The following is a 484085-nucleotide window of genomic DNA, read 5'->3' as shown; positions in this document are numbered from 1 at the left end:
TTGGTTCTGGGGAGCTTGAAGGGAGGGGGACTGCTGGCTTTTAGACTTTTCTTCTTTGGTGTTTTCGGTTTTCCTGTATTGAGTATATATTAAAGAAAAATACAAAAGTTTGCAGCCACATTAAAAAATATACAGCAGGTGGTCGCTCTCCTTTAAAACAATTTGACCGTCAAGTGGAAGGCAGTTTAAATACTTTATGCTAACTAGATGAAAATTACCACCATGAGTTATCTTGAGTACAGTCAGTATTTACAGGGTGCTTTCTGTATACCAGGCACTTTATCTCTATTGAATCTTCACAACAACAGGTATCAAGAACACACTATTTTACACAATTTAAAAAGCGTTGCAAGACATTGAGCAATTTAAGTTAATAAAATCAGAATTTGAAGGCAGGTCTATTTAACTCCGACATAGAGTGCTTGCACTTCACTGCTTCTGTAAGACTTAATCTTCACAGCAATCCCGCACCTTTATGAATTTTATGGATGAAGAAATGAGGATACTTTGCTCAGAGTCTCCAAGCAGCAGGGTCAGAATTGGGACCATATCTCCATTTTCAAACTCCAACCGTCTCCCAAGCAGTTGGCTGACCAAACCTATAATTATAATAAAACCCTAGGCCTTGCCACATGGCTAGTACTTAAAGAACATTCCCAAGGGCAACAGGAAAGTTGGATTCCTGTGTCCAGTTAAATACCATCCCAGCCGATATTGAAAAGTTAATCATGCTTGCCCAATATATTTGCATCAGCTCAGTAAACCATAGGAAAGTGAGTTTAAAACAGTCACTCCTTTTAGTAAATAGTTAATGTAAAAACATTTTTAAATACTGATGAAAACATGTGGGGCTATGTTGAGACAAAACGCTACATTATTTTAAGTTAAAAGTAACCTTTAAACTTAGGGAAAGAGGCTTCACTTGATATAAATGAGGTTACAGAAGATCAGACTCAGATGTTGAGGTCTCCAGATGCCAACTGTCTTTTTTGTTGGTTCATTAAAGGCATCCCTGCAAGCTCATTTTTATCAGATCAAAAGATAAGTAGGAGCTAACTGCACACTGGTGCCATTACTCAACTAAGGCTTTCGGCATTTGCTCAGCAAAAGCCATTCTATTTGGAAAGTAGAAACCCTTAGGCTATATATAAGGCAAACGTGCTGGTGCTGGTTGTTGGTAATGAGTTACCTAAAACTAAGGCCAGAGAAACCATTAGTCTTCCACAGAGATTGAATCTTAAATTTTGTGAGATCAAAATTTTTTCCATTCCAAATTATTTAATTTTTTTTTTTTTTTTTTTAGAGAGTGCAAGCTGGGGAGGACGGGGCGGGGGGGGGGTGGAGAGAGAGAGAGAGAGAGAGAGAGAGAGAATCTTGAGCAGGTTCCATGCTCAGCATGGAATCTGACATGGGGCTTGATTCCACGACCCTGAGACCACAACCTGAGCCGAAATTAAGAGTTGGACACTCAACCTATTGAGCCACCTAGGTGCCCCTACATTTTTTTTAATGAATTTACTATTATATCTCATAAGGTAAAAAAAAAAAAAAAAGGAAGCTCTAACATAATCTTAACTATATATTCAGTTATTGTACATAGCAAAAATATTTAGGTTTAGCTGGGTCACATTACTAATATTCAATATTAAAAATACTTTTTAATTGCTTATTGGGAGCTAAGCACTGCTATGTGATGAGGCTATAACTCTGAAGCAAATGGACGTGGTTACCTCCTTCAAGTTTACAAATCAGTGGGAATATATGTAAAATTAGGATCTATGGTGGTGACTAAGCAGAGACCTAAAGATGAAGTAAAGTTTCAGCTACAAGAAAGGGATAGAGGGGGCATAAATTGGCTAAATCCTACCTATCTCAGGAAAACTAACACAGTAAGATAGAGAGGCTATCCATATGTATATTTATGCATATAGATACCCAGTATATATATGTATATATATATATATTTGGTAAGGCAAGGCAGGGGAGGGAGAGAGGAAATGCAAGGGGATGAGCTACTACAGATGCACATGGTTCTAGAGTAAAGACTACCAAAGGTTAAAAGTATAAAACCTATGTTGCCCCCTATCCACAGTAATGAACAAAACAATAACACAAGGAACATTAGAGAACAATAGGAGACAGTATATAATTAAATATCCAGGGTGATAAAGGGCAAACAGACCTAGCCTTCCGTAGGCCGAGAATAAGCTATGACCCATATAAACTTAAAGGGACTTCAGAACATGAGATGGTGAGGTGAACCTGTGTTTGCTTCGGGCTTTCATAGAAATACTGTTGCTGTTCCCTACATTAGTTCTGCCTAAAACCACATTTGCTGAGTTACTGGAAAACAAACCTTCCCTTTTAATTGCTTGTTTGAGCTTCTGTAAACCTGCTTGGCATAATCGCGCTTCCCCATTTTCGGTCATCACATCCTGTTTGAACTAGATAGAAGGCTAATATTATAAACAACATGATTCATCATTCAACTACCTAGAGTCAGGCGCCATATTTCAAAAGCCTTTAGGACTGTTTGATTGGAGCCCGCCTTCTCCAACTGCCACCCTTTGCAATTCGATTGGTCGATGTAGCCTTTATAAGAAATTTCCTAAGCTTGTTCGGGGCCAGACTTTCTGGACCTGTTGTATTTCCCTGTCTGGCCTGGCCATAATAAACTTGTTTTGATCCTGTTTTTGCTGTCTGGAGTTCATAAGCGATCACGACCTACAACACAGGGGTGCTAGGTGGCCCAGTAGGGTGAACTCCTACCTGACTCTTGATTTTGGCTCAGGGCATGATTTCAGGATTGGTGGGATGGAGCCTGGTGTCAGGCTCTGCACTGACAACTCAGAGCCTGGAGCCTGCTTCGGATTCTGTGTCTCCCTCTCTCTCTCTCACTGTCCCTCCCTTGTTTGTGCTCTCTCTCTTAAAAATAAATAAATAAATAAATAAATAACCACATTCACATTTTAAAACTTGGAAACATAATAACCTACTTCAACTTCTCATTTTAAAAATAAAGAAAGACAGTGGCCCAAGATCACATTGCCAGCTAATAAGACTTAACATTTACTGTGCACTTTCTATGCATCAGGCACTGATATAAAAGTTTTACATGTATTGTTTCATTAATCCCCATGAAAAGCATTAATGTTATCCCTATTTTGCAGATAAAGTGAGGCAGAGTTGTTAATAACCAGTATATGCTAACTTCTTTTATCAGTGGTAAAATAAAGTCCAGATACAATTTCATCTTCCTTCCTCAAACAGTACTTTAGTTTTTAAAAATGTTTATTTATTTTTGAGAGACAGAGAGAGTGAACAGGGAAGGGGCAGAGAGAGAGAGAGAGAGACAGAGAATCCTAAGCAGGTTCCATGCTGTCAGCTCAGAGCCTGACAGATGCATAAACCTTTGTTCTAGCAATTTTACTTCTAGAAATTTATAGTACAGCTATACACATTCTCATTCAAAATGTTTATTTGGGCATATCTGTTGTTGTTTATAATGGGATATCAAGTGTTTGTAGTAGGAAAGGATTGGACACAACCTAAATATCTACCAATAGGATATATCCACACAATGGAATACTATGCAGCCACAACAAGGAATGAAGCACTGGCACATGTTACAACATGGATGCAACTTGAAGAAAACATTATGCTAAGTGAAAGAAGCCAGCGATGAAAGGCCACATATTGTATTGCATATCCATTCATGTGAATGTTCAGAATAGGCAAATCCATAGTAACAGAAAGCAGATTGGTGGTTACCAGAGGCTTGAAGGCGGGGGCGGGGGGGGGGGGGCAGGGTGGGTGCTGGGGAATGAAGACAAACTGCTAATGAGTATGGGATTTCTTTTGGGGGTAATGAAAATATTCTGAAATTAGATATGATGATAGTTGCACAACTCTGTGAATATACTAACAACCACTGAATTATACACTTTCTAAATTTTTATTTTTATTTTATTTAAAAAATTTTAAATGTTTATTTTTGAGAGAGTGAAGGGGGGGTGGGGCAGAGAAGAGGGAGAGGATGGAAAGCGGACTCTGTGTTGACAGCAGACAGCAGGATGTAGGGCTCTGACTCACAAACTGTGAAATCGTGACTTAGCCGACTGAGTTACCCAGGTGCCCCACTTTTTTAAAGTTTTCATTTATTTAAGTAATCTCTATACCCAACATGGGGCTCTAACTCATGACCCTGAGATCAAGAGTTACACACTCTTCTGACTGAGCCAGTCAGTTGCCTTGAAGTATACACTTTATTATTTTTTCGAATTATACACTTTACAAGGATGGATTTTGGGGTGCCTGGCTGGCTCAGTCCATGGAACATGCAACTCTTGATCCAGGGTCATGGGTTCAAGCCCCATGTTGGGCATAGAGCATACTTAAAAAATTGTTTTTTAAAAAGGATGGATTTTGTGACTTACGAATTATATTTCAATGGAAAAAAAAAAAATAGAGGACGTACTTATTCCCTGAGGACAGAGACTCCAAGCAGTGGAGACTTTCCTGTGCTGCTGGCTCTGATAAAGCAAACTGCCACGGGTTCTCCAGCTGCCAACACTTGAGAGCACTTAGAAGCAAATTCTTTCCTAGTGAGTCTCCAGGTGAGAATGAAGCCCAGCTGACATCATGATTTCAGCCTTGTGAGACCCAGGCACAGAAACCGGCTAAGCCATGCCCAGACTCTGTCTTACAGAAACTGTGAGATTAATACATGGGTATTGTTTTATGCCACTAAGTTTGTGGTAATTTTGTTATGCAGAAATGGAAAACTAACATAGAGGCTACAATATACTTGGTGTTTTCTAAGTGCTTTGCATATGTTAAGCTTATTCAATTTTCTCAACTTTATGAGGTAGGTACTTAAAACAATTCCCTTTTTGGAACGAAGTAGCTCATTAAGTGCTTAAAAAAAGCAAGGTACAGAACAGGATGGATAGAATGGTAGTAGCATTTGCACCAAAAAGGGGGAAATACAGTTAAGTATATGCACCTATTTGCGTAAAACTTTTGTGGAAAGCTACATGAGTAATTAGCAACATTGGTTTTCTATGGAAAGGGACTAGGTTCTGAAAGAAGTAGGAGACACTTCACACCCTCTCATACTTTAAAGCATATGAATGCATCCCTTACCCAAAAAATTATTTTTTCAAAAAGAAAGGGAAAGAAGGTATAGAAAAGCATGCTCAGAAGCTGTCATTGTCATTAGCAAGAGTAAAACTAGTATCTCAGTAATCATCCAGAAAGCCAATACAGAGATTTTAGAAGGGTCCCTATGTTTCAATCTAGAGGAATTATAGACTTCCACATGCTGATCAAAGAAAGCTATTAGGTAAGTAAATAGTTACAAGATTCACACATACATAGTCAAACAGAAGCACCACTAATAGTATTTCTGAAGTAAACAAAATCACTAATAAGATGGATAGTAACAACATTCCCCTAACATTTGCAAGGCAATTTTCATGTGTCTTTTTCAGGTAATAGATGCTACTTATGATCACACATACCTTGAAACTTCAAGGTCACACAGCTAAGGTTTTGTTTTTTGTTTTTTTTTTTTTTTTGACATGCCCATTGAAAAGCAGCAGTATGGAAAGATAATGAACACCAACCAACAAAACCACCACTACCAGACTCAATTCATAGAACTCCAAGGATCTTAAGAGATTAATTAGTCCAACCCATGTCTTTATGAATAAAGACAGTATTACAAGGCAACTCCATTGCCTATTCAGATGCATCAAAAAATATGAAAGTGTCATTCCTTCCATTACACTTCAGATAAAACAACAATTCTTCCATGGAATCTTCTTTTTCCAAAGTGCTTATGCTGTTACGCACTGACGAGATATTTCTTGAGTGTATCCCAAGTAGGTATAAGAAAGACCCTGTTTAACACACACACACACACACACACAACACAAAACAAACAACAACAACAAAACAAGGGAGGCTCGGGTGGGGGGGGGAGCTCAACTGGTTAAGCATCCAACTCCTGATTGTGGCTCAGGTCACCATCTAACAGTTGTGAGATGGAGCCCCACATCCGGCTCTGTGCTGGGCGTGGAGGCTGCTTAAGATTTTCTCTCTCCCTCTGCTCCCCCGCCCCCGTATCTCTCTCAAGAAAAAAAAAAAAAAGACCCTGTAGTTTGACAACAAATTTGTTTGAAATTCATTCATGGTTGATGTCTGGAAGGAAAAAACGTCCATGCAATGAAGAGAAGTCTCAGTTGAAGATAAGAATATAATTAGGGATGAGCAAGTATGCAAGTATCTCTTCAACTACACAGCTGACTCTGGTAACCACAAGTATCGGCTAAACCCAGGAATCAAGAGCTGTTACTAAGTTACTGTTAAGTTTTTGTTTCATTTGAGTCGAACCCTTCTAAGGCTTCTGTTAAATTTAATACTATGGATGAATCTCACAGGCACAATGTTAAATGAAATAAGTCAGATACAAAAAGAGTGTGTATAGTATGATTCCACTTATATGAAGTTCAAGAACAGGCAAGAATAATCTATGATGATAAAAGAATAGTGGTTTCCTTGTGTATGGTGGGGAGAGGGTGTTGATTCAAAGGAGACATGAGGAACTTTCTGGAATGATGGAGATGTTCTGTATCTTGATTTGGGTGATTGTTACACAGGGTATACGTATATAAATATTTATTGGACTGTACACTTTACCGTTGTGCCTTTTACCCTATGATGTTATTCTTCAAACAAAAAAACAAAAATGAGGGTTCTCGTTATTCAAGGGATAAAGAATTCTTCACGTGGCCCATATTGCCTTGCTGATTCTTCTTCTTTTTTTTTTCAATGTTTTGCTTATTTTTGAGAGAGAGAGAGCATGAGCATGGAAGGGGCAGAGAGTGGGGGGGATAGAGGATCTGAACCGGGCTCTGCGTTTACAGTAGTGAGCCTGATGTGGGGCTCGAACTCACAAACCATGAAATCGTGACCTTAGCCGAAGTCTGACGTTCAACCTACTGAGCCACTCAGGCACCCCGAACCTTGATGATTCTAACCCTTATCTACCATTCCATCTGCACTCCTCTTCCCTAAGCAGTCTGGCACACTTGCCAAGCTTTCCTTGCCACATGATCAACCTTAATGTGCTATTTCCTCAGTGTGGTGTGCCCTTCTTTCTCGTGCCTCCCTCTTCCCAATTAGCCCCTGCACTTTCTTTGGCTCAAGCTTCACTTCCTCGTGTAAGCTTCCTCGATCGTCTAGATTGGGTTCCCTGTTTGGTGCTCTCATAGAATCTTGTTTCTTGCACTCAAACTATTTACTTACCACTTCCCTCAATCTGCAATTACTCCTTCATTTGTGGGATAATTTAATTCAATCTGTCTCTCCCATTAGATCCTATGGTCTGCTCCATGGGCTGAGGGCAATATCTGGGTTTGCTTACCATGGTAAGCACAGTGCTTGGTACAGAGTAGGTGTTTAAGAAGTATGTTTTGGGGCGCCTGGGTGGCGCAGTCGGTTAAGCCTCCGACTTCAGCCAGGTCACGATCTCGCGGTCCGTGAGTTCGAGCCCCGCGTCAGGCTCTGGGCTGATGGCTCAGAGCCTGGAGCCTGTTTCCGATTCTGTGTCTCCCTCTCTCTGCCCCTCCCCCGTTCATGCTCTGTCTCTCTCTGTCCCAAAAATAAACGTTGAAAAAAAAATTTTTTTTAAAAAGAAGTATGTTTTGATTGCTGAGGACAAAGAGTTGCATCTGGTATTTTCTTGCTAGAAAATTGCTAATATCTTACACAACATGATTTGGGTTTACCCCATTGTTTACTGATATATCTGGCTTTATGCAAACTGGATCCATTACGTAAGAATCTAAATTTACCCAAAATAGGGGCACCTGGGTGGCTCAGTTGGTTAAGCATCTAGCTTTGGCTCAAGTCACGATCTCACGGTTTGTGAGTTTGAGCCCTGCAACAGGCTCTGTGCTGACAGCACTGAGCCTGCTTTGAATTCTGTCTCCCTTTCTCTGCTTCTTCCCTGCTCTGTCTCTCTCAAAAATAAATAAGTAAACATAAACAAAATAAATTTACCCAAAGTATAAATTGAGGTGTGTCTAGTCAATGCCCTTTGAACATTGTATACAAATTCAAAGTGCCTTGTAGTGCATTTGAGAAGACAGGTGAACTTCATCTGCCAAATCCAAGATTTGTTTAAATCCAAAGGATTTGACAGTTGGAAGTGATGGTCATGTCCTATCTGCTGGCTGACCAGTACAGACCTAGTCATGAGATCATTTATACCACTGCAATTTCCACCTGAAGAAAGACTCAGATTTATACTAAATTTACATTGTAGAGTCTCTAAGATGGAGGATGGTACCAAGGAAACAAGTCACACAAAGAGGAAAAAAATGTTCCAGAGGAAGTGGTACATTGCAAGAGTGCAAGCAGTGGTGAAATGTGTGAAAAAAAATTTAAGTTAAAAGTGTCTTTGCTTTTATGTTTCTTATAATACAGGAGGGCAAAAGAACGTCGTGTAGGAATTGATGTTTTCAGAATAAAATGCATCACACCGCTTAGTTTGGAAGAGTGAATAAATTAGAAGAAAAGGAGTAGTAAGACAGAAAGAACATTTGAATAACTCCTTACGGTTTACCACAGGCTTCATTCTCTCAACAAATACTTCTTGGAATCCTCTCTGCTACCAGGCCCCAGGCTGGGCTCCTGGGCGTACAGCTGAAAACATCCATCCTAACCATAGGCTCACAATCTGGGGCTTCCCCTTGCCATATTGAATCTTCACAGAAGTTGCCAGAGAAACATTTCCACTTTGGGCAGAGGGGGAAACAATGGCTTAGTTGTCTTGCTGAAAGAAACACCACTGAGAAGTGATGGAGCAGCATCACCTAACTCAGATTTGCATCTCCTAACTCAGATTTCAGGCTTTTGGAACCTCACAAAAAATTCCACTTGCTTTACGCCTCTAGTTTGCTGATCAAGGCTCTCAAGAGATAAGAAACAGGATGAAGTACAGCCCCATTTTACTTCGGTCACTCTCCAATGTGTCAGTTCTCTCCCCTTTTTTGTCTGTCTATTCTTCCAATAGGAAACGTTCCACCAAATCCCTTACAAACACAAGCTTCTTTCATTTTTACTTGTTTCTAATGGCACTTACGGATTTGTAGATGGTTTTTAGACAGACAGAGGCAAATTACTCATCCAGTTTCCTCAACTGACCAAAAACTGAACCAAGAATTTTCCCTTTTACATCACATGATTCAGATTATTCCTTTATTATTTGGAACTTCACAGTACCAGCAGGGGATTCAGACTGACTTTAACTTTGGACACTTTCTCCCAATTCATAAAAGCCTAGTAACAAAAGATGCTTTTGACATGACCTTTTGCTACACAGTAAATACTGATTTTAAAAGAATATTAGCAAATGCCTATCAACTGATAAACAGGTGAACAAAATGTTGTATACTCCATGCAATGGAATGAATACTAAAGGATGAAGAATTGGTATGTGCAACATAGATGAACCTTAAAACCCATGCTAAGTGAAAGAAGCTGGTCACAAAAGGCCGTGTATGGAATGATTCCATTTACACGAAATGGCTGGAATATAGGGAAGCCTATAGAGACAGAGGTACATTTGTGGTTGCCTAGAGCTGGAGGAATGGGTGAATTTAGGGGTGAAAGCTAAAGGGTATGGTTTCTTTTTAGGATGATGAAAATGTTCTTAAATTAAATGTGGTGATTATGCTAAAGACCACTAATTGCATGCTTTAATTATTTGTTGGTATGTGAATTATATCAATAAAGCTTTTTTGAAAAGGGAATTGACAAAGTGGTCCAGTAATAACTTGGGAGAAACACTTTTTCAGGCACATGATGTAGGAAGTTATTGTGACCTCCAAGCAGTGCTTACTGGTTGACTTACTTGCTTACTGGTTACTTACTTCTGTGTTGACTATGTAGAGATAGCTGAGTAAGCAATTTTCTATGTTTTCTCTTCAAAGAAAAAGGAAAAACACCAGATTCTACCCATACAGCAGTGGCATAATGCAGATATTACCTCTGAAACATAGTCTGGGTCAATTAAGGCAGCAACAATTGACATCTATACATGTCTATATCCACCCATTATAATATGTGCATATATAAGTAGAAAAGTGCTAGCTGTGTCTTTTTTGATTTTTATATTTTAAATTTTCATTAAAGTTAATTAATATTAACTCCTATAAAAATAACATTGAACAGAAGTCCTCATGAATTATCAATATAAAATATTCCAGATTATTTTCCCAAAAAATCCATTTCAGCTATTTAAAATAAAAGTTAGATTATTGTTTGGCTTTAAATATTTTATTTCAAATGTCTTTTCTCATTATATTCCCAAACATACAAAAAAACCATGTTTTTCCCAATTATTTTTCCATTTAATGTAAAAAAAAAAATCCTGACTAGCTAGAAGAGATTTGTAAAAATAAAGCTTTACAAAAAATATGTCCTAGAGTTTTGGTACCCCCCGGTGGCTCTATATAGATAGGCAACTAGTTATTATAAGTTTTCTTCTAAGAAGTCTTTGGGGAACCAGCCAAGTTTAAATAGGATAATTGGTAGGTCTATAGTTGCAATTTACATAAATTATAGAAACATAACACCAGACATTTATCTAATTGAAGAAAATGTGGTGTTTAGTTACTTGTCTAGAGGAATCCTGCTTGTGGTTTGTGCCATTTGGTGATCAGTCCATTCTCTTGAGAATCTAAATGTGTTTCTCTGGGGACAGCATATGGTAATAATGTTTCAAATTCATTTTGCTTTACTTTGCAAAGGCTCAAAATATATATTAAATATAAAATACTATTTATATACATTTCTTTAATAAAAATTGCATTAAAACAATATAACCCTATAAGTCCTTTCAAGATGTTTATCCACATTCCTACTAGAGATGTTAGTTACACTCACCATTATGTGTTGCTTTTTCTTTAAATGCTAACAAATTCATCACTCTCCTAATCAATTTGCTATCATAGGTCCTATGTCCTTTAGTTGAATTTCTGTTTCCTATTAATATAATAAGCCGTGTAAGACATTTAATACTGTCAAATTTTTCCAAGTATTTCTTGTGCTCTGTAAAGAGCATTTCTACAAAAAGCATATTCGACAGATCTTACATTTTTGCAGAATTGCACACAAGACAATGTATCCCAGATATTTAAGCTTCATAAATTATGCAAGCAAAGTCCTAAGTCCCTATTTCCTACCTAAGATGTCTGAAGTGGAGTCAAATTGCAAGTTTTTTGTTTGTTTTTAAATTTTTTTTTAAAGTGTATTTATTCTCAGAGAGAGCATGTGTGGAGGAGGGGCAGAGAGAGAATCCCAAGCAGACTCTGTGCTATCAGGGCAGATTCCTGATGTGGGCTCCATCTCACAAACTGTGAGATCATGACCTGAGATGAAATCAAGAGTTGGATGCTTAACCCACCAAGTCACCCAGGCATACCATACTGCAAGTTTTAACATACAAGCATATCTCAATGTCTCAAGCAACCTTCAATCACAGCCTGTGTACAATAACCCAGGAAATTTGTAAGGTAGGACAATGCCTCATACCCTCACACTGGGACACTGATAATTTGGAGCTTACCACTCTCATGTCACTGGTACTTATTTGCTAAACCCATTTAATTATTTAGCGATTCTTTATTGAACAGTTTGTGTTTGCCAGGAACTGTATCTGATGCAGAAGATTAAACATAAGATGTAGTTCCTGCTCGTAAAGACAATAAAGCAATCAAGCAAAGGAGACAATCTAGTCGAGACTCACTCTAGCAAAGGCCAGAGATGAAGAGGAAGTGAAGTGACAGGGAATTCAGGGAATCCAGGTAGAGAGGACAGTGAGAAAAAGGGACAAAGATACTAATGTGAGAAGCAAAAAGGTTTATGCAGCAGGGAAGCACAGGCGGCTCTTTTTTGGAATACAGGGTGAGGCGGGAATGCAAGAGGCAGGCTGAGCTGAATCACAGAAAAAGCTCATGTGCTATGTTAAGGAACTTGGACCTAATCCTGATGGCAAGAGATAAGAACCTAGTGACTTTAGGTAGAGGCTGACCGAATCAGATGTGTATTTGAGGCAGATCATTCTGGTTCTTGTTATAGAAGGTGGATTTTAGGGATATAACATAAAGGCAGAAGACCAGTTAGGACACTTTGCTAAAATCTAGGTAAGAGATGGCTTAGGACCTCCCAGCCTTGGTAGTTGTCGGCCTAGATACAAACCAAGGCTGTGTTACAGCGTGAGAGAATTTCAGAGGGAAGAAGTAAAGAGATGGAGGAAGAAATCAATAATAGTTACTAAGGAAGCTGTTGCTGTTCTCCCTGCCACCATATTCCTTTTTTAAAAATATGGAATCTAGAATTCCCTGAAAGGACCAAGTAGTAAACCACGAAGTGATATTGCCAGGTGTTTTTAAGTAAGCTGTATAAAGGGTGAGAACACTTCCAATTCATTATTCAGATGCAGAAGACCCTACAATACTTCACAAATTTCAAGCAAAAAACATCCCCTATGAAATAGTATAAGGTATTTTCCCTATTGGAATTGCATAGCAGAGGACCATAGGGTTTGAAATGGAGTGATAGAGCACAAAAGTTTAAGAAGAGCAGATAGTAAGAAGACTGAATGGGTTAAGATTTTCTCGTTTCATTCTAAGGCTAGATTCAGGTGGTGTCTGGTGTGTCAAAATTAGATTATGTAACATTTAAAGACACCCTATTGTTTTTATTTATTTATTTATTTATTTATTTATTTTTGAGAGAGAGAATCAGAACGCAAGCAGGGGAGGGGCAGAGAGAGAGAGGAAGACACAGAATCTGAAGCAGGCTCCAGGCTCCAAGCTGTCAGCACAGAGCCCAACGCGGGGCTTGAACTCACCAGCTGTGACATCATGACCTGAGCCAAAGTCAAATGCTCAACTGACTGAACCACCGAAGCGCCCCTAAATACACCGTATTGTTTTATTGTAAAAATAATTTCAGTGTTTAGAAAATAAAATTTGAAGCAGACACTTGCAGAATGTCTAAGGCTCTTTTTTTTTTCAGACACTTTTGTTTTTGTTTTTGTTTTTTGGGGTTTTTTTGAGTCTGGAGCTCGCTTCGGATTCTGTTGCGTCTCCTGCTTTCTGAGAGAGAGCGTGAGCAGGGGAGGGTCAGAGACAGCTGGAGACAACAGAATCCATAGCCAGCTCCAGGTTCCTCGGAGCTGTCAGCACAGAGCCCAGCTCCAGCCACGGTGCTCGAACTCACCAAACGTGAGATCATGACCCCAGCGGAAGTCAGACGCTTAACCGTGGGAGCCACCCAGGTGCCCCAAGACACTTTCTTGAAGATCCAGGCTCTGAGAACAGAATCTATCATTGGGCTAGTAAATAACAACACTTGATGCTTTTTAACCAATCCTTTTGTTGCCCCGAACCAGACCTTTGGGAGCATATACATAAACCTTCCAGCAGAGGGCAGCAAAACTTCACTAAGCTGTTTTTAAAAACCCTAGCCACTTTTTTATGTTGCTTAACAATATTTTTTAAATATTCAGCAGAAGAGTATATGAATATATATATGTTTATATATGTTCATATATATGTTAGTTTGTCTTATATCTAAACTTATATCTTACCTGATATACAATATATATATTAGTTTCTCTCATAGTAATCATGGAATTACAGTTAGGCAGAATGGAATTCTTTCCAGAGTTCTGAGACTGCTGAAGGCTCTTGGATGGATAGGACCTAAGGCAGTAGAAGGAGGGAACCAATATGAGCCACAATATCTTGATGGGATCATTTGCTGGTGGTTTGCCAACTCTTTTACGAAGGTCATGGTTTAAGGTACAGTGGAATTCTTATGTAGGTATGTATGTATATGAATATAAGTATTCATTTCCCCCCTCCTTGCCTCAGTGGAATTCTTTTAAAAAATATATTCTAACTATGTGTCTGAATTTCCTTATTGTTAAAAGGTAGATAATAATAGTAGCTGTACTTCAAGGGGCTCAAGATTAAATGTTAGTGACAGGAACAGTGTTCATTGTTTTTTCAAAAGTTTTTAAATTTATTTAATTATTAATATTATTGCTAAATTATTACTTAACAATATTATTTATTCATGTATTTGCTTTTATATTGCATATAATTACACATTAAAATATATTAATAACATAACAATAGTATAATATAACATATAAAGATCATAAATACTTAATATTTTAATATAACATTGTAAATATATAAATATATTAAAATATTTGTTACCATATGTAATAATTAATTTTTTTCTTTAAATGATTAAACCTAACAAAAAATTTACCATCTTAACTATTTTTAAGAATATAGATCAGTAAATCCACATTATGTGCAACTACTCTTCAGAACTATATTATCTTGCAAAACTGAAACTCTGTACCCATTAAAGAACAATTTCCCTTTCTCCCTCTCCTAGCTGATAGGAACCACCATTCTACTTTTTGTCGCTATGATTTCAACTATTTTGGTTACCTCGTATAAGTGAAATCATACAGTATTTGTTTTCTCATGATTGGCTTGCTCACTTAGTATAATGTCCTCAAGGTTCATCCATGGTGCTGCATGTGTGAGAATTTCCTTCCTTTTAAAGGCTGAATAATATTCCATTGTATATGTACCTGGTATATTTTAAAACAAAAATGTTTTAAATGATTTTAGGACTCCTGATTCTAGTCATACTGGAACAACTAAGATCAGACTTGTCCTCCTCGTATAAACAACTAGGAAATTGGACAAAATATGTAAAACAATGGTATTAAGACATTACACAATAGGTAGTATGGATTGTGATCTCTAAAAGAAGGGAAACAGAAAGGTAAGCCCTACAGCCACCTCAGACTTTTGTCTAGAGGCAATTCCCCGGCATGTATGTGGGGAGGGAAATGCAATCAGAGCCCAGCAGTCTTCTCTGAGTTGAAAATTTGAGGAGGCCAAGCTGACTGAAATTTGCAAGGCAGAATTCTAGAGAATAGGGAGCTGTGCAGAAAGAGACCCAGAATTCTTACTCAGATGTCCCCTGACCATGCACGTGTAGGTGAAACTTCATAAGGCTGAGCGAGTTGTAGTTGTAAATTGAGTAATACCCAGAGCTGAGTGGAGAGATGTGGGAAAGTCAATTAACCCAAATCCTCAATTCAGTAGTAAGACTGAACAATTCCCAGAGTAAAGGCCAATTTACACCTCCTGTAGCAAAAATTAAAATAAGCCTTAAAAGGATCAGATTGTTCTATAATTAACTTACTTGCCAGCCGGAACAGAGCCTAACATTCTATAAAGGAAAACAATAAAATTCAGACACTCGTAATGTTCACTATTTGATAAAATATTACTAGACATGCCAAGAATTAGGAAAATGTTGATTCATAACTGAGAGAAAAAAAGCAATAAAAACAGACATAGAAATTATACAGTTGGTGGGACTAACAGATAATATTAAGGTATCTATTATAACAATGTAAGCATATTTAAATAAAAATATGAACACAATGAGGAAAGAAATGGAAGATACATAAAAGGACCAAATGGAACATCCTGAGATGAAAAATATAGTATCAGAAATTAAAATTTCTCTAAATGGCACTAATAAGATTAGACATTGCTAAACCCCAAAATAAACTAGTGAACTTGATTACCTAGCAATAGAATCTACATGAAAGAAAGCCCAAATTTTTAAAAGACTAGAAAATAAAATGAATAGAGCCTCAGTAACCCGTGGGAATACATGGAGTGATCTAATATGTGTGTAATTGGGGGAATCCCTAAAGGAGGGGAGTACAAAAAACTATTTGAAGAAATAGTGGACTATAGTTTTCCAAATTTTGTGAAAATTATACACTCAGAAATTCAAGAAACTTAGTCAACCCCAAGAAAGTTAAACACATTCACAGATACAAACCATAACAAGTCATGTCATAATCAAGTTGTCAAACACCAATAATTAAGAAACAATCCTAAACGCAACAACAACAACAACAACAACAAAACAAAGAAACACCCCTGACCCTCACCACCACATTCTACATAAAAGAATAAGATAAGAATTACCACAGGTTTCTTGTCAGAAACTATGCAAACCAGAAAATAATGCAATTTCATCTTTAAAGTGCTGAAAGAAAAAAAAATATCAGACTAGAATTCTATGTCCAATGAAAATATCCTTTAAAAACTAAGGCAAAATTAGGGGCCCCTGGGTGGCTCAGTCGGTTGAGCGTCTGACTGGCTCAGGTCATGATCTTGTGGTTTGTGAGTTCGAGCCCCACATCGGGCTCTGTGCTGACAGCTTGGAGTCTGGAGCCTGCTTCGGATTCTGTGTCTCCCTCTCTCTCTGCCCCTCCCCAACTCGAGCTCTGCCTCTCTGTTTCTCAAAATAAATAAAGATTAAAGAAAAAAAAACTAAAGCAAAATTAAAGACATTTTCCAACAAAAACTGAAAGAATTTGTTACTAGTAGACTTCCAATAAAAGAAGTTCTTCAGATTGAAATAAGATGATAACAAAGGAAATCTTGATATACACAAAGGAAGTAAAAGTACTACAAATAGTAAATAAGTGCATAAATGTAACATGATTTTATGTAATTTATTTCTTTAGAAGATAAATACCTTTATTAAGAAAAAATGACAACGCATTGTAGGGTTTTAACATAAGGAAACAAATGTATAACAACAGTAGCACAGAGAATGGAGAAGGGGAAACGGAAGTGTACTGGTAATAGTTTCCTAAATTATAAATGAAACAGTATAATATTATTTCATGGTAGACTATGATAAAACTTAGGATAAGGTTGTGATAATAATCACTACCAAAAGAGAGAGAGAGCGAGAGCGAAAGAGAGAGAGTGACAAAAAGAGAGAGAATAATTAATAAGCCAATAAGGGAGATAAAATGAAATATTAAAAAGTACTAAATCTAAAGGTAGAAAAAAGGAAAGAACAAATGCTATGTAAACAAAAAAAGTAACAAGATGGTAGACCTATAATGAAGTATATTGATAATTACATTAAGTATACAGGGTATAAAACCTCCAATTAAAAGACAGAGATTGTCAGGCTAGGTTAAAAAAAAAAGTGAGACCCATAATGCCTTTTGCAAGAAACCTATCTAAATAAAAAGACATATGGATTAAAAGATGTGATGACAAAAGGTATATATGCACTAATCAGAAGAAAGCTAGAGTCATTATATTAATATTAAAAAGAGACTTTAGAATGAGGAACATTACCAGAGATAATGAGGACATTTCATGATAAAAGGGTTAATTCATCCAGAAGATACAATAATCCTAAATGTGTTTGCACCCAATAACAAAGCTTCAAAATACATACACAAAAACTTATAGAACTAAAAGGAAAAACAGATAAATCCAAAATTGTACTTAGAAATTTGAATGCTTTTTGTGAAAGTTTATTTGTTCATTTATTTATTTATTTAAAGTGCAAGTCAGGGAAGGGTTGGGGGGGGGCGGTGCGGAGAATTCCAAGCAAGCTCTGCACTATCAGTGCAGAGTCCAATGTGGGGCTTGAACTCATGAAGTGAGAGGTCATGACCTGAGCCAAAGTTAGACGCTTAACCAACCAAGCACCCCAGGAGCCCCTGAATACTTTTTTTAAAAAATTAATTGAGGGGCGCCTGGGTGGCGCAGTCAGTTAAGCGTCCGACTTCAGCCAGGTCACGATCTCGCGGTCCGTGAGTTCGAGCCCCGCGTCAGGCTCTGGGCTGATGGCTCAGAGCCTGGAGCCTGTTTCCGATTCTGTGTCTCCCTCTCTCTCTGCCCCTCCCCCGTTCATGCTCTGTCTCTCTCTGTCCCAAAAATAAATAAACGTTGAAAAAAAAATAAAAAAAAATTAATTGATATAAAAGTTGGACAGGAAACCAACATTGATATAGAATACTTAAACAGCACTCTAAACCAACTTCAACTGATTGACATCCTACCCAATGCTATTCGAGTTCACATTCACTTCAAACACACATGAAACATTCACCAAGATAGACCATATGTTGGGATATAAAACAATTCTCAATAGATTTATAAGGATTAAAAATGATACTCTAAGGGGTGCCTGCCTGGCTCAGTTGGTACAACATGTGACTCTTGATCTTGGGGTTGAAGGTCAAGCCTCATGTTGGATGTGGAGATTACTTAAAAATAAAATCTTTAGTATATGTGCTGCTGAAGTGAGCACAAAAATAAAATCTTAAAAACAAAGAAACAAACAAACAAAACACATGGATTCCAGGAGAATTCTACCAGATATTTAAAGAAGTGTTAATACCTATTCTTTTGAAGCTGTTCCAAAAAATAGGAATGGAAGGAAAACTTCCAAACTCCTTTTATGAAGCCAGCATTACCTCGATTCTAAAACTAGACAAAGATGCCATTAAAAAGGAGAATTACAGGCCAATATCCCTGATGAACATGGATGCAAAAGTTCTCAACAAGATACTAGCTAACTGAATCCAATAGTATATTAAAAGAATTATTCACCACAATCGAGTAGAATTTTTTCCTGGGCTGCAGGTTTGGTTCAGTATTCACAAATCAATCAATGTGATACACCACGTTAATAAAAGAAAGGATAAGAACCATATGATCCTCTCAATAGATGCAGAAAAAGCCTTTGACCAAATACAGCATCCATTCTTGATAAAAAGCCTCAACAAAGGATAGATGAACATACCTCAACATCATAAAGGCCATATGCAAAAGACCCACAGCTAATAGCATCCTCAATGAGGAAAAACTGAGAGCTTTTCCTCTATGTTCAGGAATAAAACAGGCATGTCCACCTTCACCACTACTATTTAACATAGTATGGGAAGTCTTAGCCTCAGCAATCAGACAACAAAAAGAAATAAATGGCATCCGAATCAGCAAGAAAGAAGTCAAATTTTCACTATTTGCAGATGACATGATACTCTATGTAGAAAATCTGAAAGACTCCACCAAAAAAATTGCTGGAACTAATACATGAATTCAGCAAAGTTACAGGATATAAAGTCAACACACAGAAATCAGTTGCATTTCGGTACACTAATAATGAAGCAACAGAAAAAGAAATCAAGGAATCAATCCCATTTACAATTGCACCAAAAACCATAAGAAACCTAGGAATAAACGTAACCAAAGAGGTAAAAGACATGTACTCTGAAAACTGTAAAACACTTAAGAAGGAAATTGAAGAGTACACAAAGAAATGGAAAAGCATTCTATGTTCATGGATTAGAAGAACAAACATTGTTAAAATGTCATTACTACCCAAAGCAATCTATACATTTAGTGCAATCCCTATCAAAATACCACCAGCATTTTTCACAGAGCTAAAACAAACAATCCTTAAATTTGTACGAAACCAGGGGCGCCTGGGTGGCTCAGTCAGTTGGGTGTCCGACTTCAGCTCAGGTCATGATCTCGTGGTCCATGGGTTCGAGCCCCAAGTCGGGCTCTATGCTGACAGCTCAGAGCCTGGAACCTGCTTCCGATTCTGTGTCTCCCTCTCTCTGGCCCTCCCCCGCTCACACTCTATCTCACTCTCTCTCTCAAAAATAAATAAACATTAAAAAAAATTAAAAAAAAATTGTATGGAACCAAAAAAGATCCCAAATAGCCAAAGCAACCCTGAAAAAGCAAAGCACAGCTGAAGGCATCATGATTCTGGACTTCAAGCTATATTACAAAGCTGTAGTCATCAAGACAGTATCGTTCTGGCACAAAACAGACACACAGATCAATGAAACAGAAGAGAAAACCCAGAAATGGACCCACAGCTATATGGTCAATGAATCTTCGACAAAGCAGGAAAGAATATCCAATGGAAAAAAGACAGTCTCTTCAACAAATGGTGCTGGGAAAATTGGACAGCAACATGCAGAAGAGTGAAACTGGACCACTTTCTTATACCATACACAAATAAATTAAAAATGGATGAAAGACCTGAATGTGAGACAGGAAATGAGCAAAATCCTAGAGAACACAGGCAACTGCCTCTTGACCTTGGCCATCACAACTTCTTACAAGACACGTTGCTAGAGGCAAGAAAACAAAAGCAAACATGAACTATTGGGACTTCATCAAGATAAAAAGCTTCTGCATCACAAAGGAAATAACAAAATCAAAAGGAAGCCTATGGGATGGGAGAAGATATTTGCAAATGACATTTCTGATAAAGAGTTAGTATCCAAAATACATAAAGAACTTAGCAAACTCAACACCCCAAGAAACAGTTAAGGAATGGGCAGAACACATGAATAGAATAGACATTTTCAAAAGAAGACATCCAGATGGCTAACAGACACATGAAAAGATACTCAACAACACTTATCATCAGGGATATACAAATCAAAACTACAATGAGGGGTGCCTGGGTGGCTCAGTCAGTTGAGTGTCCAACTTGATTTCGGCTCAGGTCATGATCCCAGGATTGAGCCCTGTGTTGGGCTTCCTGATAAGCAATCTCTCTGCTTGAGACCTCTGCCCCTGTCCCCCTCTTGCTCTTTCTAAAATAAAATTAAAACCCCACAATGAGATATCACCTCACACCTGTCAGAATGGCTAAAATTAACAACACAAGAAACAACAGGTATTGACGAGGATGTGGACAGAGGGGAACCTTCCTGCACTGTTGGTGGGAATGCAAACTGGTACAGCCACTCTAAAAAACAGTGTGGAGGTTCCTCAAAAAGTTAGAAATAGAACTACCCTGTGATTCAGCAATTGCACTACTAGGTATTTACCCAAAAGATACAAAAATACATATTCAAAGGGGTACATGCACCCCAATGTTTATAGCACATTATCAACAATAGCCAAACTACAGAAAGAGCCCAAATGTCCATTGACTCATGAATGGATAAAGAAGATGTGGTTATTGGATAAAAGAAGATGTGGTGTGTGTGTGTGTATACACATATATATGTATATTTCATCATATTCCATATAACCATTCCATATAATGGAATATTACTCAGCCATCAAAAGAATGAAATCTTGCAATGATGTGGATGGAGCTACAGTGTACAGTATTTTGCTAAGCAAAATAAGTCAGGCAGAGAAACACAAAGACCATATGATTTCATTCATATGTGGAATGTAAGAAACAAAACATGAACATATGGGAGGGAAAGAAAGAGAAAGGGAAACAAACCATAAGAGACTCTAAAGATAGAGAACAAACTGAGGGTTGATGGAGGGAGATGGGTGGGGAAAGGGCTAGATGGGTGATGGGTATTAAGGAGGGCACTAGTTATGATGAACACTGGATGTTGTATGTAAGTGATGAATCACTTAATTCTACTCCTGAAACCAATGTTGCAATGTATTAACTAACTAATATGTTAACTAACTAGAATTTAAATTAAAAGTTGAAAAAATAAAACTAACCAATATGTTAAGTAACTACGATTGTAAATAAAAAATTGAAAAAATAAAATAAAATAGAAAAAAAAAAAGGATACTCTAAGACCAAGTAGTGTAGATCCTAGGAATGTGAAGCTGGTTTAATTTAATGTTAGAAAATTAATATAATTCATCACATTAAAATAAAAAGGGGGAACCTTATGATCACCTCAATAAATTAAATAACTTTTGATAAAATTCAACATGAGTCAAGATATAAAAACAAGCAAAATAATTTCTCAGCAAATTAGGAAAGAGAAAACTTAATCTGATACATTCAAAGGACCTATTCAAAGACAAAAATATATATAGACAAAAAGCATGTCCATTGATTGAAAGACAATATTATTGGGGCACCTGGATGGCTCAGTCGGTTAAGCATCTGACTCTTGACTTCGGCTCAGGTCATGATCTCATGGTTCGTGAGTCTGAGCCCTGCATCAGGCTCTGTGCTGACAGGTCAGAGCCTGGAGCCTGCTTTAGATTCTGTGTCTCCCTTTCTCTCTGCTCCTCCCCCACTCATGCTCTTTCTCTCTCTCAAAAATAAATAAACATTAAAAACTAAAAAAAAGAAAAACAATATTATTAAAATGTAATTCTCCTCGAATTGATCTTAATTAATACAATACCAGTCAAAATCTCAGCACGTTTTTTGTAAAAATTGATAAGCTTACTCTAAAATTTATTTGGAAAAAAACAGAGGATTTAAAATAGCCAAAGTAATCATGAAAAAAACAAGAAAAAAATGTTTAGACTATCCAATTTTAAGAAGTGCCATAAAGCTACAAAAATCAAGGCTATGTAATATCAATGGAAGGATAGTCATTTGCAAAGCAAAAACTCGATAAAGGACTTGCTTCTATAATATATAAAGAGCTCTCAGAACTCAATATTGAGAACACAAATAACCCTATGAAAATGGGCAAAATATTTGAACAAACACTTCACAAAAGTAGATATGAGGATGGCCGATAAAGAACATGAAAAGAATCTCAACATTATTAGTAATTAGGGAAATACAGTGAAAATCACTATCAGATATGGTGACAAGCCTACCAGTATCATGAGAGATGGAGAAACAGCTAAACAATACCATGTGTTTTTGAGGACACAGAGTAACTGAGATTTACTCCTGGGAATATAAAATGATACAATCATATGGAAAATAATTGAGAAGTTTTTTATAAAGCTAAATGTACCCCATCAATTGTACTAATTTACCCAAAAGAAATGAAAATACAGATCTATGCTAAGACTTGCATGTGAATGTTTACAGCAACTTCGGTTATAAGCCCATCAACATGTGAATGCATAAACAAATTTTGGTATATTCATATCATAGAATACTATTCATTAACAAAATGCTGATGGATATATACATTCATACATGTATCTACATCCATATACTCCAATAAGAATGTACAATTGGTATATATGACAACCTGAATATTAAAAATGTTGTGATGAGGGAAAGTAGCCAAACACAAAAGAATACATACTACTTTGTTCCAGCTATATGAAACTCTAGAAAAGTAAAACTTAAGCTATAGCAACAGAAAAAAGAATAAACTGGAGCCAATGGCAGGATTGGGAGTAGGTGAAGGTATTGACTGGGAAGGAGCACAAGGGAATCTTTTGGAATAATGGAAAAGTTTTACATCTTTACTGTGGTTGTGGTTACATGAGTGTAAATGTTTTTCCAAAGTCAGTGAGCAGTACACTTAAGATGGGTTCTTTTGCATGTATGTAAATTATACCTCATTAATATGATTCAAAGTGAAAAATAAATCTTTGCCTAGTCCGGTAGATTGTAAACCAAATGCTGACAGACTAGACATCCCTGACTCAGTCACTTGTACTGCCACTTGATATCTCATAGGAGACTCCAGTTTAACACGTGCAAACTGGAATTCCTGGTGTTCTCTCTCAGTCATGCTTCTCCTTCAGCACCGGCTATTCAAGCTCCACATTGCAGCTAGGCCATCTTGTAACTAAAGTTTTTACTGAGATAATTGTGAATTTACCTGCAGTTGTAACAAATAATACAAAGAGTTGGCCATTCACCTAGTTTACCCCAATGGTAACATTTTGTAAAACTATAGAATAGTACATAACCAGGATATTCACATTGATATCATATGCCAATCTTACTCAGATTTTCCCAGTTTAACTTACACTTAATTGGATGTGTGTGATGCCAATGTTTTTTTTGTTTTTGTTTTTGCTTTTGTTTTTAAGTCTTACAGGTTCCTGGAGCTCTGTTAACTTCTTTCTATTTTCTCTCTATGGTTCGGGTAAATTCTATTGATCTTCTGTAGAGTTTCTGATCCTATTGTCTATCATCTCCACTTTACTATCAAGCCAAAAGCATTTTTTTTTTGTTCAACTTCTTTGTATTTTCGCGTTCTATAATTTCTACTTGATAACTTTCCATGTTAAGTTCTATTTCTTTGCTGAGATTTTTCTGTTTTTAAAATTTGTTTCAAGAGAATTTGCAATAGATTTTTGAAGCATTTTTATGATGGCTGATTTAAAATCCTGGTCAGATGTTGCCAGTATTTGACATATTGATTGATGTTGGCATCAACTGATTGCTTTTCTTAAGTTGTAATTTTCCTGGCTTTTGGTATGATAGGTGATTGTTTTATTGCATCCTAAGCATTCTTTTTTTAAAATTATGTTGGGAGGATAGGTGCTATTTAAATATTTTATTTTAGCAGGCAATGACTCTAGGTTTAGCATGCAGGTCTTCACCCAATTTGGGGGGCTGTGGTTCCAAAGGCAGGTTAATTTTCTGAGTGATAAAATTTCTGGAGCTGATGGGGCTCCCACTGGTTCTTGCTGGTGCTGAAGAGGCGGAGGGTGTTTCCCAGGCTGGACCACCCGGTGTCTCTGAGTGGAGGAGGTGAGTCTAAGGCCCATGGGAACAAAGACGCTTCCTGGGCTGGCCACGTGTTGCAGCAGAGTCCCTCTTGCCAGTGCTACCTGGTTACTCTAGTATCTCTTGGTGGGAAAGGAATGCCTTCCTGGCACTTAGTGTTAGGGTTCCTGATTGGTCCCTATTGCAGGTAGTGCTGAGTTCACCCGGTGTTGACAGAGGGACTTCAACACCCTCTGTCTGTTTGATCTGGAGGTGGACTGAACCTACCTGGGCTGCTTCCCATTCCTGCGTCAGGAAATGCTGGCGTGGGTCACCTTCAGTTGAGTGGAAGACACCCTGTCACTGTGTTGTTCCTCCAGTTCTGAGGTCCAAAACCAGTTCACCTTTCTATTACTACCCTTCAGAGTTCTCCTGTGGTTGCCTCTTGTGTTATTTTCAGGGTTTATTGTTGTACTTAGTAGGGGATAACAGGGAGGAATGATTCTATATCATCTTATCTCAACAGAAATCTGGTTAATCTTTTATTTTGTTACTTTTAAAATGTTTATTAATTTATTTATTTTGGAGGGGGCAGAGAGAGGGAGAAAGAGAATCCCAATTAGGCTCAGCACTGTCAGCACAGAGCCCAATGCGGTGCTCGATCTCACAAATCATGAGATCATGACCTGAGCTGAAATCAAGAGTCAGACACTTAACGTACTGAACCACCCAGGTGCCTCTTATTATTTTTAATTGTGGTAAAAAACACAGAACATAAGTTTTACTGTCTTAACCATTTTCAAGTGTGCAGGTCAGTAGTGTTAAGTATATTTATGTTATTGTACAACAGAGCTCTAAAACTTTTTCATTTTGCAAAACTGAAACTCTATGCCCATTAAACAACAACTTCCACTCCCTCTCCCCCTAGCTCCTGGGTACCAACATTCTATTTTCTGTTTCTATGAATTTCTATGAATTTCTCAATACCTTGTATAAGTGGAATCATGTAGTATCTGTCTTTTTGTGGCTGGCATAGCTCATTTAGTATAATGTCCTCAAGTTTATCTATGTTGTAGCATGTGACAGGATTTCTTTCCTTTGTAAGGCTGAATAATATTCCATTGTGTATATATACCACATTTTGTTTATCCACTTGTCTATAGACTTGGGTTCCTTCCACTTCTTGGCTATTGTTAATAATGCTACAGTGAACGTGGTTGTGGTATCACTACCTCTTCAAGACTCTGCTTTCAATTCTTTTGTATATATACCCAAAGTGTGGGATTGCTGGAACATATGGAAATTCTATTTTAATTTTTTTGAGGAACCACCCTACTGTTTTCCATAGCAGCTGTACCATTTTACATCCCCACCAACAGTGCAGAAGTGTTTCAATTTCTCCACATCCTTACTAATATTTTTTGTTTTTTTTTTAAATAATAGACATCCTAATGTTATCATTGATGTTTTGAACTGCATTTCTCTACTAATTAGAGATACTGAGCATCTTTTTATATGCTGTTTGTTATAGTCTTTTTAATTCCAGATTTATAATAGGTGAATAGTGGCATCTCATTGTGGTACTAACTTTCATTCACCTCATGACTAGTGATGTTGAGTATTTTTAATGTGCTTATTTGCCATGTATGTATCTTTTTTGTCAAGTGTCTGTGAAAATCTTTGGTCCATTTTTATTTATTTTTTTTAGTCCATTTAAAAATTTTAATTCCAGTACAGCATTCAATGTTTCCGGTATAGAATACAGTGATTCAACAATTCTATATATTACTCGCGCTCATTGATAAGTATACTCTTAATCTCCTTCATTTATTTCACCCATCCCCTGCCAACCTCCTCTTTGGTAGTCATTTGTGTGTTCTCTATAGTTAAGAATCTATTTTTTGATTTGTCTCCTTTTTTCCACTTTGTTTGGTTTGTTTCTTAAATTCTACATATGAGTGAAATCATATGGTTTCTCTGATTGACTTATTTCAGTTAACATTATACTCTCTAGCTCTATCCATGTTTTTGAGACAGAGAGACAGACAGACAGGGTAGAGAGAGAGGGAGACACAGAATCTGAAGCAGGCTCCAGGCTCTGAGCTGTCAGCACAGAGCCTGATGTGGGGCTTGAACCCATGAACTGTGAGATCGCGACCTGAGCCAGAGTCAACGCTTAACTGACCGAGCTACCCAGGCACCCCCCAAATACTTCTTTTAATATTGGGATGATCATGTGTTCCCCACCTTTTTTCTTTTTTTAATGTGATGAATTATATTGACTAATTTTGGATGTGAAATTAACCATTAGTATCATTTTCCTTCTGCCTCAAGGACTTCTTTTAACATTTCTTGTAGATTTGGTCTCCTGGTAAGGTACTCTTACAGTTTTTTTATGTTAGAAAATAATTTTGCTTTTAAAAGATATATTCACTGGGTATGGAATTCCATGTTCAGTTATATTTCTTTCAGTAATTTAAAGATATCACTCAGTGTGTTCTTGCTTGCCTTGTTTCCAATAAGAAATCTTTTGTCATCCTTAGCTTTGCTCCTTTGTATGTACCATGTCTTTCTACTGGCTACTTTTTAACATTTTCTCTTTATCACTGTTTTTTTTTTTTTTTTAAGGTTTTATTTTTAAACCCAATGTGGGACTTGAACTTAAAACTCTGAGATCAAGAGTCACATGCTCTACCAACTGAGCCAGCTAGGCACCCTGTATCACTGGTTTTGAACAAGTTGATTATGTTATGCCTTGGGGTAGTTCTATTGTTTCTTATGTATGGGGTTTTGAGCTTCTTGGATCTGTAGGGTAATAGTTTTCATCAAGTTTAGAAAAGTGTTTACAATTATTTCTTCAAATATTTCTTCTGTCTCCTGTCTCCATTCCTTTAGAGACTCCAATTACATGCACATTGGGGTACTTAAAGTTGTCTTGTGACATACGGGTAGTATTTTTATTTAAAAAATTATCTTTTTTTTCCTGTAAGGCATGATCTGCTATTATTCCCATCCAGTGTATCTTTCATCTCATACATGTTAGTTTGCATCTCTAGAAGTTAGATTTGGGTCTTTCTTCATATTTTTCATTTCTCCACTTAACATTAAAAATATGGAACACAGCTATAACTTGTGATGCACCTACATCTATGTTAGTTCTGGGTTGGTTTTAATCTTTTTTTCCTCCCTCTTCACTATGGGTTGCCCTTTCCTACAGGGCTTGTAGCCCTTGATTAGACGTCAGACACTGTGAATTTTATCCTGTTAGATGCTGGATAATTTTGTATTCGTATAAACAATTGAGTTTTGTTCTGATATGCAGTTAAGTTACTTGGAAATGGTTTGATCCTTTTTAGCCTTTCTTTTAAGACTTGTTAGGTGCAAACCAGGCTAATGTTTAGTGTAGAGGTAATTATTCCCCACTACTGAAAGTAGGCCCTTCTGAGTACTTTACCCAATTATGATATTCTTCTGGTGTGGTTTGTGGGAATAGGCACTATTCCCAGCACTGTGTGAGTTCCCTCTAATCCTTTTGGATAGTATCTCCCACCCTTGGGTAGTTTCTTCACGTGTGTGCACTCATCAGTACTCAGCTGAGCACCTGAGTGTGTCCCTCTATAGACCACCATGGTTCTCTCTCCAGGCATTGCTCTCTTCTCTGTAGCTTAGCTGCTTTGGTCTCCCAGAATTCTTAGCTATATCTCTTCCACTCAGTGAGTTCACTGGACTCAGTCTGGGTTTCCACTCTCTGCACTGCTGCCTGAAAACCTTCTCAAGGCCATAGCTGGAGCAATCACAGGGCTCAGTCATTTGCTCTCCCTCTCTCAGGGCCATTGTTCTTCAATATCTGATGTTCAGCATCTTTAAAGCCACAGTTTCATATACGCTGCCTTTTTCTTGTTGTTTCAGGTGAAAAGGTAAAACTATCCTTATTAGTCCAGAATGGCTAGAACTCAATCCTTTAAGGAGATTTATACAATAAGAAGAGTATTTCCTATTTTCCCCACATAGTTGCTTTTTCAGGGCTTTTCTTTCTGTTGCATGGATCCATACTTCCATCCAGTATCATTTTTCTCTCTTGAAAGAAGGTTCTTTAACATTTCTTGTAGTATAGGTCTGTTGGTTATGAAGTCTTTTGGCTTTGGGATGTGGCATGCCTGAAAAAGTCCTTGTTTATTTTGTCTTTGTTTTTGAAAGATATTTTCCTGTTTCTTCTCATAAAACAATCCACTGAAATAATAAGAAACAGAAACACAAAATCCAACTTTGATGAGTCCACAAGATCTTTGTATCCTTGAACCACAACATATGAAAATACAATGCAGATGTGGAATAACAGTGACAACAGTGACGATAGCACATGTAGTATAATGTTTATTATGTCAGCCACCAGTATCCGTCAGGGGCTTAGCAGGCTCAGCAGCAGATTCAAATTAGGTTAATTCAAGAAGGACTTCATAAAGGGACTTTATGCAATTGTGAGCAGGGTATAAGAATAATGCAGTCTCCTAGGGCTAGTGACAGTAGGGTTGTTACCATCCTAGGCTGGCAGGCTTATGGGAACTCAGAGAGGACTCCTTGAGAGGAGCTGTGACTTCCTGTCAAGAGATGCAGTCAGGCCAAGTCAATTCTTTGAGAGACCTGAGGGCATAAATACTCCAACTTCACTTGCTTCCCTCCCTGATATCATGTGAGAACTCCCCTTTGGCCAGAAGCTACAAGGAAGAGAGCCCATTGATGAAGTACACATAGATTTCACAGGCACAGAAGGATCAGGGCAGAGAGTGGTTTTGGAGAGGTAAATGAAGATATCTGGCATTACCTTCTTGGACATTTAAGCTCCTTTTCTTCTCCCTCAAATCCCATATATTACTATTATTATTGCCAGATTAACAAACAATGCAAGAAGAAAAACTCAACAAAACTATGATGTCCTGAGTTTACAGTAGTTATTGCCTTCACTAAACAAGAACAAGATGGTCTAAGAATAGGAATGATGATGGAAAAAGGGGGGAAAATTAGCAATAAAAACTGTGATTGGAGCACCTGCTGGCTCAGTCAGTAGAGCATGTCACTTTGATCTTGGGGTTGTGAGTTCAAGCCCTACACTGGGTGTAGAGATTACTTAAAAATAAAATCTTAAAAAAAACAAAGCCTGTGATAGCTAACCATTTCCCCAAATTAATAGAAGGGTTAGAAGATAACAGTAAGTAAGTTTCCCTGAGACAGAACAAAATATAAGGAAATAAAAAGTAGGAACAAAGAGATAAGAACATTGAAAAACAATCAGGAGTAGAGACCAAATCCACAAGGTTCAACATCTCTCTTTCTGGAGTTCCTGAAAGAAAAAACAGATAATTGCGGGAAGGAAAATGCCAAAGGAAAAAAAATCTAAAAAAATACTCCTGATTTGCTGGATTAAGAAGACCACTCACCCCCCCTTTGAAGTGTGCAGTACAGTGAAAAAGGCCAACATCATATTTTTGAGAAATATCATAACACCAGGTGTAAATTTAAGAGTGAGTATTGCCATTTGCAACTATGTGGATGGAACTGGAGGGTATTATGCTAAGTGAAATTAGTCAGAGAAAGACAAAAATCATATGACTTCACTCATATGAGGACTTTAAGAGACAAAACAGATGAACATAAGGAAGGGAAACAAAAATAATATAAAAACAGGGAGGGGGACAAAACAGAAGAGACTCATAAATATGGAGAACAAACTGAGTGTTACTGGAGGGGCTGTGGGAGGGGGGATGGGCTAAATGGGTAAGGGGCACTAAGGAATCTACTCCTGAAATCATTGTTGCACTATATGCTAACTAATTTGGATGTAAATTTTAAAAAATAAAAAATAAAATTAAAAAAAGTGAGTATTAAATAACACTAATGAAAACTATTAGCTCTTACTAATTTCCAAAGTGATTTCACATTCACAGTCTCACTTTTTAAAGTGTTCACAGATATGAAAATAGATACACTGAATACAATACCTTCAGGGTGATATTCTTCAAACCATTCACAGATGAGTAGCACAGGTCATTAATATTTAGGTGTGTTTGTGTGTGAATACATATGTATAAATGGACAAGTTATTTAGAATGCATGTGCAGTTTCCTGAACTAGATGATCAGTTCTTAGATACAGAGCACGGTTTCTAATTCCTTGCTATGCGGACCAGGTCAGTTAAAGAAGTGCTTAGTCTGGGGCACCTGGGTGGCTCAATCGGTTGTGTCCAACTTCAGCTCAGGTCATGATCTCGCGGTTTGCGTGTGGGTTTGAGACCCACATTGGGCTCTGTGCTCACAGCTCGGAGCCTGGAGCCTGCTTCAGATTCTGTGTTTCCCTCTCTCTCTGCTCCTGCCTCGCTCACCCTCTGTCTCTGAAAAATAAATGCACATTAAAAAAAAAAAAGAAAGAAGTGCTTATCTGGGTGGATCTACATAGCTGACTGATGTGCCAACCAAGCCCGGAGAAAGGAGCTGGGATACAAGGAACAGTGATTGTTTTGCAGCTTGTTTGTGTAAAGACCCTGTAGGTGCCGTGAATATAGTCACCTTTTCTCATTATGTGTTCCTATGGGCAAGGTTTTAAATCTTCATGATCTTCACATTTCTTCCGGTGGGTTTGGGCTTGATTCACCTTCTTCAAATTCCCTTCTGATACCATAATTCTAGCATTCTGTCAACAAACAGAATAGTATGAGTTAAATGAATCAACTACATCAGTGAGAAGTTGGGGGGGGGGTTCAGTGGGGGGTTTTCCACAAGGCCAAGGGGAGCCGGGTAGGGGAAATGGCCCAAGTAGAATTGTGTAACCAAATCTCCTCAAAAGTCCTCAGGCTTTTGAAGAATTAGTTAAAGGTGGACATAGAATGTAAATGGAAAGTCGAACAGCTCGTCCACCAAGACAGTGGGCTGCAGTTTCCTGTACCCACTGAGACTTTGTGAAAACAACAGTGTTGTAATGACGAGTTTTGCATTCCCAGCTGCTAGAGACGGTGCCAGGAATGGAAATGAAAGCAGCCAGTGGTGGTGACCACAACCCAGAAGCTGAAACCACACTCTAATTTTGCACAAAATTGTTAGTTCTGACTCTTCTCTGCCTATGACTTTTCATTTCAACTGCAAGGATTACATTTAGTTATGTGTAAAATAACATCTTGAGAATAGACCGAAGAAAACCATTTAGCTCCCAGTCATTTGTACTAACCCACAGCATGTCAGTACATTTTCTAATACACTGCTAGGGACACACCCTCCAATATCAAAGTCAGTACAATCATGGGAATGAGAAGTGGAGGGAATACCCAAAGAGGCATAGAAGAAGGACAAGGAGGATGAAAAGGAAGGAGAAAGATGAAGAGAATGAGGAGGAATGAGTTTTTATTTGGGCAAAAAAATTGGACTTACATTCATGTGAATATCTTGAGTAATCTTGGAATTAACAATATGTCAAAGAAAATGGTGGGAGCTTGTTATAAAGGTGAGACTAAGCACCAGCTCTGTTGGGCCACCTTACTACTGAGAATGGATGACCCATAGCTTCAAATTGTTTAGCCCTTTCATCTAAAGACTACTTTTTGTAGGAATAAAACTAATCATTTTAATTAAAGGAAAAGTGGCTTGAATTTCCAGTAAGAATTTCAAAGTGGAATTTGCCTTCTACTATTTGGCCTCAAGTTTCTCAATGGTCACCTATCCTAGTAATGAGTTTCAACACTTTAAAAAAAATTTTTTTTAATCTTCATTTATTTTTGAGACAGAGAGAGACAGAGTATGAACGGGGCGGGGGGTGGGGTGTCAGAGAGAGGGAGACACAGAATCTGAAACAGGCTCCAGGCTCTGAGCTGTCAGCACACAGCCCGACGCGGGGCTCAAACTCGGACCGCGAGATCACAACCTGAGCTGAAGTCGGACGCTTAACCGACTGAGCCACCCAGGCGCCCCAACACTTTTTTTTTAAGTTTATTTATTTATTTTGGAGGTAGGGAGGGGCAGAGAGAGAAGGAGGGAGAGAATCCCAAGCAGGCTCTGAATGGTCAGTGCAGAGCCCAACGTGGGGCTCCATCCCATGAACCATGAAATCATGACCTGAGCTGAAATAAAGAGCTGATGCTTAACTGACTGAGCCACCCAGGTGCCCTCAACACTTTTTTTCTTGTAACAATTATGACTTATCCCTTGACTTTACATGCAGTACAGATTGAAGACACAGTTGTTAAACATGAATAAATGAATTAAGCGAATGAGTAGGGAATGCTTGAAAAAAACGGATCTTAGAAATAGGACTTCTACAAAAGTTTTGATAGATCAAATCAGAGCATTTATTTTATCCTGCACCCTATTTTAAAGTTAGTATTTGGGCAGAACAAGCACACATTTCAGAAAGAACCTCCCAGGAAGATAGCTGAAATTTGACATTTGTAGGACACACACTATACACAGAGAGAATGCCATTTTAATGTAATTTATTTGAAATGCTTCCAGAAAAGTTTAAGGCCTTTATACAAAAACATTCATTTCATCAAAACATTCACTTTCTTCCCATAGGCCAGCACTTGACAGACCTCTTGCCTCAACCCACTGGCCAAAGTGGCCGAGGGCTCCTGCAGAGAATGATTCACTCTTTCCCCCACCATCAAGCAACAGGTTCTCAGCTTCTGTCTGCTTCTATCTGCAGCAGTTCATTCACTTGCTAAATCAATAACAATTTGAGAACAAAAGCAATTTTAAATAAACTTGTAATAGAAAAAAAAATTCACCATGTTTAAAATCTATAAATACAGAAATCTGTTTTACAGGGTATAAGTGACCACAATATTTTTTTTCATTTTTGAAAAATAAGTAATATTACCTTGTTTTTATAATGATACATCTTGTCACACAGCTTCTTTGAATGCACATATTAGATGTACATCATAAAATGACAACACAGCGTTTACTGCTTTCTGTAAACTCGAAAGACACAGAAGATTAAAAAAAACTTTTTGGCAATAATTTAGAATCATTACTACTAGTGCTGGTGTGGGAATAATTTTGCACAGGTCATCCTTAATATTTACACTCACAGGGAGCTTTTCTGTGTATTCAGTTAGCTTTTTTTTAAGATCTGCAATCTACCCTGCACTGTCAGCCAAAGCTGGACAAAGAGGTTACTAATTTCGCTAATTGATTCTAATTAATCAGAGTTAATTAAAATTGGCCTTTGGAGAATGTAATGATGGCTCTGATCACAGCACAGGGCCAAGGTGGCAGAGTGATGACCCAAAAGCAGAACAGGAAAACCCAAGGCTCTGGCCTTTCTCAGAAGGGCACTAGACCTGGCTTTTCTCTTAATGTTTCCTGTAACAGGTCATGATGAAGCACTTCTTCCAAATTCTTCTTCTCATATGTTTCTGTGAACAGAGGCATGGACTCTCCTGCAGTCTCTTGCTCAATGCTCCAAAATATGAGTACGGCTTGGCAGATGAAACAAAACGAAGATGGGCCTTCTCATTATTCTGTCAGATATTCCCAAACCTTTCGAGTTCTATTCTGGTGTTTTAGGCTAGAAATGGCTCTCTACGGCAAGCCAACAACTTTGACAGAGACACACTCCCTCCTCCCGGTGCAACTGCATTTCAGTTCAAGATTCAGAGCTGACGGCTGCTTTTGTGCTGGTCCTTTTAAGGTCAGACACTATTCCACGTCCTAATAGATTATTGCATCAAATATGCACTGGATGACATTGCAAGGTCCACACAGTGCTTCTTGCTTTGCAAAATTAAGGATCCAGGATCCCCAGGGATGTTTTCATGCTTTCTGGTTGGATAACATTGAACCAAGTTCACTGCAAGGATTGATCTTTTCCCATTTTCCTTTGAATACCATCATGATACACAAGTGACTTCCTCATGCCCTTTTTGCAAGGCCCTGTATACTCCATGCCTTCAGCTACCATGTCAAAGGGCTAGAAAAGCACTATAGAAACATGGAAAGACTCTTAAGCAATCTACATGGAACAGTAGTTTAGAGATTCTTTTCTAGTTTTAAAATCCAGCAGGACAATTGAAAGTAACTTGTTCAAGTACCCCTCCATCTATCCAGACACTTGTGGAATACAATACAGGGTAACGGTTGCCACAGATCCCAGCTTACACAGACAGATTGGCAGTTACAGTACTAAGGACAAAGGTACAGATACAAGAAACTGGGTCAACACGGTCACAAAAATATTAAAAAGTGCTTCTCCAAACCGTTCCATGTGTGGAATGCAAATACTGTACAGGTAAGACAAAGGGCTACTTCCAGGAAGTACACACGCTTCTGTCAGACATTGCTTTCAATGTGCCTGCTGTTCCCACAGGAAGAGTCTGTCTGTTCCATGCGCTCACAGTCTAGGCTGACCTCACTCGTGTCCATACTACAGTCTGACTCACTGTCTGATTGGTCCATCTGCTCAAGTTTTGTTTCTCCCTGTGGCTCCCTGCTCCCAGTGGTGGGATTGAGGAACGGTCCCTCGGAGTCCAGCACCCCAGCCTGCCCGGCAGCACACAGCACTGTTTCTTTGGCTTGACGAATACAGTTGAGCCACTGCTGTTTGTTGAAGGTGTCGTTGGCTTGTAGCGAGTGGGTCTGACTTTGGGATCCGTTTTTGAAACTCACTCTGAAGAAGTTTTTAACTAGAAATGAAAAACATGCATAAGAAAGATCAATGGACAGGCAGCTCCCAGGGCAAAGATAACATATATGGTGACATTAACCCCCTGAACCAGAGCAGACATCATTAATTGATTACAAAATGTGTCCCACTGGTCCGTGACATGGCTCAGCAATACCCTGCAGCCACCATCAATCAACTGGAGTTGACCTGGAGTTGACACCAGTGTAGCTTTCAGTCACCCTTGAGGCTAGCAAACGGACATCAGCTTAAACCTGGATGTGTGTTAAAATCCCCTGTGAGCTTATTAAAAACATATATGCCGAGACCCTCCCCTTACAGGTTTGGATTCAGTAGGTGTAAGATGAGCCTGGTAATCTGGAATTTCTACAACTGCCCCAAGCTAGAGACTTTTCAAGTTGAAGAAGCTCTTTGCAATATCAAAACATGCCCCAAATCCTCCACATTATAGTACCTGTACATGGAGTACTCAAATGATTGAGGAGATATGTAAAGACTTATAAATTTCATTTCATTTTAAAATAAAATTACAACTACCTCCATAGGAGCTACGTGCATTTGAAAAATGGTAGTGCGCAACACGGAAGACATTTTATTTAGCTTAACTGGCACATAACGGGCCCCGCATGCCATGGGCAATGCTTGGTTCACAGAAGCGTGTGTGTTCAGTCCCCTTGCACTATCCCTGTAGCCAAAAGACTGGGAACCACCACTTTAGATAAATTCAGGCTCCACCCTTTGCTCTTGGGCAAGTGCCTTAAGTCCTCTGTGTCTCAGTGTCCTTATTTGTAAAATGGGAGAAACAAAGAGAACCTACCTTATAAGGTTATCATGAGGCCTAAATGTGATAATACATGTGAGTGCTCATACAACGCCTGGCACATAGTCAGTATTCAAGAAATAGAAGCTACTACTACATCACCACCATCACCACTACCACCAGGGTGGGTGGACTGATGAGTAGGTAAGAGGCAGTACAAATAATTATTTTGAAAATATGATGCCAATGTTAACCCAAAACACTCAAATGTCACTTTCTCAAGGAAGACTTCTCTGATCATTTCCTCTAAAGCAAACTGGCAACTGTTATCCCTATTTATCCCATGCTGGGGTTTAGTTCTCTGAACAGCACCTGAATATTTATTCATCATTTATCTCCTCTCTTACAATGTAGGCTCCACAGGGGCAAGGAATTTGACTGTTTAGTTGACCAGTGTGTACCAGTGCCTCGAACGACACATATAAGACACTCAGTAAACACTGCCATCTTAGCTTCTCTTGGTTAATTTCCTTGTTCATTAAGTCTCAAGTTAGAGAGGTCCATTTACATAATTACAGATGAATCCTCAACCAGGTGACCATCCTTAAGCCTCTTTAGGGATGAGTCTGCTGGCTCAACAAGAGCCAGCAGTAAGCAGCTGGTATCTACATAGGGGCTATCTGGTAGTAAGCATGCTTTCATCCAATGGAAGGAGACAGAGAAGGGGAATTTAAAGAGCCCCTGTTATGTGCAGACAGGTTCACTTGCAGTATCTTAATCCTTATAACAACCTGATAAAGTATGCATACATGCCCATTTTGCAGATGAGAAACTGAGGCTCACAGAGGTTGCACAAGGTTACACAGTCAGTGAGTGATGAGATAGCATTGGAATGTAGTTTGACTCCAAGGTGATGGCTCCTCTCTTTCCCCCAGCCATCCACTCCTTCTGAACCGCCACAACCAAACCCATTCAACAGATCAAAACCGACTGCCATCCGTACTTCTCTCATTGTTGCTAAATGCGCCACGCAGGGAGCCACCCAGCCTCACTTCTCCATCCTGCAGGTCTTCCAGTAGGAGGTCCTTTACAGGGATCGGCTGCCGGTACAACTGGTAGCAGAGCCGCTCATTGTGGGTGACGGCTCGAGTGATCACAAGCACTTCTTGGAACAGGAAAACATGAAGTTTCTAGGAGAAAAGAATCCACAGGATTTCTCTAAGCAACGGTCTAGAAATATTAGTGGGCTTCTGTGGAGAAGAGGTCCTCAGGTACCAGGTTCACATTGTATTATGAATTTCTAGGCTCAAATCTACCTCCAGAACAGAAGCTGGGCAACTTGGAGGTATTCCCAGATGCACCTAGTGTCTTTCACGGGGGAGTGACTCCCTAGGGCCTACAGACATCTGCAACCAGGAATGCGTGCTTCAGGGACAACATTCACATTGCAGTTCACAACCTGTGCAGACACACACAGCCTCTGGCTTCCATAAGAAAAAATAAGAAGGGGGAGTAGAATAAAGGGGGCAATGAAAGAAAAAGAAGTTAGTACCTCCACCCCAGCTTTGGTTTGTAGCACCTAATATAATTCTAAGAGATCATATTGAACAATAGTCTATAAAGGATGCGCCTGGCATATCAAAGCCTAATATTAATCTTTGCTTCCCAAACCCATAAAAACACTTGTTTCTTAAACCACAGAGCTGAGTATCAGCTCCATCCAGGCACTCCAACTCAGAACAATGCCCATCCCTGAGGGAACCAGAGCATGCCACCGTAGCCACAGAGAAAGATAATCAAAGCATTGGTCCTTCTCGGTTATGTTAATCTCGGTTATGTTAACCTCAGTTCTCTGAAGAGGTTGTACTTTAAAGGCTGATGACTGATGTGTGTGTTGTGGGCACAAAGAAAATCTCAAAAATAAAGGCTTGTCTCCAACCACATCATGAAAGCAGTTTTGCTGGGTGGAGCTGGGGTAAATTGGCTCTATTCCATTCCAAGTGCGAGGCTCATCTCACACTTTGGAAATGCTGATGAATTGAAGTGAAAAGATCTACAACTTCGGCAGCTGGGTTCTGGTTTTCCAGTGGAGATATTTGGGAGCACGAACCCAGGTGGAAACTCACATTAGAATCTTGATTTGGGGCAGGGGAAGCACATTCAGCATTATCAGACAATTTTATATTTGGGAGAAAAGATGCATCCCCCCATGCCTATGCTCACACACACACACACACACACACACACACACACACACACACATCTGCAGAAATTAAAGCTCAACCACATGTTGGCTGGTGGAAATACAAATGATAATTTTGTACTGGGTGGGAAGAGATTGAGGAGTGGGATTTTGTTTATCAAAAGGATCAAATGTTCATTTAGACAGAGTAAAACAAAAAATAACCAAGTTAAGGACTTATTTTTTTGGGGGGGGGAATGTAGAAAGAATGTTGAGACTTTTATTTTGGGGATGGGGAGAGAAGGGGTTGTCATTGTAAACATGATCAGAGATTTTTACAATGTTTCTACTTCAATCAATCCTTCAGCCAAGGTAGGCAATTTGAACGCAGATTGTCTGGAAAATCTTTGAAAAACATCCCTTATTTATGAGTGTTCACTGAAAATTCCCCTCCTTAGTCTCAGCTCTTTTTAGTTCTCAAACGATTGAGCTTTTCTCTTGATACAGGACTTAGTTCCTAATGACTTCCATAATTCTGTTGGGAAAAACAACTAAAACAAACCTCCCACCCCAACTACTATCTTTGTTTTAAAAAATCTATTGCTTGAAATATGAACTAGAGTTCATCTTTAATGCCCTAGGCACATCCAACCAGAGAGTCTCAGTCCTTGATTGATGGACAGAAAGAGAATACGCTCTCATCTCAGGAGTGATAAATCTTCCCAACTATTTCCCACAGGGCTTTTGACAAAGAATGTTCAAGAAGTCAGAGTATCAGACATTAGAAGTCCACTGGTGCTTTCTGAAAATCAGCAAGAAGCAGAATGTAGCTTTCTAGCAATCAGGAACTCTAGTCAAACAGAAACACTTCTTCAAGCAGTGGCCTGTGACCTGTCTTATTACCTCTGTTGCACCAGCAGTTGGATGGATCCCTACTAGCTCTGATAATGGGTGCTTATGACATACACTCAGTGATTTCAAATAACATTTCCAAGCCTGCTTACAAATGCTACTCCATACTCCAGGTCAAAGGTTGTCCTTTGAATCATCAAAGCTTTATTAAGAACTATTCAATCTAGTTTTGGCTTCCCTTCTAAGGGTTGACTAGATACTGAAGATGAAATACAATACAAGTGGAGATTCTCTTTCTCAATGGCTTTCTCAACATTGAATTTAAATATATATTATCTATAATAAAATCTACACATTATATATACATTTTTATGTATAATACATAAAAATTATATACATATCAGCATTAATTTCTATTGCTTATACGTAAAAGTAGCCTGATGAGTTAAATGAATTTCGAACTCCCATAAAATTCAAATCCATTCTTTTTTATACAAACATTCATTCATTCATTCACTCACTCATTCACCTAACATTGCTGAGTGCTTAGTACGTGTCAGGTCCCCATAATTGGTGCTGGGGATTAACAAGACAGTCTCCACCCTAAAAGATTATAGCATAATGGAAGAGAGTGACAGACAGATGGATAATTACAACCCATGGCAGTTAAGTGCTCCAGGGAGATCTGTCCAAGTTGCTATGTAGGAGAGGAGGAACAAATTCAATATCTACTCAGGAATAAAAGTCAGGAAATTGGGCAGAGTTAGATATGCAGCCAATAGAGGGTAGGCTATTGTTTTAAAAAAACAAAAACTGGTCTTAAAATAGCAGTCTGTGGATGGGTACCAATCCATAAAAACTCAAAGAATTTCTCATAAAGCTAAGAGTTTTAATTTAAGAGCTGTTTTTCTGTTTCCTGCTTTTAACAACCTGTTCAAATCACCCTGGTTTTCTGATATCAAAGTGGGAGGAGATGTTAACTGTTCTGTATTTGTTGTTGAAGGTCATGACCAAACAAAATACAAAGTTGGCAACCCTGTGTTGGTTTCCAAAATTCTTCCTGAAAATGTACTGGTTGTGAAATTTTAAAATATGTATATAATCTATACTTTGTGTAATATATATATAAATATAAGTTAGAAACACACAACCCATATTATTTATAAATTATATGTGTAATATAGAAATACATATATACAAGGTATGTAACTATATATATAACTATATATATAACTATATATATAACTATATATAACTATATATAACTATATATAACTATATATATATATATATATATATATATATATATATGGGATCCTGTGATATAAAAAACACTGGAAAGCAATTTTTGTCTGAAGATGCTTGATGGGGAAGGCACAGTAACAGGAGGCTTAGCATCAAATGGCTTAAGTGTTGGGGGAGGCCCAGGAGGAGACCACTGAAGAAGAGGAGCCACTCACCACGCCTCGGTTGTTCTTCAGTTCTCCATGACAACACAGCACTCTCGAGCTGTCGATTAGAGAGTCTTTCTGGCCTTCTTCCAAGTAAAGAAGCCGCTCTTTATAATAGCGGCACTCAGATTCCCCGGTCTTGGTGTTGATTTCTGCCACGATTCCCTGAATGATGTTTATCTGTGAAAACAAAGAAGACAGTAGGAGGAAAGTAAGCAAACCATCCACACCAAGAAGTACCAGGGGCTCAGCCTAGAAGGTCACCAAGATAGATTTGCATCTAATTCTGAGATTCTGTTATCTAACTTGCTGTTTTGGGAAACAGCAAAAATAAATAAATGCTTTTAATATATTGTGCTATCCATCTATACATGTACACACAGATACACATATTCACACATATATATTTATATACAGGTACAGATATTTGTTTATAAAACTGATGTTGATGCATACTTCTATTTGAGAGGAAGAGATATAAAGTACAGTTTTCAATGTGCAGGACTCATAACTACTGAGCTTTATGTTGCACATTTCCTAAAACATGCTTACAATGTTGAAAACATAGGCATATAAAAACTTCAGCCAAGGAGAAAAAACAAAGCAAATGTAGTAGCCCAAGAAGGGAACATCTTTGGGGATTTGAACTCAGTTTCAAGGTCTCTCTACAGGTACTCAATCTAACGTACAAACGGTATTTGCAAATTGGGTGTGAAGAAATGGTTTGGATATCTTTTTAGTGATAAACATAAATGATTTATAAAGGACAGAGAACTAGAAATAGAAAGAAAAGACACTAGGCATCACGATGGGAACCATTTGTCTATATACATACACTCATACCCATGCCCATAGCACATGTAAATAAATTAGGGGTAGAGATTTCAGAGCAATGGTGGATGTACTGTTGTTAATACAGAATGAAACAAAACAAAGCAACAAGAATACAGCACTCATACACAATCAGTGGGCATTTATTTTGATGTGTTGTTGTTCTATCACATGAATATGTCTAAAAGTTAGAAAATGCTAAAAACCAAAGGAACAAAAAATTAGTTGAGTAAAAACTCAGTGACACCAATCAAAGGCAAAATGATGACTTCCTCAGCAGGGTCCTCTGTCCTCTAATAGTGAAAAGACCAAACAGTCCCATATTTCTCATGGTAGTATTTTTAAAAAGTTTTTATTTAAATTCCAATGAGTTAAGATACTGTGTAATATTAGCTTCAAGTGTACAATGTAGTGTGATTCAACACTTACATACCACACTTGGTGCTCATCCCAAGTGCCCTCCTTAATCCCCATCACTATTCAACCTATCCCCCACTCACCTCTCCTGTTTGTTCTCTATAGTTAAGAGTCTGTTTCTTCATTTGCACCTTTCTCTCTCTTTCCCCTTGCTGGTTTGTTTGGTTTCTTAGATTCTACATATGAGAAAATCACATGATATTTGTCTTTCTCAGACTTATTTCCCTTAGCATTATATCCTCTAGCTCCATCCAGGTCATTGCAAATGGCAAGATTTCATTCTTTTTTTGTGGCTGAGTAATAATCTAGTGTGTGTGTGTGTGTGTGTGTGTGTACACACACACACACACACACACACACACACACACACACACACCCCCACATGTTCTTTATCCATTCATCAGTTGATGGATGCTTGCACTGTTTCCATATCTTATCTATTGTAGATAATGCTGCTGTAAACACTGGGGTATATGGGTTCCTTTGAATTTGCATTATTGCATTCTTTGGGTAAATACCTAGTAGTGCAATTGCTGGATTGTAGGGTAGTTCTGTTTTTAACTTTTTGAGGAGCTTCCACAACGTTTTCCAGAGTGGCTGCGGCAATTTGCACTTCCACCAACAGCGCAAGAGGGTTCCTCTTTCTCCACATCCTCACCAACACCTGTTGTTTCTTGTGTTGTTGATTTTAGCCATTCTGACAGGTGTGAGGTGATAACTCATTGTGGTTTTGATTTGTATTTCTCTGATGATCAGTGATGTTGAGCATCTTTTCTTATGTCTGTTGGCCATATGGAAAAATATCTATTCATATCTTCTGCCCATTTTTAACTGGATTATTCATCTTTTGGGTGTTGAGTTTTATAAGTTCTTTACATATTTTGGATACTAACCCTTTATCAGATATGTCATTTGTAAATATCTTCTCCCATTCTGTAGGTTGCCTTTTAGTTTTGTTGGTTATTTCCTTCACTGTACAGAAGCTTTTTATTTTGATTAAGTCCCAATACTTATTTTTGCTTTAGTTTCCCTTGCCTCAGGAGACATATATAGAAAGAAGTTGCTATAGCCTATATATATCAAAGAGGTTACTGCCTGTGTTCTCCTCTAGGATTTTCATGATTTCAAGTCTCACATATAGGTTCTTAATCCATATTGAGTTTTTTTGTGTGTGTATGGTGTAAGAAAGGGTCCAGTTTCATTCTTTTGCTGTCCAGTTTTCTGAATACCATGTGTTGAACAAACTGTCTTTTTCCCATTGGATATTCTTTCCTGTTTTGTCAAAGATTAGTTCACCATATAGTTGTGGGTTCATTTCTGGGTTTTCATTCTGTTCCATTGATCTATGTGTCTACTTTTGTGCCAGTCGACACTGTTTTGATCACTATAGCTTTGTAATATAAACTTGAAGTCTGGGATTCTGATGCCTCCAGCTTTACTTTTCTTCTTCAAGGTTGCTTTGGCCATGTGGGGTCTTTTGTGGTTCCAAACAAATTTTAGGATTTTGTTCTAGCTCTATGAAAAATGCTGGTGGTATTTTGATGAGGATTGCATTAAATGTACAGACTGTTTGGGGTAACATAGATATTTAAACAATATTTGTTCTTCCAATCCTTGAGCATGGAATGTCTTCCCATTTCTTGGTGTCATCTTTAATTTCTTTCATCAGTCAGTGTTTTACAGTTTTCAGAGAAGATGTCTTTCACCTCTTTAGTTAGGTTTATTCCAAGGTATCTTAATATTTTTGGTGCAATTATAAATGTGGCTGATTCCTTAATTTCTCTTTCTGCTGCTTCATTATTGGTGTATAGAAAATCAACTTCTGTATGTTGATTTTGTATCCTGAGACTTTACTGAATTTGTTTATCAGTTCTGGCAGTGTTTTGGTGGAGTTTTTTGAATTTTCTATATAGAGTCTCATGTCATCTGTAAATAGTGAAAGTTTTTCTTCTTCCTTGCAGACTTGGATGTCTTTTCTTTAAGAAATTTTTTTTTAACATTTATTTATTTTTGAGAGACAGAGCACGAGGCGGGAGGGACAGAGAGGGAGACACAGAATTGGAAGCAGGCTCCAGGCTCTGAGCTGTCAGCAGAGCCCAAAACAGGGCTTGAACTCACAAACTGCAAGATCATGACCTGAGCCAAAGTTGGAGGCTTAACCGACTGAGCCACCCAGGTGCCCAGATACCTTTTCTTTCTTTTTGTTGTCTGACTGCTGTGGCTAGGACTTCTAGGACTATATTAACTAACAATTGTGAGAGTGGACATTCCTGTCTTGATCCTGACCATTGAGGAAAAGCTCTCAGTTTTTCCTCATTGAGGATATTAGTTGCGGGTTTTTCATATATGGCCTTTATGATTTTAAGGTATGTTCCCTCTAAACCTACCTTGTTGAGGGTCTTTATCATGAATGGATGTTGTGCTTTGTCAAATGCTTTTTCTGCATCTGTTGAAATGATCCTATGGTTCTTATCCTTTTCTTTATTAGTATGGTGTATCACGCTGATTGATTTGTGAATATTTAGCCACCTTTGCAACCCAGGACTTGTGGTGGTATTAATAGGAAAGAGCTTAATAGATGAGAAACGTTAATAAGGACTCTCCTTGGTCACTTAATGGTTACTTAACGGAAAAACAAACCAATAGCTGAAAAGCAAGGTTTTAAAAGAGGCCTTTACTCCATGAGAACTTACCACATCTTATAATCTGTTAAATTGGCAGTAAAATCTAAGTGTTAAGTAATTATTTTTCACATGCTAATGAAATGATACCTTCTGCCCAAAGCCAATTGGATAGAAACTTCTACCCGGTTATAACTTTGGCACTTCTACGCAAGTCTGACATAAGATCTTACAGCTCTGCGCTGAAGTCTGGTGACTGTATCCTATGAACAGATGCATAATCTGTATACTTCTGTAGCTATTACAAGTTTCAAAGCTCATTATTCTTTCCTCTATTTCCCAACGTTTGGTGGTAGCACTACTTCGACAATAAAAAAAATAACGTATCATTTAAAAAAAAACCAGGGTTTTTGTATCATAAAACAATCCTTTTGGACTTTAATGTCAATCTGGCATTAAATATAAATCCTATGAAATTAATCCTAGTTTTATTAACATAAAATAATAAAAAGAACACTTTGGTCCATAAACTTTCTCTTTGTTTTTTTTTTTTCCCTCCCCTCTTGGTTTTGGTTTTCAAATATGACTGATTATTGTTACTTTCAAAAACAAACAAAAAAAAGAAATTTCAGGGGTGCCTGGCTCAGTTGGTTAAGAGTTCAACTCTTGATATCAGTTCAGGTCATGATCTCATGGTTCGTGAGTTCGAGCCCTGCGTTGGGCTCTTTGCTGACGGCATAGAACCTGCTTGGGATTTTCTCTCTGGCCCTCCCCTGCTTTCTCTCTTCCTCTCTCTCAAAATAAATAAATAAACTTAAAAAATTAAAAAAAAAAGAAATTTCACAACACATACTAAAGCAATGACTCATCCTTCAAATTAATTCAATTAATCCTTGTTGATCATGGGTTCAGTGTGGAACTAGATGGCAGCATTCAAAGAAGTGAGACAGGGTCCTTGCCCTCAAGAAGCTTAAGAATATATGGGAGGGGGGGCGCCTGGGTGGCGCAGTCGGTTAAGCGTCCGACTTCTCGCGGTCCGTGAGTTCGAGCCCCGCGTCAGGCTCTGGGCTGATGGCTCGGAGCCTGGAACCTGTTTCCGATTCTGTGTCTCCCTCTCTCTCTGCCCCTCTCCCGTTCATGCTCTGTCTCTCTCTGTCCCAAAAATAAATAAAAAACGTTGAAAAAAAATTTTTAAAAGAATATATGGGAGGTATCTGAAAAATCGTTTTATGCCTACCTTAATCTTTTTTTCTTCTTTAAGTAGGCTTCATGCCCAGCATGGAGCCCAATGTGGAGCCCAATGTGGGCCTGAACTCATGACCCCGAGATCAAGACCTGAGTTCAGACCGATGCTCAACCAACTGAGCCACCCAGGCACCCAGTCTACTTTGATCTTTTACCTTATTACATTTTTAATATGTAGTGGAATCCATACTTTTCCCTTATTTTTAAACCAGTAGCATTAATTGCTGTGGCTCTTCTTAGAGTTTACTATTACTAGGTATACCTGTAATTAACTGGGTCTTGAGTCAATTTTCTGAGTTTGGTATAAGTATCCAGGAAACCAGAAAGATGATGTACTATAGGCATAAATACATGTTCACTTCCTAATTTAACTCAGAAACTGAACAGCTGGCACATCACATGAAGATCAATAAGCTCAAACACTGCAGTGGTTCCTGGGGCAGCTATGACTACTGTCAAATGCTACGTCTTTCTTTGATGTTTGAAAAAATAGAGACAAAACAATAGAATATATCAGTGTAATTCCACATTCTTTGTGGACATTAAAATAGCACCTCCGGGTCTGCTTTCATTTATTAAAATATTGCCTTTTAGTTATATCCACCTGTACACCATAAGCATCTAATCTTTGCACTGGGTGTTGAGCGGAATTTATTTTGTAGAATTGCAGCAAGAAATACAGTTGAATATAGCAGACTGCATTGCAAATAGTCACAGTAGCTTTGCATTTAAGTTAAATTTATTGTTGCATCTCTCATCAGGGTTCAAACCAAAGGGACATGACTGGTAAAGCAAGATGATGATAGATATCTGGTAACAGAACAAGGGTTAAACCCACACAGGCTGTAATCGTCATCCTCAAAGTGAAATCTGAAAACCCTGTCTAGTTCCTTGAGTGGTAATATCATCTATTCGTAGGCTTGTGACATGAACCAGGAATAGCAGCCAGCACTGCAGGAACAGCAGGACCTGTTCTCATTGCTTCCAGTGATTTTTTTTTTTTTTTAAGGAGCTAGGGAACAGGGGTGGGCAGAGGGAAAGGACGGTCTGCCAGATCAGGTTTGGGCTGAAACGTTCCTTAGAATTTAAAATGTTAAACAACCAGACCTCTGGAATTTCTGAATATCCTAAGTTCTATTTAAAAATGTTCTCTTTTGGGGAAAATGTCTATCAACCCTCCAAAACACTATGAAGAAATTCTAATAAAAACGTGGTAGTTTATGCACTGCAGTAAAAGCAAGGCCTTTTTTTAGACCTAATCAGAGGACTGGACAATTGGATGTAGGAGCAATTTGTTAACAGTTCTCTGATCTTCCCCTTTTCAGAGGTGGAAAATTTATTCAGGGAATCTGTAATTCAAGCTACATTGGTGCTATGGATTTTATGTTTATCAAGCATTCACAATGTACCCAAGAGTACAGGGCTAAATATTTCTGCCCATCTGGGGTAATGCCCAGAGGAATTTGAAAAGACAAAAACATCATCAACAACAACAACGAAAACAGCCCACAAAAAACATTGCTGTGCTTCCATGTATAAATGGGCATCAGGAAGACTTGCTTTGCAGACATTTTGAAATACAGCTATTCCATGCTTCACACACAAATCTGCCTGAATAACTAGGTGCAGATTCAACTTGTAAAAATGACATCACATTTTTTGCACTAGGGAAACCGGTCCATCCTTTCATATTGCAAACAATTATATTCCTATCTGTTTTTAAACCCAAACTTTAGCTCACTGGGTGATCTTGGAAACAGCATTATTCTTTCATGCTGCATATTAAAAAGAAGAAATCTTAACAGTAAACTCAGAGCAAACTCACGTGCTTCAAAAAAGTAATTATTTAGACTAGCTCAAGCTCCCTGTTGTTTTCATTCCTGCAGACCACACACTTGCTGGGATGAAATATGGAGAGGAGGCAATGCTACTGTACTCGTCCTAGTAATAAGAACAGACATGATGAAGTGAGATGGGCCTCATACCCAGTGCCTGTGTCCCCCATCTATGCAGGACTGGGGACCTGGTCTGTGTGTGTCTGCCATTAGTCAAGAGAGTTTACACTCTTCACTATCCCTACAAGGAGGCACCTGGCCCAGCTCGGCACCAGTGAGGCCCTCTCCACAAAGCCTGGTGGCCCCAGATAGCTTTCTGCAATTCTCCAGGCAAGGGGGACTCAAAGAAGCATCTAGGCTTTCAGCTCCGTGGTGTAGGAGCATAAAGAAGTGGAAGAGGCACAGGATTTGCAGTCCACACCAGCAGAGTTCAGACACAAATCTCATCACTTGCTGGCTCTGGCTCTAGGCGAGTTATTTAAGCCCTGTGCTGATGGCTCAGAGCCTGGAGCCTGCTTTGGATTCTGTGTCCCCCACTCTCTCTGTCCCTCCCCCACTCAAGCTCTGTCTCTCTCTCTCTCTCTCTCTCTCTCTCTCTCAAAAATAAACATTAAAACAAATTAAAAAAAAAAGGAAAAAAGACAAACAAAACACAACAAAGGAAACATATCTCAAATTGATATTTAAAATCCTCATAACCAGATCTGAACTCCCATCCTCAGCCTTCTCTCCTGCTGCTTCCTCAGAGTATCCTCTTCTCTGGGCAGACTGATCCAGAGTATTCCCCAGACATTACCTGTCCTGTCATTTCTCCATACCTTTTCTCAGGCCACTGGCTCCTCCTGGCCTGCCACTGCCTCCCTGTCCCGCAGAGCACCCCAATCAGACCCAAGCTCTCTGGACAGAACACTCACCGTTTACAATATTCTCATGATATGGACCCATTTTTCCTGGTCTTCTCTTGCTACTAAGAATCTGTCTCTCCCCATATTTAATGAACATTTGCTGGTGAGCAGGACGTTTGATTAGGTCCCTCCCTGTAATCAGAGGCCAAAGAGAGCTGGATCTGAAATAGGTGTCAACTTCACAAATAGGTTCAGGGGCTAAGGGAAGAGGCAACTCCCATTTGCTAACTACACAAAGACATTCAATTTAAAATCTCCAGAGATCTTAATCCTCACAACCATTGTAATAAACATTACAGTTTATTATTAATCGTAATTACAGATCAGAGAGGCACCTGTACAGAAGCAAGAACTTTTAGAAATCAAAGGGACCTTAGAGTGTATTTCACGTAAACACTGCATTTTATAGGTTAGGAGAGTGAGGCAGAGAGAGAAGAAGTGACTTGCAAAATAAAAACATGACTTGGCAGCTTCCAAGCCTGGAAACCAAGACCCCTGGGTCCCATCCATGTCCCCAGAGACCCTTCACTCACGCAACCTCCTAGACATTATGGGAGAAAACAACAAGGGAAAGAGAGGAAGAAACAGATGAACTTACAGCCTCTTCCAGGTGCTGCTGATCTGGATTATCATTTGGTGTGTGTCTCAAGATTTCTCGAAGAAGCAGAGGGTATTTCACTAGACGGCTTCTTGGAATATCAAGAAAATTCCAGAGATCCAGTTTGCGGCTAAAGGGGGATTCTAAACATCGTTGCAGGAAATCCTGGACTCGGTGATCTTGTTTTTTGTGGTCCAGCAGAGCCTTGGCGGCTACTTGATTGCTGCAGTAACTGTCGTAGGAGCTGAGACAAGGCAGCTAAGAAAAAAACATCAACGGAGGCTTGGAGTGTGGAACCAATTGTGCTCTGAAGCTATGAGCTAGTATCACATGTGGGGACTGAACAAAACTGGTCTCCAGGCCCGGCCAACATTCCCTTATCTGCATGGCTGGAGGAGACAGACTAGTGGAATTTTCAACCAACAATTTTTTTTTTTTAAGTTTATTTATTTTGAGAGAGTGAGTACATGAGCTGGGGAGGGGCAGAGAGAGAGGGAGAGAAAGAATCCCAAGCAGGCTTCGCGCTGTCAGCACGGAGCTGACTTGGGGCTCGAACTCATGAATCATGAGATCATGACCTGAGCCAAAATCAAGAGTTACACCCTTAACCAACTGAGCCACCAGGCACCATTAATAGAACTTTTTAAATAGCAGGGAATGAACAGTTTTAGGCTTTAGCTTGCTTGAGGGACAGTTATTTTCTTAGTTGTGTATTTACTTTCTTGATTGTTAAGACCCCATCGTAATTTGTTTGCGTTTCTGCCAATCTAAGCTAGGAGCAAAAGAACCAGAATAACTGTATACGCATACAGCTCAAAATTTTCCTGAATTTCCAAAAGTATCTGGTGAGGGGAAAGCCTCCTATCTTTAAAAAACAAAACAAAACAGGATTTCTTTTAAAATTATTCATAAGAAACTCATCTAGAAGACCTAGTGGCATAAAAAGAAAGCAAAGTGTCAGACTCTAGAGCCCTTTGCATGGCTCCATGCAAGCATCTCTATATTAGTTTAAGGTTACCTGATTCCAAGGCGGACTAATTATGAAGAACTCCAGGAACTTAAAGCCAAAGTACAATTAGTAAAAGATTAGATGCGGGAAGCATTTAGAAACATCTTTTAAATTAGATTCTTGGCTGTACCTAATGGTTAACATCACAATACCATGCAAAGAACAATTTAAGCTTAAAGACTTCGGAACACTTCTACTCCTCTATCTTCCTTCCTTCCAGCAAAATACTAATTCCCCTGATATGTCCCATCAGTCACATTATGCAAACACAGAGTCAGAGACCCAGTGAAGGGGCTGTTCATCTCCCTTTTCCACTCCTCCCTATTAGTGGCACCCAAGACTCACCATCTTAATGTACAGGCTGTCAGCTCCCAGAAAGGTAGCAGAAACAATAAAATGCAGCCAATGGCCCCCACAGTGTTTGCTTCTCTCCCTTGGATTAAGAAGCCACATTTACCAGGATACCTGCCCTATGGAGGGATTCAGTGCAAGAGGGGCTTTAATTTCTGCATCCTCAACACTTTGCATTGGACCTATCATTCAGCAGACATTCAAACTTTATATTCCAAATGAACAAATAAATGAATGCTTAATAGTTACCAGATTAGGTAATATTTGATGGTCTGGGAACATGGCTTAAAAATAAATTGTGGCAACATCTGAACAATGGGTCAAAGTATAAATATTGTGGTGTTTTTTTGGTACCTCTTACTGAAATTATTTTCTCAGCAACTGAAACCAAACAAAGATACCAAGGAAGTACTGTTTAAGTCCACTGTTGAGTTTAACATTCTTTGGAAAGGTCTACCTTCCTTATGTGTCATAAACACAAAAAGCAAAAAACAAAAAAACACAAACCTTTGTGTTAAAAAAAGAGCTGCAGAAATTCTTTCCTCAACCTTATATCTGAAAGTAAATGATAATTGCTACTTACACACACACATACACACACACCCCAGATGTGGTATTGTGGCTTGTAATTTAGATTTTCAGAGTTAATTAAAAAGAGCTTCAGGCCCTCTTAATTTCATTTCCACTTCCTCGCCTTTTGAAAAGACCTGGAAATGCCGAATGTTTTCATTACAGAGAAACAAATCAGCAGTAACTGTCGGATGTATACTAGTGAGGAACTCCAACCACACTGCTGCTCACCGTCCAGTGGGCCATTCCTCTCTGATCCTGCTATTCCTGCTGCCATGGCAACCCAATCCAGCTCTGGTCCTGTGTTCACACCTGACAGGGTGCTCATTTCCTGGGCAAGACCTGAAAGGCTATCTGGTTCAACCCACTGGCTAGAAAAGGCCACAAGTGATCTGTAACTTGTTAGAGAATGAAGAATGTTCACATCTTGGTTCCCAAATACATGCACATTCACTTATATAAAACATGAGAGGTGATAACACAGTGGTTAAGAGGGCAGACTCTGGAACCAGGTATAATTATGTTTCAAAGCCTAACTTGGACAGTATCAGGTGACTCTTCTGAGCCTCAGTTGCCCCACTTACAAAAGGCATATACTATTTTTTAATGAGATGAGGCAGATAACAAGTATGTGAGCCTGGTTTCTGGTTAAGAATCAGTAAGTACTTGGGGCGCCTGGGTGGCTCAGTCGGTTAAGCATCCGACTTTGGCTCAGGTCATGATCTCGTGGTTCGTGGGTTTGAGCTCTGCCTTGGGCTCTGTGCTGACAGGTCAGAGCCTGGAGCCTGCTTCGGATTCTGTGTCTCCCTTTCTCTCTGCCCCTTCCCACCTCACACTCTGTCTCTCTCTCTCCCCCAAATGAGCCTGGAGACTGCTTCAGACTCTGTGTCTCCCTTCCTCTCTGCCCCTCCCCAGCTCACATTCTATCTCTCTCTCTCTCAAAAATAAATAAACATTAAAAAAAAAAAACAGAATCAATAAGTACTAGCTATTGTTATTATTTATCCCTGGGATATTTTTACTGCAGAAATTGTGGTTTAGAGAAACAAAACCACTTGCCCAGCTAGAGACAAAACCGGCCTGAAGCATGTTCTTCCCCCACCCTTCCCCCCAAAGCTCTGAACTACACAACATGTCTTTAAATAGACTATCAAGAACTTATAAGGGAAACTCTTTCACTTTTAGAAATTCTTTCTAACTCCCTAACATTGTGAAAAGCAATAGAACAAATCTGTTTTTTGCTTCCATGCACTCTGCCTCTCTCTATACAATTAAAATGGAATTAGAACCAAATTAACACAAGAACTTGCTGCTTGGAGAACTTATCAATTATTTTATTACTGAAAAAATGTTAGCATGAAGGTAAGTCACTTGGGAGGTTGTTTCTGTGCGATGGAGGGGTGAATGAAATCAGCCCTACCCGCCCAGGAGACAGATCCTCAGTGACCACAGTGGCTCCCTGAGAAAACCACCACTCTGTTTTAGGTCTTCAAAGTACAAGTAATTGATTCATCTAAGGTCAAAAGGACTGGTCAGGCCTGTCCCACTTGGGAGGCTCATTTGTTTAAAAGGGTTTCTTTTTTCACCTTTTTTTCCTTGAGGGAGTTGGAAGCTGGCGGGGGGGCGGCAAATAAATCAATTTTTCATGGGTCGAATGGGCTCTGACTTTTTCTCATTCAGGGTCGAATGGGCTCTGACTTTTTCTCATTCAGAGTCCACTCAGATGTTTATTTTGTTCTGTTAAAAAGACCAGAACTCAAACAGATGTACCACTTGGTTTACAGTTCCCACTCGCATGCACACATCTGCAGTTTAAAGAGGGAAAACATTTAACAGCTCGTGGGGCCTGATCAATAAGGGCCGTTCTCGTGAGGCCTGGTCACAATGGGCTGGTTGTTTAATCTTGGGCTGCTCTTCAAGCTGCAAGTCCTCATGTGATGTCTGAAGGGTTCAGATAGCAATGGGGGTAGTCACATTTCCTCTGAGTGTGTACAGAAAAGGGCTGCAAAAGCTGCCCCCAGATCAAACCAATTTCCTAATAAAAGTGGCAGACATTTATTTCAGAAAAAGTTAATTACGAGGCAAACACCAACACTTTTGCTTCTGGCATGAACTGACAATTTGTACATGATGCCTAAGGAAACCATGTCGTCCTATGTTGCCTTCTCATCAAACACAGAGCAGGCATCCTGCTAATTCTGGTGTGCAGCCTCATTGTCCCCCACCCCCCCTCCCTGGCCATCAAAGCAGCCCACAGACTCAGGAAGTTTAAGAAATATTGAGGCAGAATCTCTCTTCTCATGACACCTTCTCTGTCTCCAGCTGGCTGGCTTTCTTTAGAGAAATTTCTTTGAAGGCTAAAGAAGTTAAAACATCTACCACAGCTTATAATAAAATGAAAGTCAAAAATATAAGATGAATGCCTCTCCTGAAATATTAAGGCACATTTTCTAAATTATTCATCTCAGAACATTGCTTGTCTTTCAGGTGTCCTTGGGATATTTTGGCCTCAGTGCTAAAATTGACTTGTGAACTAAAGCTATCTCAGTCATGAAACCCTCAAAATTTCTTGATCAAGGAAGTAATTGAGAAGCAGAAGTTAAGGGCACCTGGGTGGCTCAGTAGGTTGAGCATCTGACTCTTGATTTCAGCTCAGATCATGATCTCACAGTTCGTGGATTCAAGCCGTGTCGGGCTCCTTGCTGACAGTGCAGAGCCTGCTTGGGATTCTCTCTCTCCCTCTCTGCCCCTCCCCTGACTCTCTCAAAATAAATTAAAAACTTAAAAAAAAAAAGCAGAAGTTAGGATAAGAGATCAACGTCAAAACGTAGGAACTCGAAGACACAGGAAGTTTAAAATATAAATACAAATGTAACTGGATAAAGAGAACTCACATGATAGTAGGATTTTTAACCTTCACAAAACATTCCCCAAACAGTGGAATGACTTTAAAGCTTGCTGCTGTGGCACTTCCTGCCTATTTTTCTGGAGCAATGTGTGGATCAGAGACATGAGAGATCTAATCCTGCCTGGAAGAAGTCATGAAAGTGATCTGCTTTTATTACCCACTTCATAACAACTGAAGACCACTTGCAGCTGGGGTGGTGCACACAAGACTCCAAGGAAACCAAAATCTAGTAACAGGGAATGGTGAGGACTGGGAAAATAGTGCATGCCTGGACAAATGAACAACCGCATTACGCACCCAACCAAACACAGATTCCACCCAAGACCATAATCTGTTGACCCATAAGCCCCTAATCTAAGGTCACAGTTGATTTCTTTGTTCAATTAGGAAAGAGAATGGGTTATTTGGGATGAAGGTCAGCATAATCCCAAGCCTTCCTATGAAGTTACTTATAATCAGATGTATGCTGAACATTAACAATGTTTAGTACTACTTGCTTATGAAATTACATTTTACCATGAGAGTTTTTTGGGGTTTTTTTTGTAGCCTAAATAAAGCACTTTTTTTTTTTTTTTTTGGTGGTGGTGGATAAGAATATGTCTCTGAATATTTACTGGAGTAGAAAGGGTAATAATTGTATTATTAGTAATTGGCCTAAATTGGATGTTAACTAGTTTTACTTTACTTGATATAAAACTAGTGCCTTTACTTACTGCCTTTACTTACTGCCTTTACTTATATGTGCCTTTACTTACTGCCAAAGGCCAAGTTATCTTTCAATGCTATGAATTCATAATCAGGAAAAAATTGTTTCCATACTTTAAAGAGATAAAGCCTAAACAGAATGATAAATTTGGCTAAGAATTTGCCATTTAAATTTCTTCTAAAGTAAAACCAACATTTGCCAACAAAGAAAAGTTTAGCTAAGGTGCGCCTGGGTGGCTCAGTTGGTTAAGCGTCTAAACTGTTGATTTCAGCTAAGGTCATGATCTAACGGTTCCTGAGACTGAGCCCTGTGTTGGGCTCTGTGCTGACAGCTCAGAGTCTGGAGTATGCTTGGGATCCTCTGTCTCTCTCTCTCTCCCTCTGCTCCTGCTCTGCTTGTCCTCTCTCTCTTTCAAAAATAAACTTAAAAACAAAAGAAGTCTAGTTAAATGAAACTCCCATCTACATTATTGAAATTTATTTTTAATCAAGACCAGAGAATTCTTCTTACCCAGCCCACGAGGATGGGACCAACATGTTCAGTGGAGCCATCAGGCTTCCGAGCGTCTCGAAGCTGACTAAGGAGCTCTGGTCAAGAAACAAAAAAACAAAAAACCAGCATGCTTATTTTATTAGGCATTCAAATATGAACAGGACTGGAAGTAGATTCTGGGTTAATCAAGTTATTACATAATCATGACTTGTAAGATGACTCAATTAAAGCCACAAGTCATGACTCATTGTGTGAACAAAATTATACCTTCATGTAGAGGAATGAGAGAGTCCAGTGTTCCGAAAATTTGATTCAACTCTTGCTCTGTCATTATGGAGAGTTTCAGCATGGGGTCGTGATAGGCCTGCATAAGAAAGGCAAGAGATGGAAGCAAACGTTTAAAATCAGAGGAAGTGGGGCGCCTGTGGCTCAGTTGATTAAGCATCCAACTCTTGATTTTGGCTCAAGTCATGTTCTCACGATTTGGGGGTTTGAGACCCACCTCAGGCTTTGTGCTGATGGTGCAGAGCCTGCTTGGGAATCTCTCTCCCTCTCTCTCTCTCTCTCTGCCCCTGCCCCACTTGTGTGCACGTGTGTGTGTGTGTGTGTGTGTATGTGTGTGTGCACGCGCGCGCACGCTCTCTCTCTCTCCCAAAAAAATAAACATTAAAAACATTTTTTTTTAATCAGAGGAAGCAAGTGGTTAATGTAAAATGGTGTCTGTGTCTGTGAGGCCCTACATAATAACAAAATACCTGGCTCTCCCCAAACAACATCTCCCATAATGCTATGGAAGCAGCAGATGGGTGTAGCTAGAACAGATAAGAATCTAGTATTGCCTTGAGCCTTTTGCGGTTGTTGATAAACCAAAGCAGATTTTTAAAAAGCTTTTTTATTCTAATATAGCCTACATTTAGGCAAGAGCACAAATCCTAAGTATAGAGAAGATTTGATTCATATGATGTTTTAAAAATTTACTTTATTGAAGATCCTGCAGCTTAAAAATATCTGTTTATACAAAATTAGTTACTAACAGGTTCTTTTTCAATTAGTCCATATCTAAACTAAGTAAAGGAAGAAAGAAAAAGTGGTGGCATCCTTTATGATTGCTTTGAAGCCAAGACAGCAAAATCTCTGTTAATCCTATCACCTCTTATTAATGATAATTAAACAAGAACACACAGTAATAGGCCACTGTAATAGAGCACAAAGACTCAGATGGCACCATCCCTGCCTCCAAGGATATTTATAAAGCTCATTGGGAGATAAGAAAAACACATGGATAATTAGATATATGTTTAAAAAATAGCTCAAGATTAAAAACAGAAGAGATATCACATAGTAGCAAAAATCAATCAAATCATAACTGCCTCGAGGGTGAGAGAATTAAAGCTGGAGTATTCAGAGCAGATTTAAGATGAGCTGTCTGAATGGAGAAGGAAGCAGTAAATACTGGTGAAGAATGAACTGAGATTTGAGCTAGTTCCCGGAGGACGGCTGGATGCGGATGGTTGAAAGGAGAGGAAGGCTCTCCAGGAAGGTAGAACCGCCACAAGCAAAAGGAAGGCAGTGAAACACCCATAAGGTGCTTAGCCTTGGTCTTGACACAGGAAGGGGGAGCAAGATGTCTCTCAGAGTTAAACGCCTTCTCTGTCATCTCTGTCTTCCTCCTCCTCCAGCCCCACCTAAAACTCAGTTTCTTGGCTGTGTCCAAGCAAAGCGTGGATGGCCATCTCCCAGGAATGCTACAGAGGACACTTTATATCAGCAGGAATCTGGACTAAGGACACGTAAGAGAAGGGAGGCATCTTTCCAACCCTTAATTCTTTAAAGAGGCTGGGAATATTAGATGAAGGAATCTGGATTTCAGCCTTCATGGGGGTCACTGAAATGGAAAGGTTTTGGGAAAGCTTTGTTGTCAAGACTATACAGGTTACAAGGCACAGGTTTCCTCTCCCCTCCGGCACACAATGTAATTAAAACACACGTTTCTATATAAAAGACCCTAGCTTATATGATAGCATGCAATTGTCTCACTTTACCACTCTCTCTACTTAAGAGATTCAAACGACCTTATTTCTAAGACACAGTTCCAGTTTCAGACATCCACACCCTCTCTTCCATGGGTAAGGAGGCCCCACGTGAGAGACAACGAAATATATGTAGAGCCAGGCCTCTGTGAACACTTTCTGATTAAACTCAAGTATTACTTGAGGTGCCTTAGAGACATGCACAGGAGAACCCTGACAGACACCAGGTCCAGAGAACCTTCTTGTTTTGAGCCATTTCCCCCCTACTTGGTTGGTGCAGTTTCTTCTCAATTGTTGATGGCCTGTCTTAGTCACAAAAAAGAGTTCTCATACGGCACAATCTTAGAAATGTGAAATTACCTAGAAGAAGAAAAAAAAGGAGGTGGCCCAAATGACCACTGGATTCATATTTACCTTTTTTGCCAATTTCAAGTCCTCTATCAAGTCTTCTTCTCCTTGGGAAAGCTCAAAGATTGCCTATAAGCAAAGAAAAAACACATCCACTGAACATTCCACTTATGAGAGCAAATTCAAACAGCACTGGTTCTGTTGCCCAAAGCCCCAAATCTACCAACTTCTTAAGTATTTTTAAAGGATTCTTTAAAAAGTTAAATTAACCTGTAGCAAATGCATCTAGTAGCTAAAACCTATAAAGGACAATTTTTGCAAAACTTCTGCATAATGTGCTTACCTGTTTGTGGGAGAAAGAGGTTTCACATATGTTTCTAACCCAGGAAGTCATCTTTCATGTTACAGAACTCGGGTGCCGCAGAGCAAGAGGGAATTATTTTAGGTAAAATAATGACAGTTGGATTCTGCATCTCTCGTGTGCGCAGCAGCCATCATAAATGATTTCGGGGTCTGTTCTCAGTGATGGACATGGAAGTATTATGAACTGGGCCATCACAATTTGTCTTTGCTCTACTCAACAGAAGGTGAATCTCAGGAGAAAGCTTTATTCTTATCAGCCACTTGTCTTGAGGCTGGAATTGTAGGAAGAATCCAATATTTTATCACTCTAAATGTCTGGTGGAGTTAATTCATTCTAAATTACTTCTCAGCCCTACACAGTACAATAAATAATATTCTAGGAGCCAGTTGTGTGTAAGAGTGTGTAAATGGACCGTTTCTAATTTGGCTCTGCTAAGCCATCATAATTGAAGAACTATAATGCGTAGGATACTCTTTCACTCATCTGGGAGTCTAAACTGTTGGCAAACATTACTTGTTGAAGGGTGATACGTTTAGTCCTTTAATAGGAGTGACGGTTTGGGGACTACTACATTTCTCTCAGACTAAAGGGAAGAAGTGAGCAGGCTTGGAGAGTGCCCTCCATCTCTAGGGCTGGTGGACTATAAGACAACGAGTTTGTTCTCAGGTAAAGCAGGTGGAGGCAGAATACTGTACTAGAGGCCAGTGCATGGTGGCCCCTCCTGAGGCCCAGTAAAGCCTCCATATCATGCCCTCCTGGCACTCTATCTTGTTAACCTTTTACTTTGAAATAATTATGGACTCACAGGAGAAATTGTAAAAATAGTGTAGAGAGGTCCTGTGCACGTATTACTCTGCTTCCCCCAGTGGTGGCATCTTCCATAATTACAGAGCATTACCAAGACCAGGAAATGGATTGGCACAATGCAGTTAACTAGACTTTATCTGGACCTTCCTCAGATTTCCTTATACATCTGTTTTACTAGAGCTCACTTCCACAGGCCTGACTGTCTGACTTCCAGATGTGGCCTCCAGGAGAGGAAAACCCCAGAACCCCATACTGAGAAACACCACATTCAGATGTTTGCTGTGGGGCAGCACACTGTCACCATGAAGACCATGGGCTTTGGAGTAGGACAGGACCTGGGTTCAAATCACAGCTCTGTAACGCTGTAGATGGGTGAATGTATATTCACTGTGCCTTAATAATCTGATCTGCAGAATCAGTCCCTCCTTCCTTCCTTCCCTCTATCAGATTGTACAAATTACATATTTATACTATTGACACTTGGGAAAACACAAAAAAGTTACGAAACTTTTGTGTTACAAAACACAGAAGCAGAAAATTTTAATGTACCCGTAATACCATCTTTAACCATCATTAAGATCTTGCCATGTTTCTTCACAGGTTTTTTTCAGTGCATGTATTATTTTTAAATGCCTTTTTTTAAGTGTGCTTTCACCTAGCATCTCACTTTATTTATTTTAATGTCTATTTGTTTTTTGAGAGAGAGACCAAGCGTGAGCAGGGGAAGGGCAGAGAGAGAGGGAGACACAGAATCCGAAGCAGGCTCCAGGCTCCGAGCTGTCTACACAGAGCCTGATGTGGGGCTCAAACCCACAAACCACGAGATCATGACCTGAGCTGAAGTCAGATGCTTAACTGACTGAGCCACCCAGGCACCCCTTAAATGCTTTACTATTTCTTTTGACTAGATAATACATTAACATAATTCAAATTTGGGGCGCCTGCGTGGCTCAGTCAGTTAAGTGTCCAACTTCGGCTCAGGTCATGATCTCAAGGTTGGTGAGTTCGAGCCCCGCGTTGGGCTCTGTGCTGACAGCTCGGAGCCTGGAACCTGCTTCGGATTCTGTCTCCCTCTCTCTTTGCCCCTCCCCTGCTTGTACTCTGTCTCTCTCAAAAGTAAATAAACATTAAAAAAAAAAACACAACATAGTTCAAATTTTATAGTGTACATATGGGTAGGTGGTGAAAACTTTCCTTCTAACCTCCTTCCAGCCACCCAGCTCCCTCCCAGGAAGCAACAATGTTATTAGTTCCTTGTGTGTCCTTCCAGAAATATTTTATGATTCTACAAGCAAATATATGCACGTACACACATACATTTGTTTTTCCTTTCTTTTACATAAATGGTAAAAGAACATAACACACCCTACTTTGTGCCTTGCTTTATCCACTTAGCCATCCGTACATGCGCATCAGCACTTCTTGTGTTTCTGCAGCTACGTAGTCTTCCATGTACAGAGACATATTATTTAGCCTGTCCCTGGCAATAGATGTTCAGGCTCCTTCTAGCACTATTATAAACATTACTGTGATGAATATGCTTACATATATATCTTTTCATCTGTGTTCAAGTGTGTCTGGCAGATAGATTCCTAGAAAAGAATGGCTGAGTCCAAAACCTAGAAAGTTTTCAAGTATTCCTTTTGTCAATGTCAGGTTTTCCACAGAAATAGATGTTCCAAGGGTTTCACTAGATGATGCACATTTAAAGTGTTTTGGCACAGTCTGGCACCTGACAAGCTTTCTATAAAGGGCAATATTACCACAGTCATTTAGGGCCATTGGTACCAAATATTCACAGGTAATGAAATTAACTGCCTTCCATAGAAAAGTTTTCCACAAAACAGAATCAAAGTTTTATCAATCAAATATCTTAAAATATTCTAGAAGTTGCTATCAAAATATACCTAAAGTGATTAACTTTGTGAGCTCCAGGATCCTAAATAGACACTTCCTAATTCATTTTCTTTGTAAATTCAGGTTTTCGCATCAGTTTCTTTTTAAAGCAGGAACCACCTACCCAGCTGGGTGCTGGTTTCTTAGTTCCTTACAAGGTTTGACACCCCCATTTGTCCTCCTACAAATGCAAGGAAGAATTGATTCGGAGCCTGTGGTGTAGATAGACCCAGTTTGGCTCCCGCCTATAGTGCATTTTGTTCCAGACACAGGGCCAGCTCCTGGGTCCCAAGCCTACCTCCTGACGTTTGATTTCCTTGGACGGAAGCATCTGATTGACGCACACATCGAAGGTCTCACTCCACAGCTTGCTATCTCTCCGCTTCGTGCTTGAGGGGGCGGCATTTCTGGACCAGGGTCGGGGGGTGAGGATGTCAGGACGGCTCTCACTGCGGAAGCTAATGGAACGCTAAACAATGAGAAAAACAAACTGTCATGGGGGCAGTGGCAGGACTAGGGTGGATCGTTTGAGCGGCTTCCTGTCACTGACAGAACATAAATCAGATGTTTGCAAGAAAGAAAGGACAATGCCACAAGGCCTTTTGGGAAGTGGGGCATTTTCTTGAGCCTACGTGCTAAGGGAAATTGGGCAAAGGGGCTGCCTTCACACATGTGCTGGGAGTATCCGTTCTGTGAGACCTGGACACAGCAAAGAGACATGCACGGAGGCAGCTCTCAGGGGAGCCACGGGCTCCTCTTTTTTTCCAGGAGACAGCCCCCTCTTCAGAAGAACAAGGGTTAACAGTAGTGGATGTCCTTTACATCTGGCCAGTATTCCTATTCTTCTCTTCCATCTAGGAACAGAAGCCTGCTATCCTTGGGTATTGGGTCTGGTGCGCAGTTAGGGTGGGATCCCTCAGACCTGACCAGTCAGAGTACTCCTCCACCCCGGTTCAGGGAGCAGCACCTGATTCCCTGAAATCTGCTAAGTGGTGCATGGGAGAAAGAGTGGAAGGGCCTTTATTCCTTTGGTATTGTGAACTTAAGAGATAACATAAGCAGGAATTTCCTGCCACAACTCTCTCTATTCACGTGGTTAAGTCTGTTTGCTGTTGTGGAGAATAAAGGGACACACAGAATGAAGGAGAGAGAGAGAGAGAGAGAGAGAGAGAGAGAGAGAGAGAGAGAGAGAGAGACTGATGGAGGGAGGGCACAAGCTTTACCCACACTGTTTAAACCTCTGGATCCCACTGTGCATGAAGCCATTAAGGGTCACTTTTATTTATGTATGTATTTATTTATTTATTTATTTTTTTAAGGGTCACTTTTAGATTAAGGGGCTAATACATTCCCCCTTCTGTTTACATTAATCTCAGTTGGGATTCTGTCAACTTGAAAAGTACCAACAAATATACATACTAAATACTATCTTGGCAGCAAATGATGCCTGCCCTGACATACTTTATTTTCCAAAGAGGTTCTAGTAGACTTCAGGGTGTTCTAACTACCCAAAGTTCACCCTTGTGGCTGAAACATGCTGTCAGAGTGCCTTCTCATGACAAATACAAATGATTAAGAAGAAAGCTAAGTGCACCATCTTTAGCCTTCATCCTAGAAGATTTCAACACACTTAAACTTTGCCAAAGCAATGAGGTGTTTCTGCACTCAAAACCACGTTCTCAATTAGCAAGGCAAGGCTGTGGCCACATGTCTATGGCCTTCAGTGAGAAGTTCCTCAGTTTGGCATAGAAAGCCTCTTGTAATCTAACCACATTCTATATATCTAGATTCACCTCCTGCCACTCACCCGTGAGTCCTCTATTCTCCAGCCCTACTGGGCAATCTGCCATTTCCTAGATGAATCATGTTCTGCCATCCCTCTGTGCATCCTTCAAACAGTCTTCTTTTCTGAGAATGTTTTTCTTCCATTTACTAGCTGGCTAACTCCTAAGTGTCCTCAGGATATAACTCAAACTCTTCCCTTAAGAAAGCCTTTACCAATGTTGTCCCACTCTGTCCCAGGGCAATCTGGGCATATCTCTGACACAGCAATGATCACATTTTGTTACACTTCCCGGTCACCTGCTCTGACCTAAAAACTTCCTGAGGGCAAGAACTGATTTTGATTGTGGCATATATGCTGTCATCACTAAGATATTCTAGCTTCCAAATATTTTGAGATTCAACAATAAAATTTAAGAAAGTAAATTTTATGAGAGCTATTCAACATAAGGGTATTGTTAAATAAGTTATAATTCATCTGCTTGACAGTATATTATCTAGCCAATTAGACAGTTCTGAGATAATTTTAACAGCTAAAAATCCCTTCTATGTAAGTTAAAATCAGAACTAAAACCTGTACATGAATACTGTTTGTAATTATGAAAAAAAGCACAAGAGCTAAGATATAAAAGGAACACCACAAAATTCTTTTTTTTTTTTTTTTTTTTGCCTGATGACATTATAGGTGATTTTTATTCTAGTTTATAAATTTTTTTTGTAATTCAAGAAAAAAATGAATAAATGAAAAATGTAAAAAGAAACTTCTAAGGGGCTTCAAGGTATTACCACAACCTTTTAGAAGCAGGAAGCTAGCTGTTTGCAAGCAGCAACATGAGTTCCTCAGGCTGGCACAGGCATCCATCAGCCCCTGGGCTCATTAGTGAGCTCATGATCACTGGACCAGCCCTATGCTGGTCAAGAAAGGACTTGCACCAAATACGCAGTTCACTAAAGGTATCTTGCAAATCCTTGTGATCTCTTGAAAACAGGCCCTTATAAACAGTGACCAGACTAATGCTTGCAGATCCTCACTACTCAGAATCAATTAGCCACAGGCAGGGAAAGGTCAAAACAAGCAAAGTGAGTCATCAGGTTACTCACTGATCTCAGTTTTCGCTTCTGATTAGAGCTGGGGTAGGAATTAAAGAGCAGAAAGAGAGGAAAACACAAAAATAAGATTCAAAATGAAAGACATTTTCCACTTTCACTTGAATCAACCGCCCACCTTGTAACAGTTTCAACCCCTGACCCAACTTCAAATTCCCCCTCCCCACTGCCAGTTTGCAAGGAACTTACACTAACTTTAAATTTTCATACATTACAGAAGTATATAAATTAAGTACAAATCCCCTCATTTTCCCAAGTCTACTTTCTGGAAGTAACTGCTACTAAGTTTGTTCTAGATCTTTCCAAACCTCTTAAATGTATTTGCCAACAATCACAAAAAACCAGAATGTTTTCTCTTTTTATTCAACAATATGTCTCTCCATGTTAGTATATAAGACTCATTATTCAAAAAAAAGTAATTTAGGGGGGTGAAAATCACATAAACACAAATTAGCCATTTTTGTGAACAATTCAGTGGTCTTTAGTACATTCACAATGCTGTACAAACACCACCTCCATGTAGTTCCAAACATTTCCATCATTCCAAAATCACTCTTTTTAATGGGTGCAGAGTTAGTATCCCATGGTCCAGACGGACCACATGGATTTAATCAACTGCCAACTGATGGACATTAAAATCGTTTCCAGTGTCTGGCTATTACAAAAAGTGCTTCAGTGAACATCAGTGCTGCTATTTTTGTAAAGCAAATTCCTGAAGTAGAATTCCTTGGTTTAAGAAATATCAACATTTTAACATTTGATATGCACTGTCAAATTGATCTCTAAACAGCCTGTTTCAATTTTATTGTCCTCAGAAAGGTATATGAATTACCTTTTTCCATACTCTTATCAACAGGATATTATTATCAATCTAATAGAGAAAACAACCACAGTTGATGCTTACACAACATGGGTTTGAACTTTGAGGGTCCACTTACACGATTTTTTTTGATAAATACAGTCCAGTACTGTAAATGTATTTTTTCTCTCTTATTATTTTAATAACATTTTCTTTCCTAGCTTACTTTATTGTAAGAATACAGTATAGAATACATATAACATACAAAATATGTGCTAATTGGCTTTTAGGTCATTGGTAAGGCTTCCAGTCAACAGCGGGCTATAAAGTAGTTAAGTTTTAGGGGATCAAAAATTATATATGGATTTTCAACTCTCTGTGGAATGTGGGAGATATTGGTGTCCCTAACCCCTGCATTGTTCAAGGGTCAACTGTATACCTTAACTTCAGTTTCATGTTTTGAATGTAAGACTGAGCACATTTTCACATATTTCTTGAAAAATTTCCCAGAGAGTTGGAGATTTTCTTCCTTTGCAGTTTGGGGGGAAAAGAGAGAGGTGAGCTGTATTACTTGAGCTCTATTGTTAAGAATTCTTTGTTTTGTGTTTTCTCAGTGATTGCTGGGCTTAGGAACAAAGGGGGAAGAGACTGGGCAAAATTCACATATATCACTCTTTCTGTGCCTGCCCATGTTTAACAATTCTGATGAATTCTCTCCCATCCTCACAACCACCCACAAGGTGGAGGTTTATTCCCGTTTTACTGATGAGGAAACTGAGGCTCAAAGGGGCTAAGGTACTTGTTCAGGCAGGATTCAAAACCAGATCTACCTCAGTCCACAACCTGAGCTCTTTCTACCTTGAGGGCTGTGTACCTGCTACTTACATGCAAATCATGCATTGTGGGGAGGTTTCAATGATATGGGCCCTGGCCTTCTAAGATTTTAAATCTAGTTAAGGAGAGGGAATGCATTTACTCACTTTTAGGAATAATTAATGAGTGACTCATTGACCAATCAAACTTCAGATACACACCTTTAGTCAGGCTGGATTAAAAGAAACATTTTGATATTTTTAACTCCATTTAGGGGGAGGATGTTGAAAAGAAGAATCCCAAAGAAGCAATAAAGAGTGCTGGTCAGGTGTGTGGTCAGTAGCTGGCCAGCCCACAGCCAACTAGGCCCAAGCCATGGGTGGGTGGTCAAGACCACGCACCATGACCTGCACCTCTATCAGTCCTCAGTACAGCTGGGCACAATTAGAGGAGAGGATTGGAGCTGGAGGAGGAACATGTGACTACACAGGAGAAAAGTCCCAAAGAAGGGGATGCCTCTTGAAAGAGGAAAACAGCCATGTCCCTTCCAATGCCTTTCCCCCTCCTCCTGCTTTACTTTTCTCTATTTTCACCATGTGCTGTGCCCTGGTTTGTTTCAGACATGTCTGTTTCCTCCCATTTTAGGTAATCTCCTTGAAGGCAAGGATATCTATCTATTCTGTTCATTGATGGACTTTTCAGCAACTGGCACGCACATGGTAGGATCTCAACAATTTTGCTTACTGAACAAATGGCATGTTTGTATGTGCTGGGCACAGTGAGGGCAGCTTTAGAGCCTTGTATAGCCAACAAGTAAGGATCGCCAACTCCTGTTTTACAGATGAAGAAACCAGAGGCTCAGAAAGGGTAACACTTCCCTGAAGGTCATACAGCTAATGAATGATGCTCTAGAATTTATACCCAGGTCAGTGGTGAACTCAGAATGACTATACAGGTCTGGTCTATTTGAGTCCCCTTGTCCCCGCCCATGCCCCTGCCACCAATTTTAACCAATATCCTATCCTCTTCCCCTAAGGTAAGTTTCAGAGTGTGGTGGGGTGCATGTGCCCAAATAAATGACTTTCAGGCTACTGACAGGGATTGTAAACCTCACCACCAGTTACATTTTGGACCAGAAAATTCTTTGTTGTGAGGGGTTGTCCTGTATCTTGCAGGATGTTTAGCAATATCCTATCTGTAACCCTTAGATGCCAGAAGTGCACTCACCCCAATTGTGACAATCAAAACACCTTCACTGCTGAATGTCCCTGGGAGTGAAAAACACCAGTCCATGGTGACTAGGAGACCCAGAATTGGGATGGATAGCATAAAAACAGAAACACATACATAGATTCCTCTGGGAGTGGGAAATGAAAAAAAATGTTCCAGGACAAGTAACAATTTCCACGAGGGAATCCAGCTTAGCAAACCAGTCAAAAACCTAAAGCTCATAATTACTGGCAGCTAAAATAACAATAGCCATTAGAAGCACAGATAATGCAGATTTAGGAAATGGGTGCTCATGTTTATGCCTGAGCTGGGTATGTGGAAAAGATGCTATGGGTGCAATGGGGACTGTCTGTCAGGTGGGAAAAGAGGGACCCTTTACATGTGTCAGAGGAAATGTTAACTCAGCAGGTGAGGCATGATGGAACAGATTTGATTTGTTACTGTCGCCTGTTCAGCAGGGTGCTCCCTCGCCCTTTTCCAAAAACAGAAGGTCTCTATAGCTAAAGATAACATGCTCCAATAAAGAGAGTTCAAGCTAGGGAAATTCTCTGTATTTAGCATTGATATTTTGTAGCAGATGGTTTTTATTACTAAACATTGGAGGTTAGGGTGGGACTGTCAGAGGAAAACAGGTTTGTATGTTGCTACTACAATGTACAGTAGTTATGGATGGGATCCGAAAATGTTCTTGAAGAGCATCCAGGAGGAGTCTCTCATTTAAGGCTTTATTAGAGAAATTAACTTAAATTGAGAAATAAAACTTCTCAGTTCTGGGCTTCCATTACTTTTGAGCCTCACGCTAGTCTTGGGAGAGGCAACTGGACAGATCCTTGCATTTTTGCCCTTTTTTTTTTTTAACGTTTATTTATTTTTGAGACAGAGAGAGACAGAGCATGAACAGGGGAGGGGCAGAGAGAGAGGGAGACACAGAATCTGAAACAGGCTCCAGGCTCTGAGCTGTCAGCACAGAGCCCGATGTGGGGCTTGAACTCACGGACCGTGAGATCATGACTTGAGCCGAAGTCCGACGCTTAACCGACCAAGCCACCCAGGCGCCCCTTGCCTTTTTTAATAGATGAGAAATCTGAGTACCAGGGAATTTAGTGACTGGGCCCAAGGTAAGTGTTGGAATGGGAACAGAGTCTAGTCTTTTGACTATAAAACATGGCTTTATGTTAAGAACACAGGCTTTGGAGTAAAATAGACATGGCTTCAAGTCAACTTAAGAGCTGAGGGACCTTGAGAAAGTTAATCTCTCTGGATCACAGTTTCCTTATCTGTAAAAGGGCATAGTAATGAGTACCTCACAAAGTTGCAGTGAGGATTAGGTAAGATGAAATACGTCAAGGGCTTAGCCAAGCACCTGGTAGGTGAGCAGTAGGCAATGGATGTTATCTATCACTGTTATTATACCATTGGCTGCACTGCCACCATTAGTACTGGTTTATGTGTTTTCACTCATTAGCAAACATCAGACACATCTTTGAATTACTTGGACCAAATGGCTCCTTGGGGGACCTCCATTAGGATGACTGATAGGAGGAGAAAAGCAGCACAGTGTTGCCTATAAAAGCAAAAGATATGGAATCAGCCTAAAGTGATCAATGGGGAATAATTAAATAAATTACAATGCAACCTTAAAATGGAATATTATATATTTGTTAAAAACATTCTTTTAAGAAAAGCTTAGTGATAATGGGAAAGTCTCACATGTAGAGTTAAGTAAGAAAAGGAAGATCTCTATTTAAAAAAACAACATGTTAATAGATGTTGCCCCTAAATGGTGGGCTATGGATTGTTTAAATTTTCATCTCCATACTTCTCTACATTTATTTTTGAGGTTTTCAATAAGAGATATGAACTAAGAAAAAACAAAATCAGTAAACAAATGTGCAAGACCATGAACACGGAGTTCGAAGTGATGCTATAAACATAAAATCATATTTGGATTTGGTTCAGATTAATGCACGTTGAAAACATGATAAGAAGGCACCCAATCAACTCACAATAAAAAAAATATATTGAACCCCATAGACTCAGTGCAAGAAGTCACTCTGTAGCTGAGAGAGATTCTAAGTAGAATTAATGAAAAGCTGGAGAAAATATTCGGTTCAGGTGTGGCGAAAATATTGTACAATTTTCACAGTGCAAACTAAAAATTACGAAGCCTTCCAGAGACTTGGGGCAGCAGCTCAACCTCTTCATTAGACACCATAAAACAGCTTTTGCACAATAATGTTAATGATACAATATTCCACAAGCTGAAATGGAAATGATGACTCTCCCTGCCACATAGACAAACAAACAGTAAGTAGCAACACTGAGGTGTGATGCCCCAGACCAAAAGTCTGGCCATTATTTTTAGATCCTGGCAAACTACAGGCTTTATTATGACCAAGCTGACTTTTTACCGAAGCTGACTACATGAGAGCCACTGGGAAAACCGTACAGGATCCCGGAGACAGCACTCACACGCCGTGTTACTAAGAACACATTTCTCAACCTTCAGGTTCCTCCCCTATGAGTGGTGGTAAATCCCACCTTGCACCATTATGGAAAAGGTGAAATGAAGCCACGAATGTAAAGTACTTTGCACAGAACCTGTCTCATTGTAAATACTCAACTACTGGAAGTTGTTATTGCTAAATAACAAATGACAAGCTTTAGATTACAATAGTCAACTAGGATAGTGGTCTAACTATCACTCCAGGAATAGTAAAGACCAACAGGAAGTAAGGAGCTCCTGTTGATGTGGAATACGGTCATTTCTTAGCATCCAGACTGCAAGGCAGTGTGATTTCTGGTTGCTTCCTCCCACACACACACACACACACACACCCCAAGCTTGTTTCCATATCTGCTAAATAACTTAGGACGAAAGACTTTTTGTCAATTAAAGAAAGTGTATGACCTTGGACCAAGAGACTAAGTTTGAGGTCTTTGGAGAGGAAAATCATGGTTTTGAATACATGGAATTAAGCACATGTATTGGGGTACTCTACTTCTTTCTCATAGTTAGATGGCACCACTCTTCTCCCACTCCTTCCTCAAACCTGAAATGCCCTCCTTCCTTTCTCCCTCTCAGCTCTGAGTCATTCCAGGCCCAACACAAATCCTTACACCCTTTCCAGGCAGACTTCCTTTACCTGCCCCCCTCTCTTCCCAAACTGTCCATTACTAGTTCTCTCTCTAGTATATTTTATCACACAAGGTTTTAAAATCTTACCCATTTTTATCTGGTTGCAAAGATAATATACAATTATTTAAAGAATTCATGCATGATAGAGATACATAACGTAACAAATAAAACTCAATAGACCCAGACTGCTTATTCATTCTCTACTGATTTCTAATTCTTATGTAATAGGAGAAAAAGGAGAACATAAGACAGAAAACAAAGGAAATGTCAACATCTCTTATACTTGCGTTCCCGAGAGATAACCACTATAAGAATTTGATGATGTTCCTAGCTTTTTTCTAACGATACATTATTGTGGGTGTGTGTTATTAGTTGGGATACAATGGTTTGGAATTTCCTTTTTTATAACTTGCTGATATATCTTAGGCAACTGTAACCAGTAGATTTTATCCTTCTCAAGAGCCCTGTCTCCTTTTGCATACTGATGACCTCCCCCAACAAGTCTAGAGCATAATAAACAACACAGTAGAGATAATGAATGATGGAGAACACTAATATATCCCATTTTCTGCTGCATCTGGGTGAAATAAAATACTTTTCAGATCTAAGGGCCGGGGAATGTGGTTACCAAAAACCCTTCCTAAGCCACAACAATCCTCCCTGAGGGGATAGAAGTGGGAGAGGGGCTGATATTCTATTGTGAAATAGCCCAGTTATTATATAACATTACTACATGAGCACCCACTGCCACCTCCTGGAGAGCCCCAAGGAAAAGCAATGGCCAACTATTCTAGTAATAAATGCAGTGATAATAGTAACTGCTAATTTCTGAGCACACCCTAAGTAATGTGTAGTGCTAGGCATACAAAGGAAAGTAAGAGACAAACTTGGTCTGCATGGAAAGCCATGGGACTCCTGGGAAGGGCCATCTTGTGAAGATGTCATAGAAAAATAGAAAAACTGACAAAAGAGAGGGACAAATGTGACTATGAGTCTAGAACCAGGATGCACAGAGGAGTAATTCCACCCAAGACAGGTATACATCAGGAAGAGAGGCCTGACTCCAGTGATATCAGATGCCCTGACTTCACATTTTTTTTTTTTTTTACCAGAATTCCACTTTGGGGAATATTATGTAAGGAAAGGAAGAAATAGAGACACATATAAGATTTGCGATCCGGATGTTTAAAGCAGTGCCATCTATGATGGTAGAAAAATGGAAACAACTTAAATGTTCAACAGAAGAGTGAATCAACACCTGGTATATCTTTTTGATGAAATACTGTATGAATTCATTAAGAATTGAGTCTGAAAAATATTTAATGACACGAAAGTGTATTTTCATACTGTAAGGTTATTTTATAGTGTTAAGACGAAAACATGTTAGAAAATAGTATATACAGTATGATTATTATTTTGTTTTTTAAAAAAAACACGTGCAGGTATATAGTAAAAGACTGTCTGAGTGTGTGCCAAAATGTTAATATAAGTTTTTTTTAGTGATGGGGAGATGGGATTATAAGTGAACTTTACTCCCTTTTCTGTGTTTCTCTGTATTTTTCAATTTAAAAAAGATGTTATATAATCAGAAAAGAAAGCACAATTAGAAGGTACTTTAAAAGAAATAGGACAAAAGCCCTCAAAAGACATTCATTACAGGTTATTTGATAATTTAAAAATATTCACAGCCTAAATATCCATTAATAGGAGAATGGCTATGTAAAACAAGACACATCAAGACACTGGAATAATATATACTTGGACCATTAAGATCACATTTTCCAAGCATAACTGTGATATATTACTTCCCTGAAGCCATAACAAAATTCTGATCCAGCTAAATGACAAAGAGGGGGATGCAAATAAAAGAGATGGAAGAAAGAGATTCTGCAGGCAAAATGCAAAAACAAAACAAAACAAAAAAAGAAAAAAAAAGACATAACTCAAGACCAGAAGTATTAGAAGAAATCAAGATAGTTATTGAACTTTAATGAAAGGTACAATTCCCCCAAGAGGCTGTAACAATGATGAAGAGGAAACCTTTCTACCCCTATCTGTATAGCTTGGAACTATGTTAGGCCAAGACCCATAGAAACCCTAGAGAAACCGACCATGCACAGTCCCCCACAGAAGAGTTCAATCCAAGAGTGAACAGATCACACAAAGATAATGCTGGGTACACTGTGACTAACACCAAATGAGGCTCAGGGTATGTAAGGTATGTGAATATACCTAGAATAACACTGGAAGGAAATTATTAAAATATTAACAGGGGCTGTTTGGAGTGGAATCTTTTCTCTTTCCCCTTTTTTGTATTTTTCCACAATGAGCATATACTCTTATAATGGAAAAGAAATGAAGCTCATGTTCAGAGAGAACGTAGGTCTCAACCACAGCGTTGTGAACACAGCATTCCACAACACGCACTGGACCCAGCTCAAATGCGTCTAGCAGCTGTGTGGAGCCGGGGGCAGGCACGGCTCAGCCACCCGCCCCCACCTGCCTGAGCAGCGCTCACTGTCCTCACTAAGCAGGAGGGGCGCATGCAGGCCCCTTTAGCGCTGGGCTGGCATGTTCTTCCCCAGCAGACCAGCAAGGAGATTTTTAGGCCAAGAGGGATGCAGACATCTGTGCTCTAGTCTATCAGCAGCAGTAACTTCCCAGTCAGACACAGACGGAAGGCCAGGCAGACGGCTGTCCCTCTTCAACCTCCACAAACGCTGTCTTTGTGTTGAGGCCCGAGCCCCCAGTCCATCTGGGGCACAGGGGAGGCAAGAGAGAACAAGTCCTGCAGTGTCTTGTCGAACTGTTGCTGCCAGAGCCACTCACATTTGTGGTCGGGGTTTTAACCTTTTTGGAAAAGGGTGCCAGCCCCGGGCTGTCCTGATATCCTTCTGGGCTAACCTGTGGTCTCCCGGGGAGCCAGAGGAAGGACTGCCAAGTGTTCCATTATTGATGAAAGGATTGTGTTTGGGTGTTCGGCCCTAAGTCATCTCTTCTCCTATAATAAAAGGAACCCAACCTCAGACATAACTGGACACTAAAAGGGATATATATGTCTCTATGAGGCCAGGTGCCACGGACAAGGGATACTGTGACAGAGAACCAAGCTGCTCAGTTACAGTCTCAAGTTGTTTCTGGAAGGAGAAGAGGAATACATTAATACATGCCTGTGAGTAAGGAATGAATGCTGAGAGGTTTGGGGCAGCCCCTATGCCACTCTCCTTGCTCTCTGTTCCTCCCCTTTTAGAATGTGCATCAAGACGCCTGCACACAAAATGGAAGAGGATGTGAAGTTGGCCTACTGAGTACTCCTTTGGGGCCTCCTCCCCCCCACCTCTTCCTCTTCAGGCCACATTAGCACCCTATCCCAGTTTAGCTGGAGAGGGAAGCAGTAAAGTCACGGAGCAATTACTGGGATGCAAGGACTGGAAATAATTCTGCAAAACACGTACTGTATGCACCAAGGTGACCAACAGGGAGATATGTGGGGGGCAAGACAGCATTCTCTATGCTTTGCAGATCGTCTTGTAAACATGGCTGTCTAACTCTGCTCACAGACTCAGGGGCATATTTCTATTCACTGACCCCTCCCCGCTCCAAGGACACACTCACAACAGAAGGACAATGCTCAAGTTCTCTCTGTGTCCATGTGCGTAATCACTGTGAATAACAGTTCTGCTTCTGCCAGGTTGTTTCTGTCCCATAAATGGAGCCTGGAGCTAGCTATTTATCATGATATTTGAAAAAAGTAAATTAAAAAATTATTTTGCCAAAAAAATTCTTTGAGGTTTTAGGAACCAATTTCCACATGTCAGATTCCTCCCTCAGGTCTGGCTTTCTCATCCTTGTTTGGCCTCAGTGTGTTGGATTTCAGACATGGCTTGATTTCTTTCTGTCCCAGTTCTCTAGGTCAATGCAAATTTTCAAGGTGATCAGATATTTCCTGAAGTGTTCCCTGTGTAGTATCCATGTAGGACAGAGGTGGGAGAAGAGGAATAAAGGTTGCCCAGGAAGCCAAAGGAAAGATTTTGAAGGTATGACAATAGAGGATCTTATAGCAACATGCAGTCAGGCCTGGGCTGTGGTGGGAGGCATAGACCAAACTATATTCTAGATAGGAGCACAAACATGGAGTCTATAGGCCAGGCAAAGTGATGCTAGTGAATCAAGGGGTTGGTGTTGGAAGGATAATTGGGAGATGTGGGGACATCTGTAGGTGACAGTTGGCTAGCTACCCAGGTCTAGCTCATTATTGCCACGTGGCAACACAGGACCAGCACTGCCAAGCCTTTCAATTCTTTAAAAGAAGCCAGAACTCCAAATTCTTATATGGATTGTTTGGATTCTTATAAGTTAGCTGTAAACACTACACAGCCAAACAAAACACAACTTGAGGGACAAATATGGCCATAAATCTACTAGAAGGAACTCTGTCCAGGATGTAAGCAACATGAGGGCAGGATGTAGAGCTTTGTGCTTGATGAGGGCCCACTCAATGCTTACAAAGTGAGTGAGGACCTTCCCAGGGAAGAGGTTTGACTGTCCAAGGGGGGCCAATGGGAAGAGATGGCTGGCAACATGGAGGTCTCGTAATCAAGGGAGGAAATAATTAGAGAGCGAACTTGAGCCCCAGCCACTTGGATGGAAAGGAAAGGGTGAAATGGCAGTAGACAGACTAAAGAATTTTCAAAAAGCAGAACTCAGCGAAAGACCAGATGTGCAGGACTAGGGCGGTGATGAATCTTCCAGGGGAAGCCTGTGATGAACTTGGCCAGAGGGCTCAGGGACTGGTCATGGGGGAGAGAAGGTAAACACATTTTTCTTCACTAGCTTCAAAGCCCTTCATCTGGCTCCCCTAGATGACCTTATTTTTTTTTTCTTCTCTATTCTCCCACAAAGGGGATCAGGGGATAACCAAGGGCCCAGAGGCCCAAGCACCGAGAGAAACAGAGACAAACCTATAGCTAATTAGGTGATAAGGCATTCATTCAGGAGAAACTGAGGAGAGCTAACAGGGGCATGGACAGGGCAGGAAATAAGCACTGAATAAGGACAGCATCCACAGGGAAATGGCAAGAACAGCTTGGGCTATGCAGAATCATGACATGTTGGCTGAACGGTGCAGAAGCAATGGCAGGAAGGGGTGAGGGAGACCTAAAACAGTTCTTGAATCGTAGATTTTCACAACATAGGATATGCCTTGGGTTCTGGTCCACAATTTTCTTAATAACTTGGAAAGCCAAGATAAAAATATGGCTAAGCAAAAGTATTCAGGACAAGTAAGAAATGGCAGACTCAAGACTACTCAGCTAAGCAAGGTAAGCCTTTTCATGGCATGACTTTTGTTGGTTTCAGTCTGTAAAAGGATTTTTATGATTATCAGATTTGGTCCCAGGCCTTAGAAAATCTCAGTTTTCACCTTAAAAGATAAACTTTATTGGGAGTTTAAGAACAACTATAGCCACTTGTTTACCAAAGAATCATTATAGTAGCTAATGTCTACTACTTAGCCAAGTAATTAGTAAATTAGTGATTGCTACCAAAGGGCTTAGTATAGTTTTGTTAGCAAAATAGCCCTTTAAATGCACTGTCTTATAAATACTAGGGGCTTTAATTTTTTTTAATGTTTATTTTTTATTTTACTTTTTGAGAGAGAGAGAGAGAGAGCAAGAGCGTGTGTGTGAGCAGGGGAGGGGCAGAGAGAGAGAGGGAAACAGAATTGGAAGCAGGCTCCAGGCTGTGAGCTGTCAGCACAGAACCCAACACAGGGCTTGAGCTCACAAACCGTGAGACCATGACCTGAGCCAAAGTTGTATGCTTAACCAACTGAGCCACCTAGGTGTCCCTAAATACCAAGGACTTTAAGTGTACTATCTTATAAATATTTACAATGATTCTATTCTAAAGAAGCTGGTGGCATCATCTCCAATTTACCCATTAGGAATAAAAGCAAGATCTAGAGATGTTACGTCACCTGCCCAAGGTAACAAAGTCTCTGAGTGACAGAGCCACGGTCAGAACTGAGGTACTGTGCTAAGCCTCCAGGGCCTTTGTGCTAAGCATGGAATCAGCAAACGTTTTCTGCACAGGGGCCAGATGGTAAATATTTTGGGCCTTGTGTGCAATATGGTCCCTGCCACAACTCCCCGACTGTGCCATTGCAATGCAAAAACAACTATAGACAATACATAAATATTTAGGCATGTCTGTTTTCCAATAAATCTACTTATGGACACTGAATTTGAATTTCATATGATTTTCTAGTGTCATGTAATATTATTCCTCTTTTGACTTTCGCTCCAGTCATTTTAAAAGGAAAAACTATTCTTGGCTTGTGCACCATAAGAAAACAGGGAGTGGGCTGAATTTTTCTCCCCAAGCTATAGTCTAAGCACTAGGCTCTCCTACCCTCCAGCTCCCGTCTAGTTTTCTTAGAGATTTTAGGACAAAACCTGTGAGTGTGCATATGGATGGGGTACAGGACTCGGGGGAAAGACCTGACTCCTCAAGTCAGCCCTCAAAGGACTCCATCTGACCCCAGTTTACAATTTGAAAACAAATCTTTCTTCCTTTTAAGTTCCCTTACTTGCTCCCTTCTGTTGAAATAAGCACTGATTCAGATCTAAGGGGAGGTTCTGGGTAGGACAGGAATGTCCCCTCCTGCACAAATGGTTTTCTGCAAACACAAGCCCACCATGTCCTTCTTACCTGTAGGGTTTGGCTGAAGCGTTTTAACGGTGTGGCCTTCACGGGTGGGATGAGGTTTGCTAGCGATGTGACTCTGGAAAGGGGTTTGACCCGTTTATTACTAGGCTCCTACAGGGTTAAAAAAAAAAAAAAAAAGAAAGGAAAATGTCAAGGTTAATTACAGACGACATAACTCCACCACACACTCCTGTCCCAATCCACTCTGGCTGCACACAGTCTGTGGAATGTAAACAGTGTCCCATCTCTCTCCAGCTGTGTGGAGGTGACCTGGCTCAGGAGCCAGGAAAGGGGAAATGGCAGGGGGACATCAACAAAAGCGGCCTCTGAGCAGACAGCAAATGGACAGGGTCTGCCCCTTACTCCTCACACCCAGTATCTGACAGCTTTTTAATTCAGAAGCTTCCACTCAGAATCATTTCCCCCAATGCTTCCTGTAGAGAAAAGCTGCCTCAAATTTCCCATCTAATGACCTTGTCAGGCAGTTGTATTTTGATGCTTCTGGTTTCATCTTTTTAAAAACGTTTTTCCTACCTTGCCTGAAGCCGCTCTCTAAATTTCTTTTATGCAGTGGCTTTTCTAAAGCGCAAGGAATGTTTGATTTTTTAGTTCACTAAATTAAAAAAAAATTTTTAAGGAATTTCTTCTATTACTAGGCCTTTTAAAAAGCATCTTTGTACCTACAGTATATTTGAAATGCACATATGAATACTTATAAAAACAACCAGCAAAAGAAAATGTACAGAGAGAAAACTGCACCATGGGCATCGGTTTTTATAATTCATATAGTCACAAGTTTTGAAAATCACCTCCACATAGAACATGCAAAATAAAACTTGCAAATCTGCAAAGTTACCCCAAACCAAGCAGATGGGTGAGAGGGAGCCTACCCATTTCAGTGACTTTGCAGATGAGAATTACATAAAAACGACAAGCTGTGAGAAAGAAGGACATGACAGACAAAACATTTTACAAAGACAAAGAGAACAGTTACCCTTGCCTTCCTAAGCTCCATCTGACCTGCAGTAGATGCCGGACAGCACATGAAGACACCAAATTTTGATGGAAAAAGCCAAACTTGCCAATTGTTGTAGCGAACCTCAACCATTTCCAGAGGGAGCCTCAAGATGCTCATCTTTCTTTTTCAGCCATTGCTTTCAAAGTTTCGAGGGTTAAACCAGAACTTCAGATTCTCCAGGGCATCCCTGCAGGGTGTTTTGAACATAGTAGGTGCTTGGAAAAATCTTGCCTGAATTTGGAATTTTGCCGAGAAACTCTCATGTCATTTTGTGCCTTTGCTGATCTCAGGTATCAGAAGCCCCCTTGGAAATAGACCCAACCTTTTCGGCATTTAAGTAGAAAAATAATTAAAAGACCAAAGAAAAAAAAAGTGCAAAATAATTCCACGATGCTGCCAGGATTCACTGCATTATTTCTCGAAGCAGTGAAATACTTTTCCAAGACAGAGAATGAATCAGGGCTGCCGGGGACCTCTCCAGCTTTCCGGCATGCTAAGCTGAACAGACAGTAGGAAACTCTCTGAACACTGGGAAGGCTCAGTTCCAAAATGCAAAGGATGAATCTCTCAATATGAGGGAATCACGTTTACTATTGTTTAAGGGCTGAAGAAAAAGATCCAATAGCCCTTCTGCTTCCAGGTGACAGTGTCCTTCAGGATGCTTCCTGTCCAGGGCCTGGCTTCTGAGCATCTGTGCCCAGAGAAGGATTTTTAAAATATTTTTTACGTCACAGCTGCATCATCAGCAAACTAAATCCACACACACACACACACACACACACACACACACACATACACACCCTCTTGAGCATCCCCTGAATTTCTCTATATAAACTCCTGCTTCGGGCTGGAAATGCCAGAGTTGTGGTATCACCACCTTTGGTGGCACAAACTGCATTGCAGCAAACGAGGAGGTGAGGGATTTCACAGGGCAGCAGGACTTGGTCTCAGATGATCCTGCAGGCACCTCTGAGCCTGGAGACTCATCGCCAGATTTTTAATGGCTAAAGGTGCTGGATCACAGATTCTGTATTAGAATGGGAAAGCTGAAGGGCAAACGCCAATTGGGTTCTCCCGCTTTAAAAAGGGGCAGGGAGCATTGCACGCTTGGTGGGATGGGGGAAGGTTCAGTTCTGTTCCCCTTGCTGTATCATCTTTTCTAAGGTTTTGCTGACTTTGCTGTCCATTTCATATGACCCAGTCGATGGGCGTTTCCTACGCAGTTAGGAGATACATGCACACTGCAAATGCCAGCCACTCTGCAGGCTGTATGCCGCGCTGCTACATGAGATTGTAATTAAAACTCCTTTCCTAAGGCATTAGCCATTTGGAAGTAAATATCAGGCTGCTCTCTGGCAATCTGACATTCCCGAGTAACGAACAATTGAACCAGAAACTGTTGCTGCCTGATTTAGAGCTCTGATGTAGCAAAGCAGGCAGGTACAATTTTAAAACCAGAACATTTGCAGGTTATTGGATCTATTGAGGAGGCTTTATGCCTGACCCACATGAGCAAAGTATGAATTATGATTTCTCCTTGAGGGCTTCAGTGAGAATAGGAGATTAAAAAAATTCTTGGCCTAATTTGATTTTTCTTTTCCATTTACTCAGTATGTCTCCAGCTGCATTTTACTGCTATCTAAAAAGAGCCCTCAGGGAAAATGTTTCCAGATTCTAGGTAAATAGCTCTACTGAAAACCAGCAAATGCAATTCCAAGGATGCTTTCGGGCTTTACAAAGAGATGACAGAATACAACCTGCAGAGACAACTCAGCTGCCAGACCAAGCTGGGCAAGGTCAGTGCTAAGCCCAGAAACAAGATATCTGTTTCAAGTGTGGACAGTACCCCCACCATGCAGTTTTAAGACAGAGAAGGAGGGCATCTCACTAAAAAGGTTGAAAAAAAAAAACAGAAAAAGGCATTGAGTATTGTGTGTTGGCAGTATTTTCTGAATAAAAAAGTTTGCTTCATTTTTTCTAGGTCTTACAGGGTTTTTTTGTTTGTTTGTTTTTCTTGTCTTATTGCACCAGCTAGGACCGCCTGTATATTATTGATTACAAGCTGAGACAGTGGGTACACTAGGGTAATTCTTGATTCTGATGTGGTTATTATGAAGATTTCATCATTATGAATTGTGTTTGCTGACAGCATGAGAGAGATACCCTTTATCAAGGAGAAAGAGTTCCATTCTATGCTAAGTTTGCTGTGAATTTTCATAATGAATGAATACTGACCTTTATCAAATGTTCTCTCTTTATCTTTCCAGAGGACAAGGAAAAGGAAAAAAAGAAGGGAGAGGTGGTGGGAAGGGAAGGAGACAATGAAGAAAGAAGCATGGAGATCACATATTTTCGTAAATGAATTAGCACAGCAATTTAAAACATCTCTTGTGGAGCCAAAGCATCAGAGACTCTTAAAAACTGAGAACAAACTGAGGGTTGATGGGGGGTGGGAGGGAGGGGGGGGTGGGTGATGGGTATTGAGGAGGGCACCTTTTGGGATGAGCACTGGGTGTTGTATGAAAACCAATTTGACAATAAACTTCATATATTGAAAAAAAAATAAAATAAAACATCTCTTGTGCTTGAAATACAAACAAAGGGAATAAAGCACCCAATGACATTTCATTTTTAATGTGAGATTTTATTAAATAGATTTTCATATTCCTTCCCTAGGGAAGACAGGGAAGTCTCCTCATTCTTATCTCCCAATAGGTAAAAACCAAAGCAGATTATATGCATGTAAGAAAGTGCCTATCATATCAATATGATCCAGCACAACTTTTTATTCCTTCAAAAATTATTCCATTCTAATAGACATGGCATATAGCAAACCATCACTCATTCTCCCTGTACTTCATTTTTGCAGCTAGGGTAGGGTTGGGGAGCAATAGAAGGGTCTTCCTTATCATGTTTGTAGCTGTCCTGAGACTACCTTCACTTAGCCACAAACTCAGCCCAAGAGGGTGAGAAAGGACTGACCACTCTACTGCAGGACAACACTGCTCTTGCTTGTTCTACACCTGATGAGAATCGACTGTGCTAGCAGATGCTTTCGCCCATAAGTTAATGGACTCAGAAAAGTCTTTCAAATGTTTGAAAATACCAGGGAAGCCTTAGGCAGGGCTCCATCTGTGTGACAGAAGGTGTGCTGGGAACTGCACACCCAAGGGTCATGTTTAATCCACCCAGTACCCCTCCAGGAGGCTTTCATCATCCTTACGTTAATCAGGAAGTTATAATTTCAGACTGATTGAGAAGTCCTAGCATTATGAAATAACAACAACAACAACAACAACAACAACAACAACAACAACAACAGTCTCATATTTATTGCAGGGACTCCCCTTAATGCTTTATAGATATCTACTAGTTTATTCCTCCTAATAGCCCTGAAAGGTAGCTACTATTATGAGGCAAAAGATGAGCAATGTGCTTAAAGTCACTGAAAAAAGGTGGCCAGGATTTAAACCTAGCAGGCTGGCTTCAGAGCCAATGCCTTACAGCTTGGTATAAGGGGCCAGATGGTAAATATTTTAGGCTTTGTGGGCATCTAGCCTCTGTCATGATTACTCATCTCTGCCATCAGTCTTAAACAGTATGTAAATAAATGAATGTGACTATGTTCCTTTAAACCTTTATTTAGAGATTAAAATTTGAATTCCATATAGTTTTTATATGTCACAAAATATTATTCTTTTGCTTTTTTCAACCATTAAAAATAGAAGTCATTCTTTTCTAAGGAAGACCAGAGGAAGTAGGCTATATTTGGCTTGTGGACCATAGTTTTCAGACCACTGCTCAACACAACTGCTGGCTCCTGGGTCAGTGGTCCTTAGCCTCAGCTTTTCTACTGTAACATGCCCAAGGACTCCCAGGTACAGCACCCTCCCAAGGCACACTTAGATAATCATCAAGCTCTGCAGAGGGCACAGGCTTGATTTGCTTATTCTTTCTGTAGCTAGCTAAGCAGGGTCCTCCCCTGGTAAGCACGAGATATATCTGACTTATCTTTTATGTGAGTAAACCCTATCCCACTACATTTTATTGTCTTAACTTTCCAAATAAATCAGCCCATACATGACACAAACTTTCCCTGACCATTGATGGTTACAAATAAGGGACAAATAAAATGATAGGATGCCTGGGATCTGCTTCACAGTAACACAGGGATAGAGAGTGGGGTTGTGTAGGAAACAAAGCTGATCACAGGTTGGTAATCGTCAAAGCTGGGGGCTGGGCACGGGGGATGCAGTATGCAGTCCTGCCTGTGGTACGCAGTAAAAATGCTAGATGATACAAAGGCTTATTTTAATGGACAGAGAACCATTTTGCAAATGTATCAGTGAGCAGACAGATGCCACCAAAGATCTGTACTTCAGACGTTAGTGAGGGCCTAGTGACAAAGGATACTGAAAGAGTCAGATGCTAAGACATTATCTAAAATTGAACATAATTAGAAGAAACTTGGTAAAATGAAAAAAAAAACCCACTACTGAATTTCAGTAATTTTCAACTAACATAGGCCATAATAGGGAAGGGTCCATGTAGCTGGGAAATCAAAGGCTGAAAGAGCTACCTTGAAACATTCGAACTTAAAGATGAGCAAACTGATGGAGAGGCACCGACCCAGCCACCAGACTCCCTGAAGTCTGCTTTATGCTACTGACTGGTGTTTTATTTGCTCTCATTAAGAAAGCTATCAACAGGCTGCCAATCGCCAGACTCCATGACATAAAACAGTCTGGTAGAGTTCAAATCAGATGTAGAAACATACAGAGAAAATAGGAGCCATTCAAGGTTGGACTGCCCAGGGAGAGGAGACCTCTGTTCTGTTGGATTTATTTTAATCTGTGAGTATGCTTTCCTTTTCCCAATTCTGCCTCCCAATGTATATTTTTCTCTCCATTTCTACAACAGCACCAACTTCTACTAAGAAGGCAAAGACCTCCCATCCTTCTTAGATCCTCCCTCCTACTCTGCCTCTCTCCAGCCAAATAAATGTAAACTCATGACTACCTGACTGCTTGACTTTACCACCCCCATCCTTAGGACCAAAGGCTGGCTCATGCTGTCTTATGGTTTATGCCCAAGATTCTCACCCTTCAAAACTTCTAAGCCACCACAAATATTATGGTGTTCTCACTTATTTTGACACCTCCTATTGCCAAGGCCTCCCCACCCTTTCAGGGTTTCTCACTGACTTGCTGGCCAATTCTTTTACTCTTGCCTGTGCCCCCTCCAAGTCCTAGCTTTCCTTCAGGTGGCTCCACTCCTCCCCTTTGGGGGACCAGACAGCCTGCGTTGTACCTTGTCCCTCAAAGACAAGATATTCCTGCAGGTTCTCCTCCTAGATAATGTTTTTCTAACTAAATGATTGAAAATGAACCACATTAAAAAAATCTATCTATCTATCTATCTATCTATCTATCTATCTATCCATCCATCCATCTATCTATCTATGTCTGGCTATCATACATTCTAGCTGCGTGACCTTGAGCAAGTTACCTACCCACAGTTTCTTCAACTGAAGAATAAGGAAAGAATTCTCCTATAATGCAGTAGTGAGAATTGTGGGTAAGAGCTATCATTTAATTCTGTAAGAGCTTATAATCTGTGTCAGGTTTACATGGATTTGCTCATGGCATCTTCAGAACATCCAGTGAGAGAACTAATATCATTATTCTCATTTTATAGATGAGTAAGCTGAGGTTCCATGAGCATAAGTACTTACACAAGTCACCTATCTCAGGTGGCAGAGGCAAGATGTGGATCCTATCTCAGACCACACACCTCAGCTACACTATTCCAAAAAGCTACAATATTCCAATAGCTACACTATTCCAAAAGACAATGATAATGAGTGCAAAGCACAGTGCCTTGTGAAAAGCAAGCTTTCCATGAACACAGCCTAAAATCGAACTCACAAATTGGTATGTTTTTACTAGATTATTTCTCCTCCCCTTCCCCCTTGCCACTAAGAACAGGTGAATTTATCTAATCACCCAGTGTATGTATTCTCTTTTTTAAAGAAACTGATCTTGAAATAATTTTAGATTTATAGAAGAGTTGCAAGAATAGTACAGAATGTTCCGTGTACTCTATACCCCCCTTACCTGAAGTTAACATCTTACATAACCATGGCACATATATCAAATCTAAGATGTTAACACTGTTACAATAATATTAACTAAACTATTAAAGGATTTACTAGAATTTCATCAGCCTTCCCACTAATGCCATTTTTCTGTTTCAGGATCCAGTCCAGAATCTCACATTTATACTTCACTGTCATATATCTACAGTTTCCTCTAATCTGTGACAGTTCCTTGGTCTGTCTTTCATGACATTGACACTTTTGAAGAGTACTGGTCGATTATTTTGCTAAGTATCTCTCAGTTTAGATCTGTCTGATGTTTTCTCACGATTAAATTAAGATTATGCATTTTTGGCAAGAACACATCAGAAGTGATGTGTCCTTTTTGGTACATTATATCAGGGTAACATTATCTTATTGCTGGTGATGGTAACCTTGACCATTTGGCTAAGGTGGTGTCATGGCTTGAACTGTATACCCCTAAAAAATATGTGGAGGTTCTACCCCCAAACCTGTGAAGGTGACCTTATTTGGAAATAGGAACTTTGCAGATATAATCAGTTAGGATGACTTCATACTAGATTAGAGTATGTCCTAAATCCAATCACTGGTGTCCTTCTAGAAGGGAAATTTAAAGACATAAAAGGAGAAGACAATGTAACGATGGAGGCGGCAACTAGAGTGATGTACCTATAAGCCAAAGCACACTAAGGACTGACAGCAAATACCAGAAGCTAGGAAGAGGCAAGAAAGGATTCCCCTGCAGGTTTCAGAGGGAGCATGGCCCTGCCAATACCTTGATTTCAGGCTTCTGGTCTCCAGAACAGTGAGAAATAATTTTGTTGTTCTAAGCCACCCAGCTAGTGGCACTTTGTTGCAGATGCCCTAGGAAACTAATACAGGTGTTGTCTGTGGGATTTCTCCCAGTAAAGTTACTATTCCCTTTGTAATTAATACGTAAGTTGGAAGAGATACATTGTGACTACACACATCCTTTTAAATCTAACTCTGTGATTGTTTACCCAGCATTTGCAAAATTGGCCTCACTGAAGTGTACATGTGTCACCCCTGGTGGGGTTGGTGGGGGGGGGGGGGGATGTTTCCTGGCTCAACAGGGAGAACCAGAAGGCTGATCCAGGCAAAGTACCCAAGAGAGTCAATGTTGGCTGGGGCGGGCAAAGAGAGGGGCAGGTGATCAGCAGGCAGGGCACAGTGGACCACAGGGCCATGCAGGGCGCGGAGGCAGCAACGAGGAGGCCTTCATAGAGCTGTTTGAGCAGGGCTATAGGAACATGAAAGGGAGCTTGTTTGGAGTCTGCAACTGACTCTTCATCTTTGTTTTTTTTTTGTTGTTTTTTTTTTTGAAATAGAAAAAGACAATAATGAAATAATGGTTTCAACTCCAAAATTTCCATTAATTTTTTTTTCTCTGCTCTTTTCCCTGGCACAGAGCTAATTGACCTGGTGTCATCTGTTACCAGAAGTTGAAAGGCAAATAATGAGGCCCAAATTCCAACGGAAACCTGGCTTCATTGATTAGGCCAAATGCATTTCAAAATTATTGGTTTTCTAACCCACAAGGTGAGCAAAAGGTCTTCACACTCAGAACTACAATTTTCCTTTAGAGATTTTTATCAGTGGTTTCAACAAAAGGGCTACAGACTTTGTGGACTTTGACAAACCACCAGGAACAGTGCCCTGAAGGGGTCCTTGGATACTTTGTCTCAGCTAATCTCAAAGATGGGGGCCACACCCTTGTGCTTATTCTCTCCTGCAGTCTTGTTGCCCTGCCCTGTGCATCCAAGGGAAATCTGATTTCCTCTTTGATGAAATGGCCCAACTTTCTCCATATCAGATGCTTTAAGAAAAACATCTCAATTTCTTTCAAAAAAAAAAAAAAAAAGTTGTGTGGGTTTTGTTCACTTACTTTTATTTCTGTTTTTGTATTTTTGCTTGCTAAGGAAGAGTCAGGAAAGTCTGGATAAATAAACCAGACCACTCTGAGTTAGTTGGGTCTCATGGCCAAGCTGCAGACAGGGTATTGGATTTGCTATGTTGTGATTCCAACGATTTCTCCAGCCTCCTCTCATGGAAACGCTAACCAGCAGATGACGGAGATGTCACAAGATGGTCTATGCAAATCCACAAATTAAACCGTCAGCTCTCGGGGCCATAAAACTGAACACACGAAGCTTGGAGAGATTCTATTTATTCTCTGAACATCAAGTCTTCTCTGCCCACGCCAGTTAGCACCTACGGCATGTGGCCAAAGTCTGCCTGTGAGGTGGTTGCTTTTGGGAAGCCTTGATGAAGGGGAGGCATCAGGAGGCCATGTGACTAAGCTGAAACAATGCTGGCATGAGCCTCTGAAAGCCTGCTCCATCCCTGCCCCAAACACAGTCTCCCATAAAAAGCAAATAAAAAGTGAGCATAGAAAGAAATTACACTTTATGATAACTTCTGTGGTCAGCCCGGCTTCGTTTCCTCCAGGCCTCCCTGCTTCCTTCAAGTCTACAACACATGCTGGCAAAATGCTGTAGTTCCCTAATGTGCGCATAAACTAAAATGACCAAGGGAAGGGGTGGTGTGGGGTGAGGGAGATGGATTTCAGCCAGCAGAAGCAATTAATTTTACTACAAACTCTGAGAGGGCTAATGTTCAGGGCAAACCATTTTGTTTCTGAGGGCAGACCTCAAGCAACTTATTATCTTTACTCTTCTGGTTACCATTGAATCTGTGCCCCTGCATTGGAGAATAACTGGCCCTGCTTGTCTGCCTCGGGGAAATTCATTTTTGCTGAATGACGGTGATGGGATGAAAAAAAGAAATGAACCTTGGGCAATAATTCAGTAAAATATGGGACTCTGAGAGCTGAAGCAGGCGGCAGCCTAGGTTACGAACGTAATCTCTTAGCAGTGCCAGTAAAATAAAACAGAACCACTGTTTCAGACACTGTATTTTTGGCAAACGTTTCACTCCTCAATTACTTTCAAAGATATTCGTTTCAGTCAACATTATAAGGGTAAGTCAACATTTGTCCTGGCAGCAAGCCCAAATTTGTTATTTTATTAGTCTGCTACTGGTTAAATTGGCCCAAGATTAAACACATCTAATAAATAGCCCTAAAATATTGGAGTTTAGTAGAAGACCACATTCAAATTCTCTTACACAGGATGTTACTATTAACCTTGGGCAGAGGAGAAATGCACACCCACACCCCAGTTAAGTTCCTTTTAGCAAACGCCAACCCATCGCCTGAAACTCATTTTGGTCATGCCCAGACACGGCACTATGGACCTTCAGAGAAAGAGGAAGCCAAATATTTAGCTCTCTCTGCGGTCCCTGATTCCACATCTGCCTTCCGAACGTCAAGCAAAACTTCTACTTTCTTGAGGCAGACCAGGCCAGATGCTCAAGGCTGAAGCACTTCAAGAGTTTGGCCTCCTGAAAAAGGATAAGGGCTGCCCACAGAGTCACGCCTCTGTGGCCCTTAAGGGAAGGCCAGCTTTGGGCCCAGAAGGTATTTTCTCATGGTTAGATTCAGGTTATGCATTTTTGGCAAGAATGCCACAGAAGTGATGTGCCCATCATGCCCGCCCATCCATAGGTCTAGAAAATGGGGTCAAAGCACACATCCCTGGTTGCAGAATGTCAACAAGGCACCTGGAAGTGGCAGTGGTGGCCTAATCACAGCCACAGGGCCCAGAGGAAGGCCTCTGTGATTCTGGGGTTTCACATTCAGTCATTTCCTACTGACTTCTTGGAAACCCTTGGGTGGGATACAAATTCTGCGTTTGTTGATCTCTATGAAAGGGATTCCCTGGCTTCCCCTTGGGCTGAGTTAGAGGGGAGGTGGAAAAGAATGCCACTGGGATTTCAACCCTGCTTCAGGGTTTGGGAGCTGCTGTGTACAGGCTTCAAGAATACTTTAAGGATATTTGCAGAGGCTTCCCCAGAGTTTAGGAATAAGCTGCAGACTCTGCAGCAAGTCACAAAGTTCTTATCACTCTGGCCCAAACAATGTGTTGATTCTTTGCAAAGGATCTAAGGATATAATATAAGCCAACCTTTCTGGCCAGAGCACAATGTCCTATTACCTCAGATCAACAATGTTACCTCCACGGGCTTAGTCTCCTTCTCTGTGTAGTTGGTGGGGGTGGGGGGGCGGTGATTCGGTGAGTCTCCTGCCCCCTCACAGGGTTTTTGGGAAGATGATATGAGATCATGTAGGTAATGTGCTTGGTACAAGCCTGCCCCATAAGTTGCTCCCTGTAAATATCAGATTATTATTGCCCTTACTTCTGATGCCCAAGGAGAGGTGTGGTCCCTTCCCCAGCCTGCTCTCCTGCCTTCATCCATCCCTGCAGCACTAGATTTTACCCTGGGCCTCCCAAGGATGAAGCTGGAGCTCCGTGTTACCTGCCACACCACAGTCTCACTAATGACATGTTCCTGCCACTACACCTCAGGCTGCTATGAGACCACATATTTTGATTCCACATTCCTGACCTCCCTTTCTTCCTGCAGCTTTATCATCTGTTTAGTCACGCTCTGGCTGGATAGAGCAAAACTGGGAGTGGTTTGGCAAGATCCAAGGCTATGTAGGATGAGAGGAAAATAGCCATGAAATCCCAAGATAAGAACCTGAGTGAGTTGGGGAAGGGAATCCAGGTGGGTCTTGAGGTCTACACCAAAACCCTCCTTCTTACCCAACATTGCTAAATTACGGGCTAGAAGAGCTGTGCTCCAATCTTGCCAGATCCCACTACTATGTGGGATTAGGCATTGATAGAAACTCTGAGCATTCAACCCATGTCAGGTGAGCAAGGTGGAATTTCTTCCCAAGATAACATGTTACCTTTGGCTTCCAGAAAGAACCATATAGACCCACTGGCACATCCTCCCATCCACCTCTTATCCTTTGAAGCTCAGAACTATCTTTACTTCCCAGAAATGGAAAAAGAAGTACAGAAATAAAAAAAAAAAGGATGCTCAGATCTTAATCTTGATGTCCCAAAGGAAGGATAGATTGTTCCAGCCAAATCTGGGATGATCAAGTACATCTCAGGCAAGCAAAGCTGACAACCAGGTCTGCCATCTGACTAAAGACTAGGCTGGGACCAGGGATATACCTGCTGGGTAAAACCTACAGGGACATCTGACCAAGGGCACGGGGTGTGCAGGATGAGAACACGGACCCCCTCTCTTGGGGCCCAGTCAGCTTCTGTTTTTGACAAGAACGTTATCTGAGCAGACGAGACTTGCAGAAATGTGGCCTCCAGAGAGAAACAGAGAATACATTTGCCACACTCCCTGGTAACCCCCAGCTGTCCCTTCTAGCACAATTTATCCCTTCAAATCACTGGGTTGACGTTCACCCTCAGCAGCACATGCCTCCTGTTAGAACCAGGGAAGGTTGCACTTGGGGGTTTTAGAACAGTCTACTCTCAACTGAGAACAGAATACACTGAAATCTGATTATTCAAAATGGAAAAAAACTACCAGTGGCACAGCCACAAGGGGCTGACTGAATTGGGAATAAAATAAAAAAATTTTAAGCTTTCCTGTTTTCAGCTTTCAGCGACATCTTACCACCCACTGAGCAACGGTATGTAGAAAAATGAGGTACAGAGCATGCTGTTCAGGAAGCTGTGAGGTAGGTGATCTATAATGGATTCATATGGCCTTTCTGTTGCCCCCACACACTCCAACTGGGCAGATGAATAGCTTCAAAATGTTATCCCTTGGGAGATGTGTGTTTGTGTGTCTGTGTGTGTGTGTGCATGCACACATGCACACGCATGCACACACATGCACATGTGAGCACACACAGAGAACACAAAATTAACTTTATTTGAGACAGTCTTCATTCTGTTGCACATTTTTAATGACAGGAATTTAAAAATGCCCACAAACAATGGATTTTCCCCAAAGCTCATAACAAACACTGGCTCTCAGTGCTGTTCATTTGCAGCCTTGAAACATAGTGATTACGTGTTATTTCTAAGTCTGAGCAATTAATATGCTACCAGATGTATCATTATCTACAGCCTATTAAAATTCAGAAGGCTGCAAATTTGAAAAAGAGTGTGTCACACACAGGACAGAGGAGGCAGAGGCTCGGAGACCCGCTCAGCTCCCCACCTCACTTGAAGCTCATTTCAATCACAAAGTCGCAAGAGAGAAAATGAATAGACAATGGCAGTCGACTTAAAAGAGAAGAAGTAGGTACAAACCTGTGATCTGTTTGGTTTTGTAAAAAAATGCTGGAGATTCAGTGGTAAGGGATGCAAATAAAAGTTTCCAGAGAAGACAAAGGCAGTTTTGTGGTAAAAGAAAAATGTTATTTATTGTGGTAGAAAGGGGCGAAGTTCCCATGAGTCTTTCAGCTCAAGCCATCTAGAGATGGGAGGGCTACTTTGGAAGGACCACATGGGGCCTAACCTGGCAAGAGTTCCCTGGAAAAGTTTCCCTAAGTATACCCTCAGGGATCGAGGGAAAGTCTCCTTCACTGGCCAGGCGCTCCTGCTCCTCCTGCCCCACCATTTGGGGTCAGGCTCTGGGGTTGCTCCTGAATTTACAAAGCAGGGCTGCACAGAATGATGTCAGGGGCAGCAAAGCCTCCAGAATTGTTAGGAAATTGCATCCTGCGAGGTTCCCTACCTACACAGATTCTAGCAATTTTCTAGAAACAGAGAAGTCGTCCCATACCTGACCCAGGTGTGACTCCTCTCTTCTGACTGTCAAATGGAGACAATGGGGAACCCCTAAGTGGGGAGGAGGAGACACCAAGAACCATGGAGTCCCTCTGTTCCAGGTGCCAGTACACACACACTCATCTGTATCAGACAACAACTCCATCACCTCATTTTTTTAGAAGAGGAAGCAGGTGTTCAGAGAAGTAAAGTGACTTGCCCTAAGTCATGCTCAGTAATTAATTGGCAGAGCTGAAATTCAAATTCAAATCTGACTTGAATGGCTTCCCTGCCACCCCCTACACTGGCTTCCCGGAAAACACAACTTCTTCTTATATCGTAACAGCAACAGTACTGATGGTGGCTTCATGCCAGGCTGTGACAAAGTGCTTTCTATGCATGGCTTCCTTGACTTCTCTTAAGTTAGGACTATTAGCAAACTCATTTTGTAAAGCAGGCAACTGAGGCTCAGAGGGGTTAAGAACCTTTCCTAAAGTCACACAGCCAGCGTACACAGTCAGTGGCAGAGCCAGGACTGAGCCCAAGGCTGCTCCTCAGTAAGATCTGCATTCTTAACCCCAGCACTGCTCACTCCCTAAGCCCTGGGGGAACCCTGACCAAAATAAACATGGTAGAGGCAGGACAATGGAGACTGAGGCAGGAAATGGAAAACTTGAAGCTGTTCATTAAACATCCGAGCCCTGTCCCTCTGGAATCAGGAGCCCCTCTTGGCTTCCCCCCAGCATCTTAGAGGCCCAGCCAGGTACACAGGTGCCCTGCTCATGTGCCCCTAGTGGGCACTGCCCTCTGTGAAGACCCACCTGGGGAATGGTGTTGTGAGCATCCAGCATCAGAGGGCTCACTGGAGGACCACCTCCTAGTACTGCCCCCCTCCCAGTCTGTGAGATTGCCTGCTTCTCCATCCCTCTTTCTGCCGATTGACAGTCACTTGTCTGTATGTCAGGGTTCGGAATGACTCGGTCAAACTCAAGTACACGTTCCTTGAGGACAGAAAGCATGCCTTTCTCTTTTACACTCAGGAGAAATTATTGAGTAGAGTCTGGTCTCAATAAATATTTACTGACAATCCAAGAGCAATAGGGGTCATTTTTAGTTGTTCGGCTCTTCACCAAGTTGTATCCATCATGCTATGGAATTTCCCCACGTTTATAACAAAGGATCTATTTATAATTAAAGTGCCTTGCTAATGAATAGGGCAGGAAGGACTCCCAAAGCAACCTAATCCTCCTCACCTGCCCCGGGTCTGTCTCTGTGGTTGGAGCTTGGTTAAGATTCCCAGATGATGCATGTCAGGTGGGAGCCAGCCTTTAGGAGGGATGACACATTCCTCATCTCCCATGACTGGGGCGCCTCTCTACCCTGAGCTCACACCCCACTCCCTGCTTGAAAGCCATTCTGGGAACATCAGTAAACCATACTAGATTTTTTTTTTCATCCTGCCTGGCAGGAATGAACGTGAATCTTGCCAGTGTGCTTGGAACATCTTTTGTTTTTTTAAAAAATAATGGCCAGTGCCAACTCGAATCCCTGGGAACTTGGGTGGGTATTTCCTACAAAGGAAAGAGTGACCTTCCAGCAGACCCCTTGATAGGGATGACCAGCCACAGCTTCCACTCAACTGATGCACACTGAAAATAGATGCTGCTGTTGTGGACCATTTGCTCTGTGGAAGCCCTCTGTGTGTTCATTTAATCTTCACAGTACCCTTGGAAATTCTCACTTACAGACGAGGAAACTGAGGCTCAGAGGATGAGTCACTGTCCAAGACCTCCTGGCTCATAAGTGGCCAACTTGAGATTCAAGCTTGGCTCAGTCCACCCCTCAAATCGAAGTTCCTAACCACTAGCCTCTATGGCTGCCCCAACATAAAATACAATCTTGCCCAATCCTTCCCTGAGGGTGAGGGGGAAAAGGAAGAACATGGGTTAAATGATTTCAGCTGGAACTTTGGGACTTTGAAGCTTTGAAAAGAAAAAAAAGATTTGTGTTCTTAGGATAGAAATCCAATTTTTGTTTTTAATTTGCTAACATCTAGTCCAGGATAATTTTCTATGACACATTAAAGCCCATCTTTATCTGTTTAAAAATCTTAATATCTGAAATCTGGGTCCTATGCTCAAAGGCCAAATTTAAGATTTAGTCTATAAGCAGCTATACTCAAGCTCAGGAACCTATTGCTGCAGAAGGGCTCTCAGAACACACTGAATGCACTATTTCCAAACTCTTGGTACCACTGTGACGATTTTTTAGCCAATGTATATACCGCGTGAACTACTACATATGTAATGTTTCCTTAAATTACTTATTTTTTACTTAAGTAAACATATTATAAAAATAAATGCTATCACTGCACCTGCCATAAATAGAAACTAACTTTAAAAAATGAACCCAATTGTTAAATTCTTGTTAGATACTGTTGCTTGCCTGAAGCTTCTAAGACTGAGGCTTGAGCTTTGTTAAAAGGAGGAATTAACAAGTGATAGAAAGGTGTTATAGACCCACTAACTCTAAACTAAGACTTTCTCTGCAGCATGATCAGAAGGATCAGAAGAATAAGAAGAGAACTGAAACAGAGAAAATGAGTCAAAATTATTATTTTGTGTCTCGTCTCTGTATCCCCTTGTTCCTGTATCATTTGGGCGACCACAAATGGTAGGAAACCCACCTTCTGGGAAAAAAATATCTAAGCCAGTCTTCTCATTCCAGAAACAAAGACTCTGAGGTCTTCTCTGAGCCTCTACTTGTGTCCTGTCTCCAGCTAGTAGGGAGGCTCTTGTAAGAACCAGCTTAGAAATAAATGCTGTGAAAGAAATTCAGATTTAAGCATTTAGGAGTCCTTCAAAGCAAGTCCCCATTCCTTGATGCTGAGCCAGAGCAAAGTTCACTCTCCTCAGTCCTTAGAGCCCGGGCACATAGCATTCAGAAACTGACAAGAGAAAACAAGTCCTCTTTTCGGATGTGCTGTCTTTCAAAACCGTCCAATTTAAGCCACTATCAAACAGCTGAGGCGGAAGGAGATGGCTTTGCACCATGCGCCTGTGGCCAACACTTAAGTTACCATCAACTTTTTTGCCTTTTGTAAATAGTCTGTTTCCTTCTTCACCATGGTTTCAGACCCCTTCTGCAAGACCACACCCAGAAGCACCCAAGGCAACCACCAACCAGCAAGGGGGATGGTTGAAGGTGTGTGAGAACGAACAAGACCAAAAACCTAACAGGATACTAACGAGCCACCGGCACCCCTCCCCACCCGTGCAAAGTCAAACACAAGAATAGTCTTCACCAGTGACCTTTAATTATCTTCTCTGTATTTGCCTGGGGTCGTTCTTGACATGCCTGCGTCACTTAGGGATTATGAAATGTTAGCATTTCAATGTAAGATAACACACTTGAGAGGGACTCTAGCACTGACCTTGTGTTGGAGCCAGAAAGCACACAGAGAGAAGGCTTCTATCACTTGTCCCCCTTTGGGGACAGCGTCAGGCCTGTAGATCTATCTCTTTCCACCCACTGGCTGCTTCCCTCTTCCCTTCTGTGGCTTCTTCCTCCAGGAAGACTCCAGACTTCCAAATCTGACAATGGTGGCACCTGCTAAACATTTTTTATATATTTTCCAAGGTCCTGACACAGGCTCTTAGTTTTATTTCATTCAGGTTGCCAACTTCTCTTGGTATCTACGGAAACCGTCCCCTCGGGGGAAGTGCTCTATTTCTCCTTACCATTTAATTAGCACCTCTGCTGCAAACATTAGATCTGCAGAGCTCAGGCAGACAACTTTTTAAGGGATGTCCTCTACACGTACAGAAGTTTCTGTTTAGCCATTTTTTGTGGGCTTCTTGTTTCACAGCAATCTCACATTAAATATAAAGTAAGCTTGGGGTGCCTGGGTGTCTCAGTAGGTTGAGCGTCTGACTTCGGCTCAGGTCATGATCTCACGGCTCGTGAGTTCGAGCCCTGCGTTGGGCTCTGTGCTGACAGCTCAGAACCTGGAGCCTGCTTCAGATTCTGTGTCTCCCTCTCTCTCTGCCCCTAACCCACTCGCATTCTGTCTCTGTCTCTCTCAAAAATAAATAAACATTTAAAAAAATTTTAAATATAAAGTAGGCTTTGCACTTGAATCTGGAGTGCAGGCCAAGGGATGGGTCCACCAGCCCACTGGCTCCCAGGTGAGGTCACCACATGCAGTGTTCTTTAATGGACTTCACTTTGAAAACCCCCAAATAGTGCTGCTTACCACCAACCTCATTCAGGAACATGACTGGGTTAAGCCAACACTGCAGTGTGCCAACAGGTCAAGGCTGGACAAGGAGGCGACAATATTTTGGACCTGCCTCCTCATCTCTCTGAATCTCTTGTTTCCTCAGTTGACAAACAAAAAGCACAGTCCTTGCCTTGCTCAGCTCCCTCAGCCAGTGCAAGGTTCAAAGGAGACAGTGCAAGTGAAAACCCCTGACTGCTATCTGAACACAGGGCAGCACTGCTGTGAATTTAGTAAGCGCAATGAGAGAGGGAGGGAGAGGGTGTGCTGACTGAACCTCCCTTCCCCGACTTCTCTACATCTCATGCACTTATGTACACATTTAAATTGGTTACATCATGTGTGTCATTATGCTCACGCTTTTTCCTTTTTATGTTTTACAAGAACATTAAGGTACTTCTGTTAGCTAGTGTGTAATGGCTCAAATGCCATCGATCCCTGTGCCAGAGGCCACGGTACATGGAGCCATTCTCTCAATAGGTCGGTTCGTTGGCTTTTCCGTTAGAAACAAGTAGGGAAGGATGCTAAACTGAAGTCAGACAGCCGACTTCTAGCTTCAGTTCTGCCATGACCAGCTGTGCGATCTTAGGAAAATTACTGAATCTCTCCGATTCTTGGGATCCTCATCTTTACAACGGGGATAATTATACTCCGGTGAGGAAAAGACTATAAAAATGCTTTGAAACCTATAAAATGCACAAGCATATAACATGACAATTATTGCAAATAATATCATTATGAACAGCTTTGAATAGTATTTTCCTCCCTAAGAGCTGGAATACTGGGTCCAGAGATTTAAACATTTTCTTTTCTTTTCTTTTCTTTTGTTGTTTTTTAAAGTTTATTTATTTTGAGAGAGAGAGACAAAGAGAGCATGCATGCTGGGGAGGGACAGAGAGGGAGATTGAGAGAGAATCTCAAGCGGTCTCCAATGTGGGGCTCAAACCCTAAGCTGAGATCATGACCTGAACTGAAAAAGTCAGACGCTTAGCCAACTGAGCCACCCAAGTACCTTTTTTTGTGTGTTAATATATACTGACAAGTCCCCTCATTACCCCAAAGAAGTGTGTTATTCCTTGCAACATCCCCAGGACTGGGTTCTATCATGTCTTTAAAATATTTGTGACATCAATTAGGTATGAAACAGCACCTTATTATTGTACTTGCCTTTTGCACTTCTATAATTTCTATTAGAGTGAACATTTTAAATAATGTTTACTTTCACAGTTCCTTGTGCATGAATTATTAGTGTCTTTTTGTTCATTTATCAAAGGACATCTTGGAGGGTTCTTTTACATTTGTATAAATTACTTATATGACAAAGACATTAATCTTCAGTCTGTCATCTCTATTTCAAAAGTCTTTTTCAATGTATTAGTCTACTTCTCTTGTCTAAGGAAGCACATTAAACATAACAGAAATCTTGTTTGTTGATATAGCACTATATAGTATGTCTCTGGGCTGATCAATACTCAAGATTTCCAGGCACCCTGAGGATGTCCGGTGGAAACAAGCAAGGAAGAGAAAGAGATTGGACAGTAAGTCCCATTTGGAGAAGTTACAGGAACCAGGATGTCTAGCCAAGAGAAACAAGCACCTGGGGGAAGAGTGTGTTTATGTGTGTGTGTGTGTGTGTGTGTGTGTGTGTGTGTGTGTGTGTATGTATACATGCATACATATGCATGTGTGTGCGCAGAGTGGGAGTAGATGGGGAGAGAGAACAAATATTTAAGGAGATAACACATGAGAAAATATTCCTGTATATTATTCAGTTGCAGAAAGCAATGTTATAATTAAGACGGGATTTTTTCATGATCCACACTGAACAAAGATGGAGTGTACAGGCTCAGAAGGTAATGAGCTCTCTGTCTCTGGAGATGTTTAAGCAGAGACTGAATGGCCCCAGCACTGGGCTCCATGTTCTCAACAGGCCTTTCCCACTCTAAGGTTCTCGAATGCAATGACCCTGGGTCATTTCCTGAAGGCTAGTTTTGTTTGTGTTTCATAAATCCCCGGAAAAAAAAGAGAGCCTGTTTTGCTACTCCTTACCTCTTCATCTTAAGAGCCAGAGGAGGAAAAAAAAAAGTCCAGTGACTTTACCGTTAAGGTTTCTGGTTCTGCTCCAATTAACTGAAGTTTAGTAATAATCGGGGCTGCCTTCTCACAAAAGAATACAATGGCTCAAACACAGAAGGTCTAGACACAAGTGTTTCTAGACTTAAAAAGAACCCTCCTTTCCCAGCCAGATGAAGGTTCAGACGCCTTTCTTGATTAACATGTGACATAGCCTCTTTTAAGCTAATAAACAGTGTCAATTCATTAAAAATGAAAGGCATTAGAAACTACTGGCCTTCATTCTTGACAGTCCATGAGCCAAGATGAAAATACATGGCAATGCAGTTACAGCAATTTCCTCATTTTGTGTGTGACCTGTACACATTACCAATGCTGACAAATTATGGAAGGCAATTGCATGCATACATCACAAATGAAGTAGCTCTTCTAGATATACGCATGCCATTAATAACAATTACATGTGCACCGGGCTCTGCAAAAATTAGGATATGGTCAGTAATTTATTTTCATTCAGTTGTTATGAAAACAGTGGCAACAGTCCAGGATTTTATAGGCAGTTTCAGAGTGTCTTGAGAAAATGACACAATTTGCAAGTATCCAGATGGCAGTCAGGGCCTTCCAGTTATTTGGTTTAGGTGGAAGGCTGGTGGTTAACGCAGATAAGCAAAATGACTAATTGCAGAACTAACAGTGTCACCTCCACAGAGCTGAGCATGCGGAATTCTGCCAAAGACCAGCTCCTTGGTGTTGAGAAACACAGAACGGAAGTTACCCAAACCCTCCCCAAATGGAGGCTTGCAAATTCCGGCTCCTTTGGGTTGTAGCCATTCTACGAAGTGAGCTGCCAGAAGCACTGAGTGATGGTGGGGTCTTCTATCCAGACACCCAGAAAAAGTAGGCTTTTGACTGTGAGGCTATTTGTTCCAGCACGCAGGTTCATCCTTCATGTGTTATGTGGTGAGGAGACCAGTGATTTAGTCATTTGGACGCATCGTGATGTGGTTGGGAAAGTACAGCTTCGGGGCCAGACTGGGGTGTGAATCTTGGCTCTTCCACTTAGTAGCTTAGCCATCCTGGAAAGGCTACTACCCAGCTCCGGGTCTCAATTTCTTCTCCCAAAAGGGAGCAGTATACCAACCTTATAGGAGTGTTGTGGGGATAAAGAGAAGACCTACAATGAGGCCCTGCTATCTGTAACACAACACTCAGAAAATTAGGATGGTGATCATTAATTAAAAATGTTTGAGGAATCTTTTCAAGGTGCAGAAGTCTCAATGATGATGATGCTATTTATTGGACATTTACTATACACGAAGCACTGGGCTAAGTGCTATACGTGAATCATCTCATTGACCCTCACTATGGTCCTAGAAGGTGGAATTATCATCAACCCCATTTTAACACTGAGGAAAACAGGGCTTAGGGAGGCAGAGTAGCTTGTCCACGGTGATACCACTAGCAGGTGATGGCATTAGGACTCAGTCTAGAGTTGATACCCTGAACATACTCAAATGTACATGTGTAAAGTGAATATGCTTTTCTCCAATATATCTATTCCTAGTTCATGTATATCCTATCCTGGAAGCCAAGACGCCATCTGAACAAGCCTCAGAATCATGGCTGGATGACCATAACCAGATGCTACCAGCAGGCAACGGCCTTTACCTCTGATAACTCCATGTTACTCCCCTCCCAGCAAGATCTGAAGTCACATGATTCATGGAGTCTACTTGTTTAGTCACTTGAAGAACTACCAGGATTCTAACTGCAATAACCCTCAGAACTATTTCCATGCAGTTGGTTATATATACTATCAGTTCAACACTACACGATACAGATTCCAAGAAATGTATACATTACTGGAAACCATTTGACTTCTTTAGCTCTCCAGCTGGCATGCAAGGAGTTGAGCCCCAGGTGCATACAATTTTCAAGTCCACATGTGGACTGACTGGGGCATAAATTATGGCAGGGGCATAGGGTTCACCTCAGTTCCATAAAGCACTCGTGATTATATACTTAAAAGAAAATATTTTAAAGCATTTTACATGTCTGTTAAGTATTCATTCCCCTCCCTCTTTCTTCACACAGGTAAACACCCTTAGATGCCACAAGGTACACTGTATGAAATGCTGGACTAAATCCATCAGGAAACCTGGCATTGGCTCTCAGTTTAGCTGCCGATTTTCTTCATGACTTTCTGTAAGTCACCTCCCCTCAGTGTCTTTATTCATAAAGTGAGGGAAAAAATATGTACTTTATGTTAACCCTACAACATGGCTTAGGTCTCAAGTGAGACACTAGATGTGGTACTTAGGAGAGGAATAGAGCTCCGTCATTTCTAGATACACGTCATTCCAAGAGTCACACAAATATACTGGCTGAATCAAAATCAGATCATATACTTTTGAGAGAAAGGCAATGATTGCAAATTCTGCTAACTAAATCTGGCCTAATCCTGACCAACATCTGAAATAGTGCATCTTAAAACTCAAAGTGAGCTGTCCATCAAATTTTCAGATATATTCTTAGAAAGAAAATAACAGAAACATCTCTTTGTATTATCATTAAAAATGAGATTGACCCCAAACTCTTAAAACCTTCTCACCAGGCTCCAGCATCCTTAGCCAACATATCCATTCATTTGAGCCACGTTTCTTTATATTTTTAATGTTTGTTTGTTTTTGAGAGAGAGAGAAAGAAACAGAGCACGAGCAGGGGAGGGGCAGAGAGAGGGAGACACAGAATTTGAAGCAGACTCCAGGCTCCAAGCTGTGTCAGCACAGAACCCGACGCGGGGCTTGAACTCACGAACAACAAGATCATGACCTGAGCTGAAGTTGGACACTTAACTGACTGAACCACCTAGGTGCCCCAGAGCCTTCTTTCTTTAAAAATTATTTTTTAACGTTTACTCATTTTTGAGAGACAGAGAGAGACAGAGTATGAGCGGGGAAGGGGCAGAGAGAGAGGCAGAATCTGAAGCAGGCTCCAGGCTCTGAGCTGTCAGCACAGAGCCCGATGAGGGGCTCAAACTCACGAACTGCGAGATCATGACCTGAGCCGAAGTCCGACGCTCAACCGACTGAGCCACCCAGGCGCCCCAGAGCCTTCTTTCTTTAAACGCAAACTTTACCATATGGAAATGGTGCCTTTAAACGTACAATCAGTGTAATCCATTAAGAGCTAACCGTTTTCCTTCTTGTGACTTGGTCAGGTGTTCAGAGGACCTAACATGCCTGGAAGGACCAGTCCCTCTTGGCATGGGAATAAGCGCCCAACAAATAAGAAAACAGATAAATTGAATGAAACTACATCAGTGATCAGAAGGAGCAAGCTTAACGATGTTTTCTGGGAAAGTCTAGAGCCATGGACTAAAATGGACTAAGGTCCTTGGATTTCACAGTTAACAATTAGAGCAGGAAGATCTAGCTGGTTATGGGTATTAAAATTAAACACTTGCAACCCAACTCACATATCCGTGCCATAAAGAAATACCAGATTAAGAAGCAGTATTGTATTAATATCATAATCCGTGCATAATACTCTTCATGTTTAAAATAAATATTTTTAAGAAAATATTTAAAGAAAATTAAATTTAAAAATACATCACCTTTTTCCTTTCACTGGAAACCATCGCCAAAATTTTAAAAATTACAAAGCATTTAAATCTCAAATAGAAATGTTGTTATGATTTGAATTTAAGAGAATGTTTATTGTTGCAGATTTTCAACTCAAGTGTATGGTATCAGATGCACACCACTGCACACCAGGCCCTTCCCCGCAAGGCTTTCCTTGAGTGGCTTTCCCCAGCACGCCTGCTGCAACCTCAGGAGCCATGATAGAAGGCACTTGCCCATGCAGTGCTCCTCCCCACAGCAAATTCCAAAGGAATGGCCATTATATGTCCAAAGGGCACAGGTGCTTTGCTTCCTTTGAAGGTCAAAAAGCACTTTGGATAAGTCAGTTTTTCTCTTTATAACCACCTTATCTTTGGAAAAAAATTATCAATCTTAAAAAAGTACTTTCATAGGAATTAACAGTCAATGCTTAGCTTATAAACATGTGTATAATCATGTTTTTCAACAGGCATACCAGGGTATGCTGTTCTTCAAACACTTACAAATACTGACGACACCTGCTGGCAGAAAATATATTTTAGTTAATTGCTTATGGAGAAGTAAGGCCTACAAGGGTTGACTTATCTTTTGCACGGATAATGAAACCAGAAAACTACCCCCTAAATTCACTTCGGTTTCTTTTTCCAACTTTGCCTATCACCATTATCAGGAAATGAAGCTAGGAGGTGCACGTCACTGGACCCTTCTGCTTCAGGATGTATAGAGCATACATGATATTTCTGATTTAAACTACACACACACACACACACACACACACACACACACACACACACTCAATGGTGATACCTGAAAAATATTTACCATTTTCAAAATTGTCCCTCTCCCATCCTTACTGCCATACCAGGATATCCCCCAAAAAGGAAAATAAGTCACATTTTAAAATCTGTATCTGGCTACCATGAAGAAAACTAATATTTGACATTTGGTGATACATGTCTTTCCTCACATTTGTGACATACAGATATATTTATATTCTAAGTATATGAAAAGGCCAAGCAGATGAGTTTTACCTAAGCTTTTTGCCAAACTGCTCAGAAAACATAGGACTAAGGGATGGCAAGAAGGGACTGGTTAGGGTCCAGAGCTATTCTCACTATTCTTTCCTTTGATCCATTTCAACTTATTAAACTTGGTTATGATTTGCGTCCTTGAAAAGGAGTTTGAGGGGGCACTAGCTTCACTGCTCTTATATTCATTAAATTATGAAGTTCCTATGGAAAAATCATTATATCTATTCCAAGCCTGAACAACCTGAACTGTATGCTGGTGCTATCTTGTCAAAACTTACATAAAAATTCAAACACCATTAAGGCCATCACACTTCCACAGCTACTAGGAACAAAAACTCTTTGTGAAAATATACAACTGAGCTGGAGTGTGGGGTGGGGGTGGGGGTGAGAAGTTAGTTGTGCTCAGCTTACAGAAAGCTGATTACAACTGAAGACTGTTTGGAGTCTTGTCAGCTTGGAGCAGCTCTTGTTAGAGGCAATGAATCTTTGATGCTGTCCTCCCAAACATACATAATTCAGTGAGCCAAGTGCACACAGCTAAGTAGACCCAAGGGTGGTGGGTAGGTAGAGAACCCTTAAGAATGCTGCGACAAGGTCGGATGCACATCTGTCTCCAGACTTTCCCCAGTCGTGGTTGGGCACAGTGATGATCTCTCAGATACACACATGAGCAGCAGTGATGAGCTGGGTCCCATGGGTTCCACTATAGCTCAGCCACAGCAAAGCTGTGGTCTAATGGAAGCAACTATATTCCCTAAGAACCTTAAAGACAAAGAAGGATGCTTTCTCTTCCAGTTGAACCCAGCCTTTTGAGCTCTTTGCCAGAGATATAACACACAGAAGTAAATGGCAAGACTAAATACAAGCCAGGAGGACTCCTTCACATCACCCTTAAGGCACTGGAAAGTTCCCTTTCAGAAAGATAATTGTTTCTAGTGTTCCAAGACAGCTTTCCACTGCCCTCAAGGAGTTTAATTCATTTTCGGGCTCCACGTACAAGACACTCAGACTACTCATTTAGCCCCCAGACTTCCAGCTGAATGACTCCAATGGCCACAGATGACAAGCAGAGGTGCCAGGTCCTGTCTTTGCTGCCAAACAACTGTGAGGTCAAGCCTGACAGGTGAGACGGCCCCCAAAGGCCTTCTCTTGCTTCCCAACCCAGGCAAGAGGAAGCCCAAGCTTGAAAGGTAGCTCTTGACTGACATCTGGACCTAAGGATACAGTAAGAGAAAGTCCCTCTGTTGGGTCTAGACAGAAGACTGACAGTCTGAGAGCCCTGCAGGATGCGAGAGGCAAGGGTGAGGAGGCAGCTAGCTGCTCCCTGGCCAAGAGGAAGGGGGACAGGGATAGGGGAGGAGGCTCATGATGATCCACAGAGAAGGGGCAAAAAGGAGGCAGAGACAGAGAGTGAGACATGGAGGGAGACAGTGAGTGTGAGAAATGGGGAGAGGGAGGAGGATTCGCAGAAGCAGAGGGAGAGAAAGAAAGAGGAACACACCGAATGAAAGATGCAGGCAGAGAGAGACTGATACAGAGAGGGAGCCGAGGGACTGAGAGATGGAGACAGACAGAGGGACTGACAGATGGACCCAGAGAGGTCCAGGTGGAGACCCTACCTCGGCGTCCTTGACCGGACTGCTGGCTGGGGGTACTTCCAGGCTGCAGTTCGCCCTCTTGACCGTGAGGTAGAAGGGGTAATCCTTGGCCACCATGGTGGCTGCCGGGCCTGCTCTTTGGGATGTCACCGCTGACCCGAGGCGACTACAAAACTCCCAGGCGAAAGGGGGCCCCAGCTCCACGGTGCCCGGCGGCAGTGGCGGCACGGAGACTGACAGCCGGCTTCTTGCCGGGTGGGACCGACTCGGCTCTCCGGCTGAAAGGGGGCGGAGCCTAGTGCGGGCCCACCCACCTGGGGCGGGGCGGGCACCGCCTCGGCCCCGCCCCCGCGCGTCCTTGGAACGCCCAGGTACCGCCCCGCGGAAACGCCCCAGCGAGGAGAGGGACGATTCTACCGAGGGTCTTTTCCTTCCGCCAGGCGGAGGCCCGAGGCCACCCGTGCAACGACTACCCCTCACTCCGGGAGTGGAAGAGGCGGCGAGTAGAGAGGAGACCCGGTGGAAGGAAAAGCCAGCATTTTAAAAGCCCATATTAAGAAGAGGTAGTATTCCGTCTTGCCTTATTCCCAGCCAGTCTCCACGCCCCCACAGTTGTGTGGTTTTTTTTTTTTTTTAATGAACATCTGAACGTCACTGGAGTGTATAGTCTATAAACAGTAATATGTGCCCACTTTAAGTTATATAGTTAGTTGAGTGTTGACAAATGTAAACACTCACGTAACCACTTCCACAATCAGGAAATGTATTTCCACCACTTCCAGAGACTTCCCTTGGGCGCCTTCCTCTGTACCCATTTTTAAATATGAAGAGGCTGATTAGTGGCTGTCAGCCACTCACAAGGGCAGTCTGACAGGGTCTGTTCAAGATGAAGCTCTGCAGCAGGACCTGGTTGGCTATACCATGCCTTACTGGAGAACTACATTGTAAATGTTCAATAGGCAATTCTAAGATCATTTGCTGCAGCCCAGTCTGGAACAGTAAAAAGCAAACAAGCAAAACCCCCAAACTGGAACCACTGTAATATCTATCAACAGGGAATGCTTGAATAAATTCTCCTCCCTATAAAACCCCACTCAGCAGCAGTCAAAAACAAGATGGGTCCAGGGTTGTGGCATGGAGAGATCTCCAGTGTATGTATCACATTCAGTTAAAGAACAATTGCAGAGTAAGCCCAATATTAATACCATTTGTGTTGAAAACACATCTACATAATATCATGTATTTTCTATAGCAAAATGTAGGTAAATACTATTGAAAACCATCCAGAAGGATGCACAGCAAACTTACAAGTCCCCTTGGGGCTAGGGGAGGCAATCCACGCCAGGTATACACCTGGAATTAAAGGCTGTAAAAGAGACTTTAAATTTATAGCTAATGTTCTTAAATTTTTTATAAGAAAAATATATTTGTGTGTTACTTGGGAAATTAATTTTTCAATATTAAAATGATCACTGTCTCAAAAGTTATTTTGTAGACTGCACTGTTGAAATCCCACCCCCTGGCCCCCATCAAAGTAATGACCACTGCAGGTGGTGGTCTAGGGAGCTGATGTCTTTTGTTTTGACTTCTTAGGTGTACAGGAGGTAATGGGAATGGAAATATCTAGACCTTGTTACAGTGTTCTCTGCTTCCAGCTAAGGCCAGAATCCCGTTTCTACTTTCCAGGCAGGAAACCTCATGATACATAGATCTTTCATCCCAGGTACCAAACCCACACACCCTGGCACTAAATTCACCTACTTTCCTGTCCAGCTAGTGTGGACAAACTGCCTTCAGAAAAGAGAGAGTCTGGCCAGTTTTGCTAGCCCCGTTGTTGCCACATGTGTAAAGGAGACTCCTGAATTAGTGGGTTCCGGCTGAGATTGGAGAAAACACCTGGATTTTTTTTTCCCCTCAAATATACATACTCAAGCAGTGGGAAGGAGGTGATCGAAGACGAGGTTTGCAGTGAGAAAGATGCCCATGGACCACTGAGTTTTTCTACCTGTATTCCCAAACACAACTTCATTTCTTAACCCGGGCTGTGCTGATTGGGGAGCTTATGTAAGTGCTCCCTGTGAGCCTGACCAAGCTTGGTGGGGGCGTGAAGGGAATGTCATCTCCAAAGGCACCCAACTAACACAGCCCCTGATTAATTCTGCAGCCAAAGGAGGGCCAGGAGAGGCAGTGACATGCCTCACTCAGGGCTACCCTGGCTGCTGAGGATATGAGCTGAAGCACATGCAGCTGCTCCTCATTCCCGTCTTCTTCCTGCTCCTCTGGCCCCTCAGGCCCACCATCTCAACAGGATGATCTGGCCAGCAACAGCCCCTTTGAGGACGAGCTTTGACAAGTTCGCTGGGCCTTATCCTCTAGTTGGGAAGTGCACCTCCAGCACTTGGTGAGAAAGAGTGACCTTAGCAAACTTCGACTGGTCCATTCACTGCGGGATCCTCAGGGCTGGACAGGGAGTCTGGCATACCCTAAGCCCAGTGTAGCAGTACATAAACCCCATGGAAAAGTGGGTACTTTAACCTCAAGTTTAAGTACAACTATCATAGAGCAAAGAATAGTCATACTGGTTGATAGGAAGGCTGCTATATCCACTCTCTCTCATGACATTTTTTTTGCCCCTCCTCAAAAGATTTGGAACAATAAAAATCAATTAATATACATGGCCACAGAACATATGTGTAGCAAACTTCTGTGTTTTCTGCCAGATATGTTAGGCAGAGAGAGAGAGATAGAGATAGAAAGAGATTGCTAATGGCCAGTAATCATTTACATAGTGCTGAAAAAAAAAAAAGCATAAGCCCCCAAATGAGAGTGAAAGGAAAGATGGGGACCTGGAGTTCCCTTGGCTTGTCAGATGCTTCTAAGCTTCTCAAAGCATGAATGTCTCACCACCATAAATAGGGCTCTGGTGTTTAAAGACATATATTTTTGGTACAATAAGGTCTGTAAACTGAAGCTGGCAATTTGGGGTATACACAAGCCATGTATGTATGTGGTCCTTGAGACATTTAAAATTTTTTCAAGGGTATTTTTGACTCCATGCAATGTCCACCTTGTGCCCTGACTTCAGAACCTCCCTCGTGTGTGGTGTACTGCTCCAACATTAGCAGCTTTGGGTTTGGTTATTCTGCCTAGGATTCCAAACAGAGGTGTCTGTGACCAAAGACTTTGTCAGAAAGCAGGCTGCTCTACAGGATGGTTCCTAAGCACACTCCTGAGGCTGGTGTCAGAACTGAGGGAAACCAGGCCAACTCTGCAGTGCTGCCCAGCTGAGTGGGCCGCAGGAGCCCGGCATTCCCTATCCTGCCTGCCTGTGTGTGTGTGTGTGTGTGTGTGTGTGTGTGTGTGTGTGTGTTTATGGGCTTAGGAACAACACTGCCCTAACAGTCAGCTTCACTCAAAGCAGTGGCACAAAGTGCTTTTCAGAACTCGCCTTTAGCACAACCCGTTATAATCCTATAAAACGCTTCACAGCCGGGCAGTGTTTCTTGCTAGCCAGAAGCCTGGAGACTGGAATAAAGAAGCCTGTTCTTCGTTTCCAGGAACAGTGCCAAGAGTGGGGCCTGCATTCTCGCCTGGGCCGAGTGGGGCTTGTTTGTGCTGCCGGTGGAGTGGTGGGCCTCCACACACAAGCCCACCACTGGTTATTAGCTCCTTTCAGAAGAGCAGACAGCCAGGCATGGCTGGGAGACCATCAATCAACTCCTCAAATCTCACTGCTGTGGCAGTGAGCACAACAGGCCAGCTTGAGGCTAAAACTTCAGAAGTTAGTGGTTGTGGAGACCTTCTCAGCCAATGGGACGATGCCTTGTCCTGTTACCATTACACTTAACATCAGAGTTAGTGGGTTCTTTTTCTCCTTAAAGTCTCATTCATTCATTCATTCATTCATTCATCAAATGTGAAAGAGTGTTCATTACAGAGCAGGTGCTCAATCAGCTACATTTCTCCCCTTTCTTCTCTTCCTATTCCTGAACCTCTGTGCCAGGGAGGTGTGTAATACACATCTGCTCAAGCAGTATGGTTCACTTTAAAACATGGCCTTTCAACTATAACCTCTGCAGCAAGGTGTGCATTTGCAGAAGGAGCTACAGCCCAGCCTTCGAACACACGCACCTCCATCTGCTCCTTGGCATCTGGAACTATCTCTCCCACCCCTGCTGATCTCACACAGTCGTGTAGGTACATGTTGGATACACATGTGTACCAACACCTCCCCCTTCCCCCTTCCATTTGGGCAACATTCCCAGCTAATGACTGAGCTCCCTCTCCTCTCTGCCGCTTCAGTCTTGATGAGAGAGGGGAGTCAAAAGCCTGAAAAAGTTCTGGCAGTGAATTCTGAGAGATCAGGACTGTGGTTTCCTGCCAGATGGGTAAAAATGGCACCAATAAAACACTGATAATATCCAAAATCATATCAGTATTATTACTCTCTGCCTGCCTGGGGTTGTGTCCACTGGCTCCAGGCTAGATTTATGAAAATATATCCCTGGATATTCTAAAGCTGGAAGACTTCATTCTTGCATTCACTTAAAGATCTCATTTTGTGAAACAAGTTTGAAAAACCGGTTAAGTGATACAATCTTTTTCTTTCTCCCAAGATAGAGCTAATCCTGTGGATTACCAGCTATAATGCAAAAATAATCAAGACTTTATGTTTTTTTAAAACATACCACAGACAGGTACATTTCTCACCTCTAGTTCATTACAGCGGTGATTCTCACCTGGGGGCAATTTTGTCTCCCCGGTGACATTTGGCAATGTCTGAATACATTTTTTATTGTCATTGGGGTGGGGGTGGGGTCCTAGTGGCATCTAGTGGATAGAGACTCAGGATGCTGGCAGACATCCTATAATGCACAGGACAGCCCCTACAACAAAGAATTTACAGGTTCAAAATGTCAATAATGCTGCTGTTGAGAAAACTTGCATTAAAGAGAGAGTGTAACTGAAATATAGCATCAGGATAATCTGTTGGTTTTGACCTTAAGGATATTCTTGCTTCAGACCTCGACCACAAATGTCAGTTTGGGCATGGTGGAGCAAAGAAAAAATGCTTCAGTGCCAAGTTGCCTCAGAATATTGACATGCCTAGAATCTTTCCCTATTGCCCAAACTTGACACTTAACAAAATCACGTATTTCATAAAACACAAAAGGACAAGAAAACAAAAGATAGGGGAATAAAGGGTGGGGGACAGAAAACTGTCTTAAACTGCTACTGATATGAAAATGCACTTCAAACAATAAGTGAAAATGAAAGTTTCAATGTATGATAATACTTGAAGAAGAAATCAGAGAGGAGGAAGAAATGTTTCAAAGTTTGGTCTTTCCCAGGAAAACCTTCACCACCATATTTAATTGTTTTTGGGGGCAGAAACTCAAACTCAGTGATGAAACAAAAATCCCAAGGGATTCAATTTACTGTCTTTTTGTTATATGGTATTTCTGACCACACAGCATGTACGATTGGAAACCTGTCTTCACTCATTTGTAGTAAGAATCCTGACTTTGTCCAATTTGAGCTGATTACTATCAGCAGGCTTGTTTTGCTTATAGAATTTAAGCCAGTCTTTAGAACACTTTCTGTATGCTACTATAGGGTCTTTGAACTTTATGGGTAGTCTGAATTTGTTTGAGAGTATTTCATATCTTTTGACGAAGAATTCAATAAATTTGTTACACTCCAAAAATATTTATTCCCCTCAGACTATAGCTAATGTTATGTGTTATACAGGTTTTCTACACTAACCACTGCATGGAGAAATTGTTGTCTAAAATATGTAAATTCTAGTTTTGGATAGTAGAACTGTTTTCCATCAACTACAAACTCAGAAATCAAAGTACCATATTTCACCAAACCTAAGATGCCAAAGACTGTAATATGTGCTATTATTTTATGTATTACCAAGAAAGAAAAATGTTGCCAATTAAATTATAACATGTGATCAATTATAAGATATATCCTAATTCTAAAAAAATTAAAATGTGGGAGAAATGTGTAAAATGTGTATATCAATGATAGCAGTATTCATATCATCTGGCCAGGATTTGAAAAATTATACATTTATGGAAATGTGACTTCGGGGAATTCAGGGACAGTAATGCACCACCTGTAGTGAAATAAAGTGAGAAGCTTATCAAATCCATACCTGGGCCCCACTTTGGGTCTACTGAATTGGAATCTTCATCAATGGACTCTAGAAATTTGAATTTTTGATAAACCCTCTCAAAGTGCATCGAATAGCACAGTGGTGTGAGTTAGAATTATCAGCCGGCTCCCAAATGAGCCTGCCCACCTCCCCCATTCCAGGAATATTCTGAACCACAGATTCTTAGGCCGGAGGTGCCCAAGGGTAGTTAGCCCAATGGTTATAGCATCAAAATCCTGAGTGGGCATGGAGAGCTGCTTATTTGCTCATCCAGCTATTCAACGTTGGATAGCCTGCATCCGTATGGGTGCATCAGGGATACAATGAAAAATAAACAAGTTCACACTCCGAGTAAACTACCAACTAAGCCACCCACCAGGAGACATGTTCTGGCTCTTAGAACTTGATTTACAATCTGGTATCCAGAGTTTCAATTAAAAACATGCTTATCTTCATGGCCAGGGGACATGACTGCATTTAAGCTTTTAAAAAATTAGCTGTAGCAGTAGAGAATGGGAGGAGGGCAGTTGGCTTGAGATGTTTACTTGAAAAAGACCTGGGGCAGGAGAGAGGGGGGTACAGGGAGGAGAGTAGTGTGTGTAGAAGACCTTAATTAGAGAATGAGTTCAATGAGCAGAAGCAGACCTGGGGACTCCTGGCAAGCTTGTTTGTGTCTCACTCATGTGGTACGAGCAGAAGTCGTCTGGTGCGTGTTAGAGAGCAGCCCATTAGCTAACATGTTCCTTATGCCGTGGGCGTCTGACAACACTATAGATGGGACAGAGGGTGCAGGTTCACTGGGTTCTTTGGTTAAGTGGGAGGTGAGTTCTGCTATGTTTGAATTTTTCCATATGACATTCAAAACCAAGTTCAGCAATTCAAGTCTCACATGCCTACTATTCTGACTGACTGACTTCTTGGCAACAGAAGGCTGAACAAAAGTACAGGCTTCTAGTTCACCAACTTTTACTGCTGCATGATCACTTAGTTCTTTGGCATCATAAGAACAACCACCAAATGGCTTCCTGGATAATTCCTCTCATCCAAGGCTATCCTAGATTCCTAGGTTGGGGAGCCCTTGTTCTGTGCTCCCCAGCACTGAAGACCTCTCTTTCCCCAACACTCACCCAGCTCCTAATGACTGATTCCTCCACCACCTGACAGTGAGCTACAGGGGCACAGGGACCGTTATCTATCTCTCTCACCGTGTCAGCATGATCCATATTTGTTAAAATGAAAACTAAATTGAAATAGGGCTAATCAAAGAAGCTGTCACGGAATAGGTGAATCCAGAGAAGAATTTTTGCAATAAGGAACATAGCATATATCAAGTTTCTGTGATGGGACCAAGAAATCATATGCAGAGTACCAAAATGGGCTGTTAAAAATTTTTTTGAGAAGTAGACATGGGTAGACATTTTTCTTGAGGAATCCAAAACTCACTGAGACCACTTTGAGAGATGGTTCCTGCAGTATAAGCTCTGAGGCTGTCCTGGATGTTACTGAGAGCTTTCAGTTCCCTCCGTTTTTTTACACATACCTGGCAATTTACACTAATTCCTGAACAAGGTAGACTTGCCAGGGGGACTGAAACTGGTGGCAAAGGATGTCAAATAGTCCATTTTCAGGGGTACCTTGTAACATGCTCATCTGTCCTTTTCTTGCCCCCCAGAGGCATTTTCTTCTTTTTCCTTCTGTACGTTTGTGATTCCAGGTTAAACTGTTATTTTTTCTATTCAACTTGCCATGCCCATATCTAGTGTTGTTTATATTGAGACTTTGTTCTCTTGAGTTGGGCCTTGAGGGGCTGACTTTGGAGGGGGAGGGGAGGTTTTTGCCTGGTGTTTCTGCAAGATTAACCATGGTGTTAAAGTTCCCAGGCTGATGTGAAATTATGGCTCAAGGACTTTTTTATCCAAAGATGCCAATGGGAGAAGAAGGAAATTTCTTCGCCAGTTGCTCTAACAAGGGAGGGTATTGCTCTTCCCCTCTGGGCGTCCTAACCTGGAGTCTTACAAGAGATGCCTTGAGAGCCCATTCTAGTTTTGACACGGTACATGGGAAACAAAATTCATCTGTTCAGGAGTGGGAGGAAGGGAGGGAGGAAGGTAAGAGAGAATTAAAATTGTAAAGCCAACATCACGTGGCTTCCTCCTTGAACTTTAATAACCCAGTGCTGTCTGCAGGCCCAGAAAAACCAAATGCAATGGGTAAATTCAAGGGTTGCTCTGGTGCCAGGAAAGTGCAATAAGACATAACTTTTACAAGGTAAGCAATGAATAAATGCCCTGCAGGAGCAAAACAGCTTTTAACATCTCTGAAGTTGGCAGCCAAGTGCTTGAAATATTGGTCCAGTGCATCCAAAATGCACAACAGATAGGACCACCTTATTTAAGATGAAGTCATACTCCAGGAGAAACACTAGCTGGATAGGCTGGGTTTTTATGATTGATGGTAGGATGGGAATTCGATCAGTATTTTCCTTGCCACAGCAAGACCCATTTTTGGGCACATTAGAGATATGCCACATTTTGGGCAAATTTTCTAGAATTTTGTAAAGGGAAACATTTCTGCAGACTACCTTGGTTTCTGAAAGAGCCATCTTTCTGTCTGGGTCAGGGAGGGATCTTATTCTGTCCCTTATGCTGTTATCGAGAAGATCTGAAACTCCAAGTCTTCATTTGGGTTCTGCTATCATAAAATGAGGTTCGGGGTGTCTCATTACGCTTTATCCCCAGAAGTGTTAAAGGAAGTGCCTGTCACCAACTCAAAAATAAAAATGAAAATGATGCTGGCAGGGCTCAAAAACCAAAGGGATCAGCATTTTGCTTCAGTTTCCTGTTCATAAAACTTTATAAAAACAACCCACCCATTAAAGAAAAAAAACCCCACAACAATAGCTCATTATTCTTAAACGCTTGCCTCATGCCACTCTGAAATTAGGTGCCATCACGTTTCCTGAGTTATGGGCTCCAAACACCACATCCCTTTCCTCCCTTCCTCGTCCCCACCCCACCTGGCATCACTCCTGAATTTAGACACTTCAGTTTACGAGCTCAGCAGAAAGAGGCCAGCACTCTCCCTCCTACCTGTCCAGAGGAGGCCAAGCATCTGTACCAGCTGGAAGCAGGAGTAATGGAGCCTTCCAAATTAATTTCCATTCCCTAAAGAAACTTTTAATATGGAAGGTGCAAAGTTACAAAGTGAGGGGAAAAAAATACGTACAGACTGCTCCAGTAAACTGAAAAATAATTACACATGCATTACCTTGTGACATTAATTTTTGAAGAATAAGAGATTCCCCTTCTACCCTGGCTCTACAATACAACTTTATGGAATTCTGAACACCCCATTCTTCAGTTCCTGGTAGAATAGGAAAATACAAGCTCTAGAATAAGAAGCCTAGAGGCAAGTACCAAGTTTTCCACTTGCTAACTCTATGACTTTGTACAACTTATTTGCCATGCCAAACCTCTGTGCCATCAACTGCAAAATGAGGCTATGAGACTTTCAAGGCTTTTATGAGATAAAATATATGAATAGTTTCATGAGATAATACATATGTCAGCATTCTAGGCACAAAATAAGCACATAATCCATATTGTTATTAACCTTCCTCCTCTCTTTTTTCTCAATGAATCAGAGAGGAAAAGATGGGATTTGGGGATATTTTCTACTTTTATTGCTTCCAAAGGGGTTAATGATTCTTTCCTCTAAATCCATGATTTCAAGTATTGATTTAACCATGGAGCATATATAAAAGCAGTGACACAGTGAAGAGCGAACTGACCTAAATTTGAAGATGTGGGATCCAATTCTGGTTCTACCTCTAAATTTGCTGTGTGACCTTGAATAAGTCAAGTAAACTCAGTGAGGCCCAGTTTCTTGAACTAAAAAATAAGGTGATTTAAACACAGATGCTTATCTTCTGTGGTTCTATAAAACAGCAAAGACCAAAGTGTCTATGAAATACTGCCTCAATTTTATGTTGTTTTATTTCAGGAAAGAAAATAAAACTGATATTATCTTGTACTGATGAAACCATCCTTATCTAAAATCAGCAGGCTTGCTGTAGTCAGCCCAGAATGGTAATATTTTATATGGGTTCATCAGAAAATTCAGCTTGGGGCGCCTGGGTGGCTCAGTCAGTTAAGTGTCTGACTTCGGCTCAGGTCGTGATCTCAGGGTTCATGGGTTTGAGCCCTACATCAGGCTCTGTACTGACAGCTTGGAGCCTGGAGCCTGCTTCAGATTCTGTGTCTCCCTCTCTCACTCTCTGCCCCTCCCCCACTCGCATCTCTCTCTCTCTCTCTCTCTCTCTCTCTCTCTCAAAGATAAACATTAAAGGAAAAAAGCTTTCTTGGGGCACCTGCGTGGCTCAGTCAGTTAAGCATCCGACTCTTGGTTTCAGCTCAGGTCATGATCTCATGGTTTCATGGGTTCGAGCCCTATATCAGGCTCTGTGCTGGCAGCATGGAGCCTGCTTGGGATTCTCTGTCTCCCTTTCTCTTTGCCCCTCCCCTGCTCATGCTCATGCTCTGTCTCTCAAAAATAGATTTAAAAAATAAAAAGAAAATTAAGCTTGGCATCCTCATTTGCCAGGAAATGCATTGAAGAATAAAGGTTCTTTCAATACCAAATGGTCAAGAAAGCAAAGTTTAAACCGAGGTAAGATCAACTATGAGCAAACAAAACAAAAGAAAAACCCTGAAAGGGAAATGGAGCTACCTTATAAATGGGATGGAACAGGCCTGAAATATACCACTGCTACTTAAAAATAGGTACTGGGCTGTATGGTGCCTGTGTTATCTGTACAGCAACATTTGGTTCCTACTGTGTCCTCTTCCTACACGCCTGTTATGACTAGGAGAGCTGTCTGTTCCTTCAGTGACCAAGTCTTGCTGCCTCGTGGATTTTCCCCAGTCATAACTTCCTTTCTGCTCCTCGGGTAGGCTGCTGACATCCAAGTGGAAGGACCACAGCCAGTTCTGTTCTGGATGCAACACACAGATGGCTGCTGGCATGTGGTGCGGAGTACCAGGAGCTTCAAGGCTGAGGGCTCTGTGTACCGCAGGCCAAGCTTCTGATGCAAAATATTGACATTGATGTCACCCATTTACAAAGATCAAAACCAAAGGGAAAGCTACATTGCAGCAACTTCTAAACAATGCCCTCTAAATAAATGGAACCAGATGTACTCAGTAAATCATAAGCTTCATTAGTCTTTAACATCAGTGTCTCCCACTTAACTGTAAGCTCCATAAGGTCAGAAATCATGACTCTTTTGTTCAGGGTTCTAGCCCCAGTGCTGAAAGATGCCTGGCAAGTGCCAGGAACCCAACAAATGATGACCTTAGCTAACGTGAGCTGAGAGTTTGCTCTCTGCCAGGCACTGTTTCTTGATGCTACATAACATATCTCAGGTGATCCTCACAAGAATCCAATGAGGTGGGTCCTTCTATGAAGGGAGTTCAACTTGCCCAAAGTCACAGAGCTGGTAAGTGGCAGAGCTGGGGTTCAAATGCAAGTACCTTGCTTCCAGAACCTTCAGTTCCAATCATGAAGTGGAACATTAATTATTTGCAGGTCATTTGCAACTTATTTGTCCTGGTACCAGAGACTATGATGATGAGGGTCAAGGATTCAAGTCTATATAATATGATTAAAAGAATATCAAACAAGAGTTAGGAAACCTAGGTTCAAATCTTAGCCCTGGACTCCTATACTGACTTTGGTCAAGTCCTATGACTTCTTGGCTCACTGGTTTCCCCTCCTGGTAAAAGAAAGAAAGAAAGTGGATGGCCACTCAGACCCTGACAATTGTAAATCCCAAGTGCTAAAGTCACCACAGACATAATCTCACAGCCAGACAACTGCAGGTCACACAAGTGTGCCTCTCCACCTTCCAGTCTTCAACATCTTCAACTGTTGGAACAATCAAACAAGTTACTCAATCTTTCAGAGCCTCAGAGCCTTCATCTGCAATTAGGACATAATAGCACCAACTTCAAAGGGTGGAGGTAAAGATTAGAGAGAATCCAGGTAAGAGGCTAACACATAGTAGTAATTTTATAAACAGTAGCTAGGTTTATTATGGTCCCAAAGAGAGCTGGGAGGCAAGTCTGGAAGAGGAAAGAATCTCCTTAAAGCCCGGGAACCAACCAACCAGCCAGTTGAAAACACATCATTGAAACAAAGCTGTTTAAATAATTTCTAAGAGGAGAGTACACGTTTGCCACATCCACAGCTCAAAATTTCCATATTGCATTCTCTTTCCAAAAAATGGAGTGACACAGACAGATGTCAGTTAACTTCCGACAGAACAAAAAGGAACCACTGTGATCTGGTGAGTTCACATGTGAGTGCTAAAATGCTAGAAAATAATTTGCTTTACACCAGACTGTGACAAGGATGTGACATGTATCATCTTACAGAGTCCTCACAACCTGCTGAAGAGGGTACTTTCTCTGTTTTATAGATGATGGTATAGAGGTTCAGAAAGGCTAAGTAACTTGCTCAAGGTCACACAGCTACTAAATATCCACACCAGAACTTAGTCTTCTCAGGACACTAGTGGTCTTAACCCCACAGCTGCATCCCCTCCCCAAGGATGGACTGTTGTTGGCTTCAGTGTGCCGTTAGGCCACAGAGCAGCAATCCTTGTGCCCAGCATGGACAGGTGGCTTTATAGGCAGCACACGTGTGCAGGCTCAAGAAACCTTTCAGTCCCTGTTTACCCACAGACTCACAGCAGCTGCGGACAAATTATTTGACTTTCCTGGGTCCCGTTTTGATCAAACCGAACGTAATGGATTAGAGTTTTTCAATCCAAGTCTCGTGGAACATTGACCGCTTACATTTTATACCTAGGGAGTTAGGGCAAAGGAGCCCAGACATGAGTGGTGCTCTGTCTGATTTCCTGGGTGGGGGAAGGAGTGGAATACATCTGTCAGCAAACCAGAACTGAGTGGCTCCACAGTTTCCTTTCATCGTGAAGATAATGAAATTCTACTGAATGTTACGTGATAGGGAAAGAGAAAGGGGAAGAGAGAGACTTTCAGGAATCAGAGGGGCTGGGGTGGCAGGAGGTTCATTTGAAACTGTTTACATAGTAACCACAATGAACATACTTAGGTCTTAAGCTTACTCAGGGCGCTTTGGAGGTGGGGAGCTAGTGGAGGTGATGGGAGGGAAGCTACATCCTTCCTCTTGAACCGACCACCACGGCACACAGCAGGCACTCAGTAGACGCTGGCAGAATTGAATTCAAATGAACACAGACTTGGATCAAACTGATAGAAGTTGAGCTGCTGCAGATGAAGGACTGTGTCAAAAAATGCTAACAATTTCTTTCCCTTGTTCCTAGCCACCCACTCCACCGTAAGCCATTTTCAATCTCAAGATCAGTTCTTGTCCGTGTGAATGAGCACACCTCTTCCCGCGGGATAACTGCAGGGGAGCCCTCCCTCTGCCTCTATCCCACGTTCTTGGAACCTGAACAAAGGTGAGCTGTCTGGGAGCGAAAAAATTCTTCTTGTTTTCATTTGTGTCCTTGCCCAGGGCAGTGACAAATACTGTTTCATAAGTTTCCAACTTACTTTAGAGCTCAAAGGATAAAGTGCTTTCACAAGAAAGACAAGAGAGGAAAGAAGGGAAGAGAATTTAAAATAATATATATATATATAATTATATATATATTTATATATAATTTATACATATTAAGATATTTATATATAATTATATATATTTATATATAATTTTTACATATAATATATATTTATATATATAACTTATATATTTATATATTTATATTTATATAATTTTATTCAAGTAGCAGAGTCTTTTCTTCCCAGGAAAGGTGACAGTGTGCTACGGTCAGACCTAGAGATACCTGGAGATACTCTGGAGATACCAGGAGTAGCTGGTAACTCAAGGAGTTCCTTTTGTACATTTATTCTAAAAACAAAATTTCAGAGTAAGCTCAGGTCTTCTGATTTCCAGCTAATGTTTCTCCCATGAAATCAAGTTGCCTCATGAGCCATGTTCCCATGCCACAAAAAAGGCCGGCACGTAATAGGTGCTCTGTTAATATTTGTTGAATAAATTAAAGAACAAAGGACAGAAAAAGTCTCAGAAGATAAGTACGGAAGGCCGTCAACATGAGTGGAGGGATTGGCTGACATTTAAAAAGTCTTGGGTACCTTTGAACTCAGGTCCGGAATAGCCCCTCCCTGTACTTCTCTGCCTTTCAGATGTCACCAGATATTCAAATCCTAGACCAAGGTTTTCTTCTCAGAAGCCCTCCCAGATCAACCCAGCCCACAGGGTTCCTTCTTTGGATTTCTTTCTTTCTTTCTTTTTTAAGTTTATTTATTTTGAGAGAGAGAGAGTGCATGCAAGTGGGTGGGGAAGGGGGTGGAGAAGGAGGAGAGAGAGAGAGAGAGAGAGAGAGAGAGAGAGAGAGAGAGAGACTCTAAGCAGGCTCCACACTGTCAGCAGTGTGGAGCCCAATATGGGTTTCAAACCCACAAACCACGAGTTCATGACCTGAGCCCAAATCAAGAGTCAGACATTTAACTGACTGAGCCACCCAGGTGCACCCCTTCTTTAGATTTCTAACAACCCTTATTACTACCACTTATTAACCATGTTCTGTCAGGTGGCAACTTCTGAAATTACTTAACCGTCTATAGCCTTACAGGTACCTTTTCTGATGATCTCTTCACCTAGAACTGGAGGGTAGGGCCTGGCCTGCCCACACCTACCTCTGGATCTGTTTTTAGGGCACTGGAACAATGAAAGAATGACTTCCAGAACAATGAGTTGCTACAACTTGAGTGTTTTTAAGCTAATATAATCACCGGTTCCTATATTAAACTTCTTCCAACTAGTTTAATGGTCAACAGAACCTTTGAGCTGTTCTTCTAGTGCCAGGGAGGCCAGTAAAAACTGCATAAGACTCTACTCAGGGAAAGACTGTAAGGGGGTACTGTCCCCTCAAAATACCCCATTAAAATTAAGGAAGGTATTTATCAAACCTCCAGATCCACCTACCTACCAGTTTACTGAAAATAGGAGGGAAAAAAAAGTTAAGCTGCACTATGAGAAAGCCATCACCAAAACCAGGACAAAAAACATTCCACAAGACAAATGATCTGATTTCTCCAACAAATCATGGCGGGAAAAGCTGGGAGGGGGAAGTTTTACAGAGTAACGATCATAAGAAACAGGTGAACCATGTTGGGATCCTGATTCAAACAGGCCCTCTTTGATTAAGGGTCACATACTCTATCTACTGAGCCAGCCAGACACCCCTCCCACCCCCCCCAACCCACCCCCCCCAAACGGATCTCTCTGAGACAAATTAACAAGAATTCCTTCATTATCACTGAAGAAGATGCAGTCCAAAGGCAAATTTGAATGTGGGGAAATCTGACTTTGGACCGAATATTAGATGATGTGAAGGAATTCTTGTTAGTCTTGTTAAGTGGGATGAGGCTTGGGGATTATGTTAAAAGAAAAAAAGTCCTTATCAGGTAGAGACATACACCAAAGTTCTGACAACTGAAATGACACGATGCTGAAAACGTGGTGCGGAGAGACTGGGAAGAGGTTAGCCATTGTTGATTCTGGACGCTGGGTGAGTAGAGGCGCTAATTATACCATTCTCTCTACTTTTCTAATGTGGGCAGATCACAAGGTGTTGTGTCTAACACACTAAATTGCCCAACTTAGCAAATGATAGTTTCCAGTGCTGATGAAGGTATAGTGAAATGGCATACTTGGAATTGTGGGTGACAGTGGAAATGACCATGATATCGAGAGGTATCAACATCCACCAAGAGCAGTATAAATATGCAGATGTCTCAGCCCAGTTTTCCTACATGTGTTAATTTACCAAATGAAAATAACGCAAAAGAATATCTTTTCAGTGCATTGTCATTTAATAGTGACTAAGGAGAGATAGTAAGACTAGCTATTGAATATGGAGAATGTACTATGTGCCAGGAACCATACTAAATGCTTTATATACATCGAAACAACCCTTTGAGGAAAGTATCATTATTCTCCTGGCTAGTCTCCAAGATGGCACAGCTAAGAAATGGCAGAACAGGAAATCGGGTCAGGTTGGCTCCAGGGCCCACATTTTCTAGTCCTGTGCTAAGTTGCCCTGAAATCCAAGTGTTGGACAACAGGGCATGTTTAATTAAATTACAGGACATACAGTGTAAGCAGTAGGAAGTTACTATTGAAGTCAAGCAACACAAAAAATGCTAAGCTAAAAAAAAGCAAGGGTGAAAGCCATTTATTAGAGCACCTACATAGTATGTATACATGTGGAAAGGCTGGCAGGGAAAACACACACAATAGAAATCATGGTTGTATCAATTATGCACCGTGTGGTGTGGTTATATTCTTTTATAATGAAAACATTGCAGGGGAGAACAGTGAACCTAGGTGGGTAATAACTACAGGTAGAACCAAGGCATTTGGTAAATGGTGTTGCCATAAATATTGTAAACCATCAGTTTCTTCAAATCAGTTTTTTTTTTTTTTGTTTCTTCTTTGGAAGCCTACCAAAAGTAAAGGAAGAAATATTTCTCTCCTCCCTCAAATATTTTTCCAATGACCTCTGCTAGGAATTCACCTACTTTGATCAGGAAGCAAGAATCATCCCATAGTTTCCCCTTGCAGCAGATGCTGAGTAAAATGTTACAGTATAAGACGGATGTCTTAAACATATCACAAGAGAAAAAAAGAAAAGACAGCTTAAATGAATTTATAAAGGATTGTTTTACGATCGAGGTTCCCTCTGAGTCTTGTGAAATCCTCTCACAGGTCATTTGTTATTAGCAAAGCACCAGAAGGCAGGAGATGCACTTCTTATCAGAGTCCAGTCCAGGCACATCCCAACTGCATCTAAGGGACTGCTAATCACCTCAGAATCCCATGCCACGGCTCAGCATCCTGGACTCATTCTCCTCCTCCCCCTCACCTTCCCTGGACAGACATATCCGACGAGCTCCCAGGGACAAGTTCACTGTGAGATTATGTATGTGGAAATGCTCCGAAATAGCTCTACAGATGGGAGGTTATTCTGATTAAAAACCTGATACGTGCCCTTGTGTGTTTCTTCTGCCATAAATGAATTCCAGATATGTCTCTTGGGGAGGAGAAAGAACAACTAACTAGTTCTCAGGTTATTTTAACGGCCAGAATCAGGGTTGCCATAAATAATCAACCTTTTATGATGAAGCTTCTGCAGCTGCCAGGGGGATCATTATCACCTGAAAAAGGCACTAATCTGTGAGCCAAGCCACGTGACTAGGTGTGATTCTATGTGGTATTCGTCAGTACCTGTCACCAAGATAACAGCTTAATCTTGAATGGAGGAGGCAAGCATATTTTAGAGAAAGGCCTGCAAGAGATTCCCCTTAAAAGAGCTAAACAAAGAGAAAAGATCTCGGGGAAAAGAATGAAAACAAAACGGGCCAGACAGCCAGCTGGAAGAGAAGACTGAGCTAAAGCCACCGACCCTTCAGGGAGTTAGCACAACTTTTGTGGGAGATTATGGAAAAGCTACTGTTTCAAAGCCTCTGGACATCAGAGGAAAAAACACAAAGGAGAGTTTGCCGAACAGAGAGCTTTAAACAATTCAAGTTCAAACAAACAGAATTCCAGGAATTAGGAACAGAGGAAATTGCAAGGTGCTTTGCAAACCATTGCAAAGAAAAGGATGTTTAACTATTGAATGTCAGTGATAAAAATAAAGATCTTGTGGTGGTGGCGGTTATTTTGGAGGGGGAGGGGTGAGGTCAAGAAATAATAATAGTAATTGTAATTGTGATAATCAATGATTATATGACTGGCAGCTGGACTTTTCTGAGCATTTCTTAGGGGCAACACTGTGCTGAGCACTTTGTAAACTTCATCTCTTTTAATCCCCACGACAGCCCTGTGAGCTCAGGCCTAACTCATGATCCCTTCGGAGATGAGGACTTGAGGCTCAGACAGGCTCCACAACGTCTTTGAGGTCACAGTGGCAGGACTGTGATTCAAATCCAGATTTGCTTAAAAACTCAGCCTTTGAACCATTTACACACAGGTATATAATTACCAGATCTCACACACCAGACTATTTTTAAAGATTATTGACAATTATAAAATTCAGAGCTGATGGCCAACTTGGTCAATGTCCTGGCTACTTGCCTTCCTTCTTAAAATGAAAAGAAAGAAATACTATTCAGTTCATTTTAGCAATTGCAAATGTTTTTTGGGAAATGTGGGAGGAAAGCAATTGGAGAAATCTGGGAAATTTTTCTTTATTTGCGGTCTATCATTATTAAGAGCTAATTATATACCAGGATTCTCAGAGTAGAACACATTAGCAGCATCACTGTTCAAAGATTCTTCTAACAACCCAGTGTTCACCTATAAAAAGGGAATGAAACCTCGTGAGGTTGACAAGGTCAGGGTTACACAGCTAGCTAATTGCTGAGCACTGTTAGGAACCCATATGCTAGAATCCAGCAGCCTGAGTCTGAATCCTGATTCTACTACTCATTGCTCTGGGATCCTGCGTGAGTAAATCTTTCTGAGCCTCAGTTTTCTTACCTATAAAATGGGGATGAAAACAGTTCATAGGGCTATTGTGAGGACTGAATGAGATAATGCATGGGAGGCCTAAGGGACAGCCAACAAAGTAGCCAGATGGCTTCATTTACAAAGACCCCTGCACTTCATGCCATGTTCTTCATAATGCGTACAAATTCAGGTGTGGAATGAGTAAATGTCATTTGCAAAAGCACCAAATTAAGAATCTTGCCCAATTCAAGACCTTGTTCTTCCCCCAAGCCATAGTCAGCGGTGGGGAAAGGGACACACTCTTTCTGTAGTTCTCTTCTGATGGGTTTTGGTATTTAGTAAACATTGATGACACAATGGTAGCTTTCCCAACAAATTTCATTAGAATCTCAGAAACCCATCATCAGTAATAGACAGGTGGCAATGTTTTTTGTTTGTTTAGTTTTATTTTGTCACGCTGGTGAGAAGTGGCAAAAGCTATTGCTCTCGATTATCACATGACAGCAACCCAGGAAGCCTTCATTTTTATGGGTTTAACCAGGTCCAACTGTTCCAGTCATGACTTTTCATTGTTTATGTTGTTGGCACCTGAAGTCAATTCTTCAAGGGCTCTGAGGACAGAAGGCTTATGCTGTGGGGCAATCTGGGGCTTTGACTCACTCAGCATCAGTTCCTCCCTTTTCTTTCATTTTCTCTGGGGAAATTGCCCCCCTCTCAGTGTTTGTGGTTTTAATGAGACTGAGCCCACTGTCAGTCCCCTCGGGAATATGTATGACCCAGGACAGGCCAATCAGCAGCCCCTTCTTTCTGATCACAGTGATTGGTCCAGGAAAGGCATGAGACCCAGTCCTGGGATTTTTGCAAGAAGAACTGGGCAAGAAAGTACCTGTAAATGAGAAGGGGGTAAGCTTAGAGATGTTGGTGGCTATATTTCCACCAGGAGAGAAGAACATAACTGAGAATGGAGGCAACACAGAGAAATATAAGCTGAGAGGTGGAGAGAGAAATTTCGGAGGAAAATTAGCACTTAGATCCAGCCATGCCTGCAGCCATGACTACTGGACTTTTCTGTTACATCAGCATAAATTCCTTTTCTACTTAAAGGAGTTTCAGTTGTGTTTCTGTCACTCGGAACTGGAAGAGTTTTTATTCAAATGCATACAAAAAGGTCTTTACCATATGAATGAGAATAGCACTTGCCTTCTTTCTCCCATGTATTGTTCAGGATTTATATTACATATCTAAGTCTTGCTTCCCTCAGTAAGATTCTAAGTTTCCTGAAGCCAGGAGACAAGTGTGACAACCCACTGATAAACTATCACATTTTGCCAAAACCTAGCCTAGGATGGCTGTGGAATCATTTTATAACAACATCAAAGATAAAAAAGCAGGAAAATGTTAAGGAGGTTTTTTACAGGTGAAGTTTTAGAAACTGATGGCATGAGGAGTCAGAGGTCTCATAAGTGTCCGAAGCTGCCTCCAGAAGTTTTATTTGTATGATTGTTATCTCCTGAGCCTCCCACTACCCTGCACTTGACCATCTCAGTGGACAGGAAAACCCTTACTTAAGCTTCAGGCTAGAGTCCTAATTAGAGCATAACAGTTTCCTACTTATCACTTGTAACATTAATAAACATTCATTCATTCATTCACTCACTCACTCACTCACTCACTCACTCACTCACTTATAGACAGAGTGTGTGAGTGGGGGCAGGGCAGAGAGAGAGAGAGAGAGAGAGAGAGAGAGAGAGAATCCCAAGCAGGCTCCACACCACCAGCACAGAGCCCAACATGGGGCTGAATCCATGAACTGTGAGATCATGAGCTGAAATCAAGAGTTGGACACTTAGGGGCACCTGGGTGGCTCAGTTGGTTAAGCCTCAGACTTAGGCTCAGGTCATAATCTCACAGTTCATGGGTTCAAGCCCCCCATCGTGCTCTGTGTTGTCAGCTGGGAGAGTGGAGCCTGCTTCGGATTCTGTGTCTCCCTCTCCCTGTGCCCCTACCTTGCTTGTGCTCTGTCTCTCTCTCTCTCTCAAAAATGAATAAACATTTGGGGCTATTGGGTGGCTCAGTTGGTTAAGTGTCCAACTTTGGCTCAGGTCATGTGTCTCAGTTCATGAGTTTGAGCCCCGTGTCGGGTTCTGTGCTGATAGCTTGGAGCCTGGAGCCTGTTTCAGATTCCGTGTCTCCCTCTCTCTTTGCCCCTCCTCAACTCGCACTCTCTGTCTCTCATAAATAAACAAACATTTAAAAAAATGAATAAACATTAAAAAATGTTTAAAAGAGTTGGATGCTTAACTGACTGAGCCACCCAGGTACCCCAAACCTACTTTTAGTCTTTTCTCTTTTTTAACATTTATTTATTTTTGAGAGAGACAGAGTGTGACCAGGGGAGGGACAGAAAGAGAGGAAGACACAGAATCTGAAGCAGGCCCCAGGCTGTCAGCACAGAGCCTGACACGGGGCTCGAACTCATAAACCACAAGATCATGACCTAGGCCGAAGTCGGATGCTTAACCAGCTGAGCCACCAGGTGCCCCAACCTACTTTTATTCTTAAAGAAAGATACACTACTCTAGATACTCTTCATGCACAAATGCTGACCACATTTGGGTAGGGTAATTTGTTTCAAAGGGTTTTTTAAAAAAAATTTAAACCTGTATTTCACATAGTACACCAGGATAAACTTCAAATGGATCAAAGATTTAAATGTAAATGTAAAAGCATTACAGTGTTAGAAGAAGTTGAGCAAATTCCTTGATGTAGGGAAGACTCTTGTATAACTCAACATCCAGAAGAAAAGAAAACACTAATAGATCTTTTTATCATTAAATATAATAAAAAACCCTTCTATGTGCAAACAAAATGACAAGAATATCATAAGCAAAGTCAAAAGGAAAACTGGGAAAGTATATTTGTAACTCATATCAGAAAGCTCTAATCTGCACAATATATAAGACCTCCTAGGAATCAAGAAGTGAAAGGACCAGGGCGCCAGCATGGCTCAGTTGGTTAAGCATCCAACTCTTGATCTTGGTTCAGGTCATGATCTCACAGTTTATGAATCGAGCCCCGTGTCAGGCTCTGCGCTGAGAGTGTGGACCCTGCTTGGGATTCTGTCTCTCCCTCTCTCCCTCTCTGTGCCCCTCTTTCTCTCTCTCTTTCTCAAAAAAAATAAATAAAAAGAAGTGAAGGACAACAACTGTTTCTGTATGACTGTGTGTCTGATTAGTGTGAAAACATTCATGAGGAGCACAGCCACTTATTATGCAAGAGTGTTTTAAGGGCTAGTAGAGTGAGTTAAGGACTTGGTAATTCAGGTTCAAATTTCAGTCCTGCCACTTTCTAGTCTGTGACTTGGGTGAGCTATTTCACCCTGTATGAGCCTCCTTTTTCTCATCTGTAATATGAGGATTATAACAGGATCCACTGTGCAGTGCCATTACAAGGACCAAACACATGTGAATGTACTGGGTGACCGTCACAGAATGAGTGCTCAATAAATGTGTGCTGTTAGTATTCCAGTAGAGATTTTAAAATTAAGAACATAGAAAAAACCATAACCTAACCTTGAGATCTTGCAGATATTCAGGAGTAAGGACCATGTAAAGTAATAAAACAAGCATCTACTCTGTCTAGAAATTAGTAAGATCCTATCTTACAAATATGGTTGTGTTTGCAACAGCCATCAATATACATATTACTATTCCCCTTTTACAGATGAGGAGACTGAGACTCAGAGGGGCTAAATGACTTGCTTCAGGTGGCAGCTACTAAGTGATAAAACTAAGATTTAACTCCAGTTATGACTGGCTTTGAAAGCTGGGTGGGGTTTTTTTTGTTTGTTTTGTTTTGTTTTGTTTTTTTGCTATGCCATTCTGTCTCTCTGTAATTTAAAGCTAAGAAATAAGTCGTCCAACTAAGCAGTTGCAGGAAAAGCTATCCAGAGTCACCAAAGTTCTAAAAATCCCAGCCCTCAGGTAGAGGGGCTCTGGGACTCTGGCCCAGAAGTAAAACTTGCTATCTATAGAGTCTTCTGAGTGGGAGGGAGAAGGATCTGGATTTTAGCAGATCTTACCACATATTACTACTTATCTTCCTTTGTATTGCTCCGAAGACAGAAACGTTAAAGAGATCCGTGGTTGTGGGTGGAGGGGAACACTTACCACTATCTCTTTGGGACAGACTTTCACATGGCACAATTTTTATATGGCACATTTTGTCTGGGCTCCAGGTGAGTATACAACTGGGGGCTTTTCTCCAGCAGCCTGCCTGTCTGATGCATGACTGGGACAATAATGCCCCATATTTGGCCCAGATTGTTCAAAATCCATAGCTGGAATAGTCATGAAGCTCTCGCTATCCCTGAGGGCCCTACAGCTGAAACGAGGGCCTGCCTAAGATGGAGAAAGGAGATCCCCTTACCCAGCCTCCCTTTAAGATGTAATGTCTTCTGAATGACAAGCCTGCCAACCCCACACCGACATGGTTTTTCAGAACAGGCACAGAACTCCAACACTCTCTTCTGTGGAAATCCCAGTACACATTCTTGTTGCCTTTACATCTTTGGAATGCTGATTTAAAAGCCTGCAGCTAAAATGTTCTAACAAACAGTGGGGCTGTCTTAGTTCTCTGAAACTGCAGTATTTCAGAGAAATGAGAGAGCATTTCAGAGAAAGGAGAGAGCCTTCCCGTCAGCCTTATCTATCAATGGGCTACATAAAGAAGGATTTGTTTTTGACCTCTAAGGATGATATCCACAGAATGTGAAGATTTTAGCAACATTCACCAAATCTACCAAATATAGGACCATCTACCAGCCCCCAAATAATAACAACAGGGTTTAGGGTTTACTATCTGCCAAGCACATTATGGTATTTTACAATGTCCCATAAAGAAAGGTGCTGTGATCCCCGCATTTTACAGAGAGGGTAACTGAGACGCAGAACGGATGTATAATTTGTTCATGGCACAGCTGGGGCTTGAACCCAAGTAGTGTGTCTTGAGTCTATACTCTTAACCATAATGCTACCCTATAGCTCAAGATGATAATGGTGGAGGAGGTGGTGGTTGGTAGGGATGGTGCCAGTGGTCCTGGTGGTGCTAATGATAGTGATGATGACAATCCTATGTCCTTGGCCCCATGCTAAACATTCCCCATACACTATCACATTAAGTCTGATCTTCCAGCAAGTTCCATTAGTTTCACTGCCTCCATCTATTACTTCCCACCTTGCCTGCCACGGTCCCAGCCCAAGCTGCCTTCATCTCTCACCTGGACTATGCAATAGTCTGCTAACTGTTCTCCCTGCTGCAAACCTTGTCTATACAATCTCACCACATTACAGCTGCCAGAAGGATCATTTGAATACTCATATCACAGTGCTAACCCTCCAGTGGTTTCCACTGCACTTAGACTGAGATCCCAATTCTTTGCCACAACTGATGAGGCCCCATGAGATCTGGCCCTGTTGACCTGTCAGACCTCATCCTCCTGCTTCTCTCCTCACCCACAAGGCTGTAGCACAGCCTCCTTTCCTTCCTGACCACAGCAGTCTCATTGCCAGGCCAGGATGTTTGAACCGGCTGTTTCCTCTGCCCCCAAATCTCTGTAGGATCGCCTCTTTTTTTTTTTGTCACTGAGGCATCAGCTCAAAAGACTCCTCCTTAGAGGGGACTTCTCTCAGCACTTAGCTGTAATAGATTCATAACCCCCATTTCTCTCCCTGTCCTCCTGCCCAGCCACCTCAAGCCCAGCTGTATCTTTGTTAGTTTACTGTTATATACCATCTAGGTTACCACTCTGTCCTTCACGTTTGCTGTTATATCACCCGCACCTCAAACAGTGCTTGGCACTGAATGGAGACCAATAAATATTTACTGATAAAATGACTGAGTTATCTCATTTATATACTCCTCTCAAGAACACTGCTTAAGAAATGAGGCTTTGTAACCTCCAATGACACACCCAAGGCTGTATGTCTAGTAAATGGCATCTAACTCCAGAGTCCATACTCTTAACCCCCAGGCAACAACTGGCTCTGTGACCCTGACTTTTCCTCCCATTTCTCTGCATTTCAGTGTCATCCTCACTTTGAGATAAGAAGATAGGAAGATCTTGTCTCTTAACTACCTTCTAAGGGTATTTGGAGTCAAGAACCCATGTGCCTAACCACTAGACCAGAAGTTGGCAAAGTTTCCTGTAAAGGGCAGATAATAATTCTTTTAGGCTTTGTGGGCCATGTGGTCTCTGTTGCAGCTACTCAATTCTGTTCATGCAATACAAAAACACAAACAATAAATAAAAGTGTGCTTGTGTTTCAATAAAACTTTATTTATAAAAAACGGACAGTAGGCCAGATTTGGCTGTAGTTTGATGATACCTGCACTAGGCGGCTGGGAAAGAAGCCTGCAGTTAGTTTTCATCCATCATTCAGTTATTGTGAGGACTGGTAAATACACATGAAGATCTCTTCCCCAGAACAGAGGTGAGTATGTTCAGAAGAAATAGTCAGTGTTTTAAGAAAGTTCAAGGTCTTCTCTGCAGTTCCATATTAACCAGTCACCATATTCCTAGGAACAGAAATGGATATTCTTCTGTTTTTTTTTTTTTTTCTGGACCCAACTTGAGCAATCTTTGGGTGAGCCTGGTGGCAGGGGATTCCCTAGTAGGAAAGAGGATTTGTGTCCAGGGTCAGAGAGGAGTCAGGAGGGCAAATATCTGCTGATGAGTCACTGGGGAATCAAGAACCCTGACACTCCTACTAAATCAGGAGGGTAATGATGGTTTTGGTCAAGTGGGGCCAGTGGAGGCTATATGGCAAGAGTGTACCAACTAGAGGGCTAGGATCCAATGGGAATTTAAGAGGTGGGAAGAGGTCTGAGATGGACAAGAAGGCAACTCTTTTCATGCTGAGCTTGCAACTCTGGGTATTTTGCATCTGGTATTAGAAATTTTAAAAATCATAGAAAATGCTATGGGCAATATATAATAAATGCTGACATTCCTCTCATCCAGAATTAAGAATTATATTTTGTTAAATTTGCTTCCAGTACTTTCTTTTTATATGCAAAAGAAATAAAACATTACTAGTATACCTAAATCTTCTTTCCTAACACCTCCAAACATAGAGCCACCATATCTTACCTAGAGCCACCCTAGTGGCAACTACTATTATGGGTTAGGTGTATATCTTACCAGTCCACTTACATGACAAAAAAATGTTTTATTGAGATAAAATTCATTATTTTTAACTGTTTTAAAACATACAACTCAGTGCTGATTAGTGTATTTATAATATTATGTAACCATCACCACTATCTAATTCCAGAACATTTCTATCACTCACCCCCCAAATCTCGTCTCCTCCCCATCCCTGGCAACCAGTAATCCTCTGTCTTTATGGCTTTGCCTGTGCCAGTTATTTCATAGAAATGAGATCGCAGTATGTGTGATCTTCCGTCTCTGGCTTTTTGGACTTAGCATACTATTTGTAAGGTTCATCCATGTTGGAGCATGCATCAATATTCCTTCCTTTTTTTCTGGCCAAATAATATTCCAATGTTTGGATACAATACATTTTGTTTATCTATTCATCAGTTGATGGAACTTTGAGTTGTTTACACTCTTTGGCTGTTATGAATAATGTTGCTATGAACATTTGTGTGCAAGTATTTGAGTCCATGGTTTCAATTCTTTTGGGTGTATACCTAAGAGTGAAATTACTGAGCCATATGGTAACTCCATATTTAACTTTGTTAGGAACCGTCAACTCCTTTCCACAGTGGCTATACCAATCCCTTTCAAATGTCCCTTCTCTGTAAAGACACCTTTCCTACTGTTCTTTCTAATCTTAACCTCTAATAAACTTGTGCCCGCTGCTCAAAACAAAAACAAAAACAAACAAAAACAAACAAACAAAAAAAACCTAGAAGCAGGCTATATGTCCAAGAATAGTGGATTAATTAAATAAAGGTAGGTCCCAGTTGAACAACTTGATATTATGTAGATATTAAAAGTAATAAGGTCCAGGTGTGTATGAACAAGAACAATGTTCACGTATAAGAACAAGCAAGCCACAAAACACTATCTGCACATCATGTCCCCATATTTGTGTGCACACATAATTATATGTTTGGGAGAGCTGTATGTATGCCAAAACATTAAGAGTCAAGTACAATCACGACAAAATAATCTTTTTTTAAATTTGTCTTTATTACCATAAAATACCTAGGAATAAACCTAACCAAAGGTGTAAAAGATCTGTATGCTGAAAACTATAGAATGCTTATGAAGGAAATTGAACAAGACACACACACAAAAATGGAAAAACATTCCATGCTCATGGATTGGAAGAATAAATATTGTTAAAATGTCAATATTACCCAAAGCAATCTACACATTCAATGCAATCCCAATCACAATTGCACCAGCATTCTTCTCAAAGCTAAAACAAACAATCCTAAAATTTATATGGAACCACAAAAAGACCCTGAATAGCCAAAATAATATTGAAGAAGAAAACCAAAGTGGGAGGCATCACAGTCCCAGACTTTAGCCTTTATTACAAAGCTGTAATTATCAAGATAGTATGGTATTGGCACAAAAACAGACATATAGACCAATGGAATAGAATAAAGAACGCAGAATTGGACCGACAAGTGTATGGCTAACTAATCTTTGACAAAGCAGGAAAGAATATCTAATGGAAAAAAGACAGTCTCTTTAGCAAATGGTGCTGGGAGAACTGTACAGCAACATACAGAAGAATGAAACTAGACCACTATCTTACACCATACACAAAAATAAACTCAAAATGGATGAAAGACCTAAATGTGAGACAGGAAACCATCAAAACCCTAGAGGAGAAAACAGGCAACCTCAGCCATAGTAATTTGAGTCTGTTACCTCAGCCACAGTAATTTCTTGCTCAACATCTCCAAAGGCAAGGGAATTAAAAGCAAAAATGAATTACTGGAACCTCATCAAGATAAAAAGCTTCTGCACTGCAAAGGAAGCAATCAACAAGACTAAAAGGCAACTGACAGAATGGGAAAAGATATTTGCAAATGATATATTGGATAGAGGGTTAGTATCCAAAATCTATAAAGAACTTACCAAACTCAACACTCGAAAAGCAAATAATCCAGTGAAGAAATGGGCAGAAGACATGAATAGACACTTTTTTTAAAATATGAAATTTATTGTCAAATTGGTTTCCATACAACACCCAGTGCTCATCCCAACAGGTGCCCTCCTCAATGCCCATCACCCACTTTCCCCTCCCTCCCACCCCCCATCAACCCTCAGTTTATTCTCAGTTTTTAAGAGTCTCTTATGGTTTGCCTCCTTCCCTCTCTGTAACTTTTTTTTCTCCTTCCCCTCCCCCATGGTCTTCTGTTAAGTTTCTCAAGATCCACATAAGAGTGAAAGCATATGGTATCTGTCTTTCTCTGTATGACTTATTTTACTTAGCATAACACTCTCCAGTTCCATCCATGTTGCTACAAAAGGCCATATTTCATTCTTTCTCATTGCCACGTAGTATTCCATTGTGTATATAAACCACAATTTCTTTATCTATTCATCAGTGGATGGACATTTAGGCTCTTTCCATAATTTGGCTATTGTTGAAAGTGCTGCTATAAACAATGGGGTCCAAGTGCCCCTACGCATCAGCACTCCTGTATCCCTTGGGTAAATTCTTAGCAGTGATATTTCTGGGTTGTAGGGAAGATCTATTTTTAATTTTTTGAGGAACCTCCACACTGTTTTCCAGAGCGGCTGCACCAGTTTGCATTCCCACCAACAGTGGAAGAGGGTTCCTGTTTCTCCACATCCTCTCCAGCATCTATAGTCTCCTGATTTGTTCATTTTAGCCGCTCTGACTGGCGTGAGGTGATATCAGTGTGGTTTTGATTTGTATTTCCCTGATGAGGAGTGACGTTGAGCATTTTTTCATGGAACACTTCTTTCAAAGAAGACATCCAGTTGGCCAACAGACACATGAAAAGATGCTTAACATCTCAACTCATCCTCAGGGAAATACAAATCAAAACCACACTGAGGTACCACCTCACACTGGTCAGAGTGGCTAAAATGAATAACTCAGGAAACTACAGATACTGGCGAGGATGTGGAGAAATGGAAACCCTCTGCACTGCTGGTGGGAATGCAAACTGGTGCAGCCACTCTGGAAAATAGTGTGGAGGTTTCTTAAAAAATTAAACATAGAACTATCTTATGACCCAGCAATAGCACTACTAGGAATTTATCCAAGGGATACAGGAGTGCTGATGCATAGGGGCACATGTACCCCAATGTTTATAGCAGCGCTATCAACAATAGCCAAATTATGGAAAGAGACTAAATGTCCATCCACTGATGAATGGATAAAGAAGATGTGGTTTATATATACAATGGAATACTATTTGGCAGTGAGAAAGAATGAAATCATGCCATTTGCAGCAACATGGATGGAACTGGAAGGTATTAGGCTGAGTGAAATAAGTCAGTCAGAGAAGGACAGATGTCATATGGTTTCACTCATATGTGGATCTTGAGAAGCTTAACAGAAGACCATGGGGGAACGGGGCGGGGGGGAGGCAAACCATAAGAGACTTAAATATAGAGAACAAACTGAGGGTGGATGGGGGGGATGGGGGAGAGGGGAAAATGGGTGATGGGCATTGAGGAGGGCACCTGTTGGGATGAGCACTGGGAGTTGTATGTAAGCGATGAACCACGGGAATCTACTCCAAAAACTAAGAGCACACTTTACACACTATGTTAGCCAATTTGACGACAAATTATATTAAAATAAATAAATAAATAAATAAATAAATAAAAATTTGTCTTTATTTTATAATTTTCTACAACATCCATGTAATGCGACTATAATAAATAAAAATTTAAAAAGTGCATTAGAGTGCTTTTTCCCTAAAGATTAACAGTAGTGAATCCTTAGCTAAAAGTATGTTGAATATAAATTCCCTAAGTTATCTATAGTTTTGTGTTTATGATCTTAACACCAGGCTTTCTCAAAACAGATGCATGCCCATATTTCATGCATTAAAACGAAACAATTATAAGACACACTACATATAAGACACACATACATATTCAGAGTAAAATGTAATTTGTTAATTGTTACTTCCACTTCCAAAGGTCTAAGCCACATGGAAAGACCATATTGCTCCCTTGAAAGAACTATTGAACTTTAGCAGAAAGGCTTAAACACAACCCCACTCCCCACTCTTTGCACAGACGGAAGGTGACCTATAAGGTCCAGCACACCCCAGGCCGGATGGCTAAAATGGGGCCCGATAAATTGCTCTGTGGCTGAGTCACCCTCAGTTTACTCTTGACCTCTGGGAAAAAGAGAATAAAGAAGCTGAGTCATGCATCTCTACAAGGACTTCCTGTGCTAGAAAGATTTCTCATACAGGGAAGAAACAACTTAACCCTTGGTTTCCTCAGTTTCCCCCAAAAGAGAAAAATCCCATCTCTTCAGAAAACTGCCGGTGTTTAGTGGGAGAGTTTCTGCAGCAACAATAACCTGTTGATACAGTTCAGCAGGCGAAGGTATCACGTTTACCTCTGATTCATGCAAGCCATTTTATCACTTTTCCTTGCCTCCATCCCTTATCTTGCAATCCCCCATTCCTGAAAGTCAACTCCTTATGACTGCATAAAGTTTGCAATTGTAGGAAGAAACTGGTTGAAAAACAGATGCTTGTTTTTGATCAGTAGTTGATAAAAAAAAAAACACCAAACAAAACAAAAAAACCAAAAAAAAAAAAAATCTAAAGGAATAAAAGCCATCTATTCCCTTTAGGGAAAGTAGTTTTCTTTAGAATGGGATTTTTTAGGATTCCTTCATATCTTCTTTGTGCACTGAAATGTTACACTAACTTCAGTCTATTACTATTTGGAGCGGGGAGGAGGAGATAGCTGACTTTTTTTTTTAAGTTTGTTTTGAGATTGAGAGAGAGAGTAAGCAGGGGAGGGGCAGAGGGAGAGAGAGAGAGAGAGAGAGAGAGAGAGAGAGAGAGAGAGAGAGAGAATCCCAAGCAGGCTCCACATTGTCAGCACAGAGCCTGATGTGGAGCTCAAACCCATGAACCGTGAGATCATGACCTGAGCCAAAATCAAGAGTTAGAGGCTTACCCGACTGAGCCACCGGGCACCCCCACATTTTTAATTAAAAGAGTTGTGAAACATTATAAATCTCACCATGGGATTGCTCTAATGAACTGTGTCATACGTTCATTTATTGATTCACTTCATTCAGTGACTCATGTATTCAATGATTCATTCACACACTCACCCAGAGTCCCTACATGGGCCTGACACAATCTTGTGCCTAGGGAGGCAGACAGGATTTCAACCCCATTCCCTGCTTGCTGCGATTTTTTTCTTCTTCTTGTTTTGTCCTATTCTGAATGATCCACACCAGTTCTGAAGATACTGATGAGACGACCAGATGAGACAAAGACATTATGTAAGGGCCAACAATTAGACTGTATTGCATGGTTTTTATTTCACTCTCTCCCCAATGGCCCATCTTCCGAATATTCGACATGAACTCATGCTTTCAGAGCTGCAGAGTCTGCAGAAAGTATGCTTTATTTGATAAACAAATGGTTTCCTAAAGAAAGTGAAGAGTCAGGGTCATAATCAAAAGGTTCAGAAAGTTTATTTTGAGCTTTTGAAAAGACTAGCACTAAATTATTGATTAAAAAGAACAGTGATGTGGGGCACCTGGGTGGCTCAGTCAGTTAAGCGTCCAACTTTGGCTCAGGTCATGATCTCACGGCTCGTGAGTTTGAGCCCGGTGTCGGGCTCTGTGCTGACAGCTCAGAGCCTGGAGCCTGTTTCAGATTCTGTGTCTCCCTCTCTCTCTCTGACCCTCCCCCGTTCATGCTCTGTCTCTCTCTGTCTCAAAAAGTAAATAAACATTAAAAAAAAAATTAAAAAAAAAAAGAACAGTGATGAAATGGGTGAAGGAGAGTGAGAGATGCAGGCTTGTAGTTACAGAATGAACAAGTCACAGGCATAAAAGGTACAGCATAGGGAATATAGTCAATGCTACTGTCATTGTGTTGTGAGGTGACAGGTGGTAGCTACACTGTGGTGAGCTCAGCAGACTTTACAGACTTGTTGAATCACAGTGTGGCACACTTGACTGATGTGTACACTTGATGTGACACAGTGGGCCAACTATATTTCAGAAAAATAAATAAATATTTAAAAATTAAAAATTAAATTTTGGAAAAAAAAAAAAAAACAATGGTGATGCCCAGAGCCAGAAAATGGTCTAATTAAGAGACTTTATTCAAAAGGAAGGGAAGGAAGCAAGCAAAGAATTCGTTTTCCTACTCTGCTACCATAGAAGAGCACAACCCACTGAATTCCTGGGGAATCAAACCCTTGCCTCCTGGTCCAGCATTAGTGCCACAATCCCGCCAGCTGAGCCAACTGGAATTGACCACTCAGTGGAATTAGTCTTCCACTTTTAGTTGGCTAGAAAAGTTGCCAAGAAGTTTTGCCTAACAGTCCACCAAGCAGGAAACATGAGGATGGTCCCACAATCACCAATGGGAATTGAAGAGGATGACTGTTCATTAAAGAGACTATGTCATGAAGTTATTTGAAGCTGCAGGGCAAGGAAATGCTGCGGGGGGAGTGGGGGCAGAGCCTGTGGGAGCCTGCCCCTCGTAAACCCTGAGTTCCAAGGCCATCACCCCCAGCAGATGAAGTCACAACGAATTGCAACAGGTCTTGGCAAACAGTTTCCTCCCAGGAGTCAGTAAGTCACCTGAAAAGGCTTAGTTCTATCTGTCTGAATTTACCTCAGTGTGAACACACTGCCAGAATGGTCCAGGTGGGGCTGTTTCCTTTGCTACTGTGCGAACAGTCACTCAAAAAACTTTACTCTAGAACCTCAGGCTGTAGCTTCCTTCAGCAGGTGGAAAAGCTCATATTTCTAATGATCTGCTAGATGTGGAAATGGCCATCAAGATGCATTAAAGTGTGTATTCTTGCTCAATAATTTCAATCCTGGGAAGCCAGCCTATCGAATGTGTGCAAAAGTATAGCTACAAGACCATTTATCACAGAACTATTTATATTTTTGAAAGCTGAAACAACTTAAATATCATTCTATATGTGCTAAATATGGCCATAAAATGCAATATTATGTAGCCTTTCAAAATAATGACATAGAAAATAAACTTATCTATATTTCCAATTTTTCTATAATAAATATTATTGTAAATCATGTAAAAAAACACCATGGGGAGAAATAATTTAAAATTTCACATAGGTTAATGTTTACAGAGTTAAAATGAAAATTTAAATACACTGGAAGAATATAATACTAGGGTGAGCTTTGTTTTGTTTTGGTTTTGTAAAAATCTCTATATAAGACAGATATTCATTCCCATATTATTAAAACCTGGATTCTATTAGTTAAATTATCATTAACCTTTGCATTGTTACTTATCAAAATCTGGTCAAAAACTGGAAAATAAGATAATAAAAAGGCTTTCTGAGAAAATGTCATAAAACCCACAGACTGATATAGCCCATGAACCTCATTTACAGTTAGTTTTCCTTTCGTAGTTCTAAGAAGCCCTATTACATGGTTGCCATATCTGAACAGGTTAGCAGCTGAGGTGTAGATGTGAGAAGGTCCGCCACAGACAAAAAACGCTGACGGCAGAGAAGAATTAACAGCTGGCAGCTTAGTAATGTGAGAAGATTAGAAAAACTGTGGCAAGCTGACCTGAGGACTTAAAAAGGCACAGATTCCTGGAGCCAAACCACCCTGAAACATCAAGAGGCCAATGCAGTATAGCAAAGCATAGTGACTAATGCTCATCCAAAAGTGGCAAATGATAATTTGTATAATCTGTCTCAAAGAGAACATAGTATCTATTATTATAATGAGATAAATGTGTGTAGCTGCATATATACAGTTTAAAAGCAGGATTTTATATATATCTATCTATTGGCGCATGTATAGGTGTTATGTACATAACTTAGTTGTTTTTGTTTTTAATTTTTTAAAGAAGAATGTGCAGTGAAATCCAAATAGACTATAGTTTCATTAGTAGTACTGTATCAATATGACTTTCTTGATTTTGACAAATGTGGTTATGTCAGATATTAACATTAAGGGAAACTTAGTGAAGGGTTTATAGGAACTCTATTAGATCTGCAAACTTTCTGTAAATCTAAAATTATTCCAAAATGAAATTTTACTTAATATATAGAAAAACAAGGGGCACCTGGGTGGCTTAGTCTGTTGTGTGCCCAGCTCTTGGCTTTGGCTCAGGTCATGATCTCATAGTGAGTTTGAGCCCCACATTGGGCTCTGCCCTGTCAGTGCAGAGTCTGCTTGGGATTCTCTCCCTCTCTGCCCCTTCCTCCCTCATGTGCTCTGTTTCTCCTTCTCTCAAAATAAATAAACTTAAAAAAATTAAAAAGTATATAGAACAAAACAAAGAATAAAAGCTTGGTTATTTAAACATATTTTCTACCCCATGCACCCTCTCCCAACATCTCAAGGGTCTTAGTAGCTAAGGTCTTACTGATTGCATCTGCTTGGATCAATGCACCATTGCAAGGACTCTTTGAGTCTAGAGCACTACCTTCCTTTAGAATGTGACAGCTCACAGCCCAATATCACGATTATCCCTTCACCACCCTGGGAAAAGGAGTGATCTCCTGTAACAGAGTAGTAAGAAAGTGGGACTGGTCTCCAGGTTTGCAAAATCTGGAAAGAAAGTGGTGCAGCCCCACAGGATCCCAGTATTCTCAGGACCGGAAGTGCTTCATCTGACAGGAAGCCCCATGAGGATGACCTCAACCACCAGATCCCAGGCATTATCTCATCTTGGCAGTGTGTCATCCACTGCATTTTGCCTCCAGTTGCTAAGAGGAAATGGGGAAATGAGATGTAGCTCCAGCAGCCCACCTTGTTGTTGGGTAAATATTTTTAGCACTTTGAGGCAACGAGGGTACTTTTTAAGACCATCCTAGACATTCTGCAAAGGAGAGATGGAGACTTTCTCTGCGACACTCTAATGAAAATCCCATGCTGTGCCTTGGAGGCAGCCAACAATGGTCAGCAACAGGAAAAAACACTCTACTTTAGGGGGCCGTAAATATTTACCATGTCTGACAGTGTATTTACTACTAACTCAGTGATGGCGGAAAACAAATGTTCTAGGACAAGACATGTTCTGTGTTCCTACAGGTTCATAGTTTCAAAGCTGGAAAGGAGCAGAGATGTCATCCAGTTCACACATTTTAGAGACTAGAAGGGTGAGGCTCCAAGTATGTTCCCATCAAACGTCTCCTTTTTAAAGTATCTCTATTACAGCACACATCCCCTGAAGCACAGTTCATTGTTTATTCACTTGTTTCTCTCATGAGATTAGAAGTGTGTGTTTGCCGAGGGACTTAGCACAGCAAGCATCATAAGCAGTCAATAAAAGTTTGAGACATCAGGCTGGAAACTCAGCTCTGCCCTGACTCATGTTCCCAGGAATCTTTTTACTGCACCTAATTTTAAAACTGAGAAGACAAATCTTACTCCTGAAAAGCTGAAACTGCAGCCAGGAGTATGTTGGAAATTCACTTGCAGATATATTATAAAATTAATACTATCTATTCAAAAATTTCAAAAATTATTCTTTCACTCATTTCATCAGATAAAGACTAAAATGCTTTCTTTCTTTAAGTTAAGAATCTAGGATATTGCTTAATTGAATTTCATGGGTTGGAAGATTTACTGAGATAGAAAAGGTGTTCAAAAACAGTAAGATGGAAACAGAAAGGTTCCTGTTATTAACATACACACAGCTACACAATGCCAAAGAAACCCTTTAGCCCCAGAATCTATCTACCTGACCTTAAGAATGCTTAAATCAGCACTGCAGGGTGCAAAATTGCTGAAAACCTTTCTCTTGGTCTCCAATACATGAGTACCTCCAGGTCCTCATCTGAACTAACCAAGTTCAGGGTAAAACAAAATGGCAAATTAAGATCCCTAGATACGTCCACTTGGCATCTTTATTGCAAGAGTGAGAAGGATGGACCTGGCTTGAATCTTTGCCTATGACAGCAACACCAGGGAAATCTCAGTCACCTCCACCAGCTAATCAGGCAGAAACTCTAAAGAATCGACAAAGAAAACTTGGGAGTGTCCTAATGGGTAGGCTTCCTGAACCAAATCACCTTTTAAGCAACAAAGCACTCCAGTTTGTTCTGTTATGTGAGATCTTTGAAGGCCTCCACTGAGGCACAACTTACCCAATTAGCTGCCATCATCTCTGCCTGGCTCCCACTCTCCCACTTTCTCCATCAAGGCAGTCACTTAAAAGCCAAGTAGCGGAGGAAACTTCACTCTTCTAAGTATAAAGTTAACTAGCAAGCACTAGAACCTGAGCAGATGTATTTGATACAAAATTTAAACATAAGCACCCACAATCTGATGAGATGTTGCTAAGGCTTTAGTTACATAGTTTCATACTAGAGACTTCACCCCCACAAAGACCATTTAATTAGAAAAATTCTTGGGTATGATTCTGTGCATTTCAGAATAGCTATGTAATCACTTTGATTCTGTGTTTTGCCTTTTTCAGCCATGAGATTGATTTGAAATAGGTAATTCCATGAATTATAGCCAAAATGTTAATTTTAAAAGGACTCAAAGGCAACAGATTAGTGGAACAGCCCCCCTCATACACACATGCAAATTTCTAAAACAAGAAATTGAGCACTGAACCATCACCAAAGAATGGCAGAATCTTTTACAGATGTTATATTTAATCAATATCTTGGCATTTGTTTATTACTTGCAAGGACTTTTTTTTTTTTTTTTTTGCTAATAATTTGTAAGCACTACATCTTATGTTTTATAGACATTAGTTTAGGTAATCCTTACAATTGCCCTACAAGGTAGGAACCACTAATAAGCCTTCTTGGAGGTGAGGAAGCTGAGGCTAAGAAGGTTAAGTCCCCAGGCTAATAAGTTAGTTGAGGAGGTAATATTTGAATCCAGGTCCTCACCAAAGCTCATCCCACTTCTGACAATGTTTCCCTACACATGGCCCATGTGTTTCACTCCAGAGATTTTTCAGTCAGCTGGGGCTTTGATATCTGGTGCTTGTCTGAACAGTGTGCTTGCTCAGGAGGCAATGATGGCCACCCTAGGGAGAGTTCTGTGATGAGCCATGTTTGGGTACCTAATAGTGGTACCTAAACACGGTACCACTATTACAACGTGAGATTTTAAGATGCACATGGTATATACATTTTTGCTTTAACAGTTATATATGTGTTTATTTTAATGCGGGTTAGGAAAAAAAAATGACTCAAGCAGCAGATAGAACTTGGATCTTATTGCTGAGGACCTGGCTAATTTAGCATCAGCTGCATACTTTGCAAGGGCTAGAAAAATAGTCAAGAATTTTCATGCTATTTCTTTTAAGGAATTAAGTGGCCTGGCCCACCAAGGGATGGAGTCTCATTAGATTGGCACCCAACTGACTTAATAAGCCTGGACATTAAGTGATTCCTAGCAGATACCTAGAGTTCAATGCTTTTACCTTTCAAAGAAGAGTTTCTATTTCTTGTCCCCTTTCTTGTCCATCAGCTAACCTCCTTACCTCTCCCTACCTCCAACACACATACTTATCTGGCCCTGGGAGATTGCCCAACATAAGGTGAAGTGATTGAGAGCAGAGATATCTAGAAGTAAACAGACCTGCTCAGTCATTCTTCTGTCCCAAACATGGCTCATCACAGAACTCTCACTAGGGTGGCCATCATTGCCTCCTGAGCAAGCACACTGTTCAGACAAGCACCAGATGTCAAAGCCCCAGCTGAGGGAAAAAACCTCTGGAGGGAAAAGTCTTCTTGGTTATGTAGTATCCTTAGTCTGACTCTGTGTTCTGTTTTTGTTTTGTTTATTTGTTTAGAGAGAGAGTGTGTGTGCGCCCTCATGCCTTGCACCGGGGTGGGGGAGGGGCAGAGAATCCCAAGCAGCCTCCATGCTTCGTGCTCAGTGCAGATCCTGACTTGGGGCTCGACTCTACGACCCTGGGATCATGACCTGAGCTGAAATCAAGAGACAAACGCTCAACAGACAGGGCTACCCAAGCGCCCCTGTTTTTTTTTTAAGTAACTTCTAATCGCACAAGAAACACATGAATACTTTCTCTTGTAAAAACCTAAAATATTAAAGATTAAACTAAAGCTGTCCCAATGGCCGATGGAGCCAATACCAAATCCCACCCTCAGAGGGAATCATTTTTTTTTTTCAATCTATGAAATTTATTGTCAAATTGGTTTCCATACAACACCCAGTGCTCATCCCAAAAGGTGCCCTCCTCAATACCCATCACCCACCCTCCCCTCCCTCCCACCCCCCATCAACCCTCAGTTTGTTCTCAGTTTTTAAGAGTCTCTTATGCTTTGGCTCACAGAGGGAATCATTTTAATGAACTTAGTGTATTACCCTTTCAGATTGCTTTCAATACATTTGTGTACCTTTGGAATAGCTGCTTTTTATTTGGTTTAGTGCACAAATGGCATCATATTCAAATTTCTGGAACTTGCTTTTAACAATCTAACACTGTATCTTAACAATCTTCCCATCTTAAGTTAACCTCACTTTTTCTTTTCTTTTCTTTTTTAAAAATGTTTTAATGTTTATTTATTTTTGAGAGACAGTGCGAGCCAGGGAGGGGCAGAGAGAAAGGGAGACACAGAATCTGAAACAGGCTCTAGGCTCTGAACTGTCAGCACAGAGCCCAACAACGGGGTTTGAACCCACAAACCATGAGATCATGACCTGATCCAAAGTTGGACGCTTAACCAACTGTGCCACCCAGGCGCCCCTCTTTTCTTTTCTTTTTTCTTTTCTTTTCTTTTTTCTTTTTCTTTTCTGTTTTTTTAATTGCTGTATTATATTCCATAGTGTGGATATATTTTATACTTAAAAAGGTGAAAATATCATGCAATTCAACCTTCAACTTTTCAATAGTACTGTCTCTTAGAGAAAAATGACACACAAGAAGAAACTCCCCCTGTAAGTTCTGTCCTTTCTGGCTTCTAGAAAACTGCCACTGATTTTAGTAAAAATAATACATGGGTCACAATCTGAGTGAGGAATCGACCTCAGTTTCATAAATCCTGGTGCAATAACATGTTAACAGGCTATGGAGTCAGGCAGAATCCCAATTCAGAGCTGTGTGGTCTTGGACTTACTAAACAATGTTTCTGAATCTCAGACTCAAAATGGAGACACTAATATTTACCTTTCAAGGTCACTGTCAAGACTATGTAAGAAAAGGAAATGAAGAGAGAGCAAGCAGAGAAATGGACGCATGGTAAACACTTAGCATATGACGATTATTTAAAGCTTCATGGCATAGCTCTGCTTAACAGTGCAGCATGCAAATCGATTTCTATTGCATCAGACTGCCAGTCTATGTTAAAAAAATTATTAGTTCCCTTTGGAACATCTTGTTAGTATGGATACTGCACCCTGTGGATTTATAGATAGGGAAATTGAGAGAGATACACTCAAGGTAGATCCATTGTGGTGCCATGATTTTCTAAGAGCTGTTGAGCTCCTTCTCTTATGATTTATCATTAAATTAATAAACAGAATGCTTGAAATTGCTACCTGAAACCTTCTAACAATATTGTCTGGAATCTTGTTTGCCCTTGTTAATTGCCTTCACATGACTATTATGCAAATTAATTGAGCTAAACAAATTAAAATTTAAAACAACTGAAAGAAGCAGTCTTTCAGGCAAAGAAGGTAATATTTAATGAAATAAACCAAAACAAAAAAGAAATAGGAAAATAAAACCAATACAAATGCATGATGCCACTAGGATTCCAGCCAACAGATTATGAAATAGGTTTTGCCTCAACTTTGCAGCAGGGCTAAAATAATCAGCCTGAAGAGATTTGGGACTCTGGATCAATCTTCCAATGTTACAAGAAGTAACAGAGTGTGGTTTTCTGGCAACAGCAACGTTTCCTGGGAGCTCTACAGGCTCTGGTCTCTTCACTCTCTTACCTGCTCCATCACCTCTCCCAAGTCACTGAATATCACAGATGGCAGACAGCCTCTTAGGGTGACCCCTGTGACTCCTGCCTTCTTGTGTTCATGCCCTTGTGTGATCCCCTAACTCTGAGTATAGGTTGGCCTCATAATATATGGCTTTTAGCCATATAAAATACGGCAAAATGAGAGGATACAAATGATTGTGTATATGTGATTGCAATGGATTGTAACACCTATATTTCAAGGCAACTCTCTGCCAGCATTGAAGAAGAGGTATGCTGGGAGGCCCATGTGGTAAGAGTTGAGGGCAGCCTTGGCCCAAGAGCCAACCCAAAGCCTTCAGTTCTGTAACCATGAGGAACTAAATGCTGCCAACAACGATTAAGTTTAAAGCCGATCTTCCCTAGTCAAACCTCGGATGAGACCACAGCCCTGGCCAACACATTCATTCCAGCCTTATGAGACGTGGAACTGGAGGACTCAGCTAAGCCATGCCGAATCCCTGACCCACAAATACCATGAGATAAATGTATGTTGTTTTAAGATGCTAAATTTTTGGTAATATTGTTATAGATAACTAATACATCACAATTGCTTTCATTTCTCCATCTGAACCAAGAGAAGAAATCATATAAAGCTTGGTCTCACCAGTAATGACAGAGAGTAAAAATCTACAGAAGTATTGGGTGACCAGGTCTATTTGATGATACTTGAATTAAAATGAGCCTCATTCCAAAAACTGGTGCTATATTTTATGGGGTTTTGGTTCATCAATTGTTCCTTTCTTGTTCACAGTGAAAGAAAACAACATAAATTTTAACATATAATAGAACGCCAGGATTTCCTAACTTTCTAATTGATTTACCAGCTAGCAGGCCCTGAACTTCATGGATCTACTCTGTTTTTGACCTTCTGAAAAGACCACTCCAATCAGATCATCATCTTCTTCCAAAACCATCCCTGCCTGGAGAGTCAAACCCAAATTCCTTGGCAAGGTGCCAAGGCCAGGTTTGTTGAGTGATAAAGAAATGAGCAAAGGCATGTAGTAGAACACTCCTCATACTGCACTTGATGTTGTGGTTGCTCAACAGCAAAGACTGTATGTAGCTCGCTCACTTTCATTTCCCCAGCGTCCGGTGCAATGCTTGCCACACAGCAGCTCCCCTAAGCTGCTACTGTGATGCCAAAATACAAATGCAGCATCATGGTCCACTGTTGTAAGGATCGCTGTGGTACCTTAGTGACCTTGGTTCTGGCAACTTGCACTAGTGACACGGAATCCAGGCCTTCCAAGGTTCATAATCTGTCCACTATATAATAACCTTTGGCAGCTAACAATATAACACGCAATCTGTTTAACAGTGTTAAAATTACCGCTTGGGTCCATAATTCCTTCTTCATTCCAATCCAAGGGACTTTTATTTATACCTTTCATTTGATACGTTTTATCCTACTTCGGACCTCGGAGGAGCATGAGGACACAATCACAACCGTACAGAAACAGAGAAATTAGAAAATGCAGCTGCAGGAAATAGGAACTGAATTAAAAGACTAGGTAATGGGCTTAGAGCTTGTGGGGATGTAGCAAGACTGAAAGTGGGTAGCCAGCTCAGCGATAGTTAACGCGAGTTAACAAGAGAGGGTAAACATGACTGGAGAACCTCCAGGCCTAGGTGTTGTTTATTCAAAAGGGACGCATGTGTAGAAATTGCTGTGAATGGGCTCAACGTCTGTGTATGCTGTTTGAATTGCTGTGTTTGCTGTGTTGAATGCTCGCCTGTATACCGGAAATTATATGGTGCTGTTTATAGCACGGCTGGCTTATGCACTAACTTCACAACCTTTTCCCCGTACAATCAACCTCCTCCAATGCACTCTTTGATCAAATGCATCTTTGGTGAGCCCAGGGCCTTGTATCCCATCAAAGCACTAAGAAACTAACAATCATTCATAAGGACAGGTTACTATTCAAAGCACTCCCTTTGAAAGGCACTTGCACTGGAACAAGGAAAACACTAATAATTATTATAGAATTTATTTGCAAATTATTTTCAAATACACCATCTTATTTGATGCCCAGTGCCTAGCCCATGGTAGGCGCTGAGTTGTATTTACTGAACAGGTAGGTTAAAAAACAGAGGCTCAGAGAGGTTAAGTGACTTGCCTAAGGTCACATAGTGAATTAAAGGCAGAATGGGGAGAAGAACACAGGTTTTCGGATTCCATATTGCAAGCTTTCTCTATTCCCATCAAGTCATAAACCAGAGACCAAAAGAATCACCAGAATTGCAATTTGGGGGAAAAGTGGTCTTCCCAACACCCCAGAATTTATTCCACAAAAGCAGTTTCTTCTGCTCTGGAGCCAATTCAGCCCTACTTAAATCAAAGCATATTCTAAGAATCAATCTTGCAAACTCAAACCAGAATTCAGCCTCCTTTTGTACCTTCAAGCAGTTATTGGCCAACTGTGCTTCCGTGTAAGCTAATTTCGAGGTAGAAACAGTGAGCTTGGGGTTCAGAAGGAGCCTTTTGTCACCTCTTCCTTCAAAGGTTCTCTGTTTCCCCAGAATTGCTTGGAAATCATGAACTTCCAATTGTTAAAAAGTGGTGAAGCCTTTGAGAGCGTTTACTTTTCATTTTATAAGCAGTAGTTAGCTCCACCGACTCCGTGCAGTGTGGGAGTGGGTGGGAAACGGGGAGAATGGCTCAGCCACTGCCCCCTGGAGTTTCTGAGGCACAGGAAATAATCACACAGAGACAGTGACATCACAACCACGATAAGTCCCATGAACTACAGAAAAGTTCTTTGTAGAGCAAAGCAAGCCTAAAGCGGAATAGGAAGTAGCTTTAAAGAGAAACTGCTAACATGACATTTATACTACTTTGGGGTTTTATTTATGGGTTAAATGATATGATGTCTGAGATTTGCCTTAAGATACCAAAGTAAAGGGGCGCCTGGGTGGCGCAGTCGGTTAAGCGTCCGACTTCAGCCAGGTCACGATCTCGCGGTCCGTGAGTTCGAGCCCCGCGTCGGGCTCTGGGCTGATGGCTCCGAGCCTGGAGCCTGTTTCCGATTCTGTGTCTCCCTCTCTTTCTGCCCCTCCCCCGTTCATGCTCTGTCTCTCTCTGTCCCAAAAATAAATAAAAAACGTTGAAAAAAAAATTAAAAAAAAAAAAAGATACCAAAGTAAATAAATCAAGTGTGTGTGGATAGGGGGATAGGTAAAAGAAAAGTGGTAAACTATAGATGACTGTTGGAGCTTGATAAACCAGGATCTGGGGGTTTCATTACATTTATCTCTCAAATTTTGTGTATGCTTGAGAATTTCTATAGTGAACAAAAATAAAATAGTTGGGGAGTTAGTTCTAAGTTGTGTTATTTGCTAGCTCTGTGACTTGGGGTAATTCATTTAACTCTTCAGAGCCTCAGTTTCTCCAAGTATACAATGGCTGTGATGCCCCTTCTCTTAGAGCGTTTTTGTGAGACTTAAGTGATGATAAAATGCATGTAAAGGACCTGGTAGTGTTTCTGAAAAAATGTAGGAGCTCAACAGAAGGTAGTGTATTATTGTTACGAAGTAATAAATGTTATTTGGGGAAGGGCAGCGAACACATCTGTACCTATACACAATCTCCATTTATCTCTCCCATTAGGACATCTTAATACACTCAATGTGTATGTGGCTCTACTAAAAGGCTGAATGGCATACTAATTACTATCAGCAGGTATCCAGTTCTTTATTTATCAAAACCAATAAAAGAGTCATATTTTTATCTTAATTGCAGTGAATCAAGCTTAATTCACCTCCTGCAGATGTGAGAGCCAGCCTTTTGTGACGCCATTTCATTCACGGGGTTTTACAAAATAGCACCTAAATATCCTGTGCCTACAGAGTCAGAAGGCTTTTTTTCTTTTTTTAACCAGGAACTTACATAATTCATCTTTGTAAGTCTGCATGAGAAGCTAGAACTCTGGTTTATTTAAAATAAAAATAGCACACACTCAAGGAGGTTTTTCCATACATACATACATACATACATACACGGTGGCTTCACGATAGGCTCTGGATTCATCCTAGCAAGTTATTCATCATATGCAGTTACAGCCTTGATCATGTTTCATCACCTCTTTTGGTCTGATTTTTTTTCATTCGTAAAATAGGAACAGTGATAGTAGCAACTTCCCAGGGTTGTTGAAAGGATTGAAGGAGAATATAATATACATGTGAAGTCACACTGTAAAAGCTCAATAAATGTTAGCTGCTTTTATTTTCTTTATTTTTATGTTTATATACTATTCTGAGAGAGAGAGAGAGAGAGAAAGAACGGGGGAGGAGCAGAGGGAGAGGGAGACACAGAATCCAAAGCAGGCTCCAGGCTCTGAGCTGTCAGCAAAGAGCCCGACACGGGGCTGGAATCCACAGACTGTGAGATCATGACCTGAGCCGAAGTCAGATACTCAACTGACTGAGCCACCTAGGCACCCCAAGCTTTTATTATTCATATACCGTGACCTCAACCAGAAAAGGCTCACATTGATATCACTTCCCTCCCATGATGCCCGTAGCCTGTTGCCTTAAAGATGATGTTTTACCAACTCTAGTAACCCAAAATAGATGGTCCCTTCCCACTTCTGGGTGAAACAACAAGAAACTTAATTACCAGACAAAGAAAACACACTTTGTTTTCTATTTCTAGACACCAATCTTAAAGTAGCACAAAGAGTGGAAGAGTGTGTCTGAAAACACATTTCATCCAGGTTGGCTGTTTCTAGAACTCAGAGAACAATGCGTTCTAAAAATACCTTGCCTGCGTCTTCCCCCGTTTCCCCCTCAGAAGACTGCCTTAACACTCCAGCCAGGACATGACAGCTGAAAGGGCCTTTTGGAAACCTGCCTTACAAAAGGTAGTCCCGTGCCTTAGATTTTACCCATTTTGGCTCAAGATCCAAAATAAAGTTGCTCTGTGCAATTTCCGAGTTTTAAGCAGTGCTTCCCATGCCACTCGCCACCACCACCCCCCCCCCCCCCCCCGATTAACAGCTGCCAGACACTTATCAACAATGTTTTTAAGCCCTATTTGTTTAATTGATGCTTTCCCACATCATCCATCATATGTAGGTACAAGGTACTGCAGTTCCTGGAATTTTTGAACATACAGGCATTCTGATGAAATATGGTGTACCAAAATTTCTTTGTAAACTTGGTTATTTGGAACTTGAAATGAGGTGTGGTTTCCCCCCACTCCCCAGGCATAGGAAACAAAGCCATCTGAGGTCTATTTAACTCATGGTATAGCCAAATAATTATTTAAAAACCTAATTGTCATATGTATATACTTGACAACTTATTTACTTGACAGCTATAGGCAGAATGCTTACAATATACCTGCCTACATGGTGCACTTGGGGAGAGGCCAATTAAACACACATTTTAGGCCCTCAGTGGCTCAAATTCTAGTTTCTGTTTATCAATCATTATATAATATACATAGAGAGAGAGCTTACAGATGACAGACACTGTGCTAACCGCCTTAGAAATATTAACTCAATCCTTATGAGGAACATACTATTACTAGCCCTATATACAAACGGGGAAGCTAAGGCACAAGAGAGGAAGTGTAACTTGTTTTAAGGTCACACGTTACTAAGTGGTGGAGTGAAGACCAAAATCCAGGTGGTCTGGCTCCCAGATTCACCTATTTGCTTCCTCACCACATTGCCTTTCAGTGGAGGAAATGCCCTCAGATTCCAAAGCCCCAGCTGTGTGCTGGAGTGGGTGTTGTGCCCCCATGTCCCCAGTTCCTTTGTGCCTGCCGAGCACCCCTCTCCCCTTCCCTCCTCCAGCCATCTCTGCTCCGGGTACTGACACAAGGCTACCAAGTCCTTACTATGGCCTTCCCTGCTGCCCCTCTGTCCTCTTGCCTGTCTCCAGGCATGGTAGATTCCACTGGAAAATCTCCTTCTCTTCTCTTCTCTTCTCCTCTCCTCTCCTCTCCTCTCCTCTCCTCTCCTCTCCTCTCCTCTCCTCTCCTCTCGTCTCCTCCCCTCCCCTCCCCTCCCCTCTCCTCTCCTCTCCTCTTTTCTTCTCTAAGCCTCTATCATTCCTCACTTGGACTATTTTGAGAATCTCCTATAGGGTTTCCCTCAGTCATCCTCCAATATTCTCTTTTCTTAAAAAAAACAAACAAACAGGGGTGCCTGGGTGGCTCAGTCGGTTAAGCATCCGACTTTGGCTCAGGTCATGATCTCACGGTTTGTGAGCTCGAGCCCCGCTTTGGGGTCTGCTCTCTCTCTCCTCTCTCTCTCTCTCTCTCTCTCTGCCCCTCATGGGATTCTCTCTCTCTCTCTCCCCGTCTCTGTCTGCCCCTCAGTCAGTTGCACTCTCTCTCTCTCTCTCTCAAAAATCAACAAGTAAACAAACCAACCAACCTGTGTTAAGTTTTTTTTTCTTTTAGTGTGTAAGTCACACATATTTCTGCAGAAAAGGTATAAGATACAGACAAGAAAAAAGAGGAAAATTAAAATGACCCAAAGCTTATCCCCAGAGATAAGCCTGTCATCAGATCATTTCAGATCTTATCTCTCTTTATATATTGTATAGATATCAACATAAGTCTGTCCATCATTTATCTGTGAAATCCATTTCTTAATAATGATTCATTACTGTTAGGCTAATCGGGTCACATGTGGGGGGCACACGTAGGGGGCACACTTGGGGGGCACAAATCTTCACAGTTTCCACGTGGAGTCCAGGCTTGTCAACTTGGTCCCTTGCTCACTGTCACCTACCTTCACCCTGGGAGCATGCAGTTAGCCCTGAGGTCCTGGGAGTCTCCCTACACCATCTGACTTATTCTGCTCCCACCTGACATTGCCCAACTCTGGACCTCCTCCTTGTGCAGGGAAAGCCCACACAAAGCAGAGGTGTGGGTCATTGCAACAAAAATGCCCTAGTGTAGAAGCCAGAAGCTTCCTCCTGAGCACCACCCAGATTGAGGGCCTCCAAGCACCCTATGGGCCCTGTGAGTTCTAATCCTGTTTCATTATTGATTGCTGTCTTCATATATGGAGTGCTGTGTCTCACAGGAGGGAGAGCCTGAATAAGTATTCTCCTGGTTCTTTGCCTTGTAGTTTCTTTGGCTGAATCAGAGCCCGGAGATACTGGAGACCTGAAAGAAAGGGATCTCTGGGCCCACCACACTGACCACCAGTGACCTGACCTCGGGAGGCACAGCCTGGCAAGTCACCTGACCTCCTGCATGCCAACATCACCTTTGGAGGTCACACAGACACACACACACACACACACACACACACACACACACGGCCTAAATTGCCATTTTCTCAAATGCAGCCCCAGAAAGCTACAGGACTGGGGCCCCCAGGTGACTCAGTCAGTTAAGCCTCCAACTCTTGATTTCAGCTCAGGTCATGATCTCTTAGTTTATGGGATCGAGCCCCGCATCAGGCTCTGCGCTCACAGTACCCAGCCTGCTTGGGATTCTCTCTGTCACTTTCTGTCCCTCCCCTGCACACTCTTTCTCTCTCTCTCTCTCTCAAAATAAATAAATAAACATTAAAAAGGAAAAAGAAAGCTACAGGGCTGGGCCCCGTTCTCCTTACTTCTGCAAATCAAAATCATGGCTAGTTCTCTTTTGTCTCGTGAGATTAACGGAAAAAACCCTACAGAATTGTCACAAGCTGATTCACATGTTGTAAAAAACCTGCTTGTATAATATGCCATTCTTAATGGTCAACTGGAAGAAGAAAATGTGAAGTATGCAGCTGGTAATCTTTCCAGCTTCAGGCTGGGCTGGCCCATTCATCAAATGCCGACCTGACATGTCTCCTTTATCCTCTCCACCATTCCCTTGGTTCACTGGAATTATTACTTCCCAGAGAGGAAGGCTGGCTGCTCACGGTTGTACAGATCATGCATCGACTTTAAAAAACAGTGAAATCCCAGGCTCAGAATAGCCAGAGTGCTCCAGCGGAGAGTCTCTATTTGAAGTTGAAGGGATTTTGTGTTTAAGAAAACAAGACGTCCCAGAAGTGGCAGATTTTTAAACACTGAATTTGATGCAAAGATGGAAATCTGTACACATGATGAGGCTTGTTTCTTAATTTTTTTTTTTCAGTGCTGCTCTTTTCTCTGGTAGCTGAGCACAGGTGCAGGGCAACAGAACAGACCACAGAGTACTATCAGAGGAAAATTCAGGGAAGCTGACAGGTCACATGTTTACCAACAAACAGGTCTGCTGATGGTGTGGAAAGAAGATCGTATCTTCCACCCTCAAAAATATAACCGAGTTACCTTGCGATTCAAGGTTTTTTTGCTACATTTTAATTTTAGACAGTTTTTTTAAGAACTGAAATTAATGAATGCTTTAAAATTACAGAGCCATGAGGTGCCTGGGTAGCTTAGTCAGTTGAGCATCTGACTCTTGATTTCAGCTCAGGTCATGATTCCAGGCTCATGAGATCAAGTCCCGTGTCAGGCTCTGCGCTAATGTGCAGCCCGCTTGGGATTCTTTCTCTTTCTCCCTCTGCCCCTCTCCCCTGCTCATGCATGCTCTCTCTCTCTCCAAAAATAAAATAAAATAAAATAAAATAAAATAAAATAAAATAAAATAAAATAAAATAAAATAATAGCATAACATAACATAACATAACATAACATAAAATAAAAATAATAAAATTACAGAGCCCCTTTCTTACACCACGGATCCTTATTTTTCCTTTCTTGGTTGAGTATTTGGGAAGCACATACTTTGTTCCAAGAGTTGTTCTAAGCCTTGCAGGCACTGACATAGCAAGTGAAAACACAGGCTCCTGTGGAAGACTCCAGAAGGGGCACCTGACTCTCTGGGTCAGGGAGGGCTTCTCAGTGGAAGTTACAAGAAAGCTGAGACCCAAAGTTCAATCAGGCAAGGGTGAGGATGAAGGAAAGAAGATTCTAGCAGAAGAACCAGCAGGTGGAAAGGACTATGGTCAGGGAAGTCCAGTTTATTTCTAGGGAGAAAAGAAATGGTAAAAGACACAGGGGGCAGGCAGGACGGGGACTTGAAAGCCACATTGAGAAATAGGCTTTCCTCTTGGGCTTTTTCTAGAGGGAACAGTAAAAGGTAGCAAAAAAGGTCAAGTAGCATAGCAATGGCCCAACTTGTGTTTTAGGAAGGTCCCTCTGGCTTTCTGTAGGGAATAAATGTGACAGGGAAGAAGGAGGCAGCTTGATCTGATTGGCAACAGGAGTGTAGGCCAAAGAGGAAATGCCCTCAGCAAAGGAAGAGGCATTGAGGCTGGAGAAAACCAGACAATTCCAGAGATGCTTAGAAGGCTGGCAATTTGAGACTCGGCGATAGATTCAGTGTGGGAAATGAGGGGAAGCAACAAGGCCATGATAACACCCAGGTTTCTGGCTTCGGCAACTGAGAGCTACTATTTGGGGGGACACAAATACCTTGAGGAGTAGTGGTTTGGTGGCGGAGGAAAGGCAGGGGCTGCACCTTAAACATGTTAAGGGTTAATTCTGGGAGAGACATTCAGATGCAGCTGACCAGGAGGCCTCACGCAGGACTCCTATGGAAATATCCTGTGAAAGAATGAGTCCAAGGTGGGGTGGCCAAAAAAGGTGAGGGTGAAACAGGAGAGTGTGGGTCACAGAGGCCATGCAGAAGGGAAAGCTGGATCAGGAATGGTCAGTCACACCACACGGCAGAGGTCAGGATGGAAAAAAAAGCCATTCGATGTGGCCATGGCAAGACTTGCTGGCCAAGGCAGTTGGGTCATTTATTCAACGCCAACATATGACGTCTGGCTGCCAGGTCAGATGAGGGCTAAGGGAAGAAGCAAGACTGGAGTGGATCTAGGGGCAAATGGTGCTGAGGAGAGTAGAGAGGAGAGAGATGGCTGTGAGGGGCAGGACGGAGGGGTCCTGCAATCACCAAAGGGGTTTCACTGCAGTGAGAAAGACTCGAGGTTGTCAAGCAATATTACTATCGTCATTTTTATGCAGAGGATAAAATGACTTTCCCAAGAAAGTGGAGGAACAGGAATCCAAACACATGTTTTCTGACTCTTTTCAGAACATTTAATCTTGGTAGCAATACAGGGAATTGATGGATACAAAAACAAGTACTCTGGGTTGCCTGTGCCCCAAATGACTGCAGCACAGAACTGGAGACTCTAAAGGGGGAAAGCTGTAACATTGAACTGCAGCTCTCCCAAATCTGTGACACAGGTGGCACAGATGATGGATGATAGTTGCCAACAGTAAAGGCATTCCAAATACTTACCCTTAACCCTAAAACACAAGGAAATTGAACTTCTAAAGCCACACCTCTAAAAAGACAAGTGTCATTTTTCAACTGCACTACTTGGCTTTCAAAGGGCTTCTTTTCTCGTTCTGGTTGGGTCATTTCACTCAGTTCAGAGTGAGGATTGAGGAGTCTGCAGACCAGTTGGGGCCAATGCTGAGGAGGGAGGTGTGGGGCTCGGGGGCTGAGCCAGAGTCCAGGAGATGTCTCCTGGGGGTGTGTGGGAGGTGGAGCTGGATGATCCGAATTGACAACCAGCCTGTCCCAGGAAGTGGTGCCATTGAAAGACACCAAGCCACACAAAATACATAGAATTCAGGAAGAAAAAAAAATAGAGATAATAAGCGAAAGAGGAAGAGAAAGAAAAAGAAAAAGAAAATGACCTATGCCTGATATCTGTCTGGAAGAACACCGACTCAACATTTTTAGAAATCTCAACCTCTTTCTTTAGCCCTTTCCCCTTCATATACCAACATGGGACTAAAGGATTCTTTTTTCCCCCCTTAGTTTATTTATTTATTTTTGAGAGAGAAAGAGACAGCACAAGCATGAGCGGGGAGGGGCAGAGATGGAGAGAGAGAATCCCAAGCAGGCTCCGCACTGTCAGTGCAGAGCCCAATGCAGAACTCGAACTCATGAACTGTGAGATCATGACCTACATGGAAATCAAGAGTCAGACACTTAACAGACTGAGCCACCCAGGCGCCCCCTAAAGGTTTCTTAAGTTGTTAAATCTAATACTACAATTTCACTTTATTTATTGCTGATCAACGAACTCTTTTTTATTAATGTTTTATTACACCAGCAATTCATAAATGCACATCCTCCTTTCAGATACAGCTTGAGCCCCTCAGGCCCCTTCCCCCTGCACCTCCACCTCTGAGGAGCCCCCTTCTCTGTGAAGTATAGGTGGCTCTTTTTCCAGACCTTTCTCTGTGCATTTACACACATATATTATATAAATATATGTTTCCTCATTTCCTTATATCTAGTGTTTTATAATTTTCCCAAAGTGAAGCAAATTCTGTTCTACCTTGAAAGGTTTTTTTTTTTTTAATTTCATAGGACCCATCACAATTGCAGCTGACACTTTTGCTGTAATAAAACTGGAATTAAAAAAAAAAAAAGAAAAAAGAGACAGAAAGAGGCTTTTGGGAGCTTGGTTAGAGGCTTTGCTCTGCCTTCCAAGATCAATTGACTTGCTTCTTCATAATCTAAATAAGGTCTAAGCAATGTCATTTATTTGAAAATTTATATTAGAGCTTTTCCAAATTCCTGGCACACACTCTCTTAAAACTAACTATGGAGACCAAAGCCTGTTACATAAGCATCCAAGTCTGCAGCCATGGGTCATATTTCTTCAGTTGTCAGATCACATGACTGATAACAAGGCCAAGATAAAGGCAATAATTTTAAAAGATTTTTTTTCTAGAAGAAAAATGACATATGTATTTGAAAAACAAACAAACAAACAAAAAACCCCAAAAAGATTCAACCTGTTCCCACTGGAACCCATTCTAAGTAGTTATTCCTCAACATTAAAACAAAAAGAAGTCTGATTTTTAAAAAAGCTACACCCAGAGTGGACACTGTGGGTTGCCCTTCTAATATCTCTCCTTCTTACGGAATCCCTGATTTCTGTGAATATTTACCGCATGCCCACTGCATAGTCTAGTCAAACTGCCCAGCATTCTTCTGGGAGCTGTTACCGAAACAGGAGGAGGGTATGTCTTCATGTGCCCATTACACTAAAAGGAAGGGCTTATTTTCTAGGAAAATGGAAGCACGTTGCTCCCGTAGCTACTGGCAGTCATCCTGCAACCATGAAAAGCATCAGCTTGAAGTGCACGGAGAATCAGGGGAGATGGTGTTTGCTTTGAGTTAAGTAAGTGAGTCGGTCAACAGGGGTCCAGCCTACCTCTGCACTTGTTCTGGGAGACGGAGCACCCTTATTGTCTAAGGTTCTGTGAGTCAGGATTTCTGCTGTTTTTTACAAACTGATATACCACCAAAGGCGGCGGGAGGGGAAATGTGGTGCCCTTTTCTGACCTATAAATTACATTTGACAGGTTTCTTCTTTCTTTCAGTGTCACTTATATAATCTGTTCACTATATCCACGTGCATTTTTATAGCTGAATACATTTCCCTAGGCTTTGAAGTGACACTTTTAATGGTTTTAAGCCTAGTGATTAAATAAATATGATTAACTGGCTGCTACCATGGAGAGTTCAAGAGAAGCAAACTCAGCTCTGAGGATATGGAGCCCCTTGCCAGCGTCTGCCAAGGTGCTAGGGGCTGGGGCGACAGTAGGGATTACAACAATTGACAGTCAGAGTCCCTGTATGTGCTTGTGGATTTACCTTCCGGTCACTGGTTATAATGGCCAAGAGGAAACAACGGGGGAGGGCAGGGCCTCCTCTGGATAGAATTAACAGGGATGTTATGAGGCATGGTCTCTACAAGGAATAGAAAGCTGAGATTGGAAGCTGAGATCAAGATGGGAACCAGATCTAGGGAAGAAGAAAGCAGGAATGAACCTGGCATATCTGAGGAGTACCAGGACATTCGGATTTACTACAAGGTGACAAGAGAGGGGGAGGTTGCAGGGAATGAGGTTGGCAGGTAGGCAGGAGCCAAGGCATATCAGGCCCAGCAGCCCAAGGAAAGTGGATCTGTATTTTATGCTAAGTCAGGAACTCTTCATTGTTTCTGTGCCGAGAACCTCATGGGCAGCACTGGGGCCTATGGACCACTCTTTACAAAATGTTTTTTAAATTACAATGAAACAAAACAGAAAAAAAAAAATCATTGGGACTATGAAAGATCATTGTTGGGGGTAAGGGGGGAGGGGGACAATGGAAGTGGTCTCTCTTGGCAGGGAGGAGTATTTTACCAATCGCATTATTTAGAGTTGACAGCATACAGTGATAATAAAAAGCAGATAGACTTGAAGTCAACTTCTTATCGCTTTTAACTTCTTTAGCCAATGCATCACCTTATGGACTGAAATAGGGCAACTGCCCCTGTCATTCTCCTAGATCCTGTCTTGGTACACTTCTGATGAAGGAAACGCATTACTTTAAAATAGTTATCAACATATTAGAAAATTAATTTATCATATGGTAACAAATGATTTCTTTGCTTACGCTTTAAATAACAAGATCTGGGGTGCCTGGGTGGCTCAGTCAGTTAAGCATTTGATTTCAGCTCAGGTCATGATCTCACAGTTTGTGAGTTTGAGCCCCGCATCAGGCTCTTGGGCTGACAGCTCAGAGCCTGGAGCCTCCTTCAGATTCTGTGTCTCCCTCTCTCTCTGCCCCTCCCCGACTCGTGCTGTCTCTCTCTCTCATAAATAAATAAACTTAAAAAAAATTTAAATAACAAGATCTGGTGGTGGGTCTAATAACTACTGCCATTTTCAGTAATCGTGGGCATACAAGATATTTAGAGATCTATGTAGCCAGTGTAAGGTAACAAGAAAATAGCAGGGCATTCTTTTGGTCGCAAAGTCACAGGTACTGCTGTGGTTTGTTGGCTTACATTTGTAACAAAAGGATATGCAGTTTTCGGTTGGAAGTTAGTGAAAATAAAGATGTAATTTTTTTCCCAACCCAAATTTATAGATCCCATGGCAATTACTTGGAAGATCTGACCAAGGGGTATAACATGATCTGATTTAGGTTGTTTAAAAATCAGACTAATAGACGGTGGTGGGTGAGTGGGTAAGGCAAAAGAAAAAATGCACAAAGGTCATTTCCTGTTGAGCTGGCAATGGCCATGTGTAAGGGAGGGCAACACCATGGTTTGTCTTGCTAAGAAGCTGCTAAAGAACAGATCCGTCTTTATGAGCACTCCCCGGGCTTGGGATGAGAAAGGTGACACAGCAGCAATAAAACCCTGTGGCCCTCTGCTGCAGGGAGGAGAGGAGGTCACAGCCAGGAAAGACCCCTGAGCAAGTCAGTGAAGCTCAGAGAAAAGAAACCACGTTTGCCTCTGTTTCCTGTAAGATGGGCCTGATGATAACTACTCAGCAGGCTGGTTCTGCAGGTGAAAGGAGCTGCTGTACACAGAATGATGCACCTCAGTAAGTGAGCCCTCGGTACTGGAGTAGGACCATCCCCTGCTGGTGCTTTCTGCCTGGAACCTTGATCATACACTCTGGAGGGAGTGTGGGCACAAGAGCCCATCTCACCTTGCAAAGGTCACGGGATGGCCCCACGTGATCTATAAAACCAGGGACTGGAAGGCACTGGGGCCCAATTCTGACATCTAGGGTTGGAACAACACCAGGGTGAACTCCTCAGATACTCAAGATTTAAAACTTAGATTGCCCACATGAAAACATGGCAAAGGAAATCCTCTCCCTAGCAGGAAAGCAAGGAACCTAAAACCAGGACAGGGTTAAGCAGGAGCTCCAGACCTGGGCTTTCGTTTCTTGATGCATTTGCAGAGGGGGCTATGGGTCACCCACTTCTTGAAGGGAGCATATGCTTGTAACACCAAGGGGCTGAAAGGTGTGGCTGGCGAGGCCTAGACTTTTTGGGCCCTCAGAAGAGCCCTGCAGGGAGCGAAGAACACAGTCCACCACCACCAAGTCCTGTGCTTGGCCCAGAAGCTCCGGCCAGGCAGTACCCCCTCTCTCCCCCAAACTGAAGAATGTGCCTCAGTCAGACTTTTCCTCCTCTTTCTCTTCGGAGGGTCTTCTAAAAACTTCTACACCAGCTTTTGCTCTTTTATTTTTTACTCTTTCTCTCCTGAATGTCTCCAATCTAAAAAGCTGCAGCTCACTTCCCTTGGCCTATGACAGTTCTCAAGGGCTCCCCCCCAAACCCACACACAGTGACAGAGTGTGCTAAAAAAAATGGCCTCTGGCCAATCTGATACAGAGTCAAAAACACAGATTCTTATCCACAGCTTGAAATGGGGGAGCAAAAGGAACTGTGACTCCCTGACCCTCCTTGCCCATCCACCTCTCGGGACTTTACAAGGAATTTACAGAGCATAGGAAGGGGGACTGGAATAGGGATTGGAGGCAGTCTGTCCTTCTCTAAGTGCGAGGGATACAACAGAAACCCCCAGAGTGACCGAAGCACCACCCAAGAAACCCCCTACTCCACAAATCCTCTGTGCCCACTTTGAACCCAGGTCCACGGAACAGCTATTGTCGAGCCAACATCAAACCACTTTTTCAGAGGTTGGGGAAATACCCCTTTCCAAATCCTGGCTCTTGTTCCAATGTCCAAACAAAAAGCGTTTATGAGGATTATTTCACTGGGCGACATGGCTTGAAGAAAGCAGTCCCCTTGCAGCCGGAAGGTCAACAGTGCTGCTTTGTTTGAATCAGCGTCCTCTGTGGGGCTGAGGTTAAGTTGTGCCGCCCTCCAGGGATCTCTGTGGCAATGGGCATTCATTTAAAGACACACAGGATGAGGTTGCTGAGGGCAGCTGACCACAGCTGAGCAGCAAATGACACCTCCTGTCTTTCCTTTGGCCCTCTCATTAGATTTGTCAATGAAAATGTGATCAACCTCCTCCATTGGAAAATGTTTGTGGTTGTAGCTGAGCACGTCTGTTACAACTGCTGACACAGGGTTCCAAAATCATAGGACCTAAGAGGCAAATGAACCCGCTCAGCAAAAACTCCTCTTGCTTTTTTCCACTCCATTTGGGCTGTGTTCATGGGCTGCTCCATTAGAATCTCTGCTTTCTCTCCTACTTATATGAAGGGTTTTGTTCTGTTCTTCTAATGAATCACATCTTGTGTGTTTCAAAAAGGCATCTGTTATGAACTGAATGTTTGTGTCGCCCTAAAATTCATATGTTGAAGCCTCAACCCTCATTGAAATGGTATTTGGAGGTGGGGCCTCTGGGAGGCAATTGGGTTTAGATGAGGTCATGAGGCTGGGGCCCCTACAATGGGATTAGTGTCCTTACAAGAAAGGGAAAGGAGACCGGAGCTCTCTCTTCTTGGCATCTGAGGACACAGACAGAAGGTGAGATGGTGGCCAGGAAGAGAACTCTCACCAGGAACCATATCTGCTGGCATTCTGATCCAGATTTCCCAGCCTCCAGGACTGTAAGAAATAAATTTCTGTTGTTTAAGTCACTCAGACTAAGGTATTTTGTTACAGCAGCCTGAGCTAAGACAGCATCCTAATTAAAGAATAGTCTTAAGTTTGCCATAATGAGAAATGGAAAAGTACGCATTAGTGTCCTTAGTACGCATGCTTGTGTCTTTTTCTTCCACCATCCAAGGGGTGGAGAGAAGGACTTGAAGCAAGGTGGTCACATGAGCAAACTTAAGATACTCGTCTCCCATTATTAACCAACATCTAATGTATTTACCTTCTAATCATCTACCTGAAGAACCCATGGTACTCCAAACGTCATGGATCTGGGGAATTTAGATCTAGGATCTAGGATTTAGGAACTGGATTTAGGAACGATTTAGGAAGTGGAAAGGATGTAATATGACTGCTTTACTTTATACATGTGGAAACTGAGGCCCAGAGAGGTGAGGCAACAGGTACAAGGTCAGATAGCTACACAATGACAGAAGTCAAAACAAAACCTGAGTCTTCTAATTTACGCTGAGAACTGCCTGTCCCAGATGAGGCAGGAAAGATACAAACTTCTGCACATGTTCCTCAAACTCACCTGCTCCGTAACCAGCTAAGTCTTACAATGAATCCTGGCTTCCTCTGAGGCATTCACCACTCAGCAACTGGAAGAATCTTCTCAAAACACACACCACCCCCTTGCTTAATCCTTCCCCTCTCTCCGCTAGTGACTCCCTACTGTTCTTAGGATAACAATCGAAATCTTGAACATGTTCTTTGGGGCTCTGCATGGTCTGGTTTCTGCCAATTGCTCTAATCTTACCATCTACCACCTATCAGATGTACTTGCCTTTAAAGCAGCATGCTCCATCCTACCACAGGACCCTTGCACAAGTTGTTCCCATGTTGCAACTCTTTCACTCTCCCCTTTAACCTAGTTAGCACTCTCCCTTCTTTCAGATCTCACTTCCTCAAAGAAACCTTCCTTGACCTTTCATGAATAGGTTAAGGTCCTTGATTAAATGCCCTCATAGCAACATACTACTCTTGCTTTCAAAGCTTTTATTTCCACTTGTTATTATAGTCTTGTTACTGTAATTATTAATTAATATCTTCTTCCTCCACTGGACTGTAAGCTACCAGAAACTTGCCCATCTTTGTTTACCATTTTATCCTCTTACTATCAGCACAGTGCAAACATAGAGATGCTCAATAAATATGAATATGAATAAAAGAATAAATAAGAAAAAGAACTAAAAAATACATGTAAGGTCTTCGAATACCTGAGAATCTAGAAATGTCTTCTGAGTCACTTGCATATTGGGAAACTATTTCAATGATCAATACTGCTTCACATAGACCTTTCTAGGAGAGAAGGAAATGACTTGATACCCTTCTCTCAGAAGCATGCTTTCTTCCTCAAGACCACATCACATAAAACATAGTAACATGTCAACATCTACTCAGGCAACATGAGATCTTCCATCAAATGTGAGTTCCCAAACTAAACAAAACCTCTGGGGTCCCAATGGCAATTTTGTCCCTTACTATGGTTTCTCCAGATCCCATCAATCAAGTCCTTCATTATATAACACACAGAGATAACCCTCCCTTCATACCGTCCCTGTTTTCAGACACATTCTTCATGACCGTCGTCAGCAGCCGGCTCATTTCTCATTTCAGACACTCCTCCACTTTCCCGCGGGGACAGCAAGCACATGGCAGGCCATTTTCCCGCAATCTGACAACAATTTAAATTAAATCTCAGCCTCAATTTCTGGTTGTACTGTGGAGGGAGACCGTCATCGAGGAACACAGCGAAACTTAAGACAGCCATGTGGCAGAGAACACAGTATGGCACTTCAGACACAAAAGCACAAGCAAACCCCCTTTTCTATGTGAAAGCAAATCAACATGAAGTATCGACTGAAAAGGGAGACAATTTACAATTTTTCAAAGCCGAATATTTTTCAGCTAAACATAATATTCAAGTTTGTGAAAACAAAACCATGTTAAGAAGGTGTTTTCTCTCTTCTCTATGGAATTTAGTCGGTTCCTGTGGCTTTCATGATATCTGGACAGGTGGCTGGTGAGGTATGATCTGTGAGTGTCGCCTCTGTCAGATGTGGGTGGGTCATCTGCCTTTTGAGTTATTTGCAAATAAAAACAACCCTACCTTTCTTTTAAATAGCTAGCATGATTAAACTGGGTACATCATCACGTCCATTTAGGGAGGGTCCATTCAGCACCTCTGATTTTGTCTTCCCACTGTCTTATAATCAATAAAGCCTTTTAATCAATAAAGCTTATAATCAATAAAAGCCATTTTTAAAGTTTTTTGTAATGTTTAATTTTGAGAGAGAGAGAGACAGAGAGAGAAAGTGGGGGAGGGGCTGAGAGAGAGGGAGACACAGAATCCAAAGCAGGCTCCAGCTCTGAACTGTCATCACAGAGGTCGATGTGGGGCATGAACTCACCAGCCGTGAGATCATGACCTGAGCTGAAGTCGGGATGCTCACCCAACTGAGCCACCCAGGTGCCCCAATAGAAGCCATTTTAAACCACAACCTTATTTACCTTCTCCAAGTAAAACAAGCCAGACACAGGGTACAGGGAAGCTAAAGGTGGTGACCAGCATGGCAGGTGCCTGGCACCACTTTCCCACTTGGGGTCTCTCCAAAGCAGCTCCCTTATTTTCTTCGCGGTACTGAGAATGCTCAAGAATGCAAGGCACGCTCACATTTCAATGCAATCTCCAGAACACATTCCAGGGTGAGATACAAATAATGTACTGGTTCTCCGTGGGTTTTACATGGCTTAGAATATACTCCTTTCCATTAACGCGGCCCAACCACAGATGAGTCCAGTGACAACTCCTCACAAACTTCTCTCCTCCTCTGACCACATGGTGGGCACGAGGAACAGCGCTCTGCACTCAATATTAATACCAGTCAAATGGAAAGAAATTGAGACTTCAAAAGGGGAATGTTTTTCATTTTAACAGAAAATTTCCGTTCTGACCATTATCCTGAGAGGTAGATGTGCAAGCACCAGCATTAACGATTCCACATCTGCACAAACCATGTGTACATTCCATATTGCTTATATCCTCTTATCTCCAGGCTCATTTATTTTATTAGCTCATAAAACCCTGGCGCTATGTTCACTTATCTTGCTTTGGATACCACGAGGCCTCTTCAGGTAGGTAGGTCTTGGTTTTTCCTTCTTGTCTTATCGCTTTTCTTCAAAATGAGAGAACGCAAAAATGTGCATACAGGAAGGCAGACATTCTCAAAAGGTTGCCAAGATAAATCCAAGTCATGTTTATAGGAACCGTCCAAAGGCAGCAAGAAACATGTACAATGAAGTGACTACTCATTCAGTTATCCAGCAAACGTTAATTGGATGCACTCTGTGCCAGACATGATCCCAGATGTTAGGAATAAGGCAGAAAATGAGATAAAAATTGTATTTTAGTGTGAAGAGTCGCATACTAATAAATAAAAAATACATAATGTGGCATGTAATGACACATATTATGAAGAAAAAAATAAAGTTAGGTAGGACGAGTAGGTAGTGATTGAGGGGGTGGTGGGGGGCATGGGGAACAGAAAAAGCCCATCCAAGGACATTTGGGCAGATACCTGAAGGCAGATGAGGAAGTATGCCACATAGGTATCAAAAAGAACTTTCCATAGAGAGAATCAGCTTTGCCAAGACCCCGGGGCGTGAGTGTAGAAGAAAAAGAGGGCCAGGGTGTGAGAGCATAGGAGAAGGGAGAGTGGTAGGTGATGGGGTCCAGAAGAAGCCTCATGAGCTGATACTGCTTGGCCTCTAGGGTCACTAGGAGGGTGTAGCGATGCCACTGAGTGAGGAGGGAGACAGTGTGTAACTTAGGCTTAAGAGAAACTCTCTGAGAGTAGACAACACAGGGTCAAGGGAAGAAGCAAGGAGACCCAGTGGGAGGCTTCTGCACCCATCCAGCCACTGTAGAGACTTGGAAGCCTAATGAAGGTGGTCCTGCTGGAGGTGATAATGGTCTGGTTCTGGCTCTATTGCAAAGCAGAGCTCAAAGAGGTGCTATCAGCCAGTTACCCCTCGTTGGTGATGCTTAGATCTGAGTCAAACTCTGCAGAATGAAATCAACAGCTGAGATATTTTGTTAAATACTTCTATTAATTATTATTTACAAATAATAACTCATTTAAAATCAAACTTGTTCCCCCTAAAAAGGCACAGAACTCCCTCTTGTTTTAAGCAACACATAAACATCATCTTTATTTCCACCTTCCTGGTATTACTTATCTTTTATGAGAGTTCCTAAATTTACATTTGAAAAAAATCCACTCAACAAATCTTTTTGAGGGCTGGATACATACCAGGCACTTTCTTGGGCACCAGGATGACAGTAGTGCCTCAAATAGACAATATTTATGTCTATGTCCCCTCCCATGCTCCTGGATTATTTTACATCAGCAGTAATGAAGTGCTTACTGTGCAAAAGCCCTACTACATTATCTTTCTGAATCCTTACACAACTCAATTATCATCTATAACACAGAGAGGTTGGATATGCTGCCCAAGGTCACACAGCTAGGAAATGATGAGGCCAGAATTCAAAACACCAGAACCAGAACTCCACTTCTGCATGCTCCTGGATTTAAGGTGCAATCCCGAATATGAGTCCCAAGAGACTTATACTCATTCTTCCTCGTCATTTTGGGCAAGACACTTGACTTGTCTCAACTTCAATTTTCATATCTACAAAATGAAATGTATTCAACTAAATAATCTCTAAGGTCACTGCCAGGTCTGAACTTCTAGAGATCTTGCTCCAACACCCAAGGCTCCCAGAGCCAAATACACCAACAGTGAGGACACAAAGCAAAGCCTACCCACCACACAGTATAATTTCTCAAGGTCAGCTTTTGCATAAAATAAAGTGAAGCACTTCCCCAGGTGAACCTTTGCATAGACCAGCTAAAAGAAAGTAAATCAATTTCAAGAATACTCTAAGGGGGGAAAATGTTAGTAGCAGTGGAATTCACAGCAAAATTCCTTTCTTTCAGGGGCGCCTGGGTGGCTCACTCAGTTAAGTGTGTGACTTTGGCTCAGGTCATGATCTCGTGGTTTGTGGGTTCAAGCCCCGCATCGGGCTCTGTACTGACAGCTCAGAGCCTGAAGCCTGCTTCTAATTCTGTGTCTCCCTCTCTCTCTGCCACTCCCCTGCCTGCACTCAGTCTCTCTCTCTCAAAAATAAACAAACAGTAAACAATTAAAAATTTTTTTTCTTTCAAAACCAACAGTCTGGAATTAGTCCCTTAAAAGAAGGAGAAAACTAATAGGTGTAGCTAAAATGTGTCTCCCCTGTGCTTGGTTAACTTGTAACAAAATCTAGAGCAACCCCACTTGTCTCTTGACAAAAAGTCTTAATAAGTCTTACTTCCTGCAGTGCCCTTGTGCCTGACACAGGGTAAAGTTCAAGAACTACCAGTTGATTGAATTAGTGCATGAATAACTCAATGAATGCACTAAAGAATGAACAAGTGAACTCATTAATTCCACAGTAATAAATATTTCCTTGATAGAATTTATACAGATCTGGCCAGCAAATGCTTCATTTTCCTCTGCTAAATAAAGACAAAGAAAATAGTTCAGATGTATTGATTTTAGGGTTGAGTAGAAGATTCCAATTTTGTAAATTGGTATTTTGAGGTGTATGGGGAGTAAAAGAAATCTCATTTATAGAACTATAAGAGGAAAAAGTCAGTCTGTTCAGTTAAGAACCACAAGAAACCCCTTCAGTTCCCCACAGGATTCCTAAGAAGTTAACCCCAAGCTGCACTGATGACTGAAGATAAGCCCATGGTTCAGTTGCAAATGCTTTACCATCAATACAAGCCATGAATGTCGTTTGCAGAGAAAGAACCTACTGATATGGGGTCAACTCTCTCCAAAAAATGATCAACACATAGCAGTGTTGAGTTAGACAGTAGGGTGGAGGAAGACACACAAACCACAAGGTTTCTTCTGGCCACTTCGTTCTTTTGGCATTTTTCAGAAGTTACACAAGAATGTAAGTATCAATCAGGTGATGTAAAAATTTTATGCACAGTAAATGTCAAGGGAAAAAGTCAATATATCACCTTTTCTTCACAGAGAAGGAACATCAGAAACAACTGAGAAAATAAGAAGAAAGAAAAACAGCTTCTGCTATTAAAACCTGGAATATATAACCAGATCAAAGAGGAAACTTGATGCAATTATGTAAGCCATTTGGGGAAAAACTCAATTAGCTGGGAACGGAAGCCTGGATGGAACTTCCTAACCAAGATTATTTACATAATTTTTAGGTGGACAGACCTCAGCTACATTTTAGGGAAAAAATCATACGCAAAAGTATTTATGAACAATTATTTTCTAGCGACTTCTTACCGCAAATAATCTCAGTCAAAATAGAGTTACTGATAAATTGCAAAAATTTAAAGGCAGTTGAGATGTAAACTTTGCCAATGTATCAAATTTACTCTTTGAATTCACAACTACAGTTTCTTCTTCTTTCCTTCCTTCCTTCCATCCTTCTTTCTTTCCTTCTTTCCTTCCTTCCTTCCTTCCTTTTAACCATGTATGATGCAAAAGGAATATGTTTCTGTATATGTAAGTTTAAAAGCTGGGGTGCCTGTGTGGCTCAGTCAGTTAAGCATCCGACTTTGGCTCAGGTCATGATCTCATGGTTCGTGAGTTTGAGCCCCACATGGGGTTCTGTGCTGACAGCTCAGAGCCTGGAGCCTGCTTCAGATTCTGTGTCTCCCTCTCTCTCTGCCCCTCCCCCGCTCATGCTCTATCTATCACTCTCTCTCTTTCAAAAATAAATAAACATTAAAAAAGATTTTTTTTAAGTTGCATATAGTTTTGCTTAAATGACACACACGATGGAGACAAAACAACTTTCCTCCACCATTTCTCATAGCCTATTCAAATCTGCATTTGGTGACAGTGTGGTTTTTATTTGTTTGCTTTTCTTTGGTGTCCATGAATGGAAGCAGAACAAAATAGCACAAGAATCCAAACCACAAAAGTAGTAATTTAATATTATTCATACTACCATTAAAATAGCAAGGATCCACAGGAACTTTTTTGCATTTACCTTACTGCTTGATCTGGAGTATGACATGGTCTTTGTAAGTGGAAAATATTGGACATCAAAAGTGCCCCTCAATGGAGAATCATATTAAAGTAAACTATGACCTATTTGTTTTATGCATTAACAAGCAGAAGTTAAAATAATAAGACATATCCTTCACTTGCTTAATGAATAAATAAACTGTGGTACATCCATACAATGAGATATAATTCCAGTGATAAAAAAGAAGTGAGTTCTCAAGCCACAAAAAAGACATGGAGGAAGCTTAAATTCATATTACTAAGTGAAAGAAGCCGGTCTAAAAAGGCTACATACTGTATGACATTCTGGAAAAGGCAAAACTGTGGAGACAGCAAAAAAGACCAGTGGTTGCTAGGGGTTGGGGGAGAGAGGGATGAATAGGCTGAGCACAGAGGATTTTCAGGGCAGTGAAACTATTTTTTTAATTTTAATTTTAATTTTTAAGTTTATCTGTTCTCAAGAAAGAGAGAGAGAGAGTGAGCGTGATCAGGGAGGGGCAGAGAGAGGGGGAGACACAGAATCCGAAGCAGGCTCCAGCTCTGAGCTGTCAGCACAGAGCCCAATGTGGGGCTTGAACTGATGAATGGTGAGATTATGACCTGAGTCGAAGTCGGATGCTCAACTGATGAGCCACCCAGGTGCCCCAGTGAAACTATTTTGTAAGGTACCAAAACGGTGGATATTTGTCATTATACATTTGTCAAAAGCTACAGAATATACAACATTGAGAGAAGTCTAATGTAAACTACGGACTTCAGGTAATAATTGTGTGTCAATGTAGGTTCATTGATTACAACAAAGGTACCACTCTGGTGGAAGATGTTGATGATAATGGAGGAGGGGGCTTTGCATGTGTAGGGTCACCGGGTATAGAGAAGCTCTCTGTACCCTCTCCTCAATTTTGCTGTGAATCTAAAACTGTTCTAAATAATAAAGACTATTTTTTTAAATGTTTATTTTATTTTTGACAGAGAGAGACAGAGCATGAGCAGGGGAGGGGCAGAGGGAGAGGGGGACACAGAATCTGAAGCAGGCTCCAGGCTCTGAGCTGTCAGCACAGAGCCTGACGCAGGGCTCGAACTCATGGACTGCAAGATCATGACCTAAGCCAAAGTCGGACGCTTAACCAACTGAGCCACCCAGGTGCCCCAATAAAGACTATTTAAAAGGGAAAAAAAAAGCAAGTTGCAAAGTAAAATAAAAAATGACAACACTTATATCTGCAAAAATCCACCACAAGCTAATTTTTATACCTATATGTCTAACTAGGTCTAAATACCTGGAAGGAGACTAAACTGATAGCCAGGATTATACCTGGGGAGATACGTGGACTCGGTGCATGGCCAAGGGGCTGTTAGCTCTATTGCTGTTGTTTGTGGGTTTTTTTTTTTGAGTTTATTTATGTATTTTGAGAAAGACAGCATGTGCATGTGTGAGCGGGGGAGGGGCAGAGAGAGAGGGAGAAAGAGAATCCCAAGCAGGCTCTGTGCTGTCAATGCAGAGCCTGACATGGAGCTTGATCGCACGAACCACGTGATCATGACCTGAGCCGAAACAAAGAGTCAGACGCTTAACCAACTGAGCCACCCAGGTGCCCCTGATTTTTTTTTTTTTTAATGATGAAAATGTGTGCAGTGTTACTTGCGTAATAAAAACAAAATTGTTTTTTTTTCTTTAAAATATTCACTTTATAGGGGTGCCTGGGTAGCTCAGTCGGTTAGGTGTCCGACTTTGGCTCAGGTCATGATCTCACAGTTCATGGGTTCGTGACCCACATCAGGCTTGGAGCCTGGAGCCAGCTTCTGATCCTATGACTCCCTCTCTCTCTGCCCCTCCCCTGCTCACGCTCTGTCTCTCTCTGTATCTCAAAAATAAATGTGAAAAAAATTTAAATATTCACTTTATATTTTATGCTAAAGAGGTCCAAAGTAAATTAGAGATATCATGACGTTCTATCCCTAAATACTTCAGAATTCATTTCTAACAAATAAAAACATTTTTTATACCCTAAAATTATTTTTTTCTAATAAAAGAAACAGCAAAGATGTACTAAAATATTAGGGTGACTCAATTAACCTATTTCAAAAAGCTAAGGTGATATCAGAGAAAAATCTAAATCCAAGTGTTGAAAATTGATTTAATGGTTATTGAAAGGTTTTCCTAAAAACATTACCATCATTATCCCAGCCCCTTATTTTTTTTTTAATTATTTTTTAAAAGTAGGCTCCATGCCCAGCACGGAGCCCAATATGGGGCTCAAACCTATGACCCTGAGATCAAGACCTGAGCTGAGATTGAGATGGACACTTAACTGACTGAGCCATCCAGGCAACCCCCAGCCCCTTACTTTTATACAACATTTTACACTCTCTTCTGTAAAACACTAATAATTTCACATACCGACATGTCAAAATTAGTTATATTTTTTATTTCAGTCATTTGAATTACAAAGGTAATAAAATGTAAAAGGCTATCATAACCGATGGAGCATCTTAACCAAGGACTCCTAATTTAGAATCCTCAGACCCCCAGGGAGTGCATGGATAAAAGTTAGGACATCTGTGAACTTGGATGGAAAAAAATACATCGTTAGTCTCATTAACAACTGGAATTTAACATTTTCTTCCAGTTTGAATGAAGACCGCAGATCACAGAAGCATTAGCAGACCTGTGACACTGTCATCATAGAAATCACTGTATTTTCAAACTACAAAGTGGTTGGTGTAGGTATTTCAAAATACCACTTACTCTTATCATCTCATAGAAGGTGTATTAGTTATTAGACTTGTCTGCCAGATCTTGTTCCTTAAAGCTTTAAGAAGCTTATGTGTAATTCTTACCACCAATTTATAATTTAAATATTTTGCTAACTGTATTTCAACATAACTGGATTTTGTTGTAATCTTACATATTTGATTTTAGGCCCACATCGATGGTCTTCTGTGGGGAAGGGGTATTCACAGGTTTCACAAGATGTCAAAGGTTAAGAACCCTAGAATTCAATCTCTTCTTCACATAATTCCAATCTCCCAAATAACCACTACCCACAACGCAGTGCATATTCTTCGATGTTTATTCCTCTACAGAGACAAATATACAAATTTACATTTTGTGTGCTCTGTCATTGTGTTTTACATTTATATTTTATAATATATGTACAAGTCTCTATAGAATTTGGGTATTCATGCTGTTTCCAGCTTTGGGCTATTATTTTTAAAATTCTGAAATAAAACTCCTTGTATATGACTCTTCATATACTGGTATTTAAAAAAAAATCATGATCAGTTTGGTTTATGGAATGCTTGTCCCAACAAAAAAAATAACCGTAATTTAACCTTAAATTTAACCATAAAGTCAGTTTTATATTATGAAATCAACAGAATAATAGCTAGTATTTTTGTACTTACTATGGGCTAGGTCTTAAGTGCTTTACACGAACTAACTCCTTTCAATCCTTACTACCCTAAGGGCACTGTTTTGATTTCAGTTTCCATGTGAGGAAACTGAAGTATAGAGCAGTGTTCAGTCTCTAAGCTCCCAAAGTGTGTGATTCTGATGACAAATTCAAACAAATAGGTATTCTCAGAGCATGAGAAGTCTCATCTAACACGGGCCCCATCAGTGTCACTTTGAAGGCAGTGGTAAATGATGACTGACACTTGGTTACATCATTACCTTCTGAAGGTGTCTCCTGAAGCTCCTTAGAATTTCATCATCACGGTGCGTTTCAAGAGGGAGGTCAAAGAGTAAAGATCACACTGATGATTACAACCCACCACCTAGTCAATTTGGCCAAAGGCTAGATGGAATGTGTCCAGTGTCAATAAGGAGCAAATTTGCCATTAGACATGGCAGCATCAGAACCACCTTGAACACAACATAGGATCTCCATTATGTTAGGCCCAAGAAATTTCACAGGCAGCAACAGCAGATCATAAATCCAAAACAGAAAAAATGCCAACAGGTTAAATATAAGCACGTGCCAGTGAAGACCAGGCTTGGTCTCCTGGGTGGTCAAAGCCTTATTACACGCTCCCATTATTCATCAAGGCCCCATGCTGGCCAGGGCAAGGCTAATCACTCTCCCCAGTTAGCAAGTTCCAGAACAGACCAAGAGAAACAAAACCACAGAAATGGTATCTTTTTAAATTATCTGGACTGTGCTGAGCAGAGATAAAGTAATCCCTGCTGCTATTCAACATTTGCTTTAACATATCCTAGCAATGAAACATCATTTAGGTTACTTGAGGCAGGAAAGTTCTTTCCCCCTTCTATATCCATATAACAGGGTAAATAATCAGAAAGCACAGGTAACAAAAATGTCATAAACCTCCAAGGTTTGCCAATAAGAGGAGCTGAATGTCCTGTACATCATCTACTACCAGAAGCCATGGAGCCTAATGATTTCACCTTCTTCCTGGCCTGGAGGCCTTGTGGGGAAGCTGTGGAATCCGGCCATCCTGGGCTTGAATCTACAATAAGCTAGGACTTTGAGCAAATTGTTTATCTCTCTGAGACTCAGTTTCCTCATCTTCAAAAGGGTATGATAACACCTATGGTGACAGGGTGGTTGTGTGGATTCAGTGGATCTTATCCCACCCCCACTCATGGTTCAGCCACCTGCTCCCATGGGGAAGCCCCTTCAGCAGGGAAAGGATGCCCCCCAATACTAGCTCTACCTGTACTGGTCCCATCCCTGCCAGTCACAAGAAGGGCCTGGGCCTTGCCAGGGGCAGCAGGAGGGACTCTTCCCAAAGACGAGGTATAAGCAAATGCCCCATATAAAGTCACATACTTAGCAAGAGACCAGCAATACAGTTGAAAGAAATGGGCCAGAGAAACATGAGAACAATCCCTGTTCTGAGTTTCTGAATGAGAGTCAACTGCCCTGAACTGCATTTCTACCTCTCAGTGCTAGAAGGGGTACAAACCTGCTCATGGGTTTAAAAATATTTATACTCTTTTAGCTAGGAATTTCGTATTTTATCCATTTTATCCTACTGATAAAAGATTACACAGATACTCTTAAATGCCTGTCAATGTTATTTATAATAGTAAAAAATTATAATTTACCTAAATATCCAATAAAGGATTGGTTAAAAACAACTGGTGCATTCATCTAACAAAGTACTATATAGTTATTAAAAATAATGTTCTTGGGGCGCCTGGGTGGCTTGGTCGGTTAAGCGTCCGACTTCGGCTCAGGTCATGATCTCACGGTCCGTGGGTTTGAGCCCCGCGTCGGGCTCTGTGCTGCCAGCTCAGAGCCTGGAGCCTGTTTCGGATTCTGTGTCTCCCTCTCTCTCTGGCCCTCCCCTGTTCATGCTCTCTCTCTGTCTCAAAAATAAACGTTAAAAAAACATTTTTTTTTTTTAAATAATGTTCTTAAGGAACATTATAGGATGTGGTGACATGATCTCAATGTAGTAAATGAAAACTTCAGGAATAAATTAATATGTGTTATGATCCCAATTTTTAAAATTTGTGCTTATATAAACTTAAATATATATGCTACTTAGGGATACACATATTGTAGCAAGTTTATAGACAGGCAAGGCAACAATAAACATTAAACATCAGCAGAGCAAGGGGTTTGCAAGGACCTTCCGCTTTTTTGTTAAGGGCCTATTTCCTCAGTTGCATTGGTGGTTACATTTTATATTATCTTTGATGCCATTTTGTATGTCTGCACTATTCATAATGAAACGTTTTAAAGTGTGTGCATAAAATGCCGAGAAGATAATGCATCAAAATGTAGCTATTGCCTTGAGGTGGGATTATTAATGACTTGTCTTATTCACATTGTCCAAATTTTCTACAAAGAACATGTATTCATTCCTTTTCATCTTTTACATTGTTTTTATCACTGGAAACTATTTTCATGCCTGCCCCAGAACTCATTTATTTTTTGAGAAAGGATGCTTGGTGCTAGGCGGTGCCCTCCATCAGGGGCTCACCTGGTTCTTCCACCAAGGGCCTCTCCTAGGGCATCATGAACACTGGCTCTTCACTCAGGCATCTCTCTCCCGTTAGAAGTTAAACCAGAAAAGTGCTGTGGGGGAAGCAATGTCCCTGAAACCATCCCACTCGTATCCTCTGACGTGAGAGGAGATTTGTAGGCGGCTGCTAGGAGCACTCTCCACTCTGCAGTTTGTTCTCAAAAGCATAGGTTGCCTTTTTTTTTTTTTTTCCTTTTTTTTCTGGAATAGTTTGTGTTCCATCCTGCCAGGAAGCTGGGGGCTCAGCCACTGGCTCGGATAAAGCGGTGGGAAAAATTAGAGAACAATTATAGCGTCAACTAGCATAGGCATTCCATCACAATTCATTTTCCACCAAGTGCTGGGGGTGGAGGGTGGGAGAATAATTCTTTGGAGATACATCACCATACCTTAAGACCCTTCCAATTCCCTTTTTAAGAGGAACTCTTAAATGGGGTCTTGGCTGAGCTCCACTGGGCCCATGAAATCACAGGTCAATCTTGTAAAATTTTCTTGAGTCCAGATTCCCAAAAGAGTCCATGATCCCCCAAATAATGGAAGATTCTTGTCTGAAAAAATAAGCTTTTTTCTTAGCTTATACACTCCTATTTGGTCTGTAAGCACAAGTTCAATAGGAGGTTAGGAGGAAAAACTCCTTTCCAGTCACCTATCAGAATTGCCATCTGAGGCTTTAAACTAAAGCAAGATGTCAGTGGGAATGTTTGGGGTTATCATTACTCAGACACCCTGAGGGGCCCTATACATACTTTTTAATCAAAGGGGGAAGGTTTCCTCTGTGTTAATATCTGCCTACTCTATGCCACAGATATAGTTCTTTAAAAGGGGTATGTAGGGGCGCCTGGTGGCTTGGTCTGTTGGGCGTCCGACTTTGGCTCAGGTCATGATCTCACGGTCCGTGAGTTCGAGCCCCACGTCAGGCTCTGTGCTGACAGCTCAGAGCCTGGAGCCTGTTTCAGATTCTGTGTCTCCCTCTCTCTCTGCTCCTCCCCTGTTCATGCTCTGTCTCTCTCTGTCTCAAAAATAAATAAACGTTTAAAAAATTTAAAATAAAATAAAATAAAATAAAAGGGGTATGTATGTTAAATTCTACACACACATTAGGGTTCACTGGTTTTTTTTTTTTTTTTTGCTTTTAAAAACCAATCAAACAATAAGTAAAAACCAAGAGCTCAATGTATATGCAGCATTGAGCTGCAACGCAATGGAAATTTGACCATGATCCCCAAAGGACCCCATCCCCTCATCTAGTAACTTCTTATTGAAACTACACATCTGATGACTATCTTTCCACTTATTAAATGGAATCAAAATTGAGAGTTACTAGTATTATTTTCCCAAACCCTCACATCCTCTCATATGAGTCATCCATCAGAACCCACCTTCTTTTTAGATACTTTCCACTACACATAGAAACAGTTTCAAGCCACTCTTCAGTAATGCTGCTGGTTAGTTAAGGGACTGCAGTTACTGAGCTATTGCCATTTTAAAGCCTCTTCGAGTGACCTGCAAAGGCCATTTATTTATTAGAACACTTAATTTATTGGACTCATCTATGTATTTAGACATTATTGCCTTTTATGGAAAATAATGTGAGTGACTGCACCTCCTACTTATTCAGTTCAAAATATGTCTGCTGAATGGCTATTAGGTAGAAGGCATGGAAAATCAGTACGACTTCTCCCAAGGCCTCATCTTGATCTGTCACACATCTTATCATTTCCATATGACTGGGATTGTCAGTAAACCTAGAACACACCAGTTTTCATGCCTTCTAACAGCTTCTAAGAGTCTAGGAGATTTGTAGGGTCTTTCTAACTTTTACATTTATTATAATACTATGTGATAATATCTGTAGGAAACTTGTCCCAGGTTCTAGAATCTGTCTGCCAAGATTCAGGAAAAAATGACGGCAAATTAGAAAGGAATTTGGCCATAGCATATCCCTAAGCATAAAGCTAGATTTCTATAAAAGTCTCTTTATTATAACAAAACATGTTATGAGATGATTAAAAGAGGGGGGGTGTGGAGAGAAATGTCTTTTGTAGCCGCACCAAGAGAAACGAGGTTGGATCATTCATTATATGAGACTTAAGTGACCTTCATGAGAAGACAAGGTCATTGATGCCAATCAAGACAAAAACCAAATCACAACTCATAAATAATCTTTTCATATAAGAGAGTTTAGTGGTTTTTTAATTTAAAAACTTCTAGAGACCTGTTTTCCTGAAAAAGAAATATAGTATAATGTAGTTGAAGAAATATGTATGATGAGGTATAATTGTAGAAACGACTAAAGTCTTACCTAAATCACTACATCTCCCTGGGCTTCTACTGTTCATTTTCAAAGTGAGAGGACAGAACTAGATGGTGGCTAAGGTTCTTTCAATTCTAAAAGTCAATGATTCTAATAATTCCCACAAAATTAAAAACATTCAAACAACAAAAACCTTACTGCTACTAAGAGTTTCATTGACTTCACCTGTCAATAATAAAACATTCAGTGAGTAAAGTAAAACCCAGAAGAACATCATCTTTTTGTCCTGTTACCATGGTATCCTAGTAAACTGGTCCAACTCCATTAATCTGATGGTCTAAAGACTGGAACAAACACCATATGGTGAAATAAAGATGTCCAAGTACATTAATTAGACACCAGCTCAGGATCATTCCATCATGGCTATTTGCATCACAGAAAACTCTGCAATAATTAGAGGTGACTGGATGGCTCAGTCAGTTAAGGACAGACTCTGGATTTCGGCTCAGGTCATGATCTCACGGTTCATGAGATCAAGCCCCAAGTCGGGCTCTGTGCTGTCAGTTCAGAGCTTGCTTGGGATTCTCTCTCTGCCCCTCCCCTGCTTGTGCCCTCTCTCTGTCTCTCTGAAAATAAATAAATAAAAACATTTAAAAATAACTGGAAGAGCATTGTTTATACTGGAAGAACATTTAACTAAATGCTGTCATACGAGAACCCAATAATCCATGTTCAACAAAGTTCCAAATATTCACAATGGTTTCAGAGGACTTGATCTCAAACTTTTTTTTAACAAATGGGGAAACTGAGGCCCAGAGAGGAGATTCAACTTGCCCAAGGTTGCACTGCTAGTTATAGGCAGAGCCAGGATCATGACCCAGTTCTTAATTATTAGCACAGAAGCCTTCTCATCTCATAACAATGGCTTCTGTGGTTTCCACAGAGGAGAAGACCAGGGCCCAAAGCTGGATGGATCCACCATGCACAATGACCAGACTCCAAGGAAGTACAGATGATGGATGGACACACGGATCCCAGGAGGGCCTGAATATCCACCCCCAGCCCTTTGATAATAAGTGCATTGGAGGCCCATGTTGGCTTCCCAGTTGTGTCACTGGGGAGACAAAGAAGCCATACAAAGAAAGCTGCTGAAATTAAGCACCGAGGACACAGCCTGAAAAATTCAAGAAAGTTCTTTGCCTCTCTCATCACCAGCACTTGACTAACATGTCATTAAATATCTTTTGCAAACTTCTGCTTTTAAAGAAAAACAGAAGGCTCACATTTGGTGGGTGCCTAGTATGTCCCAGGCAGTGTGCTTGGTAGTCTCACTTTTGTTGTTTTATTTGATCCTCACAACAATCCTGTTAGGTGACGTCTTTTCATCCCTATTTTCCAGATGAGAAAACAGAGGCAAGGAAAGGTGTCACATAAATGGTAAGTGTAGAATCTGGAGTCAAATGAAGATCTGTTAAATCCAAAGTCACTCACTCTGCCAGCTGCTGGAGACTTCTCCCAGCCTTTGGGCACCAGCTGCCTGACCAACTCACTAACTTCCCTGTAAGGGAGACAAACATCTGACCATCTTCTGGAACCAGCCTCTGAAACAGCACAGTGGCATTTATCTAGACTCTACTCAGATGCACTGATTTCATACTTCATTTCATGAGAAAAACAAAAACAAAAACAAAACATGAGCAATAAACAGCTTGGCTTGGGAGCTTAAGTCGGCCACGCAGCTTTCTCCAGTCAAGTGAAATGTCAAAAAGAGTTTTCCCCAGTTCACAACTTCCATTGTCGGATCCTGGAAGCCCACTTATGGCACACAGCATGTTGACAAACAGATTCAGAGCTGAGACGTGTTCTCACGGTAGAGGAAACAGGAAGTGCTGTACTTACGCTTATGTCGAGACTGCAAAGGCTAACGGCATCCTCATCTTGGGTGCTCTGCTTGCGTTTTCGCTGCAAAACAAACGATAGACAAGGTTCAAATGCAAACAGGGATTATGGCTTTGATTAAGGGAAGAAAAAAAGCAATCAATCGAATGGCATATGCAACCCTTGCCATTTCTACCGTGTTTCCCGAAAACCTTTAACCAACCTATGTAAATGAACAATTCTAAGAAAGCTTAAGAAATCATGGAGAAGCTTCAAACTCTAAGGTAATTGGTTTACATTATTCTGATTCCTGCTGCTACATTTTTTTTTTTGTATTTCCTTTTTTCCTAAATGTCTTTATATATTAAGGCTTAGATATTTAGATACAAAGTTCAGATTCTGACTAACTTGGAAGAAGACGCTAGACCGGAAAGGAAATCTAATTCACTTGAAGATATTTCAGTTCTAGAGGTGCTTTGTACTTGGGTAATTTAAATTTAAAGTTCCAAACTTCGTCCAGGATCCTGATATAATCACAGAACCAGAATGCTGGAACAAATCTTAGACATCATCTCCAATTTTCCTGTTTTATAGCCATCAACACCAAGAAAAATCATTACTGGAACTGAAGAAAACTGTATTTGAAATGAACTTATGACCATCTCCCAGGTTAGATGTAGAAAATATATTTTCTTCTTTATAAAAAGAAAAGAAACTCCATCTACAAACCATAATAGAGCTCATCAGGGATACATTCACCTCACTTCTGCATTCCAGCTCAACCAACCGGGCAAGTATCACTTGAGTCCCTATGGTGTGACTTTTTAAGTCTCCTGATCATAACTTGGCAGAAACTTACCAAAGGACCAGAATCACTGGCATGAAGTTCCCATGGAATCCAGAGACATGTTAGTCTTCAGTCCCTAAAGAAGCCCACCTCTTCCTCCTCCTCTATCATACCCTGAGCAGGAAAGACAGCAAGTGGAAAGCAACCAGAGCCGTCCTTGTCTGTCTTACTACAATTGTCCTAGTATTTCTTCAAATCAATTCAAGGAAGATGTGTTGAACATCTATCATGAGCCTGGCCCTGCTTTTGCTTCTGGGACTGCAAAGACCAGCAGCAGCAGAGAGTGAGTTCCTTAACTCACATTCTTTCAGGAGGGAGAGACCCTGAAGGAATTAACTAGAATGTAGAAAAATCCAAACATCCTAGGAAGGTCACTTCACTTTTCTGAGTTACCCCTTCTCAACTCTTAAGGTGGGAGTGATGATATTAGCTTCTACTCTCAAAGGGAGAGGAGTAAATATGGTAACGCATTTTAGAGCTTAGCAGAGTGCCTGGTACACAGTGGGTGCTCAAAACATGGCTTAGAAGACTCTGCAAGCACAGTGAGGAGTAATTAGTGTCGGTGGGGGTTGGAGAGATCTTCTCAGAGAAGAAGGTGTTTGCATAGGCCAAAGATATTGGGAGGGGACTAGGGCCTCTTGTTCCATAGCCAGCCGCCTAGATCTTTAGAACCCCACAGGTGCACATAGTTCTATCCAGAGAAATGGAGTTCTAGATCTTATATATTATTCCATCTGAGCAGTGGAATGATTTAGAGATGAATGCCAGGAACCAGGATACCAAATCAGCCATCTGGGATGGTGCTCAAGAATCTGCATTAACAAACTCACCAGGTGATTTTTAGGGGGTCAGATACTCTATTCAGGGGCTTTGAGGGGAGCCCTGAAAAAACGGGGAGAGCCACGTGCCATTTTGAGAATGCTTCATGTTGGTATAGGGACCTGACCCTTATGATTCATCATCTAGTTACAATTAAAAGCAGCACTGTGGTGTCAGTGAAGCCAATTCACTGCTTAATATTTACAAGGTGACTTTTTGAGGCAAGTACAGCAAAGGATAATTTCCATTCTAGGATAAGTAAACTGAAGTCAGGGGAGATTAACAATTTGTTCAAAGTAATGTGGCTAGGGTGTAACACTCTGAATCCAGGATTCTAATTTCTGGGGCAAAACCCTTCACACATATCACTGAAAGCATGCTTGGCAAATAGGTTACAACTCATTTGCTACCTGGAACGTCTGGTAGCCTCTGCCTGGAGCTGTATTGAGAAGCAGTACACAGCACAGCAAAATGGGACAATGCTGCAATCAATCAGTAACACGTGCTGGGGTGTAAGAGAGGGGACAGCTGCTACCCAGGATAGTCTGTGCCCTTCCTGAGTCTGGCTTCTCTTGTGTTGAGAGGCCACAGTGTTATACCTGGGCGCTTGGGAAATGCCATGAGGGGCAGAGGCTCTGGGATGTTGTCTATGAGGTGAATAATGCCTACCAGGTAGGGTTGTTGCTAGGATCATAGATGATATGCATATGGAGGCAGGAACGAGGCCTGACACACAGTAGGCACACAATAAATAGCAGTTCCTGTCACGTGTTACCCAAACTGCAAGCCACACAGACATCTGCTGCTACCCAATATTGTCAAGTTATAGAATTTCATGGTGCTACAATTCCAGTCCTAGAGCTCAACAATTTTGTCAATGCAACATGTTAATGGTAGCCTGTTATCTCAAGAAGCCCATCCTGGTGAAGGAGAGGGGATAATAAGATGGGTTTTTTTTTTTAATGTTTTTTTTTGAGAGAGAAATAGAGAGAGTGTGCATATGAGCCAGGGCTGGGGAGAGAGAAAGAGGGAAAGAGAGAATCCCAAGCAGGCTCTGTGCTATCAGTGCAGAGCCCAACTCAGGGATTGAACCCACAAACCGTGAGATCATGACCTGAGCCAAAATCAAGAGTCAGATGCTTACCCAACTGAGCCACCCAGGCACTCCAAGAGTTTTTTCCCTCAGAGGCATATAGCTCTCTCCAGACCAACTCAACAATTACCCAGGGCTGGAACTCAGTCTCCAGAGCACCCCTACCCTCCGACACTTCACGTGCTCCAAGTGTCAAGTCCAGAAGATAAACGTCCTCTAGTAGCCTTTTTAATTAAGCCATGGCCACTTAATCGGGGATAGACTGATCTCCTTGAGAAACCCACACGTTTATAAAATGAAAGCTAAAGGGTTATCAAAATGGATTTTCTTTTCAATTTCTATTACAGGGGGTGGTGACTGACCACTGCCAGCAACCAGGAAGGAGCCTGATGGTTAAGTTCTGGGCCTGAAGCAAAAACTTCACAAGTGTCGTTTAGCCATCTGTTCACTTGTTTTGTGTTTACTGAGCACTTCTGATGTGCAAAGCCCTGCGGCGGATCTGGGGATACAGCAGTGAATGAGCTAGGCAAGCTCCATGCTCACTAACTGGGAGTAAAAAGAAAACAAAATAATTACAGATTGTGATCTCCGTTGTGAATGAGTCAGATGAAGTGCTGACACAGACTAGAAAGGGAGACACAGTTTAGAATGATAATTTACTTTTTTAATTTTTTTATGAATACAATTTATTATCAAATTGGCTTCCATACAACACCCACTGCTCATTCCAACAAGTGCCCTCCTCAATGCCCATCACCCATTTTCCCTCTCCCCCACCTCCCCATCCACCATTAATTTGTTTTCTGTATTTAATAGTCTCTTGTGGTTTGCCTCCCTCCCTCCCTATTTGTATCTATTTTTTTTCCTCCTTCCCTTCCCCCATTTAATTTAATCTTTTGTTTTCTGGTTTTTGGCTGACCTTCTCATGAGCCATAAGCCCATGAAGGCAGGACTTGGTCTGTCAAGGTCACGTTCCAGAACCTGCTGCAGTACCTGATGCATGGCCCCCACACCCTACGATAGCACTTGATTGTTTTGCGGATGCCCTCAGTCCTGCACCCTTTGAGAAGCTTGTTATCTTCACCAATTACCCAACTCCAACGGGGGCACAGAGGGAGAGAGTGGAGGGAACCAAATGGGCACCCATTCCACCAGACCAGCCAGCCTGATTGGCCCACGCGATGAAAGGTGTGCAGGTGACACAGCCCCATGCATGGGTTGCATACCGCAACCTAGGAGCTTCTAAATTCCACCCAGGAATTTCTAAACTATTGGAGAGCTGAGCTCATGTCAACGATCTGAAGAACAGTTCATGGGAAATTTAAATCCTGGAGACACAGACAAATGTGTATCTCAGAAAGCAAAGGGTGTGACAGGACACTACACTCATTTTGAACTTCACCAGAATGATTGATAATGACAATAACTAGCTTTGGCCAATTTAATACTCACCACCTTCCCATCACAGAGCTAAATCTTCATATGCATGATCTGATTTGATTCTCACGACTATCCCAGGAGGTGCGCAGGAACAAGTGTTATCTCCATTTTACAGAGGAGGAGATGGAGGTTCAGAGAGGGGCAGGGATTTGCCCAAAGTTCTATAATTAGCAAGAGGCAGAGCCTGGATTCATCAGGCTCCAGGCTATGTGTTTCTCCACTACACTGTCCTGTCCCAGAGTCTGGAAGGGCACATCGTACAGAGATGGAGTAAGGAAGTGTTGCACATGAGGAGTTGGGGAGGAAACACCTTTATAACTTATTCTATTAAAGACCTGGCCTTGAAGATAGTACACCTAGATAACATTTTGTGGTCCTTTATAGCTTTAGAAGCTATCACTGCCTGCCACTAGGTAGGCTAGGGCTGAGTCAAGCCACCATTTTACTTTCCCTGTGCATCAGAAACAAAGGGCAGCTTACCTGTGGGGGAGGGGAGGTTCCTAGGCTGGAAGGACACTGAGCAAACTGTCTGCATTTACACACTTGGCCCTGCATGTTCTCATCAGCCAATTGGAGAAGCCATGGACCCACCCTGTTATTCTTGTTCAATTTACTGAAGCGAATGCAGAGTCTGCTTCCCTTTCAACCATGAAAACAGAGCGCCTTGGGTGCTATAGTTTGCGCTGATTTGCGTACATAACTTTAAACCCCAGTGCTCTGTGCAGTAGGTCAATGAATAATTTCTGAATGAGTGACTAAACGAAAGAATGAATAAAGGAGGCCAGTGTTTTTGAGGTGACGCCCTTCCCTTCCGCTAACCACCTGGCTGCCAAAATTAAATCAAAACCTCAAAAGCAAAGATCACTGAAAGCTGACATTCTTCAACCTCAGATTTCCTTGGAGACATAAAACCTGCAAGTTTAAGCTACAACTCTTGCTTTCCAAATAAGAAAGGTTTTTTTCCCTTACCAATGGAGGCATTTATTTTTCTTAAAATACATAGAGATGTTAAATCATGGCTGTTCAAACATTGGTCTAAGTGGGATATGGGTGACTTCCACTCCCCCTATGAGAAGGAATATCAGATCTGTTCAAGGGTGAGGGACTCCCATGACCAGGGCATCTATCCAGGCACTGCCCTCAGCAATGGCACAGGGATTCAATCTTTAGGAGCAAGGAATCAAAGTATAAGAATACCTCAACTGAAGGGGAACAGCCAGCTTGAACCAAATCATAAGTGAACTTAATGGGCACTTGAACCCTTTGAACACCTAGGCACCTATCTAGGGCAGGCAGGAAAGGCAATTACAGAGGGGAATTTATGAGAACAAAGGGGCTGAATATACTATCTTAGACCTGCAGTTTACATATTTGATGAGATACTTTCTAGAGGTGCTTGGGTGCTAGAAAAACTCATGTTTCTCGAATCAAAAGAAACAAACAAACACAAAGCCCCTTTGTTAATTTGCAACAGAGCAAAGCCCTTCATATATTCAGATATAAGGTCTGATGGAGATAGGGGTATGTTTGGATGGATCTGAGTGGACTCTGTTTGAGACTCACTACTGGTAACACCATCCTGCTATCTCAACCATAAGTGTTCACCTGTGCTCCTTCCAACCCACTTTCACGAAGCATCTTTGTTCTCCAGGCCACTCAATGGCTCTCTCCTTTAGGCGTGGCTACCTTCTAATAGAACAAGGTAGACCACTAAATCTCATGAGTAAATGGTCCATAAACAACTAGTTTTTCTCTGGTGTCCTGGGTAAGGCTCTCTATGGAGAGCACTGACCCTATCCCTGACTCATCAATGTTCAGAAGAACTGGGCCAAGCCTTAATGTCTTATCCTTATTGGGCTCAGCTCCCATTCTCTCTAGACTCAAATCTTGAGATCTTTGAGGTTTGGAATCTCAGAATCCAAGGAGAATCCAGGTGCTTTCTAATGTTTATTTATTTTTGAGACAGAGAGAGACAGAGCATGAACGGGGGAAGGTCAGAGAGAGGGAGACACAGAATCTGAAGCAGGCTCCAGGCTCTGAGCTTTCAGCACAGAGCCCGACGCGGGGCTCGAACTCACGGACAGTGAGATCATGACCTGAGCCGAAGTCGGACGCTTAACCGACTGAGCCACCCAGGCGCTCCTCCAGGTGCTTTCTAATACACAAGCGGAAGGAAGTGAAAGCTGAAAGTGGGAACCTGCTATGAGCCAAGCACTGTGCTCACAATTTAAAGGACTGTTCCATTTAAGCTACTCTTTAACCCAGTTTAAATAAGAATTGCTGTGTTCATTTTACAGTGAGGGACACTCATGCTCACTCAAGGTCACAAAATTAGTAAATACTAGAGAGGGATTTCTCTCTAGGCCAGCCTAATTCTGAAACCACTGATCTTTCTGCCTTACAATGCTATTTCTCTTTTTATATTGTTTAAAAACAATATGGGGTGCCTGGGTGGCTCAGTCAGTTAAGCATCCAACTCCTGCTCAGGTCATGATCTCATGGTTCATGAGTTTGAGCCCCACATCAGGCTCTGTGCTGACAGCTCAGAGCCTGGAGCCTGCTTCAGATTCTGTTACTCCCCCCCCCCCACCCTCTCTCTCTCTCTCTCTCTCTCTCTGCCCCCTCCCCCACTTGTACTCTGTCTCTCTCAAAAATAAACATTAAAAATTAAAAAAACCCAATATGTACCTTATTTGAATTAATATATTAAAAATATAAAATATATTTAAACACATTTAAAATAATGCCTTTTAAAAACAATATAAAAGGCTCACAAGGTATTTCCTTACATACCTGAAGGAAATTAAGAGCTTAAATGAGACAGACCTGAGTTCAAAATCCAGCTCCACTATTTGCTATTTGGTGTGATAAACTTACTTCTTTATCCCTTCATTCGCTCAACAATTATTCACTGAGGACCTACAATGGGCCGGGGGCAGTTTCTAGATGTGGGGATCTGTGTCTATAAAACACTTCCATAAGCTTTGATTTCTCCATCATGGGGTTATTTCGAAGATTAAAGTAAATAAAATATTTACAACAGGGCCCGGCAAATAGCGAAAGATTAAAAAATAGTCATTATTCTTGTTACTGTGGCACTTTCCATTACCACTGTTGTCGCCGCTGTTCTGTTGTTATTTGACATAGTGAGGTGGGCAGGGTGGGTACCAGAGATGGGGATCCTACAGGATGGGGGGAACCTGGCTAGGATGCAGCCTGACCATCCTGGAACTACCCACGGCACACAGGGGTCTAAGTGGACGCTCTCCAGATACCTTCAGTCACGTTTCCAGTGTGTTGTCCTTACTCCACTCACAGAGACAGGGCAAATGCAAGGCCTGACTTCATTTTAAATGGCTGAGATTGAATTGATTAGTGTCGGAACAGCCCTGTTATTTAATCACAGGGCTTTTCTATTTAATAACCAAGTGAGCAGAGCAGCAAAAACACACTGATGGAAGGAGTGCAGCTCCCAACCTGACAGCAAATGGCCCCCGATTAGTCGTTTGTAATTATTAAATTCAAACCAGATCTCAAACCTTTTTTGATTTATCTCTTTGCTGGCAAACAGCTTTGGTGGTTTCAGAGGCTTTAATGCCTCCCTTTCATCTGCGCCTTCTTTGGGAAGAGATTAGCAAAAGGATTTTGTGTTCTTGTCCTTGCCCTTAGCTGGAGCTTGACTTGCTAAACTCACGTTTGGGCAGGGAACGATCCACATTCTGTTTTGCTCCTGTCTGAAGCTGCAGGCGTGAGCGAGAGAGGGACCCCTCCTCCATTTTTAATACACTCCTGGGAGTTCCTCCTGTTTTTAAAACACCCTTCTCCAACATCCAGCAACCTGATCCTGTTTTCTAGACTCTTCAATGTGCTCATGGGGTAGCAAACCTGGAAATCCTGGTGTTCTCTGAGCTACTAGTGAAGAAACCATAACTAACATGAAATGTAATTTTATCTTCAGATGCCATTAACTATGGCCTGAAACAGATGCCATTAACTATGGCATTTGAAAATGCTAAGTTGGCACTGAAGTCAGACTTGGTGGCTTCACACCCAAGTTATGACTTGGATTTGTTGTAGAACCTTAAGCACATCATTTCACCTATTCAAACCTCAGTTTCCTCATCTATAAAATGGGAATACAAAAGTTATCGTGAGAGTTAACTAAATCAATGTGGGTAAAGGGCTTAGCACAATGCCTGGCACACAGTAGCTACTCAACTATCAGCGAAATAGTAGCAGAAGCAACTATAGCAGTAACAGCAAGTGAGAGCAGGTGCCAGAGGAAACAAACCATAGAGAAAATACTTAAAATGTATAAAAGTCTACCCACTAACCTGACTTTGGAAAACTAGGAAAAGCCCTGATTGTTGATTTTGGCCATGGAACACCTGGCCTTTAGGCTGTTTGGAAGCAGAGATGAAATCGTCCTGGCCAAGGAAAGGTCCTTCTCTCCCACGGGAAGGAAATCATGTCCAACCGGACAAACGGGAGGAGGGGAGAGCCAGCCAGCATGTCAGTGCCACCACCAGCCCTGCTAACCAACTGGCAGCCAGAGTCACTGTCATTCCTCAAGCATAGACCACTTTTCCCTCCAAAAACACTCAAGGCCAGAGGAACAGGAAAGAAGACAGGAAACGTGGTCTACTCAGGGTAGAGAGCTGGTGAGTATATTTTCCAGAGAGATTATCCTAGAAAAACTTCATTATGGGCATCAATTTAACTTGGGAGAAGGAGGTGTTATTCACAAAGATTTTCAACAATAGGATGTGAGAGGAAGCACAAAATTGAATTAACCAGAGTGCTTTTTCCTTGGCCTTCTAATAATTACTATAATTATTTTGTGTATATTTTTACTGGCTCTCAGGTGCACTGACTTGGACTAATCACAGTCCTTCGTTCATAACACATTACAATCGCTGATGCTTCCCTGGCCCTCTTTTATGTGTTCATTCATTTACTTTTAACAGCATAATGAACTCTCATTTATTAAAATTCTTTGCATATGCAATGGTTTGAAGCCCTTATCAACAAAAAAGTTATTTGTATGGTTTAGGGAATGTCTAAACAATTGCTTAATTTCTAGATAATTACTCTATGTAACCAATCAACTTAGATAATCCAACTGCACAATTCAGAGTCAAACGTGTTTGTGGTCCACAGTAATACTGGGAACCTGATTTTACAAGGAGAGTTCTCAGATCTTTACTCATTTTGTGTTCCTGCCTTTTCCTATCTAGAAAGACCCCGGTGCTGGTGATGCCTTATCAGCCACAGCACCCCATGCATTCCTAAGTAGGTCCCTAAATGCTAACAGGCAGGCATTTAACCATAGGGAGAGCAAGGCTTCCTTTGGTTCCCTGGTGTCTGGACCATCTACTCCTGGAGGCACCTTGCCACACAAAGCAGAGGTGAATACCGGCTGCACCTGCTGAGATGCATTGTAAATCCTGACAACTCATCAAGACAGTCCTTTAAATAGAGAAAAGGTTCCCTGGCAGAACCATTAGGTACTGGCTATCAGATTAGAACTCACAACTTGAGTTGCTAAAGTTTAGGGTTTTTTATGGCATATTCTGGCTGCTCTTCCTTTTCATTCCTCCTTCCCTTTGCTGGGTTTATAATGACAACCGTCTATTAAGAATCCACTGTAGGGGCGCCTGGGTGGCGCAGTCAGTTAAGCGTCCGACTTCAGCCAGGTCACGATCTCATGGTCCGTGAGTTCGAGCCCCGCGTCAGGCTCTGGGCTGATGGCTCGGAGCCTGGAGCCTGTTTCCGATTCTGTGTCTCCCTCTCTCTCTGCCCCTCCCCCGTTCATGCTCTGTCTCTCTCTGTCCCAAAAATAAAAAATAAACGTTGAAAAAAAAAAAAAAAAGAATCCACTGCAGGACACCAGGGTGGCTCAGTTGGTTAAGTGTCCGACTTCAGCTCAGGTCCTGATCTTGCGGTTTGTGAGTCTGGGTCCCGTGTTGGACTCTGTGCTGACAGCTCAGAGCCTGGAGCCTGCTTCAGATTCTGTGTCTCCCTCTCTCTCTGCTCTTCCCCCACTCATGGTCTGTCTCTGTGTCTCAAAAATAAATAAAAACATTAAAAAATTTTTTAAAAAGGATCCACTGCATGCTGGGTACTTTCCACATGTGACATCCAATCTTTACAGCTGTATACACACACAAAAATAATTACACCTGAGGAAACTGAGACTTAAAGAGTTTAAATGGCTCATTGAGGGTGCTCTGTAAGTGCACAAAACAAAAAAATTTTATGTCAGATCTGGCTGTGTAGCCAGTCCTTCTGGTCCACATCCCTAGGCAATCACTATTCCCTTACGTAACTGGCCTTTCTACTGGCCAGAAATGCTAGGGATTTAATGCCATCAGGAGCAGCCCTCAACCTGTGATGTACTGGAGTTAGTAGGCAAATAGCCCAGCTTCCTACAGTTTGTGGGGACAACTCTGAGATGTGGTCTCAATCTTGACCGTACACTGGAACCACCAAGGGAGTTTAAAAAACTCTCACGCCTGGCTCCCATTATCCAGGGATTCTGAACATCAGGAGTTTCAAAAGCTCCCCAGGTGATTCTAATGTGCAGCAAAGTTTGAGAACCACTGTCCTATGTAGTGTCCCAGCAGTCCCCAGCAGGATTGAAACCCAGCTGCCCACAGAGCTAACCTGTTCATGATTACATCCTGTATCAGCTTCCTTCCCTTCCCTGTCTCTTCCCTGTATCGTCAGCAGTGCTTCTGGGGATTATTTCCCAAATAAACCACTTGCACTTGTATTTGGGTCTGTTTCTGTGGGACTGAGCCAAAGATAAGCTGAATATAGCCCGGTGTCTCTAACACTGGAAGTGTACCAGGAGGCAGGTGAAGCCACAGAATAAACACAGTCCATCAACTTGACTTTGCAGGAAGCCATGCCAGCCATTATTTGTATGTTTCAACAAGAACGGAATGTCAATTTACATGAGATTTTAAAGATAAGTCTGGGAAGAAATTTAAAATCAAGTGACCTTCACGTTGATCTTCCCTTGTACAAGACACACAAAGGGCTGAGTCTGCTTCCTCTCTGATCAGAGGTTGGGAAGTGTCCAGAAGTCAGAGACAGTCACAGCTCCTCCTTCTCCTGACTTCGTGGTCCACCCACAGTTCTCCTCTGGCAAAAGGCCTGGTAAGACTCTATCAGGGACCTGCCTTCATTTGATTACAAATTAGAGATGAAACTGCTTTAAGTATAAGCCCTTACAGCTAACAAGGACAACCCCAATGTTACTTTTTTTTTTTTTTTTTTGTATCTCTATTCACCAGGTGAAGTTTGTTCTTGCATGGAGAGATTAGACCTGCAGATTTTAAATTAAGGTGAGAAACAACAACACAAATAGGCATTTAATTACAGTCTTAGAATGGAAGCCTGGTTTGATTCTTGGTCTCCATGATTGGTGGGAACACTGGAGACTTATAATCAGGAGCCTTAGAAGTGTGGAGGCAGGTGTCAAAATCATTTAACCTGTCCTTATATACTGCAGGCAAAAGTGTGAGCTTATATAAGTGAACTTTCTGGAAGATGCTCTGATAATACCAATAAAATGGCTAATAGGAACAACCGTGGGGAAACCATGGATATACTTTGACGAAGACCTATGCAGAAGGGTGTTTACTGTAGCACTGTTTATAAAAGCAAGACACTGGAAACAAAATGTCCACCAAAACAGACTGGCTAAGTAAAACTAGTCTATCCATATAATGAGACATACCATGCTATTAGAAAGAATAGTGTAGAGCCACCCAGTGTATGGAAAGACCTCCAGGATATATTGAGTTACCAAAATAATAATAATAGAATAATAATAATAAACAGTATGTGCAGCCTGTTTCCTGCTATGTCAAATTCTTAAAATTAAAGGAGAAAAAGTACAAAGGCGCCTGGGTGGCTCAGTCGGTTAAGCATCCAACTCTTGATTTCGGCTCAAGTCATGATCTCACAGTTCATGGGATAAAGCTGCACACCAGGCTCTGTGCTGACCGTGTGGGGCCTGCTTGGGATTCTCTCTCTCCCTCTCTCTCTGTCCTTCCCCCACTCATGCTCACTCACTCTCTCAAAATAAACATTAAAAAAAGAAAACAGAAAAAGTACATACTCTCATATACATACATACACCCTGATATATGTATTAAGTTTTTCCTGTAAGGAAGCACATGAAACTGGGGACAAGCCTAGGGTAGGAAGAAGATTATCGCTTTTTATTTGGTGCTTTCTTGTACTTATGTACCCTAAGCATGTATATATGTCATTTTATTAATGCCATTATAGATTATCTGGGTACTGGAACAACTGTCCTTCTGTTTGGTGGTGGCTATTTCCTTCATGTGTCTCGGTACTAAAAAGAAAGATGATACATCTAAAACCATTTTTTTAAAAACAGATACATGTAGGTAGGTTGGACTTGGAGGCATCAGAACAAATTCATGGTTATACACACACATTTGTGTTTTTCCCTACCTCTATCTACTGAGAGGTATAAAAGCAGTGGCACCCTAGGAGCTATAAACACACCCAGGGCCCAGATCTTATTTTTAAACCACCATTATCCACTAAAAGGACCCAGGGCTCCTTGGAGAAAAAGCTAATTCCAGGGCTAGGGCAGGGAAAATACAAGATGATCCTGGTAATCTTTTTGTATAAAGAAGTAATGAGGGGTGCCTGGGTGGCTCAGTCTAAGTGTCTGACTCTTGATTTCAGTTCAGGTCATGATCTCATGGTTCGTGGTTTCGAGCCCCACATCAGGCTCTGCACTGACTGTGTGGAGCCTGCTTGGGATTCTCTCTCTCCCTCTCTCTGTGCCCCTCTTCTGTTCACTCTCTCTCTGTGTCTCAAAATAAATGAACTTAAAAAAAAATAAAAGAAGAGGGGCACCTGGGTGGCTCAGTCTGTTAAGTGTCCAACTTCAGCTCAGGTCATGATCTTGTGGTCCATGGGTTCGAGCTCCACATTTGGCTCTGTGCTGACAGCTCAGAGCTTGAAGCCTGCTTCAGATTCTGTGTCTCCCTCTCTCTGCTCCTCCCCTGCTCGCACTCTGTCTCTCTTTCTCTCTCTCAAACGTAAAAATAAACATTAAGAAAATAAAAAAAGAAATAAAAGAAGAAGAAAATGTATAGTTTTTAAAAAATAATTAAAAAAAAAGAAGTAATGAAATGTTCTAAGAACAAGGGATAGAATCACCAGCTTATAGGGCTCTCCCCAGCCACATCTGAGACAATGAGTATCAAATGAATGATAGTTAGCAATGGACCAGAACTCACCAAAAAAACTAGGAATCCATGAACCCCTGCTGACATAAACAATTGAATGAATAAATTGCGGAGAAGGGAAATCTTTTCTGTTAGAACACTAACAAATAAACAGAGATGGGATGATGGAGTTTAGCATCAATAGATGCTAAAACTAAGTAGGTTAACATTTCATGACAAATAGGACTGCCATAGTTTTGATTTACTTGTTACTTAAAAAGGGAAAGACCATAACTTTACAATGGAGAAACTTACAAGATGCCACCTGAACTAAGTAATCAAAGCTAATGTCACCAATACTGATATAAAAACTGATATCCCGAATCCTCTGATATGACACACTGAGAAAAACACCATATCAGTCCTGTGAATATTCCTATGAAAAATGCGCAGCCTAAAAAAAGTATTCTCCCATCACTCTAGATATTTTTTAAATGTGTAATCTGAATCTAAACACATGAAGAAATATTTAATAAACCCACATTGAGGGAAACCATACAACATAAGTGGCCTCTACTCTTTAAAACTCTCAAAATCAAGAAATACCAAGAAATCCCGAGGAACTGTTCTAGATTAAAGGAGGCTAAAGAATACATGACAATAAATGCAATGCATGACCCTGAACTGGATTCCAGACCAGGAAAAAAATAGCTATAAAACACTGTAAGAGTTGGCAAATTTTAAAAATGAATAAATGATGGGAATGCAAGCTGGTGCAGCCACGCTGGAAAACAGCATGGAGGTTCTTCAAAAAACTAAAAATAGAACTACCCTATGACCCAGAATTGCACTACTAGGCGTTTATCCACAGGATACAGGTGTGCTGTTTCGAAGGAACACATGCACCCCCATGTTTATAGCAGCACTTTCAACAATAGCCAAAGTATGGAAGGAACCCAAATGTCCACCAAGGGATGAATGGATAAAGAAGATGTGGTATATATGTGTATACACACACACACACACACACACACACACACACACACACACACACAATGGAGTATTACTTGGCAATCAAAAAGAATGAAATCTTGCCATTTGCAACTATGTGGATGGAACTGGAGGGTATTATGCTGAGTGAAATTAGTCAGAAGAAAGACAAAAATCATATGACTTCACTCATCTGACGACTTTAAGAGACAAAACAGATGAACATAAGGGAAGGGAAACAAAAATAATATAAAAATGGAGGGGGACAAAACAGAAGAGACTCATAAATACAGAGAACAAACTGAGGGTTACGGGAGGGGTTGTGGGAGGGGGGGATGGGCTAAATGGGTAAGAAGCACTAAGGAATCTACTCCTGAAATCATTACTGCACTATATGCTAATTTGGATGTAAATTAAAAAAATAAAAATAAAAAGCATTTAAAAAAAATGAATGAATCAGTTAACATATTCTGTCAATATTAAATTTCCTGCTATTGATAATTATATGGTATGTGAGGATGCTCTTGTTCTTACACTGAAGTATTCAAGGCCCAAGGGACATAATATCTGTAACTCATTCTCAAATAGGAAGAGAAAAATAATTCATATTTATAGGTTATATAAATGTTTACTATGTGTGTGTGTGTGTGTGTGTGTGTGTGTGTATTCTCCACTATTTATATATGGTGTATACATATATATAGTATATACTACATATACATACATATATATATACACAGAGATACACAGAGACAGAGAGACAAAGAGAGACAGAGAAATAAAGCAAATGTAAATAACAATTGCAAATAAACAATGAATCTGGGTAAAGTATCTTACTCTAGACACCCAACTTTTCTCTAAGTTTGAAATTATATTACAGTTGCCAAAAACAAAACAAAATAAATTCACAAATAACGTACACACTCCTCCCCTCCCCAAGCAAAATACGTGCCATGTCCATTTGTTCCTCTTTGGGGCATCAGATATCCATGCACTGCCCAACGCCAGTGGGGATCAGGCCCTCTGGGCTCAGCTCTGCAGTATCTGTTAACCCTTGGTGTCCGAGGGCCTAGAGCTCCTGCAGGTGCAGAGTCCATCCAGGCACTCCAGCAGAACGTGCTTGGGTTTTAGCTGGGATATAATTTCTTAGGCCCGAGAAGAATATAATTTAAGAATTACTTAAGAGTAGCTCTCTTCCTTTTTTTTTTTAAATTTTTTTAACGTTTATTTATTTTTGAGACAGAGAGAGACAGAACATGAACAGGGGAGGGTCAGAGAGAGAGAGGGAGACACAGAATCCGGAACAGGCTCCAGGCTCTGAGCTGTCAACACAGAGCCCGACGTGGGGCTTGAACTCACGAACCGCGAGATCATGACCTGAGCCGAAGTCGGACGCTTACCCGACTGAGCCACCCAGGAACCCCAAGAGTAGCTCTCTTCCAAACAAACTGGAATCTTTCACAAGAAGACGTTTATCCTTAAATTTTTCAGTAGGAAAGAAACAACTGTGAGGAAAATAACTGTGTAATAGTTATTATCCTTTCCCTGCAAATAAGGTATTTGAATATGCTAACAACCTCTCTTAACATAGCTCCTCTGATTGGTGTCTCAGGAGGCGACTGGAGCCTCAGGAGAAGCCACAGACAGTCCATGTGGCAAAGACTTCTCATCCAGTCCACCTAGAGTTCATTAGCTCCAGTTTTCAGAGGAGTCTTGACCAACTTGAGAATAATGCTCTTGGCAAAAGCCTGCAGAAAAGCCATCAGGACAATAATGTGAAAGTGAGCCACCACTTCTGATGGGATATCTGGAAAGATGTCAACTGTGATTAGAAGGACATTTTCCTCCTGCAGCTGTCTCTGAAAGTGGAGGAGGACCTCATCACAATGCCAAATTACGTGAGGCGGGCAAACACCAGGGACACGTAGGTGTCTTCAGAGCACCCCTCCTTCATGGCACGATCATGTCCTGTCAAGTTTTGAGTAAAAAAGCAAAAGCTGTGGTGAGCCACAAATGGGCTGCAGGGAGGGGGGGAGGTACTCTGTGCTAAATTTTCTAATCCTGAATTTTTGCTTCAAAGCCTATCTCAATACTTTTATCCTGAAGTCTGAAACCAACGTCTGGATTTTGCAAAATCAAAGCATATTTATCCAGCATTTAATCTATTTCCCAGGAAATCGGTGTTTTACTAAGAACAGAATTCTCTCACGCCCAGAACTTCCCTGGACATTTCTAAGTCCTAACCCAGCACACAGAAAAGGCTCAACAAATGTTTGTGGACGGATACATGTGAACAAATGAACACACTTGCCCACAAAAAGGCAAATATAAAGCTGTAGAATTAAAAAATTTTTTTCTTTGTTTTCATTTTTTTGGAGGGGAGGAGGAAGGGCAGAAAGAGAGAGACAGAATCTTAAGCAGGCTCCACGCTCAGCGCAGAGCCTAACACAGGGCCTGAGCCGAAATCAAGAGTCAGACACGTAACCAACTGAACCACCCAGGTGCCCCCGAAGCTGTAGAATTTCTCTTCAGGAAAACTAAACACCAAGAAGTGCCATCCATAAAATTTCATTTTTGATCCTCGGGCCCACGGTATTCCTGAATTTTGACAATAGAAACCCAGGAACAACAAGAGACTCACATAAAAGAATTTCACCAAATAGGTTCATTCAGTCAACAAATATTTTGTTGAGCACATATTATGTGTGAGGCACTAAGCAAGCTAGATACATGCTTAACAAAAGAGATACAGGTCCCTGCCCTCAGAAACAATAGGTCTAACTGGGGACAGAGAGTCGAGTAGGGGACAGAGACAATAAACCAGTAAGCAAACAAACGGGCTAGTTTTAGTGTACTAAGAGTTATGAAGAAAGTAAACCAGGGTAATATGAAAATCTGTGAAAGGGGGTAGAGGCAGAGACTCTAGAAAGAGAAGTCAAGGAGGCTTCTTGGAGGACATCTGAGAAGAAACCTAAGCAGAATGTAGATGGGTGAGAAGGAAGAGTTTCTAAACGCCTCTCACCATTAAAGGTTCAAGTTCTTTCCTCTCACATATTCCCAACACAGTCCCTGATGCTTGTTCTAATTGGCCAGTGCCCATGCACATGTGATGCTCCCATACCTGATGCTCATTCTGATTGTCCAGAACCCATTCATGTGATTTTTTACATGGAAAATCATCATGTCTGATTAATAAGGATGATATCTCTGGGGTGCCTAGGTGGCTCAGTCGGTTAAGTGTCTGGCTCTTAATTTTGGCTCAGGTCATGATCTCACTGTTTATGAGTTCGAGCTCTGCATTGGGCTCTGTGCTATTAGCATAGAGACTACTTGGGATTCTGTCTCTCTCTCTCTCTTTGTCTCCCTCTCTCCCTCCCTCAAAATAGATAAATCAACTTTAAAAGAAAAATAAGGATGAGATCTGTATTAGGGTAATTTTCCTCAGTTTATTTGAAAAGAAAATGGGGGTGAAAAATTTTATTCTTCTTCGTGTTATTTTCAGCCATGAAAAATGTCCTGAATTTCTGCAGACTTGTTAATTCCTCTAAAACTCTGTGTAAAGTCAGGTCTTGGCCCACCTCCCACCTCCAACCCTCATTCTCTCTGCTCTGGGCTCCAGCCTCCTGTAATCTCAGTTCCTCTTCCTCCAAGCTCCCTCATGCCTGGAGTCCTCTCCCCTCCTCCCTTTCTTGCAGTGACCTGCTCATCTTTCAAATGCCAGCCCTGACAAGGGAAGTATTCCAAGATGGTTCTAAACCAGATCAAATCTCCCAGTTATATCCTCTCAGCATCATGTGTTTCTTCTTTGTTGTACTAACCCATCAAAATGTCGCCATTTACTTGTGTGATTCCTTGATTCATATCTGATTCCTCCCTCAGAGCTGAGGTCAATGAGTGCAGAAACCAGATCAAGTTTCACCCACTGCAGCACCTCTAGCACCTTCCACTATGAGGGTAGAGTTTAATGCTATGCTGTCACCATCTTGAAATTCTTAGAAACTTCTTAACAAGGGCCCTGCATTTTCATTCTTCTCTGGACCTCACAAATTACGTAGCCAGTCCTGAGAAAGAAAGAATTTATAGGGACTCTTCCGTGATTGGTACTCATTCTGAGGCCACCTTCTGGTTCTGAGGCCACCATCCCTAAAAATCCAAAGCAAGTTTGATGTCCAAGCATCTATTCATTCAAATATCACACAGATATTTATTAGGCAACTCTATTTGCCCACAGAGTGGAGCCCTTCTGAGCACAGAGCCCTGTCTATGAAGCTGGCCCTACTCCTGCCTTCCTCTTGGAGGTCCCGATCCCATGTTACTTACAGATGCTTCTGACTCTTCTGTTATATCCTGGGGTATATGCCACCCTGGACTTGACCACTGTCTGGAACAGTCTAGGTTTCATGGGACAGGACCTCCCTGGCATGGGCCCAACCCTGAGGACAAGAAATTCTGTCCCCATTAGAACTTCAGTTCTGCCTTCTTGGCCTGCCTTTTGGTTCAGGCCCACACAGAATCTCTATCATGCAGAAGCACCTTTTTAATCTCCCTAATTTTGAAATCCTGGTTCTCCTCAGGATGTTGTAAAAAGCCTTGCCAGAAAATGGCTCCCTGAGTTTGGCAACACTGCCTGCTGTGTTTCAGCAGGCTTATCTGTGATGTAGCTGTAAGTGTTTACTTGAGTGGCCACAGACCCACAGTGTTGTTCTACTCACTGGATGTCTCCCACTGAAAAACAACTGATAAATGCCACACAGTGAATTAAATTTACAGGCAAATTCAGGAGTGCCAAGTCTGTTAGAAAATTATAATACCATCTTGACAGAGGGATAGCAAAATTGGAGACCGATGTTATTCATCAGAACAGAGTGTCACCAATATGTTAAGGAGAATGCTAGAGAGAGTTGAACACTAAGCATTTCAATAGATTTTTGAATTCAAAGAAAGAAAAGTGATATGTTGACTTATACCATTTGGGTATCTACTGAGGCTAGTATTTCCCAAAGGATAGGTCTGGTGCAACAGTGGTTTGTAAGATCATGTTAGGCAGAATGTTTACCAGCTGTCTTAGTTTGTGTTGTACCCAAAGCAGATCCTGGGCTAAAGATTCAGGTATAAGCTTTTTACATGGGAGGCAATCCCCCAAGAACTGTAGGGAGTGGGGACGTGAGACAGGGAAAGGGGGAAGCCATTTAAAGGGTGTGGAGCCAGCAGGTTATGGTTCCAGCCATGGGCAGCCAGAGTTCAACCCACTGAGGACGGAAAGACCGTGGAGGACATACCTCATAATTTTCCACTGAGGGATGAGGTGGGGCAAGTATTCCATCCACTAACTCCTGCCTCTCTTTGACGGAGAAGGGATCCTCAGGATGTTAACTCCCCTGGCTGGAAATCCCCTCAAGTAGAAGGGCACAGGAAGTCACAGGTGGGTACAGGGGACTCTGCAGGTGATAAGAGCCGGGGCACTGGGAGAGTCTGCTTTACCCAGATCCAATCACATAATAAGAAAGTCATTATGTTTTCAGTTCACTGTCCAGTTTGAATCCATCAAAGAGAAAGGCTGAGCTTGGGTTACCTCACCTTAGATGCCCACCTAATCCTTACCAACCTCGGTCTTTCTCTTCTGGGTTCAGAGGCTCAGGTAACAGCACCTAGCTAGAATTTAGTTACATTGTTTTGTGCATATTTATTTGTCTTAATAGTTCCATTCTATTTAATGCAAGCATACTGGTTTTCACAATAATATAAACTTTTTTTTGAGGGGGGTAGGAAGCACACACATGCATGCATGAGCCAGGAAGGAGCAGAGAGAAAAGAGAGAGAGAACCCCAAGCAGGTTCCATGCCCAGCATGGAGCCTGAGGGACCCAGGGCTCAATCCCACAACCATGAGATCGTGACCTGAGCCGAAATCAAGAGTCAGACGCTTAACAAACTGAGCCACCCAGGTGCCTCTAAACTTTCCATCAAAAATAGAAGAGAAAAAAACTGTTGTTTTGTAGAAAATTACTAAGTATTTTTCAGTGTTAAGGGCTAAGGTAAAAGGTGATCCACAAAGGTTTAGCAAACACTTTCTTTGTGGAAAATCCCCCTTGTAATGGTCACACAAAGTAACCATCCCTTGTGTTTTGCTCATGACAAGTACAGAAGAGCAACACTGTGATGCCCTCTGCCTGGGATGACTGCAAGGGGACTCCTTTTTCCCTGTGACTTCTGGAGAGGATCTGTAGTCTTCTGTCTGCCCAGTCATGGATTAAAAATGAAATTCATATCTAATAGGTCTAACTTTAGCCACAGGAAATGGGAGTGCTTGGGACCCAAAGGGTTAGCCATACTTTGTTTGAGGATGGACACATTATCTTCACCGAGCCTTCTTCCTTCCCCTTTTTGGGAGGGGAGGGAGTGGAGGCTAAGGTTTGGGGAATAAGCAGGAAGGGAGGACTGTTGGATCTGTTTCCTGGTCTCCTCTGTGGGAGATTTCTCCCCTCTCGGTTGCCAGTCCTGGCACTCAAATTTATGCTACATTTATTAGGACCAAGCAGTGCCCACTTTTGGATGTATTATAAAAGATATTTTGCTAATGAAAACCACCCAAATGAGGAATTTAAAAACCCTCTATGTTGCAAACATCCAGACATCTTGACAGCAGATATGAAATGCTTCTATAAAAACAAACAAACAAAACAAAAACAAAAACAAAAAACAAAAAAAGTTAAAAGGAAAAGAAAGAAGGAAAGAAAATTTAAACCTAGTTTTTAAAAACTTGTATTTATCAATTTTCTCTGGCTTTATTACAATGTACACAATTTGCAGAAATCTATTTTATCAGAAGGTGCAGATCACAACTGATGTTATCTTTCTCTTAGGGGATGCATACGTAGTAAATAGAGCAAATGAGGAATAATTTTTACCTGGTTGTTTTCTTTTTTTTTTTTTTTATGTTTATTTATTTTGAGGGAGACAGACAGAGAGTGAGTGGGAAAGGGGAAGAGAGAGAGGGAGACACAGATTCTGAAGCAGGCTCCAGGCTCTGAGCTGTCAGCACAGAGCCCAACACAGGGCTCCAACTCATGAACCATGAGATCATGACCTGAGCTGAAGCCAGACACTTAACCGACTGAGCCACCCAGACACCCCTATCTGGTGGTTTTCCAGTTTTTTAGGTCATCAAACTAGCTATATGACCTCAGGCATTTCACTTTCCCTCTCTGGATATCAGTTTCATTATCTGTAAAATGAGGGAGTCAGACCAGGTGACCTCTGAAGTCTTCTAACATTGTTGGATCTGTGACAACATGTGGCCAAAGAAAATGCTGAGTGGGGAATATTTCTAAAAATAAATAGGAGATTCTCAATTTGCCTCAAAATCATGGATTACAATCCTATCTGTAAAGAATATTTTTGAAACATAAGACCCCAGCATAGCCTAGTGAACTGCACAAAGAAGGTGACCCACAAATGCGTACTGAATGAATGGACAAAGGCACCTTCCCTGAGCATCTTTTGAGGAAACAAGGCTAACGCCAGTATGACCAATGGTCAGTGAGAGAGAATAGAAAATCAAGAGTTAGGAGAAGAAAGAAAGGGCAAAAAGGAGAGTGAGCAAGGGAGAGGGGACAGGAGAGAAAAAATAAACACACATAAATAGTCAATGCTGGCTATTCGCAGAAGTTATGTTCTACAAAGTCTCCTTGAACAGGGAGTTAATGCAGGGCTAAGTTTCTGAGAGCCTCTGGTCACAATGTTTTCATCAACCAATCAAGACATAATCTTGTTTTGGGACACCTAGGTGGCTCAGCTGGTTGAGCGTCCGACTTCAGCTCAGGTCATGACCTCAAGGTTCATGAGTTCGAGACCCGCATCGGGCTCACTGCTGTCAATGTGGAGCCTGCTTCAGATCTTCTGTGCCCTCCTTTCTCTGCCTCTCCCCTGCTGATGCTCTCACCCTCAAAAATGAATAAACATTAAAAAAAAAGAAATGACTTAACAAAAAAGATATAATCTTGTTTTATGTGTGTTTATAATTAAAGACACCTTCTTTAATATATATTGTTGACTCACTAATATTGAACTCACAGCCAAGAGCACTATAACTTGTACCTGCAGGGAGCCTACTGAACACACGTATTTTCTCTATAAGGCGCACTGCAGCCATCCTGTGCTTAGACAACACAGCATTGCTACACTCAGGGGCCATGTTAAATAATGAAATGAACAAGTAGCACAAAAATGTGAAAAACACAGTACTAAATAGACCATGAAAAAGACCCTTGTTTACAGCATAAGAGCGAAACAATAAGGCAGGTGTTACCTTGATTGACCTCAGGTGAGAACAGGCGTGTACAGTCATTCAAATTTTTTGCTACTCTATTCACCTCCATGAATGACTGCAAACGTGCTCTGGGTATTGGTTTGGGGGTTACAAACACATTTTAGCAAGTGGGCACATAAAGAATTTCTAAAGGATGAAGACTGACAGTATGTGTGTGTGTGTGTGTGGAGAGAGAGAGAGAGAGAGAGAGAGAGAGAGAGAGAGAGAGAGAGAGAAGTAAAAAAAGAAATGCATGAAATGAGGAAATGAATGTTTCGCTCGAAAGAGCTTTGGAGTTCATGGTGGGGTCAGGCCCTGCACAGAGTGAGGAGAATAGTGTTACCATGTTGCTGTACCCCTCTCCCCACACCCTTTTTAATCCAAGAGACACAAAGATGCTTCAGGCAGGACTAGCTATATAACTTGCAGAACTCAGAGCAAAATGAAAATGTGGGGCCCCTTGTCCAAAAATAATTCTTTCAGATCAGCTACAGCAGAGTATTAAACTGCACATGTGGCCCTTCTGAATGGAGGAAGGACCCTAAGCACCCAAATAGGTACAGGCAGGAGAAGCAGGTCGTGGCTTCAGGCCCACAGGGAGGCCTGAGTCCAGTGAGGATATGTGGCTGGTTCAAAGAAGGCGCTTTAACCCACACTAAACTTCTTTGCCCAAAGCCTCAGATCTTGTCTTAATGTCTCAGGCTGGGCCTTACCCCACACACCAGCCCAGGTCAGGCAGAGCAGAAAAGCCCAATTTCTTTTCCTTCAGTGCAGATCCACCTGGCCCCAAGTTACAGCAAACACCATAAGAGCAAGAAGGGTTGACTGGGTGATTTCTATCTAAAATAAAGAGTAGAGGGGCACCTGGGTGGCTGAGTTGGTTAAGGGCCAACTTTGGCTCAGGTCACGATCTCATGGTCCGTGAGTTTGAGCCCAGCGTCAGGCTCTGTGCTGACAGCTCACAGCCTGGAGCCTAGTTCAGATTCTGTGTCTCCCTCGCTCATGCTCTGTCTCTCTCACTCTCAAAACTAAATAAACATAAATTTTTTTTTAATAAAGAGTGGAGGGTCCCCAATTTTTAGCTCCTTCCTTATCCAGAAAACCAGAATACAGAACTTGCCTCTGCATTCACACATCCACACACTGAAATGCGTGTGTTTCTTTGAGGCAAAGACTCTTTCTAAATTGTCTACAATTCAGACTTTAGTAACTTATGCTCCAAGGTGAGGAATGGGGGTAGGAATGACGGTGGGCTTGGGGTTAAAACAAGATGCCATTTCACACCCATCAGACCAGCAAAATTTAAAAATCTGACAACACTAAGGGTTGCAGAAATGGAGACTTACATAAGGTTGGAGGGAGGGTCACGGACTAGAGAATAGTTTGACCGCTTCCAGTCAAGCCAAAGATGTGCGTGTCTTACTGGCCAGCGTCCCTCTTTCAGGGAGATACTCCAGAGTAATTCTTGCATGTGCTGGGCACATGACATCCATGCGCATGGATGGTTAGGGTGTTTATAAAAGCAAAGGACTGGAAATAACAGGAATACCTATTAGTGCAGAAGCTGAGGAGAGGACCTGCACCAACATCCCTGTCAGTCAAAACCAATCCATCAAGCAAGCTTCCTCTTTCACACATACCTGCCCAGACCATTTCTTTGCTCTCAGATGTATATTGTGCACATCAGCTCCAGCACCATAAGCTCATGCCTCCTACCTGACTACATTTGTATTCCAGAATCACATGGGGCCTTCATGCTTGCAGACCAGTAATTCTCAGATTTTTTTGTTTCAGGACCCCTTTACTTTTAAAAACTATTGAGGGTCCTGAAGAACTTTTGTTTATGTGGGTTATGTCTGTCAATATTTACAGCATTAGAAAATAAAATTAACATATTTTAATGAAAATTAACTATATTTTCAATGTTTATTTATTTTTGAGAGACAGAGACAGAGCGTGAGTGGAGGAGGAGGAGAGAGAGAGAGACAGAGACAGAGAGAGACACACACACACAGAATCCAAAGCAGGCTCCAGGCTCTGAGCGGTCAGCACACGATGTGGGGCTTGAACTCATGAACTGTGAGATCATGACCTGAGCTGAAGTCGGATCTTAACCAACTGAGCCACCCAAGTGTCTCTAACTATATTTTCAAGAACAAAAACACGATGAGAAGAGCAGCATTGTTTTATACTTTTACAACTCTCTTTACTGTCTGGCTGCATAGGAGACAGCTGATTCACATACCTTCTTCTGCAATCAACCTGCTGTGATGGTTATTTTGGTAGATGCCTATGAAGAAAATCTGTTTTGTAGTGATAACAGTGAATTTCTAGGTCTTGGGGACTCCTAGGGTCCTTGGCTCACAATTTGTAAATCACTGTTTCAAGTCACTCTCCACTCTGCCAAAGTTGTCTTACACACAAACACCATCATGTCATTTCTTGCTTCCTTCAAACTGTCAATGGCTGTCTATGGTCCAAACTCTGCTCATAAACTCTTCCCATTTGGCCATTTCAGTGCCTACCCATACTCTATTACTGCTCTATCTTATATACTGAGAACTCTGCCCACCACTGGGTGCGCACCTGTCCTGCTTGTTCATGTCTCTGAGCCTCGGCCTTCCTCCTGCCATAAGGACTCCTATGCATCTTTTACAAGTCAATCCAAAGGCCACCACCTCCTCTAGGAAGACTTCTGTGATTTACCCTTCTCTTAGAGTTTCCTCTTTGTGTGCCTTATTATTTTTTTTTGAAGAGGTAATTAGAGGTAATTCAAGTGCATGAGATTAAATTCCAAAAAGATACACTTTACAGTGATAAGCAGACCTCTCTCCCACCCAGCTATACCTTTCTCTCCCAGGAGAAAACCACTTTGATAGGCTCCTTCTGCCTTCTTCCAGAGCTGCTCTAGACATAAGTAAGCAAATCATTTCTTTTACCCAAATGGTGACATACCATATATACTGCTATATAGTTGCTTCACACCATATTTTGCACAGCCTTCCATGCCATCAAATAAAAATTGGCCTTGTTTTTTCAATAGTTGCCAATTACATTTTTCCAATGTACCATAGCTTTTTTTTATCTAGTCCCCCGTTGACAGGGTATATGTGTGGTTTCTGATCTTTTGTTGCAGGAAATATCCTTCTACATAAACCAGTCAACACACACAAGAGACACTGTAGCATTAATATCTAGGAATGGAACTGCTGGGCCCAAGGGAATGTATATTTGAAATCTGATAAACATGGCCAAACTGTCCTCCAGAAAAACCATTCTAAGTTACCTTCCCACTGGCCACACATGAAAGGTCTTGTTAACCTCACCAAACAGTGTTGTCCAACTTTTTCATCTCTGTCAATGTGGCAGATGAAAAATGATATCATGTTCAACTTTAAGTTAATATTTCTCTAATAAGATCAAATGTCTAGAGTTGTACTGTCCATATATGATAGCCTCTAGGTATATGTGGCTGTTGAGCCTTAATTTTAATTTATTAAAATTGAATAAAATTTAAAACTCAGCTCCTCAGCTGAACTAGCTACATTTTGAGTGTTCCCTAGCCACTGGTGCCTAATGGCCTCTATAGGAGACAGTGAAGATACCATCACTGTAAAAAGCTCTTCTGGACAGTCTGCTCTAGACCTGTACTGTACTGTCTAATGACTACCATGAACCACGTGTGGGTACTGAGCACTTGAAATGTGGCTAGTCTGAACTGAGATATGTTCTAAGTAGATAATACACACTGAATTTCGAAGACTCCGTATGAAAAAGAGAATGTAAAATATCTTCTTAATTTTCATGTGGATAACATGTTGAAATGCTAATATTTGGATATACTGGGCTAAATAAATTGTTACAATGAATTCCACCTGTTTATTTTTCTCTCTTTCCATGTGACTACTAGGAAATTTTATATTATGCATGTGACTCAAATTCTATTTCCATGGGACAACAACGCTCCAGAGAGCACAGTGCTCTGTTGAGACTTGGATTTTAGCATTTTTCTTTGTAACACAGAAATAAGCGTGTCACTACCGCTATAAAAAGAAAAACAGCTCGGGGAGCCTGGGTGGCTCAGTTGGTTAAGCGTACAACTCTTGATTTCAGCTCAGCTCATGATTTTGTGTCAGGTCATGATCCTGCCATTGTGAGATCAAGCCCCACATTGGGCTCCACACTGGGTGTGCAGCCTGCTTAAGATTCTCTTTCTCCCTTGGTCCCTCACCCACTCATGCTGAAAGAAAGAAAGAAAGAAAGAAAGAAAGAAAGAAAGAAAGAAAGAAAGAAAGAAAGGAAGGAAGGAAGGAAGGAAGGAAGGAAGGAAGGAAGGAAGGAAGGAAGGAAGAAGGAAAGAAGGAAGGAAAGAAAGAAAAAAAAACCAAACTCATCAGAATCTCTTCTTCTTCCTCACCCTTCCCCACCCCATGCAGAAAGGGTGGGAACAAAAAAAGAAAGGGTGTGATGGTCCCGATGACGAACCATCAGCCCTGGAACAAACCAGTGCACTTCCCACCTGGGCGGCCACAGACAGGAACCAGTGGCATCGCTGACCCTGAGCAGGGACTGATTTCCTGGTGGCTGTTAAAACAATGCACCAGAGAACAAAGTGCCTTAGAGACTAAGAATAGAAGAATGGCTCCAAATAAGATTTGCAGGACTCTGCAGGAACAACCCTGTACCCACCCTAACCCGCCTTCCACCCTTGATTTGGCCTGGCCCCTTGGCTTGATGAATGTCCCTGTCTCAGCCCCAACCCTCCTGCATTCTCAGCAGTCTGTGCACATAGTTCTGGGTGATGACTGAGGGATGGAGTGGAAAGGGGAGCCCAGGGAAAGCAGGGACAAGGGCTCTGCCCTAAAGAGCTCACACCGTAATGGTTCTACAGTGGAGACATGGCATATGTATTTTTGTCATCCGTGTCTTTGACTTTGGATGTGAAAGTCAAGAAAACTCAAGTTTTGCAACATGATCCATAAATCTGATAGATCAGAATGACATTGTTTTCTGACCAGGTACTGAGGGAATAAGACTTAACTGTATCTGAGTATAAGTTACCTGCTTGGAAGAAAACATTAATTTATTATTACTATTATTATTATTATTATTATTATTATTATTAGCTATGTGCCTTTGAGCAAGTGAACTAAGCTTTCTGGGTCTCAGTATTATCTATAAAATAAAAGGGTTACCAAAGAAAATGAAAACACTAACTCAAAAAGATAGATGTTCATGTCTCTGAACATGTTTATAGCAGCATTACTTAGCCAAGATATGGGAGAAACCAAAGTGTCCATCAACAGATGAAGGGATAAAGAAGATGTAACACACACACACACACACACACACACACACACACACACACACAGAAGAATATTACTCAGTCATAAAAAAAGAATGAAATCTTGCCATTTGCAACAACATGGATGGAGCTAGAGAGTATAATGCTAAGTGAAACAAACCAGACAAAGAAAGACACATACCATATCGTTTCACTTACATGTGGAATCTGAAAAACAAAAACCAACAGACTCTTAAATAGAGAGAACCAACTGATGGTTGCCAGAGGGGAGGTCATTGGGGGTGATAAGCAAAAGAGGTGAAGGGGATTAAGAGGTACAAACTTCCAGCTATAAAATAAGTCACAGAGATGAAAAGCATAGCATAGGGAACATAGTTGATAATATTGTAACAATGTTGTATGGTGACAGATGGGAATGATGATTATCATGCTGAACACTGAGTAATATGTAGAATCGTCAAATCATTACCTTGCATGTCAACTATACTTCAGTGATAATTTTTTTAATAAAAATAAATAAATAAAATAAAAGGGCTGGATTATATGAGCTTTCCTATCTCATCCAGTCCAAAAGATTTGTGATCCTATGCATATGCAAACAAGATATCACAACACCTTCATTCTTACTGTCTCAGTCACTTCAAAAACACCTTTGTGGGGGTGCCTGGGTGGCTCAGTTAGTTGAGCGTCTGGCTTTTGATTTCAGCTCAGGTCATGATCTCACGGTTTGTATGATCGAACTCCATGTGGGCTCTATGCTGACAGCATGGAGCCTGCTTGGGATTCTCTCTCACCCTCTCTCTCTTTTTGCTCCTCCCCCCACTTCAAAATAAATAAATAAACTTAAAAAAAAAAACCCACTCATTGGGCCAGCCATTAAAATGAGCCAGACCCTATGCCTGACACTGGCATACAACTATGGAAAAACCTCTCTTCCAATAGATGAAGTTCTTAAGAAGGGAAGGAAAGAGGAGGGGAGGGAATAAGAATGAATACTCACAGCAGAGTTCTTTACTCAGGGCCACCTGCCTGCACAGAAATTTTCACATCTCTGTGCAATTTTCTGAAGAAAATATTAAAAAATGGATGTGACCTCCAAGAAGCAGAGGGCTAGTGATTGATAGAAACTATGATAAGCAGGTACCATGCTAAACTCTTAGTACATGATGGGTGATCGAAGCGTTAGCACCCAAGGCAGTGCACGAAGTGTATGGGAAGGAACACATGAGGGATGCAATCTGGACCTTCCTTGGTGCAAAGCCTACCTCTTTCTCCATATCAGAGATGATCTTTTTGTGCATAAATTCTCCCCACTACTGTGCCTTCACATCCCTCACATCAAAAGATGATAAGCATTTAACAGGCCAAAATAATAGTATCCCACTTGTTTGACCTGGGATGACTGTACTAGCCCAACCAGGAATTGGAGGATAGAAGGAGATAACCTTGTATGAAATATTCATCAGTAATCAGCACTCCAGAGGTACCAGCAGATACTCATTCATTAGGTATTTATTTAGGACCTACCCCATGCCAGGCCTTGGATTAGATGTCCTCATCACCTTTGTCATTTATCATGACTGTACTTATCTTCCCCCAACATGGCAGAATGCTCCACATAAATGCAGGTTGAATGACTAAATAATGACGATCCCTGTAGTGGATTAATTTATTCTTCAGCAAACTTTCATACTCTCTCCTGACCTCCATGGGTTGCTACTGTGACTTGTTCTGGCCAATGGAATAAGGGTGGAAGGGAAAGAGTACCAATTCTGAGCCTAGTTTTTCAGGGACATCAAATATTTCTGTTTGCTCCTCTGGGAGCTTCTGACTTCCACCAGGGAAGAATATATGTGTGGATACCTAATTGACCCGTGTGAGGCAGACCGCCCCCATCAACCTGCACGCCTATGAGCATAAGAGCGAATGCTTGCTATTGTTTGCCACTGAGTTGGAGGTAGTTGTTACTTAGCAAAAACTGACTGAGATGGTCTCCTTGACCCACATCCAGAGATTTCAGGCAGAGAGTGTTCTTGGCTTCTCTTCTCGTTAAGGAGGGATTTCAGCAATTGGATTATTTCATTGCTCTCTCTACCCCATTTTCTCTGGGCTGGTAGTGTCCCATTCAAAAAAAGACAGTAGGCACTACAAAGACCCATAGTGTGGGTATCTTGGCACCTGGCACAGAGACAGGCCCAAAGGTGGTTCAACCAACTGAGCCACCCAGGCTCCCCGAGCTGTTTTTCTTTTTATAGCGGTAGTGACACGCTTATTTCTGTGTTACAAAGAAAAATGCTAAAATCCAAGTCTCAACAGAGCACTGTGCTCTCTGGAGCGTTGTTGTCCCATGGAAATAGAATTTGAGTCACATGCATAATATAAAATTTCCTAGTAGTCACATGGAAAGAGAGAAAAATAAACAGGTGGAATTCATTGTAACAATTTATTTAGCCCAGTATATCCAAATATTAGCATTTCAACATGTTATCCACATGAAAATTAAGAAGATATTTTACATTCTCTTTTTCATACGGAGTCTTCGAAATTCAGTGTGTATTATCTACTTAGAACATATCTCAGTTCAGACTAGCCACATTTCAAGTGCTCAGTACCCACACGTGGTTCATGGTAGTCATTAGACAGTACAGTACAGGTCTAGAGCAGACTGTCCAGAAGAGCTTTTTACAGTGATGGTATCACTGCCTGCCTGGTGAATGAAAAGGTGGGCAGACTATTCATTCTGGTGGGATGAGCACTGTGAACACCAGTAGCAGGCAGCAACCTGGGCCTCGGATGCTCAGAGACACCAAAGTGCAGGAAGTGGACCTGGGGCAGACACCATATCACTTCAGACCACAGGCAGTAGACCTAGATGTATTTACTATCATGTGTTTTAAGAAACACATTAGAGCACTGAGTGACTGCAGGACTATTCCTCTTTAGAATGAGCCGAAGTTAAAAAATAACAAATAACAACTGGACAATTTAAAGAGAAACAGTAAGTGAAAAATAATAGTACAAGTAGAATATGGAAATGAGAAAAATTTGACTGAAGTCTAGGAAACACTGACCCAGCTCAAGTCTCATTTTTCTACAGATCACAACTACGATCATAGCTAGCATTTTTGAGCACTGACAAGATGTACTGTTTTAAGGGTTTCACAGGTATTATTTTATAAACTCCTCATATTAACTGAGGCAGATACTGCCATGTATCCATTTCGCAGGTGAGGTGACTGAGGCTCAGAGAGGTAAAGAACTTGCCCAAGGTCAAGCGGCAGTGAGGATTTGAACGCAGATGGTTAATCTCCAGGATCCAGGTTCTTAAAGGAGATGTCTCCATTGAAGAACTTGGTACCCAGTGAGGTTCCTCATTGCCCAAGGTTAACTGCAAAACCTAGACCTTGAACCCCAAACTCCTGACTCCCACCCAGCTCCTAATACTGCTCCATGAGAAGCAAGCACTAATGGCAAGAACACCTGGGGTTTCTGGCGAGGGCTGGGTGGGGTCTGCAAGAAACAAGGGAGAGAGGTGGTAAACACCACAAGGAAGACTTGGAAGGGAAGGGCTGAAGACATAAACAAGGTTGCCAAACAGAGGCAGATGCTCAACAGATACAGAGGAGCTAGAATATGGACAGAATTATTCAGAAAAAGAGGGCCGACAGAGCAAGGCTTGGCACACAGGGGCTGCTTCCAGAGCTCTTCCCAAGAGACCCACCCACCCTGGTCAGCATCGGGAACTGGTTTCCCTAAGTGACATCCACATAGTCTATATTTAGGTCCTAAAGTCACCCATTGTTTCTGTCTCGGTGGACACTCGGGGTCACCACCCTGACCTCGCCTCTCCGAGTCATACCTCTGAGTGTTCTATCAAGAGAGGCCTTTTTAGGATCTGGTTTGAATCAGCTTCCCCTTTCATGACTCCCCTTGGTGTTCTGCGCAAGCTGTAAAAACATGGCTGGAATCAGGGTTTTAAAATGAAGCACTGACTAGGGGTGCTTCGGTGGCTCAGTTGGTTAAACATCCGACTCTGGATTTCGGCTTAGGTCACGATCTCATGGTTTGTGAGTTCAAGCCCCGCATCAGGCTCTGCACTGACAGTGCAGAGCCTGCTTGGGATTCTCTGTCTCTCTTTCTCTCTCTGCCCATCCCCTGACTGTGCTCTCTCTCTCTCTGAATAAATAAACTTAAAAAACATGAAGTATTGACCTTCTGTGGAGTATGCTTCCTTTCCCCCACAAAATCAAACCAGGGTCATGTTCATCTCTGTAGGTAAGATGTTTCACAGCCCTGGTGTTGCTAAGCCTTTACACACTCAGGCTTCATGTCTCTAGTGGCCACCAACATTCTACGGTCAATAAGACCTGGGACATGGATCACATTTGCTGAGTGCTGGCTCTGTGCTAGGCACTGCCATGAGTCATTTCACTTATTCCTCATGACAATCCCATAAAGTAGGCACTATTTATTATCCCCATCTTACAGAACATAAAACAGATTCACATTTGGTAACATGCCTAGGATCACATGGCTAGTAAGAGGCAAAGTTGGGAGGCAAACCTACATCTGTGTGGTCCCAGAACCCATGTCCTTAATCATTACACTCTACCATTTCCCCTCCATTGCAGAACTACTTTGGCCAAATCTCAGAAGATGGATTTATGAGATTTCTCCTCCATAATCTCCGTAACTGGATTATGGATTACGAGGTTTCTCCCGTCCCTTTCTCTACACCACATCCGCTTACCAATTGACCCTCCCACACCCAGCCTCAATTCCTCCAGACTCTTTCTCTGGGGACTGTCAGAACCAAGAAATAAAAATTTATTCAGTAATAGTTTCAAGAGCAAAATAAAGGTCAACAGTTACCCAGCGAGTTACATTTTAAGTTCCTGTTGACGTCCTTGGGAAATGTATGTTCAAATGTACTCATTTAACTTCCAAATAGGAGGGATATGAGGATTCTTTTTTACTTTTTGTGGAAGATATTTGCATACCTTAGATTCATGTCAGAACTAAAATGAGTTTAGAGAAATTTCCATGTGACAGGTAGGGAAGCTGAGTCCAGATAAGGTAGTGATTTGCCTAGTTGTCTCTTAGGTAGCCGCTAATTGGATCGTAGCAAACATCCACTAAAAGGGGCTGATTTGCCAAAGGATAAGAAAGCAAAGTGTTACTGAGATGCTGCAGGTGGATGTGGAAAGGGCCCCATAATGGAAATCCTCATGTAGCACCTACTGGCTATGAATGTCATTTTTGGATCCATTCTGCCTAAGCTTGAAGCCTGACCCACTGCTCACCAGCTAGGTGACCTTGAGAAAATTATTTGTCCTCTCTATATATCAGTTTTACCATTCTGAAAATAATAACAGCCGACTGTATAGTGTTGTAGGAATTCTGTGAACTAACATGGGTAAGTGCTTACTAACGTGAAAAGTATCTAATAAATGCCAGATAATACTGTATTATTTTTATTTATGTTGCATTAACTATCACTAAACTGTCCTAAGTCATTTTAAATGCTCTCAATTTCTGTATCTCAAAGGCTCAAAAATGATTCTTTATCAGGTTAGCAAACAGCTGGATGAGTCAGATGGGAAAAGAGAAAAATGACAAAACCACCCAAATCACATGAAAAGATTAAAAATGTATGTCTAGAATAATCATATATGAAAGTTGGAATTGGCACCACAAAAATCAGTCTCAGGATTCCAGTGAGAGAAACAGAAAAAGCAACAGACATTTTCTTTGGAAAACAGGGGTAGCTTATCCAAAGCTAAACACCGACCCACAAACAAAGAACAGGGACAGAGGGAGTAACCCATCAGGCCTCCTAACCACTCTTTAGTCTATCAAAATGTAACATTTCCAGACGTTCCTTTAGATATAACCAAACCAGGCACCAACACTCTTTAATGAGAACGCCAGTGAGTCTGAATCTCCCCTGATAATATCTGACTTCATCTTCTCAATGATGAACACATTGAAAATACCGAGACTCACTTTAAGGAAACCTACAAAAAAGTTGTTCCAAACAGAATGAACTTCCAAAATTGACTTCAGCCATCTTTCAACCCAAAGGAGAAGAGAAGATCTTGGAAATACACTTTAAAAAACTCCCCAAACAAAAAACACCACAGGCCAAATGCATCCTTTTCCCCCTTTTCCCCTCTTAACTGAAAACACATCTCTTATAAAAATTAAAATACTAGCATCCTGGAACAAAGAGCGTAAGTCACCCCCCACCACACACACACTCTCCTCCAATCACAGATGCTAAAGGAAGCCCTAACAGCTAGGCACTCACTTAACTCACTATCTCCACCAAGCAACCATTTGTGGTCTTAAACACAACCACACAGCTCTTTCCTGATTCACACTAAAGTGACACAGAAGTCCCTCTCCATCATCCCAGGTGCTTTGAACAGCAGCTCCTTGCTCATTTTCTTGGGAGGTAAATGGCATTTTCGCCCTCCCACACCTCAGTTCCTGGCACCACCCAGCCAGGCACGGGTGGGAGTCGGGAGCTGGTCCACCCCTGGCTGGCTCTGCCGCAGGGAGCTTACCTGAGCCCGGACAAAGAAGCAGCACCACACCATGGGGCGCTCCGACCTCATCCACGCAGAGTCCCCCGCCCCTAACTGCAACGGAGCCCAGCAGACGGGATTCTCTGAGCTGAGCAGAGCATGGTTTCCCTGAAGGAACTCCTCCCCGCCACTTGGGCTGCATGACAGGAAGTGACAGGGGGCCATCAGTTAAAAGTGTCAGAAGCTGAGACCACATCAGCCAAAGCTCCCCACCTCCAGCGGTTTCCTCGCCTGCTGCTGCTTTTTCAGAGCACTCTGCCTTCAGGCATTCAGAGGCACACCAGAAATTCAGCGTCTGGCTGGCAATCCCCAGCCCGTAAGAAACAATGCTCACTGGACCCCCACCTAAAGCCATGCTGGGCACTCCCGGCAGCTCTAAAGAAAGAGTTCGCTGCTAGAATCTTGGGCCTTGAGTCTGGAGCTTTGCAGACCGAAACCCAAACATCAGTCTGAGACGGAGAGAGAAGGGACGCTGGGAGAACTCTGTCTTCAGAGCGGAATCAATAGTCCACTTGAACTTAACCCAAGAGGCAGCAGCCCTGCCCAGGACACAGAGCCCTCACTGAATCCCAATTTCATAGCAACTAATAAATGAGAGTGGTGATAAATACCACACCCATCCGTTTCTTTTTTCTTTCTTTCTTTTTTTTTTTTTTTTCCTGAGACAAATCTTCTCTTCAGAGTCCCCTTCAAAATAGCTGCCTCTGGAAACCTCCCTTTCTACTTCTGATGTGGATCACAAAAGGCCTTACTGCTTTTCTCAGAGTTATTATGGGAATAACTCATGGCTGAAAGTTCTCATTTTATGAAACGGGGTCTTTTCACAAGGATGAACACCTTGCCCGAGTCACCTGCCTTTTACAAAACCCAGACTCCTTGGGTGACACAGATTGTCTCACAGCGACCTGCAGTTTCAGGTGAAAACCCCTCTCCACAAACAATTCAACACCCTCACCCTCCTTACGTAGTACCAGTGGGTCTCAGATCCAAGGAGACATAATTCTGGTGCAGCTTTCCATGATTTGTTTTCAGTTTTCAGTTTGCTAGTGGAGTACTACTTGATCTGCAACTCTTAGCTGCAAAGATTCAGGCAAAGGTTTCCCCGAGGCTGTCTTACAAATGCACAGACTTTTAAGAGCCTGCACTTGTCTCAGCCCTGAGCAAAGTGGGGGACCCAGCAAAGAGAGAACGAGCTTCAATCCAAGACTCAACTCTAGAGCGGACAAGAAAGCAGGCTCTCTCCATCCTCACGCTGCAGTGACCTGGTGCCTCACAGAGGGCCTCTGAAGAGTGCATTTGGCCCTGCAGACGTTACAGAAGAAGGCACTGGGCTCTGGAAGCACAAAGATGAACCACTGATGATCAGAGAGCAAATTAAAGGCTGCCAGGGTTTGCAAGAAAAAATACTGAGGGAGCCAAGAAATAGCTGAGCTGAGCAAATGTATTTTTTATGGGGACAAAGTCTGGGAAGGTGTCTCAGAGCAGGAGACACATGGGCAGAAATCTGAGGGGCTTTCTAGGTAGAAGAACTGGCAAGGGCAACAGCAGGAAAGTGCAGATCCACGGGGTGCTTTGCAAGAAAAGCAAATGCTTTGAAAGCACTGCTCTGACAGGCTTGGGTCTTGCTTCAAGGAGCCTGAAGGTGTCCTATCTGTTTGGAGAAAGAAGGAAGTGAAATCACCATGAAAAAGCTCAGCCCTTTCAGGCAACCACCTGGGTCACCTCAAAGCCCACATGTGGTACCTACCAGGTCTGGCACTCAGGAAATACTTGGCGATGCATGTCAAAAAACCCCCCCAAAAACAGCAGTGCCCACAAAAGGTGGACTTCAGCTCAATCTTGGGATCCCCTATTTACAAAAGTCTGACTCCCCACAAAGCAAGCCTGGGGTAGGTGGTGGCTGGTCGGGGAGGGAGGGAAGGCGTTCCTAAAATGGCCTCTTACCCTAGCCTCCTGCATAGAAAGGGGTCTGAATTCTTACAGGCCTGAAAACAAGCTGAGATTAGCCAGCTCTGGAAACAGCTCAGCTAATGAAGAATGTCAATCTCCTGAGGACCCATGGAGGTTCCCAGAAGCCCAGCCACTACTCTGCTGGAGGATTTTCAAACAAGCCACTTAATTGAGCCCCAGAAACCAGGGCCAGGATCACCCCAATGAGGATCCAAAGGAAATGTGAAACGACCACGGCACACACTAGACTTTATTTCTTTTCTAGGGGAGGGAGGGCACATTCACATCAACGGATCTGAGAATGATGAAGCCTGACTTCTGGCTGCTGACTATGAATAAGAAAGAAGAACCGAAACCCGTGGGCTGCAGCACTTCGTGGAAGAGGTGGAACTTGAGTGGGTCCCAGGGCAGGTAGCAGTGAAGGAGGCAGGAAGGGCAGGAGAGCCAGCAGGTGCCCTGGCAGAGGAAAAGGAAGGAAAGAACAGGGCACGGCCATTTCCTCTCACAGCCCTGCTTTGACTAGAAGCAAGAAATTGGTCCACGCAGAGGGCATCTTGGAGGAAACTTTCAATAATAAGATGTTCCTGCTGTTCAGAGCTCAAGTTCATTTTTAGCTTTATAATGGCAGCTTATAAAGGAACAGTAAATTGGGTTTTCTCTCCATGGCACCTACGATGCTACCAAGCATTCAAATATGTTTTTCTACTAATTTTTAAATTTTAATTTTTTTAAAGTTTATCTATTTATTTTGAGAGAGAGAGCACAAGCAGGGGAGGGGCAGAGAGAGGGAGAGACAGAATCCCAAGCAGGCTCCACGCGCTGTCAGCACAGAGCCCGACACGGGATTCAATCCCATTAACCGTGAGATCATGACCTGAGCCAAATTCAGTAGTTGGACGCTCCATTGACTGAGCTACCCAGGCACCCCTAATTTTTAAATTTTAAAAGTAACATGGCATCATTATAATACATTCAAACCATACATAAATATATAGCGTAAAAAAGTGAGTCTTCCCAAAGGACCTGATTTTTTTTGTCCACCCCAATCCCACTTGCCAGAGGCAACCATGTCAAAGCCAGCTGTCAATAAAGGGGGATATAAACCCAAATGCCTTCAGGGCCAAGGGTCAGGTACCTGAAAGGAAAGCCGGGGTGGGCCCTAGGGCACCACTGAGTGTATTGGCCCTCAGTCAGCTCCAGCTTACTGGGGGCCAGACATTCCAACTTTTCAAGAGAAGCTGGAAACTCCAGGTTAATACAAAATCTCACAATTTTTAAAATGCTGGCAACAAATTCTTTATTTCAAAAAGTGACAGAAGACCATGGGGGAGGGGATGGAAAAAAAATGGTTAGAGAGGGAGGGAGCCAAAACATAAGAGACTTTTTAAAAGTGAGAACAAACTGAGGGTTTATGGGGGGTGGGAGGGAGGAGTGGGTAGGTGATGGGTATTGAGGAGGGCACCTGTTGGGATGAGCACTGGGTATTGTATAGAAAACAATTTGACAATAAATTTCATATAAATAAACAAACAAACAAACAAACAAACAAATAAAATAAAAAGTTCTATACAGACCACACAAAACACAGTTGCTGACTGGATTTGACCCAAGTGCCACCAATTTGGCAGTTCTTCCAGACACTTCCTTGTGTCTAAACACACACAAGTTGCTGTGTACACACTTTATTTTTTGTTTGTATTTTTCAAAAATGGAATGGTAACATTATCCTACCATTTGCTTTTTTCACTTAACATCCAGAGCATCCTTCCACCTCATACACATTTTAGACCCATACTGCAGAGCACGCTGTGGTATGGAAGTACCTGAATTCATTAGCCCCTGGCCTGTGAACATTCTGCAAACATGAAAGATGCACTTGAAATGTCGCCTCTCAGTTACTTAGTCTTAGCTCCATCAACACTGAGAACATAATTCATGATGAAAGTGCACCTGTGTGCAGATATTAAAACATCCTAAAGCCACAGTTACTAAAACTATAAACGGTGACTGCAGATTTTTTATGTTTTCACAGGGGAACTTGCTCTGCCGTTTTTCACTTGACCTTCACAAGTGTCCTGAGAGAGGACTCACTGTTATCTCTACTGTACAGATTTTTAAAAACTGAGACTCAAACAGGTGGCAGGAGCCTGCCCAAGAGAGCCTAGAGGTGGCAGGGTCGGGAGTGGAGCCTGGGTGGGCTGACTTCCAAGCTCCTGTTATATGCATACAGCCTCTGGAGCAGACAGCCAGAAACCTGCCCCAGGATATTCTGGAATTTGACATATAATAAATGTTGGACCGCAAACCACTGGAGGAGAAAAGGATCGCTAACAAATGGGATAATTCATTTCTTGGAAAGAAAAGCCTCCTTTTAAAGCTCTACTTCACACTATCCAAAATAAATTCTACATAGATCAGATCAGAGTGAAATGCTAAAAAGAAAAAAAAAACTATGAAATTCTGGGGGCGTAGGTTCTCAGGGTATAATGTTTTTCTTTAAGTGTGTGGAGCTGAATCATTATATATTTATAATGGGGAAATACCCATAAGGTACCTATAATGCAAAAACTGGCCCCTGTTCTCCAACATCTGGTTAAATAACCATACTGCTGGCACCTTCGTATTGGACGTTAAAGAAACCAGTGTCAGAATGCAGACCTACCTAAGACACTACCACATGCTTCTTCATGATGCTGGAATTCAAAGTGATATGTTTCCCTGGGCTGTCATTCTATATAGCTCACAGCATTTTCTGTTGAGAAGTTTCAAGCAGTTTTCTCACCAAAAATGTTACAAGAAACATATTCATCAGGGTTGTGATCAGTTCATTTACACAAAATAAAATGGTGAACTTTCAGTAGAACTGACTTCATTAAAAGCTGGTGACTAATGGGGGTTTTCTCCATTTGAATTTTACTCTGGTTCTTCAATCCCTTTCTTATTTGTACCCAAGAAGCCACAAGCTTGGTCTTGGCTGGGAATTTCAGGGTCTTTGACCATATTCCATTTGAAGCCTGACATTTTAAAATGATTCCACAAACTGAATGGAGAAATCGGTAGTGACCCAATCTCACGAAAATGGGATGGTAGCAGGGATCAGATTAAAATGGTGTATTGCACATTGATTTAACCAAGTCTCCAGTATCATAAAATCATTATTTCACAGATCTTAGGCTTTGGAAGCTGTTATCGAATTCAAGTAAGACTAAGAAAAAGCAAAAATTTGTGTCGTGATGGGCAGGGGAGGTAGGGTGATACTGGTTGGTGTTACTAGGTTGAGATGAAGGCAAAATGCATAGCAACTCAGTGAGAAATAAACAGAACTTTCAAGTATTTAGAGCCTGGAAGTTACTTGCAGTCATGCACTCTTACTGAATGTCTTCATATTTACTCCTCAGTGTTGGCAATGTGGTTAATCCAAGCAAAACTTGAACAACTACTCTGGCCTCTTCACCATGAATCACTGACAAATGGGGGGTCCAGACCCCATTCCAAGCCAAGGCTGGCTGGATGCAAGATGGTTTAACTCAAGAGACTTCTGACCATTTAAAAATGTTGATGCTGTTCTAGAGCCCTGCTTAATATCCCAGCTCAACAAGATTACAAAATGATGAGAAGAATGTGGGAGCAAACCTGGCTGCCCAAGGTCAAGAATGAATAAATAGAAAAGTCTTCATCTATGGTTTCAACACAAGCACTAAAAATAAATGAGGCTTGAACATGGAAGCCTCAACAGACTGCTAATCATGGCTAATCTTGGATGCTTATCTTGCTGGTTTGTTACGAGCAATAGCTGGAGCACTGTATTTTTTCTCTCAAAACAAATCTGAACTTTTATAATCAAATTCCTCACATTATTTTGGCAACCGGCACATCGACAGCTATTTTAAAAAAAGCAAATGAGAAATACAGAGAGCTGCCTTCTGATGTGTGCTGTGAAGCGGCCACAGGCCTGGTCTCTGGGGCCCCACCTCCTTTATGAACACAAGCAAGGATAGCCTGAAGAACTTGCACATGCCACAGATGAGGCACTAGCAAATAAGCCCATTCAATTCATTGCTCAGAAACACGAACACCCTGAGTACAGCTTTTTCAAAGGACTGTCAACACCTCTTTGTTATACTGTCAGTTAAAAGTGAAACTCCAGTGGGTTGCTGACCTCTGCCCGATCTTAGAAAAAAGAAAGGCTTAAAAACTGATTAGCTGATATCTATCAGCCAAAGAGCTTCCTTACTTGGAAATGAGAGTTACTATTTGGCGTTATACTGTCAAGATTGATTAGAAGTGGAAAATATGAATATGAGCAGTGGTATTCCTAACACCTGAATACTCAGGAGGATTTTAAAAAGGAATGTGCTCGTATCGAAAAACAAGTCTTGACAAACTTAATTTCTGAATTAAAAATATATAACAAAAGTAGAAATAACTTTTATAAAACAGTTTTTCATCATTATTTTGACTCCAGATTTCTCTGTAAGGATAATCTCTGGGAACAGCTTAGCTGGCTGCAACAATGAACAGCAAATTGGTGCAGAAGCTCTGTGATCTCTGGCTCTACCATTGACTAGCTGAATGACCCGGTAACTCCCTTCTTAGCTTCCTTGACCCTTAGTTTCCTCATCTGTGAAACAGGAATAATGATTCCATTATCCCTTGAGGGGTTGTAGAGAGGTCTGTAGGAATCTAACTGATACATGTGTTTAAAAGCAGAACAAAAGATGATGAGACCACTGGGGGTCATTATACTATTCTTTCCATTTCTTTGCATGAGTTTAAATTTTTCATAATAAAATATTTTTTCAAAGACCAAAAAAAAGGGGGGGGGGAGCGAGGGGCACCTGGGTCGCTCAGTCAGTTAAGCATCCTACTTCAGCTCATTTCCATTTCTTTGCATGAGTTTAAATTTTTCATAATAAAATATTTTTTCAAAGACCAAAAAAAAAGGGGGGGGAGCGAGGGGCACCTGGGTCGCTCAGTCAGTTAAGCATCCTACTTCAGCTCAGGTCATAATCTCGCAGTTTGTGGGTTCAAGCTCCACATTGGGCTCTGTGCTGACAGCTCAGAGCCTGGAGCCTGCTTCGGATTCTGTGTCTCCCTTTCTCAACTGGTCCCCTGCTCATACTCCGTCCCCCTCTCTTTCTCTCTCTCAAAAATAAATAGACTTAAAAAAAATTTTTTTAAAGGCCAAAAAGAGCACAGTCTTAATTTCTGTACTTATTTTTTTTCAAGCAGACAAGGAGGTTTTTTGGTGTAATTATGGACATTGGTTCAAATTTTCCTCCTAGCAAGTTGAAAAGTTGGTACCAAATCTGAAATAATTTTATTTTTATCCTGATTTGAATGACAGCTGTCACAACTGGACACCTAAGAAGAAAAAGGCAATGGAAGTTTGCAGTTTCCTGTTTCCCTTCTTCATTCCAATAGAAAAAAACAAAAATATGAAGGTGGTGAAAACTTAAGTCCTATTTACTTTTTCAATGTTATAATGCTGACTTCCTTGAAATCCCCGTGTCTCTCTCAAAACTTCAAGACTAATATAAAAACACCTCCCAAGAAAATATCAAGAGATTGAAAAAGTGTGTCTTCCCCTGTGATTCAGAGCATTCATTCTGCCTACACCACAGTGAAAGTGGTTTTTTGTTTTATTTTGGTTGGTGTGTATCCATGTGTGCTTGAAGAGTAAATACTGCCACTTTTTTCCTTAAATCAGAATCAGAAAGGCATCATCCAAACCAGCAAACCAAGAGGGGAGTACTCAGAAAAGGCTTCCAGCTGTCACCCACGGGAAGCTCAGTGCCTTCTCCCTGGTTAGTGCTCTGTCCTAGAAACTGTCCCTTTAAGTCAGACTTCCTGGTAAGGCTCAGAGATTTCCGCATGCAGCTTCCTGGAGACAGTGTAAGATAAACAATAAACTTTGCAGCAAAATCTTGGACAATAAGCCCCACGTGGCCATAACAAGAAGCAATTATAAGCTCTGACAATGGCTAGGACATTTCCAACAGGAATGCAAATCTGTGATAAACATGGGGGAAACATGTTACCCCACACACCTGCACAAATTAAACTAATTAAAAAAAATAGTTCCTAGCCTCTCAACGGATTGAGAAATAGTTGCTTCCAAATTTGGCACTATTTTTCTTAAATCATTGTCTAAGAGAAAGGCAGTCTGGACTTTCTTAAAGTGCTACCACCTATTGATGAAAGCTGCTGAGGCCAAGGGACTCTCCATGAGTCACTTATTCCACATGTCTCTGTGAGGGACATTTATCCCTCTGGACACTCTGCAGTTCAAAGGTCTTCCTAGGTTTGGGAAAGCCCCAACCCATGAACGAGAGCTCTTGTTCTACCAAAAGAGATAAGGGTGCCACACACTTTCTTTCCCAGCCTCCCTTGCAGCTAGGGAATGAGAGCATGAGCTAGGCTCAGCCAATCAGATACCCGGACCCCAGACTTGGCATCAAAAGCCAGTGTGCGAACAGCAGGGACACTGCAAATTCTATTCCTGTGGGGGTGGCAGCAGCTCACAGTGGCAGCAGTGAGTGCTGACTGCACAGCCACATTAGTTGGCACAACCCATGCTATCTACATCCACCCAGCAGTGGCAGCAATGGTGTGCTTGTAGGAAATGTTTGGTGGTGTAATTTGAGGTTGTTCCTGGTTTCCTAATACTTCCCCAATTTTCTGAGTGTCTTATATCCTGTAGTAAATAATAAATTCCTTTTCTGCTTAAATCAATCAGAACTGGGTTTGGGGGTACCTGGGTGGCTTGGTCAGTTGAGCATCCTACTTTAGCTTAGGTCATGATCTCATAGCTAGTGAGATCATAGCCCCACATTGGGCTCACTGCTGTCAGCACAGAGCCTGCTTTGGATCCTCTGTCCCTCTCTCCCTATGTCCCTCCCCTGCTGGTGCAATCTCTCAAAACAAAAACAAAAATAAACCTGGGTTTTATTGCTAGGGGTTAGTTCATACACACAGAAAACAAGATAGGTTAAAGCTGAAGTCATCCAAAATCTGATCCCACAGAATGATTCTGAGCATAAGCATTGAATCACTTCTTTCACATTTCAAATTCAATCCAAACACTGTCCCTTGGCCCCAAAGACCCTACATCAATTGGCCTCTGTCTCCTCCCTAGACCTTACCTCATTGTATTCTCCCTCCTTCTCCCAAGCTCTGGTCACACTTTCTGTTCCTCATCAAGGTATTTCCTGCCCCAGGGCCTTTGTACGTGTTCTCCAGAAAACTCTTTCCTCCAAATCTTCACAATGCAGCAGGATTCTTCTCATAGTTTGGTCCCAGCTTACAGGAAACCTTGCCTCCCAAGCTGCCTAATGGATCCCACTCCCCTGTCCCACCATCTTATCCTCTAAATGACACCCTGTTGATTCTCTTTCCAGCATATATCCTGTGATTGATTAATGTATTTAATTATTAATAACATTAACAACCACCACTGATTGGAAGCCTGCTATGCACCAGACATTAAACATTTCATTTTATGACCACTCTATGAGATAGGTACTTTTATTATCCTTAGCTTATATAGATGAGGAAGCAGGTTCAGAGGGGTTAAGGAAGTTGTCCAAGCTCAGCAGTGGTGGGATAGGGATTTGAATGTAGGTCTGTAACATGGCTCATTACCACAGCGTTCATTCAAGCAGTTGTCTGATAGCGACTAAACGAACATCAACCACAGTGTAGACTCTGCAGCAACAGGACAGACTCCGTTCTCATGGAGCCTACAGCCTGATGTTCCAGCTCTATCACCGGTTCTTCTATTATCCACAGACCCTGCTTAGGGAAGAAACGCAGCCAGGCATGTGTAAAGAGGGCACAGGGGTCCTTCGTTCAACAGAAAAGTGCCCAGCTCTGTACTCAAAGCGTTGGGCATACAAAAATATCACAGGAGAACTCACGGGCCAGAAGGAACGCAGAATTGCAAACAATGCTTGCTGCTCAATCTGTTGTGTTCCATGGCTTGGAATAGCAGGAACACTGAGGAAGCAGCCAGGGACAATTCTCAGGTTCCCCCCAGCAAAAGAGCTATTGGAGCAGTTCATTAGGGATGTGTAGGAGGTGCCAGGCTGAGGAGAGGGTAGCCAGAGCAAAGGAGAGAGGTGGGGAGATGTTTAAAGAGCTGTGGCAGGGATGGGGTATGAAGGCTGGGAGATGAGAAGGTTGGAGCCAAGGTAGAAATTCCAACCGTATCCTGTGGAAAATGGCGAATGAGAGCAAGATTTTCAGCAAGAACAGACACACGACCAGATATCAATTCTTTTTGTTAAGAACAGGGGCCATGACTATATAATACTGGTGATATGTCTTTGCCCCTTATTTCCTATTTTAAAGTACACATATATATCAGCTCAAAGCCAGGAATTTAACAACAACAACAAAATTCCATTTCTATGATTCCTAACTCCCTCTCCTTGCTGAATGAAAAGTGAGATAAATTTCCTCTCCCAACAGGAGTTAAGCACAGCCATTCTCTCCCAGAATGTGAAATTACACAGAGCTCTCACATCAGTAATTTATGGAGAAAAGAAGGAATTCCCCGCCACTTGACTCTACAACTCCAATCACCTTTGCCCAGATTCTCCCAGTGTGATAACAGGAACCTCACCTCTGGGTTGTGTCATTATTAAAATGAAAGGCTGATTTTTATTTTTTTTTAAATGTACAAGGTTGAGGCACATATGGCCTCCTGTGTTGAATGAGCACCTGGGGCTTGTGAGAAGGGTCCTCAGAACCACCCTCTGAGGCTAGGTAAGGCCAAGCACATAGTAACAGGCCCTCGTTTGCGGCTGAGGAGGTCTGGGAACCCCAAGGCCAGCCAAGGTGGCGGGGCATAGCATCTGGGAAGTAGACTGGAAATCAATGAAAGCAGCTTAGCACCGAGGTTAGGAATAGACATTCTGAGTCAAACAACCCAAATTCAAACCCCAGTGCTATGCTTACTCTGTAACTTCTGATGATTTACTTAACTTCTCTTTACCTCCATTTTATCATCTGTCAAATGGGGGTAATAAGAGAATCCACCACACAAGGCAATATAAATTTATACTTTAATATAAATGTAAATTTCCATTTAATTAAATGTTAAATTTATATTTAACATAGAAATATGTTACATTATACATAACATTATGTAATATAGTAAATAATAATGTTATTATCACCTACTCTAACCTAATTTGAGAAAGAATTTGTCGGGAGGCCTGGGTGGCTCAATTGGTTGAGCGTCTCACTCTTGATTTCGGCTCAGGTCCTGATTCTAGGGTTATGAGATTGAGCCCCACATCGGGCTCTATGCTCAGCATGGAGCCTGCTTAAGATTCTGTCTCTCTCTCCCTCTACCCCTCACCCCTCTCTCTCTCTGTCTCTCAAAAATTAAATAAATAAATAAATAAATAAATAAATAAATAAATAAATAAAAGAATTTGTCAACAAAAATGAGAGGTCTGAGGGGTAGAGCCCTGGGAGCAGATGCTGGCAATACTCATGCGGTGATTTCTGAACACCTTTAGGCCAGTGACACTGACACTAATGTGAAACTTATAAGCAGTTTGCTGAGCCAGAGTCTAGGCTCCACCACACATGAGCCACAGACTTGGGGGAGTCACTTAGTCCTTAAAACCTTGATTTCCTCATCTGTGCAAGGGGGACAGCAATAGTACCTCCATCACACATTAAGTCAAGTACTGGCATTCAACTTTACATGCATTTTTCACAGATAATCTTCCCCCACAACACAGTAAATCATACACAATTATGATGTCTATTTTACAAACAAGAAAATCCCATGGCTCAGAGATGTTAATCAAACTGCCAAAGGGTACACAGCTAGACTCACCTGCAGGAGGTCTGACCCAAAACCAGTACTCTAAGCCTCTGTCAATTCTGCACACCTGTGAAGCATGAGAAGGAGGCACCATAGTCCCTCTGCGGGATGAAGGGGTAACTGATGTGTGTGTGGGAATTGCCATTTAAGAAGGGTGTGACAGATCCCTGCCCTTATGGCACCTGCTAGGCCATGAAACTCCCACTCGTTCAGCACCTCCCAGGTGTCAGGCACCATGATGAATGTTTATCACATCATCACCATCTCATCACCATGGCAACCTTCCGAGGCAAAGACTGGAGGACCCTGAGGCTCAGAGAGGTTGAATTCCTGGTCCATGGGTCACAGAGTTTGTCAGCGGTTGGCATCCCAACACACATCTGGGTCTGTCCTACTCAGACTTGTGGATGGGCTCTGAAACACCCTTAATGTCTCTCAAGCGCCCCTCTCCCCCTCATTACCTCCCACTCTGAAAGCACGAAGCTGTTTATTCTGCACCAGGGTAATGACCATGGGGGCCGAGCAGGGCCATGGCACAAGCTATAATTACTGCAGACAACAATTTGCATTCCAAATCTGAAATGTGTTCAGGGCCTCACTTGAGCCCTGTAATCAGCTTAGCCTCTGCCCAAATCTCTCTCTATATGAAGACATACTTGACGACCTGAGCCACAGTGGAGTTTGGAAAATCTGCCTCTGCCCCCAGCGAACTGCCATCTGAGGAAAAACCATACTGAGAAATAGCAGGGTTGAGTGAGATTTAAACCCTGGAGAGGTCAAATTCCTCTGTTGCAGAACAAGGCAAATAGTAGCCAGGACAGGGGACAGGCAGGGCAAGACTGGTAAATAATTAAAGTCAGGAAATGCATTACATAACACACGGGCCTCAGTGCCCAGAGGTGGAATGGACCGCTCCCCCCGACCTCTTTTATCACATAGTGCTGTCTTGCCTATGAGTCACAGGTCAGGGCGTGGTGGTCCAGCTGCCCAGGACAACACAGGACACCTACTAGATCAGTGAAAGGCACATTATGAGAAAAAAAAAATACATCATCTGCATCAGAGGGAGAATTCCAGGAGGACCTTTCCATGGACAAAGAATGCTATGATTTGGGTACTCCCAGGGGTGGAAGGATGGTACAGTGAGGAGAGTGGGGTTACCAGAATTTTCAACCCTGCATCTGGCCACTTTTACTATATCCGAATCACAGAAGGATTTGTACTAAGTGGCTAGAGTCCTGAGTACTGGTTAACTGGAATTCACCAGGGCTCTACTTTCTTTTAGCAGAGGAAGAGGACAAACCACATGTCAATTTCCATAACCCCCAAATCCTGACCGAAGACTTTCACATGAAACCTCTATTGCGCTGACAGTATCTGCAAGCCAAATGTAGACTGCCCTAAGAATCAGTGTTTCTTGGGGTGCCTGGGTGGCTCAGTCAGTTGAGCGACTGACTTCAGCTGAGGTCATGATCTCGCAGTTCGTGAGTTCAAGCCCCACATCAGTTTCTGTGCTGATGGCTGAGAGCCTGGAGCCTGCTTTGGATTCCGTGTCTCCCTCTCTTTGCCCCTTCCTCACTCATGCTCTGTCTCTCAAAAATGAATAAACATTAAAAAAAATTAAAAAAAATAATCACAGTGTTTCTCAAACCTTCCTGTGCCACACATCAGCTGAGGAGCCTGTTAAAATGCTGATTCTGATTCAGGTCTGGGGTAGAGCCTGAGATTCTACTCCTTTTTTTTTTTTTTTTTTTTTTTAAAGTAGGCTTCATACTCAGCGCGGAACCAAATGTGCGGCTTGAACTCACGACCCTGAGAATATGACCTGAGCTGAGATCAAGAGTCAGATGCCTAACCAACTGAGCCACCCAGGTGCTCCAAGAGTCTGCATTTCTAATGAGCTCCCAGGTGCTATTTCTGCTACTGCCCCATGGGCCACACTTTGAGAATCTTTGCTGGGAGACATGCTAGTGGCTTAGGCTGAAAAAATTCGTATTTTCTATGCTTCTATGGTCATGGAGTCAAGCAGTGACTTCACTTTAAGAGCAAAGAAGTAAACTCAAGCACTAGGTATCTTTAAGGTTCCTGTTTCAAGTTATCTCATTGGTGGTTAACAGGATGACTGTTCCTCAAGGAAAACGTTGTTAAATGCTGTTAACTAAGGAAAACCCAGAAGATCTTCCATTGGCTGAAGTTTCTGGAATAGCCCTGGATCCTCTAAGGTTCAAAGGACCTTAGGCATCAAAGGACAACATAGCTGGGGATCTTGCCTTTGCCAATGTTCTCATTCACTGATGCTTGTCTCCCATTCAGCAGGGTGGCCAGCCCACTGCCGGTATGGTATGTTCTAGAAGCTGAGTAACCTGTTAACCCAGTCTATCAGTTGTGGCTGAGGGTCTCTTAGGGACTCGAGCACTTCGTCATCAGTTACAGATTGCAACTTCCTAACCAGACAGGCACCTTAATAAAATCATTCAACTAATCCGATGCATTTTTAAAAAAACTGGCTGAAGCAGGCTGTCCAGTCCCGTTACGCAAACAGTACACAATGAATTGCTGATAGCATCTCCTTACCATTGCCAACATAAACTCTGCCAGGCCAGCAGAAATAAGCCCAGTGACTGTAAGCAACAATAGTTGCATGAGTTTGTTTAAATAAACATAACTAACAGGTAAAAATGTTTTTATCTCCTCCCATTGCCAAGCCAGAGATTTTGAGACTGAATTCTTGTAGAAATAAAACCAGTGTTAAGTGTAAGAAACAGAAGGCAGCTAAGGAGAGAACACCCAGAAAGCCAACTTTGTGTTTCTTCCAGAAACACACATGGAGATACCAATTTTTGGAATAAGTAACTAGAACAAATAAAACCAAATTAATTCACTTACTTGCATTGTCTATTTACTATTTCACATTAAGGATTTTGTTTCTTTCCTGTTCTTGTCCACTTGTCCATTTTTATGCACTTTTTTGACATTTGCCCTTTGAGTTGGCTAGTGGAAATATTTCTTAATATATTAAAGAAGTTTGATACCACTAAATAACATAAAATAACACACAAGAGATGTAATAGGCAATATTAGTCTTTAAGCCAAAACTCTAAAATAGAAAAAAAAAAATGCAAGTGGACAAGGAAGGGAAATGAGCATTTATTAGAGGGATGATATTCAAGTAGGAGGCACGATCGATGAGGGAGTTGGGGGGGTACCACGTCAGAATGACTCATGAAGCAAGATGGAGAAGTCACTTCCTAAGCAATGGATATCAGAACAAAAGGAAAAGCGAATCAAGGACAAGTATTTTAGTGGCACATACGCAGAGCCTCTTAGTCACTCTGGATAATGAGATGGGTATATTTTAAAAAGAAGGAAAAAAGATATGACATCAAGACCGTAAGAATAGGCAGCAGGTTTTATTACATTTCAAGAACAGTCAATCTTGCCCATTTGTACCAATAATGCAGACTTGAAAGCGCTATTCTGGTCTAAAACTCAAGCTTTTTCTTTCCTTGAGAAGTTTTAGAATTTGGCGACAAACATACATGCCTGGCAAAGGTATGGCCCAAGAAAAACATGTTTGATTTTAATTACTCGTAAAACAAATAATTTAACTCTTGTAAGACAACAAAAATACTTTGCAGGGGGAAGGGTATTTTTAAAAAGCCAGTATCTTTTTGACCCCCAAATTACTAAGCCGACCTTGCAATCTGTAGTCCTCTGAGTTTCAATAATAAACTAAACCAAAGAGAAAGAATACACAGGTTGCCATATTAAACATTTTTCTCTAATTTTCCCAAAGTGATATTCCAAAGTAGTGTCCCAAGCTATCATCCAGAACCCATCAACATAATAGACCCCAACTTAGTAAGAAGCAATTGAGTTACCTATTAATTCTTTGGAATATTAACTCTTTGGGGGATGATTTCTTTCTTGGCTGAGTACATAGTATTCATTCTTATTAAGATGCTTTCCTCCCCTCTCAAACATCCAAGTAAGATTTATGGATTCGTTGTTATTAGAAAAGGAAGACAAAATTCCTCCAAGTTCACCTTCGCCCAGTTCTCACATTTGAAACTCCTCCATAAACAGATGCCTTATTTTAAAATTCCATCTTAAGTAACCACAGGATTTAGGCAAATTCATTGAATTTCTGACTTTGATTTATTCCTGTGGCCTACTGGGATGATTTTTCTTCTTAAACCTTTAAATCTAAAACTCCACTCCAAAATTACAGTTCACATATCTGTCTCCTCACCTCAATTTTTCTTCTTGATTATGAAAATTACATATGTACACACCCTGTAGAAACTTGGAAAAAACAAAACAAAGAAAAAAATGTCCCTTCAAACTCACTTACTGGGAGGAAATCATTATTAATATTTTGGCATGTTTAATTTTTTTATAGCAGAATCATTACTCTATATACAATTTTATTTCCTGCTTTTAAAAACATGCTAAACATTTTCATTGAATAACACTCTTCCTCAACACCCCCTTATGGCTGTATAATACATGCTCATAAGGATAAGACACAACTCACCAACTGCCCCACATTATCAGACATTTAGACTTTTCCCACTTCTTTCTATCATTATAATGATTGCTGCACTAAACACTTCTGTGCATAAATCTTAATCCACATGTCTGGTGACTTCTGCAGGATAGATTCCCAGGAGTGGAATTATTGGGGCCAATGGCCATAAATACGTTTATGGTTCTTGACACAAACAGCTTTCCAGAAAGATGATCAAATAATAATGCCGCTAAACACCTGCGAGAGAATCCATCCTGAAATACCCTCATTAGCATTTCAAATTGCCACTTGTTGAAAGGTGGGGGGGGTGGGGAGTGGATCTGAAGCAGGCTCCATGCCCAGCACAGAGCCTGATGCGGGGCTTGATCTCATGAAACCTGGGATCATGACCTGAGCCAAAATAAAGCATCCGATGCTCAACCGCTGAGCCACCCAGGCACTCCCCAAATTACCACTTTTTAAAAGGCTGATTAAATCCGTAGGTGAAAAACAACACCTTGAAAATTTCCAATCTTTAGACTGACCTGCTGAGGTCAATGATTTCAAATGTTTCCTCAATATCAAAATAATCTTTTATCCTTCAAAACATGATGATAATTTTTCCCAGTTATAAAAATGCAATCAAAACCACAAACATGAGAAGAATGTCAACATTTGTTAGATATTTTCATTGGGCAACTAAGGTGCCATGGTTAAGAAGCCAAGAACAGCCAGTTCGATGTACCAGCCTGTGACAATACAGAGAGACACCCCTCACAGAGAGATGCTAGCAAAATAAATTAAGAACTAAACCCACTGCCAAACTTCACAAGACACATAAGATCTGAATTACTGTAGAATAATTACTATAATTACTATGTATTCCTTCTCACAGGTATTGTATTGACTTTGTCAATACCTGTCAGAAGGAATACATTAGAATGTTCAAGAATATATGAAGACTACATTTGAAATTCATTCAATAGTTTTCTTATGTAAGAAATTTTCTTTCCTCCTCTAAATCAGTGCATATTCCCATATACATCAAGTATATTGGGGGTTTTTTGTTTGTTTGTTTAATGGCACATACATGCAAAAAACAAATGTTCCAGACTCTGTCTACCACAAGCCAGGGCCTGAAATGATCACTCTATAACATGGAAAAATCGTAGATGAATGGAAAGTTTTTCTACTATCCTGGAAATGTTTTGGTGTTATCTTCCTCACATGCTCTTTCCAGGGAATCTGCCCCACTGTCCCCAGCATTGCCCACAGTTCCTGCTCAGTGAACATAAAAGTCGTAGTAGCAGAGGAGAAAAAAGTGTTTATTGAGCACTTACTATCTCATAGACCCGGTGCTAAATGCTTGATATGAATTATTTCACTCAATCCTCATCAGAACCCAATGAGCTAGACACATTTTCAGGTGAGGACTCTGAATCTCAGTGAAGTTAGTCACTTACCCACACTGGTGAATGGCAGATCCATTTGATCCTGACCCCCTGGCCACACACGACTGGACCAAGGGAGAGGGAAGTCCTTCTAAGAGCTGGCCAGCAGCCTGCCCATCACCTGTGAGGTCCAGTCCAAGAAAGACAACCTGATGTGATCAGAATTTTCTTAGGAAGTTGGGGACGGGGCACCTGAGAGTCCCCAGTGAGTTGTAGGGGAGAGATCATGTCAGGTTTGGTCAGACCACCCCAAAGTGCCACATGCATGGAGAAGACACTGGGAGCAGGACCTACACATCAGAAGGGGAAGGCAGAGAAAGAAAAAAATGAAACCAACCACAGAGGTAAATCCTGGGTTCCTGCAACTGTATATTCTCTAATTAAACAGCACTTCTCTGGAGGTAGTAGAACAAGTGTCTGTTTTGTTTGTTTTTTGTTTTTTTTTTTTTTGTTTGTTTTTTTGCCAAAAGTTCTACCTAAAATATCCACCATGGACAAACTAATGCTTCTCAGAGGGCAGGTGGGAGGGGGGAGGGGTAGGTGCAGGGGATTAAGAGTACATTTATTGTGCTGAGCACTGAGTGATGTACAGAATGGTTGAATATTGTACACCTGAAACTAACATAACACTGGATGTTAACTATACTGGAATTAAAATTTTTTAAAAAATACAGAAAGGAGGATTGACATTAACTAATTAATTAATTAACAATATCCACCAAGGAATCTACAGTGGAATCACTCCCCAGAGACTAGGCCTCAGCATCTATCCTGTCTGGCAAGTTAGCACTGTTTATAACAAACATCCCATCGTTGTGTGCCTCTTAACGTGCCAAGTAGCTGGCAACCCTTAGTATGTTTTCCTGCCCAAAACCAGGTCTTTAGACTTATCACTTTATAAATATAAAGGACAGAGGAATAAGTTAAATGACATCATAAGGAAGCAACCAGATAAATTCAAATGTGAGACACATTCCATAAGCAACTGGACTGGTCTTTTCAAAAGGTCAACATCATTTTAAAGAGGGGGAAGGTGATGAGGGGAGTATTTAAGAATAAAAAAGACTAAAAAACATAGTAAGAAAATAAAATCGTAGTCCTCAATTAGGTTTAAAAAAAACCAACCAGATGCCATGCATGACTTTTGAATGGTTTTGGGGGGGGGGGGTACCAACTATATAAGACTATTGCAGAAATTTGAATGTGGAATGAATCTTAGGAAATGTTAAAGAATTATTAATAACTTTCTTAGGTGTGATATTGATGTTATAGTAATAAAACCTCCTTATTCTTAGGACATATATATTGAAGTATTTAGAGGTGAAGGGTAATGGAATCTGCAATTGAATGGCTTAGTAAAATAAATCCAAACTGTACAAACATCTATAGACAGCTAGATAGATAGAGCAAAAAGTTAGTGATTGTTGATTTCAGATGGTGGGCCTTCATTGCAGTTATATTTCAACTTCCCATATGTTTGAAATTTTTCATAACAAAAAGTTGAAAAAATAACACACGGAGGAAAAATAATAATCATGGAAACCCCTTAAAAAGGTACCAGGTAAAGCCTGACATCCCTTCTCTCAATAAACACACTCAATGGTTCCTACTCCACTGCTAGAACGAATGTTGTACATACATCTTCAGTTTAGCCCCTGGTAAGTGTTGCTTGTTTTCAGGGAGCATGCTACCCAAAAAGCCCACAACAAGGTCTGGAATCACCATCTCGTCACTGGGACTGACAAGGAGGACAGCAGGTTCACTATCCCATCTAATAATGAGCCATAAGTTCTCTCCCTAGCCCCTTTTCAATGAACAGGTTTAGTTGAACCGGTGTTAATGAAATGCATATCTGTAACCATGCCATCGCACCTTCCTCAAATCAGAGCTGTGATTTTAAATAAATCTTCATCTGTCCCTAAAAAAAAGTAATCAGCCACATTTCTCTTTTTTTTTTTTTTTTCTAAATGAGATGTTAGGTCAAATCAGCCCTAAGGATACAAAAACACATCATGTATTGGAAGCGTTCTGCACAGAACATTTCCTCCTTCCTGAATGTGCATTTAACCAGGTCAGGGCACTGGTGGTCCACGTTGCTACTGCAGCATCAAACCCAGCTGGTTTTACTGCCAGCACCTTGTGGAAGTCAGCAATAATAGTCATGCACAAAAAGGCAGGCCCGGGAGTTGTGTTCATTGAGATTTCCAGAGCTGAATGGCAGAAGAGAGCCTAAGTAGGGGAACAAATGTGGGAGGCCTGAAAACCAAGTAAGAGAAGAATTTTCATCATTAGGCTTATGTAGGGCAGCACATCTAAAAATGGGCCTTATGTAATCAAGTTGTAAGAAGCAATGCTTTTAGAAAATATTTATTTCAATTACTGAAGAGAAGTAAGTTTGTAAGACTTATCTTCAATAACAGAAATATTTCAGTTTGTTTTAAACACAAATAAGTGGTTAGTAGGTAGAACATGTGTATGGCAAACAGATAGGAAAGGGTGGAGGGAACAAAAGAACCTAACATTCATGAAGCACGTGGTTACTAAATGTTTGTTATGCGCTAAGTATGCATGAGACTGGTGAGGTACTAAATATACAGAGGCACTAAATACATATGAGCACTTAACATACATAATAAGACTTTAATTTGGCTACCCCATTAGAGATACTCATTCTGGCTCCATGTGTTCTCTTCCCCCCAAAACTGGTATCCTTGGCCAGGTATACTTGTCCCTTCTTTTGATAAAGAAGTCTGTCTCCTTGGCCCAGGGCACCTTCAGTCTGTGGGCCTCTTGCTTGAACTTCAACTCTGCATCATCATCATCAACCACATCATCAGTAGGGAAGGCCAATGCAGTAGAGAAAGAGAAAGGATATATTGGCATTGTGGACCCCTGGATTCAGGTGAGATCCTTCCATCCTGCCTACATCCTCTCTGCAGTGTGTTCATTTACTCCATCTTTTACCCTTTGCTTCTCATTGTGCGTTTCAATTGTTTTAATGGACAGTGTGATTTGAGCACTTGAAAGGCCGGGTGGGAGGGACATGTTGTTTAGGAGTCACAATGAACTAAACCAAGTTCAATCCATTAAACAGGCCATTGACTCTGAAGAGGAAGAAGTCAACAGGAGAGAAGAAAAGTCAGTGACCAGACCTTTACCAACACCCATGCAAAAGGTTTTAATTCCCATCCCCAGTTTCTCATGTGGGCAGGAAACATAAAATAAAATCTAACAGGGAGGGGGAAAGGAAAACTGAGTGGGAGGGTTCAGCTTCAGGAAAGGGATTTTCCAAATAGGTGTATCCCCTTGGCTCTCAACATTATCATCACCTCCCACATCTGCAAATAGCATCAGGACATTTTGAAGGTGACAAGATCACTGCCCTGATACTATTTGTGTAATAAAGGTTAAATTTGATTATAATGAAAGATAAAAAGCTCCATGAAAAGTCATAACTTTGACAAACTACAAAGAATATGGAGGCTGATATTTGGGCTATTTTCTATTTAAAGCCCAACACTAAGCTCCAACACTTTCCAGTATTATAGAAACAGCCATAAGACATTTCAGAACACAATTTTCCAGAATCTGCTATTATTTCAATGAATCCAGAAAACTTACATTTTATGTCTTATGAGTAGTCTATTCTTGCTCCCAGATCAGATTGTCATGGTTGAAACAAAACAAAACAAAACAAAACAAAACAAAACAAAACAAAACAACAAGGGGCACCTGGGTGGTTCAGTCAATTGAGGGTGTGACTCTTGATTTTGGCTCAGGTCATGATCTCATTGTTCATGAAATTGGGCCCTGGGTCAGGCTCTGCACTGGTCGTGTGGAGCCTGCTTGGGATTCCCTCTTTCCCTCTTTCTCTGCCTCTACCCTGCTCCCTCTCTCTCTCGAAATAAATAAATAAAGAGTAAACAAACAAACAAAAACCAAAATAACTAAAAGGACTGCTTCCTCCTACCCAATATTAAAGAAACGGAGTTAGTTTTGTCCACCTGAGGGCCAGACCCTGGGAATCAGGATGACTATCCTCTACCATAGGAGGAGAGGGAGACTTTTGCAGACAAGAATGGTTAGTATCCGCCTAGTGCCTCCCACCTTCTTCCAGAAGCTGCCCCCTTCTTCCCTACATCACTATAGTTAGTATAGGAGCCAACACAGTGGTACAGCAGGACCCTACTCCATGGCCACTGCTGATTGGTCCAGGAGTATCCACCTGACCCAAGCTGGGCCAATCAAAACCCCTCCCTAGCAATTTTGGTTCTGAGCCAAGAAGAGGCTGGTCTCTGCAGATGGTTGCATTTCCACAGCACAGAAAAATGGAAGATGTCAGTCTGCAGAGAAAATGCAGCAAAAACAGAGGAGTTGGAAACCCTCCCAGGCTCCTGGTGCCTGGTTCCAGTGGCTTCTAAGGCCTCGCTGTATTCCACAAGATACTCCCCAGACCTCTGTAATTAAAAAACAACAACAACAACAACAACAACAACAACTCTCCTTATTGAAGCTAATTTGAGTTGAGTTTCTGTTACCTGCATCTAAGGTTTCTTAACCCAGAAAACCAAGTCAATCAAAATTGTCTTTTACCCTGCACCATGTTGGAACACAAAAAGGGAATAACTGAACTGATAACTACATAAAATAAGCAAAGGCATCTATAAATTCTGCCTCCAAAGTTCAGAATTTGTGCTACTGTCAGAAAAGCCACTATGTCCCACAGACCTCACATGTGAGCAAAAAAAGAAACTACTTGGGAATCTAAAACTGAGCTTCAGTCTGCCTGGCATATTGTTGTCAGCAGACTGAAGATGAGGGGGACTTTTCCTCACAGGTGTCAGCAGCTGCTCTCGAGCTGGCTTCTCCACTGCATGAAGGGAAATGAGGCAAGAGGGCTAAGCGGAAACCAGACACAGTCAGTTTTTCCTTTTGAGGGGGCACCGCACACAGAAAAGGCATTTCTTAAACACACATATTTAGGAAAGTCATTTCAGGTGTAAGAGAACTCTAATTACAAGGAGCCAATATTTTCTGCACACTTAACTACACGGAGGCATTATTATTCAGATCAGTTTACACCCATTATAACCAAGTCTCAAGGTTTGAGAAGACGGCATTATTGTCCCCATTCTGCCGATAAGGACCTGACACTGTGAAATGTGTCTTGTCTGAAGTTTCCGATCGGCATTGCACCCTCAAAGCATGTGCCTTTTCACCACTTAATGCTTTTGTTATGACTGCCAAGGACTGTCCACCAAACTCAAGAGTTTGGCTGTCCAGAGGCCAGAGGCGGTGGGCAGTAAAACTTCTCACCCTGAGAGGCAGCCTCTAGACTGACCATTGGGGGTGGGGAGGTGAGGACGGTGAGGCAGGGTGGGGGCAAATGTCTTGCAGCCCAGCTCAGCAGGTGCCTGCCTCTTCTGTGTGCCCAGATTTGATCAGCCCCTAGATGTTTTGCCACAACACATGTTCAGTGATGCACTCTGATGTTCTCTAAGCCCCAGAAGCTTTTGTATATTTTTTTAAGTTTACTTGTTTGAGACAGAGAGAGAGCACAAGCAGGGGAAGGGCAGAGAAAAAGGGAGACCAAGCAGACTCCATGCTTTCAGCACAGGGCCCAATGTGGGGCTTGAACCCACGAACTGGATAATCACAACCTGAGCTGAAATCAAGAGGCAGATGCTTAACTGACTGAGCCACCCAGGCGCCCCAGCCCCAGGAGGTTTTAAAATAAGCCTCCTCTTGCTTACGGAAGGTTTCGTTGTGGAGGGTGTTTGATTTTAATTGATATAAGTGTTAGTGTTTTTGCTAATTATAAAAGCAATATGTGTTCTCTCTCTCTCTCTCTCTCTCTCTCTCCCGGAAATTCAGACATTACCAAAAACATGTAACTACCACAGGAACATGTTGTCAGTCAATGGTGATATTCCTTCAGACATTTTTCTGTGTATATAAGAATATATTCTCTTCCTATAAAGGGGGTTTCATTTTTGTTATTTTTGTTTGCTTTAATCCTGGTTTAATCCTAAACATGGAGTTTTACATCATATACTTCTGCACCATCTGTACTTTGAACAATTAAGTGGCTGAGAGCACAGGCTGTCCGGGTTCCAAAGCAGAATCTACCACTTTATTGCTATGAGACCTTGGAGTTGTGTAATTAAAATCCTGGGTCTCAGTTTGCCCATCAGGAAAATGGGCATAATAATAGTCCATCTGTCTGATGGAGTTGTTGGGGGTGTGATGACATGCAAAGGACTAAGAACAGTAGCTAACATATTATAAGAGCTAAATAAATGTGACACATTATGTCAGTGTCTTTTTTTTATTTCTTTTGTCATTTAAAAATATGTTTAAAGTATGAGTTAGAATGAACAACTTGACTTTGTTTACTTGTAATATGTGTTTTCTCTTCTGTGCTATTTACTCATATCCTTCAACTATTTTCCTGTTGAGTTTTCAAACTTGTGTTATTGCTTTGCAACAGTCCTTTGTATATGAGGGAAGTTAGTAACTTAGTACTGAAGAGAAGTTCCCAAAAGGTACTGGCAAAGAACATGGGCTTTGGAATGCGGTGAGCTGAGGTTAGAATCCCACCTCCACCACTTACCTGTCATGTGACCCTGAGCAACCTGCTCCACTTTTTAAGTTTATTTATTTATTTTGAGAGAGAGAGAGAGAGAGAGAGAGAGGGAGAGAGAGAGAGTGGGGGCACCAGAAGGCCAGCAGGGGAGGGGCAGAGAGAGGAGGGAGAGACAGAGAATCCCAAGCATGCTCCACACTGTCCACGTGAAGTCCGATGCAGGGCTTGAACTCACAAACCATGAGATCATGACCTGAACCGAAATCAAGAGTTGGAGGTTTAACCGACTAAGCCACCAGGCACCCCTCCACTTTTAAACCTCTCTTCAGTGGGCAGAATTATAGCAAGGCTCCTCAAGCCCCCAGACCCTACTGGGCACACCTTGTATAATCAATCCCCTCCCCTGAGTGCAGGCAGAATCTGAGAATGTGATGAAGTATCACCCCATGGCTACATTACTTATTATTGACTTTTAGATCATGTAAAGGAAGATGATCTGGGTGGTGATCTAATCTGGTGAGCCCTTAAAGGAACTGGGTTCTTCCTCAAGTCAGAGAGATGTGAAGCATAAGAGGCATTTGATGTGAGGGAGATTCTCTCGTGCTGGCTTCAGAGATGGAAGACAACACACGGAAGGACCGAGAAGGGGCTCTAGGAGTTAAGAGCCACCCCCAGCTGACAACCTGCAAAGAACCGGGGACGTCCATCCTACAACCACAAGGAACTGAATTCCCCCAATAAGCTGAATAAGCTTGCAAGAGGCCTCTGTGTCTCAGATGGGACCCCACTCTGGCCGATACCTTGATTCCAGTCTGGTGAGACCCTAAGCAGAGAACCCAGCACATCACTCCCAGACTTCTGACCTGTGGAGCTGTGACCTAGTGAAGGGTTGTGGTTACAAGCTGTTAAATTTGCAGTAATTTGTTACGCAGTGATAGAAAACTGTTTACTCTAGAGTATGTTTACTCTACTTCCTCATCTGTAAAATGAGGATGAGGCTCAAACAACATCTATCTTGGGATTTTTCTGGGAAGTAATATCAGCATAAAGCACTCAACACAGTGCCTGGTATAACCTAAGTTAATGCTACGGGCTAATTCCCTAGGATTAAGGGAACTGTTACAATTGTACTCATCATTACAAAGGCAAAGTATATTTTTCATAAATATAGCAGCGAAGGTTAAACCTTTAAAAAATAAAGTCCAGGGTGCCTGGGTGGCTTAGTTGGTTAAGGGTCCAGCTCTTAAGTTCGAGCTCAGGTTTTAATCTCACAGTTTGTGAGTTCAAGTCCCAAGTTGTGCTCTATACTGGCAGCATGAGCCCGCTTGAGATTCTCTCCCTCTCTCTTCAAAATAAATAAATAAACTTCAAAAAATTAAGCCCAAAGGAAGGGAACTTAAAGGGATTCTGGGCAGTAAAAGGTTTATCGTAGAATACTCAACTTGTTTCTAGCATTTGAAAAAAAAAAAATCTTCATGTCTAATTTCCTTTGAAGAAAAAGTATGTGTCATCAGCCTTGTTTTAAAGAGGCAATATGCTCTAATGGCTTGGGGACAGACAGTGTCGGGTTCAAATCCTGGCTCTGTCACTTACCACAGCTGAGATTTTAGGCAAGCTACCACATGGTGAGGCTCAGTTTCCTCAACCTTGAAATGGGAATAAATACATCCTCCATACAGGGCTGCCATAGCCTGGCCTGGAGCTGATGGTCAATAAATGGAAGTAAATGTACAAACTGAGGCTGCAAGAAAAGAGAAAGCTGTGCTGCCTTCTTCTGCAGGGTAGACACAGTAAGGTCACATTAAACACTGGCCTGGCCAGATATGTTTTTTGTTTTTTTTTTTTTTAATTTTTTTTTCAACGTTTATTTATTTTTGGGACAGAGAGAGACAGAGCATGAACAGGGGAGGGGCAGAGAGAAAGGGAGACACAGAATCAGAAACAGGCTCCAGGCTCTGAGCCATCAGCCCAGAGCCTGACGCGGGGCTCGAACTCACGGACTGCGAGATCGTGACCTGGCTGAAGTCGGACGCTTAACCGACTGCGCCACCCAGGCGCCCCAAGGCCAGATATGTTTTGACTATCCCTCTACTGAGTTGTGAATTTTGGAACATTTCTGCCTGGCTTTCAAGAAACATTCAACTACACTGAGTTTTGTGCACTTCCTTCCAAGCACAGGACCTGGGATGTGTCAAGGCAGCATGGAGCAGGCACAGGACCCTCTGCCTGGAAATACGGTTCTAATTCTGATCCCTCTACTTCGAGTGACCCTAGGAGTGGTCCCCATTATTTCCTGTCTGTGTAGAAACCAGATCCCCTTTTTGTAACAGTAGCAAACTTGGCCTTGGAGAAAATGACCCTTCTCTACCTCAAGTGGCTTCTCTACCCCTAGGTGGCCAGTAACAAAACCCTGGCCACCTAGCTCCCTCAGGAGGAACAGGTGACCAAGGCCTGTCTGATCTTCTTGACTACCGTGACTGGCCAAGGTATAACTATTTGCCAAGACAGGGCAATCAGTGTCCTACGCTGGGATTTCATACATAGACCCTGGAATCAAAAGCATCTTTCTTTTCTCTGGAAAGGAGTGGTTGTTTGTGGTCATCCTCTCTTCCCAAAGCAGTTCACATTGAGTATGTAAGATAAGATCCATACCCCAGGAATAACAAAGCTGGGAGAGAGCACCCCTGGATACCGCTGGATACCCTGAAGCCCACCCATTCAGTTTCCCTCAGTCACATGAGGCAAACAATCTCCCTTTCCACTTGAGCCAGTTTTAATGGAGCTTCTATCATTTGTAACCAAAAGAGTCCCCACTAATAAACGAGGCCTTGTTTTCCACACCTGAAAATTAAAAGGTTGGCTACAATGTCCAAAGTTTCTTCCAAAGCCTCAGAGTCTAGAAATTTCTTCCCAAATAGCCTAGGCAAGAGTAAAGAACAGGCACTTAGAGAAAGAGACAAGATAAGCACAGCCATGGAATCTGGCTGATATTTAATTGAAATCTCAGTTGTGACACCTAAACAATGCCTTGTACGTAGTAGTAAGTCTTGCTAAGTATTTCCAAGGGCAGGAGTTGTGCTCTTGATATTTTCACACTCCTAGGGAGAGTTTCCTTCCTGTATCTCTCTCTCTCTCTCTCTCTCTCTCTCTCTCTCTCTCCCTCCCTCCCTCCCTCCCTCCCTCCCTCCCTCTCTCAGCTAACTGGAGGAGTTGTAGCAAATATTTGCATAAGGAAGGGTGGAAATTCTGAGCTCAGCACTGTCCCAATCAGATGGGGACCAGATGTGCAGTGAGCACCTGATGGAAGCACTTAGTAACAGTACTCCAGGGTCCCACCTCTCAGGGTCCCATCTTCTTATTCTCATCATTCTGTTCTGGTTTTACTCATAATGTTCCCTCTAGAACTGCCCCCACCCAAACCATCCTCTTGGCTTCTCTCCATGAGTGTATGTGCAGCACCCATGGGTCTGGTGAGAGACAGACACGGCATCACCCCTTGCCCAGGAAGATGGGGGAATCAGGAGGGTTGGTAGCACCAAGGGCCTCTGTCTCCTTAGACGAGCGTGGGAACCAAGAGACCCAGCCTGCACTTAATAACGACAACTTCTAAAAGGGCTAAATCACTTGGTAGGTAGGAAGAATGTCATCCAAGGGCCACCAGCTCTTCCTGAACCTCTCCTCAGCCAAAAATCCCAGACCCCCAAAAGGAAAACCATAAACCCTACTCCTAATGCCTTGAGGAGTAATGTAGATCTGGCGTGAATGTTTCCAGGGAAGACAAGGAGGGGGTTACAATACAATTAATTCAGTGAGATTTTCCTTAAAATTATTTTGAAACATCTCATCTTTTTTCCAAACTCCTTATTAAGATGCCAACCACTCCCTCTCTTCCCTCAGGCCCTGTCCCCGGCTCCCTCCTTAGCCCTCACATGTCTCCCACTTGGCTTCTTGTCCAGAGTGATGTGGTTCCTTTTCCCCTCGCCTTTTACCATCCATCTCTCCCCAACACTTCTCCCTACCCCACCCCCAAAATCTACAAATGCCCAGGGCATAAGCAAACTAACACAGGATCTTTATTCTTTATAAGCCAAACAGGAATGGAATTACAAATGCTTACAATAGTTTCCTCTGCCACGCATATAAATATGGGAAATTCACGAGCACACAGATTCTAAAAACTTCCTTTCTTAATAAAGAAGAAAATAAAGCATTCACAAAAAACATGCCCTGCCCTAGGACAGCATGCATAGCTCAGTCTAACAAGCCTGGGAGTCACATTTCATTATAGAAAATGTATCAGCTAGATAATGCCTCAAATGTCTTCATTCTGGCATTCTGGGTGCTTCTTGTTCTTCATTTCCAATTACTATAATGATGGTTACAAAGCATAGCCTGGCTGGGAGTAAGGGTGTTTCCACTTGGTGGGGTTCCCTCCTAACCCTTCGATGTCACGGATGATTATGTTCCAAGAGGGAGACAGATCAATCTGGCCAATCTGGCAATTATCAGGCCCCAGACCATCTCCCTCTGGCATATCTTGATGTCAGCTTGTCTAACTTTACCAATAAGCCCCATGGGCCAGGAAAAATCAGAGCAAGGACACGGGACCAAAATAAACACCACAGCTGGGCACCTGGGTGGCTGTCAGTTAAGCGTCTGACTATTGACTTTGGCTCAGGTCATGATCTCATGGTTCATAGGTTCAAGCCCGGCATCGGGCTCCGTGCTGACAGCTCAGAGCCTGGAGTCTGCTTTGGATTCTGTGTCTCCCTCTCTCTCTGCCCCTCCCCCGCTTGCACTCTGTCTCTCAAAAATGAATAAACGTTAAAAAAAAAAAAAAGATTCTGTCATCTATTTGGTTGCAATTATCCAGGGACAGTTTGTTTGTTCTTCTGCAGTGATTCCCTAATTTTAAATACTACCATGCAGGGGTGAGAGTATCAAAGGGTCACTTAAACCAAGTGTGTATCTAACAGGCTCCTCTGAGCAGCAATTTCTGTAAAACAGAGTTGTGCTCAAAAACTTACAAAGCATTTTTCAAGGGAAGACATTTGAAGAGGTCTTATGGCCACAGGTAAGGTAATCAATTGTCCCAGTTTACCTGGGACTTCCAGTGCTAAACCCAGGGGCAATCGCAGGCAAACTTGAGTGGTTGGTCACCCTAGATGTACCCCAGTACTTGACTAGTGACCACTGCTGAATCAGAAGGAAGGCTAGGGTGTGCTGAAGGGACACCAGAGAGGGAGGGAAAATAAATGCCTTCAAATAGGCCAACTTGCTCATAGAAGGTCCAATTTCTCTATAGCTCAAAATTGACAATAAATGTCAACTATTCCAAAGTGTGTACAAACTGCCTTGTCAACAAAGGATTTATTGGCAATGGGGAAATGCCACCAACTCCATCAACTCTCTTTAATGTAGTCTCTAAGCACGGCAACACATCAAAGGCTCTGAGAAGTCTCACAGTGGTGAGCATATTTAATTAGGTGCTCTCAGTGTGTCCCAAGGTTATTTGACCACACAGGTTTTTTTCCCACCTAATGGTTATGATTATCCAACTGAACACACTTGGAGAAATGGGGACCTTATCCACAAAACCATAAACAACTTAGGAGACACACAGTTTACGTTCAGTAAGACATGCACATCTCCTTAAGAGGTCAACGCATTTCTCTTTGTACTCGGTGAAAAGCATATTGTACCCTTAGTTAAAATACTGCCATGATCTATATTTATTTTCAGTAAGACACTTGGGGAAAATGGCTGAGATCTATGTAAGATACCAAAGGTGAATTGAACTAGCAAAAACAGTGCTGAAAAGACCAAAGACATGACCTCGAAACACAACCTGAAGTCGATTTTGTGTCTGATGGATGTGAAAGATCTGTTTATACATCCAACAAATTAATTAAGCATGTATGTGCTAGGCCCAGAGAGACAGCAGTGAACAAGAGAGAAATACGAGGTCTCTCCTCCACACCTGATGCTTAGAGCTCCCAATCTTAACGTTTTAGTAAGCCCTAACTAACAATCTCATCCTATCAATGAGAAGAGAGTGCAGGGGTCTACGGGAGCACCTCAGCTCTTGTCTTCCCACAGGAGGTGATATCAAGACTTAGACCCAAGGGAAGAAGCCGGTGGGGCAGCTTCAGTGTGTGTAGGAGTGCAGGGCTGGACAGCACAGGCAGTGCTCTAGGCAGAAGGAATGACACATGCAAACGCCAGGTTGTGAAACAGAGCTCTGAGCATTCTTTACACAGGCCAGGGTCTTCTTCCTGAGGCCAGAGCTAGAATTCATTTTAGCACACAGCAGGCTTCCATATACTTTATTATTATTATTATTATTTATTATTATTATTAAGGTAGAGAACTTTGCATCAAGAGGAGGTTAGATCTGACCCTTTGTACACATCTAAGGGTCTGTGGCTTTATGATTGGGAGATTTTTATGATTCCCCTTAAAATCTGTTCAGAGCTTACAGGCTTCTCTTCTGGAAAACAAAGCTCCCCATGAAGTCGTAAATCTACATATTAACAGACTGTACATTTCCAATTTCTTTTTTCTTCATTATGCACTGGGCCCCTGCAGGTTCCCAAGAAAATGGGCACAATGTCCCCCTCTGCCCATCAACCCTGACTTGGCTTCTTCATCAGGTGCTTTCCCGAGACCTTTTAGGGCAAATGGACACTGGCGGGCGCTTACTGGGCCACTCACGTTTTTTAATTGAGCCACAGCCGCTGGTACGACCGACCGTGATTCCTCCAAATGCTAAAACCCAGCTTTCTTGGCGAAGACGGATTAGAAAAGCCACCCCCAACAGCATCCTCTCTGGAGCAGCCAGAACGGGGTATAGAGCAGCAGGGAGCACTCCCGGGGAAACACTTACCCCTCTGAAATTCCAGGCTCTAGGGGAGGGGAACATAGGGAAGCTGTTTTGCAGAATCCGCCTAGGCCTAGAAGAGGAGAAAAGACAAGACAATGTGTTTCATTACTCATGGGTTAGAGACTCAGAGGAAATCACCCACTTCTGATGTAGCTTTATCAGAAAAAGAGAGAGAGAGAGAGATGCTTGGAGAAATGGCCCAGGCAGACACAGCAGCCAGGCTTTTTACAGCTTGGCCATCCGTAGCAGCCAAACACACTCCAAACCCCTTCCTAGTCCCCCAGGAGGAAAGCTCCAGGGTCCCTTAGAAATAGTCAAGCCCTCACCCTTAAAAAAATAAAATCTAATCTAAAAGTCAACCTGGATGCAATCAAAAAGCCAGACCAAGCTCCCTATCTTGATCTTCATTTCTCACACACAAACAATTCCCAAACGGATGCCATCACGTGGTGTTTACAGCTCCAGCCGAGCCTGGAATTCTCCCTGGTGCAGGCCACACGGGAGCTCCAGACTTTCAGGGGGACGGTACATGGACCATCCACAGGACATGCAGCTGCTGCCTAACCAGTCGGAACTGGTTTCCTCACCTATTAATCCCTCCACGTGAAGCAATCTCCTTAGATGTGACAGAGGTGGGCTCCCGTGGGGTCAGCACAGGAGGTGGGGACACAGTACAGGGATGGAAAGAAGCAGCAGTGTGGCTGGGCAGCTTCAGGCACACCAGGGACACCTTACTTCTGTCCTGAAGAGTGAATCCAATGTTGTAGCTGCCAACACGCCCACAGGGACACCTTTTACAATGTGTTTGTGGAGTAATAAGTTACTCCTCCCAAAAATGCTGTGTCTGTCAATATGGAAATTCAAATTTCATGTTTGCTTGAGGTACCACCTCACTGAAAAGCATCCCTGAGAAACGTCCATCTTGGACTTTCCCTGGAGTTTTAGTCAGTGATGAACCAAAGAGGTGGTGTTGGTTTTTCACGTGACAGTCACACCTTTACTTCGACCTCTGTGCCACAGTCAGCAGTAACACAAGGCAGAAGTGACCACTGCACCCTGCAGCATATCAGGCTTGAGGAAAAGTCTTGATAGGCTCTACCATAGGAAAGAGATAGATAAGCAATATGCAAGGTAATTATAATAACAGCAGCAGCTAATGTCTATGGAGTACTTAAAACAGCACATGCTAATACTTCATAGAGTTAATCTCATTGACTCTCACACTGCGAGCTAGGGTTCTCATTGTACCCATTTAATAGGTAAGAAAACAGAGACCTAGGGATATTAAGTGATGCACGCAGGTAAAATCAGGATTCTAATCTCATTTGTCTAATCTCAGATCCCATGGTGTTTTACTAGCTGTGTGACCCTGAGCACGAGGTTTCATATTCTTACGTGCAAAACAGAAGAAATAATACCCAGAACATGGTCAAGACGAGATGAGGGTTCTAAATCCAGTTCTATCACTGCTAAGTTCTAAAAGATGTCAGCACAGATCCCCTCCCATTCCTCCCAAATTCTGGCTCAAAGAAAAGCTTTCGACCAGGGGCACAGGACTGACACAGAAAAGCTGGGACAACTCACCGAAACAGATGGGAACTCCCACCTGCTGTATCTTTATATCCAGCCCCACTCCTGCCTCACCCTCCTCCTCACCCACACGTACAACAATAAAAACCCAGGCTAATAACATCTCAAGACAAACAGAGCATGTGGGTGGTTATTTAGATTTAATACTCTTCTCTATTAAGTAACATGTTGGTCTATGTTCTTCTAAAAAAGCATTTCTCCTTTGGGAAGAAAAAAACTTAGAATTTAACAAAACATCTCCCTGGATACTGCTCCCTCCTCTCCCCGGTTATAATTGGGCTTTGCTCTCCTAATGATTTGCTGAGCTTCACTGCTTCCAAAGCAACAACGTATACTAGAACATTGTGAGTGAATGTTCCCCTGTTTTATATGGTGTGGTTTACAGAAAATTATGATCACAACAATCAGCAGTGATTATTATGCCAGGGATGTGCCAGGTTCTGTGCTAGGCACTTTGCCTACATAATCTAAGTCACGCAATAAGATAGGTTATTATGTTATGTTACAATACTCTGCTAATACATGACATACAAATAGTGTTATAATGGTGCCATGTGTTACAATATTATATATATGTATAAATATATAAAACATATTATAATGGTATTAGATACTTATTTTAAAAATATTTTTTATTTACTTAAAGTAAGCTCTACACCCAAAGTGGGGCTTGACCCCAAGATCAAGAGTCACATGCTCTACTGACTGAGCCAGTCAGGCACCCCAGCATTATATACTTTTAAATAAAATATATAACTCTGGGGGCACCTGGGTGGTTCAGTCGGTTAAACGTCCAAGTCTTGGCTTTGGTTCGGGTCATGATCTCATGGTTTGTGGGATCAAGCCCTGCATCAGGCTCTGTGCTGACAACACAGAGCGTGCTTGGGATTCTCTCTCTGCCCCTCCCCTGAGGGCATTCTCTCTCTCAAAATAAATAAATAAACTTTAAAAAATAATGTAACTTTGTGTCATAAAATATTGTTATATAATATTATGGTATAATGGGGGATATTATTACCCCATTTTACAGATGAGATAAAACCTCATCTGTTTAACCTCTGCAGAGAGGTTAAACCACACATGAGAAGTCACACAGCCAAGTTGGGATTCATAACCAGATGTGTCTGACTCTAGATTCAGAGGATGTAGCCCCTCGCATATAGAGAGAAGCCCCGCTAAACAGGGAAGAACATGCTTCTGGGAAAATGTAGCCTGGGGGTTTCTTGTGGGAGGGACCAGCTTAGTAGGATCTCAAATTTAGAAGCCTCATAGGCAAAGAAAAAGGATCAGAGTGAATCTGTCAATCCAGGGCATTCTTTTTTTTTAATTTTTATTTTAATGTTTATTTATTTTTGAGAGACAGAGTGCAAGCAGCAGAGGGGCAGAGAGAGAGACATAGAATCCGAAGCAGGCTCCAGGCTCCGAGCTATGAACACAGAGCACAACACGGGACTCGAACTCACAAACTGTGAGATCGTGACCTGAGCTGAAGTCAGACACTTAACTGACTGAGCCATACAGGTGTCCCATTTCTTGTGTTCAGAAGCAGGTTCTTGGGGAGTCTGGGTGGCTCATCGGTTGAGCGTCTGACTCTTGATTTTGGCTCAGGTCATGAGCTCACGGTTTGTGGGTTCGAGCCCACATCAGCTCTGTGCTTGACAGTGTGGAGCCTGGTTGGGATTCCCTCTCTCTCCCTCTCTGTTCTTCCCTGACTTGTGCGCTCTCTCTGTCTCAAAACAAATAAACTTAAGAAATTATTAAAGAAAAAAAAAAAAGGAATCAAGTTCTTTGCACTGTCAGCAAAAGTCCAAGTAAGAAACAGGTACTTGGTTCTACAGATCTCCAAGACATGAAGGTACACAGTTGGGCTTCCTAACAGGGCTGGGAGGAGTTATCTATAGTGTGTTCAGTCCTTGGACCCCTGATGTGAGCCAGGTCTGTGCACGGTGTGTGCACATGTGGTTAAGAAGCACAACGCATCCTGCAGATGCCAGGGGAACGACGTTGACCAACAACCATCCACCTCTGTGGAGGGACCAATGGGAAGCCAGGGGTGGGTGTGAAGCAGGAGAGAAACCATTGACACAGGAGGGACAGCTTCTTGGCTGGAAGGAGGTTACAACTGAAGGAAAGACTGGGAAGAAAAGTTAGAAACACTGTCCACATGGAGAAATGCCCACAGGAGGAGCAACAAGTCAGGATTCAAGATGCATTTAGGGAATGATCTCAAATTTCAGAAGTGTGTGTGTGGCTGGAATCAAACAGAATAAGCTCAGGAGCTTATAACCTCAGGGTCAGCAGCAGAATGTATTTCCCACCACATGGAAATGAATACAACTTTTTTCCACCACCCTGAGAAGAGGATTAGTGACCATTTCCAGAGCAACTCCTAAGAGTATGGGTTTCAGAAGTGAATATGTAGACTGCTTTGCTGCCCGTGCACTCACTATGTGGGGCCAAGAGCCTAGTGTCTGAGGTACGACCAACTTGCGGCTCCAAGAGTGGCTCCCTCTCCTTCTTGCTGGGGGACTTCAACCAGGCTACCTACTCTCTACTGTCTCTGAGCCTCCATTTTCTCATCTGTAAAATGGGGATAATAATCTCTTCTCACAAAATTGAACCATTAAATTAATGTACTACATAAAATGTTTGGCAGAGAATCTGGCACTTATTAAATACTCTAATTAGCTATTACAGTAGCGCCTCATTATGTATAAAGGATATGTTTCAAGGAGTGTCTGGCTGGCTCAGTCGGTGCAGCACATGACTCTTGATCTTGGGATGATGAGTTTGAGCCTCACATTCGGTGTAGAGCTTACTTTAAAAGGCGGTACATTTGGGGGCACCTGGGTGGCTCATGAACCGTGAGATCATGACCTGAGCCGAGATCAAGAGTTGGATGCTTAACCAACTGAGCCATCCAGGTGCCCCAAATATTTTAATGTCTTACTTCTCAACCCAGGGCATCTTGCTAACAACACTTTCCTTTTATTTCTTTTGTTTTGTTTTACTTCCTTCTATCTATGAAGACAATTGTAGCAATACGAGGAAAGCCAAAGGGCTACATTTTATAGACAAATTAGTGCAGACTATAACCACCTGTGCCAGGTATTTTATCCTGGTTGGAGCACTCAAGACAGTGATGGTCTTTCAGGTAAATGTCTTCTTAATTCTGGTTGTGGTACGTAATTGAGGATGGACTGGCAGGTGTTTAGCCAGGTGAAGGAAGACCCAATTCTCTGTGGAGAAGCTCACTGTGAAGAGGTCGTTTGCCCAATGGAAAGCTCATCACCTAGGCTTGCCTCTTAAACAAAGGCACAATGGCACCACCCGTAACATGTTTCCATAGTTCATAGGCCACACTCAGCTTCATTCCACTTACACCATGGCTGCAACTCCAACTCTTTATTTCCTGATAAAATATGGGGAAACAGGATCACAGAACCTCAAAAATAGTCAACTGGTACAATCACTCGGCACGGGTTGGATCTTCTCCAACAGTCCTGTTGAGAATGCACCCTGAAAGAGAGTCTTCCCTCTTTAGAGAAGGGGTCTGTATGCAGTCATAAGGGCTCACATATTAATTTCTCTCCAACACGTAAAGAACACCTTCCATAGGGCAGGCACAGGACGAGACATTAGAGATACAGCAGTGAACAGCACAGATACAGTGTCTGCTTTCATGAAGCTTACAAAAGGACAATGGGAGTGAGAGAGGGTGAGAGAGAGAGAGAGAACAACATAGTAAGTCTTAAAGAAAAATAAAACAGTGGTAATGGGGAGAGCCAGAGGGGCTCAATCAACATTTGAGGAGCGAGACAGACCTCCCAGAGGAAACGAGACCTCCCTGTGACCTGACAGAGGTGAGGGACTCAACCAGGTAATAAGACAGGGAGCAGCAGGCCAGGCGACAGGAAGAGCAAGCTAAAAATGCAGGAGGTCGAACTTTGCAAAGATTACTTAAATAGACAAAACTGGCAGAACTAATTGCTGAAGTTAAGAGTCAAGAGTTAAGATGTAGAAGCAAGATGGCATATTTGAAAAACTGGAAGCTAAGTATGACCACTTAAACATCTGTCAATAAGTAAAGGGATTATTAAATGAAGCTATATTCATTCTTTACAATGGAAGACCATGTAGGACTATATATTAATGAAAAATCTCAAAAAAAATAAAGACAGAAAATCCAAGTTGCAGGAGGTATGCATATGATAGGATATATGATACTATGTAGAATCTCACAAAATAACACTCTCTTGTTTTGGCCACATATGTATGTAGTAAAAATGTAAGACTACATATGAAAAGGTTTTTTTTTTTTTAAGTGTATTTATTTGAGAGAGAGAGAGAGAGAGAGTGAGAGAGAATGCTTGTACATGCACCCATGAGAGGGGGAGGGGCAGAAAGAAACGGAGACAGAATCCCAAGCAGGACCCATGGTGTCAGTGCAGAGCCCGATGTGGGGCTTGAACACACAAACCGTGAGATCATGACCTGAGCTAAAACCAAGAGTCAGACACTTAACCGGCTGACCCAGGAGCCCCTGAAAAGGTTTTATCAACTGCAAATAAATGGTCCCCTCTGGGGACTGAAAGGGAAAGGGATTCGGGTGGGGCCCATGTGAAGCTTCATCACTACCTGTAATGTTTCATTTATTCACATAAAAATTCTGAAGCTAACAGGGCAAAAAGATTTTTATTAAATCTAAATGGTAGGTATAGATATGAATGTTATAATAGCCTATATTTTGCTGTGCAGGTGAAACAGATTATAATTAATAACAATAACAAATGAATAAATTCTAGCATAGCCATGTAATACAATACTAAGGCATCCATTAAAAATAATGAGGGCGCCTGGGTGGCTCAGTCAGTTACGCATCTGACTCTTGATTTTGGCTCAGGTCGTGGTCTCACGGTTCATGAGTTCGAGCTCCGCATCAGGCTGTGCTCAGAGCACGGAGCATGCTTAGGATCCTGTCTCCCTCCCTCTCTGCCCCTCCCCCCCTTAAAAATAAATAAATGTTAAAAAAATTTTTTTTATAATAATGAGGTGTACTTGTGCCATCATCAGCAAGGACCATAAAATACAGTATGTGAAATAAGAGGCAGGGCAACGTGTAAATCCATTTACTTTTACACACACACGCACGTATAGAATCAGCTCCGAGCATGCTGAGGGCCCTGGCAGGGCACATGCCCAACTGTTGACATTGATTGATTATGTATACAGTTTGGGTCAGGGGTGGGAAGCATAAATGTGGACATCAGCTTTTACATACATATTTTTAAATCTTTACTATAGAAACGTATTATGTAATGAAAATCATAATAAAGTTTACTAAAAGGACTTAATAGGTAGGGAAGGAGGCAGAGAGGCATGAAATGAGGCTGAACAGGAGGCCAGGGCTGGACAGGGCAGAGACTTAAAGGCTAAGGTTGGGGGGCTGGTCATGGGGTGATGGGGCTCCACTGAAGCTATATGGTGGGGAACGACATGGGATTTGCCTTTAGAAAGATCCCTCTGGCTAGAGGGAAGAAAAGACAGTCAAGGGGTCCAGAATGAAGGCAGAGACCAGCAGGGAGGGTACCGCAGGCATCCAGATCCACTATAGCCTCTCTCATCTCTTTCAAGATTCTGAAGGCACAGAAGTCATAAGTGTCCATTCAGACTGCTTTTTCCCATTTTCTCTCCCTTCCCCAGTTGTTTTCTAGAACAGCACTGTCCAGTAGAAATATCATGCGAGCCACACATGTAATTTTAAATTCTCTATTAGTCACATTAAAATGGTAAACAGAAATAGGCAAGTTTAGTTTTAATAATATAGTTTATTTAACTCAATATATCCAGATACTATTATCAGTTCAACATGTAATAGAAAAAAATATTAGAGATATTTTACATTTTTTCATGTCTTCCAAATCCAATGAGTATCTTACTCTTAGATCAATCCTCTTTTTAATGTTTATTTATTTTTCAGAGAGAGAGAGACAGCGCACAAGCGGGGGGAAGGGCAGAGAAAGAGGGAGACAGAGGATCCAAAGCAGGCCCCTTGCTGACAGCAGAGAGCCTGATGTGGGGCTCGAATTCATGAACTGTGAGATCATGACCTGAGCCAAAGTTGGACACTTAACTGACTGAGCCACCCAGATACCCCTACTCTTACCTCAGTTTTAATTGGCACTAGCCATGTTTCAAGTGCTCAGTAGCAGTATGTGGCATGTGTCTATCATATTGGTCAGCACAAGTATAGAAAAATAACACATGTAATTTCAAAGAGCCTCTTTGAAAAGCCAGACTTTGAAAAGCCACAGCTCTGTGTCTCAGCAGTTAGTGACTAACCACAATATATAAATTGAGACCCTTTTGAAAAATGAGACACTCTCCAAAATGATTTTAGTATCCATCTGAATTCAGAAAAATTCAGAACAAAAAAAATATTTCTCAAAAGCTTTAGAGATATAGTCTCTGGAATAATTACAGGAAATTATCTTCAGGTCACATCCTTACTTGAATAGATCAACATACGAAATTTTTCCCAAATGGAGATTATCCCAAACAAAGGTCTATGATCAGGTCCTAAATAATGTAGAACTAGTCTAATCAAACGAATTCCAGAATGAACTAAAAGGAAGACATTGAAATGATTTTTTTAAACCCATAAAATGATTATATTTGTATTTCCCCTTTTGTGAAACGTTTGTTCAGGTCATTTACCCATTTATATACAGGGATTTTTTTTTGTTGTTGTTATTGATATGTAAGGGCTCATTCTAGATTCGGACAAGAGTGTGTAACAAGTGGCTAGCACATGCCTGGTACTCTAGTAACCGTATTAAAAAGGCATATATTAAATTCCATCAACTGGTGAATGAAAATGGATAAACAAAGGTGTATGTGCCTGCAATGGGATGTGATTCAAAAGAATGAAGTACCAACACCTGCTAGGACATGGAGCAACCTTGAATGCCTTATGCAAAGTGAAAGAAGCCAGACACAAAAGGCCACATCGTGTATGATTCCATTTATGTGAAACACCCAGAATAGGCAAATTCATAGAGTCAGAAAGCAAACTAGTGGTGGCCAGGGGCTGGGGGAAAGAGAGCAAGTAGGAAGTGACTGCTTAATGGGTGCACAATTTCCTTTTGGGGTGATGAAAATGTTCTGAAATTAGGTTGTGGTGATGGACGCACAACCCTGTATATGTACTTAATACCACTGAATTATTATACACCTAAAATGGCTAAGATGGTAAACATGTATTTTACCACAGTAGTTTTAGGCAATTTGGATTTATTTATTTATTTATTTATTTATCTATTTATTTATTAAATAATGAGGGTATCCTTTGGGTAAATACCTAGTAGTGTAATTGCTGAATCATAGGGTAGTTATATTTTTACGTTTTTGAGAAACCTCCACACTGTTTTCTTGAGCGGCTGCACCAGTTGGCATTCCCACCAACAGTGCAAGAGGGTTCCCTTTTCTCCACATCCTCGCCAACACTTGTTGTTTCTTGTGTTGTTGATTTTAGCCATTCTGACAGGTGTGAGGTGATATTTCATCGCAGTTTTGATTTGTATTTCCCTGGTGATCAGTGATGTGGAGCATGTTTTCATGTATATCTGCTCAAAGAATACAAAAATACTAATTCAAAGGGATATATGCACCCCGAAGTTTACAGCAGCATTATCTAAATAGCCAAATTATGGAAGCAGCCCAAGTGTCCAGTGACTGATGAATGGATAAAGAAGATGTGGTATATATATACAATGGAATATTAACCAGCCATGAAAAAGAATGGATGGAGCTAGAGAGTACTCTAATAAGTTAGTCAGAGAAAGACAAATACATTTGATTTCACTCATATGTAGAATTTAAGAAATTCTTAAATAAATGCGCAAAGAAGGAAAAAAAGAGAGAAAGAGGCAAACCAAGAAACAGACTCTTAACTACAGAAAACAACTTGCTGGTTACCAGAGGGGAGGTGGGGAGGGGGATGGGTGAAATAGGTGATGGGGATTAAGGAGTACACCTGTCACGATGAGCACGGGCTGTTACATGGAAGTGTTGAATTGCTATATTGTACACCTGAAACTAATATTATACTATGTTAACTAACAGAAATTTAAATTAAAACTTTTTTTTAAAAAAGAGGAAAAAAAGCTGTAAGTTTCACTGCTTAAAAAATAAAGAAAAAATAAAAATAGTGAGGGTAAAATAAAGATAATTTTCAGGCAAAATAAAAGATACATATCTAATGGAAAAAATCCTCATAAAATAATAATGCAAACTAAAATACTGTTAACCATTCCAGAAGCAGGAATTATATAAATAAAAGCCAGGAGGGTAAACATTCTGTGCAGCCTGGGAATTGACAAAAATGGCTTAGATGTGAAGTTTTATCAGTACTTGTGAGAAATCCGCCCTACAAGTCCCTGTCTCAGAGACACATATTTATGTCAGTCCTTCAACCATGATAAAAATTCCCACACTCTGGCTTTCTCCACTTCCTCTCATTCTCCACTCCGGGCCCCAACTCTCTGTGCTCAGAGATTCTGCAGCAACACCCGTTCCATCCTCTGCTCCCACCTCATGAGACTCATGCTGCATTTCTCTTTCACCCCTGAGCTTCCTACAAAGCTTTTATCTTCAGAAAAGCCATTCACGAGTGCAGTACTCCAGAAAAAGAACTTTCAAAGGTAAATGTCAGTGACTCCCAAGTGGTGCCGTGAAGCAGAGGTTTGGTTGCAGTGGTTAAAAGTGCATCTGCTTGGAACCAGCTCTGCCATTCACGAGCTATGTGACATGAGACAAGTGACTTACCCACTCTGTTCCCTACTTCCCCCATCTGTAAAATGGAGGTAATAACAGGATGCCCTTACAGAGTTGTTGTGAGGATTAAATGAGTTAATATATGTAAAGCGCTTGGCACGTGGTGCACAGAAGGTCTACTTTAAGAGTTAGCCCGCTTCTGGGCGATGAGCTCTGGAAGGCCAGGGACCGTGTTATTTGGGTTCACTGCTGTCTCTGCATTCCCTGCACTTTGTAGGACCTTGATCGGCAGCTGGAGGATGAATGCATGGTGCTTGCCCTCAGTAAGTCTCTGGTCAGCAGTATCACAGAGTAACCCTATAGACACAGTGACAGAACATGAATACGACCACATGCACTTGAGAGAGAGAACAGGTGTCTATCGCTAAGGCCATCTCCTGTAGCCCTCAAGCACTGGGCTTGGACCCCGAGGCAAGCCTGACGCGGGGCTGTGGATCTGCACCATCTCCACCTTCTCTCTTCCCAGGCCTCTCCAGACTGTGCTCGGTCCTAGAAAGGCACTTTCTGAACAAAAGCTCCTCAAATTCAAGTCAGCTCCTCGGTTAGAAACTGTCGAAATGAACAGCACCAGAGGAAGGGGACCCCGGTCACAAGGGCATGTCAGGCTCCAACATGGGACCTTCCCAAGGGCATTTAAGTGCATTTTGGATTATATATGATTCTCATCTTACCAACCGCACTATAGTTCCCATGCTGTCTGTTCATCCAGAAGGAAGTACCTACAAAATGCAGTAGCTGCCCCAGGAAACTTAAACCCAAACACCCTGAGAGACACCATCCCATCATGACACCAGTGCTCCTGTCCATTCGCGTATTTCAAGTCCAGGGTGGGCCACAGGTTGCTCATTCACATTTCCATGTGTTGGGCAGCCACTGTAAATCTTTCTAGAACAAAGTAAATCCACTGAAGAGAGACAGCAGACACGCAGGGTGGTCATAGCATGGGATGTGCAGTCTCCAAGAATCTGGTTTAAGCTCAAGTTTACCAGGTGATCTTGGGCAACTTTTAAGGAACTTCCTTGAGCCTCACTTTCCGACTTGAAACCAAATCCAAGTCACAAACCAATGAGTCCAGGTCACACAGTCAAATAGCAGCTATTCCTACCATCCCTTATCCCTTACTCTGTTTTGTTTTTCTCCATAGAGTTGATCACCTCCTAAGGTAACCTCTGAGAGAACAGAACTATGTTTTACTCTGCAGCATCCTTTATGCCTACAATGATGCCCGGCACTCAGTAGACACTCAGCAAATACTTAGAGCTAATATTTATTAAGCTGTCCGTGTGAGCCAGCTAGTACGCAAAGAACTGTAAAGAAACTGTTAATGTACTCCTCATAACAACCCTATGAAGTCTGTCTCACCAGGTCCATTTTCCAGTTAGAAACTGAGGCTCGGGAAGTTTAAGAGCAGAAATCAGATGGTAAGGGTCTTACAGACTACAGCAAGTTTTCCAGATTTTAGTCTGAGTGATATGGGAGACCACGGGAAGATTTTGAGCAGAGAAGAAACACGATCTACGTATTAAAAGGACTGTTCTCAATGCTGTGTAGAGAAGACAGCTGTAGGGGCAAGACAGAGAGGAGGGAGATGATGAGGAAGTGCCTTTGGTAGTGGGAGGAGGGAGAAGACCTTTGGGAGGAGCAGATTGGGAAACAAAAGTCAAGGGCAGACAGATCATCTGAATTGGTATGGATCTCCAAATGGAGATTGTAGTGAGCGGTTGGACATAAGAAACTGGAGAGTATATTCAAGAAGCATCAGCCTTTAGACTGAGAAGAAGCCCCACCTTGGTGAGGGAAGAGGGAGAGGAGTATTAAAGAAGTCAGGGAAGAAAGAGTTTCAGGGAGGCAGTGCTCAACTACATCACCAAGTAGGGGAGAGAGAAATGCCCACTGAATTCGGCAAAGCAGGTGTCCCTGGTGACTTGACACGATGAAGTGAGTGGAGTTGGGGACAGAGCTGAAAGGGGCTTGTCTAAAGATTACCTAAGAGCAATGTCTGTAGAAAAACTAAGTTGACAAGGATATTAGGTATTGGCCAGTCTACTGAAGTCATTAGAATATGAGCTCCCCAAGGACAGGAACTTCATCTGTCCTTTTACTGTTTTATTCCTGCCCTCTGGGCACCTGGCACATGACAGATGCTCAGTAAATATTTGCAAGACTTTTTTGAACTTTCTTGACATCTCTAGCCAAACAGTTCAGGTCAACAGGAACTTTGCATCCCTAACAGGATGGTATGGAAGACAGTGAGGAAATGCACACACAAATTATCCCAAGATGCAATGTTCACATTCCCTTCCCTTGCTAAAGAAACTAGAATTCATGCTACTTGGTATTTATTCAGCATGAGAATAATGTGTTTTCCAGTTACTCTTCTCATTGGCATTCATATCTGTATCGTCAGTGGATTGGATGGCTTCTCACTGGCAGCACCAAATTTCAACATTCAAGCTAATTGTAAGCTGGTGTAATTAGCAGAAATTACAGAATATTTTTAAAGGGATGTTTTGTAACAGAGGTCTTTTGGAAATCCAATTTAGGAAAATTATTTTTTTCATGTTCTCAAAGTGCTGACCTGCAGATGATGTTTCAAAAGCATTTAGGGGTCACTTTGAAAAGCAAGGGGATCATTCTCCCTCTCCCCACCTGCATCCATCTGAATTATGGCACATGTTCAATGGGAAAGGCCTCATTACATCCTAAGGAAATCCACATCCTGCACCTCCAGGTCACAGTCCAGCAGAGAGCAGCCTCATGTCCCTCCGGAAAGGATAATTAGTTTTCTACCCTTTAATCAAGGAGCAGCAGATTGTTGTTTTTCTAAAGTTTTGCCTGGGGAGAGCCTGTTCTTTCCCGAATGTGTGTTTTTCTAAACAGGACTCCCTGTACGTACCCAACCTTCCCATGAGCCACCACTGACAGGCACTCCCCCAGCCTTATCTGAAACAAAAAACTGAAGCTCTCCACTGATGACAGCCTCTGGCCCCTCAACTCCACAGATGTGGGATTAGGTCATGGCCCTCACAACTTACCAGCACCAATGAGCTTTTACTTATCGACCAAGAGAATCCTCAATCTCTCTGTCATGGAGGTCATGTTTTTAAGGGTTTACTTAAAAAAAAGTAATAAATGCTTATCATGTGCCAGACACTATTCTGAGTGCTTAATAAATATTAACTCATTTAACCCTCAAAACAATTTTATAAGTACTTTTATTATTCCCACTTTACAGATGAGGAAACTGAAGCTCAGAGAGGTTAAGTGACTTACCCAAAACCACACAGCTAATAGGTGGCAGAGCCAGGATTCAAACCCAGATGGTCTGGCTCCAGAGAACAGAAAGACAGATGTTAAAACCATTGCAGAAGCAGTGACAACAAAGAAAAGAAGATGGAAATTGAATTGCTTACTATGTACTAGGCCCAGAGCCAGTGTTACTGGTTAGTTTCTCTTTACATAAAATGCAACTGGACCTTAAAATCATCATCATCATCATCATCAAAGATTATTATGTGTATTATGTGTTGGTCTTCTACATCTACAAATAAAAATCCATGTAGATTCATTGGTATATTTTTACCGTGTGCATGTTACTTTGATAAAAGTATGATTTTAGTTAAAAAATTTTAATGGCTGAGTTTTCTGTTTTTAAAGTGATTTGAATCAAATAAACAGCCCTTAGAAGGCATTTTTTTAAAAGCCACCCTGAACTCCCTTTCCAATTTTTGTCTTAAAAAGAAAGTAAGAAGTCTTTGGTATTGTTCTATCAAACTGTATGCAAATCAGACACAAAGAAGAAGCAGATAAACTCATGTTTTTCAAATCCTGAAAAGCCCTAACTCAAAAATTATATTTACAGACACCCTCACAGAATTTTTTTTTTGCTCAGGGTGGGGCAGAAGACAGTCTTCACACTTTATTCAATAATACATTGATCAGAAGCTAATAAATCAGGATATAGGTGGCCCAACACCTCCAAAATGAAAATCGCAATCCTAAAACTCAGGATTCAGAAATGGGCATCTCTAAAAACTGATTCTAACTCAGTTAAAAACACCAAAAATTCTTAAATTAGCCAGCATTGCTTAAAGCAGTTTATTGACTTTCTGATACAGGACCTACCACAGTCTCCAAGGTAATTAGAAGCACCATAAATGCTGTTTTTGGCAGTGACTGGGGCCACACATAAAAACATGTTTATTCCCAAACCGTCAGTGAAATATGGTGGTGGGGGTGGGACCACGTCAGGCTTGTAGCATATGTGGAGAAAAAGGAAAGGTAATGCCAAGGGCACCATTCAAACTGAGATTATTTCATCACTATGACAAACAGCAAGCCACCCCCCAAATTCTAGGTAAGAGAGTAATTCTGAGCAAGACAATTACTCAGAGTAAGAGAAATTCTGAGTAAGGCAGGCTAATATTATTATTTTAACAATAATGAAAATAATACTATTAGTGCTGTGCTTATTATGTGGATTAATTCATTTAATTTTCATGGGGGCCCTGAAAATAAGAGCCATAACGGAAGAAGGTTCTGAGAGGTTAGACTTGGAAATGCTCCATGGCTACTGAAAGTCAGAGCCAGAGACAGCCCAATTCCAAGATGCCTGTTCTTGGTCCCTGAGTCCTGCTAAATTGTCTAAGGGATTTTCTGGCCACCTAATCCACAAAAGTAATAAATTGGAGACAGGAAAAATGAACCGTGTTGGTCAGTCATGTGCTATTTATCAAATATTTCTATCAAACGTGGTCCCATTGCATAGGACAGAGCAAGCCCCCAACCATCCTCCCGGGCAGCTGGGCTCCCAGCTCACCAGCTGGGCTCCAGTGGGAACAGGGCCCGTACTTGCATCAGCGTTGCCATAGCTGTCACCATGGCAACTGCCCACTGTCGCCCAGGCAGAGATGCTCTCCCCACTCTCGGGAGCCCTGATGCAGGGATGCAGTCCAGTAGAAACTCATCCTTTTACTTGCTCCCCAACTTGCTCAAGTCTTTATAAGACTGAGAACCAGTCGGGGGTTCCCCAGGTCCCTGCTTGCATTCGGACCAGACAATACATATAAAGGCCAAGAGGGAGACGGGGTTCATGAAGAGGCTGTCCAGAACTGAAGCGTGGGTAGTTAACCTCTCCAGGGGCCTCCACACCTGGCAGGGCTGAGTCTGAGTTCTGGCTCTGGCACTGGCTACCTGGGGATGCTAAGCAAATGGTTTGGCCTCTAGGAACCCAAGTTCTAGAATATGAAAAGCCAGGATAATGTTAGCTTTTACATTTTATAGAATAGTTGTGAGATATAAGTAAACCCAAGTATATAAAGGATATACAGAGTAAATGCTGGCTATTATTAACTATTATCTCCAATTCAGTGGTGCTGGTGCTGGAAAACATCAGGGACCCTCAACCTCTCGCTACGGCCTTTACACCACAGCAGCCTGATATTCCAAACAAAAAGCACTCCTGTTCACAGCACAGAGGTGCTGACTCAAGGGCTGAATAAGGCCAGCAGATAGTGTAGTCCACACTCACTCTGCTGAGCGGTAGGAGACATGATGGTGGTCGGTGGGGTCCCTAAATCCAGTAATCGTCCTTCTGGGCAACACGGCTTCTCTGAAAAGATTAATTTATCAAAATAAGCCTACTAACTGTATTCAACAAAAATGCCAAGGAGCAAAACACCTTTTAAGATACTGAATCCATGTATGAACCTTCAGAAATCTTTAAGGCCAAAGGATGGCACTCAAATTTTCTAGAAAATTCTGAATAAATAATGTCCACCCTGTTGGCAGTGGTGATTTCTCAGGGTTAGGACTGATCCAAGGAACCTGCACTTACTATGTGACACATTTATACACTGTCTGAACTTTTATGGTATGCATACATTAATTTTATAATAAAAAAAGAATAGCTTTAAAAAAAAAGTGAAATGCTTTGTAATAACACAGCTAGCTTACAAAAGAAGAAACCCAGTCAATAAACAAATGAAAAGTGTTCACCCTCCTTAGTAACTAGCAAAATGGAAATTTAAATAAGAGTATGTTTGCCTTTCAAATTGGTGATTTTTCTAGGATAACACCCCATTGTGGGCAAGAATGTGGAGAAACAGACATTTTGCTTCACAACTGTGAATGTATAAATTGATATGTTTCCACAGGTTAAGTTGGCAGCATTTTCCAAGAATATTAAAATGACCCAGAACTTCACCTTTACAAAAATTAATTTGACAAAATAAACTGCAAACATAGTGACGAGGATACAGCTTTCAGTGTTATTTCAGAGGGAGGAACGAGGCTCAGCTCAAACAGCCAATACTAGGGACTAGCTACTGGAAAAGTGCCTTGCAAAGTTCTACATGTTCATTATGCAAAACACAGGCAAAGAAGACTTGCTTATTCCACATTGTGAAAATATAGAATTTTCTGGATTTGGTGCTTTTAACAGTATGCTTCCATCCCACACTCACTCCATTTTGCAGCTAAGCAAACCAAGACCCGGACCTAGAAGGCGGTTTGCCCCCAAGTGTCTGGGACAGGTTCACAGTCTCTTTGCCTTTGCCTTCTGGAGGAAGGGGGCAGAATTGTCACCTTCAAGGCCAGACACAGGAACCATGGTGGGGCCAAGCTATGCCCTAGTGCCTAGCTTGGGGTACAGAGGACCTATCTGGGGGTAGAGACATCTCTTCAAAGGCCTCTCACTCCAAGAAGCCACATCCTTCAAAGAACTCTTGGCTCTATTTCAGCCACCAGAAGCGTTCAAGACAAGGAGTAGAGCTGGGGTCTGGAAGCAAGGCCCTCTCACTAACAGTTAAACAGCCACTCTCCAGAGAAGGTCTGTTCCATGCCAGATCTGCACGCAGTGCTGGTCATCAGTCACCCGTTCCCCACGGCAACCCTAAGGCTCAGCGAGGTCAGCTTCCCTGTCTTAAATCACCCAGCTAATCAGGATGTGAACTGCTCTTTATGGGTGCTTTGACTTCCTCGTCTATAAAATGGGGAGAAAAATAGCAACCACTCAGAGGTTTGGTTGGGAGGGTTAAATAAGCCAATTTATAGAAAGTGCTTAAAACAATTCCTGACCTACAGGAAACTCTGTGTAGCTCTTATTATTTTAGTGAGACTGTAAAGCATTGTGGTCAGAACAAGGACTCGAGAGCCAGTTGCCTGGGTTCAAATCCCACATCCACCCCTCACTGGCTGTATGACTTTGGGCAAGTTACTTAACTCTTTGTGTTTCAGTTCCCTCATCAGTAAAGTGGCAACGACAATGGCAGTACCCACCTGAGTTAACATAAATGATCACATTACCTAGCTGAGTTAATGTACTTAGAAGAGTTTAGAAAAGTGTCTGTCACATAGCATAATGGGCCTGTCATGTAATAACCACAACATGTGTTAGCCATTATAACTATGATACCCCTCTGTCTCCTGTTGTCTATGACTGCACGGGAATGACACCTGCACCACCAACATCAGTTATTCTGGCTGACAAGAGCCTGACACATGTTCTCCTATTTAATCATGACAAGACTCTAGGACTAGGTGCTATTATTGTCCAGCTTTACAGATGGGGGAACAGAGGCACAGAGAACTCGAGTAACTTGCCCCAGGTCACACAGCCAGGAAGCAGCAATGCTGCTGGGCTTTGAACCAAATCAGTTGGGGCCTAGGGCTCTTATCCCTCACACTGTATTGCCCAGCCCAACACTCACATATCCAGTACTTCCTGTGGAAGGATGGTGCATGGCTCCTAGCTTTGAGATGAGTAATGGCCACATCCCCCACCATGCAGCACAGACACTGACCCTGCAGACGTCTCATGAACATAAAGGGTAAGTCACACTAGCACAGTCACCAAGGAGCCATCCCTGTCATCTCTCCTTATCTTCCCAGGGAAATACACTGGTATTTGTCTACTGTAGAGATGAGACACAACCATTAAGACAGAATTCTGGACCGAGACATCTAATCGGTGTCTTGGAAACTCACGCTGACATCCCCACAGCTGGTTTTCCCCACAGCTGATGATAGTCGTGTGTTGTTTAAAGCATGGCCTGCTCACAAGTTCATGGTGGGAGGTGAAGCCAGGGTAAATCTTCCATAATGCGCCATTCTGGCCTTTGGAGCATGAAATTTTGTGGCAAAGAGTTCACTTCCCATCACCAGACTAAAAAGTTTACAAAGCTTCCTTGCATACAGATGGCCAAAGCTGTAGGTGGCTGCAACTAGGAAATGGCACAAATCAAGCGGGGGTGAGTCTTATGTCCCCCACCCCCAGCTTTCTCAGCAATTCATCAAAAGAGCTGTTGTGGGGGAAAAAACTATCCATGTGTTTCACCAGGATCCATAATCCTGTATTGTTTCAAACCCAGTAATTTAATGAAATAGTGTCTGCTGTCCACTAATGTGCCTAAAACTCAAACAGACTGAAGGATCTGGAAGGATCCTCAGAGAACCAGCTAGTCTACCACCCTCATTTAGACACTAGAAAACTAAGAGCTGGCTCAAGGTTGCATGGTCTATTGGTGATAGACTGGGACCCTTGACGGTATCCCTGTTTGCAGGCTCTTTTCAGCCCTGGCAAGTGTTACCAGGATGGATGTTTGCTGTTTCTTACTGCCCAGCATTTAGTCTCCCTTCTTTTGCCAATGGCACCCTGATCTTCTGTTGAGGGACCCCCTCCCCAGCTGTTAAACCCTGTGATTCAGGAAGGGCCAACCCTCCCAATATGGGCATGGGACCTGGCCTGGAAGAATGAGACTTTTGCTGGAGTTAAAGAAAAAGAGATGTAGTCCTCTAGTGCAATATTTGAGCCGATGGGGTGGAAACTTGGAATTGTGCAGAGCATCTTGATCAGAGAGCCCATCTGAGAAGTACGCTAATTTGGAGAAAGAGCGAGAGATGGTGAGTGATGGACTCCTGGTGACATAGATTAGCCACCTGGATCTAGCCATGCCAAAAGGCAGAACTATCACTGAATTCACCGAATAAGTGAGCCCCCCCGCCTTTTTTTTAAATTTAAGCATGTGTACACTGTATTTCTGTGACATGCAACCAAAAAACTAAGTTTGTTTCTAAGTTTGTAAAAGGAAGTAAGTAAATGACAAAATGGGAATGTTCCCAGGAGACCCTCCACAGTGCCCAACACAGTTCCTTGACACAGTCAGCGAGCAATACACATATAATGGGGTAAAACCCCTCCTTCAGGTCTCTTCTCAGCAGGACTCTCCCAGACCACCCTATTGGAAACTGCAGCCCTCCCCAGCTTGGCTCTCCCTACTCCTACCTGTTTCCTATGGTGTTTATCACCACCAGACCTACCTATTATCATTTCTTGTTGGTTTCCCTCACTCAAATCCTACAAGGGTGGGGATTTTTGCCCACTTTGTTCACTGCTGTATCCTGGGGGTAGAACAGTGCTCAACACCTGCAGGTGCTCAGTATGTATCTAGTGAATGAATGAATGACAAGGAATGGAAGATGGAATGAGTATATACGGTACACAGAGGATGGTGCCCTACGCATAAAGGCACAAAGGTTCCCACCTGCTGCCTCAGTCAACAGCCTCTGGGACCTCTTAGATATGGGTCTTCTTTCCTCTTCTCTGAGCCCATGTTCCAACAGCCATCCCCACAATCTAGACAACCAGATCGTCCCCCACCTGTCCAGATAACATGAACAACAATTCAAAGGTAACTAGCCCTTTGGGTTATAAAGATGTTTTCCTTTTTTCCCCCTGCTTATAATAATATTGTATACTCATTATAAAAGCACACAAAATAAAAATGTAACAAGTAAACAATAAAAATCATAATTTAACCCCAAAGTTAAATTTTGGGTGCAAGTCATAAGCAGGCAGACTGCTAATATATTTTGTACGACCCACAGGATGACCCCCCCCCCTTTTTAAGGCAACTTCCAACATTTAAAAAGCTAGAGGAATTCATTTGGAAATCAGGTATCTAGCTTCAGCTGAATGTCATAGAAGGCCCACGTTCTCACATATGACAATGATCAGCGGGGGTTGGGTGACAGATGCCCCTTTCAGGTGGGTGTGGGCTCTTGGGGTCCCTGCCTCTCCCTACTCTGACCCTTGCGCTGCCCTGGCCACTGGATTTAGGTTCCTGCTTGGTCCCTGTCACATGTAGAGTTGGTCACCCCTGGTTTGATGTATACCCTTTCAGACTTTATTGTGGTCATAAGGCTTTCTAGGAAACCCCTCTGAAAATCTCCCTCTGCCTCCAATAGTGGCCTGGGATGCCATACATAAGCCCCTAATTTCCAGCATCAGAGAACACTGCATTTGCAGCACTGTCCCGTCTGCATCGCAGTGAGCCAGGTCAGGTTCAACGTCTTCTCAGACTGACTATCCCAATTCAACGACTGACCTATACACACATGAACCCCATACAGAAGGGCCCCACAGTCCTGAGCACCGGCTGGATGCCTTTTCCATAGGGAAACTCTAAATCCAGCGTTCAAACCACCCCTCCGATGTGGAGAGGCTCCATCAGTGCAGGACAGCCCCAGAGACTCGGCCACCACTGCACAGGCAGTCTGCAGCCCCACATGTATTGCCCACAGGACCCATGATTGGCTATCTTCCTCTGGGTTGATTATGCTCCAGTCCTACTATATAATAATACCTCCCTCTGGGCGGGGATCCTGCTAGCCTCACTGATTACTGCTTACTAGAACCTAACCCTGTTCCTCGCAGAGGAGGCCCTCAATCTACAAGGGACGGATGGTCAGCGAGGGAACAGACACATGAAAGGCAGGTGGGTGGGTATGTTACAGGGCGGGGATGGAGGAGATGAGCCCCTTAGCTGTGATTTCTAATTTGCCAATGTCATAAGGAAATGATTAGATCAAAATAGTACATTGTAAAATATGGTATAAAGTTACACAGTGAATAAACTCAGATGATAAAAAAATAAGGAAAGCACTATAATATTAATAGTGGTAGAACTTTTTTTTACAATCCTTTTGTGTATTTTCCATTTTCTGTTTTATGAAGTTCACTTTTAACTACCAACATTGAACTATAACCAAACGAATGATCTTCCCCTAGACTTGTATAGATTTCAAAACACCAAGTGGCCACGGAGGAAAGGATAATATTTTGGATTAGTAAGAAGAGAAAACACGGAAGGTGAGTTTGGTCTTCCACATGGAAACTGATCCTTCAAGACTCCTTGGTGGCCCCGTAGTGACCCATTACTCCCCCTTCACCTGCTATCAGCAAAAGCAACATTAGTTCACCCTTCTAATCCTGGAAATCCAAAATGTTATGGGAGATTATATTTCTTTTGGAGCAAAGGACGGTAATTTTTTCAGCTCTGGCCTATGAATGCTCCCAAAGAAAAACAAAGAAACATAAGGAAATCTTCTAATACAAATACCTGAATTTAAATTTAAATACACATGCGCCCAGAAAAGTACCATTGCTCTGGTACGTCCTTGATTGTGGGACAGCCAAAACAGCATGTGCCTCACAGCAGGATACTGTCCTCTGATGATGTGATGTAGCCACTGCTCCTGGGAGCCTTGGACCAGGTCTCTGCACCTCAACTAGCCCCCAGACATACAGGATGGGCAGCAAGAGCTCAGGACCAGCTACTTTGTAAAGGCAGACAGGGAAACCGAGGTCCTAAGAGGAGGAGTATGTGCAGGGGATGACACAGAGCTGAGAACAACTGCTTTCCTCCAGCCTGGTCCCTCCCCTTGTTCATGTGACAAACATCACCTGAGTGTCCTGAGGTACCAGATACTGGTTGACACTTTGCTATCAAGCAGGGGGGAACAGTGGGGACCCTTAACAATTAAGTGAATGACCAGGTAACCCCAGACGGCGATACGGGCCAGCAAATGGGAAATAAAGGCAAGGGGTAGAAAGTTATTTCTGATTTCCCAAGGAGCATCAGCCATTGAGTACTGTGCAGTTACAAATGCCCCTGGGGTTCCGCCAGACGCAATTTATTAACAGATTGCATTTGGGCGCTGGAGTCTATGAGCGATGCATGAATCACCAGCAGAGTGGATTAAATGTAAAAGACACCCACAAACTAGAGGCATCCTCCCCCCCCCCCAACTCTAAGGTTCCCACAGCAAGGCAGGAAGTGCAGGGTGTGGAGTAGGCTTGCTCTTTGGAGACGGCTAATCTGGGATCAGCCCTGCTTCAAACTGCAAAGACTTCCCAGTGCCCTCAGAATGAATTCTCCTTTGCTTACTGCCAACCACTGGCCACAGCTCACCCTCCCCTCCCTGTCAAGACATCTCTGCGCCAGGCCTCACCTTGGCTCAACGTCACTTCCTCAAGGCCTTCTTCCCTGACACTGCTCTGGCCCCACGGGACCCTGACCCTTCCTCCCACACCACTCTTAGACTTACTTATTCTAGAAAGTGAGCTCTGTAGGGGTGGACTGATCCTCAGCTCCCAGAGCAGCACCCAGCGCATGGAGGGGCTGAGGCAGAGAGACAGAAGGGAAGAGAAAGAAGTCTCTCCACCATTTCTCAGGGTCCTGAGCCTCAGTTTCCACATCTGTAAAACTGGGGCAAGACCAACCCACTGCAGAGTGATGACAGTGTATTCTGTGTTTCTGCCTGGCAGCCTGGATTTTGTTTTATTAACTCATTTTTTAAAAAACATTTTTACATACAAATTCACTTTTTGATGTGCAGATGTGGATTCTGACACTCGTTGGTGTATGACCACAATGAAAACACAGAGCTCTTCTATCACCAGGAAAAAGTCCCCTCGTGTTGCTCCTTTGTAGTCATACCCTCCTCCCCACCCCAGCTCCTAGCAACCATTGATCTGTTTTCTGTTCCTATATTTTGCCTTTTCCAAAATGTCATGTAAGTGGGATCATACGGTAAGTAGGCTTTTACGTCTTTTTCACTTGGCATAGTGCCTTGAGATTCATCTGTGGTGCTGCGTGTATCAGTGTTTTGTTCCTTTTTATTGTCCTTTCCCTGAGGGAAATCTCTTCTCTCAGGAACAGGGTCACAGAAAATAACAGTGGACCTATCCCCTTCTACCTCCCCTGATAATTTAGCCACGAACTTTCTAGAATCCCCTAAAGCTTGGGGAGCAACCAGGAAGTCAAAGGTCCCCCTTTCTGGCTGTGTCTATAACCCGAATTCTGAGACCTGTGCAAACCCCTTCCCACCAGTTAGCCTCTCTCTGAGGTCGCTCATTTGTAAGAATGGCCAACAAGACCCAAGCTTCCTCTGGGGTGTTGACTCAGAAAGTGGAGGTCCATTCGGGAACCAGGAAGCAGGACTGGCTGTCTGGAGATGGCTGACCACCTGGGGTGGCTGTTTGGGGGCAGTAGTGGGGGTGGCAGTCAGCTGGCCAAGCCTGGGGAGAAGTGAGTGGATAAGAAAGAAGTAGAGGCAGAAGTGCCCCGGGATGGTGAATTCTCACTCGGGGCCGGGCAATGTTTACACGGGTGTGCCGTCATCTCGTATAATCCACACAACAGCTTGATGGGCAGATTCTGTTAACATCCCATCCACAGATGAGGACCCTGGGCACAAGGAGAGCACCCAGTGTGCTAGCAGGTCTGGGAGCTGAGCTCTGACTCCAAGGCTTGTTCTCTTGGCAACACGGAAGCTTAGAGCAGGAGCCAGGGAAGGAAGTGTGCAGCACAGCAGGGAGGCGGGAGGGAAGAAGCCGGTGGAAGATGAAGGGACCCAGGGGACTGAGTGGATACTGCTCCAGGCATGCCCTTAGCTGCGAGCCATGACACTGAAGGTTTGCTTTGTTCTTTTCAGCTGCAGAACCCATGTGTCAAACCTGATCATACTCAAAACCCGAGACATAAAGCTGGTGGAAATAGAGTTGCTCAAACTGAAGGGAAAGAGGAAATGGAGCCAGACCCACTGAACTGCCCCAATCCCTATGACCTCCCTCCTGGTGGCCTCTAAAGAAGGGACCTTCCAAGGAACGCAGGACCCCTTGGATCTTCACTTTCTGATATATACTCCCTGAGGGCTGGCTCTTTCTTTCCTTCTTGCTTTCTTTCTTTCAGGTTTCAAATGATCAAAAAAACACATTCAAAACTAAAATTAGAGAGGCATTGTATCTTGTGTCTGCACCACACTGTCCAGCATGTAATTAGGATTCAACAAATGGATGATGGGCAGGTCTGGGCAACACCTGTGCAGGATCAAATCCGGATCCTCCCTCAGCAGCTAAGTGACCCTCAGCAAGTGTTTGACCCTCACAAAGCCTCAGAAGCCCCAGAACTTCCCTTGCCTCTTAATATTTGGAGAGGGCTCAATAAGCAGACGCTCATAAGAGCACTTACCACAATGCCCAGCAAACGGTAAGAACACGGTATTACCTAGCATTATTATTAATAGCATCCGTGAGACTAAAAGTATATTGGAGGAAAACAAAGAATCCACTGGAAGGAATTAAAATGTCCCCATGGGAAGCACAGTGCCTTGCATGTCCCAGTGTGGTTCGCTCCTAGGACTGGCCAGTGAATGCTCCAGTTTTCTTTCAGTCGTCTCTTTCATTTTTGTACCAATGGGAGGAAGGCCTGGACCACAGAGGTCTGAAGATCACGAGTCTGACATGCAGGGCTCATCTGGAGCCAAGTAGTTATTAATTGGTGTTTATGTAACACTCTGTGCCCCTCCGGCCTGTTTCTGTCTGAACACGTGCTCTAAGAACCTTGGAGAATGCATCTCTCTCTTCTGACTTTTGGATGCTCAGACAACAGCAGATGGTGCTGCAAAAATAACGGCACCGACACTGCAGCTCTAAAGGGAAAAGTCCACGCCTTGAGGACTCAGAGTTAAATTAGAAATAGCTGGAAGTGGATATCTTCCAGGACTGACCTTTCCAGGAGAGAGCTGGATTCCAGCCTCCATAGGAACACTGCCAAGGAGAAAGAGAGCACCGAATGTGAGTGAAGGGTGTCCTCTGCTGGCCAGCATTAGAAATCCTCAGCAGCGCCCCCTCCTCCACCTCTCTGGGAGGGCTCCGCTTCCTCTGCCTCGAGGCAAGTCTCAAATACCTTCTGTGGTTGTTTTTTTGAAAACATGAATTTGAACTGCCAACAAAAAGGATTTCTTTCCTAAAAGGAGAAGAGCTAAGAGAAAGGTCATAGAGCATTTTATTCCCTCCTCACTTAGGTTTTTCTTGCTGGAGCAAGAAAATGCTCACCTAATGAATGTCACCTAAAAAATGGTCCTGTGAGGGGCACCTGGGTGGCTGTGTTGGTTAAGTGTCCAACTCTTGATTTGGGCTCGGGCCATGATCTCACAGTTCATGAGTTTGAGGGCTATACTGTGCTCTGTGCTGACACAGCAGGGCCTGCTTGGGATTCTCTCTCTCCCTCTCTCTCTCTCTCTGCCCTTCCCCTGCTGGTACACACTCCCATTCTCTCTCTCCCTCCCCACCCCACTCAAAATTTAAATACATCAACATTAAAAAAGATGGCCCTCTGAATGCTCCCTGTGAGTTCTGCATCAGAGAATCCAAGCAACTTGGGGAACTTGACCAAGTGTGTGCACGTGGCCCACAGCACCACCCCATTTCCATTCCAAAAGGCTACCCTCTTGACCAGACTCCAAACTTCACAGAGAGACACCCCGAGTCAGTTGTCTGCCTCCTCCCAGAAAATCCCTATGGGTCTGCACACAGGGACAGCAAGATCTTGGTGGCCAAGAAGACAGGCCGATCCTGGATCAAACCCAGCCATTTCTGATGTCCCGCTCCAGAATCTTGGAAACTCGGGACCAGACCCTCACACACTACTTAAGACCAGAACACAGCTTGTCTGGCTTCCTGCCAGAGTGCTCCCGACAACTGGGGCCCTTCTGACCTCTGGCTCCAGCTCTCGCACCATCCCTGCCCCATTCCCGAGGAATAACCCTGACCTCCTGGGTGAGTTCTAACTCACCTGGCATGGTGCTCACTCTGACGGAGCCAACGTGGCTGAGCTGCAACCCCAGCTCATCACTTCACAGCTGTGTGAGCATCTCCAATGAGCCTCCTTTTCTGCAACAATGCCAGGAGCTGCCATTTACTCAAGGTCCACTACCTGCCAGAAATTTGACATATACTACTTCTAATTAGTCCTCATGACCACACTATAAGGTGCTCTTCTTTCTGGATCAAGGTCAAGAACTCTTTAAAAGCTGAGGCTACCCACCCTCTTGTCCACTGGCTAAGGAAGGACTTGGCTCCATCTCCCATTTTCTTCCCTTCATTATGCAAAGTGAGTCCTCAGAGGGCAGAGAAGCAGAGATACGGAGAAAAAAGGGAATGCCAGGGGTGGGAGAGAAGGGAAAAGTCTTCTGGAGCAGAGCAGAGAGTTTAGGGTGCCTGCAAGGCAAGGGTGACCTGGAGACAGAAAGGGATGAGGAGGAGAGACAGCAGTCCCTAAAAAGGACTGCTCTTGAGTGTGAAATGGATCCCCCTTGGACCTTCTTTGAGAGACAGAAGTAAAGAGTGGAACTATTTTAATTGTTGACTAATGGACTTTGAACTTCTGAATGCAACAAAACCCAAAGTCTGGAGTATCAGAGGCTTTGGTATTTGCTCAGATTGCATTCCAATGCTATAGGTAAGGAAACTGAGACTGAGAGGGTCGGTAACTTGCTAAGGGCTACATGACTCATGAGCAGCAGAGCCTGAATATAAACCCAAGTGCACCTGACTCCACAGCTGTTTGTGTGACACTCTGGCCTTAGCTGGAAAGGAATAATAATGCCACCTAGCAGGCCAGGTGAGGGGTAAACTTGGGATAGACTATGTGGACTAAGGCCTTCCCGCAATGAATCGCATATTGTAGGTAATGCCAGAAGTACCAGTTCCTTTATTTCCCTCCTTTGTCCTGATCTCTGGGCTCTCCTTGATTCTTAAGACCCTATTCTCACTGCTGGATTTCTAACATGTCCTTTTATTGCCCCAAATCCTATTTGGGTAACCGCCCTACTACCCTAGCCTCCCCCAGGTCTGCGCAGAAGCTGGCATTCTGGCCCCAAACTCCTCCAGTGGGAAGGTAGAGGCTCAACCCCTAACAGATGGCAGGCTGTGTGTGTGCCTGAACAGCCAACCTTGTCCCCGTGTGTCCATTCATCCAACATATAGTCACTGGTTTCTCCTCTGTGTTTCTCCACTGGTTTCTCCACTGTGCTAGCCACCCAAGATAAAACGCCATTTTAAAAAGACTATCCAAGACTAGGAAAAAAAGCATGCCTTTTCGAAGTCTTCCACAGCCTGAGCCTACCTACAGGGAAGGTAATTTTGTTTGACTTACTATTCTTTTTTTATTACGGACCAGACTCTGTAAAGTCAGGATGTTAACTTGTAAAAGACTAGTAAGTTGCAAATAATTTCTGTCACAAATAAAAGATAATTCCAAAGGTTACAGTGTTATTTACCTATAGGATCTTAACCAGTTTTATATCTCAGTTTGCAGTCTTATCCCAACATTCTTTTCTCCACATTTTCCCATGACTATACACACGCACACATAAACACACATGCATTCATGTATGTATATATGTGTACACGTGCATATAGACACATATACAAGTACATGCATGTCTAAATATATACCCACATGTATATATACACACATATCAGAGAGTACATATGTCTACACACACACATATATCTTCCTGCATACTTTTTTTTTTTTAAAGATTTTATTTTTAAGTAACCTCTTCACCCAACGTGGGACTCAAACTCACCACCCCGAGATCAAGGGTTGCATGCTTCACCAACTGAGTCAGCCAGGTGCCCCACTCCTAAATATTTCTTAAAACCAGTCTTCTCTTCCTCATCCTTTTTGTTTTCTCATTTGTGAGTTACATAGATATTTTACTCAGACTAAGCATACATTTGTACAACAGTTAAGGTGTTAAGAGAAAAGCAGACCTTTGTATGAGATCTGTGAGATCTGATAGGGGCAAAGGTATCCCAGGCAGGGGGAACAGCATGTGCAGAGGCTCTGTGGTAGGGAGTATGGTGCACTGGAGAAACCGAAGTGTGTATGACCTCCAGCATCTGTGACTAGAACCTTTCGGCTAACACCTACTCTATCAATATCATGACATGACTGTCAAGTCCCTCCTGTCTGTCTCAGACACATGCAATGGACTAAGACACAGAATTGGCCTCATACGGTAGGAGAAGAAAAACGGTGTTGCACCTCTGTGGCATCCTTCTCCAGTCATTGGAGAGGAGCCAGGTAAAAGACAGTTGGCAAAGTCACAGTTCTCGAGGGGGAGAAGACACCAGCCTCATCATGCAGCACAGGTAGCATTAACAGCGCAGTGCCAGGCGCTCTGTCAAGCTCAGTGTCTTCTGTGGCCTGGTCCACCTCCACCGTCTGCTCAGTCACCAAGTCAATGCGGTGATAACACCTGCTCACAGAAGCCTATATGGTAGGAGGATCATAATCTCTGCACATTTTCACCAAAAACATCACTCTATACTCAAGTCTTACATCAGCCTCCTGAGAACAGAAGTTTTTGTCTCTCATAGTACAAACATCACCAGCAATGGGGGCAAAAGACCCCGGCCAGAGGCTGGTAATTAACTATGTGACGTTGGACAAGTTGCTTAACCTGCTGGAGCCTCAGGGTCTTTCTTCATCTGGATATGATAATACTCACATCTCATTAAAAGGCTGGGTGATCACGGATAAAAGCACATAATAGATTATAAAACACATTATAAACATGCGTTATTTTCATAGTTATTGTGATTATCAGACACCATTTTTAAAAATACCACAAGGCTTTACTGAGTAAACAGTGCAACGCTACATGAAGCTCAGGTAAAATTTCTACGTAAAAATGTAAAACCAAAAACAACAACCAGACAAAAACATGGCAAGGAGGCAAAGTACAGCTATACAAACTCTAGTAATGAAGGCTGGCAGGCACATTTTCTGGAGTGATGTTGTGTCAGGCACTGGGCTGGGCACTGACCAGCTTTACCTCAGGCATTCAAATAACTTACACAAAATTTAAGTTCATTCATAAACATGTTTGGTTTTTCCAAAGAGCCTACTTTGCAGGAAATGCAAATATGTCTCTAAAATGATTTGCCAGGAAGGGAAAAGAGCTTCAACAGCCTCATTAATTTCACGCCCCCATCCCCGGAGGAGTTCATATTTTCCCAGCATTATGTATGCTACTTGTCTCAAGATACTACCGCTAATATTCCTGGGTAATCTTTTAACATTTTTCCCATTAGGCCTGTAATAACACACAGCATGCTTCCCACATTCTTCTGAACCCGAGATAATAAAATAAAATAAGATGTGTATCAAGAAATATGGCTGGTGCACACAGCATCAGTTCTCAAGCCCCTGGTTTGCAATAGCTCAGGATATGCACTGTATCAAAGAGAAGTGTGAAAAGCTAAAAAATAAAATCTTCCAGACATAATTATGGTTTCACTTACTTAATATGCCTTGCTGATCCTTTAGGGACAGACAGAATGGCCATCCTAAGATGAGACAATGAAGATCTTTGAGGCCTCTAGTACATAAGAGACACACAATAATTATTTTTTGAATCCAGCGCTCCCAGAGTGGTTGGAATTGAAAAGAGGCATTCAAGAGTCTGCCACTAGAGGGCAAAAGAGTAAAATTTCTTAGCATAGAATTTTCTTGTTTCAACCTGGTCTCAATTTGAGATTGTACTAGAGGGAAGCCTAAAAAAATATCAGTTGAAGCTAAAATTGGACATTTGAAGTTCTTCTGATTAAATTATAATGAAGCTTTCAGGGCTGACCTAAGAGCTCTGAGGACCTCTTTAGTTCAGGAATTGAGGATCTGTTTAAAATGGAAATAGGTTACCAGGGCCGGGTAACATATTAATACCTACCAATCATTAACTCCCACACATGACTAGAAGTAATTCATCAGCTGACCTAGCAATGGGCAAGAGCTGGGTGAGTGTTGAATGAGAGGACAGGGGAACGCGGGCACCGGTACCTCTAGGAACAGATCTGTGGGAGCACCTTTTGTCTTTGTCATTGTTTCTAACCCCCATTCTGTGCATCTAGGAACTGCAGCTCCCCAGTTAAGGAAGAGACTCTTGAATGGTATCACCACCTTCCCCACACCCACCCTGACCCCAGGGAGTCGGCAGAGACCGCCACCACCATTTCTACACCCACTGTGCTCAGAGCCTTCCTCCCTGACCCATCCCCCTGTCTTAGCTCCCCCTGCACACTGTGACCACCAAGGAGCTGTTAAATATCAAATACAGTCTTTCCCTCTTCATCCCTGCATCCCATTTCAAATCTTTGAAAGGCTCTCTATCTCTTAGAAAATAAAATCCAAGACAAAAAGTATAGCTAAATAGACTAAACACTACATTCGCCCTACCTGACCTACCCTTGGACCTATTTCCTGGGATCTCGACCCTAGAAACCCTATATCATGCATCCAGCCTTACAGAAGGATGCCCCCCAACTGCACCAACAACATCCAGGCCTGCAGTGCTTGGTTCTCTCTAACCAGCTGAGCCTCTGGAGACTCAGCCTCGTGCCACCCTTTCTGAGAAGGCTTCCTGACACCCAGGACCTCCCTAAGGAAACACCACTCCCCCTTCGGCCCCCCAACTCTCAGTTCAGTCCATCTACATGCCTGTGGGGAGTTCCCTCAGGGCAGGGTCCACGTTTGGTCATTTCTACCCTAGAAGGAACAGAAGAGAATTGGCCTCAGGGATGGGGCTGGGAGCACCGGCTTTTTGGAAGGGGCCGCTATCAAGAGGAAGAGCAGCTCATGGTGGGTGGGAAGAGACGTCAAAAATAAATTCTGCCCCCCGACAGCTTGGAAGCGGGCTTGTCTGAGCAAGAAGGACTGGGCAAGAGTGGGGTCTGGCAGCCTCTCCATAAACAGGGCTGACTCTGCACAGAGCCTACCCAGGGCAGGTTGTCACAGGAACTCAGAAGAGCTGTTTGCAGGGGCTTTTTCCACATCCACATCCGCATTTGCCCTACTCAACAGAGAGGGACAGCCCAGTAGAAAAATGAGCAGCCCCAGCAAGAGATGGGGAAGAAGGGATAAATGATCCCAGTGTCCCCTCTGCACCCCTCACCGCCTTGCCCTGCCTTGTCGCTCCTCTGGCAATTATAAGGAAACCCAAAGGGTTTTATATTTTCACTACTCCAGCGGCTCCATGCTCTAACTTAGAATTCCTGGAGGATGCTTGTACCTTGTAAAACATTTCAAAAAGTCATGCTCCTTACAACTTGTATGCAGTTGTAAGCAATGGTGCATGCAAGCTCTTCTGGCCTCTGTTTTCCTCATTTGCAAAATGAGGAGGGCAAGACTTAATTACCTTCGATGTCCTGAGTCTACAATGTATGGTGTAGAGTGTGGTTTTCAGGGCTCTTGAGTTATTTATGCAAATGCCAAATCAGTAACATCACAAAATGCTGCTCTATTTCCAGTGCCAAATTTTTGCAGTCAGCCAAGGCTTCCTGCACACAGACAATTGAAAAACAACCTCCCCTTTATTCAACCCATAGAACCACACAAAAGAAAAGGGGCCAAACATTCTCTGCACAAAAAAAAAAAAAAAAAACAACACCCAAACCAGTAAAATCAAACAAGAGGCCCTCCATTCAATCATGTGGTAAGGCTGTTACTTGGTAACAGTACTACTCAATATTTACAAATATTTACAAACACTAATACTCATTAAATGTGACCAGGAAGGTGGCTTAGCTCCTTCTCTCCCTGTCATCCTGGCTTTTTTTCTTTCCCTCCCTGCAGCCAAAAGCAACACTGGCTGGACCCTGGTTCACTTCTCTGCTTTCCTTGCTGCGGGCTCCCTGGAGCAGAGACCGCATCCAGGGCTCTGTGGGGCCATAAGCTCCTTCGTGGCCTTAGCTGTCCACTGGGGGAGCCACAGCCAAGCCCTCAGGCCACACCCTGAGGCCCAGAGATCTTACAGGCTTTCCTCAAGTTGTCTTTCCCGAATATCAGCAGAAAGCTGGGCAGCCACGCCTGTGGATTTTCTTGGTTTGGCTTTTAACTCACACTGTTTCAAGGAACGGCCGATTCAAACACAACTTGCCGTCATCTTTTTCTCTTCACTGTGGGAAGTGACCATTTGAGGATCCAGAGGAAGTTATGTCCATGTGTTTATGCCCACAAGAACAGAGTCCTATCCTTAGCAGACACCATGAAACAGACCCATGGTTACAGTTACGCACGTTGGTCAGGGGCCTCATGAGATATATGTACATCCATATGGCGGGGGGGGGGGGATTCTCATCGAGCTTTAATTATTAGGAAATCCTTAGGACTGACTTCTTGATTTTCTACAAGTAGTGCTTTGCATTAGCTCAGCCAACATTAAGTACAAAGATTTCGAAAAGCTTTTTTAAAATCAAAGTCTTTTTTCTTTTAAAGAGAACCGCTCTTTAAAAAAAAAAAAAAGTTCATTTATTTTGAGAGAGAGAGGATCTCAAACAGGCTCTGCCCTGTCAGTGTAGAGCACAATGACACGGGGCTCAAACCTCAAACTCACTAACCATGAGATCATGACCTGAGCCAAAATCAAGAGTCGGACGCTTAACCGACTGAGCCACCCAGGTGCCCCTAATCAAGTCTTTTAACCAAAGACATTTAACTTATCACAAATCATGCTTGCCTACTCATCAAATCAATTACTTTGACAAATACTACTAAATAACACACTAATTCCAAAAATAACCTCCATGCAACAGGAAGAAATATTTTCAGATCATACTGCTTTTCCTCCACTTAATTAAAAAGAACAAGTCTTTATTGAAGGAAACAACATACATGTAAACAACAAGGAAGAGATCACTACGTGTGGTATATTTAATCCATAGTGAACAAGTCCTGTTCTGCTCCATGAGCTTGAACCCCAACTCTGCCACGCACTAGCTGTGTGGCCTTGGGCAAATGACTTAACTGCTCTGAGTCTTTGCTTTCTTGGCCACAAAAGGATATTAATAAGTGGCATCTGTATCATAAACTGGTTGTGAGGTGTCAGTGAAAAATTCCTGCCAAATGTTTAGCCCAGTGCCTGGTCTATGGTAAGGGTTTGAAAAAGGTTAGCTCTTGTGATTGTGAATGCTATTATTACCCATCTACACAGAGCTTCCCATATAACTTTAGGAATGACTTCTCAGTATATCACATACACTCTTGCAAAGGCCAGTTTGAGGCAGATTTACAGTAAAGTCAAAGGGGGTCTCTTAAAGGGGACCCCGTCACACACAATTATATATGCAGCAGGCCCCACAAAACCTGGACCTTTCCCTGATCACAGGTAACAACTGATGCTCACTGTACATGCCTCCCTGGAAACATCCCTCCCTACTTTCTCCCTTTTGAATATGATGCTGATCACTCCTGATCAGTATTTTTTCCTTACTAGGTAACTGGAAGCAAGAGTGTTTCTGCGTGTAAACTTTATAGAAGTGGAATGATACTATGTTCTACTTTACCTTCTGCAATTTCCTATTTGATATTTTATATGTTTGAGGTTCATCCATGTTGACACATGCAGGTCATAACTGCTTTATATACTTAATTGGATGGATATAAGAGCAGTGTATTTGTGCATTTTCCCACTGATGGATATCTAGGGTGTTCACACTTTGCTGCCATTACAAACTATGTTGTAATAAACACACGGCCATTTTTGTTTAGATCTCCTTGGGGAACTGCACCAGCCAGAGTTTCTCTAGGGAATCACGACAGATGGCTGATGCATCCTTTTGTCCTTACTAACAGAATCCAACATGTTGCAGTTAAACATTCTCACCTTCCGAGACCTCCCTGCAGCTATGGAAGGACACATGCCTCAGTTCTGGTCAAAGATGTAGACAGAAATCCACTGAGGATTCCCGAAAGCCTTCGCTTCCCTGCTTTAGTGCTGGCCCATCCTTCTCCGTCCTCCCCTGCTGGAACATGGGCATGAGGGCAGGAGATGAGCAGTCATGGTGGGAACGTAAGGACAAAAGCCCCACCAAGGGAATAGCAAAGTGAAAAAAGACTTGAACTGTAGCCAATTGGATTATTTAGGTGCTACGTTAACCTCTTCCTACCCTCAGCATTACTTATGTATCATTCTACAAAGGAATAGAAAATTATTTCCTTACAGAAGATGCATTAGTCTTATAGACTTACCTTGTGTCTTAAAACTCAAAGTGAGATTCTTAAATGAAAAAATATATATATATTTTTAATATAATGTATATATTTAGTTGAATATAATGACAAGACTTTTCAGTCTTAAGCGTCAATAGTCAGAACAGCCAAACTGGAAGATGGAATATGTATCCAAACACTCTCTGAGTGCTAACTAAGAATAAGAGACTAACAGTGATAACTGCAAATACTCAAAATGTACTTACTATGTGCCACGCACTCTTCTAAGCCTTCACGTCTATCATTCAAAGTCTCAGAAGGAGAAATACTATTATCAGATGAGAAGATGTGAGAAATGCTAACTAGCTTGCCAACATCACAAAGCTGGTGAGTGTAGAGCTAAGGCTTGTGAGTCTAGCATTACAGGGAATGTGTCTGTGCGGGAGGCTAAAAAAATGGCCCCCAAAAGATGCTCATATCCTAATTCCCAGAACCTGTGAATGTGTTACCTTGCATGGCAAAAGGAACTTTGCAGATGTGATGAAGTTAAGGATCCTTAAGGCAGGGAGATTAGCTTGGACTATCCAGGTGGGCCTGACATAATCACCGGGGGCCCCTAAGAGGGAGACTGGAGGGTCAGGGAGACTGGAGGGTCATAACAGAAGTAGGAGATCTGAGGGTAGAGACACAGGGAAGGGACTATAATCCAAGGAAAGTAGGAAGCCTCTAGAAACTAGAAAAGGCAAAGAAACAGATTCTTCCCCAGAGCCTCCAGAAGGAGCCAGTCTTACTGAAACCTTGACATTAGCCCATTGAGGCTGATTTTAGACTTTGGACCTCTAGAACTATAAAACAATAAATGTGTGTTGTTTGAAACCACTAAGTCTGCAGTCATGTGTTATAGCTGACATGGGAAACAAACACAGCTGATGACTCTGACCCACACATGCACACGCACACACACCCCTAGTCCTTACCCTCAAGAAGTTCATCCATCCACAGAGGGAGACAGACAAGCCACCACCTGCTCTTAAGACTAGATGGAATAAGAGTCACAGAACCCTGACCCTGACCAAAGTGCTATGGGAACTGGGGGCAAGTGTTTGGTTCACACCTGCGGGCCCCTGACCATCCCATAAAAATGTCCTTGTCATCTACAACTGGTCACAAAACCCAGGGAGACAATGACAGTCTGGAGCTGCTTACTAACGGACTTGTCAGAGGACTCATTTTCTCATGGATCCACCCTGATAATGTTTCCACATTCGTAAGAGATGAAAACTTGGCAAGGGAAAGGCAACACCCTCCAAGCTTCTTTCCTGGAACCCTCCAGTTGCTTGTCTGGATCTACCACAGGGTCTTCCTTCCACTCCCTTCAGTTGGGCTCCTGGTGCTGTCAGACGGCTGATGCCTGACATTTCCTCTTTCTCTGGCCAAGGTCAAGCACATACACCAACTACTCTCATGTGAGAGCCAGCATCATCTCCGATCCACAGATCCCCTTTCAAGTAACTGCCTCCTGCGTGCACCAACTCTCCACAACATCCTCCCCCACCCAGTCCAAGCACCTGTGGGTTCACCATGCACCTAAGGTAATAGTGTGATCCATGCAATCCCTGAGATAAATGGGGGTGCAAAGAAGGAAGGGGTCACCATCTTTATAAGATGTCTTCTTAAAATCCACAAAGGAGTCCAGCCCTTCCTAAAATGCAGACCATAGAAAGCCAAAATTTTAAGCTATAATGTTGGGGAAAAGAGAGTCCACTTCTGCTGAGTGCCTTCGGAACTCAGGAGATGGGAAAATGCAGGAGTAACTAAAGAGCAATGACAGTGCGTATCTATTAAGCACTTCATCTTGATTACTGTAACAATCCTACATCGTGGGTAGTAATACCAACTCCATTTGACAGATGAGGAAATTGAGGCATGACCACAGAGAGGAAGCAGCAGAGAAGAATGAGGGTCCAGGGAAGCAAACACCACCTTAAACAGTGAAAGTACCTGCCACCTGAGTGCCACCTGAGTGCTACCTGTCCCCACCTTCATAACAGTCAAATGAGATGACAAGGGCAGAAGGAGCATTCCCAATGAGAACTGTGTTTCTTGTACAACAGAAAAGCTTCAGCATGAATCAGAGTCACAGGAAAGCCCCCTAATCAATGCAACATTCCAATAGCTGGAGAGTCTGTCCCTCCTGTCCCATCAGCTCTGTCTACAGACCTTATCCATCCATGTCTAGCAGCTGAGCGTAAAGATTTGGAGCTGCAAATCCTTAAAGGAATGAGGGCATCACTCCACAAGGCTCCGCTCCCTAATATGTAAAAAGCAGAGAATAATGTTAGTACTGTGCCCAGCACAAGGCCTGCTTCTCATAGCGTAACTTGGCACATAAACAGAAGACTGTGGAATAAAAATAACCTCTTGGACTTACTTGCCAAACATTTTCTAGTGTGCAAAATGCTTTACATGTATCATCTCGTTTGGGATAAATTTCTGGTTAGGACATCACAACACACACCAGGAGAGACAAATGCACAACATATAGCCTTGATATACAATCAATAATTAGCTTACCTGTAACACTGTATGTCGATAAAGGCCAAGGACCCCGATAACTGTAAATAAGGTCATCCCTAGCACCAGGTGCACAGCTGGCACTTAATAAATGCTGAATGAATCCCGAATAAATAGGTACCACTTTTAATAAGATCCACCACTTTCCTTGCTGCCTTGAGCCACACAAAGCAAGTGTATATATAGAAACCACCCCAGGCACACAGTCAAGTAACGTGAGAGCAAATCACTGAGAAGCCCAGCTATGTCCACACCTGCCGGGGGAACTCCCAGCTGTTGGTGTCAAGGACCAGTGTGAAGCGCCACACAGACAACACAGATTTCACTTGTTTTTAAACACACCATCAAAGTGGCTAATGGCTTCCCACAAAGAAACCCCACACCTTCAGCCAAGAGACAAGGAACTCATTAGGCAGACTTGCATCCTCCAGTCCCCATTGTCAACAGGCACCATCCAGGCCATCAGAAAACAGCTCCCAGGAGCCCACATGCTGACAGGTGGCATCCGGGGACGATCAGATTTCTATCAGTAACGACACATGGCGTTTCTCTCTGGCTCCAATTCAGGATGCCACTCCACCCCCACCAGGCAGCTCTCAGCCTTTAATATTTCCTGAACAATCATGCCTTTAAGCAAACGGTCATATATCGGTGGCACACAACATCGCCAACTCAGTCACAAATTCAGTGTACTATCTGCCCTGGACAGCCCTCAAATGTGGTCACGATTTCTCATGCTCCCTTGCTCTCAAGGAGATGCCCACAAACGCATCTCAGCACCAGCCAACATCTACCCCATACCATGAACACCATGAGAATCTTCCTTCTGACATTCAGAGAATAATCCTCCCTGGCTGAGTTTTCCCTTAGCTTCATGGCACCACCCTGCTTAGGACACTCTTAAGTTCAAAACCACTGACCCAAATCCTGGTGATTCTGTTGACACAAAGTCATAAATCAGGATAATGGTCCACCCCTCCCCCACCCCATGGCCAGAACCACAGAAAAGGATTCTGGGGAATCGGTCATGCTGTGTTTCCTGATCTCAACACAAAGTTGTGTTCTGTGTGTGAAAACCCAGACGGTGGTATGGTTATTTACAACCTCTTCTCATGTATGTTACTCATCTATAAAAAGTTAATAAATAAACTGTTGATTCACATGAATTCTGTTTGTTCTGGAACTTTAGAGATTGGAGGTGGGGGGTCAATTACGCCATACTTCAGCCACATAAATCACAGACTTTCTTTCTCAACAGCCTGAAAAACCAGTTGTTCCTGCTGTTGAGAGTCACAGATCACACTGGTTTCAGAAACCCTTCTAATAGCCCCAAAGGAACAGCGGCCACAAAATAGCTGCCACTGCACATGCCTCCTGCTGAGCCTGAGTTAGAACCAGTTTTGTTTATTCCAAGGTTGGGTTTGGGAAGTGACCACTTGGTCTTCCAGATGAAAACAGGCAGGCAGCACTGCCTGCAGAAACTCCTCTATTTTTAAAACAGCCTGGTTGGTCACAGGGGATGGATGCTTTGACTGTAACACACATTGTTTTTGAAATCAGAGGCCAGGCCAGCAGCGCCCACCCAGCCCTCCACATTTACCTCCTCGCTTAGCCTCTTCCTCGCTGGCCAGGGACGGGTGTGTTCCAGGAACGTTGCTGCTCATGAGTCACCCTCCTGGGCCCTGACAGCTGCTCCTGGATCCTGATCAATTTTCTTCAAGAGACTGGCTGTGGTGTTTGGGGTTCACGCTGCAGTAACTTGCAAAAATAAAACTCCTCTCCTTTTTACGAGCCGACTGAACAGAACACAAGTACATGAGTCTCTGGCAATGTGTCCCCCTCCCCCTGGCCTCCTGCATAACAGGAAACGTTCAGTTCTGAGCCCCTTGGTCAGATAGTCATTTGACCACACCAACCAGCTAACAAATGCAAATTTCTCATCACCTTATCCCAGCAGGGCTGCTCTTCTGGGCAGCTGAGGTTTGAGGTCACAGTCCAGGGGCAGCCTGGTCTTTCCTAGCCAAAGGACAAGGCAGACTTGGCCTGACATCATGGGGGATTATCCTAGCCTGCTTTGTGCAAGCTAAGATTTCCAAAATATTTTCAACTGTATAGATTCTTGGGCAGAAAGTTCTGTTGAACCACACTGGATGTACTTTCCTAGAACAGATCAAACTTCAGCAAAATTAAATCCATGCACTTTTCAGTATGATGAATCTGAGGAGGTGGCCCTGCCAAGAACAGCCTCTTCTGGATACGTGCAAGCATCCCGGAGTGAACTGAGAATGGAGACCAGGTTCATGCTTCCTGGGGCCCCTTTCTCCTGCCTCCACAGCAGAGTTTGGATGACCCTGACACCTGCAATAAAACTCCATCCAACGGCCTCCTGGAAGCCAAAAAGAAACACACTGTCTGGGTAAAACTGAGTTGCGGGGAGAAGGCCTGTGATAGGAGCCCCAGAGACCTGAATTCAAATCTAGCTTTGGGGTCATAGATAAGCCACTTCTCTCTGGACCTCAGTTTCCTCATCTGCAAACCCCAAAGGCACAAGTATAGCATTTCTCAACTCCCTTGCAAGCTGGTGGCTTTTCAATTCCAGCCCAGAGATGTGGTTTAAAGTGTTGTTTTTTGTTTGTTTGTTTGTTTGTTTGTTTGTTTGTTTTTACCAATCAGTTGCAAACATTTCAAAGTCTGGAGTACTTTCATGAGAATTTGGAGATTTTACATTAAGATCCCGATTTCTGGATTCTCTTGGGAAATCAGCAGATCTGGTCACAGTGGGCCCGCATTCCCAGTAGGAGGCAAGAAATGGAAGGAGGAAAAAGTGCCCCAGACTGGGAACAAACCACCCACACTGCTGCTTTCACTGTCATCACTGGCCATCCTGTGAAGTTTGGGACTGCTGTCATAAGTCTGGCTTATTTTCTTTCCCATTAACATATTGCTTAACTTTTTCACTTTTCATTTCAGCTGGAATACTCGTGAATAAATTCTGAAGTCAAAATATTTCACAAATAATCAGTGCAGATAATCTGTTACGTGGAAATCCACAAAGCTGGAGCCTGTGCCCCAGCCTGCCAGCAATTCTGACACGATTATCCAGGGACCCAGAATTGGTTTAAAAGTCCGCCCCAGGGGCACCTGGGTGGCTCAGTCGGTTAAGCGTCCAACTTCGGCTCAGGTCATGATCTCGCGGTCTGTGAGTTCAAGCCCTGTGTCAGGCTCTGTGCGCTGACAGCTCAAGGCCTGGAGCCTGTTTCAGATTCTGTGTCTCCCTCTCTCTGACCCTCCCCCGTTCATGGTCTGTCTCTCTGTGTCTCAAAAATAAATGTTAAAAAAAATATTAAAAGCCCGTCCCGGACCCTCTGACCTTTGTGGACAGTCTCGACCAAACCCCTACCCCTCATCCAGGTCCCTCAGCCCCTCAGCCAGGGACACGTTTGGGAGCCGGGACAGTGAGGTCAGAGGCAGGCTGGTTTCTGAGGAGGTCAGAACCACATCTGCATTTTGTCATCCTTCTGGACAGGCCAGCATGTGCAGGGCTGCCTGTGAGCTCGCCAAGTCGCTGGAGGAGACGAAACAACAAGCAAGCCACGTTGCAGCAAGAAGGGAGTAAGCGAGTGCACAGAGAAGAGTCTCAGCCAGCTCAGGCGTGTCCCCATGATGCAGGGCAGGTAGCAGGGATGGGCCTTTGTGCCACATCTCTTCAAAGGCAACACCTGAGCCAAGAGGTGCAGGAACGGAAACTGTTCTCAAACCAGTCTCGTCTCATTGGTAACAATGACAACGTAATGACAGTGCCAGTGACAATAGCAGCAGCATACCAGCTAAAACTTAGTGAGCTCTGACTCTGTGCCAGGTGCTGGTGTTGTTATGATCATCATTCCTACTTTAGAGGAGAGGAAACTGAGGCCCGCAGAGGCTACAAACTGGAATAAGATCTCCAGGCAGCACGTGGTAGCATGGAGACCAGATCCCAGGAAGCTGCCTCCTAAGCCCAGCTTCTGCTCACAGGGCTCTCTACTGCCTCATCCAATGTGCAGGCATCACAGCACAGGGCCCTCGTGTTCAGGATTCAGTGACACATGCTCCTTTCCATACTGTCTTACATTAAAAATCACAGCGGAAGGGCTCCTGGGTGACTCAGTCCGTTAAGCGTCCAATTCTTGATTTTGGCTCAGGTCATGATCTCACGGTTCATGGGGTCAAGCGCTGCGTTGGGCTCTGCGCTGACAGTGCAGAGCCTGCTTGGGATTCTCTCTCTCCCTCTCTCTCTGCCACTCCCCTGCTCACATTTTCTCTCTCTCTATCTCAAAATAAATAAACATTAAGGAAACCACAGTGGAATTTATCTGCATGTGCCCTCCTTGCTCTGTAATAACTATGTACATTGATATCAAAATACACAAGTCACTGTGCAGGACTATACACACAAAACCATGCATGCTGGGGCGCCTGGGTGGCTCAGTTGGTTAGATGTCCGACTTCGGCTCAGGTCATGATCTCGCGGTCCGTGGGTTTGAGCCCTGCATCGGGCACTGTGCTGACAGCTCAGAGCCTGGAGCCTGTTTCAGATTCTGTGTCTCCCTCTCTCTCTGCCCCTCCCCTGTTCATGCTCTGTCTCTCTCTGTCTCAAAAATAAATAAATGTTAAAAAAAATTAAAAAAAAACCCATGCATGCTATTCTTTATGCGTGGTTTAGAGAATTTTTAAGATTAATTTTGGCCATTTGCAACCTATACCTTACTCCCCAGCTTTAGGTGTGCAAAGTACCCCATTTGCCTTTGGCCCCACTCATAGTAAAGTGTCTGTTCCCTCAGAGCCCTGACTCCCAAGAACCACAACAATCCGTTAGGAGCAAAGGACTCCAGCGTTTGTGAAAAGGCCTAAGGGAAGGGTTCTCTTGAAGAACAGATATGGGTTATTTTACAAAATAGACCTTAATTCCAAGGAAGAGATGTTTGGGCCCTCACTCACTACTCTTAATTTACACAAACTCCACTAAACTCAGGAAGAAAAGATTAGAAGCAGCAAAATTTGAGCAAAAGAGGAAGGTACTAACAGGTGACGCTGGATCTCCAGGAAGGTGACCAAAGGGAAATTTCAAAGCAGGATTTAGCACCAGGGACAAGGTTTCTGTTCCCGTCCCTGGTCACGGGGCACATCACTACAAGCAGGTGCCATCATAAACTTGCAAGCTGGCAACATAGAAAGTCGAGGAGGAAAAGCAAAACTGGGGTCGGTGTGCCCTATTTAATAAAGCAGGGAGGCGTGCAGCCTAATGAAGAAATAGAAGCACAGCTGAACAAATGGCCTTTAGGCATCAGGAGGTAGTTAAACCACCTATAACTTACATGGACATACTGGTTCTGAGCACAAGCTCTCAAACAAGAAGCTCACTTTTCCTGCCCCGAAAGGGAACTCCCTGAAGACCCCCCATCTGGACACACTAAGGACAGCAGTTCACATCTGATACTGAGGCGCTCTCAACCCCACCCACCTGCAGGCAATAGTGCCTCCTCCATTGTCCCCAGGAGACATTCAGCAGTGTGTGGAGACATTTTTGGATGTCACAAGTTGGGGGAAGGTGTATTGGTGGCATCTAGGGGGTACAGGCTAAAAATGCCACTAAACACCCTACAATGCACAGACCAGCCCCCACAACAAAGAATTACTGTCCTGCCCACAAAGATAGTCATGTCAAGGCTGAGAAATCTAGATCTAAACCAAAGCAAAGTGGGCAGTGAGGGTTTGACCTCAAAATGAAAGGTCTCCCAACACTATCGTGAATTTATCTTGTGTGACCTTGGACTTTGGTTTCCTCACCTGTACAACGGAATGATCCTGAGAGGGCTCTGCTGGTCTCAATGAGACCTGGTTTTGGCAAGTGCTTTGTCAGTCATAGGTCTTGCTCTGTCATTGTCCCCACTCAAGGTTTGCAAAAGCCTCTGATTGGCACTGAGGCTAAAGGAGATGGGGTGGAAAGAAGTGGGGTCTGGCTAGGTGGAGGGGGGTGATGTCTCAGAGTGGCTGGTGAGCACAGATTGCCCCTGGGTCCTGCATGGACCCACTGAGGATGCGACTCCCTTGTGGAGTGTGTTGTCCCTCGTGACACAATGTCCCTTGTGACAGTGTGTTCTAAGGGAACTCAATGGGCTTGGAACATCACTGCTCTCATCAAGCTATGCCAGGATAGATGGGATTGATGATGGTCACAGAGCAACAGCTCCACGACCTGCCTCACAACCCAGAACTGCTACAATCCCTACAACAACACAACCACAACCATAATAATAACAATCATAATAATAATAATAACAACAACAACAATAATGTCAAACATCTATTGAGCACTTAACCTGTGCCTGGCCAAGAATGAGGCCCTCTTTGTGAGTGATCTTAACCACAACAGCACTCTCTTCCAAAATTATACCACTTCCATCACCACCTGGACCTCCATATTCTAGAAGAAAACCAGAAACCAAGCTGATAAACAGTATAATTTTAATTAAAATAATCAGTGTGTATGCATATGCTTACGAATGCAAGAAAGAAATTTCCTGCAATATTCACTGATTAACAGTATTTAGTGGTGAGTGGTAGAATTACACGTGATTATTTTACTTCCTTTTTATATTTTTCTAAACTTCTCAAAGTTTTTACAATCAACACAAATTAATAGTTAATATAACAAAAATTAACCTTATAAAAGCAAAAATTTATAAAATTGGTCTTTTTAACTTATTACTTTTTAGCAAAAAATCTACCAGTCTTAAATTATTAATTATCTAGACCAGAAGTTGACAAACTATGGCCTGCCTGTTTGTGTAAATAAAGTTTTGTTGAAACACAGCCACCTACGTTCATAAATGATGGAGCCTGCTTTTTGCTACACCTGTAGAGTTGAATAGCTGCGAGTAGGCACATGGAAACACTTACCCCTTTTCTAACCTGCCCTAAGATGGACCTCTTACTTCCTCACTTCAATTTCTCCTCACAACGTGTCTCTGCTTGTTTTGCCACACAGCCCAAACTGGATATAGCAGGAAGCTAATGAAGCTGAAGCCCCTCCTTAGAACAGTACCCATATATATGGTCTTGTGTTTTTATAAAATTTGGAAAAGGATATTTTTAAATTCTTTTTCTTGAAGAAGCCCCCAGATTCTATGTTTCAGACTCCTCAAATGTGGATCCACCCCTACCCAAAGCCCCAGACATTTTACCACCCTTACTCCATTTTTAAGACCATAGTGTGTTTGGTGGTAAGAAAGGTCTTGTCCACCAACCCCCAAGGAGCTTTAGGCATGGTGAGCTCTTTTGATTTCCAATCCCCAGATAGCCAGCTTTCACAGACCGAGGCAGCTACCTATCAGTATACAGCTCCAGAGACCACAGGAAAGGGGGCCCACCTGGGCCGGTCCTCAGGATCCACCAGAAAGCTCAGAGCAGACCATCCAGATGGAGGACCCCTGATGGCACCACACCCATAAAAGGAAGAGAAGAACACACTGGTTCACACATACTGTCTCTTAGCTATTCGTTACCTCCATTGAAATCCTACCAGCCAATTTATGTATTTCATGATACAGAGCTTCTGTAATCATAATAGCATTTTCAAATGATAAGAGGCAGGCGGATGCTGTAAAACTGCTTTCTAAAAAGTCAAGTTGATCACGAGAACAAGAAAAAAAGGGATAAAATCACATAAGTGTGCACAAATATCTTGTTGTTTATTTAAAAAACTTCTTCCAATTCAAACCATTATGGTGGGGCATTTATATCAATCCAGAGCCTACAGAGCCCAGCTGTCCAATCAAATGCCCATCCGCACCTTAACTGTAAGTGGATACTGTCCTTCCTTCTCTGGCTCTTGGTCCCTTCCTGGTCTATTCTTATCTTGTCTTTCCCCAGTGTGGGGGAGGGGGCATCTTTGTGGACGGCAGCTGGCGGTTTTGATAAGCAGGTGTCAGGAGTATGAAAATGACCTTGCTCATCAGCTGGTGGGAACCCAGCAGACAAGGGAGTCACTGTATCACTGTCTACTAGGTCCCAGCCCCCCAAAACAAGGCACTGTGAGGCCCAGGAGGAGGGAGAGAGGGAAGCTTTCTCACACACACACACACACACACACACACACACACACACACAAACACACACACAGTAGAGGGGGTGGGGGTTGACCAGACGAAAGAAAATCTGCATAATTTCACCCAGGAGAGGAAAAGCTTCCACTGAAGAGGAAAATTAAAACCTAACAATGAGGATGCATCGAGGTGTTTCCCAAACAGCAGAGATAGACAAAGAAAAACAAAGGAGATTGATCTTTAGGAAAATCAAAGGGAAAGTCTACATTCTCTGCAGCTCTGGCAAATGCAATTAGGAGAGAGTTGGCGGGATGTGGAAGGAGAGGGATGTATATTCACCCAGCTGATTCCAGCATCCAGACAGCCAGGGCCGTGTCAATGGCCGTTACTGTACCAGCCACTGGAAGGGGTCCAACACACAGGACATGCTCTGGGGGGGGGGGGGCGAGGGGGAATGTCCCCTAACCCAGTTTCCAATTAAATGTGGGTTAACTGGCACTGTTCCTTACAGCTCAAGGGGCCAATTCAGAGCTGAAAGGAGCGTTTTTCAAAATAAAAAAGGCTGAGCCCGCCAAACTAGCACCTTTTATTTTCTCACATCCTTTCGGTTGCTCAGCCTGACCCACTGCTAGCTGAGTTGACTCCCTGGTCCTCAGAGAAATGAGCCCTCCCCAGCACCACCAGCTCCCAACCCAGACACCCTCCCAGCACATGTGGGGTTGAACTCCATTCCGCTTTTCCCATAGAGTGGTCACTGCTGCCCAAGTATGAGTCGCCTGTGAAAGCCACACATTGTCCCCAACAGACAAAACGCTCAACCCAGGAGGGTGGTCCATTCACTCTTCTCTAAGAGCCGACCTCCTCCTGTAACTTCTAGAGGATGCTGCTGCCCAAAAGGTCACTCTTCTCTTCCCGAAGCCCATCACTGACTCAAACGTGAGTAAAGAGCTTTCAGTGACACACCAGCACAAAGAAAGTGCAAACTGGAAACCAAGGCAAACTTCCAGCAACGGTTTTAAAGACCAAAGAGAAGTGTGGATATCAATTTGTTGGCAGTAATAATAAGTCACATTTATTACACACCAACTGAGGTACTAGGCTAAGGAAGTGTATTTTACTCATTATCTCATTTAGTCCTCAGAGCTACCCTATAAGGTAGATCCTATTATTAGCCTCACTTTACATTCAAGAAAACTATAGCCCAGAGAGGTTAAGTAATATACCCAAGGTTACACCACACAGCAATCAGGATTTGAACCAAGGCAGTCCATCTCCAGAGACTGTGTTCTTAAATACCATGCTATCATTATTACTAAACCGATTCAGAACTGTAAAATTATAGTCATGCTAACGTGTTCATATTTGGGGGGGGTGTTGTGATTTTTCAGCTTACTTTTAGGTCACTTCTCACCCTCCCCCCAAGAGATGCTATAAACTGGCTTTTCAAATATAAAAATCACATGTACCAAACAATGTGATGAGTATGTGATACCTGTCATCTTATTTAAACCTCATGACCACCCTACAAGGTTGGTATTAATACGATCTCATCTATAGATAAAGACACTGAGGTTCAGGAAGATTAACAGCCTTACCCAAGGTTATAAAACAGAGCAGGGATTTGAACCCAAGAATGCCTGTTACCAGCATGTACATTCTTTCTACTATATATATCATCTTTCACAGAGTTTCAAGATTTTCCAGGAAAAAAAAAATCAAGAGTATCACGAAATGAGGGTGAGACCACAGTGGATGGCTGGACCATCTGGCCTTGAACCTGCAGCAGCCTGTGACCTTTGGCAAATCCCACCTCTCTTGAGGCCTCGGTTTCCTTGTCTGTGAAGGAGGAGCAAGAGAGCAAGGGGGCCTTCTAATACTCTAACTGGACAATGTGCATTCACGACCATGTAGAGCATGGGGGGGGGGGGGCTCTGTGTTTGTCCTCCATGGACAGTAACTTCCCTCTTCTCTCCCGACACAACTCCTCAGGACCAGGTTCCTAATTCTGTCCTTGAATGCAGGCCAGTATAGCCAGGAGAGAGTTTTTAGGCACAGCCTGAGACCAGACAGTGGTGAGGAAGGGACAGGTCTTCTGGGAGGAGGCAGGGACTGGGGCAAAGCAGGGCGTCTGGGAAGAAGCTAGTAAAGAGTGTTTGAACAAGTATTGACCCTTGATCTGAGGGGTAGGAACACAGGTAGAAACCCACCGAGCTTTGCCTTTAATTTGATACACACCGTACATAAAATAAAGCTTAAAAAACAAACAAAAAAAATATTTGAAGAGATGACAAATCAGACCAGGCAAGATTCTGCCAAATTAAAACTTTGTTACTATACACACTCCACATAAAATACTTAACATCCCATCAAAGACACCCCTTTAAAATTGTCTACCTTCTAAGTTCGTCATAGAGAGGGGACGAAAATCACCAAGATGAATTATTATGTTCAGTGAGTGGGCCAGGGGTGAGAGCAGGCCCAGGGAAATCCTTCATTTAACAATCAAATCTCAAAGTGCCCAGCTAACACTTTTAACTCTACTCCTGTTTCTATGTGTAATTCAGTAGAACAAGTAAGGCCTAGAATTTCAGGTAGGGACTTAGAATCCTGGCTCTGTCACTGACTTGCTGGGCCCTAGGGTTGGGTAAGGAATCACAGCCCCTTGTAGCCATCCCTCCTACCTGTGAAAAAGGACAGCAAAGACCACAAAAGAAAGGGGATCACTGGCCCCAATGGCACAAACATTGGGGGTTTCTGCCACTGTGCCTCTGATTGCCTGTCTGTGGGTAACTGCACTTGACTTTCCCATTGGGGGAACCACCTTTTCCCCCTCTCAGTCCATGGGTCCACGTGAGGCTGATCTTATCCCCCCACCCTTGAGTTCCAGAGATAGCATGTGTCCCAAGTGGAACAAATATGAGTCTACTTGGGAAGTCCTATTGGAACAAGTGGGAATGATAAACTCTCCACAGCTGTGGGACAATATCAGCCTGTAGCTTCTGGGAAGTATCCTGTGAAGGAACCTTCCTGGGAATGAAGCCAATACAGAAGAAAGTGGAGCCAAGGGAAGTAAAGAGTGAAACCAAAACCTAATAACTCTGAGCCCCTGGATCCGGCCATGCCTGAAGCTACATACTGTTGGGCCACCCATTCATAGGAACCCCATATTCCCTTAATCCAGACTGAATTTTGTTTCTGTCACTTGCAACAATAACAAATCCTGACTGAATGGAACCACTGCATACAATCACAAGAACTCCTAGTTATAAGGGACACTGAAGGCCATCCATCCAGCAGTGCACATATTAACATTCAGTAGTGGTATATTGGCCTAATGAACTAATGATTTATTCATGACTCTAGTTTCTGACATCTCAAACTGAAGTAAAGCTATTCTGTTGGCGTTACTCTAAACCACGGGAGAAACCACTGCATCTCCATGGGGCAATAATGCAAATTATGGCAAGTAGCTCAAAGTACTTTTTTTTAAGTTTGTTTATATATTTTGAGGGGGGTGGGGCAGAGAGAAAGGGAAAAGGAGAATCCCAACAGGCTGCCATACTGTTGGTGCAAAGTCCCACATGGAACTCGATCCCACAAACTGTGCGATCATAACCTGAGCTGAAACCAAGAGTCAGACACTTAACCAACTGAACCACCCAGGTGCCCTTTGACATACTTTTTTAATTAAAAGAGAGAGAGAGCACAACCAGATGTGGCTCACTCCGGGAATGCAAGGATGGGTCAATATTGGGAAATATATCAGTACAATTTACCTCATTAACAGGACCAAAAGGAAAAATACATATGTCTTTTTAGATGTCAATCTTGTTAAATTTCAACATTTATTCCTGACTCTTTAACAAAATCTCTTAACAAAATAGGAACAGAGAGGAACTTTCTCAAGAAATATACAGCTCAAACTGAGAGCCAGCACTCCCACTGATGTCAGTATAAGGTAAAAAAATGACCTGAAATATAGTCATTGTTTAACATTATGCAGAAAGCATTTGCCAATCTAATTAGACCAATAAACAAACAAACAAAGCTTTACCAATTGGGAAGGAAGAAGAAGCAAAATACAATTAACTTGCAGAAGATGTGATTATGTGCCTGAAAAATTCCCTCCTCACACACACACAAAATAATAATAATAATAATAATAATAATAATAATAATATCTAAAAAACTATTAGAACCAATAGGACAATTTTACAATATTAGTCAACATTAATAAAATAAATTATTAACCAATAGCTTTCCTACATACTGAAAACAAAACAAAACCAAACAAGAAGAGTGATTTTTCTAAAACACATTCCTTCTTGTACTCCTGTTTCTGCTTCCTGTTTAGTTCCCAGCCCTTATAAAACCTAAACTAAACTACAAAACACTCCAGGGGTGGGGGCACCTGGGTGGCTCAATCGGTTAAGCAACCAACTTAGTCGTGATCTCACGGTCTGTGAGATCGAGTCCCATGTCCGGCTCTGTGCTGACAGCTCAGAGCCTGAAGCCTGCTTCGGACTCTGTGTCTCCCTCTCTCTCTCTCTCTCAAAAATAAATAAACATTTATTTTTTTTTTAATTTTTTTTAACATTTTATTTATTTTTGAGACAGAGAGAGAGAGAGAGCATGAACAGGGGAGGGTGAGAGAAAGAGGGAGACACAGAATCCGAAACAGGCTCCAAGCTCTGAGCTGTCAGCACAGAGCCCGACGCGGGGCTCAAACCCATGGACTGCGAGATCATGACCTGAGCCGAAGTCGGATGCTCAACCGACTGAGCCACCCAGGCGCCCCTAAACATTTAAAAAATTAAAAAAAAAAAAACCACTCCAGGGAAGGGACCCTGTTAGATGTTATCCGGCTCCTGCCTGTCCTAGCCAGAGGTATATCCCTGAGTCCAGCACAGTGCCTGGCATTAAGCCTCCATCAATACCCATCCTTGAGGAAGACGCTGGCTGCTGCTCGGGCTACACACGGCACACACAACACCACACACAGGTGGGACAAAGCCACATTCGGCTACAGTCCCAGCAGTAATCTTTGGGGAAGCCTTACCCCGAGTTCTCATGCTCTCCTCCCACCTACAGAACACAAGCCTCAAGACTCTCCCTATCCACACCCTAGCAGAACTCCCAAACAAAACCAGCACCTCATAAATGTATCTTGATAATTCTTGATAATTTCCATTAAGGCTACACACCACCATCCGTGGCCTCCCCAGCTCTCCAAACCCAATTCACCACCCTTGTTGTTGAAAAGGTTGATTCATCTCCAGGGAAAGTGCCAGGCTCTTGCCTGGAAGGAATTTTCTATGGATTCCCCAGAAGGGAGACTGCTGCACCTGGTCTCCACCCAGCAAAGGCTCAGCATCAGGACGGGTGCTGCTTTTCACCCAAGATCCATCCTTCCACAGAGTGGGGGCTGGTTCAGCTTCCTCTGCCAGATGAGCGGGGGCCACAGACCAAAACTCTCAAAGACTCTCTTTTCCTACCTGCTGTGTTCCATGAATTGCATTTCTTGGAACACCATGGAGTGTTTTGCCCATTCAAATGCCCTCCAGTTTGAGTGTTTCAAGAGATTTTCCAAGTACTCACTATATGTTAGATCTTGCTAGGCCCTTCTTCATGCCCTTCTTGTGTTCTATTATTTATCTCTCCTTCTTTACTGTAAGCAAGGTCCACGTCTGACTATATCCCCCCAGAATGCCTGATGGAGTGCTGAGCACATGAAAGATACTCAAATAATCGCTGGCTGGTTTCTTTGAGAAATCAACATATGTTAGGGATAGTCACAGGAAAGCAACAACACAGAACTTAAGGTTCAGCAGCCTGAGTCTTGTCTTGGCTCTTCCATCCCTTGCTAGAGGACCACAGTCCAGCCCCTGACTTCTCAAAATCTCAGTTCCTCATCTGCCAAATAACATCGTCTCCCTCAAGGGGTCTTCATGTGTCTCAAATAATATCACATGCACTTACTAAATTACTTTAGCAATAACCAAGTAAGCTGTCTGCGGGATTATGCCAATGAATGGAATAAGGGGCCTATTCTGTTTTCACATTTGTTCAACAAATGTTTACATCCCAGGCACTGCCTGGAGAAGTCAGTGAGAAGAAGACACACAGACCCCATCTGCCCTCATGGGGCTTATAGTTGTTTTATTTTTTTTTAATTTTTTTAACGTTTATTCATTTTTTGATATAGAGAGAGCGTGAGCAGGGGAGGGGCAGAGAGAAAGGGAGATGCAAAATCTGAAGCAGGCTCCAGGCTCTGAACTGATAGCACAGAGCCCGAAGCAGGGCTAGAACTCAGGGACCGTGAGATCATGACCTGAGCTGAAGTCAGATGCTTAACCAACTGAGCCACCCAGGGACCCCATGGGGCTTATAGTTGTTTTAAACAACATGCTGAAAATTTTAGGCTTGAAAGGAAACTCACCAACCAACCTCTTTCTTTTAAGCCAGAGAAGAATCTGAAAAGCAAAGAGACACCCCCAAGGTCACAGAGCCAGGAAGAGAGCAGTGCTTGCACAACATTTTTTTAACTTGCATCTAGGGCTTTTTACATGGGAGGGAGAGTTTCTGCTTGAATGAAAACCTTTTTGAAGATGCCTGAGCCTCCTGCTTACCCTCAACTCACTCGCCAGGAGGCTTATAATAGGGGTTGGAAGATTTGTTCTACCTTTTGCCTACTATACTATTATAAAGTTCCTAACGGAGGGGAGCCTGGGTGGCTCAGTCGGTTCAGTGCCTGACTTGGTTCATGTCATGATCTCGCCGTTTGGTTCATGGGTTCGAGCCCTGCACCAGGCTCTCTGCTGTCAGCTTAGAGTCTGCTTCAGATCCTCTGTCCCCTCTCTCTGCCCCTCCCCCCCCAGCCTGTGCACACACACCCTCTCTTTCTCTGTCTCGAAAACTAAACATTAAAAAAAAAACCAAAAACTAAAGTTCCTAATGGAAAAAAAAAAGTGCTATACCATTCAAAATCCAGCATCTGTGTTCTTGGTTACTTTGCCTTTCTGTCCTATGCACATCGCTGAAGCTCTGGGAGGAAACTTCAAGATTTCCCAACCCAGCACATCCCCAGTGTGACCTATGCAACAGCAGATGAGGAAGGCTACACACTCTACCCTCTCCTGAGAGGCCCCTCCATGCACACTAGCTCTGTTGGGTCCTGCGAGAAAGGCCACATTTATCTGAGCTTAAGTCAGCAATACCCAAATAAAGTTTGGCAGCAAGCCCCATTGTTCCCTGCAAATCCTACTGATGCTTGGAAGAAATAATATTCTAATGAGGAGACTATAGGTTACTGAGGGGACCTCTAAGAAGACAACTTGGGGAGGTAAAGCACCTTGCCCAAGGTTACCGGGCTTCTGAGTCCAAGAGATAAGGCTAGAACCTCAGGTCAGGAGAAATTATACCCTCCCTTTTGCTGGGTTTCCAGCTTCTCAAGGCCAGCAGCTGAATTTCTAGAGGAAGTACAGCAGGGCCCCACACAGCCCTGTGGGCAGTGGACAAAGAACTAATAAAAATCAGCGACCGAAACAGCTCCAGCCTAAGGACAAGATGCACGCTGATAAGGGATCAAGAGAACAACTAACAACAGGCAGCAGCACTAAGCTGTCTACAGGTGAGGGCTCTTGAGCATGCGACAAATCAGTTACCCCGAGCATGAAACAGAACACCACTCTGGGGCAAATCTCAGTGTTGGATTCAGCCCTTCATGTCTAAAAATTACTAATCACCATCTAAAAACTACTGTTTTCTATCCAGCTCAATCAACTGAAGTTGCTCCCTGTGCACTGGACCCTGAGCCAGGTGTGGGTGTCCCTGCACCAGATGAGGCCAGCCTTCCAGGAGAGTAAAGTCTAGCAGAGCTGGCACAAAGGAGGTGCTCAAGACACTAAAATAAAGGAGTGAGCCAGAGAGGATCTTTATTTTCATAAAGAGACATGCATTTGTCTAATCTGAGAGTGAAAGGCCTTAATAATTCCTTATCTGAGCATTTTCCCATAGAGCAACATCCCAAAGGGATGTTGACTGACTGAATAAATGAATGAATGAGTGAATGGATGAATGAGCAAATGAATGAACTTAAACCTCTCCATTTCTCCAGCATGGGTTAAGTGCCATCCACCCACCCATTTCCCCACAGGTCCATTTATAGGATGGATTTACAAGAAGAGTAAGGACTTCTCCCCTCAAAATTTTCCTCTTTGAACATCAGAAATTCCACCTGCCTAACTCCACTGCTGCACAGCTGAGGAAACTGAGGCACAGTCACTGATGGCAGCAGAAAACTGAACTCCCCAGGGGCTTAATCTTCTAGAAATCCTGTGTTCTAATGAGTTAGCAGCTAGAGCTAGACGTAGTGACTTACGGTTGCTCAGTCAATAAAGGCTGTGAGATGAGGTCTCCTCAAAAAAGTCACTAGACGAAAAAGACAGAATGGCCACAAAGCTCAGGAGCAAAAACTGTGTCCCCGCAGAAGGAAGTGTGGTCTGTAGGCAGGACCTGGAGCCACTCTCCTCAGAAAAGTGGCGGTGGCCCCAGGTGAGCTGAAGTCCTTCTCTTTGGCTGCCTTTGTCACAGCACCTCACCTCAGGGACCCAGGGTCTACCCCTTGTCACTATTCCACCCCATAACTCATCAGTCCAGAAATACTAGTGGGCACCTACTGTGTGCCACACATTGGGTAAATGATAGGGGAGATTTGGTCCTATGGAATTCACAGTCCAATAGGTAAAGCAGACACTAAAAAGATGAACATTTAGGATGAGAAATAGTGTCGACCGATTATCATTTCTAAAATGTTAAGCCCCACGTTGGGTTCTGTGCTGACAGCTCAGAGCCTGGGACCTGCTTCAGATTCTGTGTCTCCCTCTCTCTCTGCCCCTCCCCCGTGCGCTCACGCTCTCGCTCTCGCTCTCTCTCTCTCAGAACAATAAACATTAGAAAGAAATTTAAAAAAAATAAACAACAAAAATGAAAACAGTCACCTTTATTAGGTGCTTACTATATGTTAGGTGCTTTACTATAATTAACTCAGGACATGTCCCAGCAAACCAGTGCAGGAGACACTATTATCCCCACTGACCAATGAAGAATCACTTTTCTACTTAACCATTGCTTATCATGTGTGTGACTACCTCCTGCCTGCCACTCCCCCCCCGCCAACTCTGAATTCTCTAACAACTCGTCTTACCCATCTTTTTGTCTCAGGTACACAGGTAGTATTCAATAAATGCCCACTGAATGAATAATCGAATGATCAATGGGCAAGTTTCCTTCAAGGCATTATCTGCTAATAAGCTCAATTTTTGGAACAAGTGTGATCAGTGTTCTAATAATGACATGAGAGGTAGCTGTGATGTACAAAGAGCCAGAGCCAGAGCCAGACCCTAAGACCTGAGACAGAGGCTTGTCTGTGTGAACTTGAACAATAACATCATCACCCTAGGCCTGATGGCTCAAAACTGTTGATGAAGAAGCAAGAAATGGTAATAAGGAGCCGAGGATCTTCCAGGTCTAAATTTGCTGGTCTCTGAAACATAATGGGAGGAGGGCCTCAGGAAGCCGTCTGGAATTGCATACTGCCTGCTTTTAGAATGAGACCTAAAGTTACAATTTTATTTACGTATTTAGTTTTTAATGTTTATTTTTGAGAGAGAGAGAGAGAGAGAGAGAGAGAGAGTGTGTGTGTGTGTGTGTGTGTGTGTGTGTGTGTGTGTATGTCTGTCTGTGTGTGTGTGTGTGTGAACAGGGGAGGAGCAGAAGAAGAGAGGGAAACACAGAACCCAAAGCAGGCTCCAGGCTCTGAGCTGTCAGCACAGAGCCCGATAAGGGGCTCCAATTCACAAACTGCAAGATCATGACCTGAGCCGAAGTTGGATGCTTAACCGACTGAACCACCCAGGCGCCCCTAAGATTACAATTTTAGAGTAGGGTGACTGATCAGGTCTGTGGGGGTGAATGACACATCTCCCTCCATAGCTCAGTGGGTGTATTTATCCTAATAAAGCAGATTTACCCCCATGATAAATATGCTCAACCTGCTGTCAAAACAAAAAAAACAAAAAACAAGCCCAGGTGCCTAGCTGGCTCAGTCAGAGGAGTGTGCAACTCTTGATCTCCGGATCATGAGTTCAAGCCCCATGTTGGGGATAGAGAGAACTTAAATAAATAAACAAACAAACAAACAAACAAACTTAATAATAATAATAATAAAAACAAGCCCAAACTGAAGTCATTTCCCCCCACACCAGCAAACCAAGACTTCATTAGAGTTTCAACCTATCCCAGGAATGTGACCTTTTTACAAATCAACCTGAAAATTTTCTAAGCAGCATTAGTCAGGTTATCTGCAAGGTTAAAACCCTGCTGTTCCCTCCCTGACCCTAAAAAGGTGTCTTGGCCTGAAACAATCTTTCTTTTGCTAATAATTTCCTTGCCCCACCCTCCTTCCTATAAAAACTTTCCATTCTGTACACCTCGTCCAAGCTCCTTTCTACTTGGTATGTGAGATACTGCCCAGTTCATGAATCACATAATAAAAGCCAATTCGATCTTCAAATTTACTTGGTTGAATTCTGTTTTCTCACCCTGGAAAACCCCTTTCCAGAGAAGCATTTTGGACAAACTCAGGTGAGGCTGCCACCCCCAATGATATCCCAGAGCAAAGGGGCTAGTTAGTGATCTGAAGGAGCCTGTGCTCACATACCAGTTGGAGACAAAACCCAAAACCAAACTCTCAGCTCCCATCTCTCCTCCAGGAAGACCATGGATGCAGAGTAGCAACCAAGGCAACTGCAAACATGGGCCTGATGGCCCCACAGCTACGTCCTCGAGGAGAAGTTAACATGGGTCTGTTTGCCATTGCAAGTGAGGGCAATGCTAGGAGCTGGGGCTCCGTGGCAAGGTAGTTTTTGTGGTTTGGGTTGGTTTTGAATGAATTTTTGTCTTAATGTTGCCTAGTGGCCACAATGAAGGTAATAACACAACTTCCTATCTTACGGGGCCATGTGAGAATTAAATGAGCTATGTCAGCCCAGTGACCCACACAGAGCCTGACACATACCATAAACTCAGATGGTTGCCAATGATGATGGTGGTGACAGTGGGCGGTAGAAGGAGCCACCTGAAGTAGGAAAATCCAACCAAAGTCTCTTCAAAACCAGGAGTCAAAAGAGAAGCAGGTAATCCTGATACACTCCCCTGGAGAAGCATGCTTAGATACTTTTCAGAAGGGAAAACGAAGTGGTGCCCTCTTCTGGATGGGATCAGGGCTGCCCAGATGTCCTGGGCCTCAGGAGAGGTCACAAGACCCCTGTGAGTATAGGCTCTCCATGTGCCATTGGGAGATGAAACAGGTAACAGAGAGACTCAAGGAGATGAACTTCCCCAGAGAAGGGAGAGGAAATGACAACTATGGAGAGATACCATTGTTCACTCAACATACCAGCAAAAATAAAGGAGCATGAAGAGCTGAGGGGCAGTGGGAGGGCAGGCAAACAGGAAATCTGGCACCCTATTGACAAATGGTCTTTAGAGAATGACTTGGAAATCTTTAGTAAGATCTTAAATGTACACACAGGATGGCACAACAACTCCACTCCTCGGTAACCTCCTAAGAGAACTATCCATACCTTTGTGCAGGAAGCACACACCAGAAAGTGCCCCCCAACACTGATATAAGGGCAAACAATGGGACCCACCTACCCACCACTCACAGGAACATGGCTCAATAAACAGTGGATTCTTATACCATGAATACACTATTCATTTTGTGATAGACAAAAACAAGGTAGGGGCACCTGGGTAGCTCAGTCAGTTGAGCATCCAACTCTTGATTTCAGCTCAGGCCATGATGTCACAGTGGTGGGATCAAGCCCCGTGTTGGGCTTTGTAGTGAGCGTGGAGCTCACTTGGGGTTCTCTCTCTCCTTTTCTCTCTGCCTTTCCCCTGCTTGTGCATGTGTGCGCACTCTCTCAAAAAACCAAAACCAAAAACAAAGTAGATTCTCATACAGTCTTGAAAACATTTTAAGGCATATTATTGAATTTTTAAAAAACGTTACAAAATAGACCAACATGCATAGCATGACAACCTATATCAGAAAGGAAGGAAGGAAGGAAGGAAGGAAGGAAGGAAGGAAGGAAGGAAGGAAGGAAGGAAGGAAGGAAGGGGGAAGGAAGGAAGGAAGGAAGGAAGGAAGGAAGGAAGGAAGGAAGGAAGGAAAGGAAAGGAAGAAAAGGAAGAAAGAAAAGAAAAAAGGAAGGAAGGAAAGAATGACTTTTTCTACGTATATAAGCACCTAGAAAAAGTTCTGGAAGGAAATGTACAAAAGGAGGTCACAGTAGTTACTTCTGGGAAAGGCAGGTGTGGGATGGGGAGGCTGGCAATGAAACCAGGCAGGGTGTGTCACCTATTTTTAACTAAGAAAAATGTATCTATGCATCTCTTGGGCATTAAAATAACATTAAATGAATACATTTATTTTTTAAGGAGAAAAAGAGGAGGTAGAGAGAGAGAAAGACATAGCTGCCAAGAGCTAAGGGGCTGTCTTTGCCTCCCTCCAGGACTGGCCACCCACACATACAGACACAGCTCATCTGAGCAAGTGTCCATAGTTCTCAGAATCCAGTATTTAATTCTATACCTCATTAGTTCTATTTATACCAACTCTTCTTTCTGATTCTTAGAAAAATTCCCTCATACTTAACAAAGGTATCTTCCTCTGGTGTCAGAAATTGGAGATATGAAAAGGGGACACATGAAATTCTGCTATCTCCATTTCTTGATGGCCTCCACTGACTTATATAGACTTAGATGAAAGCCTACATTGCATTTAATTGGTGCCTGAGAGAATTTTTTAAATCTTAATTTTTAAAGATACTTTTACCTTTCTTTGTTTTCTTCCATCCCTCTGAAGACGCACTGATTCATTACTGTGGAACTGTCCATAGACACAGCATGGCCAGGCCAGGTCTTCTTTCTGAAAAAAAAACCAAAACAACCCAATGTTTAGAACCTGGACATATTTCTGTTATAAATGCACAGAGAGTTGCATTAAATACATACAAGGGGGATATGTCAAAGGCTGCCCAGTATCATTAAAATCCATTCTCCCTTTCTTCCATAGTTATTTGAGTTTTATCAGGGACTACATTTCCCAGCATCCTTGCAGGTAGGTGTGGCACTGAGTTCCCAATTCCATTGAGTTCCCAATGGAATCAGAGAGGAAAGGTGCCATTTCCCCATATAGGTCTTAAGACATGAGCATGCCTTATCCACCCTTCCCACTGGCTCCCACTGGCTAACTCAGCTCTGATTGTGCACATGATGACCATGCATTTGGAAATAATGGAGTGACAAGACAGAAGGCACCTAGGCCTATGATTGACTGCATGGAGCGCGGTCAGCCTCTCACCTTCTAACTACTACCTTAGTGAGAAATTTCTTTTTTTTTTTTTTTTTACATCATTGTTTTATTTGATTCTATTTTTATGGCTAGTTAATGCTCATCCCAGTTGGCACTGAGTATTCCCTTTGGGGCCCTTCTGAGGGTGGGTTTGGTTATTTGGAGCTTACAACATGTTATGTCTATGGAGACAGGTGCTGCCAGACTATTTTGGTCACAATTTTGGTAAAACCACATGCAATTTAAGTAGTACTTAGTCAGTGTTAGATGGATGAAGAGATGTTAATGAGCATGTAATACCTTCTAGTGTGAAGTCTGTCAAGAGCAGAGCATGTGGCCAGAATTAGGAACACTGGGATCCACAAGTGTGAGTTGTGAGCTTTGCTTCACAAAATGACGACTTGGAGTGGTAAAATATCCCGATGAACATGATAACCACATTTAAGGATTCAAGTCTATGTCCTTGGAAGCAACAGAAACTAAGAGAGACACAGGGATGAGCCAGAGAGAGAACATTCCGATGGGTGGAGGATTCCGCCCACTCACTCTTCCACACCCTGAGCATGGCCCCAGGTGAGTCTTAGAGAGGACACTGAGGTTCCATCTCCAGCCTCAGGTACTGCATTCCTCGCCACGCAGGGGGAGTGGGTTTTGCATTAAGGCATATTCTCATTCTTCAGCATGGACCTGAACACAAACCTACTGCTTCATTTGGTGTCAGCCAAAGAAAGAAATGGTCATTAGTTCCAACACTGGAAGGACTTGCTGTGTACACCACATTGAAAGATGGCGTACCGGTCTCCAACCTTGTGCTTCCTAGGGTTCAAGGTAATTTGGACATCTGTGATCTTCTGTGATCTTCCATGCTGATGCATCAGCTGTTTTGACTCTTGAGCAACAAATCTGCTTGGCCAAATCTCCCACCCAGCCTCCTCCATCTGCCACACCATGAGTCTGGCCTTTTCCCAGTTCAAAGCACCATTAGTGGGGAGCCTAGCTGGCTCAGTCGGTGGAACGTGTAACTCTTGATCTCAGGGTTACAAGTGTGAGCCTCACACTGGGTGTAGAGATTACTTAAAAATAAAATCTTGAAGAAAAAAAAAAGCCCTATTAGGATAAAAACTCTCAGATCCAGGTGAGCAGGACCAGATACCTTGGACTCTGGCACCCCAAGGCATTGGAAAGAGTCAGTGTGGGGGGAAAGCCACAGTCTCCAATGCTGCTCTTTTATGTAACTTACAAAGAGCACACCATGAGATATTTTTAGCATCTGGATCCCTGTCTGGGACCACTGCTCTGGCTTCCATCAGAGCTAACTTCATCAGCTAAGGCATGTGCATTACAGAGGGGCCCAGAATAAGGCAAGAGGGAAGATGTGGATCCTGGAATGAGGAGAGATGGAAGGGTAGTGAGACATAGGCTCAGAGACTCAGAGGGGCCACCACATCCCCACAATCCCCACCATGAAGGGAGAGGGAAGAAAGCAAGAATGCCACACCAGGGTCGCCTCTGCCGCTGTGAACACCTCGGTCCACCTCAGTTCAGCCTGGAAACCATGTCTACTCAGTGTAAAAGCCACTCCACAGCCCAGTAAGTGCTGCAAGGGGGGTTAACACCTACATCCTCAAATTATGCCAACTCTCCTCAAAGCCATGTTTCCCAAGCAGCTGTGAGAGGTCAGAGCCTGCCTTCAAAGGGACCACGAGCTAGCTCTGGGTCAGAGTTTCAGGTTTTCCCTCCTGGTATTGGAGAAAGCATTCTGTAGACAACCACTGATAAACCATCATCCTTCTGTCTGTGGCTAAGGGCAGAGATTGGGAGCACCTGACTGTACCCTAGCACTGAGGGGTGCCCAAGGCCAGGCACTGTCTTGAATTATTTCATCAATTTCTCATATCAGCCCTAGGAGGCAGATACTGCCTCACTTAACAAATCAGAGACTGGGCACAAAGAAATTAAGATTTGGCCAAATGCCATACAAACAGCAAATAAAATTGAGACTTGAACCAAGCATTTGATCTGGGAGCCTGTGCCCCTAATCAGTGTATTATAATGTGCATGATAAAGCTCATTAATGGCTGAATGAATGAATGAGCAAATGATGAATGAATAGTTTCAAAAGCAGTTTCAAAAAGGTGGGGGGGGGGCGGGTACTGTGGGAGACGGTGTCTCTATAAAGCCCTAGAAGGGTGGACCATGAGCCTGACACCCCCCATCCTGGATGCCAACCAAGTGTGTGATAGTCTCAGACCCCCACCCCCCCAAGACAGTCACTTAGCCCCGTTAACACTCTGAATCCAGGGTTGCCAACTTCTATAAAAGAAATTTATATGCTTAATACCACCATCCCTAATAACCACAGCTACCTGTGATTCAGCACCTGTGTGCAGGCAGTAAACTCAGGGCTCAAACACAGAGTCTTCTCATCCATCCGTGGCCCCACAGGGTAGGTAGGACCATGCCCATTTTATAGATGGCAAAACTGGAGCTCTGAGAGGTTGTGGCCTAAAGTCACAGGGCTTACAATGAAGGCAGTTTTCAAATCTGAGCAGTTGGCTGAACAGCACAGGCTTTCTGCCTCTACCTGACACTCCCCACTCAGCTTGGTTAATCAAAAAGTTACAAAGATAAGTGGTGTCCTAACTCTTAAGCTAGAAAGCTCTGTATTTTTTAAAAAAGATATTAGTTTTAAGTAATCTCTACACCCAACATGGAGCTCAAACTCATGACCCCGAGATCAAGAGTCGCATGCTCTTCTGACTGAGCCAGCCTGGAAAGTTCTATATTCGCCTAAAGTTAGTCAGTATTTCCCATCCAAGTCACTTCCATGGGAGATGAATTCTACTTCTTCCCAGCTAGAAACTCAGGCACTTGCCACTTCCTCATCCCTCTCCTCAGCTATCTGGAGCAGCACTGACCAGCACCAACCTCCTGCAAGCCCAACTGTATCCCTGGGACACCGAGCCCCGCTAATTTTTCACTGAAAAACCTCTCTCCTCAGGAGGCACTAAGTGTTGGTGAGGATTGAAAGCAACCAGAGCTCTCACTCTTGCTGTTGGTAGGAGCACAAATGGGTCCAACCACTTTTGAGGACTGCGGCAATCCTTGCATTTCCTCTTAGGTACATACGTGCACCAAGAGGTTTTCTAGAATGTTCTCAGTAGCATTATGTATAACAACCCTCTATTAGTTTCCTATTGCTGTTGTAACAAATTGCCACAAACTTAGTGGCATAGAACAACACAGATTTATCATCTTATAGTTCTGGAGGTAAGTAAAATGGGTCTAAAGTGAGTCAGCAGGGCTGTATTCCTTCTGGAAGCTCTAGAGGACAATCCGTTCCTTGCCTTTTCCAGCTTCTAGAAACCACCCGCATTCCTCAGCTCATGGCCCCTTCCTCCATTTCAGAGACAGCAATGTAGTATCTTCAAATCTCTTCTCTCACCTCTGCTTCCACTTTCATGTCTCATTCTCTGAAGTGGACTTTCCTGCTTCCCTCTTGTAAGGATCCTTTTTACAATGGTCCCACCCAAATAATTCAGGATCATCCCTATGTCATGACCCTTGACTTACATTTGCTAAGTCCCTTTGCCATGTAGGGTAACTCAGTCTCAGGCATTACCAGTGAACAGTACCTATGACCAGGGATTAGGTCATGGACATCTTTCAAGGGGCCTACCTCAAGCCCCAAACCAGAAGCGATGCCCGTGCTCCTCATCAGTAGAATGAATGAAATAAATGGTGGTAATTCGCAGCAATGAGAACAGATGAGCTACAACTATTTGTAGCAACAAAGATGGCTCTTCATGAGAAGATTCTGAGCCAAAGACACCAAACACAAGGGTGTCTGCCATATGAGTCTGTCTGCAGAAATCCCAGAACCAGGTAAATCTATCCCATGCTGTCAGAAGTCAGGATGGTGGTTGTAGTGGGGGAGCAGTGGCTGGAAGAGAGTATGAGGAGGCTTTTGGGGTGCTGGCAAAGGTTGTTTCTTAATCTAGGTGCTGCTTACACACGTGTGTTCAGTTTGTGAAAATCCATCAAGCTACAGTTATGATCTATGATCTATGCCCTTTTTTGCTGGCATGTTATGCTTTAATAACAATTTTTGAGAATTTTATAACAACTAATTGTGCCTATTTAAAGTTTCCCCCCACCCCACCCAAGTTCTCAGTAAACCTCTCCACAAATAAGGTTGCTGCAAGTTTGGTTTTCTATCAATTAACATAGCGATGCACCCTACAATTTGCATCCTACAATTTCAGGTCAATAGTTATGAAAATACAATAAAGACATTTATAACTAAGAAAGAGGAGGAGGAAAAGAAACTAGCTTCTCTGCCTCTCTCACCCCATTTCCACTCCACAGGGACATGTCAAATTTTACCTCTGGATGAAGCAGATCCCAGCTGGCCCCCTAAACACTCCCTACCCTGACAATTGCTGCCCACCAGACTGGCTGGAATGTTTCCCTGCCACCTGCCACATGCTCCTTCCTCTGTCTCTCCTCACTCCTTCACCCATGTGACATGACCACGGGAAGCCCCATCTCCTCCTAGGAGCTCCCCCCAGCTTCCGTAGGACTTGTAATACAAACCACACCATTTGGACTTAATTGCTATTGCCATAAACTAGCTGTTAATAGGACCAAGTGCCTTAATCTAATCTCCCCCCAAAAGACTGCAAACTCAAGAGAAATCAGGTCTTGTCCATTCAATTTTTGTTGTATGTGAACTTCTTATGCTAACTAAGAACTACTACCAATATTAACAGCCTTTATTGAGCACCTACTTCACATCACATTCAGTGCTCCTAATGCATCATTTCCTCTTCTCCCACCCAGGGAAGTGGGTGCTATCAGTATCCCTCTTTTGAATAAGAGGAAACTGAGGCACAGAAAGACTAGTTAACTTGCTAAAGGTCCCAAAGCTCATCACAGGAAGGATGGGATTTGAATCCATGCAATCTGATTCCAGAGCCCATGCTTTTGACCCAGACCCTACTCTGCTTCCCTAATGCCCAACCCAAAGCCAGGGTTAGGCATATTATTGGTGTTTAATAAACACCACTATGACATATTTGACCACACACACACACACACACACACACACACACACACACATTAAGGGGGAAAAAAAAAACCCTCCCTAGGACACAAATAACAAATCAAGACTCTTCACCAAATAAGATCTTTTCAGCCTCAGATCTCAAAAGAAGGCACAGCCTCTGGAGAGATCTGCAAAAGTTCTGCATATTCCTTGCTCTATATCATGCCTGGCATTCAGGGGGCTTTATAAACATTTATCAGTAAACAATAGCCAGAGTTTGTCCTCCAGGCTTTTATCAGAATAGGGAGAGAGCTGGATACATTTATTTTTTTGCTTGCCAATCTCAGGGTCAAAGCCAACGTCAGAGCTGAAGGCTGATTGGACAACTCCGTCTGTGACCACAAGGTCCCAAGCCACCTGCCCCAGATGACCTCATTTCCTCGACAGCCAAGAATTGTGACCCAGAGGCCTTGGCTGGTAACAAGGCCACCATCCCAGAGGGCTGCTGAAGCCACTAACCTGAACCAGAGATAATGACACCAGCAGCCCTGCTGTCCCTGGAATATGATGTGGTGTGTGGCTCCAGCCCAAGTGCTCCCTCCCCTTGAGGCCCGCCCCACGGTCAGGTACCAAGCAGTGCTCTGGCCGGCGTGGACACAGCAGTGCACCGGTCCCAGCCACTCCCCCTCAGCTTCGCACAGATCAGTTCCAGCGTCCATGTGGGTACAAGAGAAAGGGCCTGTGCCCAGGAACATGCCGACAACTGAGAAGACATTATTTTTAAATGGCTGCCTCTGAGGAGGAACAGGAGACTGGCTGGAGGTCAAGGCAGGCTTTAGTTACACCTGTACCACTAGCATTTTTACAGGAACAACAACAACAACAACAACAACAAAGTGTTTATGTATTTGGGGGCTTATTAAAATTGTCTCAAAGTTTCTTGAAAAAAAAAACTGAGGGGCTCCTCGGTGACTCAGTTGGGTAAGCATCCGACTTCAGCTCAGGTCATGATCTCATAGCTTGTGAGTTCGAGCCCCATGGTGGGCTGTGTGCTAATAGCTCAGAGCCTGGAGCCTGCTTCAGATTCTGTGTCTCCCTCTCTCTCCCCCTCCACCACTCATGCTCTGTCTCTCTCTGTCTCAAAAATAAACATTAAAAAAATGTTTTAATAAAAAATAATAAAATAAAATAAAATAAAATAAAACACTGATTATTGCAGTACAATGTGACCATGCAGTAATGGAGAGACATATGGTTACAAGGGGATCAGCACCTACATCAGCCTGAGGGAATCCTGGAAGGTTTCTCAGAGGAGGCACTGCCGGGGCTGAGTTTTGAAGGAGGAATAAAAGCTTGCCATGTCAACAATCCAGGGTTGCTCTGGATAAAGGGTACAGAGTACATAATGGCAAAGAGGAAACAGAGGCCACAAGAGTGAGAAGAGGGTAGAAGGAAGTAGGAGAAAGGCTAGAACACCACGGCATCTCGGGCATCTCATCTTGGAGCGTTGTGCACTGCCAGGTTCAATGACATAATCTATGCTGAGGGTTCAGCCAAGAAGAGGTACTCATGAGTGGTTGGCGTTATCTACCGTTGTTTGTATTCCTATTGCATCCTTCCTGGAAGCAGACTCTGTGGACATCATCAGGGGGTTGTTGGGGCAAGAATTTGGAAATGAGGTCCCCACAACCAATTTCTGAAAGACACTTTGTAAACTCTACCACTCATGTGCCCTCGGGTTTTCCTAGAGCCTCCTAGTGCCTCGCCCGTGTTCCCTCCTCACTCCTCCCGCATCCAAAGCCCATCCACATGTGTGCACATGTCTCCCCAACTGCACCGGGTTTCATGACACCCCAACCATGAGCACAGTAGCAAGTACAATAGTTGTTGAACAAATTAACAAATTCAGCTAACTGCACTTCTCCATACTAGTGAAAGATGATGAGAACCCGACACGGAATCTGGACATCATGGATGCCATCACCACACAGCTGAAGAAATTATCTTGAGGTGTTGGCCACCCCAGAATCACAGAAAAATGAGGTTCCAAGAGGAAAAACCCCATAGTACCCACCCAAGCCCTTAAGTCACCCTATCGAAGGAAGATACATACTGGGGACCCAAGAATTCAGGTGCCATATCCCTAGATAGTCAAGGTGCCCCAGTGATGAAATGGATATAACAGGCTAATACCATTTTCATGCTTGCTCCAACAAGTATTTTGGACTCCATTCTTGCTGTCTTGCCAGGCAGCCTTTGGGTTAGGCAACTGACTCTCCACATGGCTTAATTACATGGAGAGGCAGAGCTACGGGTGCCACAGAGGCAGACGATAGTTCCTGTCTAGGTCAAGGCTGCCAGTGTGGGCATGACAAGCTTGCTTGGGGAGGGACGGACAGAAGGTAAGGTCAGTCCTCTGGGCTTCATCACAAATCTCCAGTCTCCCCAGTGTGAGATCACATCCCAGGGTCTAGAACAAGGGTTCAGTGGGGATACTACCAGTGGTCAAGTCCTGTCCAGGCTTCCTGTCCTTAGACAAAAGGTGTTCTGATTTCAACCAAGACATCTCCTCTTCTATATGATTCTTATGTGGGGTAAGTTCTCATACCGTAAACAGTTCCAATGCAACAAAAGAAAGTTTTAAAAACTTCATACAAAACACCTTTTACCTGCCAGCCTCTCTCTAGTCTCTCCAGTAATGTCTTTAGTGGACACTTGGTACATTTTTATTGATGGACAGAGAGCATACTTACCCATTCACAGAGGACCCAAACGTAGAAGGGATAAGACATGGTAGTCAGAGCAGTTGCGGTCTCCCATCTGTGCTGCCTGATGTAAGATAGACACTGCCCAAGCAGAGCCCATCTGATGGAGGGCACACGGGCTACCCAGGGGTCACCGTGGTCCTCACTGTCCTCCTCCTCATCACCACAGGCAACAGTGGTCTCCCTACATGCCAGGTATCCCGTGGAGGGCTTCAAATGCTCTGATTCCACTTCACTCTCTCAGCAATGTTGTAAGGCAGGGGCTCTCATCCCCTTCTCACAGATGAGGAAACGGATGCACAGAGGGGCTTAAGTGACTTGCAGGCTCACAGAGCTAGTGAGTGGAAGGAAGAACCAGCGCATAGGCACACTGTCCCTCCTCCCTCAGACAGAGCTCCAAAAAAGGAGATGACAGTCATATAAAATGGCCCCAGAGAAGGCCTCGTGGCAATTTTCCCAGTTGGGGATAAAACTGGATTCCTTGAGCAGTGAACGATTTTCTGACCTGTTCCTTCGCCAACCAGGGCATTTGTGAAAATGAACTTCATAGAACTGACATACATCACACTCACTCACTCAGCTTGAGGATGGTAGTCTGGTTTGCCTTGTCATCACTCATTACCTGCAAGGACAAATGCTTAAGTACAGCACACCACATGGCCAAAGAGTGCTTTAAAACACTTTCAAAGTGGTACCTGGATGACTCAGTCAGTTAAGCATCCAACTTTGGCTCAGGTCATAATCTCGTGGTTCATGAGTTCAAGCCCCACATTGGGCTCTCTGCTGTCAGCGTGGAGCCCACTTAAGATCCTCTGCCTTCTTCTCTCTCTGCCCCTCCCAACTCATGCTCTCTCAAAAATAAATAAAGCTTTTTTTAAATAACACCTGCAAAAAAGGTGAGCTCTCTTTTTATTATTTATTTTAGAAGGAGAGAGGGTGAAGGCAGGGGAGAGGGGCAGACGGGCAGAGAGAAAATCTCAGGCAGGTTCCAAGCTCAGCGTGGAGCCCAGTGCGGGCTCAATCCCACAACCATGGGATCATGACCTGAGCTGAGATCAAGAGTCAGACATTCAACTGACTGAGCCACTGAGGTGCTCCAAGGTGATAATGTTTCATAAAATTGCATGTAGCTATCCACTTGGAGACAATTTAAGATTCATGGGAATCTATGGGGCTTTAATATAGGGGAGGAAATGACCAAGACCTATCAAGGACCTACTCTATACCCACATTAAGTCACAAGAGATCCCCATGAGATGCACCCTGGTACCCACACTTTGCCGAGCAGGAAACAAACTGCAGCTTAAGCAGCTTGGGTCAAGCTCCAGCAGCTGGAACACGACAGCAGGGACTGAACAGCTGGGTCTGTCTGACTCCTGGTTCCAGGTCTCCACACTTCCAATACCCCATAGGCTCTGGCACCTGAGTAAATACGCAGCCTGACTCCCTTATACAATCAAACTCTCTGCCTAAATCTTAGCCCCATCTCTGTGCTCTGACCCCAAGTGTCAGCTGAGAAAGACCCCGCAAAGGAAAGGAGCTATTACAGCCTTCTGACCCTACAGGGGAAATTCTGAAGTTAGGGGAAAAATCTGTCAGAGTCTAAAATGTCCCTGGAAAGCCCCTCAGGAAGGTGCATATGGGAGAGGGGCTCCAGCTAGCCGAGAGCTAGAGGTGGCGGCTGTGTGTTCAAATGCACTCCAGATAGAGTCTGTGGTCAGGACAGACTCGTACACAGGGCTGTCCCACACTAGCCTTCCACCCCACAGGAAGTGGGGCCAGCTTGGGGGACCCTCCAGAACACACATTCACTTCAGTGCAACAGCAGGATTAAACAGTTGTTGCTTTTTTCTAAGAGCTTCTAGTTTACCTCACATAAGTTAAGCACAAGAGAGATATGATTCCATGGTACCATAATTCCACGATAACATGATCTTCCATTTATTTTTTATTTTTTTATTTAAAAAAATTTTTTTTAATGTTTTATTTATTTTTGAGACAGAGAGAGACAGAGCATGAGCAGGGGAGGAGCAGAAAGAGAGGGAGACAGAATCCAAAGCAGTCTCCAGGCTCCACGCTGTCAGCACAGAACCCGACGCGGGGCTCGAACTCACAAACTGCGATATCACGACCTGAGGCAAAGTCGGACGCCCAACCGACTGAGCCACCCAGGCGCCCCTGATCTTCCATTTAGTATTGGAACATCTTACGTGGCAAATTATAAACACATTCACAACACAGATAACAACTGAGGCCTTGGGTTCTGAAGTTAAGACGATTGGGACTGTAATTTGACTTCTACCACTTAGCAGCTATGAGAGCTTGGAAAGGACTCCTGTGCCTCAGTTTCCCCAAGTAAAAGAGGTGTCATAAAGGTATCTACCTCCTGAGGCTTCTGTAGGAATTCAATGAAACGGTGTAAGTGAAGAGCCTGGCACAGGGCTTCACAAAGGTTAGTGTGCCCTCCCACTTCACAAAAAAACAAAAAGACAAGACAGCAGAGAGACTCGAGGAAAAGTTAACTTTTCAGAGGTCCCACGGTGAGTAAGCTCCAGAGTGCACGTCACAGTCAGTGCTGCGGGTCTTGGGAGGCTGGGTGTATGAGAGGAGACCTGGCTGGGATGAAGTGGCCCAGGCATCTAGGTTTAAGAGCCCAGGGAACAGAACCTGAAGCTTCAGGAGGATAGAATGAAGCAGGGAAGAGCCCTTCCACACAATACAAAAAAAACACCTGGTGAAGAACCATTCCAGACCCACCTAGAAGGCAAGACTATACAGGCACAGAGATCTCAGGCAGCAGTAAACTGCCACCTCAGTCACAGTAATAAAGAAGATAGTGACTTGAGTGACAGTCACCCTAGATAAGCTTTGGAGCGTTCCCCCCTTCCTGCTAGCCCAGAGAGTCAGCCCACCTAGCCCCCTCCTCCCTGATCCCCAGGCTTTGCCAGATCCCTACGTCTCCAAGAGTTGCACACACCCACAACGCGCACAAGAAATGACAGCAAGCAATGAGTAATCTGGAACCATGTCAGCCAAGTCGCATGTCCGACACTGGCCTGGCTCCGCTGGCTGCTGAACATTCACTCACTGCCGAGAATGAGCCGGGGAGGCCCCTCTGACGCCACAGTGGGGCCTCTATTACATGCCAGCCTTGCACAGGTCAAGAGCAAGACTGCACCTTCCACAAAACCCAACCGGAGATTTGCAGACAGCAGGGAGACAGGAGTGAAGGAGGCTCCTTCCACTTGGTGATAATCATTCCCCTGTGTCCAGGGAGGAGCGGACAACGGAAAGGGGCAGATGCTTCCGGAGGCGAAGCCTGGCATTCGAGCCCTGTGAGTGACAACAGCTGTTCCCCATCACTCCCCTTCCAAGAGGCTGGCAGGGAGCATGAGACCACAACCCAAAGCAAATTTGGAGGCACCGGTCCCCCACCGGTCAGCTGTAATAAAGACACTTGCCCTTGTGTAAGTTTTGGTGGCAGCAGAGGGACACTTGAGTTCAAAACAGCAGGACATTTTAATTCCTGCTAATGGTAGGAGGGGAGGAGCTGCTGCCACTCCCCAGAAACCCCACCTGGTGACCTGGCACCAACTTCATCCAGCAGGCAGGATGTGCCAGGGCATGTGGCTGAGGACAAGGGCCTTGAGTTTCCATGAGAGAGTCACAGGATGTCAGAGCCAGGAGGACCCACAGCCCTCAGAACCCACAGGTGTCTTGATGCGGCAAAGCACAGAATCATCCATGTGTAGAGACATGCTTGGCCCAAGCTCAGCCCTTCTGAATCAATCACCAAGGCTGGGCCCGGGGAATCTGCACTTTAAAGGCCCCTCTCAGGTGACTCTGAGGCAGCCAGCCCAGCCCAGGGCTGCTCTGGAAACAGAATCAGTCCCGCCTGCTGTTTTATCTGTGGGAGATCACAGCCATATCGTGGATGCTTCAGCCATTCATGCATTCATGATTCTAGGACCATTTACCCACAGTTGCCCATGTGACCAGCTCTGAGAAGACACAGTTCCTGCTATTCATAAAGTAGCTGGGTTCACCTGGGGAAATTCTCAAAAATGCAGACGTCCAGGCTCCACCACCTGTGATTTGGATTCTGAGGGCCTCACAATCCAGTGGGAAAACCAAAGCAAGGCCTGAAAAGGAGAGGAATCTGGAAACTGATGGCTAGGCAGGTAGTTCTGACCGAGGGGCTAGGCTTCGGGTGGCTTCAAGGCACAAGGGAGGGAAGATGTTATCCAGCATCCACTACACGCCAACCCCTTGACCACTGGCAATATTCACCGCAGCCCTGCAAGAGGACTGTCTTAATCCCCATGGTCCAGATGGCAGCACAGGGCTCAGAGCAGGTGAAACAGCCTGTCCGAAGTCCTGGTGCCAGCAAGCCTGGGATTTGAACCCCAATAGCCAGAGCACTTGCTCTTTTCACTACCATTCCCTCCTCCTCCCAAGTCCCAGCCTCAGGGAAGGACACATCTGTCCACCCACACTGTGAGTCCAGAGACCTGAGAGGTGTCCTTGACCCTTCTCTCTTGTTACTCCTTATGTACAATCAGGCCTGGCCCACTGTCCTCCACCTCCTTCTCTTGAATTCAACGTCTAGTACCACTAACCGAGTCCATGATGACCTGTGGTATTTAAAATACAAGCCCAGTCAGCCAGGTCACTCCTTGGCTTAATCCTCTGCAAGGCCTCCTCACAGGCCTTAAGTTACAAATCCTTCCCCCAGGTTTGCTGCAGGGCCTTCCAGAGTATCCTCTCCGTTCCCCCTCGCTCTAGCTCCTTCAGCTCAGAGGCCTTTAGCAACCTCCCAGGAACACCAGATAGGTCCCCAGCTTCCTCCAGAAGGCAAGGCCACAGAGCAGGGGTAGCTCTGTCTATGGCTGAGCCCCTGGGGACACAGTAGGGGTATGTGTGGTGGGGGTAGAGGGTGGTTGTTGACCGGCCACGGGACTTTGCAGCTGGTCTGAGGCCCAGGTATGGTGGTGGCAGAGAAGCCATGGAGTCAGAGACTGGGCAGACAGGCCAGGGCCAGACTGGGACAGGAAGGCTGTGAACACCACAGAAAGGAGCTAGGACCTAAGCCTGGGGGCAGCCAAAGAGGCTCTTGGAAGCAGGGGGGTAAGATGACCAAATTCACGTGTACATACTATTGGTAGAATTACTTCCTCTCTTCTCTTTGAAAGGCATTTTGCCGATAACCACCAAAATTTAAAATCTGCATGCCCTACTGATCCAGTAATTCCAAGTCTATCAAGGATGCTCACCGTAGGATCCTTCTATATTGGCAAAAAAGAAACAGTGACCTAACCAGCGAACTGGAGAATAAACTATAGCAGGCAAGTCCACAGTCCCTCTTCCCATCTTGGAGCTGGATGTGCTTCAGAATTCATAATGTTTGCACATTAAAAAGGTAATACAAAGTGTATACACTATGTTCTGTAAGAAACCAGCAGGGTGAGGTGTGACATCCATAGTCAAATCCATAAGTACATCTGCAGGTGTACATGTGACTATTCTGCCACATACTACAAATAGCCTCCTATTAACTCAGGTCAGGTTTGCTCATCAAATGAGTTTGCACTAAACTTTTTAAAGGCATGCAGTTTTGCGGGGGGTGGGGGGGGGTGTTTTTTTGTTGTCATTTATTTAAGTAGGCTTGAACTTACAACCCTGAGATCAAGACTTAAGCTGAGATCAAGAGTCGGACCCTTAACTGACCGAGCCAGCCAGGTGTCCCAAAAGGCATGCAGTTTTTTGATGCTTATACAGTTCCAACCAGCCAGCCCATGGAACTGGAAATGAAGCATGGCCTTCTCCTGTCAGAAGGACACCTGCAAGAGCACCCAATCCCAGAGCCAGAGACCCTCTGGAGCATATACCATCCCCAGGGGCACTGAGGGCCATTCACACACCATGCCCCAGGGGCACTGAGGGCCATTCACACACCATGCCCTGGGACACTGAGGGCCATTCAGCTCAAAGATCTGTCCCAGCAGGGCCAACCGGCTGCCACAGGCAATCTACAGAACAAGCTTTAATTTGTTGTTGAGGATCAGCCCAGGGTGTGTGTGCTGAGTGATGTGCCCGGGCAGACAAAGGCAGGTTCCACTTCCTCGGCTGGAATCTCTCTAACCTATCTGGTTAACACCAGCCACCGCCATTGTTTAATCCTGGGCTTCAGGGAACACTAGCCAATAGGCAGGTTCCCTCCCTTTCCAGGCTGGGACATTACAGGGAGTCCGAGGAAAGCACCAGATAGATGCACCTCTCCTTTAAACAGCATCAGAGCGCCTGGGTGGCTCAGTTGGTTAAGCGTCTGACTTCAGCTCAGGTCATGATCTTTCAGTTGTCTAGTTCAAGTTCCGCATTGGGCTCTGTGCTGACAGCTCAGAGCCTGGAGCCTGTTTCAGATTCTGTGTCTCCCTCTCTCTCTGCCCCTCCCCTGTTCATGCTCTGTCTCTTTCTGTCTCAAAAATAAATAAACGTTAAAAAAAAAATTAAAAAAAAAAAACAGCACCACAATTAGGAAAGGCCACCCTCCCTCTCAAGAGCTGATCTTATCTGCCAGGTAAGGACCATGCCAGCAGCCAGTGGTGGTTATTGCTCACACTGCAGAGTGTGAGGGGGGATGGGTGAGGACCAGGAGGAACACACAGGAGCAGCAGGTGCTGCCAGCATGGGGTGGGGGTTGGGGGAGAAAGGGTTGGGGGCAGGGAGGAAGAGCTCTATCACAGGGAGAACTCAGGCCTCCCCTCCAGCCTGCCCTGGCCTCTGACACTGCTTCATTCCCTCCAGCCCTCCTCCAAGGACTCTAGAAAAAGACTACCAGGCATTTTTTTTTCCAATGTATACATCAATAAAATCGTTTGTGACACGCATAAACTACACAAATCTTAAGTGTACAACTCAATAATGTTTTTACATATTTATACTTCCATGTACTCACCAACCAAATCAAAATATAAAACATTTCCAGCCCCCTAGAAGGTTTCCCCATGCCCCTCCCAAAGGCTTTTTTACAGTATTGCAGTGTATTCTGCTTGGATATGCAATTTGCTCACCCATATGGCTATTTATGGGCATTCGGGTTACTTCCATGTTTTGGTAATGATGAATAAAGCTACTATGATCATTCACGTCCAAGTCCTTGGGCATTCATAGGCACTCACTTCTCTTGGGTATACATGTAGGAGTAGAGCTGCTGCAGCACAGGTAGGCATATGTTTAGCTTTGGTAGACACTGCCAAAATGACCTTCCAAAGTGGTTGTACCAATCCCTACCCCTACCAGCAGTATGTGACGGTTCCAGCTGCTCCGTATCTTTAACAACACTCTTATTGTCCAGTCTTTTTCATCTAGCCATTCTGGATGCATATACAGTATTATCTCATTGTGGTTAAAATTTTCTGATGACTCCTGAGGCTAAGCACCTTTCCATATGTTTATTGGTCATTTGGAATCCTCGTTGGTGACATGTTTGCTCAAGTCTTTCATCTTTTTTATATTGGGTTGTCTATTTCTTATTGGTTCGGAGAAGTTCTTTATATATTCTAGATATGAATCTTTTGTTGGACATATGTATTTCAAATATCTTTTCCCAGGAGCACCTGGGTGGCTCAGGCGGTTAAGTGTCCGACTTCGGCTCAAGTCATGATCTCACGGTCCATGAATTCGAGCCCCGTGTCAGGCTCTGTGCTGACAGCTCTGAGCCTAGAGCCTGCTTCAGATTCTGTCTCTCTCTCTTTCTCTCTCTCTCTCTCTCTGCCCTTCCCCTGCTCATGCTCTGTCTCTGTCTCAAAAATAAACATTTTAAAAAATTTAAAAAAAAAATCTTCTCCAAGACTGCAGTTTGCTTCTTTACTCTCTTAATAGGGTCTTTTGATAAAGAGTTCTCAATTTTAATTTTAATGAAGTACAATTTATACATTTTTTCCTTTATGATAGTGCTTTTCATGGTCTTGTCTAAGAAATCTGTGTCTAGCCTAATTTTCATTCTTCTCTATTATCTTCTAGAAGCTCTACTGATTTGCCTTCCACATTTAGGTCCTCGACTCATCTCCAGTTATTTTTATATATGGTATGAGGTGGGGTGGCTGGCGTGTACTTTAAGTTCTTTAAGCGTGACCACAAACCAGACACACAAGAAGGACCAATCGCTGTCACCTCCAGAGGAAAATGTGCCTTCCCACACACCCCTAGCCTTTACAGGATTCTACAGAAGCATCTACAGCCCACAACCCACAGCCCAACAGAGTTCAGATGTACATGTCCCTATCATTTGAGAGAATTTCTGGACACAATATACAAAGCACTCTCATCTCATGGGAAGCTTCCACAAATTCCCACAAGTACACTTGACAATTGTGTATAGGTCAAAATCCTTTTAAAGTGCAAAATGATTAAGTAGGAATATGCACAGAGACAACGTCAGACAGCACCTGGCTGTCAGGTCTGCTGGGTGCCCACTCTCCTCATCTACAGGCTGGAGGTTAGGGAGGCCACAGGGTATGACCAGACATAGCCTCTGATATCACCATTCTCACAGCCTGGGGAAGGGACTACGAAAACAAAGGGAAGAGAAAGTGAACAGAGAGAACTGAGGGGAATTCTCCCTTGTAACGTTTGAGCCAAGACCTACATGTGGAAAGGAGCTGGCTCTGAGAAGAGAAGGGGTAAGAGCATTCTGGATGGAAGGAATGGCATACTCAAGGGCGGAGAAAGAACAGAGATTGGGATCTTGCTAGAAGGCATGACAGGGAGTGGCAGAGCGTGTAGCTGAAGGTAAGAAAAGGTTTGGCTTTTTTTCTAAGCAGAACTGGAATCCATTGGAGGATTATGCTACATCTCAATTCTCTTGAATATGTATCACACAAGCTCTCTAAGAGGGTGAAGGGCATTCAGTCAACTGGTCTACTTTGAAATCCTTCTATCACACGACGGTTCAGGCAGGCAAAGACCCATGAAGACAGCTCTCAGCCTTGAATGTGCTGGTATACACATGCATACACACACACACACACACACACACACACACACACACACACACACATACACACACACACACACTTTCCCCCTTGGTGATACCTCAAGCTGAGAACTCTAAATTCCTCCTCCAATCCTGGGTGGGATGGTGTTTACATTGCAGACTTTTGCATTTCTGCTTATGGTTTCTCAGCCCTTGTATCAGCTGTAGTTTTACTTGCAATCATGTGACGATTTGATTAATACCTGTTTCCTGAATGAGTCTGTCTGTTGACTCCAGAAGGGCAGTTTGAGCCTGTCTTGGCCACCAAGGCCTCCCCAGCACCCAGCATATAGCCTGGCGCAACATACAAGCTCAACACTATATATTTTAACTTTTTTGAATGCCAAAGTTCAAACACATACAGAATTAGAAAGACATGTGCCCATCATACAACTTCAATGGTCAACTCATTCCTAATCTTATTTCTTCTATACTCCTCCCAGTGAAGTAACCTCAACCATATATGGATGGATGAATGAATGCTTCCTAGGCAAAGATTGAGGAGGGGACATCTAAATGAGTCAATTTCATCACCAAATTAGCAACTCTGGTAACATTTCAGGAGACCATATTGAAACTATTGGCTAAAATGAATTTCCTTTTCCCGTATTTACAGGGCTTTAACTTTTCATGGCTGTCCCTTGCCACATCCCTCAAGAAGTGACTGTATAAAACAAGGAAGGCTACATACATATCTCCCATAATCTCTTTTACATAAAAATCTTAAAAAAAAAAACAACATTTATTTCCATTAGGGGCTCCTGGGTGGCTCAGCTGGTTGAGCATCAGACTTCAGATTAGGACATGATCTCATGGTTTGTGAATTTGAGCCCTACATCAGGCTAGCTACTGTCAGTGCAGAACCTGCTTTAGATCCCCTGTCCCCCCCTTCCCCTCCCCCCTCTCAAAAATAAAATAAAATAAAATAAAATAAACATTAAAAAAAAAAAAGAACCAAGGGGCGCCTGGGTGGCTCAGTCTGTTGGGCGTCCGACTTCGGCTCAGGTCATGATCTCGCGGTCCGTGGGTTCGAGCCCCACGTTGGGCTCTGTGCTGACAGCTCAGAGCCTGGAGCCTGTTTCGGATTCTGTGTCTCCCTCTCTCTCTGCCCCTGCCCTGCTCGCACTCTGTCTTTGTCTCTCTCAAAAATAAATAAACATCAAAAAAAAAATTAAAAAAGAAAAGAACCAAGAAAAAAAAATTATTTCCATAAAACAAGGCATGTCTTTTACACACAGAAAAGTAACACCTTGTTAATGAGTACTATAGTTTGCTCCCTCCTGGGGCAATCTCTGTTACTCCCTATTTTATCTATTGTAATGTTTATGGTAACTTGTTCCCAATGAGCCTGGTCTTTTTGAAATGCCAATGCAGTGTTACAAACTCTGGACAGAACTGTCATGACTCTGATACCCCTAATCTCGCACAGTGAGTGGCACTCAGTACTCAGTGCTTACTGTCATTCACTTTTCTAGGTCCCAAAGGGACTCATAAGAATGACCTGAAATGCTAGAATGCAACCATATTTAATATGTTTTAATTGTAAAATATGTTATCTGCATTTTCTAACTTTTTTCCATAAGCATAAGGAAAAATTATGAAATTTCTCTCTAAACCTATGACCTAGAGATAGCTCACCTTTTGGAGTCCAACCTTCCATGAGCAGGTGTGTGTGTGTGTGCACAAGTGTGGGTGTATACATTGGCATGGTTACAAATCCAGGCTCCTGAATCTCTGCCCTTTGCAGCCTGGGGGCCTCAGGCAGTTGCTTCACCCCATTAGCCAATTTCCTCTTCTGTAAAACAGGGCTAATAGGACTAGCTGATGGGATGAAGCAGAGGCGTGAAAGAGATAAAGTGTGCAGAGCCCTGAGCCAGGCAGGTCCACACCAAGTGCGCCATGGGTGTAGCTACTGCATAGTAGCTTTTGTTTTCCAAAGGAGGTGCAAAAGAACTCTGGGCAGCTTCTAGCTTCTGCTGGGGAGCCTTCCTAATGGCCTGCATGGCAAGTGGGTACATCTGGCTGCACCTCACAGGGGGAAGCCGAGTTGGAGAGGGCATGCACCTGGAGGAAGCTCAGGGCAGCAGTGGCCTCTGAGTCACAGCCCAGCCCCTCCCTGCCACATCCCTTTGTTCTCTGGGGTTGAGCTGTGACTCACAAGGGCTCCAGTCCTGGGCTGAGCCCATCTGACCCAAGGATCAGACTGGCCTGCCCACAATCACTAAGAACACTCTGTCTGTGCACACTGGCAGGCTGACTCGTTCCTGCCACACCAGATCCCCGCCTGCAGCAGCAGATCTTAGAGGGACACTCCGGGCCCTTGTGAGTGGTTTTACCGGCCACCCCCGCCTCCCACCAGCACCTCTTTTTTGCTGTCTGCTCCATTTTGATTTAACTTTAACCTGTGAGGAAAAAGTCCAGGAGACTCGTTGTGACATTCACACCCATTTCACACCCTCTAACTCCTCTGACTCCTCTGACACTTTTTTGTTATTATAGGAAAATACACATAAAATTTACCACTTTAACCATTTTTAAGTGTATAATTCAGTGGCATTAAGTGTATTCACAGTGTTGTACAACCATCACCACCATCTGCCTCCAAAACTTGTCCATCATCCCAAACAGAAGCTCTGTACCCAATAAATAATAAATAACTCCCCATTCTCCCCTCCCCTGACTCCTGGTAACTTTTAGTCTATTTTCTGTCACTATGAACCTGCCATTCTAGGAAGAAGTGGAATCATACAGTATCTGTTCTTTTGTGTCTGGCTTATTTCACTCATCGTGTTTTCAAGGGTCATCCATGTTGAAACAGGTGTGAGAATTTCCTCCCTTTCTATGGCCAGTAATACTCCATTGTACATAACTACACATTTTGTGTATCCATTCATCTACCAGCAGACACTTGGGTTGTTTCCACTTTGTAGCTTCTATGAATAACGCTGCTATGAATATGGGTGTGCAAGTATCTGTTTGAGTCCATGCTTTCAAAACAGTTTCCTGAGGTGGAGTGTGATTATTTTCATCCTCATTCATTTTACAGACAAGGAAGCTGCGATTACCCCTGTCAGAGGACGGTGCTATGCCTCTGAACCCAGGCAGATGACACTGTTACATTGTTTCTCCAGTGTGACAAAGAAATGGAGCTGTTTCTGCCCACATGCATTTGCCGCCCTGAACAATGCCTGACTTAGGTCTGTATCATCCTTCCTTGCTCTGACCTAGGAACAACCAAAAAAGGGTATGGGGGATGGTCCCCTGGTTGGATTTATCTAGACTCACTCCTTGCAGTGAGAAATCCAACTCCATCTAGATTGGTGAAAAGGGGGATTTGTTGAAAGGATACTGGAACAGCTCAGTCAAGACACTGGATCCAAAGATGATGTGCCCAACCTTTTCCTCACACTGTCCCCACTGCAACCCTGGGAACCTGTCCTTACTGCCCTGGACCCGGTGCCTCTGAGCATCTTCTCTGCCGCTTCTAAGCAAGTTAGGGTGAGCTGGGAGAAGCCCATGGCCTGGCTTGGCTGTACCTATATGGGGCCCTAAGCCAGTCACCACAGCCAGGGGGTGGAGACCACTATGGGCCCAGCCTGGGCCACGGCCCCCACCCAGGCCCACCCACCCTCGGGAGAATGGGGACTCCTTCCAGAGGAGAAGGAGGGAGGCATGGCAAACGTCCAACACAGACACTCATGGTAGTGTAATCTACAATAGCAACAAATTGGAAGCTGTCCAATAGTAATGAACAAAACAAGGTTAAATAAATCAAGTTGGTACATCCACACAGTGAAACATTATGTAGCTATTTAACAAGTAATAATCATGAAGATTGCCTAGCAACTTTAAAAAAAAAAAAGAGGTCTGTACAGGAATGCCTGGTGGGAAAAGACAGAAGACACAGGCACACATAACCTACCTATATGAACAATTCACAGGTAAGAAAAATGCAGGCAAGAGTTGTATCATAATGGTAGAATCATAAATGACTTTTTATCTCTATTTTCCCAACTATCATTTATTGTTTCAACAAATATTTACTGAGTGTCCTACCTGGTGGGAAGCGGGGTGCTAGGGATACATCAGGGAGGAAAACAGAAGAAAAACCTTGTCCTTGTGGAATCTACATTCCAGTGTGGGAAGCAGACAAAAAAAAAAAACAAAACCAAAAAAACCCAAGATGAATAAGCAAAATATCCTCTACGTCAGATAGTGATAGGAGTAAGGAGACAAAATCGAGGAAGAGAGAGAGGGGAATTGGGGAGAGTGGTAATAGTTTAGACATGACAGTTAGGGAAGGTGGTGTCTGAGTAAAGGCTGAAGGAAGTGAGGGACTAAATTATGCCAAAGTCAGGAGAAGAAAAATCCCAGCAGAGGGAACAGGGAACAGGAAGCACAAAGGTTCTGGGGTATTCAATTAGAGGAGAGCGCTGAGGCTGATGTGACCAGGCTAGGATAATGAGGGGAAGAACAAACTAAGGAAGGAGATGAACACAGCCAGATCATGGGGGTCCTGTAGGCCACTGGGGGACATTAGCTTCTGCTGTGGGAGATGGGAGCCCTTCGAGGGTTTTAAGCAAAAGGGTGGCAATCTCCCCTCCACCCCCCGCTTTAGGAGGATCCCTCTGGCTGTGAATTGAGAACAAGCTGGAAGGAGGTAAGGTCAGAGGCTGGGATGAGAACAAGCTGGAAGGAGGTAAGGTCAGAGGCTGGGAGACCAGCAAAGAGATTGACATATTCACTCAGGTGAGAGGGGAGAGTAGCTTGGACAATGGGTAAACAGTGGCCACATGCTGGCTATATTTTGAAAGTATGCACAGTGGGATTTTCTGATAAGTGCGGAGATAAAAGATATAAGGGTCAAAGATGACACCCCAAGCTTTGGGTCTGAACCATCAAAAGGATGGAGTCACTGTTAACTGACATGTGGGAAGAGGACCAGGAGAGTAAGGTGCCCTGGAAGCCAGGTGAAGAAAGCGCTTCAAGAAAGAGAACATGACCACCAGTGGCCAACGCAGCTGGTCACCAGGCTGGGTGGGGCCAGAGAATACGCGATGGGGATGAGCAACGTGGCAGTCAGCAGGAGATGTTCATGAGGGGAACCTAAGCCTGCTGGGTTTCATGGGTTCACGGAAGAATGGAATAGCAGCAGTATTCCAATAGCCAAAAGGTGGGAACAACCCAACTGTCCTTCAACGGATGCATGGAGAAACAAAGTGTGGTATATACATACCATGGAGCATTATTCAGCCTTAATGACACCTGCTGTAACATACATGAACCTTGAAGACATTATGCTGAGTGAAATAAGCCAGTCACACATACAAAAGACAAACACTGCCTTATTTGTATTGATGCCATTTACATGAGGTATCTAGAGTCAGTAAATTCATAGAGACAGAAAGTGGAGTGGTAGTTACCCAGGGCTGGGTGGAGGCAGAAATGGAGAACTGATGGCAACAGAGTTTCCATTTAGTAAGATGAAAAAGTTCTGGAGATTGTTGGATAATAGCGTGAACATACTTAACATTACTGAACTGGACACTTAAAAATGGTCATGATGCTAAGTTTTATGTTATACATATTTTATCACAAGTTTTTTTTTAACAAGTGAGAGAGACAGGGAGACAAAAAATTAGAGCAAGCAAGTCCAAACAATTCTTTCAAAAAGTTTTGCTCTAAACTGAAGAGAAATAGGGTCATAACTGGAGGGAGAAGTAAGGTGACCAGAGTGTTTGGGTTGTGGGGGGTTTTCTTTAAGTTGGGACAAATAACAGCATGTTTGTTTGCTGATGGGACTGATCTGGCAGACAGTGTTCTCAAATGTTTAAATTACTTTCCAAAAAAAAAAAAAAAAGCTATATTCTGGGCTGATGAAAATGTTTTGGAGTTGAATAGTTGTAATGGCTGCCCAATTTTGTGAATATACTAAAAACTGCTAAGTCACACACTTTAAAAGAATCAATTTTATACCTTAATTATACCTTTATAAAAATAAGAGAAAATGAAAAAGATAATAAATTTAATATTGTCTCGATAACCATGTTCTCATATACAGCCTGAGTTCCCACCCAAACAGCCCCAGGTAGTTCCTGTGGCCAGTGACCCACAGGTTACTTGGTAGCTTGAGGCATCCGAGAGGGGAGCAAAGTCTTCCAAGTTTAGGCTGAGATACAAATGCTACATCAGCACACACAGTCCCTACAGAAAAATCCACTGAACAAGCACCCGCTGGCTGGAGATAAATGGCTCTATTTACTTAGGGCCATGAACTCTCAGGTCTCTGGTCTAAAAAAGAAATGTCAGAAAAATCCATTCAAGTCAAAGCAAGAAAATCTGCACCTGCTACCCCCTCCCATCCGCCAACCCATGCTGTGCTCCTATAACTGCATGGGAACCAGGGAAGGGCTTAATTGGCAATCAATCATGGGAGAGGGAGTTCTTTCTGAAATGCCCTCCTATTTGTAACAATATCACAGTCCCGCTTCCCACTGCATTTTTCGTTTCTTCTGAACAACTTCAAACAGTATCTTACTCCCTATTATGCTTAATTTTATGTGTCAACTTGTCTAGACCACAGTGCCCAGATATTGGTCAAAAGTTATTCTAGGGGTGCCTGGTGGCTCAATTGGTTAAGTGTCTGTCTTCAGCTCAGGTCATGATTTCGTGGTTCATGGGTTCAAGCCCTGTGTTGGGCTTTGTGCTGACAGCTCGGAGCTTAGAACCTGCTTTGGATTCTGTGTCTCCCTTGCTGTCTGCCCCTCCCCCACTTGTTCTCTCTCTCTCTCTCTCTCTCTCTCTCTCTCTCTCTCCCTCTCTCTCTTTCTCTCTCAAAAATAAATAAACATTAAAAATTATTCTAGAAGTTTCTGTGAAGGGTCAGGTTTTTTTTTAGATGAAATTAACATTTAAATCAGTAGACTTTGAGTAAAACAAACTGTTCTTCATAATTTGGGTGGGCCTGATCCAATCAGTTGAAGGCCTTCATAGAACAAAGACTGACCTCCCCTAGCAAGAAGGAATTCTAACAACAGACTGCCTTTGAACTTGAATGGCCACTCTTCCCTGAGTCTCTAGCCTGCCAACCTACTCTGCAGATTTTAATGTTTATTTATTTTTGAGAGAGAGAACACAAATGGGTATAGGAAGAGGGAAAGGGAGAGAGAGAATCCCAATCAGGCTCACACTGTCAGCACAGAGCCTGACACAGGGCTCGAACCCATGAACCATGAGATCATGACCTCAGCTGAACTCAGACGCTCAACTGACTAAGCCACCCAGGCACCCCTACTCTGCAAATTTCAAACCTGTCAAGCCTCCACAATCACATAGAGGAATCACCACCTCCTTAAAATACATATATCTCTTTCTCCCTCTCTCTCTCTCTCTCTCTCGCTCTGTATGAGATATATATCGACAGAGACAGAGAAGACATCCTGTTATATAATATATATTATACAATATATATCATTATAAATTATATACATACATATTATATATGTACACATTATATATCTTTATATAATATATACTTTTATATTATACATACTGTGGTATTATATATGTGTGTGTGTGTGTGTGTGTGTGTGTATATATATATATATATATTTATGTATATAATTTATATGTAAGTATGTTGGTTTTGTTTCTCTGGAGATTCCTGACTAATATACCCCCAAAACAACTGACTCTCCATCAGAAATTATCCCTTATTATCTGGACTTGCATGAAGTTCCATCCAAGTCATCGGATGACTAAGAAAATAAAAATTAAAAATCCACAAAATACAGTAACTTAGGAAGGATAATATGTCTATGTATTGATCCAAGCCATCATAGTGGATACATGTGTTTTTAAATGCAACTTTAGGTCAAAAAGTGGTATTAATTTTATATCCATTTTATGGCAACCTTCTCAATATGCAGCAACTCATTAGATATTAAATTATACCTTCTCCACTGATTGTTACAGGAGATAGATGCCTGACCTGGGTTCACACCATGAACTTGTAACAGGACTTAGTCTTTTTGGGTGCAAGCCCAGCTCCACTACTCATTCACAGTGTGACCCTAGGAAAGTTATCTCTCTGTGCCTTGGTTTCCCCATCAGAAAATAGAGATACTAATACCCTCTTCCTGAGGTTGTTAAATGAAATAGTACATGTAAAACACACAGCAAACTGTCTAACACAGTGCTTTTCAAACAGTAAGTTCTGGCCCATTTATGAAATAAATCTAGTGGTCTCTTAGCCATCATTTTAAAAAAAGCATAGGGGCGCCTGGATGGCTCAGTCAGTTAAGCGTCCAGCTCTTGACTTCAGCTCAGGTCATGACCTCATGGTTCATGAGTTCAAGCCCTGCATCAGGCTCCACACTGACGGTGTGAAGCCTGCTTGAGATTCTCTCTCTCTCCCTCTCCCTCTTCCCCTCCTTCCTTGTGCTCACTTTCTCTCTCAAAATAAATAAATAAACTTTAAAAAAAAATTTTAAAGCACAAATTCACTAGTGTAGGAAAGAATTATCAGAGGACACTAAACATACATAAGGTAAGTCTTGTATCACCAAACTTTTGTTTCAGATATGCATGTGCATGCATTCGTGTGCGTGCATGTGCACACACACACACACACACACACACACACACACCCCAGGTTATAGCCTAGATTTATCTCTTACAATGTGTCACAGTCAAACGCAAGTGTGAAAGCCGAGACTCCACCATATAATAAGTGCTCCATAGAATTTGGTAGCATCATAATTATTATCTCACTTGAAAAGATAATACAACTTTATTAGTGTAATAAAACAGGGTTGCTGACCCTGGTATCGGTTCTGCCACTCATTCACTGCAGTGCTGTTTAAGAGTCACTCCACCTCCCTAGATTCACTTGCCAGCTCTCTCTCCTCGAAGACCTCGGTAGTCATTTAAATATTCTCTGACTCACAAGGCTGGCCAAGGACTAGTGAGGCCCTGCCCAGCCCAGAACGTACAAAATGTGAGTGACCTGTTAAGAAAACCACTTGAGTGCACAGGGCTTTTGTAAAATTAAAGCCCTGCTGGAGAGAAACAGTTCCCCCCACCCCTTGGGAGATGTGTCACAGAAAGAGGTTACTCAAGGTCGCCTAGGCTGCATCTTCTGAGACTGGAACTTCAGCTCTGACACATGCTTCCTTGTTTGGGGGTTGGGTTATATCATTGTGTTTTTCCCCTAACTTTCCATGTGCACAGGCGTGCACACACACCCCTCAGTAACGAATGCGAATGAAATCCCTACGAACTTCCTGTTCTAACAGCTTGGGTAAAGGGAACCTGCTAAACCCAAAGGAGCTTGGCATCTGAAGATCTCAAAATACTTTCTATTGGATATAACTTTTTCCCCTCCAGAAACAAACAAAAACTCTGCCCAAATTAATACTTTTTAAAATTGCTGTGATAAACAACTCCACCCTCTCACACACATTAGCACCATTTTGTCTCAAACGGAGCCCCTAGCCCCAGCTGCGGTGCACTGTGGGTTTGCATTGCCCATTGTAGTGCCCCGGGTTGTTCCTGCAGTCTAGAAAACCAGACTCCTAGTGACACACACGTCGGTGCTTCACTTTTTCTTTCTTCTTCTGTAAGAATACAATTGTGGACTTGTGCCAAAGCATGACATCTGGAATGCATAAGTGCAGGTAGAGGTGTAAACTAATCTTCTAATAAGTGATAGTATTCCCTTCTTATTTTTATTCCGTTCTTCAAAGCATGATGCCAGTTTGGGGAGAGGAGGCAAAATTGCTTTAGCAGCAGAAACTTTTCCTTCAATGAAATCCTACCTCTTTGCCCGCCAAATAAAAGAAGCTAAAATACGGCCTCCCTCTAACACCCTCCACCATTCCCTGGTGCCTCTGGGGCGGTGGGCGTCCCCAGTTCTCACCACACTTGTCAAGCATGGAGGCAGGGCAATAAAGGAGGATCTCTATGGATCTCCATCACGCCCTCAGATACAAGGAAGCTGAGTCTGCCATATGCTTGGTCAGTGCCAGATCTACTCCCATTTCACACATTCAAGGCTTAAATGTTTTATCCAAGGTCTCCAGCCTTGGATTGGACACTACCCTGTACTTGTCAGTTACCTCAATAAGAGAAAGAGATGCTGATGTCCCTGGGTCTTTGTCTTTGCAGCTTCAAGGATGGGACCCTGAGTGTCAACCCAACGAGCGAGTGATGCATCAGGATCTGAACTTAATATGGATAAACTAGCAAAACTCCACACTGACATTCTGATTCAAATGAGTCCCTATTAAATCTCAGCTGCCTTTTTTGCAAAAATTGACAAGCTGGTCCTAAAATTCATATGAGGACCCAGAATAGCCAAAACAATCACGAAAAAGGACAAAGCGAGAAGACGCATACTTCTTGATCTCAAAAGTTACTACAAAGCTGCAGTAACTAAGACAGTGGTACTGGCATAAAGATTTACATACAGGTCAATGCAACAGAATGAAGAGGGCAGAAACAAACACTTACATTTATGGCTAATTGATTTTCAACAAGGCTGCCCTTTCAACAAATGGCCCTGGGACAACAGGATCTCCACATGCAAAACAGTGAGGCCGTACCTCTACTTCACACCACATATAAAAATTAACCCAAACTGGATCAAAGGCCTAAACCTAACGACTAAAAACTATAAAACTCTTAGGAGAAAATTTCAGCATAAATCTTCATGCTTTATGCTTTTTGGTGTTATACTTAAGAAACATTTAGGGGTGCCTGGGTGGCTCAATCGGCTAAGCGTCCAACTTCAGCTCAGGTCACGATCTCGCAGTTCGTGAGTTCGAGCCCCGCGTCAGGCTCTGGGCTGACAGCTCAGAGCCTGGAGCCTGTTTCGGATTCTGTGTCTCCCTCTCTGACCCTCCCCCATTCACGCTCTATCTCTCTCTGTCTCAAAAATAAATAAATGTTAAAAAAATTTTAAAAATAAGAGAAACATTTACACCAAAAGCATAAGCAACACAATAAAAATAGATAAATTGGACTTCATCACACTTAAAATCCTAGGCTTCAAGGAACACAACCAAGAAAATAAAAAGACAATCCACAGGAGAAAATATTTAAAAATCATATATCTGATAAGGGACTGAATTTAGAATATATAAAGAACCCTTACAAATCAATAATAAAAAGACAAACCAACTTTTAAAAATTGGCAAAAGATCTGGAAAGACACTTCTCCAAAGTGAAAAGATATTCAACCAACACAATGTTAAAGAAGAACAAAGTTAGAAGACTGCAATTTCCTGACTTCAACACTTATTACAAAGCTACAATAATCAAGACAGTGTGCTATTAGCAAAATAATAGACAAATAGACCAATGGATAAAAATAGCCCATAAATATAGTCAGCTCATCTCTAACAAAGGAGCAAAGGCAAAACAATGGAGCAAAGATAATCTTTTCAACAAATGGTGCTGGAATAAGTGGATATCCACATGCAAAACAATGAATCTAAACACAGACCTTATGCCCTTTGCAAAAATTAACTCAAAATGGATCAGAGACCTAAATACAAAATGCAAAACTATAAAACTCCTGGAAGATAACATTGGATAAAACCTAGCTGACCTTGGCTATGGTGATGCTTTTTCAGCTATGATGCCAAAAACACAATCCATGAAAGAAATAATTGATAAGCTGGACTTCATTAAAATTTAAAATTTCTGCTCTGCAACAGATAATCCCAGCAGAATTAGAAGACACACCACAGACTAGGAAAAAATATTTGTGAAAGATATATTTGATAAAGGACTGTTATCCAAAACATGCAAAGAGCTCTTAAACTTCAACAATAAGAAAACAAACAACCTGATCTGAAAATGAGCCAAAGACCATAATAGCCACCTCACCAAAGAAGACATACAGATGACAAGTAAACATATGAAAAGATGCTCCTCCACATCATATGTCATCAGGGAAATGCAAATTAAAACAATGAGGATACCACCCCACACCTATTAGAAAGGCCCAAATCCAAAACACTGACCATACCAAACGCTGACCAAGGATGTAAAGTAACAGAAACTCTTTCATTCATTGTTGGGGGGGGATGCAAAATGGTACAGCCACTTTGGAAGACAGTTTGGAGGGTTTCTTACTAAACTACATATACTCTTACCATACAATCCAGTATTTACCCTAAGGGGTTGAAAACTTATGTCTACACAAAAACCTGCACATGAATATTTAAAGCAGCTTTATTCATAACTGCCCAAACTGAGAAGCAACCAAAATGTTCTTCAGTAGGTGAATGGATAGACTTGGTACATCCAGATGATGAAATACTAAGCAGCACTAAAAACAAATGAGCTATCAAGCCATGAAAAGACAGGGAGAAACTTCAAATGCATGTTACTAAGTGAAAGAAACCAATTGCTACATTCTGTCTGATCCCAATTATATGACATTTTAAAAAAGGGGAAACTGTGGAGACAATAAAAAGCTCAGTGGTTGTAGGGGGCAGGAGGGTAGAGATGAATAGGCAGAGCAGAGAGGATTCTTGGGGCAGTGAAAATACTCTGTATGATATTATCATTGTGTTTATAATTATCATTATACATTGGTCCAAACCCACTGAAAGTACAGCACCACGAGTGAACACTTAGATAAACTATGGGCCTTAGATGACCATGATGTGTCAATGTAGGTTCATTCTTGGTACCAAAAGTACCATTCTGGCGAATGATGTTCATAAATGGTAGAGGCTACGGATGTGTGGGAACAGGAAGTAGAAAGGAAATCTCTGTACTTTCCTTTCGATTTTATTATTAAAAAAACAAAACTAAACTAAAACTGCTCTAAAAAAATTAAAAAAAAAATGTTCGGAGTACTTGGGTGGTCAGTTGGTTGAGCGACTGACTTCAGCTCGGGTCATGATCTCACAGTTTACGAGTTCGAGCCCCACGTTGGGCTCTCTGCTGTCAGTGTGGAGCCCGCTTCAGATCATCTGTCCCCCTCTCTCTCTGCCTCTCCACCGCTCACATGCTCTCTCTCAAAAAAAAAAAATTAAAAAAAAAATTCAACACTACTAGCTATAGGGAAATGAAAATCAAAACCACAATGAGATACCACTTTATATGTACTAGGATGGCAATAATAAAAAAAGATGGACAGTAACAAGTGTTGATGAGGATGTGGAGTAATCAGAACCCTCAAACACTACTAGTGGGATTGCAAAATGGTGCTGCCATTTTGGAAAACAGTTGGCAGTCCTCCAAAATGTAAACATAGAGTTACCATATGACCCGCAATCCCACTGGAGGTATATACCCAAGAGAACTGAAAACATATGTCCATACAAACTTGTACTCTCCTCTCTTGGTGGGAGGGTGTGAAAAGAGAGGAAATGCATATGAACAGAGAAAGTGCTCTTGGACATGTGGTCAAATGAGGTAAATCTCATTGGAGAACAATACATATAAAATGAGCCCATTATGTTGGTTTTTAAAGATATGCACAGGTACACACACCTGTACATCAAAACATAAGAAAAATATACAGTCAGCTGACCATAAATGTTCTCTCTGGAAGCAAGCCAGGGATGGGGGAGGCACAATTTAATTTTTTACTCTACAATTTCTGATTTGTTTGCATTTGTATATGTAAAGAATATAACCAGCCTTTCTTGTACAAAAGAGCATTTCTTTTTCTAGTCAAAGGGGAAGGAAAGAGGGAAAAGGCCATTGGAGCTGGGCAGTGTGGGAGATTCTGAACGTGGATAAGAGTGAAAGAGCACTCCCAGTAGTAGGAACAGTGGATGCAAAGCTGTTAACGTTGAAAAGCCTCTGGGGTATTTGGGGGCTGTTGGGTTCAGCTCCATTGGAGGGTCTAGCAGGTGACCTGGAATGGGGTGTGGTGACGATACACCAGAACAGTCCATTGAAGCAGCCAGGTTCTGAGGGTCATGGGTACATGGAAGCCACCACTGTAGGGGGAGGCCTGGGAGAGACCACAGGAGGGGAGGGCATCTCATGGCATTTCACACCTGACCTCTGTCTCACAATAAATTTACCCTCAACTCCACTATCTGGATTTGGCTCCTAATATAATTGTCTCCAGAAAGGATAGCACCTGTCCCTGGTGAGGTCCCCAAATCTGAATGAAGAACTCTCTGTGTGTTTGAGCAAACCTTTCAGAGCACAAAGTAGTGACGGAGTGATGTGTGTCTGTTTTAGGTCACCAGATAATGACCACAGCCAGCCCTTCCTGCACAGAGGCTGTGCTAGGAATATGCTCTCTGCACATATCTTCTCACTTAATCCCCATAGCAAACCCATAAGGTACAGCCAACCACTGTCCCCATTCACAGAGGAGGAAACCAAGGCTTGCAGAGGTTAGGCACCTTGCCTGAAGTCACTTTGCTACTAATGCAATGCTGGAGCTGAGACTGGAACACAGGACCCCGACCATCACCTCCACCACCTCCGGACATGTCAATTTGCCTTCAAGTCGGCCACTGCCCTGCATCACCACCCCAGCTTCCAGGAAAATAGTAAGCTCAGACTTGAAGATGAATTCAGGGCTTGGGGTTCTATCAGCAGGAGCAGCAAACCCCAACCTATAAAGTTATCATATGCTGGGTGGAAGTAGAGGTGGCAGATTGGACAAAGAACTAAGTTGGACTGTTAAATAACTAGTTTGATCTTTAGCTAGCTGAGCCACACAAGGCACCAAACTGCCTCCTTTGTCTTTCAGCTCCGGCCAAGGACCCCAGCCTCTCTTTCTGGAGCACTCAGCTTTGACTTGGGTCCCATGTCCAGCTCTGTCCTGACTTGCGGGTCCACTTTAGAAAAGTCAGGAGACTCCTGGGGAAATAAGGCAATGGCCTCCTCCAGTCTCATTGCTCCGTGGCCACCAGAGACCCTAGGGATCCACTTAACACCTCAACAAATCCTCACCATGCCAGAGACTGGGCGGTTGGCCGGGAGCAGCCTTTGCAATCCCAGAGCTGACATTCCACAGCGCTGTGCACCAAAGCAAGGCCTGTTAGTGATATTTAAAAGCATCTCTCTCTCTTGACATCACTGAATCAATCTTCTGGGAAGATCCCCCTCATCTCCACCTTCCCTGATACAACTGAACAGAGTTCAAGAAAGACAGAGTTGGCAAGTTATTCCACTTCCCACCTTGCTTTCTTGGCCAGGAAGATGGGGATGCTAAGAGGGCATATGCCACAGGACAGTTTTAGATAATACATGAGGATGTCAGTGTAGAGCCCAATAGCACAAGGCACGGCCTTTCACATCAACTGGCATTTACTGAGCACTGGTATGTCAGTTCCTTTTCCACAGAATACTCACAGAAAACATATGTGCACACATGCTGCCATAACCAATGAGGATCTGGCATCATCTGAGAGCTGGTACCTCTTTATCTGGACCTTTGCACATGCTTTTCCCTCTTCCTTCCATCCCCCACCCCCCGCCACTCCCCAAGAGAAGTGACTTGTAGCCATCCCTTTCTTTTCTTAGATATCACTTTTTCCAAGAACCCTCCCTGTCATACCTCCTTTATGCTTTGTTAAATAACATCAAATGACCAACAAATCAACCACTCAATGGGGAGAATGGGAAGCATACATCTCCTGGTCTATGATCCTATACATTTTCATCACTTCGTTTTTTTCCATCAAAGCTTTGCTAAGTAACTACTTTCCTTCTAGATGGTTCCCTGTAGGTGATGAGATGTTTGTAACCAAATGGCACAAAAGAAGAGGCAGTCCATGGCGAGGGCAGGTGAAATGAAGCAAGTCTTACTACGTGTAGGTTTGTACTTCTAGCAGTGCCCCCCAAGGCTTATACTCGTCGCCCAGGTGGCAGTTTCAGGAAACACCATTACTCCAGGTGCCTCTGGAAAGGAAGGCACAAGCCTTCTGGTCAACCATGAGAGCACACAGTGTTGAGATCTTACTCCAGCCACCTGCTAGGATCTGGGGAGGAGGTGATGGAGGTTCTGCCCACAATGTCTCATTTCCCCTCCCCCTTCCCCAGTGAGACAGACCATGTCCAGGGCTCAAGAGCTGACTGGTCAAGCCAGGAATTCAACCACAACCTTGGGGTCCACGTGCATAGAATTGTCTTCCCCCAGATAGCCACACCCCGCATTCATCTAGGTTTCTGTTTGAATTGCTTCCTCAGAGAAACCATCCCTGACCTAAACCAATGCTGCCTCCACCCCACTCACTCTGGGTGAGTGAATCCCATCCAGCTTCATCTTGTTTATTACACTGACCACACTCCCTGATATCATATCATAGACCTAGTTGTTGACTGTCCATCTCTGCCCACGGGATGTAACACCATAATGGAGGAACACTGCCAGTCTTGACTGCTCTGTGGCCAGTCTCCAAGCCCTACCTCCATAAATGGTTCTTGAATAAATGGAGTGAATGAGCTGAGCTAAGGGGATAAGGCACATGTGCAGATAGGATTCCAAATAACTATAATCTTCGATCTTTTTTTTACAAAAAAGTGTACCCATTTTCATAACTGAATGAACAGTTTTCACTACAGTGAAGAAGAAGGCAAAGCTTATCTCCAAACCTCTCCACAGAAGACCCCACTCCACCCACCACACCGGCGATCTCCCACGCAGGAATGTGCATTAATTAGAATCATATATACAAGCGTTTCATTGTCACTCAAGTTTCAACCTGTGCAAAGTGTAAAGTGATATGAATCAGACAATATTTGTACACACCACTAAGATAATGCATCCAAGGATTAATTTTTTTAATTAATTAAACCTGGCTGGCTTGGTCAGAAGAGCGTGTGACTCTTGATCTCTGGGTTGTGAGTTTGAGGCCCATGTTGGGCGTACAGCCTACTTAAGAAAAACAAAACAAAAAAAAGCTCTTACTCACCTCACTTCACTCAGGGGATGCTCATTCATTCTGTCACTAAGGAACATTTATAAAGCATCTACTGTGTGTCAGGGGCCAGAGTTCAGTGGTAAAGAGGGCAATACCTCTACGCTCTTGGAGTCTGCATTCTCCTGTGTGGAGGCAGACAATAAACCCATAAATAGATACATGACTATGAACATTTCAGGTATGCTCCATGAATAAAATACAATGGGAGAATGTGATCAATACTGATGGGGGAGGGGCTGCTTTGAACAGAGTGGTCAAGGAAACCATCTCTATAGAGAAGACATCCAAGCTAAAGGACAAGATACTGCCGGACATGAGAAGAGTGGTAGAAGAGTGTGCTCCGCAACAGGAAGAGCATGTGCAAAGGCCCTGAGGAGTCTCCTGACAACTTGAAATCAAATTTTATGAACTGCATCCCATCCTAACAGCCCCACAACAGGCCAACAATCTCTGCTCCTTCAGCTTGCCTTCTCCTTTCCCCAGTTGACTTCTTTATCAGATTTTCTCAAGTCAAGACAGACTTGAATTTTCCACTGGAAGGTGTGCCCTGAGTAAGGGCACAAAGGAACACGTGTACGCTTCTACCTCTAGGAGACACAGGTAATGTTGACATCTTGACACCATAAGAACTTGGGCCTGCTCCTGTACAAGAGGTAAGAATGTCCCCACCAGCAATTCAGGATCCCCTTTTGTGGGGTGCAGGCTTTTTGCAGAAAATGATGAAGAGAGAACTCTCTGGAAAAATACACACCTGTGCTCCAAGCATCTCATGTACGTGTCAGAAGATTCCTGGAGCCCCAGGCTCAGGACTCCCATCTGTGGTTACTACCACCAAAAGATGCTAAACTGGTGCAGGCTCCACTGGAGGGACAATCTGCTAGAGGTTAGTGAGTGGAGGGGAGGGGACAAGAGCAGGTCTTTGGGCCCCTAACTACACTCCCACACTCACAGAGATGAGACAGTATCAGCCTATCAGGGGGCCTGAGAACTGAAGGAATTCCCATGGAACCTTATTCACTCCCCCTCAGTGAGGCAAATATCCAGTCACACTCTAGAGCTTCCAGAGAAGGTCTGAGACCCCATTTCTCAGCAGTGTCCTTGACAAAGGTCATCTCTAATCTCGTATTCTGAGACACATTTTGCAAAAGGCTGCTTAACCATAGGAAACATTACTGCAAAGCCCAAGGATTTTGCAGCCCAAAACAACTAAAGCGAGTAGAGCTTACCTTGATACAAGGCACAATTCTAAGAACTTTCACCTCACACAACACTTTAGCATTTGTACTATTATCCTCATTTTACAGATGAGGAAACTAAGGCACAGATGGGTGAAGTAACTTGCCGGAGACTATACAGCTAAGACAGAGACACAGAAAAGCTTTCCGCTTCCACACCCCAACCAAGAAAAAACACAGTTATACCTTGTGTTGTGCCTGAAATGCTGTAAAATAAGTTTCTGCGGGTGCGTCCAGGACAACTACCGTTTGGCAGTTCTCACATCTTTGCCCAGTGCTGGAAGCAAGCCGGGTTCTGGCATTAAAGGGGGAAAGAGTCCTCTAGGAACAAGTCGCTCTGTTTCAGCACTGTTCAAGCCCATGTTGAGGCTGACAGTGCAAAGCGCAGCTCTACCCCGTGGCAAAGCCCAAAGGCATCCAGTTCCACCGGGCTCGGCCAACTTCCACACTCAGAAAATGCTCACCGGCCTCTGGCTATGAGGCACCGAGATTCACCCTAACCCCTTGGGGTCCGCCTCCCTCGCCTCTACCTCACGGTCCTCTGGCCGCGCTATGTAAAAGATGCAGCCGCCAGCACACGGGCCGGGCGGTCCCGGAACCGCGGCCGCCGCCCTGCGCGTCCAGAGCCGCGTTCCTCGCGGCGAAGTGACCGGCAGCCCCGCGAGCCACTACCAGCAGCGCCCGACGCGACGCTGACCTGTGGGCGACCCACCAAAGCTGGGGAAGACACCAAGGAAAAGGACAGGTGGCGCCTCCCTCCCCGGAAGTGGCTCTGGGAACGTTCGCCTAAGAGCTCCCAGCACCAAAGTCAGGGTCTCCGGCGCGAGCGGCCGCCGGTCCGGAGTGGCGGTGGCGCTGCCTACCTGCGCCGCGCCCAGGCACCCGAGTTGCGCTCCGAGTGCGCCGGGACCGGACAGCGCTCCGAGTCCGCTTCGGGCACCGGGACGGGTGGGGGCGACCCGGAGGTGGGGGGTGGGGGTCCAGCTCGGGGTTGTGGGTTAAGGCAGGGGAGGAGCCAGCCCCGGAAAGTGCCCGCTCCCGGGCGCCTAGCAGGGGTGTCCAGCCAGGGAGGGTCTAGCGGAGGGGCGGGGTTCGCGGCCAGCCGCCCTCACTCACCTCGGTGCTCAGCGCTGGCTCGGCCCAGAGGAGCGGGAGAGCGCACCGCGGCGACCGCGGCGGTGGCGGCTGCTGCGGGGGCCGCTCCCCCGGGCGGGGCGGGGCCGGGGGCGGGGAGCCCGAGCCGGCCACGTGGGCGGGAGGCGGGCGGGGGACCCCCTCTGGCGCCGGAGCCGGGTGGCGCGGGACCCGGACGCAGTCACGCCCGGCTGCTGCTCGGCACTCCCCCTCCGCTAGCCCCGCCGGGGTCCCTGAGAAGACTGGGGAGGGATCTGGGCCCTGAGGCATTCTCCCCCGCCACCTAATCCAGACCCTGGCGGAGAGAATTTACAGCGTCTGGGAAGGGGTGTGCCTCCCGGCCCCAGCTCTTGAGGTGAAGGCGCTGCGGACAGCCCAGAGTAGGCTCACGGGGTTAAGTATCAGAGCAGGAGGGGACTGTGGCGACTTAGGGGGCTGCCCTGACGGCGAGGGCCGGAGCCTGTGTGTGGAGCCCCCACCCCGCTGCTAGGCTGACCTGGGGCGCGTCGGGTCTTGTCCAAGCCTCCCTTTCCTGGACTGTGAGGGTCAGAATGAGGACGAGCCAGAGCTGCGCGAATCCCCGCACTACCAAGCCCTCAGGAATCGCGGGGTTTGTGGGCGGGTGCTGAGCCAGAAAGAGCAGCAGCCTGCAGTGGCCTGGGTCACCGTGCGGAAATAGACGTGGGAATCCAACTAAAACTATTTTCTGCATTCATTCATTCAGTAGATCACCGCCTGCGGCCCTCAGGATCCCATACAATCAGAAATATAAAGAATGGGGGCGCCTGGGTGTCTCAGCTGGTTAAGCGCCAGCTTCTTGGTTTGGGCTGAGGTCATGATCTCACGGTTTGTGAGTTCGAGCTCCGCTGGCTGAGCGGACAGCCCCTCCGCCCCCGCCCCCTCCCCGTGCATGCTCGTTCTCTCTCTCTCTCTCTCTCTCTCTCTCTCTCTCTCTCTGTCTCTTTCTCAAAATAAATTGGGGGCGGGCGGGGGGAGATACAAAGACTGGCCTACAGGGATGCCTGGGTGGCTCATTTGGTTGAGTGTCCAGTTCTTTATTTCATCTCAGGTCTGTGATCCCAGGGTCTTGGGATGGAGCCCTGTGTCCAGTTCCAAGCTGAGCGTGGAGCTTGCTTAAGGCTGGCTCGCTCTCCCTCCCTCTGCCCCTCTCCCCTACTTGTTCTCTCTCTCTCTCTCTCTCTCTCTCTCTCTCTCTCTCTCTCTCTCGTTAAAAAAAAATGCCATACACTGTATGGCTCTTAGAAAAGTAAACCATCGTGATAAAAATCGAAAATTCATTAGTTGCTCTCATAATCCACGTGTGCCTTTTAAGTGCTTGATCTATTTTAACATTCACAACAGCCTCATGAGGTATAAGAGTTGTGTGGGCCCACTTCTCAGATGAAGAAACTGAAAAAGTGAAGCCAGCCCCCAGGTCAGAGAAAAGAGAGTCAGCCCAAGAATTATGGCTCTTGCCAGACTGACCTTCCATTAAATGGCAAGAACAGCCTCTGAGTGGACCCCTTCGGTCTATAACCACCACCCCCTCATTCACAGGAAGAGGGGGCTGGTGAAGGCTCGCTGGGAGGCACCTGTCCTGACAGCAGCCTCTGGGAAGCCGACCTCACAGTGCAGACCCCCAGGCCCCACGGGAGGTGTTCAGAACTGCTCTAGCAAAGCTGAGACTCTTCACTGAAGCCCCTGTGTATTGTTGCAGGCACTCAGCCTCCTAGTGCTGGGTGGCCTCTTCCTGGCCGACAGCCTGCCTTTGGGGCCAGAAACTAAGCATCTTGAGCAAACTAACTTTCATTTCAACAGCTGCAACTTCATTCCACTACAACTTTAAAGGGACTCCTTGACCCCAAACCCAGTGCCTCATTACCCACCTGTTCCTTGTTCAAAGAACAGGTAGCCTATGCAGTACTCCATTTCCAAGGGCAAAACCTATATCCAGACTCCTAGTCCTCAACCTATTCCCCCAAACCTCTTTTGTTATTCTCTCCTTTACCCCTTCCACACTGAAGAAGATCCCTACTACAACCAGCCTGTTTATAAAGTAATAATAAACAGCTTCCACTCCCCCATTAACCCAGCAGGAACTTCAGATGCACAAGCCAACACCTGGGGCTCTACTCAGGCAGCCTTATCAGAAATAAAAGTTTTATTTCCATTAGATTCCACTTAACAATGATTTGAGTATCTGCTACATGCTACACACTGTGCTGGTCTCTGGGGAACAGTAGTGACTCTCAACAGGACAGAGTCCCTGACCCCATGGAGCTTGCAGGTGATGCAGGAACAGCCAGACCCTCACCAGGCAGATGGGGAGCAGGATGCGGGAAGAGACACACCTGAGGAAGAGCTGGCCCCGATTCAGGCATAGAAAGACTTCCTTCAGGAAGTGGGCCTCAGCTGACCCTTGACCAGGCAGGGAAACCAGCCGGGGAGGGCAGAACCAGAGATGCAGAAGCCCAGAGGTGGGAGAGCACAGGGCACACGTCTGTGAGGTCTGGGAGGAATGAGACTAGAGAGGCCTTGATGGCCAGGGTGAGACACCAGACCTTAACTGTTGAAAGGTGCAGGCATAAGTGATGAGGTCCTTCGGCTGCTGAGAAATGGTCCCATTGCTGCTGAATGTGACTTTCTCATGGGAAAGTCTCCTGTACACAGCAAAGGCAATATGCATTGTTATTATTATTGCTAAAGGTAAACTCCTTGACTTCCTGTTTTATTATTCAGGGTCTCCAGAAGTCAGAACAGATCTGTAGGTAGGATATGTAGGCTAAAAGAAATCAATTTAGGGGTGCCTGCGTGGCTCAGTTGGTTAAGCATCTGACTCTTGATCTCAACTCAGGTCTTGATCTCAGGGTTGTGAATTCAAGCCCTGTGTGGGGGCTCTGCTCTGGGCATGAAGCTACTTAAACACACACACACACACACACACACACACACAAACAAATCAACTTAATCCTACAAGGGCTTATATTCAGCATGCCATCCCCTCCCACCCACACCATGCTCGGCCCCGTGGAGGGGACAGGGGAAAGGACTTGGTTCCTAGACTCATGTTAGGACTCTTTGGAGGAACAGATGATACACCCAAAGGGAGTCCTTTGGTGTGGGGGTGGGGTGGGGGAGGGATGGCAAGAAATGTGGGTTTCTATCCACCAAGTTTTGAAACTGGCAAACAGGCCAGAAGACATTGATGGTGAGCTGGTTTTTCTCCTTGAAACAGTTCAGGAGGGCCTGTTCTTGAATTCAGCCCCATCTCCTCCAACTCTCCAAGACAGGATGAAATGGGGCCAGGGCAGTCACCTTACTAACTCATCAACTGGGAAAGCCGGGTGTCTGCAGGAGGCCCCCACATGGCCTGCAGAAAGGGCAGATGATGCGGTATCACTGATCCCAACTAACAAGCAATGGCAGGAAAAGGGCCAAGGTGAGGTGCCAGGTAGCACAGCTGAGGAAAGTGACCACATGTGAAGGCACCACCAAGGACAAGGGCAAGGATGACACATTTGAGACCACTCCCCCATCCTCCTGGTGCCCACTCAGTACCACGGGGCACTGACTATTGTGTGCAACCTTACATTCAAAACCCTCTGATGAGGGGCTCCTGGGTGACTCAGTCGGTTGAGTATCCGACTTCGGCTCAGGTCATGATCTTATGGTTCATGGGTTCAAGCCCCTCATCAGGCTCTGAGCTGTCAGCTCAGAGCCGGGAGCCTGCTTTTGATTCTGTCTCCCTCTCTCTCTGCCCCTCCCCTGCTCGTGCTCTGTCTCTCTCTCTTTCTCTCTCTGTCAAAAATAAATAAATATTAAAAAAAAACCCCTCTGATGATGTAACACCACTCATTGTAAAACAATGCAGAGGGACAGCCTGGCTGGCACAAAAAAGCGTGTTTACAGAGTATTGAAAATAAATAAATAAATAAATAAATAAATAAATAAATAAATAAATATTTTTTTTTTAATGGAGAAAAAATACTGACAGGTTTAAAGAATAAGATAAAACCCACACACAAGCACACCACCTAGTGATAACCACTGTTAATTTGTGCCCTTGATTTTCACTTAACCTACTGTGAGTCTTTCCCTTTGCCATGAAATACTCTTCCGCAATATGATTGTTAAAAGCCACTTGTATGAATGTGCCCTCTTCTTAGAATCAGTCTGACCAGTACTTGGTGTGCTTCTCATTTCTCAGTATCTGGGATAAGTAACGCTTGCTAATGAAAACCCACACACAATAAATGTTGGCACACATATCTGGTTATTTCCTAAAGACAAACCTGTAAGTGGGGTCACAGGGAAAGACACTCAACTCTTCTGCAGGCAGCACTGTACAGACAGATGCCCTCTCCCTTTTGGTGGGGGAGGGGCATTGTTGAAAGATGGGGAGCATCCAGTTGAAGTGACACTAATCTGGTACAGTCCCCACCCAGGGGATGGGGATACCTGTGGAAGGATTAAGGTATTGGTCTTACTGTTCAGGCCTCGGCAATGCTCTGCAAGTGGCCACACCATTTCTTTCAAAACAGACCCCTTCTGTTCTCATAATCTTGGTTAAAGGAAAACGTGAGAAGCAAGCTTGAGCAGTGGCGTGGAAAGAGAGAGAGGGGCTTTGGAGTAGAAAACGCCCAAGTTCAAATCCAACCTGGGTCCTACCCTGGGGTAGAGCACATCACCTAAGCTCCAAAGTTCCATTAGGAGGATGTGATGTAGTCAGGCAATGGCATAATGCTTGACACAGTGGCAGCCATCCGACTCACAGGGGTGATTCTAATATGTACCATGTCACTGACTAATCTCGTGTCTACAGGAATCTAAGTCCCACAGGGAGTGAAGCCCTGAGACAGTACAAGCCATTCAAGTGACTCTCAGCTCTGGGGATCATGGTAATGGTAAATGAATAGTGACCTCATTTCAATTTGCAAAGAAAGGAATAAATGTTGTTCCTCCAGGAAACCTTTTAAAATTTACTAGTAACTGTTACTGCTTACTCTTGATGACATCAGAGACAAATGATAATGGTTTTGAGCACCTGCTATGTGCCAGGCACCATGCTGCGCCCTCTACCTGCTTTATCCTTACAACAACCCCATAAGTCAGATGCATTTTTACCCCCATCCAACAGATGAGGAAACTGAAGACCAGAGAGATGAGGTGTCTTGCCCCAGTGACAATTGAGTGGTAGGGCTGGGGTCTCTAGCTGGTTCAAGAAATCGAATCTGAGCCCAACCCAGAAGGAAGGCCTACTGTAAATGACACAGCCCTCCCTCAAGGAGCAGCCATTCTTGTGGGCAAGAGGAACCATCACATAATCACACAAGCTGAGCTGAGTGCTCCTGAAGGCAAATGTCAGGACCTAGACCATAATGAACAGTGGTCAGGGAAGGTTTGACAGCAAAGGAGGGATGGAAACAGAGAGAGAGTGTTCCAGGCAGAAGATATGGCATACGCGAAGTTCCAAGGCAGGAACACATGAGTGAGGGATCTCAAAAAACCCTGGGATGGCCCTGAAGAAAAAAGGAACACACAGAGAAGAGATTGGCAAGGGGCCAGATCAGAACATCAGAGGTCACTTCCAGGGCCACTGGCAGTTTCAAGCAGGAAGTGACCTCCTGATCAAGTAGCCATCTCTCATAGAGGTCATTGCCAGTCACTCTTGGAACTAAGACCTCCAAGAGATAGGAATTTATGTCAGTTTCTAGCCCATCAGCCACCCCAGCCAGGCTGAGGCAGACATTTAAGGGATCCCTCTTTATAGCCACACATCCCTTAACCTGCCCCAGGGGACCACCTCCCCACAGGCAGAGGGGAACTCACAGTGAGATCATGACCTGAGCCGAAGTTGGATGCTTAACCGACTGCCACCCAGGTGCCCCATTAAGGCTCCGTTTTAATCACAAGGATTCTCATCGTAACAATGAGAATAGACACATACACAGGTGCGTAGCGTCTGTAAGTACATCTAACTTCAGTGCAAAAACCAAAGGCAGGACGTGCCTGTGTTTGCATTCTGCTGCCAGGCGTGCCGGCCTTTCTTTGCTGTGAGGTCTCCTTCTCCGTGGCCTGGCCTGGCCCACACTGGTGGGAAGTGTCTATGATTTGTCTGAAAGCTGACACCCGCCCACTTCTTGGAATGTCTCTGACCAGCCAGAGGGGGCACCACCAGGCAGGACCAATCATCCTGGAGGACCACTTCTCTGTCTCTGTCCCCTCCAACTTTGTAAAGCAGAGAATTCCCTAATCTTTTCCTCATAGTCAGAGAAACAATCCCAGGGGTGCCTGGGTGGCTCAGTCAGCTAAGTGTCAAGACTCTTGATCTCACGATTTGTGAGGTCAAGCCCCACGTCTGGCTCTGCGCTGACAGAGCAGAACCTGCTTGGGATTCTCTCCCTCTCTGTGTCTCTCTCTCTCTCTCACTGTCCCTCCCTGACCCACACGCACGCTCTCTCTCAAAATAAATAAATAAACTTAAAAAAAAAAGAGTTCTCCTCCTTTAAGCAAGACCATTATATAAAAAAATTATATTACCTAAAAGAAAAATCAATGTTATTTAAAAAGACAGAGGAAAGAAAAAAAAAGAAAAATTCCCAGCTTTTGTTCACATCTAGAGTGGGGTGTGTCCATCTGCCTGGCACAGGGTCCTTGAAGCACCAAGTCCAGAAAAAAGTCTCTCTCTCAGGGCTGGCAGGTGACTAGGAAAAAAGGAGGCTGGTGAATGGAACATGAGCAGATCTGAGTTCCCGGTCAGTTAGCACAGGCTACATACGTTCAATTATCAAGAAAACCAGCATTACTGTCCTAATTTAATTTTGCTAGGAACACATCCTTCCTCCCCAACTCCCATCCCTTCCTTCCTAGACCAGCATCAAAACAACCAGGCATGAACCCTGTCTCTTCTTTCGGGGGATAAGATGCTTTAACTCAGCACCTGATGAAGTCCCTGGGCCGAAGCTCCTATCAGCAGGTAACTGTCTCCCTCCCATCCCCATCTGACCCCCACAGAACCCAAGTCTTGCTCTTCCACAGACTGACTGATAAACCACTACTTACCAAGTGCCAGGCACTTCCAAGCATGACCACGGGTGCTTCATAAACCCCATCTCATTTCATCCTCACAATAGCCCCTATGCAGTGGGTATTAGTCCCAGCTTGCAGATGAAAAAAACAGGCTCAGAGCAATTAGGTGATTTGCCCACAGTCCCATATATAGAAAGAGACGGACTCAGAAGGGAAGGGATCGTGTGTGCATCTTGCCCATTACTGTGTTGCCAGTACACACTTTAGACTCTCAGGTGAATGTTGTAAGAGCATTGTATCATCGGTAAATGTGACAGCTGGTGCAACATCCTCTCCAGAAAGAGCCCCGGGAGCCAAGCTCACTGATCTTGCATTACTTTCCCTTAATCCCAAAGACCCTATTTGAATTTTGTCTCATTGCAAAAGGTCTCACCTCAGGTTTGTGTCCTTCCCTCCTTCATTGCATCCTCTACCTTATCGTATTCTTGGACCACTTCTGATTTTGTTCCTGTGAACAGTGAGGGCACGGTATGCTGGGGCTAGGGGTGGGAAACAGACATTTATTGAAGGCCCACTATGCCCAGGACAGCAAAGATATATTTTTATGTCTCCTTCCACCATCTGCTTAGCTTACTGTTAGTAGTCTCTTATTCAATTAAAGCAGATGAAATTCTAATTAAAGCCTGCAAGGGAAGCTGGTCTTTGCTACCTTTAAAGTTTGCATTTCTAAAACAAAGTAAAGCCAGTGTTGAGGCCCCACAGATGCTGGTGATTATAAGAACCCTAAACAGGAGCACCTGGCTGGCCCAGTCAGTAGAGCATGTTACTCTTGATCTTGGGGCTATGAGTTTGAGCCCCAAATTGGGTGCAGAGATTACTTTAAAACTAAAAAGAGGAAAAAGAAAAAAAAAACCCTATGCAGCTGTAAAAACAGGCTCTATTTTCTAACACTGTGGTAAAAATTAGGGTTTCTCTGCTGTCCAAAGAGGATATTCCTCCTAATAGGTAAGAATTCACTTACTGCACCAACTGCCCAGTAAGATTCTTCCAATCAAGTCCTTTTAGATCTATTTGCTTAACCTGTGAAAGAAATCTACTCTCAATATTTGGATAAGGGAACCAAGCCACCATAACTTGGCACTCCAGGTCCTTCCTTCAGCCTATCGGCTATACAGAGGGACAGTTCAGCCTACTGGTTAGGGATGAGGATGCTTCAGTTCGATGTACAAATCTCTGAGCTGCCAATCCCTTGTCTGTGCTCTTGGCAAAGCTAACGGATTTCCTGACTTCAGCATCTCAAAAATGAGAGTGCTAGTAGTACCTTGTATATTGGGTTGTGGTGAGGAAAGACACAAAGAGCACTCAGAGTGGGAACTAACATCCTGTGGTTGTCTGTCCTCACTTGCTGTCCCCACTAACGTTATGGGAAAGCACTCTACTGCCTTTGGCCACACGTACACTTGCAAGTCCTCCCCCACCTACCTGGGCGGCCAGACCTTTACCAAGGGGACCTGTGAGCAGCCTCGGCAGGGTTTGCTGCAGCTCATATCCCAGCTCTGCTACTAGCTAGCTGTGAGATCAAGAGTAAGGGACAGCCTCTCCAAGCCTCTGTAAAATGGGGACAGTACGATTACCCATGTAGCAGAGTATCTGTGAAACTAAATGAGATGATGGCGTGTAAAGCATGTGGTGCTCAAAGGTTGGCTCTTAGAAATGTGGGGAAATGGCAGGGAGCATGGGAAACAGGAAATGAATGGGGAAAAACATGCAGTCTCCTGGGTGAATATGAACAGGAAAACTGCAGGCTATGCCAAGCATCAGAGGCAAGAACACGGCTGAATTTCCGCCTCAGCAGTGCTTCGCTCAGAGCGGTTTTTTGTTTTGTTTTTTAACAGTCCTGCGGGGAAGGGTAGGGGGAAGAACCAGCGGACAAGGAAAACCCAATGTTCCCAAGACCCAACTCGTCCACCATATTCTTTTCAGACAATGGCCAGGAGTCTTGTATCCTGTGTCCCTGCTGTTTCTTACCACTTGTTGTCCTGTCCTGGATACCTGTCATTTCTGAGCACTATGTGCCAGTAAGCACTTCACATTCACCATCCTGAGGGAGGGCCTTTGGCCCATTCTAGAGATGAGAAACTGAGGCCCAGAAGTGCAGCCACAGGGTCACAGTGGCAGAAACAGAGCTGGGAACTCACCCCAAAGTTGATGGGCACCAAGAAGTTAACTCACAGAGTGCTGGCACACAGGAGGTGGGATAAGGTCTATAGGAAGAAATAAAAAGGCACTTCTTTGTCTTATTGGATGGCAGGAAGTTTGTGGCTCCCACATTTCAGTGGCTCTTTTCAAATTTCTGAAAAGAAAGCCCATTTGTTCTGACAGTCAAATTTCTCCTTGATAGGAGCATCCCTGCTCCTGACTCCACACAGGCAACACATCACTGCCCACCGGAGGGCAAGGCAAACAGCCACGGCAGCAGGTTTCATGTGCAAGAAAGACATACTGGCTACCCTCACCTCCTCACCCTGGATATTCTTCCCCCTTCCCAGAGGCAGAGCCCTCGGAAAGCTGTGCTAGGAACCCAGCTACTCGGGAAACAGGAAAGAGGACCTAGAATCATGAACCACTGCAATCTTAAAACATTTTATTTGATGCAGAAATCCTAAGGTACAAAAACATTTTGCAAATGTCAGCTGTGACCTACTGTCACCTATTTACAGTTATGTACAAATCAGATAAGACATTGTTTTCAATGTAAAAATATAGCACACTGCTACACTCCTGCTATTCCACCAAACCCCACAAAGGACAAACTTAAAGATGAAACAAAGACAATGGCAACAACCACCATGTTCCAATGTTCCACAGGCTTTCCCCCCCTAGATCGTAGTCACAGGGAGCTTCTGAAGTGGAAAAAAAAATAGTAAAAATAGAAGTTACCTACTCTCTAAATGAACATGTGGTTTTTACAAAAGTTTTTGCTTTGTCCAGACTCACCATGGTTTTTCTTGAGAGAAAAAACACAAGTTTTACATAACAATTACACATTAAGTGTAATAACCCAAAGGAATTTGTCTAACAGATGGAGCAGCCAACTTTGTCTACAGCATGTACAAATAGAAGAATGCTTCTTTGAATATTCTCCACTGACATTTTATTTGATACAAATGTCAGAGATGCAGTCATAATAGTTTGCTTTTCTCAGACTTCTGATTGCGCAAAACACAGTGCTAGGTCATTTCAGAGCCATGGCCCCAGCCCTTCAGAACACAGGAAAGCTCCTGGAAGAGTCTGGTCCCTGCTGAACTTCAGGCAGGAAACAAAGAGCAGGAGGGGGGACAATTGGCCAAAATTCCCAAGAGGTTGTCCCTCACCTTCCTTACAAGTTAGCCCTTAGCAGCTGCTATCTTGCCGGTGATTAAGCTGAAGTCTGAACCATCTAATAATATTGAGTCATGAATTAAAGGCAAGGTCTAGAGGTATGTAAAATAGAATCCAAAATTGGGAGGGAGAGGTAGCTACCACTCAGAAGGTAAGAGTTGGTCTTGATGAGAATTTTGGAGCTCAGGAATGACATCAAACACATCAGGAATAAGCACCAAGTGTCTGACCAGAAGAGGGGAAAAGAAAACACAATAGAAGACGATTGTTGGGGAGGAATGGATGGGGCGACCAAATAATCCTCAAAATGAATGCAGGCGATATACCATTTTTAAAAAGTGCCATTGTATTTATAAGTAGTAAGAGAAGCTGGGCACACGAGAATTTCCCTGTAATCCCCATCCTGAGCTTGGCCTCACAAGGCACCAATGCGAAGAAGGCACCACATTCTGTTTCGGCAAGCAAACAGAGTGTGAAGCTGGGAAACAGAAGAGCAGTGAAAATTATTAAGCCCTTGGAAAACAAGAGCATGAAGAATGGTTTAAGTAGGTGGGATTATTTATCACTGAAATAAAAACACCAGGGGGATGACTTCACTGTGGTTTTCAAATACACGGAAGGTAACCAGCTGTTCTTCTTCCACTACATGCAGAACAAAAGAAGGCTGGTTTGAATTTCTGTAAGATGTACAAAGAACTATCTGATCAGCAGGGCAGGTTACAGAATTTCCCTCACTGAAAATCCAGAATCCCATCCATAGCCATATGTCTGAAATAATTCAGGCTCAGCCCTGGCTGACACCGGCAGGGGAGACATCCTAGATAATCCAAACTTTCTCCCAGCTCCAAAACTCTGAAATTGGAATCCAAGCTATTGGCTTACAGTCAGACTTCCTTTTGTTTATTTTCACCCTGAGCCTGGAAAGGAGGGGACACAGAAAGGATGACCCAACACCCCAGGAGGACTCCTAACTGATCTCTCGGTATCAGGAAAAGCTTTTGTCTGGATACTGTTTCACATCTCCAAAACACAGTCACTTCACAGATCATTTAAAACAGAAGACAATGCAAATACCTGGCTCTAGTGGACACTTGGGGATTCCCTGCCCTGCTCCCCACAACGCCTGCTTTTCTCATTAAGTCTTGGCCTGAGCTCAGAATTGCACATCATTTAAAAAATTATGAAGCCAAGAACTAAAACTATAAATAAGGCCCTTTAGGTTGTGGAGTTTAAATGAAAATTGTTCCAAGTGTTATGCTTTTTAAATTGGGGAACATAAATCTGATTTTGAAATTAGTAACTGGCCTGCCTTTCTCTTAAGGCACCATGAAACATAAAGAAGCCCTCAAACATTTCAAATACATTCACAATCGTATCAAACTACCTTGGGGGAGGCAAGGTGGGGAAGAAGCAATCCAGACACCAGCTGCATTTAGCAAGAGCATTTTCTGGTGGTACCAGACATCTGTAATTACCATGAACGCTTTTCATTTCAAATCTTACAAGGCAGAGGTAGCAAACTGGCATCTAGTGGGCCAAATCAGGCCCACTCATGTGTTCTGTTGAATCTGAATTGAAAAAAAAAAATCTCTTTTAATTTAGTTGCCAATACTTTAGAAAATTAGAAACTTTCCTATCCAATTCCAGATTCTCAGCTTCTCTTGAAAAATGGGAAGATCAGGAGACACCACATGGCCACAAATGGCTGGAGTAGCTGTCCTCCTATGGGTGGGACACGGAGCACTTCAGTTTGCCACACTCCCCACCGTGCCCTGTGGTCTCTCTGACACTGAGAAGGTAGGTCATTGCCATTTATCACCACACTTCATTGATCTGTCGTCCTGGCCCGCTGCACTGGCACCTCCTGAAGGCACAGCATCCGCTAAATAAAAGCGGCAGTCTTCACCAACGATATGAAACAAGAAAGGCTAACAACCTTCACGCTGTTATTGTCCACATCTCTCCAATAAAGACACAAGGAAGGATTCCTCTCCCCTAAGAACCAAATTAGCATTGAGGCTATTGGGGACCATGGGGTTTTCTTTCGTAAGAGGAAGGTGTGTCATTTCTTCTCTAGGAGTAAAATAGCTTTTTCTTCATTTGTTTCTTTTAAAAGATGCTCAACTCTGAAAAAAGGAAAAGTTCTGAAAATCATGTAACTCCACACTTTTGGAGGCACAGTCTTCCTGTTTATTTGTGCTTAAGTCAGGGAACCTGAGACGAGGGCTTGGCTAGAAAAAAAAAACACCCCACATTTGCAGCTATGAAGTCGCAAGACTGAACTTTAATATACAAACACGCACGACCTCAAATTATGACCCATTGATTCTGATGATGTCATAGTTGCTAAAGACATTTTTGAACTTCTGCTCTGGGACTGTCTTCAGTTATTACTAATGTGTTAACCAAAAATGGTCTCATGACTTTAAGGTCCCATCTCATTTTTGGTTCAAAATGCTATTCCCCAACCTGAGGGCCTGGGCCTGGACCTGGACCTGAATGTCTTCTGATTCTCTCTGGAGATCAATGTGCCTCAAAGGCCCAGGATTTGGCCCTCTGGAGGATCTCCTGCAGGACGCTCTGTCCATTGTGTGGCTGGACTGGGTCTGTCCAGGTGGTTCTTGTTGCTCGTGGCCAACCTCTGGGAGAAAAACACACCTTTACCTGGGCTTCCACTTCCCCAATCCATCCCTGGACAAAGCTGACTATGTCAGATGCTAAGTCCTTTCTGTAGGGCACTAGGGAGTTAAGATGAATACCTAGCTCCCTACCTTCAACTACCTTCAAGATTTGCTTACCTGGGTCCTTGGACCTACTCCAGGTGTCCTGCCCAGAGAACACCAGCTAACTTAGCCACACAAGCCTCTTATTCTCAGGGCCAAGGCTTTTTATTGAGATCATCCTTATATTCTAATTCTTGTTTCCCCAGTTTCAAGAAGCCTGTGATTCAGTAGAACCTTTATCTGAATTCCGTGTTATCATTTCCATTGCCTGGAACAATGTATCAGTCAAAAACTGCAGGTCTGCTTAAAACAGATGTTTTGCCTTAATCTACAAGGCAACTGTTCTCATTCCCAGCACAAGATGGGGAGGTTTAAAAAAAAAAAAAAGTGAAACTAGTAAGGCAAAACCACGAAGTTGGGACATCTCAACACTGTGGTTTTGCTACTTGGTATGTTAGAGTCTGCTTGTGTTGAACATAAGAAACATTAGTATTTGAAAATAAGTATCCAAACCATAAATCCAAACGAAAAGTTTACCTGATTTTTGGTCTAGCACATTTTTTCCCTTGCATTTTCACAAGAAGGAAGTTCATTTAGCAAGCTCTCTGCCCACATGCATGGAGCTCAGTTGATGTTCCCCACCCCCTGCCAGTCCTCTGTGCTGTTCCTGGGGTCACTTTCTCACAGATGCCTCATTTTCTGTGCAAAGCTGAATATCTAACCTAAAAGTAGCTCCTCGGGGTTCCTTTGGAGCACGTACCATTCCTTGGCTTCAATCTCTCTTGATACTGTTCCAGAGTGAATTTTCACGTTAGCAAGTTTGGACTGACCAATCTCCCTTGCAGAACGTATCCTGACGGTGGAAGGGCAGGGCAGGCATATGTGGGCAGGAGCTCTGCCCTTGTCCCAGACTCTCCAGTATCATGGAACATCTCTTCTCCAACCGGATGCCTGGTTCTGTGGGGGAGGTGGTTGTGAGGCTCACTTGTCTCCCCTGCAGAGCAGCTGCAGGAAACTCGATGCCAGAGAACAGACAAACGCGTTCTTCCCCCAAGAAGCCGTCAGCTGCCTTTACAGAGCATGGAGTGTGGCATTTGCATCAAAAATACACACAAACCTCTTCTTTGCAGCAAGGCTGCAAACCTTCCCTTCCCACCTGCTGAGCATGTGCTTGGATGGAAAGTCCTGCCTCATTCTACCTCCCAACCCCTCCTTGAGACATTTCTCAGTGTCTCCCTTAATATTGGTCCTACCTGCTAAAGGAGTAAAACCCAGGGTCGCCTGTGTAGTGCTGAGTAAAAGCAGGGTGCCCGAAGCCAACAGCACCCACGGAAAGGGTGGAGAAAGACGCTCACAACCCCTCAAGGACACAGGGAGAAGGGATTCCACAAAGACATCATCACACACATGCTAATAGACAAGCAGGATTTGAACAACTGTTTTCCCTTCGGAAGGAGAAATTCTGTAGAAACTTCATTCATTAAAAACAACATTTGCTTTTCCTTTTTTAAAGCAAATTCTTTCCTCCTAAACTCTAAATACCTATTTTTGGCAGGAGCACAAGAGGCCAATCTTTCACTGGGTAAATACAACAGAAACACACAGCAAAACATGATTCACAGGCTGAGTTGTGGGGGGAGTACTTTGAGATTCAAGAATTGAATGACTTCAGGTTTCATGTCTTCTTCAGATGATATTAGAAGAGCAAACTCATCTTTGTGACAGTCTCCCCTCCACCTTCTTAAAATGAGATTTATCATTAGTCAAAACCAGTTCAGCAGATTAAGTGGCTGCCACCTGCACATGGCCATATTTCAATGGATTCTGATCCCTGATATTCTGGACACAGCTTTAGATCAGAAGCCAAATGAAGCACGGACTCCGGCTTCCAGGAATCCAGCCCAGTTGGGTATTAGTCTTTTAAAAAGAAACTTCCAGGCAGCAACATCTAAGATACTGCGCAGTAAATGTAACCCCGGGAAACTTGGTGGGCAGATCCCACCCCCACACGAAGCCTACTCAAACCAAGAGGCGGTCCTGTGTCCTGAGTTTTGCTGCTTTCTGGACATTGACCAACCTATGTCAGAAAGAATTGTCTAGATGGTCAGCCTGACCCTGCAGCCCCCACCTCAGTGTGCCATGGCACCCACGAACACATAAAGACTCGTATTATGAAAGGTGATACGATATACAGTCACTTCCTTGACCTTTGACTCAGAGCTTTTTTAACATCCAAGCCATTGTAAATTCTACACCCAAAACAGACAAGAACATCACCTGTAAGAACATGGATTCCAGATAGACTGGCACTTGATTTCTGTGGCTGTAATGGTACTAAAAGTGCTTCTTCCACAAAGCATTTCCAATCAAAGTAGCCAACAGCGAATGGGCAAAGTTGGAAGAGATAAATAAAATCTGAATGAGCAGTGCAGGTACTTTCCTGTTTCTCTGTGCATGTTTCCTCCCGACCTCCCAGAGTTGGCTCTAATCCAAGGTCTGACCTAAGGTGACCAGCTGCCGTCAGACCTTGTGGACATGCCTTCCAGATATCCATATGGTTTTAGAAAATTGGAGACTTTGCCAAGATATCAGGTAGAGGGATGGGGCAAGGAGAGCAAGTACTGGCCCGAATTTCACTCCAAATATACTTGTAGGAGACCTCAGCTCCAAGCAGACTGCTCAACCAGAGAGAAGAGCTGGGGGACCAGAGAGAGGCAGCAGCTAAAGTGGCAATGCGTAGACTCTTCTGTTTTGTTACAAAGGGGCGACTGTGTGGAGTTCACCAGTGTAGCTGCAGCATCCAGGCTCTGCTCGGCACGCCCCAGAGGTGAGGAGCTTAGAAGGGAAGGCGGGAGGATCCTCCTCACCTAAGGAAAGAAGACAGGGCAGAGACACGTCATCGCACTTCACTGGGCTGGGGGCTAAGGCCAGAGTGTGGCTGCATCTGGGCTGGGACTATGGGCTTTACAAGCGAGGCAGGCATACCAACCAGCTCAAGACAGGGCACTCTCATCCTGGTGGCGGGATCCCTTAGCCCAGGGTCAAGGGTTTGCATGCATGACTCCCGCTGGCCACAGGGACCGTAAGGAGCAGTCCCAGATGGCATCCTGCTGGTGCTCCCTTGGGAGGTAGGACTCTTCTACAGAGCCCTCCCACCTGGCCCTGTGCTGAGATATGATGGAGAGAACATCGTGTCCATCAACCCCTGGATCACAAGATGTGGCTTTCAAAGCACTGGCATTGGTGAGGGGTGGTGAACACCTCAAATCCCAACAAAGATACAGGTCCACAGCCCCTCATCCGATACCCCTGGGGCAAGCTGGCTTGGCAGTCAGATGTCTGTGGAGTTCAGGAAGGTGATATAATGCACACACTGCATGTTACATAACACCACTTGTGGGGCCTGGGCAAGCTCACTGTAACTTAGCATCAGTATTTCTGCAGTTCCCGTGAACACTCCCAGTGCCTGGAATAAATCGGGACTACCAATGGAGTTGGGTTACTTCCCATGAGGTTTCATTGCCAATAACTCCACCCGAAAATTAGGAAAACCCTTGCATGAATTTGGGAATTAGGGACAAAAGCTGTGGCCTGCATCAGGAACCCAACCCAAAGACACTCTGGGCTCTCCTGCACCTTACCCAAGCCGGAGGAGGAGGACACGCTCTCCGTCAGTGAAGATGTTTCTGTTTGATCCGCTGAGAGTCCTTCCATTAGAGGCAGAGACAGCTCCGAGGAGGGCACGGATGAGTCGTAGATGCCCGAGTCTCGGGGCATGTCCGAGGGGCTGGCGGCTTTCACCACGTGCAGCAGGGGGCGCAGGACCGAGCCGCTGCCGGGCCCAGGCCCCGCCTCCACGTCTGGGTCCAGGCCCAAGGGCTGGCCCTCCGAGGGCAAGTCGGCCTGCACCCCGGGGACCGCCTCGGCCTTGAGGCAGAAATCGCTGTCAGGGCCTGGTTTGCACATGACATCATTTAACACTAAGCCCGAGTCAAACTTCTCCAGCACTGGCTCCCGGTAGTGAAGTGGGGTAGGGCGTAGGGGAATGAATTGCTTCTCAAACCAGTCGGGCTCCTCATCGATAAATTGGTGCATGTTGCAAATGGCGACGTAAAGGGACCGACCTGATTTGCTGCGAAAGTAGTTCCTTCTGCTCACCTGCCCGGGGTACTGCCCGGGCTCCGGGAGACCGTGGTCTCGGGAGTGCAGGTGGGAACAGAGCTGGGGAAGGTTGTCCATGAGTTTGTACTTGGTGCTCAGGTCCAGGATGCCGGGAACATCTCCCTCGCAGGAATAGTCGAAGTAAACGGTGATGAACTTGCTGAGCTGGGTTGAGGAGCTCTGTTTGGCCTGGCGGAGCTTTTCAGCGATGGCGGACACAGCTACCAGGAAGAGCTCGCCCTTCCCGGAGCCCCGGCCGCTGCCTTTGTGCTTGTAGTTCTTCTTGTCCACAAAGTACTTCATGCCTTTGGAACACACCACGATGATGAACTGGGACTCATGGATCTTCTGGATGACCCATTCTCTCTGTCCTTCTCGGCAAAGACTGAAGTCTTCCCACAAGTCCAGAGCCACCTGGAAATAGATCACAGACTTCACTCACCCCAACCGCTGAGGGGGGGGGGTGGGGGTGGGGGGGGTGGGGGGGGGCCAGGTCAGGTCAGGTAACAAAAACAAGAGTGTTACAAGAAGGTCACATCATACATCCCTTGAGTATTATCAGCACTGCCGTGTGCAGGCTCAGAGCTGCTGGGCTTTGAGAACAGCTCACATTCTGTGGGTGATGGTCACATGCCAGGCCCTCTGCATTGTGCCCCTGTTTTAGCCTAACGTGGGGCCATTAACACACTCACCCTATGAGGGAAGATCCTGAAGAGAAATCTGGAAGGTGATGATGGAAGGATCTGGGTGAAGGACCCCGAAGTAGGCAGCAAATGGGGCTCACATCTGGATGCCAGAGCTGCCCACAATGCTGACTGACTCACATCTAGAGAGCGTGACTGACAAAGACCTCCTTGGCCCCAAGGTCAGCCACACTGTTTACCAGTCAATGGCCAGAGAAGAGAGGGTGGTGGACTGTAGTAACACAGCCACTCTCCTTAATGCACTTAGTGAATGACTGGCACCTCCCCCCATGACTTCATGGCAATCTATGGGGTCATATCCCTAGAAGGCCTTTAACCCCAAGGAGCCTCTGGGAGGGCATTTGGGGGGAGGGGCACTGACAAAGGAAGGAAAACCAGGCACGCATGTCCCCTTCAGAGGGCTTCACCTTCTCTGACCATTTTCATGTGATTCTGCTGAAAACGTCTCTTGGCAGTTGTATCAACCTTTCTTTCTGTGGCTCAGAAACTAATTCCCGGGGGTGCCTGGGTGGCTCAGTCAGTTAAGTCTTCAGCTCAGGTCATGATCTCATGGTTCTTGAATTCGAGTCCTGCATTGGGCTCTGCACTTACAGTGTGAAGCCTGCCTGGGATATTTTCTCTCTCCCTCTCTCTTGCCCCTCCTCCATTTGTGCACGTGCTTGCTTGCTCTCTCTCTCTCTCTCAAAAATAAACAAATAAACTTAAAAAAAAAAAAAAAAGGAAACTAATTCCCAGGGGCTATGCCTGAGTGCAGGAGCCACTGTCTCTTATGAGGAAGGGTGTTCTGAAATGATTTTCTTCCTTTTTGGGTCTAAGGTGTTATCAAAGGGAAGAAGGTCCCCAGTATTCACTCACTTGCTGAAAATAATCCTAAATCATCTTATGTTTCCTTAATTCTCACTAGCATTATACATTCTAAAAGCTAACTAGAAATATATACCAAGCATTTTAAAAATTTTCCCATCTTTGACCCAGCAATTCCACTTCCTGGCTTCTATCTCTGGAAAATCATTAGAAAGGATCAATCATTAGAAAGGATCAATCAATATGAAATAACTCAATTATAGTAAATTGATATTATGGAGCATGTGGCTAAAGTTGCATGGTGCAGTCATGCTGGAAAACAGTATGGAGGTTCCCCAAAAAGTCAATACTAGAACTACTCTATGATCCAGCAATTGTACTATTATGTATTTCTCCACAGAATACAAAAATGCTAATGTACCCCGATGTTTATAGCAGCATTATCAATAAAAGGCAAATTATGGAAAGGCTCAATGTCCATCGATAAAGAAGATGTGGTTTATATACACAATGGAATACTACTTGGTGATGAAAAAGAATGAAATCTTGCCATTTGCAACAATGTGGATGGAATAGGAGGGTAATATGCTAAACGAAATAAGTCAGTCAGAGAAAGACAGATATCATGTGATGTCACTCATATGTGGGATTTGAGAAACTCAACAGATGAGTTGAGGGGAAGGAAAGGAAAAATAAGATACAGAATAACAACAGAAAGGGAGGCAAACCATAAGAGACTCTTTAAACACGGAATGAACTGAGAGTTGATGGGGGTGGGGGATTGGGAGGGTGGGGGATGGGCATGGAGAAGGGCACTTGTTGGGATGAGCACTGGGCATTGTATGTAAGTGATGAATCATGAAAATCTACTCCTGAAGCCAAGACTACACTGTATGTTAGCTAACTTGACAATGAAAAAAAAAAAAGATGTGGCATGTATATATTATATATTATACATTAGATGTTATATATATCTCATTATTACATTATATTACATATACGTCCCACATGATGGGACATTACTCAGCCATAGAAAAGAATGAAATCTTGCCATTTTCAATGACATGGATGGAGCTAGAGAAGATTATACTAACCAAAATAAGTCAGAGAAAGACAAATACCATATGATTTCACTCATATGTGGAGTTTAAGAAACAAAACAAATGATCATTAGGAAAAAAGGGAGAGAGAAAGCAAACCAAGAAACAGACTCTTAACTATAGAGAACAAACTGATGGTTACCAGAGGGGAGGTGGGTGGGGGATGGGTGAAATAGGTGATGGGGATTAAGGAGGGCACTTGTCCTGATGAGCACCAAGTGTTGTATGGAAGTGTTGAATCACTACTGTCTATACTGGAAAATAATATTACCCTGTATGTTTTACTAACAGGAATTTAAATACAAACTTAAAAAGTAATGAAATAAAATTATAGTTTACATAGAACTTTCAATAGTGTAAAAAGTTATTAAATGAAGAGACAAGGAAAAAATCATTCCAATCACCCCAAAATGGAAAACTGTATGCATGACTTCATCTATGTAGAAAGGAACTGGAAGGAAATACACCAAGTATTAGCTGTGGGTCCTCTTTTCTCCAGGTTGAGATTACAGGCCATTTTTTTTTCTTTGTCATCCTTTAGTGTTTGCAAATTTTCTACAGTAAGCATTACCCTCATAATTGGAAGACTTTTTCCACCTGAGGCTAGTTACAAAGTAGAGCAAATGGGTTGTCTGTGTGGCACCCGCTAGAGCTTGTAATTGCTTTTTTAGTACACAGGCCAATCAGCCTATCTCTGTAGCTTCATGGGTCAGCCTTGTAAATAGGTGTTCCTGACACTAGGGGGCAGCCTCGCTACATGAAAAGACTAAAACCAACCAGGAGGCAGAGTATCAAAGCACAAACAACTTCAATTACACAATTACTGTACAATTCTTGCATTGGCAAGAAAGAGTGTGCCTTCCATGAGAGCTTCAAACTTCACTCTAAAATTAGCACTATGACATTATAGAAAAGCTACATATTTAGAGCTTAATTCAAAAGAATAGGCAAGAAACCTGAGTGGACCATTTGAGTACTTCACAAATTATTGTTCTTTCTTAGCAAAACTTCTCCAAAGAGCTGTCTAAACCCAATGCTTTATTTTTCATGTTCTCTTAGACCTTTCAAGGCTCACCAGGATATTTTGAGTGACCACCCCCCAACACTCCCGTTGCATGTTTCCAGGGCACATGCTGCTTCCCTCCATGCAACTGCATGGTCTTTTTGATGTTTATAAAACTTCCTTCCAGGTAGGTACCACTAAAGGCTTTTGAGCAGGAGTGTTTCAGGGTTAGGACTAAGCATTAGGAACCATTTAGTGCTGGCGATGGGTAGGACAGACTGAAGAAGTGTGAGGCTGACCCCGATTTGGAAGCCAGCCCCTGGTGGAAGGCAAGAGCCACCAAAGGAGGCAGGGAGGTGGTGAGGAGCATGGGAGCATGTGTCCTGCCCAGGGGAACAGAAGAGACTTCAGACTCCTCACCTCACAGCCGCAGAAGTCCTGGAGGAAGTAGGCAAAACACCGGACAACATTCATGTGATTCTGGCCATCTTTACTGGAATAGCAGAGGAAGACCTTCGGCCGAGGCCAGAGCCTCTCTCTGGGGAGTGCCGTGGTGTACGAGGAGGACTCAGAACTCTCTTCATCTAAATGTGAATATATATTTTCTAAATTGGAAAAGAAGATAAGGTTGATGCCTATGAGCAATGCTTTGTCCTGTTTCCTGAGACTCAGGACCTAATGCCATCTTCAAGAAACAACAGTTGACATGTCTGCCTGAGCATGTGCCCAGTGCCCCCCCCCCCCCCCCCCCCGCCCCCAGCCCCTGGGGACACCACCGGGAATGGGACAGCTGATTTCTCCAGTGGAGCAACAAATGGCCAAGATTTGTTGTTCGCCTGACACTGACCTCAAGTAGGCTGGGAAAACTGCACGGACCACCCTGGCCAGCAGAGAGCACCCAGAAGCAGCTGGTGCTCCAGGTGTTAACTACCAGACCAATTAAGCACTGACAGCTGAGCTTCTTAAACAAAAGGGGTGGGTGGGAGAAAAGAAAACCCTTTTACTGAGGTATAACTTATAAAGTATATAACTCAAGAGTACATCTCAACAAACTTTTATCTAAATATATACCTGTGCAACCACCACTCAGATCAAGGTATGAAACATTTCCAAGCTCCCCCAGGAAGTTCCTTCCCAACACCTGACTTTTATAAGTGATCACGCCCTACCTCTGCCCTTACACCTTTAAACTTCCTTTATGTTCTTGAATTTACTACCTTAAATTTGAGAACAGAATTACAGCTTCGTGTTCATGGCTCCTGAGGTTAAAAATCAAGCATTTTAATGCCAGGAACTACAGGAGCTATGTGGCTTCCCAGATGCCCACTCTGGGTGGGACCAAGGGCTCCCAGGCTCCCTCTGTTGGCCGTGGTCCTGCCAACCTGGGGGGAACACACCATACAGAGAGATACCTTGTTGCTTCTTGCGGCACATCACGGTGAAGAGGGTGGCAAATGCGGAGATGACAACCAGAGGCACGGTGATGGCAACAGCCCTAATGGGCCCCGCCCACGGGGAATGTGCTGGGAAATTTCAAAGACAAGAAGCTTGAAACTTAAGCAGCACAAGGTCAAAGGGAAATCTCCCCCCTACCTTTTTAAACACAAGCTGCGTAACAGATTCTAGAACCTCTTGACCACATTTCTCTAGTACTGGTCTGGTGATTATAAAAGGATTCCTTTTAAAGGGTTATAGGAATCAATACCACAGTTAGAGTTGCCGGAACAGTAAATACCTATGAGTGGGAATTCTGCCTAAGGAAACCTCACCTCCCACCACTTTTCTTCCAAGGACAAGTGACTATTTAGTCCCAGCTACACACAAATACACACCAACCACACTGGTGTCAGTTTTCCAGACACTGACATTAGGATGGAAGGAAAGTCAGCTTTGATGGGATAGCTTTTCTTTTTATTGTTTTTAAGTTTATTCTGAGAGAGAGTGTGCACACACATGTGAGAGGGGGAGGGGCAGACAGAGAGAATCCCAAGCAGGCTTTGCACTGTCAGTGCAGTCTGACTTGGGGGGATGTGGGGCTCAATCTCACAAACTGTGAGATCATGACCTGAGCCAGGTGAGCCAAGATCATGACCGGAGCTGAAATCAAGAGTCAGATGCTTAACCGACTGAGACACCCAGGCGCCTCGGATGGAACATCTTTTTAAAAGACAGGAGCTCAAATGCTGTGTTTTGATTTTGTAAAACATGAAGTATAGAATGTTATCAAATAGCATGGCCTGCTGTAGTCCTGTGCCAACATTTCACACAGAAAATAAAAAAAAAAAAATCATACCTGGCTTTAAGGCATAATGCATCACTTTTCTTGTTGTATTAGTGTCATCCACCAGCTACAAAACAGAGGATGCTGTATCGTTATTTTATAAAAGTGATAACATCTCAACAGATTCCGTCCATGTTTCCATATGTGGACAGTGGGGGGTAGGAGGAAGGAGAGCTGCTGTCTATGATCACGAATGAGCCAGGACTAGACATTACATCAGCTCCATCTCTGCTTTACCAACTCAAAACCCTCAACCTCATCACCTTTCCTTTCATGAATCAAACGTGGTTCACTCATCGATGAATCAGCTGGTGAGTTCCACATTCTAACAATCTTCAAGTACAACGGCATCCTACCACTAATTTTATGAGGCCCCCATTAATGCTTTAAGAGGGTTTAAAACCCTCTTAAAACCACATACTGCTACCAAGTCATACAACCGGTGTTTCTCCTAAAATGTTGAAACATGTTGGTTTCTCTGAATAGTGGGGCTATGGGCAAATTTTTAATTTCATTTCCTATTTTTCTTTTTTTCTATTTTTGTTTGACTCCTATTTTTTGTAGTATGTTTGATACTAAAAAAGTAATCTAAAATAAAGAAGAAAAATATATATCCCTTGCATGCTTTTTTCCGTGGTATTTAGAACTTCATATATATTAATACAGAAAATGTCAGCAGAAACCTAGAGAGGGATAGGCAGATATAATGGACAGCACTTTTGCTGTTTTATTACTAAAAGTTTTTATTTTTTTATTTTTATTTGAGAGAAAGAGCAAGCGTGTGAGTGGGGGAGGGGCAGAGAGAGAGGGAGAGAGGGAGGGAGGGAGAGGGAGGGAATCCCAAGCAGGCTCCACACACTATCAGTGCAGAGCTCGATGCCAGGACTGTGACATCATGATCTGAGCCAAAACCAAGAGTCAGACGCTCAACCAAATGAGTCACCCAGGCGTCCCACTAAATAATTTTTAAATCTAAATTTTTAAAAACATATTTTTGTAGTATGAAGATGTAGGGGCCCAGGGCAGGTTGTCCCTGTAGGTATCACAATGGCCTATTGATAAATACTTTGAAATGAAGTTACTTGGGGAACAAGCAAGGACACTCAGACCCTCCCTTCTGTCCCCCTGAAAGCAGGAAACAGATCTCCCATATAACAAATACTCTCACTATACGAACAAGTAAAAACGACATCCTTCTGGTCTGAGATAGGGACTTGAAAGTCGAGAAAGCTGTAGAAACAAACCTTGTTATTTTTTTTCTAATTTATTACCTCAGCCTAAATTCCACTTAGAATTCCTTATTAAGTAAAGCTCCCAAACATCTATTTTCTTTATCCTGTGAACTCCTCACTAATTTAGTATCTCTTTGTTTAAAAAGTATAAAAACTACACCTGCCTTTGTCATTTCTTTGGGTCTCAATTTCATTATTGGGCCTTTGTGCCCACTCAGTAAGACTCTGGTTTTTTTCTCCCCATAATCTGTCTCATGTCAATTTAATTCCTAAAACAGCTAGAAGAACCCAGGAAGGAAAGAAGGAGGTTTCTTCCTCCCCTACAAAGGAATACTGTCTAAAAATTCTAAATCACGGACTATATGGTTTCATTAAAATATCTATATGAAATATTTGAAATAATGAATGAGAAAAATCAAAGATTGATTACATATAAACTTTTTAAAAAGCATGTTAAGGACCATGTAAAAATATAATTGTACATACCCTCAATGGCTTGAAATTTTAGTGTTTTAAACAGTGGGAATTCTACATGAACTAGATTCATTCTGCAGAATTAATAATAGGGCTTTCTTGAGTTATACATACCTCAATTATATAATCCCCAGGAGAAACATTTTGAAGGAGGCAGCTGGTTGTCTCTGTATTTTGCTCCTGCAAAGAAACAAAACAACACTTTTAAAACTCACTTCTTGGGGCGCCTGGGTGGCGCAGTCGGTTAAGCGTCCGACTTCAGCCAGGTCACGATCTCGCGGTCCGGGAGTTCGAGCCCCGCGTCAGGCTCTGGGCTGATGGCTCAGAGCCTGGAGCCTGTTTCTGATTCTGTGTCTCCCTCTCTCTCTGCCCCTCCCCCATTCATGCTCTGTCTCTCTCTGTCCCAAAAATAAATAAACGTTGAAAAAAAAAAATTAAAAAAAAACAAAAAACAACTCACTTCTTGGATAAAGGTCATCTGGTCTGCTCTTTTCCCCCTAGAGCTGAAGGAGACTTGCCACCAGTCTTAACCATGTTCAGAACACTTTGCTTAGGGCAGAAAGCAACCATGTGTATCTGCTACATGTTATCTGAACTTCACTTTGATAAAAAGGCCCAGGAGAGCCCAGGACCAACCCCCGACCCCCCATAGTCTAAACTTAGCTGGTGATGCCCTCAGCAGGCATATTTCATCTGAAGACAAAGAAACTAGTTAGAATACCCTTGACTTATTGAAAGGGTGAGGAAAGAAATTACCCGCCCATGTTTGTGCATGTTTTATGTGCTGTAATTTTAACTCGAGCAGAAGGTCAAGGAAGATCAATGACACAGATGAGAGCCCACAGGAAAACAAAACTCAACAATATAGGAGCACGTCCAGGAAGGCACTAAGTTCTGCTACCCTGACCCAAACCCTCTCCTGGTGCTTGCTAGAGGCAATCTAGCAGTCCTGTGCACCTGCACCAGACATCTTCCCCTCTTGCTGGCCACCCTCAGTTTAAGAACTTGGCTGCTGAGCTTCTACTTGACTTTGGCCTATGTGTAAAATCAGTAGGCCCCTAAAATCCTAGTGGTTTGGCTCCTAGATGTGGCATTTCCACTGACTAGCTGTGTGACCTTGAGCAAGCTAGGTGACCACCTGAGCCTCAGGTTGCCCATCTGTAAAGTGGGGTGACAGCAGCCTCTGTTGCATAGAGTTGTAATGATTCAGTGAGCATAAAGCACGGTGACTGACACACAGTGAGCGCCCAATTAATGTTTAAAATGTAGCAGAAGAAACTAGAAATACTTCATTCTTTTGGCTCCTTGGTAATACCTTTCCCAGGCTACATCACCACGGGGACAGCTGGGGTGTAGGTAACTGGGGAGTGAGGATATCCCTGAGACTATGCTGGAATATCTACCAACTGCTGAGAGTCAAAGCCTAATGTTCATGTTGAACCAGATTCCAGGGGCCCAGGGGTCACTTTAAAACATGTACTATTCCAGGGGCACCTGGGTGGCTCAGTCGGTTAAGTGTCTGACTTCGGCTTGGGTCACGATCTCACGGTTCGTGAGTTCAAGCCCTGTGTCAGGCTCTGTGCTGACAGCTCAGAGCCTGGAACCTGCTTCAGATTCTGCATCTCTTTCTTTCTTCCCCTCCCCCACTCGTGCTCTGTTTCTCTCTCAAAAATAAACATTAAAAAAAATTTAAAACATGTAGTATTCCTTAATGTACACATAGCAGCTCACCTGTTTACAGGTCTTTCGCTTGAAGGGCCCTTCATGCTTGAGCTTATAATGAAGATAGAAGAAACGGAAGCCAAAGGTGTGTGGTGCGTGGTCGAAGGACACCTGCATGTCCAAACCGTGCTGGGTGATGTTCAGGTTCCGAGGCTTCCAGACTGGGAGGAGGAAGGACCCGGATGAGCACCCAGAGGCCACCCCGACACCACTGTGCTGCAAAGACTTGACGGATAGGAACGGCTATACTCACAGGGTTTACAGGCCAGGTTGTCCGGCTGTAGCAGTAGGTCGCAGGCTATTAAGAAAGATGTGTATTTTTAGTTATAGTACAGTCTGACATTTTCCTCATGCAATAATTCAATAAGATGTAAATATATGGCGCTGGGTACTGCTGGTCAAAGTATAAAATAGATCAATTGAGCAATGATTTCCGGTACAGTGTAGTCATATCTCATGAAAATTTAAATTGTACAATATAAAAATATTAATGCAGTTCATTTTGTGCCAAATAAATGGAAACAGTGTAAAGTCACCCAACCTTTTAAAGCTTGTCAAGCATTACATAGTTTCAAGGCCAGTGGGACTGTGTTCAGCCCACGGCCACATGGAGGCTGTGTTTCAGCTGTAAACAGAAGTGACGCCAGCCCTGCTCCACTGCACAGGTGCTTAGGCGCAAGAGAACTTTGGAGTGATCCTAGTAACTGCCTTGGGTTGTTTCCACATTTGCCAGCATTCTATTTTAAAATCCTTTTGGGGGTGTCTGGGTGGCTCAGTCAGTTAAATGTCCGATTTCAGCTCAGGTCATGATCTCAGGGTTCGTGAGTTCGAGCCCCGAGTCAGGCTCTGTGCTGACAGCGTGGAGCTTGCTTCAGATTCTGTATCTCTCTCTCTCTCTCTCTCTCTCTCTCCCTCCCCCCCGCCCCTCCCCCACTCATGCACATGCACACACACTCTCTCTCTCTCTCTCTAATAAATATATAAATAAATAAACATTTTAAAATCCTTTTGATGGAGTCTAAAAATGGCATGCAAGCATCTACTAAATAGTGGCACCAGCACTGAAAACTAGGCTGTAGAGTTTTGAAACAGGACTTAAATGTGATAAAAACACGAGAGGGGCCAAACAGCTAGTCCAATATGCCATGTTGCTAACCCAGGGAGAACCTTCTGGAAAATGTCCACATACTGCCAAGAAAATCAAAGGCAGCATCACGATCACAGGGCACGGAAATGGTGATAAACACATCTCCCGCCTCTGCCTCACCCCCAGATAGACACAATGATTCTGATGGGAAGACTTTATCTTAAATTATGCTAGTTCTGATTAAGGCAAGCTTTTCTTAAACATATTTGAATCCTCTAACTGGTTCTGTGTAAGGCACTGAGATGTAAAATGCACATAGTCTTTGCCCTATGGAATCATATTTTATTTTATTTTTTTTTTTAATTTTTTTTTTCAACGTTTATTTATTTTTTTTGGGACAGAGAGAGACAGAGCATGAACGGGGGAGGGGCAAAGAGAGAGGGAGACACAGAATCGGAAACAGGCTCCAGGCTCTGAGCCATCAGCCCAGAGCCTGACGCAGGGCTTGAACTCCCGGACCGCGAGATCGTGACCTGGCTGAAGTCGGACGCTTAACCGGCTGCGCCACCCAGGCGCCCCTGGAGTCATATTTTAATTAAGAAAATGAGACCAAACTGTTATAAAATAATTGTGCTGCACAGGAAACACAGTTTAAAAAAAAAAAAGAAAAGAAAGGCAAAAAGAAAACAACCAGAGTGTGAATGCTGCAACTGAGAACAAAAACATCACAGAGGAGGAGGACGGCAACTGGGCCACATAGGAAGGGCTGTTGAGTTGGCCTGACAGCTGACCATCAGGGGTCTGGTATGCCGGACAGAAAGACTGGACGGGAAGGCAAGAGGGAATGGCTGCAGGTTTCAGGATGCCTCGGCACCAAATCTGAAAGCAGCGATTCAGGCTGAAGAAAGACACACCACACCGTGCACAGAACAGACGGAAAAGGGTTGGCTGGTCAGCATGGTTGGCTGGAGAGTGTGGACTCCAGAGTCAGACTTCTGGGTTCAAATCCCAGCTCCCACCAGGCTCTTTAATCTCTGGGTGTATCACTGCACATGTAATAAGTGGACATGAGAGGATTAAATTCTTGAAGGGTTGGAATGGGGGTAAACTGAGTCAGTGTTTAGAAAGCATTTAGGGGTGCCCTGGGTGGCTCAGTTGGTTAAGTATCCAACTTCAACTCAGGTCATGATCTCATGAGGTTTATGAGTTCAAGCGCCACGTCGGGCTCTGTGCTGACAGCTCAGAACCTGGAGCCTGCTTTGGATTCTGTGTCTCCCTCTCTCTCTGACCCTCCCCTGCTCATGCTCTGTTTCTCTCTCTCTCTCTCTCTTTCAAAAATAAACAAACATTAAAAAAAAAAAAAAAAAAAAAAGAGCACAGGACCTGACACGTGAAGGTTAAAAAAACAAACTTTCTAGAAAAAGGCAATCTCAGGGTTGTTGCTTAATTTTCTTAATGTAATCCTGAAAACAGGCAATCACTCACAGAAGCCACCTTCCTGATGACAGGTAAAAGATGGATTATTTCACGCTCTCCCCTTCACCCCAAAAAATCAACTTCTACTGTTTATTCCTGCTCTTCTTTTTTCCTAAATGGTTTTAATATATGGCTGTCTGACAGCACTTTTAAAAAAAAAGAAAAAAAAAAAGAAATCAAGCATCAACATCTACTCTTGAACAAGCGTGAAATGGGTGTCGTAAGCAGTATTAGGTGAATACTGCCTAGGCCAAATCCTAATTCTAAGAATTGCTTTTCTGGGTACTTTTCCTGGATGCTTTTCTCCTCACAATGCTGGTGTCATACCAGTATTTGGTATATTTCTCCAAAAAGTCATTAGAATCAGGAGCAGTCTCATCATGGGAACCAGGCAAGAAAGGCCATACTCACCGCGGGTTCTGAAGAAGAAAGGGTGGTAATTGCTTTCATTTTTAATGGAAGGAAAAGGGACGATCTTCACAAAGTAATCCGTTTCAAATTTCATATTTAGGAAAGGTTGAGATTCCATTCCCTAAAAGGGAATAAAAACAGACATGATATCATGAAGAAATTACCCACCCCTCCACCTACACACAGGACCTTCAGTCCTCTCTGATAGTCACCCAGACACCGCTCCAGAGCTAGGGGCTATTTTCTGGACCAAGTTTAGGTTTGGATCCCTAACCAAAATAAAGACTGACAATGCTGCCTGTGCTCTGGCAAAGAAGCCCTAGGTGGTGAATGCGGAACCTCAAAGCTGGTGGGGAGGAGTCTGCGTGCTCTTGAGTGCACAAAGCCACCTTCCAGGACATGTAACCTGAGAGGTGTGTTTACCAGCGAGAGGTGCTGGAGGGTTTCTCTGGGTGTGGAGCAGGCTCAGGGTGTTGCCGAGCTGTTTCTCGCCCACCTTGGCAGGAGGGGTGGACCCCACAGCCCCTCCTTCTCCAGTTTCACAGACATTCAATAGACCATTCAGATGCCCAGAACAATGGCGTGTCTCCAAGGGCACATTCCCCGCGTGTGACTTACAGTTCTTTTGAAGCTACTGTTGAGCTGCTTTGGGTCCTTTAGAATCAGTTGTTGGCACCGTCTTCCCTCTGACTTCAGCTCCTCCAGTATTACTCGAAATCCTTTTAGGAATTCGATGCCTAAGCAGAGCAGAATGCTTTTATTAAAAGCCGACCTAATTACTTTTGAACACACTTTCCTTCCTCCAAGATTACCATCCTTTCCACCTACACAACGGAGGTAAAGGAATTCTTACTTTGGCTAGCACATCTGAGTCTTACAGAAAGGAAAACCACATACCCCGCATTCCTCTGATACAGGCCAGGTGATTGTCTCCATCCCATCATTACTAATTAATTAGCTCTAATCCAGCCAGCTACTTCACAAATGCCCATTGCCTCTGTGACATTAGGGTTCAAATATATAGACTCAAGTCACAACTGATCCTAAAAGTCTACAGTGGAATACACAATTTCTAGGTCCTGACACAGAGTGTATTCAGCTGATGGTAATTCCCAATGCTGACTAGGGACTCCCGTAAACCATGTTTCTGCTTTAAGTTTTCGTCCTATATTTTGCTGGCATGGTTCATCCAAGTAATGCACAAAATTCCCAACAAAGTGTGTGTCTACACCCAAGGGGTTTCTAGGTTTGGAATTAAATAGCTCAGAACGCCCATGTGATTTACAAAGTTCTTGCTCTAATCATGCCTGAAAGGCAGACACCCAAGGGCTGCCCAGTGTGCGCTCTTCATACAGCCCTCAGAGGCCCCGAGACGCCCACAGTGCCACTGAAAGATGCCCGGCCCAGCCCCCCGCCACCTGAGGATTAAGCTCCGCTGATCACAAGAGCCAGTACCAGTGCTCTTCGTCATTTGGAGACTGGAGCGGTCCGACTGCAGCTGGAGATCCCCAAAGCCGGCCTCAATTGGCCCGGTATTGATTTCGCATTCTTTCTGAACACTAGACAAGGAGACAATTTCAACCCTTCCCCTCCCGGGGCAGAAGTAATGACATAGGATGCAATTAACCAGGTGGAAAAAGTACCGATGGCAAAGGACAGGGAAATCTTTTTCGAAAAGGTTCTTTAATCCTATAATTATTTGATGAAGAACACGTATTTTACGGTGAGTAGGGCAAAGGAGTTACAATTAGAGCTTCACATTTTCAGGGGTCACGGGGTACAGTGTGCAGGCACTGACTCTGCTGTACTGTATTTCAAGTTTAAAGCTTCCTGTGGGGGGTGAGAGCCACCTGACCCACAGCCCAAGATTCAGACACAACAGGAGCCACAGTCTCTGACCAGCAACTAAGATTTAATTCATGTCATGTCCCTAGAACTCCTGTTTAACAAAAGCTGGATGATTCATATAATTAAAGACTGCGCACCTCACAGTTTCATAAAATTCATCAGCTGAGGTAGGAGTAGGTGGTTCTAGTCCTTATTTTTATTTATTTTTTAAATGTTTTTTCAAGTTTATTTATTTAGAGGGAGAACACAAGTCGGGGCAGAGAGAGAGAGACAGACACAGAGACAGAGACAGAGAATCCCAAGCAGGCTCCATGTTGTCAGCACAGAGCCCGACGCGAGGCTCGATCCCACAAACTGTGAGATCATGATCTGAGCCAAAATCAAGAGTCAAATGCTTGGGACACCGGGGTGGCTCAGTCAGTTAAGGGTCCGACTTCGGCCTGGGTCATGATCTCACGGCTCGGGAGTTCGAGCCTTACGTCGGGCTCTGTGCTGACAGCTCAGAGCCTGAAGCTTGCTTCCGATTCTGTGTCTCCCTCTCTCTCTGCCCCTCCCCCGTTCTCTCTCTCTCTCTCTCTCCCCCCCCCTCCAAAATAAATAAATGTTAAAAAAAAATTTTTTTTTAAAAAGGGTCAGATGCTTAACCAACTGAGCCACCCAGGAGCCCCTAGTTCTAATTTTTAAGAGGTTAGTGTGAAAAACCACTATGCCAAGTCTGGCAGGTGGGGGTAAAAGCAGCAAATGTAAACCTTAACGCCTTTATCACAACGCTCTGAATTCCTTTTAGTTACACGTTTAACAACTTTACCGAGCAACTTCCCATGAAGGGACGTATTTATTCCTTCTCATCATTTAAAACTCATTAATCCTCCTGGCATCCATGGGAGGAAGGTATTGTCCTCATTTTACAAATGAGGACATAGGTACAGAGACAGTGACTGACTTATCCGGGATCACACAGGAATTAAATGGCAGATGTGGGATTCAAACCCAGGAATGTCTGGCTCTAAGCTGGTACGCTTTTTTTTTTTAACGTTTGTTTATTTTTGAGAGACAGAGACAGAGCACGAATAGGGGACAGGCAGAGAGAGAGGGAGACACAGAATCCAAAGCAGGCTCCAGGCTCTGAGCTGTCAGCACAGCACCCGATGTGGGGCTCAAACCCACGAACCGTGAGATCATGCCTCAGTTGAAGTTGGACACCCTTCTAAGCTGGTGCTCTTAACCCATATGCTTTTCTGTCACCCAAGGAGTCTTTTTTTTTTAATGTATATTTATTTTTAAGAGAGAACACAAGTGGTGGAGGGGCAGGGAGAGAGGGAGACAGAAGATCTGAAGCAGGCTCCGCACTGACGGTTTGAGCCCAACGCGGGGCTCAAACTCACGAACCAAGAGATCATGGCCTGAGCCGAAGTTGGACACTCAACCCACTAAATCACCCAGGCTCCCCAGGAGTTTCCTTGATAGAACCTGATAGAAACAGATAGAACCTGTCCACCCACAAATCGTCATTCAGGAAAAGCACCACATTCTGCCCTCACTGCTCCACCTGTTAGTTTTCCAACCACCTAGCTTCCATCCCTTACTTGCATTCTAAAGGAGACTGCAATTTGTCAGGCCAACCCCTCAACCGTATAGCCTTACATGGAATGACCACTTCCTGTTGATCCACAGAGAATGTTTTTATCTTTAAATGTTAAGATAATGTTATTTTTGGAAAACCCACTGGGTTCAGACCCAGCAGTATTTACACGGATAAATGAGTCAGGCCCATGGATCTAATCCTTCCTCCCTCACTCTGCACTCACCTCTCCTGCAGTCTGGTTTTTCTGAGAATTATCCTGTTCAGATTAAGAAATCCAGACTTTATGTTACTTTTCCCTTATCCAGATTTCTTCTTCTTTTTTTTAATTCTAAGATTCAGTGGCAATGTCAAAGAAACAGGTTTGAGGACCAGGTTTTGATGATGATAACAGTAGCCATTTTTTTTTCTTCTTAAAGATTTTGTTATTATGCTTTTTTTATTTGAGAGAGAGGGAGGGAGCACAGCAGAGGAGAGGGGCAGAAGGAGAGAAAGAATCTCAAGCAGGCTCCAGGCTCAGTGCAGAGCCCAATGCAGGGCTGGATCCCACCACCCTGGGATCATGAGCTGAGCCAAAATCAAGAATTGGACACTCAATCAGCTGAGCCACCCAGGTGCCCCTAAAGATTTTAAGTAATCTCTACATCCAACATGGGACTTGAACTCACAACTGAGATCAAGAGTTGCATGCTCTACCAACTGAGCCAGCCATGTGTCCCAATAGCCACTGTTTTAAATTTTAAGAGCTCTTTCTAGAGATGGCTGGCTGACACAGTTGGATGACTCTTGATCTCAGTGGTCATGAGTTTGAGCTCCACGCTGGGTACCCAGATTATTTAATAAAAACTTAAAAAATAAAAGAACCCTTTCTAGAAATACTGCGTGCGTGCGCGTGTGTGGAAATTTTACAAAAACCAGGAGGCTGTCAGTCATCTTCACATCACAGATGGGGAAGCCAGGGCTCAGCAAGGCTTAGCAGCCTCTTGTGGCAGGTAGAATCTGGGTTCACACCCAGGCCCATCTGAACAAATGGGCTCTGACCATGTCCCCCACCCAGCTGTCCCATCCTCTCTTATATCATCAACTCATTAAAGAGGACAAGCAAATTCGGCCCTAATCTGAATCTGACCAGATAATGTGGGTTTGCTTTTTTTCTGTTTCTTCATTTTGAATTTTTTTCAGCCCACACAGTTTACATAAATTCAGTTAGTTGCCAAGATTTAAAAACTATTGACTTTAGAGTCACTTGGGTGGCTCAGTCAGTTGAGCATCCGACTTCGACTCAGGTCATGATCTCACGGTTAGTGACTTCAAGCCATGCATCGGGCTTGCTGCTGTCAGCATGGAGCCCATCTTAGATTCTCTGTCCCCTCTCTCTTTGCCCTTCCCCTGTTTGCTCTCTCAAAAAAAAAAAAAAAACATTTTTCTTAAATTATTGATTTTATGGATTCTTACGAGCCCTGAGATATTCCTGTAAACTCACAACACGTGCCAGTGCTGTGCCCGGATATCCATGTGGGCATACAGATGGGCAATGCTGGACGCTAAAGCCATTATGCCCTTGGACAGGTCACCTGTCCCCTGGCTACTGCTTAGACCCAAAGGCTAAGGCCTCAGCACAATTTATTGCCATACACTATTATTCTTCAAACCCACATCTCTCTCAGTAACAGCCAAGGGAACAAAAGATGAGCCATGGGGTACAGTATTAAGCTCTGTACATGCCCAGGAAGTGCATGCAATGAAGCAGGAAGCATATCTGTGCCCAAGCACACCTAAGCTACACGCATGTCAAGACCTGCCTGGCCCCTGCAGGTTGTCACACTGGGACCCTTGCACTGGTCACCACCCACACAGGCCACATGCTGGGCTCCATTTTGACCACTTACCAAGGGCCCCTGGGGACCAAAGAATGGTGACTGCCACTTGCTCATGGCAAGCATACTGACTGATGGTGATGTTCTGGGCATCAGCAATCACGTGCTTCCCCACTGGATTCAAGTAAGTGGTGCAGTCTAGACAGTTGTGAGAACAAAAACAGTTAGATTAAAACTTTAAATTTTACAATTTTTTATTCCCAGGTTCATCTTCTCAAATTACACAGAGCCATCCGGAGGCAGCCAAAGCCATTCTGTTTAAAGATGTGTGCCTCAAAAGCCCAAATATGACAGTAAAGTGTGACTATTTGGGAAACTGTAAGATGCAGTCGTGGAATTTATTTATAGCATCACCACCACCCCACCACCACCCCCCACAAGTTAACTTCTATAGAGGACAGCATTAGGGGAGGATCATATACAGTCTGGAGTTGGACTATGTATCTGGCATTAACTTTTTTTTTTTTTTTTACTGTTAAGACATCTTACCTAAATCAAGAATTATTTACATTACTTCCATCAGTTTTCAGCATTAGAGAGTGATCTGAAGCAAAACCAATGGCTAAATACTGGGGCTTGTTTTTAGAAGAAACCTGGAGGCAAAGTGAGCAGGGAAAGGAAGTAATAGGGTAAGACTCATGGGGGAGGGGCGCACAGCAAGACAGTTGAAACAATCCAATTAGTACCTGCAAAAGGTACTAACTGACTTCCTGATGAGTGAAGCACCTCCAGTGTTAACTGGCGTCGCAAAGGGAAAACACCATGTGTTAATCCAAGACATCCACAATGCCCACCAAACCCAAAGAGTTCCACATTACTCAGCCAATGAAGACCCGATTCTCTGATTTTGCCTGAGGACATTACTTGCAGCCAGGTGTCAATGTGGCCACTACCACGTGAGCAACTGTGACACCTGGTATTGCTAAACACATCTTCAAAGTCTACAGAATCCTAAAAAGCTGCCAGAAGCTTCCAGCCAGACTCAGCATGGGACTCCAGACAATGACCGTGGGCTGTTCTGGCCACTGATGCAGGGGAGAACCATCGGCCCTCCTCGGCAATTTTTTTAAGGTTTTTATTTATTTACGTTGAGAGAGAGAGCGCGCGCGCGAGCGAGTGAGCAGGGGAGGGGCAGAGACAGAGGAAGAGAGAGATTCCCAAGCAGGCTCCACACCATCAGTACAAAGCCCAATGCATGGTTCGAACTCAAAAACTGTGAGATCATGACCTGAGCCCAAACCAAGAGTCAGATACTTAACAACTCCCAGGTACCCCAACTCACAATTTTTATGCTGCTTCATCTCCATTTCTTTCTCAATGGTTAAACTTGAAAACTCTCTTTGGTATCTGCTGCAAAAGGTCCTCAGTTCCATCTAATGTCCAAAACTACTCATTACCCCTCCAAAGTTGGGGTGTTTTTCTTTGAGGTGAAGCAGTAAGGGGTTATTTTCTAGGCTCAGTGAGTCTGCTGCACTCCCAGTGCCCCTGCTGTGCACCGTAGCATGCATTTCCCATCTTTATGACTAAAAACCTTCCCTCGATACTTGAAAATTATAAAAGAACGTAAGGAAACTATAGAAGTCATCCATACCTTCCCACCATGGAGATAACTACTATCAACTTCTAAAGGACATGCTTCCAAGCCTTTTAATGTGCATATAACATAAGTCCTTTTAAAATTTCTTACTAAAATTCAAAACACATGCACCACAATGCACCGCCCCCCCCCCCCGACTCGGGTAACTCCCATCCCTCACAGAGCTTTGTGCCCTGCTTTCTTGCCTAACTGCACCCCCTTCCGGAAACTCCATCTGCTTAAAAAGCAGCCACCTCTACATTTCAATATTACTTCTTTTGAAAAGATGTTAATAATTAATAAAACCAAATTCTACTTCTAATGAAAATTGACTCTTGAAGCGTACAACATATGTTCTCTGGGTGCAGAAGAGAATTTTAGAATAGAAAAAAATGTTTCTTTAAACATCTGGTTTAACACCCACATTGTACAAATGAGGAAACGTTTTGCAGTTAAGAGGCCAGCTGGGTGGCTTAGGATTCCGCTGCTGACCAGCCCTGGGTCTGGACAGAAAGCAGCCTGGCTCATGAAGGGCTCTTGCCATTCTAGCCTCAGCACAGAGATTACGACTATAGTAAATTCTGAATCAGAAGTGGTTAGCCTGAAAAAATCCCTGGCTGAAACAAGCTTCCCAATATTAAAAAAAACAAAAACAAAAACAAAAAACCATCAGACCTGTCAATTTCAAGCATTTTTCATTTTTCGAAACCTCTGACTTAAACAGCTGTTAGGAAAAGATGCACAAAAACAAGAGCAAATCATGGTTTTTTTTTCCTTTGTTCATTCCTAATGCCAAAATTAGCACTCTCCAGGTTTCTATAAATATAATTATGCAAATATAAAGTCAAAGAATTAAGAAAATGTATTACAACCTACTCAGGCATTACCACTCAGAGCCCAAAGAAGAAACGAGAAATGCAAAATGAAAGGAGGCGTAGAGACCTAGGAGATTCGGTTTTGACTTAATGGCAAGACATTACCTTTCTTTGTAACATCAAATGGCAAAAGAGCAGAAATATAAGATTTTGTAGTTTAACCCTTTTGGTGAAAACCTGATCATTGGCTCTCAGCTCTTTCAAACAGAATGAGTAACCAGTCAACTGAGCAAGAACAGAAACTTCCTTGTGGAAGAGAGAAAGAAATATCTTTTCAATGGAAAACAATGAATAAATTTTTTACACAAACCTGGATCCAATTATTAGCAACTCTAACATTTTGGATTCTGGTTACCAAAAAACTATGCCCAAATGACATTTTGCCAAAATGCAACCGAGCTTCAGATGTCTCAGGAGTCAATTCAAGTTGCGAATTAAATTCTAATTAAATGCTGAAGAGTAAGAAAGAAAGAAATGACTAAGAGACAGGCATCAGGCATGTGGGCCAAATGTTTAGTCCCATGAAGAAAACAATAGATACTTTTAAGTTTTACAGGTACAGATCCTCTTTCACAAAACCCCGTATTAAATTAGAGCTGCAAATACTTGTTTGCAGCTGACCGGAAAATTTTGAACTATTGAATGTAATACAAGATCTGCCAGGACCAAGAGCATATATTAGAAATTAACTTTGTAGCTCAAAGAGAGATCTCTTACACATGTCTTTACTTAGCTGAATTAAGTGTCCTGAACTTGCAAATCTTTCATTAGCATTACAGCATTTACCCAGAACAGGCACCCACCACTAACTTGAAATGTCTGTTTCAAATGTAAGTCCTCATTGGTTAACTTAAAATACTCACGTCAGCAACTGTGGGCATAAATTTGACACACATATTTGTATCTTAAAATTGTTAGATTGTATACATGACCTCAAAAATCTTGCTCTAGCAGTGATCATTTCAAAGGCCTCACTGTGACCTACACCCATTATTTACATGGATTCACAACCCTCTCCAAGAGATGAATCAAATGTCAGGAGTCACTTAAATAGGAGTCAAGCTCCCTCTTGTTAACGTTTTTACATATAAATTATGGCTCATAAGGCTAAAATGCTCACAATTCCATATAATTACCTTCTCAGGCATGCAGCATTTGCTGAGGGGAGATTCTATATGCTTAATCAGAAAAAGCACCCCACCCTGCCCTTAGGAAACAATTCAGACAGATTAAGTCACACTTCCTTGAGAGAAAGGGCCAAAAAGATGCTGTATTCCAATTCTGGTTGGAATGACTTCTAATATTAACAGATATCAATTACTGAGTGCACATCGTAGGCCAGCCACTGAGTTAAGCAGTTAAAAGCATTACCTCATTTAACCCTCAAAATGATGCCGAGGAAGAACCTAATCTTTATTTTATATGATGTGAAAGCTGAGGCTTGAAGTCAAATCACCTGCCACAGCTCACAGCTGACAGGTAGGGAACCAGAGCTGGAATCCAGGCGAAGTCAGAGATGGCCAACTGGAGACCCTTGGGCAAATCTGGGGCAACGTTCACTTGGCCCACTCTATGTGTGTGAAAAATTTTAAATAGATGACAGTATTAAAAAATGGTTAGACAAAAAATGCAAATTTCTTACTCTTCTTCGAAATCACATCTGGCCACACTCGGGGAATTTCAAGGCCACCGTGAGCTGGAATGGAGAGAAGCCAGTGCCCCCTTCAGACCAGACAGTCCCTGCTACTCCCTAGCATCTTGCACTTGAGTAGCTTTGTCCCATGCTGGGCCCTACAGACATCTGCCTTAGTTCTTAAGGACATGACTACATCCTGAAGAAATCAGGGAGGTCTCCCTCCATCCAAAATTTCTCCCAACACTATGGAGGGCACTTGACCTATCCAGGCTCCCAAATACTTGAGTGACTTAATGGAGACTCAGCCAGCTGCTTTAGCTCTATTGATAAACCTGAGCAGGTTCAGAAAATTCCTCAACCCTAGGACCTCAAGTGTCCTTGATTGAGCATGACTGTGTGAGCTTTAGATCACTGAACGGGGCCCATTCTTCAGCGGTGAAGCCAGTTACTTACTGTCATATCTGAAGGTGATGTTGTGCAGCCCACTGTTTCTGCTGGCCGGCCCCACTCCCTGTGGGAAAACAAGAGAACATGATGAGGAGAAAAGCCAATTTGCTTTTCCAGCACAGATCCCTTGGAGTCAAAATGTACACAAGATAACAAAGACCCAGGGTCATGCCAGTCGCTGAGCAGTATCTACCACTCTTCCCGCCCACTCTGTGCCTCTTTTCCCCCACTGACTGCCAACCTCCCTCCAGCCCAGGAGATTCCTACTGCCAGGCCGACAGCATCATGAGAACGTACTTCCCTAAGACAAGAGGAGCATGCTGTTCCGTGTTTGGGGGTTAAATAATAATTCATTAACAGTAAAATTGGGAGAGAGATCATGAGCTGCCAGCTGGAGCCCTTCCACTTGGATCTGCTTTGAGCACTGATTGGTTATAAAATTCGCCTACCAGACACTCTCGTCCAAAAGCTCTATTAAGCCACGACAGATAGGCAATTCCTCAAGTCTAAGGAAACAGGTTTCTCATTCCAAGACTGGGAATGAGTGTGGGAATAAGCCATTACTTTTAATGAGAAAATTCTTCACTGTATCCATACCTATGCTTGGAATATATAGGGTGGGTCATAAAAGAAAAAGAAAAAAGACTTTAAAAGGGCTAACTCTAACTCTTAACTCTTGGTGATGTGGCCGTTAGCCATCTGCACTCTTAATAGCAGGGATAACAACTCCGCCAGACTCCCCACTTTAATTACAGCATCCACAGAGGGAGCACCGGATTCCTCCCGTTGCCCAGCCTTTTCCTAACCCACCACTTATCCATCATGGGAAAGAGCAGCTACAGACCTGCCGACTCTGGTTTAACTGTTTCTGTAATAATCTGCAAATGTGCCATTCAGCATTAATTGCAGAAGTCTCCAAAAACAGTTAATTCTGAAATGCTAAATGATGGGAAAATATTCTAACCACACAGCTAAAGTTTCCACTTAACAAAGGGGATGTTGGGGAAAACCATATGCTGGCAGCCCGGTATTTAATGGGCAATTGTCACACTGAGACACGATGTGCAGAATACTTCTGATGGAGCCCAGGGTCTCAGGCCACAACCCCATCATATCCATATGCTGCAGACATGTTCACGCTTTTTATCCTGAAGCCAGGCATGCCCACTGAAACCGTATCCTTGAGCTCAGATAAACATGGACCTTAGGAAAGCACAGCTGTGCAGAAAGGGACACACACACACACACACACACACACACACTTCTAATTCAAGTGAGAAATAAGCAGTAACAAAATCTAAATCAACATGGTACACTAGCCCATGATCTACGGAGGCTCCCTTTCTTCCTGATTCACCTTCCTCCTCCAGCTTTCCTGTTTCCATCCTCCTTTTCCCATATACACAAGATTCCAGAATTCCTCCCCTGAGCTAAAACACTTTGGAAAGGGTTGTTTTCTTATTAAAATCCTAAATGCCTCCATAAATCCTTAGGGACAAGGCCTCTAATTTGCCACAAGAGTCTGCCCAACTTCCAGATGGTCAAGCCCAGACAGACACAACCAGGCAGGAGAAAATGCACTCTCTCCAAAACCCTTAGGAAATGCCCCAAACCACACCTTTCTCCCTTAAAAACCCCCGAGATATAAAATCACTTACCATTAATTACTATTATGAGCTAGACATCATGCTAGGTATAGTGGTGAGGAAAACAGCCACTGGTCCTGTCCTCAGGAGCACAGTAGTTCATTCCTTCAAAGGAGACTAGTTGGGTATGTGGATCACATGCAAGGTATATAGACAAATTTCAAACCATACCTTGACTCTCCAGGAACCCTCAGCGTGGCATACAAGGAGGGTGCAACTAGGTGAAGAGCCGGCCATAAATAAACATACAGCTTATGAAATGCCATAAGGTAGCACCTTTGCTACCATGCCATGAGGTAGCACCTCACAAAGGATGATTCAAGGGTGAGGACAGCATACACCAGAAGCTTGAAAGAAGGAAGGGTAACCGGACTACAAGGGAGAGGAAAAGGGAGCATCACGGAAGGCAAACATCTACAGGCCAAGGTAGGTATCTTAATCCTTCCATCCTCCTGCTGGTGACCAAGGGCAAACCTCTTCACTCCACCGGGTTGGAGTGTCCTCAACTATTTTCCTAAAAAGATAATTTGCATGACTCTCCCCTGGGACAGGAGTTTGAGGAGGACCACGTGAAGCCATGTAGAGGAAGCACTTTCCAAAAAGCAAATGCATTTCACTTAATAGCATGCTTTGAGGTCTGTAGAACTCTAGTGACCAGTGACTAGTCACCTTACTTGTAGGACTAGCAGCTTTTCACTTTGTTCTTGTTCTCCTCGTATTTCCATCGCAGCACGTTTTTTTTTCTTTTTTTAAAGATTTTATTTTAAAGTAATCTCTACCTCCAATGTGGGGCTCCTACTTACAACCCTGAGATCAAGAGTCACATGCTCTACTGACTGAACTGGTCAGGGGCTCCTGCTGCAGCATGTTTTTAACAGGTATGTACTGGGCACTTGCGATGAGCTTGCATTGTGGAAAGAAGCCCAATATCGTGAGATGTGTTATATCTTGCAGACAAGAACCTAAATCCTTCCAAATAAGGTCTGTGCTGTATGCAGAGCTGTTCAGAAGAGGGCCCAGTGAGCGTGGCCTCAAAGGACAGTGAGGCTTGCATACAGCATCGATTCACTACCCACAGGGCATTCCACCTTGACCCCACCCCTGCAGGGCTGGGCACTTTTGGTCATCGACCAGAACTGGGTCCTAATCTCAGGGGCTTTGGCCACCAAAGTGATCTCCTAATGTGCAATTCTGCCCTCATTCCTCTGCTCCAAGCCCACCAGTAGCTCCCTGTCCCTCCTAGAACATTCCCGATGTGGCTCCTGCCTGTCTTCTCAGCCGCTCCCCTCCCCACCTGCCAAACTCCTCCAGGCACTGCATTACTGCTCAGCACAAGTTCAGGAGCACTTCTGTATCCCAGAATGCCCTTCGTACCAGCCAAGACCTGCTCCTCCCATGGGCTTCTGCCTTAGTCCGTCTAGCTCCATCACACAGTGTTCCTGACACACAGATGTGCTTGCATATTCACCCGATGAGAGTACAGTAACCCACCCTCACAACCTGACTGGCCTGGCACTTCTGTTAACGCTCATGCAAAACGGTCATTCTAATTCCACACAAAAAGCAGAGACCAAAAGACCCTGTGACTAAGCCTCATCCTTGAGTTCAGAGGCAATAGAGCACAGAGCTCAACTCCATCAGAAGTACCAGTTCCTGTGTGCACTGGGAGATCTGTCACTCTTGGCAGTCATCCAGGGCATGGCTTCTGAGCACATGCCATTAGACAGATGCTCCATCAGGCTGTCCTTGCTTCGCACCCAAATGCTCCCGCTGCTCCGGAGCCCTCAGAAACCACAGGAGAAACGGTGTGCCTAGACTAGCCCACAGAGCACTACTGTTTTCTTTATGCTTTGTGGTAGACAGAATACCAGCCCCCACAAAACAACAGGTCCTCAGGACCCATGCGGTTACTGCACACAGCAAAAAGGACTGTGAAGATGCAATTAAGTTTAAGGAACCTGAGATGGAGAAAGTATGTTGATGAGCTCAATGTTATCACACAGGTCCTTGTAAGTGGGATACAGGAAGATCAGAGAAGGAGATATGGCCACAGAAGCAGAAGGCAGTGAGGCAGACATTGATTTAAAGATGCTACACTACTGGTTTTGAAGATGGGGATAGAAGGGGCTCATAAGCCAAGGAACATAGGCACCTCTAGATGCTATAAAAGGCAGAAAAGGGTTCTCCCTAGAGCCTCCAGAAGGAGCCAGTCCTATCAACACCTTGATTTTCAACCCCACATAAGACTCATCTTGGAACTCTGACTCCAACAACTATAAGATAATGAATTCGTGCTGTTTTAAGTCACTAAATCGTGACAGTTTGTTACAGCAGTAATTGAAAGCTAACACATACATATACTTTAGCTGCAATATGGATGAAACGGATCTCAGTGTCACACATGTGCTGCGTGTTGTCATTTTCCCCTTCCCACACCCAGGGCAGACTGATCGATCACTTGTCACAGCCCTCTATCCCACCCCGGCTGTAGGCAGACATGAAACACTGACCCATCAAGCTGTTGCTTCAGATTCTGCCATCCTGGATGCACGCTTTTGAGGGCTAGCCTGGGGCATATCTGGAGTGGAGGAGTGGTTAACAGGATGGGCTTTGGAGTTGTACATGTGTGTTCAAACCTCCCCCTTTCAGGCTGTAGGACCTTAGACAAGCTTCCAAACTTTCCTGAGCCTCGTTTTCGTGAGCTATTAAAGTGTTTGAATAAAACTTCTTGGAAAAGTTCGGTGTGGAACTGCATGAGAAGACATGTTATCAAGTATTCTGCACAGCACATGACACATTGAAATAGTTATGTTACCATTCCTGGGAAGATTCCTGCCCTAATAAGCAAAGAGCTGTGCAGCGTGGGAGTACGTGAGGTAGACAGGGGAACGCTCACAGGAAGGGGCATCTCCAGATATGACCAGCATCCAAACCTGGGGGGTCTGGCAGATGGGTGGAAAGGTCAGGGCAAGGTGACAGAGGCACTAACCACCAGACTAAGGAATGGTCTTGGTGGGAACTGGGCAACCCAGTGACCCCCATCACTGGTAAGTGCTCAGGCTGCATCAGATGGGAAGAGACTAGAGGCAAAGTGACCAGGGCGGCCCCCTACTCCCTCATCCTTCTCCAAGCTTGCACCACAGTCCGGCCCTGGCCCATAGCCAGCCCTTGATATATATTAGTTTTCTGCCTGAATGAATGAATACATGATGAAACTAGGGAATGCAGACCAAGAACCCAAGAGGACCTAGCCTTGCGTGACAGGGTGAGTTATGGGCTTAGAATCAGGACTTGCACTACGAGAACATGGTGAGCAACTTACAAAGCTGGTGAATGGTTTTGCAAGCTGTTTTTCAGTAAACAATCCAAAGCTTTTAGCTACTATACCTGGTTTGATATTTAATGAGCTTACAATTAAGAATACTTGTTTGTGGCCTATTACTTAAAAACTATAAAATGCCAATGCTGTGGCCTTAGGGTGTCACATTCTTAGTTAATTAACCACCCTCATTTGCTGCACTTGGGGGCAGCTTTTAATTTGTTCCAATGCTAGGGGAGAAGCCAGCCCCAGGTGCCTGGGGCTCTGCTATGAACACTCTATGGTGAGCAGGGACGGAAGCAGCAAATGGGAACATAATGGAGAAAACATCTTTTACTCAGGAAAGGGGGAGGGGAGGATAACCCATAAGTGCTCTAAAGGAATAAAATTCAAAACCCACACTATGCTCCACCCATATGGCAAAGAAGCAAAGGCCTGGACACAAAGACAGCCACAGGGAGGGATCCCACACAGAGCAGCTAGCGCGGGCCATGAGGGGCCATCCGAAGGCCCATTTCCTGAGGGGCCCTTGGGGATTCTAAGTCCATTGAAGACACCAACTTCCCAGAGCAACATTTCCAATCCAGCTCCAAAATAGTTTAACTGCCATTTTGGAAAGATGCATTTTGAAAAGGACTGTGCTAATTATAGTAACCCCTTTCCAGTGGAAGGCATGGCCAAACTACAGGGCCTAAACAAGACTGCTTTCAAATCAGTTAAGGGCCTCTCAGAAAGCTAGCAATGTTTTAGTGACCCGAGTTTGGATGAACATTTAAATAAGAGCATCCATCATAAGGAATTGAGAGAATGGGTTTTTGTTTTTGTGGTTTTTTTTAAAGATAACTGAACAACTACTTAAAAAACCAAGGCCAGCTTATACTTTCTATTTTCCCTTTTCCTCCACCTTGGGTTTCCAGCGTGTCAAGGAGATTTAAAAGATAGCAGACAATTCTGTGAGGCTTCAAATGCACTACAGGACTGACATTTTTGCCTGTGACCAGTGGACATGGTAAAGGCAAGAGGCAGAACATGGGGTCAATTTACTCTGCACAAGTTCGGTTCAGATGGTTTCATAGATGAATTCAGATCCCACGTAACTTCAGTTCAAACCTTTAACTAAAAAAAGGCCGGGGGGGGGGGGGGGGGAGAAAAGTCAGAAAAAAGGAGAGAAGCCCCAGGTGATGTAAGCTGAGGAGAATGCCGGCAAACCCAAAACACAAGGAAAATAAATCACAAAGCCAGCCTGGGTCTGGATCTATTCAAGATATTCTTCTCCACATTCCCGAGAGCTGTTCTCTCCCACTTTCCAACTAGATGCAACCAACTTCAGAAACGAAGGGTGCCAGCTGTCTGATTTGGGGAGGTAAGGCTTTGGATGTCTAGTGGGGAACACACAAGCTCTGGGGGAGTGCCGGTGTGTTCCCACCAGCAATTACCACGTCGGCCCAAAAAGACCCAGAGATCTTAAGCTAATTAGAGAGATTTGCTCGAGGAGGTAGGAAATCACTACTCCAAAGCATCGCCTGTGTACCAGACCAAAGCCGTAATCATGATTCATCTCTGACATGTTGCTAATCAGCACACACATGTTCCTAATTTCACGCTCCCCAAAGAAAAGCTGAAGGGACAATTGTTTCTGAGCTCGAACATGGAGCCAACCTATGCCAAGTTACAATGTGTTTTGCTTATCAAACTGAGAGCTCTCGTTTCCAACTAAGCTGCCTTTCACTATTTTACCCCTCCTCCACACCCCCACCCTCACCTCACACCCAAGGAAATCCATTCACTAAAGATAAAGATGTGTTAAGGCATTCATAGGCGTTGTCTCTCAGATAGTAACTTTTTTTTTTAATTGAAATAGAATTGACATACAATATATGTTTAAGGTATACGATGTATTGACTTGATATATTTATTTATTGCAATAGCAACTTTTCTAACTGGCCATTACCTAAATGGAATTTAGTATGTTTTTAAATGTCTTTCCCTGCTCCAGATTTTGATTTTCTTATTGCTTTGCCACTGGAATATACACATGCAGTTAATGCCCAGAGATATCAACACACACACACACACACACACACACACACACACACTCTCTCTCTCTCTCTCTCTCTCTCTCTCTCTCTGACTTTTCTCCTGTGTTTAGAAACAAAACAAAACAAAGCTCTCCAGTCTCCTTGGTTTTCACAAAGCAAAAGCCCAAATACTTTTTTCCAATTAGTCTGTTAAGGATCTGGGCTGTGTGTTCTCCTGTGGCTGATACTCACAAATAGACAGGATTGTTCCATTTCTCCAGTTCTCAAAACGTTAAAAGCAAGCTATAAAACATGCCTCCGGATAGCGAGCCAGACCCTCTCCCTTGGCGGCACACAGCACTCCCATCCACTCAAATGAGAACGGCATGTTAAAGAACTGGCATCTGTAAGGTAACTATCAGCCCATCTGCAGTTTAAAACGCACACACAGACAACTTCGCAGACACAGATTAACTGGTGTTCTGTAAACACTGGGTACGAAGAGGAAGCAAGCAACCAGCCACCAAACACCCACCCAGCAAACCAGCTACCAGCTTGCTCTCACTTAGCTGTTAAAGGTAGTTACAAAGACTTCACTCCAGAAGCTCAAGAAAGTATCTCCCTGCAAGGGCAAAACAGTGATTAGACAATAGAGGAAAACTTCAAGCTATACACATGCCTGTTATGCCTAAGCTCAGAGGAAATGTTCGGATCAAAACAAAACTACTAATAAAAAGCCTTAGGACCACACAGAGAGCGTGCACTGAATTGTACCGCTTCAAATACTGTTTCCGAGGCCCCGGGACAGAGTCTCCAAATACTGTATCACATCTGGAATTCTGCTTTTACAGCACAAATGCCTGCAGAAATAGGGGATTGTGACGTTGCCATGGGGACCAAGCCTCCTCCAGTCAGGCAGGTCCCCAGTGTGTCCCACACATGTGCTTCCTTCAAGGTGGATTTCACATATTTGGAAATTATGGAAGACCGCCCTTTTAGGTTTTAGTGCAAATCGAAACATCACAGCCTACACTAGAAAGCAAGGGACCTTCTGTCAGCCTATTATTTCTGTCCACATGGTGGTCTCAGAGAGAAAAACCTCCTTAAAATAACAGTGGGAAGCAGCAAGTCAACATTAGACCCTTTTTCAAAAGTTATTTGTGGCTTTTCCCCCTTCCTCCAGGAGGGAGACAGGCTTCAAGCACCCCTTTTAAGCTCTGTTGTTCTCTGGCTGCAAAAATCCAAGTGAGTCCACCTATGTGCACAGCTGCCTCCCATTGCTGGTCTACAGGAGGGACCCCAGGCTCCGGTTCTGTCACTTGCCATCACAAGAAGTGAGTCACTAATGCCTTCCCAGCAGGGCTACTGGCCAAGGTAGGGGGTCTTCATTTTTAATTGTTGTTAAAGCAAAAAGGTTTCTAGAACCCATAGGAGAATCCTGTGAGAAACATTCCTTACCCAACTTCCCCCCAAAACATTCTTACACAATTTGGGGGCATTCCCAAAACTCCCAGAGGCCATTGAGGGCTTCACAGAACCCAGGTCGAAAGCCATATATAGACACAAAGAATCTGGAGCCCCCACTTAGAAATACCTTACGAGGTACGCCTGGGCTTCTCCACCTCTCTGGGAGGCAGCCTGTCCAACCAACCCCCCCCCAGGTATGGATTCATACATACAGGAAAGCAACCCTCATTGGGTGCTGGCAGGTGCCCACGACCACTCCTCAACCTGCCATTCATCCTACCTCCCTAGGACCCCAGCTGAATTAAAACAATGGTCAAGACCCTCATCTCTCTTTCCCCTGGGAGCATTCTCCCATCAGTTCTAACTAGAATGTCTCAAGCCAAAGCAACAGTGACTCCTCTAATACGTATCTGCTTCTCCGCAAGGTCTGGCCTTTCCCAGATTTCCTGGGGGGAAGGGAGGGAATCAGCCAGCCCAGAGGTGAAGCAGCAATCACCAAGTCCCATGGGCAGATAGAGGGGGCTCAGGGGGAACTTGTTCTCGGCCCTGCCCCAGCTCAGTGTGACCTCCAGATTGAACCATTTCCATCTAGTCTCTTAGATATCACATCCCAAAATGTCCCCCTGAGATGCAGCCAAAGTTCGTGAATGTGTGTGTCTGTATGTGTGCATACCCAGCCACACAGAAGGAGAAAAAAAAAAAGCACCAGGAAGTCAGCAGCTCGGCTCCAGGTGTTAACACTTAGCGCATCCTGCCCAGCCCCCTCCAGCTTGAGGCCGGCCGCCTGGGAGCCGGACACAGCAATTAGGCCCTTCCCGGGCTGGGCGCCTTTGTCCCCTCACTAACATCATTAGTGTCTGACTTCCTGTGCACAACAGGGCCTCCCGGGGGGCAATCGCCGGCTGACCGGGGCAGGGCATTAGACTTCCTTTGTCAAAGACCCTCAAATGTTAACAAGCATGTGAACAAGCTTCTCCTCCCCCACAACACCCCCCCCCCACCTCCGCCACTCCTCCAGCCCACCAAACACTCAATTCTCTGAGGCCTTGGTTCTCCCCGACTTGTGGGAATCTGAGTTACTTGAGAGCAATATCAAGTCTCTGGGTAGAGTGAGCATAGCTTCCTTTTCTGCAGAAGAGGTCGACAAATGTGATTTCCTACAGCAGGTCCCCTACAAACATGCTACTTGCATTTACCCAGCGCCTGCCGGATACCAGGTCTGTATCACTTGTCTGACATTAACTGGGGAAAAAATGAACAAAGGTGAAGGTGCTCGGACAACATGAGTCCCAGGCTGTGTAACACCCAGCATCTCTGTAGGCACAGGTGTCCCATTCATGTGTGCTCATGGGTTCAAGTGCAAGATGGCCTCAAGATGCAAGGATGTGCCGAAGGTTTGCGTGATACTCCCAGGCTTTGAAACACTGATCACCTCTGAAACTGGGGGAAGTGTAAGTTGCTACACAGCTACAACCCTACTGTCACCTTCCCTTTTCTCAGCAATACTAACACCATCATGACCAACATCACTAAAATCCTCTCGTTTATTCCTCCAGCCCTCTCAACAGAGGGTCTCAGCTTCTTACGTGGGGACACAGATGTCTTTGAGAATTTGGTGAGAGCTGTGGCACACGTACAAACACACAAGCTGCACACAGTATGTCAGGAAGCTTCTGGCTGGACCCATGCAATCCATTCAGGGGCCCCCACCTGCCTGCCCTAACCATAGATCAATAGCTTAACACCAGGTCTGTAGAAGGACACCATGAGTGGTTCAGTGATCCAAGGGAAACTTTGGTGGTTAAAAGCTAAATTCAAAGGGCAGAGGAAGATGGTTGGTAATAAGATCTCAATTTTAAATAGAACTCTGGATTGATTCCTCAGGTATAATCCTTTATAGGCAATATTTGTTACAATTCAATAATTAAACACTAGGTTCAGGATGTTGGGACTCACAAACTTTACAAAGTAGCAATATAAAAGGCAAATATTTTTTTTTAATTTTTTTTAACATTTTATTTATTTTTGAGACAGGGAGAGACAGAGCATGAACAGGGGAGGGTCAGAGAGAGGCAGACACAGAATCTGAAATAGGCTCCAGGCTCTGAGCTGTCAGCACAGAGCCCGACGCGGGGCTCGAACTCACGGAGTGTGAGATCATGACCTGAGCCGAAGTCGGACGCTTAACCGACTGAGCCACCCAGGCACCCCAAAAGGCAAGTATTTCTACTGTTATGCAAAGGAGCCCATTATGAGATGCGCCTAGCACCTTTCAGACAAGTGACAATAGTCATGTCTGCAGTCAAGTCAGTTTCACTGAATCAAGTTAAAAAATAAACAATGTGGCTACTTCTCACCCCCATCCGCCATAGTTAAACAGTGGAGGAACATATTATGATATCCAGAAGATGGAGAACTGATTGCTCCTGCTCAAGTGCCTTTGCAGTCTGTGGTGTCTGTGGTCAACACACAAAACTGGGTTAGGTTTTGGATGCATTTTAAAATATTCGCCCAAGAGCCACACTGGAGGATAATCTAAAATTCCCCCCCACCCCGCTTTTTTTTTTTAAATGAAGAATAATCTATGGTTTTGACTTCTACTCCAGACATACCAAAACACCTTCAAAGCTTCAAAAAGATGTTGGTAAACAGCAGAGAAAGGACACCAGCACATCTATGATACCAAGTCCCCCACAAGTTTATTTTGATGAACTTTACAGGTTTCAAGGGGTAACGTATTTCATCATTGGTTCTGATTTTTACCTTCTGCCAAGCTAATTTCAAAATAGTAGGCAATCGGAAGAATATACTCAGACATTAATGGTCTTTGCAACCTTACGTCTCCCCACTTTTTGGATGGAAGCCAGCAGTCTGCCCTTAAACTATAAGCAATAAATCTACAAGACTCTCCTAATTTCCCAATGATACCACATGCAATTCCCATTAAAGCACACACGTACACAGTGACATACCAGTTAAATCACTGTGTGATTTAGGCCAGGAAATAATTGTGTTCGCCAAGAAATATTCAGCTTTGTTTTAAATTCCTTGAACAGTTAAAATGTCATTCTGAGAAGGAGGGCAAAGAATGACGTAAAAATGGAGAATCACTGTCTTGGTTGATTTCAGACTTAGATAAACCTTCCCATGGGTGGAGGAGGCAGTACAGACTTCCCAGGAATGAAGGCCTCCCCACACTACCTCTCCAAGGACTCCTGGCATGGATTGACAGAGAGGGGGAAATCAGAAAGCAGATTCACGTGAGACAGATGAGGCAGTGGAACCACACACTTCCTCCCTGAGAAAGTGGCCCTGGTACTGGGCTCCAGCTCCTCTCTGATGGGGCTGAGACCAGCAAAATGGCACACACCACTTTCTTGGCCAGGCAATAGGAAGAAATCAATGCACCTTGTCCCCTTCATTAGGTTTCCCGTGAGAGATGTTTACAAAATCAAAGCAATATGGGGGAAGTAAATTAGAAGCTTGTTATATTTTGTCATGAGGCGAAACAGAGACTTCCCAGAAAAAACATTAAAGCAGTGACTAAGTATTTAAAAACTAAAATTAAAAAGGGAGGTCAAAGTTCCTGGCTAAAATGATTGCAATCTAAGAATGAGGAGCTGAGTCAATACAAGGCCATCCTTCAGGTAAGTAGCACTGTTTTGTGGACACGGAGCCAGTGAATTCACAGGAGGGCTGAGAAGGAAAAGCCCCAGACAGGCACAGCTGTCCAGGACGAGGCGGGCAGGAAGGTGGGATGGGTACCATGTTGCACCTACCACTTCCCCATCTGCCCGTGAGGGGTGCGATATTCCCTGGTTCTCAAATAGAGCACCTGAGCACTGGGTTTTCAAGTTTCTAGGAAAAGTGTAGGCTTTTCTTTTCATGAGGGCTTTCTTATTTTTTGTAAATATAACAAATTCAAAGCAAAAGGAATTTAAGTACTGAGAATATGAAAATCCTCCCTAGTCAACCTCAAGAAAACTGTACTTTATAGTTCCAGATTGCTAAGGGACCAGATCTTAAACATTCTCACCACAAAAAAGAAATAATTATGTGACTTGGTAGAGGTGTTGGCTAAGGCTTCGGTGGTAATCCTATTGATACATGTAAGGTAACCAAATCAACTTATCATATACCTCAAAATTACACACTATCATATCTCAATTATACCTACATTAAAAACAAAAAGAAAACCCTCCCAAACATCCTCCCTGCCCCAGCATTTTGAAGACTCTTCCGGACTGTCTCTATTTCATGCATCACATGGAGTATGGCTTGACCTAAGTTAGATCCTAACATACAGAACACTTGTTCTGATAAATCTCCATTAGCAAATAATGAATACAGTTCCTTTTGGGAGAAGCATGTGGGACGAATGAGAAAAACAACAAAAGATCCTAATGAGGTAAGAATTAGGACCACTGGGCCAAATGGTTTCTTAAGGTCCTGCCAGCTTTCATTATCCATCCATTTTTTCAAAGAGAAAGCACCACTATTCAAAAGCAGTAAGACAGGCCCTTTCACCTGTTCCACAGATGGTTGTGTACATGGAAAAGGCAACAGGACACACATATCAAGAAGGTTTCCCGGTGAAGTGCCCAACACATGTAGGTGACCTGCTGATGTGGGTATCCTGAATGCTGTTCTGTTGGGTAACCCAATTACTATAACTCATCCTGAAAGTTTTCAAAAATTACACAACATTAGGGGATTTTATGATTCGTTGGCTAGTCTCATGTAAATAACAGAATTGGGTAAAATGAAAAGGGAAACTCTGACAAACCCAAGAAGAGGGCTGACAACATCCTCTAGCCCACACAGTAAATAAAAATCGAGGAGCACCACTCTTCAGAGTAAGGCAGCTGGAAGACCGCCAGGGTGGGGAGATTCTACAGACCGAGTGGTGGAGAGGAAGTAATTTGCTTGTTGAAACTAAATTCTCGGTTAAGCGATCGACTCTTGATTTCGGCTCATGTCACGTCACCGTTCGTGAGTTCAAGCCCCACATTGGGCTCTGCACTGACAGAGTGGAGGCTACTTGGGATTCTATCCCGCTCTGTGCCCCTCCCCCAGTCATGCTGTCTTGCGCGCTCTCTCTCAAAATAAACACATAAACTTAAAAGAAAAAACTGTAAGTGCCATTTGTGATTAAAATCACAACACATGCGTTAGCCTGGTTATCGAAGAAGAATGATCTCTGCCTAGAAAACTTTGCCTGATCTAAAAGCAGTATTTAACTGTACCCCAAGTTTCTCTCATTTATTCACGAATAACCTCAGATAATGTTGCAGAATTTATTAACGGATATTTTAAAGGTTAGAAATGTACTTTACACTGGCAAGGCCATTTTGCGTGCTTGAGAATAACTTTCCTCCAAAAGTTTATAGTTCATTTTTGAAAACAAAGCTAAAAGGCATGAAATTAGAGATAATAATGTTATACCTTATAGAATGAATGCACTTATTATGCAATTGAGCTCCAAGTGTAAGGGAATTTCAGAGAAGGGGGGGTTGAACAGAAGAAGGCTCCCCCAGAGAACTGTCTTCACAAGGTAGACAGGTCCCTAACTGGATCCTAGGGCATTGGGAGCTTTGAGGTAGGTAGTGAAGAGACTATTTCAAGCAAATGTGTATACAAAAGGCACATGTAACCAACTACACCACTCCCATGGTAAGCATTCAGTAAATGGCCATTACACCTCAAGGTAAACGTGCAACCTTCCTCATCAGCCAGAACAAATTGCTCTAGAAGCCCTGGAGTAAGCGACAAACACAGTAATGCTTCTGTCTGAAACACCCCAACCAGCCTGAAAGAATGGGCACCAGAGGGGCTGGGAGGCACAAAGGAGCTCATTTTGGCATGTGGCACATCTTGCAATCAGGCGAGACCTGAACACCGTGGTCCTTACAGAGGTGAGCACAAGCCTGATTTGGCAGGCAGGAGTTCAGGGAAGGGTCCCTGATCCAAGCCAAGGTGGCAATGGGCTAGGATCCAGGTAGTGAAGATAGAAGAAAGAGGCAATAAAACAGCAGCTTCAAAGGATAAACCAAAAGGACCAGAAAGTTGAATCAATGGAATGAGTCAAACCCCAGGGCCTGCAGACGAGAGGTGCCAGTGACAAAACAGAGAAGACTAAAGCTGGGGTCTCGTTCCACACATCCCCTTATTTCCAGAATGGGCCTGATTCTCTGCCCATGATACAGATGAAAGGCATTCAAGAAGGAAGAAGTGGAGTCCTGGTCACCATCCACTTCCCTCCATGACCACAAACATCACTGGGGCATCTGGGTGGCTCAGTCTGTTAAGCTTCTGACTCCAGCTCAGGTCATGATCTCATGGTTTCTGAGTTTGAGCCCCGCGTTAGGCTCTGCTGAAAGCTCAGAGCCTGGAGCCTGTTTCAGATTCTGTGTCTCCCTTTCTCTTTGCCCCTCCCCTGCTCACACTCTGTCTCTCTGTCTCTGTGTCTCTCTCTCTCTCAAAAATAAACATTTAAAAATTTTTTAAAAAATTACTAACTTTTGGTGCTGGTGAGTGGAAGCATCAGGATCCCTCCCATCTTCCCCAGTCCCTCCCACACATCCTGACTCCCGTCTACAGCTGGAGTAAACCAGTGCCATGCTCCCAGGTAGAGTTCATTGAGGAAGGGAAGGAGGGAAGGAAGGGGGGAGGGGGGAGAGGGAGGCAGGACCGGAGGGAGGGAGGGAGACAGAGAGAGAGAGAGGAAGAAGACCCTGAAATAAAGGCCCTTTGTTAGCTTTTACCAACTCTTCAACAAAATTTGTAAAGACCAGAATCACTAAATACAATAAGTAGGATATTGGAAGGTACCTGGGTGGCTCAGTCAGTTAAGTATCCAACTCTTAATTTCAGCTCAGGTTATGATCTCACGGTTTGTGGGATTGAGCCCCATGTCAGGCTCTGCACTGACAGTGTGGAGCCTGCTTGAGATTCTCTCTCCCCCTCGCTCTCTGCCCCTCCCCCACTCTAAATAGATAGATAGGTAGGTAAGTAAGTAAGTAAGTAAGTAAGTAAATAAATAAATAAATAAATAAATAAATAAATGGGGCGCCTGGCTGGCTCAGTTGGTTAAGCATCCAACTTCAGCTTGGGTCATGATCTCATGGTTCAGGAGTTCGAGCTCCGCGTCGGGCTCTGTGCTGACAGCTCACCGCCTGGAGCCCTCTTTGGATTCTTTGTCTCCCTGTCTCTCTCTGCCCCTCTCCCACTCATGCTCTATCTCTCTCTCTCTCTCTCTCTCTCTCTCTCTCTCTCAAAGATAAACATTACAAAAAAAACTTTTAAAAAATTTTTTTAATGCTTATCTTTGAGAGAGAGAGAGAGAGAGAGAGAGAGAGAGAGAGAGAGAGAGAGAGATAGAGCATGAGTGGGAGAGGGGCAGAGAAAGAGAGGGAGACACAGAATCTGAAACAGGCTCCAGGCTCTGAGCTGTCAGCACAGAGCTTGATGCGGGGCTTGAACTCATGAACCATGAGATCATGACCTGAGCTGAAGTCAGATGCTCAACTGACTGAGCCACCTAGGTGCCCCTACAAAAAAATTTAATAAAAATAAACAAAATAATCTGGTATTGGCACAAAAGGACAGATACTGTATGATTCCCTCTGATCTGAGGTTCCTAGAGTGGTCACATTCACAGAGACATAAAATAGAATCAGGAGGCTGCGGAGGGGTGAGGGGTTCAGGGCGGAGTAACTCTTTAATGGGCACAGAGTTGCAGTTTAGGAAAATCAAATTCTGGAGATGGATGGTGGTGATGGTTGCCTAACTATGTATGTGTACTTAACGCCACTGAATTAATACTTAAAAATGGTTAAAATGGTACATTTTATGTTGTGTCTATTTCGCCACATTTTTTAGCAGGATTCTGAGCAGGAAAGTAACACAAATACAATAATGCTGTAGCACATCTGCAGGAAAAACTAGGAGAGTGGTCAGTTGGAGCTGAGGTGGGTAGGCTTGCAAGGCAGCTGCTGCAGACGTCCAGACGTGAGGTGGGTACAGCCAGCAATGGTGGGAAGATGACAGAGGACACGCTTGAGGGGCATTTTAAAGAAAAAATGGTGGGACTTTGGGACAAATGGGATACAGAGGTGATGCTGAAATATTCCAAGGTACCTTGAGGTACCTATTTTGGGAACTTGGGAGAGTAGTGGTTTTTGCACCAAGAAAGAGAATACTGCAAAAGAGAACTTTTCTTTTTTTAAGGAGGATGTAGAGAAGAACTTAACGGAGGTGACTAGAGAGTATCTTCTAATACCATATTTTGTTTTTTGGAAATGTGGGATTCAGAGACAGGAAGTCATGCGTGTAGTCACGTGACAGAAACTTAAGGACATGTGGGCTAATTAATAGGAGGAATAAAGAAAAGCAAAGGATCAGGAATTGGGCTTTATGGGACTACCCAGTTAGGGCACATGAAGAGGAAAAGAAGATAGAAAAAGTGAAGTTGGCCAAGTAGAAGAGCCAGGAAAAGCTATCAGGCAGTGAAAAATGAAACAGAATTAAAGAATACCAAATAGGTTACATGTAAAAGAATGTCAAGATGGATATTTTCAACATGAAAACCACCTTGCTGATGATACAAATCCCTGAGAAAATCATCATATTGATGGATCATTTAGAATCACTCCTCCATATCAATTCCCAGGTCTTTGGCTGCTATTCAGACTCATCCCCTGGTTTCCTATAAAAGAAAGCATATTTTAAAAGACCACCTAAATAAAATCTTTTTATATGTTTGAAAACTTAGAAGAAAACAAGTGATGACAGCAGTGGGAAAAGGTACTGAAAGACCGTCGCTGTCAGGCTTTTGTGTGCAGGTAAAAGTTACTATGCAGGCAAAGCTGCCTTCAGACTCAAGATCCTGCCAGGACAAGCCTCCAAACTCTCATGTTAGGGAGAAGAACACGGGACACCAAGTCACCGTGCCTCCCAAGATCTGCTCAGTGCTTTATAGTCTGAACCACTGTTAAATGTATAAAACATTTTTGCAGGTTTTGAAACAATGCTAGCCGAAAAATTCAGAGGCAACCAACACTGAATTTACCACTCATTCTAAATCAGATCATTTTCCTTAACCAAATACTCCCAACTGGTTTAATAATAGCTAGCATTCTGACTCACTGACAATTTCCTAGAACCCAAAGGAAAAAAAAAAGATGGAAAGATAAGTTAGAACATTATCAGTATGACTCAAAATTACCAATTTCAGTTGAGTTGATGAAAATGATAAATTTCTGCACAAAGGCACCAATACAAATATTAATTTTCAGACTATTCTGTTTGGACATTACTCAACACTTGTGGCCATTTGACATGTGCACATCCAACAGCAACGACAGGTTTCGTAGATCAATTTTGGCTTCTGAGGCTAACAACCTTCTTCCCCAAAAGTAAAGAAATAAAGCCAAAGTGTGGTCTTCACTGAAATTTAATTCATCTCTGAGAAGAGGATTATACTGTTTCCAGACACTCAGGACAGGCCAAGAGAAAATCATATTCTAAGAAGCAGTAGCTACCACACTGGTTAATGCTTATCACTAATGAACATTTTTGGGGCAGTAACAAAGCCCTAATCCTCATAACTTAACCATACTACACTACATACATACATACATACATACATACATACATACATACATACACACACTACAGGCTTCTGAAGGTACAACTTCATTTCATAAACATGATTTTTAAAGGCATAAAAAAGAACTCCTGCAATCACTAGTTTGAAAAGAGTGACATCATCTTACACGTTCCTCAACATGGCAAACGCCTCTTATATCTTGTGTTTAAGTCTGACATACATTTAAGCTCTTTTGAAATTCTCCTGACACTAGAAAAACCCCATGCCAACAACTAGTAGACTAATACTAATGAAAGATTAGCCTTATTTTCTCAGCAGCAATAAGTTTCTAGAAGATTTCCTTCTTTTAGAAGAAAACAAATACTATCTGATAAAGGGAAGATAGAATCCATTGCAAGACCTCTGGGCTCTTAGATCTGGAACATTATAAGCCGATTGTATCTATATGGTGTTCATCATAAGAGCAACGCATGGGTAGAGAGGGCAGAACAGAAGGACCAAGGCTATGAACACCTCTGCCTCCTGGCCCCAAAAAGGCTACAGGAAGGAGAAAAAGTATTATCAAAAGGGACATATGGATCCCCTACACCTCCCTTCCCTACTCCCACCAAAAATAAACTCCCCCCAAACCATAAACTTTTAGCACCTCTCAAAGACTTCAAGAGAACCATAAAGGAGATTGTGTTGGCCTAGCTAAGGACCCTCAAACCAGGGCAATTTCTTTCTTTACAGTTTTATTAAAATATGCAAGCACAGTACTTATAAACAAAGGAGTCATTTCAGTTTTTGCTTAGAAAAATGGGAGCCAATACATTCCTTCTGGGAATTCAGGGTAAGAGCTTTACAAAAAGTGTCCAGATGTGCCTAAAAAGTTAGTCTGTTCTTTCAGGGAAGAGTGAAGGGAGAAACAAAGGGTGGGAGAGACATTTTATTAAAAATTGAAAGGGCTATTAGTTTTTCTTGGCTCGTACCCTAACCTGCCCCCGCCCCTGCCCATGGACAAACCACACGGGAGCACCTAAGGACCACTGTGGTCTCCCGCAAAGTTGCAGGCAGGCAGGGACTGGCTGGTGGCAGCATGAGCCTCTGGACCTGTGCAAACCTCCAGAATGCTCTGAGTGGCAAATGGTTCCACCAGGTGATGAAATGGGACAGAGACTCTGAAAGCCAAGGATCCTCAAATGAGAATCAAGTACTTTTGTATTAAAACATAAAACAATAACCCTTGGGACAAAGTTCCACCAAAACAAAAAACAACAACAACAACAAAAAAAAACCAACAACAACAACAAAAACTTTCTTAACTGAAATGTTTTGTCAACATCACATCCCAGTTTTAACCTGGAAGCTCTGCTGAGATTTGAAACTTCTTCAGCCCAGTGACTCATTCCCAGAGTCCTTTGTAACCACAGAGAGATCTAAGTCTGTTGTTAAGTGCTGCTTCGTTCTCACAGCCGTTGATGCTGGCTCTGGGTCCTGAAGGTAAAGGAGTGTTTCAAAAAGAGCATAAATAAGGGAGACAGAGAGTCAGGCACATATTGTGAATAAAAAGATAATCCTAATAATAGTTTACATTATCACGAACCAAAGTTTATATGAGCAGCTAAGCCCCCTTTCAAAGTAGAGGGCAGCTGCTGGTACGGGCGGAGGAAAATGGTATGTCAGAAATGTGACCTACCTTCAAGTTTGTTTAACTCAGCTGTCAGCCACCGCTTCCTTCCGCCACCTTTCACTGGGCCAGGGGCGGAGGCGGCATCCTTTTTGAAGTGTTCTGTTTGCAAAGGCATGGAACTGTCTCAGTACCGAGCACCTGATCTCCACTGTTCCTCAGCACTCCTGACAAAGGCCAAGTCACCCTCATCAGTCCCCTCAGGGTGACAGTGGTGACCCCACCAGAGAGGCAGCCCTGGGGGTGCCCTCCTACTGTCCCCCCCAGGAGTCAGAAGAACACGTTCCGGGTGAACAGTCTTCATCCCTGAGGCTGCCGGGAACCCTACATGAAGGAGGCTGGGGACTCAAGGCTGCGCTTATATGGGGACCTGCCAGGTCATGACGACCCTCCAAGGCCTCATGCATTCCCCAAAATGCCGCCCCCACATAAACCCCTTTAGCCAAAAGCCTTAACGTGTATAAGCTGAATATCTGCACTCAGTAGCATAATCTAGCCCTTATTCATACATCACCTGTATGAAGGTGAAGGGGTGCCTTTCAGAAGTAGCCAGCATCACCTTTCCAAATTAGAACAGGGTTACATCCACAGACACTTACTTGGAGTTAAATATTTCTGTACGTACAGAGGCGGGAGGTACACCAGAACAGGAGAAACAGTCTATGTCATTTATCTCCTTTTCAATCGGGACATGAAGCCCATTTCAAGATGCTTTCACCCAGCCACAAGCTCTCTGCAAAGGTTGCATCTTCGACCAGCCCAAGGCAGCACAAGGGGAAGAGCCCCACAAAGAGCGAACCCCAAGGAGGCCACCTCCTCCCTCGCCCCATCAGCCTCACCTCAGCAGTCTGGCCCCAGCCACAGAAGCACACAAATACACTCAGTGAATGACCAGCTGGTGACACCGGGGAGACCCTCAAATGATCTCGCAAGCATAAGGGAATAGCCACTGTGCCCACCGTTCTTCTGGTGGAGCACCAAAGGCCTCAGGAAAGGGACCACCATTCACGGGGTGTTGGCAAAGGTTCAGGGGAGGTGTTCACGACCAAGCTGCCTTTGGGTGAGAACACCTGGAGGTACAAGCTGTAGGGACTGTGCGATCTCAGGCCTTCCCACAGGGGATTAAGACACTATTTGCTCTGCAACCTGCTGCACGCGGAGCCTCTGGTTTAAAACCGCCCTATAGTCCCTACTACCTATTTTCTTCAAGCACATCTCTGCTTTTATCTTCTCTCTCTCTCCCCACCCATGAATTGTAAGTCCGGGTCCCCTGCTTGGTCTGTTGAGGGTGGCCCAGATTCACCTTTGTGGAAAGGAAGGGGTTGCTTTTACATTAGCTCTTCCAGAAATGCTCTTAGTGTATCCAAGGACCATCACCTGGGACCCACTAAAGCAACACCACCTCAACCTGGGTAGGTGGTGATCACTCAGGATGACAGCTCCTGGGCCCCAAAGGAATCCCGGGGGACAGCAATCCCTGGGTGAGGAGCTAGGGTGTCTGTGTGTCACAATTCCTAACCTCTTTGGGGTGCCTGAGTGGCTCAGTCGGTTAAGTATCTGACTTTGGCTCAGGTCATGATCTCACAGCTCATGAGTTCGAGCCCTGAGTCGGGCTCTGTCCTGACAGGATTCTGTGTCTCCCTCTCTCTCTCTCTCTCTGCCTCTCCCCCATTCATGCTCTGTCTCTCAAAAATGAATAAAAGTTAAACAAAATTTTTTTTAAAATCCCTAACCTCTTTAGTGTTTTTAGTAAGACAGCCTGGTACAAATGGGGGTGCAAGAGAAACAAAAAATGAAGTTAATCTCTCAGCTCTGCAATTACATGCAGATTATCTGCCAAACAATTTCTTTTCTCTGATCAATTTTATCTGTGGCTGCCTTTGCCCTGCCCCCGCTACCACCCAGCACATACCCTGGATCCTCTCTTCCCCTGACAGTTGCTGACAGAGTGGTCCAGGCCTCTGGTTCTGTCAACACCCCAATGTAACTCGGAGCTCATGGGGAATCTGAGGCACTGCCCTTGTTTATGGATTCAGTGATTGATTAGGCCCTAAAAGCTCCTGGCCCAGAAGACTAAATGGGCTGAAATCAATCATTAACAGTAGTGCAATGTTAAAAAATGAGTGATGCAAAGGGGCCTCTGGCCATGTGAACAAACTGGAAAGTGCACAGGAAATGCTAAAGATGAAGCAGAGGGATACCCTGGGCACCTCCCGGTAAACAACACAGGCACACCAACAATGCCCACTGCAGCTGACGGGGCACACACTGTAAAAAATAAAGTCTTCTGCATAAGAATTTTTTTTTTGGTCTCTATTTCTTTTCTGTTTAAATTCCAGTTAGTTGGGGCGCCTGGGTGGCCCAGTCGGTTAAGTGTCCAATTCTTGATTTCAGCTCAGGTCATGATCTCAGCGTATGGGATCTAGCCCCACATCAGGCTCTGTACTGACTGTGTGGAGCCTGCTTGTGATTCTCTCTCTCTGCCCCTCCCCCACTTGTGCAGACTCTCTCTCGCTCAAGATAAATAAACTTTAAATACACACACACACACACACATATAGATACACACACAGGTAGGGGTGCCTGGGTGGCTCAGTCGGTTAAGTGTCAACTTCAGCTCAGGTCATGATATCACAGTTTGTGAGTTTGAGCCCCACATCGGGCTCTCTTCTGTCAGCATAGAGCCAGCTTCGGATCCCCTGTCCCCATCTCTCTCTGCTCCTCCCCCACTTGCTGTCTCCTTCTCTCTCTCAAAATAAATAAACTTAAAAAAAAAACCCTCATGTTCACTTAAACATCTTCCCTTAATATTCTCTACTAAGCAACATCTCATCCACACCTCACTTTAAAACTACCAGACTTAGGGGCACCTTGGTGGCTCAGTCAACTAAGCATCTGGTTTCAGCTCAGATCATGATCTCATGGTTTATGAGTTCAAATCCTACATCAGGGTCTCTGCTGTCAGCCCAGAACCTGCTTCAGATTCTCTATCCCCCTCTCTCTCTCTCTGCCCCTCCCCCCCCCCTCTCTCTCTCAAATAAACATTTTTTTAGAAATCCTAAAACTACCAGACTTAAAAGCAACAAAACTTACTCAGAAGGTAAATCATCAGGTGGAAAGATTTAGGCCTTCTCTAATAAATGCAGAATAAAACAAGTATAAGGTACACCCAAAATAACAATGAGTAAATGAGGATTATAAATGTCCATATTTTCCAGGATGTGAAAAACGAGCACACTTATTCCTCTGATAACAGACTGCCAACCAATGACTAAGCACTTGCTATGGGGCTCGGTGCAAAGTGAAATGTTTTAAAGACAGTATCTTATTAAGTCTCAAAACAATGTGGGGGATAAACTGTTAACCCATTCTACAAATGAAGAAAATTGCCCAAGGTCATAAATGACAGCAAATGGCAGAGATGGGATTTGAAAACCAAATCTTCCCTCTTCCCCAAACACAATTCTTTGTCATTATACAGGACAAGCTGGCAAACAAGCATGCAGTAAGAGCTACAAAACTTTCCCCATGGGGGACATATGCCAAGCGAACTAACCAAAATGGCAAAGGGGGCAGGCAGGAAACCAGACTGCATGACCATGTTCAAGCAGCTTGATAATGGCAAAATTTTGGAAATGGCAGAAATGCTTCATCAATGGGGCTAAAGGGCCAGCAAAGGGCCAGCACACAACATGAAAGTATTATATGGCCAGTGGCAGTGACATGTCTGTGAACTATATCAATACATGGTAATGTCTTTAGAAAACAAATTTACCTAACTTGAAGGGATACATGCACCCTGATGTTTATAGCAGCATTATCAACAATAGCCAAATTATGGAAACAGCCCAAGTGTCCATCAACTGATGAATGGATAAAGATGAATGTATATGTGTGTATATATATAATGGCATACTACTCAGCCATAAAAAGGAATGAAACCTTGCCATTTACAGCAAAGTAGATGGAGTTAGTGGAGGGTATTATGCTAAGCAAAATAAGTCATCTGAGAAAGACAAATACCATATGATTTCACTCACCTGTGGAATTTAAGAAACAAAACAAATGATCATTGGGAAAAAAGGGAGAGAGAAAGCAAACCAAGAAACAGACTCTTAACTATAGAGAACTGATGGTTACCAGGGGATGGGTGAAATAGGTGATAGGGATTAAGGAGGGCACTTGTGATGAGCACCGGGTGTTGTATGAAGTGTTGAATCACTAAATTTTACACCTGAAACTAAAAACAAAAACAAAGTTAAAAAAAAAACAAACTTAAGTAAATTATAAGTAAATTTAAGTCAAAAATAACCATAAAAAATAAATTCAGTTCTTATAACTCTGCAGCAAGATGCATTTGTGTGTTCAAGAGTGGAAGAACCACATTTAATGTTCATTAAGCCCTGTTTTTTTCCCCCCACTAGATTGAAGTTACTGATTTGTAAAGGTAACACAAGGAAACCCTGCCTCAAGATCCTATGATTCAGAATGTCCTTCTCTTCTGGATCCAAAGAAGTAAAGTTTTTATATAAAAATAAAGGAATAGCTCCACTAATGTTAAACCTCTCCCTTGTTTAGGCATTTATTTTCTTTTTTTTATTTTAGAAAGAGAGAGAGAGAGAGAGAGAGAGAGAGAGAGAGAGAGAAAGTCCAAGCAGGGGAGAGGAACAGAGGGAGAGAATCTTAATCAGGCTCTATGCCTAGTGCTGAGCCCAATATCGGGCTCGATCCCACAATCATGAGATCATGACCTGGGCCAAAATCAAGAGTCAGATACTTAACTGACCGAGCCACCGAAGTGCCCCTATTTTTACTTTCTTATTGAAGTATAGTTGACATGCTAGGCATTCTTATTTTTAAATCAGATTAACCAAACCTCCTAAGCCCAGACCTCATGAAATTTTTGTTAGCCATTTAGTGAATTTATTTAAGACCAAATATGTTTGCAAATGGAACATTATTTGTTACCATTTGGTTTGCACTCATCAGAGGCCACACTCTCAGAATCTTACTCTTTTATAACACATTTGAAAATTTAACGCTATTTAAGATAACATAACTCCATGGGGGCTGGAAGAGAGAAGTTTAAGAGTGTCTGAATGGGGACACCTGGGTGGCTTAGCCACTTGAGTATCCGGCTTTGAGATAGGTCATGATCTCACAATTTGTGAGTTCAAGCCCCACATCAGGTTCTCTGCTGTCAGTGCAGAGCCTGCTTCAGATCCTCTGTCCAACTCTGTGCCCCTCCCCTTCTCATGCTCTCTCTCAAAAATAAATAAACATTAAAAAAAAAAAAAAGTGTCTGAACATAAGCCAATATGGAGGTTTATGCCCCAAATGCAATTTGGGTGGATCTCATTCCCCGAAGAGGAGCAGGATAGGCCCACATGGTTCTTCATTACACTCTCTCTAGTTTGCCAGGTGGGCCCAGCACATCCCCAGCCAGGCCACAGACATTCCCTGACGCTGTCTGCACATCACTCCTTTGGACCCTCCAATGGCTTCCTGTATAACCGATCACCTCAGGCGAACAGCAGCACAATTAAAGAGCATCCAAACTAACTGCTGCATCTTTTAAGATGGACAAGAAAGTGGGCCAAAGTCCGTGCTATCTGATCTGCACTAGGGAAAGAAAATCATTTTCCTCTGCTCAGCAAGCATGTCCTCTGCCTGGGCAGATCCCGCATCAGTCTTCATTCCAAGGTTCCTTTTTCCCTGTCCTTATCAACCTACACATCCTGTCCATGTTCCTGTCTCCCTCTCTACTTAGAATGACTTAACTATTGTCCCTCAAACATAAAGAATCACTGGGCTCCGTGTGCACCTAGCCCCAAGCCAAAGCTTCCCCCCCCCCCCGCAGTATGGCAACGTCCGCCTCCAAGGGCAAGCTGTCCAACATGGTAGCCTCTAGCCATGTGTAGCTATTTAAATGTAATTTGAGTAAAATTTAAAATTCAGTTCCTCAGTTACACTAGCCACATTTCAAGTGCTCAATAGCCACAAGTGATTAATAGTTACTGAACTGCATAGTGCAGAGAAAAAAACATGTCCATCACCACAGAAAGTTCTACTAGACAGCACTGGGCTAAGAGGTTTCAGCACTCACCCACCTGCCTCTGCAGTTCCAGGTGTCATTCTCTCACAGGTGGACAACTTTTCCTAGCTGTCACCAGGCACCATCTGTCACCTCATCTGACACCAAGGTGACAGCTCAGTTTCACCTGGGCAGGTTTTTGGGTTTTTTTTTTTAGCGTTTATTTAGAGACAGAGAAAGAGAGCAAGAGCAGTTTCCATGCTGTCAGTGCAGAGCCCGATGCCCAATCTCACCAACTGTGAGATCATGACCTGAGCTGAGATCAAGAGTCAGACAACTGACTGAGCTACCCAGGTACCGCCATTTTTTAAAGAATATTTATTTATTTATTTTGAGAGAGAGAGAGAGAGGGAGAAAATGCACATGTGGGCAGGGGAGGGGCAGAGAGAGAGGGAGAGAGAGAATTCCAAGCAGGTTCCATGCCGTTAGCACAGAGCCGGATGCAGGGCTCAATGCCACAAACCACGAGATCATGACCTGAGCAGAACTCAAGAGTATAACAGGCTTAACCAACTGAGCCACCCAGGCACCCCTGGGCAGTTTTTTGTTGTTGTTGTGTTTTTAGACCTAGTAAGATGAACATTTCCATGAGTTTACACATTTATCAATGTTTACATTTGTGTATCCACCACCACACTCAGCATACCAAACAGTTCCATCATACCCCCCAAAATTCCCTTGGACAGCCCCTTTGTAGTCAAATCCTGCATCCACCCCAAAAACCCTGGCAACCACTGATCCGGCAGCTTCCTAAAAAAAACCCTCAGATTCCTGGCTTTCTCCTGAAACTCTCACTTAAGCAGGTCTGGGATTTCCCCCCCTCCTCCCCTCCCAAAATGTTCCTTAGGTGATTCTGATATTCAGCCAGGTTTGGGAACTTCTGGGGTAAACTCCGAATCCTAGTTTAATCTAATTATCTGCAGAGAGCTCTCTGGTATCTAGACTTGCTCTCTTCCCACCCCCATTAGCTGCTCTGCTGCACATGGCAGACATCCATCGCAGGCTGGGTGATTGGAAGGCAGGGTGAGCTAGGCTGCTGGGGGCACGGGCAGGGTAAGAACCCTGTGACTCTGGTTTCTGGCAGAGAGAGGCCTTTCCGAGTCACGTGGCCTGCCATCCTAATCCCTTCCTGGCTCTTTGTGCCATGGAATCCTCATCTGGAAAAAAAAAAAGGAACCACATCAGAAATAATTGCCTACCTCCAAGGTTCTCTGGGAAGCGATGATTCAGATAATATGTTCAAAGGCACTGAGCAGTCATGACAAAAGGTACCCTGTCCTGGATACATCATCACCACACAGGGCTACCTTTGGATGGAACTCTCCTTACTTTGACTATTTATCTGATGGATGTGGGGGATCAGGACGCAAATTACAATAAAATTGCAGCCATAGAAAATTAAAAAAAAAAAAGTCAAACTGCTTTCTCCTCCTAAATTCATGATCCCGAGGGCTAGGTGCCAAATTCCATTTTTAAAGGGGAATTCGGAAGAGTCAACATCATCCCAGAAAACGTCCTCTGCTCAGAAAGTAAACAATTATTACAAAGAGGGTCAACACTTGAGTGTAGCCACTCTGTCCAGCTTGCCTCAGCTCTGCTGAGGATTCCTGGAAAACACTTTGAAAAGTTTAAGATGATCAAAGGAAAAGCATGGCCAACACAAGAAATGCTATCACTTAACATCACATGTTTATTTAGCCCCACCAAGCCAAAGAGAGAAGACTGTTTGAAAGGGAGAGAATGCCTGCTTAATCAACTAAAAATGCATTCATTACTATGCTATTCACCGTGGCTTTCCTGAAATCAGACACTTTTGCCCCTAGACCATAAGATTGAAGCGATTTGAAATGAAAATATTTCCTGTCCACTGCTTGCCAGTTTCTAGCCCCAGAGTGATATAACAGATGACATCCAGTACAATAAATGCTTTTATTAACCATAAATTTGAGACTGCTTTAGGGATTTGAAGTGTTGGGTTTCATGCTGAAAAAATGTAATGTTATCCACAGACCATCAGTGAGTAACAAAAACAGAGGCACAGGTTATGCTACTTTGATCAAATTATGGCAAAAAAAAAAAATCGTCTTTTGCATTTAAAATAGTAGTTGCATTCAGGGCATATCTTTCCAGGAGCACCACAATAGTTAAATCATATGTCTTGGAGAGTTTAATAGAAATTCATCCTGAATGCAGATTTATAGAACCAGCAGCTTCTGTTAAATAGAAGGGAAGTTGAAAAGTGTTATAAGGCTAAGTGAGCTGAGAAATTCAAATGCTAAAATGGGACCCCTAAATCAGGGTCTGTCAACCTCAGCACTACTGACACCTTGGGCTGGGTAAGTTTTTACTGGGGAGGGCCGGCCTGTGCATTTCAGGGCGTTTGGCCAGCATCCCTGGCCCCTACCCACAAAAAGCCAGTAGCAAACCTCTTCCCCATTGTGACAACCAAAATGTCTCCAGGGAGTCTCCAAATCACCCCCAATTGAGAACTCTTGCTCTAAATCAAATTCTAGGCCTGCTTATTAGCAAATGCTGCCTGATTTCTCTTTATCCAAAGTATGGGTCTGAGCCCTCGGAGTCTCGCGGCCTCAGCTCTCTGCCCCAGTGCCTCCCTCTGCACAGAAATGGTGAGCCCCGAGTGATTTCTGAAAATCAGAAGCACTCTGCACCCCCTCTCCCACCGAAACCAGAGGCAGCACAGCCATGGAAACAAGAACGCTCTCCCCTGTGACCACAGCCCACTAGCCTCAGCTTAGGCAAACCGCCACCCCCTCCTGAGGCACACCCTGGCCGGGCCTTTGTGTCCAGCGCATTCCAGCACAGGAGCAGGGCCCTGGGCTGGGCTGCACCGCATCCCTGCCAGCCTCCAGACTGCTGCTTTCTGGCCTTTTACTGTCAGGCCAAGGAGGGGACTAGGGACCTGGTGCCAGAAAAGAAAATGAAAAGCAAAGTTGAACCTCTGCGGCCCATTCTCTGCATGCTGAATGTCCCACTATTACAACTCGGCATGACATTTCACGGCCAGCAGGGGAGGAGGCCCGGTCCTGAAAGCTGAACAAACGCCGGGCACACAGGCCCGCCTGTGCCCTCCCCGTCTCCCCGGACTTATGAATAAAAGATGGAGGGTTTGTCTCTGCCGCTTTCCTGGTACCCTGTAAGAATAACAACTGGTCACTTTCTGACATTTTAACTTACTTTGAAAAATAATCAATATTAACTTTACACGTCTTTTACTTTACACGCCCTGACATCTGGGGTAAGGACAAAGAAAAGAAAGAAAAGCCATGTAATTAGGGAGAAGATAGTAATTCACGTTAAACTAATGTTAACGGTCTGTGAGGGACTCTAATAAAATAATTTAGACACTAGGCAATCACAGAACCAAAGGGCTGGAAACTGACTTTGAGGACATGTTTTGAGTGAAGTGACCTTTACTGGAAATAAAGTTCAATGTTTTCTTAGCACAAAGGAAAGTAATGGCTGAATTTTGGTGTGAGGATGCATTCAACCGTAAACCTGCCTGAGCCAAAAAGAGGTTTTAATAGGAACTCAGTTCCCAGTCGCTGAGGGCGATATCTACAACTGTTTGCAACAAGCCTGTGTGAATAGCAAAAGCCTTAAACATTCTCCAGACACCACACTCCTGAGAGCACAGTTGATTTCAAATAGTCTTTAAGCAAGGAGATTACATGACACCCTGCATTTTGGACTCTCAGCAAAGTAAAAGGGAAGCTTTAATGTAAAGCACCAGCTTTTTATTGTTTTTAAAATTTTTTTTAAGTTTATTCATCTTTTTTGAGAAACAGAGAACGAGCCAGTGGGGGAGGGGCAGAGAGAGAGACACATACACACACAATTTGAAGCAGGCTCCAGGCTTTGAGCGGTCAGCATAGAGCCCAATGCGGGGCTCGAACTCAGGAACCGGGAGATCATGACCTGAGTTGAAGTCAGCCGCTTCACCGACTGAGCCACCCAGGTGCCCCAGCATTGCTTTTTTAAAAAAGACAATACAAGACTGAACTGCGTTAAACCATTGGAAAGGTCTCTGTGGGCAACAATTTCAAGTAGAAAAACCAAAGTTTGATCATCGCTGCAACTCCACCCATTATTTGTAACCTATTGACATGTAACATATCAACGTCCCCATATCACCTTTACAGGGATCTTGCCAAAATATTTAACTTGACCCTAATCATGAGGAAACAATCAGAAATCTAACTGGGACTGTCTACACCACAAGTAACCCTGACCCTTCAGAATGTGTGTGTTACAAAGGACCAAAGAAATAGGTGAAAGGACTGTCCTCAATTAAAGGAGACAGGATGTCTGTGTCTATGTAAAAGCAATGAATGATCCTTGTCTGAATCTGGAATGTGATTCAGAAAGAAATCACGAAGGACTCTATGTAAGACAACTGAGGGACGTGTGGCAAGGAACTAGTGAGTCTAGGCAAAGGGGAAATAGGTGTTCATTTTACCATGCTTTCAACCTTTCTATAGGCTTGAAAATTTTCAGAATTCAAAATACAGGAGGGAAAGTAAAGAGAAGCCCAGGCACCAGTGACTGGCCCACCTACACAGCAACAATTTAATCTTCCTGTTTAGTTTCAGAAAAATATATGCCCAAAATATTACTAATGTTTTTTATAGGAAAATTACATAAAGTCGTCACAGAGCATAGATCCAGAATAAAGATAAAAATTTAAAAACATAACATGACTTATTAGTCACTTCACTGGGCAAGGGGGGTGGAGATGTGCACACAGCAGACATTTAAGACATTCAAGACGTTCATGTTTCTACTTTTAAAAAAGTCATAGGTCCTTTAAAATCTGTTTTATGCCTTTCCCTAAAACTCTCCTGCAATTTATCATTCTCTTTCTGCTCATGTCAGAAAGCCTACTAATTTAAAAACTTCTTAGAACAGCTCTTTAAAACCCCCCACTTTCCGTCCAAAGTCTCTCCCATTATCCACCCTCATCTTTCTTTAATGAGATAAAAGCAATAATTACACTCGTCTTGACCAATTCCAAAACTATGCACTTAAAAAAAAAAAAAAAAAAGAAGTGTGACCCTTTAAGTAAAAAGGAAGAAAGCTCAGTAAATGGGAAATGTGCTCAAGTGAAAAGATGTGGGGGTAGAATTTCTGTCTGCTAAGGACTTCAAAACCCAGGCAGAACAATGAGAGAGGCAGCCTTATGAGGGACCTGGGTGACTGTCACCTTGGGCGAGTCAGACACTGGGAACCAAAGCACGGCTCCCTCCCGCCGCCCCGAAGCAGCCTTGGGGCAGCACAACCAGATGTTACATTTTCTCTGCTTAATTTCAGTAAAACTCCATGACCTCTTTCTCAAATTAAAAAGGCAATGCTATTTTTTTAAGCCACAGGAGCTATCTTTAGTGAAGCCTTCTAAGGATTTCATTAATTCATAGCCAGCCAACCAGGACCTTTCCCACAGTCTCCCACAAAAAAGCCCGGGAAGTCACTGACTGCTTGGCTGGATCTGAATATGAGCAGAGGTAAGATCAGAAATATCTAGTTCCTCCCACAGGGAGGCAAGCCATGAAAATCAAAGCAGAGCAAAAACTCATTACCACAGCTGGCCGGCAAACCCACAGCCCTGGAAAGAAGGCAAAGAGCATCTTTGATTCTGGACGGACCGTCTGGTGACTTCATAAAATGAAACGTGTTCACAACCAGAGGGGATGAAACAGAAAGAGACCTGTACCTCTGTTAAAAAGACAGGGTTTTCATACCAGCTGGGGGCTGCTGCCTGGGAGTGAGAAACATTTCATTCACGTCATTTCATAAAGTCCAAAACCAGGATGCATCGTTAGCACTGGGTGGTAACTTTTTACATTTTTTTTTTTTTTTAATCCATAGTGCAGTGTAAACTGTGTGGTCCAAACATCCTCTCTGGAGGCAACCAACACTTTACAAAGTGGGATCCCCATCCAATACCGGCCCGATCGCCACCTCAGTCATCCGGCAGCCCAGCAATTGGCCAGGATGGGCACATGGTGCCAATAATCCATGATGTGAATAAGTGGAGCATATTTTATGCTAACTCTCAGCACCTAATGCCACATGAGGCACTAATGTTGAGGAAAAGAAACTACAGAACTTCCGAGGAAATCTGTATGACAATCGCTCGCCTTCTGTGCCACCTGGTCAGAGAGATCCGCTTGTGCCACCATCCCTCTCCTGGCTGATTTTAATTTCCTGAAGAGCACTTGGTCATTCAAGGAACAAGCAGGAGGAACCTACGATGTGCTGGCCACTGATCTCCTGCTGCAGCATGGAACAAAACAGATACGGGCCCAGCCCTCACGCAGCTGACCCCAAGGTGGGGGAGACAGACAGAAAACACCATGTGTGTCTCATTGTGAAAAGTTCTGTGGAGAAAAGCAAAGTAAGGAAAAGAGGGCAGGTTGCTATTTTAAACAGGGTGGTCAGGTTGGTATTGTTGTTCTACTTGTCTCTATGTTCCAGAAACCAGTTGCAGTTCATAGAAAACACCAAATACTCACTGAATAAAGAAATGATCACTGAGGGTCACTCTTATCAAACCACTCATCTGCTGGAGAAACCTGCCAAGCCCCATCATTCTTGACAGGTGCACACAGGCAAAATTCAAGGCACCACATAATCCTGTCCCCACCCCATCCCCCAGCTTTGCCACTTCTTTCTTTCAGCCACACTTTCCTTTCAAAGGATCCCCCCACCTCCTGGATGCACTCACAGACAGGGCCTGCCTCCTTCGGCCATCCAATCCCTTCTTCTAAGCCTCCTAGGAACCATCCAAATGAAGTTTCTTCTTCATAAACAAATCAAGTTTCCACTTTTTCTTCAATCCATCACTGCAAAAGGCTGGATGCATTCTTACTAAATCTGGAGGCATGATGGGGTGGGTCTGACTTTACTAAATGCATGCTTTCTGGCACAGGTGATGTTCACATGGGGAGGCTGAAGGAGGAAAACACAGTGTGGAGAAGCCTCAGAAAGGTGAGCCTCTTCCAAAGCAGGGGAAACTGAGGCAGAGCAAGAGATCAGAGTTACATGGGCTAAAAAGCCAGATTTCCAAAGGTGGGTGCCAAGCAGTGCCTCGGGCACTGGCACATCATTACCCAGCTTCTCACACTGGCCACTGCATAAGCTGGAATGTTCTGGGATGAGAAGCAGCAGAAACTGTGGTTCATGTTTCTCTGGGAGGAGTGGGGAGGTGCAGAGAGTTCCCTGTACCTTGGAATCCTTCCTGCACCTCCCCGTCTCTAGGCCCCAATGCCTTTTTCTTGCAGCCTCAGCTGGGTGGGGAGCCACTGCAGACAGGGGGACCTGACCTGGTCCTACCATCTTTGTCCTTTCCCTGGAAAACATAAGTAACTACAGAACCACACTGAGACTTGACACAGAGTAGCTGCTCAAAAAAACCCTGACTTGCCTCCTCACTCCATGTAAGTCTTCTTGAACTTCAGATATTGAGCAGTTACAATAACTCCTAACCATGTGAATGCTTGTGTCCTAGCCAGAGCGACCTTGAGAGGAAGGCAGAGATAAACTGTCACTTAGCAGGGACCATACTTGCTAGGGCTGAACGCTCCTGCATTGGTCTGGATTGCATTGCATTTTCCTCTGATGAAAGGTGGGGGGGATGGGGGGGGGCATTTCAGGAGAGGAAAAACCAGAAATCACCTGGACAGAATAAAATCACAGAGAAAGGGTTTTTAAACCATATGGCCTGTCTCAGGAAAATGTACTTCTTCGTTCCAAGGAAACCTTCCCTCTATCCCCATCTCAGAACAGAAGTCTGGGGCCACAGCCAGCATTTTTTAAAGGGTGACCATTCACTGGGGGGTGGGGGAGGGGGTGGAATCTACAAAACTGAGAAATGAAAAAAAACTGACAAATGAGAACACTTGGAAAAACTCCTAGTTTTTAAGGGAATGAAGTACTTTTTAAATCTAAAAAAGGTTATATTTAAAGCCTAATCCCTTGCGATTGCAAAAGGATTCATTTGAAGTATTCATTTAATGTGTGAAATGTAAATATCCACTCAAACATTTAATTAATGCTATCAATTTCCATTCCCTTTCAAAGTTGCTGCTTCAGTTTTGTAGGACATCTCTGATAAGTTCAAGCAAGCTTTCCTACAATGTAGTAATTTTAATTAAAAAAGCCTCATGATTAATGTCTATTAGTTCAGGTTTGGAATGAAGGAACATACAGTAAAATTACAATTTATAAAATTTCCAATACTTGCAGTCTACTGCCCTTTCAACTCTTAAGGTACCAGCCTTATGCAAATAAGACATTTTACCGTTAGGTTTACTATAAAATAAATGCTTCTTAAAAGCACACAGTAGTTTTTTAATGGAGTTAGTTTCCATTCATGCTATTAAATCAGACAATTTATAGGCCAACTTCTGTTTTAGAAGAGAATTACATGTGTGTTCACATCACATCTTTATTTTGTCATCCACCCAGTGATTTGTTGAGGACAGCTGGTACCTATTAAGTCCCCCCTTTAAATGTTGTAGCCTTAATTAGCTACATCCACCTTCCCCCAACATTTCCAAACAAGGAACCAAAGAAAAGAGAAGCCGTTTTTATCACAGATGCTTTGAACAATGGAGTTGCAAATGTTAAAATAATAGTCTCCATTAGAAACTAGCTAGTTATTCCTTAGTTAGGCCCCTCACAAAGACAGGGTATAGACAGGGTTTCAATCTTCTGCCTTTGTTACTTAGGTAATTTTTAGTTTCACGCCTGGTGTTATTAAACTTTCTCAAGAAACTGCTTGGGAAAGTTGAGGGACAGTCTCTCCAGAGGCTTTTTTGGTATTATTCAGCTACAAACTTCTTACTTTGACTTCTGAGCACATGAAACCAGCAGACAGAATCTGCAAGTAGAGAATAAGCCTGGCATGGTTTTCTATGAAGACATCATGCTCTTCCCAGATAATGAAGAGTTTCCAACTCACACAACGAGAAATCCACTTGACTGTATGCCTGTAACCTGCCACACTAGATAAAAACTCTTTGATTTGGTTACAATTTTGGCTTCCCTTCTTAAAAACAAACCAAAAAGTACCCTATTCTGTACTCAGAACTTGAAGTGCGAATTGTGTCAACAAGCTACATTTCCAGCAAGATAAGGAGCTTCTCTAGCATTTCCCCCTTAAGTTTGGTTTCTTCTTAGAGATGTGCACCCCCCCCCCCCCCCCCCCGCTTTAATCTGCAGTAAGACTATCTGTTTCAATAGGATGTGCTCACTCCTGGGTTTGTGTCTTTTCAATCAGCCGGTGGCCCTGCCGGGTTTAGAGTGGCAGAGAGGAAGTGGCCTGTGGTTAAACAGAGGAAATACCAAGGCATTTTAATAGAGCAAATAGTCTCTTTACTTCCCACAGGGAAGAGCTTCAAAGGCCCCGGGGCCCTGGAGGAGACAATGTGTTGTGGGGCCATCAGTCACCTAATCGTGTGTCAGGACCATTCAGAATGTCCCAGCAGCCAAGACAAACACTGCTCAGAAGGACATTGCCTCCCACAGGACAAGCAAGTCAGGCTGCTGGGAGATGGGGCCCGTGGCACCAGCACAGACAGGCCCCCTGAGGGGCAGGGGAACCTCCAAATCTGGGGGAGATGTGAAACAGAAAAGGTCTCAGCTACCAGGGTAGGGTGCAGGAGAGAGGTCTCCTGAGAGGGCACTGTCCTCCACCCCAGCCTGTCAAGCTTCTAGGGGTACCTGAGCCCTTGCCTCTCCGCCCATACTCTTATCAACTGAGGAGTTGGGGGTGGGGGCGAGCTTCCTGAAGCCTAAAAACTCATCCATCAGAGGTAAAGGCAGTAAGAAACGAAAAGGTACAATTAATTGCTGATGGGGTGGCCCCAGCAGCAGCAGACATCTGCTGGGCATGGTGTGTGAAAAGCTCAGGGACCAATAAGGGGAAAAGAGGGTCTAAAAGCTTAAACACACACACACACACATTTTAGGCCAAATGAAGCATGAAAAATACTCAACTTAAAATACAGACTTAGGAAAGCATTAGCAGTTCTTTCCTTTGTAGGGACGCTGTAAGGTTTGAACTGCAGAGAATACGATTTGGATCCTACCCTACTCTTTCCTAAGACTGTTTTCCAGACAAGCCCAGCTGTTCTGGGGAGGAACCCATGGAAGTCAGGGTCCCCCTTCACTCGTGACCTCCCCTTCAACCCCAGGCTAAAGGCACCCACCCAAACCAGGGTGACCTGCCCAGCTGCCTCCCCAGGATCCCCTTAGCCAGCCTGACCCTTCTCACTGGTCGGGGGCTCTGACAGTCTCCACTTCCTCTCTAAGTCCAGAGAAGTACTTTAAAGTCAAACTGATTTTAAATGTTTAGAATGTGGCTTCTCTCTCCCTCATCTGGCCTGGGGAAGCCTGGTCTTCTGAAAGCAATGGCTCTCATCATTGAGAGTGCATCAGAAGAACTGAACCCCCATCTCACTCCCATTCTGGAGGCATTATCTTTGAATCTGCCTTTTAACGAGCTCCCAAGGCAATCCTGATAGTGGAAGCTCCCGGACTTCACTTTGAGAAATTGCGTTCAGGGGGAAAGGGCCCACAGCCGGTACTTACTTGCTGTTCTCATCCACCCAGCTGTATCCCCTTGTTAATAACTAGCACAATGCCCCAGGCACTGCAGGGGCTCTGGGGGTCGGAGGGATGGATGGGGGAGGGGAGACAAGGGAGGGCGGTTCAAGAAAGGTGGACTTGGGCTGACAGAATTCCCAATTAACATGGCAAGACAAGCCGGAGGGAAGCACTGCAGTTCTTATAAAAACGTCTCTCTGAAAAATGTGTCAACCAGGGCTGAGTCATTTTTAACGAAGAATTCTGTAAGAGACACAAGAGCATGTACAACATGGAAGACATGGCCACAAGACAGGCCGACCAGATGCAGGCTGGGGAGCCATGAGCTGCAAGTGAATGAAAACGCATCCAATTCAGAATCAAATAAACATGCCTGGGCCCACAGCCAAGGAGAGTTCTTGGATTGGACTTTTATCAGGACCTAAATTTTAACCAGCTGGAACTTCTTTTCCAAGTACCACCCTATTCCTTCCTACCTTTCGAAATGAAGTTATTTGCCTTAAATGGGAAACTTGCACTTCATTGTAAAGACGATGCCAGCATTCTGGCTTCCTGAATTCCTGAAGGAGCAGGCTTTTTGCAGGCTAGACATTTGTTTCAGAGATAAAAGACCAGAGAAGATGTACCTCACCTAGCCAGGAAGGCATTCTTGTTCCCTCCTTCTCCACTGCAGAAAATGCCACTAAATAAAAACCTGTGGAAGCTGATGCCTAATTCTTTGTTCCATAAATGCTTTTCAAACAACCAGCAAGACGGGGGGGGGAACCTCATAAAGTTACCCATCACAAACACAATCATTCCACTATCAAGAAACAAGAGTTAAGGTCCAGTGTAAATGAGGATGCTAGCCCCTCAGGAAGTTTTAGAAATTGTTACTTCTTTGGGAAAACTATTTATTATTCCAATAGTTTACCTGGCAAGGGCCCTAAGAGATTTTTTTTTTTTTAAGCAGTTGAGGAAGTGTGCCTACAACTCATTTCTAAAACACTGAGCTGTGTTCAAGATGGTATCAGTCCCTTAATTGTCCCACTAATAATGGGGAGGTTGTGAAATCTGACCACTTAAACCAGGCCGGCTCCTCAGAGAGGTGTGTTAGCAGAGCTCCTGTGGGTTAGCTGGCTGCGGTCTACCTTGCAAGTCCTGGGAAAATACACATTCCTGCAGGGGCAAGAGTTCGTGGAACAAATGCTCCATGGAGATCAAGGGGGTCATTTGCTCAGTTCCTCGGCAGCACCCAGATCCTGCCCCTCCTTCAGGGCTCATTTTTCCACCCTGGTGTCCCCTTCTCAGGTTCCATGTGACCTAGACCCACAGGAAACTGTCTCCTGTTTGCCTCACACACAATCGACCCTTCTTGTATGTCTGCATGGCCCCAACTAGACTGTAAGCAACCTCATAACTGAGACCAACATCTACGGGCTAAACACCACTATCTGGTAGGGGACTCAGACATGAATCGAATGCCCAAGTCACTGTTCACCAGTATTCACTGGCCAGTCCTCTGACAGAGCAACTTCTGGAAGAACTGATGCAGGGAGGTGGGGGCAGAGAAGGCTTCCTGCAGGAAGTGCTGCTCGAGCAGAGAAGGGACGCTGAGGGGTAAAGAAAAGGAACACAGACAGGAACAGCATGTGCAAAAGCGTGCTAAGGAGAGGACACTGGGGCTCAGTGCTCTCATCTCTCCCATCCACTTCCTAAAATATATCACTTAATACAGGATTTAACAGGAAGGCTGCAGAGTCTAATTGGGCTCAGCCAAGACTTACAGGGCTCCAGGCTTTGAGGCCACTAAGATGAAGTATCTAGTTAAGGAAAACCATCCTAAGACACAGATGTGAACAAATATTGAGATGGTAGTCTGGTGGGAACCAAAGTGCAAGGACCTGCATGAGAAAGCAAACCAACGGGAATGGCATTTAGGGAGGTCTTCCCTGCGGTGGCATCACCTGAGCTGAGTCTTTGGCCAGGGGGAAGGCATCCTAGGAGCAGAGAAAGTATGCTTCAGCAGCTTTACGCTGGCACAAAAGTTAGGGAGCAGGCTGGAAAGGTGGGCTTGCAAGACAGGTAGGCAAGGGGGGTTGGGGAGAGCTGGTGGCTCCATCAGATGTACCAAAAGGCAAGTCCAGGAGGGAAGCAGCCATGTATCAGGTTGGAAAGAGTGTAGAATCTGAGAGATGGTCCAGAGACTTCCATGCTCATTCAAGAAGGAATGAAAATGACCCAAGGAGAGGATTAGTGGGACCAAAGTAAAAGCTGTTGAGAAGGTCACTCCCATCTAGGAATTGTGGTGGGAGAAAAGAGGCCAGCCTGAGTGTAAGCCTGCTGGACCAGGGGCCACTATTAACTTGTGGAGAATGCACAGTTAGGAGACACATTCCCACAGGCAGAGAGAACAAAACCGCCAGCCTGGCTCTTTTAGGTCACTATTATACCCAAGGCATTAAGATTTCACAAGCTTTGTGCACTGACACATAAAGCCACCTAGACAATGCAGAAACACAGCAATTAGGACTGATCCACCTATGCTGTCATATGAAAACTCAGAATAAAATGCATGTGATGCTCCTACAGTTCTTCAAAAGCCAAAATACCTGTTTAGACCCAAAAAGTTTAGCAGGATCTTGGGCACCTGGGGGCTCAGTCGGATAAGCATCCGACTCTTGATTTTGGCTCAGGTCATGATCTCACAGTTGAGTTCGAGCCCAGCATCAGGCTCTGCACTGTGTCCTTGTGGAGCCTGCTGGGAAATCTCTCTCCCTCTCTCTCTGCCCTTACCCCATTCACACACTCTCTCAAAATAAATAAATAAACTTAAAAAAAAATGTAAGTTTATCAGGATCAGTAAGTCAATATGAGACAGCCTTAAGGAAAACTTTTTTATCTACATACTGGGAAAAACTCGGTATCTTAAAATATAATTAATAGTGATATTTTACTAATGTGGGACAGAGTACGAAAAGGTGATGTTTTACCCAAAAAGGAAGGCTATATTCACTATGATGTGGTGGAAGGGTGTATTATAGCTGTCTATAGCAAAGCTATTGGGTTTGAGGATATCCCATCTGCTGCCTCATACTTGGTTTTCTGCACTGCGTTTCTCTGAATGTGGGGCAAAAGAGCTGAAAGCAATAGCCTAAGATCCTAAAAGGGTGCCAGGTGCTAGGCCTGGACTGCTCTGAGGCCATTCAGAACATCCCAGAAGAGGTGGCACAACGTTGTTCTAAGTAAATGACCCATCTCTCAGAGAAACAGTGCTGGGATAACTAGGAAATCTCCATCTATTCCCATTTTCCAAGTGAAGAAACTGGAGCCCCCGAAGCACAGACAAGGTCATGTTCGTGGCTGCCTATGTCCTCTCCACATGTCTGAAGGCCTTGAGTGCCCTGACGCCGGGCCGCCCTGGCTTCAGTGGGAGGTGAGGGGCAGACAGATGCACTCTCCCTGTTCTGGCGCCGCCCAAACCCAGAAACCCTGGTGGGAACTCAGTATCCCCGCGCACACAGCCTACCACCCCACGCCCGCCACCGGGACAGCATCAAAGTGGTCGGTTACTGGGGGAAGTCTCCAAGCACAAGGCGAAATCTGTGCACCTCTCCAGTCTCCTCTGGGGCTCCTGACCGAGGTGATAAACTCATGCCTCCCTCTGGTCTAGAAAAATATCCGCAGGTCAAGCTGGGGACGGGGAGAGGGGGTGTAGGTCATCCGTGAGACCATTCTCTAGACGAAGGACGACGAGCAAAATTTCCCAGCCAGTCAGGAGTCGGGGCTGGGGTGAAAGTGGGGTAAGACTGCACAGCCTAGAAGTAACAATGCGGCCACGAGAGGGGGCGCATCCCTCCCCTGCGCTCTGGGTCCCTTCTCTGGCAGTCCTGGGCCTTTGCAGAGTTGTGAACCGGAGGTCCGCGGGAAGACCCCCACTGCCGGGTCCAAAGCGCCCCCAGTTCGGAAAGCTCGGAGGATCCCAGACCCGGGGCGAAGGAGGTACCGGTCCGGGAACAAAGGGTGGGGCGCCCTTCTCCCGCCCGCCGCGGGACGCCCTTCTCACCCGCCCTCTGGGAGCCGGACCCCAGCCAGTGACCGCGCCTCATTAGCAACACAAAGCCGGGGGTCGGGCGGCCCCTTTCATCCGGGCCGGGGCTGGCGGACATGCACCCCGGGAGGGAAAGAAGGGCGGGAGCAGCGGGGATCCCAGCCCTGCCGCTGACTCTGCGAAGGGCAGGCACGTCTGCACCGGCTCAGCTGCCCGCGAGCACCTGTGCGCACCGCGCCCGCCGCGCTTTTGGGGACGGCGAGAAGTTTCTCCTTACCCTCCAGCCGCAGGTGTCGGCGCCCCGCGCTCTGCTGGAGCCGCCCGCGGCCACGGCCAGCTGCGAGCCGTTAAGGCAAGCGTTGACCGTGAAGAAGACGGAGCAGAGCTGCAGCCACGGGGCCATGGCCGTGCGCTTGTCCAGCCCTACCTACTCTGCACCCCGGCTGCCTGCCTCTGGCCAGCCCCAAGTGGGCGGTGGCGCCGGCAGCGGCGGCGGAGCTGGCCGCATCAACGAGCATGCGCCGCCCTCCCGAATCCTGCCCCTTCCCTCAGGGCCCCGCCCCCAGCCTCCACTTTCGAGCCCTGGCCCCGCCCCTCTAGCCCAGCCCTCCCTTTGGCCCCACCCCACTCTGTAGTCCACGCCCCCTACGGCCACACCCCGAGCCTCCACCCAGAAGCCCGCAGCTGCAGTTTTTTTCCCTTCACCTGACAGGTCTGTTTTTTAATCCAAAGGATTTGTCCAAGTGACGCCTGCGCCCAGCAAAAACTCGGAAAAATACAAAGAATGTAATAATAATGGTTCTAGTAATAATTTAACCAGCGCCTATTTGCCAGGCCTCTTTTTTGTTTTTAATGTTTGTTTATTTTTGAGAGACAGAGAGACAGAGAATCCAAAATAGGCTCCACACGGTCAGCACAGATGCCAGGCTTCTTGAATCCTTCCAACCACACTGGTAAGTGTCACTATTGTTATCTCACTTTGGGGGGGCACAGTAAAGTTAGGGCAATGTGATGGTTAGAAAAATCCTGGCTGGGACCTCCAACAAATGACTGGCTCTCTCCATGCTACTCTTCCTGCAAACTGAAATAACAAAAGTATGCTAATTTGGGGAGGATTGTACTGGTTAGCACATAGCAAGGGCTCAATAAATGCTACAATCTATCATTGACTGGCAGAAGGACACCCAGCTGGTACCCACCTGAGATTCAAATCCAAATCTGACAAAAGCAATACTCTTAGTCACTACGTTTGTCAAACTTACATTGTGAAACAGGTGGTGTCTCTGTTTGGAAGAGGAAGCTGAGGCTCAGAGAAGTGGAGAAGCCAAGGTCATATGACTTTTCACCACAAGCCCCTTCCCACTTTCACTTGTGTCTGTGCACCTGAATCCCACCACTTCACTCTCCTCCACTGCCCCACACCTCATCTAGGCCCCCACCTCCTCCTCCACAGTTGCTTCCTAAGGGCTAAATTGCCTGCTTCCACTTTTGTCTCAGTATATAATGCATCTCTCTACCTGAAATCAGATCACTGACATCTGATTTAAAATCCTCCAGGGTGGCATTTATTCAATGGCCATTTACCATTAAATCCATACTGACCTCCTCTTCCCCTACATTATCTCTTCCCACTCTGCCTTCACCACCTGGCTCCAGCAGTGTGGATCTGCTAACTCAATTGCATCTTGGGCTTCTTGTCCCAGCAAGCTCTCACCTCTGTCTTTCCAACAAGGCATCCTCCTCTACTTGACTTTCTCCTTCTAGGGCCCATAATCCCCTTCTTCTCCTCGTCTGTCTGGCCTAAATGTGGTGACAGCTCAGTTGCTGCTAACACTGGGTTCCTGCAGTTTCCCTCATGGCTCCACACACCCTGCCCGTACCTTGTATTTAAACTCCCTGTGGAGACAGAGGCGGCCCCAGCTTTGCATGCTACCCCCGTGGAGAAGGAAGACCCTTCTCAGTACAGCTAGCAGAAGTCCTGGGCACTGGCTCTGACAAGACCACTTTGGAACCAGGGAGCAGAGCTAGCTTCATCTGAACCCCAGAGGCTGGAAGTGAAAATCAACGGTTGTGCAAAGAAAAACTGGCATTGTTGCCAGAGAAAGCAAGGATGGGTACCGTGTTCACCAAACAACAGCGTCCACCACAAGCCCCAGGTGCTGAGACTTCCTGTCCATGTGCACCACTGGACAGAAATGTTTTCTTTTTTATCTCGCTGCCAGGATATTCAGGAATTCAGCCAGACCCAGTGAGGGCAAGAACCGCAACTTCTTTGGTCAACCAGAAGAACCAGGATCCACAGAAGGTTGCCTACAAAGTAGCCTTCTCTGAATAGACCTCACACAGCACGTTGCTTCTCTGGGGGGAACTGTTGTTTCAGTGCTCTGCTCCCTTCCAGGCCTCTGCCCACCTCCCTGACATTCTTGGTACTTCTCTCTGGGTCGTTCCCAACTCCTTTAGCAGGGGATCTTAGAGGTCTGGCCATGAATATCAGGAGCGCCAGGGGCTGAGACAAGGCCAGGACCACATGGGTGTCAATGAAACACCATGGAAACCATGAGGTTGCCTGCTCCTTAATCTCCTTAATGTGTATGACATTCCAGCCTAGATAAGCTTCATAATTTATTAACCAATCACCTGCTGAGGGACTTGTCTTATAATCAGTGATTCAAAAATATCCTCACACATTTAACTCGATACATCCATTCACCTATTTTCTTAAGATACATTCCTAGAATCAGAATTGCTGGATTATACACATTTAAAATTGCCAAACTGCTCAATATCTACTGCAAGCTTAACTGCTTTTCTGATTCATAGTGAGGCCATGTTCCCAAGTATTTAGTGGCCCTTTGCATTTCTTCTTTGTTCCAGGGTTGGACTCTAGGAAAGGCAGCAGTACTTGGAGCTTATGACCAAGGGAGAGACTTTAGGAGGGCGCTGGGGAGAGGAAAGTGTTTCTTCTTGGGCTTTACTCACATCACCATATGATTGAGTAAACAGGGAAGGCAGAGCAACACGCTCGCTCCCTTTCCAGTCTACACACACACACACACACACACACACACACACCACCTCCCAGCTCACTGCCCAGCCTGGCAACTGACAGCCTCTGAAAACATGCTGCAGAGTGCAGAGTGCTCCAACTTTTCTAAAGGAGTACAGAGGACACAAGAAAGAAAAGGCCTAAGTGTCCATTCCAAAACTTATTAGAATGACATCCCTCAGGACCAAGGATTGAGAGGCCCTCCTATTTACCTTCTAGGGAGACCATACGCCAGTTGGGGGTAGGGGGTGGGTGGTAGGGGAGGGGAGAACCACATACATCAAAGGGTCAAATTTGGTCAGGAAATAAAGGTAGTAAATTGTCATTTGGCAACATCCTCCCCATTCTGGTCTTCTCCATTGATTCCTTGCCTCTCATTCCCCCCCCCCCTTTTTTTTAAAGAACATTTTATTTTTTTAATTTTTTAAAGTTTATTTATTTAAAGAGAGAGAGAACAGGAGAGGGACACAGAGACAGGGAGAGAGAGAGAATCTCAAGCAGGCTCCCACTGGAGCTGTCAGTGCCGAGCCCAATGCAGGGCTCCAACCCGTGAACTGTGAGATCATGACCTGAGCAGAAATCAAGAGTTGGACGCTCAACCGACTGAGCCACCCAGACGCCCCCTTCATCCCCTCTTTTTACCCAGGACCCTTCAGAGTATTTGTGAGACTGTACGAAGTGAATCTCTGTACTGAGAGCTGAGATAAAATGAGGGGGCTGGGCCTCTACATGGCCTCCATGGACCATACCGTCCTCCAGACTACAGTGGAGCCCAGCTGTGTACGTAGGTGACCAGAGGATGAAGCCCTCCTCAAATACAACATATGGGCTCATGTACCACAGCCAAGATTGCCTGTGGCCCAGTCACAATTTCAGCCATCCCTCACCACCCCTGACTGATCCACCTCTCCTGCCTCCACTGCCTGGCTCTCTGCCTGGTCCACATTAGTGGGCAAGAAACTGATGCTGCCTCCATTCCAGTTTGGAATGAAGCTGGAGATTAAACAGATTAAATCATCTTTAAGCTGTTGGTGAAATGTAAATATATTTCCCCAATTTACCTAAAACCTAACCAGATAAGAAAAACCCTTAATATAAAGACTGGATTTTGTTAGGAGTCAAATTATCCCCTGAAACATAAGAAAGGGTAAAGTGATGATGGAAATAATTTGAATCCTGGAATCATTTTTAGCAGAGAAAAACTAAAGACAGTTTTAATAAGCAGTGGTTAGAATCACTGAGCCAAGCTTCAAATTTATTTTCGGTATTATGCTCAAGTATGTTTTATATACTAATCAAGACATTAAAGGTAAAGGGTGTTCCCAGCCAGGCTCCCAGCAGGCTTGGGTGCAAGTTTCCCAAGGCTTTAGGGGAGCAGTATGCGGAGAACTGGAGGGTCCTGAGAGCCCCAGCCTCTGTCCTAGCCTTCTAAGGCTGCCGGGATGCTAGCCCGGCCACGGGCAGTCCTGGATCCCAGGAGGTAGATGTCCACTTCACAGATGGGGAAGCAGAGATTCAGTGAGGAGGTCCTAAACTCGTCTGACTCCCTCGTCGCCTTCCTCCTCCCTCCTTCCCTCACACTGCTTCTGGCGCCCCGCAGTCTTCCCAAACTGATCTTGGCTCCGCCAAGAGTGCCCAGAGGCCCGGAACGGGGACTGGAGGTAGTCCTGGGGCAGGCGACCGAACCCCGCGCCCGGAAATCCGCGGACCCGCAACCCCAAAGTGCCGGAGGAGGTGCGTGCTGCGGCCACTAAACAGAATTCACGGTTCCACCTCCACTTCCCATTTTCCCCCCCCAGGAGGAAAAGAGGACCGAGGCGCCCAGTGTCCACGGTAACCCCTAGGGGGCGAGCGTGGTCCAGATCGGAGACGCCAGAACAATCCTGGACCGCGCCGCTGCGAGCGCACTTCATTCTAGGGCAAAAGCCCCAGCGCAGGTGCAAATACTGGCTGTTAGAGGACCCGGTGCTAACTTTGGGGGTAAGTAGAGTTCAGGAAGTGGTAACAAAACAGGGTTAAATATGGGCTTTCAGTAAAAAATATGGGCTTTTAGTAACTGTATGGCTTTGAGCAGTTAATTCACTGAGCCACTCTTTGAGTGTCAATTTTCTCAGTGGTCACACAGGAATGAATGATGTGGATGAAGTCCTCAGTGGGTTTTTGAAATAAGCAAATGGCTATGAGGAGTGCTATATTGCAAGCAGTAGACCAGGAGTTGATGCAGACAGGCCCAGGGGCAGCTGGAACCCAGACAGTAGCTTAGAGAAATGGGCACTTTTACCTCCTTCAGGAGCTAGTGCCCTGGTTTGGATCTGCACTAGACTGGAAGGCTATGGGCCATATCCTGTTTACCATTCATTCATTCATTCAACAAGTGCCATGGAATTCCTGCACTACATCAGGCATTATGCCAGAAGCTGGGAACCAGTTGAACAATCAGATACTGTACACAACAGACACGGTCCCAGCTGTCATAGAACCAACAAATAAATGTTCCATGGGAAACGCTGGCATTACTCAACTACATGCCCGGGGGATAATTAAAATTAGATGGATTGCCTCTAAGGAAGTGGTGGCTGAGATGAGGTACCTGGACAAAGGAGAGGGGAGCAAGGACAGGAAGAATGTTCTAGTCAGAGGGAGCAGCATATGCAAAGGCCCTGGGGGATTGAGAGCATGGCATCTTCAAGGAACCAAAAGAGGCCAGTGTGATTGGAGAGCAGTGAGATATGGAAGAATGGTACAAGATGAGCTCAAAAGGCCTGCAGGGATAGGCAGGCATGACGTTGTACCCTGGTTTGAACCTTAGAGTACCCAGTGGCTTCTGAGAGGTTTAAGGGCAATGGCAGGACTGTATTTTGAAAAGGTCCCTGCATCCCAAGTGCCAGGCACAGGGTACTACCCTGTGTGTAGTAGGCATTTGATACATACTTGTTAACTGAATAAGTTACTAGGATCATTATTGAAATTCTGGGATTTAATGTCCTGAATGCAAAAATCATTAAAAAGCCTGGAAAAGCATCCAACCCTACTAAAGTTCTAAATAATGCAAATAAAATAAAATGCATAAAGTTTTCTTGTCTTTTAAGGTTATTTATACTATAAAGCCCTTTATTATCTTTAATAGACTATTTTTAAGAACAGTTTTAGATTTATAGAAAAATCGAGAAGATAATACAGAGAGTACCCATATACTCTGTCCCTAGTTTTCTTTATTATTAACATATTACATTAGTATAGTACAGTTATTATAATTAATAAACCAATATTGATATGTTATCATTACCGAAGTCCAAATTTTATTCAGACTTTCTTAGTTTTTACCTCATGTCTTTTTTCTGTTGCAGCATCCCATCCAGGACACCACATAACTTGTAGTTGCCATGTCTCAGGGTCCTTTTGACTGTGACAGTTTCCCAGACTGCCCTTGTATTTGAAGAACATTGGTTAGGTACTTTGTAGGATGCCCCTCTATTGGGATTTGTCTGATGTTTCTCTCATGATATTACTGGATATTACTATGTTTTTACTTTAATCAAAGTTATACATAAAAAGTTTTGAAAGTCTCATTAGTTCTAATAGATGGAAAATGAAAAACAGTAACCTCTGACCTGTCCCTTGTGACCCTCACTCCCCAGAGCATCTTGGTTCCACTCTTCTTGCTATTTTCCGGCATTTGGTGCCATGTTTTTAAATCATAGGCTGATCTTGCTTTTCCTGACCGACCAGTTTAGATGCTGGCTCCTAACTTCCTGCTCTTTATGACATATGAAAACTGTGCTCTCTTTGTGTTCTCTTCCTCTATCCATGCACTGAGGTTTATCCTGGATGTCTCCCTCTGCCCTTCCAGAGCCATTCTAACCTGTGCAGACCTCATCAATGGACTTTCTTGCCCTCGGTCTTCAGGGTGGGTTGGGTCAATGTGGGGCACAGGCAGGCAGTTGGGGGAGGGAGAGAGCCAAAGTGTTGCTGCCCTCAGTTACCTCTCTGTCTGGGTGCTGTAGGGGCTGCATGTCTGGCACTGGTGTCAGGCAGGCTCTCCAGTTCCTGACAACTGCTCCCGCCCCCCTGCCACCTCAGGTCTCTGTGCGTGCGGGGTGGGTAATAGCCCCCCAATCTGGTACTGCACCTTCCTTTTTGGTTTCTTTTCATCCTGCCCACAAAGCCTCTTTCATGAAGTTCTCCTCAAATTACCCCACTTGAGACTTGTTTCGTTTTGGAATCCTGACTAATAAATTACAACATTTTGATTAAATCAACATTCAGCATTTATATCATTGTGATAATAATTATGGCACACCATTTACTTTACAGGCAAGTAGTGTTTTATGATAATATTTCGTTTCTTGGGGCATCTGGATGGCTCACTCGGTTGAGTACCCAACTCTTGGTTTCAGCTCAGGTCACAATCTCACGATCGAGCCCTGCATCAGGTTCCACACTGACAGTGCAGAGCCTGTTTGGGATTCTCTCTCTCTCTCTCTCTCTCTCTCTCTCTCTCTCACACACACACACACACACACACACACACACACAATAAATAAACTTAAAAAAAATATTTCCTTTCTTGTTACAACTTTTTTTGTTGTGTGTGTGTGTATTTAATATTTACCTTTTTAATATAACCCTTGTTAAATTTTCCCATACAACTTTCCACATGGTCAGAGGCATTAGCTTTTCCCCTCAGGGTTTTATTTCAGGAGAATTCCCCCTGGAGTCCTCATGCTTCTGGCCAGGGTTGGAGTCAGGGTTGGAGGTTCTTCAGGTCTCCAGCCCAGCTGTCCTTTCCTTTCCTTCTCTTCTCTCTGGTGCTAAAATCCTATTTTCTGTCTCTTTAAAACTTTTTTTTATTAATTTTGTAATGATTATTATTTATTTTTGAGTTGGGGGGGAGGGCAGAAAGAGATGGAGACACAGAATCTGAAGCAGGCTCCAGGCTCTGAGCTGTCAGCACAGAGCCCGACACAGGGCTCGAACCCACGAACTGTGAGATCACGACCTGAGCAGAAGTCCGAGGTTTAACCAACTGAGCCACCCAGGGACCCCTCTCTTTTATGAAAATCCTCAGTTAGCTGATAGATATGCCAAGTTTATCCTTCAATTTTCTTAGTATCAGCTATTTTCCATCTCCTACTCACTTCGTTCCATGCCTTAGAACATTTCTCCAACTAGATCTTCAAAATCTGATGAATTTTTATTTTATTATATTTCCTAATATCCAAGAGCAGCTCTTTCTTATTTGGTGATTGTCCCTTTTGCAGAACATCCTATTCTTGCTTAAAGGAAGTAATTCCTTCTCTTATCTCTCTGAGAAGTAGTTTCATTCAAGTTTCCTCTATTTTCCCAAATGCCTTTTTTAGTTTGTGAACTTTTACAAATGGAATTGGATTTTTCTGGATTCTCTAGAATTATTCTTAAGGAAATGGACATGCTATGTCAGCAGGTTAGGATTCACACTGGGTAATCAATGTCTAGAAACAAAGATCCCGGACAGGTCACATATGTCAAGAGGAAAGAGGCCCTACTGAGCCACTCAGATGAGACACAGTCAATAAACAGCCTGGAGCAACCATGCAACTCAGCCATTGTATTTCTCAAATTGTCTCACCTATAATTTTTAATTCTCCATTTACCTTCTATCACCAGATTTGTTTATTCTCTCCAGTACCATCTTGAACCTGAATGATACGGCTTGTGACATATACAAGTGCAGAATCATAATGACTAGTGTTTTATTTTTATTTATTAAAAAATTTTTTTTAACGTTTTATTTATTTTTGAGAGAGATAGAGATAGTGTTTTTATATTCAACTGTTTATTTAGCAAACATTTATTGAGTGCCTACTGTATGCCAGGCACTGGCCAGGCACTGTGCAAGGCATTGGAATAGAACATACACAAAGTCATGAGGTCCCTGCCCTCCAGGAACTCACTTTCCAGGACAGTACCTCACACTTAGCAGAACCTCCTGAGCTTTGGAGGCAGCCACTGAGAGCTCTACTTAATAGATGAAGGATCTGAGGCTCACAAAGGTTTCCTGGTTTGCCTGAATGACACACAGCTATTTAGAGACTATGCTGCATCATGAACCCCAATCCTCTTTTCAAAGGGTGTAAAGAGGAGCTGTAGATAATGAACCATGGAAAGAGGGTTCAGAGTAACAGGAAGAAAGCTAAAAGGAAATGGTCTTAGGGTTCTCCAGAGAAACAGAACCAAGAGAATATGTAGAGATATATATAAGAAGAGATTTATTATAGGAATCTATTCCTATAGGAATAGGTTCATGCAGTCATGGACACTGAGAAGTCCCACAATCTGCTGTCTGCCAGCTGAAGAATCAGGAAAGCTTGTGGTATAATTTAGTCCAAGTCCAAAAGCCTGAGAAACAGGGGCTGATGATATAAGTCCCAACCTGAATCTGAAAGTCTGAGACCAAGAGTACCAGTGTCCGAGGGCAAGAGAAGATGGATGTCTCAGCTCAAGCAGAGAAAGAGAGAATTCGCCCTTCCTCTGCCTTTTTGTTTTACTGGGGCTTCAACCAGTTGGAAAATGCCTACCTGCATTGGGGAGGGCCATCTGCTTTAGTCAATTCACCAATTAAAATGTTAATTTTTTTTCTGGAAACACACATCCAGACACAATCCAGAAATAATTTTTCACCAGCTATCTGGGCATCCCTTAACCCAGTTAAGTTGACACATAAAATTAACCATCACAGAAACCAAGGGGAAAAAGTGTTTCAAAGTATTTGCTCAGGCCCTAGCTGCCCCAGTTTACATTTAAGCAGGAGTCAGTTCAGGGCAAATGGCCGGGAACAAGGGCTCCCAACGCACTTGGGGGAAACAGGACGGAAAGGAAGGAAGAAACACACGATGCTCATTTTACAATTGCAGGGTGCATCTTCTCTGCTCCTCTGGAGTTAATGCCAGTGGGGGAAGAGCCTCACAGTTGAATAACTTGCACAGTTGAATAGAAGCAGCAGGTGGCAACCCCAGTGTCAGAGCCTTCGAGGGTGTGCCCTCACTGTGGAGATAGGGCCAACCAGTCCCTCTCAGTTGTGAGCAAAAAAAAAAAAAAACAAAAAAAAACAAAAAAACAAAAAAACCCCACAGCACTCCCTGATTCTAGTCTCCCAACCTAAGGCCCTCAAGCAGGAAATTCTAGAGCTAAATTTCACTAGAGATGGAGCAAGGGAGTGACAGATTGCAAAAACAGACACAGAACAAGGCATTGAGCCAAGTTCACGAGCAAGAGAAATCAGCCTCGCACCAGCAACAAAAATGTACAGAGAACCCTGAGGGGCCTGCAAGCACCCACCAGGCCAGGCCTCTTCTTCCTCCCAGGGAACAGCTCTGAGGATTCAGGTGAGATGGCAGCTCCATAGCCCTGCCCCACAGGCGGACCCCCCACTCCTTGGAGGGGAGATTAGCATAGGCTGGGGGTGTGGGGACAGGAGCAGCCCCTGTCAGGGACAATGGTTCACCCTCCCCTCTCTGGAGAGGTCAGACGATGACTTCCACTGGCCTTCCCTGGTGCACATAAATATATATACTTAAACTGGAGACCTAAAATAAATTCTTCCATCGCTGCTGGCTGCCATTATGTAATGTCTCACAGTGTTTCCCTGGGACTCTCCAGGCGGTCTCATTTATTGCCTTGGTTGTGCTTCCAGCTTTGTTCATGACTTCCAAACTGCTTTCCATAAAATTGAGCCATATGTACATTGGCTACTCTCGACATAGTTTGTACCGTTAAAAGTATGCATATATTGTTGCGAGGCCAATGTTGAGAGTGGTGTGCAAGACCATAGATTGGATTCCTTTTTTAAAAACTGGCAACATTTCAAGCTCGTTTAAAAAAGAAATGTTTTTGAAATATTTTTAAATTTACAGAAAAGTTGCAAAAATAGTTCAAAGAGTACCTGTATATTCTCCACTCAGCTTCCCCTAACCTCTTATATAACCTCTTGTGTAACCGTAGCCCAATTATAGAAACCAGAAACAACATTAATATGATACTACTGCATAATCTACAGATGTTATTGGGATTTTACCATTCTCCCTACTCGTAATGTCCTCTTTTTAAAAATAAATTTTTTAATTTTAGAATTGTTTTTTTTAATTTAATTTTTTATTTTTTAAAATTTACATCCAAATTAGCTAGCATATAGTGCAACAATGATTTCAGGAGTAGATTCCTTAGTGCCCCTTACCCAGTTAGCCCATCCCCCCTCCCACAACCCCTCCCCTTAACCCTCCATTTGTTCTCCATATTTATGAGTCTCTTCTGTTTTGTCCCCCTCCCTGTTTTTATATTATTTTTGCTTCCCTTCCCTTATGTTCATCTGTTTTGTCTCTTAAAGTCCTCATATGAGTGAAGTCATGTGATTTTTGTCTTTCTCTGACTGACTAATTTCACTTAGCATAATACCCTCTAGTTCCATCCACGTAGTTGCAAATGGCAAGATTTCATTCTTTTTGATTGCCGAGTAATACTCCATTGTATATGTATACCACATCTTCTTTGTCCATTCATCGATCGATGGACATTTGGGCTCTTTCCATACTTTGGCTATTGTTGATAGTGCTGCTATAAACATGGGGGTGCATGTGTCCCTTCGAAACAGCACACATGTATCCCGTGGATAAATGCCTAGTAGTGCCATTGCTGGGTCATAGGGTAGTTCTGTTTTTAGTTTTTTGAGGAACCTCCATACTGTTTTCCAGAGTGGCTGCACCAGCTTGCATTCCCATAGAACTGTTTTTAAAATCACAGAAAAATTGAGAAGAGAGTACTGAGTTCCCATGTACTCATACCCAGTTTCCCCTTCCATTAACATTTTATGTTAGTATACTATATTTGCCCCAATAAATGAATCAATATTAATACGTAATTATTAACTACAGCCCATACGTTATTCAGATTTCTTTCTTTTTTCTGTAATGCCACTTTTATGTGCCAGGATCCCATCTGAAATACCACATGATATTTAGTTGTTATCCTGCTTAGGTGCCTCTGGGCTGTGACAGTTTCTCAGACTTTTCTTGTTTTTGATGACTTTGACAGTTTTGAGTACTGATCAGGTATTTTGTAGGCTGCCCCTCAACTGTAATCTGTCTGGTGTTTTTCTCATGAACAGATGGGGATATGGATTTCTGAGAGAAAGACCACAGAATTGAAGTGTCATTCTTGTCACGTTGTACGATGGTCCACTAATGTCCTATTTCTGGTCCAGGCTCCATCTGGAATCCTGCAATGCATTTAGTTGTCATGTCTCCTTAGTCCCCAGTCTCTGAAAGTTCCTCAGTCTTTGTGCTTCATGATCTTGACACTTTTGAAGGGTATTCAAAAATGCTCCTTAATTTGGAATTGTCTGATGTTTTTTCATGACTGGATTCAAGTTATGAAATTTTGGTAAGAATGCCAGAAAAATGATGTTGTGTATCATATCATGGGGTACATGGTGTCACTATGTATTATTTCACTTTTTAAAAAGTTTTTATTTATTTATTTAGAGAAAGCATAAGTAGGGGAGGGGCAGAGAGAAAGGGGGACAGCAGATCTGAAGCAGGCTTTGCACTGACAGCAGAGAGCCCAATGAGAGGCTCGAACTCTCAAACCATGAGATCATGACCTGAAGTCAGACACTTAACCAACTGAGTCACCCAGGTGCCCCTTATTTTCTTTTTTTCCTCATATTTATTTATTTTTGAGAGAGAGAGACAGACAGACAGACACAGCATGAGCAGGGGAGGAGCAGAGAGAAAGGGACACACAGAATCCAAAGCAGGCTCCAGGCTCTGAGCTGTCAGCACAGAGCCCAACGCAGGGCTCAAACCCATGAACCTCAAGATCATGACCTGAGTCAAAGTGGGAAGCTTAACCAACTGAGCCACCCAGGCGCCCCTTTACTTTTTTTTAAGTAAGTGCTACAACCCAATGTGGGGACTGAACTCATATCCCCAAGATCAAGAGTTGCATGCTCTACTGATTGAACCAGCCAGGCACCCTTCTTATTTTACTTCTTTTTTCTTTTTAAACATTTTATTTATTTAAGTAGTCTCCACACCCAATGTGGGGCTTGAACTTACAACCCCAAGATCAAGAGTCTCATGCTCTTCCAACTGAGTCAGCCAGGCTCCCCCTCTTATTTTACTTTTGATCACTTGGTTAAGATGGTGTCTTCCAGATGTCTCCACTGTAACATTACTATCTTGTCTTTGTACTTCATTTCTTGGTGGTGATACTTTGAGATGACACAAATATCCTGTTATCCTCAACTTCTGCTAGCTAATTTTAGCATCCATGAGTGGATCTTGCATCCAACAATCATTTTTGGGATGTTCTAATGCTGATTTTTCTATATCCCTTATTCCTTCTACATTTGTTAATTGAAATTCTCCTATAAGGAGATGCCCCTTCCTCCCATTAATTTATTTATTCAGTTAATTATTTATGTAAGCATGGACTAATGAATGTTTTGTGGGTTTTGTTCTAATACCTCTTTCTTTCTTTCTTTCTTTCTTTCTTTCTTTCTTTCTTTCTTTCTTTCTTTCTCAAATTGTTCCAGCTTTGGCCACTAAGAGCCCCTTCAAGATGGGTCCTGTATTCTTTCAACATGCCCCCATAATTTTTTGAGCATGTCCTACTTCCTGGTAAACAAAATGCCCTGGGATCACCTTGTATTTTCCCTATTCCAGTGCTAGCTAGATCCAATAATTTCTTCGAAAATTTCTGGCTCTTTTTATTAGAGAATCACCTTTTGAAACCAGTATCTGGACACTAAATGTGCTCATTGCTGCTGGGGTGTCTTTGCTTGTAGGCTGTGTCATCAAACACAGCTAGGAAATATATCCACGTGTACTAGCATACGCATATATATACCTATATTTATTTCTTTATCCATGTATATTCAGGGGTTCTCCAGGGTATTTCTTAGGACTTTCATGTCTAATAGTAAAGGTTAATGGAAAACCAAAACAACCAAGAAAAGCAGGTACAATTAAGTATCTAGAGTCCTTGAGAATTAAGGTTTGGGTCACCCCAACCAGCTGAGATTCTGCCTGACGGTGAGGGAAATAGTGAGTGGTAGTAAAGAAGAAAGTCATAGATACCAGTTATAGCCTTATGACCAATTATAGAAACCACATTTTATTTGCTTGTCATACATATATGTTTATTTGTATATGCTAACCATTTTCTTCTTTCTTCTTCTTCCCATTTTATTTTATGTACAGATTGCTGAAGCTAACTTTACAGTTTAGATTTTAGGTAACAGAATATTCCGTGAGACTGTGGTTGAATTTAAGGGTTAATTAACATAGTCAATGATGGATACAATAACTGTTGGGACTGTTTCCTCATTAGGGGGAGAGGATGAAAATTTCTTCATTTCTTTTTTTTTTTTTTTAATGTTTTATTTATTCTTGAAAGAGAGTGTGTGAGCAGGGAAAGGGCGGGGGCGGGGTGGGGGACAGCAGCAAGCCCAATGTGGGTATTCAATTCATGAACCGTGAGATCATGACCTGAGCCTAAGTTGGACGCCCAACTGACTGAGCCACCTAAGCACCCTGAAAATCTCTTCATTTCTCACATAAAAAGGTGTATCTTGTTAGGTGGAATTATAGAGAGGTTTTGTTACATGAGAGTTCAAATGTGTGTAAAAGGTAGCATATGAAACATGAGTTGACAAAAGTGTGAACTCAGCCAGTTATCAATTTATTGTATCTCAAATTCAAATTCATCCTTCATTATCTGATATGCAAAAATGGAGCTGGTTCATTTAAATATGGCACCATGTTGAATTTTGTCAGGAGAGGGCGATGGAGAGACATTGCAGGAAAAAGGAGGAAGGCATGGTCTGGTGTGTTCCTTCTGGTAGACTCCCGCAGTATGGGCTGTTCCTCCAGCATCTGCAGTGTAGGCAGCTTCTCCAATGTCCAGTTCCTGCTGTGTAGACAACTTCTCCAATACCAGATTCTAGCTACCGGCTCCTGCAGTATGCAGCATCCAGAAACACTAGTGCCTGGCAGCTTCCCCCTGGCACCCTTTTTGGACAGTTTCATAGTCGAGTGCCTCCAGTGAGATACCTTCCCATGAACAGTTTTCCTGGCACCATAGTGAGTGGGTTTCTGGCAAGTTCTGATAGCATGGGGCCACAGTGACTTCTCTGCCATTTACTGAGCCATGGCTGTCCCCTCTCCAACTGGGTCTGAGTCTCTGCCCTGGAGGAAGGAGACTTTTCCTTGGGTTGTCTCTCTAAGCCCAGGGAAGTAGCTGCTCCTTAGATATGCTATTCCTATATTCTCTAGAGTTCTCTCTGCTTCTTACTAGCCAATCACTCATTTCTCCAATCCCTTGCTATAGTTAATAATTCTTTTTATTAAATTTTCCCTGTTCAAATTACTGTGGTTTCTGTCTCCTAATTGGACCCAGACTAGTCTGCACATAAAACAGTTTCAGAATTGCTAACTCATTCCCCTGTGAGACCCATAGAGAGGAACAAATTTACCGACTAAACTACAATCTCCGTGTACAGTCCTTCCACCTTTTGTCTTATAGTATCGAAATATCATTTTTCAGTTACTTCCATTAGGTGTTCTCTTCCCCATCTCCTCCAGTGTGGTTATATTATTTGCTTGTAATACACTTAGATTTCTTATTGTTGGTGTTCCTTGTTGGGTTTTCTTCTCATCCTGGTTGATTTGAATGATTTATTTATTCTGGGAGTATGTAAACTGGTTCTAAGAATCACAACTACATAAAAGGGCTTAGATATACTTAGAATGAGTGTAGCCACCTCATTCCCACTACTTGTTCCCATTCCCTCCTTCTTTATGTCCCATCTCTGTATACCCACCTTCAACTAATCTTTTTTTTAATCTAATACTTAGCATGTGGTTTAGCCTTCCTTTTGCCAGTTGATATATGAGGGCTCATAGATGAGTCATAAGCCTTCTTAGAAGCCAAAGACTCAGTTCATAGTCCTCCTGTCCCTGTTTTGTTTGGAGCCCAGGGTGAGCCCATTCTGAAGCTTAATAAAAAGAAATATTGGGGCACCTGGGTGGCTCAATTGGTTAAGTGCCTGACTTCAGTTCAGGTCATGATCTCACAGTTTGTGAGTTCAAGTCCCACATTGGGCTCTGTGTTGTCAGCACGGATCCCACTTGAGATTCTCTGTCCCCCTTTCTCTCTGCCCCTTTCCCTCTCTCAAAACTAAATAAGCATTAAATATACATATTTTTTTTTCTGGGGTTGACCACTAAAAGTAATGTTGTGGGGAAAACTGGCCATTTCTATTAAAACAAAACATATGTAGAATTTCTCATTTCTTCTGCAAGGCCATTCCGCTTTATGAATATTTAACCTTGGGGAAAAAAGTCATATTCGCATATTGGTAGGTATATACAAACTTGCTTTCTGTCATGTTTTTAATGGTGAAAAGAAAAAAGTAGTCAGAGGCAACCTTAATGTCTATGAATAGAGAAATAGTAAAAACATGCATGGAATAGCCAACTTGGCACCCTTTACAATTCATCAGGGTTGTTCATTTTAATAAGGTAGAGTTATGGAGAACTTAGAAAAAAAGCTCTAAGACATGTTGATGGGGTGGGGGGGGAGAGAAAGCTAGTTATAGAATGATAAATATGGATTAATACCATTTATGAAAAATCAACAAATAAAACAATATATACATTGGAGATAACAATACCGCATATATTGGATAGCACATATATATATGTGTATATATATATGAAACTTGGAAGCATGTATATCAAATCAAAAAAGTGATTTAATTTCGCAGGGGCTGGGAAGAGAAGACTGGAGATTTGGGGTGGAGAGAGGGTTTCAAAAGGAATTTTAATCTGCAATGTGTTCAGTTTTTCAGTGTTAATGTATTCATGTGTTATTTATATAATATTCTTTAAAATTAAACAAAGGGCACCTGGGTGGCTCAGTCGGTTAAGCGGCAGACTTCAGCTCAGGTCACGATCTTATGTGGTCGGTGAGTTCAAGCCCCGCATTGGGCTCTGTGCTGACAGCTCAGAGCGTGGAGCCTGCTTCAGATTCTATGTCTCCCTCTCTCTCTGCCCCTCCCCCTGCTCGCACTCTGTCTCTGTCTCTCAAAAATAAAATAAACATTCAAAAAAAATTAAACAAATAAACAAAGCATTGACTACATTAACTAAATCTTAAAATCCTCAGAAAGAGACTACAACCTATTGTGGAAACAGGTGACACACTCAAATACTCAGTATCTGCCCTTCCTAGAAAAAATTCCAGAAATGACTGAGAGTTTCTACCTCTCCCTCTCCCATTAAATGTAAGAATCCTTTCCTGAAAGTTGTCTGCCACTAAGGCTTGCTGTCAGCTAATGAAAGCAAGTAATATAAGTAACACAATAACTTAGAATCTGGATTTACAGTGAACACCATATATCTATTACCTGTATTCTATAGTTAATATTCAGCTAATTCAGCTCTATCACATTAGATCACTGAATGAAAACCCCAATATGCACAGTCTACTTTGATTTTTTTCTTTGCTGAGCTGTAGGATGGATATTCAACCTGAGGAAAGCAACTAATGGCTAAGGACAGGGTCCAGGTATCCCGAGGCCTTTGCTTTCTGTTTAAACCATTTGATGATGAAGGTGGAAAAAACCAACATTCCCACATCAAGGTTGTTAAATACATTACCAGAGATAAAGAGTATATAAAATACCTTCAAGTTTGTATTTAAATTATTTTCCTCTGGGGGGAAATAAAAAATAAAACTAGAGCCTTAGCCTTATTACTTTAATAGTAATTTTTAAAAAAGATTAAAATGATAATGAGCAAGAAAGCTGACTAAGCCACTAATCAAAGACACAGACACAAATACAATTAGTGTTTTGGGCGAGTTACTCTGAGGATTCTTGGCTAATCCTGAGATATCCAGAGGCTTCACTTGGGGAGCCCCATCCCCGTCCGGACACAAAAAGCCACTTCCTGCCACTGCTCTCTGGTTTTTTGTGTAGCTTGAGTTAAGACCATGCAAAATAAACAACGGAATTTTGTCCAGGCGTCACATTCCCTTCTGGGAGGAAATTACTACACTCGTTTTGTAGCTCCTCTGTTTGGAGTATATTTTCTGGTTTTTAATTTTTAAACCCCCTAGGCCCTTTCCCGCTTTTTAGGAAAATTACTTGTGTTTTCTAACTTTATAGACTCAAAGTTATACCTTTTGAAAACCTCTCTTTGAGGAAATTTGCACAAACAGCAAAGAAACCTGGTTGAGTGAGATTCAACTTCCCCTCATCAAATGCACATCATCTATGCACCTGGAATCATACTTCATCCAGTAAGGAAAACACATTATAAAGTAGCATGTGTAGTATGATTCTACTTGGGCAAAATGCATGTGTACTCATGTAGAGAATGTCTGGAAGGACGGTAACATCTCATGGCGGTGAGATTGCCAATGATTAATTTCTTTTTTTTACTTGTCTGTATTGTTTGCATTTTAAATATTGAGAATATATTGTTTTCATAATAAAAATAACATTTTCAGGGTGCCTGGGTGGCTTGGTCAGTTGTGTGTCTGACTCTTGGTTTCGGCTCAGATCATGATCTTAGGGTTCGTGAGTTTGAGCTCTGCGATGGCAGTGAGGGGCCTGCTTGGGATTCTATCCTTCTCCTTTTCTTTCTGCCCCTCCCCACCTTTTGCAAGCACGTGCGCTCTCTCTTGCTCACTCTCTCTCTCTCTCTCTCTCAAAATAAATAAATAAACTTAAAAAAAAAGAACACTCTCATCTTGAAGTAGTAGGGGTGAGTAGGGGATAAAATAAGTGGAACAGAAGGGGATGCAAGCAGAAACAAAAGAATGCACCAGGACTGAGGTTAGTACTAAGAATCCTCACATCTCACCCTCCAGAAGCCGCCTGTCTTGTCCCTCTGCCTACCTTCTTGCTTTACAATCATCCATTCTGTACACAGCAGCCAGAGTGATTTTCTTAAAGTGACAATCTGATCTGGAGTTCTACCCACTTAAAACCTTCAGTGGCTCCTAGCTGTACTTAGATAAAAACCCAATCTCCTTATCCCAGCCTCAAGGCCCTGCCTGTTGTGGTCCTTGCTTCTTCATCTCCTGCCTCTCAGTCTTTTTCTCACTTTATTGCTAGTTCCTGGAACACTCTTTCCTGCCTCAGGGCCTTTGCACTTGTTCCTTGTGCTCAGATAGCTCTTCCCTCGGCTCCTCATCAGCCTCTGTTCCTCGGAGTCTCCAGCGGCAGGGTCCAAGGAATCTGCATTTTAAATATGTACTTGAGATTCTCATGTACACTCATGTTGGAGAGTCCCTATTCCAAAGCACTGGCTTTTGATGAATATTCAAGGGGCAGAGAGTTCAGGATAAACTTCTGGAAGATACCTGGAGTTATTCTCTCTCAGCCCCCTGTGAGGCTACCTAAATCCTCTGGGCTTCAAAAAGGACATAGGTGTGGCAGCTCACAGAAGGATGGGATGTTAGGGTCTCAAAGTTCCTCTACCAAAGGTAATGATGGCTGAAATTTCAGCTAGGAAGATTTTTTAGTGGTGACTATTACTTATTCATCTATTGGTAAATTAAACATAAAATACCTACAGCAAGTTAGCCCATCCTCTGAGCTTGGGTTTGGAAACTGACCTGGGAAGAGTTCCGAGGCAGGTACGTTCAGGTTTCTGTCTTGGGCATTCACTGCCTGAGAACTGGTGCATTCTGGAGGGCCCTGTCGGACAGACAGATGATGGGGGCAGGAGGGTGCGGAAGGTACTGTAAACATGAAACAAACAAACGCTCTCTGAGCTTGTGCTGAGGGCAAGCCCCCGTGCTAGGCACAGGTATGTGGGGGAGGACCCCACAAGACACACCCAGGTCTGCCCAGCCTGCCCACGAGGGCTCATGGTGAGCCGTCAGAGAAGCTTGTCATGGGCAAAGTGGTTAAGGTAGTTTTATTTTTTATTGTTGTTGAGGAATTTACCTAGTCCCACCTGGTGGGCATAAACAGAAGTCAGAACTTTACTAGGAGGCTGTGGCAGGAAAAGCAATAGAGAGTCATTAATTTTGTTGGCCTCTCCTATGATTCCTTTCAGGAACCCCCCCCTCACTCCCTGTGGTTTTGGAGCTCACCAGTCAAGGTGGCCCCATCTCTCTCACCCCACGAGCTGGACCAATCACAGTCCTTCCTGGATCTTCTTGACAGAATCTAGGAGGCAGGCTTTCTTTCTGCTGGGCTTGCTAAACTGGCCAGAGATGACCCTTGTGCTGTCCAGTTCCATCACACCCACCCAGCAGAGAAAGCCCGAGTGACAAAGAGAGAGAGCCGCAATGATATCATTCAAGCCCCTAGATCCAGACGGACCTGAAGCTAGACCCACTCCTAATCTTTCCACGGTAGGTACTAATAAACCCCCTTAGTGCTTCGATTAGTTCGAGCTCAGTTTCTTCTCTTGCAACAGAAAGAGGCCTGACTAATGCATAGGACTTAGACTGTTTCTTCCATTATTATTCCAAGTCTCCAAATAAAAAATGTGCTATTGGCAGAAAGTCATCTTTGTAATGTAATAGTGAGGCCAATCTCATAATGTAGATGGGCAACGTTACAATCCTACAGGGTGTGGGGCTTCTATAAATAATGGGCCAGGCACAGCCCTACCATTTATGGTTCTCAGAAGCTGTTCTTGGGTGCGGGAGTGTCACAGTCTCTTACCACCAAATGCTCTGCTCTCATACACCATGAATCCCCACTATTACTTCCAATTCTAGTCCAACACCATGGGGTTCATTCCAGCTTTCCTCCTTTCCATATTTGTAACTCCCTTTCCCACCAGTGACAAACTGGCTCCCACTGTACTCAACATACTTACTGACTTGCTTAGACCTACAATGCATAGAGAATAGCTTCAGAATGGCTAATCCATACCACTACAAAAGCAAGACTACTAACTAGAGCTCAATATTTGTTTACAGTTTTTTGTCATTAGTCTCAGGGGATATAGCCAAAACACAGTGTGCAACAGTTGTCCCTGCCCTATTTCGCTATGTTTATGTTTTTCATTTGAAATAACACTAAGTTCATTGTTTCCGCTTCTATTTAAATTTAAGGGATTTTTTTTCTTCCATCCTTGTTGATATTAATTTTTGAGTATGCGAAACATGAATACAGTCCTGAGAGAAAACTATGTGTAATATATATTCAGACAAGTGTAACCCCTATTCCCACCTCTTCCACCCTGTTCCTCTGCTTCTGTCCTCTCCACCCGTCCCTACCCCCCAAAGGGGTCTCATTTCCTGGTTTATCCTTCCTGTGTTTCTCTGTTTAAAAATAAGCAGATATATCTATGTGTTCTTACTGTTCCTTCTTTTCACACTATGGACACTCTTTAGCACTACTCTTTGTTCACTTAATAATATGTATCCTGCATATAGCTTCTTATTAATTCATAGAGATGTTAAATCTTTTTTACAGCCATGTCGTGTTCCATTGTGTACATGTACTATGGTTTACGAAACTATTCTTCTATGTATGAGCATTTCGGTTGTTTCCAATAGTTTGCAATGACAAATAGTGCTTCAGGGCATATTATGCATAAGGATTTTTGTGTTATTGGAAATTTTCATTTTCTTTTTTTTTTTTTTAAGTAAACTGTGTTCTGAATGTGGGGCTCAAACTCATGACCCTGAGATCAAGAGTCACATGCCCTACCAACTGAGCCAGTACCCCTGAAAATGTTTCTTTAAAGTAAATCCCTAGAAGTTGGATTGCTGAGTCAAAAGTAAAACACATGTCATTTTAATTTTTTTTAATATTTATTTATTTAGAGACAGAGAGAGAGTGTGTGCATTTGTGCAAGCAGGAGAGGGGCAGAAAGAGAAGGACAGAGAGAATCCCAAGAAAGCTCTGCACTGTCAGCATGGAGCCTGACATGGGGCTTGATCCCACGAACCATGAAATCATGACCTGAGCCAAAATCAAGAGTCAGACACTTAACCAACTGAGCCACCCAGGCACCCCGTATGTCATTCTTCACACATTGTCAGATTTCTCCTTAAATGAGTTATAGTAATTTGCATACCTACCACCAGTGAAAGTGCCTATTTCTCCACAGTCTTGCCAGCAGAATGCTTTGTCAAACTTTCAAGTTAGTGCTTCTCTAATAGGAAAGACACAGTATCTCAGTGTAGTTTTTTTCATATTTATTTATTTAAGTAATGTCTACACCCAGTGTGGGGCTTGAGCTCATGACCCCAAGATGAGGAGTCACATGAGCCAGCCAGAGCCAGCCAGATGCCCCACCAAAAAATTTCTACGTGATGAAAACATTTTGGTATGCAGTTCTATCACTTTTAACATATGTATAGATTCTTTTTTTTTTTTAATGTTTATTTTTGAGACAGAGAGAGACAGAGTATGAATGGGGGAGGGTCAGAGAGAGAGACACACACAGAATCTGAAACAGGCTCCAGGCTCTGAGCTGTCAGCACAGGGCCTGATGCGGGGCTTGAACTCACAGGCTGCGAGATCATGACCTGAGCCGAAGTCGGACACTTAACCGACTGAGCCACCCAGGCGCCCTAGATTCTTGTAACCACAGTGAAGACATGGAACTCCCAATCCACTCCATGACTCCCCCAAATTTACTCATGGGACCCCTTTTTAGTCAGACACTCTCTTCACCTATAAACCCTAGTCACCACTGATCTGTTCTCCATTCCTCATGTGACTTGTCCAGTGTCATGTGAATGGAATTATACAGTATGTAACCTTTTGAGACTTACTTTTTTCATCTAGCATAGTATCTTTGAGAGTCACCCACACTGCTCTGTGCATCAATAGTTCACTTCTTGGTACTGTCCATCAGTGTCCCTCTGTACCGATGCACCTCTGTGTGCTTATCCATTCACCTAATGAAAGACATTTGGATTGTTTGCAGTTTTTTCTGATTATAAGCAAAACTTCTATAAATATCTGTGTACAGTTTTAGAGATAACTGCCTAGAAGTGGGATTGCTAAGTTATTTGGTAAACATATGTTTAACTTTATAAGAAACTGAAACCATCGAACTCCCTAGAAGAAAATATAGGTGGTAAGCTCCTTGACATCAGTCTTGGTGATGATTTTTTGGACTTGACACCAAAAAAGGCAAGAAAAACAAAAAATGAACAAGTGGAACACTATATCACACAAAAGCTTCTGCACCAGCAAAAGGAAACCACCAACAAAATGTAAAGGCAATTTATTGAATGGGAGAAAATATTTGCAAATTATATATTTAAAGAGGGTTAATACCCAAAATACATAAAGAACTTATACAACTCAGTAACAAAAAACAAACAGTCTGATTAAAAAATGAGCAGAGGTGGGCACCTGGCTGGCTCAAGTCTGTGAAGCATCTGACTCTTGATCTTGGGGTTGTAAATTCAAGTCCCACCAGATTACTCAAAAGAATAAATAAATAAAATCTTTAAATAAATGGGCAGAGGAACTAAATAGACATTTTTTCAAAGACATACAGATGGCCAGCAGGTACATGAACAGGTACTCACCATCACTAGCCATCAGAAAAATGCAAATCAAAAGCATAATGAGATATCACCTCACACATGGTAGAATGGCTAATATCAAAAAGATAAAAAATAAAAAGTGTTGGCGAGAATGTGGAAAAAAGGAAACCTTGTCCACTGTTGGTGGGAATGTAAATGGGTGTAGCCACTAGGGAAAACAGTATGGGGATTCCTCAAAAATTAAAAATAAGGGCGCCTGGTTGGCTCAGCCAGTTAAGTGTCCAAGTCTTGATTTGGACTCGGGTCATGATCTCATGAGTTCGAGCCCTGTGTTGGGCTCCACACTGGGTATGGAGCCTCCTTGAGATTCTCTCTCTCCCTCTCCCTCTGCCCCTCCTCCACTCTCTCTCTTTTTCAAAATAAAAATAAATATAGAACTATCATATGATCCAGCAATTCTGCTTCTGAGTATTTGACCAAAGGAAATGATAGCACTAACTCTAAAAGATACATGCACTCTTATGTTCATTGTAACATTATTTATAATAGCCAAAACATGGAAGCAACTTAAGTGTCTGTCAATGGATAAATGGACAAAGAAAATGTAGAATATATATACAATGGAATATTATTCAGTCATAAAAAGATGGAAATCTTGCCATTTGCAACAACATAGAATGCCCTTGAAGGCATTATGCAAGTGAAATACGTCAGAGAAAGACAAATACCAAATGGTCTCACTTATATGTGGACTCTTTAAGGAAAAAAAAAACTGAACTCATAGAGACAGAAAACAGATTGGTGGTTGCCAGAGGCAGGGAGTAGGAAGTGGGCAAAATGGGTGAAGATGGTGAAAAGGTACAAACTTCCAGTTGTAAAATAAATATGTCTTGGTATTACCAAGTAATGTACAGCATGATGACTATAGTTAATAAAACTTTGTTGTATATCTGAAAGTTGCTAAGAGAGTAAATATTAAGTTATTATCATGAGAAGAAAATAATTTGTAGCCATATATGGTAATGGATATTAACTAGACTTACTGTGGCGATCATTTCACAAATATACAACTATTGAATCATTATGTTGTGTACCTGAAACAAATATACTGTTATATATTAATTATATCTCAATCTTTTTAAAAAGGGGGAAAAAGTTTTTTCAGATATTTCCAGTATTTGAGTCATCTTGGGGATGGTATCTGTTTCTTTTCCCATGATAATACATCAGACTTTTGTGTTTCTTTGTATGTCAAGTAATTTTGGATTGCATCCTGGCCATTTGTATATTATGTTATGATACTCTAAGTCTTTTTTTAAAATTTTTTTAATGTTTATTTATTATTGAGAGACAGAGAGAGACAAAGCATGAGTATGGGAGGGGCAGAGAGAGGTGGAGACACAGAATCCGAAGCAGGCTCCAGGCTCTGAGCTGTCAGCACAGAGCCTGACCCGGGGCTGGAACTCACAAACCGCGAGACCATGGCCTGAGCTGAAGTTGGACGCCCAACCAACTGAGCCACCCAGGAACCCCTGATACTCTAAGTCTTGTTTCATCCCTATGGACAATTTTTTTAAGTTTATGTATTTGTTTTAAGAGAGACAGAGATAGTGTGAGTGGGGGAGGGGCAGAGAGACAGAGGGAAAGAGAGCATATGCCAAACAGGCTCCGCACTGCCAGTGCAGAACCCGATTCAGGGCTGAACTCACGACACAGCGAGATTATGACTTGAGCAGAACCCAGGAGCCAGACGCTTAACCGACTGAGCCATCTGGGTGTCCTGATAATTTTTTTTAAGCAGGCAATTGACCTGGTTAGGTATGGATTGCAAGTTCTGATCTGCCTTCTTCTTATTATTATTATTTTTCTTAATGTTTATTTTTGAGAGAGAGAGAGAAAGTGTGAGTGTGCCAGCAGGGGAGGGGTAGAGAGATAGGGAGACAGAATTCGAAGCAGGCTTTGCACTGAGAGCAGAGAGCCCAATGTGGGGACGGAACTCACAAACCCTGAGATCGTGACCTGAGTTAAATTGGGTGCTTAACTGAATGAGCCACCCGGGCACCCCCGATCTGTGTTCTGTGGGCTGCATTTCCAATGTCAATTTAATTTTCATTGCCTTTGTGGTGCCCTTATATCTATCCTGCATGTGTGCCACCCACAGGCCAGCTGATACGTTGACAGTTACCTATCCTGTTTAGTTCTCAAAGATTTTGATGCGTGCTCAGCACAGGAGAAGTCCAGGAATTTGTTCATAACTTTATAAGATTACCTTCTGAAGCCTTGTCTCTGTGATCACTCCTCTCCTCTAGTTCACAGGGGTTCCCCTTTCTAGTCCTCTGGCCAGCCAGGGCTTTAGTCTCCCCTTTGCTATGCATTTCCTATGACTATAACTGCTTCTGCAGCCAAGCAGTGGGAAGATCGGGAGATTTAAATAAAAGAAATGGATGAGGTGCCTGGGTGGCTCAGTCAGTTAAGCTTCCAACTTTAATCTCAGCTCAGGTCTTGATCTCAGGGTTGTGAATTCAGACAAGAAAGAAAGAAAGAAAGAAAGAAAGAGAGAGAGAGAGAGAGAAAGAAAGGAAGGAAGGAAGGAAGGAAGGAAGGAAGGAAGGAAGGAAGGAAGGAAGAAGGAAGGAAGGAAGGAAGGAAGGAAGGAAGGAAGGAAGGAAGGAAGGAAGGAAGGAAAGAAAGAAAGAAAGAAAGAAAGAAAGAAAGAAAGAAAGAAAGAAAGAAAGAAAGAAAGAAAGAAAGAAAAGGAAAGAGAGGGAGGGGGGAGGAAAGAAAAGGATATGGAGATTCCCTCTATGCTCTTTGAACTATGGTTCAAACTGTGGTTCCTCTGGTCAGAGTGAAGGATTATCTTTGCTCTGAGAGTGAACACAGAATAGAATGGGTTTAACCCATCTTAATTGGAACTGAAGGGTTCTTGGTGTGATTTTAATTTGCATTTCTCTTATAATAAGTGAATTTGACATTTTTTGGTATCTTTAAACAAAGTCCATATTAAAATGTCTTTAATTTCTTGTTCATATCTTTTGCTCATTTTTCTACTGGATCTTTGGTCTTCTTTATCTTCAAATATTTAAGGGTTATTAGCTATTTACCTGTTATATATGCAGAAAGTATTTTCTCCTAGTTTTTCATCTTTTACTTTGCTTATATTTTTAACCATGAAAAAAGTTTTTATTTTTCTATAATTAGATTTATCAGTCTTTTCCTTTATTAAATCTGGTTTTTGGATCAGTTAGAAAACTTTTCTTTCCTTATGTACAGATTATAAAGAGATTCACTGCTGTCTTTTTTTAATTTAATTTTTTATTTTTTTAAATTTACATCCAAATTAGTTAGCATGTAGTGCAACAATGATTTCAGGAGTAGATTCCTTAGTGCCCCTTACCCAGTTAGCCCATCCCCCCTCCCACAACCCCTCCCCTTAACCCTCCATTTGTTCTCCATATTTATGAGTCTCTTCTGTTTTGTCCCCCTCCCTGTTTTTATATTATTTTTGTTTCCCTTCCCTTATGTTCATCTGTTTTGTCTCTTAAAGTCCTCATATGAGTGAAGTCATGTGATTTTGTCTTTCTCTGACTGACTAATTACACTTAGCATAATACCTTCTAGTTCCATCCACGTAGTTGCAAATGACAAGATTTCATTCTTTTTGATTGCCGAGTAATACTCCATTGTATATATATACCACATCTTCTTTATCCATGCAACCATTGATGGACATTTGGGCTCTTTCCATACTTTGGCTATTGTTGATAGTGCTGCTATAAACATGGGGGTGCATGTGTCCCTTTGAAACAGCACACCTGTATCCCATGGACAAATGCCTAGGTGTCCTGATAATTTTTTATCAGGTCGTAGGGTAGTTCTATTTTTATTTTTTTGAGGAACCTCCATACTGTTTTCCAGAGTGGCTGCACCAACTTGCATTGCCACCAACAATGCAAAAGAGATCCTCTTTCTCTGCATCCTAGCCAACATCTGTTGTTGCCTGAGTTGTTAATGTTAGCCATTCTGACAGGTGTGAGGTGGTATCTCATTGTGGTTTTGATTTGTATTTCCCTGATGATGAGTGATGTTGAGCATTTTTTCATGTGTCAGTTGGCCATCTCAATGTCTTCCTTGGAGAAGTGTCTATTCATGTCTTTCGCCCATTTCTTCACTGGATTATTTGTTTTTTGGATGTTGAGTTTGATAAATTCTTTATAGATTTCAGTTACTAACCTTTTATCTGATATGTCATTTGCAAATATCTTCTCCCATTCTGTTGGTTGCCTTTTAGTTTTGCTGATTGTTTCCTTCACTGTGCTGAAGGTTTTTATTTTGATGAGATCCCAGTAGTTCATTTTTGCTTTTGTTTCCCTTGCCTCTGGAGACATGTTGAGTAAGAAGTTGCTATGGGCAAGATCAAAGAGGTTTTTGCCTCCTTTCTTCTCAAGGATTTTGATGGCTTCTTGTCTTACATTGAGGTCTTTCATCCATTTTGAGTTTATTTTTGTATGGTGTAAGAAAGTGGTCGAAGTTCATTCTTCTGCATGTCACTGTCCAGTTTTCCCAGCACCACTTGCTGAAGAGACTGTCTTTATTCCATTGGATATTCTTTCCTGCTTTGTCAGAGATTAGTTGGCCATACATTTGTGTGTCCATTTCTGGGTTCTCTATTCTGTTCCATTGATCTGAGTGTCTGTTCTTGTGCCAGTACCATATTGTCTTGATGATTACAGCTTTGTAGTATAGCTTGAAGTCTGGGATTGTGATGCCTCCTGCTTTGGTTTGCTTTTTCAAGATCACTTTGGCTATTTGGGGTCTTTTCTTGTTCCATACAAATTTTAGGATTATTTGTTCTAGCTCTGTGAAGAATGCTGGTGTTACTTTGATAGGGATTGCATTGAATATGTAGATTGTTTTAGGTAGTATCGACATTTTAACAATATTTGTTCTTCCTATCCAGGAGCATGGAATATTTTTCCATTTTTTTGTGTCTTCTTCAATTTCTTTCATAAGCTTTCTATAGTTTTCAGTGTATAGATTTTTCACCTCTTTGGTTAGATTTATTCCTAGGTATTTTATAGTTTTTGGCGCAACTGTAAATGGGATCGATTCCTTAATTTTTCTTTCTGTCGCTTCATTGTTGGTGTATAGGAATGCAACCAATTTCTGTGCATTGATTTCATATCCTGCAACTTTGCTGAATTCATGAATCAGTTCTAGCAGTTTTTTGGTGGAATCTTTTGGGTTTTCCATATAGACTGTCATGTTGGTGTTTTCTTCTAATATTTGTGTGGTCTCCTATTTAAGGTTTAACTTTCTAATCCTTTTGTGTAAGGTATGAGACATAAATATAATTTAATTTTTTTCTAAATGGCTGTCCTGTTTTCCCAGGACTATTTATTTGAAAGTCCAACTTTACCCCCATGATTTTACTTACTAAATTTCTATATGTCTTTGGGTCTGTATCTGAATTTCCTATCCTGTTCCACAAATCTATTTATCTATTCATGTGCTAGTATGATACTTTATATTTTTTTTAAAGATTTTATTTTTAAGTAATCTCTGTACCCAGTGTGGGGCTCAAACTCATAACCCCAAGATGAAGAGCCACACACTCCACCAACTGAGCCAGCTAGGTGCCCTATGCTTTTTAACTTAGTTTTTGTAGAATGTCTTAAGGTCTGATTGAGCTGTTGTAGATTTTTCTCTTTTGGTGTTTCCCTTACTATTGTTCATTTTTATTTTTCCCTATGAACTTTGGCATTAACTTTCTAGCTCCATAAATAAATTTGCTGAAGGAATGCCTGGGTGGCTCAGTCAGTTAAGTGTCTGACTCTTGATTTTGGCTCAGATCATGATCTTATGGTTTGTAAGATAGAAGCCCACATTGAGCTCTGTGCTGACAGCATAGAGCCTGCTTGGAATTCTCTCTCTTTCTGTCTTTCTCTCTCTGCCCCTACCGTGTGTGCATGCTCTCTCTCTCTCTCTCTGTCTCTCTCAGGATGGATAAATAAGCATTAAAAAAAAAAGAACTTTGTATTTTTGATAGTGCAGATAGAGATACCCTTGCTTTGTTCCTTATCTTTATGGAAATGTCCCTAGTGTTTCCCAGAGAAATAAAATATGTTAAGAAACTATCCATTAAAAAAAAGAAGAAAAAGATGAAAAGAAAAAGAAAATATCCATCAATTTCTATTTTCTTGCATTTTTTTAATAGATGTCAAATTTTGACAAAGGCTTCTTTAGGATCTATGGAGGTAATCATATGATTTTTCTTTCAAGATCTATTAATATGATATTTTATTAGATGTCCTAAGATTGAACCAATCTGCATTCCTGGAATGAAATCCTACTTGGTCATGATATATTATTTTTCTTAATGTTTACTTATTTTTGAGAGAGAGAGAGAGAAAGAGAGGGGCAGAGAAAGGGAGACAGAGGATCCAAAGCAGGCTCTGTACTGACAGCAGACAGCCCAACACAGGGCTGGGACTCATGAACCGTGAGATCATGACCAGAGCCATAGTCGGATGCTTAACTGACTGAGCCACCCAGGTGCCAATGGTATATTATTCTCTTAACATGGTGTTGTATCCTGTTTGCTAATGTTTTATTCAATATTTTTGTATCAATAGTCATAAGCAATCATAGTTTGTGATTTTCTTTCCTTTTCTTTTTTTTATTATCTTTTAAAAGCCAACTTCGTTTGATTTGGGTATCAACGTTGTACATTTGCTACATTCTACAATAATTTATGTAGCATTGGGACTATGTGGTGTTTGAAGGTTTAGTAGAATTCCCCTGTGAAACTATCTGGAGCTGGTTCTCTTTTGTGGAATAATGTTCTATTTCTTCCACAGAAATTGGTATATTTAAGATTTCTATCTTTAAAGGAATCAAATTTGGTAAACTCTGATTTTTTGTTTTATGTTTTTTGGTTTTTCAAAAGGTTTTATTTTTAAGTAATCTCTACACCCAACGTGGGGTTTGAACTCACAGCCCCAAGATCAAGAGTTTGTTCTACCCATGAAGTCAGCCAGGTGCCCCTGTTTTTTGTTTTTTGGGGTTCTTTTGTTTTTAATTCACCACTTTGTCTAGTTGTTTTTTTTTTGTTTGTTTATATATTTATTTTGAGAGACAGAGAGAGAGTGAGAGAGCAGGGGAGGGGCAGAAAGAAAGAGAGAGAGAGAGAGAGAGAGAATCCCAAGCAGGCTCCACTCTGTCAGCACAGAGCCTGATGCAGGGCTCGAACCCACGAACTGTGAGATCATGACCTGGGCTGAACCAAGAGCCAGACGCTTAACTGACTGAGCCACCCAGGTGCCCCTGTCTAGGTTTTTAAAATGTATTTGCTTAAAGGTCTACCAAATAGTCTCTTATGATTTAAAATTTTTCTTCTATTTAAATTACTCTTACTATTTCCCCTTGTCATTTCTTATTTTGCATATTTGTGTTTTCCTTCTTTTGCCTGATTAAGTTAGCAAGTGGCTTATCTATTTTAACTTTTTCCAAAAACAAATCACGATTTTGACTTGTTCAAACATACTATTTCTCTATTCTCTATCCACTAATTTCTGATTTTATCTAATCTTTGTGGTTTCCATTTCTGTACTTTGTTGTTGTTTGTTTATTCTGTAATTATTTTCTGATGTCTTGAGCTTGGAATCTTTTTACCACTCTCATTTTTAATGATATATATGGTTAGGGGTATGGATTTTCCTCTCATCCCTACTTTATATATACATTTATTTAATTGACTCTGTTATACAGTTTCATTATCAGTCTTCAGAGATTTGATAATTTTGGTTTGTCTCCCGCTCTGTACCCAAGAGTTAATAGGTTTAAAAATTTCCAGGTTGAAGATTCTTTTCATATTTAAACAATATGAAACTTACAAAAGTTGTAAGTATAGTACAAAAAATATTTTTCCCTGAAACATTTGAGAGTAAGTTACCAACTTCTAGCCCTAATCACCTCAAACACTTAGTGTGTATTTCCTTCAGACAGGTATGTTTCCTATATAACCACAATACAGGTACAGAAATGAGTAAATTAACATAATTAACATAGATGTTCTTGTTTTTCTTTTGTCCTGCAGAATCCCTCGCTTTCTCCCTTCTGCTCCTTTCCCGCTTTTACCATACAGTCTCCTCTCTCTTCCTTTTTACTCTTTTCTCCCCCAAAAGCATTGCCTTTCCAAAGGCTGCTCATGCACACATTTTAGTCCCTTCCCTGTAATCAGTACTTTGATGTACCAAGACTCTTCACATTTAAGGTGGACTTTCCCTATTGAAAAAAAATTTTGAGATGTAATTCACATACCATAAAATCAATTTTTTTAAAGTGTACAATTCAGGGAGTCTGGGTGGCTCAGTTGGTTAAGCATCCGACTCTTGATTTCAGCTCAGGTCATGATCTCATGGGTTTGTGAGATGAAGCCCCAAATTAGGCTCTACATTGACAGCATGGAGCCCTCTTGGGATTCTCTCCCTCTCTCTGCTCTTCCCCCACTTATGCGCACACATGCATGCTGTCTCTCTTTCAAAATAAATAAATGAATGGTTTTTTTTAAAGTATATAGGCGTACGTGGGTGGTTCAATTGGCTGAGCGCCCAGCTTCGGCTCAGGTCATGATCTCACGGTTTGTGAGTTAGAGCCCCGCGTCAGGCTCTGTGCTGACAGCTCAGAGCCTAGAGCCTCCTTCGGATTCTGTGTGTGTGTGTGTGTGTGTGTGTGTGTGTGTGTGTGTCTGCCCCTCCCCTGCTCATGCTCTGTCTATCTCTCTCAAAAATAAACATTTAAAAAAATGAATAAAGGGACACCTGGGTGGCTCAGTCGGTTAAGTGGCCGACTTTGGCTCAGGTCATGATCTCGCAGTCCGAGTTCAAGCCCCACGTCGGGCTCTGTGCTGACAGCTCAGAGCCTGGAGCCTGTTTCAGATTCTGTGTCTCCTTCTCTCTGACCCTCCCCCGTTCATGCTCTGTCTCTCTCTGTCTCAAAAATAAATAAACGTTAAAAAAAAAATTTAAAAAAACGAATAAAAAGTATACAATTCAGTGGTTTTTAGTACATTCACAAGATTGTGAAACCAGTACCATATCTAATTCCAGAACATTTTTATCACCCCCTAAAAACCCCATTATCATTAGCATCATTGTCCAACTCTGCTCCCAGCCCCTAGTAACCACTAATCTACTTTCTTTCTCTATGGTTTTGCTTATTGTGGACATTTCATAGAGTTGGAATCATATAAAAAGAGGCTTTTGTATTTGGCTCCTTTCACTTATCATGCTTTTTTCAAAATCTATCCATTGTAGAATATATGGTAGAATATATCAATACTTCATTCTTTTTTATGGCTGAATAATAGTCCCTTATATGGCTATACCGCATTTTCTTCAATTCATTAGTTAATGTTAATTGAGGTGTTTCCACCTTTGCACTCTTATGAATAATGTTGCTGTAAATATTCATGTACAAGTTTTTGCATGGACATGTTTTCGGTTTGAGTGTATATCTAAGACTAGAATTTCTGAGTAACATGGTAATTTTATGTTTAATTTTTTGAAGATCTGACAAATGCTATCCAATGTTATTGCACCATTTTACATTTCCACAGCAATGTTTGAGGGTTTCCATTTCTCTACATCCTTGTCAATAGTTGCTACTATCTATCTTTGTAAAAAATTATCTCTATCCTAGTGGTCGTGCGGTGGTATTTCATTGTGGTTTTGATTTGCATTTTCTGGGCTTTCTCTTTCCTGTGATTTTAACCCAGTCTGCCTTTACAGCCCCTACTCTTTTTGTTTGTTTGTTTATTTGAGAGAGACCGAGAGTAGGGGAGGGGCAGAGATAGAGGGAGAATTGCAAGCCTGCCCCGCACAGTCAGCGTAGAACTGGATCTCACATTCATGACATCATGACCCCAGGCGAAATCAAGTCAGATGCCTAACTGACTGAGCCACCCAGGCAGCCCAGAGTCCCTACTCTTAACCTCTCTTCTATAACAGATACCACATAAAGAGAAAAAAGTAAAAATCCCCTTTGGACTACCTCTTAATGCCACAGTAACCACTTGTTACAGCTCCAACAGTTTATTATAAATTTATTATATATCCTTATAGACCTTGTCCCTGCATATGAGCACTCTTAGGGTCATTTTAGTTTACTTTTGTTTTTTACATAAATGATGCTGTAATATGCATATTCTGTAATTTGCTTCTTTTTACTCAACATGCTATTATTTTTAAAAGTCTATAAGCATGTATTATGTAAATAAGAATTACTGTAAGTGGAATAATGGCATCTTCTAGATGAGTGAGTACATCTGGATTTCTTCTATAAATTTCTGATTGCTATTTTAGGGTAACAGACTTAAATCTAGTGATTTTGTTAAATCTTAATTGTAAGTTTTAATATTTATATAAACAAGAATGTACATATCTCTAGCCAAAATACCACTTATATTTAGAGAATATGTTATTTCTAAGGAATTCTGGGAACTTAATAGATGCTGATTACTTTAACTATCAAACACTCAGCCCCCCTACCTCCCCTACCTCCAAAAAAAGAAAAGAAAAAAACAAAACTTCAGTGTACTTCTTTTTAACTTAAAAATTTTTTAATGTTTATTTTTGAGAGAGAGAGAGAGAGAGCGTGAGTAGGGAAGGGGCAGAGACAGAGGGAGACACAGAATCAAAAGCAGGCTGCAGTCTTTGAGCTGTCAGCACAGAACCTGACGGGGGGCGTGAACCCGCGAAGCGTGAGATCATGACCTGAGCTGAAGTCAGACTCTCAACCAACTGAGCCACCCAGGCACCCCCAGTGTACTTTTTAATATATTGCCATTAGAGCTGTTAACTATGTCTTCTGGAAGGTTTAGTGGGAAGAGGCAACTGTAGAGTTGGGCAGAACTTAGTCTGAATCATACCTAAGCCACTTCCTAGCTGTGTGGCCCTGGTCAAATTATTTAGTCTTTCTGTATCCCACAATTTACTCATCTATAAAGTGGGGATAATAAGTCATCATAATAAAAATATCTGAGGTTAGGTTTTCTTATCTTTAAAGTGGGTTGGCTATATCCAACCTGCAGAGCTGTTGTGAAAATTAAATCAGATAATTTATGTGAAGTACCATATTGTGTAGCTCGTGGTAGGCAGCTAATAAATGGTGATATTAATTATTGTTTTTATTAATAGTATCATCTTTTATCTTTATGACTTTGGTGAGGAGGCTCATTCAATTCATTGTTTGTTATGCAAAAGGATACTGATAGGCTAAAAAATGTCATAAAGATCTGTAGATCATAGAAATAACCTATTAAGATACTAGAAACACAATGGGTAATCACAGGAATGGGAAGGTGTCAGATAAAGCAGAGGGAAATAACCGTAAAGGATAAGACTGAGATTTGTCTAAAAATATTTCAGTTTAGGGGCACCCAGATAGCTCAGTCCGTTAAGTGTCCAGCTTCAGCTTAGGCATGTTCTCACAGCTCATGAGTTCAAGCCCTGCATCAGACTCTCTGCTATCAGCACAGAGCCTGCTTTGGATCCTCTGCCTCCCTCCCCTGCTCTCTCTATCTCTCAAAAATAAACATTGAAAAAATAAAAATATTTCAAATCATGTATGTAAAAATCATAAGATTAAAAGGTAAATGTTAAGAAATTATGAGTCAAACTATAGTAATCAAATGTTTACTGTATAAGGAACTGACACAAATCAGTAAGAAAAACTGTAAGACTATATTGCTTACAACAGTGCTGTTTTTATAACCCCTCAAACTCAGTGGTTGGAAACTCTCTCACAGGCCTGGGATTTGGAAGAATATAGGCAGGTTTGGCTGGGCTTGCCTTGGCTGCAGGCTGCAGGTTAGGTTGAGGTCTGCTTCATGTTTCTCAATTTGGAGGCTAACCTAAAGGGGCAGTAGGTACTCAGAGTGTGTGCTTCTCCTGGCAATAGCAGAAGAGCAAGTAGATAAGGGGAATGTCTCTTGAGGCCTCTTCCTGGAACTGGTACTGCATCACTTCTGTCCACATTCTATTGGCTAAAGGAGATCACATGACCAAACCCAACAGCAGCGGAGGTGGCAGATGTACTCTGCCCTCAATAATGGGTGGTGCTGCAAAGCCACAGGCCAAAGGGCATGGATGTATGATTTTAAAATATGGAGGGCATGGGGCACCTGGGTGGCTCACTCAGTTGAGCATCCGACTTCGGCTCAAGTCATGATCTCATGGTTCATGAGTTTGAGCCCGGCATCGGTCTCCCTGCTGTCAGAGCAGAGCCCGCTTCAGATCCTCTGTCTGCCCTCTCTTGCACTCTCTCTCCCTTTCAAAAAAAAAAAAAAATACAGAGGGCATGAAAAACTGAACAGTGACTCAACATACCACAGACTGCCAAGAAAGTAATAGGTGAAGTAGGATTGACCAAATGAGAAGATAAAGTTATCAGGTAACATGCCAAAAGTTGAATCTCAAAAAATCAAGTTGAAATAACAATGAGAAATCACTTTTCATCTGCAAAATTAGCAAAAGTATTTCTAAAAATGATTAAATTCAGTCAGGATGAGGTAAAACAAGCAAATAAGTAAAAGATTTTCATTTTTGTAGTAATAGTGCAAAGAAACAATGGCATCTTTGAAGGTACTTAAAAGCTTGTTATTTATTTTCCTGAGCATGGTTTGAATTTTTGAGAGAATACATCAAAAAGGTAAAATTTGTCCTAAATTTCAATTTCTATGCCTAATACAGCTAACACACACACATGCAAATAATTGTTTTGGATCCCATTTAATTTTTTTAGGAATTCTCTGCCTTTTTAACATAGTTCTAACACTTTTCTCTAATGTACTTTTCCTAGTAATAGTGATTTTCAAATGTTTTAAAGCTTTGGGACCCTATTTGAAGTCTAGAATAAACTAGCATGTGGCAATCAAAGTAGAGATCATCGGAAAATTCTGTTAGCATGGTTACTGTTATTACTCATAAGGATGATCATTACTTGTAAAATTATTATTTGCAGGGATTCACTTGCAAATTGCTAAGAAAACCTTTTCTCATGACAGTATCAGAAGTAAAACAAATAGAAGTAGGTAAGTAAAGTCCCCTGCCTCCTGAGTGTGTAAGTTACAGGGCCAAACATGATCCAGTTCTTGCATATTTAGTAATTTTCAAATGTCCCAAAGCTTGCAGTACTTTAAATTCACTGCCTTCTCCTTTTCCCACATAGTAGCTAAAGCCTCCCAAATTTCCCTTCTCTCTCTATAATCTCCACCTTTCCATCTCCACCACCCCTACCTTTACCCAGGTAAGGTAAAGGTCAACAACTTCAAAAATACGTATTGCAACTATAGGTAGGCGGGTCCCCTCAATCCGGCCTTTAACTTCACCCCGCATCCTGTTTCTGTCTTCCTAAACCATGGTGCAACCCTAGTTACTTAGTAAACAAACATGGTTCGCCATTTCCCACCACATCGTTTTACTTCCTTGGCCTTTTTCAAAGGTTCTCCATAACCTGTATCCACCCCTAATGGGCAGTCTGGCTGCATAATTTGGGGGGTTCAATGCAAATTAAAATTGTAGGACTATTGGGCCAAAAATTATTAAGATTTTCAAAATGGCAGCAGCAGAGCATCAAACCAAGTATGGGGCCGTTCTGAACACAGGGTCCTGTGTAACTACAGGGGGTGCATTGTGCCCACAAAGTTGGCCATGCCAACAGTCACCCATCACTGTAGAGAGGCCACCATTCTTGCTGTCCAGCTTCCGAGTCTTCTTACATATTGTTTCCTCACCTGGAACACCGTCCTCCCAACACCCAGCTCCTGCCCACATTAAGCTTTAGTCTTTTCACAGACCTATTCATGTAGAGGCAACGAGTTGAGAGTTGGTCTTTACATATGTCTGATCCATCCCCTCCTATAGCTTATAGTAGTCCTGACCATCTACAAATCTACAAACATTAATTTAGACCTTAATTATATGCTTCCAGGGGCGCCTGGGTGGCGCAGTCGGTTAAGCGTCCGACTTCAGCCAGGTCACGATCTCGCGGTCCGTGAGTTCGAGCCCCGCGTCAGGCTCTGGGCTGATGGCTCAGAGCCTGGAGCCTGTTTCCCATTCTGTGTCTCCCTCTCTCTCTGCCCCTCCCCCGTTCATGCTCTGTCTCTCTCTGTCCCAAAAAAAATAAATAAACGTTGAAAAAAAATTTAGAAAAAAAAAATTATATGCTTCCATGTGTTATTGTCTTACTGTTTCATTCATTCATTCATTCATCCATTCACCAGATATTGTATGCCAAATATTTGCCATGACTTTGCTAGGCACTGGGTATAGTAAGTCCCAAAACAGCAGAAACCTTGTTTTACTTGTTCACCATTCCATCCCCATAGTCTCACATAGTGATGGGCTCGTGGCAGATACTGAACAAATTGTTGTTGAATAACTGTTAACCAGTATTTTCTCTCCATCATATAGTGAGCTCCTAGAGACCAAGAACTGTTGTTGTTTTTTTTTTAATGTTTATATATTTTTGAGACAGAGAGAGACAGAGCATGAATGGGGGAGGGGCAGAGAGAGAGGGAGATACAGAATCCAAAGCAGGCTCCAGGCTCTGAGCCATCAGCCCAGAGCCCGACGCGGGGCTCGAACTCACAAACCGTGAGATCGTGACCTGAGCTGAAGTCGGACACTCAACCGACTGAGCCACCCAGGCGCCCCTGTTTTTATTTGTTCCAAGACTGCTGATTGAGAACCCGCTATGTGCCACATATTGTTCCAGACATAACAACACTGTTCTAGACAACTTTCTTTACTTCTTCTATATTCCCTAGCACATTACTATAAGTGAACATTTCCTGATCATTTTGTATTTGCCAGGAATTAGTCTAAGCCTTATCCATTATCTCATTTAATTCCCCCAATGATTCTATGAAATAGGTCCCATTTTATCCCCATTTTATAGATGACAAAATCGAGGCTGAAGGAGATTAAAGAACTGACCCAAAGTCAAATACCTATTGGGGTTTGAACCCGGGTGACCAGACTCTACATTGCTAGGCTGCCTCCAATGAGTATTTTTTGAATGACTGACTTGACTGAAATAGAGAGCTCAAGGAAGAGTAGTATTGGTGGCTCAATACACCATCAAATAGGGGCTGTGTCCTGTAAAACCACTGTTAGGCAATTTCTTGACCAACACCAGATACAATAGATGTATGGTTCTTTGCAAGCTTGTAACGTGGTAAATAGGACATAAACTGTGGCATCATTTACTTCATCATATGAACTTCCAGTCATAAAATGCTAAATAAAGGAGATGCCCACTAGGCTATCCAAGGATGCCTGGAAGAAGAGACCAGACATGAAGCTCCTAAATGTTAACTCTTTACTAGACAGAAGGTAAGCAATAAACTTTTTGGGCTGGGGTTCGGTTGTGGGACCCAGTAATTCCTGTTGACGCCAACAAGCTTCCTAAGCCATCAGCAGGGGAAAAGGAAAAGGGTGGGAATAAGAAAACAAGAGAGAGAAAAATGGGAAGGCGTGAGTCTAATGAGATGTGGACTGCTCAGACCCATCAAGAGCTGCCTTCGCTGCTGCTCGGCCACTGTGGGCTGCTGCCCCAGCAGGAGACAGAACACTTCAAATGAGCTTTAGGGACGCCTGGGTGGCTCAGTCAGTTAAGCATCTATCGACTCTTGATTTTGCCTCAGGTCGTGATCTTGCAATGTGTGAGTTCGAGCCCCGTGTTGGGCTCTGCGCTAACAGTGCTGACAGTTTGGAGCTTGCTTGGGATTTTCTCTCTCTCCCTCTCTCTGCTCCTCCCCAGTTCATGCTCTCTCTTTCTCTCACAATAAATAAAGTTAAAAATAAATAAATAAATAAATAAATAAATAAATAAATAAATAAACAAAATGAGCTTTACATGCAGCCAAAGACACACGGAAAGGCTTTTAGTCCCATGGGGCTCAGCGAGATGGAGAGGGCAGGTCACCATGTCATACTTTGATTTCTGTTCCTCATCAAGTAAATGGACTCAGCTCCCTGCCTTTGAAAGAAGTAAAAACAAGGCCCAGGTTGATGCTGTGTGCTGGGTTTGGTAATGGGGGATTCATGCGATTCGTGTGATGTGTGATAAGATGCAGGGAGTGAAAGCAGCTATTAACACTGATTAACTCAAAAGTTGACCACCAGCACACACAGCCATTGTTTCCAACAGCACTCTCTAGCGATGGGCTTTGTCTGGCTGGCTTCACAAGAGACAAATGCCATTACAGGAGACCAAATAACCTTATTTAGGCAGCCGTCAGATAATAGAGACGCTCTAGGTATTAGCCTGACTGCATTAGTTTGATTTGTTACTACTGTTCACCTTGTCCTGGGTATTAATGGAGACAAAGGCTTGGAATTACCAGGAGCAGAGATAAGCTGTGGATTAGAGCCTGTGTGTTTTGAGGGAAAGACAATTCTATCTTGAGTTTTCATTTCCATTTCCACCTTGCTTGATTTTTCCTCAAAGTTAAAGTCCAGCTTTTTCCCTGAATATCATTATATTCACTCCAAAGTACTAGCAGTTATAATTGCTTTAAAAAAAAAAAGTTACTAACTCATTATTTCCTCTAACAAGATCAATCAGCCTTTATCTTTGGAAATGATTTTGGGGGAAATTCACTTATAATCTTGTATATTATTTTGCTTCTTTGAATATTTTAATATATTACAGACTCACTTCAAAACATTTAAGGATATTATGTTATTAGTATCTGAAAATATGTGAAATATCTGAAAGAACGTGCATATTATATTCATAGTTACTTCTTTAATATTACAAATTCTAGTATTATTTAAATTTTTTCTGACTTCCAAATGTTATTTTTTATAGATGCATCGTTTCTATTATAAATGATTTCAGTTATAAGTATGTACCTTCAGTTGTAAACACAACTTATCTCAATGATAGATAAAATTGAATTTTAGACCCATGTAAATAGGTTATATTATGGTCACTAGAGAATTCTGAGATAATGATATTCTAGAGTTATTGTTTCTTTCCTCACCAGACTTTTTATAGGTATGACCAGGTTTTATAACTAAAAAATAAATTTAAGTGCATTATTAGTTATTAATCAATGTGATATTGTTTCATTTTTTTCAAAGTCTAGCACTTTATATAGAAATTTCCCACTCTTCACAGTTAGGTTTAATTTCAGGTAAATTCTAGATAAACTATGATTACTCTCTGAAATATCAATTTGTGAAAAGTACTACTTTAAAAATACTTAAGTGTTAATATTGTAAAATAGCTTGTAATATGCAGGGCTGAAATCCTCTTCTAAACTAAGCAAACATTAGGAAAGGGATAGAGCTAGATGTCTGACATGGTAAGATGTCAGAAAGATGCACAGAATGTTAAGTGTGATGACATTTAAAAAAATAATAAATAGAGGGGCACCTGGGTGGCTCAGTTGGTTAAGCGACCGACTTCAGGTCATGATCTCATAATTCATGGGTTCGAGCCCACATCCCCACACCGGGCTCTTTGCGGACAGGGTGGAGTCTGGTTGGATCCGGTCTTCCTCTCTCTCTGCCCCTCGCTGGCTTGTGCACACACACTGTCTCTCTCCCTCTCTCGCAAGAATAAACATTTTTTAAAAAAACTTTTAAAAAAGTAACAAATAGAAATGCGTGTGTATATCTATGTATACATATGTACCTGCCTTCGTGTAGAAAAAGAGACATAACAATGTTTAATGATGATTATCTGGGAAGGATGAGGCTTGAGAGAGATTTTCTTCTATTTCTACATTACTTGAATTGTTTACAATATGTAAATATGATGTTTGGGATAAAAATAAAAGACTGTTTGAGAAGCCTACCCATCACGCGACACTTTCCTCTCCAATGCACTCCAGTTGACTTCCAGTCCTCAACTTAATATAACTTCACAGAAACCTAATGAAGAGCAAAGAAAGCTCCCAGTGGATGAATTCTTACTGATATATTTCATAAATAGTGCTTCACATTTTGTATTAGTGAAAGCAGCTCCTTATATTGGGAAAAATGGCCCAGTCTGACAGTAGACTTCCTTGGAAAACATGTAATGCCTCTGGTTTTCCAGTGGCTGCCCTTCTGTTCTTCCTCCCTCTCCATCTCAGCAATAGTGGAACAGAATAAGACCGTCTATTGCTGACTAGTTGTTGGGACACAGAGCTCTCTATCCCCAATGTGCTCTCCCTAAATGATCTTTTAAAAGCTCTAAAATCTGAGTCACACTCCTTTTCCTCAGTGATAATACGCACACTCCTTTTCATCTTTCTCATGCAATTAAACAAACAAAAATGTATATAGTAGGTATAGATTCAATAATTCAACAAGAATCTTCTACTGTGGTCATTGCTAGGAAAGAAGAGAACAGAGGAGCAGGAAAGAAAAGGGAGGGGAGGATTCAACTCAATGAGGACAGCTGAAATATAGTTTCCAGGAGACCAAGTCAAAGTCCTCAAGCAAACATTTCAAAGAGCATACCCACTCTGGCCTTCCACTAATTAACTAGAAAACAAACACCCAGACTTCCAGTGGTAGGACTTCTTTTTTGTGATGCATCTTACCTATTCCTTCCCATCTTTAGTTGATAGGTACAATGGCAAGTGCAAGAAAAATACATAGTTTTTGTCCCAAAAAAGTGCCCTGATTTTTTTCTAGCAACTATGTCGCAGCACATACAAAAGGCAGATCAGTTACCTCATCAGTCAACGTATTACTTTTAACAACAAAATATACAGTTGTTTGGAAACCACTAAACTAGAAATAGATATTAGCCCGATGATCATTATTCCTTTAATGAATGAAAGTAAAACACAACATTAAATAGGTAGGAAAATATTTTAAAATTTGCATGTATTTGCAGCTCAATCCCTTTTGCAATATAATACCAAGGGTATGAATATGACAACTGATGTCTTTCTATCTCTACTTTGGCATAATGATTTTGCTTAAAAAAAAAAAACAGCTTGAAACTGTTAGAAGGAAACATGCTAGAAGGATTTGTATTGATACGTGGTGAGAAAGTTTCACTGCTGTATGTCAGAAATTAAGAGGAGCTAATAATCATGTTTCAAAATGCACTTGAAGAAAACTAATTGAAACAGAGCATATCTTTGTGCCATTCTCCAGATTATTTTACTTGAATTATTCTGTAAATAGAATCCAGCTTGTGGAGTCACTTAGTCATGAGCTTGCTGATTTTAGCGAACTAGTTTCTTAGATTAAATTTGCTCACTTAAAAAATAGCTGGCTTTTTCTGAAAATGTTTATTAAAATATATAGGAAAGGCCTTTATTGTAACTAAAAGTGCCCATGTATAATAGGTACCACGTTTTAATAGTGAATATTTACAATATATTTTCGGAAGAAAAATGACAACACTCAGATTAAATGCAGAAAAGATCACACTTTTTAAAATTTCATATCTCCATTGATTCCTCGGGTTCTGCAATTGTAAAATAATCTCACGTGGTCAGTTTTCCGTCTACTCCAGGAGATTCGTGTTGAAATTTTTTTTCGCCATTAGAAACTGTGATTCTCTATGGGACCTTTTCAGCTTTGCACGCCGATTTTGGAACCAGATCTAAAATTAAGGAAAAATAAAGTAGATCTCAGGAACATTATTTTACTATTCTTAACATTTCCATCATCACAGGTAACAGCTAGGTTTGAAAATTACCTGGATTCTGTCTTCCTCTAGATTCAGTTTTCGAGCTAAGTCTTCTCTGATATCAATGCCAGGATAGCAGTTTACTCTAAAGACATTTTCCAACACTTCAATCTATGAATAAGGTAATAGTTACATAAAATGTTGATATTTCGTATGTCATTATAAAATGGGCTTTAATTCGTATAGCAAAATAATTGTATTTACATCTTGGGCAATTAATCTATATATGCCTTTTACATTTTTTAAATGACTATCCAGAAACTGTCAAAAAAAAAAAAACCCACCTCCATAGAGTCTATTGTTTCATTAACAAGGCTTCTAAACTGAGATCCCAAAGTGATTGGGCTTTTGCCCAACAGGGCGTTAGTTAAAACCTTTGTATTATCATTATTGCTTGAAAAAACTTCCCACCTGGTTTTGAGTAAAAGCGGTTCTTGGTCTTCGTCCTCTATACCAACTCAGTTCTCTTTTCAAAGACAGTCTTTCTGAGGGTGAAAAGTAATTTTCATATTTCAAAAATCTTTCTTCTGGCACTGGACGATCCACAGTATAAGGGAATGAGATCCCGTTAGGAAGGCTCGGGATATGTACACATAGGTTAATATCTTTCCCTAAAAGCAGAAAAATAAACTCCATCTTAGATGTCCAAACCTGTATTCCACAAAGTTCTATAAGAAGGAATTTCAGGAACTTGTCTTTAATTTTCCTGGGGAAATTCCTCTGGGTTTCACAAGAGAACTGACCTCTCATCAACCAAAAACCAAAAAGCAAACAAAGATGGAGATCCTGCCTTGCTGCTAGAGAACATTTTGATCTCTGAATGTCATGTATTTTTTCAGTGAAAAAATAGAATATCTGATGTGTCAAATACAAGAGACCTTTTGAAATAAATGCAGGTTCTTGGCATTTCCTGTGAACGAACTTTATACTCCCTTGGATCTAAGGCCAATTCTCTTTTCATTTCCTATAGAACTCAGCTGGAGGCACTGAAAGTCCTAGATACTTCAGTTATGTAATTGGATGAAACTGCAGTTTTTCTCTAACTCTACGTAATATGAAATAAAGGCCAAAATAAACACTGCAGACGAAATAACAAAGAATTTAAAAAATTAACTTGTGGTGTACCTGAGGAGCCGCAGGTGTCTGCCCAGGGCCTGTGGGGTTTCATTGATGGAACACAGTCTTTCTTCTGGTCCAATCCCAAAATGCTCTCAATTGAAAAGGAGCAGGGCGAGGGTTTGCTTTCCCCGTGCCGAGCCCCTTCCTGCAGGCTGGGAGACATCCTCGAGTGGGCTGCACAGAACAGCGGCTCTGGCCTCTCCTTGCTTCTTGGCTGGCTCTGCCCCATGTGTACAGGGCTGGGATCTTCCTGTGGTTCACCTCCTGGCTCCGCTGACAAGGGGGCTGGATTTAGAACGTCACTAATTAAAATCCTGTCTTAGAAAGTTTTAGCATGTCAATGAACACTCTCCCAGCCAGCAGCTTGAGGAGTTAATTGTTTATTTGTTTGCAAGTAATTAGCAACTAATGGCTACACCAGGGGGGCCACCTACAGGGACAAAAAGTGTTATCTCTCCTAAGCAGAACACAGACTTAACTTTCTCGAAAGAAGTGATGCACAAACTAGCACTCCTCTTTTATTTGAAATCATTAATGTATAAAATCATGCCTTTTATTCTGAAGTTTATACTTTCATGGACTCCAGTTACCTAAACACACAGGCAAGATAGGAGAGCAGTCAAGTAATAAATAATCTAATTTAAGTGAATTTTCTTCCAAGGAAATTGGAAAAAATAATAATCTCTTAATGCTATTATGGTAATTCCAATGAAAATGCCTGTTTTTCATATGCATATGTAATAGTGAATGTTGTCAATGAAAACACAATAGTATTTGGAGTGCAGCATACCAGAAAAGGTTGGCAATGTTATTAACACTGAGTGTAATTGTCTTCCAAGTGCCTGGATTAATTCATAAGGAACAGTTGCACCAAGTATTTTAAATAATTAATGAGCTAATTCCATTCTTTCATCTTTTCTTTTAAATGAGACAGATACAAGTTTATGTGAAGATCATATGTAACCACCTGCAAGTAACTTAAAAGCATGACTGTTCAAACTAAAAGGAAGAATTTCTCTTCCCAGCAGGGTTGTTTCAAAGAACAGAGCATGATTCACTGTATTTTCTTAAAGAAGAATTTCCCTGTGTTGATTTTTTGAGGGGCTGGGAAGTCTTCACGAAGACAATAAGATTTGTGAAAAATAACCAAGAACAGAATATTTTCATTTCATCCTCCTAAGAAAACTTGAAATTAAAAGAGAAATGCAGCTGCTAATTGGGAAGATTGTGAAGTAAGCACACCTTGCAATATTTTTAGTCCTTGTACTCTGCGGCTCCTCTTTTTCCAGTAGCTTCTTGAGGATAAATTTAAGAGTTCAACTTTATCCAGGATTTAAACAACTACGAGACAATTCTTCAGGGAAGAGGAAAAGTAGTCTCCACTCATAGAGGAAATGGACTCTACAGGGTGGAGCTCAGCTTCATCTGATTTTATCCTATCATGAGGTACAAATATTGAACTAAATTCCTCTTTAAACAACTTCTAGAATGAACAAAGGATTCACATACAAAACATCAACAGGCACACAGAAGGATGGGTTTATAAATACAGGTGTAAAGCCATTGTAAGAATGAACAAACTAGTAAACATTTAATGCCTCATGGAGGTTTTGCCTCTAGCGTCTTGGAATGTAGACTGTGACCTTACCCTGAGGAAGACTTGGAGGAAGAGAGAGAATTCAAGATCTTCACAGATTCCTTTCTCTCGAGACATTCATCCATCCATCTGTTCATTCCACTATTGGTTGAGCATCTACTCAGTACCAGAAAGAACAGGATCCTTGTCCTCATGAAGCTCACAGTGGTATGGGGTGGGGTGGGGGTGGGGAGCAAACAATATTTGTAACAGTAATTATAAGTCAGTAAATTACCTCATATGTTAACTGGTGATAAAAATGGAAAAAGGAAGCGGTGAGCCAGGTAAGCCGGCTCATCAGTGCAGGAGGTGGAGATCCTGAAATCCTAACCCCACAGATTAGTGCCCTAGTGCACAAATTGCAATGCTCCTACAGCACACACTGAAGCAACTCTAATCCCCAATTTCTTCTTTATCAACAAGGACATTCCAATATCTTTACTGTTTGAGTTGACTTTATCTGGACTTACATAATACCATTTTATATAGGGATGGTAGATGAAAATGAAAGGTAGGAAAGAATTTCTCTAAAAATATCAGGGAAACATTTTCTTATATATTTATTCAACAAATTTTATAGAGCACTTACTATGTGCTAGACACCATTCTAGGTGCTAGATATCAGTGATGAACAAGGTAATTTCAGAGAGGGATAAACTCACTGAGAGGAAGAAACAAAATGTCAACCTCTCCCATTTACTACCTTTTGCCTTATTACATTATATATCTGTTTATTATGTTTGTTTTCTATTATCTGTTTCCTATCTCTAGAATTTTTGTCTTTTTGTTCATTCCCTAGCATCCAAAAACAGTGCTTGGCTCATACCAGATGAAAGAATCTCATTGTTTCTTTTTGCATTCCTTCAAGTAAAGTTGGGCATTTATTTCTTCATGTTTTTCAGCCAATACGTGCTCTTTCTATTGTGAAATGATGGCTTATGTCTGTCTTAGTCTGTTCAGGCTGGTCTAACAAAGTACCACAGACTGGGTAGCTGATAAACAACAGAAAGTTATTCCTCACAGTTCTGGAGGCTGGAAGTCTGAGATCAGGGCACTGGCATGGTTGGGTGAGGGCTCTCTTCCAGGTGGCAGATTTCTCCTTATCTTCACATGGCAGAAGGGGCTAGGGAACTCTCCAGGACCTTTTATAAGAAACTAATCCCATTCAGGAGGGCTCCGCCCTCATGACCTAATCACCTCCTAAGGGCTCCCACCTCCTAATACCATCACAAGGGGTATTAGGATTGCAACATATGCATTTTGGTGGGACACACACATTCAGACCATAGCATGTCCTTAGCCCATTTTTTTTTAATTAGGGTATTTTTTTGGTTGTTGTTTCTTAATGATAAGAGTTTTTCATATATTAAAAGATGATAACTCTTTGGTATGTGTAATAAATATTTCCCCCATTTTGCCCTTGATATCTTGACTTTATTGATGCTTTTTTTTCTCATATGAAGCTTCATATAGTAAAATGTGTTGATATTACCCTTTATGATTTCTACCTTTAAAAAGGGCCTTTCTGGCTCCATTTATGGTAGTAATGAAGTAGCTTCTATTGTACCTACCCTCCCACAGATACAAATTATAAACTCTGGACAAAGTGTTTTTTAAAACTACCCCAAAGTACTGAAAAGTAGTCCCAAACAGGGAAAATACATTTAGAAGAGATAAATAGCACTGGGTGAGCTTTCCATTTTTATGGCTTTTTGTCTGAAATCAGGCACCAGTCAACACTATGTGGGAGGATGTACAATCTTATTGGCTTAAGGAACCAAAGGAGAGAGGTCAAGTCAACCACAGCAGCTAGGAAGTGACAGAGAATCCTAGGAAGGAAAGAGATACAGGGAAAGGCCCCAAATTCTGCATATAAATTCTGCCCAAATCCCCAGATGACTTCTGAATTTGGCGTGCACATGGAAAACACCAAACATCTCAGCTAATCCTAAAATGATTGAACAAAAATTTCAACCGATGACGACCACAAGGGAAACAGAGCTTAGATACAGTTTGAGCACAGACTGATAAAACAAAACAAAACAAACAAACAAACAAATGCAAATCAACATTCTTCAGACAGATAAAATAGAATCTGGAGACTATAAATATCATTTACAGAGTCCAGGATACAACACAACATTATTAGACATATGAAGAAACTGGAAAATGTGTCCCATATTGACAAGAAAATGCAATCAATGGAGACAGATCCAGGGGTGATACAGATGTTGGAATTAGCTGACAAGTTTTGAGAGCAGTAAATGTAAAGATGCTTAAGGACATAAATGAAAATGTGCTCATAATGAATGTACAGACAGTATCCATCATCAGAGAAATAATAACTACAAAAAAATCAAATGTAACTTCTATTACTGAAAAATAAAATATGAGAGATAAGAAATTCACTGGGTAGGCTTAACAGTATGTAGGAGATGCCAGAAGAGTCAGTGAACTTGAAGATATATTAATGAATATGATCTGATCTGAAGAATACACAGGAAAAAACATTAAAAATAAAATCAGTGGAGTCTGAGTAACCTGTAAGACAATAAAACAAAATCTAGCATATGTGTAATTGGAATTACAGAGGGAGAAATAGAGAAGATATGGTAGAAAAAATATTTGAAGAAATAATGGCTGAAGTTTTCCAAAATTTGGTGAAAGACATAAATTTATAGTTTCAAGAAGCTCAAAGAACCTCAGTAGGATAAACACAAGCAAAACTACATCTAGGTATATCATAGTCAAATGGATAAAACCAAAGATAAAGAGAAAAATTTGAAAGCATTCAGAGAAAAATGGTATATTATATACATAGGAATAACAATATGATTTGACTGAGTTCTCATCAGAAACAATGGAGGCCAGAAGACAATGAAACAACATCTTTAAAGTGCTAAAAGGAAAAATAAGCTTTTCAACCCAGAATTCTATATCCAACAAAAAATCTCAGAAAATGAAAGCAAAATAAAGACATCTCAAGATAAATAAAAACAAAGAGATTTATCACCACCAGACCTGTACTACAACAAAGTGACCAGTGTGACCTCCACTGTTAGGTGTTATGGGGCACTGTGGGTTCTGCTTTGATCTTTTGGATAGCTCTCTCCAGGGGAAGCCAGCCACCATGCCCTGAGGACACTTAAGTAAACCTGTGGAAAGCCCACATGGAGAGGAATTGAAGTTTTTGCCAACAGTCAACACCAAGTTGCCAGGTATGTGAGTGAGTCACTTGGGAAGTGAATCCTCCAGTCCTAGTAAAACCTTCAGATGAATGAAGCCCCAGCTGACATCTGACCACAATCTTAATGGATACTCTCAGACAGGACTGGATATCCAAATCACTCCTGAGTTTTTGACACAAAGAAACTGTGAGAGGTATTAAATAAACACTGCTGTTTTAAACCACTTTTAGTTGATTTGTTATACAGCACTAGATAATTTACATAAGCCTCCATCATAAGAAACTGGGTTGGGGTGGGGGGACAAAATAATATCATAGTTAGAAGAAGAGAAAAAATATAAGAGCAGAAATGAATAAAATCTAAAACAAACAAAGTTGGTCTTCTGAAATAATCAACAAAATTGATAAAACTATAGGCAGACTAATCAAGAATAAAAGAAGGGTGCCTAGCTGGCTCAGTTGGTAGAACATGCAACTCTAGATCTTGGGGTTGTGAGTTGGAGCCCTGTGTTGGGTGTATAGATTACTTAAAAATAAAATCTTTAAAAAAAAAATAACAAAAGAGAGAACACAGAACACAAATTACTAATATCAGGAATAAAGAGGTGATATTACTATAGAGACTACAGATCATTAAAAAGATAAAAGAATATTATTAACAACTTTATACCAACAAATTCAACAACTTACACGAAATAGATAAAAATCTTGAAAGAATATGATTACCAAAATTGAGACAAGATGAACTAGAATATGTGACTGGTTGGATATCTATTAAAGAAATTATTTCACACACAAAAAACTCCAGGCCCAGATAACTTCATTGGTGAAATTTATCAGATATTTAAAGAACAGTCTTATACAAATACCATCTTACACAAACTCCTTCATAAAATGGAAAGGGACCCTTCTAAATTCATTGCATGAGTCCTGAATATCACTGATAACAAAAAATTTCCAGAAAAATTATAGACAAATATCTCTTAGGAACACAGACACAAAATCTTTAAGACATTAGCAAATAGAATATAGAAACACAAAAAAGATAATAAATTATGACCGAGGCTTTTCTCAGAAAGGAAAGGATGGTTTAACATTCAAAAATCAATGTAATTAGCCATTAATAGAAAAAAAGATAATCATGTGATCATTTTATCAGATGCAAAAAAATACTCATTTGTGACTGTAAAAAGTCAGCAAATTAGGTTTAGAAGTAACTTCCTCAATATGACAGAGGGCATCTATAGAAATTGTCAACTAACATTTATTTGTTTGTTTACTTATTTATAAAGCTTATTTATTTAATCTCTACACCCAAAATGGGGCTCTAACTCACAACCCCAAGATCAAGAGCTACACACTCCTCTGAATGAGTCCACCGGGTGCTCGTTCTAAACATCAAATTCAATGGTGAAATATTGGGGTGTCTGGGTGGCTCAGTCAGTTAAGTATCTGACTCTTGATTTTGGCTCAGGTCAAGATCTCACGGTTTGTGAGTTTGAGCCCTGCACTGGGTTCTGCATTGACAGTGCAGAGCCTGTTTGGGATTCTCTCTCTGCCCCTCCCCCACTCACACATGTACTCTTGTGCTCTCTCTCTCAAATAAACTGGTGAAATATTGAATGCTTTCTCTCTAAGAATAGAAACAAGCCAAGGATGTTCACTTTCAGTATTTCTATCCAACACTATATTGGATCTAAGCCAGTGTAATAAGGCAAGAAAAAGAAAGAAAACTCATATAGATCAGAAAGGAAGAATTAGGGGTGCCTGGGTGGCTCAGTCGGTTGAGCGACCGACTACAGCTCAGGTCATGATCTCGCAGTTGACGAGTTCAAGCCCCGTGTCGGGCTCTGTGCTGACAGCTCAGAGCCTGGAGCCTGCTTCGGATTCCATGTCTCCCTCTCTGTCTGCCCCTCCCCCACTCATGCTCTTTCTCTCTCTGTCTCAAAAATAAATAAACATTTAAAAAAAAGTTAAAAATAACAACAACAAAAAAGAAAAAAATCAGAAAGTGGAGGTAAAGGTGGGGACTAAATGGGAAGCAGAATCAGGAAACTTGGAGGGTGATGGCAATGTTCTAGGGTTTGTATTACACAGATGCAAGCATTTGTCAATATTTATTGATTGGTACTCTTGAAGATTTGTTCACTTCACTGTATATAAAATTTCATCCATTAAAGCATAAACAAGTATTGAACTAGATGGTGAATGATATGCATTTGGAGAATTTAGGGGAGAAATATATACATATATACATATACACACACACACATACATACATATACATATCTGCAACTTGCTTTAAAATGCATTTACTAAAAAAATTAAATAAATTGATGGATGGACATGTGATTATTAAACATTATAATTGTAGATCAAAGGACTTCTAATCCAGTAAAATTTTCTAAGCTGATGTAAATGTTCTATATCTGCATTACCCAATACGGTTGCTACTAGACACATGTGGCTAATGAGCACTTGAAATGTAACTAGTGCAAATGAGGAAATGAATTTTAAGTTTAATTTTATTGTAAATTATTTAAATTTAGATAGCAGATGTGGCCACTAGCTACCATTTTGGACAGCACAGACAGAACATTTCCATCACGGCAGAAAGTTCTGTCAGACAATGTTGGTCTAGAAGCACAGAACAATGTTGAAAATAGTGATGATGACAACAGACCTCCTTGTTTTGATTCTGACAGGAGAACAGTGTCCCATCATTAATATGATGTCTACTATGGGTTTCTAATAAATGGTACTTATCTAGAGTAATGTTATAATGAATACAAACAAAATATCTATAGTGCTTTATAGCTTCTAAAGCATTTAAAAATATTTGTATTTAATCCTTTCACAAATCCTCTACTCTTGTGGTTGAGAAAACAGAAACTGAGAGTTCAATTGTATATTACCACCAACTAGCAAGTGGTAGAGACTTGACTCAGATTTCTGTCTCCAAATTCCCTTTTCTATTGACTTTATCAATTAATGTCCACAGTAACATAGTCATCAATGATCTCATGATATAAACATCAAAACGTATGATAAGAAAAGGTTGTGAAAAGTTGGATATGACATATCCTCAATACCTTTTAACACTTATTTTGATATAAGAAAAGCCTGACACATTGACATTGAAAATTACAGGAATCATAAAATTGGGCAGTCTACCTTTTAAACATCTATACGTACAAAGTGAAGTAAAAATTGAAAGGTTTATGTTTTATTTTAGTAACTTGTATATCTACCCAGGTTTTGCTAACAATTTATTTTCTAATTGTGTATTTCAAGTAACTCCCATATCACTAACATCAGAAAAATGTTCAATGTCTTAGATGTTTTAGCAGAGTTTTACAAATCAGCTATACAGTTATCATGCTCATGGTCTGTGAACATAAGAGAGAAACACAATAAGCAAAGCTTTAATGACTCTTGCCTCTTACTTTTGCATAGGAATTACACTGTTCTATTTGGGACTATTTTTAATTGCTAACATGTTTTCTAAAGCAATGTAATTTTTTGCTGTTATACCTTCAGTGGCAAAGTACACATTCAATAAATATTTGTGTATGAGTGCATAAATGGATGGATGGATGCGTAGAACTAGGAAGAGGTGACATTTGTAAACTGAACAGGCAATGTAAATGCTGTGGGTTTACGACTGTTGTTTAATGTGTTCAGGTACTCCCAGTTTGCTATGAACTATTGATGTATCACTCCAGTGTAATCCACAAATTAGAAGACATTTTGGCATTCTGTAACTAAAATTTAATAAGAAGGAAGATGGGGGATGTGTTTTAAAAATCGGAGCGTATGTGCACTGATACAATATTGTGTACCAACTATACTTACATAAGAAAAATTAAAAATCTAAATTTAGAACCAAAAAATCCTGAGTCATATTGAACAAACAGTTCACAGCCTTGGCACTCAGTCATTCCTAAGGCCCTCATCTGCCATTATTGCTATCGGAGACACACAGTATCTTTCCCAGTGATTCAGGAGAGTTGGGAAGGTTTCATACACATTTTTCTCCCCCCTAGCACTATCACAGTGCCCATCACACAAGAGATGTTAAATAAAGGTTTGTTGAATGAGTTAATTTTCTTTATAATATTAGAACAATGTTCAACCTTTGTTCTTCTGAAATCTCAAAAGCGTAGTTTCATAGTTTTACATTATGAAATCCGTCAAAATTCTTTTCAGTATAGTGTCTTGTACATATCGTGCCCTTAAAATCATCTGAAACACAAATGCATTTTTATTTTTAAAAGATTCATTCAGGGTGCCTGGCTAGTTCAGTAGGCTAGGAATCTGACCCTTGATTTAGGCTCAGATCATGATCCCACAGTTTCGTGGGTTTGAGCCCTGCATCAGGCTCTGCACTGCTTGGGATTCTCCCTCTCTCTCTACCCTTCCCCACTTGCACTTTCTGTTTCTCTCTCTCCCCAAAAAATAACAAAAACGAAAACAAACAAAACCCCCAAACTTTAAAAAATGATTCAATCTCACAGTACATAGAATAAGATATGATCATCTCCTTCAATTCTACCCCGTTTTTATTCCCCAACCTACTATTGGCTACCACTACTAACAGTTTATGCTTCTCTTTCCTGCCTTTTTAAATTTATTATTATTTTTTTAATATTTTATTTTTATTTTTGAAAAAGAGAGAGAGAGAAAGAGAGACAGCGCAAGCAGGGGAGGGGCAGAGAGGAGACACAGAATCCAAAGCAGGCTCCAGGCTCTGAACTATCAGCGCAGAGCCTGACACTGGGTTTGAACTCAAAACTGGCTTAATCTACTGAGCCACTCAGGTGCCCCATTCCTGCCTTTTAAAGTGCTTTGGTATAATAGGTGGGTGCACACACACATATTTTTATCGACATGGAGTCAGACATATGAATTGTTCTGCAGTGGGCTTCCCCAACATTGACATGACACTATGTCAGCACATACAGTTCTGTCTCACTTTTCAACAGCTGCTTGGCACCTACATCAGGTGGATGAACAGTAATTTATTGAATTATATCTCTGATAACGGGCACTTAGGGTTGTCTCCATCTTTTTAAACTATTATAAACATTATAGCATTGAATACCTTGTACATACATTTTAGCATACATGCGTGAGTATTTCCATGAAAAATTTCTTTGAAGAGTATATTATTTTTTTTTGGTGGATGCTGTCATGTTTCCTTTTAAGAAATATTTACCAATGAACACTCCCACTCCGTCTAGTCCTTGCCCTTCTGTTCTCGCCACATTAACAGTAGGAACAGGAAAACTCAGGGCTAGGCTAAATTAGACTTAGGTTTTCCATAGACACAATATTCAAAGATGAAACAGTTTTGGATTTAGGGCTTTGAGGGGTTCAGGCCTACACTTTAGTGCCATTTAATCTAATCGTTGCAGATTAAATGAGAGTTATCGGTCAACCTTAAGACCGGTTTGTTACTTATAACATTGTTTCTGGGACAAGAATGTTATGGTTCTTATGTAAAAAACAAACAAAAAACAAAAAACAAAAAACAAAACCCTTTTAAATCACAACAAACATTTATTAAACTTTAGCATATATATATCAAGGGTGCACTAGGTAGCCAGGAGATGAAATTGTTTCTGTCCTCAAGAAACTGGTGATCAAGGTGATAGTAATTAACTTTGTTATAGGTGTGAGAATGTGATTACAGTTCTGTTAAAAAAAAAAAAAAAAGCTCTTGTAAAAGATTCTACTTTAGTATTTATAGATAGAATTTCAAGATGTCTGGGTTTTGCTTTAAAATATTTCAGGAAAACAAGGGGCGCCTGGATGGCTCAGTCAGCTAAGCGTCCAACTTCAGCTCAGGTCATGATCTCACGACCCGTGAGTTCCAGCCCCGCATCGGGCTCCGTGCTGACAGCTCAGAGCCTGGAACCTGCTTCGGATTCTGTCTCCCTGTCTCTCTCTGCCCCTCCCCCACTCACACTCTGTCTCTCAAAAAAAAAAAAACAAAAAACAGGAAAACAAGAAAACACGGAGAGAATTAAAACAAGTGTTGCAAATGTTAAGTGTTGAATTGGAGTGATGGGTGGATGTGGATTTATTATGTCTTATTATGTGTAATGACTAGAGATATAATAATGTAAATTCATTATTTTACCTTAAAAAAAGATTTTATTTTTAATTAATCTCTCTACCCAACATGGGGCTTGAACTCATAACCCTGAGATCAAGAGTCCTATGCTCCACCAACTGAGCCAGCCAGGCACCCCTCTCTCTACCTTTGCAAATATAAATAATATTCTCATTCTTCTAGAAACACCAATATATAAATACAAAATTTCAATATAATAAAATAATAAAGACATATGCACAAGAGGTTATGAAAGCAGAAAAGGACCCAAATCTGTTTAGGTGGGATTGAGCAGGACTGAGAGTATAAGAGCCCAACTCCTGTATCAAACTATCTGGGTCCAAATTCCAGTACCTCCTCTTTTTAGTTATGCGATATTGGCATGTAACTTGGCCACTCTGTGCTCAGTTTCCTGTATAATAAAATGGGGATAATTATAGTACCTAATTGAGGATCAAATGAGATAGCTTGCAAAGCCCTGAAACAGTGCCCAATACATAGTAAACATGAAACTGTGTGTTATAATTTATTATCATTGTCAATGTTACTATGAAGGCTTTTCAGAGATGTCTTGAGGCAGAGATTTTTTTTTAACGTTTATTTATTTTTTAACGTTTATTTATTTTTGAGACAGAGAGGGACAGAGCATGAACGGGGGAGGGTCAGAGAGAGAGGGAGACACAGAATCTGAAACAGGCTCCGGGCTCTGAACTGTCAGCACAGGGCCCGACGCGGGGCTCGAACTCACAGACTGTGAGATCATGACCCGAGCTGAAGTCGGACACTCAACCAACTGAGCCACCCAGGCGCCCCAACGTTTATTTATTTTTGAGACAGTGAGAGACAGAGCATGAACGGGGGAGGGTCAGAGAGAGGGAAACACAGAATCCGAAACAGGCTCCAGGCTCTGAGCTGTCAGCACAGAGCCCAACACGGGGCTGGAACTCACGGACTGCGAAATCATGACCTGAGCTGAAGTCAGCCGCTTAACCCACTGAGCCACCCAGGCGCCCCAGAGGCAGAGATGTTTTAAGAAAAGCAACATAACTTAAAGCCAATCAGATGTGTGTGTGTGTGTGTATGCATGTGTGGAGAGAGGAAGTTAACGTGATCCCATATTTCTAGCTTAGGTGACCAGATGGATGATTACATCATTAACTAAGAAGAGAATATAGATGAAAGAGAGTTTGTCACTTTCAAATTGTATTTTTAATCATATAAACAAATGAGCAGGTATACAACAAACTGAATTACCTCAGAATTAAAATACAGTTCTGAGAATGAGAAGGTAAAGTACTAATGAAAATTGGCAGCATGAAATGTAAAATGGTAAAGATTCTAAAAATACTTTAAGGGCTAACTTTATCTAGAATAGTAAACATTATTGTTATATACCTCATACACATAACCTAAATAAGTGAGGTCATTTGAGTGCTAGAAGATACCTGGAAATAACATTATTTCAGAAATCCAACAACTCAGATATTAATGGAATTGCCTTAAAAATATATATTTCTCAAAGGTTATAATCAGATAAGGTAGCTGTCATGGTTACTGATGACTCCTTCCACATAGGTACTACTTGGGAATTCTCAGCAGTGTCTGGGTCCCTATTAAAGCAGACACTGTTTAGGGGACAGGGGCAGAAAAGAGCAGAAATAATCTCTGGAATATCTTACTTCGAGTGCCCCAAAGTCTTGTCCCTTACCCACAGTTTCTTCTATTAGCCATGATATCTATTTACTTAATCATCTCTCTTTAGAATTTGAAAAATTTTAAGGAAAAAATAAGCAATTTAGTAATGTATCATGCCACTGGCCTATTCATGATTATAACTATTACCAGTTTTCATTTTAATTTTTAATGTTTTCTACTTAATTTTGAAACAATCTCAGATCTCCAGAAAAGTTGCAAGTACAGTACAAAATTTCTCTCCAGTCATTTGAGAGTAGTTACTGATACGATGCTTCATCACCCCTGTATACTTCAGAGTGTTTTCCTGCAAGCAAGGATATTCTCCTACATAATCACAGGAAAAGCATCAAAGTCAGGAAGTTAACATTGACATATCACTATCATTTAACCATCAAACTCCATTCAAGTTTCACCATTGTCCCAAAATGACATCCTTTACAGCAAAAGGATACAGTTCGGAATCACACATTGCTTTCAGGTCTGTCTCTTTAGTCTCCTTCAATCAGCAACAGATGCTCAGTATTTCCTTGATTTTTCATGACCCGGACACTTTTGAAGATTACAGTCCATTACTTTGTGGAACATCCTTCATTTAAGGTTTGTTTGATGTTTCCTTATAATGAAATTCAGGTTAAGCACCGTTGGCAGGATGTCCACAGAAAACATGCTATGTTCTTTTCATTGTTTGCTATCAGATAGCACATGACTTTTATTTGTCCCATTACTAGTGATGTTTAACGTTGAGCATTTGATTAAGATGCTTCCTCACTATGAAGTTATTCTTTTCCCCTTTATAACACAGTATTGGCGGGGAGGTGCTTTAAAGTAGTATGAATATTCTGTAATAATATTCTTTACAAACTTTCTATTTATTCATTTGCTTATATCAGGATGGACTCATTTTATTCAATGAGTTATAATTTCATTATTTTTTGTGATGTTGAAAGTTTCCCTGATTTTCCCTGTTGATGGCTGCTAACTGATCAGGGTGGTAGCTGCTGAAGGTTTGTGGCTGTGGCAATGGCTTAAATAAGACAATGAAGTTTGCCGCATCAGTTGACTCTTTCTTTCACTTGAGCACTTAGAGGCCATGGTAGGGATATTAACTGACCTAATTTCAGTATTGTTGTGTGCCAAGGGATAGGAGAGGGATAGTGGGGAGCGGTTGGCGGAACAATTAGAACACATACAGCATTTATGGATGAAGTTTGCTGTCTTATATGAGCATGGATCCTGGCACCCCAAAACAATTAAAATAATAACATTGAAGATCACTGATCACAGATCACCATAATGAATATAATAATAATGAGAACATTTGAAATAATGTCACAGTTACCAAAATGCAACACAGAGACACAAAGTAAGCAACTGCTTTTGGAAAAATGGCACTGAGACTTGACACAGCGTTGCCACAAACCTTCAATTTATAAAAAACACAATATCTAGGGTGCTTGGGTGGCTCAGTCGGTTAATCGTCCGACTTCGGCTCAGGTCATGATCTCGCGGTTTGTGAGTTCAAGCCCCACGTTGGGCTCTGTGCTGACAGCTCAGAGCCTGGAGCCTGTTTCAGATTCTGTGTCTCCCTCTCTCTCTCTGACCCTCCTCCGTTCATGCTCTGTCTCTCTCTGTCTCAAAAATAAGTAAACGTTAAAAAAATTTTTTTAAAAAACACATCTGAGAAGCACGATAAAACAAAGAGCAAAAAACAAGGGATGCATGTAATTCCAAACTAGCACCATAAGGGTCATTCTAACTTTGTCCCTTTCCATACTTGTAATTCCCTTCTCTGACAGCGGGAAACCTGGTTTCCATTATCCTCAATATATTTATTGATGTATCCCCTTATGTAACCAAACTTCCATTGCTATCACCTTCTCTCTGCAGAGATGCCCTACTCCCCCACGTGAGTTCTGACATCTTGTACTAAGCTACCCTCCTACGTGGAAGGGTTTCTAACTCTACTAGAGCACCCATAATCTGTCCTAGGTACTTCCTCATGCACAAAAGCCCTTCTCTCTCTGTTTGGGTTCTGACCCCCTGCTCGTAACCACTCTCTGTGTGGATGTTCTCTTCACCCTCCTCAGGTTCTGAGACCCTGCATTAAGCTGCCTTCCTTCATGGATATTCCTCTCACTCCTTGCATTCTGAAATCCTGCACTAGGCTCCCAACCTGCATAAAAGCCCTCCTCATCATACCTGGACTCCAAAACTGCCCTCTCATTCAGATGCTCCTCACCCCACTCTTCTTCTTCACACCTCTCTCTTAGCTGCTTTTCCACCGAAATAGCCTCTTTATCCCTCCCATGTTCTGACACCCACCAGTGCAGACATCCTCCTCACCTTGAGCAAGTTCTGACACCCCACACAAGGATGCCCCTTTTTGGGAATGCCCTCCTCATCCTTGTACTCCAACACCCTATTCTCGGCCCCTGTGGCTCACCCACCTTGCACAGACTTCTACTTCATTTGGCCCCACCTAATGGCTTTAGGACTGAATTATTCAAGAAGGGAAGAGGAAAAACCATACAGCTGTTTTTACACGAAGTCATTGTCTTTTGTTATTAAAACATTTCTTTTGGGACACCTGGGTGGCTCAGTCTGTTAAGCGCCCGACTTCGGCTTAGGTCATGATCTTGTGGGTTGTGAGTTCAAGCCCCACATTGGGCTCTGTGCTGACGGCTCAGAGCCTGGAGCCTGTTTCGGATTCTGTGTCTCCCTCTCTTTCTGCCCCTCTCCTGCTCCTGCTCTGTCTCTCAAAAATAAACAAATGTTAAACAAACAAACAAACAAACAAACAAAAACCATTGCTTTTGACCCTGTATACAAAATGTGACTTAGAGGCAGTTGGGTGGCTCAGTCAGTTAAGCGTCCGAATTCAGCTCAGGTCATGATCTCACAGTTCATGGGTCCAAGCCCCATGTCGGACTTTGTGCTGACAGCTCACAGCCTAGAGCCTGCTTCAGATACTGTCTCCTTCTCTCTCTCTGCCCCTCCCCCTTCCCCCTTCTCTCTCTCTCTCTCTTTCTCTCTCTATCTCTCTCAAAAAGAAACATTAAAAAATGTGATTTAGCTAAACCACTGAAGTAATTTTTCCATTAAATCACTCTATCTCATAAACTATGGAGCTTACTTAGGACAATGTTAATTTGTCCATAATTTATGACATCTCCTATCACTAATTCATTCAGCTTCCCCAGCATTTGTTTCAAATCAGAACCTCTATTAAAGGTGTTTGTATCCAAAATGAGGGTAAAAGTCAAAATCCTCACATAGGCCAGAAGGCTTCATGTGATCTGTCCTCCTCTTCCTCATGTCTCCCCCTCAACTCTTTCCCCAGGCTGCTCCTTTCCTGTCACCCTGGTCTCTATGAAATTATTTTTTTTATTTGTATTAAGTATAGTTGGCATACAATGTTAAATTAGTTGCAAGTGCACAACATACTGATTTGTCAATTCTATACATTATGCAATGTTCACCACAACAGGTATAGTTACCACCTGTCACCATACAAAGTGATTACAATATTACTGACTATATTCCTCATGCTGTACTTTTCATCCCCATGCCTTATTTGTTTTATAACTGGAAATCTGAATCTCTTAGTCCTCTTCACCTATTTCTCCCATTTCCCAACCCCTCTCTCTTCTGGCAACTTCCAGTTTGTTCTCTGTATTTAGGAGTCTGTTTCTGGGTTTTGTTTTTTGGGTTTCTTTGCTCATTTGCTTTTTTTAGATTCCACATATAAGTGAAAGCATATGGTATTTGTCTTTCTCTGAGTTATTTCACTTAGCATAATACCTTTTGTGTCCATAATACCTTTGTGTTGTCACAAATGGCAAGATCTCACTCTTTTTTATGGCTCATTCTTTTTTATTCATTTTCATTAATTCATTATTTATTTATACTTTACACACACACACACACACACACACACACACACACCATATCTTTTTTTTTAATGTTTATTTTAAGAGAGAGGGTGGGGGAGAGAGGTGGTGGGCAGAGAGAGAGGGAGAGAGAGAGAGAGAGAGAGAGAGAGAGGGAGAGAGAGGGAGAGGGAGAGAGAATCCCAAGCAGGCTCCATGCTCAGCATGGAGCCCCACGTGGGGCTCAATCTCATGACTGTGAGATCATGACCTGAGCCACAATCAAGAGTCAGACACTTAACCAACTGGAGCCACCCAGGCACTCCTGTACCATATCTTCTTGATCTCTTCATCTATCTATGGACACTTAGGTTGCTTCCATATCTTAGCTATTGTAAATAATGCTTCATTGAACATAGGGGTGCATATATCTTTTTGAAATAGTGTTTTATTTTCTTTGTAAAGAAAATGTAGTGTAATTACTGGATCATATGATATTTCTATTTTTCATTTTTTGAGGAACCCCATACTATTTTGCATAATGGTTCCACCAATTTACATACTCACCAATGGTGCATGAGCATTCTCTTTTCTCCACATCCTCACCAACACTTGTTATTTCTTTTCTTTTTGATACTAGTCATTCTGACTGGTATGCAGTAATATCTCATTGTGGTATTGGTTTGCATTTCCTTGAGGATTAGTGATGTTGAGTATCTTTTCATGTATCTGTTGGCTATCTGTGTGTCTTCTACACCAATATAAAAAGATTTGCACAGCAAAGGAAACCATCAGCAAAACAAAAAGGCAACCTACTGTATGGGAGAAAATACGTGCAAATGATTTATCTGCTAAGGGGTTAATATCCGAAATATATAAAGAACTTATACAACCCAACATCCCCCAAAAAACAAATAGCCAAGTAAAAAATGGGCAGAGGAAGTGAATAGATATTTTTCTAAAGGAAACATAAAGATGGCCAACAGATACACAAAAAGATGCTTTATGCAATTCTTAAAACAGAATGGCTGGGCCATTTTTGCCTTAGGGCTTAGGGCCTCTGCCCTGGTTCCTCTTCCTGAAATACTTTCTCCCCAGATGTCCCCATTACTCATTCCAGTGACTCCTTCATGTTTTTGTTTAGACCTCACCTTCTCAATGAAGCCCACTCTAATGAGCCTGTTTAAAATCGGAACTGCCTCCAACCCTGATTTCCCTGCCACTTACCGCTTTCTAATATATTATACTCCCAATACTACTTATTATGTTTATTTTTCATTTGCTGCCTTTCTTCCCACCATCCCCACTAAACTGTATCTCCATAAGGGCAGGGGTTTTTAATATTTTGTTCATTACCTAACAAATATTTGTTGAATGCAGACAGCAGTTTCCTGAAGCAGATTGAATCCCAAAACTAAATTCAGAGCACCATCTAGTGTTCCTGGAAGGAAGTGCTTGCTACTTAACCCCGAGAGTCATTTGCATTAGCCATGGGATAAACAGTACTGGTGTAATCAATTCTCACTCTATTTTTTAGTGCCCTCTGTGGTTCTGTGAAAATTAAAATGTTTTCCATGATTTAACAGTCATGGGACATATTGACTTCTCTAAGAGTAGTCTCTTCTCCAAGGACTTGCCTGTTGTTCCCCAGAATTCCTTGGGGCTACAAGTGTAATGAAGGGGGCCCCTGGGTGCCTCAGTCTTGGTTTCAGCTTGGGTCATGATCTCACAGTTTGTGGGTTCCAGCTCCGTGGCAGGCTGGCAGGGTGGAGCCTGCTTGGGATTCTCTCTCTCCCTCTCTCTCTCTGCCTCTGCTCGCACTCATACTCTCAAAATAAATAAATAAACAAACATTTTTTTAAAAGTGTGGAGGCGCCTGGGTGGTTCAGTTGGTTAAGCATCTGACTCTTGGTTTTGGCTCAGGCCATGATCTCATGGTTTTGTGCATTTGAGGCTTGCATCAGGCTCCGTGCTGATAGCTCTGGATCTACTTGGGATTCTCTGTCTCCCTCTCTCTCTGCCCCTCCCCATTCCCACTGTCTCTGTCTCTCTCAAAATAAATAATAAACTAAAAAAAAAGTGTCATGAAGGTCTCATGTCTTTAAGCCTTAGGGCATCTGTCTTTCCCCACTTGCAAAAAACCCCCTAAATACAAACACAAGGTAATAACCTTTTCTTTTTTGGTACGTACACTATTTCTCCAGAATATAATAAATTATATTTGTTGATTTAAAAATTTTTGCTTTGGCCACAAAAGTCCCTAAATCAAAGTGATAGAATGCTAGCAAGGGTAATGGTAAGAATGTTTAAAATAGTATCAGGATTCTCTAAGATAATGAGCACAGACTTCTGATTTAGAAAATATTGGTTTCTTTAGATACCATAAACAGGAAAAATGCTTTAAAAGCATTAAAACATTTAATATTTGGGGCATCTGGCTGGCTCAGTCGGAAAAGCATGACTCTTGTTCTTGGGGTCATGAGTTTGAGTTTCACTTTGGGTGAGATTACTTAAGTAAATAAACTTTCAGGAAAAACATTTAATATTTAACAGTAAGTAATGAAAAGCATAATTATCTCATTTTGACTGAATGCTTATTGTGCCCAGCGCTATTCGGAAAGTTCATTACCATCTTTACAACCCTAATATGTAGATTCTCTACATTAAGTCCCATATTTCAGATGATGGAATGGAAACACAGAGAAGTTAAGTAACTTGACTGAAGTCACAGAACTAGTAAAGAGTAGAGCCTGGATTCAAAGCCAGCTAGGCTGGCTTCACAGGCCATGTCCATGAGCTTATGCCCATGCTTTTATTCACCTCCCCAAAGAAATGAATGATGCTGCTTTGTTTCAAAGTTCTTGGCTTGGTCAAAGAAATTAATTTATTAATGTCCTCATCTTCCAAAAAGGAATCCAGGCAACCATAAAGAAAATAAAGGCATATACAATTATCCTAAAAGTTAAATTTTTTTTCTTTTCACAGTTAAGAAGGTAGAAGTTATAGAATTTGCCTTTCTAAGGATTTATGTTTTGGCCACGAATTTACATTCAAAGGATGCTGTGGCAAACATCATAAGCAACATGAACATCAAGATCAAAGGGTGGTATGCAGAGGCATGGTGAAGAATCAGTTGGTCCTTGCTGCCCATCTAACTCAGAACTTTTGATGCTACCTTTTCAATTGCCCAAAGCTTCCCCCAACTCTACCACTAGTTCTAATGTTTCAAAGTAGATAGAAGTGACTTAAGTTCCCAAAATATCAATTAATATACTCCTTTCTTGAATTTGACTCATCTCAGCTGGATGTTAGAAAACAAGTGAATTCTTGGGAATGCACGCTGGTGCAGCTACTCTGGAAAACAGTATGGAGGTTCCTCAAAAAACTAAAAGTAGAACTACCCTATGACCCAGTAATTGCACTACTAGGTATTTATCCAAGGGATACAGGTGTGCTGTTTCAAAGGGACACATGCACCCCCATGTTTATAGCAGCACTATCAACAATAGCCAAAGTATGGAAACAGCCCAAATGTCCCTCGATGGACGAATGGATAAAGAAGATGTGGTGTGTGTGTGTATATATATATATATATATATATATATATATATATATATATAATGGAGTATTACTCGGCAACCAAAAAGAATGAAACCTTGCCATTTGCAACTACATGGATGGAACTAGAGGGTATTATGCTAAGTGAAATTAGTCAGTCAGAGAAAGACAAAAATCATATGACTTCACTCATATGAGGACTTTAAGATACAAAACAGATTAACATAAGGGAAGGGAAGCAAAAATAATATAAAAACAGGGAGGGGGACAAAGCATAAGAGACTCATAAATATGGAGAACAAACAGAGGGTTACTGGAGGGGGTGTGGGAAGGGGGATGGGCTAAATGGGTAAGGGGCATTAAGAATCTACTCCTGAAATCATTGTTGTACTAAACGCTAATTTGGATATAAACTAAAAAATAAAATTAAAAAAATAAATTAATTAATTTTTAAAAAGACTAAAAAAAAGAAAACAAGTGAATTGTGTATTAAAGTGAGTCACATTAACGAGTGATTTATTAGGTAACATCCAGAATTATTTGCATTATGCGTCACACTCTTAAAAGGAATATGAAGTCCTTAATTTCAGATTGATGGAGTGTCTAAGGGGATATTTGTAGGAAGGAGGATTCCCAACCTCTCTTAGGTGATTCTGGAAATGGTGCCCCTCTCACCATCCTCATCTGGAACCAAAAACTCTTTTCCTAAATGTTTATATAACTCTTTAAATTTCCTAAAATACAAGCTTATTTGGGAAAGGGAAATGATTATTCTCCATTAAAAAAAATATTTTATTTTTAAGTAATCTACACCCAACGTGGGGCTTGAACTCATAACCCAGAGATTAAGAGTCACATGCTTCAACTGAGCCAGCCAGATGCCCCTGGTTATTCTCCATTTTGGATAGAGATTTTCAACATGTAGTTTGAAGATTATGTTTGAACTCATCAGGGATTCCCAGCCCCACCTCTGACCTACCACATTAGAATCTTCCAGCTGGGCTGAGGAATCTGTATCCTAACCATCTTCCTGAGATAACTTGTGTGTATGCACGAGTTTGGTAACCAGTAACCTACAGGGATAATGTTGAAGAGTAAAGCACCAGCATCGTTTGGATTGTTGGATTCTTTCCTATTATAGACCACAGACTAGAACTTCAAAAAGTATCATGTAAAAACCTAATTATAAGAAGATCAAATATAATTTTAGGAGGCTAATAATTAACAAATCTATTTACAAGATTATATGTCCTTTTGTTGTAAATTATATGGAAACATCTCAATGAATTATATGTGTGAAACATCTCAAAGAATTCTTTAGTGGGTGTTGTTTAATCCTGCCTTGCCTTCCATAAAATTAACCAGCTGGCCAAAGTTTTTACTATCCTACCCACAGGAGTCTACAGTAACCCCCAAGGCATTCTCTGAACAATCCTTATTTCCTGTATAAAAGGAACTGAGTTTGGTCAACTGTACAGAACTTCAGCTGATTACACTGAAAGTGTTTACCAAAGGAGACTGAATTCTGGAGTTCTAGAAATGTTTTAAAATAGTAAATACAATCATTTTTTTGGATGAGCAGAATAGCCTAAAGGTAGAGGATCCAAAAAGAAGGCCTAGTAAGATTCTTTCTAGTTTTGTAATTTGACTAAACTGCCTCTCCATCCAATTGAATGTCAACTTATTTTTGTTTTCATTTTTTTAAGTCTGCCCCTCCACCCCGTTTCATTTTTTAATTGGCTAAACCTGGCAAGAATTCCTTGCCACTCCCTGAATAACCTCTTGAGAATCCTTTACAAATACAGTTTAGACGCGCATAAATACAAAAAAGGAAACCACTTAACTGGATGATAATACACCACCCAGATAACTCAGATACCTAACAGAATTTTTCACCGAGTTGTTTGGTTTGGCCAAGTTAACTGACCAAGCCCCTTCAGTTACAACATATAATTACTCTTCTTTCTCACACTTGTTTTTACTTGTCACTTACTCTTGATTCTTATCAATTGCTACAACTTTTCTTCTCCTTCATTTATAAGCTAAGTCACTGTTCAACCAAGAAGGACACTTACCTTGAAAGTCTTTCTTCTTTAGAATGAGGTTGCATGCTATTGTGCTGACAGAGTAGAAAGCAAATATCAAAGGAAAGAGTTGAGTTGGGTTGCTGGAATCTGTACAATGCTGAATACATTGAAGCAGCTAGGAACCAGGAACACTCAGTAATAACTGATTCCAAACCACCTTTCAAAATCTAAAAATCTCTTCTGGAGGGGGAGTAGTGGATAATCAATTTAAGGGGAGAACTCTTTTTTTTTTTTAAGTTTATTTATTTATTTTGAGAGTGCTCACACAGCATTAGCAGAGGAGGGGCAGAGAGGGAGAAAGAATAAGGGGAGAAGGCTTTATTTTTTTTAAGTTTATTTATTTTTGAGAGACAAAGCACAAGTGGGGGAGGGGCAGGGGGGGTGCGGGGAAGACACAGAATCCGAAGCAGGCTCCAGGCTCTGAGCTGTCAGCACAGAGCCCAAAACAGAGCTCTAACTCTTGAATGGTGAGATCATGACCTGAGCCAAAATCAGATGCTCAACTGACTGAGCCACCCAGGTGCCCCCGGGGAGAACACTTATTTAAAGCTTATAAACACTAAGGATAATTCTGTGAAGTTATAGTGCACTCTACTTGGTAAAACTTTTTAAAACAATGTTTATTTATTCATGTTTGAGAGAGAGAAGGAGACAGATAATCCCAAGCAGGATCTGTGCTGTGAGAGCAAAGCTCCACTTGGGGCTGGAACTCGCAACCCTGAGATCATGATCTGAGCTGAGTCAGATGCTTAACCAACCAAGCCACCCAGGAGTCCCTACTTGGTAAAATTTTTTGAATCAGATTTTATCTTTCCTTCAAGAGATCATGGGAAACTCTAGCATTTTAGTTTAAATTATGCAGCTTCTGTTCCCGTTCTCGTATTTGTTCTACTGTATCTGGATTTGAAAAATTCAGTAAAACTTTTAAAACCAGATTTAATCTTTCCTTCAAGAGATCAGGGAAACTCTAGCATTTTAGTTTAAAAAATGTAACTTCCATTCTTGTTCCTGTATTTGGATTTGTTCTACTCTGTCTGGATTTGTTCCAGTGTATCTGTGGAACCAGGCAACTAAGAATCTTTACTCGGCATTTTTATATTTCTTGAATGCAAATGGAATGGATTGGTGGGATTAATGGCTAGAGTGTTAGAGGACACTTATGATTTTGCCATTTTCTTTGTATACTGATGAAAGCTTCTTAAATAGCTCTACAGAGAAACGAGACAGTGTGAGGTTGGGCAAATTGGACAAAGAAGCAGTTCTAATCCAGACCAGGTTCTGGAATTAGAATATCACTTTATTGTAAAATTAGAGGCTGAAGAAGCTATTTAAATCTTCCAAAACTTTTTGACCCCAAAG

General features: G+C 42.7%; 4 protein-coding genes and 1 long non-coding RNA gene across 14 annotated transcripts; 2 read left to right on the top strand and 3 right to left on the bottom strand.

Annotated features, from left to right (window-relative positions):
• Positions 1–32783: 32783 nt before the first annotated feature.
• Positions 32784–336997, bottom strand: ARHGEF3 (Rho guanine nucleotide exchange factor 3). Of its 9 annotated transcripts, XM_027039037.2 has the most exons (13): positions 336253–336360; positions 299624–299716; positions 241524–241590; positions 175706–175768; positions 75752–75859; positions 60469–60639; positions 57170–57232; positions 54993–55089; positions 54744–54820; positions 48690–48947; positions 40247–40417; positions 36756–36942; positions 32784–34993 (listed from the first exon to the last, which is right to left on the bottom strand). In XM_027039037.2, the coding sequence occupies exons 2-13, from the start codon at positions 299683–299685 to the stop codon at positions 34641–34643; spliced, it is 1677 nt and encodes a 558-aa protein (XP_026894838.1). In that variant the 5' UTR covers positions 299686–299716; positions 336253–336360; the 3' UTR covers positions 32784–34640. The 9 variants fall into 9 exon arrangements, with proteins under 9 accessions (XP_026894838.1, XP_053075182.1, XP_053075181.1 ...); XM_053219207.1 differs by lacking the exons at positions 241524–241590; positions 336253–336360 and adding an exon at positions 336767–336997; XM_053219206.1 differs by lacking the exon at positions 241524–241590 and having other exon boundaries at positions 336253–336555.
• Positions 177236–179015, top strand: LOC113593576 (uncharacterized). Its single transcript, XR_003413831.2, has 2 exons — positions 177236–177364; positions 178791–179015. It is a non-coding gene; the product is annotated as an uncharacterized LOC113593576 (long non-coding RNA).
• On the top strand, positions 331783–332368 carry SPATA12 (spermatogenesis associated 12). Its single transcript, XM_027039218.2, is given in 4 exon segments — positions 331783–331898; positions 331900–332054; positions 332057–332144; positions 332146–332368. Coding segments are annotated over 4 exon segments (582 nt in total).
• Positions 336998–345915: 8918 nt separating the features above from the next.
• IL17RD (interleukin 17 receptor D) lies at positions 345916–416676 on the bottom strand. Of its 2 annotated transcripts, none has more exons than XM_027039035.2 (13): positions 416456–416676; positions 375706–375763; positions 371178–371303; positions 366477–366595; positions 365859–365979; positions 363138–363182; positions 362894–363045; positions 361277–361342; positions 359469–359523; positions 358588–358698; positions 357596–357780; positions 353045–353978; positions 345916–352270 (listed from the first exon to the last, which is right to left on the bottom strand). In XM_027039035.2, the coding sequence occupies exons 1-13, from the start codon at positions 416579–416581 to the stop codon at positions 352158–352160; spliced, it is 2211 nt and encodes a 736-aa protein (XP_026894836.2). In that variant the 5' UTR covers positions 416582–416676; the 3' UTR covers positions 345916–352157. The 2 variants fall into 2 exon arrangements, with proteins under 2 accessions (XP_026894836.2, XP_026894837.2); XM_027039036.2 differs by having other exon boundaries at positions 357596–357759.
• A 41474-nt stretch (positions 416677–458150) lies between these two features.
• Positions 458151–460865, bottom strand: HESX1 (HESX homeobox 1). The gene is made up of 4 exons (XM_015063228.3): positions 460583–460865; positions 459869–460068; positions 459467–459568; positions 458151–459370 (listed from the first exon to the last, which is right to left on the bottom strand). Exons 1-4 carry the CDS (start codon positions 460803–460805, stop codon positions 459272–459274), a joined length of 624 nt encoding a protein of 207 aa, XP_014918714.3. The 5' UTR covers positions 460806–460865; the 3' UTR covers positions 458151–459271.
• Between the last annotated feature and the right edge of the window lie 23220 nt (positions 460866–484085).

The sequence above is a fragment of the Acinonyx jubatus genome, chromosome A2, assembly GCF_027475565.1.
Source record: "Acinonyx jubatus isolate Ajub_Pintada_27869175 chromosome A2, VMU_Ajub_asm_v1.0, whole genome shotgun sequence".
Classification (NCBI taxonomy): domain Eukaryota; kingdom Metazoa; phylum Chordata; class Mammalia; order Carnivora; family Felidae; genus Acinonyx; species Acinonyx jubatus.
The sequence above is the reverse complement of the archived record's forward strand: the minus strand, read 5'-3'. Positions and strand labels throughout refer to the sequence as shown.

Coding starts and splice junctions, on each gene's coding strand:
- ARHGEF3 (XM_053219206.1), bottom strand. CDS start 336,540: ATGCCTCAGGGCCCAGATCCCTCCCCAGTCTTCTCAGGGACCCCGGCG. Junction 55,090..57,169: donor ACTTGAAATTGGCAAAAAAG/GTAAATATGAAT, acceptor TTTCTTATGCAG/GCCTATCACGACCCCATGCT. Junction 54,821..54,992: donor TCTCATTCCTCTACATGAAG/GTATAATTTTGT, acceptor TTTCTTGACCAG/AGCTCCTTAGTCAGCTTCGA.
- IL17RD (XM_027039035.2), bottom strand. CDS start 416,581: ATGGCCCCGTGGCTGCAGCTCTGCTCCGTCTTCTTCACGGTCAACGCT. Junction 375,764..416,455: donor CCGACACCTGCGGCTGGAGG/GTAAGGAGAAAC, acceptor GTTTTCCCACAG/GGAGTGGGGCCGGCCAGCAG. Junction 353,979..357,595: donor AGGACTTCTGCGGCTGTGAG/GTGAGGAGTCTG, acceptor ATCTATTTCCAG/GTGGCTCTGGACTTGTGGGA.
- HESX1 (XM_015063228.3), bottom strand. CDS start 460,805: ATGGGGCAGAGCCAGCCAAGAAGCAAGGAGAGGCCAGAGCCGCTGTTC. Junction 460,069..460,582: donor AGACACCTGCGGCTCCTCAG/GTACACCACAAG, acceptor TTCTGCTTTTAG/GGAAAGATATTAACCTATGT. Junction 459,371..459,466: donor TAGAGGAAGACAGAATCCAG/GTAATTTTCAAA, acceptor CCTTAATTTTAG/ATCTGGTTCCAAAATCGGCG.